The following is a 576,716-nucleotide window of genomic DNA, read 5'->3' as shown; positions in this document are numbered from 1 at the left end:
CAAAAAGCCTTAACCTTTTTACATGTCCACCATATGTGAAAATATGTTGCATCTTCATCACCGCACCTCCAACATTTAGGCTGATAATTCGGATACATACTTGCAAGCTTTTTAGGATCTAAATGCCATCTGTAAAACATTTTGTAAAAATTCTCTCTTAGATTTTGAGCTTGTGTAAATTTTACGTTCCTCACCCAAATCTTTTCCCACGTGTCCATTGTGATAACTTCCTGGATGTTTTGGGCCCATTTTATCATACAATCCTTAACAAGCTCTGTTTCTGAGTCAATCTCTATCAATGCAAGATATATCCGTTTGATATGTGCTGGACCCTGATTTCTAATTTGCTTTATCAAATTTTCATCAGTCATTGTAAAACCATTTTTCTGGTCTTCTTTCCACCTGGCCCGTAACTGAGTATATTGAAACCAGTTTTGAACAACCTTCTCTTCTCGCAAGAGGCTATATGATTTCAAACACCAGACATTTCTTTCCAAACTTAGGATCTCCTTGTATGTAGTCACATCATGTTTGAAACCAGCATGTATATTTTCTATTGCGTGTTTTGGAATTGCCCACAGTGGTATCTTGCAATCTAGCTTATGTCTATACTTCTTCCAAACTCTCAGTAATGCCTGTCTTAAAATATGCACTCTAAACACATTGTCTACCTTCTTATCATACAACAAATATGCATGCAAGCCAAACAACAAATCATGGCCCTCAAGATTTAATAATCTCTCTTGTGTCAAATTAATCCAATCACTTATTCCTACTAATGCAGCAGCTTCATAATATAGTTTAAAATTGGGCATTTTAAGGCCACCTCTCTCACGAGTATCCTGCATAATCTTAAGTTTAACTCGTGGCTTTTTCCCTGCCCAGACAAATTTATTGATACCTTGCTGCCATTCCTCCAAATTAGAGTCTTTCTTAAGAATAGGTATCATTTGAAATAAAAATAAAAATTTAGGCAGGACATTCATTTTCACTGCTGCAATCCGTCCCAACAAAGACAATTGCAATTTTTCCCAAGTCTCCAATTCTTTTTGAACTTTCCCCCATAGTTTTTCATAATTATTTTTATATAGCTTTGTATTAGAGGGCGACAAAATCACCCCCAAATATTTAACCCTTTTAACAATCTCAAATCCAGTTAATCCTTCTAAGAGAGCCTTTTGCAAAACTGTCATATTTCTGGCCAAAATTTTGGTTTTCTGTATACACTTATTAACTTTAAATCCAGAAACCTTCTCATATTGTGTTATTATCTCCATCAGGTCCACAACAGAGTTCTCTGGCTGGGTCACTGTAACAACAAGATCATCTGCGAATGCTCTCAATCTATAATCCTGATCTCTAATTTGTATCCCCTTAATTTTTTCCGAGTTCCGTATTTTAACCAATAATATCTCTAATGTTAACAAAAATAACAAGGGCGATAACGGACACCCTTGCCTTGTGCCCTTCTCAATATTACATGCCTCTGTCAGGCTATTATTAACTATGATTCGGGCAGTTTGTTTCTGATATAATGCCCTAATCGTTTGCAAAAAAATTTCCCCAAAATCCATTTTGTCTAAAACTTTCAACAAAAATTGCCAATTCAATTGATCAAAAGCTTTTTCAGCATCTAAAAAAATTAGCGCCGCAGAGATCTGGTTGTTCCTTTCCAAAAACTCTAACACATCAACTATATGCCTCACATTATTTTTCATTTGCCTACCACTAATAAACCCCGTTTGGTCCCCATGAATCACCTGTTGCAGAACCCTCATCAGTCTATTAGCCAAAACTTTAGCAAATATCTTGTAATCTGTATTTAAAAGCGATATCGGTCTGTAATTTTTAACTTGAGTAGCATCTTGGTCTTCCTTCGGAATCAGGGAAATAAAAGCTGTTCTCCAAGACGGTGGCACCTTTCCCCCCCTCTGGATTGTCTGGAACAGTTCCTTTAACGGTTTTATCATCTCTAATTGCAAATTTTTGTAATAGGCCACAGTCAAACCATCCGTACCTGGTGCTTTATCCACCTTCAGTTCCTTAATTGCTGTAAAAATTTCTTCTTCTGTAATCAATTGATTAATCCCCTCTTTTTGTACTTGCGTAAGAACCGGGATGCTAGCATTCTCCAAATATATATCAATGTCTTTTTCATTAATTTTCTCCTTAGCATATAATTTGGAGTAAAAATCCACAAATGCGTCCTTGATAAGGTCCTGTTGAAACACAACCCTTCCTTTATGCTCAATCTTATCAATATTAGAAGCCCTTTGTTTTTTCCTCAATCTATAAGCTAACCATCTGCCTGGTTTATTAGCGTTGCAAAAAGTATTATGCCTGGCAAACCGCAGATTGGTTGCCACTTGGTCAGCCATTAGTTTATCAAATTGTCCACTTAACAATTTAATAGCCTCCTTAGTCTTCACATCCTCTGAGTTCAAAATCAAAGCCTTTTCTTTTTCCTTTATTTCATTCTCCAGTTCTTTCCTTCTAGCTTCCACAGCACGTCTATGTTTATTATTCATATATATCAACACCCCTCTCATGTAGGCCTTGCTAGCATCCCAAACCATATCCATAGAGGTACCCTTGTTCATATTAATTTCAAAAAAATCCTTCATCCGCTGTTTACATTCTTCCACATTTCTCTGATTTCTAAATAAGTTCTCATTTACGCGCCACGAGCGCCTGTCCCTTTTCTCTTTATCAATCTCTAACCAAACTGGACTATGATCAGAGATAATTCTTGCGCAAATCTTCACCTTTTTAGTCCTCAAAAAAAAATCATTAGTCAACAAAATAAAGTCAATCCTCGAAAAAGATTGATGTCTATCAGAATAAAAAGTATAATCCTTTTCCTGTAGATGTCTCTCACGCCAAATATCTCGCAGTTCCAAGTCATCCTTCATTTCAAAAAAAGATTTAGGCAGTCTAGCATGACTTGGAATGTGCTTAAAAGCTCCAGCCTTGTCCATCTGTACATCCAAAACACCATTCCAATCCCCCATAAAAATAAAAGATTTATAATCCAACTGGGTAAGCTTTGTGTGAAGTAAACTAAAAAAGTCAGCTTGTTGTTGATTAGGTGCATATAATCCAACTAAGAGCGTCTTTTTACCTTCTAGCAGCAGCTCTATCATAACGTATCTTCCATGCTTATCTGCTTCAATTAAGTCTGCTGTTAAGGCACTTTTAACATAAACAACCACTCCATTTTTCTTATTCATTGCAGAAGCAACAAATTGCGTACCCAACCTTGAGTTCAATAAATACTTTTGATCCAAGACTCTAATATGCGTTTCTTGCAAGCATATAACATCTATCTTAAATTGTTTTAAATATTGAAAAACTTTCCTCCTCTTCTGTGGTGAATTTAGTCCATTAACGTTCCAAGTTAAAAATTTAGTTGCCATGCATATCCTCCCAAAGCTCTTGGAGCACTGCTTTGATAGGACTATCTTCTTTAGGCCGTGCTCCTCCCACTGCTTGGCTATGAGTACGTTGTGGAGATTCTGAAGACTTTTGCTGGTCTTGTTCTTTTATTTTCTTTGCTCGTTTTAAAGCAGCACGCGTTACCCTTTGCTCTCTAGGATCATCCAAAGAAGTTCTAGCTTGATCTCCTCCAGCACCATTTTCCTCTACTTCAACCTCTTGATGTTCTCCTTCTCCAGATCCCTTTGCAGCTTCCAGAAGTGTTAATGGGGTTGCTTTTAAGACGTTATTGTAGAAATCACGCGCTTGCTTCACAGTAATCAGCCGATACCTTTTACCTTCATGCATCACCATCAGCCCATCTGGAATCTCCCATCTGAACCTTATACCTCGTTGCTTGAGCTCTTGCACAAGAAATGTGAAGTCTTTCCTTCTCCTTAAAATCTTTGGAGGAATTTCTTTTAATACCAAGACTTCTTGATCAGCAATCACAACTTTAGCATCATAGGCAGCTTGTATAACTTCATCTCTAATTTCTCTTTTTGCAAAGTAGACCATCACATCTCTAGGTAGCTTTCTCTGCCTAGCAATCCATGAATTCACACGAAACACTTTATCCATAGCTTCTCTTATTTCAGATGCTGGCTGTTTCAGTACCACTTCGAGAGCCTCAGAGATCAGCTGCTTTAAATCTTCCTTAATATTCTCTTTTAAACCTCTGATTCTAACAGCAAACTGCATCTGGTAATATTGAGCAAGACTTAATTCCCTTTCCATTTTGTCTCTTAAATCTTCATTCTCCCGTACTTTTGCTTCTAATATGGCATTCTTTTGAGTCAAATCATCCACTTTTTCATCCAAATCATCCACACATTCCGCCACTTTATGCACTGAAGACAAAATGTCTACCTTCATCACGCTGAACTTCTGTTCCATCCTCTCTTCCATTCTCTCCTCCAGTTTCTCCAATTTCTCCTCCATCTGTGCAAATTTATCACCGATTGATTGGTTGATTGATTCCAAAAGTACCTGGGCATGTTTATCCAGAGCATCTCGTAAGTCCTTCGGTGTCAATACATCAGGAGGGTGCAACGCCTGTAATGATGATTGTTGCACCGGAGAAGATCCACCACTCCGAAGAGTTTTAGGGGGAGGTTTAGCCGCCATCTTTTACTTTCAATTGTGACGCACTTTCACTTAAAGTTTAAAAAGTCCATCAAGCTCGAGAGTAAAATAAAATAATCCTCTTCACCTTTTCCTCTTGTACCGCTCTGCCTGCTCCTTTTAATCCATAGTCCTTTCTTCAGGCAGGGGTGGTCGCAGATGCCTGGCTCTGCTCCAAGAAGTACGGAGCAGAGATGCTGGCCAGCTGGGAGCAACCCAGGCTTCGGGGGAGTTCAATCCTTCAGCCGCCCAAGCTCCAAGCTCAGGCGGCCCCGGAGAACTCGACCCCTACCTGGGGCCTCACCCCCTCCTCTTCTCCCAAGGAGGGGGCTTCAAATTCGCCCGAACAGCTGATCGGCGCTGTTTCGGGCGGAAAAAAACTCAGCTGAGCCGCGGGCAGCCCGGGAAGGCTGTCTCTGGCGCCGCGCAGCCACCGGAAGTCCTTTTCCTCCCTTTTTTGTTGTGTTCCAATACATACAAAGGGAATAAACCTGTGTATAGCAAAACATGTGTTCCTGCAATACTTTTCTGTGAGAAATACTTGATTTTCTGGAAAAATTTCTGGGGTGCCAACATATATATATATATATATATACACACACACACAGATCCTGAAGTTGCAACTCAAATACTTTGGCCACCTAATGAGAAGGAAGGACTCACTGGAGAGGAGCCTAATACTGGGAAAGGTTGAGGGCAAGAGAAGAAGGGGATGACAAAGAATGAGGTGGCTGGATGGAGTCACTGAAGCAGTAGGCATGAGCCTAAATGGACTCCAGAAGATGGTAGAGGACAGGAAGGCCTAGAGGAATGTTGTTCATGGGGTCGTGATGGGTCGGACATGACATCGCAACTAACAACAACAACAAAGTTTCAGATGAAGAGAAAGTAGGCCTTCAAAGGAAGATAAGATGTAAGAAAAATACAGCCAGCTTGCCACACATTTTATTACCATGCTATATTTCCCAAAGTGAATCACCTATGACTATTTAAGAAACAAGTTCGCATTATTTTAATTGCAGTTTCCTGACTTTCTTCATTTCACTGTATATTCAGTTATATTAATTTTGTTAATAGGGGGTAGGAGGTCATTATTTTCACAGCTATAAGAGCAATAGTGCAAATATTTTGCAGAAGATATGGGATTGTTGTTTCTCCATCAATATGGCTAGTGCTACATTGTAGATATCTGCAGGACTCTATATGTTTTGAAAAGTCCTACAATTGGGACCCAAGTTATCAAATGCTTACTAGCAAATTATGTTGAGTTTTGAGCAGGTGAAATTTAAAACAGGATTTTTATACCCACCTCATTCTAATTCAGCTGTGAGCTAAAATAGATACAGTACACATTGCAATAAAAGAAGAGTGAGGTAAAGGTCAGTTTCTGGCCATCTGTCCAAAAGAGATAGCAATATTGTATCTGATTTATTCTGAAAAACAGAACAGTATTTTAGAAAAATAATTGTATTGACTCCTGCAAATATAGTTAAAATGAAGGCTCAGTTTTATGGGAAGTTGGTTAGAAATAATAAATTGCTTTGAACATGAGCAGTTTGAGGAAATGGATGGATGGATGGATGGATGGATGAATGGATGGAGGGATGGAGGGAGGGAGGCATGAATAGATGGAGAAAAGGGAGCCCTATCTTAGGCTGGTTCCAGATATTAGGCTCCTTATAAACTATAAATGGAGTTATAATAGATGTACTACACTACAGTATTTATTTTTTCTATGTTCTTCCTATTATGTTGGGAAGAATCTTGAGTAAACTAAGTAAATTCAATCATTTGGGGCAAAAAAAAACAAAAAAACCCCAACCCTTAAATAATCCTCTACAGCCCTACATTATTTATTTTATCTTTGATTGCTTATTATTCTCCATGATTTTTTAAAAATGGATTATCAATATAGATGTTTAATTAGGGAGAAAAACAGGGAGAAAAATACTAAACTGGTGATTAGAAGTGTGTGTGTGTGTTTTAATTAGCACCTTGCGTTGTTCAGCTACAACACCCTTTCTTTTAAACAGGAATTCATTAATATTTGAACTTTTTTGTTTTCCAAATGACAGACAAAACCAAGTATTTAAGCTCTAATTAAAAGACTGATTTTAAAAATCATCAGGGTTGTTCTTATGGCTTGTTAAGTACAGAGCTGCTGCTGAAGCATTCAGTATGCTGGCTGAACCCCAATGTTCTTCTGACATGGTTGTGAGGAAAAACAATCCCAAACCACAGAGGAAGATTGGGTGGAAATGGAAGTAAACAGACCCAGAAAGACAGCTGACCTAAACAGCACTTTTTGTGTTAGTGTGTAACCTTAATGCACACTAGATCAGGGTGTCAGTGACATGCTGACACTTGTGGATTTCCACATAGCCATCAGCATTACTTTCAAACTCTCTAGATCTGTTTGATGATGGATAGAAGATACCTGGAAGCTAGGAGGAAATCTCTCTATTTAGGAAAGAGTCTGGTACCACCTGTATTTGAACAGAACAGAATAAAAAGGATTGGAAGGGACCTTGGAGGTCTTCTAGTCCAACCCTCTGCGCAAGCAGGAGATCCTCTACCATTCCAGACAAGTGGCTGTCCAGTTAAATGCCTTGAGTGATTTCTGAAGGCAAGCCATTTCACTGGTTAATTGTTCTCACTGTTAAGATCTTTCTCCTTAGTTCTCAGTTATTCTCATCCACCCATTTTGTTAAAAGGCATAGACTTTTGTGAGCCAAAGTTCCCTTCATGACATACAGAGAGGCTCTAGGTGTAGGATCTAAACTGGGATGAAGTATGGAGGGAAAGGGGTGGAAGACAGGCTAGTTATGCAGGTGCAGGTTATATGAGAGACATCCATTAACAATTGGAGGCATACCATTTGCTTTTTTTGTTTGAATGATTTTTATCTCACCTTTATCATTCTGTATAAATAACTCCAGTTGGTGAGTTCATTCCTCCTCCTATTTTCCCCACAACAACTATCTGTGAACAAGTATAAAAGTTTGAATGCTCAGGAAGACCTGCCCATAAGAAGGCAAGGGTTTGGTTTTTGCTTTTGAGGAACAGAAATGGTTTGGAGCAGTGGTGGGATTCAAATACGTGAACAACCAGTTCTCTGTGTGGATGCCGCTTTCAGAAGTCCATTCTGGGCCTGGGCAACAAAAATTCCCACCACTGGTTGGAAGGGCTTAGACATTGGGGCATTTGTTGAACAGGAAAATGTAATATAATGTGGTCTGGATAGAAGCCCTTGCAAACTGTTTCCAACATATGTCAGGCAGGGTAGGATTTTTTTCTTTTTTTTAAAAAAAAACAGTTTAGAGTCAAATCAGTATGAGAATAGGATGAGAGCAGCTTAAGCACTAAGTGTGGATACAACTAATCTGTTTTTGCAATGAACAAAAAGAAGGGAAAAAGTAAGTTCAAAGGAAGATTTTGTGGGGCTGCCAGAAAGAAATGGGGGTTAACTTATTTTCCAAACCATCAGAAAGCAAGACAAGAAACAATGGATGAAAACTAATCAAGGAGAGAAGCAGCCTGGAATTAAGGAGAAACTTCCTAAAAGTGAGGACAGTTAACCAGTGGAACAGCTTCAGCCTTCAGAAATTGTGGGTGCTCCATCACTGGAGGTTTGTTTTTTTAAAAAAAACCACTGGACAGCCACTTGTCTGAAATGGTATAGGGTCTCCTGTTTGAGCAGGGGGTTGGAATAGAAGACCTCCAAGGTCCCTTCCAATTCTTATTCCAATTGAAGAATGGGGAGCTTTAAAAGTTTCTAACTTGGCCGAGATGGCAAAGATCTCAGCATATTTGAAAGATCAATCGCAACAGAGATACACTGTGGAGTGGAAGAGATGGATAGATTATATTCAGAATAAATATGGGACTAAAAAGTTTCACTTAGCATTTGAATAAGTAGTGGATTTATATGATGTATAATTAGCTTGTAGTTATTTTATTAAGAGTTAAAGTGCAATAGAATTTAATATCTTATTGTTGTTTGCATATTTTAGATTATGTTTGTTCGTATTTTTATACCCTGTATTTAGCTCTGGGAAGTTGGGGAGGGGGGAGGGGAGGGGAGAGTTGGGGAGGTTTGGGGAGAGGGGAGGGGAGGGGTTTTGTATTCAAAAATGTACTGTAAAACTTTTCAATAAAAAAAGAAGAATGGGGAGCTTCTCTGCTCACATAGATAATTGGCTGAAGGTATAGAATGATATATTGATTCCAGTGGAGAAAGATGAGATCCAGGATGTGATAGGAATTCTTTCCAGTGGAGAATCTCCTCCCCTGTAACTCCAGAGGAAATGCTGCAATGTTATCTTTACCGCATTGCCTCTGGAACAGCTGCGCTTGGGTTAATGGGTTCAATGGCAGAAATGCTCCCTTAAAGCCAGTGGCTTCTTGGGAGTACAACTGTAATCAAGACAGACAAGGAGGATGGGAATGGGAGGAACAATTATGGCAGCTCTAAACAACTTTTTATTAAGCCACGTCTTGCTGCATTTCCTGCATCAGGTGTTATTGCTTTTCAAGTCAAAGGAATTCAGAGAGATAGATTGCCCGCGGGTAACACCCAGGGATAGGGCCTTCTCAGTGGGGGCGCCTGCCCTTTGAAACCAGCTGCCAGTGGAGCTGAGGACTGCCCCCAACCTCCGTTCATTCTGCCGGGGCCTGAAGACCTGGCTCTTCGAGCTCTCTGGCCCAGGCTGAGGATTAATTTATTTTAATTGGGGTTTTATTTATACAGGGATAAATTTATTATTTTTTAAACTTGGTTTTTAACTTTTGTATTTTTGGTTTTTAATTACCCTGTAAACCGCCCTGAGTCCTCCGGGAAAGGGCGGTATATAAATGTAATAAAATAAATAAATAAATAAATTGCAGGAGTGTCAAACTGCTGACCGGTGGGCTGGTTGCATCATGCAGAGGCCGCGCCCACCCCAGCTCCAGCAATGCGAAAAAAGTCACGATACGTCGCGACATACATTATGTGACGCAGCAAGTTTGACACCTGTGATATATTGAAATGGTCACTTCACCTTTTTAAAATAAAAATTCAAAAAAAAAATTCTAGCTTTTTTTCAGTTATGGCTCTTCAACATCTTAATCCTTTGGTTAATCCACCCAGAATTTTCTAATGAAGCAATTTCTAAATGCTTAATGAATAAATTCTGAATCTGTTATATAATTTATAAGAACGCCACTCTGTGGTGGTGGCTTAAATTCCATATTTGGTTCTTCTTCCTAACACTAACCCTTGTTGCCTTTGCCACTCTGTTGGGAGGAAGGAGCTACTTCATTTTATTATTTCCCTCCCCCTCTCTAACCATCCAGAATCCCCAGAAAAACCTATGGGCATTTTTTTTTAAATTGGCTTCTTTAATTCTCCACTGTGGGACTAAGGAAGCAAGTCCAGAGAAAGGGATGGTCATCTCCTCTATGTTGCATGCTGATTCTTTTCAGGAAGATGCTTTGCAGAGAGTTATTGGGCCCAGACTTTCAGGAGAGAGAAGCTTTATTGGAGCTCTCAAGAACTCGGCCAAAGAGTTGAGATATGGAAAGATGATTAACTTGCTCAACTGTCTTCACATTTATTAATTAAAATATCTGCCACTCACATGAAGCTGGCAGAAACCAATTTCTTTTCAGCAAAATTAGATCTTGCAAAAATTTAAACATAGGAAAAGAAAGCAAGCTGCTGCTTTTCCAAATAGGATTGCACTACTCACTGTGTACCCTCTACTCCTCATTGTGGCAAGACCAACCATTGCATGAAAATGGTTTTCATCATTTGCAAAATTTTGATGCTCAAAATAGCCCCTTGGTTGCCTTAGCAACTAGCATTTATTTCCCCTCCATTCCTTCTCCCCCTCCCCTTACTCTTTGCATATTGCTGCATATTTCTATCATCTCTTTCCAGGCACAGTTCATAAACACGGCTGCATAATAAAGAATGTTATCACCAGTGACTTACAGCCCAGCTGCTGCAAATAAGATATGAAGTGGCAGGGAAATACAATTTCATGCAGCTAGGACAACAGATTGATAGGGTGCCCTTCAAATTTGATGCCACTTCTTTAAGTCTGTCCAAATTTTTTAAAAAAAGTTGGTTTGCTCTCTTTGTCGCCCTTTCTGGTAGCAATGACAATAAAAGGCAAAAGATAATTCATGAGGATTTTCATTAGTATGGAGCAACCTTGCCCTGAGATATGGACAATGCAAAAAGATGCACGTCTTTTTGCCCCTCGGCCCTGGTTCTCCAGCTCTCTATCACCCTTGAAACATTTATCCATCTAGCTGGCGGACCTTTCTAATTTAAATAGCCCCCTTTCAAATTATTATGCAGGCTCAGGTTCCTGTATAGGAGAGGCTGACCACAGAGAGAAATAAAATAAAGGCTTCAGCTTCCACCTTCAGAGATTGATTTTATTTAAGAAATAAGAAAGTTGGACTTGTTTAATGGGAAGAGATCTCAGGGACATTGTCTCCATCAAAGAAAAAAAATGAGAAGAGATTGCTTTTCAAGGATCCCTTGTGGCAATTGCTTGCTGACAGGCTGACCTCAGCAGGAGGTTTGGACACTCATCAGAACTGGGAAGATAGATTGCCCTGCCCTTTTATGATGCAATCATATGACTGCTAATGCCACCGAATAACACTGCTGGCATTGAAGGCCTATTCTTAGGCCAGGGGTGGAGAACCTTGGCTCTTTTATGACTTGTGGACTTCAACTCCCAGAATTCCTGAGCCAGCATGCCTTAGGCCCTGCCAGGACTAAAGATAAGTTACACAGAAATAATTTGAAGGATCTACAGTCTACTCTTTCATTTCGAAGAAATCTAATTCTGGTGCCTACCTCATATAGCTAAGCTGAATAGCTGACCTAGAGAAGTACTGTATCAAACATGCTGTCTTGCATCAAGTAGAACTGCCTGATTGCCATTCTAGAGAGCTTCTGAAGGCATCTGGATGAGCCAGCATATAAATGCAAATAAGTGTGAGGCTCACTGTAAAAGAGTTTTGGTGGCAGTACATGTTCAAGGGAAGATCACATGCCAGAGTTCTTAAGCACCAGAGCTGGTATATGACTGAGGCCCAGGAGCTGAAGGGCAGAAATTAATCCAGTAAACAGCAGACCCACCATTTAGTTTGAGTTGTTAGAGCTCCACTCAAACCTTCATTGCAAATTTTCAGAGAAGCCTTTATAGGGTCTTACTACCTTTAGTTAACCTTACTAATGATTCCTTAAACTGGCTTTTCAATGCCTGGCACTTAGCTAAACCTGATATGTCTATGGGCATGTCTACACTTATCATTTAAGCTGCTCCTGTCCTTAACTCATGATGGCTGAACTCTAAAGTATTTTAAGAAAATCCTGTCTAGACTGAGACACTTTGACAACTCCATGCAACATATCCAGTCTGGACTTCTGGCTACCATCCCATTTTTCTGTTCTAGGAAATCAGTGGCCAAGTGCTTTCTTTCCTGAGGACAGATCTTCCTAGATATGTGTTTGTGTGTTTATATACAGTATATGACATAAAAGTGTTGGAAATTGCTCTACCTGAAAAACACAACAAAGAGCCTATCCTACTATTAGGATAGATTTATATAGATTTGATCACTGTTTCTTAGTTATTGAGGACCACTTGGAGGCTTCAACTGGTGCAGAATGCGGCCACGCGAGTTGTGATGGGGGTTTCCCGATACTCCCATGTAACACCTCTACTCCGTGATCTGCATTGGCTTCCGGTTGCCCTCCGGGTGAGATTCAAGGTGCTGGTGATGACCTATAAAGCCCTAAATGGCTTGGGTCTGGGATATTTGAGGGAACACCTGCTGCCAGCATCAAGTTCCCTTCATCCAACGCGCTCGCACAGGGAGGGTCTTCTCAGGGTGCCGCCGGTAAAAGATTGCCGGCGGATAACACCCAGGGAGAGGGCCTTCTCTGTGGGTGCGCCTGCCCTCTGGAACCAGCTACCCGTGGAGCTCAGGACTGCCCCTGACCTGCGTTCATTCCGCCAGGACCTGAAGACTTGGCTCTTCGAGCTCTCTGGCCCAGGCTGAGAATTTTAACTGGGGTTCTATTTTCAGGGATACTTTAATCTTTTTAATTGTCTTTTAACTTTTATATTTTGTATTGGTATGATTTGAAAATGCCCTGTAAACTGCCCTGAGTCCTTCAGGAAAGGGCGGTATATAAATCTAGTAAAATAAATAAAATAAATAAATATTATAATTCCCCCCCGCCCCCAAACACATTAATTTTGCCAATACAGAAATCCCTTTGAACTTCCCAATACTTTTGTTTAAATTTAAAGTTCAGCAATTCATTCTTTAATTATTTTTTCCAGTTATTCCTAGTAGAAGACATTCACCTTCAGCACCCAAATAATTTACAGGCTATTTGGGAGCTTGGAGGTAATCATCTTGTATGTCACATGACTGGAAACATGATAAAATGGTGTGCTGTTAGGCTTTCTTTCTTTCTTTCTTTCTTTCTTTCTTTCTTTCTTTCTTTCTTCCTTCCTTCCTTCCTTCCTTCCTTCCTTCCTTCCTTCCTTCTTTCCTTCCTTCCTTCCTTCCTTCCTTCCTTCCTTCCTTCCTTCCTTCCTTCCTTCCTTCCTTTCTTTCTTTCTTTCTTTCTTTCTTTCTTTCTTTCTTTCTTTCTTTCTTTCTTTCTTTCTTTTCTTCTCTCGCTCTCTTCTCTCTCTTAAGGCATAATAAGAAGCTCAGGGAAAGAAATTTAGTACTATAATTAGGCAGTCCTAAGGGGTGCTTTGGCCTCTGCAAAGTAGTTAGTGAATGGTTAGCCTACCACAAACTGATAAATGCCATTCAAAATGGACAAGACTCACTTAAGTTGATATAGTATGAGAAAGTGCTCTAGAGGATGAAAAAAGTACCCTGGTGGCAAATAGGGATTAGTAGGGGGGGCATTGCCCATTCCTGCCTTCCAGAAATGATTTTCAGCCTATCCTGTTGAGAGAGAAACTGAGAAATGCAAGTAAACTTTAAGATACGTGTTTCAACAGGAAGGTTTGACTTTCCATCTTGATGCTCCAGAGTGTGACTGTGGTGATAGGCTTCTAGTAATAATCGAAGTATTGTTGTGGTTTCCTTGTGGTCATGACAATTAAAATTTAGAAAAGAGCCCCTGAAAAACCAGGAGCTGTGAAACAAATGGTCTTGCCTACTTAAACAGTAAATCCAGCTACTATCACCAGTTATCCAAGAAAACCATTTTCAAATGACTTCATTATATGTTGTAAACGCATTCAGGACGGGGTCAGAAAAGACATGTGCATACGTGGAAAGACTATGTGATGGGAAGGTCTTTCATGGTTATGACAGCCGGTTGCTGCGACAGTTGCCATTTGTGCTTCTTGTAGGTTCAGTATGCAAGAGCAATTTACTAGTATATACTGTACATTGATAGCTCCTTCCGTTAAGGGACAACCGAGAAGGCTCAATTATACATACAGAACAACTATCCAGCTCTCTTCTATTTATTTGAATGCAAAATTATATAGTTCTTTGCCTGACCGTTAAATATGGAAGCTAATCCCCCAGACATTTTATTCTACAAATGTCACCTTAATATGCAATGTCTAAAGGTATGTTTCCTCCCTCCCTCCCTCCCTCCCTCCCTCCTTCTCTCCCTCCTGCTAAATCTTTAAATTTTACTTTTATCTAACACATCAGTAGACCTCTGGCTATGATTGTTTGCCATAGTCAAGAAGATCATTAAGACAAGTGAATTGTGCTGAAAAATGACATCTTATCTCTTTCTTCCCCACCTTTTCACTCTGTGTCCCATTTTTGTCATTAGAGGTCGTGCCCCCGCTCCCTACTTTGTACATAGTGAAGTGATAAATGCATCAATGAACAGATTACTGGAGGCCATTTCAATCTAGAAACAGAAAAATTCACTCAATTGCCAGCTTTTCTCCTGGAGAAAAAAATAAAATATCTATAGCCTGAATTTGTCTTTTTTTTCTCTTTGGGCTCTCGAAAATGATTGATAATCAAGAAAGAGTCCACATTAGAGCTCAAGGGAAGTTAGAGATGAAGTTGCTTTCCCTGCTTTTCAGGGGCAAGAGGACTATTTGCATGAGATGAAGTTACCTCATAAATGACCATGACCTCATCTTGACTTCAGTGTGAGATAGATAAATGATAGAATATATGAGGGGGGGGGGAGAGGAGGGAGATGTTTGTGGGTTGCCTGCTACAATGTTTCCTACAAGAGTGTGAAACAGAAGATCAAGGACATCATCATATTATTTAGAGAACATTCATTATAACCTATGTTACTGTGCATTTCACTTCACACAAGTTATTGAGCGATCTGTAATTATAGGAACCATATGACTAATAGTTGACATTCCCAGCTGCTTTTGCAAACAGAACTGTATGTGAGAGATACAGGTATCCCAAGGTGCTTTTTCAAAAGGCATCTGGACTTTCTTTGTTTTTCCTTGAAGATGTTTCACTTCTCATCCAAGAAGCTTTTTCAATTCTGCTTTCAAGAAAAAATATCTTCAAGAAAAAACCAAGAAAGTCCAGTTGCCTTTTGAAAGAGCACCTTTGGGACCACCCTGACCTGGATGACTGAGAATCTCCATAGACATACATACAGGTATGCACAAATTCATTATATTTCTGTTAAATTCTAGAAATGTTTCATACCAAATGCATTGCTACATCTTTATTACTCTACTTTTAGTTTCTATGCAACTTTATTAGTTGGAAAACACAGCAAGACATGTAGAAAGCACCTGACTGGGAACAAATTTGATGTTGCAACCATTTGATGATGCCACCTTATCTCTTCTATAATTCTGTTACCCATATAAGTCATTATTTGGTGGAGAGCAGGAAATTAGGACAATGAGAATATGTCACCAAGGTGTTTTTTTTAGAGCAAAACCATGGGGTGAAGACATAATTGGGAGTCTAGATCCAGGAAATGACCATACATCTTTCTACAGCTTCACAGCATACATAAAAGAAATACTCTACATAAATCTTCTTTTATAACATGTGAAGCATTTGTAAAACACAGCCTTGTGCAGCAACTTGTAGACCTTTAGAACACCATATATGGAAGTTGAATTACATTGATTGATTAAGCCTCATTTCTTTCAAAAGTATAAATGAATTTTATATTCTTACTGCCTTGAAATCTGTCAGAGCGCAGAATTCAAGATTAAATAGAGTCTATTTGCTTTGTCTATTGAGAATCAAGTATCAGTTTCATAGGCCGTATTAGATTACAGTAGTGTTATTATGTTTGACCTAGAAAGATTGTATCCAACGACGTACAGGTGAAACTCGAAAAATTAGAATATCGTGCAAAAGTTCATTTATTTCAGTAATGCAAGTTAAAAGGGGAAAGTAATATATGAGATAGACTCATCACATGCAAAGCAAGATAGTTCAAGCCGTGATTTGTCATAATTGTGATGATTATGGCGTACAGCTCATGAAAACCCCAAATCCACAATCTCAGAAAATTACAATATTACATGCAATCAATAAAACAAGGAGTGTACATAGAACAATATCAGACCTCTGAAAAGTATAAGGATGCATATGTACTCAGTACTTGGTTTGGGCCCCTTTTGCAGCAATTACTGCCTCAACGCGGCATGGCATGGAAGCTATCAGCCTGTGGCACTGCTGAGGTGTTATGGAAGACCAGGATGCTTCAATAGCGGCCTTCAGCTCTTCTGCATTGTTTGGTCTCATGTCTCTCATCTTTCTCTTGGCAATGCCCCATAGATTCTCTATGGGGTTCAGGTCAGGTGAGTTTGCTGGCCAATCAAGCACAGTAATCCCATGGTCATTGAACCAGGTTTTGGTGCTTTTGGCAGTGTGGGCAGGTGCCAAGTCCTGCTGGAAAATGAAGTCAGCATCCCCATAAAGCTCGTCTGCGGAAGGAAGCATGAAGTGCTCCAAAATCTCCTGGTAGACGGCTGCGTTGACCCTGGACTTAATGAAGCACAGTGGACTAACACCAGCAGATGACATGGCTCCCCAAATCAACACAGACTGTGGAAACTTCACACTGGACTTCAAGCATCTTTCAGTGTGTGCCTCTCAATTCTTCCTCCAGACTCTGGGTCCTTGGTTTCCAAATGAGATGTGAAAGTTGCTCTCATCAGAAAAGAGGACTTTGGACCACTGAGCAACAGACCAGGTCTGTTTTTCTTTAGCCCAGGTAAGACGCTTCTGACGTTGTTTGTTGTTCAGGAGCGGCTTGACAAGAGGAATACGACATTTGAAGCCCATGTCCAGGATCCGTGTGTGTGTGGTGGCTCTTGATGCACTGACTCCAGCCTCAGTCCACTCCTTGTGAAAGTCCCCAACACTTTTGAATGGCCTTTTCCTGACAATCCTCTCCAGGCTGCGGTCATCCCTGCTGCTTGTGCACCTTTTTCTTCCACACTTTTCCCTTCCACATAACTTTCTATTAATGTGCTTTGATACAGCACTTTGGGAACAACCAACTTCTTTTGCAATTACCTTTTGAGGCTTTCCCTCCTTATGGAGGGTGTCAATGATGGTTTTCTGCACAACTGTCAGGTCAGCAGTCTTCCCCATCATTGTGATTCCTACTGAACCAGACTGAGAGACCATTTAAAGGCTCAGGAACCCTTTGCAGGTGTTATGGCTTAATTAGCTGATTAGAGTGGGATACTTTGAGCCTAGAATATTGCACCTTTTCACAATATTGTAATTTTCTGAGATTGTGGATTTGGAGTTTTCATGAGCTGTAAGCCATAATCATCACAATTATGACAAATCACAGCTTGAACTATCTTGCTTTGCATGTAATGAGTCTATCTCATATATTAGTTTCCCCTTTTAAGTTGCATTACTGAAATAAATGAACTTTTGCACGATATTCTAATTTTTCGAGTGTCACCTGTATTTCTAGCATTTTGATATGCCACTTTGGTAATTAATGACATTCTGTCCTGTTCAGTGGCTAACCAAAAATATCAATTTCACATGAAAGATATCTAACATCAAATGTTCAATTCTCATATAACTCTAATTACCTGAAATTGAAAAAAAATATTTCAGATGTGAGCAAATATCATTGAATACTGATTATAAAGGAACCTGGAATAATAATTTCTTACTTGAAAATAGACTTTCAAAGACAGTATTAAAAGACAGCCACAAATATGTGACTGGCATGCACACATGATTCTGATTTAAGCTACAGCACTGAGACTTAAATCAGATTTAAATCAGACTGAGACAAGACATTTTCCCAAACAACAACGGCAATAGCAAACCTATCCATTATGAGGGTAAAGAATTAGCAGTAAGGAGCTATGGAGAATCAGAAGTCAAGAGTATTTAGCAATAGCACTTAGACTGCTTCCTAGTGCTTTACAGCACTCTTTAACCATTTACAGAGTCAGAAAATTGCCCCCAACAATTTGGGTCTGCATTTTACTAACCTCAGAAGGATGGAAGGCTGAGTCGACCTTGGGTGGGTCAGGATCAAACTGCTGGCAGTGAGCTGAATTAGCATGTAATACTGCATTCTAACCACTGCACCACCACAGCAATTCCATTTGCTTTTCTTTGCCACACCCTCTAAAATTGCCCATGAAATATCTTCACAGGGAGCCTCTTCTGCATATTCCAGTGGTTCAGTTATCTTTGCAAAGTAAGGTTTATGTTCAAAGGAACCATTGGCAGTGACCTCTTAGACTTAGAACATATAAAACAGGCTAACAGACATCTTTGTGTACATGGTTACTGTAGTTATTGTTAAGTTGTGGGCTCGGGTGAGCAGGAATGAATACAGACAGTTGGTCATAAAGCAACACATCCTTTATTAGTTATGACAGAGCTTAACCCGTGCCGTGCCTAGCCACTATATATATATACAGTCCAACCCTCAAGCAGCAGCCAATAGAATGGAACCATGCTTCCCACCAAGGTAGACCAATTGCAGGCTGGAGACGGTCTGTTTAGGTTTCAAGAGAGCCATTGGCTCACGTGGTATGGAACCATAAGCTCAGTACATAACACTTATGGTCCTACAATTTTGCATCTTCTCAAGGATAACTGGCCAACTGATTTATTGCACATACAAACCCACCACTGAGAAAGTTATTAATTCAGGGCTGTATGAAAATACAAATTCTTGAGATGGTTCTGTGGTTAGTGGAAGACTCTAAATACTTAAGAAACACCAAATTAAATGTTTCATTTAAAATTGTTTAGTTTTCTCTTCCAAAGCTGGAGACAGAGGCTATAGGACGAATTGGTTACCACTGCTAAGCTTGAAGACAGGACTTTGAATCTGGAAACGAACAGCCTGATATTGATTTTCCTGTCCCATTTGCCTGCCAGCAAACCAGAAGTGCCTCTGGCTAATATGTGGAAACCCTGATCTCTGGAGAACCCTTTAAAGGGGTATAAAAAGAAACTCAGGATCAATCCCTTCAGCTTTCAATATCTTTCAGTAGTAACAAATTTAGCTCTTGAATAAGCTAGTAATTGAAATTTCTTGGAGCAATATGGAGTTCTGGAGCAGTATGGCAGATGAAAACAACTCTGAAATAGGCTGAAATAGAAGCCAGAGAAAGGATTAGTTCCTTGGAACACCTTGGAACAGAAGACAAAAATCACCATGTTTCAGTCCATGAAGATTCTTTTTGCAAAAAGATTGAAAAATAGGGGACCTGAAAGGTCTGTGGACTGCAGGAATATCCATCTTGCTTAAGGAATATCCATCTATCAAAGAAACACTGGTGAACCTACCAAAAGACAAGCTCTAATTATACACCAGGAGATTTTCCCTCCACCCTGGATGAAAGAATCTTTAAGTGAATTTCAGGATTAACAAGAGATTTTAAAGCAGCAAAAGGTGGACTAGATTGTTGATTTTTGACAGTTAATGGGCTAGATGGATTTGAAAAACTATTTCCTGTGGAGTATTTAAAAACATATAAAACAATATATGAGGTCTTTGAAATGAATAGTAAGAAATCTTCCTGTGGAAGGTTTTGTTGATTGGAAAATAAGTAGATGATAAGAGGGGACTTGAGAGATCAAAGGATTGCTCTTAAAGAAGAATAGATCCATTAATACAATGAAGCAATACTGTTTGGCTAAAGAAGAAATTAAAGCTGTTTGGGAACAATTTACTCAGTTACAAGACTGGGTGACATAGCAGAAGAATAAAATATGTTATTGTATGCAAAAGAGACTGAGGCTGTTCTGAAGGTAGATCTGGAGTTTAAAAATATACTGGATTATAACAATAATATGAAAAAAAGACATTGTGGATTTGAAAATGGATTTTAAAAATGCCAGAATATAAGAGTGATAGGGAAAATGATGCCAAAATGGATTTATAAATGAAACCAATTTATGTCTTAATAATCAAAGAGGGCATACAAATAATAAATCAGAAGCAAGACTTGGAAAGTCTTCTTACTTTGGATTCACAAAAGGAATGTATAAAAGCAAGGAAACTCTGAGAAGAGACAAAAAGGAATTGTTCAAGCTGTTTCTAGAAGGAGAAAAAGAGAAAATGATAAGAGATCAACTTGTGGACACTACTTAATGGGACTAAACACTAAAGCTTTTTAAAATTGAAAAGATTTATAAAGGGAATCAGTTGGATAAGGGTTGGATTTGGTAGCTGTTAATGGGATTTTTTTTTAACCAGGACTTTAAACATTTGTTTATAACTGGGGAGAGATTTTTTTCTGCTTTATTTTTTTTAGAGAAACTGATATAGTTGGATAATAAAATTGAATTTGTTTTGATTGAGATTAAAATACATACGTTAATATTTCTGGCAGCTCTTAATGGATTTTTGCTGATTAGTATTGAATGATATATTTCTTGTAACTTGACTAATGAAAATGGATGACATATGAGAAGAAAAGATTGTTTTTAATTGAAGTACAGGAGATGGTGTTAAGTTAGCCAAATTGTTTAAATTTGTTGGGGGGGTGTCATTGTTTTATATATCTGTTTTTTTCTGTTTTCTCTTCTCTTCTCTCTTTTCTGTTTCCTTTAATTTTCATAGTTTGTTTTTGTTTTTTATCTTTGTATTTGCCAGCTTTAATTTTTTTTAAAAAAGAAATTTGTTGGAGCAATCCAATTTAATATTTAAATTTCTCTGTTAATGGATGAGAAAATGAGCTCTTTTCTGCCATTGAATGGCTCATCTGCTTGTCAGTTGTCTACAATGCTTTATGAGGAAATAATCCAAATCTATCTTTATCATGTGTTACAAATGGAAGAAGTGATTATAACTAAAATGCTAGTGTTAAGACCCCTTCATGGATTACTGCCTTGTTGTGGTGAAGGGGCTTGCGTAATTCAATGTAGCTATGAGCTATGCTGTGTAGGGCTACCCAAGACGGACAGGTCATAGTCGAGAGTTCTGACAAAACGTGATCCACTGGAGAAGGAAACGGCAACCTACTCCAGTATCTTTGCCATGAAAACCCTATAGACAGTACCAAAAGGCAAAACAATACGACGCTGGAAGATGAGCCCCTCAGGTCAGAAGGTGTCCAATATGCTACTGGGGAAGAGCAGAGGGCTAGTACTAGTAGCGCCAGAAAGAATGAAGCGACTGGGCCAAAGCCAAAAGGATGCTCAGCTGTGGATGTATCTGGTGGTGAAAGGAAAGTCTGATGCTGTAAAGATTTTTTCTCCATAGGAACCTGGAATGTAAGATCCATGAATCAAGGAAAGCTGGACGTGGTCAAACAAGAGATGACAAGACTGAACATCGACATCAGCGAACTAAAATGGACAGGAATGGGTGAATTTAATTCAGATGACCATCAGGTATACTACTGCAGGCAAGAATCCCTCAGAAGAAATGGAGTAGCCTTCATAGTCAATAAAAGAGTAGGAAAAGCAATACTGGGATACAATCGCCAAAATGACAGAATGATCTCAGTTCGAATCCAAAGCAAACCATTCAATATCACAGTAGTCCAAGTCTATGCCCTAACCACCAGTGCTGAAGAGGATGAAATTGACCGGTTCTATGAAGCCCTAAAGCACTTTATAGAACTAACACCAAAAAATGATGTCCTTATCATCATGGGGAATTGGAATGCTAAAGTAGGAAGCCAAAAGATAACCGGAATAACAGGCAAGTTTGGCCTTGGAGTACAAAATGAAGCAGGGCACAGGCTGATAGAATTTTGTCAAGAGAATACGATGGTCATAGCAAACTCTCTTTTCCAACAACCCAAGAGACGGCTCTACATATGGACATCACCAGACGGTCAACACAGAAATCAGATTGACTATGTGCTCTGCAGCCAAAGATGGAGAAGCTCTATACAGTCAGTAAAAACAAGACCAGGAGCTGACTGTGGCTCAGACCATGAGCTTCTCGTTGCAAAATCTAGGAATAAACTGAAGAAAGTAAGGGAAAGCACTAGGCCACTCAGGTATGAACTAAATCATATCCCTGACGAATATACAGTAGAAGTGACAAATAGATTTAAGGAATTATTTATTTTATTTTATTTTTATTTTATTGCATTTATATACCGCCCTTTCCCTGAGGACTCAGGGCAGTTTACAGGGAGTTAAAAATCAACCATACAAAAGTTAAAACCCAATTTAAAAAATATTAAATCAACCCTGTACTATTAAAAACCCCAATTAAAATGAATGTCTCCTCAGCCTGGGCCCGAGAGCTCAAAGAGGGGTCTTCAGGCCCCGGCGGAATGATCGGAGGTCGGGAGCAGTCCTCAGCTCCACCGGCAGCTGGTTCCAGAGGGCAGGCGCTCCCACTGAGAAGGCCCTATCCCTGGGTGTCACCCGCCGGCAATCTTTTACCGGCGGCACCCTGAGAAGACCCTCCCTGTGGGAGCGCACTGGGCGAAGGGCATTTGATGCCGGCAGCAGGTGTTCCCTCAAATACCCCGGACCCAGGCCATGTAGGGCTTTATAGGTGATAACCAGCACCTTGAATTTCACCCGGAGGGCAACCGGAAGCCAATGCAGCTCGCGGAGTAGAGGTGTTACATGGGAGTATCGGGAGACCCCCATTACAACTCGCGCGGCCGCATTCTGCACCAGTTGAAGCCTCCGAGTGGTCTTCAAGGGCAGCCCCATGTAGAGAGCGTTACAGTAGTCCAAATGGGAGGTCACAAGCGCATGAATAACTGTGCGTAGGGCGTCTTGGTCCAGATAGGGACGCAACTGGCGCACCAGGTGAACCTGTGCAAAAGCCCCCCTGGTCACGGCTCCTATGTGATCTTCAAAATTGAGCCGTGAATCCAGGAGGACGCCCAAGTTGCGAGCCCTATCAACGGGGGGTAACACCTCACCCCCCATCGTTAGAGGTGGAATAACTTGGTTAACCCAAGATGCCGATATGCACAGCCACTCAGTCTTGGCGGGATTGAGACGAAGCCTGTTTCCCCATCCAGACCTGAACCGCCTCCAGGCACCGGGACATCACGGAGAGGGCATCACTGGGTTGGTTCGGGGTGGAAAGAAAAAGTTGGGTATCATCAGCGTACTGGTGATACCCCACCCCGAAGCCACGAATGATCTCGCCCAGTGGCTTCATATAGATGTTGAACAGGAGAGGCGAGAGAACCGACCCCTGAGGGACTCCACAAATGAGAGGCCTCGGGGCGGATCTCTGCCCTCAATTAGATCTGATAGACAGAGTGCCTGAAGAACTATGGATGGAGGTTCGCAACATTGTACAAGAAGTAGCAACTAAAACCATCCCAAAGAAAAAGAAATGCAAGAAAGCAAAATGGCTGTCTGAGGAAGCTTTGCAAATAGCTGAGGAAAGGAGGGAAGCAAAAGGCAAGGGAGAAAAAGAAAGATACGTCCAATTGAATGCAGAATTCCAGAGAATAGCTAGAAGAGATAAGAATGCCTTCTTAAATGAACAGTGCAAAGAAAGAGAAGAAAACAATAAAATAGGGAGGACCAGATGTTATGTATCCAGGTGCAGGCATCTGCATAGCAGTGGCCACTAGGGGGCGTTGGCCTGGACGGTTTGGCGGGAAACCTAGTTTTGGCAGGAAACCTAGGGCCAACCCCATTGTTTGGCCACCTACCTGGCCAGGTATTTAAGGAGGCCAGGTAGCCCTTGTTCAGCAGTATGGACCCCCCCACAATAGAGCTGAACACGTACTCCGGCTGGCGTCTCTTCCTTGTGTCGGACACACTACATTACAGTGGTGACGAAGGTGGGATACTGCCGACAGAAGAGCTGAAGTCACTAGGGGAACGCACTGCGTGCTGAAGGAAAAGAGGCATCTTTTCTTTCCCCCCAACGCGACCGTCAGCCACTGTGACCGGCCACCACAAGCGACCTGAGACCAGCTCCGGCCACCGCAACAGCGACTTGAACCCATACACCGCAGCAGCCGATGGAAGAGCAATGGCACGAACAGGGCAACCCCGCAAATTCGACACCCACCTCCCAGAGAAATGGGCCCGATACCTGTCGCACACTGAATTGTACATGAGATTTAATCGAGGACAGCTCGAAGGCGGCAGCCCTGCTCTGCATGGGTGGATCCGCACTCCTTGAGGTCGCCGTGAAGCTGTTCACCTCGGTGGCCATAGAAACCGTCTCCTACCGAGACCTCATCGCCAAGCTAAACGCAAACTTCTGGCCCCGCATGTCCGCACTGGCCTCGAGGTCGCAGTTTGGAAAAAGGGACCAGCGTCCTGATGAGTCCGGGGCCAACTACACCGCCGCCCTGCGAGAAGCCGCCGTTGCCTGAAAATTTTCGAACCTGGAGGAGCGGCTACGTGACAGGCTGGTTTGCGGCCTATGAGACACGAGGCTGCAGGACTGCCTATTCGCAAAAGACGAGGTCTTGCTCCAGGTAGCCCAGGACACCATCCTGGCCCATGAAGCGGCCTATGGGGCTGTCCAGGCTGTCCAGGAGTCCAGAACCGGCAGCCAGACGGGCAGCATCCACCAGCAGGTCACCACGGCCGAGGACGAGGAGGATGAACAAAGAATCGACCTCCTCTGGCGGAAGACGACCCCGACCAACGAGATAGACGCCTGGACAAGCCCAAGCCGGCCAACAACTCGCAGAAGTGCGCAGGCTGCGGTGGAAACCACGTGCGCAGCCTCTGCAAGTTCCGATCGGCCGCGTGTTGGGCCTGCAAGAAGACAGGCCACATAGCCGCAGTCTGTTGTAGCCGCCACCCCTGAGAAGAGATCCACGAGCTGCGCCCGGATGAATCGCCACTGAGAGGTACTGGGGCCCCGACCCGATTACGAATTGGCTATGTTGAGAGCCGGCTGGCCATCCACCACACTGGTAGCCGCTGGCTGCTCAAATCAAAAATTAAATTAACAATCCGCTTGCAGGGCGTTCCCTGCAACATGGAGCTCGACTCCGGATTGGCAGTCTCCGTCATTTCTGACAAGACCCTTAACTATATTAACAGCCGGAGCAAGCAGCAGATTCAATTACGGCCCTCAAATTTAGCCCTGACCGACTTCCAGAATACACTGGTCAATGTAAGGGGGGAGGCCACCCTTTCCGTGGGGTTTAAGAGTCGCGAAGGGCACCTGGAGGTAGTAGTAGTAGAGGGCCGGAGAGCCAGCCTAGTCGGCCTAGACTGGTTTGAGGCCCTGGGAATCGCAGTCACCGGGATCCACTGGATCCAGGGAGAATCCATCAAGGCTGTCTGCAAGGAGTTTGCAGACGTCTTTGATGGGAAGCTGGGCAGGTACACAGGGGCCCCCATCTCGTTCAAGTTGAACCCGAGCGTCCCCCCATTAGGGTCAGGCCGCAGCGAGTCCCCTTCACACTCAAACATTAGATCGAGAGCAAACTGGACAAGCTGGTGGGCCAGGGAATCTTAGAGCCCGTAGATGGGGGAGAGTGGGAGACCCTGATAGTCACCCCACTGGAAGCCAACGGGGAGGTGAGGATCTGCGCTGACTACAAATGCTTGGTGAACCGCGCCCTAAACCCACACACTTACCCAGTCCCCACAGTCAGCCACGTTCTCGCTTCCCTCCAAGGTGGCACCATCTTTGCAAAGCTCGATCTTGCGCAGGCATACCAACAGCTCACAGTTACCAGGGCAACAGCTGACACTCAGATGATAGTAACTCACAGGGTAGCTTTCAGGGTAAACAGACTGCAGTTTGGGATCAGCGTAGCTCCTGGCATTTTCCAGGAGATTATGGAAAAAACCCTCAAGGGCATCCCAGGAATCTGCCCCTATTTTGATGATGTCCTGATTGCAGGAGCATCAGCTGAAGAACTGGCAGGTAGGCTTAGGGAGGTTCTAACCAGGCTGCACGCTGCTGGCCTCAAACTGAAGAGGGAAAAGTGCAGCATTGGTGTTCCTTCCACTGAATTTTTGGGGTTCAGGATAGATGCCAAGGGAATCCACCCCATGGAGTCCAAGGTAAGGGCAATCAAACTGGAACAAAGCAGAGCTACAGGCATTCCTGGGCCTGCTCAATTTCTACCACACCTTCCTTCCTCACAAGGCAGCAATAGCAGAACCACTACACAGATTATTGGACAAGAAGGCAGTATGGGCCTGGACTGCCGTCCATGACCAAAGTTTCAGAGCCTTAAAGGCACTACTGTCTGACAAGTCCACAGTAACACACTTCATAGAAACGAAGCCCATATGCATTGCATGCGATGCATCCCCTTATGGTGTGGGCACTGTACTAAGCCACCTTGAACCTACTGGGGCCCAAATTCCAATCGCCTACTACTCCAGGATGCTGTCTGGAGCAGAAAGGAACTACACCCAAATAGATAAGGAAGCCCTGGCAATAGTGGCCGGGGTTAAGAAGTTCCATGATTATCTATATGGCAGGGAGTTCATCATTTACACAGACCACAAACCACTGCTAGGCCTGTTCACTATGGACAAGCAGACCCCCCAAATACTATCTCCCAGAATGCTCCGGTGATCCATTTTCCTTGCAGCTTACAACTGCAAGCTGGTGCACAAGCCAGGGAAGGAGATGGGCCATGCAGTAAGTAGGCTACCCATAGGCACCACTGAACCAGACCTGGCACCAGCAACACAGATCCTAGGGCTGCAGGAACTGCCAGAGTGCCCTGTACATGCCAAGGACATTGCAACCAAGACAACCTCTGATAACATCATGAGCAGGGTACACTCGTGGGTTTGCACTGGTTGGCAGGATAAGTCCCCGGGGCCCGAATTCCAGGCATACTTCACCAGGTGGCACGAGCTCTCCATGCACCGGGGTTGACTCCTTTGGGGAAGCTGGGTCATCATTCCCACAGCATTCCGGGGCAGAGTGCTGGAATCCCTATATGAGGCACATCTGGGAGTGGTTAGGATGAAGGCGCTGGCCAGAAGCTACCTCTGGTGGCCAAGGCTGGACAAGGACATTTAGGAATGGGTCAAGGCCTGTTACGCATGCCAGAGATCCAGGCCAGAGATGCCACACGCCCCCGTGCACAGGTGGGAGGCCATACACACACCCTGGTCCCGCATTCACATTGACTATGAGGGGCCTTTCCAGGGCCAACTATTCTTAGTGGTAGTGAACAGCCACTCTAAGTGGCTGGAGGTAGTCCCTGTCCCCAACATGACCGCAGCAAGGACAATCCAGGTGCTTAGGGCCCTCTTTGCCACACACGGACTCCCCGACGTAATTGTGTCTGATAACGGGCCTCAGTTTACTGCTAATGATTTCCAGCCGTTCTTGAAGGCGAATTGGATTAGACACGCCACCTCCACACCCTTCCACCCATTGACTAACAGGCAAGCTGAACGGATGGTAAGGATGACCAAGGACGCATTCCGGCGCATCATCAGCGGGGACTGGCATCACAGACTGGCAAAATTTTTGCTCGCCCAGCACACCACACCGTGCATTGCCACAGGGAAGAGCCCAGCAGAACTACGATGGGGACGGCACCTCATCACCAAGCTTGACTGGCTGCACCCTGACTGAGTGGCAGCAGAGACTGAAAGGCCCTCATCACATAGGGTACTCAATGTGGGGGACCTGGTTTGGGTAAGGAACTATGGGGCAGGTCACCCATGGATTCCAGGGATCGTGGTTGAAAAAACTGGGCCTCTATCGTACATCGTGGGGGTGGAGGGGGATCGACACATCAGGCGGCACATTGACCAGCTCAGAGGAAGGGCCCCTGAGTGCACCACTCATGGCCAACTGGACAGCCACACCCCAGAGGAGGCCAGACCAACTGAGAACGGCACGGTCCCTGAACCAGAGGAGGATGGCCTTCTGCAGCTGGCCCTGCAGCAGCAGCAGGGCATCATCGGAGATGGGAATCCAGCGGCCGGACTCAACCCAGCACAGGAGCACCACGAGCCAGACATTCAAGGCCAGGGTGACACCACACCCAGATGGTCCACCAGGCCCCATAGGATACCAGCGTACTTAGTGGACTATGTTTACAAGTGACCACCAATTCGCTGCATGTGTAGTATCACACATTGTATATAGTTATGTATGTACATAGTTGTAGGATGGTTCTTCTCTAAGGGGGGAGGGGTGTTATGTTTCCAGGTGCAGGCATCTGCATAGCAGCAGCCACTAGGGGGCATTGGCCTGGACGGTTTGGCGGGAAACCTAGTTTTGGCGGGAAACCTAGGGCCAAACCCATTGGCTGGCCACCTACCTGGCCAGGTATTTAAGGAGGCCAGGTAGCCCTTGTTCGGCAGTACAGACCCTCCCACACAATAAAGAGCTGAACATGTACTCCGGCTGGCGTCTCTTCCTTGCGTCGGACCCACTACATTACACCAGAGATCTCTTCAAGAAAATTGGAGAGATGAAGGGAACGTTTCATGCAAAAATGGGCATGATAACGGACCAAAATGGCAGGGACCTAACAGAGGCAGAAGAGATTAAGAAGAGGTGGCAAAATTACACAGAAGAACTATACAAGAACGAGCTTAACATCCCAGATAACCATGATGAGGTGGTCACTGACCTCGAGCCAGACATCCTAGAATGTGAAGTGAAATGGGCCTTAGAAAAGCTGAGCAACAACAAAGCTAGTGGAGGTGACAGTATTCCAGCTGAGCTATTCAAAATCTTAAAAGACGATGCAGTAAAAGTGTTACACTCAATTTGCCAGCAAATTTGGAAAACTCAACAGTGGCCACAGGATTGGAAAAGATCAGTTTACATTCCAATTCCAAAGAAAGGCAGTGCCAAAGAATGTTCAAACTATCACACCATTGCACTCATTTCACATGCTAGTAAAGTTATGCTTAAAATCCTACAAGCTAGACTCCAGCAGTATGTGGATCGAGAACTACCAGAAGTACAGGCAGGATTTTGAAGAGGCAGAGGAATTAGAGATCAAATTGCCAACATACGCTGGATCATGGAGAAAGGTAGGGAGTAGAAAAACATCTACTTCTGCTTCATTGACTATGCTAAAGCATTTGATTGTGTGGATCACAACAAACTGTGGCAAGTTCTTAAAGAGATGGGAGTACCAGACCATCTTATTTCTGTCTTGAGAAACCTATATGCAGGTCAAGAAGCAACAGTGAGAACTGGACACGCAACCACTGACTGGTTCAAAATTGGGAAAGGAGTACGGCAAGGCTTTATACTGTCACCCTGCCTGTTTAACTTATATGCAGAGCACATCATGGGAAAGGCAGGGCTAGATGAATCAAAAGTTGGAATTAAGATTGCTGGGAGAAATATGAACAACCTAAGATATGCAGATGATACCACTCTAATGGCAGAAAGTGAAAAAGAACTAAAGAGCCTCTTGTTGCGGGTGAAGAAGGAGAGTGCAAAACTTGGGTTGAAACTTAACATTAAGAAAACCAAGATCACGGCATCTGGCCCTCTCAATTCCTGGCAAATAGATGGGGAAGAAATGGAGGTAGTGACAGATTTTATTTTCCTGGGCTCCAAGATCACTGCAGATGGGGACTGTAGTCAAGAAATTAAAAGACGCTTGCTCCTTGGGAGGAAAGCCATGGCAAATCTAGACAGCACACTAAAAAGCAGAGACATCACCCTGTCAACAAAAGTGCGTATAGTCAAGGCTATGGTCTTCCCAGTTGCAATGTATGGCAGTGAAAGTTGGACCATAAGAAAGGCTGAGCGCCAAAGAATGGAAGCCTTTGAACTATGGTGCTGGAGAAGACTCCTGTGAGTCCCTTGGACTGTAAGGCGATCAAACCGGTCAGTCCTAGAGGAGATCAACCCTGACTGCTCTTTATAAGGCCAGATCCTGAAGTTAAAACTCAAATACTTTGGCCACTTAATGAGAAGGAAGGACTCTCTGGAGAAGAGCCTAATGCTGGGAAAGATTGAGGGCAAGAGAAGAAGGGGACGACAGAGAATGAGGTGGCTGGATGGAGTCACTGAAGCAGTAGGCGTGAGCTTAAATGGACTCCAGCAGATGGTAGAGGACAGGAAGGCCTGGAGGAACGTTGTCCATGGGGTCGTGATGGGTCAGACACGAGTTCGCAGCTAACAACAACAGTGTTAAGAACCAGGCTAACACCTGGTTGAGCCCAAGGACTGGATAAATAAATACCACTACCTTTGTTTTCATTAAAAAAAACACCAATGTTAATTTTCTTTAAAAAAAAAATCCAAGCTATATTTTTGCTCCTTACGTCCGCATAAAACTTTCCCTAATTTACACAAGCTAACCTCATAAGTTATTCTCTTCCCAAATGGATATTGTATCTTGATGATCTTGCAGAAACGCATGGCTGATTTTCGGTCACTACCTGTAGTTGGAAAAACACTGGAGATAAGAAAATTTATATAAGAAAGTCAATAAAGAACATTATGCAGCAGAAAAGGGGAAGATGATGTGAAAACACACCCTACCTGATATGTATGAAATTTCTGTTTCCTTTACAAGGAAATATTCAGACATTTACTGGCCCTGCCATCCACAATTAAAATTATCGGGCCATTGAAAGACAGAGATGGAAACAGGCACTGGAAGGAAACTGCCTGTAGCTAACTACAGACCCTTTCAAGCAGACCCGGAGGATGCATTTTCTTCTTTGCTGCAATTCATCTATTGTCCTGATCAACTAATTAGGAGCAACTTTAAACTCCCAGCCATTCTTTGCTCCTGAATTGACTGGCAAACAAGAGAACTGCACTGGATACAGGATGCTGTCCAAACATATATAGCTGTATAGTACATATTCTAGTAATATAATCTTTCCTTCTTTACTTGCATACAGTAATTGGCTTCCATAGTTTGCTATGGCACTTGAAAGGTCATTTCCATTGAATGAGTATTGATTTATTTACTTTTTTCCCCCTGTTCCACATTTTTAAATAGCTACAGGATTTTCAAAGTTTGTTATTTGTCCTTGGAAAGGTCCCAACATCACCCGGAATTCAAGATTTGAAAATAATTCCAAAACTTTAAAAATTTGAATACAGGACCATGAAGAATAAGAGAAGCGAATCTTTTACAATCAAGGTGTAGGGCCAATAAACTTCCAGTCACTAAAAATGGAACAAAAAAATACCTTAACAGATTATTAAAAAAAAAAACATAGAAGAAGCCTTTCAATTTTTGGGGAGGGGAGGAGGGGGTAGATTTTCATAATGGACCACTATCACAGAGATCTCTGCTCTTATGCCCTCCAAGCAGGCCTTGGGGGTAGGACATCAAGAGCAAGTAATCTTGAAGATATCCAGGCGTGAGCCATGTAGGGCAGTGGTCCCCAACCTTTCTGGCTTTGTGGACTGGCAGCAGCAGAGGTGGGAGAGGTGGTGGTGGTGGGAGAGAGAATGGTTCTGTGTGAGTGGTGGGTGCAGTTTCATTTGTGCCAACAGTGGGCACAAACACCTGCTGTTCTCACAAATGGAGCTTCGCACAGGTATGCACTCACCTGCCGCTCACACAACCCATTTCTGAACGGGCCACAGTCTGGTACCAGGCTGCAGAGGATACTAACAGTCCATAAGTGGACTGGCAGCCAATGCAACTTCCAGAGTAAGGATTTGCAAGGGCAAATTTAGGTGCATCTGTCATAGAATCCCTAGGTTAGAAATTAGTCTTTAAAAAAAAGTTTTATTGGTTTTTCAGTTAAAATCTACATATTTAGAAAGCATCATGACTGGGTAATCAGAGATTCAGTAACAGAGTTTTCAGTACATAATTCAGATTACATTATCAAAACATCCCTCTCAATTTCCCTTAACATTTCATACAAGCAGTTTAAACTAATAAATTTCTAGAGATAGCATGGTCAATTTAAAAATTTGTCAATTCAATTTCATTGAGATATATCTATGTCCTGTTATTAAAGTTTATCTAATTTTAATTTTAATTATATTATTCAAATTTAGCCTTTAACATCCCAAATAATATTCACAACCCGAATTTCCCTTATTTCATTACAGCAAATACTATAGCATCTAACATGTACACAGTGGCTGAGTAGCTATGTTCTACCTAATAAACATCGCCTGTTTCACATCCTAATACATCACACATTACTAACAGGACCACAGCCTATGTTTATCAATCTAGAACAGGGGTTGGCAACCAGAAAAAGGAAAAGAGCCACTCAGAACCGGTTCCATCACACAAACAAAAAAGTGGGAGCCGCAAAAAGTGCGTGTGCGTGCGTCCACACATGCGCATGCGCAAAAAACTTTTGCTCATGCGCAAAAAACTTTTGCACATGCGCAAAAAACTTTTGCACATGCGCAAAAAACTTTTGCACATGCGCAAAAAACATGGGAGGCACCTGCGTGGTGACGGGTCTCCCCTTTGGAGAGGTGCGCGCGCACCTCCTCCCGAATGGAGTTCTCGGCACTAGTGGCTTTTGTAAAGCAGGAATTGCTTCCAGCGGAGTCTTTTCCCTCTATTTTTTTTTTACAATAAGTTTCTCCTCCCTCTCCCCTCCCTCAAAAATAGAGGGACCCGGTCCGAAGCACTAATTAGAAACATCATTTGAGCAATAAACTTAAACACTTTTGAGCAAATAATGCCTGCAGAAAAGAGAGGGTGTGAGCCAGGAAGCTGGTCCTCGCCTACAGCGGCCAGGCCCCGGTGGCTTTTAAAAGCCCGAGGCCTCGCCGGGAACGGAATTTTTAAGGGAGGGCTGTGAGAGAGAAAATGGAGGATTTTCACCTGGAGGTTGCGGGGGATCTGGCAGCTTTCCAAACGCGGCACCATTGTCCGTTCGGGAGGAGGTGCACACGCAGCTCTCCTGCGCGCGCAGCTCTCCAAACCTTTGGAGAGGTGCGCGTGCACCTCCGCCCGAACAGCGGTTTGGAGACCTGCTGGTGCCGGTTTAGAAAGCTGTTGCAGGCCGCAGCAGCTTTCTAAACCAGCACCAGCAGGTCTCCAAACCGCACCTCCGCTCAAACACCAGCAGGTCTCCAAACGGGTGTTCGGGCGGAGGTGTGTGCGCACCTCTGCCCGAACAGCGGTTTGGAGACCTGCTGGTGCCAGTTTAGTTCTATCTAGTTCTATCTCATAAACATTTTCTATTTTAGATCCTGGTAGATCACTGATTACTAAAAGAATAACCTTTAATGGTTGTCTAAGAACTCATTTTTTAAATTTAACTTGGGCTTTCTTTTTTTGCCAATCAGGTTTCCAGACCAACGCCTTTGAATTGCCAGATAGGTCTCCCTTCGCTCCAATACATATTATTTGAATTGAAGGAGGCCATCTAGCCATCAGTGGTCCACAAAAACCAAACCATTTGTAATCATTATGTTGTTTCCCTGTTAGTTCTAGTCTCTGTATTTGCTCTAAAAACTTTATCTTCAGTTCGGTCCAGATTCCTCTTCCGTCTGGGTTCATCTGCTTTAAATAGAGAGTCTTATCCAATTTTGTAATTAATGCTTGGCTATCCAGGCTTTCAGAAAACTGTCTTTGTTGATCTTCCATGTCCTCTATGTTAACATCACTATTGTTATGTACTGGGTTTTTGGTACCTCACCACGTGCGTTGCTGGAGAGTTAACGGCTCTCCAACAACCCAGACAGGACGTCTCCAGTCCTGCAATTGGTCAACCTTGGGCGGCAAGCATGGGTTCAATCTGATTGGTTGCTACCAGAGGGTTTGGCTATATATTGTGGTGGGGTGCACCCCAAATCCCCAGTACAGTTCCAGCTTAAATAAAAGATTGAGTTTCTCTGTACTCAGCTGTGTGTCTTCATTCCTGCTCACCAGAGCCCACGACATACAGTAATAACTATCTTGCACATTAAGTTTTCCCATAGTATGTTGTTGGTCCTTAAGGTTATTTACCATAGTGATAGTTCCTTGTACTTTTAAAGTTGTTGGTTCTTTGGATACTTGTTGCTTATATTCCTCTGTCTCAATAGTAATATTTTCCAATTTTATTATATTCTGAACTGTGAATTCTTTAGTTGCAGTTTGGGTTTCAATTTGTGACCTAAGGTTGGCATGCAAATGATTAAATCTGGAGATAGACATCTCAGTGACTCTGTAGATTGTTTCAACTATTAGGTTATAATCAAGCAAGGTTTGTAGCTGATCCTTCTCCATTTTGTAATAATTATAAATAGTCCTTGGTGGAGGTTATTTTTCACACAAAAATCAGTAAGAGTCCACCTCCACAAGTCTAAGCCAAATTCATCTCCAGCTGTTTCAGGTTTTTATTTTAATGCCAAGGTCATTTCAGACATTTTTTAAATAGAAATTAGTCTTAAAAAGGGGAGCATGACCTGATCCATAGACCATCACCAATGGTCCATTTATTTGTTTTGAAAGACCTTCATAGTAACAGCCTGTATTTGCTCTCCCCAGTCAGATCCTAATTACCTCCAGGATTGGATCAGGACCTGTACCAATTCATTTGTCTGGCTTGTCTGGCAGAGAGGTGCAGCTGGATATCATTTGCATATTGATACTACTTCACCCAACACCAAACAATGTTTTCACCCAGCAGTTTGTAAATTTTAAATAGTAAGACAGCAAAGACAAAGAAGGATCACTTGTTCCTCTAAAGGAGAGATGATTGATGATGATGATGATGATATCACTTTCTGGTTCAAGTGAATGAACAGAGCCATTTGGAGCCATTGGCTTAGAGATGAAAAGAAGCATGGAAGATGAAAGAAAGGACCGTTCTTAGCATTACCCTGTTTTTCAAGCATCTCCTGCAGCACTGAAAGCCAAAAATTGCTGATTTTCTAATGTGGAGCAAATGTTTGGTAGGCTACCCAGATGGCCTCAGAAAAATCATTTTATGGAAGGGAGAAAGTAAGATGCCCTAGAAAATAAAATGTGGACAAGAGTATTTGTCTTACAGCCGTGGTTGTCAGAATGGATTAATGTTGAAGCTGACAGAAGGAATATGAGGTGATTAGAAAAATGGAAATCTCATGCACTCAATACTAGAATTTATTTATTTATCAAATTTATATAGCCACCTAGCTCACAAATAAATGACTCTGGGTAGCAGACAACATTTAAACAGTACCACAAATATATAAAAACATATACACAAATATATAAAACAACAAATATTTAAAAACAACCACTATTAAATTATAAAATTACACACACACACACACACAGACACACCGTCAGGCACAAGAGAGAGTAGATAGTAACATTGTAAAATGTATTTGGTTTCCCAGGACTCCTGACATAGCCAGATCTTGAGGACTTACAGAACATTAACAGGGATGCAGCTAACCTTACTTTTGGGAGGTGTGGGGGAGAAGAATGTTCCACTAGCACAGGATGAGGAATTCTGGGAGTTGAAGTCCACAAGTCATAAAAGGGCGAAGTTTGAAGACCCCTGTACTAAAGCAATGTTCCCCTAGAGAGTTCTACTCTGGTATTCAGCTCACTCCCTGGTATTTAGGATGCTGCTTATAAACATTATGTGCTTAGAGTTCAAAGCATTGTTAGAGACCCCACACATCCACTTTATGGTCTATTTCTGTTGCTCCCCTCTGGGAGGAGGTTTTGAAGTATTTCTAACAGGACAACCCGATTCTATAGTAGCTTTGTTCCCTATGCTATCCGTCTGGTAAACTCACAAGATTCATTTTTCTTGCCATTCACATGTATACATAACCCCAACTAGACTGTTGTTTCTCTATGTCATATAACATATGTGGTTATATGCATAATTCTGTATTTATTTATTTTTGTCATATTTATGTAGTATATATCAGAGGCGGTGACCCTTTGAGAGCTGTATGCAATGAAATTTCATTTTAATATATGCCAAAGTGACAATAAAAGTTATTATTCTATTATTTTATTCTATTCTGCCATGGCAGAGAAGTCCTGCCTCCTTAGACTTGCCAAATGTAGGCTTCCTAGAACATAGCACCCAAAGTATATCATCTCTGCCGGATCTAATTAGGTGGGCAGATGTAATTCGAGAGAAGCAATCCCACAGGTAACCCGATCCCATGCAATGAAAGTTTTAAAGGCTCAAACCAGTACCTTGAATTGGATCCAAAAGCAAACTGGCAACCAATGCAGCTTGTGGGGCAGAGGTGTGACATGTGCTTTTCTAGATGTAAACATAACTGTGCTGCTGCATTCTGCAACAACTGAATGAATACTCTTCAAGGGCAGCCCCATGTGCAACAGATTACAGGATCCAATCTGAAAATGACTAAAGCATGAGTGGCTGTGAGCAGGGCCCTCTAATATAGGGCAGGCACAACTGGCACACAATACAAATTTGTATAAAGGGCTTCTGTTTAAGTGTCATGGCATGAAGGTGCAGGAAGATGGGGCTCCATCTTCCACATTCGATTTTGCCCTGCTGGGGACTTTAAAAAGGGTTGAAAGTCATCCCAGAGAGGCGATGAAGAAGGAGGAGACCCTTGTTGATCACAGAGGGGTGTAGCCCTACCATTTGATCTGAGGAAGCCCTCCAAACTGGTGGGGGAAAGACTGGCCACATTCATGTCGCCAGTCAGAAGCTGCTGACAACCGAAGAAAAATTATTTTATTTATTTATTTAATACTATTTCTATACCGCCCTTCTCCCGAAGGACTCAGGGCGGTGAACAGGGCAAGAATAAAAATACAGATTACAAAAGTTAAAACAAGATTAAATAAATGCCCACATACTAAAATACATCTTTAAAACTCAATAAAATAACCATAACAACCCCCCCCAATCCCTTCATCAGGCCAGGCCAGCTTGTTCAAAAAAGTATGTTTTTAGCTCGCGGCGAAAGGAGCGAAGGTCGGGCGCCGTCCGGAGCTCAACCGGTAGCTGATTCCATAGCTCCGGGGCACCCACAGAGAAGGCTCTCCCCCTGGGGGCCACCAGTCGACATTCTCTGACCGGTGGCACCCTGAGGAGGCCCTCTCTGTGGGAACGCACAGGGCGGAGGGAAGTCGATGCCAGCAGCAGGTGTTCCCTCAGGAATAAGCACTAAGAAGCAACTTTTGAGCAACGTGGATGGAACTGGATGAGACTTTATCTTCTCTTTATGACTTTAAGACTTTTTCTTGGAAAAAACTGCCCAAAGCAAAGAATCCCCCCCCCAATGAGAGAGGGAAAGGTACTTTCCACCCCATTCCCTCAGGAGAAGAAAAGTGGTGAACTAGTAGCTTGGGGGAAAAACAGAAAAAATTACAAGATTAATTTGGAATCAATACAGATATATAGCTTTGAAATTTGGGGACTAAAAGTGCTTTTGAGGCTTTTTTAGAAAAAAAGATTTGAAAAGCTTGCAATATAAGTTTGGATTTAAAAAGCGGGAAGATGTCATCAACGTCATCTAGTGGTGAACCATGGCACTACAATCTATTATGCTTAAAGGAAACTTGGCTTGAAGCCAAGACTTAGATAAGACTTTTGTTGTCCTTGGAAACTTTCACTTTTGAATACTGCAGCTGGGAAAAGGGGAAAAAAACCCTTTTGGGCTGCTTATCTGTCTGGCAGAGATGATAAATTATTTTGAAACTGGCCTGCCTGGATACAAATACTAACTGGGTTTTAGAGCTGTGTCATGGAGCTATTTTCCTGTAGAAGAAGCATGCATTAATGATTGAGATGAAGCAATACTTTGGATTATAAACCTTTGATTGATGATTGATTGATTGATTGATTGATTATAAACCTTTCTCTCTGGACAGAAAGGATATGTTTTTCATTGGACAGAAAAACTTGAATTTTGCTTATATTTGTTTAGGGGGAGGCTTAAGGATTGACTGATAGGCTGGCTCTATAATTTGGATTCAAATGACAATGGATTGAAACTTTTTAAATCCCAAATAGATTGAACTATAAAGACCACATACAAAAATAAAATGGATGTTCCATACTTAGCCTTAAATGGTAAAAAACCATCCCTAACATTGTCTTCAAAGCCCCCAGCTTGACAAACCAACAAGAAAATGTTGATGAATCTCAGAAAGAAATTATTTCTATGTTAAAATCAATACAAGAGACAATTGACTTAGCTCATGATGAGACTAAAATTAGATAAAGAAGTTAAAAGAACAATTTTCTAATCTAAACCTATAAATTCAGAAAATGATTACAAAGAAGGTACTAGTAATCCAGAAAATAGAAGGAAAATTAGAGGAAGTGCATCCAAAAATGGAGGACCTAAAGGAAGGAAGCAATAGACAGACTCAGATAAATGAAGAATTAGAAGACATAGAGATAATATTGGAAATAGAAAATGTATCTTACCTGTCAAGATTTCAGAACACAATTGAGTATAAGAAAGAAGAGCTGATCAAAGGGAAGATAAAGCTGTCAGGAGAATTGTGGAAAATTGGAGAAGGAGGGAGGCTGTTTAATGAATAAATGGGCTGAGCATTCTTCCAAAAACACTTTAATCAAATTGTCTTTCTTATTCCAAACAATATACACAAAAATAGAGGAAGAACTACTTGATGATTCAAATGCATTGACTTGGAAAGTTAGTTGACAAAGGAAGAAAGCTAGAGTAAGACTGAAGAAAATAGAGATTTTGACCCTATTAGATGGGATATTATATTATTAAATAGATGTCTGAACATGGCTAAGAAAATAGATAATTGTTAGAAATAAAAGTATTATTTTAACTTGAAAGATAGGATTTGCATCTAAAATACTATATTTTGGTATGAGAAGGGAAATATAAAAATCCTAAGAGGTTCTGAATAAGGGAAGCTTTTGATTACCCAAATAAGCGATAGAGACACTTTGAACATTGATGGGAAATCAAAAAATTTTAAAAGCAGGAAAAACAGGATATTGATTGAACAAATGGCTTTTGAGTGCAAATGCAATTGAGATATGTTTTGGTTAGAAAAGATATTTTAAACTGACACTATTGATATTAAGTATAATATTAGAAAAATGTGATAAAGATGTTGATATTCAATTGTACATGTATTAATAGCAATAAGAATAGTATTTGCCTAGTGTGGAAAAATGTATACCACCGGAAGAAGAGAGGAAGCACTGTATGGTGTAGTACTGGATCTAGATTGAGGAAGTTAATATGGGACAATGCAACCTCATCCAGCACCAAAGATGATACAATCCTCGAACCAGCAGGGCCCCAACTCCAAAGCCACTCAGTTTTGCCAAAATTCAGTTTGCCAAGGTTCAGCTGAACCCTCACAACCTCCAGGCATTGGAATAAGATATTTATGCCATAGCTTAGCTTGCCAAATATATCATGAGGTATCATTGGCATATTGATAATACCTTACCCCATGGCAACAGATGAGCTCTCCTGGAGGCTTCATGTACGTATTAAATAGGAGAGCACAAAAACCTGCAGTTTTCCACATGGCAGAGACTGAGGGCGGGATCTCTCCTCCCCAATTACCACCCACTGGAATCGACCCGAGAGAAAGGGGGCAAACCACCACAATACTGTGCTACTCACCTCCAATCTTCTGATCTGATCCAGAAGGATATCATGTTCAATGGTACTGAAAGCTGCCAAGAGGTCAAGTATGGCAAGCATGGACATATAATCCCTACCCCACCCTTGCCAGGGGTCATGGAGAAGTGCAATCAATGCCATTTACATTTCACATATGACCTGAATCCTGACTGAAAGGTACAGAATGACTCCCTCACTCAAAGAAGAATTAGCCACTGCTAGAACCCATTCATATACCTTCCCTAGGCCACTTCAACAAACCAGGAGAGGGATAGATCTAAAGTGGTGATGCTCACAATCCTAAGAATCCTGTTCTCTTCCTCAGGTACAACAAGTTCAAACTGTTCCCAGATAACTCAGTAAGACTCCTCCCCAGGCATCTTCTTTGGGTCTCCCACAGGGCCAGTATCCAATTGGAAGGAAATCTTTGTCCAACAGATGCTGAACTAATTACTCCACACATCCCTGCAAGAAGTTCTGTGAGCCCCCTCTACCCAAAAAAGGATTATGTTACTTGGAATGGGGCTGTGGTGTGCTTATCTGCAGGCGCAATAAGGGCAGAGAAGTGCTAATGCTTTGCCATCCTTACTTTTGCAAGGTAGGCCTTAATAGCAGCTTTAACCCATGTTCAGTCAGTTCATCCTTTGTTGAGTGATGTCTAGAGGTGTCTTCTCTCATTTCATCTCCCTCACCCATGAACCACTGGGAATGACAGAATTCCCTGGAAAGACGGGGGGGGGGGGAGAGATTGCATGGGCATGATCCAATCCAATGCCTTGAATGGCCCCTTATTCCAAAGTAATAACCAAGACTTCTGATGGACTGTGCAGCAAACTGCTTTTGGAATTGTAGGATTGGAAATGTAGGATTGTAGCACTCTCCTGAATTAACTGTCCAAGTAAAAATATATCCTTCAACACACTCTTAACTTTTTACTCTTCTCAACGTTTATAAGAAATGCAAATTATGGTTAATACCAAGGATTTTTTTTAGATTGGGATATGGTAGGCATCCATTGCATTCATGGGTGGTTTATAGTCCCTATCAACTGTATTCACAGGATAAGATGCATCAAAAACAGTCAAGATGGCAGCTGCAATCGAAGCGCTGTCTGTTTTGTATGTGCGTGTCATGGTTCCGACAGATGAATCTCTTCAAAAGAACTTCGAGGCATTGTTTTCCTTAAAGAATCTTTTATTTGAGAAACAAAGTATCAGCACTATATAGTTGAAGCCAAAAACTGAATTCCCCTTCCCTGGCACAAAGTAGCAAAGCACAATTCCCTCCTCCAATTAACAGTCATAAATCACATTCCCCAATTAACTTGAAGCACCGGCTTTCTCCCCAACTCTCCAGCCTGCCAAATCTCTATCAGCTCTGGACCTAATAACCTTGGGTTCCATGGCTGAGTTATTATTGTTGTGACTAGCTGGACTCTCATCCACATTCCCCCTCCCAGCTTCAATGAACTCTAAAAGCGATAGAGAAAAAAATGGCTACATTTCCATCTGTTGTCAAAGCAAGAACATCCGATGTTAGCAGCATTGACATCATGTGCATTATGTACAGACATAAGGATATAGTTGGAACTTCAGTTACATTATTGTGGTCACCAGTTTGACTTTTCTTACCCTCTCCTGCAGAAAGCTCTGGTCCATATGCTGGTTGAAAAGAGATGCTCAAAGCTATTTGTAGACATGATTTCTCAGTTTAGAGAAGCTACATAAATAAGAGGACTTAAATTTCCATAGTTGAATGACAAAACTAAAAGCACAAAGGAAAATTAACTGCATTCCGTAAAAATCTCAAGCTTCATTTGCTGCTTGACTTTTAGGCACTTGTATTTTATTGTAGTTCTCTTTCTAAAATTCTTTTTTCTAAAATCACTTTCAGATCCCTTCGGTAGCTTATAAAACAAAACCAAGAAACCTTGACAGTTCTTGACCTTCTAAAGCAGTTACTATTTTTTTTTGCACATATAAGTAAATAAATAAATAAATAAATAAACTTCTGTATCAGCATTTATGAATAATAATTTTTATAGAATATAAAGTGCTACTTTCTATTTCAAACATACTATTGGCCTGTATCACAACTTTTGAGGTTTTGCACTATAGATTATAAAAATCTGTAAGTTTTCCATGCTATAAATATTCAAGAAGAGTTGACTTACTGGAAGTACAAAGAATAAAATCTGAATTTTAGTTTTTTAATGGTATGGCATTAAATGCAGTATTATATTTAGATAAAAAAAATTTTAAAAAAACACAAAGAGTTACTGTATCAATGTAACCCAAGTAGATTTTCTGCATGAATAATTTGGCCCTCCCATCACTCTGAATTTGACATTCCTGTTTTATGAGTTGTATTTGACTCTTTATTTTTTTCCATTAAACTCATGGTAATTTAATGGGGAATATGACAGGAAACTAGTACAATCTGTGTAGATTCCAAAGGTCTATGAAGTGAATGACAGTAAATCTACAGCCAGCCATTATGCATAATTTGTATGTGTTGGCATGATTAAACCATCTATGTCCTATTTGTAAATAGAAGGATCATACAGTTCCTCAGTAAGAATGCAACTAAATATAAATATTGCTACAGGTGAAATCCTTGTATCTTTTTAAAAATCTTCATGCTTAGCAGCAAAAGCATTATAAAAAGGGGTTTGTGTCATTAGATGCTTACTTTCATTACTTATGTACATACAAGATTCAAGATGAATTATAATTCAAGAAATCACAAGTGCAAACGAAAAAGAAACCAAGGAGAAAAATCAGTTATGAAGCTTTGGGGTACATTTAGATTATGCTACCAAGACTGGGTCCCTACAAGCCTTACCATCCCAAACTCCCATGCAGTGCTACTAAATTGAGGTCTAAGTACACTTGAGAACATCAAGTTAGGAAAAGCTGCTTAATGATTTATTGTTTGCATAGCATGGAAACCTAAATATTCCCACGGTTGAGTTGCTTAGTGTGTTGTGTGATCAAAACATAATTTAATGGAACATTTAATAAATTAAAAAAACAACAACAACAACCTTGTCCTTGTTTGAACATCTCATACTCAACCTACTTATTATTTATTTATTTATTTATTTATTTATTTATTTATTTATTTATTTAATTTGTATACTTGATTAGAAACAGAAATAACCAGGGGAGAAAATAAGAACTAGTTGACGCACTGTTTTTGTGCAAGGTCTTTACAATCCTCTGATTGCTTTTCTTAGTGCTTATTTCAAGATGACATTTAATGGTTTCTATCTCAACTATCCTATTTGGCTTTTTTTAATGGTTTGAGAATATGCCCCATGAATCTCATTCAGTTTCAGAAAATCTCATGTGCAAATAACAAAGAAATCTTCATATTCTAAGTGATTTGGAAGAAGTATTAAAAAGAGAGCTGCTTTTAAAAACTACAACTGCTGCTCTCGCTCCATATTACATAAATATCATTATATTAGTTTTATGGTATTTTCAACTACTAGGGATACACATCAACCTCAAGATTTGATTTACAGCTAGATTTCTGGGATTCAAGCAGTTGTTAAATATGTTTTATTAGAAGCTTCACAATTCAACTTGGGTTCCAAAGCCTAGCTTTCTTAGCTCACGTTGCCATTTATTGGAAAATTACAAAAGGTATTTTTAAAACAAATGGGAATCTACCATACTACAGGCAGCATCTTCCAGCATGAACTATATATCCTATAACAGGGCTTTTCAACCAGTGGTACAGATACCACCTGTGGCACATTGGCACCTGGCAGGTGGTACGTGACCATCCTAGAAAAGTGGTAGTGGAGGGAGGGAATGAGCTGAACTGGTGGCAGCACTGCACAAGCCTGAGCAAAAGATGGCTGGAGCTGCAGGGCTGTCAGGGCTCAGCGGAAGCACCAGGATCAGCGCTTCTTTGGGGCTGTCAGGGCTCAGTGGAAGTGCTAGGATCAGCGCCAGGCTCCAGATGTTGCAGCATCTCCAGGGTCTTGTGATTTACATTCAGATGCTTGGCAACTGATTCATATTTATGATGGTCACAGTGTCCTAGGGTCATGTGAAGTGACCAAAACCTGTTGCAACCACCCAGCAGATGGGGGAAATAAAAAACAAACATCTCCCACCTCACCCCCACTGCCAATCCTCAACAGATATGCTCAGAACAATGAAAACCTTGGACAGGAGGAAGAGCGCCGCTGGTTGGGCAGGCAGGTGTCTTGCTCAGCTGTGGCTTGGGGGCACTTTTTTCAGTGCCATTGTAACTTCGAACAGTCATTAAGTGAACTATTGTAAGTCGAGGACTACCTATACTTCATCACTTTTTTCCTTTTTTTTTTTTTGGTCACCAAGTTTTTGACACCTTGCTAGGTGACTGGTGGTATTCAGATGCTGCCATATCCTAAAAGTGGTACAATGGGTGAAAAGATTGAAAAGCCCTGTCCTATAACATATTTTGATCTCACAATGACCCAAAAGCTCTCTATTATTTTAAATAAAATAAAAAGATGGGGAGGCATCCCCTTTCTTTGTTTGAACCCAGTCTAGAAATCATTGTGTAAGAGGATTGGTTCTTAACTAGGACTGCTGAATCGGAATGACCACAAGGTGGCATCAGAGAGTCTAATTTTGTTACTATTTCTTGTCTCCCTTCTAAGGTTGTCCAAATTTTTGTAGCCCAAATATGACATTTCTATCCTTTCTTTCCATTCTTGCAAATCATTCTTCCTTCCACACTATATTAGTACCATTTCAGACAATGTAAAATTAAATAAAGCATAATATTTCAAGATAAAAAATCTATCAAATATAGATCAGACAAACATCCATCTTTAATTAAAATAATTTCCTTACTAACTAAACTCCAAGGCTTAAGAAATAAACTAGCAAATTTAAAATTGCTTTTTAAAAAAAGCACAAATATCTTTGAGCAGAACTTTAAATGCTTGCAACTATTGGATGTAATTTACTGGTTGAAATGTCATAGCCTGCCTCAATACAATGTCATAATATCAGCTGCCATTTTTGCACCTCCAGCTAACTGACTGAAGTGGTTCAGATGTCACTAGAGAAGGCTGATATGAATTCTCTTGATGCTGTTAATTAGAATGGAGAAAAATATTTTTAATATTAAAGATCCTCGTGTCTAACACTTTTTATCAATAAAGGAGAATATTTGTAGCTCAGGGTTGAAATGAGGGGTCCTTTTTGCTCTCTGGCCTTGATAATTTGGGTAGTATAATGTCTGCAGGAATACAACTAAGGTTGGAGAGGCCCTCATAAACACTTTTATTTCTCTCCATTCAAAACAGTCCTTAAAGTAACAAAGCATTATTGTGACACAGAGCCACAAGGATGAAAATATGCTAATAAATTTTACAAATACTTGCTCTTTTTTCTCCTCCTATTTTAAGCACAACTCTTCATTTGCCCAAACAAGAACTTGATAATACAACCAAACACTAATGCATTTATTCTCTACTTGACTTCTTATTCATTTAAATGTTAGTACATGGAGGAAATGTATGTTTCCCCATTGTGGGATTTGGGTGATCCTTGACCCATTGGGATCCCCACATCAAAATAACTTACCTTATGTCCGGCCAGAACTTGAAAATAACATTTAACGTAGCACAGTACTTAAACAAAATGATCCGGTTGAGATCTGCATATGTGGGACTGATTGGGGTAGATTGCAAGGGCGACTCTGAAATATAATGTTATTTTATTTTATCTATATCTTAAATTATTGTACATTATTACAATTTCATTTTAGATTTTATTTTATTACTATTTCATCTTAAATTGTATTTTATTTTAATTCCATTTTAAATTGTATTTTATCAAATTCCATTTTAAATTGTATTTTATCAAATTCCATTTTAAATTGCCTTTATCAAATTTTAGTAACAATTTGTTGCTGGAACTTTGCACTTTGATATGGCCCAAGGGCTAATCAATAAAGTTGTTGTTGTTGTTGATTTGGGTGATCCATTCCCAGTGACTGATTTATGAAAAAAGATGACTCACGGAGAACCATGTGAGGTTGTTTTGGCTGTCCAATAGGTGGTTCTCCTTTGGGCTCAGTGGTAGACTTCAAGCTTAAGCTCCAGGTTCCACATATTTTCCAAGAATGTGCACAGCCATATTTATGGGCAAGATCCATGCAATGAGTCTTGCCCATTTATAGAAATTCTTGCCACCCCAAGTAAGAGATCTTGGGGTTAATGGCTAAAAAAAGCATGTACCAAAGAATTAAGAAAATAATTTGGCCAGGAAGATTAGATGGCTTTGTACCTTAGCTCTCTTTCTCCATTGAAAAAGCAGATATCCAATTCTACTAGCTGAAGAATTCCAAATACATTTGCTTAACAAATGGACTGTTCCACATAACTTTTTCAATCTGGGCATTTATTCAATCCCTTTGACTTCTTTTTTCTTTTTCTTTTTTAAAGTTTCAACAAAAGATCTTTCAAAGCAGGGTTTATATCATTTTTACTAGAACTACTTCCTTAGATTTAAGTGCTATGTAGGCTTTGAAAATCTTCCTTTTTAAGGAAGCGAATAGTGATCCAGCTTTAGTTTGCTGTATTACCTCTAGTTTATTTCTTCTGTTGTCTCTGGATTTTCTGATACCCACAGCTGTGCTAAGACTGATTCCCTGACTGGAGAAGCAAAAGAAAGCAGCTAAATCATTCAGACTTTCTCTGCCTATCCTCTTTCATTTCACTTGGCTGTCTCTATCTGAGCTGAGATGCAGTCAATTTAACACTGCTCAGTGATGGCAAGGCATGAAGGTTTTCAGTATTTCTTGGCTCCCATTGGGTGGTCATCCAGAATTATTCAGCCTACTTTGTGCTTGGGAGTGATTTTATATACCAGAAGCCTGCAAGTATCTGCCTGACATCTGAGCAATGTATTTGGGCAGACAATAAGAACGAGCCTCGTTGCTCACCTGCAGCATCTCATACCAAATCCAAAACATAATTTCTCCAAACTTCCCTACCTTCTGCTGGAGAGAAATGGGGTAAGGTGCTTTCCAGGGTCAGCTCCTCTTATTTTATGACATTCCCGAGCTTTGGAAGAGTGATGTGGTTACCAAGGAAACCACATAGAAGTGTACAGGGCTGCCACTTCCCTAAGTGTGGAAAATGCCAGCAATCCACAACCAAGCTTATCTGGCTGGCACATTGCCAATTAGTGGCAGCTTGACTATGTGGTGGACAAGACAAAAGAACATGATGTAAAGAGGAAGGTGTGTGTCCCTCTCTGTGTGTGTATGTATGTGTGTGTTTGTGTCTGTGTATCTATATGAATGTGCGTGTGTGATTCAAAACAGCAGCCTCGACATCTGCTTCCATTAGGAGCTTCTTGGTTTTAGGGCAGCAGCCACAAAGTTAGGCACTCTCAGGAAAACCTCTCCACTGTCTATTGTTGTCCATTCACCTGAAGGTAAGAACGAAGGACAGCCAGATGTGCTGCCTTTTTTTAATGACTCCATTATGAGAATTCTATTAAGGCTAGCAATGTGCAATAATCAATTTGAAATCACAGTTTGATCAGTTAATGCACCTTTGGTCAATGTCTCATGGCAATTTAAATCAGTAAGGATAGCTTGTTAAAAATATATTATTAATTTTTGCCTTTCGCCATACACCTTGCAGCAACCATCACAGATATGCATGGTCAGTACATTTATATAGGTTTTCATCACTCAGAAGAGAGAGAGAGTGATTCTTAATCCTGAAACAGTTCAGAGATCTTGGATCACAAAGAAGTAGAATTGGATATGTCTAATTTAATGAAAAGAAGTAGTAGGAGTGACATAATGGCAGTGTTCCAGTATCTCAGGGGTTGCCACAAAGAAGAGGGAGTCAAGCTATTCTCCAAAGCACCCGAAGGCAAGACAAGAAGCAATGGATAGAAACTAATCAAGGAGAGAAGCAACCTGGAACTAAGGAGAAACTTCCTGACAGTTAAAACAATTAATCAGTGGAACAACCTGCCTCCAGAACTGGAAGTTTTTAAGAAGAGACTGGAGAATCATTTGTCTGAAATGATATACGGTTTCCTGCCTGAGGAGGGGGTTGGTCTAGAAGACCTCCACGTTTCCTTCCAACTCTGTTATTCTATTCTATTCTATTCTATTCTATTCTGTTCTATTCTGTTCCGTTCCGTTCCGTTCCATTCCATTCCATTCCATTCCATTCCATTCCATTCCATTCCATTCCATTCTATTCTATTCTATTCTATTCTATTCTATTCTATTCTATTCTATTCTATTCTATTCTATTCTATTCTATTCTATTCCTGCCAAATAAGAAGTGGGAAGTAATACTGGGATGCAGAATCTGGCTTGTAAAACAGAAAGGCTTCCTTTGTTAAGCCAACCAAACAACCAGTCCCAATCTGGTGACCTTCAGAAGCTGGCCTGTAACTTTCAAATTCCTACCTACCATGGGAGTGCCCAACACCAACTCCAGTAATGTAGCTAGAGTCCAGCCTGTTTTGCACTAAACACTCTTAGAAAAATCACCACCTCTGAACTTCAACTTTTCACTGGCATTTTAATTATTATAAGAGCATACAGAGCATAAGAATATTTCAGGATTGTTATAAGCATGTCTAGATAATATCAGCCTGTTATATTCTCAAACAATCAAGGTATATATTGTATTATAAATGGGTATGCTTTGAATGATCTTAAATGTGCGATAAGTGATATTGTTTAAGCGGCTAAAATGCCATGCCTGAATTCCTTGACCATTATTAATTCTCACATTCATCTTAAATGTTAGATGCTTAGAGTGACCATAAGCAGAATAACTCTGCAGCAAGGGGTTCATGTCAGAGGAAAAATGAGGGGACTGTTTCTTTATCCACAGACAAGTCAAGTTTCTCAATACAAATTTTAAAAGTAGCAGGATCATGTGAAGATCCAATATAGGTCAAAAGATGTTTCAGTCTTTATGAATAATTTAATGTTTCTTTCTTAAGTCTAATATAGCAATTGTGTACACATGGTTTTTTTTAATACTCACTTTTCTCATTTTGTTTTTAAGGTGCAGTTAGGTCCATCACAGGAAGAATGAAAGAAAACATAAAAAAAAAATCACTGTGTGGAGTATCAGAATCCCTGACTGTATTTCTTACGTATGGTTTCCACTCTGAGAGAATTCAACGAGTTTGAAAGAAACTTCCTCATTTTGTACTGAAAATGTATAGCTGGTGCCCTCAGGACATTACTGTATTAGGTTTATTAAGATACTCGTCTTCCGTGTGAGCTGACCAAATTCTATTGAGATAATTGGAAGACTAGAGTTAAGTCCCTGTTCCTCCCTCCTTATCAACATCTATGACCACCTTTTGTATGAATTTTAAGGTGTATTCTCCCACAGCTGAATCTCACCTTGGATCTTTATTGAAAAGAAGAGCTCAAAAGAGAAAGAGAGAGAGAAACGCAAGTGTTTCATTCAAAGGTGGGGAAGTTTATTTCAAGCCCTCGTAACACAAGAATATTTTTCAGGAGGAGGAGGAAAAAAATAAAATAAATAAAAAAGCAAATATTCCTAAAAAGGGAAAGTGATTATCTTGCTGCCAGTGGTGTTACCTGGCAAAGTAATTAGGAGTGATTATTTACAACCTTGCTACTGTTATTAAGGTTGTTTTGCATCTGTTCGGTGCACGCTCAGAAAACAGAGGGGAACATCTGTTTTTATCCTAGTCAAATGCAAAATTTTCCAGGCGGAAATCTCCCTACTGTTTCCATGGGCTTTAATTATGTCTGCCTCTGTACCCGGGGTCATCTACCCTCCTGCAGACAAAGAGAAGCTTGGGCTTGGCTGGGAGCAATCAATATAACCTGGTGCCGTTCCACTTGCCTTTCTTCTACCTTAGATCCTCTGCTCACCAGGGTAAGGTACAAGTGATGTGGAGATGTCACCTCCACTTTCTGGAGACAGGCAAGGCACAGCAGAGGAAAGGAAAAGACACCACAAAGGAATGGGAGAGAAGCGCTGTAATCAAGGCCTTATCTCGGCTGACAAGAGAAAATGTACAAGGGGAAAGCAGGCTCCTTGTGAATGAAGAGGTAGCCCGCAGGGCCTTGTCAATTCCACTCACCCATAAAATCCCTATAGAAATCTGTCAGAGAAATTTAGCCAATGCTGGAAGGAAGCTTTACAGTGGTCTCTCTCTGACACTTTCCGGTTTGCATCTCAGGATCAATGCTGTCCTTAAAGTGAGGTCATTAGGTAGGGGAAAGGGGAAAGAGGCGGTCTGGATGGTGGAATAACTGAAAGGGGAAAAAGGTCCTTCGCTAAAACCTCAGAGCTCAAGGAATGATTGTCTTGAATTCCTCACTATGCAGCCCTGGTGATCCTTTCTCTGATAATTAGATTAATAGTTGTTTCTGAAGGATGGCTTTCTGCAATGAGAATTAATTTATTTGCATATATCAGCTATGTGTGTTTTACTGATAAAATAGCTTAATTTTGTTTGTCTTTTGTGAAACTGGTCTGTCTCCCAATGAAGAGCTGAAACCTCTAGAAACACATCTTTATGCATGATAAATTGTGCTACAAAAATTATTTTATTCACCTTCCACTCCCTCTTTTTGCCTTTCTAATTGCCAGTAAACATCAGCCCTTTAGGGTAGACCCAGGCTAGGGAACCAAAGTCATGCAGACTAATACTACTTCCATTATAAGATTATAGTCACAGAATCTTGCAATTATGCATGTACTTCCCCTTTCCCTCCCCTTAGCTCAAGAGAGAACTAAGCAGAGTCTTGGCTGATATAATTTCTCAGGCTTCAGTTCCGCCCCAGATTCAGATTTCTTTTATCTGACCATTGTCTTGGTAGCAGCTCTTCTTCTTGTTCCTCGAGGTCATTCTTTCTATGCATTTAAAAAAAAGGCAGCACAAAGTATCACTCTTGGTGATACAAGCCAGGACTGGTTGTGTTGTGAAAGGTATATAGCATAAGGCTTATTCAATTGCACCTAAGAAGTAAGAGTTGAGATTAGTGGAGATGAGGAGGAATGCGTACAGCCGGTCTTTTCTCCCCACCAACTTTCCACAAGTTTTAGAATGTCAGAATTCTAAAATTACAGAAAGCTAGCATAGAGTCTAGCATTGTCTCCTTTGTAGACAATAGCCCAGAGGTCCCCAACATTTTGGGCACCAGGGACCGGTTCTGTGGAGAGAGGTTTTTCCATGGACTGGAGGGGGTGTGGTTTTGTGTGCTGTCTGCATCCCATGGATGGGGCTTTGCATGTTTGTGCAGACTGGTTGCTGGCATGCCGCAGCCCGGTACTGGTTCACGGATCAGGGATTGGGGACCCCTGTAATAGCCCATTATGTCTAGAAACATTGCAAGAGGAGAACTTTGCAACAAAGAATGACTGCATAAGGCAATGTTTTGGCCCTTTGGTAATAAAGTTATCAAAAGAGATGTTGTCCTTTTTCTCATTTGTAGGGAGTGGAGGTGGGGATCAATTAAAGGGGAAGAAGGGGAAGGCTTTTTAGAGGTGCCCTGGTCCTATCCGTAGCCTTAAAATAATTTAATCCCAGAAAATGGATCAAAAACACATTGTTGAAATGCAGTAATTTTGCCCCATAATTTCATCAGCACAATTTCAAAGTTGCAAGGAGAGGAGACAGAAAGCAAGATCCTGACACTCATTCTTGAAATAGGCATTGGCGGCGGGGAAGGGGTTTCCGGATTTTCTCTTCATTTTTAAAATAAGATACAAAATTAAGAGTCTTTTAAAAAAATTATTCTGGCATACATTCCTCATCTAGGATACTCATTATAGGGTTTTTTAATAGCTTAAACAATGTTGTTCCATCTTCTTTTCAGTTCTGGCTTGAATAGCTCCCTTTTCCTTCATAATCAATACCTTGGAATTTGGGTGACGTGTGCATTTTTTTAAAGTACAAATTTAGATGCAGAAATGCTCCTTTTTGTTTGTTTGCTTGTTTCTCTGCCCATTAACACTTTCAGCCTAAACATAGATGACACTCAAGTTTACTATAACAGAGAGTAATATTAATGAAAGTAGATTGAACAAGAAATAAAAGATTCACGATGTTACATTTATTTGTCGATAAGGGCATTGATGGACTTGTCAGTGTTTTATCCACTTTATGGCCTCTCATTTATCCATTGGAACTTTTATAATGTATTGGGGAATATGCTGTATGTTTCCTATATGACATCTTTACATAAAACTAAAGTGGCTTAACACATTATATGGGGATTCCTCTGAAGTTCATTCAAAAATTTCAACTCCTGCAAACTGTAGCTGCAAGAATTCACACTGATGCAGCCTGATGGCATAACATTTAATTCATCTTTATTATCCATCTCTATAACTCTCCAAATGAATGCCTTCATGTTGAACCAATGAGTGGAGAATAAGTTATTTTATTTGAAATTTTAATAGCTTTTTCATTCTCTCTCTCTCTCCCCCCCCATCTCTCTTTACATATATCCTATGATGTTCCTTCTATTTGTTAATTTTCTCACAACTGAAGCTCTAAAGACTGAACACAATCAAATCCATTTCTAAATCAGTTCTTTAATATGCACTAAGGAAAATTTTATTTTGGGCACCATTGCACAACTGCTCCTTCTTTCAAAAAGAATATTCCAAATATATTGGGTAAATGTGTCAATATTTTTTATAAAGTAATTAGTACAAACTATATAAAACATATGAACAATAGGATAAAATGGGAAGGATGAAGAAAATAATGAAGAGTGCCGAAGTAACAGAATAACAGAGTTGGAAGCTACTGTACCTTAGAGATCTTCTAGTCCAACCTTCTGCTCAAGCAGAAGACCTATACCTTTTCAGACTCTTAAAAACCTCAAGAGTTGGAGCAGCCACAATTTCTGGAGGCGAGTCATTCCACTGATTTATAGTTCTAGCTATCAGGGAATTTATCCTTAGTTCTAGGTTGCTTCTCTAAGGCATGACAATCAACCCACTCATCCAAAGGACATTTTTGGAGACAGGATTTCAGAGTAATAACTTGCAAATGTTTCAGCAAAATTCTTAGTTGATGGAATTTGAACAACAGGATGCTGGCTGGTGAGAAAATGTCCTGATTAGAAATTCTAATGTGAGTATGCTTGGAGTGAAAGTAGATTTGGATTTTGCTATGGTCAGACTATGCCAAAATTGATTGGTACCATGCTTACATTTGCACAGAATATAGTACTGTTTGTGATATGAGTATGACTATCTGTATTTTGTATCTTATGAAAAAGCATTATGATTTATCCAAACCATGATAAGCAGCCCAATGGCCCAATTATGTATAAACTCACTGGATGATAACCACAACATATGGAAGATTATAACCTGGACTGTGAGAGGCATTAGTGATTAAAAATCATGAATTAACAAATGAAAGAAAGAAAATAGAAATATGCATGGCTATGAAATGGAGAGAAGGGAGATGAATGTAACAGAACCATAGTCTGATCTTGTGAAGTGGAGGTGGTGCAAGGAATGAAGATGTCAATTTAATTATGAATGAAAAGGATAAAATAACTATCAGAAAGTATGTATTACTATCACCTGAGCTATTGTGAGCAATGAATGTTTGTTGAAAGAAGCAAAATGTGTGCATGTAAGAGCTCACTTTGTTATCTGGAAGAGAAAAATGTGAGGAGAAAGAAAAATAAGTTGAATCCAGAGGAAATGGATCGTTCACAAAGAGTATGTGTTAAATACAAAGAAACAGGGTCAGGAATACATGGGTACCATATAATGCATACTGAATAGAAGAATGAGTGACAGTTCAAAAGAAGTACAGCCAGTGATATAATGATATAGAAAGAATGAATTATTGATGCTCAAAACAAATACATAAGTGTGAACTGATTGAGAGGAAGAATAAGATTAAAAAAAATATGATTGGATGGAATCAACAAGAACATGAAAAAGAGACGAGAAGGGGATGCAAGGATGATTTGCAAGATAAAAAGCTATGAAGAAGTATAGTGAATGGTCTTGGGTGTTAACTAAATTTAGTTATATCTGTTTTTATTTTTTCCTTATATCATGCCTCTAATGTCTTTGGCTTACCATCTATTACTATATTTTGATGATAAAGGAGAGTATTTGTAGCTCAGGGATGAAATGAGAGAGTCCTTGGTGCTCTTGAGCTTGCTGGTTTTCTTGCAGGCATTTCATAACCCAAACTAGGTGGCCTCATCAGCGCATTTGCTATAGCCTGCATAGCATTGCTTACCCCAAAAGGAAATTGTATAACAGGTGGCTAGGAAGGTAGGTAAGTGAGTAAGAGGAGTCTGCCCAACCAGCCTGTATGCCTCTTCTGCTCTCTTCCTACTGGGAAAAAAATGCAGTGAACAAAAATGAATGAATAATAACTATTCTATAGTATGCATTGAACAGAAACAGTCTCCTGTTCCCTAATGATATATAACAGGGGTGTCAAACTCAATTTCATTGAGGGCCACATCAGCATTGCGGTTGCCCTCAGGGGGCCGGGTGGGTATGGCCAGGGTGGGCGTGGCCTACTGGGTGGGCGTGGCTAGAGTACGTATGGCCTACTGGGTGGGCATGGCCAGCTCTACATAGTTCGCATCAAGGGTGCCTATGGGGGTCTGGGCAGGAGTGGGACAATCTGAGGGTCTCTGGCAGAAGGAGGGTCTCTGGGCCAGGGCCAAGGCAGTGGGGGCCGTTCCCTCACTGTTTCCAGGATGGCTTCATGGGCCACATGAAACCACTTTGCGGGCCGCATCCGGCCCCCGGGCCTTGTGTTTGACATGTCTGATATATAATAACCTGGAACCTTGAGGTAGCTAGAATTATAGTTCCCAGAATGCTTAACTGGGAATTTTCAGAGGGTGTCAGATTGGACAAGTTTTATTTAGAAAACAGAAAAAAATGTGTGTGGGGGGGGAGGGATTATTATTCCAGCTAACTTTTCAGGAAGAAGGAAAATGGAGAACTACATTTTAGGTTTCAGAGACCCTTTACCATTCTGGATAAATGGTTGTCCAGTATGTTCTTAAAAACCTCCAGTGATAGAGCACCTACAACTTAAGCTGTCCAACTGATTAATTGTTCTCACTTATATTTATGGTGCTGCCACATAAACATCATTGGTTCACTCCAACAAATTATAAGATTCTCACTGTTAACATGAAATCAGTGGTAATAAAAATGAATAATTTAGTTAGCATTATTTTTATTTATTTATTTTATTTAGATTTATATACCGCCCTTTCCCAAAGGACTCAGGGCGGTTTACAGGGCATTTAAAAAACAGTCAATACAAACGTTAAAACAAATTAAAAGAGATTAAATAGAACCCTGAGAAAATTAAAACCCAGTTAAAATTAAAATTAAAAATATTCTCAGCCTGGGCCAGAGAGCTCGAAGAGCCAGGTCTTCAGGTCCCGGCGGAATGAACGGAGGTTGGGGGCAGTCCTAAGCTCCGCAGGCAGCTGGTTCCACAGGGCAGGCGCACCCACTGAGAAGGCCCTACTCCTGGGTGTTACCCGCTGGCAGTCTTTAACCGGCGGCACCCTGAGGAGACCCTCCCTGTGGGAGCGCACTGGACGAAGGGAACTTGATGCTGGCAGCAGGTGTTCCCTCAAATATCCCAGACCCTCGCCATTTAGGGCTTTATAGGTCATCACCAGCACCTTGAATCTCACCCGAAGGGCAACTGGAAGCCAATGCAGCTCGCGGAGTAGAGGTGTTACATGGGAGTATCGGGAGACCCCCATCACGACTCGCGCGGCCGCATTCTGCACCAGTTGAAGCCTCCGGGTGGTCCTCAAGGGCAGCCCCATGTAGAGAGCGTTGCAGTAGTCTAAACGGGAGGTCACGAGCGCATGAGTGACTGTGCGTAGGGCATCTCGGTCCAGGTAGGGTCGCAACTGGCGCACCAGGCGAACCTGGGCAAAAGCCCCCCTGGTCACAGCTCCTATATGGTCTTCAAAAGTGAGCTGCGAATCCAGGAGGACGCCCAAGTTGCGAGCCCTATCAACGGGGGTGTAACACCTCACTCCCCATCGTTAGAGATGGAATAGTCTGGTTGACCCGAGATGCCGGTATGCACAGCCACTCAGTCTTGGCAGGATTGAGACGAAGCCTGTTTCTCCCCATCCAGACCCGGACCGCTTCCAGGCAACGGGACATCATGGCGAGGGCATCGCTGGGTTGGTTTGGGGTGGAGAAAAAAGTTGGGTATCATCTAATAGCATTGATGTCACAAATATATAATCATATACTATAGATGATTAATCCTCACAGGTAGCATGCTGGTATCTTATCTGTACACTCTTTCATGAAACCAGCTGGTCATCTTGTTTCTGTGTGGCTATCTCTGGCACTATTATCGCTATTGAAATCTACGTATCAGGCCAAGGATTATTATAAACGCCTTCCACAATTTCCCCCTCCTATCACAACACACTTGTCCTCTGTTGAAATACACATTTTCACATAAATAATAGTTGAAGTTTCTGTAGAAATGTCATCAGGGAAACAGTGATAAGGGAAATAAGTAAAAATGAAAACAGTGAGAGCCCTTCAAAAGCTTCATTAGCTGTGCACACAAAATCAATATAAATACCTTTCACGTGGCTTTAACGTTCACCACAAGATGGCTCCCTGTGCACTACTTTTAACAGCCGGTTTACTCTCTCCAGGTGACCAAACTAGCTCCATGAAAGGAAAACCAGAACTATCTGCCTGTCTCAAAAACAAGCCTGGGAAACAACTTTTACATTTTAAAATTGAGGGCATCAGTCATTATGCCATTTTCTCTTTAAATATAGGTATAGCATGACAGCTAGATAACATGACTTCAGCTTTCCTGGGCAGGAAACATAATCCCAGGGTCTCGGTGCATTGATAATTTCATGCCTTGATTATTATATATGTTCAATGTGCCTTTTCAACAGCTGCATATTTCAAAAGTGAGGGATCTATGAAATGGGAGCAGAATAAACAGGTCAAGAGCCAAATATTGTTTTTATCATTTCAAGTCTTCTAAGACATTTTTATATACGGATTTGAGATGACAGCTATTTATTTCTCATTGTCAAGAAGAATGGGACTGCCTGATACAATGTGCAGGGATAATTCTAGTCTAAAGCCCTTGAATTGTTTGTTTTTTTATTATTATTTCTTAAAAAAATTAGGATGGTCTTGGTTGAAAAACTCAAAAATAATGTTTAAAATCAAGTATTCTTAAACTGCTATGCACATTTTATTTATATAAATTATTTTACCTAATGCTGGGATTTTCAGAATTAAATCTAAATGAAAATACAGTAAATATAAATGGGGATACAAAACCAAAAACAGTAGTCCTCAACTTACAACAGTTCATATAGTGACTGTTCAACATTACCACAGTCAAAGTATTGGAATTTTGGAATTTTCATCGGAAGAACTGGTTCAGCACTGTCAAAGACTCAAATGTAACTTTGGTGTGATCCAGCAAGGAATTCACAGGAGTTTGTCATGTATCATTGTATCATAACCATAGAAATGCACATTAATATTTTCTCCAGCATTTATAGCAATAGCAATAACAATAGCACTTAGACTTATATACTGCTTCATAGTGCTTTAAAGCACTCTCTAAGTGGTTTACACAGTCAGCCTATTGCCCCCCAACAATCTTGGTCCTCATTTTACCGACCTCGGAAGGATGGAAGGCTGAGACAACCTTGAGCCGGTGAGAATTGCAGCAGAATTAGCTTGCAATACTGCATTCTAACCACTGCACCACCATGGCTGTTTATCCTTCTTTGTTCACCATGCTTACAATATTGCTATTCACAACAGCAGAACAAGTAATAGGAAGTAAATCCCCAATAATCAAACTCTCCAATGGACATTTTATTTAATTGGGCAAGTGGGAAAGTGTGAAGGAGGAGTTAATCTTCAAAAACCAACAGCGAAAGGGATGCAATGGAGCTGGGGACTGATAAGAAATACTCGTTAGTTCTAAATGGAGGCCGGTTTAAGACAGGACTAGCAATATTTGGGGGACAATGATTCACCCCTAAAAGAAGCATGGCTTATGATTAGTCACTCTTCCTGTTTTTTTTTATTATTATTAAGAATATTGATTACATTAGTAAAAACTAATAAAAACTAATGCAAACTATATTTAAAGAAAAAAAAATGGAAAGGAAGAATAAAAATACAGGAAGAAAGAAGAGAAACAAAAGAATGAATGAAAGTAAAAAAGAAAAGAAATATATAAAGGAGTTTCAACCTTCATCACAACAAGTACAAATTTAGTAACTCTTTAACCCCTATATGGTTACAAAAAGATATCTCTTCATCACATATCCCATCACTTATCTGTATGCAAATTCAAAAAAACATCAACTTTTCAATCCTGGTATCAGCAAAAAGTCCATGTAGGATTGTCAGAGCTTTGCAAAAAAAAAAGTCTTCCTTTAACTTTGATCAAATAAACTAACTTCATATTCCTTCCTTTTATTTCTATCAGTCTTAATGTTTAATTCAATCAAATATTATCAGAGGATTTAATTTCCCTTTAGTTTTTCTTTTTCTTATTAGACAGATTCCTTCTAACTTTAATAAGCCTTTTTTGTGGATCCAATAAAAATATTTTCTATGTCATTCTCTTATCTTATCAATTGTATTTCTCTTTTAATTTTTAAAACTTTATTTTCAAGCCAGCTTCTTTTGTATATGTAGTAAAGCATCCTCTTTCAATTCTTTGTCTTGTCTTGTTGTTTATGGTTCCACTTTTGATTCTTCCTCTGTCCTGTCAGATAAAATTTGTTTCATGTCTATTGTTCCTTCATTAATATCTTTTGGACAAAGCCTATCCATAGAACCAGACCTTGTTACTAACAGTGTTGATATTGTAGCTACTAATTTATGACTCCATTTTTCAAAGATCTTCTTTAATATTTCCAATGTTTGTAAGTCTCAGTATTAACTGATATCAGGAACAGGCTTGTATTTTTACCCCTTTGGCTTGGAATCTTTAACCTCCTCTAATATCCAATCTCTAAATATGTGTGAGTTGGAACAAATACCTCTAATACCATTTTCTTGAGCACAGGTTCTCCTCAGGGCTGCGTCCTAAGTCTCTGTTGTTCACCCTGTTGACCCATGACTGTTGTGCTAGGTTTGCACCAAGCATATTGTGAAGTTTGCAGATGATACAACAGTAGTGGGCCTTATTCATGATGACAATGTGAATGCTTACCACAAGGAGGTTGAGGGGTTGGTGGAAGGAAAACAGCCTAGTTTTAAATACCGGAAAAACCAAAGAGATCATTGTCGATTTCAGAAAATGCAGGCACAGCCACACTTCTCTGTGCATTAATGATTCACCTGTGGAGAGGGTTACCAGCATCAAATTCCTGGGTGTGCAGCTAACGAGTAGGCTGGCTTGGTCGCTCAACAGTGAGAAACTGGTGAAGCAGCCACAGCAGCACCTGCATTTTCTGCGTCACATGAGAAAAGCACATCTTCCTTCCCCTGTCCTGACCACTTTCTACAGGGGGACGATCAAGAGCATCCTGTCATACAGCATCACAGTCTGATGTGGAAGCATCACTGCTTCAGACAGGAAGGCATTGCAGAGAGAGGTGAGGATGGCCGAAAAGATCATTGGCAGTTCCTTCCCCTCTATCCAGGACATAGCACAGAAGCATTGCTTGAGCAGAGTCCGTAAGATTATCTGGGACACTACACATCCTCTTCACAACCTGTTTTCCTTGTTACCTTCTGGGAGGAGGCTTCGTGGTATCCGTAGCAGAACATCCAGATTCAGCCATAGTTTCATTCCATACAGCATTAATCTTGTGAACTCTCAAGCTTCCTCCTTCTGTTATATATTCAAGATGGACAGTATTTAATATTTATTTGTTATGTAATGTAGGGGTGTGGGTCTATACATATGTTGTATATAGTATGGTTAGGTGTGTGTTATGTATGTGCTTCACTTTGAGAGCAGGCTACTAAATTTCATTTTTGATGTGTGTCATTGTGCCCACAGTAAAAAAATGACAATAAAGGTTATCTTATCTTATCTTATCATCTTATCTTATCTTATCTTATCTTATCTTATCTTATCTTATCTTATCTTATCTTATCTTATCTTAATAATAATAAGTAAGTTGGAAGGGACTTTGGAGGTCATCTAGTCCAACCCCCTGCTCGGGCAGGAAACCCTATACCATTTCAGGCAAATGGCTGTCCAGTCTCCTCTTAAAAACTTCCAGTGTTGGAGCATTCACTACTTCTGGATGCAGGTTGTTCCACTGGTTAATTGTTCTAACTATCAGGAAGTTTCTCCTTAGTTCTAGGTTGCTTCTCTCCTTGACTAGTTTCCATTCATTCCTTCTTGTCCTGCTTTCAGGTGCTTTGGAGAATAGCTTGACTCCCTCTTCTTTGTGGCAGCCCCTGAGATATTGGAACACTGCTATCATGTCACCCCTCACCCTTCTCTTCGTTAAACTACACATACCCAATTCCAGCAAACGTTCCTTATATGTTTTAGCCTCCAGTCCCCTAATCATCTTTGTTGCTCTTCTCTGTACTCTTTCTAGAGTCTCAACATCCTTTTTACATTGTGGTGACCAAAACTGGATGCAATATTCCAGGTGTGGCCTTATCAAGGCATTGTAAAGTGGTATTAGTACTTCACGTGATCTTGATTCTATCCCTCTGTTAATGCAGCCTAGCACTCTGTTGGCTTTTTTGGCAACTGCAGCACACTGCTGGCTCATATTGAAGTGATTGTCTACTAGGACTCTGAGATCCCTCTCACAGTTACTACTATTGAGCAAGGTACCACCTATACTATACCTGTGCATTTGATGTTTCCTGCCTAAATGTAGAACCTTACTTTTTTCACAATTGAATTTCATTTTGTTAGATAGCACCCAGTGTTCGAGTCTGTCCAGATCCTCCTGTATTTTAAGCCTATCTTCTGGAGTATTGGCTATTCCTGCCAGCTTGATGTCGTCTGCAAATTTGATGAGTTCCCCATCTATCCCCTCATCCAAATCGTTGATGAAGATGTTGAAGAGCACTGGGCCCAGAACACAGCCCTGGGGCACCCCACTACACACTTCCTTCCATGTAGATATGGTTCCATTGAGGACCACATGCTGAGTACTGCCTGTCAGCCAGCTACGAATCCATCTGGTGGTGATGCTATCTAACCCACATTTTTCTATCTTATCAAGTAGTAGGTTGTGATCTACTTTATCAAATGCCTTACTGAAGTCCAAGTAAATTATATCTACAGCATTCCTCTGGTCCACTAATCTTGTCACTTGGTCAAAGAATGTAATAAGATTTGTCTGGCATGATCTGTTTTTGACAAACCCATGTTGACTTTTAGTGATGACTTTGTTTGCATCAAGGTGTTCGCTAATTTGTTGTTTGGTTATCTTTTCCAGAATCTTCCCAAGTATTGAGGTCAGGCTGAGGTCTGTAGTTTCCTGGATCTATTTTTTTCCCTTTTTTGAAGATAAGAACTACATCAGCTCTCTTCCAGTCTTCTGGTAGTTCCCTAGCGCTCCAGGATCTTTGAAAAATATAGTTCAGTGGTTCTGAGATCACGTCTGCCAGTTCCTTGAGAACTTTGGAGTGTAATCCATCTGGTCCTGGTGATTTGAACTTGTCTAGGCTGGACAGGTGCTCACTTACCATTTTCTTGCCTATCTTAACTTGCATTTCTATTGTTTTTTATGGCACTCTTTTTGGTAGGTTGGACTGTTTTTTCCCTTTGTGTAAAGACAGATACAAAAAACGAGTTAAATAGTTCTGCTTTCTCCCTGTTGCTTGTCACCTTCTTACCATTTCCCCCCACTAATGGACCAATCATTTCCTTAACTATCTCACTTTTCAAAGTTTCCCAAGCTTCTTGAGTTGTTTTCCCCTTTAAGATTCTCATCCATGGAATTCTTCCCAAGGTCTCTCTAAGTTTATTGAAATTAGCTCTTTTAAAGTCCAAGACTCTAGTTTGGCTGTATTCTATTGCTTGTGCTTCCATAATGTTGAATTCCAATATTGCATGATCACTTCCTCCCAAGGTTCCTTTGGCTTCGACACTTTCTATCATTTCATCTCTGTTAGTGAGAATTAAATCCAATATTGCTAATTCCCTAGTTCCCTTCTCTACTTTTTGGGAGAGAAAGTTGTCTGCTAGGTTTGTCAGGAATCTGTTTCATCTTCCACTTAGTGCAAAGTTTGTCTCCCAGTTGATATCACGGTAATTAAAGTCCCCCATTACTATTGTGATGTGCTTGTTACATACCTTAGTTAGCTGACTAGCAAAAAGTTCATCTATTTCCACTGCTTGGTTGGGTGGCCTATAGTATACACTTATGGCAATGTCATTTTTTTCACCTTTTATATTGACCCAAATGCATTCAAGTTTACAGTTTTCATCATTGTGGTGCTCTATTTCTGTAGAGATAAAGTTATTTCTTATAGAGAGAGCAACTCCACCACATCTTTTGTTTAGTCTGTTTCTTTTAAATAATTTAAATCCCTCTAGCTGTGTGTTCTATTTGTGGATTTCTTCCCACCATGTTTCCGTAATGGCAACAATATCATATCCGCCCTCATTTACCTGAATTTCTAGTTCACCCTGTTTACTGTTCATACTCTGCGCATTGGTGTATAGACATTTGAGTCCTTTATAACTGGACCCTGTGTTTACTTGCTACATAACTTGTGTGGTGCCTGACTTCCCCTATTTTCTTAGATTGCCAGGGACAGTAATGTTCTGTATCAATTAACTTACTGTCCCCCTTGTTTAGTTTAAATGTTCCTCCAGAAAAGCTGTGAATTTATTGCCAAGTAACTCAGTCCCTTTCTTGGATGGATGCAGACCATCTCTTTTGAACATTTTTTCATTGGACCAGCTACAGACATCGTGACTAATATAACCAAAGCCTTCTCCTTTACACCACTCCTTTAGCCACATATTAAATTCTGCTATATGCTGGCCTTTTCCATTTTAATCCTTATACACTGGTACGACCTCTGAAAAAGTGACCCTACAGCCTATTCTGCTGAGTTCCTGCCCCAAGCTCTGGAAATCATTCTGCACACAGAGTTCATCCTTTTGGGACAGATCGTTAGTGCCAAGATGTACAATAGCATCCACATCACAGTCATTGCTGGCATTGTTGACTATTTTGAGAATACGCTTCTTGTCCCTACTGGCAGTAGCACCTGGAAGACACCTGACCTCTTCTGAAATCTCTGTATCCTTTCCTAAATTTACATTCCTTATAGTTGAATCACCAACCAGAAGGTGGCTTCTCTTTTTGGGTACCTTTCTTTTCTTGCATGACTGATGTGTAATACCTGATTTGCACTTCTCCCTGTCAAAAACAAGTTCATCTCAGACCATGGTCCCCTGCTTATTTGAGTTATCATCACAACTATCTTGACCTGTTTCCTTAATGTCCCTATTAAGGTCAGCAAGGGCACTGTATCTGTTATGCAGGGACACAGCGAAAGCTTTGGGTTTATGGTTCACAGCTGTCACCCTGCCAGATCCTTTGGTTGTCCACACTGCCCTTCTCCTGCAGGATCTTTGCGGTAGAGGGGGCTGATAGCGTGGAGGCTCAGTAGATTAGAAGGGCTGAGCTGAACATCTAATTTCTGCCTGAAGAACACAGATTACAGACCCTAGATAAATAATCTGTCCTTGTAGACTAGTGATTTGTGTACAGATAGGACATTTTCCCAGTTTGAAAAGAGTGCTGTGAAAGACAGCTACAAAACAAGTGTTGCACTGAACTAAGCCCGACATGCTGAGATGAAAGGAATCTCAGATGCACTTGCCCTGAATGTACCACCACTATGTTTGATTTTTAGTTATGTGATTTGTGTGTCGTTACGTGCGCGGGCCACTACTATGCTCCTCACCCACCTTAACTCACAGTATTGTAGCTTTTCCCAGCAGCCTCTGGCGGTTTAAAAGCAAAGGGGGTCCAATCAGCAAGGGCTTAGCTACTATGCTCCTCACCCACCTTAACTCACAGTATCTTACCTTACCTTACCTTACCTTACCTTACCTTATCTTAAACCATAAAGTGACTTATCTTTGTTATTATTTATTATTTATTATTATTTGGATTTATATACCGCCCCTCTCCCGAAGGACTCGGGGCGGTGTACAGGGCAATTAAAACACTATATACAACACATAATATACAAAAATTAAAATAAATTAAACCAAGTAGCCCTAAACAATAAAACACATTCTAAAATTTAAAATTTAAAATCTAAAATCGCAATCCCTCAGTCCAGGCCGGCAAGTTCAAACAGCCAAGTCTTCAGGTCGTGGCGAAAAGAGCGAAGGTCGGGAGCCATCCGGAGCTGAACAGGGAGCTGATTCCAGAGGGCAGGCTTGCCCACACAGAATGCTCTCCCCCTGGGGGCCGCCAGTCGACATTCCCTGACCGACGGCACCCTGAGTAGGCCCTCTCTTTGGGAGTGCACAGGATGATGGGAAGTTAACGCCGGCAAAAGTTACTCCCGTAAATAATCCGGGCCCATGCCATTTAGGGCTTTATAGGTCATCACCAGCATCTTGAATCTCACCCGAAAGACAACTGGAAGCCAATGCAGCTCGCGGAGCAGAGGTGTTACATGGGAGTATTGGGAGACCCCCATCACAACTCGTGTGGCCGCATTCTGCACCAGCTGGAGCCTCCAAGTGGTATTCAAGGGCAGCCCGATGTAGAAAGCGTTGCAGTAGTCTATCCGAGAGGTCATGAGCGCATGAGTGACTGTGCATAGGGCATCTCAGTCCAAATAGGGCCGCAACCGGTGCACCAGGCGAACCTGGGCAAAAGCCCTCCTACAATAGCTAGGAGAGACAAAAGTAATCATCTTCCCACAAGAATATATTTATTTTTATAGCTAATTCCAAAATCTTACAGTAAAAGTCAATAGTCTAAGTTTATCTGGATCCTTAATCCATTTATAACATTCTTAATTCACAATTTAGCTTTTTGCTGTGTATTTCAGATTCTTTAAAATTCCGTAGCTTGTAATTGAGTTTTCTTTTGTTCAGAATTGAAGATAAACCCACTTGATGACTTTTCAAACTTGTCATTCTGAAGCGTTCTAATAGTAGTAGTTAATGAGAACTTTCTGAAAGTGATTAGAAAGTGAGGCTTGCAATCTTAGTGTTCTTAAAATGCTCTGCCGTGGTTGCAAGCAAAATGGCTGATCCATTCCTATCCCAGTGTTCAAACTCATGGAAAACTACTGTCCTGTGGTCTGCTCAGGAGGAGCAGCTCTATGGAGCACATGTGTACAATCTCCAGTCCTCTGTTTGCTGGAGTTTTTCTGAGGAACCTATCTACTCATGGTTATTCAGTTGTTGCTGCAGTCATTAGCTCTATTTTTACAGAAACGTGATGGGAGAAAGAAAAATTAGAACCATAAAGGAAAAATAAAGGCAGCTTAGACAAGCAATGCACCAGGTACAAGGGAAAAGTTGCTTTTTTGTCAGCCATTATGGGACAAAACACAGTGGCTCATCTCCCATCCTGCAAATGCACTGTATCTCTTTTTTCCTTACCTTTGCCAAACTGCTCAAGAGGACCAGAACCTTTTTACTTCCTCAGTCACATGTATTCCTTTAAAAAGGATCCAGGGGAAATATAATGTATAAAGTGTTTTGCTGTTTGTTTATGGAAATCCAGATTTCCATTTTCTTGATTTGCTCAACCAAAGCAGCTACCTGTGGTTTGTGTTATGTGAGTTCTGTGTGCTACAGTTGTGATCAATCCTTAAAGTGAGATTTGATTTCTATGAGTTGTGAAAATATTTGAAATATGAAACTTCAAAATACCATAAAATCTCCAGTTGTCTGAATTTTCAGATCTAATCTTTTTCATTATCCATGTTATTTTTCATCATTCCAACCAGCTTGGTTTCTTAACGATCATATCCTTCACTTTAAACATCTGGCTATGCATGTATTTTGGATGTCTCCCAAAGCTTTAAAATAAACGAAAAACATTCTCTATATATGCTATTTTAAAGCACATAAAGATATATATTTTTTATCACCGGATGAACTTGATTCATTGTATAATTTAAAATGTCGTGACAAGTTCTCAAGTTTCCAAAATCTAATAAATACTATCTCAGCTGAAGAGACAATAATTTAATAAAGCAGTTAGGATTACAGTCAACAAATTCATACAAAAGGGAAGTTGGAATCTATCCAATATTAGCCATAATTCTGAGAACATCAGCAATCAATCTGAATGCAGAAAAATGGTCCATCTGGAAATCATGACATCTGTTTTCTGCTATAACAGAGAATTGAATATCTAAGGCATCATCAAGTTTCAACAAAATTGGGCTATAATCCTAGTTCATATAATTCATTTTACCTGGTTAGATTGGGCTGCAGAATCTTTGATGCTGACTTTCCCACGAAAAGCCATTCAAGCCCATCGTCCATGAGGAAAATCCTGGAGATTAGTGCCTCTCCTGTGTAAGGAAAATGAGACTAGTTTTAACCATTTATAAGGAGGGATAGTGACTGGATATTACATCTCATGCTAAATCATAATGTGGTTTGGTGTTGTTTTTTTTGTTTAACTTGGTAAGATGTGTGAACCCATTTATTGATCAATTAGTATGCTGAGTGGGGAATTCTGGGAGTTGGTCTGTACTTCTTAAAGTAGCTAACATTGAGAAACCTGCTCTAGAGTATTCCAATTATGTTTCCTCTGAGATATTCACCCCTCATAGAATTTTCTCTTTCCAGCATGGAGGCAAACAATTAGTGCAGAGGTTCTATCTGTTCAAGATCTTGTCCCTGAAATCTGCGGAATATTATGTGCATTATTTTTCTGGTGCTTATAATAGCTAACTGGAAGAATAAGAAGAGTTTTGTGCAGGTGTACAGATGTCTTGTCTGGGCCTTGAATTTGCTGAAGAAGCAGGGGGGCATGTTGCTCTTGAAATAGCTTTGAAGTACCTCTTAACGCCTTCTTACTCCTATAAACTGTTTTGCCCATTTCTGCACCACCTTTAACCTTGTTAAGCATTCTTTCCTGCTTTTCATCAAAATTATTAATGAAAATGTTGAAATGTATTCAACAAAAGTTCACTTTATACTTCAGTCCAGTTTGATAAAGACCCCTTCAACTATATATTATTCTCTTTTGAGTGCAATTTTCACCCTTGCTGAGTATCCATAGAGCTACTTCACGGTTGGTTCATGTTTCTGCCTGATCTCTGAATTGGGTCAGTTTACCAATTCCTTTGTGGGCTGGCTAGCTGGGGAGGTGACTTAATCAGGAGGCATCTTCATCTTCCTAAAAGATTGTAAGTCACTTCTGCAGATAACCACACAGTGATATAAATACAGACAAAAAAAACACAACAAGATTGATTTAAATAAAACTGTATATTGGATCTTTTCACAGATCAATATGACTGTTTCTCCTTCTTAAGATAGAATGTGTTGGGCCCTGAGGAAGAAGTCTGTCAGGACACTATACATACTCCATTTCCCTGGTTTCTTATCACTTTTTCTTCTGATCCTCACTAGACAACAAGAGATGTCTATTTGTCTGTCTGTCTTGCTTGAGAAAACTTCACATAAGAATGTTCTATCCATTGAAAGTTAGCTCCTGATCATTCTTATTCCAGACGACATGTTGAAAATTCAAAATTCCCCTTTTCATTTTCAGCAAAATACTTTGCTGAGTTCACAAGTAAACATCCAGTGTTTTACTTCTGAATCACTGAATAGTCTTCAGCAGCTGGTGGCATAGGTTTAGCAACTAAAAATTTAAATTGCAAACAGAGTGCATAAAATGTAAGGCACTCTTTATTTATGTTCACATTTTACTCTCACCACTCTCGCTGGGTTAACCTAACCTGGTTCCTACAGTCACTTCAGTGTAAATGGGTAGCATATTATTCACAACATGAAAAAACAACAACTCATTTCTACCTTCTGATTGAAAATAGCATGTCGCCCTATCTTCATTTAGATTTTTGTATTTGTTATTTTGCATACAGTATGATGATTATTGCGTTATTATTTCTTCATGTGAAAATGGATGTAGAATACAGAACTTTTGAGTGAAGTAAAACACGAAAACATTATAATCATCTGTATTACTAATTTCCTTTAGCTCTAAGAGGTTATTGACATTGTGCTGTCTGGGTTTTTTTTGGGGGGGGGGGGCTAGGGAAATACAGAGAAGAGGCTTGCTAAATTATTTACATTAGATGCTCATGCTGGAAATATGCACAAAAGAGTGTCAGATCCCAAAAAGAGATCCTGCTGAATTCAAATAGGCAGGCAGTGAACATTCAGCACACACACATATTTATATGTCTGTCTGTGCATATGCATACAAACACATATGTACATAGACATATTCCTTCTATTATTCTCTTCTATTGGTCACCATATTCCTTCTGTTCATATTCTTTTTATTGGTCCTATATTCTTCCTGTTTCTTCCAAAATGCTGAGTTTTTCATGCATATACAGATTTGGCTTTTCCCTAGCTAGGAAGCAGATTTATACCACCTTCCACTAGGTATGATAGATATTTCCCCTCTAAAGGGCAAACTGTAAGAATTATCTCTCATAAGAGATCCTTTTGCTGTCCTGAATGATGTATATATATTAATAGGGTATACTGTATTTTTTTATAGAGATAACATAAATTCTGAGGTTTCAATCAGACTTCTACCTAACAAAGAAAAAGGAGGTAATAAATGCAGGCACACACATTAAAACTGTGCAGTGTTTGTTCTCTAAAGGATGGTTTAAAATGTGCAGGAAGGTAGACAAGACATCTCTGGGATAATTTAAGGCAACTGGGTCCACTCCCAGAGGCTCCTGGATACCTTTTATAGCTACTTCACAATCTTGAGAAAGGGCTAAGTTGCTTTACAGTAAGGCTGGCTGGTGCTCCATTCACACTTTGGCAATTTCCAAGACAACTTTAGGTGTTTGAATCCAACATTCTGCATAACCTATGTGCATATGAAAATGTGTCTGTGGTTCCCATTCCCTTCAAAACAAAATAAGGGAAAAGAATAAGGATTACCAGATTCTAGGGAGATAAAGCTATAAACTTTGTTGACCTAGTAATAAAACTCACAGATGAACTTTAAAATAGTGTTCCTTGTTTAGCAACCATTAGCAACCTGCTAATTAAGTGAACTCACAGCTGTGTTTGTGCTCTTACTGCAGCTTTCATTTGCTTTATAGACCTGTAAAAGTCATAAACATGAAGACTGGTCATAAAGTTATTTCTTTATCATTGTCATAACTGTGAATGGTTGCTAAACAAGGCAGCCTCTAAATGAGGGCTACATGTAAACTGTGGTAAAAACTTTACGCTTAGTGCTTCATAAGGCTGGATATTTGTCTCCTGAGGAATTCAAACCTGTTAAATAGAGTATTCCTAATCTTAACAACTATGCTCTGGTTTTAATGCAGCCATTAGAATGAATTCAATTTGTATGACTAAGGGCTATTCATTAAATTTTCTAGTCAGAAAGGCCCAATATATATTGACATTAAATAGAGACTTCTTTTGATCTGTGAAAAATCTTGGAAACCAACACATTTGGTACCTGAAACACAGTTGCAAATACTTCTAATTCCTCTTTAATTCACCCTATACAGGCATATAACCTCCAAAGACATGTTTGGGGGGCATAAAATCCCACTTTCAATTTCAAGCCTCTCAGCATTAAAACAAAACTGCTCCACAGAGCTTTCAGTACAAGGGATTCCAGTTGTCTGAAAGGAGCTGCCAGCAGGGGATAGACATAGAGGAAGGTGGTTAGTTATCAAAAGTCAGAATGATGTTTCTGGTTATTGTCACTGTTTTAGATTTGTATTTTATTGTGCTGGATGCATAGAATCTATAATGAATTGGATGGCATACAAGTTTGGGGTATTATGAGTAAAACATAGCTAGCTGTAAAAATCAAAATCAAAATAATTTAATAAACTCTACTTTATTAAACCAATAGTACCACCACCACCACCACCACAACATTGAACTTTGAGGGTCAGTACTGGCTACTCTGGAGAACTGAGAATTTGACTTTTGTATTGAAACTTGTGCCATTCTATAAAGGTGGAGACTGACTGAATTAGTCGATCTAATTGCACAAATATATTTAAGAACTGTGAAAAAAATGGATATTTTCTTCCTGAGGAAATCAAACTATCTTGGAGTTTTAGGAATCATACACTAACACATCTTGAGGAGTGTAGTTAGAAGTGTGAGGAGTGTGGCAAGAACAGATTGTTCTAAGCAGAGGAACAAAAGAGGAACAAAAGTTACCCATATTACGATGGAATCTGCAGCCATTTTTCAGACTCCGTCTCCTATGGTGCAGCAAATGAACACTTGCAAAACAAGTTCCAGTATCACATCATTAATTAAAAACAAGCAATTACTGTACAGCGCAGGCTACAAGAATGAGCTGCATTCTGCATATTTGTCTTCTCTGCTCTTCCTACTAGATGTAATAGCTATGATGTCTGGGAAGGATGGAAGGGACAATAGAGCTAGATGGCAGAAGGTCGGAGAAGGCTACTTTATGGATTTGCTGTTCCCTTTCCCAAGAGTCAAATTGTTTAAATGTGCTGCAGATGCCAGGTTTGAAGTGAATCACCTTCAGATTAAAATCCATGTAGTTTTTGGGCTGAAATTTTGCTCTGCCTTTTTAAAAATGTGCTTGTTTACTTCACTGAAAAAATTGCCTTTTCTTCCACTGGGAAACAAAATGTTGGTAACATATTTTTTATGACTAGTGGAGATACACACACACACACACACACACACACACACAGAGAGAGAGAGAGAGAGAGAGACAGACATAACCTTGCCTTTACCTAGGCAAAAAAGTGGCCAGAGCTGTTGCTTCAATCTTCTTTTCAGAAAACTCCTCCCTGGATTCTAACCTTTTAATTAAACACCTAGGCAAGATGCTTTTAAAGAAAGAAGTCATCAGTTTCCAAGGATGCTTTTCTGGATACTGAATCAGGGGCGGCAGAGCAATAGAGCAATTTAATGTGCATCTAAAATGAAGACCACCTATAACCATGCCTAACTAAATTAACATCTCTACCAAACCAGCTCAAGCTCAAAAAGACAATGAAAAGGATGAAAAGAAAAGAAATTCTCAAATACCTTGCCGATAAAAACAGACTTTTGCATTTAAGGGAATGGAAAACATTATTTCTGGCCCAGTTTTCAGACACTATGGAGCTGGCCCAGAACTACTGGTTCCAGGAACTGCAGCTAAATATTGCCAAATTTGTTTCATTGATATCTCTCACCATGGCCTAATTTTCTTTCCATCATGTGACTGTCATGTGGCTGTCATCATCACTTACTTGCAGTGGGCTGTAATTAAAATCCCGGGTCTGTGATTCAGCATTCTTCAGAGGCATAGCTGGAGTATCCCAGGGTATTTAAAACGTCACCTGCTGAGGCATATCATCCCCTCCTAAATAACTATGACAGTGATCAAACTTGGGCTAATTACTGCGACTTCATTATTTGTTTGTATGTTTTAATATTTAATTGCTTTCATGTTCATCCAATTATGAAGCAACAGCAAATAGAAATTAACTTTTTATCAATATGTTCCCAGTCCAGCTAAGTGGCACTTCAAAGGACAAGCACAATGGGAGGTTAACCAACCTGAGAGAGCTTAATAAGACATACTTCAGTCAGTGAAAGGATCCTCCGGCTAAAGACAGAAAGAGCTGTGCTCACTGGGCTGTGCTGAGATCTGGCTTGATTCTCTTTGACATGACTTTTCCTGAATCTCTTCTGCATTTGTTCTGCACTGTCAATAATCTGCATTACTAAGTCCTTGGCCAGTATAGTGCTTTTCAGTTGCAAATAGCAATAGCACTTAGATTTATACTGTATACCACTCCATAGAGCTTTACAGCCCTGTCTAAGCAGTTTACAGAGTCAGCCTATTGCCCCCAACAATCTGGCTCCTCATTTTACTGACCTCAGAAAGATGGAACCCTGAGCCGGTGAGGATCGAACTCCTGGAGTGAGCAGGGAGTTAGACTGCAGTACTGCATTCTAATCACAGGGTGCCACCACAACTCTTGTAATGGCTGTCATGTATTCGCCTTAGGTGGCCAAATATCTTCACCAAGTTATGCAACTGTGCAAAACTTTTAATTAGATACGCTATTTTATTGTATTATTATTTTTCCCCATCCCCAATAACAAATTGCTGTATTAAACTATTTAGCTTTTTATAGGTAGTCCTTGACTTACGACCACAACTGAGGCCAAATTTTCTGTTGCTAAATGAGACATTTGCAAAAGTGAGTTTTGCCCCATTTTGCAACCTTTCTTGACACAGTTGTTAAGTGAATCCATGCAATTGTTAAGTTAGTAACCACATTGTTAAGTAAAACTGACTTCCCCATTGACTTTGCTTGTCAGAAGATTCCAAAAGGGGATCATATGATCATCCCAGGACCCTGCAATTGTCATATATATGAACCAGTTGCCAAGCATATGAATTTTGATCATGTATTCATGGGGAGGCCACAATGGTTGCAAGTGTGAAAAATGGTCATAAGTGCCATAAGTGTTCAGTGCTGTTGTAACTTTGAACAGTCACTAAAACTGTTGTAAGTCAAGGACTTATAACTTCTAGAATAATGCATCCAGTTTTGGTCACCACATTACAAAAAGTTGTTGAGTCTTTGGAAAAAGTGCATAGAAGAGCAACTAAGATGATCAAAGTCCTGGAGACTAAAACATATGAAGAACGGCTGCAGGAATTGGGTATGGCTGGTCTAGAGCAGGGGTCCCCAACCCCTGGTCCATGGACCGGTACTGGGTCATGGCATGCTAGCAACTGGGCTGCACAAACAAGGAAAGCCCCATCCGAGGGATGCAGGCAGCACATAAAACCTCTCCGTCTCTGGTCCGCGGAAAAACCTCTCTCCACCTAACTGGTACCTGGTGCCCAAAAGGTTGGGGATCTCTGGTCTAGAGAAAAGAAGAAACAGGGGTGACATGATAGCAGTATTCTAGTATTTGAGGGGCTGCCACAAAGAAGAGAGCATCGGACTTTCCTTTCACCACCAGATACATCCACAGCTGAGTGTCCTTTCGGCTTTGGCCCAGTCGCTTCATTCTTTCTAGTGCTACTAGTACTAGCCCTCTGCTCTTCCCCAGTAGCATATTGGATGCCTTCCAACCTGAGGGGCTCAACTTCCAGCATCATCTCTTTTTTCCTTTTGGTACTGTCTATAGGGTTTTCAAGGGATGCGGTGGCTCAGTGGGTTAGGACGTTGAGCTTGTCGATCAGAAGGTCGGCAGTTTGGCGGGTCGAATCCCGAGTGCCGCGTAACAGAGTGAGCACCTGTTACTCGTCCCAGCTTCTGCCAACCTAGCAGTTCGAAAGCACGTAAAAATGCAAGTAGAAAAATAGGGACCACTACGTGGGAAGGTAACAGCATTCCGTGCACCTTTGGCGTCTAGTCATGCCAGCCCCATGACCACGGAGAAGTCCTCGGACAAGTGCTGGCTCTTCGGCTTTGAAACGGAGATGAGCACCAGCCCCTAGAGTCAGAAACGACTAGCACGCATGTACAGGGGAACCTTTACCTTTACCTTTTATAGGGTTTTCATGGCAAAGATACTGTAGTGGGTTGCCATTTCCTTCTCCAGTGGATCACATTTTGTCAGAACTCTCTGCTATGACCTGTCCGTCTTGGGTGGCCCTGCACAGCACAGCTCATAGCTTCACTGAATTATGCAAGCCCCTTGGCCACGACAAGGCAGTAATCCATGAAGGGGTGATTATCTGTACTGTACTTTTTTATTGTAAAGACTAGCCAGAGATCATAATAAAGATACTTGATATCAAGCATATCAGATTGGTAGGTAATCTTTAGGTGATCCTTTCCTTTTATATTTCCTGGCCCTGTTGACCATGGTTTTGATTCAACCTGTTTAGTATGGTGAGTCCCAATCAGTGTCAGACTGAAGAAAGGAGAGAATTTACATAGAAATAAAAAAGGGGATAAAAATGAACTTCATTTGCTGTTTCTCTTAGTTTCACTTTTGTCTCCTTGTTTTTCTCATATTTCTCAACTTCATAAATTCTGTAAGGCTGCTTCAGTTTGCAAAATCTGTTACTAGTTATCATTCCTGATCCTGGTATCTTACTAAATATATTATGAAAATATTTGGGTTGAAGCATTCTAATATTACTGTGAGTTAATACCTATTTGTTCACTGATTTTTTCCCCTCTCTGTTCTTTTAGCTTGCCGGTGTTAATGTATGTTATAAAGGAAGCCAGTGATTGTTCTACAAATTTCAGGATGAAAAGAAATAATAAATTTCAAATGAGAGATCTGAAAGAATTCAAATCAGTTGTAACTGAATATAGATACAATAATGATCAGTGAAAGAGATCTCGGCTATTGTTTAGAACAGTGGTTCCCAAACTTTTCCATACCCTGCACCCCTAGAAAGCTTCTGATATATTCTCGCACCCCTTGCAAAAGTAATACCTGGTTATGCATATACACTATAATTGTGAAACATCTAAACCTAAGTTTTCTACCCCTTGCAATATCGTTTTGCACCCCCATTTGGGAACCCCTGGTTTAGAAGTACTTAGCAAACATTAGGAATGCACTGAAGCGTTGGGAATTTTGATCATATGAGCAACTGTATAAAAAAGCAACACTTAAGTTCCTGTCTTAGTAAATTATTAAATACTAGACCATCAAGAATCATAGAGATATTCAGGACAAGGCTGTATGATTTCAAGATGGTTCATCTTGGTTTCTCTTCTACTTTTGAGGTACCATAGAAATACGACCTTGGTGAAACCCAAACTATTATGTCGTGGGCTCTGATGAGCAGGAACGAGAACACGCAGAGGAGTACAGATGAACACATACTATATTTAAGCAGAAACTGTACTGAGAGATTGGATTCACCCTGCCTCAATATACAGTATATAGCCAGGCCCTATGGTATTAACCAATCGGATTGAAGCTATACTTGCCGCCCTAAGTTGACCAATAGCAGGACTGGCGCCATCCTGTCTGAGAGCACGTGGTGATATTCCAAAAGCCCAGTACATAACACCCCTCCCTCCTAAGATCAGATTATCAAGGCCCAAACTGAATAATATTAAACAATACTAAATGTGATGATTTGTAAGCAAAGGTAATTAGAAGTCCTTACGCGACCTTCTCAGACGTGTCTTGTAGAGTGGACTACAAAGATATTAATGATGATATGACAATGCAATATACTACAAAGAGATAAAACAACGTCTCAATAAGCATGCCATACAGCAGTTAAATGTGCCCCCAATTTCTGTAGATAGTAGCAGATTGCCATACAGTTACACATCACTTTATTTTACAACATAGTCTTTAAGATATGCTGGGGGTTTATGTGGTCTGGATGAGCGCCTAGGAGTACCAGTCACTTTCGGGTCTACCAGCTTACCCAGTGGGCTGGGTAGACCCATGTCCCCCTGAGCTCCTGTGTCTAGGGGAGTTGCATTGATCTGGCTGGCCTCTTCCGGTGGGCTCACCCCAGAGTCTGACTGTTTAGCCGAGTGTGCACAACGGTCGCTGAAATTCAGCTGGTTTGCCTGGTCAGGGGTTCCATGTTGCACTTCTGAGCTGCCATGCTCCTCTTCTGGATCAAGTTCCACCGAGAAGGAAAACCCTGGTGGTACTGGTGTGAGATGGCCTGGATGCCAACTTGAGGACTTCAAGAGGGACCTGTATCATAGTCCTCACTTAGTGACCGCTCTGGAAATATTTTTCTAAGTTGGTCAATATTTATTTGTTTGTTTATTTATTTATTTATTTATTTATTTATTTATTTATTTATTTGTTTGTTTATTTATTTATTTATTTATTGGATTTGTATGCTGCCCTATCTCCCAAAGGACTCAGGGCAGCTAACAATGATAAAAACACAAAATACGAAGATTAAAAGGAATTAAATCAAATTATCCCATAAATAGTCCAATTAAAAACACAATAAACAAAATTAAGAAGTCTAGGTCAGTCCAGGTCAGCCTGTTGAAAAAGCCATGTTTTAAGGTTGCGACGAAAGGAACGGAGATCCGGGGCCATCTGGAGCTCCAAGGGGAGTTGATTCCAAAGGGCAGGTGCCCCCACAGAGAAGGCCCTCCCCCTGGGGGTTGCCAGTCGACATTGTCTGGCCGATGGCACCCTGAGGAGGCACTCCCTGTGTGAGCACACAGGGCGATGGGCAGTCGTTCCTGGCAGCAGATGGTCCTGCAATTATCCCGGACCTAAGCCATGTAGGGCTTTATAGGTAAGAACCAGCACCTTAAATCTCACCCGGAGGACAATTGGTAACCAATGCAGCTCACGCAGGAGGGGTGTAATATGGGAGTATCGGGACGCTCCGGATCTGAGCAATTTTGTCCAGCAGATGCTGACTAAATTCCTCAACTCGTCCCCACAAAGGGTTCTCCCTCATCCCCTGATTCAATAGGGAACGGGTCACCCTAAACAGGCAGCCGGGCAATTATCTGCAGACACAATGAGAGTGGCGAAGTAAGCACGCTTTGCCACTTCCATTGCCACAAGATAAGATCTAGTAAAAGATCTTAACTGTGCTCAGTCAGATTCGGACCGACTGGATCTCCAACTGCTCTCTAGGCCCCTCCTCTGGCACTTCATCTCTCGCAGGTCCACGGAGAACCAAGGGGCTAACCGGGACCTGTGCCGGGTCAGAGGCCGCAAAGGCACAACACGGTTGAGAGCCTCAGAGGCAGCCCGTTGCCAGGCATCCACCAAGGTCCCGACTGGGCTGTGGGAAACGGAGGCAGGAATCAACCCAAGCGCTGTCTGGAACCTTTCCAGATCCATCAGGCACCTGGGACGGAATCACCGAGTCGGTTCCGCATCCCAGTGATGAGAGGTGGCATAACAGAGGCCAAGCTTTAGGAGATAATGATCGGTCCATGAAAGGGGTCAAATAGTTGGAGAACCCCCACCCAGATCATTAAGCCACTGCCCAGAGATAAAAATAAGGTCGGGCGCATTTCCCCCCTCATCAGTTGGACCCTGAATTATCTGGATCAGGTCCATGGCCATCATGGAAGCAATGAACTCTCAAGCCCCCCCAACACCCCCCCCCCAGGAAAGGTAGGTTGAAATCACCCAGAACAATACGTCTGGGAAACTCAACCGCCAACCCCGAGAGAGCGTTGAGTAGCCCAGGCAGGGCCGTTGTCACGCAGCTGGGAGATAGGTATGCAAGCAACAGGTCCAACTGACCTCCAGGGCCCCACCTTAGAAGGAGAGACTCACACTCGTCTATCTGAGGGGCAGAGGCCTCCCGTTGACAAAGGGGCTCCTTAATGACAACTGCCACCCCACCGCCCCTACCCTGAGCCCGAGGCTGATGCAGCACATGGAAACCTGGTGGGCACAATTCAATCAGAGGAACCCCTCCTTCCGGGCCCAACCAAGTTTCCATAATGCATGCCAGGTCTGCGCCTTTCTCCTCGATCACTTCCCGGATGAGGGGAGCTTTATTCACCACAGACCTGGCATTCAAATAAACCAGCATGAGCTCAGGGGTCTGCCCTCCCACACCCCCGGGAAAGCAGGTTGAAACCAGAGGGTCGGAGCACACAACTGCTCGAAGACAGCGGTGGCGCGCTTCCAGGTTTCAGTACGGCCCTCTGTTCATCCATCTGCCACTGTTCCCAATCACCGTGGGGATCGCTGTCCCCACTCCTTCCCCCCAAGCCCCGGGAACCCTCCACCCTGTTCCCCCACCACCGTGACCCTCAGCCAACCTGGACTGAACCTGATCCGGCAGAACCTCCCCACATTTTAGCCAAATCTTACATTCCTCCCCCCTCCCTAACCCATTAAAAATTTACATAAAACCCGTAACTTCCTCTTTGTGCCATGCCACCTGTCAGGGTCCCAAGACCCGTCATTAAGAAAAAGGCGACACAGGTTAGAAGGCCATTCCTGAGAGAGGGGGGACTCCCTCAGGGCTAGCAATTCAGCCGCAGAATAAACCAATGTAAAGGCCATCAGTAACAATCAGACAGCCGGGAGGGACGAAATCGGCAAAAACAGATGGAAACGTAAATGATGGAAATAAGCTAAAGAACTGGACAGTGTAATCCTGAGCATGGTCGGTCTCTCACAGCGACCATGTGCTGTTCTGGAAGTCTCCAAAAGTTTCCAGCTGAGTAAGGTTGTCGTTCTCTCACCACAGCAAACCAGATGACAAAACTCAATGACACCTGAAGAGACACCAGCAACAGCTCAAGATCTTCCACTTTGAGGAATAACAAACTGTCCAGATTCCAAGCAAGGTTGCAGAACGGAGAGGTTTGATGACTAGGGTGATGGTAGCAGAGTAGAGAGGTTCGATGACTAGGGTGATGGTAACACTAAAACACGCCTGGTTCAGGGGACATACACTGCCGCTGATTGAGTAGCAGCAACCAAGGCCCCAGTCTGCAACCCCAACGTTCACCAAGGCAGATAGCACAGTCCGGAACACTCAATACTTCCGGGAAGGCTCCCACAGCTCCAGCGATAGACAGATGCAAACCAGTGTTGTGTTGGCTTCAGGCTCCAGGCCCAGCCAACAAGCAGCTGGGACCCCCCTCTGCCCCATGTTGTCGAGCCCCACCGCCAACACATCAGAAGCCACCAACGATGCCAGACGGCTGCAGCAAAGTCTGAGCCAGCCATCCACCTCGGCCTCTCTGATATGGGCTGCAACCAGGAAGAGGCCGCCACAGGCCTTGGGGGCTCTCACCGCAGACGCCGGGCACCACCACAGACGGACAAACATCACCCCGGCTCACCTCTATCTCTCCAATGCAGCCATGATCCAAAAAAGTTGTCGTAGGCCTCGGAGCTCCTGCTGCAAACGCCGAGGCCTCAGGTGCCGGGCGTCGCCCGCTGGGCACCGCTGGGCAAAAAGTTTATCCCAGTTCACCTCCACCTCCACCACCACCTCTCTGACACAAGCCGCGACCTAGAAGGGCCAGCCGAGACCACACAAAAATGGCAGCCCCCTCAATACCCAAAAGGCCGTAAATCATCCTCTCTCATCAAAGCTCAGTTGCAGGCTGTGGCCATCTTAGAGGAAAAAAATATGCCTTCTGACCAGTTGCCCTCCCTCCAACCCCACTTTGTAAGATAGGGGTCCGGATTCTTTGACCACCTGACCAGGAACCCACAAGTTTCCAGGCCCATAGTTCCTGGTCCAAACCCAATCACCTGTTTGCAGCCCCCTTGGGGGTTTAGGTTTAGAGGCTTCATATGCCACTCTGTCTGGATGCAACATGTCCAGTTTAGTAATCAATTGCCATCCCCATTGAAGCTCAGCAGGACTTTTTCCTGTAGCTGTGCAGGGTGTAGTGTGTTGACAGAGCAAGAAATCTGCCAGTCTATGGTGCCAGTCACCTGTGATGATGCGCTTGAGTGCCTCCTTTGTTATCCTCACCATGCGTTCGGCTTGTCCATTCGTAGATGGGTGAAATGGTGCAGACATAGCATGTCTGATGAGGTTAGCTCTGAGAAAAGCCTGAAACTCAGCAGCAGTGAATTGAGCCCCATTATCAGAAACCAAAACATCAGGCAACCCATGTGTTGCAAAGAGTTTTCTCAGCACCTGGATGGTCCTAGCAGTAGTCATATTAGGGACTGGAATGACTTCCAGCCATTTTGTGTGGCTATCCTCTACTACCATAAAAAACTGTCCTTGAAAAGGCACAGTATAGCCAATATGAACCCTGGACCAAGGTGTATGTGTTTCCTCCCACCTATGAACTGGGGCCTGAGGCATTTCAGGCCTAGACCTCTGACAGGTATAGCAACCATGAACTTGATCCTCTACAGCCTTATCCAGGCCAGGCCACCACAGGTAGCTTCTAGCCAATGCTTTCATCCGTACAATGCCTGGATGGCCTTCATGTAAGGAATGTAAGACTCTGTCCCTCAAAGTTGTGGGAATAATAACTCTGTTGCCCCATAAAATGCAACCCTTATGTGCAGACAATTCATGTCTCCTGACAAAATAACTTTGGAACTCAGGGCGTGGACTTTTTTCCAACCAGCCCATGTGTACCCATGACAATACTCTGCTCAGAAGTTTATCTGTAGCAGTCTCAGCAGCAATATCCCCAGCCTGGAGGGGAAACTCAGGTAAATCCTGAATAGACAATATTTTAGTAGCGGGAGCTGGATCAGGATCCATTAGAGGCAGTGGTAATCTACTGAGGCAATCTGCATGGCCCATTTCCTTTCCAGGTTTGTGAACTAACTAAAATCTGTAAGCAGCCAAAAATATAGACCATCTCAGCATTCTTGGAGACAGTATGTGGGGAGTTTGCTTATCAGTGGTGAATAAGCCCAAAAGGGGTTTGTGATCAGTGAAGACAGTGAAATCCCTGCCAAATAAATAATCGTGAAATTTTTTGACTCCAGCCACTATGGCTAAGGCTTCTTTATTGATCTGTGCATAATTACGCTCAGCAGCAGATAAGGTTTTAGAATAGAATGCAATAGGAACTTATTCCCCATTCTTCTCAATGTGGCTTAAGACTGCCCCACCCCGTAGGGAGATGCATCACATGCAAGGCAAACAGGTTTAGACTCAATGTAATGAGTGACAGTAGACTTATCTGAAAGAAGGGCCTTTAGATTCTGGAAAATGTTTTCATGTAATTCAGTCCACTTCCAAGGGGCTTTTTTATCAAATAACCTGTGGAGGGGCTCAGCTATTGCAGCCTTATGAGATAGAAATGTGTGATAAAAATTCAGGAGACCCAAAAATGCTTGCAGTTCTGCCTTTGATTGTGGCCTAGGAGCCATTTTGATGGCCTTATCTTTTGACTCAGTGGGGTGAATTCCACTAGCATCAATACTGAAACCTAAGAATTCCATTGAAGAAACCCCAATACTACATTTGTTTTTCTTTAACTTGAGGTCCGCAACGCGTAGCCTTTGTAACACAGCCCTAAGCCTGTTGGCCAATACTTCTGTGGATTCCCTGGCAATGAGAACATCATCAAAATAAGGACAGACACCCTGAATTCCTTTAAGTGTACGCTCCATAATTCCTTGGAATATGCCCGGTGCAATGCTAACCCCAAACTGCAAACGTTTGACTTTGAATGCTCCTCTATGAGTCACTATCATTTGAGCTGCAGCTGTGGCGTCTACCGGCAGCTGCTGATATGCCTGTGCTAAATCGAGTTTAGCAAAAATGGTGCCCCCTTGCAAAGAGGCTAGAATATGGCTGACTATCGGGACCCGGTATGCATGTTGGTTTAAAGCTTTATTTATCGTGCGTTTGTAGTCTGCGCAAATGCGAATCTCTCCATTGGGCTTTAGTGGGGTGACAATAGGAGTTTCCCACTCCCCCCCCATCAACAGGCTGCAATACACACTAACTTATCGATTTCAGTATCGATTTTATGTTTTAAGGCGAAAGGAACTCTGCAAGGTTTGACTCTTATCGGAACAATGTTAGGATCTAACTTAAAAGAGATGGGTGGCCCAGTATAAGTTCCTAGTTTTTACTCGAACACATCCACAAATTCCTCACAAATAGCCTTGAGATCTGCCATCTGTGTCCGGTTAATGCCTGTTATTTGAATGCCCAAAGCCTCAAACCAATCAAGTCCTATAAGACTTGTTCTATGGCCCTCTACTACTATGCCATCTAGGTGCCCCAAAAACCCTTTAAATTTCACCAATACCATGGCTTCACCCTTAACTTTAACCCGAGCATTCTGAAAATCTGTTAAAATAATGTCTGACGGTCTTAACGTAGCCCACTGGTTGCTGCGACTGCAAACAAGGTTGAATGTGTCCTGTGAAATAATTGAGACTGCCGAGCCGGAGTCCAATTCCATTTTGCGTGGAATTCCTTGTAGCTCTACTGAGAGCTTAAGTTTAGGCTTAAGGGGACGACGAGCCCCGGTGCGACAAACACTTCTCCGGCTCCTGAAGAACCCCACACTGACTGGACCCAGGGCCCCAGTACCTTTCCTAGTCAGTTCCGCCGACTGGTGCTTGGGTGGCCAGTCTCTCTGGCGAGCCTTGCATACCACTGCAATGTGCCCGGTCCTCCTGTAAGCCCTGCACATGGCTGAACGGAATCTGCAGTCTGCGTGGGAGTGGTTGCCTCCGCACCCCTTACATCTCGGTAAGAGAACTGCCTTGTAATTATTCTCTCTTTGTTGATTTCAGTGGTTTTGCTTTCTTGGCTGTCTCTGGAGTTTGTTGATTTCAGGTTCCTCTTCTTCAGATGATTCTCTGGTGCCAATGGCGACCTCGTGGTGGACAGAAACTTCTGTCTTTGGGGTTTTGGTGGGCTGTACAGTTTGTACTGCACCTCCGGCTGCTTTGTCAGACATGATCTTGTCTTGTGCTTCAGCGAATGTGAAGTTTGGTCTGGTAAATAGTCTCTTCTGCAAAGTTCTGTCTCTCAGTCCACAGACGAGTCGGTCTCTCAAACGCTCCTCCAAATTTGAAAATTTGCAGAGACGTGCGGCCTGTCTTAGGCCTGCGATAAACTCGGATGCTGTCTCACCGGGAAGCTGCACTTGTTGGTCAAACTTAAACCGTCAGGCCATCTATGACATTTTTGGCTGGAAATGCCCGGTCAGCTTCTTCTTCAGGTCAGCAAAAGATACTGCTTTTATGGGCGTTGGCGCGAAGAGGTTCTCAGCTAAATCGCTAAGTCGCTGGCCCACATACACACAGCAATGTCACAGCTTTTAGGCCTTCCTCTGCTATCTGGTTAGCTTGTAGGTAATTTTCTACCTGTGAGAGGTAAAATGGCCAATCTTCTGTATGTTTGATGTCGAATTCTCTGAGTTTGCCGACTTTTGGCATTTTTCCTTAATTCCTGCTCTGCTGTTGGATCCTGCTTCAAGTTTCAGGGAACGCTTCCTCTGAGCATGCAGCCGCTAGCGTAGTTTACTAGCCGGCTAGAGAGGGGGGGGAAGATGCCTCTTCCCTCCAGCAAGTAATGTTGTCCCCTCGTGACTTCAGCCCTCAGGCGGAGAAGCAGGATCCCACCTTCGTCGCCATTATTATGTCATGGGCTCTGATGAGCAGGAACAAGAACACGCAGAGGAGTACAGACGAACATATACTTTATTTAAGCAGAAACTGTACTGAGAGATTGGATTCACCCTGCCTCAATATACAGTATATAGCCAGGCCCTATGGTATTAAGCCATCAGATTGAAGCTATACTTGCCGCCCTAAGATGACCAATAGCAGGACTGGCGCCGTCCTGTCTGAGATGCTGGAGAACCGTTGGTTCTCCTGCAGAGCACGTGGTGATATTCCAAAAGCCCAGTACATAACACAAACTATCTTTTTAAAAAAGATTTTAGAAAAAAGTTTTACTATTAAAACAACCTCAGTTGCATTGTTATATATTTTCTAGCTCTCCTAGTGTGTCTTGTTCTCAATAAATATCTGATAATGTTTTGAAAAATGTAAGATTTTATAGAAATTGTATTTCATAGTTTTACTTTCAATATTTTTACACTGTACAGACTTCAATATTACAGTACTTAGGATAGTGTTGTCTGTATGCTAGACAATCAAAATTCTCATATAAGTAGTAACAAGCATAAGAAAGATATTTGTTCCTGGGGTGCAACCTAATAGAAAATAAAGAAATATGGCAGGCTAATTAGATATAGTCCAAAAATCTTGAAAGTTTCTATGATTTCAATTATTGTTTTCATTGACCAAACCATGGAGTATACTTGAACCTGCAAATATCAGAATTGTCATTTTAATGAAATATTTTATAGATTCTAATTTAAAGTTTGCTGATTTATATGGTACTCAAGACCCAAGCGTTTTCAATCTTTCTGAACAATGAGTAGTTTAAAAGACTTAAAAACTGTTTCAAGATCTGGGCATTCCTAAATTTCTTGCTGCAACATTGCAGGCATGGCAATGGTGATACTAGAGCACAAGAGGACTGGAGTCACAAAGACAAAATACCAATCCATCAACATAACATTCTATATTTGCCTATAGATGATCATTAGAATGTAGCAATTTGCCCATGAACCTGACTTCAAGGCAGGGATGAGTTGAGAGACACAAAATCTAGCACCACATTTTTGATTCTGTTTCCTGCTCTACCAACCCAACTAATTTCCTCAAATGACCTCTAATTAATTTCCCCTAAAATTAATTTGTTTTCTCCAAGTAATAGGAAGATCATCCCAAATCAATTTTCTCCAAGAGTATTTACTCAGTCCAATTCCATTTAAGTTTGCTCTCAATCCACTTATTTCCCAATTATGTAATTTCCTAGAGTGGTCTTTTGGAAAGATTATTAATGTAGATATTTCATTCACACCATTCATTTGCTTCTGGGTTAACAATTGCCTAGCCTGATGAGTTGCTTAAGAGGTTGGATAGAAGGTGTTGATCTGCAATTTAACCTTTTAAACAAAAAAAATGGATGTATTCATTTATTTATCCAATTTTGAGACTACCCAACTCCTAAGTGATGTTGGGCAGCTTATCAATAAAAAAAGGAGTACATATATTGTTGTGGAATGTGTGGATGATCTTGGTGGATGAGGGGAAAAGATGTTGCCTAGGAAACAATCAGACAAGAAATGGGAGGAGCCCCCAAAGGATTAATGATCAGAGAAAGAAACTTAAGAAGGACCCATCCCAATTAATCAGGCAGTTACAAATGGCAGAAGGAACTTTGTACCATGAGACATGCAAGGTTGATGTCAGCTCTTCCTGGTGAACCAGACACGAAACACAACTAGATGGGTTAATTCCACTTTATTATAAGACTACATTAACAGAATCTTGCAAGTCTGAAAGTACAAACTTCCCATGACCAACTTCCACAGGTTCATATTTCTGGGTTCTGTAAAGAAACAACTAGAGCATCTCCCTTTCCATTTTTCCTAGAAATGAGCTGAAGGAATAGTTTCTTGATATAAGAATAAAAAAAAATTCTCATTTGATAGATTTGAATGTGTCAGAAGTTTCAGGCTATCTGTGATGCTCTAGCATAATTATTTCTTTACAACACCTCAAAAATCAAAGATTGGAAAGAAAACTTAAAGACTGCTGACAAACCATTTTCTCTGAATTTCATGGGCAAGAAAAAAGGCATTAATACTGTAAACCACCGTACTCTTAAGTCATTTTTCAAAATATGTCACATTTTTATCAACAAAGTGATTCCTAAGTCTACTAAGTGTCAATTTATGCAATTAAAATATGTCTTAATAGTATGACTTGGCCAGATGTATTAGTTGCTTCTGACATTTCTAAACAAAAAATACCAGTAGAAAAGCTATTTGAAGTCCTTAAACCTACAATTTATTTTTATCCACAATGGCAAAAGATGCATTGAGATGCACAATTTGCAGGTATTGAAATAATGAGTTAGAATATTTTATTTTAGCAGATCAATGGACTAAAAGTATGTGGAAGTAGTTTTATATGGCTCAGTGGGTTAGGACGCTGAGCTTGTCGATCAGAAGGTCGGCAGTTTGGCGGGTCGAATCCCGAGTGCCGCGTAACAGAGTGAGCGCCTGTTACTTGTCCCAGCTTCTGCCAACCTAGCAGTTCGAAAGCACGTAGAAAATGCAAGTAGAAAAATAGGGACCACTACAGTGGGAAGGTAACAGTGTTCCATGAGGCTTTGGCGTCTAGTCATGCCGGCCACATGACCACGGAGACATCCTCGGACAAGCGCTGGCTGTTCGGCTTTGAAACGGAGATGAGCACCGGCCCCTAGAGTTGGAAACGACTAGCATGCATGTGCAGGGGAAACTTTACCTTTAAAGTAACATTAATTCAGCAAATTCTTGAGTATATTAGGCACCACAGAGGAGCATAGTAGGGTTTGGTTTTAGCTTCTGTATTTGGAAGTGCAATATATTGGATGGGATTCTGACTCATACATAGATCAGTGGGCTTGCCCTATGTTGATGTAGCTTTAATTTATTATTCATACAGTTGTACACAGAGCTTAAAAAAATAAAGATCACAGAATATATTGTTAAATAAAACAGTGTTCCAAAACTTTGGAACCTATGAAAGTATGAAAAACTTTATTGTGCATGGGCAGAAGCCAAGGTTAATACTTTACTTGGACAGAAAGTAATTCACAGCGAAAGACATATTTCCGTTTTCTACATATGAATCCCAACTCTATGGGAATTTTGATCAGCTTGGAGTTGCTGATTCTTGTGGTCCCCTCCAGCTTTATGATTCTATGATATTATGGTGACATGTGATAAACGTCCTATATGATGAAGGTTGAATGTCATTGAATTTTTTGTTTTACCATTATATTTTATTATTTTATTTCATGATTTGCTTTTTTATATTTTACATTCTGGTATATTTTGCTTTGTTCTTTATGTTATCATTTATGACTGTAGATTAAAAAGCAAAAGTATATTTTTAAAAACAAGGTAAGTTTCCCTCTTGGTAAGCTAAAAATGTCCCTTTTTTAGACTTGTAACAGGTAAGCAGAGGAAGAAGTCGGCAGGTGCTATGTGTTAATCAAGCTTTGTGTCAGCCAATGAGAGTCTCATGGCTTCCTCATTACACCATCTTCCACATGCTTCAGAGGCTTTCCATATGGCTCTCCCGTACTGCTTAACTTAGGCTTGGTTGATATGACATGTTTCTAAATTTCCCCTAGAAATCACAGCAGAGAGTAGTATCTGCAGATGGAAGTAGACTGAGATAACTAAGGAATATCAGATAACAGGCTACTAAGCATTTTTGTTGGTAAATAAATTGGGTTGGCAGTGTTTCACATTGATCTCCCAAAGATGCAGCAGACAGTGTTTTGATCAAATCTCCCCACATTCTGAAGCATATTTTGGAGATCAAGTTTAAAGCACTCCACAACCCTAATAATAAATCCACAGCATGTCCTGTGTTGGATAATCAAACCATAATGGTCATCCCTCCCACCCCCTTACAATAATCTCAGAGAAGTAGGTAAATTCAGATAAATTAAAATAAATATGTCTTTTAAGTATGGGGCAAAGGAAAGGGTTTATGAAAAAAGAAAATGGCAGGAAATATTATTATCATATTATCCTAGGTAATAATAATAATAATAATAATAATAATAATAATAATAATAATAATAATAATAATAAGAAGAAGAAGAAGAAGAAGAAGAAGAAGAAGAAGAAGAAGAAGAAGAAGAAGAAGAAGAAGAAGAAGAAGAAGAAGAAGAAGAAGAAGAAGTTGGAAGGGACCTTGGAGGTCATCTAGTCCAACCCCCTGCTAAGGCAGGAAACCCTATACCATTTCAGACAAATGGCTGTCCAGTCTCTTCTTAAAAACTTCCAGTGTTGGAGCATTCACCACTTCTGGAGGCAGGTTGTTCCACTGGTTAGTTTTTCTAACTGTCAGGAAGTTCCTCCTTAGTTCTAGGTTGCTTCTCTCCTTGACTAGTTTCCATCCATTGCTTCTTGTCCTGCTTTCAGGTGCTTGGGAGAATAGCTTGACTCCCTCTTCTTTGTGGCAGCCCCTGAGCTATTGGAAAACTGCTATCATGTCACCCCTCACCCTTCTCTTCATTAAACTACACATACCCAATTCCAGCAACCGTTCCCTATATGTTTTAGCCTCCAGTCCCCCAATCATCTTTGTTGCTCTTCTCTGTATTCTTTCTAGAGTCTCAACATCTTTTTTACATCGTGGTGACCAAAACTGGATGCAATATTCCAGGTGTGGCCTTACCAAGGCATTGTAAAGTGGTATTAGTACTTCACGTGATTTTGATTCTATTCCTCTGTTAATGCAGCCTAGCACTGTGTTGGCTTTTTGGCAGCTGCAGCACACTGCTGGCTCATATTTAAGTGATTGTCCACTAGGACTCTGAGATCCCTCTCACAGTTACTACTATCGAGCAAGGTACCACCTATACTATAACTGTGCATTTGATTTTTCCTGCCTAAATGCAGAACCTTACTTTTTTCACAATTGAATTTCATTTTGTTAGATAGTGCCCAGTGTTCGAGTCTGTCCAGATCCTCCTGTATTTTAAGCCTATCTTCTGGAGTATTGACTATTCCTGCCAGCTTGATGTCGTCTGCAAATTTGATGAGTTCCCCATCTATCCCCTCATCCAAATCGTTGATGAAGATGTTGAAGAGCACTGGGCCCAGAACACAGCCCTGGGGTACCCCACTATACACTTCCTTCCATGTAGATGCAGTTCCATCGAGGACCACATGCTGAGTACTGCCTGTCAGCCAGCTACGAATCCATCTGGTGGTGATGCTATCTAACCCACATTTTTCTATCTTATCAAGTAGTAGGTTGTGATCTACTTTATCAAATGCCTTACTGAAATCCAAGTAAATTAAATCTACAGCATTCCTCTGGTCCACTAGTTTTGTCACTTGGTCAAAGAATGCAATAAGGTTTGTCTGGCATGATCTGTTTTTGACAAACCCATGTTGGCTCTTAGTGATAACTTTGTTCACATCAAGGTGTTCGCTGATTTGTTGTTTGATTATCTTTTCCAGAATCTTCCCAGGTATTGAGGTCAGGCTGATAGGTCTGTAGTTTCCTGGATCTATTTTTCCCCCTTTTTGAAAATGGGAACTACATCAGCTCTCTTCCAGTCCTCTGGTAGTTCCCCAGTGCTCCAGGATCTTTGAAAAATATAGTTCAGTGGTTCTGAGATCACATCTGCCAGTTCCTTGAGAACCTTGTGGTGTAATGCATCTGGTCCTGCTGATTTGAACTCGTCTAGGCTGGACAGGTGCTCACTTACCATTTTCTTGCCTATCTTAACTTGCGTTTCTATTCTGTTTTTTATGGCACTGTTTTTGGTAGGTTGCACTGTTTTTTCCCTTTGTGTAAAGACAGATGCAAAAAACGAATTAAATAGTTCTGCTTTCTCCCTGTTGCTTGTCACCTTCTTGCCACTTTCCCCCACTAATGGACCAATCATTTCCTTAACTTTTTTCTTTTTTCTTATATGTTGAAAGAAGCTTTTTTTGTTATTTTTGACTTTGGTTGCAAGCCTTAGTTCATTTTGAGCCTTAGCTTCCCTCACTTCATCTTTGCAGGCACGGGCTGTTTGCTGATATTCTGCCTTAGTTATGTGCCCCTCTTTCCACTTCCTATACTTGTCCCTTTTATCTTTCAGTTTGTCAGAGAGTTCTTTATGCAGCCATGCTGGTTTCCTTTGAAAGCTGTTATTTTTCTTCTTTGTTGGTATTGTGCTAGACTGGGCCTTTATTATCTCACTTTTCAAAATTTCCCAAGCTTCTTGAATTGTTTTCCCCTTTAGGATTCTCATCCATGGAATTCTTCCCAAGGTCTCTCTAAGTTTATTGAAATTAGCTCTTTTAAAGTCCAAGACTCTAGTTTGGCTGTATTCTATTGCTTGTGCTTCCATAATGTTGAATTCCAATATTGCATGATCACTTCCTCCCAAGGTTCCTTTGGCTTCGACACTTTCTATCATTTCATCTCTGTTAGTGAGAATTAAATCCAATATTGCTAATTCCCTAGTTCCCTTCTCTACTTTTTGGGAGAGAAAGTTGTCTGCTAGGTTTGTCAGGAATCTGTTTCATCTTCCACTTAGTGCAGAGTTTGTCTCCCAGTTGATATCACGGTAATTAAAGTCCCCCATTACTATTGTGATGCGCTTGTTACATACCTTAGTTAGCTGACTAGCAAAAAGTTCATCTATTTCCACTGCTTGGTTGGGTGGCCTATAGTATACACCTATGGCAATGTCATTTTTTCTCCCTTTTATATTGACCCAAATACATTCAAGTTTACAGTTTTCATCATTGTTGTGCTCTATTTCTGTCGAGATAAAGTTATTTCTTATATATAGAGTAACTCCACCTCCTCTTTTGTTTAGTCTATTTCTTTTAAATAATTTAAAACCCTCTAGCTGTGTGTTCAATTTGTGGGTTTCGTCCCACCATGTTTCTGTAATGGCAACAATATCATATCCGCCCTCATTTACCTGAATTTCTAGTTCACCCTGCTTACTGTTCATACTCTGCGCATTGGTGTACAGACATTTGAGTCCTTTATGACTGACCCTGTGTTTACTTGCTACATAACTTGTGTGGTGCCTAAGTTCCCCTATCTTCTTAGATTGCCGGGGACAGTGATGTTCTGTATCAATTAACTCACTGTCCCCGTTGTTTAGTTTAAATATTCCTTCAGAAAAGCTGTGAATTTATTGCCAAGTAACTCAGTCCCTTTCTTGGATGGATGCAGACCATCTCTTTTGTACATTTTTTCATTGGACCAGCTACAGACATCGTGACTAATATAACCAAAGCCTTCTATCACAATGTAACCAACTATAATACCCACTGTAGCCAATTTATTTCAAAAACTATGATACAATGGTTAGGATATGGAATTAATTTTTATAAATTATGTTGCTTATTTATTATAGGTTAAAATTCCTACTAGCGAAGGCCTGGATTGGAAGAATTCAATATTAATAAAAGGGGAAATGCCTTGCTGGATACTGTTCCCTTTTCTTTTCCAGGAACATGGCCATCAGCAAAGAGCTAGGGAAGGAAAAACAGACAAAAAAGAGGAAAATTGGGAAAGATAAGTTAGCTAGTGTTCCAATCCATCTCATGTTCAGAAGGCAACTGGACCTCTTTTGTTATTCCCATTCATATCTATCTGAACAAGAAAAGGAGGAAGTAGAGAGATTTAATATCATCATTTACAGTATATGACTTGGCAGCACAAGGAAACAACAGCCAATGACTTAATAGCCAGCCATCAGCATCCCAATCAACCAATAAAAAACCCTCACACCCAACTAAAAAAGTAAAGGTAAAGGTTCCCCCCGCACATGCGTCCTAGTCGTTTCCAACTCTAGGAGCCGGTGCTCATCTAGGCACCACATAAATACGATGCATAGAATAGCCCAAAGTACACATTCTGGTAGAGAGAGGTTCCCTGAGAATGTGCTCAAGCATGAGCCCAAAAGCTCAGAAGACTAAATCTCTGGTCCTGGTGACCGGCCCAGATTGGATCCTGTAATTAGAAGTCCACAAATGGACTAGACATACATGTTGCAAATACTCTAAAACCACAGTCAGGTGGCACAAAGCCTTCCATGGTTGATTTTTAATTAGAATTCTGTGGATTTGGGACCACCCTACTCTTTCTTTCCAATAAACATTTAAAAAATATCTGTTCATTGGTTGTTGTTGTTGTTGTTTTTAAAAAAAAACCCAATTACTTTCAAAAAAATGACCATTTTTTTTAAAATCCCATTTATATCCCGCCCTTCTCCGAAGACTCAGGGCGGCTTACAATCTAAAGCACAGTGTGCTTAGAAATAGCCTTCATTCTATGTATATACCTGCTTATTAGGGCTTTCGCCCCCCCCCCCAGCGGCATTATTACAAAGTCAGCTTAATTGCCCCCAACAATCTGGGTCCTCATTTTACCTACCTCGGAAGGATGGAAGGCTGAGTCAACCTTGAGCCTGGTGGGATGCAAACCTGCACTAATTGCAGGCAGCTGGTGTTACTTAAGGAGGCATTAGCCCACTGCTCCACCAAGGCTCAGTATCTGCGATATTTCTTGTTTTCTTTATTTACTATTTCATATGACCCAACTTAAACTTTAGGTTAGGACCATTCTCCTAGCTCATCATTATTATTGCCTTCCTGAGAACCTGGGACTAGATGAGCATCTAGTAATGAATCAACCCCAAAAGGCTAACAACCCCATACATTTTACAACTCATTTTTGAGGGAATTCCCATATGTCTTCATTGAGATGAGCTGTCTCCATCGCTGATTTATAGAAGACATCATAAAGCTGTCCATATCCAGAATTTATTCAGAGTCACTGTCATAATTTCAGACCATATTTAAGAAGTTACCTTTTTAAGGTACTAAATATTTTTCTAGAGAACATCCCTGAACTCTAAGTGATAAAGAAACTCAGAAATCTGACCACAGTAGCTGTACTGGGACACTTCTCAGTGTCCTATTCTTGCAAAGTTTCTTGCAAAGGAATGAATGTAGGGTTCCAATTTTCAAGTGTTGTGATGTAACATATTTCAGAGAATGTGAAAGCCTGACTTGCAGTAATTGATCCATGGTGTGCCAGAGACCTCATGACCTAATGCTCAGAAGATGTGATTTTCTCATTTACAAATATACATATGCACATATCCCTGTCCACACATTCACAGATGGGATCATAAGTAACTTTATCTAACCTTATAAATAGATTCTAAATCCCGGCAAACCCAGATACCTGGCATTAGCCTCTTATAAACAGAGTTTGTCTAATCCAGACCAATAGGACAATGTTAGGTTTCTGCAGAAATGCACAGAATAGCAATGAATGAATGAACCTTTATTGTCAAAGTACAACCATGTATACATTGAGATTGGCTGAGCCTCCCTTCGTGCCCCCACCCCCAACTTACAGTGATACAAACCCTCCATCTTATTACACCATGTGAGCTAATTGCACAACGCACCGGTCTCGCAAGTCAATCATGCATAAAGTTTATAAAATTATTTCCCGTTCAAAAGCCTAACAGCCCATGGATAAAAGCTGTTCTTCAGCCTGTTGGTACGGCTGGCTATACTCCTATATCTCCTACCCAATGGTAGGAGAGTAAAGAGATACCGTGCAGGGTGTGAGTCATCCCTGAGAATTTTCCTCACTCTTTCAAGGCAGCAAGCCCTGGTGATGTTATCCAGTGGTCTCAGGGGACAGCCCACAATGTCTTGTGCTGTGCTTACCACCCTCTGTAATACTTTCCTATCCGCGGCTGTCAGACCAGCATACCAAACCACAATACCATACGAGAGGACGCTCTCTATAGCAGGGAAGATGCTTGCTCAGCAGAAATAATTCAATGGACATTTTTTTTTACTAGCACCAAGATTAACAACATAAAATTAATCAAAATAAACTTCATGCTAATGCAGTAGGTCAAGTCTAACCATGAAAAAGGAACTAATACTAGGTATGACCTCAAGAACAAAAATATAGAGAGATTTATTAGAAATTGTGTGATGTTAATATCTGTGCAGGTTCAGTAATGATCAGTGAACATAAACTTGATTCAATGAATAATCATGAGGCAGGAAGTCAGCTACAAACTACATTTGTATTGTAGCTGGATTGGATTGGATAATCCCAATGAGTAACAGCATCTAATCAATACTGTCTCAGCTCAGAAACTAAGTGGGGCTGTGTATTTGGGTAATATTTGATTGGGAGAATGCCAGGGAATCCCAAGGCTGGATGAGCAATAGTAGAGTCAGGAAAATATCTTGGAAGACAGGTAAACACACCTGTGACTTTGCAACTAAAACTACACTGTTGTATTCAAATTGGTACCAGGAGGTGAGCTTACTTAGAGGGAAGTTTTACTCTCTACAGAGCATAAATAATAGGAGAGGAGCAGGGAAAGTTTTAGATGGGTGAATTTAGATTCTTTGGATAATTTAAGGGTTGAGAGAAAAACTTCAGAGTTTTTTGAGGAATTTAGGGTATTTGAAGAGGTCGGTGAAGTGATTTTTTTAAAATTTGAAGTAGTTTCTATATGGAAGGCATTCCGTGATATTAATACCATCAAGAGGTGTCTTCTTAGATAGTTGTTTCTATTATCTTACCATATGTTTATTTCCATTTTTTTATTAAGTTTGTAAGCATTATCCAGCAAGGTACCATACCCAGAAATATAGTATTTAGATTATATTGGCTATTAAGGAAGACTTCAGAAAGATCACTTCTTGATGTTTGTAAGAGTGTCAGTGTCAAAACTGAGTTCTAGAGAATGGAATTCACATTCTTAATTGTCAAGTCTAGCAAATCATGTAGAGATTTCTATAGCATCCCCGAATTAGCAAACAGAAGGACTGAGATACAGAAACCAATAGTGTTTCTCTTTTGAGAAACATTCATTGGAAAATGTCAGGCTGGTTATGGGTGAGAATAAATGAAGAGAGTGAATTGTGCATGCTTTCTTCTCCCTTTTAAAAGAAAGTTTTTTGGGGGGGGGGGAAATGTTTTTTCAGTCGTGCCTGATTTAGCTCTGTCTTTATAACCCATGCCTTTTTGCCACTCACCCCAGTTTCTTTCTTTCTTTCTTTCTTTCTTTCTTTCTTTCTTTCTTTCTTTCTTTCTTTCTTTCTTTCTTTCTTTCTTCTTCTTTCTTTTTTTTTCTCTCTCTCTCTCCCTTCCTCCCTCCCTCCCTTTCTTTCTTTCTTTCTTTCTTTCTTTCTTTCTTTCTTTCTTTCTTTCTTTCTTTCTTTCTTTCTTCTTTCTTTTTTTCCTCTCTCTCTCCCTTCCTCCCTCCCTTTCTTTCTTTCTTTCTTTCTTTCTTCTTTCTTTTTTTTTCTCTCTCTCTCTCCCTTCCTCCCTCCCTCCCTCCCTTTCTTTCTTTCTTTCTTTCTTTCTTTCTTTCTTTCTTTCTTTCTTTCTTTCTTTCTTTCTTTCTTTCTTTCTTTCTTTCTTTCTTCTTTCTTTTTTTTCTCTCTCTCTCTCCCTTCCTCCCTCCCTCCCTCCCTCCCTTTCTTTCTTTCTTTCTTTCTTTCTTTCTTTCTTTCTTCTTTCTTTTTTCTCTCTCTCTCTCTCTCTCCCTTCCTCCCTCCCTTTCTTTCTTTCTTTCTTTCTTTCTTTCTTTCTTTCTTTCTCTCTCTCTCTCTCTCTCTCTCTCTCTCTTTCTTTCTTTCTTTCTTTCTTTCTTTCTTTCTTTCTTTCTTTCTTTCTTTCTTTCTTTCTTTCTTTCCATTAATCACTCTACTCAAACTCCCTGAATTTTGCCCTCAACTTCCTCTAGGATACAAAAAGCTAAAAGCTCTGCAAAGAAAGGGAAGCTAGGAAGTAGGGCCTACTCATGCTAATACTGGGAAAAGCTGCAATTCACCCCCTTGAAATCTGTATCCCTTTCTGTTTTCTGTCCCTATATGGAAGACAAGGCTTTTCATCATGTAGTGGCAGAGATGCCAATGGCTGGAATGACTGAGCTGTGGAGGTTGGCTATGACATCTCTGTAGAAATGAAATACCTGTGGAATTTGTTACTTGCCAACCTTGGGAGAGAGATAACCCTCATTTTGTCAATCAATCATCATCTCAGCCTTTCCCGTCAAAGTAAGTTTTGACCATACCTTATCATTTACCAGAGACAGAAAAGTCCAGTGACTGAAGAGTCCCACTGAGGAAAAATGAGATAAGCAACCCAGAGTCCTATGCATCTTCTAAAAGTATGCTTCCAATTGCATTTAGTTCTTCCAGCCTCAACTTCCAAACTGTTTCCAGTGGAAATTATTCTGGGCAAACCAAATGAAAAGTCTCCTGTGCATTTGGCTCAAATGTGCTTGTTTTCTCGTCTTCCCTCTTCTCCCCCCCCCTTCCACTGCTCATCTCGAGGTATAAAAATCTATAACAGCAGAGCCAAGGAAGAGAATTTGATGAGAAATTCGTATGCCAGCCTTCCCACCACTGTAATTTCATTCTGCCTTTGTAATTGCCTGATATTACATTGTTCCCTGCCGGAAGATTAATTAGCTAGTCTTACCGTCCAACATACCATCCCTCTGAAACCCTCAAGGAAGCTGGCATGGTGCCAAGTCTTGCAGATTTGCTATGCAGGCTGGCAGCTGCTTCTCTTCTCCCTTAACAACAGTTGCTGTGCCAACATAGCCCCCCTTTTCCCCTCCCCATCCCTCCACCAAAGAGGTAGTGAAGTTTTAATGCCATCAGCTGGGCAGGGGTGGGGGTGGGGCGGGTAAAGAAACGAAAACCCCAAATAATACAACAGCACACAACCCAAAAGTCTGATTGGCATAATTACTCACACTCATTAAGTATGGCTGCACGGCTTATGCAAATCGAGCGACTCAAGTACACAAGGCGCATCAAGCGGCTGGAGCATCAGCAATGCCTTTCCGATTCCTCAGCCCTGGCTGGGGTGGGTCGGGAAGAATGCGAGCGAGATGGCATCTTGCAAGGATGATGTGCCAGACGGACAGAAAGCAGCCTTTGCCTTCATGCTCAGGACCTATGATGCTCCACAGAGGGAGACTTGAAAAGAGGAAGGAAGGAAGGAAGGAAGGAAGGAAGGAAGGAAGGAAGGAAGGAAGGAAGGAAGGAAGGAAGACCAGGGAGGAGGAAGAAAAGGAAAATAGGGCAGAGGAAGTTGAAAGTGGGCAGTCATGGGGGAGCATGACCAGCCATTTTGGATTTAAAGAAAACAGTAGGGCAAAGATAAGGCAAGATACGAACCTGTCCAGATACGTATTCCGCTCTCATCTTCCACCCATCCTGCTCTCTTCCCACAACAAGTCACCCCCTCCCAAGCAATCAAGAAATGGTGGGGTTTCTTCCGCCACAACCATTAGCTAAGACAATGGCATTTTGCATGCACATTGAAACCGCGTATTGTGAATTCACTTGGCAAGGAGCCCGATCCAGCACTGAATATTTCAGCAAACCGGGCACTATATTTGCTGCTTTTGTTTGACTAAGTCTTTGGTGTTTGTTTGTTTTTTTTTGGCAAATGATTTTTTTTAATTAGCTTTTCTCTCCGCCTCCATTATTTCCCCATTTTTATTTAAACAATTGAACTCACCCTGTTTTTGCTTTATTTGTTGGGGGGGGGTGTAAACAAATAGACTAAATCTCCCAATGCAAAAAAGAAAGAAAAAGAAAAAGAAAAAATGGAAAAAATAAAAAGGAGGATGTCTTTTGAAGAGATAAGGTGATTTTTTTTTCTGCAATCAACTTACAACTGCATTTATAATCAATAAGAAAACCCCTTCCTCCCCCTCCCTTTTGTGACTTCTCTTATACACTGTTGATAAATGCATTGTTACAAAATATTGGGGGGGGGAGGAGATGGGATTAATGAAATGAGAAATCACAACATACATAGATCCTAATGCTCTCGGTAGACCAATGCTAATTAAACGACAGGCAATTAGTTATCTTGGAGGTTAGATGGGCTTGTTGAGGGTCTTCGAGGCTCTATGGGTGTCTCTGAGCACTTCATATTGGTCAAGATTTGGGTTTTTTTCCCTGTTAAAACTTCATTTGTCTTTACTGGAGTGCCGAGGTTGGGAAGAGAGATGCCCATCCATTTCTCCCTTCCTACAGGCATTCTTGTTCTGGCCCCAGGGAGCTTGGGTTTGTTTGTTTGTTTGTTTATTTATTTATTTATTTATTTATTTATTTATTTATTTATTTATTTATTTATTTATTTATTTATTTATTTATCGATTCCCGAGTAGCTGCTGCTGCTTTTGAAAACAGGTGATTTAAAAACCAGGGGAAAACAAAGGAGAAAGGAATCCCAGCAAGACACACATTAACAACTACCAGACGTATCGGGGGCTTGTTACAGTCTGATTGTGGTTTTCACTTATTTTGTGCAAGATGCTACATCCAATTACAGTGGGGAAACTGGCAGACGCTACGTTGCTCTTTGCAACACCCGCTCGCTTGTTCCCACTGGCAATCAGGAAGACTTTGGAGGGACATGTTGTCGTGCCCTTAGACATGCAAAGGCAAACTCACCAACTCTGGGAGACAGTAGTGATTGTCAGATCCAGACTGGGAGGGGGTAAAATATTTCCCGAGCACATGAGGTAAGGATTGGAGATAATAATCTAATGGCATCCTACAGTCTAATTAAGCTCTGCCAAACTTTATGCTGAAGCTGAGGTAGAAGACTGAAGCCAAGAGGTATCCCTGCCAGGCTTTGCCCGCCTATTAATGTTATCTCCCTCCTGGCCATTGCACATCTTTGTGCACTGCATGAATTAAATTCTGATGAATGTGGCATTAGTTAATTACACGAAGATGCACATGGTAGGGGAAAGGGAGAGCTGCGCTATGCAAATAAGCCAAGGAAGCCCAGCTCTAAATTTGTTTGAGTCTGCAACACTGTTTGCCTTTCCCTCTTGGTCCACATGGCTGAATAACAAAGCTGAGCACTAATAAGGCAGCACACTTAACCTGCAGGTGCCAAATTGGCATCCAGGAGATTTACAGCCATCTGTGTCAGGATGACAAGAGGAGAGATAGGAACAGTGTCACTGCAAGGAAGAGAGAAGAGCCACAGACGTTGTTCAGTGCCGCCATTTTCTCGTGCTTGAGAGGAGAGGCAAGGAATCGGCTGTGCACCTTTGAAATGGCTGTCTGAAAAGGGAGTGCCCTCAGATTTCATCCTGGTTCATTTTGTGCAGAAGAAATGTTGCCACTTTATCAAAGGAAGGGACTGCTTGCTAAGATGCTATTAGTGAATTACATGTTTTAATAGGAACACATGAAGTGCCTAAATGAGTGTTTCTGATTGTAATTATCGGGTGGGTTGCATGATTTATCCTATGATAAGGACACTGAAATACCGAAAGCTCCGACTAAAGTAGCTGGGAATGATGGGGACTGTAGTTCCAACATCTATATGGGAAATAGATTGGAGAAGACTGCCAGAAACCAAAGACTGTAGAATACACATGCTCATACTGACACAGATCATTTTTCCAGTCTTAATGGGAGAAAGAAATTATATTTTGGCTTTCCTCCACATTTAATATTTTCCTTTCATGCAATATTTGGATTACAGTAAACCAGAGAAGTGCCTCATCCTTTACCTAAGTTCTGCAAACATGATGATAAATAAAACAATAACTCAGGACTTTTGTTTAGCACTCATATTGTTCCATTGAGTTCAAGTGCTGGGATGTTTAGAGATTGAGAAGTAGTGAACTTGTTGCCCAGCTGCAGATCCATCTTTTGTTGCTTTTAAGCATGTTTAGGATCAGGGAGTGACAACCAAGAACTCCACGTTCCTCTACAAAAAGAGAAGAAAGTAACCTCTTTGTATTTGTTTTCATTCCTCCCCCCCCCCCCATCTCCCTCTATTTGTCTATTATAAATTCAGCAAAAGCCCTTGGGAAGCTAGCTAGTAAGACTGTGTGAATATTCAGTTAAGAGATCCAATTTATCGAATGCAATGTATTTCCAAGTAGAACTGACTTTCAAAGCCATAGAATAATCAAACTGGGTATCACTCAAATAATCTGGATCATTCAAATGCTTCTGTGCATGTGTAACATCAGGTTTTTCCTAATCAGTCTGGAAACCCACACTGAAATAATTTGATAATTTCATTCAAACACCCAAATTGAATTGATCTTCAGAATTGGTTCATGTTTTTGAACTAGAATAAATTTCTGAGCAAAATCATCTATTCAGATTAGAATTGCTTGATTTTTACAGAGACCTACTAGCTAGCAAGTTAAATGATTAAATGGAAAACTGGAGAAGTTGAGGGTTTTGTTGGGTGGAAATGATATGGTGAGAAATTGCAGAAGTGTGGATAAACTTGTAGAGGTGAGAATCTTGGAGAAACTCTCTCATAGGATAAGGGAAGAAGGGCACTGAAAGATCTTTTCCATAAGATGTTGTGGATCTTTCTGAACTTGCAATGACTGTAAGAACTGAAAGCTTGCCTGCGCAGGGGAAAAACCTTCCTTTTTTTCATATGAGGAAAGAAAAAGTGACACACTGAACATTTGGATTCCTTCCCACTGGATTATGACATTGTTAAAATAATGGGGGTCACACAGGTGCTGAGAAGAGCTGTTGAAATGGCCTCACCGTGGCAGCTGTCAGGGACTAGAAGTAGAAGGAATGGTTTTAATATAAAACTCCGCAGGCTGCTTTATTACTTATTGCTTGCTGGCTTTGAGTTCTCTTGGTCACAGGCTTTTCTTGCATTATAGAAGTTAATATGCTTTTTATCTCAGCCCCATTTTAGAGAGGTTGAAATAGAAGGAATGTGTTAAAATGGCTCTTCAAAACACATATGCACTTGCAGTTAAAAGAAGCCCCAATCCCCGGGTCTTCTAGCACCTGTATCTCAAGGTCACCTCACAGCTAATATTTTTGGCTGGAAAGTTGCCAGAAGACATCATTGTTCCAGTTGTCACTTGTTACTTTTCAGATCTGGCCTCCAACGGTTACATATATCACCTCAAAATGTTGCCTGCCTGCCTGCCATTTAAAATTCTCCAAAGTGCTAGGAGAGCATGGAGCCACTAGGGCTCCTGCCCTAGCACTATGTGTCCCTCTACCCATGCTTCTCTGTTGCACAAGGAAGCGAAAGAAAAAGGCAGAGGGCTGTTCATTCAGATTTCATCATTCAAGAGCAAAAATAATTTTAGCATGTGGCAAGGTAATGGGATTAAGGTTTAGAATACGATTGGCACTGGGATGTCTTTGAGATGGGCAGAATAACCACACGGAACTGTTGAATTTTAGAGGTACTTCATACCAAACATTATAATTCCAAAGAAAATATTTGATTGATTACTTGGTTCTATGCCATACATTCCTATAGGACGTAGGTAGTTAATATAAACAAAAAAAAAATCCCAGAAGACCCCAGATAAACACTATATGGGAGAAAAAAATCAGGGACATAAATACCTACATATACAAATGCAATGCACTTAAATCACAGAGCTCCTTCCTTTTCTGCAAGACAGGCCAGGTAGATTTTCAAAGTTTTCCTGAAGCATAGAAGGGTTGAGGCTAGTCAGATTTCAATGAGGAGGGAGTTTTAAAGAGTAGAAGTGGCTACTGAGAACACCCACTTTCAAGGTCTCATTTGGTGATGGGATGATGAATGCAGCAGAATGTAGGCTGTTATCCATGCACAGGTTACCAGATTCAAATAGCCTTAAAGATAACTAGTAAGTTGAATCTCACCCAGAGTCTGTTGGTAACTAACACTTCAGTTCCAAAACTAGTGGGGTCACCAGAGCATATTAGGATGCACTTATCATTACATTACTGCACTCCCATAAAATTTTATACAAACTGTAGTTTCCAGGTGTTTTTCAAGCACAGCCTCCTGCAGGAGGGTAATTTCTTTTTTAAAAAATGTATTAATGGTTATGAATTATATGCCAACCGTATTCCATCTGGAGTCAGAACAGACAAAATTGAGGTTAGGATCCGACAGTGTATTTCATCTGTCTTAATTTAATTTGGACTGATGCTTCTAATTCAATAGAATGGCTTCCAATATAACTGAAAACAGTAGCATAAAGAAATTTCAGTGCATAAATTTTGTTTATGAGTTTGTTACTGCATGAACCTAAGGTAGTGATTAAATAATTGGGTAATATTGACTTTACAAAGAGGTCAGAGCTGGGAGCTAGATATTATTGTCTAGGTCACGGGTGTGAAACTCGCCATGTCACGTGACATGTCGCAACCTATCACTTTTTTTGCATTGCCAGAGCTGGGGTGGGTACGGCCTCAGCATGATGCAGTTTGACACCCCGGGTCTAGGTGGTTGGACGAAAAGCCCTGCCACAGTAGATGACATCATTAACCTTACCATCCCTGTGACAAAGTTGGGATGAAGGTGGTGCATCCATTCTTGTGTTTCTTGATCTCTTGGCAGCTTTACATCAAACTCACCATGTCTTCTGGATCAGCTCCTGGGGTACTTTTCCACAGTTCCAGTTGTGTTGGTTGGTGTGTGAGAGGTTGATTCCTATGGCCCTCCTTTGTAGAGTGGATCAGGGATCTCTCCCCTCCTATACAACTTCTACATGAAAACTTTGGGTGAGATCATCCTCTAGTTTGGGGTTTGCTATCATCAGTGTGCTGATGTTACTCAATTATAGGTTGACTGAGGAAGGCTATCAAAGTTCTATCTCAGTGACTAGAAGATAGCCTGGAATGGAGAGGAAACATCCTCAACTTAGTTTACCAAGACTTATTGGCTATGGTTGTTAGGGCTCCTAGACCTAGGGAGATTCCAACTTTGACCTTGGGTTGATTGGCACTTCCCAGTTGAGGATATTTTACACAACTTCATCCCATGTGCCAGATGCAATTTTTCCTGGGTCGGGAGATCCTTCAGACAGTCACTCACGCCTTAGCCATTTCATGGCTCGACTATTGCAACATGTTGGGCTGCCCTAGAGGACCAATTAGAAGCTTCATTTGGCATGCCCATGTGATGAATCTTCTCTGTGAGCTGCCCTGGCTGCCAGTCTGCTTCCTGGTACAGTTCAAGTTGCTGGGTATAGCGTGCAAAGTCGTACATGACAGAGGGCCTGGTTATCTAACATGGCGGCACCTGGAATGGCTGTGGCTGCATTGGCTCTTGAAGGCAAATAGTTTTGGGAGGGATAGTAAGGGCTATAGGCCACATGATCAGGAAGATTTTAATGTGTTTGAGCAACATGGTGGAACTAAGGTAACATACGACATACAACCGACAATCTTTGCTGGCATGGCGAGTTTCTAGTTGTTTTGGAACTGTTGGTGAGACCGTTAAAAGTCGTTGGCACTGTTTGAATTTGTTCTACCAGCAGCAAGATCTGACTGCTAGCCCAGTGATGGATTCTATTGCAAATCAGGGCTGTTTCCAGAGGAGGCAGAGGAGGAGAGGACCTGGACCTTATGGAACGAAGGAACTGGATGAGGCTGTCGGCAGGCCCAGAGGAAGAGGGAGAGGCTTTTGGAGGAGTTGGTGGCAGGGGCACCGTGTTCCAGGGACGAAAAAAAGAAAGGCCTCTTTAAGGAAAAGGTGGAAGAGTCAGGATCAGAAAAAGGAAAGAAGGTGAGGTTGTCAGAATACAAGCGAATTTGAGGGCTAATCCACATGGAGCCCCATTTCCATCTGTCCTGTGTGCCATCGTTCACTCCCTAGAGACTAAAACGGACAATGTGAAATTTGAGCGGGCCACGAACAAGGAGTGTGTATCGGAGGTGGTGACCCTTTGAGAGCTGTATGCAACGAAATTTCATTTTGATGTATGCCGATTGGTGTACATTCAAAGTGACAATAAAGTTATCATTATCATTATGAAAGAGATAATCTATCTCCCATGGTGTCTGCCTGACCAATATGAACCAACAGGGTTGGCACATTTTAATCTCTTCAGTTAAGCAGTATCACCTTCTGGGATTTCAGTGTCGCAACACCTGCCTTCTGAAATGCAAGTCGCTTATATTCTCATGGCCTTTTCAAGGGCCTTGAAGAGCTCGGCTTCTCTTCCAGGCTCTGGGTTAGAGTGGATGGATCCCCTTGTGAGTTCTGTTGCTGGCTGTATTTGCCATCTTGTTTTTTAAATCTGATTTTACTTATTAGTTATTTGCTAATTATGTTTTCGTATTGTATTGTATTTTTATTGTTTTGTACTGTGAGCTGCCCGGAGTCTTTTGGAAATGGGTGATGCTTAAATCAAACACATTAAATTAAATCCTTAGGAGACAGACTTTTAATAGGATCCATTTTGCTTCAGGAATCTGATTTTCTCCTACTAATGTTTAGGCTCCTACTAGTCAACAGGTCTTGGTAGACTAAGCTGAGGACGGTTCCTCCCCATCAAAGATAGCTTCCAGGCACTGAAATAGGACTTTGATAGCCTCACTCAGTCAATATATCATTGTGTAACATCAGTATATTGATATATTTGCATCCATATAATGTAGAGGGGATGGAAAGGGCACTTCACTGAAACTCACGCCCCTCTTCATGTGCCTAGCAAACACTTGCCACCCAAAAGGTAGCCAGATTTTGTACTAGTGTTTAGTGAATTCCTCAAATAACGATTATATCATAGCAAATTCCATTTTTTAAAAAAAATTCAGTAAAATAAACATTTCTCCCTTTACATTTTAATGGTTTTGATTATCATAACAAAGTGTGTTTGTTTGCCTAAGACCTTGGCTTAGTACAGAACACAAGAAAATGAAAGGGAAATAGCTATTTTCCCCTTTCCTAATTTTTTTAAAATATTGTTCTCTCATTTTTTTTTCAGTTGGTGGTTTCATATGGAAACTGAGACCTGGCTTCCCATGGCCTTCAAAGAGTTGGTTTTAACTTTTGAAGTCCTCCATAACTTGGCACAAAGAACACTTACAGGGTGAGCTTCCCCAGTCAGTGTCAGCCATCCAGCTTGTACCAAGAGAATTTGCTAATGATTTGAGAAACGAGGTGATGGAAATTCACAGAAAGTACTTTTTTGGTTGCTACATCTGTGTCCAAAATATCCTCCCCTCTTCACACACACACACACACACACACACACACACATAAAAATGATCACCTCCCACATTGCTAGATTTGCACTTTTTTTTCTTTTCTTTTTACAACCTGTAATCCCTTTTATCAGGGTGGAGTCGGAGTGACTGAATGGAACGGAGAGTTTGCTGGCTGGATGCCCTTCCTGCACCTCTGTAGCATTCGCTGCAAATATTTACTCTTTGCCCTTTGAGAGATGCTGCCTAGGATTGGACACTCTAGGCCACCATGCCACTCAAATGGCTACATTTCCATAACTCATGAAAAACAAATTATTCCAAAGGACACTCGGCGTAGGAAGTCCTATCTCCATTTTTTTTAAAATTAGTAAAACAGTAATTGCACTGTTTTAAAGCTTTGTTTGCTTTTAAACTACAGTATGAGTGTTTTATTGCATTGTTTTATAGAGGCATTGTAAGGCTTAAAAAAAATCTCCTCCTTAATTGTGGTTGGCACAAACTCATAAATAAATAATGATTCCACACCTTAGATTCTAAGGGGGGGAGGGGGCAGAAATTCAGATGGCAGGTGATTGAAATAGCCCTTCCAGGATTGGACTCTATAGTGGGTCTTCCTTAATGTAAGCGATTCTCAGGTCACGACCTAGGAACGAATAGAACCCCAAAGCTCTGAGACCCTTTCACTATATTTAAGAACATTTATTGTGGCTAATATTTACACCTCATAACAATATGATATGGGTTGTTAGCATATTTATTATTAATGAGGATAACATATGTGCTTTTCATGAATAATACAAATTTGCACTTGAAATGCAAATGGGAGGATTCCCTTTGCTCTGATAAATGTGGAAGTAGGTGCAGAGTCCACAGATCCCTTCAGAAGCACACATTTCAGACAGCAGCCCTACGGTTCTCGCCCCGTGCTTCAAACTTACTGTTTGAAATATAAGAAACCCCCTTATTTCACAAAAGCCTGTCTTCCTCCCCACAATATGGGAGTGCCAATGCCAGGATAGGCCCAGCTGCCTGCTTGAAGCAATGAAAAATTCATATTGCTCTTATGTACTCTGGATAGTTTTATCAACAGGCAGAAGAGTCCCAAGTTGGAAGGCTGCAAGGATTTTGCATTAGCCATATTCCCCTACAGAAGTCTTCTACTAATATCAGCAGTACAGCACCAAGTATAAATAGAGGTTGACTTCTAAATGACTGGTTAACTCAACTGCTAAGCTTGAAGGAATCATGGCTCAGAATACTTGAATCTGTGGGAAATGCTATTGAGAAGGATAAATATAAGTTACTGAACAGCAGGGGATAAAACATTGCATTTAAGTCTCCTAATACCAACTCTTGCTAATTACACTTCATTTCTCGATATAACCCGCTTCAAGTAAGGCACTAATTAATGACATGGTACAGATGTGCTGTTGGGAAGCTCTGAGAGCTTAAGGTGACTTCCTGGAGCCAATCCACTCTGCCAGCTCCCAAGCCAGACCACAAAGGACTTTAACCAAGCCTCTTAGTTTCCAGGTTGTTGAATTAATTGTAGCCCATCTCTCCCTTCAGCCATTAGGATAACAGCCAGCATTGAGTGGGTTAAAGGCAGCTTATCAAATTAAGCATTAAACTAAGTGGAGAGAAAGCACGGATAAGAGTTTGTACAAAACCATTCAAATTGCAAGTGTGGGTTACAGTAATTGCTAAATTATAGTGTGGCTGCTTCATTGCACACAACCCTGACCTCCCCCCCAACTTTAATAATAGGCAGGGGCTGACTCTGGCAGACAAAACCCAGGGAGTCCTAAGTTATAGTCTGACACTCTTATTATGATGATTATGATGATTATTACAACTACATTAGCACCTAGAGGACCTAGCCAAGGACTATTGTGCTGGGAACAGCACAGTTACAAATAATAAAAAATGTTAAATCTGACAATTTAAGTAGTCACACGAGGTGCTGTGATCTGAAAGTAGCTTATCATAGAGCAATGTTGGTTTCTGAGAATAGGAGCCAAGTGGCAGGCGAAGTGGAGCTACCTCGATACCCATTTTATGACCAGTTCTTGAAAAATGCAGTTGCAGCACTCCTAGTCTCCTTTGTATGCCCATCATTTGACAAGTCTGAAAACCTGAATATGTAAACAGACCACTAGCGAATGTGTTCTCCCATTGCTATTTCATTAGACAGAATAGTTGATAACCTTCATTTGTGTAGTGACAGGACAAGGTATGTTGGTCAAAGTTAATGACATCTCTGATCTCAATCTGCCCAACATATCCCACAGAATAGCTTTCTCCAACCTGGTACTCTTTGGGGTTCATTTTCATTGGTGATACTGGCTGAAAGTTAAAGGAGTTGACATCCAGTACATCTGGCAATCCCCAACTTGACCAAGACTATCTTAACTGTACCATTTACAATGTGTGTATTATCATAAAGTATATTACACCACTAAAAGGGACAAAATTTCACACTCTCAGGTCTTGTGATACCAGAAAGCATCTAGAATTGGTGATGTATTGATAGTTTGTTGGCAGTTCTAATTTTCAGTGGTGTTGACCATCAGAATAGACAGTATGAAACCTACATTCAGAGAGGCAAACCTAAAAATGGTCCAAATTCTGGTTCTGATTTTTTAGACTGGGTTTACAGAGTCTGATAAGAAATGGTTTGTTTTAGCCATAGTTTGTTGAACAAGCTACATATGGCTGGGCCATATACTGTAGTTTACAAACTATAATTGGATGGGTTCACATACTAAGCCAAAACCAAACTTCATTTCAATTTAGGGAAATATGTGAATTATGAGAAAGGTACCAGACCTGGGCAAAACAGCTCCATTAATTGGAGAGCAAGATCTAACCATGGAATGATTCAACTAAATGTAGCAACTTGAGATTATAAAGCCAACTGAGTTGGTACAATCTGCTTCAGGATTTGACTCAAATAAAAAATTCAGCCATATGTCATAATAGGGAAGCATAAAAAATGTTTGCAGCTGCTTCACATTTGGCCAGTTTGAGTTGAAAGTAGCAGCAGTGGGGGATATTTTAGAGGACATTAACCCTGGAAGTTTCAGCAGGATGCCTTCAAGGGGATCATCGTAATAAATTGTTGAAACATCCCCTCTGCACTTGTTTTGGAGGCAGAGATAGCAGGATTGATGAAAACACAGCACTGCAGCTTTCAAATTGCCGGCAAAAAACAAACAAACAAACCTAAATTCAAGCAGGGAGCATTCTCTTCAGTGATTAAAATAGTATTTTTTTTTTCCAAAACTGGATTAAAACTTTTTTCCCTCTTGCTGTTCTGGGATGTCAGTTTTGATGTTACATTCAATCATGGGTGTCCACAGGGTACCATTAAAAAAAAGTTGCACATAAAAGGCAGTAGCATGGAAATAGGAAGTCCTAGTAAAAGAAGCTGGTACAATGAAAATGTCATTCCTAACCTTTCCGTTCCCTATTCTTTTTTTTTTTAAAAAAAAGTAAATAGCATCTGAAATGTTAGTCTAAGAAGCTTTCGTAGTCTTAAATCCAATCCAAATATGACCAATTTGAAATTAAGATCTGACCCATGAGTGTCTGTTGGATTCATTCCCCTGCAGCCCATAATCATCATGCTGAGAGCTGAAGTCTTGCTTGAGTTGGAAGGACCAGTGAAGAAGTATCAGAGATTGCAAAGTTAAGGCTTATGGTTGCCTTCAGTTCAAAGGACCAAGAGATAAGGGAGGAAATAAAGCCCATCACAAGGTAAGCCTTACTGCCCACAAAGAGCTTTGGTGAAGAGGGTTGAACAAGACAATCTGATCTCATTGGCCAGCTGATCATGTCTGCTTCAGAGAGCCCATCCCACTCATCTCTCCCCTACTGCATTGGCCATATAAGGAAGGCTTTATAACCATAACTTTATAACCCCCAACAAATACCAGAAATGTCACTGAAAGAGCAATGTGCTCTGAAATATTTCATAAGCCCAATTCAACCTGTTGTATCACTCCACTCCAGTTCCTGACTCTTTCAATTGGGGATTCCACAAAGTCTTCTTTGCACTGAAGCTTCCTTTGAAAGTTCTATACCATGTTGATAAGGTTGTCACTTAATTTCTTGGAGTGGCAAAGGACACTAACCAAAGGTTATATTCAAGGGCAACATTTTTATATTCATTTTCAAGGAATTGACTGATTAGATTGTTGCAGCAAAAATTATCTTCTGGCTCTTGAAAGGCTGGTCAATTTATTATGCTTTAAGCTTTTACGGGGTACATACTTACCTGATCTGATCATGGATGGTTTTTTTTAAAATGAAAACTACATTCCTGCTGTATTATAATTATATTGTCTGAGGCCATGACAGTGTGGCAAAAGACTAGTTCACTATTTCCAGTTCTCCCTCTCTGTTTTATCCCCCTGCTGCTTTCAAAGGCCAGTTGTTCTCTCTCTCTGGAGGTTGCCCTTACATGAGCTTTTTTAAATTTGGGAAGGAAATGAGGCGTATAAATCTAATAAATAAAGTGAGAAAAAGAGAGTTCTGCTTTCACAGTTATTTGTGCAAGTTTACTTCTGGTGGGAATGCATAGCTTCTGCTGAAAAAAAATTGATGAATTAGGAGAATCATTTCCCAGTGGTTATTACTAATAGAGGGAGGCAGTGGCTCAGTGGGTTAGGATGCTGAGCTTGTCGATCAGATGGTCGGCAGTTTGGCAGGTTGAATCCTGAATGCCGCATAACAGACTGAGCACCTGTTACTCATCCCAGCTTCTGCCAACCTAGCAGTTCGAAAGCACGTAAAAATGCAAGTAGAAAAATAGGGACCACTACGGTGGGAAGGTAACAGCGTTCCGTGCGCCTTTGGCGTCTAGTCATGCCGGCCACATGACCACGGAGACGTCCTCAGACAAGCGCTGGCTGTTCGGCTTTGAAACAGAGATGAGCACTGGCCCCTAGAGTTGGAAACGACTAGCCCGCATGTGCGGGGGAAACTTTACCTTTACTTTTATTACTAATAGGTTAACTCCGCTAGAACACAAAACAGGGGTCTCTACATTATAATATTTTAAGAGAAATTAGATGAGAGGCTTTGCTTGCCTATTAATATAGTCTCCATTAAATCAAAGTACCCTTTTCAGGCATTACTTACTAAGGGGAAAGAGATAGATGCCATTTTAAGCCAGTCTGCATTTTTAAAATGGCTGAGCCTGGGTGTTAAAATAAAGGGGAAATGCCCAGCACACTAAAAATTCATTGTGAAAGACCACAAATTATATCTTGGAGAAAAGAGTGAGCAAAAGTATGGCCAGATATTGCTGAGTGATAACTCTCAACTCCATTATTACTGTTCCTATTTGCTGGTGCTGGGAATTGAAGTTTAAGTAACCTGCAAATTGGCAGCCATTGTGTGGCCTTCTCTGTTCTCCTAGATATTTGATACCATCAGTCATGGATGGTCTGGCAAGATTATGCCTTGATTTAGCATTGCAGTAGTTCTGGTTGTGTCAGACCACATCTACGACCAATTATGATTCAACAACGGGGCTGCTAACATATGTTCCATAGGATTTCTTCTTGTGCTATTCCCCTGTGCTATTCAACAACTATATGAAACCAATGGAAAGATCATCTGAAAATTTCAGGTGAGAAACCATTGCTATTTTGATCATACCAAAGCCTATTTTCTTATTATTCAGTAATCTGCACCCTTGATCATCGCCAAAGCTTGATAAGAGTGAAAAACTCTGAAACTGAGTCAAGGTGAGTGTGTTGTCATAAGAAATTGGGCCAGTGATTACACTCCTTCTGAAAAAGTGGAGTCTGAAAGTCCTAGGTCCTCTCTGGATTCATACACAAGCTGACCAAGCAAACAGTACTATAACTGTTCTTGCACAGATTGGATTTGGCAACAGTTGTGTGGTTCTTATCTTCTACCTTGACTGTGTGAAAGTGATTAAGAGTTGCAACCAATGAAAAATACAGCATCTAGTGCAAAGTCCATGGACCACAAGGCACTATGATGATGCCCCCTGGTCACAGTTTGAAATGTTACGGTGAACCTTTAAAGGTCTAAATGTCTGAGCAAATACTTCTCTTTTACAAATCTATTCTAGGGTGACCATCTGAGCAACAGCTTTCTTCATTGGTTGTTGCTCTGATTTTCTGAAGGTAAAAGATACATCTCTTTTGCCAGCTTGTTAAGTGTGAATCATCTAACAAGCTATTCATTTTAATGCATACTTTAATGCATACAATATATAGGATGTATTGTTTACTTTTATTTCCTGCATTTTTAAATGGTTCAGAATATTGACTGAGATATAAAATGAGTAAATAAAAATTGGTGACCTGATTTACAGTATTCGATGAACCTTCATCTTCCACCAGATTTTGATTTCTGTATTGAAGTTGAAGTGGTTGAAATAACGAATGTGGTTCAGAAAAGAAACCCTTAAATGATTCAGATGCAACCATACCTTGACAAAACATTGATTACATAGTTACAAATTTTGGCTCTCTTGGACTTGCCTCAGGCTTCCCACTTGCTTTGTTTGCTTATTGGGAAGAACTGCTACTTCCAAATGTAACCCCCAAACTTCCTACAGTCATGCAAGCTCTGTGCTTTGTGTATAAAGCTCTATAAAAGTTGAGCCAACCGTTTCTTAAAGAAAACAACCTCTATTAACTATTTAGATAGGGCACGCCATCATTAAATATGTATGATAAATGGGATGGAGTTAGGGAAAGGGGAATGGGAGTGAATGGAATCGTTTGTGCAATTTTAGTTGTAGTGATGCCACACTAATAATGAGATGCATTATTGATAGCAGTGTTTATTCTTATAAACTCAATAGAGCAAGTTAATATTTAATTCAAAATCTATATACATGTCATCCCACTTACTTTTTTCCACTATTTTTTCTTTAGAAATATTTTACATGTAGCATTCATCTCTCTGTGTGTGTCTGTCTGTATATCTATCTATCGATCTGTCTGTCTGTCTGTCTGTCTACCTACCTACCTACCTACCTACCTACCTATCTACTCTCTCTCTCCCTCCCTATCATCACAATGGTGTTTGCACTTGTACCAACACGATTTGAACCTCAAATCTACTGTGTCCTTGTTCATGCTGTTAGGAGTATGCTCTGGGCACTCCCAGACAAGGGTGTCATGATGGAAGCATTGTCTTTTTACAGATTAGCTGCCATGATGGTCCTGATGGCACTTAATACTCCTTTACCAAAAGGCCAAATCAAGACATTGTGTTGTCATAATGTGTTCCCACTCTAGCTTATATTTATAGGTATGTTGCTTTGTTTCTGGGTAGATGAACATGTCTACAAACCATCTTTGGAATCCACCTGCTATCTTTTGCTTTCCAGAAGTGCAGGATTCAGCAATGTATGTGGAAATGATAGTGAGGGTTGGTATTTTCTTTTGCAGAATTGCCCAGAAAGCTCTGATTTAGCATCCCTGACATGCATCTATTGAGTCTGCACATGTCAGGCCACACGAACCAAGAATGACACATGGAGATACTTCTGAATAGTTTATTATTGTTCTGATTCATGCCAGAGTAAAGCAACTATCTGCATAACTATGGAATATACTTTGAGGTGCTAGGGAGGGGATGTTTTAGTCTTCTTCCTACCTACCAGACTTTCGAAGCTCTCCTAATTCTTTCCCTGTTGAGAAGCAGCCTCTTCTTCTGGGAATCAAGACTACATTTCAACACATCACAGGATTATAACTATTGTACAGCTGGCTCACCATTCATGCTTTCCTGCTCAATTGCCCATGTCTGTTGGAGTTGAGAGTGCCTTGTTGCCCTTCTCAACTGTTGGAATCCATTCATATCATTTTTTTTAGCCTGGAGATAATTGGGCTTAGTTTTAAATACTTAATTTTAGTTTAAATTCCTTTGAAACATTTCATACCAAGCATAATAACAGGATGAGAGGGTTTTTTTTTTAAATGGCAATTCTCAAATCCTCAATAAGTAGATAAAATAATTTCAGAAGATCTAGCTTTTCTTTCCCCATCTTCCCAAACACTCTTCTTATATGCATCCAAAGTGTCTTCTGCAGCATATTGGTCTCCACTGGATGTTACACGTTCCCTAGGGAATATATTTCCAGCACATCCAGACAGCAGCAATTTAAGGAAAGCTATATTGATTTGGGACTAGGTTCCCTCTTACACAATAGAGTTCTTCATGCAGATATAATCTCAACACAGATCAGAATGGGCTCTTAGATTTTAGTGTTTCAAAGTAAATCAGCAAGGGTTTTCATTTTTCTGTTGTTCAGCACAAGACCACATTAATGCAGGTTTTCTCCTAAAAATGTTCCAATTCTTGTGAGAGCACAAAATTTCATAAGATTTTATGATTGTGCACACAATCTTCTAAGATTTGTGAATTCTCATGCCAGGGATCACTAGATCGCAAAGGATTCACGAGACCTTGTAAAAGCACTAGCATATTTGAAATTATTTTTGGCCCCCTGGGAAGATTGCAGATAAGGTGGGCCCTGCACTATCACTCCTGGTTTCTCTGTGGCCATTTAAAAGTCTGAATTTGAGTACTGGGATCTGTGAATTGTAAAAACTCTATTGTAGATTTCTGGGCTTATGTCCTCAATTTCCAGAGCTACCATTTTGGACCTCACTCATTTACCAAAACTGGAGTTTTAATAAAAAGAAGTCAACCTGTGGGACTGGATCTACCATCTCTTCCCATTAAATTTCAAACTATCATCTTACATGACAGTGCGGGTTTAGCCAGAGAATTTCCATTTGTGTCATTCCACATCACAGTTTGACACCCCTTTGTTCTGACAGTGAGAATACTGGCTGGTGGGTGCCTTTAAAAACAAAGCCTGGCTCCTAGATTGTTATTTCTAGTGAGGATTTATTGCACTTTGGGATATGACTCCAATGACGTTATTAATCAGAGAGATGGAAGAGTCAAGTCCAGTTTATTGCTGCCAGCGATAAAAGATAATCCTGAATACTGATGTCCTGGATAGTGATTAGGAGATAGAAGGATCTGGCAGATGAGGGACTGGGAAAACAGCAATGTTAGTAAAGGTATGCAATTTCTGGTGATGATTACCTTCCAAGTAATTAGTTTATAAATCAGGCAGACCTTTTGGGAGCCACTTTATTTATGTTTTCTTTTATTCTTATTATTTATCATCGATTCTTTTATACAGGCACAGTGTGGCGCAATGGGGCCACTCATCCTGAACTGAGAACCATCTCCATCACAAGTCACCCTCTCTCTGAAATTTTCTCTCAGATTTCTCTTTAGGTAGTAGCCATAAGGTAGTATAGGGATTTTTTTGGTCATATTTTCCCTATAATCTCTCCTTGCAGCTTCCATCAGGCTTCTTCATCTTAATTTTCTCCCATTCATTATAGGCAGCAATCAGCAAATTAGGGCTCTCCCCTCTCCTCAAAGCTACTTTCCTTAAATATATGATGAATATTCCAGCCAAATCTCATGGCATTCAAAGCACTTTTCATTTTATGAAACTGCAGTTATAGAAAAAAAAGGGGGGGCGGAGGAGGGGGCAAGAAATGACTTGAACAAAGTTGTCCCCGGGGGGGGGGGGAAACACTTCTGGAAATTACTGGATTCTCATCCTGAATTTCACTTATGGGTTATCTTCTGTGTGCTGTTCCCAGCATCTGCTCAAGTGCAATACAAATAACATCTTTATATACATTTAACAGTTTTCCTGTAAAGAATGTAATGTTCTGTGAAATTTCTGTTGGCCTTCTGCTGCTTGGATGGTTTGCCCTGGTGTATTTATTCAATTTATAGAGCCACCTTTCTTCACGATTTTGAGAAAAGCAGTTTAAAATGTCCTAAAAAGGGTTTTAAAGGATGACCTTCATCAGCAGACCTTAACAGTACACGAAGCCAGTGAGAGTATTAAGTCATGGTGTGCTAGGAGACATTGTTTTCTAGTCTCAAATCATCCAGGAAGTTCATTAGGTGACTTTGGGCCAATCAGTTTAAGCCCCATCCAGAGTATCGTGATGGGAGTACAAAGTTCATCACCTTGAGCACTTTCAGAAAAGTTTAAATACTCATCCATCCATCCATCCATCCATTCACTCACTCACCCCCCCCCCAGTGTCTCATTTGTATTCATTAATTATTGGTGACTAATGAGGAAAAGTTCAACTAATACAGCCTATAAGTGATGACAGTGAATATTTTTACAGTTCAATATCAAGGACAAAATTTGAGAGCTATTGTTCTTCTAGAGCAACCAATATATTTCTCCTTTTCTTGTGGGCAGGTTTAGGCCTCAAGGCTTGTGAGCAAGTGAGGTAGGGAGAAAGCAAAAATACAGGTAGTCCTCGAGTTACGAATGTAATGGAGCCTGCCGAACTCGAGGATTCATAGGAGTGAATCTCATACCTTGAATGCGGTTCACTCACAGCTTTCGTCCACGTATTCACTAATTTAATGTGTGGACGAATGCACTGTTGGCTCCCCCCCCATTGAGATACCTCATTCTCCCTCCCCTGGGGTCACAATTGCTCCCCTGCCCAATTCTGCCACACTGGGTCACTTACCTTGTGAAGATCTGCCTCCTCTCCAGCCTGTTTTTTTCTCTGCTCCTGGCAAGAGCAGAGGGAGGCCTCTGAGGCCCAGAACCTCCAGAAGCACATGGCTGCCACCCATGGCCTCCATTATGAGCCTTGGAGGCCTGGAGGAGGCCTCAAAGGCCAGAACAGACTGCTGGAGGTATGCAAAAGCCTCCTCCAGCCTCCGTTCTGGCCAAGGTCTGGAAGAGGCCCAAAACTGAAGTGTCCCCTGGCCTCTTTTCTGGACAGCACTGGCCTGGAAAAGACCTCTGATGCCCAGATCGGGCTTTCAGAGGCCCACAGGAGCCTGCCCCGGCTTCCGTTCCATTCTCTGTTGCAGAGAATAGAGGCCTAAACTACCATGAGATCATGTGAGATAAGTAGCATGAGATCTCGCACCACTGATCTCGATTGATCTTGCATTACTTTAGGCCTCCATTCTCTGCGAATGCACCAAAGGCCTGAAACAGCCAAGAAAGTGAAGACTTTCTCGATCTTCGCAAGATGAGTATCCACAAGCCTAGTGCCTAGGGAGACCAGAGGGGGTAGGGAATAACCAGGGTAAACGTTGCAGTGCCACTGCAGTCGTTCGTAAGGGTGAATGACTTGCCGTAGTGCAGCAGCATTCGTAATTTTGGGACTTTTTTGTAAACACTAGGGGGCGCTTATCCCATAACTTTGAATGTTCACTAAGGGAATGCTCATGACTAAGGAATTACCTGTAGATTTTTCACTGTACCAATATGGCTACATTTCACGTCCTAGCAGATCTCTACCTCTATGCCTTACAGGAGATTCCATGCTTCCACAATTCACATCTCCCTACAGAGGAAATCACTGCATTGATCACCAGAGCTAGGCTTTAAGAAAATACAAGGAATTCACAATATAGCCACAAGAAATCAATAGAGCTCGGTAGTCCACTAAAATAAGCTGACCTAAAAATGTCTAGCAATAAGGGGTGAACTTACATACCTAGCTGCCAAAATGGATTAGCTAAAAAATTAAGACTTAAAATCCTATATTGATCTTATTAAGGTTATTTTGGTAGGATTTGATGCCATTGACTGAAAAGCAATTATAGGGAGTTACTTTGTTGCTGGAAAAGCAATCAAGTGGCTTCATAAAAGACTGACTGTGGCATAAACTTTCATATACCAATCTACTTTGCTGACACAGAGGGTGCTAAAAAGCTTGCCACAATAAAACTGTCAAGATTTTAAATGTACCACAGGATCCTTTGCTGCTTGTATTAATCATGAAGGGATAAACACACTCATTGATAATTATTCCTGGAGTCATATTTGAATGGTTCAGCTCATCAGCAAAAAAAATTCTACAGCGCTGCATATAGGAAAACTCTGGACATCTTTTCTAAACTTTTCCTGTGGAGGACAAGGATACATAGAAGCTACTGTGATAGCTAAGGCTCTGTTTGGTAGCTTTATCATTTGGCTAACTTTTGAATTTAGCTGAGTTGGGTCTATGAACCTATCTGATTTGGAACCTTGGATTAGCTATGGTCCGTTAGCCAACTGTGGAATCATGGGATATGGAATTCAAATTCAGGCTTGGCAACTTGTTGTTCAAGAGCACTTTGATCTTGAATAAAGATATCTTTAAATTGGAATTGGATACCACATAAAGTGAATAAACAACAGTTGGATGGATTTCCTTTCCTTTCCTTTCCTTTCCTTTCCTTTCCTTTCCTTTCCTTTCCTTTCCTTTCCTTTCCTTTCCTTTCCTTTCCTTTCCTTTCCTTCCCACCCTCCCTTCCTTCCTGGATATCCACTTGTCTTGAATGGTATAAGGTCTTCTACTTGTGCAGGTGGTTGGACTGGAAGACCTCAAAGGTCCCTTCCAACTCCGTTATTCTATTACCATAGGTAAAGGTAAAGGTTCCCCCTAGTCGTTTCCAACTCTAGGGGCTGGTGCTCATCTCCGTTTCAAAGCCGAACAGCCAGCGCTTGTCCGAGGACGTCTCCGTGGTCATGTGGCTAGCATGACTAGAAGCCAAAGGCGCACGGAACGCTGTTACTTTCCCACCGTAGTGGTCCCTATTTTTCTACTTGCATTTTTACATGCTTTCAAACTGCTAGGTTGGCAGAAACTGGGACGAGTAACAGGCGCTCACTCTGTTACACGGCACTCGGGATTCGACCCGCCAAACTGCCAACCTTCTGATCGACAAGCTCAGCGTCCTAACCCACTGAGCCACCGCATCCCACCGCGTCTATTACAATACCATGGGTGTAATACCCTGATCAGTATGTAGAAGTGTTGGGAGAAATAAAGGATTTACATATATACTCTTTGAGCCCAACCTCCCCATCACCCCATAAAGCCTCATCTGATTATTTCCATTTGAAACATTTATTTTTGGAAATACATATTAAACACTATTATTTATACAAAACAAGACTAAATTTATCATAATGCATACTGTTCTCAAAAAGGCCATTTTTCAATCATTTGGATGAACTTTTTTTGGTTTTTACTCCGTAAACACTCCTCCAAACATACAATATAAAAGGAGAAAGAAAGCTTGTTTTAGTCCTGCTTTTGCTGGCTGAAATACTGGCAAACATGGTATGATGATACAACTACTTTTAATTTTTGTTTTACAGAAATGCATGGAAATGGGGTGTGGAGACTTTCTCCATTTCTTAGTTACCGATTTCATAAACACTTGAAATATATATATTTATATATATTCTAGATAATGCACAATTTTTATTTTGCTAAAATATAGCAAGTCAGCAAGTAAAAAAAATATTTTTCCTCAGCTTAACACAGCTCAGTAAAGTTTTTTTCCATTTTCCTTTTCTTTTGGCTTGGGAGGGACAACTTAAACATTAAAAAGGGCAGTTTAAATTGACTTGCAATAACAAATATGTAACAGCCTCAGAGCAAAGAGTACTTGAAGACATATTCACCATGGGCAGGGATGACAAACAGACAAGAAACACATCTCCTGAACGTTTGGATTCAGGGGAAAAAACCTCTGCCCTGCTGAGGAAGGACGCAGTAATGGCTCACAAGAGGTCTTAGAATACGCTTAGAAGACCTGCACGAGGATAAATTCATCTACTGGCATCCTACAGCTGATATTTGATGTCTTATCGTGAGGCATTTCTGCCTGTTGAGAATGGCCCCATGGGTACCCAAATGAGCAACAGGAAATCAGAGCATTTAATGTTGGAGGAAGTCAAGAATCAACACATAGGCTGTTGTTTTAGAGTGTTCCACAAGAGGGCAGTATTGTTTTCTAGTTTGAAAAAGGAGCAATTTGGAGTCTTAACAGCATGTGGTCCTTCAGAGCTGGCTCTTTTGAGTCTGTTCAAACAAAACAATGCTATAACCTATGGTCTTCTTGATTAATCATAAATACTGAACAAAGCCTGGATCAAATCAGAATTCAGTTCTCACCCCATATTCATTGTTATCGAGAGGTTGCCTCCGCCAGCTTCCTCAAAGGAAAACCTTTCCCCCATTAGGAATATAGACATCCCTCTACTGCATAAGGACTGGTTGGAGAATGAGAATGAATTCTATATTAAAAGAACTTTCTCACTAACCTTCAGTATAGAGTATCTGAGAGATTTTCATACAGCCTTTTACACACGTTTGCAAAGTCTTTCCTGTGTAATGGGTTGGACATTCAGCTTAATGGTTAAAATTGGGAAATCTGTGGTCTGAAACCCAACAAATCTGGATGGTACCAAGCGAGAAAAAAAAATGCAGTGTGGCTTTTCAGACTGAGACGAACATCCTAGATGATATGACTATGGATGCATACCCGGGATGCTTTAGGCGTTAAGTTAAAAAGGTTACACTCAAAAACTGAACAATGAGATATGTTTAGCCTATCCAAATCTCAATAATGTCTTCGGTATTTTGAAGAACAAAGGAGCTAACACAACAACATTAATTACTGGGGTCTTCAAAGCATATCAACTTTCAACATAGGAAAGCTTACACCAAAAGTGCTTGAACAAAAGTCTAAATAAAATGTATGATGAACCCCTTCACTTTTGGAAAGTCAATAGGTTTTGAGGTTTCAGGCCTGATGAAGGCAAAAATGGGATGAGGAGGATGAAAAGGTGCTTTTTTTTTTTAAAGTCAGGATGATCTACGTTTCCAAAGGGTGGCTTACTCTTAAACTAGAGTTGCCATATTATCCCAAAGCAGATCACCACATTTTATTGAATCTGCTAGCTCTTTATTATTGTTGTCATTTTAAGGGGAAAGGGAAAAGAAATCAGGCATGCTGGAATAAAAAATGTATAGTGCTGTGTAGAATTGTGCCATGCAACCATCATACATCTTTCTATCACTCTACCATGTCTTTGAAAATTTAACTAGTCATAACAAACTTCATCTGAAATGGATGGAGTTAGATACATAAAACAAAGAAAAAAGAAAGAAAAAAAACCCAACGCACCCATACTGGAAATAAAACAGAAAAAACTCCCTGTTCTTTCCAAGGTTTAGGAAACAATAAACTTTGGCACTAGATAAACCAAGTGGCTTGCAAAGATTTGTATGGATCCGAGGCACTGAAGCAGAAAAAGCAGAAATAGACTTTTTAAAATTATGTTCTACTCATAGTGAAGAAGAAGATCCCATGGCACATTCATCCAGTCTATTTGCTAAAGAAAGCTGTCCTGTCCAGATCTGAATTTGCCCTTTCAACATTGTTCTGATATGCCGTTGCTTAATTGGGAATAAAGCTGCATGGAGACAGTAAGAAATGCATAGCACCTTCTTTTCTTATTAACATAGCTATGCTTCATATTTACTAGACTGGGACAATACTAGCAATCAATTCAAATAATTGGGCCAACGATACTTGGCTTAAACAACAGCACAGGAATCTATGAAAAAGACCTCTTGATTCCTGATTAACAACAACAACAACAAAAATATTGCTCATCTCAGTTTCAGGAAACTCAAATTACTATAATTGTTTGGGAATCTCTTCCTTAGCTGCAAGAAAGGAACATGGACCAGTCCTGGTCAAGAACCTACGCTAAAGTAGTCACCATACTATCAAAACTCAAGAAAAGCCCTACCTGTAGAGAGTTTATCCTGAATCTGCTGTCCCTAATAATAATTCATTACTATATCCTAAAAGGAAGGACAGGAGAGATGTTTCACATCACAGAGGCTGGAAAAGAGCAAGATACGATGTTTGTTATGGAAAGCACTGTTATTTGGTCAATTAACATCAGCAGCCTGGATACCATTGGCAAAGAGGAGAAAGGGACAATGGCACCAGCAAAGGATTTATAGGATCAAGTGGGATGGGACAGGGAAGGGAGAGGGGCAACTACAGAGCATTACATTTCATTGGCCACCAGTTCTTCCTTGTCAACCACACCATTGGAGAGCGCATTCTGGCTTTCATTTAAACGCTTAACTCTGTAGGCTTCAAAATGGATGCTGCTAGTAATGTCTTTGATGTTCTGCATGTGTGTCCTAGGAAGAAGAGAAGAGAATATTTTTAAAATAAAGCAAAAGAAGAGAAGGATCTTTAGGTCTAAAGTTGGAGGTAAAACTAACAGCAATTTTATACTAGAATGTAGAAGACGTTCTATAATACAATAGCAAAGCATTTTGCCATATCCAAGTTTGAATCTTGCCATTTTCAGGAGATAGGAAGATTAGATGTGGCAAATTTTGCTGTTTCTTAACATTGGCAAGATTGCAATAAATCAACAAATGGTCTGATACTTTTGCAAATTTGATTTGTCCACACACTATATTAAATCATGGTTTAAGCAAGGTTTATTGAATAAACTACTGGGTAGCAGGACTTAAGCCATGGATGAGAAACAAAAACAGGCAGACTACGCATGCAAAGCCAAATCCCAGTTCAGTATCTTGAGTTACATTGCACCATCTCCAACAATAGTAGGAACAAAATCAGACTGGAGGGTCCCTGATGATGAGATCTATAAAATGGTGCAATCTCCCTCATAATCCCAGTCTGAAAAGTAAATTGCCTTTGAAGCATCCAAATTGCCTCTTAGGACATTAACACCAACCTGATCAGGAGATCTCTCAAGTAAGCAAACTCGCAGTGTGTTGTATTCTCAACTGTCAAGGCAGAAAATGGAACAAACAATTAGCATAAACTCATACCTGCTGAATTCCAGAGCAAGGCAGGGTTCAAAACGCCATTCAGTTCATAAAGAATATGCAGCTCTAAGCATAATGCAGTTCCCTAATTCTAATGGGCTAAAATAGCTGGAAGGATTTCTTTGATAGTGTCCAATTATATTGTCTTACAATTGATGTACCTCTCGCTATTCCTCTGGATGACATGTTTCCAAAATCACTTTATCACACACTTTGGCCTTCCAACACCCTCACAATTTACATGAGGCACAAGAACTGGCCACAGGGTGGAAGCAGAAGGCTTAAAATAACTTTCCTTCCCCCCCCCGCCCCCTTTCAAGAAAAAGTACTTTATTTCAGTGCCAGGTTGCTTGTCCATTCCAGTCCTCTGACGCAAATAAATCCTTTTTTCCAGCTCAACTTTTAACACTTAGGGCTCCTTCACAGGATTTTAAAAATAAACATCCAGACTTTGTAGCAGAAGCAATATATATTGACACAGAAATGCCAACAGTATCTACAGCAACTGTTGGAAAAGCTTCTGCCATTCCTGATCATCTACACAGGCTTACATATATTTAGCAAACATGCTTCTGCAATCCTGTACTCTCAAAACTGTTTCAAGGAAGATGGAAGATTATTATGATCTCAAAGGTTCAGGGAGAATAAAAACATAGATATTTGAGTTACAACTGTAATGAAGCCTGTCCATCATAGTTGTAACTTGTGGTGGTTATAAAATGGATCCACTCATGTTACCGACCTGATTTTTTTAACAACCTTTTTTGCACAGGTTGTTAAGCAAATCAATTCATTTGCTGAAAAATGGAAGTAAATGCTGATTTGGGGCAAAATACTCATAAGATGCAATCACATGACCACAGGATGCACCAGGTGGCTTAAATGCAGCCCACATGCTGAACACCTGGACTGCAGTCATGTGACTATGTTGGAGGGCTCTGATCATTGGAACTTCAAATCTGGGTCCTAAGTACCACTAAGCTAGGTCCTTTGGAACAAAGAATGGAATACATGGGGCTGCCCTTGAGGACCACTCGGAGGCTCCAACTGGTACAGAATGCAGCCGCGAGAGTTGTGTTGGGAGTCTCCCGATACTCCCATGTTACACCTCTGCTCCGTGAGCTGCATTGGTTGCCAGTTGTCTTCCGGGTGAGATTCAAGGTACTGGTAATGGTGTTTAAGGCCCTACATGGCATGGGTCCAGAGTACCTTAGGGAGCACCTGCTGCCGGCATCAACTTCCCTCCGCCCTGTGCGCTCCCACAGAGAGGGCCTCCTCAGGGTGCCACTGATCAGAGAATGTCGATTGGTGGCCCCCAGGGGGAGGTCCTTCTCTGTGGGCGCCCCGGAGCTATGGAATCGGTTGCCGGTTCAGCTCCGGATGGCGCCCGACCTTCGCTCCTTCCGTCGCGATCTGAAGACACTCTTATTTGAACAAGCCGGCCTGGCCTGATGGGGGATGGGTTGGGTTTTTATGGTCATTTTTAATATCTTAATATGTATTTACTGTTTTTAGTTGGGCATATGTTTAATTTTCTTTTAACTTTTGTATTTTTGTATTTTTTATATAACTGCCCTGTTCACCGCCCTGAGTCCTTCGGGAGAAGGGCGGTATATAAATAAAATTATTATTATTATTATTATTATTATTATTATTATTATTATTATTATTATTATTATTAACTGTAATAATGTTTACTGTCAATAATAAGAGAGCAAAAGGTAAGGGATGCTACTCCGAAACATCTTCAACTCATTTGATTCCACAGCTGCCAGTTTTAATACATTAAAATCTCTACAGGGCATGAATTAAATCCTACTTATGCATGGCTAATAGTCCATGTGGTGCTTCGCCGTATAGAAGGAGAAGTCCATGCCACGAAAAGTTAGCAATTTAAAATTCAGCAGAAGGGAAACAGAGGGAAGGGAGGGAAGGGGGTGATGGAAGAATGAATCTGGGGTTGTTGAGTGTTGCATGTGCTTAAGCTCAGGGACAGTAAGGTATGGCAAGTCTTCACATAAAATGTAAGCAGGGAGAGAGAAGAAAGAAGGGAGAAAGGATTGGAAGAAAGGGTATCACACAGATGCCCTGGGAAACAACCGCAGGCATCTCTGCTCTTTTAATAATTATACTTGCTATTCTGCTTGCTCTTTAAATTTATAGTCTTTCACAGCATAATTGTGTTCTCCCCTGAATGCAACAATTTATATTACAACTTGGTTTTAAATTGCTAAGATTTAGCTAAGTAACAGCAAGAGAATGGATATAATTGTTTGTATACATCCAGAATGATTGCCACTTGAAGTTAACATATGTTGATCAAGTTACAACCCATAACTATCTTTCCTCTAGTCCCCAAAGACTGCTGCTACTGCTCAGTGATCAGTCACAAGAAGACCCCTGAACTTTCAGAAAGCCTCAGGATGCTGCCTCATTTCACGCTGTCATGAAGCCATTTTCCTTCAACAGTTCTGGACCAGGTTGGGATTCTGGAAGTGTCCCTTTTGCATCTTGTATTTCCTCAACTTCTAAAGGCTGAGAAATTGGGTGGTGATATAGAATGAAACATGAGGTAGTGGAGCTTTCTGATGAAGCTACAAATCAAAGCTGTTTTCTCCTACTCTGGCAATTCTTGATCCCTTTTCAAGCAATCACTGAACAACCTAACCCACAAAACACGATTCTTATTCTTCCCAGCAGAGGGCAGCAGAGCACACAGTCTTGTAAAAATTCTCTCTCTCTCTCTCTCTCTCTCTCTCTCTCTCTCTCTCTCTCTCTCTCTTACACACACACACACACACACAGCAATCTTCGCACATTCAAGATGTTACTTTAGCAAATCGAAAGTCACAATAACGGTAAGAAAACAACAAACAGGAAATCTTACCTTCGATTGTGCCCCATTTTGTTTTCCTTCCCAGAATTCGTCTTCCATTAATCTGGTATTCTTGGTCACTGCCCACCACAGCAAATGGAATCATTTCCTACAGTGAAATGTTTGGGTCAGAATGGAAAGTGAAACAATCTGGCAATTTTTTTCATTCTATTAAACAATGCATATATTAAACAATTAAAACACATGTCTTTATGTCCGTCCCCTACTTTATTTCTGAAATGTCTTAGATTTGGTCTAGTCCTTATACCAGAGTTGTTCTACATTTTAGGATTAACAAAAGCCCAGATTAAAGAAAGTAAGAGTCAAATTAAATATAAGGAGGTTTTATTTCAAGAAACTGTACTTTTTTTTGATGAAGTACTGATGGAGAATGGTAAATTCTAGACTTTCAGAGAAAAAGCTCTTATTGTGAATAAATTAATGAGTCTTCTTTCACCTGCAGTGGTTCACCGTCTACTTCCTAATTTAAAGTTACGTGTTGTTTTTAATTTGATATTATTTGTTTGGTTTAATCCCAATTACATATTGGGACGTTGTACACCAGTCACCGAGTCAGTTGATTGGGGCAGCCCCACAGTCATGTAAATAAATAAACCAATAAAAAAACCTTAGATGATCCCCCAAGGTAGAGGGCAGAGGGAATAACTATGAAGGACAGGAAGAAGAACCACTGCTATCAAGGAAACAGTCAGAGAAAAGTAACCTGAAGCCAGACCAAGAATGTTATTTGAGTAAACCTCTTAGAAAAACTCCTCCCTACATCACCCAAAGATAAAAGAAAGGAGGGAGGGAGAGGGAAAACACATTATAGCTTTACAATATAAGTAGTAGTCATCTACATGGCATTGATATGCTAATTTGGTCTGCTTTGGAAGGTTGTCATCCTCTCAGCAAAAATTGTGAACATCTCTTCTAAGAACTTCCCTGATGCTCATTTTAGTGTTTTTCAATGCATCCCTAACTGAACGATTCCTTAAATCAACATCAGTTTTACATCAAACTTAAAGAAATAAACTAACTTGCAGATTTTTAAGAATGCTTCAGAAATTTAATAGACTGAAATAATTTAAATCATTGAGAAGAATTCTTGGAGCTGAAAGTCTGCTGTAAATCTCTGAACACAAACAAAATGTGTAATAAAAGAGATCTACACACTTACTCTAAATTTTTCATTTATTAATCGGTCTTCAGAATCCTCATCAAACTGTTTCTGGGGATATACATCTATGCCATTAGCAAGGAGATCTGCTGTAATCTAAGAACAAAAAAACAAAACAGTGAACATAATAAGACAGTGATTAGACAGATATACAGGTGAAACTCGAAAAATTAGAATATCGTGCAAAAGTTCATTTTAAAAGGGGAAACTAATATATGAGATAGAAAGCAAGATAGTTCAAGCCGTGATTTGTCATAATTGTGATGATTATGGAGTACAGCTCATAAAAACCCCAAATCCACAATCTCAGAAAATTACAATATTACATGCAATCAATAAAACAAGGAGTGTACATAGAACAATATCGGACCTCTGAAAAGTATAAGCATGCATATGTACTCAGTACTTGGTTTGGGCCCCTTTTGCAGCAATTACTGCCTCAATGCAGCGTGGCATGGAAGCTATCAGCCTGGGGCACTGCTGAGGTGTTATGGAAGGCCAGGATGCTTCCCTTCCACATAACTTTCTATTAATGTGCTTTGATACAGCACTTTGGGAACATCCCAACTTCTTTTGCAATTACCTTTTGAGGCTTTCCCTCCTTATGGAGGGTGTCAATGATGGTTTTCTGCACAACTGTCAGGTCAGCAGTCTTCCCCATGATTATAATTCCTACTGAACCAGACTGAGAGACCATTTAAAGGCTCAGGAACCCTTTGCAGGTGTTATGGCTTAATTAGCTGATTAGAGTGGGACACTTTGAGCCTAGAATATTGCACCTTTTCACAATATTCTAATTTACTGAGATCGTGGATTTGGGGTTTTCATGAGCTGTAAGCCATAATCATCACAATTATGACAAATCACGGCTTGAACTATCTTGCTTTGCATGTAATGAGTCTATCTCATATATTAGTTTCCCCTTTTAAGTTGCATTACTGAAATAAATGAACTTTTGCACGATATTAATTTTTCGAGTTTCACCTGTAGCAGTAAAAGGTTTTTATTGAAAGAGCTATACATATTTGGTCACTTTCTTATCACCCACAGTGAACGTGCAAAGTACGGACTAAGGCAACTTTGCTGAATTTAAGAAAGTGTAAATTTAAACAATGTTTGAATAGCCTGGGATGTCTGAATACACTGCCATCCAAGAAAGGGATACAGACTGGAGTAAAGACACCAACCAGTCAATCATTATCATATGTGAATACAGTTAACTAGATAAACACTGGAATGAAACACCCAATAGTCATGGGGATCTCGGTATGTCTCTTGGATTTAGGTTGTTGTTGTGATTCAGGGTCAGCCTGTGGGTTCGGCAGTTGGGTTGGATGATTCAGAGGAGGAGGAGGGGGGTGTTGGAGACCTTGCTGAGGATAGTATTGAGGCTCCGCAGAGCCCTCAGCCAGGTCCCTCCCATCTGGTCACAACGCACCCCCAGCTGTGTGAGCCTGACAGCGTGGATGAAGATGACCCACAGCTGGCCCTGTTCAAGGACGCCCGATGCAGGAGGCAGTCAATCAGGAGTAAACAGAGGAAGGCAATGGGGCACCTAGGAAGGAGGCAGAGAGAAGCCACGCCCTGAACTGTTTAAAAGGGGAATGCGTGGGAGGGCTGGTTTGCTGAAGGCAACCGTTTGAATAGCTCCTGTTTCATGGTTCGTGTTTGTTCTCTTTGCTCTGTTTTATGTTAATAAATTTGGCAGGCTTAGTTCCAGCCTCTTGCCATTTTGTAAAAGGGGTTGTCCCTGCCTTTTCTGCAGGGCCGGTATTAGGCTGGTACAGAACAGTTGTTTAAAGCAGCATCAGACAGTTCTTGTGCACTAAGATGATAATACACAATGGCTTTTAAGCCAGCCACTCAAAAACATCAGTGTTGGGAAACTGGCCCAAAGACTCAACTTTCTCCTGCAAGACGACAAAATGTATTTCATCTGTAGGCTGGTCCAAAATGAGAATAACTTCCTTTAGGCTGTCAAGTCAAGGGACAAAATACTGAAAAGTAGCCAAGTTATTTTTGGCATCTGTGGCAGAAGCCAGCAGCCATCTTTTTTTCCACATTCATAAGAAAAATGCAACAATTAAACAAATAAGAAGCCCTTTAACAGCACTAAACAGTAGAGCCATTAATGGTAGGGTCAAAACAAAGCAAATGAAGACAGACAGGCTGGTTAAAATCAGCCGGATGAAAGCAGAGATATATATCCTTTCAAATAGGGCCAGGCATGTGGGTGGTACAGTTAAGCAATGAGAAAAGCTACTGACTATTCTTGAGTCACACATAGTAAGTTTGTCTTTTCAAAGCAAGTCTGTTTTTAAAATCCACCTGCAGCAAGATATGCAACCAGGAAGGGTCCACTGAGTCTATTTCCCCACCCTGAAGACAAAGCAAGACAAGAGAAACACATACAGTGTCTAGGTATTGATCAAAGGCTTTTCCTCTTATCAGATTAGATTGCTCCAAACGGTGGCCCAAGGACTGTGCTGGGTCCACAAGATAGAGTAGGACAGCGGTAGGCAATCTCAGCTCTTTTATGACTCATGGACTTCAACTCCCAGAATTCCTGAGTCAGCTGTGACTCAGGAATTCTGGGAGTTGAAGTCCATGAGTCATAAAAGAGACAAGGTTGCCTACCCCTGGCATAGGAGAAGAAGAAAAAAAAGACTTAGAAAAAATCGAGAAGGGCCCTGTCCTGTCCCATCCCATTCTGCTTACCCTTTGCTTGAAGGCGTCCCTCTCCTCCAGGGTTAACGTGTCTGCTTTGGCGATGACAGGCACAATGTTAACAACTTTGCTCAAGCGTCTCATGAATTCAATGTCAAGCGGCCGGAGGCTGAAAACAAGATAGAGAAGAGATTTCTTAAACGAGACCAGGAAAGTAGAATCCTTCTAGTCCCAGGAGCACAAAAATGTCAGAAAGAAATGGCTCCCTTGCCCTAGGACACTTTAAAAAAAAGGTGTGTGTGTGTGGGGGGGGGAAAGGGTGAAAAGTCAGCAAGCAGGTTTAAATGTCAACACAGCCATTCATGTTTTTGATCCATCCACTCAATGTATACAGTCAGACCACAAGGTCTCACAAAGTCATGGAGATGCCTAAGGAAAACTCACAACCAGTGTGACAGCAGTAGTCTATGTTTGTCCAGAACTGATATCCAGGGGCAAGCTGCCTAGGACACTGAAATGCTTGTATCTTGATTAAAAAATTATCCTGGCAGCAATGTATTTGGTAAATGTCTTCAATCCCATTTTAAAGTTGTCTACATCAGAAGCCAGAGTGATATATTGATAACTCTCGCAGCCTAACTCATTGCAACAATTTAACAAGTCAAATCAAACAGTGAGTCCTTGATGCTGGCCTCAACTCTTTAGAATTAAAAAAAAATTACTTTAGCTATGTCCCCTTGTAACCCAGGTCACATCTGTACTCTGTGAATATTTCAAATACAAAAATGTATGCAAAGCTTACTTTGTATAAATACCAGCAAAAATAGAAGGCAGACCATTCTTCTTTGCTCTGTGTTGTGACTTTTATAGTGTGGTTACCCGCTCAAAAATCAGATACAGAAATGCACACAATTCCATGCAAAAGGAATTTTTTTAAAAAAATGTTTTTAATATGTGCAAATGTATATGGAGTTGGATGTAACAGTTATGGTTGAATGAAATATGGAAACTGTCAAACCCAAGCCAATCCTTAGTTTGCAGTAATTTAGGCCTAGTGAAATGAGAGCTTAACTTCTGGCTAGAAGGCTTATGCTATTTTCTTCAAAACAATGGGCTTGCTTTCTGGTGGATGGCAGATCTAAATCCCACCTGTTTCTTTTTCCCTCACAAAAAAGGACAACATATACATTTCACTTAGCTGCTCACCCATTCTTGCATTTGTTTTTCTTTCTTGACCAGGTAATCTTGGCCAAGGAAGGTTGCTGTGTTCGACTAGGCCGTGAGGCTATTAAGTTATGTTCTACTAGGCTAGATTAGAGCTATGATGGCGCAGTGGTTAGAATGCAGTATTGCAGGGTAACTCTGTCGACTGCCAGCAGTTCGATCCTTACCGGCTCAAGTTTGACTCAGCCTTCTATCCTTCCAAGGTGGGTAAAATGAAGTCTCAGATTGTTGGGGGCCATAGGCTGACTCTGTAAACTGCTTAGAGGGCTGTAAAGCACTGTGAAGCGGTGTATAAGTCTAAGTTCTATTGCTATTAGGATACATTTTATACAAGGGCAAGAGAGGTTGGAAAAACAGTATACTCCAGAGAAGCAGCTGGGGGGTGGGGTGGGGAGCACTTGGGTCTAGTGCAGAGGTAGGCAACCTTGGCTCTTTTATGACTCGTGGACTTCAACTCCCAGAATTCCTGAGCCAGCATGGCTGGCTCAGGAATTCTGGGAGTTGAAGCCCACGAGTCATAAAAGAGCCAAGGTTGCCTACACCAGGTCTAGTGATTAAGGTGCCAAGCTTGAAATCTGGAGACTGTGAGTTCTAGTCCCATCTTAAACATGAAAGCCAGTTGGGTAACTTTGGGCCAATCATTCTCAGCTCATAGGGTTGTGGTGGTGGTGGTGAAAAGAGGAGTATGTTTGCTGTCTGGAGTAATTTATAAAAGTAATAGGAAGAATAAAAACAATCTAAATTATTATATATTCCGACTTCAGTCCATCCAATTGCAGACAGAGAAAGATGGAGCCAGTTTCTCGTGGAAGTACACCAAATCACTTACCTCTTGCAAAGAATGCTTTCAAAAACTTTGAGAGGCTTAAAGTTCCAACCTAGCTGTACTTGGCTTTAATTAACCAAATAGCAGCTATTCTGCCAAGTGGTTTTCAGGTATTTTGTATTGTAACAATTGCTTTCTCCCCTGAGAAACATGTTCTGAAAGGTGGGTTGTGAATCTCCTCAGTAAAATAACTAACTAAAAATGTTAGGAAACTCCTTTTTGCATTCTGCTATCTATGACAGAGCTTCCAGCCCAACTGCTGTAATCTATAAAGAAAGCTGTGGGCATCCTTATTGATTTCAGAATTAATCACAGTGGTAGCTAGAAAATATATATTAAGATCCACTCTCTTGGGCCACAAAATGCTCTTGGTTAAGCTGATTGCTGGCTCTTTAAGAACATGCATGAAATTCCACAAAGTAAACAGTGACAGTGTTTCATCTCTTGCCAATAAGTAGCTTTCTAGTCCTTGCTGGGTCAAAAGAGAAATCTGCGTGGGGATGCCATGATGCTAACGAAATGGCAGTGACTGGTGAAATAAGATTCCATCAGTATAATGAATTTAGATTACGCTCATGGACATTTACATCTCCAGTTCAACTACACAGATCACTTGCTTGTTCCTGACCTAGAACAGGAGCTGGGATGAGTTTCTGGCAAAATTACTTGTGTTCATTCCAAGTTAGAAACCCAGAAACAGAAGTGCTAAGTGTAACATCTAGCAATGTTTGATGGGAAAACTTTAATCCCAAGGAAGCAAATAGAATCCTTTGGGAGATGAGCTCTGCCTCATGTAGGCTTGATCCCTACATTGCCAGGGAGATGATAGGAAACGGGGTTTGGGTGGTTATAAAACCTTATTATGGGAGGGTGGAGATGCCAATATACTTGAAAAAGGCTTTGGTGCAATATTCTTTAAGGAACTGCCTCTGGATCCAGCTATATTGAACTACTACCACCCAATATCTAACTTCACTTCTGAGGAAAAGTTATTGATAGGGTGATGGACCATCAACTGCAAAGGACTCTTGAAGAAATGGATGATCAGAACTTTTCCAATCTCGATTCAAGCACGGGAGGGAAACTGCTCTTGCTGATAACACATGGTAGATCTTAGATGAAAGATGCATATTCCAGCCTTCAATGATATTAACTATGGTAACTTTTCAAATTAGCAATGAGGCCTACGAATTGAAAAGCAGTTTTGGGGTGGTTCATTGACTAAGTGTGTGGGCCCAACCAGTGTGTATGGGAGAGAGGAGAGGCCAAGCCTTTGAGCACTTCAATATGAGATGTCTCAGGCTTGATTCTTTTCCCCATCTTTATGAAATAACTACAGGTAACCTTTGGGGGAAGTCACCCATCAATATGCAGATGATACTCTGTTATACATCTCTAGTACAGTCTATGTGCCTTGGTGGAGCAGTGGGCTAATGCCTCCTTAAGTAACACCAGCTGCCTGCAATTAGTGCAGGTTCGCATCCCACCAGGCTCAAGGTTGACTCAGCCTTCCATCCTTCCGAGGTAGGTAAAATGAGGACCCAGATTGTTGGGGGCAATAAGCTGACTTTGTAATAATGCCGCTTGGGGTGTGTGTGAAAGCCCTAATAAGCAGGCATATACATAGAATCAAGGCTACTGCTAAGCTTGTAAGCCGCCCTGAGTCTTCGGAGAAGGGCGGGATATAAATGGAATTAAAATAAAAAACAAAATAAATATGTGGAAGTTGCAGTGGAAGTCTTGTTCCAGTACCTAGAGGCTTTTAATGGTCTGACTATAGAGACATAGATGAAACAATCCTTAAAAAATGGAGTGGGTATGGGTTGTGATTCTGGGACAATACCAACTACAGTGTATGTGGCTGTGCTGTCCCATAAAAAAGCTGGTGCACAGTCAGCATGCTCTTGGATCTCTGTATTTTGCACTATAACCTTCTGTAGAAAGAGGAACAAATAGAAAAAAACCTTTTTTAGTAACACTTCTAGCCAGTTTTGAAAAAGAAGGAAGATAGTAATCCATCAAAGAAGGGCTCTAATGAGATGGTACAATGCCTCTGGCATAAAGGCTGAAGCAAAGGATTCAAAAGTTTCATTTGGAACTTTTCTGTTCTCACCTAGATTGATATGTAATAAATATATGACTGTTGAAAGTGTGTGTGTGTGTGTGTTTGTGTATGTGTGTGAAAGAGAGAAAACTAAACAGAACTAAATATAATCCAAATTCAAATACTGCACTGCAAACTAATCTCCTTGTCCCAAAGAAAAATTAAGTTTAATTTATATTAATCATAGTAGAGTAAACCCAAATACAGCAGATAGAAACTTAAATAGTATTAACTTGACATAAAACCTGAGCTTTTTGTGCATATGGCATACTGGCCCAAATGTGCTCAGCTGTCTTTATGGTTAGCAGGCAATGTTGTATATAGTACAGTAAAATCAAGGCTAGTAACCAGGTTGCACCTCCTCTTTGTTAGTAAAAGCATTATGAGAAAGCTTCAATTGACCAAAGTCACAGTGGGCACCAGTACAAGTCAGTATTTATGGACCCTTTTGGAGACTGTAATGGCTTATGGAAGACCGCTAGTTTAAATATAGGAGGAATAGATGCTAAAAAGTTTAAATCAGTATAATGAAATGAAAACAAGAAAAGCTGTAAGTTGGTAAAATAAAAAGGTGAAATATGTAATAGATTTGAATGTTCTGATCTTGTAGAGTGGTGTTGATGAATGCAGAAAAGAAAGTGAAGATACAGGTTTAATTATGAATGAGATGTTTAACATATATGACCTGATGCATTTGGATGTGTATAAGTACAACTCCCTAAGTCGGTGATATCAGTATCTTAACCCCAATGAATGGTGATAATAAAAGAATCAGGGGTGAATCTGGGCAAAATTGCACAGTATACTGAATAAACATGATCCAGAAAAAAGATGTTATTTTCCTATATAATAGGAATGGATGAATGGGAATGCAGTGAGTAAATACAGAAAAGCTGATTGGGTCATTCAGAGACTCAAGAATGAAATATAATATTAAACTGAGTGATTACTTAAAAATAGGTCTCTTTGTTCTAAATACTTTGCTTATTCATAAGTTTATTAATGAAATATGTAAATATTTAAATATGTAAATGAAATGAATATAAATTTCAAAACATGATGTATTTGATAGTTTATTGGAATTAATGAAGATGACAGGGGAGATGAGAGGGCCTGAATCTGAAAAAGACCACATTTAAGTAGTGTCAAGGGGAAAATCTGGGTAGAAAAAAAATGTGTTGTGCTAGAGGATCTGTATGACTTGAATGAAGTAGGAGAAGTGAACAAAAAAAATATTGCACTCTCATTAGAACGGATACAAAGTGGGTAAAGGAAAAAGGATGCATAAGTTTATAGGCACAAAATTTATGGAATAAAATTAATGGGAAATATGAGAAAGAAGATTTAGTGGAATGATAAACTGAAAGTGACTGTGCATCAGAAAAAGTGCATGTAAGAGAATAAAAAAAACCTCAAGAGAGAGATAAATGTGTATGGAGATATAAAAAGAGCTGCAAAGAATATAAACAAAGTTTCCAAGGAACAGTTAAGTTTGAAAAAGGCACAGAAAAAGCAGAGCAATTTTAATGGACTTTTTAAAAAAAATTCTGAAAGTGGATGAAGAGGTTTTAAAAAAAACCTCAATGACAATAAAAATTAAAGGAATGGAATCATTTAGGACGAAGCTGATTTTTTTTTTAAATGTCAGAAATGATATTTTAGAGAACTACAGTATCTCTCTAAAATATAGTGGTATCTTGAAGAAATGAATGCCATAAACATTTGCGACCACAGACTGATGAAGGGGGAAGTCATAGAAACTATGTACTGAAAAATGTTACACTCACAGCTGTTGACGATGATGCAACTAGAGAACCGTTAGCTGATGGATGTAGTGGGGTAGCTCTGTGACTTATAGAATGAGTGTGTGAAAAGTGTATGCATGCCCAATGACTGCAAAAAACGATATTGTTTAAGGTAATAAGAGTAAATGCAAAAGCTACAGGAGGATGAGTTTCTTAAGCATGCCTAGGAAAGCCATGTGGCAGAATTCTCACTGAACTTTGATCAAAAAGTCTTTCTTTATGTTAGACAAGGTCATCAGAAATCTATGTATGTGTAGAATTATGTTTACAACATATTTATTGGCTTAGAGAAAGTTTGTGATAGGCTTGATTTATGGAATACATTATAAAGGTAAAGATAAAGGTTTCCCCTGTCCCCTATCTGACTCTAGGGGGCAGTGCTCATCTCTGTTTATTAGCCATTTCAGTGGTCATGTGGCCAGCATGAGTATACGCCAAGGGGCACGGAACGCCATTGTATATTGTATGAATGTACTGTATGAATATAAAATTGAAGTTTGGTTACTGAGTGCAGGAAGAGTAGTACACAAGAGAAGTACAGTACTGTGCATGTGAGAATAAGTGAAATGTTGTGTTAATGGTTGAACTTTGAACAAGGAATAAGAAAAGTGCGATTTTGTGCATTTTCTGTGACGCTGTTTATCTGGAAAGGCAATAACACAATGAGCATGCATGCATGTTATATTGCTCATAAATGTTAACTCTTGCAGAAACCTTCTAAGGAAGAGTCATGTTAAAACCTTAGGAATAAGAAAAGAAATTCCTGTTCATAAATCAACATGTTTCTCTCTATAACTCAATGAACTGACATGTTTGTTAGTGACAACAAACTCTTTGCTATAATGTATAAGGCATCCCATTTCTCTTATATAAATATACACTAATTGAAAAGTCTAGTCATCTTAAGGTTCTGACATCCAACCCCACAGATTAATGTGGAAAGTATTATCTAAACAGAGAACCATCCCCAAAACAAATTCAATTGTGTTAGGATGTATGGCATAAACCTGAGTATTCCAAATAAACAAACATATATATATCAAGGGAAGAATCAAGAAAAAATCAGTCTTTGGCAAGAGTATACTGCCCTCTTTAGTATACATAGAGAGTATAGCCTCTCTACTAAGATTCAGTGGAAATGCCTGCAAATGGACCCTTATCCCTCATTTTAATGTGGAAGAATACGTTCGAGGGACAGGTGAAGAAATATATGAGTAGGAGAAAGAATTCTGCCCTAACCTCAAGAAGAAAATGAGATGAATGATTACTCAGCTCTGGGAAAGTTGAAGGGCTGGAAAAGTGCTCAGAATAACCCCACCTTGACCCTGTTCTCTTTAAAAAGGGGGCAGTGAAGATTATGCATGTGCTTTCAAGATTCATTTGATATGTCCTGCAACAATAATGAAGCATTCTTGGAATCCCGCAGAGTGTTTCTTAGCCTAGCCAATCTCAAAGGGCTGATATTCCCTAAATTATGGCACCTGAAACTTCACCCAATAAATTTCACTATGGAGTCTCTTCAATTTATGACCACAACTGGGTTAAATGAGTCATGGCCCATTTTATTATCTTTTTTTCCCCATGGCTATTAAGTGAATGGCAACGGTTGTTAAGGGAAGCATGTGGTCACTGAGTGAATCCAGTCATCCAGTCATTCCCTCAATGATTCTTCTTCTTGGGAGCTGGCTGGTAAAGTTGCAAATGGTGATCAAGTGACCTGGGACATTGCAGCCAGCATAAATCCCTGCCATCCAAGGGCCTGAATTTTGATCACACCAGGGTGGGGTTGCTGTGACAACCGATAAGTGTAAGAGCCAGGTGTAAGACACTTCTTTCAGTGTTGTCGTAACTTCAAACTGTCACGAAATGAATGGTTGCAAGTCAAGGACTAGCTGTACACTGATGCAGTAGAGCACATGCAAGCAAGGTACTTCCTTGTGTACTGTCTTAGATGCAGCTCCGATGGAGGTGGGGAAATAAAGCTTTAAAGGAAAGTAGAGCAAAGAGCAGACTCAGCTTCCCTTTGTATCCTCCTCCCTGATGCACAAGAACAGAAAATTACTCTGAGTGGCAGACGCTGCCATACCAACCGAGAGTGGAAACGGGTGTGTGCACACTTGTCATATATTGTATATACTCACAGAATATAAGGTGCCAAAATACACCCAGAAAACTGGCTTATCCATGGAAAGGCTTACCCACAAGTAATGCTTTTAAAAAGTATCCGCATATTCCGCATATACACATGGATAAGCAGATTTTTTTTAAAAAAACAAAACAAAAAACCAAAATACCACAAAAAATGTGCCATCCACATATAAGCTGACTGAAAATTTACACCACCACCACCACCACCCCCAAAAATCCATGGATTGGCTTACTTGTGGATGGTTCATTTTTTGTGTTATTTTGGTTAATTTAGGGTCAGTATATTTATCTGCAGATGGGCTTATACACGAGCATATAAGGTGCATATTGAGGTGCATAGTTAAACTTGAAATTTTTCTCAAAAGCCATATAACCCTGAGTACAGAATCATAAACCAGAAAGACTCACAGTGTACCCATAACTACCAGGAGCAATTATGGAAAAGTTTAGAAAAAGAGAAAATGTTTTTTTTGGGGGGAGGGCAATGAGAGACTGGGGGTGTCCATATTTTTTTCCTGACTCTTCCCATATTCTTTACAACCTGCCTGCAAACTGCAACTCGACTCTTCCTGTAAACTTGCTAACTCTTGCCAAAACGCCCCCCCCTCTCAATCCACATGTCTTTTTTTGACATGGGATAGGAAAGCAAAGCCCTAGAATGAACTGTCTGGGGCAGAGGCCCAAAGAACACCTAGGCCTAACCTCCAGCAGGGATATCAAACTACATGAAAGTCAGAAATGATGTGTCTCATAGCTTCAAAACCCTAGCCTTATATTGGAAACACATGTTCCTGGGAAAAGAGGAATACACCAGGCAGACTTTTAGGCACCGCTTACAACGCAAGCAGCAGGGTGAGATGGGAACTGTGGGGCGCAATTACAAAGCCTCTCCCAGGCAGTCTAATGTTTCAATGGCTATAGAGGGGAAGAGCTGATACGTGGAAGTACATCGGTTCTCAAGGCAGGATAGGTCTCCTTGCCAGACAAGCTGTGAACCAGCACCTATGTCCAGCTGCAACTGAAAAGGTGTGTTTGAGTAACTTGCAAGGGGGAAGGAAAAGAGGGCTAGCAATGATGTAAGGCTTATTTGAAGGCAGGGACTGAACGAGCACATATTTTCTTGGATGTCTGTCTGGTTCCAGAGAGAGGTGGCCCTATGTGCCACTGAGTTTGTCTACAGAAAAACAAAGGCTATAGTTTGGAAGCAGCATACGTACGAGTGGCCAGTGGCAGGGATGAAATATATACAGCAGTGAACTCTGCTATCTGGGATCTGCTTCTTCCGATTAATATTTAGCTCTTCCTGGAGATACTTTTCATATTGATCGTTGATGAACTTCATAATGGGTTGCCAACTGTGCAAGGAAAGAAATATAACATATTAGAGGCAAATGTCTCTATGCAGAGATTCCCTAAAAAAAAAAATCAGTTCATTCACTTTCTCAAGCTTTTAAGCACTGATTGATTGCCATCAAGTTGTTTTCGACTCCTAGCGACCACATAGATTTTTCTCTTAAGCATACTGAGTTTAATAAAAGGAGAAACTGTTGGCCAATTATAAACGTTTCTTTGCTAGCACTTTATAGGAAAAAGCGCACAGGCAAAGAATCACAGAAACAACTCACAGCCTGCTTTAAGTATACTATTATGAGCAATAAGAAATCATTACACTTCATTTTGACAGAATTGCTAGGCAAGCTAACATTTCCATTTTGGATTTTTTCCGGAGACATACCAGTTTATTGCTTGCTGGTAGAGGCACACCAGTCACCCAGTGCTGCTAAACAGAATTTCTCAAGTGCTTCCTATGAAAAGTTGGGATAGATATGCTCCAGGTCCCCACCCTTAATGTTATCATTTGATGAATCATTGAAGGTGCACCTTCATGGTGGCTACCACAGCTCTTTGGACCCCACACCTGACATCCAAGGGATCCCTATGCTTTTAGCTTTTAAAGGGCTGTAAAGTCCTGACTCTTCCCTTGAGCATTGGGATAGGATGGAGGTTGAGCTGGGGAACTGTTCTTCTTACACCTGGGGGTGGGGGGAGGTACTTCTGCTTTTAGCTAGGTTTTTATGGATTGTTCTGAGCTGCCTAGAATCATGATATGAGATAGATGGCCATATAAGTCCTGTAAAAAAGTAAATACATATACATTCAAATAAAGGTAGTTTCCTCAGCATGCAGTGTTCAGTATCAGGGTCTCTTTACCACAGAAATATAGAGCCATCATCTCTCCCCTGAATTTCTATTTATGTACTTTGACAGACAGGCCCCATTAAAGTTAAGAGAGGAATGAAATCTGAAGCTAATTTGCATTTGCTGTATTTGGAGACGTGCCACCATTGTTTTGTTGACTTTGGAAGGCTGATGTCATTTGATATTCCTTATTCCAGATGATCCCTTGCAAAAGAGTAAGGAAACTGCAAGATGTATTCTCAAGAGTCCTGTTCCTCCACTCGTATAATTCACATCAATCATGGAGGTGACCCTCTGCTAGTAGTGCACCATAGCATCACATTTTCCTACACATTATAGAAGGAAATCCATCATAGTTCTTTTCTGAGTAATTTAATTGGTTAAGCCAATTCTCACGAGAAAACATGCATAAGTAACTGCAAATCTCCATGTCCATAAAGTACAGTTTGGTTTAGAAAATTTCCTAGCTTTTGGAAAACTCAATAAATTTTGGCATATCTTTTTGCTCTTTATCATCTAAAGCAGAGCAATTCCATTCCATTCTTGTCTCTTCCTAGGTGAAACCCATTCTTTCAAATGCATATTAGCTTCAGATTTCATTCCTCTCTTAACTTTAAGGGGGTCTACTTGTCAAAGAACATAAATAGAAAGTCAAGTCATCAACAGTACTAACTTCAACTCAAAATAATTTCCTTATTCTTATGCTGATTAAGTTCTTCTCTTTTTGCTTCCAGCCCAGAGGTGGGAGAAAGTCTGGTTTGAACTGGTTTTGCACCAGTCAGTCAATCAGGGTCAGTCAAAACAAAAAACAGAGTAAGCCACATTATAGGAATAGCTAGAGTTTTTAAAGTACCATGTCTCCTTTGTCCTGAGGCATTTTCCCACTGAAAGTCCCTTACCAATTCTCATTGTTAATGTGGTCCCCAAATCCTGGAGTGTCAATGACGGTCAGCTTCATACGAACACCTTTTTCCTCAATATCTGAAATGGAATGTGAAGAAATTAAATAGCAACGTATCACTTTGGGATGAGCACATTTGAGTATGTGGGAAATCACTCTTTATGTGTATGTTTATCAAAGATGTTCTTCATAAAGAAGGTTAAGCATTTGAACCTTTCAAGGATCTTCTATCCTAGTCAACCAAAAGGTGACTCTTTCCTGGGCTTCTAACTTTCCACAAAAAACAGGAAGACAATTTCCTGGCAACACTCACCGTGCGTGATGGACTTGATTTCAATTGTCTTGGGAATACGCTCTTCAGAACTTGGTTGCACTGATTTGCGACTGATCTTGGATTTGAAAAGGGTATTGATTAGAGTCGATTTTCCCAAGCCACTCTGACCTAAAAGGTAGGAGGAGACAAATTTCAGAAAGACACGTTTCGTTAGTCAAGCCACCCCATGGCTAGGCTGAGCACATCCAAACTCTTCTTGGAAAACATGTGATGACACACACAAAGATGTACTGTTTGATTTCTAACTGGATTACATTTTAGGACATTTATTTTGTCCTGTTTCATGGCCAAAATGGTTGTTTCTACAAAAGAAGCATTAAGGGAAACTGTATGCCAGATATAAGTCATAGGAATTACATATAGAAGGCCACCTTACATGAAGCTATATGTTAAGCTTGCAAAAATGAAAGAATAATTAATAGGATAACTAAGAAGCAAAATAGAAGCCAAGTTTTATAATACATGCTTAATTTCTGTTGTTGGCTTTGGCTTACAACTTTGGTTTATTTTCTTCTTTCTAATTCTGTAATTTGCAGGACTGTCTCTAACCCCATTGTCTAAGAAGCAAACAATATTCTCTCCAAGTTTTCTTACATTAAGAAAACCATTTCAGTCTTCTCATCTCTTTATGAGAACTTCAAGAAGAAAGAAGTACATAGTTTTTAACTCAAAAAAAGAAAAGTGTTTCTGTCCGATTTACGTCTGCATGCTTTCTGTTATCTGAGAAGCTGAAAGTGGCATTTTTAACTACACCGGAATTGGTCATGCTAACTGGAGGTATTTGTAGTTGTTCAGCAACATTTGGAGTCCATAGGTTTCCTGGTGCAACTCTGTGAACTAATTTTAGATGACAAACAGCAAGGTTACTTTGGCTTAAAATAAGTAGGTTGTGCTTAATTCCCAGTTAAATGAATAAGTTAAAAAAAATCACAACAGCATTTCAAATGAAGTTCAAGTTCGGCTTGGTCTTCTTCCAATTCAGTATACCACCTTCTTCATAAATGAGTTGCTTTTCACTTCCACAATTTGTAACGTCAGTGCCCCACATGGCTGACAGGCATTAAATTATTTTCTTCTAATATCGACAGTATATAAGAATTTTTACAAGGAAGTCCCACAAAAAATATTGCAATTTATTCTTGCCTTTTAACAGGAATTCTGGTCAGCCACAAGGTCTCCAACTCCCATTTTTTCCTTTGCCAACTTAGAATGCCACAGTGCTCCATGTATATACTGTGTATGCTCAGTATTCATGAAGTTGGTCTGAAGACATATCATTCCCTGCTTTTAAGGGAAATTTGAAGACTTGATATAAATGGGGAGTGCGTGTTCATTTCAGAAATCCCATTCTACCTCTGTTGCTATCAGCATGGGAGCACTATACTTATTATTAGTGGAAATAATATGCATAGACGACAAATAAATGTATCTTATTTTTCAGAGAACGGGCTGAGATGAAATAAGCTGTCTTCTATTTTTTTTTAAAAAAGGAATACAAAAACATTGTTCTCCTTTCATTGACACTCTGCTTGTATAGTAAACCTCTGCTTATAAAAATGAGAGAACACAGCTCATGTTTCTGAAAATTATTCATGAATTCTGCTTTTTAGCAAGCTGAAAAGGACAACGAAGTGCTAGACCAAAATGCTACTTCAACTGTCTTCGGAAGCCACAACTTAAACCAAAATTCAAAGAAGCTAAAAGATCAAAAAATGTCAGTGAAAAAAATACATGAGCATGTCATTATTTAGATAAGAGGTGTTTAAGGCGATTGCTATAGTGGTTACATCTTATACAGAACACAGGAAATGTCATCTGCATGTATGAGTTACAAAAATCTCAACTGCCATTAATTTCAGAAAATTATGATAAGAAATGTGTATACTTAATATTACATATATTAACAGCAGTGAGAATTGTATTTGCTCAATACTGGAAAAATGAAATACCATCTGAAGAAGACAAAATTAAGAAAATTTTGGACTGTGCAGAAATGGATAGGCTTCCATTGAAAATGAAGGGGAAGATTCAGAATATTTTCAAACATGCAAAATTTTTTATAAATGGTTAGAAGAATGGAATATAGGGTAGGAATGAAAATTGTATTGCTATTAATGTTAAACATATAAATCCAGACAACATATTACTTATTAAATACTAAAGATTGTTATTGTAAAAAAATAATAATATATATATATATAAAATCTCAACTGCCAGGTCCTTTTAACATCAAAATCAAGACGCATTTTAAAATGCCTATTCCTAATCTTCACTTCTTTCTTCTAATTTTAAAAAAAAGCATTGTGTGTACTACCACACCTTGTTAGGAAGAAGCAATTATCTGAAAAGAACTAGGTTGAAGAAAGTTGCTTTTATTGTTTTTCATTGTTGGGATATTAATGCACGGACACTGAATCCCAGTATACAGATTGCACAAAGGAAGTGGGGATGTGGTTACAAAAGTAAAGAAATATCTGGTTTAACACAATCACGTAAATATGTTATACCTTAATTAACAGTACAAGTTTTATTTTACTATAAAAAGAGGAATGAAGAGAGTTCAGAATATTCTATCACAGCAGACAGAATACCAAATGGGAGATAAGGAAGATAATTAGACCAGGGGGTCTTCAAACTTGGCCCTTTTATGACTTGTAGACTTCAACTCCCAGAATTACTCAGCCAGGCATGCTGGCTGAGGAATTCTGGGAGCTGAAGTCCACAAGTCATAAAAGGGCCAAGTTTGAAGACCCTGTAATAGACTATAAGCAATTGAAAACAACACTGAAGCTACCCAAGAGGTCCTATGCTTATAATACATGAGCCCAAGGTCCATACATTGTTTTAATGTTTGATTGGGAGCCATCCAGAATTGGTTAGAAAATGGGCGGCTATTTAAATGGTTTAAATATATACATAAATCATCTTGTGTGAAAGAGTGACACAGAAAGGATATAAAATAAATGAATGCCCTATTAGGAAGAGTACATTGGATATTTAGTCAAAAAGTTTATTTTTCATCTTGCTTAGTTGCAAAGGGTAGCCAAATTAAATTTTAAAAAATCACACGTCATTTCTAAAACTGTAATATACAGCAGGGGTCCCCAACCTTGGCAACTAAGACCTGTGGACTTCAACTCCCAGAATTCCCCAACTTAGTTCTGTGAGTTGAAGTCCACAAGTCTTAAAGTTGCCAAGGTTGGGGACCCCAATATACAGTATTTGTTCCTTCTATGAGGCACAAACTGCTATTACCAAACACCCAACTCTTAATTCTTTTGCAGAGACATCCTATAGCACAAGGCCAACTGAGGACTCATAAAGCTTCATACTTTAACCCAATTTAATTCCAACCTTCCTCCTGTATTTATAATTATGTTTATATTTATTTATTTAGGAACCTATATGGCTGCCTATATTACACAAGATAAGACTGAGTGAAATGCCAAGTTTTCACAGCCTACCGAAGGGCTAATAGGATGGGGCTCCTTGAATGTCAGGATGAGAGCTGGGGGTGAGGTGGGGTGGTGGTGGTGGAGACAGCCAAAGAAAAGCTGTCCTGGGTCTACAGCCTGATTTAATACACTGTATATGTATATAACTATGCAGTATAAATAGTGAGGAGTTTACAACTGAAAAAAACGCTGGACAGTTTTAATTTTGCACACAATTTTGTTCATCCACAAAAATAAACAGACCCAGAAATGAATCCAATCTTCCTAAGAATATTAAAATACAGAGAAATGAAGAGAAATGAAAAATTTATGGGTATCAAAGAAACCAGACATACGGCCATATTTCTGGCACCGCCCTCCAAACAGCCACAAATAAAGCAGAAAAATTCTACACTGAATGCTTCATTTCCTAAGCATATTGAATCTGCTTGAGCCAGGAGTTTTTGAGATTTTATTAAAAACTGTGCACCAACCCCTTCAAGGAAATGAAACAAAGTATTTTTAACAGTCAAGTATTCAATTAATGTGTACATCAAAACTGCAGCTTTAACCACCCTCAAATAAATGTAAACTGTCTACATTTGTTAATCTGCTAACCATCTGGAGCTAAATGTTTGTCAAATAATATATGCACACAGTCTGCAATAAAATCCTAGAAAAAGAAGAAATAAATGAAAAAAATATATACACTATATATTTTTTAAAGACTCTTAGAAAGATGGCACTTGGGCTATAAATGGTTGGGGGAACAAAGGAAGACAATTTAGTTATCTTCAAGGTTTAAACTAAACTTGAAATGAATCATTTTCACTGATAAGCCTGGGTGAACAAGAATTATCAAAAGATAAATCAGGCAAAGCAGGATTGACTTATAAGTTTGGAAATGAAACATTTCCTTCTTGTTTCCCTAGAAAACAAATTTAATTATTTTGTAACAGAAGTTGCAGCTCAGCTGTCTCAGTTCCCTGCCTTAGCCTGCTTTCAAAAAACATTTTCACATGTAATAGCCACAGTACTGTCAACTCTACATTCCCAGAACATTGCTAAGTTTTATCCACCATTCCATGTTTGATCTGTCTGGGTTTTTTTTGGTCTGATAATTTTATTCCCCCACCCAAAGACCTGGTATGGCCAGCCATAAAGCATCTATTTACCAGAATAAAAAATTAATGAGGTTGCTATACCAAACTGACCATACAATTAATATCAGTATTTCCTATTGTCTTTTCAATCATGAACAATGTGTCACTGTAACAATCATGTAGGACAGGCATGTCAAATATGCGGCCCACAGGCCGAATGTGGTCCGTGCAGGCCACGTCCACTCTGGCCCAGCAAAGGCAAAGAAAATCCCGATACATCATATGCAATTAGACTTTACACCCCTGATGTAGGAGATTTTTCTTCAGAAGAGCTTTTTTAAAAAAGAAAGAAAGAAAGAAAGAAAGAAAGAAAGAAAGAAAGAAAGAAAAAGAAAACCTATTTTTAAACAGAAATAGAACTGCTTATGGAAATTAATTATCCTACTTTTTAAAAATCTGTAACTCAAGAAAGCAAACAAGCTTAATTTTTCTGCCTCCCATTTTCCACACAACAACAAACCTGTGAGGTGGGTTGGGCTGAGAGGGATTGGTCCAAAGCCACCTAGCTGGCTTTTATGCCTAAGGCAGGACTAGAACTCACAGCCACCTGTTTTCTAGGCCAGCCCCTTCACCACTACACCAGGCTGGTTGTCTATTGCTCACAGTCAACCACTCACAGTCAAGAACGTAGGTATTTTACCATTTCTGATGGAGCAAAGACTCTTTTTTATTTGTTCGAGTATTCATCCTTGTTCGTCCTCAATTCAAAGTTCAAAGCAGTGAATGTAGAAGTGACACATTTCCTCCCCCTCTCCAAAAGTGAAAGAAGTTCTTTGTTCCCATGGAAGAATATTAGAAGGAAAATAGTTTCCCTGAACTAACATACACAAATGGTGGTGATGTTATACTTAGCTGGCCAGAACAGTCAATGATCAGCAGATTCTTCTTCAGCAACACTCACTCATTCTGTTATGTGAAGTCTAACTACAGAGTAAATGCGTAAATTGAAGGATGCCTTTATTTGTCTTTTCAGGCAAACACTTTTATCTTTCAGACCTTTTCTGTCATTAGTCTTTGGTATGGCCCTTAAGGAACATGTTTTACCCTATTATCAAAGCATCAGAGAAAGAACTAGCTGAAAGCCACAACCTAACTAGGAAATGGAAATCAAAGTTTGCAAGGAGTGTAGCATGTATCTTCAAGTATTACAAGCTGATGTAGGATCAAGTGCTAGACTTGCTAGATTTTTCAGGCATTTTAAAATTCAGTTTTTTTCTAAATACATCCATAATGTAGAAGAAAATGGCATGAATAAAAGAAAAAGAGTGTGCTGGGTTTAGGACAGAGGGGCAAGGATGAAGTCAGAGCTATGATTTTAGGACAACAGGCTTGCATCTAATGAGAACAAAACTTCGGATTAGCTATCCACCCTGATTGGTTAAAAAGGGACTAAAGGAAGTGGGTCATTATTTAGGTAAGGTTTTTTTAACAATTAAGAGATAACAAAGTGAATTTTTATTTCTTTTAAAGAGTTATACAGCACCTTCAAATAACCTTCAAGAATGGCACAGGCAAGCAGTAATTTTTTGTTTTGTTTTGTTTCTTAGTGGAAGAAATTCAACCACAAATGGCAAACAGCAGAGCTGCTTATCAAAGTTGAAATGGCTGATTAAAGGCCACATGTCCTTGGCTTTTGAGGCCCTAGTCAGGACAAAGAGGCTTATTAGAGAAAACACATAATCACCTTGACATTCAGAGCATATAACATTTTAGTAATCAACAGAGGGATTTATCAAATTGCATTACCTTAAGAATTCATAAATGTTAGTTACTGTTGTTCGTACACATGTGTAAAAAGAAAACCATCAGGAGTGGACGGGTTAAAATAGAGTGGTGTGGGGAAATCAAAAGGCACACTTTTGGTACCCTCCAGTTGTTCTGAATCTTGGCTAGTGTGACCAATGTAGTCTCTACACAGACACACCAAGGTAAGAAGGCTTACCAACAACCATGATGTTGAACTCAAAGCCTTGTTTCATGGCTTTCCTTCGCATCTGTTCGAGGATGGCATCAATCCCAACGTAGGCAAAGTCGGCAGCTGGCTTCTCTGTCCTTGCTGGTGCAGCTTGCTTGAGGCCAACATCTCGAGTGGCATCCATCACACTGCTGGGATAATTGGGAATGGTCTCTGAGCCTGTTAGTGAAAAACCAGGCAGCCAATCAATAGAATATATTTACTCATCTATTAGTGATGCACATAAATAATTAAAATATCTTCATAGGTATAGGTGGAAAGGAAAGGAAAATCTATTTTAAAGGACAGTGCTTGTGTGAAAAAAAGAGATGCATTTGTGTACAATACTTAGCTTTGTATAAAAGGTGGGATATAAATTTAACAAATGGGATAACCACCAAAAAAAAATCTCTTTTCAATCTCTTTTCTCATTCTTTCCTCTTCGTATAGGATTTTATCTTGCTTTATCTTGTAGCATGTTACAGCTTTTTTTTCTTCCTGTGTTTTATCTCTGGGTATTTACGTCTTTTATTGAGGATAGTTTGTAATCTGTTTGGCTTGGTACCATGTTAAATGCTAAGTTATCAAAAGCATTTTAAAATGTGAATTGATAGAAACCCAGGATTTTCAGGTCCTGAATGTGCCTTCTGATTCCAGATTTATAACATGGTGTGGTGGTAATACTGTTAGATCAAAAAATGAGGGAGGGAGGAGGCAAATGCCAAAATTCCTCTCAAAGACTGCTGAAATAATTATATTTTCAGTCATGGGGGAGGGGGGCTTGTAACCTATCTATTGACTAAGAAATCTGGAAAGCATAGGAATAGTTTGCTATCTGAAAATCACACTGCAGGTACTAAGCTTTTGACACAGAGGGAGGTTAGTTGAGATCCTAGTTGCCCAGTTCCTGATGCTTCACCTCTATCCAGTTTCCCACTTCGCAGACTTCAAATTAATCCTCATACTGCTGAACAATGCGAAGCTATATTTTGACTTGAACCTTGCCAAATAGTTTGGGATTCTCTGGCAATGCTGGGGGTGAATCCTACTGTAGTTAAGCTTAGTTCTATCTTGGGTCTCTGTAGCCCCTGTGCTACAGAGGGATGAGCATGCTCCCCCAAGTTTAAAACATAACAGAGACAAAGCCTGAAAAAAAAATTCCATTTTTTTCTTTCTCTTTCTGTATGTACATAAGAAACGTTATCTACACATCATTGTAAAATTAAAGGCCTCTCACTACAAAATGACATGGTATTTTCAGGTTTTTAAAAAGTTTGCAAGTTGTCATGGATTCAGCTAACATCCTTAGTTCTTTTCCCCTCTGTTGGCAAGGCCTCTTTGTCATGATCTCATCTTATTCCTTGATACAAGGATTTGTCTATTCAATAAAAGCTTTGGAAGACTTGGCTCCTGCATTATCTTAAACAGAGTCATCCATTACAGCCACTGGAGACATGAGAAATCTTTAAGCCAATAGCATGAATTTAGCACCCAAGGTTCCAGAATAAACTGAGGGTAAAAGCAATAAATGGCTGCATGGACATCATGCCAGAATCCTCCATTAGGAAGAAGAAATATATCACTGTTGTTAATCACAGTAAGAATGCCAATACATTTACAAAATGCTTCATAACCACCCCATCAAAAGAACATAATCGTAAGGATACTCAAAATTTTCACATCTGATAACTCTTTCTCCCTTACCAGTGTGATATGGCTCAAAGTCCTGATACACTACAGATACAGTCACTCTTTAACCTTGGTGATGAGACTATATTGAATTGTTGTCACAAACTAAGAAATTGTATTAGCTCTTCATCATTGGCTTCTGTAACTTCTACTGTGTTTCTCCGAAAATAAGACCGGTCTTATTTATTTATTTTTCATCCAAAATAGGCAGCAAGTCTTACTTTTGGGGGATGTCTTATTTTTTTCCTGACACCTGCCTCGCCTCGTGGTGATGACACCTACAGCGCCATCCAGCAGGATCCTGTGTGGCCACTGGCCCACCTCTGGGACTGTTTGCGGCTGCTCGCGGCAGAAGGCCGCATAGCCTGCAGTGCCGGGCTGCTGCCATAAGGTGAAGCAGATGGGAGACAGGGTGGAACTGCCCCAAGCGCTCCATAGGTGCCCAAACACTTTTTCCCCAGACAGAGACTGGAACCTTCATCTGCTTGCAAATGGGGCAGTTGGAAACCAAGGCATTCACTCCATTTCCAACCACCCCATGTCCAAACAGACGAAGCTTCCAGTCGCTGTCATTTCTCCGTCCGGGCAAAAAGTTTTGAGCTCAGTTTCCAAGCGCCCATAGGCGCCGAAGCACTTTTCACCCGGATAGAGAAATGACAGAGACTGGAACCTTTGTCTGCTTGCAAATGGGGCGGTTGGAAACGGAGCAAATCCCTGAAGGATGAAAGTTCCATCTACCTCTGGGCAAAAAGAGCACGGCACATCTGGATCACCTGCCTCCCCCCCTCACCTCTGGACTTATACGCACTGCTCCAAGGGGATGGTGGACTGCAGCTGCTGCCAGATACCATCGGCCCCTGCACACTTGCTGCCACTTGTGCTGGCCACCCCCACCCCCAGGCTTATTTTTGGGCTAGGGCTTATATTAGGTACACCCCCCAAAAATCAGGCTAGGGCTTATTTTCCGGGTGGATCTTATTTTCGGGGAAACACAGTAGTGGCATAGTTAATCCAGGCTAGAAGTAGTAGTATTGGTCTCAGATTCAGAAACTTTGTGAAGCCATGTAGGATCAGATCAAAAATCTGTTGGAAACGTGAGAGCTGTCCTGTGAATTTCAATTTTAATAACTTGATGTACAAATATGAACTTTCTAATCTATCCAGTATCTCTCGATCTGGTTCATTCAATGAAATTGAATGACACGTTTTTTAAACCTTACACCGGTTTCTGAGACAGGGAAGGTCACATCTGCAAGCATCAGTCTGCCACAGGGATCTTTGTTGGTGGCCATCAGGCTCCCTGCGCCTTTTTACCAAGTTTGCCTTAAATCAAAATAATTAATAGAAAGGCAGCATTTGCAAACACCTACTTTAATCATTTGGACCCCTCTGGAAGGGTAAAGAACATTCCAGGGGCTACTTTGTGTTCTGGCAAACGGGTATTTTATGCTTATGATGGCAGCCATTTTCAGAGCATCCAACATTTCAGATGCGCTTCTTGCCCTAATCTTATCTTTCTCGTTAGCCCTCAAATGTTTTTTCTCATCTGGAAATTGCTCCAGCAACTGGATCCCTTAATTAAATCAGTTAAAGACCTAATAATTGAATACACAAACTCTGTAAAATCTTTTTTAGTATTAGTCTGGTTAAATGATTCATGCATGTGTCTTTTTTATTCTACTCTCCTTATATAATCTGGTTTGGTCCACAAACCTGGCCATCTCCCAAGCTCCTTCCTAAGTCCAGATAATTTCTGAACAAATTAAAAAGCATAGGTTCCAGTCTAGATCCCAGGGAACTCTACATTTACATCTGTCTATAATGAGAACCATTCTTTTATCTCTATTCCTTGCTAGTTGCTGGTAGGTGTCTTCATGAACCTCTTGAATAAACACTCACGTATGATATGAAAAGACAAGGGGGAAGTACTATGTATTCACATAACTTTTTATTTTTATCTATGCCTTTTCAGAACCTGATTGCAGAGAACACAAGAATAATGATTTCTACTGAAAGTTCCAGGAAAAACTAGGCCAAAACAAATGTAGGCCATTTAGGCCAAAACTAAACCATATTTTAAAAACATGGCATCCATTCAAACCTGCTTAAATTTCCCAATTTCCTCTTGGGAAGTCAGCTATGCAGGTAACTATCCAGAAAAGTCATCAACAAGAAGTAAAACATAAAAATTTGAAACAGATTTAGAAAATGATGTTAACCACCATCCAACATTGACACCGAGAAGACAACAGGGACATCCCATGTATCTGGTTGCCACAATGTGGGACATATGGAACATTTATGGACTAATGACGCAAAAATCACTTTCTCAGAATTAAACTCTGAATGTAATATCCCATGTCAGTAAAAACTTAGCCCAGAGGTCCCCAACCTTTTGGGCACCAGGGACTGGTTCTGTGGAGAGAGGTTTTTCTAAGGATCGGAGGGGGTGTGTGTTGTGTGCTGTCTGCATCTCGCGGATGGGGCTTTGCTTGTTTGTGCGGACTGGCTGCTGGCATGGCACGGCCTGGGACCGGTCCACTGATCGGGGGTTGGGGACCCCTTCCTTAGCAGACCAAGAAAGCTCCTAAATCACAAGTAACATTTCTCTGTCCGCTGGCTCAATGTATCTTTGTAACAGACAGGATTCTCTTGCTGAACTCGCATCCAGTAAGAAAGTATTGAGGAGAGTGTTTTTATATGACCTGTTGAGAACTGTCTTACACTACATTTTATAGAACAACTACTATGTAGAGCAGGGGTCTCCTCAGCTGGCTGAGCAATTCTGGGAGTTGAAATCCACAAGACTTAAAGTTGCCAAGGTTGGGGACCTCTGATGTAGATGAAACTCTTGAGTCTCAAGAGCCTTGATCATAGAATATCCACATAGTATATCTGGAAGGAGGAATTATTCTTAACTTGCTATACGAAAGAAATTCTGGGAAGGAAAAAAATGTAGAGGTGTACTCATTCATATGAACAAAGCACTGCTTGTAGGCCTGTAACCCAGGCATAGGATTAATTCGAAATTTTGACTTAGGATACTGTAAAAGGAATATTATCAATCCCAGCAGAAACGCATATCTTTCCTTCTCTCCGTCACCACACGTTAACACATTTGAGACATGAGCAGCAGAAATTGCTGTTCAGGGAAAAGACTCGTCATTCCAGCTGGCTAAGAAGGAAACATTCCATCAGAAAGCAAAAGGGCAAGCAAGAAAACCTTTGCATATCCTGGCTCTAAAACTTTGAGTCTTCTTTGGATTCATTATCAAACTATAGAAAAAGATTTTAATGAAATTACATTAGCCTTTGCCACGCTATCTTTGTTCACCAGTTTGTGATGGAAGAAATTGTCACTGGAGACATCTTTAAATTATTAAAAAAAATAATACATATAAGTAGATGACTCCCCATCTCAATTGATTATCAGTTCCCATGCACTTGCCCCGAGAGGAAATTCTACCCCATCTGGGTGTATTTCTGCAAGCAGCAAATATGTGTTTAATAGTGAAGCCTGGCTGGAAGCTATTTGTTATAGAGTGAGGTGTTTGCTTAAAAAAAGAATAGTTCTGCAAAAAGTGAAGAAAATTAAATCCTTCTACTGTTCTCAGCTGATGGTAGAATTTCCATCTCCACTCCCAAGTCCCATGACAGGAACTCATTACTAATTAGCAGCAGCCTCCAACTTAGAACAGGAAGTCCCTGTGGGAATTTTCTGAGTCTCTCCCACTCGCCCCAATTTTATAAGGAGTGTATATACCGCACATCCTTAGTCTCACCCTTCCTGTAGGATTGGAGAGCCCTGTTCAGCTAAGATGTGCGAGCGTGAGAAAAATGAGAACCAGGGAGAAAGGCACTCTGTGCAACAATCATGTGAGGGAGAGATAATGCAGATGCAGAGCAAATAGTGGCCTCTTCCACATGTTTTCTCTCAAATTTGTGGGACCTGATTGGATGTTGGAAAATTAACTAAAGAAACACTGCAAACACTGTTTGAAATGCCTTCCCTGGAACTATGGGGAAGGGCAATTTCCCGTTATCAGGAGTTTCTGCTCATCCCATCTCCTGGGACTTACATCTCCAACTGTAGCCAAATGTAATAATAGCTTGCTCCTACCCTGCCCCACCTTTCTCAGCTGCTCCAAGGAGCAATTTTGCCCCTTCTTTCAATCAGGTTTCTGGGAACTTTTATTCTCTTACTATTAAAAGCAAACAATTGTCAGGAAACAATTTCGGAGAACAGAATACCAACTGGTTGTTAGTTTCCTATATCCATTGGTCAGCTAGAGGGAACACTGACCAGGCTTCATGGGAGGATGAAACATACGTGCTGGTGAAAAATGGGGGGGAGGGTTTTTTCCCCCTATCAAAACTAAGTTGCCCATTGGATTGGTGAAACTGTAGAGGGCACAAGTTGCAATGCAGCAAAGTCACAAACTGAATCAGAGACTGACTGCAAGAGCATTTGTTTAAAGAAAATGTAGTGTGAATATGTGTATGTGTGAATTTATATATGCAGGGAAATCCGCAGGGCCCAGTGTTTCATCAAAGTGATAAAAGCAAGGTTGTTCCCCGACAATGCACAGTATAGTCCTTCTGTATGTGCACACAACATCACAATATATATACACACTAAAGAGGTGGAGCTTGCCTTATACTGGCACAAGAGAGTACTGCTTTCTCCTACCTAGCCTGTCCTGCTGATGCCTCTCTGTGAATGTATAGGAGAAAGGGTCTCTGATTAGTACCGTTAACACCACAACAATAGTTTGAGTCAGTCATCACAATATAAATTGAGTCAGCAAAATGCGAAAGATCTGTCAGGTAAAAGACCAGGCCCATATGTGACAGTTCAATTAACTGATTTATTTCAAAAAGCTACGTAGAGGAATCTTCCCAACTAATGGGTCAGAACCTAGTGAGAATTAGATAAGGGTGAACAGCACTCAAGGGGGACTTAGTTCACTTGCGGCTACATAGAGATTCTAGGCTGATCCCCCTTTTCACTCCACCCCCAGAGTCTGCCATTCCCTCTCCTATACCTTCTTTTGCATTCATTTGTCTTCAACCTAATTACAGCTTATGTATTCATTAAACCTATATAGCTGCTCATCTCATAAACAGTGACAAAAAGATAAACAAAACGAACTGAAAACTAAGCAGGGACTGGGGAAAAAACTAAACAAAGCCACTTATATACCTGCTCGGGCCTTCACCTCAAAGGCTAAAGACATACAGTGTGTCAAAGATCATACAAGAAAGAAAAGACTCCTTCAGACTGAACTTGACTTGGAGACTTCAGGAACAATCTAATTAATCTTCTGACAACAGCTAAAATCAGGCTAAGTATTGCTAGCTTCAAAAGTGTTCCTTTCAACCCATAATAATTAGTGCACCAGCTAATTATTCTACTGAAAAAGCAAACCACAGCATACCAATTAAATAAGCTGAAACAAATTTGCCGATTACATCCCAAGCCCACAACTGTTCCCATTTATCACAGCGGCCTATTTAAAAATTAAGCGGGGAACACTGCAGCAAACCAAACTACCGTATTTCCCTGACCCCGTGAATCTGTATTTTAAATGTTCTATATACGGAATGAAACATACCTTTCCCTCTTCAACCTAAAGAAAATTCTTCCAAACCTGAAAGAAAATAGGAAGAACAACAGGGCCTGCCCACATAATGCAATTCTTTTCCCTACTTCCATGTTCTGACCATTGTTCTCTGAGAAAGTGAAACCAAGTAGGATCAGCGAGAGTGCATTTAGTAAAGATTTTTTCCTAAATATCAAGCAGCCAAATTTAGTAAAATAATAGGTCTGTATTTAGGAACTACCGTATTTCCCGGCATATAAGACGACTGGGCGTATAAGATGACCCCCTACATTTCCTGTTAAATTATAGGGTTTGGGCTATACTCGCCGTATAAGACTACCCCTCTTCCAACGCACACTAAATAAAAATTTAAAAAAATCAGATTTGATTTTAATATGGTAATTTTAATTCAAATGCTTATGACATGCAGGTGCTTAGTAGGAAAACTGTCACTTATAAACATAAGGCTGTTTGTCATCAAAGATGTAAACATAAAACAGTGCAAGTGGATTAAACAATAATAATAATAGTAATAGTAATAATAATAATAATAATAATAATAATAAGAATAAGAAGAAGAAGAAGAAGAAGAAGAAGAAGAAGAAGAAGAAGAAGAAGAAGAAGAAGAAGAAGAAGAAGAAGAAGAAGAAGTAGTAGTAGTAGTTGGAGGGGACCTTGGAGGTCATCTAGTCCAACCCCCTGCTAAGGCAGGAAACCCTATAAACCCTGTAAAAAATCACAGACTGCAGCTTCTTCTCCAATTGGTCCCGCTTTCCCTGCGCAGACTAAATGGGAGATCCACTCCAGGTTTTCCAGCCAGCCCTGTCTCTAAATTTTCAGCACCCGGCGTATAAGACGACCCCTGACTTTTGAGAAGATTTTCATGGGTTAAAAAGTAGTCTTATACGCCAGAAAATACAGTACACCCCAAAGCACCTTTACAGATATTCTACCTGAGAACCTATTCCTAACAGTTGAAATTAACCATGGCAGGAGTTTTGTAAGAATGAGCAGATCTTTTTATTTGATTTGAAATGGGTTGTTTGGAATGGGCAGGAGGACAAATAAAACACAAACTTCAAACCAGCATGGCATTTCTCTAGGACCAAGTAACTAGAGTGAGGCGTCCTTGGTGCTCTCTGAGCTTGCTTGTTTTCTTACAGATGTTTCATTACCCTAACGAGGTAACATCATCAGTGCTAGTAGTATGGAGAGCAGTTTGCTGTCAGTTTATATTCTAGTGACTTGCCCTGTCAACGTTGATGGGAGTGGGTCATAGAAATTCTTTGGTTGGGCTGTTTACTGTTGGCTTTTTTTGGCAGTTTCTTGATTGGGGTGTTGTTTATTTGATTGTTGGTCTGATGTTAATCTTGGAATTAATCTATGCTGATCTGGGTGATGATTTCTGGTGGAGAGATACTTCCCTCTTTTGGTTTCCTTTTTGGCAGATTGCTTGTCTCTTTTGCATAGTCTATAGATGTTGTTAATGTCTATGTGTCTACTGTGTCAGAGTGCCAGGCTTCTAGAAATTCCCTGACATTTTTGGATTAACTACTGTGTTTCTCCGAAAACAAGACCTTCCCCCAAAATGAGACCTAGCTTGATTTTTGGGGGTGCGCCTAATATAAGCCCTACCTCCAAAATAAGCCCTCATTAAGACCCCACCCACCCGCCTCTTCCTTTTCACTCCCCTTCTGAGCTAGACTGCTGGCACTTTCCAGTCCCCTGGCCCCCTTCGCAGCTCTGTCCACACAGTCACCAAAATGGCAGGCCGAGCCCCGAAGGGTTGGGGAAGGTGCTGAAGTGAGCAGGCATCCTGTCTGCATCCATGCCAGCTGTCCCTTCCCTGCCAGAGCCGGAATGCCACTGCATTTCAGTAGATGCCAGCCTTCCTTCTGGCGGGCCTGGGCAGCTGCTGGAGAGAGATGGCCCCATTTCAGCGCCTGGTGCTCTTGGGAGGTTTGCCTTGCCATCTGCTTTCAAGCCCTATCGCATTTCTCCACCACCGCAGAGCTGGAGAGCTTGCCGCACCACTGCCCAGATACCCTCACTTCCCTCAAGCATTTCTTTGCTAACCTGATTTCCAGCTCCGTCGCATTTCTCCATTGCATTTCTCTGCCGCTGTGTGCAAGGAAACAAAAGAAATTTGTGGGAGTAAAAAAAAAAGTTCAATCGGACATTCCAACTTCTGACAAAAAAATAATAATAATCTCATGAAGTTAGAAGGTCTGATTTTTTATTTTTTTTTAGTCCCACAAACATTGCCCAGCACGCAGCAATGGAGAAACATGATGGAGAAATGTGACAGCGCTGGAAATCAGGTTAGTGAAGAAATGCTTGGGGGAAGCGAGGGCATCTGTGTGATGGTGCGGCAAGCTCCCCAGCTCCGTGGTGGCAGAGAAATGCAACAGAGTTGGAAAGGAGGTGGCACGTGGGGCAGATAGGGGGTATCTGCCAAGCCTCGTGGTAGTGGCACCGGTGCATGAAACATGTGATGCAATATCTTGCCACAAGCAAGCAAAAGCAGGTGCGGAAGAAGTGGGGTGGCAGCCATGTGGATCACTGCTGCGAGGCGAGGCAGGTGTGTGTGTGTGTGTGTGTGTGAGCCCCCCCTCCAAAATAAGACCTAATGCTGCTTTTGGAAGCAATACACACACACATTTTATATATATATAAAACACTGGGTCTTATTTTTGAGGAAACATCTACCATGTGGAAACCTCCTCCTGGCAGTTGTGGAACTTGGGGAAAGATACAGTTACTTTAGTCATCTGAAGCGAGGTGCTGCTTTAACATTCTTGCACATTCTGAAGCACCTCTTTGACAATCAATTCCAAATAAGAACTCTGGTTCTAAGCAAAACTAGCAAGGTTAGACAATCAGAAATAATTAAAGTTCACAGCAAGTTCAGACAGGCTTTTAGTCAAATGAGCACAAAGATGGGCCAGAGGAAGGGAAGACCCTGGTCTCCTTGCAGAAGGGTAGACACTACTGTGGAAAAGAGAAGTGACCATGGTTATTGCAGAACATGTTCAATCAGATCCAAAGTCGTCATGCAACTTTTTCATCTTCACCCCTTTAACAGACATCTGTGGTAAAGGAAAACAAAGTGGAAGTGATAGGAAAGCATAACTCTCTGCACTCTTCCCCCCCACCTTCATTAAAATCATAGGATGAGACAAGATGAGCAATAACATTTTATCTGCTTACAAACCTAATATTTACACTCTCAGAATTCAGTCCACGTACGATAGGATTGGAGGAGGAGAGAATCTTCTTCGTCTACGACACTTTGAGTGACAAGAGAACAAAGAGAGGAAATAAGTATCTGGATATCTATAAGAATGCCTGATGGATGCAGAATGTAACTGCCTGATGTGTACTGGTGGTGGAGAGCTCTTGTTAAGTGTTCTTCCCCCAGGAAGATATGACGGGAGAAAACTCGGAGATGATCATTCCTTGGCAGGGTTCCCTTCCTTTGCAGCCAGCTATCACCAGAAATAAGAACTGCATCCTAACTACTAACATCCAGAGAATAGTTAAAAACTTGGCTCTTTAACCAGACATAGGGAGATAAAGGATGTAACCAGTAGACATCTGGGATGCGTCAATGCCATTTATTACAGTTTATGAAAATAATGTTTGTGACTGAACTGTAATTTAAATTGCCTGACATAATTTTGCTTGTTCCATGCTATATAATTTGTTTTATTAATTACTGTAAGCTGCTTAGATTTGCTCAGCTGAAGTGATCTAAAAGTGGAAGGAACAGAAACCGCTAACCTGGCTATAATATATGACAATAAAAACTAAATTATATATCCATTTGTTAAAGACCTAGGACTCAGATCTGCAGTCTGGCTAGAGGCTTCTTCGCTCAAGAGACTGTATTTGTGAGTGACAACTCATTTCACTCACAAAGAGTATTAGACACATGTTTTGCAATATTCTGTGTGAATACAAATGGCTGATAAAATAGACACACACAGTGGAAAAAACGATTACAATGTTGAAGCAGTTAGAGTTTAAAAAGAGAACAGGTGGGTGCAGTCCTTCGAGTTTTGCCTCACAGGGAAGCGATCCAAGCTAAGCCAGAGAAAGATTCAAAACCGTGGTTGAAATCTCTAGAAAGAAAGAATTGGATTGGACCCAGAAGGAAGGAGAGTATGAAACCTTGGCTGGGAACGTTACTAAATGGGAAGGTTACTACTCTCTCTACTTCACAAGAATAAAGTACTGCTCTACTTCAGCAGTACTCTCTACTGCTCCAAGAATGAAGGAAGGACATATAGGAAGAAGATTTACTAAGCAAACAACATTATTGTAACTAAAGAAAAGTCACCATTTTCTTTAATATGAAAAGATGGTACACTTCCATCACCCTGGTTCAGGCCTCTGCTCCAGAAGGTAACAATCTCACCATTTCAGAAACATAATATGCTGTGCTGAAATTATTAATACTAAGGATGCTGGCCTAGCTTTCCATAATGCAAACACACCCAGTTACGTTTATACATGAGGAGCCATGAACAGTTGGATCTCAGAATCTTCTTTTGGTCAAGAGTAGACAACTATGATTTCATTAATATAAGAGGTTTGGGACAGATAAATGTACTTCAGTTGTTGAAATGCTTTACACAGGGCACCTGCTAACCTCACAGCGGAATCAAAAATAGAATTTACAAACCCTGAATTTTACCTGTTTACCATCAAAAAGAAAAGACAGAGAAAAAGCAAGATGGGGGAAAATTTCAAAGGAGGACTCCTTGCCCTTATTAGAACTGTACCAGCAGAAGTGCTGATCCACTAGTGTTCCTATTTTTAGTCATCACAGAGGCCCTTCTCTTTTTCTCTGCCAAGTACACAGACAGCTCATTCATTCCATGGTAAACAATATGGAGCATCTAAGCAAGCCTTCAACCATAGGGGTCAGGGATTGGGAAACAAAGGATCTTCTTATGGTGCTGGGGAAATTAATTATACAGACAAGGCAAGGACAAAAGAGATGGAGCATAAGTACTCCCCTCTTGGATCTCATGTGTAACTTGATGGGTTTTGTGTGCACATGTGACAGAAAAGCATTGAATACTTACATCTGGGCTTTTGCCACTGGAAAAAAAATGTAGATCAGCATTCATCCCATGGTTTAATGATCCAAATTAATATACACTGTGCTGTCCTTTATTATAAAATAATAAAATAGGCAAGCTTGCTTGAACTCTCCATTTTGACAATCCCTTTGTTTCACTCATCAACTTCCTATTGCATGGCTGGAAATAACTCTCACTGCCCCAAGTTCCACCAGAAATTGGCCAGAGGGCAAGTTCTTTTCCTCTAGACATCATTTCATTCCTCTATGGCCTGGAGCAGGGGTAGGAAACCTTGGCTCTTTTGTGACTCATGGACTTCAATTCCCAGAAGTCCTGAGCCAGCCAGGAATTCTGGGAGTTGAAGTCCACAAATCATAAAAGAGCCAAGGTTGCCTACCTCTGGCCTGGGGTGATGGCTGTGGTAACTGGGATAGAAATGGGAAATTGCTAAACTTCAAGTTAGAAAACAACAATGGTGCAATGGATAAATACTGAACCAACAACTCCCAATTCTATAAACCGTGAACTCAGCCAGACACTCTGACTTCTATAACAAAGAAAACATCAAGGTTAAAAAGATAACAGTTCAAACTAAACACCGAATACCATTGCTACAACAATGGAAAGTCTTGCACACTTTTTAAGCTCCCTGAAAAGAGAACTGTTGCTACTAATAATAAAAGTTACAGAAAGGAACAGACAAGTTCCATAAGGAATTTCCACTTATTTGTCTATAGATTATCAAACTTCAACATCAGATTACAGTACCATTGTATCAGTAAATTTGTTCTTTTAAAATCAAACTATATAAACATACCTCTGCTGGCAGTAGAACAGAACACAATCTTTTCACAACCTGCTCAGCAAAGACCACCTGTAACACCTTGATTGGTATCAAGTAGTATCAGGTAAAACACTCCCAAAAAATGTGACACTTTGAAATCTTCTAGAAAAGATCTAACAACCTGTCCTAATCTAGAAGGGTCAAATAAGACTTTACACTTCTCCATTATTTTAGAATATGAACCTTTTTTATCATTTTATTCCCCTATCATAACAAATTTTGAAAATAGCAAAATTGGAACAGATGTTGTATATCCAACAATAAGAAGTAGCTAAGGATGTAGTATTGAACTGCATCCCTGGCTTCTTACTGATTAATAACATCCACCATATTATTCTGAAATAAATTGGGATCTGGGATCACACTGGTTTCATTGGGTTTACTTATACATTGGTAATAATGCCACCATTAATCTTAGGTCTAATCAGGCTTATTAAACATTGCCCAATGTTGATATTGATTGCAAGGATATTTCCCAAAACTGATGAGTTAAAGAAGCAAACTGTGATAGATATCCTAGTGTTGAATGCATAAAATCCAGATATTACTGTGAAATATTTCCATTCTCAGATGAATATCTTTAAGCCTTCTTGAAGTCTGGTCAGAACATAAATCAAATAAGTAAATGTATAAATAAATGAGTTGCGGGCACAACTCATCTGGCAATATAAATCTTCTGACACTAATAAAGCTGGAAATAATCTTAGATGATATACTAGAAAATAAGGTCAGTAATTTTTTTTAATACTTACAAAATTAGATCAAACATTTATTTTTTCTCAGCAATCTTTTAGGAAGTTCAAGGTGTAGCCTGATATCCTATCTGCATTCGATGAGTTAAAATTCTGCTGTTCCTTATTCCATCCATATAAATAGTCCAAACACCAAAATTTAAATATCAGGTTCTCTCCTGCTTTTGTTACTATCTTATTTCAGTGAAGACTATGGAGAATTTGAAAGCCTGAAAAATCTTGTTGGGCTCGTAAATAAAAACCCGGTCCTTCATTCAAAAAGTAACTATTTCAAACATTCTTAGAAACTTTGGTTTATATAGTATTTCAAGAAAACCTTGATTTGGTATATTATTTTTACACATATCCTGATCTTCAGTCTACCTCAGTCTATTTTAATCAGGGTTTTAATTGCACAGGGTTAGTTTAATCTTTTTTAAATTGGTTTTAACTTTTGTATTGCTGGTTTTTTAACTCCCTGTAAACCGCCCTGAGTCCTCAGGGAAAGGGCGGTATATAAATGTAATAAAATAAATAAATAAATACCTGCTCAGATGTTTACTTGGAAATCTTAATAAATAGGGTCTCCAATTTCTACCATTAGTGAATGCCATATGGTCAAGATGAGATGTGGACACTAAATTCAGGCACCCCACTAACGAAAACTAGGTTACACCAAATGAGTTGGGTCAGTTCGCAATAGCTAAGTGCTGTCTTACCCTTTGTATATTCAGAATTAGCATTCCTTCTCCACGATGAACTGCTGTTAAGTTGTCTTATTTCCCATGCCCACCCGGTGCTCTATTTTGCACTCATTAAAAATTTGGGTCAGCTCAGTTGTTTGTTTTCCTTTCCATCATTTTGTTGCCAAGAGTCACGGCTTATTTTTCTCATAGAACGCTCAGAACGGAGTTCCGGCACCTTTTTTGGATGGAACCTTGTAGGGTAGGCAAGGCGGGTTGTATGACATGTGTGAGTTCCGGCACCTTTTTCTTTTACAAAAAAAGCACTGCCAAGAGTTATGGCATTACAAGCTTGTCATTTTTAAACAAGTTATATCTTATTTTCTCAAACAATAAGGGATCACAAACACAGCCAATATAAAATTCACTGCCACTGTGCTGTAAACCAGGCTGGAAATCCAACTTCTATCTGGCTGTTGGCACTGTTGCAACAAGAAACTTTTAGATGAGTTACAACCCTTTTTATGATTTAACAGAATTTTATCCACTGCAATGGGCATTAAAATTTTTAATCTCCTTAATCTTGGTGAAAAATCCTCCACTCAAAGCCAAAAGTGAGACTTGCCTATAAGCAGCTGGTTTCACTTCTTTCCAAACTTGGTTTAGGTCAAGCAGGAAAATAGGAGCTAATAAGTCAACTTTTATTTTATTCGTATTTGACGAGGCAATCCAATAGGTTCTTGCTTGGACAACATCAACACAAAATAGCTACCATTCAAAAGTCTCCTGTCCTATCACCAGTTACAACAAGCTACTTATTTTGCTGAAATATGGAAACAAATGGGAAGATAAAGTGTTTTATGGCTGATTCCAAAAACTGGGTTTTTGCTATGGGAATATTCTCTTTCCACAATGATAGTCTCTGTGCAGACACAAATTTCCTTTTGCATTATGCCATCACTTTTCTATATATATTTTTTGTTGTTGAAAAAAATTAACTTGCTCCTACTCTATATTTTACTTCAAAGGCATCTGCAGTAACTCACCCATATCAGTAAGCGGATCAAAGCATATTCAAAGTTACATGCTTGTCCTGTTCACACAGCCTCTCCTGTGTCCACTGTCCCCAAAAGAAATTATGAACACATAGAAAGCTGTTTTTGCAAGCATGACACTTTCATTATTTCACACTGGATTTCAAGAATTTCTGAAGTGGAAAATGCTAATCTATAACACCACTATTTTGTAAAATGACAAACATGCATATTTTTAGTGTGGTTTTTTTAAAACATTTTTTTTTAAAAAAACCACACACACACACACAGACACATGAATTATAAGTTATAAATTGTGAGGTACCGCTGTGGTGCAAATTTTGTTTCTTTGTTTCTTTACTGAAACACTGTACAAAACAGCCGTTTATACAGCTGAGGATATTATAATTTTAGTTGCTGCCACACTGGCACTCTGAAACCCTGAAGCACAAAATCCTAGTTCATTGCTGATTAGAAAAATAAAGCACCTCAGCTGGAATTCAGTGTTATGCAAGTTCACCTCCCCATGTGTATAGCTCAACTTCTATCTCCATTTTTGTCTGTAGCTTTTATGAAGATATTTCAAAGCAGTTTTGAGGAATCACTGCTCCCACTTTAGACTGGTTAAAAACCATCTGTTTCACAACATGGAGAATTTCTAGGCTTACAACAGACTAATGATTTTTCTTAATGATTTTTTTTAAAAAAAAGTTCTTACAGGAAGATTTTCCACTTCAGAACTGAAAAACAAAAATGGGTCTTAAATTGATTAGTGAGATGGGCAGCTATATACAATAAACAACTCTTAGCCTCTGGATCTTGAACTCTCCATCTTTTGCAATTTTATAATATTGTTTTACATTTTTAAAATTTTTAATCTTAAACTATTTGGGTGTAATATTTTATTGTATTGATTAAATTGTACATAGCCCAGAATCCCTCTGTGAGGGAGTTGGGTGGTTAAAACTTTTTGATATATAACTAAATAAAAGTTAAACTAGAAGAATGAACAGAGATAGACATGAAGTGACGTACAAGGTTGATTTCAAAACCGCAATATTTTAGCACACCAAAAATCCTGTACGAAAAATAATGAAATACAAATGTTGATATATGAAATACTTTTGCACATATTTCAAAGTATATTAATGTTTTTTTTCTGAAGAAAGAGGGAAGAGGGAATGCATGACACTCTTAATGTCAAGGCTAACCCTTCTCCAGATGCCTACAAAACATCTGTATTTTTGAAGAGTTGTACCTGTGGTTATTCTACCTAAGTGGCTTATCCCTGTTCTGTGAAGAAAAATGGATCAAAGAAAAATACAATGTGGTTTAATCACTAAGTAATAACATCACCTGGAGGCCCTATAACACTGCCAAAATGACACACTGAATGTTAACTCCATCGGGAACAAGCTACCATTACTTTTATTTTGTCCCATTCCACAAATTGTCATATCATCCATTCGCCCATATTCACAAACACTACAATTCTGACAGAGAGCTTATGTTAATATTTCAGAAACAAGCAAATCAACAGCTGTGATTGCATCTCAAGCGTTCATTAATTGTCTTTCACTTCAAATAGCCAAGATTATGAGTCCTCTAGAATCTGTAATGTTTGGTTTGACATTCATTGTACTGACTTATTAGCTTTATATTTCACATTCTTACCACTGAGAGATTATTTTTAATAAATATCTTAGAAGTATTAAGTAAATAAATCAATCAATCACAAACCATCAAGAAGAAGTGGTTTATGCAACTATCACTTCTGGACCAATACACTGTGATACAGTAATTAATGCAAACCTTTATTGTAAAAACTAATACTATTATCTGCCCATTCTAGCCTATAAGCACATCTATAAATCTGCTTATATGTTCTTACTTTTGAAACCATATATACACACCCAATCCAGCAGTATTTATCTGTAATGTAAGAAAATAACAGTAGAGTGATTACATCATCCAATAGTAATGAAACTGGCATTACTGTACCAGGATTAGTTTCATAATGGGACTAAGGCTGTACCTTGGACAACTTTGTTGACTTATGCTACTACTTAAATCTAAAAGATTATACTATGAAGTCTTTTCTTTTTACAATATTCTTATAGAAATGTTATCAGAACCAGCAGCAACTGTCAATTAATTAATTAAACATTAAGTAGTTAACTGTCTCAGTTTTATTTTAAAATAAGATTGGGACAATAATCTGTACTTTAGTTAACTGGTTTTACCCCAGGATATATACCCAGGATTTAAGAAATTTACATTCTGAATTATTAGTAGTATTGTTCTTGGTTTCTAGCCCTTATATTTACTTGTATCCTATCTCTAAGCATTAAAGAAGATAAAAATAGGTTAAAAAATGTATTTTTCTGTGACCCTTTCAAGCTTTATCTCCAACTATGTCCTAGGAAGAAATTTTAAACAAACAGGAATGCAGATGCTTTTTCCTGGGATTATACATTGATAATTACAGCAATACTAATTTTGAGACTTTATTCTACACAAAGTATATTAAACAGCACTGATTCTCCAATCTTTAAATCAGTTAATTTCAAGCAAATTATCTTCTGCTATGTCCATGCCCTTCTAATAACATGACCACTTTTTATTTTCTTTACAGATAGTCCTCAACTTATGACCACAATTGAGATAAAAAATTTCAAATAACACTCACAAAACGGAAACCAGAATAGAATCATCCAAGAGAATGCACTGACTGCTTGCCCGCAATAATTTTCTACTTGTCACTATTAAAAACAGTTTAATACTTTTTCCCATATTAGATTGACTATAGTTTTCTATAGCTAATAGAACATTGTTCTATGTAACATATGTCCTTCATCCTTGGTCCAATGCAGCCACTGATATTCATGAGATCACAATACACAGATTGAGGAGGAAACCCTAAATCTGAACTGTATAATCATGCTTACAACTGTAAAATCTACTTCCGGAACAAGGGAAATTGCTTAAAACAAGTAAAAGCTAGGTTTCGAGTAGGAGAATGAGGAAGAAATTATCTTAAACAACCAGAACTCAGAATATATGAAAATGGAGTGTTAATAAATGTGAGGTCAAACAGATCTTACAGTTTCCTGGAAAGTTTGGATGTTAAGGAATAGAACAGAAATTTGGGTGGCTTTATTTTAATGTGGCTCTTATTTAAGGGTAGTACAGTATAATTTGGAGTCAGATAAACTGCTAAAGCTGGATCAGAGAATACCTGGATTTAATTTCACTTTATTAATCCTCATCCAAATCATCACTGCTTGCAAACATGTGAAGAATATTTATACTCCGTACTAGGAGCTGTAGGAAAAAGATAAACACCTAGATGCTTTCTGCATACTGATGACAACCCAGCAACTTCATATAGTTTTTAAATGTTATTACAAAACACAGATTACTGTGCAGCCAAAGCCATTTCAGTATGAAATGAAGGACTGAATCCCAATAGAAATATATCCACATAACTAGTTTCATTCAGAAACCAAAGGAGCTGTGATGTCATCACATACTGCATGAATTTGCTCCAACGAGAGACATCAGAGACAGGCTAGTAGTTATTTATTCTTTTTTTAAATTTAAGGTGGGTTTTATTTTAGTGAGGGATGAAAAATATCCTTCCCATTCCTAACTACTTTCATTGTCCAGGATGGACAAGAATCAAGGACCAAAATGGTTAGCCTCAGAATTCCAAGAGATCTATCTACATCCTCACATTCAATGTACTGAAAATAATCACATAAGAATGAAGAGGGGTAGACATTATCATTTTCTTAGATTTGGTTCAGAACCACAACTTTCTGATATGACTAGAAAGTCTGGGCTTTGTGAGTGTAGACTAGCTTTGTCACTTGTCTAGCTGTTTTCATTTGCAATGACAAATTAGTTGTTATGTTTCCTGTTTATCTCTATGGGCAGAACTGAATGCTGAATTTGTGCTGTCTTGCTTAAAACATTTCTCCCACCCAGTTCATCATTAAGGAAATGCTTCCCTGGGAAACTAATATATTCTATCCTTATTACACATTTGGTGCCAAAGCAAACATCTCCCAAGCAACCTGGACCTAACTTGGCAATGATGTAGAATATCCTTGATATTTGATAGATTGCTCACTTTGTTTTCCTCTCTAATCCATGAGTTGCAAAATGCATGCAGTTTTTGGGTTTTTCACTTTATCCAACCCTCTACTTGTCTTGAAAGACCAAGGAGATCAAAAGCAAGGGAAAAGCTTCTTTTTCAATTGTACTCCAAATAGCCACAGCAGAAATATACTGGAGGAAGGAACAGCATCAACACTTATTGCATTCTTTTCTCTTCATGGCCTCCAAGCACTTCTCATTTGAAACAGTAACAGAGTGGTGCCTGCATTTGCTCAGTGAACATCTTTTGTGGGAAAGACTTCACACCCCAAAAAACCTGTGTTCTCAATATCTGAAATCAGAGAACCAGTCCCAGGAACAGCCTGCTCAGAATAACCATACAATCAGCTGTAAACATAGTCAAGGATCCAGGTTCCAGATGTTCCAAGCAACCCAAAGTATTAAGACTAGAATCCATTTTATATCAGTTAAGATCTACATTTGACACAGCATGTTCAGTTTTCTTCTGAAGTGAGCAAAGCAGGATGCCCCATACTTTCTCAAGATATCTCATTTCACATCTTTTTACATCTTGAAGTTTCACTTAGCTTGTAACTTCTGTAATTTGAACTCTCTCATTCTTGTTCTATCTGCCTCACAAACTTTCAACTCTCAATACTGAACTTATGCATACACAATAATTTAGTCCTTTTCCTAAACACAGGCTCCTAGTCCCCAATCCCAAATTAATTAATAGCCTACCTTTATTATTTTTATAAATAACTCAAGGCAGTGAACATACAAATACTCCTTCTTCCTCCCATTTTCCCCACACTAACAATCCTGTGAGATGGATTGGGGCTGAGAGAATGACTGGCCTGGAGTCACCCAGCTGGCTTTCATGGCTAAGGCAGGATTACAACTCAGAATCTCCTGGTATCTAGTCTGATATCTTAACTATAGACCAGAATGGTTCTCTACGATTTGCTCTGAGTTTACAAGCACCTTTTAGCCAGCCCTTGTTATTTCCCTTGCTTTTGAAATTTTAACAAATATGTCCAGCATTATATCAAAACTTATGTTCATTTTTTATACCCACCATTTTGTTCATTTGGTTCAGCTAATACACACAATTAGGTTGGAGGTCAGAAAGTAAATTAGCTTTGCTAAAATATGTGTATAGACTATATGTTATTTTTTAAAAAATTCAGCTAATCTAGGGCTATCCCCAGGCAGTAGTCGCTACTGCAACAGTCATTTTTTATGTTAAATTTGGATTGCCAACAGCCCAGGTTTGAATCTCAGAAGGGTATGGCTGGCTGATGAGAGCTAAATAGTTCAAAATAGCTATACCAGTCTCCCTTTAACTCTTTGTTGGCAATCCAAATTTAACATACACACACACATGTACACATGTGTGTGTGTGTATGTTTATTAGTTGTCCAAAGTCATTCATTTGAAGATGTGTGGTAATATAAATTGAATGAATCTATTTTTATCTTTCTAATCTTATTTTGCAAGACCTGAAACTTTCAGAGAAATCAAAGCTAGCTACCTAGCCTATTTCCTTTTTGTCAGATCACAACAGAGTTGTCTCTCGTTTGAAGGCCAAAATGTGATTGTGCCTTACTAATACAGTTTTTTGTGGTCTTCCCTGAAGTTGTCATTCATGTTCCCATTTGTAAAATTCTGCCTGAGGCTAAAGTACATCTGTGATTAAGTCCTTGTACATCTCAAGCCTCTTTTTAGGTTTAGTTTCCACTGAGTTTGTATCTTTAGGTTCAGAGATCCAACTTAGAAATAATCAATCAAAACAGAGTAACACTATTGTCTTATGTTTCTGCTTGTACCGTTTTCCATCGCATTCCTGCTTCATATCCACACTGTGAAACAAATACATAACGCTAGACTTGTGTCTTCATCCCATGTACTTAATTCCATTTTTCCTATTTTAATTTTGTTTGCTCCCTTTCTAGAGCATCCTACTGTTTAATATTTTGCTTGTTTTTTAAAAAAAGCATGCAAAGGAGGTGTTAATTGAAAACCACTCATGTCAGATCCTGGCCTTCATTTACGGAAGTAGCTTGCCACTTCCTTCTCTGATATTTTCTTTTTTATTTCTCACTCTAGTCTAGAGTCATGGTATATCCTGGGGGATAATGTCACATTCTGAGTATGAACTTGTTCCAACTCCACTTAGCTTTTCAGATCAGCTATGTTGTGCCACTTATCTGGACAAAGAGGAAGATTTAACTCAACTGCTGGTCACCACATGACATTTCCATGCAGTTTATTTGGCAAAATAAGGATGCTGTTTCCAATGCCTTATTCTGTTTTAACTACCCACAGCACTAAGATTTTCTGTCTTCCATCTAAATGCAAACTATTTTCAACTCTGCTTAGCTTTTCTGAGAGCCCATTAAGATTAGCCAAGTATTATCGGTAAGTAGTAATATTTCACAAAGAACACCAATAAATATATGGAAAAGGAATATATTTTCTTACTGTTATTAAATGGGCATTTTTACACCAGGATTAGTATTATTACTTCTGCATATTTCTAGTCAGATAAATCTGAAATTGAATACAAATTATTATTCTGGTTCCCCCCCAGCCCCCCCCCCCCGTAATGCCAGATTTATCTAATTTGCAAACATCTTCAACAAGAGGGCCCTTTCTCAGGAATAACCCTACTATGTTCCCACAGGCTGAATATACATGTTTAAAAATCCTTGACAGGAGATCTGTGTATCATGCACCAATCATTTTCAGATCATATGGTATTTCCTGGCACAACCTCTTCTAGTACTAGAATTAGTCTCTGAAATTTTACAGGAAGCACATTATGGTATATGTGCATTTTATTATGGAGGCTTTCTATGATCTGATGAACCTGCCATTGGTGCTTATCTAGAGAGTTTTACTTGCATGCTCCATGCTCCATTCATTGAACTTACACCAAAGCTTGGAGATTAGCATGTGTATAACAAAAATCTAGCAAACACATGCCCTTGACATGCCTTATTTTCACTCTCTTCCTTGTTCAGCAGCCTCTTCACTCAAGAGGTGGTTTCTTCCATGCACAGAAAACTGGAAGTGTACCTTCAGTTTTATTAGCCTAGATGTGAACTATCATTACATAAAAGAATTAGAGCATTCTCTCTGTGAGGTGTGTAATTCAAATCTCATAAATTCAGCGAAGTCAACAATAAGCTAATATTTATTCCCTTGAAGCAGACTACCCCTGCTTGTAGGGCTTGAAAATCCAGCATCTTAATCATGCCCCTCTCAAGAAGGGGTAAGTGGTAAGCAATGGTATCTAGATTGTGGAAAGAACTACAGAGTGCCCCAAAATAGTATTCTCTCTCCAGTGGTCTTTTTCAAAAACACTCCACAGCTTTGGAAATACAAGTTATGCTGAGCCAATCAAAACATCTAGGCAAATTACAGATGATGAGAATAAAGTCTAGTATATGACATGCTTTCCTAGAGTCTAGGACAGTGATGGCAAACCTTTTAGAGACCGAGTGCCCAAACTGCAACCCAAAACCCACTAATGTATCATCGGGTGCCAGGTGGGTGTGGCCAATTGGATGGGCATGGCTGCGGTGGTAATGGCAGACTGGTTGGGACTAAAATGTTCAATCAATCAATTCCAACTTTGCGAGATCTTTTTTTCCCCCGCAAGAAGTTGAAATGGATTGATTGAACTTTTTTTTTGCACATGGCGGTGGAGGCCTAAAGCGGAAAGGTTTTATAAAACTCAGCTGAAGGCTTAGGAACTGGGGCGACGGTGCGCGTGCCCACAGAGAGAGCTCTGCATGCCACCTGTGGCACACGTGCCATAGGTTTACCGCCACAGGTCTAGGACACAGGTGTCAAACTCACCACGTCACGTGACGTATCGCGATGTATCACAACACCGGCAATGGGATGGGCACAGCTTCAGTATGATGAAACCGGCCCACCGGCCAGCAGTTTAACACCCCTGGTCTAGGACATCCCACTTTTGTGAGTTAAGTATATATTTCAAATCCTCAAAGATCTTGCAATCAAGAATTTGTACAGGAGGGAACAAAATAAATACATTCAGATATTGACCTGAGCAGATGGTCAAGATTGTTTTTTCCTTCCACAAAAATTAAAATTTAAAAAGATTTAAAAGAAAGACATGTTTTTTTTAAAAAAAAAACACTACAGAAGAGGTAATCTCTTCAGATGAACTGGACAAGTTTTTTTTTTTTTTAAGACAGAGGTATCTTAGGAACTATTGAAGTTTCTGTGCAATTGACAGAAAGTGGCTGCAGAATGCAAGTTATCTCCATTTCAATAATTTGAATTAGCACATTCCTGCAAATCCCAGATTCTCTTGTCCCCAGCCCTTCACCTCACAAATAAGAATATTTTGTATTCCATTGCACCTTATACTTGTATACTTTGTATGCCCTTTTTAAGCTCTGCACTTGCAATATAATTTATTGCAGTTTCCATATTTTTGTGTAGTCCATGCAACTATCAAGACTAGCACAAACACCACCAGCAGTAGCACCAGCACTATGTACTCAAAGTTAAAAAGCAGAGTTTTTAGGTGGAAAGAGAAAGAAGGTGAGTCGGTGGATGACAATCCTGCCCCTATACCCAATTAAGCTACAACAGGCCTTATTACTTACTTCCTCCAGCATTAGATTTCACTGTAAAGTTTACTCAGCACAAAATTAGTTTTGCAAAGTTAGAATACTTGCTACATTGTTTAAGAATATATAAATAGCAAAGAAATTGTGGTATATTAAACTTCTCCCCATTCAAACAAAAAGGGATGTTGAACACAGTTATAACTATATAATGTCCCACAGACAATAATCAGCTGTAAGGAAATTTAGGACAAACACCTTCCTTATATATTTGCCTTCTTTTTTCCCCTAAACCACATTTCTTTTTTTCTTTTTCTTTTCTTTTTTTAAAAAGCATAGGAATATCCCTGGCTGTATTTCATGCAACCCCCAAAGAAATGACAAAACCTCAGCAACACTGCTGCATTTAGTACAGCTCAATGGTGTTAAAAAAAAAAAAGGTTCATAGAGAAACGGCAGAATTTAAAAGCCAGGACACGTAGAAGTTCAGGGTTTACACGTTCGACCAAAACTGAAAAAGCCAGGCACCCCATATTGTTGCTTTCTCAAGCCAGATGGTTCATTACAGGAATAAGTAATGCAAGGGAGTGAGGGAGAGAGGGATGGTGGGGGAATTAGAGTTGAGACTCGTCTCTCCTTTTTAGAATACAACACACTGGGCAGAGTTGGTGGGGGGGGGGAAGAGAAGCAGAGAAAGAAAGAAAAAAAAAGCAGAAATTAGCACACTCGGCTGTATTGGCCAAATATTTACAAAGAGATAGCTGTGAGGCACAAAGCCCTTTTCTTCCTTCAGAAAAAAAAAATCTGGTTAAGGCATGGAAAGCTGCATTCTCCAGACCGTGTCTCTGGATACAGAGTTCCAAGCATGAGGGCTGCGTAAGGCTTTCTGCTAGTGCAGGGGTCGGCAACCTCGGCTCTTTTATGACTCGTGGACTTCAACTCCCAGAATTCCTGAGCCAGCATAGCTGGCTCAGGAATTCTGGGAGTTGAAGTCCACGAGTCATAAAAGAGCCGAGGTTGCCGACCCCTGTGCTAGTGTTATCTAAAAATGCAAGAACCTGCACATACCTTCAACCCAAAATACACGCCAAACACCCCCTTCAACCTGAATGGGAAAGAAATCCAGAACCTTCCCTTCCCCCCCCCCACCTCCAACCCACACCAATGGCTTTGTCATTAAAAAAAAAGCCCACGAAACACAAGGATTTTTTTTTCCCTTGCTCCAACCCAGCCCACCCTTCCTGCTCACCCCTCCTTTCCCTTGCACAAAGCCAGAATGGCAGAGCAACCTGAAGCCAGGGAAGGGAAGGAAAAGGCTAGCAGAAGCTATCTGCAGCAGACTGCGAGGGGGAGAGCAGCAAAAGTTCGAATTCTACCTCGAAGAACAAAGGCAGTTTTGAGGAGACTTACCCAAGCAGCTGAAACTCTCTTATTCTCCTGGCTATGTTACTACCGAAGACCCGCCCCTCGCAGGGTCACATGGTTCAGACAGCTAGTCAATGATCAAAGGAGCATTGTCAGTCTGTGAATAATAAGCACCCCACAGTGCAAAAGAGGTAGGCAGGAGTTGGGAGAAGGGATAATTGCTGCCCAGGGGTGCAAATGGCATAGCAGCACCGTCTAAAGGGGCGCGGGAGGGGGGGGTGGGAGAGAAAAAGGAGGTTTACGTTTTTCAAAAGAAATGGCTGTACAGTATAAGTTTTGTTTCAACTTCAGCAGAGTACGAGGCGGCTACCAGGGCTGACTCAGAAACCGGGTCCTGATTTTAGACCGGCTTACAAAAAATATAAAACTCTATGCAATCTTAATGCACATTTTAAGCAAAACACTGGGACTTGCCTGTGAGTCAACATGCTCAATATCAGAAACCCCAGTTTCGAAAGTATGAGTGATAATTCAAAGCAAAGAGTGCTTGTAGAGACAAAGCAGCAGGTGTGTGTCTTGCTAAACACAGCAGGGACAAAAATGGAAAAAAAAAACAATATCCCCCACCTCTTGTGAATGATAAAAATTGGTAGGAATTGGGTTTGATCAAGGAATCCCAGATTATGTGTGTGTGTGTGGAGAGAGAGAGAGAGATTGATTGACTGATTGATGGCTATTGATTCAGGGGGGGAAATCATACTCTGATAATGAATTACCTAGTTGGGTACTGAAAGGCTGCCACCAAACAACCAAGCTCAGAGAGCACTAATAGCTCCACAGTTCAACCTTGAGCTACAGATATTCTCTTCTATTGAAACCATTTTCTATTTACATCTAACTTTGCAAAGTGGTTGTGTTAGATTCAACTCAGAGCTACCCACTATCAAACACCCCAAACACACTTGTGAGTCTTAACTCTTGCACATAAAATATTGGTTCTTCATAAAATAAACACTCATAAATTTCTACTGAGCACAGTCCTGGATATAAATCCTTCAATATATTGAATAGTGAACAAAACAAGTGCAAAATGATGAAGGCAAACTGAATAATGTTGAGGGGGTAGGGCAACTAGCCTCTTTGGGAGACTGGCATTCAGGAAAGTAAATAGTGAAGTGTATTTCTATGTATTTGCCTCCACTGGTCTGTGAACAGGTGTCCCATTGTATTAAAAAACTGCAATCTAAAATATCTCTGGAGAGCCCCAACCCTTCAGACCAGGTTTGAGTAGATGAAGGAAATAAGCCATTTATTCTCAACTGCACTATGACTGACAAATACAGGTCCAGCCAGTTGTGGCTGGGACCACAGGAATGCATTTCTAGCACTATTCTCCACTGAGCTTTGTATGCCTGAACTGTTTGATATAACCAGATCAGCCATGATGAGTTTCACGTAAGATCAGGTGGATCTTATTACTTCACAGGAAACTCCTGAAATCAATGTAACGGGTGTCAAACTGCTGGCCCATGGGCTGGATGCATCATGCTGAAACTGCGCCCACCCCATCGCCAGCAATGGAAAAACAGTCACGATACGTTGTGACACGTCACGTGACGTTGTGAGTTTGACACCCCTGATGTAACTGCTTTTCTAGCAACTGTATTTAGCTTAATGTTGCAAGTATACCAAATATGAAAAAAAGCAAGTAAAAGTGCGTATTATGAGGAAGGAGCACTAAAATTGTACAATTTGTTTTGATAAAACACAGAATGAACCTTATTTAAGCCTTGGATACTGGAATAGAAATTCATTAAGAGGAAACGTCAGAAATTAGTACTGTAAGTGAGCTTTAAATAAAATGGCTGTTGTTGGTGGAGGATAATAAATAGGTTATTTAATGGTTCTGAGAAAAAAATTAGTTCCCCAATATATTAGTTCAATTTAGTTTCTCACAGTCAACAATTATCAAAATGGGAGTTCAAAGCTCCTTTTGGATTAAGTTAAATAAATTCCAAAAGGGGAATAATTATTTAATGTTGTTACCAGTCTATCACTAAGATGAAAACACAAGATGAAGAAAAGGGAATGACTTTCTATTGGCAGGCTTGCATAGTTGAGGGGTTTTCTCATTTTGTAAGCTTGCAATTCATATCAGACAGGCTGGTTCTTTTCATATCAGGACTGATGGATGTTTTCCCTTAGGTAAGATCCCTCTTATTTTTCAAGTGTCATATGGTAGATAAAATTCAACAGCTGAAGCTTTTTCTATCAGTGCCTCTCCATACTTCAAAGCTGTTAAAGAACAGTACTCTGAAAAAAAAATGACAACCCATTTAGCCACCAGACCCTACACAATTTGGACACTGGTTTCAGAAGAATATAGTACCAAGCAACTGGTGGAGAATAAACTATCTTGGCATTTTAAGAAAGTTAAAATGAATGTGACCAAACCATGTTTTTAAGGAAATTATTGGCATAAAAATAGTGTTTGAAAATATATCAGTCTCTTAATATTCTGTCCTCTTAGCAACAAAAGATGGCAGTGAAGAATATGTAAACAGAGAACTATCAGCTATAAATTGAGGGAACAGCTGTAGTTAGTCAAACAGTGTTTCAGCTTCAACAGCTTAATTGAAGGATCAAACAGAATTTGGGTTTTTAGAGGAGGGAGACAACCGAGGAGGTTAACTGATAACTAAGTCAAAGGCCATTAGGCTAAACTATGAATGCCATCATTCAGCTGAAACAGGAAATGATCTGCATTTTGATCTATCATGGTATGCCATAGCTTGAGATGTTCCAGAATCAGCACAGCAGGCAGTTAACATTTGGGCTACATTTAGAGATTGTTACAAAGATAGTAGGGAGCTTCAAGAAATGAACAAAAGGGTTTCTAAACCAGCTGTTGTTTACCCTCACTTATCAAGTCTATAAAGCAAATAGGGGCATTAGGTCAATAAGTAGAGGACATGCTTTGAATTTAGAGGTTGCTAGCTTCAATACTTCTCTTGCTCCCCAACTGAAATAATCCCAGTAAGAGAGCTGGAATAAGCTTCTCTGTCTCTAGCACACCAGATAATGGCTGTCAATCAAACACAGCAATCAATATTCAGTACTTTGGCTGGATACATACGCCACACCAAGCCATAAGTCCTATTTTGATAATATTTGCACACAGAACTTGTCATCAGCAATGAGGAACATCTCTTTTCTCCAAACTGTACTGGAGAAATAACTGAATACCTGTACTAGGTGGTGCAGCTTTATCTCTGCAAGAATTCCTGGTTGTGTGTTGGGCTTAGTGTAATGTCAGGTTTGGCTTACACTAACTATGATTAATAAAGCAATAATGTAATACTTTGCTATTTGAAATGACTTGTGTACTTAATTTTCTTTGTGCCTCAAAATGTTGTTCTACATTAGAGATCAGTCACAGAAACACTAAGCTTTTATAAACCATTAACATACTACTTATACTAAAATATTTGTAAAATGTTTAACAAAGCAGCATGCAAAATTGAAGCAGCAAAAGTTTTCTGATGTCTGCCCTCTGTCACAAAACCTTACAACACAGATGGCATAATTTGGAGATTCTGATGTTTAGCCAGTTTAGCCCAAATAAATGAATTAAGTCAAATTACAGACATATAAAATTTCCTCTGACCCTAACAGTCTAGGTTGCCACCTAGTCACCTATTCACAGTCACCCTTTCAGCCATTTTTTTTGCTGGAACATTCTTTCCTTTTTTGTGGTGATAAACCAAGTAATCTCTCAGAAGCTTTGTCTTCCTTATTGGATTATACGTTTTTTTAGGAAAAAAAGAAGTAAAAGTTTTTTTTCTTAATATAAAATACAATGAAAATGAAGACAATATGAAAATATAGGAAATTATATAGTCAAATTATAATCTGAACTTTTTACTTACATAAGAATAGTAAGCCACTTTTATAACAATCTATTTATTAAATTTATTAAATTTGTTTGCCTCCCTTCTGGCCTCAAAGCAATTTAATCATCAAAACCCAAAATCAAAATTTCATTTTTATCTCTTTCAAGGAGAAAGTCCAGAAGCTGTTTCCAGGTGGGAAACAAAGCTAGTTATATTCCCCCCCCCTAATTAAAAGTAACTTTGCCATCTCTGCCAATTCCATCACTTTTTCAAACCATTTTCCATCTTATCAAATTATGTCTTAATTTGCAAGAAATTAAATGAAATCTAGACCAAGAAGAATTGAATTTCACTAGTCCAAAAACTGTTTTCTATTTATACCCTTTTCACAGAATCTTTCAAGGAGGTTCCCTGACCTAAAGGTTTTATTGATTCTTTTTCTATTTTTTTAAATATTTCTCATAAGAATTGCTGTATGGAGGGGTTTTTTTCCCCTCAGTGAGGTTTATACATAAAATAAAGCCTCAATAATGCTTCCTAGTAAGCTACTCTACTGGCCTCTTATTTTCCAGGCCCTCCTGGAATTATTTTCAAAAATTGATGTGAATATTCATCTTCTATTATTTTCTGGTAAGAAGTTTGACTTTAAATGACATTTTAAATAAAGTTCCAGCCATCTTACATTTGAATAAAGAACTATCGAATTGTCTATCATCAATTTATTTGCTTTATGATTTGGTTTTGTTTTGTTTTTTTGTGGGGAAAAATGGAACTGGAAGGTGGAGTGTCCAAGAGTAATAATGGAACACTGTTATCAAAGCCAATATTGGTATCATTCATCTCTATCTATTCCACCTTTCTGCTTCTAGGAAACACAAGGCATTGTCAGTCAAAATAAATAAAAACAACATAAAAATACTACAGAGGAACAGTTAGTGTTCTACAGAGGAAATGGTAGCTCATTTCCTGACTACAGTGACTGTATGTCACTTACTGAAATCATGCCCTCACCCAGCAATGGGTAGATGACTCTAGGAGATCCTAAAATGATGAATCCTTCTCTAATGGGAAAATGATCTTAGAAACTAAATGCAAGTTTCACTTGTATGTTATCATTCATCTTTGTCCATCCTATGACTATGTTGGCTGGTAATTATGAGATTTGTTTTCCCAATGCAGTTAGAGATTACTTGATTGGTGAAGATGGACATCTTGGTTTTTGGATAAATATATTCTTTAGAAAAAAATGTGTATGATGTATTTATTTAAAAATATGATCAGCTACCCTGTTGTCTTCAATAGCATTTATGGTATTGTTCTTTTCAGATTTGGGTCCTTTGAGCTGATATTCCAAATTTTGTAAAGTGAGAAAATTCACAGATGAAATTGTCAAGCCCTTAAGATAATGGCTGCCAAGAGCAATGTTTCTTCTTATTTATTATCTTTAACCTAAAAGAATGAATGGTATTTTACACTAAGTCTATAAATTTGCCTCCAGAATAAAACATAACAAAATTACACTAATTTGTGGATAAATCTGTAAACACAATTAGGTGTATGATTTGTAACTGCTCTCCTCTCTTACCACCTAGAGCTGCCCAAATCCTGTCAGTTTTTTCCTATTTAATTTACTTCTATAATTCACACAGACTACCTGTTTGCTTTCTTTTGTAAGCTTTTTTTAACTTTTAAATGACTTTAGAAGAAATTTAAAGCTGCTCAGTGTGAGGAATCATAGGCTTTATTATTGACTCATTGATAGCTCTCCGAAGTTTTAATTCTAGATGAAGACAATACTGTACAAAACCATAAAAACTGCACAGCTATAGGCATAGACTGTAAGCCATCAAGGCCTGACTGTTTGCTGTTTGTGGAACCATAATAGATTATTGTTACAAAACAGGACTCATTCAGCAATCAAGACTTTCAAGGTACATTATAAAATATTTCAAAACATTAAACATCTTTAAAGAGTGTTGTCCAGATTGCCATCCTATAATCATATTGTAATGTATAAATTAATCTTGTGGTATCCTTATTTATTTTTTGTTACTCCCAGAGTTGACCACCCTTGAGTCAGGTGAACTTAAAACATCTTTTCCGAAAACCAGAAAAACAAAGCAATGAAAAATAGCACCAAAACAAGCAAAGATGATGCTGCTCTAAAGAGTTTCTCTAATTTCATTCCATATATCAATGAAAAAAATTGTTAAAGTAAAGGAATTGTGCACATTCCTTTCAGATTTTTATTGATGGAAATTTCAAGGGGTAAAAGCTTGCATCAGCTACTTTGTGGATTGAAGGCATATGCCACATTTTCTTGGAATATGGACTGGATCAACAATTATAACATATATGTATATAATATATAAAATATTCTATTTTACTGTGGGCTTTCACATTCTTTCCAGGTTCCTCCAGGGTACAGCTTCAGAAATTCAAGATCTATTTCTTTAATATGTATTTGATATAGGGAGATATATATTTGAGATAGGAAAAAGTCTACAAAGGAAAAGGACTGCCAAAAACAATAATGGATAAACAATAACCTGCAGTTGACTTTTCAAAGAATGTGATATTAAAATGTAAAGAATTTGATCAGCATTTAGAATAATTCTACTCTCCTGCAATGTAAGGACCGACCTTGGCATTTTGAAATCCTGAACTAGTTTTATTTAAATCAGCTATATGGAATTCTTTATATCAGAGGTTTTGAACTTGTGATCTTCAAAATGCTACTGTGAGTTATTATAAGCTGCTAATATAGATCATTATATTCATGTTTTTTCCTCATTTCTATGGAGATATTCTGTAGTCTAAACTATCTTCATTTTCTATAGCAGAATCCACTTCCTTCAGAAGATGCTAGATAACCAAGTGTGATGTTTTGAAGTTCACCAACAATTAAAGAATTCTTGTTTTTAAATGTTACAATAGCAAAAGAGAAGCCCATTTCTTATTGATTCATCCAATACCACAGCTGCCTCATTTAAAGCTCAATGCTATGAATCCAATTATATGTTATCCTCATGCATGAAGGTTGATGATTTGGGAGTTGTAACTGTAGCACACCTGGATAGCACCAAATTGAAGTAGCCTTCAGATAGAAATTGGGAAGTATTTCCAAGGCAAGTTTATGTTACTCTGATCCACAAGGACTATCATATCTTCCATCTTCATACTCACCTATATGATGAGATTGACAGGGTTAGCTTGAACTGGAAAACACTAGCCACTGCATACAACACTACCGTGGGATTCCTCCCTAGCAAAGAACAAATATACAACTGTACCGCTTCAGTCTTGCACAGGGTTATCTGAGATCTATTCTATGGGCACTGGATAGTCACGCACAAAATCAGGAACAAGTTCCTAACCTGACAAGATTATAAGAACAACATTCTTTCCATTCTCACCTGCTTTGTCTACCCTAAATTTGATTAAGCCTCAAGGATTTTCCACACATTAGATTATTCTACAGATACCTACAAAACAACTTTCCTGATGATAGTGTCTTGTATAGGTTGTATTTCAATTCCCATAATACCCAACCAACATTCTAAGTCTGGAGACAGCATACCAGGGAAAGTTGATATACTGTACATTCATAGTATACATGCCATGGAAACCGGAATGTTATATATCTAGTACTTATTACTTATTTAGTAGTTTGTCCACTAAATAAGCCAATATCCACATCTACTGAGTAGAAAGACTTAGAAACAAAACAACCATTCAGAGTCCAGCAGTGTTATGTGAACGGTTACTTAAAACATCTACATGGTTATAGCTCAACCAATCAGGCCAGAAAGCCTGCTTTGCAGGAAAGACTCAGAGATATGCAATGCTGCTGGTCAAGAGCGTACAGCATTCTGCTTGGCACTGTTACTTTGTTTTTTGCCTGCAAAATTATACATGGCTTAATAAAAAGGTAAAGGTAAAGTTCCCCCACACATGCGTGCTAGTCGTTTCCAACTCTAGGGGCCGGTGTTCATCTCCGTTTCAAAGCCGAAGAGCTACCAGGAAATGTACACCACAGTGGGAAGTCAATAGTAAACAACATATAGGTGGTTGCCTCTACATGCGCAGATATATGTATGGATATGGATAAGGATAAGGATACATAGATGACTATTAAGTCATTAGGAACTGATTTGTTTCTAGATTAAAAATATATTCTATTTCTGTGCAGTTGTGTAAAGCAGCATATGCAGTACTCCCTCCTCCTATTTTTCTGAACAACAACTCTTACATCCAGAATAAATATGGGACTAAAAAGTTTCATTTAGCATTTGCATAAGTATTGATGTGATATTAGTATTGCTTGTAGTCATTTTATATGAGCTAGAGCTTATGGTTATTAGCATATGGTTGTTTATGATTGTTTTTACTTTTATACCTTGTATTTAGCTCTGGGAAGTCGGGGACGGGGAGGGGGGAAGGGGAGGGGGGAGGGTCGGGAGGGGTTGGGTAGGGGGTGGGGGGAGGGGTTGTTAAAGATAAAATATATTGGAAAAACTTTTCAATAAAAAAAACAACAACTCTGTGAGGAAGGTTGCTCAATTTGCCTATTATTGGTTTCCATCACCCCCCAGACAGCCATGAATGGTGGGGGAGGGGAACTGTCAGGTGGGAGGGGGGTGGAGACCAGTAACAGAAACCACTTTGAGGGCAGCCCATCAGCTGACCGACCCCAAGGCCACAAGCCTGGGAATGGAATGCGTACCAAACTGCGAGGGCACCAAACACCAGATCTGTTACCAAAACAATAAGTTTGAATCTAATTGGACACTAGGAAGGTAACGGGAAAGAACGAGAGAAAGGAGAAAGTAAGCAGGCAGCTTTCATGCACAAATCTCAGATCTGGCTTTCTCTGCTTTGTAACCATTTGCCTTAATAAAAGTTCGCCTTTCACTGCAAACAGAATTGAAGTCTCTTCTTTTATGAATGGCAAGACTGAGACAAGTCTGAAACCATCTCAGCCGTGCTCCACAGAAAAGCAATTTTCACCCAGTTAGCGGCTAGCACATTAAACGACAAACAGCAGAATAGTAAAATGAAGCTTGGAATGCAGACCTTCTGTTACATCGTGCCTATATAATCCAATCAAAATATAAACATATACAAAATATACAAAAAAGTGGGAGATACTTTGAGAAGATCTAAAAGCCTTTAATAAAATGAAGTCAAATTCCAAACAAATCAGCAGTGAACGGCTGAGATTACTGACCTATAATTCCATTATACCTCCGTGGGATATACGTAAGTTATGTGTGCGCATGGAAAAGAAAAATTTAAAATGTTTATGAACTACTAGGACATTCTCTCACCTCCAGAGGGCAGCTCAGTTCTTCCTTTCTGTTCCAAGAAGTGCCATGTTTGAGAGTTACAGAGGACAACCTAGTTTCCTGGACACTGGGAAATGTTTGAAGGAATATGTTTCCCACCTCACGGAGGGGAATGAGGTGAGCAGTGTCTGTATATACAAAGACTTCCTTAATTTCAGAAGATGTACTGGTACAGAGTTTCTTTATCCTGTAACAGTCCAGCATCTTGAAAACCAGCATCTTAGCCTTTGAGAGAGAGGTGATGTTTACTTGCTTCTAACCATGTTCTTTCTATTCATTTCAGATTGGAAAATTCCCTTTCCTGTACTAGCAAGATCTGGAATGCTCCCACAGAAATTTTGAATTAGGGATGGCAGAAGATTTCAAGCATTATTCCTATTTAAGGAGACTAAATAAAAGGAAAATGCAATAGCTAAATGCTACATGTTCTGATGCCAATGTCAAACTGGAAATATTGGAAAGCATATCTGATCCTTCCTCCTTTAATCTAAGCAAAATGATCACTTTTAGCCCCAATAACAAAGAAATCTATGAAGTGCATGTTACAAGTTCAATCTCTCTCTCTACACACACACACACACACACACACCCCTTCCTACTTTCCACATCAATCCCCATAAAATATAAATATTAAATTTGCTCAGTGTAGTTATACTTACACTCACTACGAATTCTTAACCAATTAGAATTGAGTGCTTTTGACAAGAATTTCAATAGTGCCATGCCAATTAAGATATAAAGCGCAAAAGGGTTTCTTTTCATATATATGGATATACCAGAATGACATCAAGTGTCGCCCGTTGTATAATGCATTGATTTTTACCAATTGGAGCTGGCATGTTTTCAGTTATTTTTAATTTAACAACAGAAAATTCAGTTTAAAACAGAGAATTACATGTTTAAAATCAGAGACGGGTAACTGAGAACCCTCTAGATGTTTAAGTGGGGCTACCCTTGAAGACCACTTGGAGGCTCCAACTGGTACAGAATGCAGCCGTGAGAGTTGTGTTGGGAGTTTCCCGACCCTCCCATGTCACACCTCTGCTCTGCGAGCTGCATTGGCTTCCAGTTGTCTTCCGGGTGAGATTCAAGGTGTTAGTAATGACCTACAAAGCCCTACATGGCATGGGTCCGGAATACCTTGGGGAGCACCTGCGGCCGGCGTCAACTTCCCTCCGCCCAGTACGCTCCCACAGAGAGGGCCTCCTCAGGGTGCCACCGGTCAAAGAATGCCGACTGGTGGTCCCCAGGGGGAGGGCGTTCTCTGTGGGCGCGCCGGATTTATGGAACCATCTTCCGATCGAGCTCCGGATGGTGCCTGATCTCCGCTCCTTCCGGCGTGATCTTAAAACCTACCTCTTTGAACAAGCTGGCCTGGCCTGATGGGATGGGGTTGGGTTTTATAAATTGATCTTAACCTTTTAATCTGTATTAATTTATTACGGGCATTGCTGTTTAATTACTTTTTAATTTTTGTACCTTGTTTTTTATTATGTATTGCCCTGTTCACCGCCCTGAGTCCTTCGGGAGAAGGGCGGTATACAAATTAAATTAATAATAATAATAATAATAATAATAATAATAATAATAATAATAATAATAATAATAATAATAATAATTAATGATAGTGGTGGTGCTTGCTGGAACTTATGAGAGCTATAATCAAAATTACGTAGGTTGCCCACTTTGGTTTATTTACCACCTCCAGATTAACATTTTGCTAAGTAAATGAAGCTAAAGTATCTTAAGGTAGGATAATCAAAACAACGCTAAAAAGGTGCACTCATCCCATTAAATCTTTTTTTTCCCCAAGGTGCACATTTTAGGAGATTTTAGGGATTTTTGTTTCAGTTTCTTTTTCATGCTATGAGACTAGAAAAAGTTTTATTTACAGACTTTAAAAACAGAAATTCTCAAATACGTCTGGGCAGTTTATACTATGTAAGGCGAGAACAGTAATGTAATGGAACAAAGAAATATGCATCCAGAGAAAAGGGAAAAAAACATGCCAGAGAAAACCAAATCTTACAGAGCTTACCATCATCATCCTATTCAAAGTCTGGGAGAATAATTTAAGTTTTCTGGAAAGTCTTCAATGTGGGAGTCATCTCTAGGGGGATGCTGTTCCAGAGGACAGGCACCATGTCAATGATGGCATGTTTGTGTAAGATATTTTTTTCTACACTGTTTAACCAAATCTTACTGAATGGGCAGAAATGCTCAGAGATAGGCAGACCCTCAATTAACCAGGCTTTAGACCTTAAAGGGATTTATAAGTGATAATCAGTACTTTGAATTATACCTCAACATCAACTGTTACCATCACAGTCTGGATCAGCTGTACCTTTTGAGTGGTTTTGAAGTTGCTGCCAAAAGTAAACTTTTTAATTTTTAATTCATGCTAGTTATAACTATAGGTTTCACTGAAAGCTGCTAAGCAGAGTTGATAGTATCAATGACTTTTAGAGATGCAGACACAGAATTTTCTAAGCCTAGTTAGAAGTAGCTGAGGGGACATGGTGGCTCTGTGGTTAGGATGCTGAGTCTTAGGCCATTAAAGGTCTACAGCTTGGCAGTTCAAGACCTAAGTACCACAAGATGGAGTAAGCTCCTGTCACTTGTCCTGCCAACTTAGCAGTTCAAAAGCATGCAAATGCCAACTAGATGAATAGGTATCACCTATAAGTATGCAGAAAGGTAATAGTGTTCCACCATATGCTTTGTGTTGCAGCGGATGTCATGCTGGCCACATGACCATGGAAACATCTCTGGACAATGCTGGGTCTTTGGCTTAAGAAACAAATGAACACTGCCCCCTAAGTTGGTCACAATGAGTGGGGTAAAACCTTACACTTAGAAGAATCAGGAATATGAGCAATTGAATAAGAACATTTTGGCATGCACGACAAGGACCCAGCCACTGAGCTATGACATTAGAGCTCCCCAATAGCCAAAGCAGAGGTCTACTAATTCAGATCTAATTTTCTGTACAATGTATGAACAAATGATTCCAGACTTCTTTACCCTTGTTAGGGCCCCATGTGCTGCTGATTTTGGAGAATAATGTTACCAATTGAATTTGAGAGAAATCAAAATTTCTTATGTCAGTACACTTCTGTTTAATTGATTTTGGAACAGAATTGCATGTTTTGGGAGACTACCTCAGAACAAACATAATCACTTTTGGCAGTTACTTCCCCTTTTAGAATTTGAGCACTAACACAGAAGAGCAGCAACTGCAGGAAGGATGAAATAACTCACACTGGAGTATCACCTCAGTTACAAATTCACAGTCAGCTTTTACAAACCATTCTCTCAGTGCCAACTTCCCAGCTGCAACGTGGAGTTCATTATTAAGATGTACTATATAAATGTTACATCTGGTTATTAATTTCATGACTGGACATGTTTGGGTCCGGCCAGCAGCTTGGGTTTAAGACAGGATCCAAGTTGTAGAAAGAGATAGAGGTCAGCAGTCTCTACATTTGGGGTTTTTAGCTGCACAGGAAGGATGTAGCTTCCTTCCTGATGCACTCAGGTTATACAGCCAAAGGCAACATTTTAGTTCTTAAAGCAAGGCTGCAAACTCAAGCCCTAATGCTTACAGTGGAGCAGCCAGATGGCTTTTATTTTCAAGGAAATCTTTTCTTGCAGAGCACTTATTCCCAGGGCATCACAACCCCACAGCGCATAACAGATGTTGTCCTGACTCCACAACATTTACAGCTTCAAAGCAAACACAAAACAGTTCTGTAGGATTCCTTCTGTTGACACTGTTGACCAGGGAGAAGCTCTAGGGTACAGTGAAACAGTGCCAGCCCCATTTAAAACCTTCCATTTTTAAATAGAAACAAAAACATTTTTATAAAATGATGAGCTAGCTTCAGTTTTGCTGGCCGACAGCAATCCTGTGGCTTGACAAAGTTTTTCACCACTTCTCTAGCCACTTTAGGAGACATGTTAACACAAAGAAATGCCTTCCATTCTTACCCTTTCTAAAATCTCCACTTCAACACAACAAATGGCTACAAAATTCTACTGCCTGGTTGCATAGCCAACAGGTCCAAATTGGTCCACATAGAGCACCACTTAGAATAAGTCTGCTGTAGTGGCTAAGCCTGTGGTGGCGAACATATGGTACGCATGCCACAGGTGGCACACAGAGCCCTATCTGTGACCACATGCGCCATTGCCCCAGTCCTAGGCCTTCAGCTGGGTTTTATAAACCCTTTTGGCTTTAGGCCTCCGCCGCTGTGTGCAAAAAAAAAAGTTCAATCAATCAATCAATTTCAACTTCTTGCGGGGGAAAAAAAGATCTCACAAAGTTGGAATTGATTAATTGAACTTTTTAGTCCCACCCAGTCTGCCATTACCACAGTAGCTATGCCCACCCAATGGGCCATGCCCACCTGGCACCCGATGATACATAAGTGGGTTTGGGGTTGCAGTTTGGGCACTCGGTCTCTAAAAGGATTGCCATCACTGGGCTAAGGCATTAGGCTAGAAACTAGGAGACTGTTCTAGTCCCACCTTAGGCACAAAGCCAGGCTGGTAATCTTGGACCAATCACTCTCACTCAGTCCTGGAAAAGAGGCAAGGGCAAACCACTTCTGAAAAGCCTTGCCAAAAAACCTGCAGGAAATAGTACAGGCTACTACCAGGAGTGAAAAATCGACTCAAAGGCACAAACCAACAACAACAACAACAAAGTATGTCATTAGAGCAGAGGGAAGAAGCAATCCGAGGGCATGGAGATTGTTGATGGACAACAACTGTATCAGTTTATTTTCTAAGAAAGGGTATTTTATAGCTAACCACACCTACCATAGCTACAATTTTGTTAGACTAGTTACAAAAAACACTCTTAAAATTCCAAATGTGCCTATCTGCCCAACATGGCTGGGAATTTCTACTATTATACAAATTGGATGCCAAAAATATGATGAACCAGTTTAAGTTTGTGTACCCGACAAAAAACAAACAAACAAGTCACATAGCATGTGATAGAATAATGGGGTGGTGGAAATATCGACAAGTCCAATCTGAGGGCAGATGCAAATATTATAGTTCTTATTATAAGCAATCTAGCAATTCTTTATAACCCATCACCAGTTGTCAATATTTTTGATGTCCTGGAGACTAAAATGGCAATCCATCTTCTGGGAAGAACCAATATGTTCTTGAAAGACTTTACCAATACATCTTAAATCCCACATCAGCGAAGCCATCATACTGTGGTACAAAAACTACTCCCTATAGTACTGTTCTATTTACCAAGAAAATGAAACAGAGTCTTTGGGGCTTCCATTTGAATGCTTAGAATCTTCTGGGCTTCATTGAACAAATATTGAAAGGGCCCAATTCGATAGGCTTGGGCTTTGAACTGGCCAATAACCTCTGTTATTATGATGCTGCTGATATGAATGATATGGCTAGCTCATCCTTGTATGAATCAGAAGCAGAACTCAGTCTATTGCCCAGGGGCCAGATTATTTACTGACTGACTTGACTGACTGACTGATTTATGTATTCATTCATTTATATTTCGCCTTTATTACTTTGCACCTGAAGGTTACAAACATATCCAACACATCTTCATTTTCCTATTTTCCCCACAATATCCCTGTGAGGTAAATTGGGCAGAGAGAGAGAGTTACCGCCCCAAGGTTACTCAGCTGGCTCTCAAGGCTAAGGAAGGATGTCAACTCTACAACAAACCTGTCTGCAGCCATATTGGTTATTCTAGGTTGCCACAAGGTAGGGAGGGGAAAGACTTCACATCTCCTGTTTTCTAGTCTGGTGCTTTAACCATTAGGCCAAATTCTCTCTCATGTGTGTGTGTGTGTGTGTGTGTGTGTGTGTATGCAAGGGGAGAGGTTATCCCAATTCTGGCATTTGTATAATCAAGCATATTTCTCAAATCTATACCATCGCCATCTATCTCTGTAAGCAAATCTTTCAGGCTTAAGCTTGGTTTTTTTATGTGATGTAAAAATGATATACCGTATACTGATCACATACAGTATCAAGTCATATGGATAAAATGTGGCTTATTACATGTTTATACATTTCCTTAAATCCATGTGCTCCCAAGTTAGTTAGATTATGGATTGCTGCTCTTAAAATAGTACATAAAAAAGAAGACTAGTTTCTGAAAATTCAACAATATGATATTGTGAAACTCAAAACTCTCTCACAGAGGCTGATCTTCACCAGTATTGTACAAGCCTTGATTCATTGTTAAATATTCACATTATTTGGAAAGTACTTCTTTCCATATAATGTGAATTTGGATTGACTAGTTGTCGTTATCATTATTATCATCACCACAACCACCACCTTGATCATCATCATCACCACATAGAATACACACAGATTTCTGGGGCCCTTGCAGGAGTTTTTCATGATGAAAAACTCTAGAAAGACACTAAAGACTACAGAAAACAGCAACAAAGATGATTAGGGGTCTGGAGGCTAAAATATATAAAGAAAGGTTGCTGGAATTGGGTATTCCTAGTTTAATGAAAAGCAGGACTAGGGGTGACATGATAGCAGTCTTCCGATATTTCAAGGGTTGGCACAAAGAAGAGGGAGGCAAGCTATTCCGCAAAGCACCTGAAGGCAGGACAAAATCAATGGATGGAAACTAACCAAAGAGAGAAGCAACCTAGAACTAAGGAGACATTTCCTGACAGGTAATCAGTGGAACAACCTGCCTCCAGGTTTTGTGAATGCTCCAACACTGGAAGTTTTAAAGAAGAGACTGGACAACCATTTGTCTGAAATGGTATAGAGATTCCTGCCTGAACAGGGGGTTGGATTAGAAGAATTCAAAGATCCCTTCCAACTGTACAATATTGTTATAAAAAACATTGCAAAATGTTAGGAGCTATTCTGAAATGCAGCTTCTAGCATTAACAGGATATGAAACTTATGCCAGAGACTAGCCTCTTTAGTATATCAGATCCTTTCCCCATTTCCTAATGTTCCTTGCCCAACCTTCAAGTTTCCTTTCACAATTTATTTTCACAGAGTCCACAGGAAAGCAGATTTAAGTAACACAGTATTTTTCTGATATTAAATTCTAGTGAATTGGTGCAGGCTTAAAGCTAGAAAGGCTTTAAAAGGCACAAAGCTAGAAAATATACAAACAGCAATGAATTCCATCTACTGCAATATCCTGACAAAGTAGCTGTATACTAATTACCATGTCACAAGTAACAAACAGGAAATCCATGATGCAACATGACAAGTGCATAATGTCCACATAGAGTAACCAAATAGAAAAGTAATGTGTTAAAATGACCAGTAAATAGCAAATGGCAATAACTATACAGGCCAGTAATACTAGTAAACAATTGAGAATCCTAAGTCAGATATGACCTGCTCTGCATCTCCCAAAACCTGTGGACCAAAAGACACTTTTCAATCCTGCACTGTTAAAATGTTTATTTGCATTTTTAGCATAAAAGAAATACAAATTATCATGCACAGGTTTCATGACCCCAATTTGGATTTATGCTGACATGGACTGTGAGAACTACATCCGTCCATCTATCCATTCAAGCATCCATCATCTATCCATCCTTCCTTGAAATGATATTGGAAGCTGACAATATGAGAGCAACTTAAATCTATAGCTGGGAACAAGAAGAGCAACAATGATTAGGGGACTGGAGGCTAAAAGATATAAGGAAAGGTTGCTGGAATTGGGTATGTCTATTTTAATGAAGAGAAGGACTAGCGGGGTGACATGATAGCAGTCTTCCAATATTTCAGGGGTTGCCACAAAGAAGAGGGAGTCAAGCTATTCTCCAAAGCGCCTGAAGGCAGGACAAGAAGCAATGGATGTAAACTAATTAAAGAGAGAAGCAACCTAGAACTAAGGAGAAATTTCCTGACAGTTAGAACAATTAATCAGTAGAACTGCTTGCCTCCAGAATTTGTGAATGCTCCAACACTGGAAGTTTTTAAGAAGAGACTGGAGAACGATTTGTCTGAAATGGTATAGGGTTTCCTGCCTGAGCAGGGGGTTGGACTAGAAGACCTCCAAGATCTCTTGCTATTATTATTATTGTTGTTGTTGTTGTTATATAAAACTTTTATTCATAAAACACGAAACTCAGTCAACTGAACACTCAAATTGACTGGCACTAATGGTTGACAGGGGTTGCTGCCAGCGTCCTAGGTATCAACCAGGTATCTCCTTAAAATGTAAGATGTTCCAAGTAGTGCAGTTTTTTGTAGCTTTGCTGGAGTTATTGCAGGAAGCTACAATTTCTTGATGTATTTTGCAAAGTTTTTGGACATAGTTCCCAGTTCCCTGATGACAACGGGTATCACTGTTACATGTTTCATCCATAATCGCGCAGTTTCGATGGCCAGGTTGCGGCATTTTGTAATTTTTTCTAGTTCTTTTTCTTTGACTCTGGCATGTCCTGGTACAGCGATATCAATCAACTGTACGCTTTGGTTCTCTATGACTACGATATCTGGCGTGTTGTGTTCCAAATGCTGATCTGTCTGCATTCGGAAGTCCCACAAGATCTTCACCCTCTCATTCTCGACAACCTTTTCCACCCTATGTTCCCATGACTTTTCGGACACAGGCAAGTCATATTTTTTACACAATGCCCAGTGGATTAGTTTAGCAACTCGGTCATGTCTAGCTTTGTAATCAGTTTGCACATTTTTGCTGCATTCACATATTAAATGTGAAACAGTTTCAACTTTGTCAATGCAAAGTCGGCAATTTGGATTGTCAGTAGATTTTTGTATCTTTGCTTTCATGGCATTAGTTTGTAGTGCTTGTTCTTGAGCAGCCAGTATTAAGCCTTCTGTTTCTTTCTTGATGGTTCCCATCTTAAGCCATGCCCATGTCAAGTTGTTATCACATTTTCCTTCAATGTTTTTCAAATGCTGTCCATGCAAATCTTTGGTTTTCCATCTATTTAATCTGTCATCCAGCCATTTTTCCTTATATTCTGCCTTTGTTTGTTATTTTTATAATGCTCTCTGTTTTAGCCTGCAACATTTTTTCTGTACTTTGATATACATAGTCAAACTTTGTTTTTCTTCTTCTACAGTTTGGTGGATTTGCAGTAGCCCTCTGCCCCCTATTCTTCTTGGCAGATACAACCTGTCGATGTCACTTTGTGGATGTAGAGCGTGATGCATATTCAAAAGTTTACGCGTTTTCCGGTCTAGGTGTTCCAATTCAGCCAAAGTCCAGCTGATAATTCCAGCTGGGTAGCGTATCACTGGGACTGCCCAAGTATTAATGGCTTTAATTATATTTCCAGCATTCAGCTTTGATTTTAGTATTTTGCGGACTCTCCTGATGTATTCCTTTTGTGTTGACTCTTTGACTTTTCCATTCAAGATGTTATCTGCTTCCAATATGCCTAGGTATTTGTAACCATCATCCTTTGCTAGTGCTTTCATAATACTTCCATTTCCCAGTTCTATTCCTTCTATTTTTCCCATTTTTCCTTGCTGCATGGATAATATAGCACATTTTCCAAGTCCAAAGTCCATTCTGATGTCACTGCTAAACAGATGAACTGTGTTGAGTATTGATTCAAATTCAGTGTGGCTTTTCACATACAGTTTTAAGTCATCCATGTATAGTAGATGGTTTATCTTGCCATGCTGGCTTGAGATGTGGTATCCCAGTTTCGTGTTTTGTAATATTATTGTCAATAAAATTAATGTGATGTTGAACAGTAGTGGTGAAAGTGGGGTAATGAGTCAAATGCTTTCTTGTAATCAATCCACGCCATATCTAAATTTGTTTTTCATCGTTTTGCATTATAAGTACCATTTTGTCAATGAGCAACTGATCTTTTGTTCAACTTGATTTTTTATAATTTCATTTTTGTTCTGTGGGATACAAATTGTTTTCCATCAGATGATTGAATACTGAATTTGCCAGTATTCTTGTAAAAGGTTTGAACGTTGTTGGCAGAGATGTAATTGGGCGGTAGTTGCTTGGTTCTGTGCTCTTTTCAGGGTCTTTCATTATCAAGTATGTTTGACCAGCTGTTAACCATTCTTCACTTGTGGCATTTTGAAGCATTTCATCAAACTGAGTGGCCATGCGATGATGGAGGCTGGTGAGGTGTTTCAACCAGTATCCATGCAGCTCATCCAGGCCAGGCGCACTCCAGTTCTTGACCTTCTTTACTTGTTTTGCAACCATATCGTTGGTTTATTATTATTATTGTTATTGTTATTGTTAGTTAAGAGAGAGTAATCGCTGTAGCATCAAAACTAGCCCCTAGAAAAAGCTGAATACTAGTTTGCTGCCTGAGTCACACAATTTTGATGAACTCTGTGCATCAATACTGAAGACATGGAAATTCACGAGAGAACAGCCTTCGGAATTTATCATTTCATGAAAGGCTTTAGCTCTAACAAGCCTGGGGCTTGGTAAAGAGGATAATCTTACATAAGCAGAAATGAACCTATCCTCCTCATATTAAGTAATACATTTAGAATTTGAATATGTTATCTATTTTTGAAAAGTCTCCGTAGCCTAAAAAGGGAAAGATGAAGAGTTATGTTTCTGTATGAACTAGATGATAAGATTATGGACTGAATTAATTCCATATTGGTACTGAATTGCTATTTTATGGATTTTTAATTAACTTTTTTTTGCATTTAATTTATTTCAATCACTATAATGTTGGTTGCTTTTTATTGAATAACCACCACTTTAGTACCATTGTTCATTTTTGTTTTTCAAAAAGTATAATTCAAATAATTAAAAAAGATTTGCATCAGTGGATAACTACCTTAAAGAATGTGAAATTCATATCTTTGTATTTTAAAATCAAGCTAATGCAGCAGAGACTTGTGTATATATTGGATACCTCAAAGAATGTTTAATAAGGTTTGGATGCAGTTGAATTCTGCTGGAATTATAGAGTTTGGGCTCATCTTACTCTTGGCACATTTGGGGCTGAAATCCAGATTGCTAACATGATTTTAGATTGATTACTGCTGGTTAAAGATCCATATGTTCTGCTTGGCTGTTTCCCCAGCATTTGGAATCTATCTAGACATCAAGAACTATGAATCTTTCTTACACCGGGGATAGCCAAAACAATTAATGAACAATATTAGAAGAAGAAATCTATGCCAGACGTGCAACAGTGGACTGCTGATAGAAGTGATCTGTCAATATTTGTATTGGGGGTGGAGGTTTTCATGGAAGCATCAAAGGAGAAACTTTCAAGCAATTTAATTTGTTTTTGGAGTTACTTTGTAAATATCTAGGCATTATCCATCCATTTTCTTTTTTCCTTGTAGATTTCAATAGGAGTTTTGTTTAATATTTGGATTTTTAAGAGTTTGAATTAGTTTGATGAAATCCAAAAGTAAAACCTTGAAGTTGTAGCATTCTTCACTGGTCCAGAGTCACTCTTGAAGCCAGCTGAGTGACATATAAATTTAACAAATAAGCAAACCTGTTTCTAAACAGTCAAAAGAGACAGCCACAAGTGGAAAAACCACATTGACTTTTAATCACCAGCATTTGGACAGTTGTGAAGTTGTATTTTGTTTCACTAACGATGAAGTTCTATGAGTAACAAGAAAAGCAAAGCTAGATAATGTCTTTTGCTTTTCCCTCCCCCACCTCCTCTTGATAGGAGTGGGTTTGCAAGTGGACACATTGCTTAGGACTTTTATAGTTATCCTGTTTATAAATTGGTTGTCTTTTTTGGAGGAAGATGGAGTGTTATTCTGTTTTGGAAATCTGAAATCCTCAAGCAACAGAAGTACAAGAAAAATAGGCCTCCACATTATGTGAAGGGAATCACTTTCTAAAGTGATTCTAAAACCAATGGCTTGTCTTATCCTTTGCTAGTAACTTTCTATTGTTATTTATTCTATGGAATTTATTTCCCTGATACTGTGCTTACTATAATTTGGAAGCAGCCTGCTGGGATACTTCACTGAATTGATTTATCCTTTCTGTGTTTCTAAATCAACTTTATTAAATTTCAAAAAGATACAAAATAAAAATAAAAAGGGAAAAATCTGAAGCTAACAACAAGTCCCCCGACTTAGACCCTCATAATTACCATATCTATCTACCAACAAGGCAACCTCCTTCACTTTGGAGTAGAGTAGAATAGGAACAGAACAGAACAGAACAGAACAGAACAGAACAGAACAGAACAGAATAGAATAGAATAGAATAGAATAGAATAGAATAGAATAGAATAGAATAGAATAGAATTGGAAGGTACCTTGAAGGTCTTCTAGTCCAGACCTCTGCTCAAGCAGGAGAACTATACCATCTCAGACAAGTGACTCTCTAACCTCTCCTTAAAAATCTCCAGTGATGGAGCACCCATGATTTCTGAACGCAAGTTGTTCCACTGGTTAAGTGTTCTCACTGTCAGGAAGTTTCTCTTTAATTCCAGGTTGCTTCTCTCTTTGATCAGTTTCCAACCATTGTTTCTTGTCCTGCCCTCTGGTACTTTGGTGAATAACATGAACCCCTTCTTCTTTGTAGCAGCCCCTCAAATACTGGAATACTGATATCATGTCTCCCCTATTTTTTCTTTTCTTTAGACTAGCCAAACCCAAGTCCTGCAGCCATTCTTCATATGTTTTAGTCTCCAGGCAGTAGATCATCTTAGTTGCTCTTCTCTGAATTTTTCCCAAACTCTCAACATCTTTTTTGTGATGTGGTAACAAAAAATGGTATTCCAGGTGTGGTTTTACTAGGGTTTTTATAAAGCGGTACTAAAACTTCATGTGAGCTTCATGTAATTCTATGCCTCTGTTAATACAACCCAGGATTGTATTAGCTTTTTTGGCTGCTGCTGCACACTGCTGGCTCATAGTCAAGTGATCGTCCATTAGGACTCCAAGGTCCCTCTCACAGTTACTGTTTTTAAGCCAGTTCTCACCTAATCTGTATTTGTACCTTTGATGTAAATGTAAAACTTCTGCTTTTCTCCACATTGAAATTCATTTTGTTGGATAGGACCCATTGTTCAAGTCTATCAAGATCTTTTTGGATCCTGAATTTGTCTTCTGGGGTGTTGGCTACTCCTGCCAGTTTAGTGTCATCTGCAAATTTGATGAGTTCCCCTTCAATTCCCTCATCTAAGTTATTTATGAAGATATTGAAGAGTACTGGGCCTAAGACGGAACCTTCTGGTATCCCACTGCTTACTTCTCTCCATGTGGATGTAGTGCCATTGAGGACTACTTGTTGAGTATGGTTTGCCAGCCAGCTACAGATCCATCTGGTGTTGGTGTTGTTTATTCCACCTTTTTCTAGCTTACCAAGGAGTAGGTTGTGGTCTACTTTATCAAATGCCTTACTGAAATCTCAGTATACTACGTCCACAGCATTTTGTGGTCTACTAGTTTAGTCACTTTATTAAAGAATGAAATAAGATTGGTTTGGCATGATCTGTTTTTAACAAACCCATGCTGGTTACTAGTTATAACTTTGTTTGCTTCTAGTTGTTCTCAGATCTGTTATTTGATTATCTATAACAGTGCTTTTCAACCTTTTCACCCATTGTACCACTTTTAGGATATGGCAACATCCGAGTACCACCAGTCACCTGGCAAGGTGTCAAAAACGTGATGACCAAAAAAAAAAGTGATGAAGTACAGGTAGTCCTCAACTTACAACAGTTTGCTTAGTGACTGTTTGAAGTTACAATGGCAGTGAAAAAGTGCCCCCCAAGCCACTTGCCTGCCCACCCAGCAGCGCTCTTCCTCCTGACTGAAGTTTTCATTGTTATGAATATTTCTGTTGAGGATTGGCAGCGGGGGTGGGGGTGTTTGGTTTTTATTCCCCCCATCTGCTGGGTGGTTATAGCAGGTTTTGGTCACTTCACATGACCCTGGGACACTGTGACCGTCCTAAATATGAATCAGTTGCCAAGCATCTGAATGTAAATCACAAGACCCTGGAGATGCTGCAACATTCCAGCTAATCGGCGCTTCTTCTGGGCTCAGAAGCGTCAGGATCAGCGCTGAGCTCCAGCTGGAGCCTGGCGCTTATCCTGGTGTTTTCGCTGAGCCCTGACAGCCCTGCAGCTCCAGCCATCTCTCACTCAGGCTTGTGCGGTGCTCATTCCCCTCCCCCGCTACCACTTTTCTAGGATGGTCATGTACCACCTGCCAGGTGCCAATGTACCACAGGTGGTACACGTACCACTGGTTGAAAAGCTCTGATCTATAGAATAGAATAGAACAGAACAACAGAGTTGGAAGGGACGTTGGAGGTCTTCTAGTCTAACCCCCTGCTCAAGCAGGTAACCTTATATAGTTTTTGACAAATGGTTGTCCAATCTCTTCTTAAAAAGCTCCAGTGTTGGAGTATTCACAACTTCTGGAGGCATGTTTTCCACTGATAAATTGTTCTAACTGTCAGAAAATTTCTCCTTAGTTCTAGGTTGCTTCTCTCCTTGAGTAGTTTCCATCCATTGCTTCTTGTCTTGCCTTCAGGTGCTCTGGAGAATAGCTTGACTCCCTCTTCTTTGTGGCAGCCCCTGAGATATTGGAACACTGCTATCATGTCACCCCTGGTCCTTCTTTTCACTAGACTAGACATACCCAGTTCCTACAATTGTTCATATATTTTAGTTTCCAGTCCCCTAATCATCTTTGTTGTTCTTCTCTGCACTCTTTTCTCAACATCTTTTTGATATAGTATAAATAAAATCAATTGAATAAAATTAAGGTATTCTTTTGTGAGTGAACTTTTATTTCAAAAAGTTAGATTCTGTCCACATATGAATGACATTGAGCCATAAAAGCACAAAAGGGAAAGATAATGATGGCAGTTAGCAAAGCAACAACGTTTTGATGTGGTGTTTGGACTTTTTTTGTGAACTTTTTTTTCCATTTGCCAAGAAAAACTGGTTTCAGGAATGATGAACTCAAGATGAGTAGCACAGAAGGAAACAATACAAACAATTTCTGCAGCAGTAACACAGCTTTCTCAAGCTTTCTCTTTTACAGTATTTTGCAGCCCAGATTGCAAAAGAACTTTATAGAAAGCCTGGGCTTGATCTGAACATTTTCAAAATTGACATCATTCAGAAGAATTTTGCTATCAGGAAAAAAATGCTGTTCAGAAAAGACTACATTTGAGGAAAAAAAGGTAATAATCAGAAGAGCAGAACCTATCACAGGAATTTCTTCATCCATGCTCAGTGTTTCACAGAAGAAACACCCACATAACCATAAGGAGAAGAGGTTCTATTTCAATCATATATGTTGTAAAACAGGCTTCCAAGGGAGGAATGGTGAACTGAAGATATCTCTGCAAAAACAGAGCTGATGACTGCAGCAAAAATCAAGGAACTAAAGATTAGACTTCGTCCTTAGAACCTCTCCAAGTAAGGAGGGAATGGAAGATTGCCCACATATGCCCTGGAGACTGCAGCACAGTGATATTCTCTGCACTGGCATTAGCCAACTTTTTCATAATTGTGGCAGAGACACTAAACTCACAAACCTCACTTTTTAATCACTTTCAAAAATTGCTCATTAACTAAGCTATTACAGGCCCTTTGGAACAACCAGTTTGAAACTGCCATTTCATTTAATCCTGAATGAAATAAATGTAATTATAAACTTAATAATTTAAAGAGTATAAAAATAAGCAGCAAAAAGTAATATAAGATTTTGATCTTAAAAAGTTACAGAGTAAGGATTCAGATAAAACTGTAATCATGAAACTTCTACAATAAGATTTTGAAATTAATTATAAAGTACAAACAGCTTCTTGTGGGAAATAGATCATGTTTTGGTTTTTCCAAGACACAACACACATAAATAATTTCACAAATTCAAAAACTGGACACTAGAGGGGACTAGAGTTTTTAGGTAGAGGAAAGATATATAGGCCTGTAAGACAGTTAGGACAATAAAAATACCAAGGGAGATTTCTGAAGAAAACAATCAGAAAATAATAGCCACATAGTTAACAAAGTCAGTAACAATGTTTGCTTCTATGTATAGACTATGTCCAAAAGATAGTATTGAGGAAATGTCAGATGTAGAACAAATTTTACTTGACAAAATAAGATTTATAACTGACAGGCCAAAAGAATGATTTAGAAAAGACATTTCACTGGAACTACAAAAAAACTGGCTGAGATTTTAAAATTTAAAAAGGAAATAAAATGAAAAACCAAGATATTTTTTTTCCTACTAGATTTAGAACAAAGGCTTGTTAAAGTCTTGAAAAACTGTGCGATGAGATAAACTAGAATTGAAGATAAATCAAATCCTATGACAATATTTGAATGAACTGAAGATTAAGACAGAAGTAAAAGGAAGGAATTTAAATTTGGTTTATTTGATAAGGAATAAAACAAGATATATTATTATTTCTGGCTATTCTTTTTTAGACTTTCTGCTGACACTAAGACTGAAAATATTATGTTTTATGGATTTGTACATAGGTTTAAGATGGGATAAGGGATGAAGAGATAAAAGTAACTTTAGAGAGGGTGAAGCGTTACTAAATTTGTTTATACTTGCTGTAATGAAGGTTGGAAGAAACTTCATTATATATTTCTTTTCTCTTTTTTATATTTCTTTTTCCTTTTTATCTTTTCCTTTGCACTTTTTACTCCTTCTATTTTATTACTTTAAGTTTAGTTTATATTTGTAATGGAATGTGTGGCTGACCTTGGGGGATGAGGGGAAGATATGCTGTGTAGGAAGGAGGAGGAGCCCCCAAGGACTTAATGGTTAGAGGGGAAAAACATAGGAAGAACCCACCCGAATTGATCAGGTGGAGGTAGGAAGTTTATACCTTCAGACTTGCCATATTCTGTTAATAAAGTAGATTTAGCTCAGCTAGTCATTTTTCCTGGTTTACCTGGGCGGGCTGACACCAATCTTGTCTCACACTACAAATACACACACACACAAACACTCACTCACACTCACACACACAGGCAATTTTTAGCACTAGGTAGAGCAGTAATACAACTATAAATTAACTTTAAAAAACCTTTTTAAAAAACCATATATTTTTATATCTCCTTGCTAGTATCAGTGTTCTTCCTGGGTGTTATCCTCCCAAATCTGAAGCTATAGATATCTCTTATCTAAATCGTGTTTCCAAATGCTTTCCGATTTTCTCAGTAGCCAATCAGATGCAAGCAGGAGATGAAGATATGTCTACTTCCACGGCTATTCTACTTCCACTCATCAACTGGTATGCTGTCCCCAATGTAGAGGTCTTCAAGATTAATAGTTCTTGATGAATCTGTCCTCAATGAATGTATTGAATGTTTTTTTTAAAAAAGCCATTCAACTTAGTAGCCATTATGATTCTAGAGGTAAATCATGAATCATACATAAATATGTCAAGTTGTTTTATTGGGAAACAATATAAACATAAAAATGGTTTGCCAAGCTGAAACCATTTTATTATCCTCTTTGATTTAATAGGACTTATTTGATCTTTACTCTTGAATCAGAACAGGTCATACTTGGAATAAGAAAGGTTTAGAGAGGTTAAGAGCCTTCTTCCATTTTCATCAACATAATGAAAGCAGTATCATGTTGTTTTGCCACAAGCTCAGTAGTGCATGCAGTGTCATGAAGCACACACAAAATGAGTGGGGCAGTATTGTTTTCAGCATCCTTGCCTATTTGGCCCTTCATGCAGATCCTGTTGCTATATCCCTTTGATGTATCTGACAGCCAACAAGATTCTTGGGCAGTTGTAACATTGAAGGATTAACAAAACTATCATCAGGTGAAATGCTGCCTTTGATTTTGTATTTTAAATTCAGAATCTGTATTTAAGCAAGCGTTTTTGTTTTTGACTGAAACCAGTAAGGAAAACGACTTTGCTTGCCAACATTAAGAATTAGTGATATTGAATGAACATTAAAGCGGCATTGATCCTTCCCTTACTATAAAACATGAACTAAATATAGAAGTGCCAGCTAGTAAAAACCAGAATTTTTCTTTACAAATGGAAATAGAATAGAAGGATGTAAAAAGAGGAAAAAGAAAAATAATAACATCTGCTAATGAAAACATACAGTCTCTTGCTGACTTCAGTCTTGGGATATAGTAGCGTGGCCACTAAAATGCTTACCGGTAAAACAGAAGTTTATACGCCTGACAGTAAGTTGTAACATACTCTTTATATGTTATACATTTTTAGTAAATCCATGAAAATAGCAAGTTAAAATATTACTATAGCATATTTTTAAAAAAGACATTGTACTGAATACCTACTATTTATCCGACAAATTCACAGATTAAAGTACATTAGATTTAGCCTAATAAGTACAGATACTTAAGTGGAAGCACGTAGCCATCTTGGACTAATCTTGAAAAGCTAAGCAGGGACTGGACTTAATTAGTATGTGGATAGAGTCCACTAGGGCTGTCAATTAGATTGTGTGTGTGCATGCTTTGAATGAGCCCTCGACTCTGGCAATTGTCTGGATTAGTCCCTGTCATTTTCTTGACAAGATTTTCAAAAACAATTTGCCCTTGCCTTCTTCCTCAGGCTCTTGCTCAAGGTCACTCAGCTGTCTTCTTGCTTAAGGCAGGACTAGAATTTACACCTTCTGGTTTCTAGCCTGTGGCCTTAACGCATATACCAATCTGGTTCTTGTAGACTAGCTTGCAAAAATCATCCCAAAAAAGACAATATAAGATCACTCCCATTTTCTTGCCAAGAAAACTACATGGATATATCAATAAAGTCACCAAGAAACAAGTGTGACTTAAAGAAGACATTTTTTGATATGAAAGGTCTGGCCACCAATCTTCCAAGTGTGTTTGTTTGTTTGTTTGTTTAGATCATGCATTACTGCCTATCTTACATTGTGATCCTAAGCAATAAAAACAAGAATAAAAGCAAAGATCAAGCAAACTATTAATTTGCTGACTCAACCCTCATCCCACTCTAGTGCTTGGGGTAGATTGCATCTACCCTATTGATAATTAAGGCCATAATTACTTTTTTTGGGAAGAGTAACTATCCTTTTAATGGTTTCATGAAGATGACTTCAGCTGGTCCAAAATTTCCTATTCCTAAATCTTGAGCCTAGGAGAAAAATTGTCAATTGGTATTCTGAGGCCAGTCATGAAGATAGAAAAAATACTGTACATCTTCATGGACAAAATACTAATTCTACATGGTGACCATCTACTTAAAATGTTCATTTTCTACATATATTATACAATCACTGTATAATAGAGAGATAGCTATTAGGTATAAACCAAATCCTTTAAAAATTGTTCTATAACTATGTTTTTAAACTGTTTTTATTCTTTTTCCATTTGTTGCAGCAGTTTGATGATAAGGTAAAGGTAAAGGTTCCCCCGCACATGCATGCTAGTCGTTTCTGACTCTAGGGGCCGGTGCTCATCTCCGTTTCAAAGCCGAAGAGCCAGCGCTTGTCCGAGGACATCTCCGTGGTCATGTGGCCGGCATGACTAGACGCCAAAGGTGCACGGAACGCTGTTACCTTCCCACCGTAGTGGTCCCTATTTTTCTACTTGCATTTTTAGGTGCTTTCGAACTGCTAGGTTGGCAGAAGCTGGGACGAGTAACAGGCGCTCACTCTGCTACACGGCACTCGGGATTCGACCCGCCAAACTGCCGACCTTCTGATCGACAAGCTCAGCATCCTAACCCACTGAGCCACCGCGTCCCTTAGTTTGATGATAATGGACCACAATTTGAGTCAAATTGATTACATTTTATATGAATTTCACTCTTCAACTATTTGCTTATCTATCACAAGAATGAACTAAACAGGGATTAAGTAATTGAGTCACATTGCTCCACAATTCTTGAAACTCAGCTCACATAAATATCAATAAATCTTAAATAAAAAAAGTCCTTTTATACACAAATGCCTAAGGGAAAAACATGTGCCTTTCTGATATGCCTTTATTTTATATGAAATCAAATTCCTGGATATTTCTGGAGAATTACCATCTCTAGAAACAGCAGAACACCAGAACCACTATATAAACTGTGTTGCCAATCAATAGATAGAAATTTTATCAATGCACAGATTTCCTAAGTGTTGTCCAAGTTTTTTTTTAATGTGGCATCCAATGTGCCGATAACCACTGGGATCACCACAGCAATTTATATTATAATCTTTCACCTTTGATTTTTACATCTTGGTACTTTTTCACCGGTTCTTTATTATTGCTGCATATACCCCAAAATGTGAAATCACATCTGCCAGTTTTTTATCTAGTATGCATTGAGTTCTCAAGAACCAAGGATATTGTATTGTACTGGCATAGCAGAAGTCCAGATTCAAGCAGTGTGGCTCTTTAGAATTCACAATTTATTTTTAATTGAAAGATTATCTTTATTATTATACTATATAGTACAAAGCAAAAATGGTCCCAAAAGTTTAATTTGGTTCATTCCATGATGTATTTTTTTCCATTTATCAATATACTGAGTGTAGATGTGTTGCAACATCCCACCACTAGGAAATAAATTATGGCAATATGTACAGCTTTAGAGAGGGATGAAAGAAAGAAGAAACCTAGAAATTGGCTAATTGTCAAGGTATCTTGTCCAATCACCATAAGATTTGATGTTCCTGGAAACAATCAGTCTCTGTGCAGTCTTAATCCACTGCTTTAACCCTTTTCCCCTGATTTATTATGTTTGCATGTTACTAATCTTTAGTCCTATTACATCCTGGCCAAAAACTGCAAAGCTTTGTGATGAGGCAGAACCAGATCTGTACAAATAGAAACAGTTTGTGACAAAACCATTCCTTTCTTGTTTTTTTGTAAATTACAAAGGAATGTATTGACACCACCAAGGCCTCATCTAGGTCCCAGGACACCAAGATGCAATTTAAGGCTTATAAAAGGGGACTGAGTAATTGAGATAATAATCTCACCACCATTAGCACTCGTCAAAAGAATCAGGGCAAGGGAAGCAGACCAGGTTATTTTTAAGTTATAACTGCTGTCCATGTGTGTTAACTTAAAAAAAAGAAACAATTTTAAAATCTTGAACATTTCATTTCTTTGAGGGTAAAGAATACTATCTAATGTTTACTCAGGCTTTTTCTCCGGAACAGCTCTAATGGACCTACCTACAAAAAATTCATTCTGTACATATATTTATTACTTTTAGGCTAATCAGGTAATGTGCATGCATTGTAAATACGGATACTGTATAATGTATACAATGTCTGTATATAAAGTACAATCAGACATTATTATTGTAAAGATGAAATCTTGAACCAAAACATCTGCTATATTCATGCTGAAAATTTCATATTGCAAGCAAATCAGTAGTAATATCACAATGTTTATCAATGAGAGCAACCAGCCTTTTATAATGGAAGGATAAAAATGTGTAATAATTATTACAATATGTTTACCTCTTTATTATATATCAGAAAGACAGCATTGATTATATACATTGAGAATGATTTGGCATAAATACATTTCCATATTGTCAAACTTAAATTATATCAATAGTAGGATAATATATTAAGGGAAATTACAAGTAGGTACTGTAATGTCTCTCATCCTAAACAATACTATACTGATTTTGAAAACTGGATGTTCTTGGATTAAAAGGACCGATAGCTGTACAGATAGATAAATACACATGTAAGTTCATCTTAAAGGGTAGTTTTTTGAGCCACAATTTGTACTTTGCGGCCAGAAGAATTTATTTATTTTATTTATTTTTATTTATTTTATTTCCATTTATATCCCGCCCTTCTCTGAAGACTCAGGGCGGCTTACAAGCTTAGCAGTAGCCTTCATTCTATGTATATGCCTGCTTATTAGGGCTTTCACACACACCCCAAGCGGCATTATTACAAAGTCAGTTTAATGCCCCCAACAATCTGGGTCCATGTGATCTAGAACTGTCTTCCTCAATTTTGTTTTCTCCTGCAGTGTCATCAATTTGATAAGGTGTTGTTGTTTTTTAACTCTAACACATCTAGAAGGCGGCAGGCCTGGGAACTCAAGGCCAATATTTCTGTTCTGTGATAGTTGTCAATTAATCAAATAAATCAGCCTTTTCCAAGCTAAACACAAAGGTACCACCTAGGATCAACATTCCTGAGAAGTCTGATGGCTATACATCTGATGGATTCCTAGCTTGGGTAAGACTTATGTAAATTATGCTCATACAACATTATTGGAGGAGCCTGGAGGAGCCCGGAGGAGTTTCGGGAGTTCCTGGATGGCTTGGTGGCCGCGGAGGAGCCGAGCAGAGCTCTGTGTTGTATGGCGCCGATCAGCTGTTTGTCGGTGCCGCAGGGACCCGGCGAACTCAGATGGAGGCTGTTCGAGGCGGAGGAGGTGGGCGGAGCCCCGATGGAGACTGTGGAGGCTGCTGAGGCATTTGGAAAGATCTTGATTTTTGCTGAAGCTTCGCTCAGCGTGGCTCCGACTGGCTGAACCGTTTGTGTAATGGAGGTCCTGAGACCCCTTCTACGGAGCCTGGTGGTGTTCCTGAGATCTGTGACGCCCGGATTAATTGTTTACAGCTCGGTGATGCTCCGGAATGCCTTCCTGCTGCTTGGGGAGCCGCGTGTTGTTGGAATGACTATGAATCGCGGCTTGGAGCAGCGGGGGAGTGAAAATGCTGGAGTGGTGGAGAAGTTGTTTACCTGGTTTCCGAGATGGCTGACGGTGAAGGGAGTGGGCCTCTCTGATATGGTGACCTGGCCTGGTGGTGGAACGCGGACGCTGTTGCCTCGGACATTTGTGAGGCAAAATTTAATTTCTGCACCGCCAGGAAATCATTGGACCATGTTGTGGTTTCCCTTCTTGACTGACTATCAACTAGTCTTTTTTTTGCAACATGGAAGTGACTTATATAACCATAATCTCTCCTACCATTTTGTGACCATGCCGGTTTATTAATCCTGATGTATTTCATAGACTCTTTGCTCTAGCTCCCTCCCCTTTTCCCCCCTCCCCTATAATAGAAGGCCCGGGTTGTAACCACTGTGGGAGAGTGGTTAAGTTTTTTACATCTGCTGCCTCCCAGAGGTGAGAGCTCTGGGGGGTATTGCTCCCCCGGTTTGTATGTACCAGGTTGCCCCCTGGCTTTGACCGCCGTGAGAGGGCGGGATTCGATCTGTCCCGGGATTTCCCAGCTCTAGGGGCAGTGGATCTGGGCTGGCTCTCTGGTCATTTGCCTTCGATTTATTTATTTTGAGATCCTCCCATGTTGATCTGGTCTGCCTTACTGTTTTTTTGTCGGACTTGTTAAGATCATGCGTCTGACTTATTCTAGCACGACCTTATACACTCTCAGGGGGGCCCCTCCATCCTGGGAGCGACCCGCCTTATTGTTTACACCTCCTCTTGATGAAGGGCCCGAGTGTTGGGACCCTGAGAGATGGCTGGGCATGGGTAGGGACCTCCGATATAAGCCAAATAGGAGGCCCCTGGTTAGTTTTTTGGTTAAATTTTTTAGGAGGTTAGGGAGGGGGGTGGGAATTTCTTTTGGTTGTTCGGATATGGGGGGCAGTCCAGCAACCACTGTTCAGGCCAGGGCCGGGATTGATCGCGGTGGGGAGGAGTGGGGGTCGGTCGCCCCCGGGGCTCCAGGGCAAGTCGTGGGAATGCCTATTCCCACGACGTTAGGGAATGGCAGCAGGTGTGATACCCAGCTTTTTCTTTCTACCCCAAACCACCCCAGTGATGCCCTCAACGTGATGTCCCGTTGCCTGGAGGCGGTTCGGGTCTGGATGGGGAGGAACAGACTTCGACTCAACCCCGACAAGACCGAGTGGCTTTGCATACCTTCATCCCGGGTCTATTCGGATATTCCATCTCTTTCGATGGGGGGTGAATTATTACCCCCCGTAGATAGGGCTCGCAACTTGGGAGTCCTCCTAGATTCACGGCTTACCTTGGAAGATCACATGGTGGCCGTGACTAGGGGGGCTTTCGCCCAGGTTCGCCTGGTGCGCCAGTTGCGGCCCTATCTAAGCCGGGATGATTTGTGCACGGTCACTCACGCGCTCGTGACCTCTCGTCTAGACTACTGCAACGCTCTCTACATGGGGCTTCCCTTGAGGACCACCCGGAGGCTCCAACTGGTACAGAATGCAGCCGCGAGAGTTGTGTTGGGAGTCTCCCGATACTCCCATGTGACACCTGTGCTCCGTGAGCTGCATTGGTTGCCAGTTGTCTTCCGGGTGAGATTCAAGGTGCTAGTAATGGTGTTTAAAGCCCTTCATGGCATGGGGCCGGAGTACCTCAGGGAACATCTGCTGCCGGCATCAAGCTCCCTGCGCCCTGTGCGTTCCCACAGAGAGGGCCTCCTCAGGGTGCCACCGGTCAGAGAATGCCGTCTTGTGGCCCCCAGGGGGAGATCCTTCTCTGTGGGCGCCCCGGAGCTATGGAACCAGTTACCGGTTGAGCTCCGGACGGCGCCCGATCTGCGCTCCTTTCGCCGCGATCTGAAAACATACTTGTTTGAGCAAGCCGGCCTGGCATGAGGGGGATTGGTGGGGTTTTTTATCATTTTTATTGGGTTTTTATTACGTATTAACTGTATTTTAATCGGGCATGTATTTAATTATCTTTTAATTTTTGTACATTTCTGTGTATTATTCTTGCCCTGTACACCGCCCTGAGTTCTCAGGGAGAAGGGCGGTATAGAAATATTAATAAATTAAAATTAAATTAAATTAAATTAAATTTATGGGACCATTCAACTTTACATTATAGTTGTCTCCAGTGGTGGCTCCAATGGGCCTTCGGAGAGCTGAGTATGGGCTCTTCAGTTCCTTCCTGTATTATAAACATGTTATACAGTTATATGGCTTATCTGTTACTTCGAGGTGGGCTTGTAATACACATTCAGGGTGATAAACCTCTATTATACGGTTTAAATTATTATCAACTATTTGAATTAGTTATGAGGGCTCACTAATTCATGTCTCTGTTGAGATAATATTCTCTATACCCCAATTTTTATTTAGAACATGTTGATACCATCAGTATTTTCACCCCTCACTCCAAAACTTTCAGAAGCAGTTTAAAGATAATATATTTATACTTTCACTTCTGCTGGTAAAGGAAATTCTTCCAGAACGAGAAAATTGCTTTCCTGGACCTTCAAAGTGCTAATTCTCATCTACTACCAGTACAATTGCTGCCTTGAGTATACAGTGAGAACCAGATTTTAAAAAAGCTGACTTTTTCATCAGCTCAGTATTCCACCAATCTTTCCATGTTCCAATTGAAATTCCTATTGTCCCTTCCAAGTTGCCAATCAGCATCTCATTCTTAAACTTTTCTCTCTTTTATTCAACTGTTCCCAAGGACATATGAAGTAGCTGCCCAGATTTGATATTCAGACACCTTACTTCCAAAGACTGTTATGGCACAGAGGAAAGATGGAAAGGAAAAAGTTCAACAATCACCCCCATCCCACCCAACACACACACACACACTGTATCTAGATAAATTTTTAAATTTTCCCCCATGCTCATAGCTTGGCTTTTCTGGAAGGAAACTGAAATCAACTTGTGGTTCTCCAAAAACTTCCTTCTTGCTTTTTCCAACCTTCTTCATCTATGAACAGTTTGGAAAAAAAGACTACCAAACTGCATAAGGGTGTACTTTCTTAGCCTAGAAAGCACAATTTACTCATTTAATTCCATTATTCCACATGATACCATTGCTTTGCAATTCCTGTTACTTAAACGTAGCTATCCAAATTCCTGAGGAGCCTTCTACCAAACTGACAGTTCAGTCTGGACATTTTCCAAATGCTTTTTGAAATGGGACCTCACTCACATCATTCTGATAAGAGCAATTGGAACAGGTGTGGTTTAGCTTAAATCAAAACAAAAAATCCCTCAACCCACACCATATTTCCCTACCAACTCTTTTCCTCGCCTCTTCTGCCTTGGCTCATTAAATCTCTTTCCAAATTGAAAAAACATTGCTTTTTTCCCCTCTCTGTTTATCTCACATTTGGCACCTGCCTTCCCTGCATAGAAATAGACTGCATGTTCCCCTGGCTCCTCCTGTACCACACACACACAGAGACACACACTCTTAGTCTCTCTGTGAATTAGCATTTCAGGGCTGAAAGCTCTTTCCTGCTTAAAACAATATCAACACGTATAATCTAGCCCAAATGTGTCATCTGGTTTTAAGGAAACATTTCCCAAACAGCTTTTAGTTTCTCAGTGCAATTAAACTGCTATGTTGCTCAGGGAATTGGAAAGGATTACTCACTGTTAATCCACAGCTTTTTGCCTGGTTTTATTTTGATAAAACTTGTTGTGTTTATTGTCCTTTAAATCTCTTTAAACTGCTGGCCACAATTAAGCAATCGTGAGTGAACATCAAAAGAAATGGACCAATAAAGCTTTGGAAAATATATCCCTGAAAGTTTGATCAGCACATTTCATTCCTAACTATCAAAAAACAATTGTTCTACCAAATAATCTCCTTTTCTTTCTCTCTTTCCAGGATAAGAGAGACCGTTCTTCATTGGATTTCCTTTAGTGCAATTCCACTTTAAGATTTTTCACTCTTCTGGCAGAAGATATTTTTATTCCAGTTCATACATATTTTTTTCAATCAAAAGAGAGCTGGAAGGGATCTTGGAGGTCTTCTAGTCTAACCCCCTGCTCAAGCAGGAGACCCTATACCATTTCAGACAGGTGGCTGTCACATGCTTAAAAACCCCAGTGATGAAGCACCCACAACTTCTGAAGGCTAACTGGCTAATTGTCCTCATTGTTAGGAAGTTTCTCCTTAATTCCAGGTTGCTTCTCTCCTTAATTAGTTTCCATTGTTTCTTGTCCTGTCTCCTTCTCCTGTGCTTTGGAAAAGAAGTTGACCATCCTCTTCTTTGTGGCAGCACCTCAAATACTTTCTTTCAGCAAATTTTCTTGGTTTCTGATACTAGTGCTTTAAGAGAGTGAACAATACCAAATTGGAGATGTTAGGAAGAGGACTATCAAAAGGTATTCAACATATTGATACTTTGATATGTTCATGCACTTCCATATTAACGCATCTAATTTGAGAGCCAGTTGGGTTTGATTGTTAAGGACCAGGCTAGAAAATGGAATACCACGAGTTCAAGTCTTGCCTTAGCCATGAAAGTCATTTGGGGAACTTTGGGCCAGTCACACTCTCTCAGCCCAACCACCTCACAGGATTGTTGTGGGGGAAAAAAGGAGGAGGAAGATATGTTGGATATGTTTGCCACCTTGAGTTATTTGTAAAAATAACAAAGGCTGGACATAAACAAACCAATAAATAAAAAATATAAATCTTGGAGAAATCTTCCAAAATGAGAAAAAGAAAGCACTGGCATTATGTTATGGTTGTAAATGTGTATACTTACTATAAAATTAAAATATATCAGAAGAGAAGAGTTAATGAGCAGGGCCTGTGTGATATAGTAACTGGAGGGACATAGCAGTTGGATTATGAATAGGAAGTCCTAGATCCAAATTGCCACTGAATGATTCTGGAGTACTGTGGTACCTTGGCATTCAACTGCTTTGAAACTCACTGAATTTGGTACTCAACACATTTTGATAGAAAAATTTTGTCCTGGTACTTATAGTTTGTCTGGTACCCAACTCACAAGCTAGAACTTGTCAGTGTCGGCTGCCTTGTACCTCACTACATTATTCCTTATGGGAAAAAATTGTTTGGTACTCATCATTTCTGGTATTCATCGTGCTTCCAGGAAACAATTAATGATGAGTACCAAGGTACCACTGGATTTGTTAACCTCATATGGTTTTTGTGAGTGTGAAATTGGAGAAAAGACTAAATTAACTAAAAACAGCAAATAATCCCTTGTGTTTCTGCTGAAAAGAGGGATATAATTAATTAATACTTATTAATAATAAACATTTAGTATTTCTTATTACTACAATTAAAACAATCTTTAAACCTCTCTTTAAAGACCATACCACCAGTAATTGTAAAAATTTAGTCTGTATGGTGTTTTGTTCCATCTGATAAAATAGAAGATGAAAAAAAATATTCACATGCACACACACACACACCATATTAATCTCACTGCTTTATCTGTTATGACAACATCAGAAAAACCAAGTACAATCAAGAAGTCAGATCTGTTGCAATAGCTGCCAGGCTGCAGCATTTCAGAAATTTCCAGATATGGTCTTAGTATAACACAAGGAGGAAATATAATTTATGGACTGTTTTGTGGAACACATGGGCTTAATGAAAGAGAATTAAATTACAAGGATAGGAAAATCCCAATGAACGAAATGATAATGAAATGTCTGCAAGTAAGCAACCAAGCATAGAGAACATCAAGGACACCATAGATCCCAATGATGGTTGAGAGAAAATTATTATTCAATAATAATTTTAACATAAAAATGGTTGTTGGGGAAGCACTGCAAGTTGGAGAATTTTCAAATTCATACAATCAGAAAACCCTTTCCATACTATTTTTTCTTCAAGAAAATTCTACATGCTTAGCTGCCTATTAAAGAAAATTTGGGAGTGGATGGTCAATTCGAGTAGCACAAGGTACAGTGCATGACAATTTTTTTTTCAGCTATGCACTGTAGACTGATTCTGGGAAATAAGCTTTCTTGTTAAAAATAAGGAGTGCCAGGTAGCCTATTTCAAAATTATTAAATTTTATTAAAAGATTTAAGTGTTGTAGCTCACATACATTAATATTTTTAATGAAATCAGATAGATTCGTTCTAATTTTTGGCAAACATAGACTGACAAGACTGTTCTCCTACAAGTACATTATCTTTTTGGGATTTCATTTTTCTGATCATTTGATCAAAGAGCTCCAATAGAATCTATGTTTCCTCAAAACAGAGCTTTTATGATACAGAACAAAGTCATTACTAAAAGCCAACATGGGTTTGTCAAAAACAGATCATGCCAGACAAATCTTATTGCATTCTTTGACCAAGTGACAAAATTAGTGGATCAGAGGAATGCTGTGGATATAATTTACTTAAGGCATTCGATAAAGTAGATCACAAACTACTACTTGATAAGATAGAAAAATGTGGGTTACACAGCATCACCACCAGATGGATTCGTAGCTGGCTGACTGTCCGTCCGTACTCAGCATGTGGTCCTCAATGGAACCGCATCTACATGGAGGGAAGTGTGTAGTGGGGTACCCAAGGGCTCTGTTCTGGGCCCAGTGCTCTTCAACATCTTCATTAATGATTTGGATGAGGGGATAGATGGGGAACTCATCAAATTTGCAGACGACACCAAGCTGGCAGGAATAGCCAACACTCAGGAAGATAGGCTTAATATACAGGAGGATCTGGACAGACTTGAACACTGAGCGCTATCTAACAAAATGAATTTCATTGGTGAAAAAAGTAAGGTTCTACATTTAGGCAAGAAAAACCAAATGTACAGTTATAGTATAGGGGGTACCGTACTCAATAATAGTAACTGTGAGAGAGATCTTGGAGTCCTAGTGGACAGTCACTTAAAGATGAGCCAGCAGTGTGCTGCAGTTGCCAAAAAAGCCAAGTCAGTGCTAGGCTGCATTAACAAAGGGATAGAATCAAGGTCACATGAAGTATTAATACCACTTTACAATGCCTTGGTAAGGCCACACTTGGAATACTGTATCCAGTTTTGCTCATCACGATGTAAAAAGATGTTGAGACTCTAGAAAGAATACAGAGAAGAGCAACAAAGATGATTAGGGGACTGGAGGCTAAAACATATAAGGAATGGCTGCTGGAATTGGGTATGTCTAGTTTAATGAAGAGAAGGACGAGGAGGGACATGATAGCAGTGTTCCAATATCTCAGGGGCTGTCACAAAGAAGAGGGAGTCAAGCTATTCTCCAAAGCGCCTGAAGGCAGGACAAGAAGCAATGGATGGAAACTAATCAAAGAGAGATTAGATTAGAGAACTAAGGAGAAATTTCCTGACAGTTAGAACAATTAATCAGCGGAACAACCTGCCTCCAAAATTTGTGAATGGTCCAACACTGGAAGTTTTTAAGAAGAGACTGGACAACGATTTGTCTGAAATGGTGTACGGTTTCCTGCCTGAGCAGGGGGTTGGACTAGAAGACCTTCAAGGTTTCTTCCACCACCACCATCATCATCATCTTATATTATTATTGTTGTTGTTGTTGTTGTTGTTGTTGTTATTATTATTATTATTATTATTATTAGCATGATGAGAAATTACTTCATCTAATAGAGGTGGGAAATTCTAAGTAAAACTTCATAAACTGACAAATATCTTCTTGAGATTGGAGGTTTCAGTGGAATCAATGAACATTAATGGGCTCAATCCCTTGGAGAGCATATTCCCAGTTCTAGTTATTGCTAAATGTATAATTTCATTTCATAGTAGGTTCTGTAACAAGCAATTTCTGCAAAATAAAAAGAAAAAAATAAGTTCTCATGTAAAGACAAGATAAGACTTTTCAAACCATGTTTTATTGAAGAATTTGAAAGGTGCAATGGCCTGATTCACACAACTGGGTTTTTATATTATGGTAGTTAGATTTAAACATACCATAATATGATTGAGTGTGATGTGTGAAGCCAACAATTAATGACTCACAATAAATAGAAACTGCACATTAAACATTATCAGAATGTCCTGCCTGTTATTAGATAATAGCCAAAAAGAGGAGGAAATATGGGACAATATGCTGACCTCCCTATCAGCCACACAATTGCATGATATTATAGTCTCCCCATCGGCAGATTATTCTTTGGCCTCCTTGATCTCTGTCAGTCCGATGTCTCAGTAGTTAAGGCTTGTCAGCTGGAAAAGCCGGCAGCTCAGGTCCAAGACCTGAATGTCATGTGACAGGGTGAGCTCCCTTCCTTGCTCCAGCTCCTGCCAGCCTAGCTGTTCAAAAGCATGCAAATGCGAGTAGATAAATAGGTACTACTTTGGTGGGAAGGTAGTAGTGCTCCATGCTGGTCACATGACCATGGAAATATCTTCAGAAATTGCTGGCTCAATGGCCTTGAAATGGAGATAAACACTGCCCCCTATAGGTGGCAACGACTAAAATCTGCAGGAACTCCTTTACCTTTGCCATGATCTTTATCATCCACTATAGCAGGGGTAGGCAACCTTGGCTCTTTTATGACTCATGGACTTCAACTCCCAGAATTCCTGAGTCAGCCATCTTGGCTCAGGAATTCTGGGAGTTGAAGTCCATGAGTCATAAAAGAGCCAAGGTTGCCTACCCCCGCACTATAGACTTCATCCCCTACTTCTTCTGAGCCACAAAGACAATAGGCTACCATGAGACGTTAATTCTTTTAAAATAATTCTGTTAAAGTTCATAAAAATAGAGTAGCAGGCAACTGGAAGCACACTTTAAAAATTCAGTGAATACCTGCATTTGCTGTGTTCATAAAATATCTTTGTTCTTGCCAGGTATCTACTGGAAGAAGCCATGCAGTATGAATATCATTCCTTGAATTCAACATCAGTTTAGACCCTGAGAGTCGGCAGAAGAAGCAATTCCTTCCTGCTCCAAATGAAACCCAAAGATCACCCTGGAGACAAAGCAACAGCAACTACAGCTTTCTGTGGCAATGATGTTTTAAAAGATAGTTTAGCTTAACTACTTAATTTGAAAGTTTTTAATACTGAAATACCTGCCCAAGCCAGTTTTGTAGGCTTTGCCCTCACTGGTCATGTCTGCATCAAACTCCAATATAGGCTATTGAACTTGCAATATTTAATTCATTGACTATGCTTGTTAAATTGCTTTTTTTTCTATTGGCAGATGTTGAACTAGTATGCATTCATATCTGAAAACAAAAGTGCCTGCCAAGATATCAATCTTTTCTTCAATTATTGTTCAATGTGGCAGGTGAAGCTGCAGTTAAGGTGCTCTGAGAATGTGTAAATGGCCATAAAACTATAATTTATATGCCATTAAGCTGGCTGCACATTTTAAAGAAAACCTGTAGAAAAAGTGGCTTCCTATAAAAATAGGCTTAGGAACCAAGACAGATTGTGCCTATCAGTTTGGGAAGCACTGCATTAAGCTAAGAAACTCAAATGCTGGAAATCAAGTAAATTCTTCTGATAGCTATGAAAGCCAATAAGTTTTGTTCACTGGATTATCTACAACTTGAGGTTCTAATAAACATTTTACAAGCAAAACATTTTACAAGCTGGCATCCATCGATAAAGTGACATGAGATCATTACTGAGTCATCAGCCTGTGTAATTAAACAAGTCTAGGAACATAAAAAGCTTTAAAATTCAAGATTAGGTTAAAATTCACTTAGGGTAAACTAATGCTCAGTGCAGAGAATATGCTATTATTTGCTCTCAGACCCAATATTTACTGAAACTGATAACAAATTTTAGTAAATTGTAAATGAGAAGAGGAAGATCATTCCCCAGTTCTAAAGCTCAGAATTGATCTTTTAACATGATCAGCCTTTGTAAGAAGAAAACAGCTTATTTTCTACCTAGCAATAGCAGAATTAAAGAGAAGTATTGGGGAGAAATATTATGAGAAATATTATGAGAATCAGCATTGACTTCAATCTTGGTTTGATAAAATGAACACCCCTGAAAAGGGGGATTGAGTTAGAGAGATCGTCCCTCATAACTTATCACCCACAATTTAATTACAATTGTAATTAAGTATGTATTGTGGTAAAAGTATACTAAATGTTATGAACATGAAACTATTTTAAATGGTGTCCTGCCTTACCAGAAGGACTCCAATTTTGTTTTGTTTCTTCAGGTAAAACAAGGTGAATGTTTCAGTTCAGGTGAAGGATTCTTTCAAACTCAAAATAACCCTGGAATGATCTTTTTGTTTTAAAAAGAATGAAATAAGTATATTAATTCATGACTATTGGGCCCTAATGGTGTGCATATTAATCAATAACACAATTTATTTAAAGAGCTTGTCTGCATCCCAAATTTCCATATATGTATAATTGGGAGGAAAATTCTGCTCTGCCATAGAAGTTGCATCTATATATTTTAATCACAAATATCAGTGGCTTATGACTGGATTTTATATTTTATATTTACCAAATAAGCAAGTCATTGGTTTGTTCTCCAGGTACACCTTTGTGTAGCCTTACAAACCAAAATTCTAATCTAATTAAAATCTATATGAACTCCATTTCCATATTATGATGGAAATTAAGATGGAGGTAAACAAGAGGGTATCTTATAAGTAATGTGTAGGAAACTGCAATATTTTGGAAAGAATTTGAAATTTCTTTTATATATATGTACAACTTTATTAAGTTTTTAAAGTAAAGGTAAAAAAACTAACAAGAAATTAATAATCGAGGTAGAATAGAAAGTAAGAACAGAGAAGGAAATAACAGAAAGAGGTGTAATAAAAAATACAGACAGATCTGCAAAAAAACAATGACTTCTGACTTCTTTTACAGCAGCTATAAATAAAACTTAAGTTTAACTCTTGTTCTACAATTACAGCATACCATGCATTTTTTAAAAAATAATTTACAAATACTACCAGTAATCAAATCTATATGTCATTGTTTCATCTTTTTTTCTCCCTTTTGCACAGAAGTTCTAAAGGGGCATCCAACTGGCCCTTGGCCAATGTCTTTTCTCTAATCACAGCCATCAGTTTAAGAAATTATAAATTTTAAAGAAATTGTAAAGGGTAGGCATGATAACAGTCTTCCAATACTTGAAAAGCTGTCATAGGAAAGAGGGCATCAGTTTATTCTCCATACCACCTGAGGGAAGGACAAAAAGCAGTGAACGGAAGCTCATCAGAGGGAGATCCAAACTGGAAATAAGGAGGAATTTCCTGATACTAAGAACAATTAATCAATGGAACAACGTGCCTGCCAGAGTTGTGAGTGTTCCATCGCTGGAGATTTTCACAAAACATATTAAGACAACCATTTGGTATAAGGATTCCTGTTTTGGGCAGGTGATTGGACTAGAAGTCCTCCTAGGTCCCTTCCAGATCTACAATTCTATGATTTTCTTGAAGGGCTATGCCTACAACGCTGATACTTACCTAACTAAAAATGAGGATTCTAACTATTAAAACCAAAGACTTCAATTCAGATTGCATATTTTTCCAGAATAAGCTGTGGTCCATGAAATGAAGGAATTGTTCCAAAACTCAAATAGATGGGAGTTAGATGGGAAGACATTGAGGGAAAGAGGCCCCTAGAGTCGGAAATGACTAGCACGCATGTGCGGGGGAACCTTTACCTTTACCTTTATTCAAGAAGGTACTCAACAAATGTGTTGAGGCTGATGGCAGGGAGTTCAGAGAGTTTCAGCCTCAAGACATTTACCGGTATGTTGAAGACACCAAGGTGGAAAGGGCTGCTAGAAGAAAATTGAAATAACCCTACTTTTTATACCTGGACTGTAAATTTGAGCAGATAAAGGGGTGCTGTAAGAATCTTTCGTGTCTATTTTATTCTTTGCTTTTATATACAAGACCTCATTGAAAGTGAAAGACCACTTTGTTATTGATTGCACTGAATGTGGCTGTCTTCTGCTTTAAATCTCCCAACAGACAGCTGCTTTCATTGTTCAAGTCTTATACTAAGCAGCTGTCCCAGGGATGCCAGAGTTGGTTTTAAACCAACATTTCCCCATCTTCAAGCAGCTGTTACCAACTCTAGGACTCAGATTCTATCTTGAGTCTTGAGTGAGCAGTGATGCTTATATCATCCCTGGTGGTAACTTAAGTTGATGGTTTCCCTCAGATTAAATAAATTCTGTCTCCATGTAGTTTGTTAATTTGTAAACAGAGATGAACCAAATGTTCTCCTGAATCATATTTTTAGACTCAGAACTTTGCATCTCTTTGTAGCTGTTTGGCTCCAAAGTAAAACATCATGTGAACAATTATATCCTCTCTAATTTGTTTCTTCTTCTTTTTTTGAGTGAATACAAATAATCAGTTGTGAATACAAATAATCAGTTGTGATTACACAATTGTGATAATATGATGATGTTACATAGACATTTAGATGATTACAAAGCCAAAGTCTTCTCCTTTTTAGGGAAGATGGTTGAGAAAATGATTGTGTAACAGCTTCAAAGGGTCCAGGATGAAAGTGGATCCCTCTGGATCCCTTTCAGTTGGATTTCAGACCTTGGTATGGGACTGAGAGACATTGGTCATGTTTTTTGATGACCTCTGGCAAAAGTAGTATGGGAGTAATACATCCATCCTTGCCTTACTTGACATCTTGATTGCCTTCAAGTACATGGTATCCTCTTGGAGGGTAGTTGGGAGTGGGTAGCACCATGTGAAGTTGGTTCTCTTCCTTTTCTAAGGGTCAGTTTCAGTCAGTGTTGATTGAGGGCAAGAGATTCTGCCCTTGGCTCCTAAATTGTGGTGTGCAACAGGTGTCAGCACTCTCTGCTCCTGTTTAACATCTTCAGCAGGGCTTTTCAACCGGTGGTACATGTACCACGTGTGGTACTTTGCCAAGTGGCAGGTGGTACGTGACTGCTAGCCAAGTGTAGCAGGGGAGGGGAATGAGTCCAAGCGACCCAAGCCTAAGGGAGAGGCAGCTGCAGGACTGTCTGGGCTTGGCAGAAGCCCCAGGAGCTGGCAGGGCTCCAGCTGATTGGCACTTCCAAAAGCAGCGTGGAGGTGAACTGAAGAAAAAGAGGGGGGGGAGACAAGAGGCTACAAAAAGAGGTGGTTTGGGCAGGAAAGGAAAAAAAATGACAACAGGGAAAGAGAGGGAGAGGTCAGCCAGCAGGGAGGAAACAGGGACAGAGAAGAAGCAGCAGCCGTAGCTCGAAGAAAAGGCCCCCTGGTTCGTTTTCTCCAGCCAGGAGAATGCAAACAGCGCTGATGAAATGAAAAGCTGGCATGTCAGAAGAGGTGGGTTTATTTAGTTCTGGATCAGCTGGCAGTTTGATTGGGTTACCATAAGGATTTTTGTACAGTTTTTACAGTGTTTTGTAATTCAGAGGGTCATTTGTGTCCTTTGGTTATTGGAATATTTTAGTCAGTATTTTAGGCTAGCAATGAGTCCAAAGTGTTGACCTCTGTAGGTTTAATCCCTTTAAACAAATGTAATTAGTTTTACCCCCTTGACTCTATCTATGGCTTTTAGAAAGTTTTCTTTGAAGGTAAACAGGTTTAATTTTTTAATGCAGCCTTGGTGGAGCAGTGGGCTAATGCCTCCTTAAGTAACACCAGCTGCCTGCAATTAGTGCAGGTTCGCATCCCACCAGGCTCAAGGTTGACTCAGCCTTCCATCCTTCCGAGGTAGGTAAAATGAGGACCCAGATTGTTGGGGGCAATTAAGCTGACTTTGTAAAAATGCCGCTTGGGGGTGTGTGTGAAAGCCCTAATAAGCAGGCATATACATAGAATGAAGGCTACTGCTAAGCTTGTAAGCCGCCCTGAGTCTTCGGAGAAGGGCGGGATATAAATGGAATTAAAATAAATAAAATAAAAATAAATAATTTTAAAGCTAAAGCTTTTTGAAATTTCTGGAGCTTTTCAGGCTTGGATTGTGACACGTGACGAGCCTGAGGCAGCTAAAAGGAAAAAAAAAACAACAACTGGAGTTTATGTGTTTATTTTGTGAGCCTTTCTTGCTTTGTACTTGATTCCTGTGTCTTTAAGGGTACAGGGAAGGGATCGGGACAGGGGGTGCATTCTTACTACACTGTGGAAGGAGAGCTAAGAAGGGCCAACCAGCTAGCTCAGGGGTCTACAAACTTAGCAACTTTAAGACCTGTGGACTTCAACTCCCAGAATTCCTCTTCCAGCCATGATGGCTGAGGAGTTGAAGTCCACAAGTCTTAAAAGTGCCAAGTTTGAAGACCCTTGAGCTAGCTGGTAGTGGTGCATATTAATAAACATGGATAAATTCATGATACATTTGTCAGTGCAAAGGGAAAGTGATTCAGCAAAGGAACAGCCACCAAAGAAATTAAAACTGGTACTTTTCCCCTCTTTTTTCCTACAGTTTGTAATATTTTATTAGATTATAGAATAAAATACAACAATACAAATCAAATAGTAGGGCACAGGGGGGAGGAAAAAGGGGGGAAAAGTGAGAGGGCAAAGAGAAAAAGAACAGACTTCCTCTGTTGCAGTAGAAGGAAGCATTAACATTGAACCTCAACTTTTTACTTTTCCATAATATTATAAGCTAGCCATTTCTATAACAACAAATGAATCTTAAAAACCCCAAATCCCCCTCCCTTTTTTTTAGTCATCAAGTTTTTGACACCTTGCTAAGCACTGGTGGTACTCAAGTATTGTCATGCCCTAAAAGTGGTAAAATCTGTGAAAAGGTTGAAAAGCCCTGATCTACAGGAAGGTGCTGGGTAAAGTGTCCATAGCCATAGGATGAGATATCATCAGTATGCTGATGATATTCAGTTATACATCTCTGCCCTAATGAAGCAGGAGATGCCACCATGTCTTGGTATCTGGAGACAGAAGCGGGTTGGATGGAGAACAACAAGCTTCAGCTCAATTCTGGCAAGACTGAGTGACTTTGAGTTTTGGAACCACCTGGATCTAAGAATTTACCATCTATGGTTCTGGATGAAGTTGCACTTCCCCAGATCCAGTGCACAATCCGGGGGTCATTCTGGATTAATGAGTCCTACTCAAAGAGCAGGCAGCAATTGTGGCTAGGAGGGTCTTTGCAAAGCTTTGAGTAATAAACTATAAAGTCCTACATGACATGGGGTCAGGTTGAAGAACCACCTCAACCTAATGACATCTTCCTGTTACATCAGGTACATCACAAGAGGCTTGTTACAGGTTCAATCCACTACAGAGGGTCATCCACTGGGACCTAGGAGAGCCTTTTCTACTGCTCCATTTACCCTATGGAACATCATTCCCCCCCCAAATCAGGATGGCCCCCACCTTGATGACCTTCCAGAAGGGCCTGAAGACCTGATTTTGCCATCTGGCCTGGGGTTCAGAGAGTGGTGTACAGCCCATAAAATGGCTGTACTGTTCTTGATGGCTGTGCTTTCCTGGTGATTGTATTGTACTGTATGGCTTTTCATTGTTCAATTGTTTTTAATGTTTTTATTGTTTTTACATAGCTATTTTATAGACAATTATTTTTAGTATTGTTTATGTTTTAATTGTGTAAGATATTCTTATAGATAGCAAGTCTATAAATCAAATAAATAAAATGTTACTACAAAGTAACAAAAAGTTCCATTAATAGACAAAACTTTATGGTCTATCAGGGATAAATTAGTAAATAGCATATTTACATCATTCCCTAAAACATTTAAAATGTCCTTTTTATGCTAAGAAAATGCTTTTCTCCACCTCCTTCAGCTCTGATTTAATGTTGATATTAATTTTTTATTCAGTTCTTTTCATCTCTTTGTGACCTAACAGGTATAAATTGGCCAATCAAGATTATTTTATTTTACTTTATTTTAATGTTCCATTGAGGAACACTACTAATATTACCAACTGAAATAAATAAATAAATAAATAAATAAATAAATAAATAAATAAATAAATAAATAAGGGATTTCCTGTCTTAGTTTCACAAGTTTCAAAGCTTTAGTTTTTTTCAATTCCAACTTGTTATTTTATGCATTTTAACCTTTTCATCAGCTACCTTGTTAGAATCCTAGTGCAGCCTGTTGGAGATACAAGATCACTTTCAAAGCTCTATTTAAAATAATATCCATATCCTTTGAAAAAGTATTCCTTCTATAATCTTCTTAGTAATTGTTATGGACAACTGCTTAAAAGCTGAGGATAAAAAAGCAGTATTATGATGCCTATTCTGTGAATGGGAGCATGGATGAAAACATGTTTTGCCTTTGCAAACGGATGCCTTCTTCATTGTACATAATGGTATACAATCCTCCCAGATTGTGTTTTAGTAAAGGTGTGGTTTGAAGAATTCTATGTTATTGCACTGATTTATTACTGGCATCTCCAATTCCAACATATTTCAGTATATCAGTGATGAAAAAAGTTCATGAGCTATGAGAATTCAACAGTCACAACCAAAAACTGAAAGTTGGTAGTAGCTTTCCTCCAGTCCTCGATTTGGCAGAAAAAAATATGCTACCATAATTTTGCAGTGCCCAAAGGTTTGTCCTTAATTCACATCAGTAATAGGTTTTGCACCTACAGCTCTAAAGCAGGACAATTTAAGGGCAGTGATTCCCCTGGCTGTTTCCATTCCCATCCAACACCAGCAATCAGAGAAAAGAATCACATCCTATCATGTGCCTTAAAATATATGGCACTGTCTTGGGTAACTGTGGGTGGGTGGGCGCCTGGGACTTTAGCCAGCTTTCAAAGTGCCTAAATGACAGGGTGGAAATGCTCTGTAATAGTAACCTATCACTTATATCAAGGGTCTTCAAACTTTGTCCTTTTATGACTTGTGGACTTTAACTCCCAGAATTCCTCAGCCAGGCATGCTGGCTGAGGAATTCTGAGAGTTGAAGTCCACAAGTCATAAAAGGGCCAAGTTTGAAGACCCCTGACTTAGACCATTTCTGAAGAAGGATCTTCCAGTTTGCCAGAAGACATGTAGGACAGTGACCAAATATCACCCAGTTCAGTGGGGCTGAAGATGTGAAAGGAAGCAAAAAAGAAGCTTCACTGAATATTTGAGGAACCATCTTTCCACTTCATCCCAGTTATCTCCTATCCCGCAAACCTTTCAGCTGGAGTACTTTACACTCTTCCAGAAGACCAGCAGACAGGTCCTAAGGCTAGAGGAAAAACCTGGCAGACCTTTTGTCACTTAATAGCTCACTCTCAAATAATCCAAAGTGGCAAATGTTGCAAAAGAATGACAATACCGCCATCAAAGCACCTGGAAAGATCCCATTAAGATTGCAAAATGGAACTAAAGTAGCAAAATGAAACTGCCTTCTTCCCAAGAGAGAAAGCACTATTTTAGAACTGGAACAGCTAAGGACAAATTTAGATTGTCTCCACACTGGGCTGGAGAATGAGGCAAAGGCTAAACCATGAGGACATGTCCACTAAAATTGGGTGCCTCTGAGCTATACCACAGTAAACAGCTGCTGCAAAGGAGCCCCTAAGTACTGCTAAATCAAGCTAGCCATAATTTATTTTGTATACAAGAAATGAAATGGATATTTAGCACTGTGTATCCCAAGACGTTATGACAATTATTTATTTATTTTTTTACTTATTTTTATTACATTTATATCCCACCCTTCTCTGAAGACTCAGGGCGGCTTACAAGCTTTAGCAGTAGCCTTCATTCTATGTATATGCCTGCTTATTAGGGCTTTCACACACACACCAAGCAGCATTATTACAAAGTCAGCTTATTGCCCCCAACAATCTGGGTCCTCATTTTACCTACCTCGGAAGGATGGAAGGCTGAGTCAACCTTGAGCCTGGTGGGACTCGAACCTGCACTAATTGCAGGCAGCTGGTGTTACTTAAGGAGGCATTAGCCCACTGCTCCACCAAGGCTCTTGGAAACAAAAACAGGTGGAGAATTTATAAAGGTGTCTTGAGTGCCAGAAATAACATTCAACAAAGTGAAGAAATAACTGGATGGAACAGAGTAGAAGAGTTGTTTCTACCACATGTGTTTAAGTTCTTACTTAAAAGCCCAATCCTGCCTTAAAACATGTAGCAGTGAAACTTGGAGAATGAAAACATAAGATGGGCTTTTCTTAATCAGGCTAATGACACAGAGTGGCTGATTTATTTATTTTTTAAAATATATTTTTACAATAATAATCTTTAGTGCTTAGTTAACAACATGTTGTCTGGATTCATACATTTAACAACCATCAGTAATAGTTTTTATAATTTCATAATCAATATGTTAACTAGAAATATCTTTCCTTAATCTTCTCTTCTTCCAATAAATTTCTCTTTTTGTCAACATTAAGCAGATATAGTTCTTGGTACTTTAAATACATACAAAGTTAAGTATAGTGTTTGTATAGATAACAATAACATCATATTATTTTACAATTAGTTTTGCAAAAAAAAATAATCTTATGTAAATCGCTATAAGTCCTGTTTTCAGAATTCTTATTTATTTAGGCTTAGTTTCACCTCAATATTTGAAACATTTCTTATCGATATTTTTTTAAAAATTGATTACATTTAGATATCCAAAACATTTTGTACACTTGTTAACTATTCTTTTATCCATATTCAAATAAGTAGCAGTGTTCCAATATCTCAGGGGCTGCCACAAAGAGGAGGGAGTCAAGCTATTCTCCAAAGCACCTGAAAGCAGGACTAGAAGCAACGGGTGGAAACTAGTCAAGGAGAGAAGCAACCTAGAACTAAGGAGAAACTTCCTGACAGTTAGAACAATTAACCAGTGGAACAACCTGCCTCCAGAAGTGGTGAATGCTCCAACACTGGAAGTTTTTAAGAAGAGACTGGACAGCCACTTGTCCGAAATGGTATAGGGTTTCCTGCCTGAGCAGGGGGGTGGACTAGATGACCTCCAAGGTCCCTTCCAACTTTATTAGTATTAGTTTTAGTATTTAGTCATATAGTACTCCATCTAGTAGTTCAAATCATCTCCCTTAAATTTGGTTCTCACCTATTCTTGTTTAAGCTTAGTTTCCCCTCAGTATTCAAAACATTTCTTATCAAATATAATTTTCTCCAAACTGATTACATTTGAGTATCAAAAACATTTTATTCATCTAAGTCATCCCATTATTTTTACCTTTCCCATATCGTAAAAATACTATACTATATATAAATCACATTTGCCATAGAACCCATTCATATCCAAAATTTAACTATTTCTTTAACCATATTCAAACGGGTGTTTAATCGTGTAATATTCCATCTGATAGGTCGAGTCATCTCTCTTAGGTCTGGCTCTCACCTTCTGCTTTTGCCAGGAAACTTTCCAAATCAGTGTTTTCAGTTTATCAAGGGGCTCTTCCAGTATTTTTATAAAATATTTCTGTTCCTTAAAAAATTAAATTGCCGCTTCTGTCTATGGAGGGGTGGGGTTGTAATCCCCTTCCTTCACTTTTGGAGGGTTTTTTGCTTCTTGGGGATCTTTTCCAGGAAATCAGTTTCAAATTAAAAAAGAGAAGATGTTCTTACCCAGTTTCCAACATGCTGTTCACTGTTGTTCTTAAGTTGATGCTTTTGAACTTCTGGTTCTGGCTAGACATTGGGGTATGGCTAGCCTTTCTCCTGTCGGGTTGGAGGGCTTCCCCTGGATCAAACGGAAAGACCACTATCTTTCCGTGATTGACAGGGTGCCCCTCCTTCTTTGTTGCCTCTCCAGGATGACTTTAGGCCCATTTAAGGGTCCCCTGGCAGGGTGAAAACTAGCTGTGGGGTGCGGAACCCCATAATCCATCAGCTGGGTTGCTACTGCACAAAACCGGAAGTCCTCAGAGTGGCTGATTTAATTCACTCATTTAATTCACAACACAGACAACTCTGTCTTCTACTTCTATTTCTACTTTTACTACCTAGCCACTAACATACAAGATGTATGCCTGTTACTCTGAACTTACTAAGCATCAATGAAAACCATTTGCCGTTGATTGAGAATATGACTTTGACACCTTTAAAAACCTTCTAAACTGCTATTCAGTGCCCATTGTTTTATTATATTTTATATAAAGAGGTACTTCTTCAGCACCGATCCTATCTTTCACTGCAGTGAACGATTCTAAGATTCAATATTACAAATGAGGAAGCAAAACTATCCATATCACGCATGAGTTTAGATTAGCTTTCTTGATCCTTAACAATTCTTTTTCATAACTAAAAAAAAATCTGAAACACTATACATAGTGTTTTTCCGTAGAAGAGCAGCTTTCTAATAATCTGAGTCTACCGTTTAATGTTTTTCACAATCTCTTTTTTGATCAGACCTGTGCAGAGAAGCAGAAGCACATATATAAATACTAAGGGGAAACTGCAATAGAAAGTAGGAATCTTCTAAACAGCACATTTCATTTAACAAAGAGAAAAGTAGGACCTGGTTAGCAGAAGAAGGTAAAAAAGAGAATCAGCGACCTGGCATTCAAGGAAAGTTCTCTATGTTAGAAATAAAAAACCAAAAACCACACTATGGTAATATTTTTATTAGATCCAAGTAAAATATTTGCAAACCATGAAGGCTATTACAAATGGGCCTTGAAGCATTAAAGAGAATCTTGTAGCAAAGAATATGAAATCTTCAAGAGGATAGTAGGAAATTGAATTTGTATCAGTTCAGCGACAATGAAAAAGAACAAAAGTACAGCAAGGAAGTAACCAGGGCTTTTTTTCTCATTGAACGCTTAGAACGGAGTTCCGGCACCTTTTTTGGATGGAACCTTGTAGGGTAGGCAAAGTGGGTTGTATAACATGTGTGAGATCTGGCACCTTTTTCTTTTACAAAAAAAGCCTTGGAAGTAACTAAAATATGCTTTCATCTAAGACTGGAAACAAATAGCCCTAATATTGCATGTGATCTCAAGTCCTGTTTTGTGACACCAAAACTCTGTTCTGTGACATCCTACTATGGCAATATAGAAATCAACACATTTTTCTATATTTTGAGGTACAGCATGCAAAAATAATGGTAGAACAATTTAAAGAACATTTAAAGAACAAAGGAAGATTCCCTAAATTTTTAAAAAAGCCCCTACGCCCCCAATTTTTGAAGCATTCACCTCTTGAACACTTATCCCTATAGGGAAAGCTAAGTACAGTTCAACTACTGCTTTTGTCTATAGTAAAACCATTACTTTTCAGTTGCAAGAGGCCAGAAAGCCCCGGATCTTCTTAAACAACTGTTTTTTATTTGAGTTGTTTGTTACTATAAAACAGTTCTGCATACTAAAGCATAATAAAAAAAAAGGGAACGCAATGCAGAGCATATGCACATCACAATGTTTTGATTGACTGCATTCCTTCATGGCGTGTTCCTAGTGCTACAAAAAATATTTTAAGAGTATCTACGAAATCCTCTCTTTGGAAGGTCAAAACATAGCAAATGCCATGTCAGAAATGTTCTCATCCTCTTAAACTGCAAAGTTGTCTCTGAATTGCCATCTAAAAGTCAGGATATTCAAGATCCCAGTCTCATGCCTGGCACCAAATAAAATGCCAGCATGGTTAAGATAATAACTTATAATACATAATTATATACAATTGTAGGTAATTTTAAATTCTAGCTTACTAGTCAAAACAAGCTGGACAACTGTAATGGAAATCTTTCAAAAAGTGTAGGTAGCTATGTCGGTTATCGAGGAACAAAAAATCAAAAACCACTGCCATACTAATATCTTTCTTAAAGCCAACTAAAATATCTGCCAATCATAAACAAATAATTGTGTTGTTACAATCAGATTGTGATTAAAGATCTCCAAATTTAGCCCCACAACCCTTTTCTATCTGGATATAACAGCTCTTTGAAGAAGGACTTTATTTCAAAGCTAACACACATTCTAGTACTGAGCATTAATCCTGGACATTATACAATCTATTTTGTACCCAAAAATGCAACTTGGTTGCAATTCTGAACATTTTCTGCCTGAGTTATCTATATGGGGCCACATAGTACAAGCCTCAAGAATTGTAACCACAGTTTGGATAATGCTACTGTTGTGTGACCACAAGAAACTATACTGTTCATATACAATGGTTATAATGGCTATAATAAAAAGTTGGAAGGGACCTTGGAGGTCATCTAGTCCAACCCCCTGCTCAGGCAGGAAACCCTATATCATTTCAGACAAATGGCTGTCCAGTCTCTTCTTAAAAACTCCCAGTGTTGGAACATTATCTGCTTCTGGAGGCAGGTTGTTCCCCTGGTTAATTGTTCTAACTGTCAGGAAATTTCTCCTTAGTTCTAGGTTGCTTCTCTCCTTGACTAGTTTCCATCCGTTGCTTCTTGTCCTGCTTTCAAGTGCTTTGGAGAATAGCTTGACTGCCTCTTCTTTGTGGCAGCCCCTGAGATATTGGAACACTGCTATCATGTCACCCCTCACCCTTCTCTTTGTTAAACTACACATACCCAATTCCAGCAACCGTTCCCTATGTTTTAGCCTCCAGTCCCCCAATCATCCTTGTTGCTTTTCTCTGTACTCCTTTCTAGAGTCTCAGTATGGATGCAGTATTCCAAGTGTGGCCTTACCAAGGCATTGCAAAGTAGTATTTCTACTTCACGTGATCTTGATTCTATCCCTCTGTTAATGCAGCCTATCACTGTGTTGGCTTTTTTGGAGCTGCAGCACACTGCTGGCTCATATTTAAGCGATTGTTCACTAGGACTCCAAGATCCCTCTCACAGTCACTACTATTGAGCAAGGTACCTCCTATATCTAGCTTATGGAAAACACATTACATAGAATCTTCCATTTTCAAAATGGAAAGATCCGGCCATTTACTTTGGTAACAATGATCTCAAATCCAATGAATGTAACGCATTTGCTTATTCTGTTATAAAATATAAAATTCAGATTTTTTAATTGCAAACTGTAAAGCAACACAGAAATCCAGTGCCAATTCAGAAGTACACAATTCATCCACAGCAGTCTAAAATAAATATGAACACAATTCCATCCCTCAATTAATATAAAAGCAATGGGCATAGTAATCAAAATCTTATTGCTACCTCAAGTAATCCAGACAAATAATAAGAGCCAGTGTGGTATAGTGGTTAAGGTGTTGGGCTGTAAGTGGAGAGGCAGAGGTTTTACTCCACTCTCAGCCATAGATGCTCCCTGGGTGATTTGGGCAGATCCCTTAGCCCACCATACGCTCCTGTACAAAAGGGGGTATATACGTCAAACAAATAAAATAAAGCTAAGCTATAATTGAAATAATACCCATGAATTAATACACCAATTTCTTTTTGCTTTTCTTTTTTTTCAAATAGTAACTGATTACAATCCTGGTGGCTGGCAAAAAAAATCTCTGAAAGGAAGAGACAGACAAAGAACTGAAAAGGAAAAACTGTTTATTTGCTTACCTTCTTGGCCTTTATGTGGCAGTTCAGTCACCACTGGCTGCATCTTTGGTTCTGGTGGCAGATGTTGATTGGTTGAAAAATGCTCCACATTTTCTGTCTGCCTGATTGGTGGCACGGGGACCTCAGAAGATTTTGTTACTTGGATTTCCACACGTTTGGTAGCAACATCAGGCAAAGGCGGACTAGTGGCTTCAACTCTGCGCTGGGTTGGTTCAGGGATCTTTGAGGGGACTTCCATTCTGCGAAGAGCTTGGTCCTGGGGCTTACTTATACTGATCTCAGTCCTTCTGGGAGGGGTCTCAAGAGGCTTGTGTCCCAACACATCTGTTCTCTTGAGGCCAAATCTTGATGCTCCTGAGGTGGAATTTTCCACTTGCTTAGATGATATGTCAATGGAGATTTCTGTTCTTCTGGACACTGGTTCAGGATGTTTTGGCCCAGGAATCTCAACTCTTCTTAAAGAAGACTTGGGAGATCTTTGTGCTGGAGACTCCCCATGTCTGGAAGGAGTCTCTGAATTTCTGGCCCCAAGATCTTGGAATTTCTGCGTGGAACTGGACACTGTGGACCTTACAAGAGGATTGGGTGTCCGCCTTTGTGGAGTAGAAGAATTTGAAGGCTGATCTACTTCTTCAACTTCAAAGGATCTCTTCAAAGCTGAAAGATATAAAAAATGGAATTTAAACAACACTATCAGAATTACATAGTTAGTGTTGTTGAGTTGCAAATTATCTGTCTACATTGTACTTCATTGGATGATATCCTTCAAACTGGATGATATCCCTTTTGGTAATTCAAATACTTAAGAAAGGGAGATGACTTGTTGAGTCTTTGGATCTTTAGGAAATTTGTGCTGAACTATTAGGAAACTTAATCTGATTTTCAAGCTTTACCAAATACAGTTGAAAAAGTAAGGGAATACTTTACTCTTGGCAGTCTGAAGAGTCATAAAGTCTCACAAGATTTCTAGATTCTGCATAAAATTGTATACCCCATAAAGTCCCTTCATCTTTTTGAAAATCTTAGTTTCATTTACCTTGAGATTTCTTCTAAAAATATGCTTTGCTCTCACTCATTACATTTACTGTATATCATGGCATAAAGACACGGAGGATGCAGCTGGAGAAAAACCCCAATGAACCTCACCAAACATAAGTAATAGCCTTTGTTAAAGATTATTTTGTGGCAAAAAGGGCAGTGAGATTTCTTACTTCTTAACCCTTACTATATCTGCAGAGTGGATAAAAAGGACACAATAATAACTGCAGACTCTTCTAGGCATCTAGTGGATAAAGTCACTCAGGTTTTTGTTTTTTTTCCAGTGGAATCTGGCTGACCAGATCCTTTGGAATTTCCTGAGACAGTTATCTGGGAAGAGATTGAAGGTATTAGCTCTGATGAAATGAGCAGAGTTCCCGGTGCTGTGAGTTCAGCTACCTGTATTTTATTTTCTCTCCCTCCTAGCTGACTAAGGTTTCCTGGGAGGTGACAAGTGGTTGGGTCCAGACAGTGGCAAAATACTGCACTGTCTGAAACTGTTCTGTCTGCTTTGCAAGACACAGTTGCCTGCCTTCTTCTGCAGAGACTGATGATGGATCAAGAGAACTAGACAATTTTCATCCAGCCTCCAACCTGGTCCTAAAAGAAACAGATTATCTGGATCCTTTCCAGATAGGGCCTGACTATAATACTGGGAAATCATAGATTGCACTTGTTGGGGACCTCTGGGGGACTAAAGTGGGGGCACTGCATCCATTCTGGCCGTCCTTGATGTCTCAGTGGCTGTCAATACCATTGTCCATGGTATTCTTCTGACCTGGCCTGCACTGTATTACAATGGTTCTTTTCCTTTATTCACAGCTATTTAATTTCATGTTAGTATGTGTGTGGAGGGGGAGAACTAGAACCTGAGACTCATGCTTTGTGGAGAACCTCTAGATTCTTACTTTCTCATTACTCCTATATAATATCCACTGCTGAGTAAGGTCATCCACAAGTGTGGGGTACATTTATCAGTAGTATACTGACGATAAACAACTGTGCTTCTCTACCCTGGGCTCACCGAATGATGCCACTGAAGTTCTTTCTTTCTATGAGGGTCTGGATAGAGGAGAACTCTGGGTCAACCCTACCGAGATTAAGTGGCTGTGGTTGTAAGTTGTCCCCTGGCTTTGGCCTTGCACATGACAACTCACATCTTAAATATTTCCCATTAGGATTCCTGTAATGCACTGAATATGGGACTTCCATTGAAGAACATTTGGAACCTGACGCTGGTTCAGAATGCAGCAGCAAAGGCAGTTTTGTCAATTTCACATACTCATACACCCTGCTCCACAAGCTGCTCCAGTAGGCTTCTAAATACAATTCTAAGTGCTACTTCTCACCTATAAAGCTCTCACGGGATATGGCCAGACTCTTTGGGCAACTGCCTTTCTCCCATTCCTTCTATTTGCCCCACCAGATCTAACAGGCTTCAGTCCTCTTTTATCAAAAACCATCACCTTGATGGACCCTGGAATTGTGCCTTCACTATGGCAGGACCTGCCCTGTGGAACATCATCCTGTCACAGAGCCAGATGACCCTGACCTGACCCTGTTAGCTTTTCAAGTTCTGAATACCTGACATTTCCCCAGGCATTTGGGCCAGAATGTTAGATGAGCTTTGCTGCTGAAGCAGTTTTATGATTGGGATGTAATGTTTATCTTGGGTATCATGGGTCATTGCTTGAAACTGATGTTTTAATCCTTGCATACAACCCACAGTCGTTGTGAGATGGGTGGCCATATAAATTATTAAAATAAATATAGTCCCACCAAAGTATCAGATGTCTTCCAAAAGAACAGAAGCCTCAAAGCCTTCCAGTCACATGATCAAAATAATTATAGGGCACTGTCTAGAAAAATAGCTCAAGATCAACATTTATAAAACTTAGACAGGATCAGGGACAGGTCTGACACATCAATTTGTCCAACTCCCAAGAGTGAGTTGGCCAGACACATGGCTTAGATTCACTGACAACTTGGCATGTTTCAAAAACTGCACTGTCGGCCTCTTCCTTATACTTAGCCCTTTTAGGTTTTATTAGAAAGCAGCAAAGGGAAGCATTTTATTTATAAGGTCAATTGAGCTTTCCACGCAGCACAAATTTCAGTAGTGCTCAAACTAAAAAAAAACATTTCAGTATGCTTTGGAGTATGGTTTCTACCACATACAAAATTAATCATTTACAAAATCCTCATGCTAAACTTTAGAAAACAGCAAATACACAGTATAAGATGACCTATAGGTTACTGCCCACGTTGCAAGACTATACTCATGAGTAGACAATAAAATCCATACAAAAAAAAATCATATTTGCAGCTAAAACAGGATTTCTCAAATTGAACTTGATGGGAGTTCCATTACAGACCATGGGCAATATAAGTTTGCTCAAAATTCACAGTTAGGGACATATACATAGATTTTTTTCCCCTAAGGAAAAGGTCAAAATTGCCTTTGAGAATGATTAATTTGGTTAAAACATTAAACTCCCAGGTAATTGTGAAATGCAAGTTTTAATTGATGAACATTGGAAACATTTTGTAATTATAATAAAAATCTTACTTTTTAATATATGTCATAAATGGTGGACCTTCTGAGACAGTAATTGAGGCATCTTTTTTGTAAAATTCAAATAATGTCCATATATGCTTTTCCATAAATTACAAAAATATGCATTTCATATTTTTGTTAGGTTTCTGTCAATGTTTTGCAGCCTGAATAAACTGAAACTACCTGATCTAGTGAATGGAGAAAGAATGAGAATCCAGTGGCATATAAATTATGAGCTAGGACTTGTGTGGAGAATAGATCATGTTTTGAGGTCATGTTTATGCTAAGATATTGAAAATTCAAAAGGTTTCACAAATTTTAAGGCCCTTCCCTCTATATCTACATATCAGCATAGATATATAATTAAAGGTAAAGGTAAAGGTTCCCCCGTACATGCGTGCTAGTCGTTTCCGACTCTAGGGGCCGGTGCTCATCTCCGTTTCATAGCCGAAGAGCCAGCGCTTGTCCGAAGACGTCTCCGTGGTCATGTGCCTGGCATGACTAGCACGGAACGCTGTTACCTTCCCACCGTAGTGGTCCCTATTTTTCTACTTGCATTTTTTTACGTGCTTTCTAACTGCTAGGTGGGCAGAAGCTGGGACGAGTAACAGGCGCTCACTCTGCTACGCGGCACTTGGGATTCGACCCGCCAAACTGCCGACCTTCCGATCGACAAGTTCAGCGTCCTAACCCACTGAGCCACCGTGTCCCTTAGATATATATATATATATAATTGGATCACCTCAAAAGCATTGGTCATGTTGGCTGAGACTCCTGGGAGTTATATTTGAGCAACATCTGTAGAGCCACATATATGAAGTATTGACAGTGTATACAGCTCAGTGTGATGATGTATCTACCACAACATTGTTTTAATGTTGGTATGTGCATAGGATAGAAAAAAAAAATCTGAGACAAGACATTGCTGCTCTAGTTATTTAACTTGGGTTCTGTTTAATTATAAATTACCTCGCCATTACAATCAATTTAATTTAATTTCACAACACGTGGAGGTCTGAAGATTGGTTCAGAAGGCTGACATGCTTAGTATGCAACACCACATCCATTATATGGACAGGAAGACTGTTGCTGGCACCAGCAGCTCAATCCCTGCAGCCTGCAAACATCACAGTGTGCTTGCAATATTATACTTAACCTTCCTGCTTTCTGCATTACCACCAATCAAGATAAATAGCTGTTTACATGCTGTAGTGCATTTGTATAGGTAATGAGACACATTATCTTTTGAAAGAGGTTAAGTATCTGTTCTGTTAAAATGGCATTCAGAAAACACCAGATCTTTATTGTTATCAAATGAAGACAACAGTACCATGAGTAACAAAAATTTCAAATAAACTCAGAAGAACTTCAGGGACAAGCAGAAAACAAACAAGGTAATGAAGCAAACTGGTATTGCGTACTCTTACAGTGTAAGGGTGAATAAACCTAGCCTTGCAAATCAATCTGAGTTATTCCAGTTAATTTTGAAATGCAATCTGATCATAGAGGGGAAGAATAACATACAAGTGTGGTTTACAAGAGTAGGTGGAGTCTCAAGAAAGACTAGTTTTGTCAGCAGATTCCCTAAATTATCCGACTGGCTGGGAAGACACCTGGAAGAGGCCAGATTTGGAAAGACAGCTGCAGAATCTTGAGACTTCTAGAAATGTCACATATTTCCAAATGGAAACGGAAGATGGGAAAAAATGATGATAAGAGGGTCAATGGTCTGAAGAATAAATGAGAGCAGAAAAGAAAAGGAGAAAAAAAATGTGCGAAACAAGCTGCTGGAGATGATGTAAAACCTAGTGCAGAATGCGCAACCTCAGAAGATCACAAAGACCTTGACTTTTTAACATGCCTCATTTCTCTCTCTCTCTCTCTCTCTCACACACACACACACACACACAAACATTCCGGTTGAACACATTCCCTTCAGGTCTACAGTTCTTTTAAGTTAAATCCTGCAATGGAGATGCAACACCGTCTAGCAATCCATAGTAATAGTGGTCTTCGTCTAGCTTCCACAGATCCATTTCACCATGCATAGCTCCTTCATTAGTGTCCAGGAAGCATCTGCACCTTAGCGAGCATAGACAGCAGAGCTATACTTTCGTGATGCATGCACGTCTTCTAGTTTCAGTCAGACCACAAGGGAGATAATAAACCTTGGCTTGAGAGAGGACAGGAAGAGGGAAGACTCCCCAGCTAAAAACAATGTTTTGCAAAAGACTTTTTAATCTCTGTTCACTACATTGTTTTCTTCAGTTTGGAGAGACAGAATATAGATTAATATTTTGCTGACAGCCAGCAGTGTGAAAAGACAAATCCCAACCAAAACCTCAGGAAAAATCAAGTTTAGCTTAGGGTTACCTTAGCTTAGTCTCTTGAGCCAAGCTTTTCCTTTTTCCAATTTTCTGTAATTCTGCTAAATGTAGGCTTCTATTGCCCTAATCTTATTTTCACCTGCTGTTACCTTATTCCAGTTAAGAGAAGTTCAATAAAGATGACTGAATGAAGAATATAGATTACAAGAACTAGTAACCTAAATTGAGAATAGGAAATAAGAAATCACCCAATATGTCCCGAGTCAAAGAAAGGTAAATATTATATGACCCAACACACCATATCTGTGTTTCACCTGAAGTGTTCCACTCTGAGGCCACCATGACAGAAATTTTGCTCTTGATTTTTCAAATCAAGGACAATATAGCCTCTTTAAAAGGGATAGGGAGAGAGGCTGACCCTGTTTCCACACATGGTAAATATATTTAACCCGTAGAGCTACTCGGAACTTGGAAAAGGCCTAATAGTAAGAGATGAGAAGTGAACAGGACTTCCACTATTTTTAACTTTAGAGCAGTTATACTATATCAAGGGTCTTCAAACTTGGCCCTTTTATGACTTGTGGACTTCAACTCCCAGAATTCTGCAAGTTGAAGTCCACAAGTCATAAAAGGGCCAAGTTTGAAGACCCCTGTACTATATTAATAGGGTTAAATGAGAACCAGTTTGGTGTAGTGGTTAAGGCATCAAACTACAAATTGGAAGATTGTGAGTTCCAGTCCCACTTTAGGTACAAAGCCAGCTGGATGACCTTGGGCCAGACACTTTCTCTCAGCCCAACCCACTTCATAGGGTTGCTGTTGTGTGGAAAATAGTAGGAGTAAGGTAGTAGGAGTAAGGTATGTTGGATAAGTTTGCCACCTTTCACTCAGCACTAGGAAGGAGGCACTTCTGAAAACATTGCCCAGAAAACTTCAGGGACTTGTCTAGGCAGTCTCCGATACTTGGACATGACTGAATGGAACAAAAAAGAGGGAGGATGGGTATAAATACAATCAGAACTACGACGACATAATTTTTAAAAATTATATTATCCCATTTTTAAAAGTCTATTCCCTACCTTGGTGGAGCAGTGAGCTAATGCCTCCTTAAGTAACACCAGCTGCCTGCAATTAGTGCAGGTTCGCATCCCACCAGGCTCAAGGTTGACTCAGCCTTCCATGCTTCTGAGGTAGGTAAAATGAGGACCCAGATTGTTGGGGGCAATAAGCTGACTTTGTAATAATGCCGCTTGGGGGGGGGGGGCGAAAGCACTAATAAGCAGGCATATACACAGAATGAAGGCTATTGCTAAGCACATTGATTTGTGCTTTAAATTGTAAGCCGCCCTGAGTCTTTGGAGAAGGGCGGGATATAAATGGGATTAAAATAAATAAATAAAAAATACCTCCACAACCATTTGCCTTAAAGAGCAAAAGATGTCTTAAAAGATGCTGAGTTTGAAAAGAGACTAGTGAAAATCATCCAAGTTCTTTTATTTATTTCTCTGCATGGCTAAAGATAGAATTTGCTGGTTGCTATAGATTAGGTGTTAGCAATATATGGCTCTTCAGATGTGGTTTGATTCCCATCATCCCTCACTTTAGACCATGGTGTTTAAGGCTGATGGGAGCTCAAGTTCAATAACAACTGCATAACCACTGTGGTGTGAAGCCAGCTGAAAAGGAACAATTTGAACAACTATCTCCAAACCTATAAACATTGTCAAAGGGCAAAAAACAAATATATGCGGTCAAAGACATCCTGCTGTACTGCCTTTCAAGAGATTTAAAACTACAAATAAGCTAATATACTTCAAGTTTGTTTGTCTGCAAAAGCCACTTTAACAATAATATATGGAATGAATAAATCAACACAGAATCTTTGTGAACTATTTCAAGTTGATGAATGAACTAGCTTCTTTTACAGTACAATCCTATAAATATCCACTCGTAGACCCAACTGAGTTCAATTGACTTTACTCCCATATAATTATCTATAAGAATACACCATGATTCAACCACAAATACAAAGCAAGCTTTTTAACTGCTTCAGTCTTAAAATATTTTTTTCATAATTATTGAATGTCTACTGCTGATTAGCAAACAGAGCAATCTTAATTACCAGCTTTGCCTCCTTTGAAAGAAGGCATCTCAAAATGTGCCTGTGTATGAAAAATTGATTCCTGAAAGCTTAAAGAAAATTACTTAACATCTTACACCACAAGCTTGTCTGTCTTCTCCCAAGCTCTGTCCATTTGCAACAGAAACAAAACAAACCTGCTTCTTCAAAGTTATGACTTTTATTTAGTCACACATATTAACAACAAGCTTCTATGCATTTCCAAACTTTAAGTTCTATTTTCTAACACTAAATGCCAAACCATTGTCAAATTTCATTGGGAATTATCTTGAAAAAGAGGGATTCCAATTAAGAAAATAAAACATGAGCCTAGGGACAAATTAAATGAGGTTATATTTATTTTAAAAAATATCCACTGAACTATTTCAGTTTAATCTTATATTGGGATAGCATAAGTTTATCATGATTTTAATATAGACATGTGGAAGTAAAAAGTATTTCCTAGGGCAGGGGCCAGGCAACCTCGGCTAGAATTCTGGGAATTGAAGTTCACGAGTCATAAAAGAGCCAAGGTTGCCTATTCCTGTCCTAGGGCAATATATAGAACTTTTTATCAAACACTTTACCTTCTTTCAAGCATAGTTAAATACTTCTGATGAACAGAAGCATGAAATGGTACACATTAGATCATCCTGTTAGAACTTATCCTTCCATCCCCACCACCACCCAGTCTCAGTACCTATTGTCAGTACCTATTGTCCCAAAGGTGCTTTTTTCAAAAGGAACTGGACTTTGGTTTTTGTTTTGTTTTTTGCTTGAAGACATTTTGCTTCTCATCCAAGAAGCTTCTTTAGTTCTTCAGAACGGAAAAAAGCACCTTTAGAACAACCATGGCCCGGATAATTGAGAATTTCCATAGACACTGCCAATACCTATCTTTCCATCCCTCTACCATCGCAACTGATGAAGCTTATTGAATGAGAAGCAAAACATTTTCTTCTTCTTCCTCAAGTTGCCTTTGTAGAAGCACTTTTGATACACCTTTGATCAGATTTCTTCAACATAAGAACTTTCCAGTTCCAGTTCTCTAAGTTCCCAAACCATGTGGGGAAAGTTGCATTTGATCATACTACATAGAACTCTTTCTCCCCCAACATACACACACTACACCCATTCCAATGATGCTTAAAGAGTGATGCATTCGACTAGGAGAAGACGTGTACAGCAAAACAAAGGTCTCATATCCACATAAAAAAGATATGGGCAAATGAAACTTTGATTCAACTACCTACTGAACTCCAGACAAAGCCTTCAACTTTTTTACAGGAGGCATAATCTTTGAGGCAGTTTTCTCTATCTTCAAGCTTGCAGTTAAAGTATCTGATACTCAAGGTAATCATAACAACAACAACAAAAAACCCACCCTCACCTCATTTAAATTAGCTTCAACTATTTCCTGTCTGTGTTACAACACTTTTCTGCAAGCCTTAAGTTCCCCAAGAGTCTTTCCATCTGTTCAAGCTGGATCAAATAAAACTTGATATCAGTTTCTTTATTAACTTCATTGCAAGAACAGTTCTGGCTAAAATCCACAGAGAACAAAAGAAGTTTGTAAAGAGCCCACTCAAATGATAGAGAAAACATATGCAAGAACATTCCTACAGGAAATCAGTGATAAAAAATGGAGGAAGAGGAATTTACTTCCTAAAAAATGTAAAATATGCATATACCGAATAAGAGAATGACTGCTTCATCTGCAACATCTCCTGTTTCATCTGCAATTTTTTTTTGAACATTTTGGATTGTTTTGCATTCATGAGATAACACTAAGAAAGATTCCCAAGGATTTTGTACAGTAAGTCAAGGGCAGGAGTGTAGGCAGCTGCCTGAGATGCATCATGGACCAAAATTTAAGCCAGGGAAGCAGAGCCATGGGAACAAGGAGGAAGACAAACTGAGGAGCAGTCCAGAAATGTGAAATAATAGTTTAAACTAACGGACCACCAAAACACACAGAGATTCACAACAGCTTAAAGGACCATGCTGATCAGACATGGTCTGATTCAAAGAAGAAACTTTTCCATGCAATTGTCAGCTTCGGTAGAGAGAGCTAATTCAAGGATGTGAATTCTACTTCCACAAATATTTGCTCCAGTCAGCAATTCTATTACTTATTACAAGGATCAGCTACACAGAAGATAAGAAAGTCTCCATCTGAGTCCTAGTTGCTCCTGTCAGTTAGACTTAAGAATTTCTATTCAACCATTAAACTCATTAAGTAACCCCTGTCATTTTATGACCTTTAGAAGATTAACAGAATAACAGAATTGGGAGGGTTCTTGGAGGTCTGGCTGAGGATTTCTGGGAGTTGAAGTCCACAAATCATAAAAAGGCCAAGTTTGAAGACCCTTGCCCTACACCATTTCAGACAAATGGTTGTCCAGTTTTTTCTTAAAAATTTCCAGTGTTGGAGCATTGAAAACTTCTGGAGGCAGGTTGTTCCATTGATTAATTGTTCTAACTTCAGGGAATTTTTCCTCAGTTCTAGATTGCTTCTCTCCTTGATTAGTTTCCATCCGTTGCTTCTTCTCTTGCCTTCAGATGCTTTGGAGAATAGCATGACTCCTTCTTCTTTGTGGCAACCTCTTAGATTTGATATCACCCCTAGTCCTTCTTTTCATTAAACTAGACATACCCATTTCTAGCAACCGTTCCCTATATGTTTTACTCTCCAGCCCCCTAATCATCTTTGTTGCTCTTCTCTGTACTTTTTCTAGAATCTCAACATCTTTTTTACTTCGTGGTGACCAAAGCTGGTTGTAGTATTCCAAGTGGGGCCTTACCAAGGCATTGTAAAGTGGTATTAACACATCACATGATCTTGATTCTATCCCTCTGTTAATGCAGCCTAGAGCTGTGTTGTTTTTTGTCAGCTGCAGCACACAGCTGGCTCATATTTAAGTGATTGTCCACGAGGACTTCAAGATCCTTTTCACAGCTCACTACTACTGAGCCAGGCACCACCTACACTGCATTGCCAAAAGGATACATATCCAAAGGAAAACTACTACAGCAAGAATAATCATTTTTTATCACAATCTGGAAAAAGAAAATCTGAACCCTATAGGAACTTATTCCACTCATCAGTCACAGATGTTTTTAAGAAGAGACTGGACAGCCATTTGTCTGAAATGGTATAGGGTTTCCTGCCTGAGCAGGGGGTTGGACTAGATGACCTCCAAGGTCTCTTCCAACTACTACTACTACTACTAATTATTATTATTATTATTATTATTATTATTATTATTATTATTATTATTATTATTATTATTATTATTATTATTATTATTATTATTATATAGTACTTGCACTTCAGTAGAATTCCAATTTATTCAGAGGGCCCCAGATTGGGAAGGCTTTTGTAACAGATACAGATACACAGTAAAGGGATATGAACAGCAGTTCCTCAAATCCCTAGATTTGCACAGAGCTCTTCTGGCTACTGCTCCTCCAGGGGAAATCCTGGTGAAGTTATGCATTCCCAAGGCAGCTTGATCATAGCAGCCTTGAAATATAAACATTCCCCCACAAGGTTTGACAGCTTGATAAACACACTTTTAGATCATTCTGGGGAACAGCAGCAACACCATAGGAAACCAACGACGGTTCTCTTTGCTCCAGAAAGGATGGGGAGGAGGAAAGTGAGAGCAAGTGGCTGACCAATCACCACAACCATCCCCCAGCTGCCAGGGAAAGGAAAGGTCAGTAGGCGAAGGGGGATCCACTGCAAGCAAGCAAAGTTCAACAAACACAAGCAGTGTAATGAGCAGAGAGTTCTAACAGGAGCAGTCATGGGAAAAGAGTCCTTCTTCCTGCTGCCCCTTTACTCCCAAGTACAATTTTCACATAGTGAACTCAAGAGCTGACAGGGAAAGTCAGACCCTTTAAAACAAAAAAAGCACCTATTTGCATAGGATTCTTTTTGTATTTCTCCTCATACCTTAAAACTACGGGGATGTTAGAAAGGTGGAACATTATAAAAATGAGACTGGGCAGGCAGGGCAACCACTCGGAAGGCCCCCACTTCATGAATCTTGACCTTGCAATGAGATTTTTTTAAAAAAGTACCTTGACTTACTTACTCTTAATGTCAATTGCAACATCTGGGAAACTTGCAAGCTTAGCAGGAAAGGCACATGTGATGTCAGGCAAGACACTCGCCAGCTGAGTGTGTATGGTTTGCAAGTAACTGGGGAGGTACACTATCAGAAAGATGAGCTCCAGCAAATCAAGCAAAAAAAACCAAGCAACCAGCCCCTAAAGTACTATTTGTCCTGAGTGTTTCTCAGTCACAGTGAATTCTGGAAGTGGAGGGCCATCATGGATTTTGAAGACTGTAGGCTGAGGAAGGCCCAAACCTAGACCTTCAATATTTTTAGGCAATGGCCAAAGCAGAAATCCCCCGAGACATTGTTTGATCCTAAATCCCCCAAGACATCATTTGATCATAATTCTTCTAAAATCTCTCTCAGGATCTTCTCAGGCAGTTATGTGCTAGACATACCACGGACTTTTAGAACTATAAAATAAATTCAGTTACAAAGGGATATGTGACTGAAGAGGCAAGCACAATCTCCCTTTCATGAACTGCAAAGGAATCAAGAGAGCAAAGAACGTAAGACCTTAAAATATTTTGCATGCTTCCAAAGGAAGCTTCTATTGTGCAATTTATCCTGTCCCATTTAAAGATTTTTTTTAATAGGGCTGTCAGATGTCATTGTCTTCCCTCTGTGATACTTCCATATTTTCTGATTGATTCTTCTTTCTTTTTATTTCCAAGGACCAAAAGTATTTTTTTTTAAAAAAAGAGTGGTTGATACCAACTGTGTATTGGGAGCAGCCTGCTAATCAGCTCCCTAGCCCCACACATAATCTATTCTGAGAACCAAGCACTGATCTCTGACAGTGAAATTATAGTTACTGCAGAAAACTGAGTCATAACAAGTCAGCAAAACAAAAGCTCATGATTCCATGTAAGGACTTTTAAGATCAAATCAAGACTAAGTGGCTCTACTCTCTATCCTTCATATTGGCATTTCTGGCAGGGTGGATTTGATTTACATCAAGTCGATTTAACTCACTAGTAAAAAGGCTTGATTTAAATCATAAGTTTTAAAGAGCAACCATCCTGATTTCTGGAACAACAAAAAATGTGGCCCACTACATTGGAACTTTAGAGAATAACTACTAAATCAGGTTGTTGCACTTTTATGGGGGTAATGATTAGCCAGATTACTTACAACTGAGCACACACATTTCTTTTAGTATTTATCCTCTGAAATAAATATCATCCTCCTCCCCTCCTTTGAGACAGGCTCACTTCAGGACACACCAGAGATAACGTTTTTCATGAAAAGGGACATTCGGCAAGACAATCTTTTTCAACCCAACCATTATAATTCTACAGTTCCTACCAGAACATAAGAAGGCATCCAGGGATTATTATGGCTATAGTAAAACACATTGACAGGATGGAGAACACTAATGTAAGAAAAACATGTGAAGATTCTGCTGGACTAATCTCCACTCTTGGTCTATCTATCTGGCTTGCGGTCTCTATTCTTCTTGTGTTTCCTAACACACTCACAATCACATATATGCAATACATCTGTTTTTTCCTCCTCACATGTGCAGAGCCAAAAAACCTTCAGCCCACTGCAGTTTCTTTTACATTATCATGTTATCGTACACATTCCACGCTGGAAAAAATAATGTGTGAAATATCTCCTGGCTACCAGAAAGTAAAATTTAGTGGGAGTTAAAATGTTTAGAAAAGGGTGTGTGTGTGTGTGTGTGTGTGTGTGTGTGTGTGTGTGTGTTTAGATCTGTCACCCACCTCTGATCTAACAGGAAGCAGTTTAAATGTTTTCAACCATACTATTAGTTAACTTTTCCTCAGGATGTTTTAGGAATTATTCCTTTTTCTTGAAACTATGTCTGAAAGGGAGCAGAAGGAATTCCTAGCAATCTAGCCCAAGCCAAACTTCCAAAACTAGTCTTGAAAGTAAATGGACATAGCATTAAAAGGTTATAAATCTATATTCCCAATGCCACTTTGTTTCTCTCCCACTGGGTCCTTCCAGGGCTTTTTTTCTCATAGAACGCTCAGAACGGAGTTCCGGCACCTTTTTTGGATGGAACCTTGTAGGGTAGGCAAGGTGGGTTGTATGACATGTGTGAGTTCCGGCACCTTTTTCTTTTACAAAAAAAAGCACTGGGTCCTTCTATTAGTCTTCTCTTCAATCCTTCTATTTCTTCCTCTTCTTTTCTCCCAACCCCAAAGTTGCTTTTTTGATGGGCAGTTCAACTCAGACCAGATTGGAATTCTCTTTGGAATCTTAACTTACTAACTGAAGACAATGACAGGCAAAGCTATCATTAATTAAGCAGCCAACAATTTACGGTAATATGTTTAAGAGAGCTGGACAGTAAAAATGAATTAAAGTTTCTAACTGCTATAGAAACTTTGTAATAAACATTGTACGCTTTCCAAATTTCACCAGCATTTTGCTGCCACAGAGTAACATATCTGTCCCTCTGGAAACTATGTAAGTTCCTATTATATTAGGTAAAGTCAGAGATTGGGAGATTCCTTCAAATACTGATTCAAGCAAACAGACATAACAAAACAAATCAGGCGTATTTTGCAGCACGCATTCTTCAAACTGTTCCTTGGCACGTGCAGCTCAGTCCAGTTTTAATTCCCTTGTGATAAACAAAATGTTCCTTTGAGAGTGTTAGTTATGTTACTGTTATGGTTATTCCATTATAACACACGACTCTCTTTCCAATTCTGGCAGAAAGGATTCCATTCCCTACTTTACGATACTTATTAGAATTATATAGAGAAGTAGAAGTGTTCAGCAGTATCCATTCCGATCCAAGCTGTAACTTGCAGGCTTCACACTGAGAACAATAGTGGTTCTGGATTTTTTTTTAAAAAAAAAAGTATAATGAAGGCACACAGAACTCTTATTTCATCAAACAGGGTAGGACCAGAGCAGTTATTAGATAAATTGATAATTGCAAAACTGAAATATTAAATATTCCAACAAGTGGCCTCAAGTTCAGAAGAAAAGACGCATGAAATTGAAATGTATCTCCTACAGGTGGGCACAAACATTTTCCAAACTAATGAAAGCACACTTCACACCTCATCTCCATATAAGATTGATAGAAGGATTCCTGATTTACTTCATGGGAATTTATAAGCTTTGGGCAATGTTCCCTAACAGAAATAGTATATAGCAATTCCCCAATTCCTTACTGGTCTTCTAATCAAGAAGGCTGAGAGCTATATCATGTCTTCAATCATCTAACCACACGTTTAAGAAGAATATTAGCCCTTCTGGCTGTTCATCGGTGAATGTGGGAAAGGATTGCAAAGACATGGAGGCCAAGACACCCAGGTGAGGCCTCTTTTAATGCAGCAGAATGGGACAGAAGCAGCACCCAGAGAGAGTCCCACATATTTCCCTAGTTATCAGCATTCCTAAATGAATGCCTAAAAAGAATAATTCTCATTCTCTCAGAGAAACATCTGGCAGTTCCTTCGTGATGTGAAGCAGGAAGAGAGAAAGGAAATATGAAGAAAAAAAAACAGCATAGCAGCCTTCACAGGATCTCTTTTTTCCATCCTGCTGTAGGCATTCTGTCTCACAATTCAACTATCATTTATTTGTCAGATAGATAAATATTTGGAATGGTTCTGAGTCCTCAAAATTCTATTATTCTCTTTGAATTCATAGCATGCTCCAAATGAATCTTGATAATTACTACCCAATTTAGATATAGATAGGTAGATAGATGATAGATAAATGATAGATAGATGATAGATACCCCATCTGAGAGAACGAGAGAGAGAGAGAAGTCACTAGTCTGATTTATTTTTCAAAAAAACTATTTTTTTTCTTTCCTTTCCTTTTTTGTTTTCTTTTCTTTACTCTATTTTATTTTTATTTTATTTTATTTTTTAAATTTGTATGCCGCCCAGCTCACTGTCCTAAGCAACCTTGGTTCATGATCCTTCCCAGATGCAAGAGGCACCCGCCCTCGAGCATCCCCGTAATGCCGTGCTGCTTCTGACAATCCCAGAAAGCCACAGGTTAATTTTCTCAGTTCTTGCTTCAGAGGAAATGCTATGACCAAAGTTCTGTAGTGCTTCCTATGAAGACCCGCCTCTTCCTGCCTCCCATTTTAAGGACTTCCAGAATGAGCTTCTTCCTCCCGCCCTTCCCCTCAAAGAAAGGGAAGGAGAAGGCTTCTCATTTGTGCAGTAATGTGAGAAAATTATGCTTACAGTTAAGCCAGAAGCTATATGGAAAGAGAACTATGTTTTCCAGTGATTCTTCCAGCACATTATTACTGGTGGACAAAATGACTCTCCACCCTTCAATTGCACAGCACTAATATGTTTCTGCACAGAAGAAATTTACAGAATTTGTTGTCGATGCTTTTAGACTGTTAAATCTTTTTATCTTATAAACATACAATCAATTGCATTTCCTGTTCTCCCTCCTCATTCAAGGTTTCCATCCCCAAATACCCAATAGATTTTCTGCAAGTCCCAAAAGCACATATAAGAAAGTGAAGGGAAATCACATCTCAGTGCCCGAATTCAAGGCTTGCATAAGCTTGGCTATTCTTTGAATCCTTTATCTGATGCATCCAAGGACACCAGAAGGGCTAGAAAAATTGGCTTAAAAGAGCAAGTTACAAACTCCAACTCATCTTGTCTAGGATTTGGGTGGGGTTTTTTTTATCTTATTGCTTACTTTTGTATTCTTGTGCTCTGTTTATCTTTTATAATCTTGCTATTAAAAAAACAATAAAATTGAAAGCAAATGAAAACAAACTTCAAACTAGCCTTGGCTATAGACAACAGTCCTTTCCAATTCCAAACCACTCTCATTTGCTAGATGGGTACCATGGGAGATTTTTTTTGTAAAGACCACTCAAGAGCTGTGGTAAAAGCTTTTGAAAACTCAAGCCTGCTATCATTTTGTCAAGTGGTCATTATTAAAACACCCTTTTTTAAAAAAAAGTAAAGCAAACATGTCCTCCTTTCAGATTTCAGAATTTGAAATTATGACTGAAATTATTTTGGTTTGTCAAGAAAAACCTGACAAACTTGACTAAATCAGCTCTAAAGACCACTGATCACTTTTGCCTCTGACCAACTTCAAAATACATCATTGCACAACCCACTGAAGAAAGCTGAATAAGTTTAGAAAAGAGAGAACTCAGAATAACTCTTGCTCTCCAGAAAGTATGGCTTAGGAGGTGAGCATCAAAACCCATCCCCTCCTGACTCCAAGACTTCACCCGCTGGGTTTTAGAACAGGCAATGGACCTGTCCTCTTCTGCTTTGCATCATACAGTAAAGCACAGGAACATGGGTCAGGATCTCTGCCAAAGCTCAGCCCCCCCTCCCCCTCTGCAAGACCCATCCCCAGACTGTGGTCATGCTTCAGCAGATGGTTTCATGTCTTCTGATGACGTTCACAAAGTGAGAGGGCAGCAATGCTGAAGGGTTTCACCAGTTGCTTTGTACATCTTGGACACATGAAGTCCAGATACTATGGACCTGCAACAAGCCAAACCTATTTGCAGCAATTGCAGGATATGGATCAGGAATAGGGACTGGACGTGATGCCAATACAGTTTGGATGGGTAGCTAGTCATTTAACTCGGCAACCCTGGAAATACTGAAGATCAGATCTTCTGATCTGTTCTTAGAGAAGACTGGGATCGTTCTTAGTCAAAATTCTCATCCCTTTTCACTATCCTTCAATATTGCCATATCCTTCAATGATATCTGGGCTACCAGAGGGTGGGCAAGAACAGTGGATTGAAACAATAAAAGGAAGAGCAAAGTTCCCTTCTCTGGTTCCCTCCTCATATTACAAACCATTTGGGCACTAATTTAGGGAAAACTGAAATGTAATCATGGCCCATTCAAAGATAGTTAACAGGGAAGCAACAAATACTAGATCCAAGAAAGTGGGAAACCAGAGCTTGTCAATGCAACCCTTAAAATCAGAGACAAGAGAAGGAAAAAAAAATAACCTTGGCAGAGTTTTGGGTGGAAACATCTGTGATCTGTGCAAAAATGCTGACATTGGACTGTTACTGTTTAGAGCAGAGTACAGAAACAAGCAGAGCAAATAGCATTGACCCAACATAGAAGCATTTGTAAAACACTTTGGGGGGATGATGTCAGAGGAAAGGAGAAAACATTTACCTGACACCGTATACCTCCTAACTTCACATTACATTCTGTGGGATATGGTACAGAAGGTCATGAGTTCAAATCATGTTTCCTTCCTTTCTTTCCATTATACCAATCTCCCATTGCTAGAAAATACAATAACTTTCCTGGACTAATAAACAAATAAGAAATATATGGAATATGACCCTGGGAAAAGAGTTTGCCAGGCATGTGACAGGCTTACATGCCTAACTGATGGCTGGCCTAGCCAGTTCTCAGAAACTACAGATTTTAACTCCTGCACTGCATCAGAATAGGGGAAGCTAAGATTATCCCTGCCTTGCAACAGAGGAAGCAGTGCTAGAAGGCCCCCAAGAAAGGAGACAAACGCCTGATGGAGAAAGACTTTTTAAGTACAGGTAGTCCTCAAATTATGACTGGTGATTTAATAACTATTAGTAGACAGCCAGGAGCAGGTGCTTTACAGCCTATAAATGACTTCCGGGTAAAATGTTGTGCCACCCCAGCCTGGTCACATAACCACATTTTGGGTGCTTGGCAACCTGTTCGGATTTACAACTGGCAGCCAAATGATCCCCCTTTGCAATCAGTGATCCTGTGATTGCCATCTGCAATCTTCTCTGCTGGCTTTCCTAGAAAGCCGTTGCAAGTGGAGGGGATGGAGGATTTGAGTCCATTCCCCCAGTGTGCCAAGGGATTTCTCCTCCCTTCCCTGTAGGGGAAGGAAAATCCTCCTGCACATTGTAGGAAATGGGCCTCAAATCTGGGCAAAAATGCTAGCAAAGGCAACATGCTGAAAGGCTCTGAGCCTCATCATTTCAGAACCCTGAGACCCAGAGCCTTTCAGGATGCCAGCTTCACTGGCATTTTCCTCTCTGGAGGAGAAAATGCTGCTGTGAATGCCATTACTCTCAGGATGGTTTGGAAGGATCCTGCTCCAAATCATGTGATGTGGTGATGTGGAGAGAGGGTCCACGACTGGTGGGATCAGCCAGTCAATGCCTCCCAGCCTGCAGCAGATTTCTCTATTCTGTTGGGCAATGGGCCTCCCAGGACCTCCCAAACCCCACAAATCACAACAACAAGGAAGAAGCTTGGGTTGTGATCATTGATCAAGGCAATCATATGAACACCTCACTTAATGGCCACAATGACGTAAGACTAAAATTCCAGGCTCAATTGTAATCAAAAGTCGAGGACTGCCCTCATTCCCTGGTCCCCAACCTTTTGGGCATCAGGGACCGGTTCTGTGGAGGTTTTCCGTGGACCAGAGGGGGCATGGTTTTGTGTGCTGCCTGCATCCTGTAGATGGGGCTTTGCTTGTTTGTGCGGACTGGTTGCTGGCATGCCGCGGCCCGGTACTGGTCCACGGACCGGGGGTTGGAGATCCCTGCCCTAACTGATCCTGAAAGACTTTAAATGGACACCTTCTGGCTTTCATGCTGAACAGCATTCCTAAGGGAGGTAAGTGATATTATGTGCAAAGCATCAATTTCTATCTGAGAGAGCCCTATGAGGCCTCTGATTGGTGTAGATAAGGCAACAATATGCACCATTGGCTTCTCAGTCCTTCCTATCCTGCATCTCAGAGATGAATATTCTATTATGTAAGATGTTGCATCTCCTTTCAATTCTGTCCCATCCTGCATTCTCATCTCTTCTCCCACACATGCCTAATTTGGTTCTCTAGGAGAAGTATTTTATGCATGAATAAAAGAAGGAAGTGGTGTACAACTTTTCCACTATTTTTCCTCCCTTCATTTGCGCTGACTACATAGAAGTTCAGACCAGCCAAGTAATTATCAACTTTTTTCCAAAGTACTTCCCTTCCTCTTCCTTTGGCAAGTTGGTTCAGGGATTTTATTTTGCAACATTGCTGTACTTGTTTGGGGGGAGGGGTGTTTTTAAGAATGATGCATACTGCAGAACAGGGAGAGAAGATTTATAGCCCAACAAAGCTTTCTTTCCCCGACAGCAATCAAAATGCCTCCTCTGTCACCATTTCCTCAAAATGGAGAAAGAAGTGTCATGTGCCGTAACAATTGGGGAAGGATTTTTGAGACTTACATTGAGTACAAAGTTCTACAATGGCTCCTCCCCACCAGCTCATAATGTAGGCAGGAAGTATGGAGGAGATGGCTCTTGGGCACAGATAGGTTCAACTGTTCCCCATTTTTGAAGTCTCAGAAAACCAAATGAGCAAGTGTTGATAGCACGAATATTTGAACAAGGTCCAAGATGCTGCACTGCTTGCAACAGTGGCTCTAGACTCTTGTGCATGCAATTTGTATCATACATATTAACTGTGAACAGCTGCTCATACCAGACCAAATTAGTACATCAGCCTTTTGCCATTGATGGTAGTGACTAAGGGCAGCTTCATCTTAATGATGTGTAATGCAGTCAGAGGCAAGAACTGCAGATGGTCATTGTTAAACTGGGAAGTTTAAGTTCTTCTCACAGCAACTGCCCGAGCGTGATTGACAGTACAGACCTTTGAATGCAGGAATGGTATCCAAAAATCGGTCCAGTGATGTACAGGAAATTCAGTTCCTACATCATGCAGAACTATAATTATTTTCAACTGGCTAAACCATGCTTTGTTAAATAAGACACCGTGGTGGAGTGCCTATCCTGCTAAACCCCAAAACATGGGTTACAAAACAAAATGATAAGCTGTACACAATATCTAAGATAAAACCAAAAAGTCTGTAAGATGACTAAGTGCAATGCACAAATTCAGGCAGTATGATGAATCAATCCTAATCTACAAACGTTGGCATCATCACATTCAGATTATTGAGATCAAAAGGAGTGAGTGTACTTTGGATCTGAAAAGAGGACTTTGTGAAATTAACCCCTACTTTCTAGATAAAGTGGCACAAACAAAAAGCAAGGGACAACTACAGTTGATCAAATCTGGAATAAAATCCCCACTCTGCAATGAAGACAAATTTCTTAAATCAGGAGACCCAAGATTCTTTCTAAAGTGCTATCTTAACTATAGCATTATAAATAATAATAATAATAATAATAATAATAATAATAATAATAAGAAGAAGAAGAAGAAGAAGAAGAAGAAGAAGAAGAAGAAGAAGAAGAAGAAGAAGAAGAAGAAGTAGTAGTAGTAGTAGTAGTAGTAGTAGTTGGAAGGGACCTTGGAGGTCATCTAGTCCAACCCCCTGCTCACGAAGGAAACCCTATACCATTTCAGACAAGCGTTATATGCACAGTGTGTGTTTTTCAGAAATAAGTGACCATAAAACTATAACTACAGTTAATGCAACATACAATGTAAGCCTGATTATCATTTCATGATCTTGCCATCTTGCTAGATTTCTGCATTTGGATATATTATCTCCTTAATCCTGCTTCTCTAATCTTCCAGAGCAAATAACGAGAATTCTATGCCTTCTGTGTTTTCTGCAAAACAAGTTGTGTAACCTATTGCATCCAGAGGCTGACAAAATATAGGACAGACTGTTTAGCCAAGTGAAAACTTATGCAATTGCCTGTATTTTAAATTATTTAGTAGTTATGGTACTGTAGCCAAGGCAGAATTAAGTAGGAGAGTGAAGGCCCCATAGAATTGAATTAGCCAAATGGGCAATCATATAAATTGAAGAGAAGAAATAAATAACTCAAAAATGTAATGTTTCATTATCAAGAAGCCCAGGGATATCCTTATGGTGTTCCATCCAAGTTTTAAACAGTTCTATTTTTCCTTCTTGCTCCTTCAAGTCAGTTTGGACTCCTAGTGACTGTCTGAACAAGTCAATTGCAATCTTATTGGTAAAATTTATGGACATGGCTTGTCCCTGCTGTTTTTCTAGGACTGTGAAAGTGTAATCAGCCCAAAGTCTCCAAGCTGACTTCATTCCTAAGGCAGAGCTAGAACTCCCAATTTCCCAAATTTCTAGTGTGATGCCTTTAACCACCATTCCAAATAGTCTCCAATTATCTTTTAACTTTTTGAAATTAATATGCAGTAAAAAAGGAGAAAGAGGACGGAGAAAAGAAAAATGGTTTGCACAATACATACTACTTCCTCCTGATGTCTGGCTCTTCCACTGCAGAAAAGCTATGTGCACCATATTTCTAAAATAACACAAAAGAATCTAAAGTAGCTAGGCCTGATACCACCAGGAAAGTGAAGAAAATGAATTCTGTCTTTTTCAAAACACTTTCTGCTAAAAATCTGCAATGACGAAATCAATTTATTAGTATGCAAGGAATGTCTCATTTCCTTTTCCAGGAGTGATAAGAAAGTCTCTTCCGTTCTATAAATGCACAGTGACTCTGTAGGAGTAAAATGATTCAAACTTTTGGGTAGTTTTCACTTCTTTCTTAACATTTGTATCATAGCAAATTCATCTCCTCCTGCCCACCTCAACAATATACATTCCCCAGAGCATTGAAATTACTAATTTTAGTACATAGATGATATATGGAACCTGAAGCGCTGAACCAGCAGCTGTTTTCTTCATATAGCAGATAAGTGGGAAGAGAATTCCAAGGAAGTGTAGATCTGTGTGTCATCAATAAAACTCCAGATGATTTTCTTTAAAATGCAACACATTTTAAGGAAGGGTGTGGGTGGGAAGTAAAGCAGGAGTCATGGTCCTGAAAATAATATATATACTGCATGGTTATTAACTTTTGTGGACAATGGTTAAGCCTAGAGCAGACATGTCAAACACAAGGCCCGGGGGCCGGATCCGGCCCGCGAAGTGGTTTCATTTGGCCCGCGAAGCCATCCTGGAAACAGTGAGGGAACGGCCCCCACTGCCTTGGCCCCGGCCCAGAGACCCTCCTTCTGCCAGAGACCCTCAGATCAGTCCCACTCCTGCCCAGGCCTCCATAGGCACCCTTGATGTGAACGATGTAGAGCTGGCCACGCCCACCCAGTAGGCCATACGCACTCTAGCCACGTCCACCCAGTAGGCCATGCCCACCCAGGCCACACCCACCTGGTCCCTTGAGGGCAACTGCAATGCTGATGCGGCCCGCAATGAAATTGAGTTTGACACCCCTGGCCTAGAGTAAGGTCTTTTTTCCCTGGACACTCCTAGCGTCTGTGTAAAAATCTGCACAGGCAGACACTTGTGTTCCTCCTCTACTGTTACTGTTATTATAAGACTTTTTGTTGAAACCACACAAGCACTGTGCAAATACTACAGCTACTATTTGGAGATGCTAAGTCACGGCCAGTTTCAGGACCAACTTTATCAGGTACCCATAAAGATCTAAGTCCTTTTAGGTTTTTACTATAGGACTTTAGCTCAGCCACCCTTGGCCAATTTTCTCTCCTACCTTTCCCTCTTTGTGTATGTGCTATGGTGAGGAAGCTGTCAGGAAATGTTCCTTACCTACATTACACCAACTTTCCCAATAATAATTTGAATGACCTCCAGGAATACAGATCTCCATTCCCAAAGTTGACTCCTGTGGAATTGTAGGAATTGAAGCTCACATCTGAATAATTTGCAGGTTGGGAATGACTACTATATGTGAACTCTTATGTGTCAGCAGCAGTTCCTTCTATCCCATATTCTTTTCCTCCACTGGGTTTAAGATAAAGATAACTTGAAGACAGACATGCAAACTACGGTTGCCTTCTTTCCTTAAACCTATTTGGCTGATCCAAAAAGAGAACCAAGCAGAAACACTAGAATGGACCCTGGCTGAACTGCAAAAAAGGGATTGGCACAGGAGGGTTGGGCCCTACTGCAAAGTTGAATGCTGCCAAATTACACATATGCAACAACATTAACATAAAAATGTTGTAATAATACCAGGGCTTTTTTTCTCATAGAATGCTCAGAACTGCGTTCCAGCACCTTTTTTTTGCAAAAAAAAAAAACAACAACCCTTATTGGTTTTCCTAAGCCTATTGCAGGGCTAGCAATCTTGGCTCTTTTTTTATGACTCGTAGACTTCAACTCCCAGAAATCCTGAGCCAGCCATGCTGAGGGGAAAGGGAGAGGTTTCCAAGCTGAGCCATGCTGGCTCAGGAATTCTGAGAGTTGAAGTCCTTGAGTCATAAAAAAAGAGCCAATATTGCTAGCCTGCACTAGATGAGGTCGTTAAAATTATTTACAGGATTACTTCTTTAGGAACTAAACTTTTAGAATCTAAAACAGCTAATTCAGAAAAGCCAACAGGAAAGAACCTCACATTTTTCATCTGCTTCTGTCTTTTGGAAGGTAAAATTAGATAACAAAATAATATATTTCTTATGTTAACATCTCTGCAATGAAATCAAAAGTAACAGGAAAGAAATGAGAAACATTTTTCTCAATGTAATATGTCTAATTTAGCTGATTCTAGAAAAAAATAGTATCTTTTGTACACTCTTGAAAACTATTTTGAATCTAAACAATTCTTAAGAATGAAATATTCTTAATTTGGACTTTACTTTTACTGTTTGGACTATTGTGTGTTTTGAAAAATAGATTATTTAGAATCTAGTTATGTTGCACTTCAGTCTTTAAATAATTAACCTAGTATATACATAACAATATATGATGTTTTCCCTGGTGAGCTTAACATCAATAACAACATTTATTAAAAAGGCTAAAATAATTTCTGGGGGTATTATCTGTATAGTAAAATTTTGGACAAGCAGTGGTCATGTTACATATGTGCATAAGCGTAGTCAGTAGCATATGCCTTTTTAAAAATATCAAATATGCAAAGAAACAAAAATAAGTCCAAAATATCTGTATTACATCCAGAAATGCCAACTTTGCAACCAATATTTCTCATGCATAACTATGGCACCCTAAGGATACCTGCATACATGCAAATGTTTCTCTGGGATCAGTAATGCAACAGGGATTGCTTTTTCCTTCCAGTAACATATACCTAAAACCAGTTTATTGCATTTGGCAATTGTACTTTAAAAAAAAATCTCATTCATTTAATTTGAAATCAAGTGAAAATTGATTTAAATTATTTTATTAAAACAAATTAATGGCAATTCTTTTATAAAAAGTTGCCTAAAACAAAATGAGTTTGACATGCCTGCTCTAGATAGTTGAATGCTCCAAAATAAATTCTAGACCAGGCCTGTACATGCAGCCTACCAAGCACCCTTGGACAGAGCACAGACTTTTTTTTAAAAGTAATAAAATCACCACCACTGCCCTGAAAGTCATGTGGCCTAGTGCCTCCATGGCTTACCATGACCACAAGCTCCAACACTGTAGATGCTCCTTTAGTCACCAAATCATTGATTAGCCCACCAGCATTCCTTTGCAGACCACAAAGATTTTTAATTTATCAGTGTGGGCCTTTCCTTTCTACAAGATGATGATGATGATGATGATGATGATAATAATAATAATAATAATAATAATAATAATAATAATAATAATAATAATAATGATGATGATGATGATGATGATGATGGAAGGGACCTTGGAGGTCATCTAGTCCAACCCCCTGCTCAGGCAGGAAACCTTATACCATTTCAGACTAATGGCTGGCCAGTGTCTTCTTAAAAACTTCCAGTGTTGGAGTATTTACCACTTCTGGGGGCAGGTTGTTCCACTGGTTAATTGTTGTAACTGTCAGGAAATTTCTTCTTAGTTCTAGGTTGCTTCTCTCCTTGACTAGTTTCCATCCGTTGCTTCTTGTCCTGCTTTCAGGTGCTTTGGAGAATAGCTTGACTCCCTCTTCTTTGTGGCAGCCCCTGAGATATTGGAACACTGCTATCATGTCACCCCTCACCCTTCTCTTCATTAAACTACACATACCCAATTCCAGCAACCATTTCCTATATGTTTTAGCCTCCAGTCCCCCAATCATCTTTGTTGCTCTTCTCTGTACTCTTTCTAGAGTCTCGACATCTTTTTTACATCATGGTGACCAAAACTGGATGCAATATTCCAGGTGTGGCCTTACCAAGGCATTGTAAAGTGGTATTAGTACTTCACATGATCTTGATTCTATCCCTCTGTTAATGCAGCCTAGCACTGTGTTGGCTTTTTTGGCAGCTGCAGCACACTGCTGGCTCATATTTAAGTGATTGTCCACTAGGACTCCAAGATCTCTCTCACAGTTACTACTATTGAGCAAGGTACCACCTATACTATACCTGTGCATTTGATTTTTCCTGTCTAAATGTAGAACTTTACTTTTTTCACAATTGAATTTCATTTTGTTAGATAGTGCCCAGTGTTCGAGTCTGTCCAGATCCTCCTATATCTTAAGCCTATCTTCTGGAGTATTAGCTATTCTTGCCAGCTTGGTGTTGTCTACAAATTTGATGAGTTCCCCATCTATTCCCTCATCCAAATTGTTGATGAAGATGTTGAAGAGCTGCACAGACCTCTTCTAGATTTTCCCCTTGCCTTTCCGAGTTAACTCTTTGGTCTGTCATTGAGCAAGAATTTACTTTGTAGGGAAGCATATTATCATTTGATGTATATTTAACGTATGTTCTACCTTTATAATATTTGTATGCAATTATATAATATTTGTATGCAATCCACATGGCGAGGTTTGGGGAAACTTACAGTAGAAAAAATATATTTTTAAAATCATAAGATTAAAACATCGCCTGGCCCACACCGCCTCTGCTGCCCGCATTGCGCAGCCCTGCCATATAGAGTGGGCTCTGCTGCTCCCACAGCACCAGCTGTGCCGGCTCCAACCCCAGGGAGGGGAGCCTGCCGCCAACACCCTTCGCACCTGTGACTGCAGCAGCACCGTCCCCCCACTCCCCCGCCTCCTGCGCCCACCAAGATGAGAGTTCCGGCACCTTTTTTTTTTTTAGAAAAAAAGCACTGAATAATACACTTGCATCATTGTGGGTCATCATTTTTGTCCCTCAGAGGATGTCCATGGGGTTCCAGGTAGCTTATTTGCTCATCAGCTGTGTGTGAACACTGGAAGGGTCTATAGTAGGTTTACTATCTGGAAGCTATAAAATTAACCACTTAATGGCTGGGCTCATAATGTTATACCAGTGAGTTTAAAACTATTGTTTAAACCATTGTTCTTGAACTGTTTTACCCATCCACTAAGCCAAGAGAAGAACAAATTATAAGCTCATAGTAATTATTAATATTTTAAGTTCTAAAAGTAATTGTCTAGAATTTCTAATCTGAAGAACTCAAAGATAAATGTATGTGTGTATATTATCCCAAAGTATGGCTCATCAGTAAAGCTGAAGATAGAGTCAGTTTGTATTTGACCCTATTTGATGGATATTCATATATTGCCATAAGTATCGCTTCGCAGTCATGGATTACCTTCTACCACTAATCCAAATTTTTGGCAGTTCATACAAATGATTTACTTACTTGAGCAGCATAACAGAGAAGAAAAGACACATAGTATTAGAGATCATCTTTCATGAGCAATCTGTATTTCCCTGTGCCAATAGCTAAGAATTAATCAGTGCTGAACAAAAGTATACCTGATAAATCTTTTAATTATAAACTTTGCCTAAGAGAAATATATCCAAATACAATCAGAATTCCAAGGTTAATCAGAAATTCTAGTTAATATGAACAAATCTTAACATATTGTAACAGATCTGTATGAACTCATTAGTGCAACCAAAACTTGACAAATATTTGTATTCCAGGAGGAAGCTGCAGCAGCTCCTTACCCTCCTGCTTTGCAAAGAAATGAAATGGTGCCAGTGTGAGACACACTATTGAAATAAAACTCCATGTCATGCTGTCACAGAATTTTCTCATGCCATGTGCAACTTATTTTTAAGATGTGGTTGTCTCCTATATTTCCTGTTTGGTGCTTAATAAAAATGGAACCAGAAGGGAAAAAAGTTTCCACAGAGTTAGAATCATTAGGGTCACATATATTTGTCCCAAATGACTAAGAATCTAGGAAACAAATCAAGACCAACAACCTCTGCTTTATTACATTGCCGTTTCTCTCTGTTTCTGATCTTCATCTGCACAGAAACTATGATGCTGAAGTGGCCAAATGAATTTAATTTGGATTTTACTCAGCTAATTACTGTTATTACTAATGACTGAATTACTAAGGTAATTACTGTTATTCAAGTTGACTGCTTTCTGGAGAATCATCAGAAAATGTCCATTGTTACAAATTCAGCTGAGTTGTGCTTTATAGGACCAGCAATTTCTCAAACACTCTCAAAGTAGTTTCTGGCTATCAGAAACCCTCACTGCACATCTTTTAACCTTGGATCAAAGGTGTAGCTGTGGCATAAACCTTGGATTGACAAGTTGACAATTCCTAATAAATAATATGACATCATATTTACTATATATTGTTTACAATATTTCTATCTATATTTTAAACAATATATTCAGTGTTCTAATATGAAATTATTATAAGATTATATATGTATGTGTGTTAACAACATTTGCCAGGGTTAATACTCTGCATAAGCTGGTTCTCCCTCATCAACAATATATATTAAAAGGAATAAGGAAACTCATACACTTCATAAAAATATTAAGCAACCCAATGCCATGTATTGTCCCTAGATATCCTCTCCAACCTTGCTATTAATATGTAAGTGGATCTACACTTGGACCTTGCATACCTTGCCTTAAATACCATCATGGAAGAAAAGCAAAATATTAATGCACTTCACACTTTATAAATGGGTTCCTAGGACATTTAATGGCTAGAACACATTTTTTCTGGATAAATGCACACTGGACTACAACCTGTCATACCCAAGCACCCAACTGGGACTTAATATGATTTTGTTGCATTTATGCTAAAGAGTCAATTAACAGACAATCATGAATTTTGGTCCAGGAAAACCACAGCCTATGACTTCAAGGAGAAAGAGGACAGAGAGATGTTCATACTTGTAAATGAAAGTTTATATATTTTATAGCTGCCCATCTCAATCAATGACTTTGGGTGGCTTATGAAGTTGCTATTCTGCTATTCAGGGAGAATGAGGGAGGTGAGGATGGAGAAGTCTGGCATATTTTTCAAAAACGTAAGGATCCTTCAGCAATGAAATATCTGAAATGAGCATCTGTTTCTTTTTATGGAACATGAACAAAGTTCCTGGAATCTCTATGCATATCCCAAACACTTACAATATACAGTATCTCTTCATGCTAAGCCAGCTGCAGAGATTGAATTTCAGTTTTCCCCAGGGCATGGCTAGAACAGAAAAGAACAGCATTCTGGCATGATGTGGCAATGGCTTTCGAATCAGGAACTTTGGTTTCTTTGGTGTCATGTCCAGGCAATCTAACACTCCAGAGCCTATGAATACCAGCAGAGGGAAAAGTTGAGGTAATGTGAAAGGAAATGCCTTCAAAGCTTTGCCATGCCCTATGACTGCAGAAAGTTGGAGGAAATGAGAGATTCCCATTCTTGTAAATCCAAATTGGCAAAGGGGAGTCCAAATTAGCCACCCTAATTTGGGATCTACAAATGTGTTGGACTAGTATTTTCTTTTTTTTATTGAAAAGTTTTAACATACATTTTATCTTTAACAATCCCCCCTCCCCCTCCCCTACCTATCCCTCCCTACCCCTCGAAAATACGACTAGTATTTTCGTCAGGTTTAATAGTTGGGAATGACAGAGCTCGACACTAAAGATCTTGGATGGAGAATAATAGTTCAACATAATCTGAATAGGCAACAGCTATTCAATAACAAGATATTACCACACGAGGGCAATTGTTCAGCTAAAGTGTGGCAGTCTTAATACACAGCAAATATCTCAATTCTCAGGCTGGGTCAAGTTCTAAGCAATAAGCCCATACTTCAGAGATCGATAGACTGAATGCAGGAGAGCACAAGAGAAAGGGTTTTTAATTCCAGTTTAATCCCCTATTAATTAGTTTTATTTATTTACTTATTTCTCAGTTCCAAAGACTGATAGGATTAAGATGGCTGCCTCTGAAAAAACTGAGAAAAATATTCTTGTACTTCAAAAACAGCATTAACAGCCAAAAGCCACTGCAGGAAATTGTGGAAACAAGATTAATTTTCTCCAGTAATGTGTATTGTTGTTCCTTAAATTCCTGTCAAGCTGTTTTGAGGTTATCTTTATATTGCATGTTAAGAAACAGCAACATATTTTTATGGCTAGTCAAGTGCTCAGTTTTACATGTACAGCTGAGCTGGCATGACTTACACACTCACACACAAACACATATATGGAGGGAGGGAGGGAGGGAGGGAGGGAGGAAGGGAGGGAAGGAAGGAAGGAAGGATGGATGGATGGATGGATGGATGGATGGATGGATGGATGGATGGATGGATAGTGGTGATAAATGCTGTGACAGATCAAAGAGTGACAGAGACCTCCTATGAGCTATTTTAATTTGCATGGAAAAAATCTACGACTCTCCCAAAAACAATTTACAGCATCCCTTACCACTACAGTATACACACTAGCTAGGGATGCTGGGAGTCACAACGTGTAAACATCTATACAATTTACTTCTGGACTAGATTTTAAGATTATAACAATATATCAAGATAATAACCCATGCACGTTATCCAATAATTCAAATTTGGCATTCATTCTATTCCTATATTGAGCAATAGTATAAACACAACGTGAAAGTTGGCTACAGAGACCTGCATCAGAATATAACTTAAGTGAGTAGTCAGTGCTGGATAAAATCGTGCACTTCTAGGTTAAGAAAATAATAACATAATAAGTTCTGATTGTATCTAAATGGAAAATAATACGCCCTGAACTCTGCTGAGTTGCCAAAGGGATGTGAGGCGGTAGCCAACCACCTCAATTTTTCCACCTTCCCTCATTTCTGCTCCCATCCTCCAGTGCAATGTAACAAAAGGAATGGTGGATCTTTTGGGCTCCCAAGACAAAGGTCAAATCCTCCTCACACCTGCCCACTGAACTTCTGAGTAAGAGAGCCCCAGTTGTGGCCAGAAGCCATGCTTCAATGAAGATGCAGCTGTTTCCATACTTTAATAATCTCCCATTGTGTAGATGAAATAAAAAAAAATCGGCTCCACTCTTCTAAGAACAGAGCATACCGCAGTTGCAGCAGAAAACATGGCAGGGGGTGGGCTGTAGTCTGTGACCCAGTACACCTTCTGTTTTTCTTCCAGGACAAAAGCAACAAAATCCTGAGAGCTTCCAATCAATGCTGTACATACCACTCAGCTGCTTTGCACTTTTATCATCCCGCTTCATTACGGAGCTTGTCACTGCTAGGATTTTATTTACTGTTCTTTACAGGCAGTGAGGAGCCTACCAATTTGTATCCTAAAGGAAATACAAAGTCAAAAATCTTCCAAATACTACGCCCTCAACGAAGTGAGCTCCCGTTCCTGCCCCCAGCTCCTGCCCATCTAGCAGTTTGAAAGCATCCAAATGCAAGTACAGTAATAGGTACCACTTTGGCAGGAAGGTAACAGTGTTCCATGTGCCTTTGGTAGACAGCCATGCTGGCCAGATGACCACGGAAAATGTCTTCGGGCAACACTGGCTCTTAAGAAACAGAGATGAGCACTGCGCCCTAGAATCAGCCAGGACTGGACAGGGAAATCGTTACCTTTTTACTATTCCCCCCTCCAAAGAAGTTTTGCAATAGTGAAGCTAAAGAAGAAGAAAAATAGGATCAGAGGCTATGACCTTTTCCCTGACTTCCTGAGTGAGGCCCAACTTTACAGTTTTGCAACTTAAAATATTAGTTGTATGAGAGAATCCTCCTATCAATGCCCTTCTCCGAATTTCTTTGTAACTTCACAGAATAGGAATGAATTAGTAATCCTCACATGTTTTTGCAAGTTATCTAGGAGAGGGAAAAAATGCTAAAGCAACAGGCTATTTATCTACCCAGGACAGAGTTGGATTTCTTGGTCTTTCCAAATTCTCAGCTACAACCTCTCAGTCATGCTGATTCACCCATTGTGCTTTGTTTAATTTGATTAAATGTGATGTTTGGTTTGTAAACCTCAGTTTGGAGCTTAATCCCAATCAGTTGTAGATTTAATAAACATACAGTAGATCAGCAGTCCCCAACGTTTGCAGCTTGGCAGCCTGGCTGGGGGGGGGGAGAGGGGAACTGGGCCGTGTGAGAGGTGGGCCGACGTGCACACACGTGCTCGACTCATCCAAGCAGTGAGCCAGTACACACACACATGCACACAGCTTGATAAAGTGGAGCTGTGCCTGCATGCACGTATGTGCTGGCCCACCACTCATGCAAGGTGAGTTGTGCCTGCATGCACGCATGCACCGGCCCATCATTCACATAGCCCAGTGGCAAACAGGGCCAGGGGGTATATCTAGATATAGATAGATAGATAGATAGATATTTATTATGGTCATTGATCATTGCAAAGTAAATTAGGTAGACAACAGGGTACCATCTACTCAGGCATTGGCTTATTTGCCTTCACTAAATTTTACAGATTATAAAACAAAACTCTGTAACATGTATGGAAAGGGATGGATTTCTGTTGGAAAATTCATAAACAAAAATTGAGGCTTTTGAGAATTTTGTTATTAAAGATTATGAGGAAGGAGGAGATATTCTTGTAAAACTGACAATATGCAAGAACTCCGGTCTCCAATAGTACAAGGGCAGATTTTAATTGCATATGACATTTTCTTTAAGTTCTTCTCTATGATGGTTGTGAGGCGAGTTTTAAAGCAACCACAGGATAAGACTCTTCTGAATTGTGCAACTATAATTGGATATAAATATTAAGGTGGTCTAATTTATACAGACTGATTTGCAAAAATATCTCCAGTCAGAAATGTCTATTGCATTTCACTTTCCATATCTGTTGTCTGAGAAAGTGATGTTTGTAAGGGAATTAAAAAGTCAAAATAGTGGTTATATGAGAAAAACCCATTCCTTTAGTAGATGTATTGCAAATATGAAAGGTTTCAACCATTTCAGCCACAATACCATCTTGAATCTTCTGAACGCATCTGTATCTCTTCATCCTACACATAAACCCTGGTATTCTACAAAACTAGAGAAATTAAAAGAGTAATCTTTTTAATTTTGAGATGAAGTTGTTGATTAATGTTATATGCCAGAGGGCCCCAACCTTTTGGACACCAGGGACCAGTTCTGTGGAAAAAGATTTTTCCACGGACTAGAGGGGGCGTAGTTTCACTTGCTGCCTGCATCCAGTGGATGGGGCTTCACTTGTTTGTGTGGCCTGGTGGCTGGTATGCCACAGACTGGAGATTGGGGACCCTTGTTATATACCAGATTCAGGTAATAAATGGATAATCTTAACCAATAAGCAAATATATTTTACCAAAACTGCTCTCCGCCTAAGTGCTGCCAACTCCCTGATGGAGTACTAGTTTTGGTAAATAAATCAGAAAATACTATGCAGAAACATGGATTGCATGCCCTCTAAATTGGCTGTGTTGCTATATGAACTCCAAATGTATGAGCTTTAGGAATAAATAATTTTAATATACCACGGTTAAAAACATACCATAAAAGAATGTGTTTTCCTGGTCCAAATTTGGACCTGATTATATTCATTTTGGAGATCTCTTGCCTGTATCAGTGCTGGCATGTGAGTCCAAACTGTCCCATGGAGAATCCCCAATCGTGGAGCCCATTAGGTGCGGCTGTGATTGCTGTAAATTCTGGGAGATGTTTTAACTCCTAATGAAGATTCAGAATTCCAACATTGAAGTGCATAACTGAATGATGCCCAAGTTGGCCAAGTCTGTCTTACAGCTCACTTATCTTGTTCCCCAGATCTGCCCATTCCTAGACTTTGTCCTTATCCTTGGATCCACCTTGATTTCATTTATAGGCCTAGAAAAGAGAAATCAGCAGCTTTTTGAATGTGAGGTTTTTCCTGCCTTTCCATTTATGTCAGTCCATGTGGTTTTAAATACTCATAGCAGACAGGGAGAAGATTTTTAACAAGGAAAAAAAACATTTCTGGAAAGGAATAAGACTGCCACCCTCAGTTTGTCAATCCTCCTCCTCCTCAAAAAAAAATCTCCCTGAACTTTTAACAAGGCTATGCAAAAGCTGACATGAGTGGAAGCTATTTTAAAATTTCATTGCCCTATGGAACTGTTTTCAAAGGTGAGTCAATGCTACTAACTAAAAGGTCTACTCTCTCTTCTCATGAAGTGAATCCCCCCCCCTTTTTTTAAAGCCACCAGCAAATTTCAGCAAGGCTTTAAAATAACTTCTACAGATTTCTGATAGAAGCCATTTTTAAACCTCACAATAAGGCAGGGTTGGAAGAAAAACAATGAGAGGAAGTAGCAAAATATCAAGTCAATAAATGTAGTATCTAGGGAAAATTGCTTGCAGTAGGTACAGTAGCTTCTCTGTCCTATCTTGGTATGCACCCCTCCCCCAAAATATTTCCACGGGTTGAAATACCTTTCCAATTCCTTATATACTATAATCTATTATAGATGGGACCGGGTACAAATGTAATCTCAAAACTGCTATTACTATGCAGAAATCTGCTGGAAATTTGACCTGTCTGATCAGATTTATTTACACTGCAACCATGCTCACCACCCTGACTTTAAATAACTTCACTGACTTCATATTTGCTTTGTAGTCCAATTAAAAAGTTAGTAACTAGGACCTGCTGCCTTTAGCTACAAAAGAGAATGACTTACGTACTTTTTTAGCAGTGTCGCCTCCTTAGAGACAATCATCTAACACCTCTGTTGCGCTTCTTTTGATACTAGCTACAAATATTTTTATTAACTAAAGGCACTTCCAATCCTTTAGTTAACTCTTGGCTTACACACTGCTTTTAATTGGTGTCTCTTCCCTTTTTATTACCACTGCACAGTCATATGCTGCATTATTGATGTTGTTATATATTGCATAAAACATCATCATGCAAAAGGGCCAAGGAAATGAAAGATGTTATATACATTATTTACATTACGGACGGGGAACCTATGCTTACCAAAGACCACACTGTAACCATTTCAGATACCAAGGTTAGTATAGAGAGATTGCTGGAAGAGTTTAGCAATGCCTGGAGGATCACTGGTTGCCTGCTCCTGGTTTACATAAGCCATTAAGGAAAAGGCTCTGTTTTGACTAAGATCAGTTTTTCAACATCTCATTGGAAAAGCCTCCCTCCTTATCTGCTACTTCAGCTTCTATTCACTGGAAATGGACAAGGTTTTGAATGCTGGACCATCATGTGAAGGGCCGCACCCAAAACTGCAGCATCAGAAATGGTAGCGTCAACACTATTTTTTCCATTCAGTCCTATGGCTTAAACCTTCTCTTTCAAAGCTGAGGTTTTCAAGATACCAAATACCATATCCTCTGCAGGAAAAGTGGAGGCCCTGAAATTTGTACTTTGATTTTACAATCAAAGGGGCGGGGGAGATGCGCTTCCCCCTCCCCTTCCTTCTGTAGTTCTGATTCTCAAGTTACCACTACAGTGTGAAAGCAACAGTGCAAAACAGTACTGGGCAGACCTGACATGGCTCCCTGCAGACAGTAAACAAAAGAGGCCATTTCTGGGACTGGGATACATTTAAGGTATTTTAAAACAAAAACAAAAACAAAAAACCTTTGGGTATCGAAAAGAGAAAGGAAACGTTTACATGGCTCCACTCGTCATAATAATGCAGCAGAACACTGGATTGAAGCCAGAACATAACCAGATTTTCTGTTCTGATAACAATCCAACAACAGTACATCCAAAGGTCCCAGAAAGACAGACAGACACAAACTCTCTAGAGGCCTTCCTGATTCTCTGTCTTGGAAAATCAGAAGCCACTGGACAGAACAGGGAAAAAGTACATGCACTCACACACAATCTCCAGCCTTGAATCTCCAGAATGGGTGGGCAGGCAACTAGCACCAAGCAAAACAAATGGAGAGGGAGAGGAAGAGGGAAGGGACCTTCCAGCCTCATTTTGGTCTGGATCACAACAAATTACAAGGTACTGCCTTAGCTACAGCTTGGAGGTGGGGGGGTGGGGGTCCCTATCCTCGCACACATCCTGAAAGAGGCACTAGGGTCACACTCCCAAAAAGTTCCTGCGCAGCAGCACGCACACTCTTTCAAAGCCAAATGGGCATTTACCAGGCGAGATACGTGGAGAAGCATCTCAGAACAAGGGTGCCTCATTTTGCTCTCTGTATAACAGGCACAGGCTGTTGCTGGCACAGCAAATGGATGAAGTTAGAAAACAGGACTTTTTCTTTTTGCAGCTGAAAAAAAGAACGATTTTTTTCAGCGGCAACCCTGGAAAAGCGGAAGCCTGCGCCAGGCCTCCAGGTCTTGCCTGCCTGAGCGGGATTCCCAAAGCTTTCTTCTAAAGAGGTAAACAAAAAAAATGCGTCTCGGTTTTATACACCTTTAAATTAAAACTCCATTGAAGAAAAAAAAAAAAAGAAACGCTACTTGGCCAAAAAAAGAACCAGGCAACTCCCGCCTTACGCCCGCATCTACGTCTATTTTACCAGAGTTCCCTTCCTGCCGCAATCCAATATAGGCTGACCACATCCCGCCTGGGGATCGGCTCCGCGATCCGACCCCACCATCCCCCGAATAACATCAGCTTCTGCTCCGGCTGTTTCCCGCTGGCTTATAGCTAAGGCAGCGTTTCCCAACCTTAGGAACTTGAAGATGCGTGGACTTCAACTCCCAGAATTCCCCAGCCAGCATAGCTGGCTGGGGAATTCTGGGAGTTGAAGTCCACGCATCTTCAAGTTCCTAAGGTTGGAAAACGCTGAGCTAAGGCGAGTGAGGGGGGGGGAGGGAGGGATGCTGTCTCGGGTATGGAAACACCCGCGGAAACGAGCGGAAAACGGAGCCTTAGTAGCCGCGGGAGGGGGAATCTGGGCTCCATCCCGCTGCCTCCTCTTCCCTCTCCCTCCCTGCCTTCGCGATCTACCTACCCTCGAAGTCGGAGATGATCCCTTCCAGGTGCGCGTTGACCGCCGGATCGGACATTGCCACGCTCAGCCGTCGCCGTGCGCTTGGAAATGTCGCCCGCTCCTCACCCGAGCTTCTCGGCAAGGCCCGAGCGCGGACGGAGGGCAGGGCGCCCTCGGAAGGCCCCCGAAGAGCGAGAGGGGAGGGAGGTCGAGAGTCGGCCGCCAGGCGCTCGCAGGCAAGAGCCCCCCCCCCTCCCTCCCTCCGCCCCGTGGTTCCGTCCCGCTGAAGAGAGCCGAATGAATGGAGGAAGGAAAGGGGAGCCGCGGCCCTCCCCGCCCCTCCGCACTTGGCAGCCCCGCTTGCGCACAGGCTGCGGCGCACGCCTGTCAAGCCGATCCGGAGCAGGGCAACGCCGACCAGAGGCTTGGCGAGAAGGCGGCTTGGGTCTTGGGTCCGGAGGGAGGGAGGGAGGGAAAGAGCTCACTCGGTCCTGAGCTTTGCCAGTCAGTCCGGTCGGTAAAAACAAGCAGCCCGGGGGAGGGGACTGTCGTCCAGCCTCCAAAGAGCCTCTGGCACCAAGGGACAAATCGGGTCACTTCAACCGCCCGTGCTGCGGCAGCCCGGAAAACGAGTTTCTGAGAATACGCAGACTACTATAGCCTCCTCCGTTAACGTGAATATACGTTTGTCTACAAACTCAGGAAAGAAATTCTACGTTGGGGGGGGAAATGTATTTTTATTACAGTAAAGTACCCTTAAAACCCATTCTTTCCTTTCTCTACAGGTAAGTTTGACACCTATTGTGCCAGCTGAGAAGTTCAGACAACGTGTTTTTAGCAGAAGGGAATGTTGTTGTTAGCTGCGAAGTCGTGTCCGACCCATCGCGACCCTATGGACAACATTCCTCCAGGCCTTCCTGTCCTCTACCATATTCTGGAGTCCATTTAAGCTCACGCCTACTGCTTCAGTCACTCCATCCAGCCACCTCATTCTCTGTCGTCCCCTTCTTCTATTGCCCTCAATCTTTCCCAGCATTAGGTTCTTCTCCAGTGAGTCCTTCCTTCTCATTAGGTGGCCAAAGTATTTGAGTTTTAGCTTCAGGATCTGGCCTTCTAAAGAGCAGTCGGGATTGATCTCCTCTAGGACTGACCAGTTTGAACGCCTTGCAGTCCAAGGGATTCGCAGGAGTCTTCTCCAGCACCATAGTTCAAAGGCTTCAATTCTTTGGCGCTCAGCCTTTCTTATGGTCCAGCTTTCACTGCCATACATTGCAACTGGGAAGACCATAGCCTTGACTATACACACTTTTGTTGACAGGGTGATGTCTCTGCTTTTTAGTGTGCTGTCTAGATTTGCCATGGCTTTCCTCCCCAGGGGCAAGCGTCTTTTAATTTCTTGGCTACAGTCCCCAGGGAATATTTACAACTAATCTTCGCCTTAGCCCCAGGACCAAATTCGACACCCGGCCCACCAACAGACCAGCGCTGTTTTGTTGCTTAAGCAAACCGTCCGTCTTCTTTTCATCTCGTGCTGCCTTCAAGAAAATCAAAGTAGCATTATCGGGAGCAAGCAATCCATTGTTAACATTAAAACAATCCCGGGAGAGAGGCTGAACTAGAAAGTCTGGAAAAGCAAAGAAGAGTAAAAAAAAGAAAAAAGAAAAAGAAAGAAAAAGAAAAACTTAAGTTTTACTTTAAAGGCTGGACAAGGGATAATTTAAAGGACCTTCAGGCCAATACTAGAGAAAGACAACTGGGCTAATAATTAGGAGTGACTGTAACAGTCTCTCTATCATCCCTCCCTCCCCACCCCCAACCCACCAGTGTGGTGCCCTTCAGGGGCATTGAGCTACACTTTCCAGACAGACTGGCTACCCCCCAGGAATTATAAGAAGTAAGGATCCAGGAAATGAGTTACTTTTGTTAGATAAAACAATAGAAATAAATTAGATAAATAAATAGAGCTTTACACCACTCCAATTGGGTGACCCTCCCACATGTGTTGAAATAAGATCCCTGGCCACTGAAAGGGAAGGCTGTAGTCCAACACATCTGTAGGGTAACAGTAGTGGGAAAACTGCTTTATGCCATAGCCATTCTGTTCTTATTCTTTTTCTGCCTAATGCATTTCCTGGGCATCTTTTTATTTTACACAAAAGATCTTTGCTTCCTACTGTAAAGGGACAATTGCTGTTGATCAGGCTTAGCACCTGGTGACTTCAGAGACACATCCATGCTTTTTTCCTGACAATAGCACAGAAGTACATGTAGTTTTATTCCTCTTTCATACCCTAAGCTCAACTACCCCCCCCATCTTCAACCATCAGCTTGCTATTTTTGCTTTCATGTTTAAGAAAATTAAATTATTCTTTGTCACCGCGGTTATCAATTGATGAAAAGAGCAGTAAAAGTAGTAACCTATTTCTGAACAATTTTAAAAGGATGTTGCATGAATATAAGATGCTAATAAAAGACAAACCTTTTTAAGTGTTTAGAGTGACTGGACTACAGCTGGGGAAATTCAGCTGCAAATCTGCCTTCAGCCATTAAATCTGCAGGATGACACTTTCTCTTATCCTAGCCTGTTTCAAAGATGATGGTACATTGCCTTGAGCTCCCTGGAGGAAATGTGTCTATGAACGTAGTAAATACATAAAAGGAAGTTAAATCTCTGCGTTTAAAGCACCACTGTGAATGTTCTTTTAAATAGAAAAAATAGGATAAAATATTTTAAATAAATAGTTACAGAATTTAAAAAGATATGTAGGTGGCTTTTCATCATGCCCTCTAGCAAGCCTGGGGCAGCTTATACTGACAGGGCAATGAGTTTCTGTTACATGCTTACACATGTTTCCAACATACTAAGAACATCTGTTCATTATTTTTAACTTACATATTAATGTTACCTGAATGTGTGTCTGAGCTCTCTATAGTGACACAATCTTTCCTGCACTGCTGAAACTTTTCCATGTTTAAGGTCTGTTTTTATTAACAGCATGACATAGAGGAAATTTTAGATGAGGCAAAATTGTTTTATTTTTTTTAAAGAAAAGCTATCAGAATAGTGCCCTCAGCAGGATACTGTTTAATCTAAGGTAGGAAAAAATGTGTCTGCCATACTTTATAAGATCAAAAAGAGCAATAAGGGAACTTGGCCTGGCTAGAATGTTTCAAGCTGTTTCAAAGCTTAACTGCAGCATTCTGAATAGCTTCTTGCCATCCAGCTCTGTTTGCGGTCAGTGTTTGTGAAACACATAGTCCCCATTTATATTAACAGTATGTGACCATCTGAAAACAGGTAACAGCTAGGTTTCTCTCCAATGTACCCTGCGGTGTATTTCAGAACAAAATTAGTGTTAGGCCACAGTAGATTTCTAACTAGCAGCATTACTCTGAGTGCAAAACTGACATCATTTCTAAAGAATTGCTGTGATTCGCATCCCTTTATCACCCCAGTGAATCAACTGGAGATGATGCAGATACCTACTAGTTGGCAAATGCCCACTGCTGCCTCAGTGCTGGGGCAGAAAGGAACCCTGTATTTCTTTCTCCTGCAGTGCTAAAGAGAAGCCACACAATCCCTTTTCAGTCTGTATGCTTTTCCAAAAGAATGGATGGAATGGAAGAAAGAATCTGAAGGTAAACTACTTAGATATTAATTTAGACTAAGATATTATATAGCTTCCCCCCCACTACCACCTGCTTAATGCCCACAAAATGTGGATTACAATTCCACCATCCCCATGTCAACATGGCAAGTAGGGATCAGAGGACTCATAGATCAACATAGTGGCAATGGTAGGTTAGATGACTGGGTAATGGCTCATTAGTTTGGCTGCTGAGTTTTATTTCAGAAGATAGTCCTACATTTTTGTATTCTTAAACTCTGTCCCAGCCCACAGTTTAAAAATGTATAATAGTCCTTGATTTATGAACATTTATTTAGCGACTGTTCAAAGTTATGATGGTTCTGAAAAGCAGCTCTCACACTTAACTCTCCTATGGTCACAGATCAAAATGTGGGTGCTTGGGATTATATTTAGGTGATTTACATTGCAATCACATAATTGCTATTTGTGATCTCCCCAGCCAGCTTCTGACAGGCAAAGTCAATGGAAAAAATGGGTTCACTGTGGCATTGTTTGCTTAATGACTGCATGATTCACTTAATAACCATAGCAAAAAAGATTGCAAAATCAGATGTGATTCACTTGACAACTGTATCACTTAGCACTGGAAGTTCTGGTTCCAATCGTGGTCGTAAGTCAAGGACTACCTGTAATACTGACCTATTGGACCAGTATGTTGCCACTGTCACTTCTCTACTAATACACATTTTTAATTACTCATTTTGCTTAAATTTTAAAGACCCATGTAATTAATAAACAAGTCTGCATTTCAGTTGCAATCCGAAGAGAAATTGTGGGATAAGATTCGTACGTTATTGGCGCTCCTCCTCCTTCTTTTTTTTTAAAAAAAACCCCTGCTTATTATTTTGTAAAAAAAGAAAGAAAGGAAATCCTAATTTGTATTGTGACCTTGTGCTACTTTATAGACATAATCCAACTCCCTGCTGTTTTGCATCTTCAAGGAGAAAGAGACCAGGTAAAGTTGGATGAATAGACAGAATTATCAATACAAAATTGATGGAGGATTCCAGACCACACACTGTGAAAACATATGCCAGGTTAAGACCCTCAGAACACTTTTTCCTTCAAAATAATAGTTAAAAAAAGGCCCATGCCTTTAAGTGCCTATGTGGGGTGTGGGGGGGGGGGGAAGGCAAGCAGCCCTGTTTATTTCAAGAACATGTTGTTTCCTTCCTTGCTGATTTATCCATAATGTGTAATCTATACTGTATTGTAATGCTGCCATGCAGAACTAGTCCACAACCACATACTGTGGAACAGCATGATAGTCATGGCATAGGAATGAGGACTCTTTGGGGTGACTCTGACATGACATTTTCAAGAAAGCCAAATCACAGGGTGAAAGGGGATGACAATGCAAAGGGGTGATAGTGCAAAGGGGGTGCAGCGTATCATACACAGATAAGGGACACAGATTCTACCCCTCCCTCCCTCCCTTTTTTTTTGCTTGAACTAATTTCTAAAATCAAATGCTAAAGCTTCTTTTAGCATTTGCACAAAAGACAGGAAACCACACACTCTGATTTTGCTGACAGTGCAGATAAAATTCAACAGCCTGGTCAAAGGAAGTGGGAAGGAACCCCCCCCCCCCAACACACACACAGGTAAAAAGTTGTTGGGCTGCATATGGCAGTTGGGTCACAGGTTGTTCAGCTTGATCTAAAGCAAGAGTCTCCAAACTTGGCAACTTTCAGACTTGTGGACTTCAACTAGCTGTGGAATTCTGGGAGTTGAAGTCCACAAGTCTGAAAGTTGCCAAGTTTGGAGACCGCTGATGTAAGGAGAACAGATTAACTTAAAGCCTTACTCTACTCCCCCCGCCCCCCCCCTCCTGAAAGGGAGAAGATAATGGAAAAGTGATTTGGGGAGGCAAGAACAGTATGGAGAAGTTTACTTATTTATCTATTTTAATAATTTAGCTAACCATCCATTTTAAACCAGTTACCATGAGCAGCTAACAATCAATACAAAAAAATATTTTCTTAAAGCCAATATAAAAATAAATTGAAAATAATCATATCATAATCAGGGCACCACACAAATAATTCACAATACAGATGTTGGGCTTCAGTAATACCCTGGCCCTAACATCTGAAGGAAAGCCTAACAGAAGGCCAATAGAGTCAGGGAAATCCAGATCTCAGAGGGAAGGCTGTTTCCAACAAAAGTATGGTACCTTATGATATGGTACCCCAGGAGAAGATACATCTTTTGAGTCCTCTCAAATCAGATTATTTCAGAGGACAAATCCAGAGCATTCTTATCCTGCAAGATTTGGTTGGATGTGCTGAGACCATTAGACTCCTTCAAATTGATGGGCATGACTTACTTTTCCTTAGCAAATCATTTTCTCTTAGGACAGTACTTTGGGCTTTCAAATACTAAGACTTTAAAACTAGGCTGTGAAAATATTCTTTCACAATATTTATCCCACTAGACAAAATGTATCTTGCTTTCCAGCCAAGGATTCTAGTTCTCTGAAGTCTTGTTCTGCCCATTGTTGCTGAAAACCTCATTACCTTTATGAATGCATTTTCTGAAGGTAGGTAGAGCTGGAAGTCATTTTGGGTCAGGGAAGCCCATAAATCAAGGCAGAATGCATTTCTTTTCTTTGCTCTGAAAAGGACGCAGGTTTCCACCCAGTTTCCACTCCTCACTGCTTTATGGTCTTTGGTCATCATTTTTTTTTCTAGGTAGACAGTTATTGTTCATAGCTTCTGTCTCTTCGGGTAACAAGAACACAAACTGCCTGCTCCTTTCCAGATCTTTCCCAGATCTCTAGCTGCCAAGCACTAAGAGCTTCCAATTGCTGAGACATACATTTTCTGGATATCTCCAGAAGATCATGAGACATGCACTTTCTGGATGTCTTGAGGCAAAAGATCCACCTCTATCTTTTCCACCTGCTTTCTCCTTATAAAAGGGCCAGACTATGTGAAACACCATTTCCTTTACATTGATTAGTGCTGTTCTTAGTTCTCCAGGACTGAGGCTGCAAAAAGCATGAAAAAGAGCTTGTTTGGGCCAAGGTGCCACGGTTAAACCAAAGTGTTTACTATCCAAAGATGCTACTACATCTAGACTTTCTTTTGCTGGGGGTATTTAAACAAACACCAGATTGCCATCTGTCAAGGATTCTATAAGAGTAGATTTGAAGAAGTTGGACTGGATGATTTCCAAAATCCCTTCCAAGCCTTTCAAATGCTACCTCAAGTTGCCGGGATTGGACGTAGGAGCTTCTTGGAAAGCATGTGCTCTGCCACTAAGCCACATGAGTGGGATGATGTAATAACACATCTGATCTCTATAAAAGAGACACAGCTATTTGGAACTCATAAATATGTAATTTTGGTCAAATCCTGTGTCTTTTATTGTTTTGCGAGATCAACTTCCACAGTTACCAAAAAAAAAGTACATTACAGCATCCTGGAAATTTCCTAATTGAAAGGGAAGAACTGGCAAGATTAAAAGGAAATTAAGCTTATAGTTTCTCTATATGTTCATTTGTGAAAATGACACTTTTGCTTGCAAGCCATCAGAAAGGGAACAAAATAGAAAAATCCTTAACATTTTGGAGCCCAGCTTTTTTTTAAGAAAAAAGAGAGAGGAAGAGAAGGGACTTTTAGAGCAAAAGCTTTGCATTCCAGATGATATATTGGAAATGTATTTTTGATGAGTTCATATGAGGGAAAGATTGTTAACTATCATCTTGTTTCCAACAGTTTATATTTAATAGAGTATTAGCAAACAATAGAGAAATATTTATAAGACAAGCAATGAGGCCATCTCCAGATGTTGATGGACCATAACTCCCAACCTCCTATACCATTGACCATGCTAGGTCAGAGCTCCTGGGAATTTGCGTTCAAGCAAATTAGGAGAGTCACAAATTTCCCAACCCCAGATTTGGACAGGTATATAATACCTTAGATAACATCTGTCTCCTTTTCTTTGTGGGAAAGAAAAAAGATCAGCACAGCTGCTATTTAATTGAGTTTTCTTCCTGGAAACAATAATTAATCTCAGAGCCAACATGATTCAACTTCATGATTATGTCATTCAACACAAACAAAGCAAATGTCTGTGAGGGCAATTCTAGTACTTGTCACTGCCTCTTTGGTGACTTTATTTCATAGTCCAATCTTGGCTCATTTCGTAAGGAAAAGAGTGAGTGATGGAGGTCATGATTTTGACAAGCACACAGTTTATAAATCTAAAGATTTTTGCACTTCCCAAGATGCAGCAATTAATCTGAATTTCTCAATGAGTAATTACCAAGGTTTAAATATGCAAGAGCCTTAATATACAATGTTATTGAACACACAATCATCTTGTGAAGGTCAATTACATCATTATCAAATTTTGGTGGTTTGATAATGATGATCAAACCTGGTGATTCCTCATGATTCTTCAGTGCACAGTGACATATATATAAACATAAACCAGAATATAATTACAACAAAAACTTACTGTCCAGTGATATTTTATCTATAAAATGACCAAAGATAAATAACCATAAATAAATAAAATAAAATAAAATGACATGGCAGAATTCTTAAGTATCAGGTACCTACGCTGCATTCAGCTTAACTTTTATATTTCTCCTGATATACCCATTTCTCATTCCCATATAGCAATGCATTTGGAGGCATTTGCACAACCACTTTTATTGCTTTCAACAATCATTTCACACAACAGATAACAATTACCTTCTATTTTTCACCTAGTGTCTGTATGGTTCAAAATTTCTCCAATCATTTCCCCACCTTTAGAAAACATTCCACTGAGACTGATTTATTCAGGGGCTTTTTGCCTTTTTTGCCATTTAAGTCTAGAGCATAGGATAGATTTTTAATTTCCATGGAATTGTTCCCAGAATATACTGTATTCTCTGTGTTGCAGCAAAACAAAGTGAAAGCAATTAAATTTGTTTAGATTTTATGCAAGGGGAAATAAAACAGATTCTTTCATTGTTTGGGATCCTCAGATGGATTCCTCCTGATATTTCCTGAGTATGTAAGGATGTTATAGACCAGGGGTGTCAAACTCAATTTCATTGAGGGCCGCATCAGCATTGCAGTTGCCATCAGGGGGGCGGGTGGGTATGGCCAGGGTGGGCGTGGCCTACTGGGTGGGTGTGGCTAGAGTGCATATGGCCTACTGGGTGGGCGTGGCCAGCTCTACATTGTTCACATCAAGGGTGCCTATGGGGGCCTGGGCAGGAGTGGGACAGATCTGAGGGTCTCTGGCAGGAGGAGGGTCTCTGGGCCAGGGCCAAGGCAGTGGGGGCCGTTCCCTCACTGTTTCCAGGATGACTTTGCGGGCCGCATGAAACCATTTTGGGGGCCGGATCTGGCCCCCGGGCCTTGTGTTTGACATGTCTGTTATATAGGAATGGAAAACCTATGGCTCTCCCGATGTTACTAAACACCATGCTGGCTGGGTCTTCTGGGAGTTGTAGTTCAGCATTTCTTTTCCTACCTTGATTCCTGCATTAGATTTTTGACACAGGTACATCTCTGATTTCTGGAATTTCTGAGAGGTGAAGGCTTGTATATTAGGTTTAAGTAAAGATCAATAGAAATAGAAATAAACAAGTATATTGTAATAATCTAGAACAGACTAAGAGCAATGGGAAGAGCAAGTGTCTTCTAATGCAGTGGCCCCCAACCTTTTGGGCACCAGGGATTGGTTCTGTGGAGAGAGGCTTTTCCCTGGACCGGAGGGGAAGTGGTTTTACATGCTGCCTGCATCCCACGGATGATGCTTTGCTTGTTTGCATGGCCCGGGTTTTGGCATACCACAGCCCGGTGCCAGTCTACGGATTAAATAGACACCATAATAACAGAATATGGTAGGCAAAGAATTAGCTTGCAGTGATAAAAGCTGACCTAAATACTTTACATTCATTGCTCATTCCCTAGTCATTTTAACAAGCATGGAGCATGCTGGTTTTCTGCCCCCTGAGCTTTTCCACATTTATGTAAGATTCAGCCAACTCTTATTCCAAAGTTTCAAATACTGTAAGAGAGAGAGAGAGAGAGAGAGAGAGAGAGAGAGAGAGAGAGGGAGAGAGAGAGAGAGAGAGAGAGAGAGAGAGAGAGAGAGAGAGAAAGAGAGAGAGAGAGAGAGAGAGAGAGAGAGAGAGAGAGAGAGAGAAAGAAAGAGAGAGCATGTGCAAAAGCAAGGTCTTGATTCATGGGAACCGTAGAATCAAAACAAACCATTTAGGATATCAAGTCCAACCCTCTCCCCTAAAAAAACCCCAAAATGTCAAGTATTATTTTACCTACATGAGCACTTCTGGGGCTCTTGGTATTCTTAGAATATAAAAATGGCATGTGGCTCCTAGGTGCCCAACTGGCCAGAGAAAAGTCAAGTATCCCAGTATGTTCGGATGATGATTTGGCTTCCCAGAACAAAGAACATTTACAGCATATTATGTTTAGCTTTAAACTTGTTTTAGCAGCCCAGACTCGCCATTTATACAATGTATAAATAGATTAAATAAGAACTTCCAAAATTTCCACTGTGTCCAATGGTAACAAAACAGTTATCTATCTGTGGTGGAAGATGACGTTGGACACACACCTTTGATTGCTGACATATAATAAGATTCTAGATGGTGTAGCTCACCTGGTGAGCAAGACAGGGATCAAAATTCAGAATGGTAGCTTTTTCTATCAAAGCTCAGAGTTCAGAAAGTTCTCCAGTTTCTTCAGGCTCCGTGATTCCCCTTTCCCCTGTCCTCTTTCCAATACCTGCCTGTTCTTCTCTTTTCCCATGGATACAAAGAAAAAGCCTCCCCTTGCCTTGATTTTAACAGGTCTTCAGCTCTCACTGGTTCACTAAGATAGAGGCTCAGAGCAAAAGAACCATTATAGAGATAATATTAATGGCAGTGGGAAGACGAGATGGATCAACCAGGGAAGGAAACCCAACCCTACAGAATGATTGCCCAAGTGTGGAAGAGAAGCAGTAAGAAACATGAGTCCTATCATGTAAAACTGGGACACTGGAGTAGTGATTTCCAACCTTGGATACTTTAATATGCGTGGACTATGATGCCCAGCCTTTCTCAGGCAGCCATGCTGGCTTGCAATTGTGGCAGTTGAAGTCCACACATCTTTTAAGTTGAGAAACACTGCACTAGAGTGCCATCCTTAGGGTGCCGTTGGTCAGGGAGTGTCGACTGGCGGCCCCCAGGGGGAGGGCGTTCTCTGTGGGCGCGCCAGACCTTTGGAACCGTTTACCGGTTGAGCTCCGGATGGCTCCCGACCTTCGCTCCTTCCGCCGTGACCTAAAAACATACTTATTTGAACAAGCCGGCCTGGTCTGATGGGTCTGGGGTATTTTAATATTAATAGTATTAATTTTTATTGTAATTGGGCTACATTATTTAATTCTTTCTTTACTTTTGTACACTGTATATTTATTGTATTTGCCCTGTACACCGCCCTGAGTCCTTCGGGAGAAGGGCGGTATAGAAATTAATTATTATTATTATTATTATTATTATTATTATTATTATTATTATTATTATTATTATTATTATTATTATTATTATTATTATTCACAAGCCCCCTTACCTTAACCCCAAGACGTTGCTTCCCAGTCCTTAAAGCTACGTTCTCCTAATAGTGCTTCCATCTTGGAGTTCATGAGACTATACTGGATCAAGGTCATATAGTAGGAGACAACTGTGGAAAACAAAGCAAGTCCTCCTTTCTGTGAATATGGGTCGGGTGAAAGGCCAGCCTGAGAGAAACTAGCTATCTACAAGACTACACAACGGTCTCGTTACAGACTGCCCCATCTAAACCTCCATGGCCATTTCTTCCTTGGATAAGGGACAGGAGAGCCTCCCTAGCAAGTATTACTTGTCTAGGATCAGGGATCTATAAGCCAGACTGAAGATTTTTCACAAGGTTATTACTCCAATTGCTAGCTCCCATGCAACCTGCCACCTTCTCATGCTGTAATGTTCTTCCTACTGTTGACTTGTTTTTCCTCTCTTCTGCTGTCCTACCAAGAGCAGTTCCTCTGCCTTCCCTGCCCATTGAAGAGGACAGAGCTGCAGCAATGGCAGAAGAGCTACACTTAGACTAGGTGGGGAGAGAGGGCAAGTAGAAAATTCCCACTTCTTGCTCCACTAGTAGCCGCAGCAATAAATTCTTTCTTACCAGCTGGTACTTTTTTGGAGTTCAGCAAGAGAAATGGAGGGAGAAGGGAGAGAAAGCAGCAGTTTTTCAGATAAAACACTTTTTTTCCTGTCACAAGGAGGAAAGCACATTGCTGGAATGTGGGAAAAAGCCTTAGGAAGCCTGCATGTATAAATTGTGTGACATTCACTAACACAGTGATCTTTCATCAATAAAATTATCAGGTAGACATTTCCAACCACTCCATGCATTGCTGCTTCCTTGGATCTCTATTTCTTTTTGTTTTCCATTCAGGGAAAGCTACCCAGTTTCTTTTGGGGTCTCCCAAATCTGGAGCCAATGGAGCAAGAAAATTCCCATACTCCATGATAAGCACCAATAAATTTGTCAAAGTCTGAATTTAATGCACGGAATAGATATAAACCATGTTATCTTTTAGTAAGTCACCGTAGAACATTTCCCACATTGTAAAACAATGCATAGTGCCATTCTCGTGTTGCTAAGTCCTCTTCAGGGCATGAAGACTCCAAATCCCTGGACAACTGAAAAGATGATTTAAATTCTGCCCTTTGGTTGAACAACTAAAACTCTTCAGGAGCAATTTCCATCACAGATTAAAATCATTCACCATGTGATGTAGCATTTGAATACTAAGCATCTTAGAAACCACATGGAAGCCACATTGAGATGCTCCACTAACTGCTACCATATCCTGAAGCTCACCTAGCAATTTAGACAGTTTTCAACCTTACAGTTAAAAGACAGCCCCTGTAATGCTAACAAATATTCAGTTGTTAACCAAACTTTAACATTTATGAATATAATCCTTAAAGATGCCTATAAACATGATAGAATAAATCCTGAGTCAAGTCATTACACAAGTTTCTGGGTCCATAATGCTATTTAGTAACATCAGAGGACACAAAGCAATGGTGTGATTAGCTAGCAAATCATAGGGTTGTCAACAGACCAGAATCAATGGCCTTGTTATAGTCATTAAGACAATGGTGGTACTTTTCTCCTCTGACTCTGCGTCTGTGGACTGAACAGTACACAATGAATGACCAATCATAGTCTGTGCCAAAAATTCACTGAAAGCTACAGAATAAAAATCTATTCCAACTTAGAATGTTCTTCTTGTATGAAACACAACCTCATGTATATATCCTTAGATCAATCCTTCACAACCTCATATTTGCAGATCTGTTGGACTGAATTTATCCTTGGAGAATATGGCCATTTACCAAGATAGGGGAGGTTATATTAGAATCCTACAGGAACTTACTTCAATAGATAAAGAACAAAATATTGAAACATTAGAGTTGGGATCATGGTGCTCACAGGCATTAGAAAGAGTTTGACAACCCCCTTTTCTTTAAAGAAATTATTACTGACTGAAATTTCACAAAATGTTAGTGTTATTACATGCGAGTTCATGAAATCTCATGAAGAACTTGCAAAGATACACATAGAGTTTATATGATGTGAGATTGTATAAATTTTCATGAGATTCTGGCTTTGTTGGAGGACCTGTGGGCCATCATAAAAGTTCACAAAAATCTATATAAAAATTGATTGCTCTCTGATTAAGACTTATTTAAAATTTCCACATAAAATGTTATATAACCAGGCAGTAGGAGTGTACTGCCCATCTTTTTAATATTTACAACATCTTTCTCCATCTCCCCGATTGATGATACCGGTAGTTGCTAGAACTGCACCCAGCTATAGAATTCATCTTCCAACTCCAATAAAATTCAATTTGTCTCCCTTGAGAACTGTCAACTGATAATCTCATAAGTCATATTCTAATTTTTAACATTCTGAGCCTTTTGAGAGATGGTATCAAAATGTTTTAATTTATGGCATTAAATTATGAAACTATATTTTCTTGTTTGCTTGAAAACGTAAATGAAAAATTAACCAATATATTTATTAGGCAGGACAAGAACAAAACTCGTTCATAGAATGGAAAATAAACAGAACAGGTCTCTCTCGATACACACTGCAGGAGATGTGATTTCTTCTGGAAATTACTCTGCAACTGCTGGGCCTATAGAGTTGCAGAAAAAATTATCTTAAGACCTGAAAGGGGGTACGTATTCCAGAGTTCTGCACATTGAAAAAAATGTGAAAAGCTTTTTTTCCACCAGAGGTGAATGGCACATAAACTCATTTACTTTAAAAAGAAAAAAAGAACCACGAAGAAAGCAGAGAAGAGGAAAATAATTAAAATTTCATATCTATAAAGGAACTATGGTCGGGTGCTTTCTCTGTTAATGTTAAAAGTTGTAACTGCCTGCAATTAGTGCAGGTTCGCATCCCACCAGGCTCAAGGTTGACTCAGCCTTCCATCCTTCCGAGGTAGGTAAAATGAGGACCCAGATTGTTGGGGGCAATTAAGCTGACTTTGTAATAATGCCGCTTGGGTGTGTGTGTGTGAAAGCCCTAATAAGCAGGCATATACATAGAATGAAGGCTACTGCTAAGTTTGTAAGCCGCCCTGAGTCTTCGGAGAAGGGAGGGATATAAATGGAATTAAAATAATAATAATAAAGATATATAGTATACCTGTGTTAGGAGAAAGGAAGGGGAACAGTGAAAATCATGGAAGGGAGAGAAATAGAACCACGCAACATTTAAACATGGGGTGAGGGAAAGAAGGAAGAATGAATAAAATGGAGAAAAGGGCTTTACCGGAATGGGAAGAGAAGCAATTAGACAGTGAGGAGGAGCAAGAAAGGGAATCTAAATGTAAGCTGAATTCCTGGCAACTGATTTACATACTTTCAGCTGTTGGCAATAAAATGAGCATGAGTGAGGAAGTGGCAAGTCAAGCATGATGAACTTGGAGCCAACCCAAGCATATTTTGATCAAAAAATACCAGGCCACTTTATTTAACTCTGCTTCGGAATAAAACATAGGATGTGATGAGAGGATTGGTTATGGTAGGTCACCAGAACAGTGCAGTGGAAAAGCTGAGCATTCTTCATACTCCCTATAAAACTACCAGCTCTTGTTCAGATCAAACGGACTTGATCTGGGGATCCTGTAGTTCTCTCACTTGCTGTACGCCACCCAGAGTCACTTTTCGTGAGACGGGTGGCTAGGCTGTATAAATGTAATAAATCAATAAATAAATTTCCCTTAGGGTTAGGTTTGAGAACCAAGATGCAAATCCTGGCACCTCTGAGAAGACCATTGTACGGAAATCCTTTTCTATGCTTTTTTTTTTTACCATTTTCATTCCATTTGATGGCAAAGAAACTGCTTTGGATTTTTTTTTCTTCACCCCAGCAGAAATGCATTACTCTAATTACAACATGTGTAGTATCATCCCTCCAGTTGCCTGAAGCGTCCCTGACTTCCAATGCCTAAATAAATTCCAAAGGAAATATCATAGGGAAGTCCTCCTAGAAGGCTGTAGAGAAGGATGAAGGGTCCTTGGTGCTCCCTGAGCTGGGTTGTTTTCTTGCAGATGATTCCTCACCCAAACTAGTTAACATCATCGGTGCTTTACAAGGATCTAGACCAGCCAGGTAGGCTGTTGAGTAAGAGAAGGATGCAAAAAAAAAAGAAAAGAAAAGAAAAAGAAAAAAAAGCAACAGCACTCTCTGCTGATAACTTGCACTATTAAAATAAGCTTTAAAATGTCACTCAAAGAAAACTGACAATAGAATAGAATAGAATAGAATAGAATAGAATAGAATAGAATAGAATAGAATAGAATAGAATAGAATAGAATAGGACCTTGGAGGTCTTCTAGTCCAGTCCCCTCCTCAAGCAGAAGAACCTATACTGTCTCAGACAGGTGAATGTCCAGTCTCTTCTTTAAAATCTCCAGTGATGGAGCGCCCATGATTTCTGGGGGTAAGCTGTTCCACTGGTTGATTGTCCTCACTGTCAGGAAGTTTCTCCTGAATTCCAGGTTGCTTCTCTCCTTGATCAGCTTCCAATCGTTGTTTCTCGTCCTTCCCTCTGGTGCTCTGGTGAACAACCTGGCCCCCTCTGCCTTGTGGCAGCCCCTCGGATCCTGGAACACTGCTATCATGTCTCCCCTATTTCTTCTTTTCTTTAGACTAGCCAAACCCAAGTTCCGCAGCTGTTCTTTGTACGTTTTAGTCTCCAGGCCTTTGATCATTTTAGTTGCTCTTCTCTGAATTTTTTCCAGTCTCTCAACATCTTTTTTTTTTGATATGGTGACCAAAACTAGCTGCAGTATCAAACAACAGAATCTTTTTTCTTAAAGGTGTTGGGGGAAATTGGAGGACAAGTTCCAACCACAAACTAGCCAGAAAAGACTCCTCCATGAAAGCTGGAATGTGGCTGCCACTCACAGTGATAACAGTATTAGATACAGCAAGAGTCTAAATAAACTAAAAGTCCTTTCTTCTGTTCTTCTTCAGCTCTGAGCCCTTGAGTGCCACCTCACAGCTTCTCATGGTCCCTCCCTCCTTGGTTTGGCACTGCTATTCTACAAACCAGGTCTTTTTGGTCAGAATAATCTATTGAGTTCTATGTCTATTACTCATACCAGTTGTTGAACAGCTATAAACTTTTACAGAGGAACATGTGGGAAACTTTATTGTTGCAATCAGGAAAATATGAGCAAGCTCGTATCCTCACACTCAGAATTCTCCATTAAGTTGTGATATCTGAAAAGCCCTCTCATAAATGTGCACAAATTTCATCCCTGGCACGTACACATTTGTTGCTGACATGTCAAATAAGGAAATGTGCTTGATCCTATTGTATACATCTGGGGAGAAGCAGTGATCATGTCACTTTAAAATCTCATCTAACTTTGGCAAGCAACTTAGCAGAGGACTGCAGTGCCAGGTTAATTCACTTTACCAACGGGTGGGAAATTATTTCCAAAACTGTACAGCAGAATCCAGGATATTAAAACATTAAAATTAGCAGAGCACCTGAACATAACAATGATGTGCAGACAAGCATGTCCTGGTCTACAAGAAAATTTATTTCCAGAAATGTGGAACAATATATGTTCTTTAAGGGTGGCATTCAACAATGCAAAGTATTGATGGTGAAGCTGGTTGCAAGCAAGTTTCTCAAAACACCACAAGTCCTGCTGCTGCTGGGAAGAGCATGAATTCCTTGCCAACTTCAAAAGAAGGTGGCCAGCTGATGCCACCTTAGACACAGGGCCAATCAGGCTCTCTTTATAACAAAGCAACAAATTCTCTTTGAATGTGTGAAGCAACTCTAGCTTTCAAATTAAAAAGGGAGCAACAATTACCATTCAGCATATGATGCAGCTTTTGTGCCTAATTTGCACTCTGGTGGTTTGGTTTTGGCTTCTGATTCTGAGCTGTTCTTTCCTCTTAATGTTATATACCACTGACTGGGATTTGGCACTTTTCCCTGGCAAGAGAGTCAGTTTCAGTCTGGAGAGGGACAGCCTTCTCTGGAGGTGCTCACCCTTCCTATTTGGCATCTAGTACCCCTGCACAACAGTTAGACTCCCCGCCCCCTCCCCTTCTTTCATGCATTTTCAGGGTTAAAAATCTGCTGGTGATCAACAAATGACCTTTTTTACACTCCAGCAAGAGAGGTTAGGTGAAAATAATTTTGTAAGCAGTTCATAAAAGTTCAAGCATAATCGCTGCTCCCATCCTCCCTCTTCATCTGGCATTTGGCCAGAAAAATAAATAAAATAAATGGGCAAAGGATTTCATCAAGGCTGGAGGGAGTGTCATTGGAAGAACCGCCAAGGGGAATATTCAGCCCACTTAGTTGTGTTCTGATGATCATGTGGATTTGTGGGTGCTGTTTTAGCTGGCATCTTTCCCCCGTATGGACTCAGATGACTCAGGTGGAAGCTAGAAGAGAGTCAGATGATACAACAGGGCCAGGTGTGGGGTGCTAATTAGGAAGCAAAAAAGCAACTAGGGCAGCAATTGTTAGCCACTTATTGCTACATGTTCAGCTTTCCCCTGTTCTTTGGAAACTGGAAGCTACAAGCTTCATTCCATTCCTCTTTTCTGCAAGCTCCTAAGATTTAATTAACAAATTACTCTTGAGGTGCTGTTAATGACTGGCAGCAGAATTTTTTTTTCCTGCCAACAATGAAACCTGTAAGACAGCCTCCCGCTCTGTTTCTTGCAGAGCTCAAGATTTCTAAAGCTCTTGTTTTTTCAGAGGTGTTTTTTTTCCAAAGTACCTCTGAGCTATAATAATGCATGATTTGACCCAGGCAGACACATTAGCCAGTCAACATAAGCTTTCTTAAGAAGAGTGCTACCCATTGAAAGAAAGGAACTATGGCTCATAAAATATCTTAACTCATGTTGCATTAACCTTGTGAAATGATCCATTAGCTTTTTGAAGGTGCAGCTGAAGAATAGCAAGCAATAGCAATACACTTATGTACCACTTCACAGTGCTTTACAGCACATTCTAAGCCAGGGGTGTCAAACTGCTGGCCCGCAGGCCAGACGCGTCATCCAGAAGCCGCACCCACCCCATTGCCGGCAATGGCAAAACCGTCCTGATATGTTGTGGAATGTCACGTGACGTCGTGAGTTTGACATATCTGTTCTAAGCAGTTTACAGAGTCAGCATATTGCCCCAACAATCTGGGTCCTGATTTTACTAACCTCAGAAAGATGGAAGGCTGAGTCAACCTTGAACTGGTCGGGATCGAACTCCTGGCAGTGGAATGCAGAGTTAGCCTGCAATACTGCATTCAAACCACTATGCCTCTAGGGCTGATGCGTGTTGCTCAAAGGGATCCAAATACAGGCACAAGAGGATCTGACTAGTTTGCATGACTAGATGCATGACACAGTTGTGGCAGAAAGTGCATCCTGGGATACTTCTGAGTTTTGTTGACCCAGGTTTAAAACTGCCTATCTGGAATAACCAAATCCAGCGAGCTGCAAAGACACAGACAATTCCGTACTGCTTCATTGCCCTGGATTTTGGCAGCAAAGATATAGTAGTCCTTCCATAGCTACTCTTATTTTGCAAGGACCAGCCCTAACTCAACTTGACTAGGTTATAAGCATATAAAACACTTTAAACTCTATGCATGATTTGAGAAAAAGCAAGAGGATTTTGTCTTCCAATATTTTCATGTTTTCTAGGAAATGTTTCAGAATTTGGCTGAAACTTATTTTACCTAGCTTACGATCCTAAGCATATCTCCAATTCTGCTAATATATAATATTCATCATGCTTTATTTGTCCTTTGCTCTTCCTACTCTCCTAACCATGAACTCATACATTTTACTAGGCCAGGGCAAGTTAGGTAAGAGCGAACCACATTTCAAAAGCTGAGAAGGGAACAATTTCTTCTTCATGCAATAACAATAACTTCCATACACAAAAACAAAAGTGATCCAGGAGGGAACAATAGATGATAATAAGTCATAACATCACCAAAATGACAATGCATGACATGTTAATCATGCATTAAATGCTAGTATCATGACTTTTGATGCAAAAGCATAAGTTGTGTCATTTCCATGGTGTCATGAGGACATACAAGTGATACTTTCCTCTCTCCATACAGATGCCATTGTATGGGGGCTATGCCCCTGTGCCCTGTGAAACCATGGGATTTTCAGAGTTTTTTTTAATCAATTGAACCAGTTAACTTATACTTCTGCTGCTAATGCTTTTGAAAAAAAAAGTAGTGGCTGTTCTTCCAGAATATGGAATGGACGATTTCCTAGTGGGAAGTATTCCCACTTCATACCACCTTTTGGCTTCTGGAATTCCATTTACTCCACAAGCAAAGATGTTAGAGTGTCTTCTACCAGTCTCCTGATGTTCATGTTAACATTCCCCTTACTTCTTTTCTCAGTCGAAAAACAAATATCAAAAGAAAACAATGAAATGGAGGTACTGGCTGTACTTCCGTTTTTTCTGCTCCCTCATTGGTCAGCCATCCACCTAATATATCCATGGCAAACTGAGACTGCATCAAGATAACAACATATGTATCATGTGATCATGACTTGAGACAGTTCCCTCATTTCAGAAACCTATAGTTGAAGGAATGCAATTCAAAGCGCTAGATTTCATGGACATTAGTATACAATTAAAATCAACATGTTATATGATCATTCTCCTGTTGCTTATTTCATTGTTCTCCCTTTTTCCCATGTTACAACTATGTTAAAGCTTTGGAGGCCTGCAGGAGCTACAACTATGGCTTCCTAGGTTGCATGTAGACTCAGTCCTCAAGGGACTCAGTCCTCAAGGGACTCAGTCCTCAGTCCTCCTCCTGTCTTAAAACCATGCACGATAGATATATGGCTACTACAGAATGGCCTAAATGACATTTGCCTTGAAATCATGAACTGGATAAGAAAAGTCATTTCTCTCTAATTAAGAGCTACATTCCTCCTTTTTTTCCTAATTTGACTTCTCTATCAGATTTATTAAAGTGTATCTGAGGTGGAGCCAGATTGAATCATCTGTGTCTACTCATGCTTATTTTTATTATTTTTTGGTGTATTAAAACTCCACGGCCAAAGATATTCATTTAAGGAATTCAAAACTCTCCAGTTGCCAAGAAATCAGGATCTTACTCTCAGATCAGAGCATCTGTAGTCACACTGCCTCTATCCAGTGTGTCTGAAATCTTTCTGCACTTGGAAGCCATCCTCTCTCCCTCACCACCCAGACTTTCCATTTAGCCCTTAAAAAACAAAATCCTGGACTAGTTACATAGCTCTTGCAAAAGGCCAGCTTTTCTAAATAATGCCAAATATAGTCATATGAGAAAAGCGCCTGGCTCCTTGGACAGGGTTTCCTACAAAATAATTTCGTCAAGTTGGATCAATCTTTCGAAATCTTCAGCAGGAGAAAGATTTACGATCCAGTATTCCTCAACTCGTTTTTTTTTTAAAAAAAAATACTGAAATAAGTCTCCCAGAATCCATAATTAGCAGGCCTTCTTATGGAAAATGGACCCAGCTATAGGAAGACATATAAATGACCTCACAAAAAAGGGCCAGGTCAGCAATGGACAATCCTGAATAGGATTCGCACCTCACATGGCAACTGCTGGGACTCTCTGTATAAATGGGGCATCGTATGCTCCACTGAGTGTGACTGTGGGGCCACAGTAGATCACACTGTGACTGGCTGTAAGCTGAGGGCATATATGGTCCAGTAACTAATTTTTTAAAAAATATAATGTTAGAATATGTTGTTGAAAAAATGGTTTGTTTAACAGAGTATTATTAATACACAGTGGAAGTTGTACTGGGACTTTTAGGCAAACAGTAATGCACTAACACGAGTTTTATAACTTATTTTTACTCAGACAACAAAAAGAAACACAGTAAGAAATAGTCCAAGTATCAATCCAGTATCATGCACATAAAAGTCAGTCCATAAAAACATAGTATCAAAATACAAAAGCTGCTTACCAATATCAAAAACAATATACACTGTAGCAAGCAGTTGATTCTTGAGAGAATAAATATCAAGTTAGCAAACAAGAGAACAAGAGGTATCCAAACACTAACATCAAACACATATACAAGAGCAACTACGTGTAACATCTAACTCTCTTTTATGTGGAATAATTACAGCCACACCCTTAGGCCGTTTAACTCCTTAAAGGTGCTTTTACTCCATTATATAATATTGTCACCCAAATCAAGTTTAATCTCTAACATATAAATGATGCTGTGCTTCAATGGTTAGATAGCCTAGCCTAGACGTTGGTATTTGAACATAGATCTTCACATTTAACATTTATATTTTATTAGGTTCTACTAATCTAGTTGTAATGTTAATTTATGTTGCTAGTCCATGTATATGATATGCCATATGCTAAATAAATAATTAATGGACCCAGCAATCTCACATGTCTGGAAAGCACCAAGCTCTTAGAGTGAGGTGTTTCTTCAAAGCTGTTTCCTGTTTTCCTTATATGGATCTGGGCTCTGACTGATATTCTGTGTGATCCAGAACAGTTTTACTTTCAGTTAGAAAGATGCTTGCCAGAACAGCAATCAGATGAGTGGCCGGGATCCAGATTTCAGAAGTAAAAATGATATGAACTGGATACCTCTCTGGTAATTCTCATGTGAGATTAAACCAGAGTCTTGCTGATAAAAAAAAGAGGAATGCTGGGCAAATATTGTACCTTTCTGGCAGGTCAGGCAGATATATCTTGATGACACATGGGAGAGGGAAAACCTGAGCAGTTTGTGTAACTAACAGCAGCTTAATAGAGACCGATGATAAAAGTCTGAGGCTAACTAGAGATGCTCTTTGCTGAGAAATGCAGCCATGCAAAGGGGAGGAGAGAACAGATGGGAGATAGTCCAAGGAGCTTTTATCCAGTTATCTGCACACTTTTCACCATCTACGGAAACTGCCTCAGCTCTGGAGGATCCATTAAAAGATGAACTGGCTTCTATCTCTAAGGCTGCCTGTCTTTGAAGATACATGGAGCTCCTGGCACAACTGGCCAGTGGGAGGAACAGAGATGTGGGTCTGTCATTTGCATTAGCCTAAGAAACTGGAGCACTGGCTGATGGCTTCCAAAGGGATCTTGCCTGAAGTAATGGAAAATGTAATGGAAAGTGAATTAGGCTCTGGATTTTCCTTTCCAACAGATTGCCATCAACAGGTTTCATCCTATTCTTTTTGTAAGATCACCAGGTACTCCTCAGCATGTAAAGTCATCGAATAGTTTTGTTTTAGGGAAAGGCACTGCCAAGTACAAACCGTACTACTTGGGAAAATAATAACCTACCCTTGGAATTGTAAGCCTTTTGCAGGGAGGCCAAAGGGAGACTCAATATACAGAACTTGGTTTGTGCTGAAAACACTCAGGAAATAATTTATGACTAGTCTCTTCACACAGTTCTTCACTCATTCATTCCTGAGGATGCCATCAGACTATGATTCTTCTACACCATTGCCTTTCAAGTTAAAGCCACATTTTAAAGAGCTAGAATATGCATTTTAATTGTACATACTTAATTAATGCATTATTAAAACTGTAATGTGATTTACTATGATATGTGAGCCAGGCCAGATAGTTATTATGCGTGAATGTGGCTAATTAGGTATGGGTGTAATTATTGTCTCTCCTGCTTACTATCTGGCACAAGCTTTTGGTGTCCTGTGCAATTCTTTCATTGAATAAACTGACTCTGCATCATTCTCTGTCTAAAATGTTGCTTTTTTGTCCAAGAGCTTCTGGCGTTGAATGTAAGGCGAGCTGATTATACTTCCACGAGTAAAGGTTGGCCATTTAGAAGAAGAAATATATACCATTTGTAAAAAGTGGCTAGATGTAAAGCAGGATGAGAGTCCTAGGTAGGATTAACTTTGTTTCAACTCATAATGACCACATATATAGGTTTTTCCCCATGATACTCTAACCTGTTCTTTCAAGTTTCCCATGGTGCACTTCTTGCCAATATAACTGAGGTCATCCACCTTGTTTCTAGTTGACCTCTTTTTCCCTTTCCAGAGACCTGGGTCTTCACATGATGTGTCTGAAGTGAAACAATTTGAGCCTGGACAATTGCACCTCATATGAGAACTCTGGGTTGGTTTGTTCGATGAGCCATCGGTTTGTGGTCTTGGCTATCCATGATATTCTCCGGAGTCTTCTCTAACACCAAAATTCAAAAGCACTGATATTCTTCCTATCTTGCTTCTTTCAGTTCTATAAAGTGCCACAGGGAATACTATAGCTTGGATAATTTTGGTCTTTGTAGGTATAGACAAAGAAATTAAAAGACGCTTGCTCCTGGGGAGGAAAGCCATGGCAAATCTAGACAGCACACTAAAAAGCAGAGACATCACCCTGTCAACAAAAGGGCGTATAGTCAAGGCTATGGTCTTCCCAGTTGCAATGTATGGCAGTGAAAGCTGGACCATAAGAAAGGCTGAGCGCCAAAGAATTGAGGCCTTTGAACTCTGGTGCTGGAGAAGACTCCTGCGAGTCCCTTGGACTGCAAGGCGATCAAACCGGTAAGGCCTAAAGGAGACAAACCCTGACTGCTCTTTAGAAGGCCAGATCCTGAAGCTAAAACTCAAATACTTTGGCCACCTAATGAGAAGGAAGGACTCACTGGAGAAGAGCCTAATGCTGGGAAAGATTGAGGGCAATAGAAGAAAGGGACGACAGAGAATGAGGTGGCTGGATGGAGTCACTGAAGCAGTAGGCGTGAGCTTAAATGGACTCCAGAAGATGGTAGAGGACAGGAAGGCCTGGAGGAACATTGTCCATAGGGTCCCGATGGGTCGGACACGACTTCGCAACTAACAACAACAACAACAACAAGGTATAGACATATTACAGCATTTTAATATTTTTCCCAAAGTCTTCCAAAGTGGCACTCTGTGGCATATTTTTTTGATTTGTTTCTTTACGATTGGTATTCTTTACTATTGATGCTTGATCCTACAAGATATAGAAACTATACACCACTTTGGTATCTTAATTTTCATTTCTAAAGGCTGGCTGCTCTATCCATTGTCATTAGTTTGGTCTCTTTATAGTTAATTTTAGTTCTAGATTTTTCACTGTACTCTTTGACTTTTAGGACCACGGCTTGCAGATTTTCTTGGCATTTTCAGCTACCAGGGGAGCGTCGTCAGCATAGTGAAGGTTTGATGTGTCTTTTTCCAATTTTAGAACCGCACTCATCTTCTTCCAATTCAGCTTCCCTTAATATATATTCGGCATTACAGTGGTTTAAATTCTGTCTATGGCACAACTATAAAAAGTCCACAAGTCGTCTTATGTTTGACACAAGCATCTTATAATGTTGAGGCCAAGGAGATTCCCTAAGGCTGCTTAGGGGCAGGGGCGGGCAACTATGGCCCCTTTACAACCTGTGGACTTCAACTCTTCAACTTAGAAGATCACATAGGAGCTGTGACTAGGGGGGCTTTCACTCAGGTTCGTCTGGTGCGCCAGCTACGACCCTATCTGGACCTGGATGCCTTACGTACAGTCACCCATGCACTTGTGACCTCTTGTCTTGACTACTGCAACGCTCTTTACTTGGGGCTGCCCTTGAGAATCACTCGGAAGCTTCAGCTGGTACAGAGTGCAGCTGCACGGACGCTTTTGGGGGCTCCCCGATACTCCCATATTACACCTCTGCTTCGTGAGCTGCACTGGCTTCCAGTTGCCTTCCGGGTGAAATTCAAGGTGCTAGTGATGACATACAAAGCCCTACATGGCATGGGTCCGGAATACCTACGGGAGCACCTACTACCAGCGTCAACACCCCTCCGTCCTGTGCGCTCCCACAGAGAGGGCCTCCTCAGGGTGCCACCGGTCAGAGAATGCCGGCTGGTGACCCCCAGGGGGAGAGCATTCTCAGTGGGTGCGTCAATCCTCTGGAACCGCTTACCAGCCGAAATCCGGATGGCCCCCGACCTTCGCACCTTTCGGTGAGATTTAAAAACCTATCTATTCCAGCAAGCCGGCCTGGCCTGATAGATTTGGGGTTTTATTTGTTTTATTGTTGGTCTATTGTATACTTACTTTGCTCTGTACACCGCCCTGAGTCCTCCGGGAGAAGGGCGGTATATAAAATGAATAAATAAATAAATAAAATAAATAAACTCCCAGAATTCCTGAGCCAGCCATACTTCTGGGAGTTGAAGTCCACAGGCCGTAAAGGAGCCATAGTTGTCTACCCAGGCTTAGAGTAACAATGAATAGAAATAACATGAGCTTCTGCAACAACCTTTCCATTATTCCAAGGCAAACAAACCAAGGTCAAACTGATGAACGTATTGTCCATTCCATTTCCTTTTGTCCAGCTTTGAATGCAGTAGCAGGAGCAGGCACTGCAGCCAGCCCCTCAGAGTGGACAGGCCAAGCTTTCCCCAACAGCATTTGGATACCATTAAAAGCAAACACAAATCATACTGCTGTTGAAAGCTCCAGTAAAGAAAAAAATAAAGATATAGATCAGTCCACAAAGTTAGAAGACATCTGAGCAGAAATGAAAAATTGTTCCTTTCCCTTTGTTGGATTCTCCCTGATGAAAACAATGACTTCATCCAGAGGAAATTACATAGTTTTGGTTCTACAATTTTGTTTTAGCAATTATAATAAACAAATATATTACAGTATTCAGTGCTTTATATGGCAGGCTCTAAGTTATGACAAGATTGTGGAAGGTCCAGATGCAGGCATGGTTTGGCAACAATTCCGCTTAATTGAAGCCTAGACTGCTTGTTTTTTTCCTCTCTGCCCCAGTATATGTTGAAACACATGTCCACAGACATTTGCACATTCCAGCTTCATCGGACAATTCCTGTCCTTTCAGCCCTGGCTACACTGGGGATGACGGAGAGTGTGGTCATCGTTTCAGTGAGTGCACACTCGTTACTGAAAGCCCCACAATGCTGCTAGATTCTCAGAGATAGGAAATGGGCTTAATACACTGCATTCAAAGCACTTGCATGTCCTCTTGATCTCCATACGTATAAATGGGCAGGCATACAACAAATAGCTTTATAGACATTTGTTTAGGAAGTTAGGCTTAAACCACACAATCTGGATTTGGATGTACTTTGAATTCTTTCAGGCAACAAACATTGACATGATTTTTGTATTTTAGCTATTAAATCATCAGGCATGCTTGTGAATAAATTCTTTCAACTAAGATTGCAGTCCTGCATTCCATTAATTGCAAAGCTATTTTCAGCCAAAGGCTTGAAAGTTATTTGGTCTTTTTAAGCTTGCAATATCAACATTGGGCCACAACCTTCTTCTGCAGTATGGCCCGATACATTTGGGAAAGAACAGAGGGGCCTGTTAATCTTTGTTATTGTCCTTCCTGAATGACAGGGTACCAACAGCAATTTGCCTTTGATTTGCCCTTGCTAAACAATGCTGTTATAAAGCATGATGTCATGTGACCGATCACTTAGCATGGCTGGGGGGGAGAAGCCTGAGTAGGGCTGGTGGAGGCTGCATATGGATCAAAGAGGCTGGTGGAGGCTGTGGGAAGAAGAGATGCTATGGTTGTGTGTGTGTGCCACAAAGGGTGGGCAGATGGTTTGTGCTTGTGAAAAGCCAGCAAAGGAAAGTCATTATTGACAATCACAAAATTGTAGCACTTGAGTGCCTGGGTCCTGATCACACGACCATGGAGGTGACCCTCGGAAAATTGAGGACTGATCCTATGCCCATTTTTTCAGCACCAATATACCACCGAATGCTAGCTGATTGAATGGAGATAAATCAAGGACTATCTGTAGAATCTCCCTTATCAACATGGAAACGCCACAGAGGTACTTCATGCCATATCTGATATGTGAGAAGTAGCACAGCCAGTGGTAGGATTCAGCCGGTTCGCACCAGTTCAGTAGAACTGGTAGCTAATTTTTTGTTGCCCAGGACCAGAATGGACTTCCGGAAGTAGTATCCAAACAGAGAACCGGTTGTTCACATATCTGGATCCCACCACTAAGCACAGCTAACATTTGCAAAATATGCAGGGGGAAAAAGAGTTTATTTTGCTGTGCTCTGCATTATTATTGCCCAATTCTTGGCATACAAGTTTGTTCATTAACTCACATACAGCTCCACCCTTAGCAGACTCGGCACCCATCAGAAACGTAAGTAATATAAAATAAAATAATATGACAGTTATTGACAGCAAAATAAGGGGCAAAGTTTCATTGAAAGACGATACTTTTCAGGGCCTTCCAGAGTAAAGTTAGTATTAGGACCAGCATCAAGAGCCAAGGGAGAGACCTCCAGAGCAGGGTTACCACCCGGAAGGCATGATCAGATTTGGCCATATCTCCTGCACTTAACTCTCAAAGCCCCTCCCTAGATCTTTGGACTGAAGGGGCAGAATAACTGACAATGTAGTTCTTGAAAAATCCTGATGCCATGCTGCCAAGCTGCCAGGCTTTATAGAGAAACGCAAAGCCTTTGAACTCAGCTTCCAGGGCAGTAATGTTTAGGAACTTTAAGCATTCTGTTATAGTTTCTGCACCTAGCAGCTTGGCTCCTGCATTCTATAGCAGAGGTCCTCAACCTATGGGCTACAGCTCACTACTGGGCCATGGCCTCTTGGCCACCAGACCGCATTAGTGGCTGGCAAGAACATGCACATGTGCACGTGCTGCCCAGTTGCAGTGGTGCTAGCCTCGTTGAGAATTTTGTGCCGGTGCTAGCCTTGCCGCAACCCTCACTTCGGCACTGGCAGCCCCATTTGCAGAGCGTGCATGTTGGTGGCCGTTTGTGCACATGCATGCACAGCTACATTTGTGTGCGTGCGCATGAACACATAAAGGTGCCTGCCCCTCCGTTTCCCACCAGGCCGCCAATCCAGAAAGGCTGGGGACCCCAGTTCTATAGCATTCCAATTGTGGGCAAGAGTTAGCCTGGAGTTAGGAAGACCAGCAAGGGTGTCCTGTGACAGGCAAATGAGTTCTGGCATCCATCTGATGTTGTCTTCTTCCTAAGTGTATTATGTTCTTTGAAATTTATGATTAGGGCTATCCGAAATTTTTCTTACCTGCATGTAGCCCCACCTTTGATAATACTTCAGAAGTGCTCGGTGGTACTACTGGGAACTTAAATCCATCAAGTCTATATTTCCCTTACCTGGGAAGCATGGTAGACCAGGAAAGGTCTGGGCGAATCTGATGAAAAAGTTATGTCCTGGCAGATGTGTAGTGATCACACATCTGTTTCACTTCAGCACTGCCACCTGGATATCCGACATTCAGCTTTCAGAGGCTTTTTAATAAAGCCAGGTTGGGTAGAAAAGTTTTTTAATGAAAAAGTGTCTGAGTAACGGCAACCGTTTTCCTTCTTTTTTTGTGTGTGGAATTCTCCATTTTAATCCTCCCTAATTCTCTGCTTCTTTTCTATGTCTGCAGGCCTCTAATCCTCCCTGCTCTTTACCAGGGATATGTAAATAAACCCACAGCTGAGGAGTAACGAAAGTATTTAAAAGGATTCAATAACTTGAAACTCCAGGATAAGATGGTACAAGGCTTCTGCGCAAAGAGATTTGAAGCTGCTTTGCCTATTTTGTTCGTATTTCAGCATCCAACAAGGCAGGAGGTGCCCTATGATGCTTGTACTGATCCTAGAGAAAAGCACTTGATTTTTAATTTTTTCCTAGCTTATTTGTTGCTGCGCAGCTCTTGTCCCCCAATCCTAAATATTTAGCACATGGAATGCAAGCTAGCTGCATTCCACAGCTCTCTTCGGGGCATAGCCATAAGGCACGTAAAATTTTATTAACAAAAACACCCAGTAGAAGCCATTTCCCTGAGAGGCCCAGTTTGCAATATGCGATTTAAGTGAAAAGCAAATATTGCCACCTAGTGGAAAACATAAATAATATAGCTGAATGGACAGAATGAAGAATAATTAATGATGATCAGACCTTTTTTGATTTATATATACTAAGCTCATGTTACACTGTAGATTTACACTACAGTGAAAATGTAGTATGTTGATCAGAAGGGGCTCTGATGACCATAACCAAGGAGTCCCTGGGTAGAGTCTTGATGTTCCCCTTGCCTGATCTACAAAAATGGCCTGGATGTGCATCTAACTGTCTCCACTCCAAACTTTGTCGGGAGTCACACAGAATCCCAGACCTCCATCTGCTCAGGAAGCACCAAAGCATCACACTCCAGAGGTTGCGCAACTAGGAGATGAAAACAGTCTGCAGGACCAGCAAAGATCATCTGAGTTTGAAGTCAGAAGGTAAGTGGATATGCCTGGAGAAAAGGAAATATATAGCAAGAAAGGGAAATTTCGTAAATTTATGGGTGGGCACTGGAATCCTAGCCCAATGATTTGTTTTATTGGTCCAAAGGAGCCTAAGCTGGGTGATTTCAGGTTTCTGTAAGAGCAACTCCTTCAGAAAATGAATGCTGCACATTGATGGGTGATAAAGTATGGTAGAGAAATGGTCCAAATGAAGTAATAGCTATTCAACTCGGAAACAGATGTTGCAACTTTCACATATGCATTTCAGACTCACACACAAAAGCCACATGCTAAGGATTCTTAAAAGGGATGCGGTGGCTCAGTGGGTTAGGCCGCTGAGCTTGTTGATCAGAAGGTCAGCAGTTTGGCAGTTCGAATCCTGAGTGCTGCATAACCAAGTGAGCGCCTGTTACTCGTCCCAGCTTCTGCCAACCTAGCAGTTCGAAAGCACATAAAGATGCAAGTAGAAAAATAGAGACCACAACGGTGGGAAGGTAACAGTGTTCCGTGTGCCTTTGGCATCTAGTCATGCCGGCCACATGACCACGGAGATGTCCTCGGACAAGCGCTGGCTCTTCGGCTTTGAAACGGAGATGAGCACCAGCCCCTAGAGTCGGAAACGACTAGCACGCATGTGCGGGGGAACCTTTACCTTTACTTTACCTTAAGGATTCTTAGTATTTGATTTTATACGGCAAACTGAAGTTAATAAGGTGCTCAACTAGGAACATAGAGACCAGGTTCAATTGCCCCTCTACCATGGAAGTTCACTAAATGACTTTGGGTTACTCATTCTTTCAGCTCAAGCACACCTATCTTACAAGGGTGTCACTATGGTGAGACAACGGAGGAGAGTGCCGTGTATGTGCTTTATTGCTCCTGAAGGAAATGAAGGATGTGTGTGTGTGTGTGTGTGTGTGTGTGTGAGAGAGAGACAAAATTCAACAAATAAATGTCTACTCCTCTGCCCTGCTATTTTTTTAATTTGTTAGCTGTGCCTGCTAAAGGACCAAAAAAACTTTAGTGAGATAGAGATTTCAGGTTTCAAAAGACTACGGCTGTTCCATAGCACCTTTTTATTTCACCTAACCAGAAATTAGCAGTATCTCATATTGTATGAAAGCATCCAAGATGATAGAGACTTCTATACAAGTACGCACATTCGCACATGCAACTATACATGCAAAACAGGGAATCAGGACATAACTTTCTACTTTGTTAGTGTAGGAGACAGTTCACCAAGAGGGAGTTGGCCTATTGCACAATTCAGCTGAGCGCCTCTCTCTTGCAGTAATTGACACTCTATCAACACCTATTTCTTTTTAAAAAAAACCAACAACAACTAGCATGTATATTTGGCAGTACAAGAGTGTAACATTCTTGTAGGCTCCTAGTTTATGCTGATCAGGACTTCAGACTGACATTTCATCTAGATCAGCAAAGGATTTGCATACATTACTCCAATTATACTCACAATTGCCCTGCAATTAGCCTGGCTGCATCATAATCCCCTTATTACTGTGAAGGAATAATTGCTGGAGCCACTCCCTGCTTATTCCCATCCAGGATAACTGCAGGCTTCACCATCTCCCACTGGTCTCAGAAGCAGAGCAGCTAAGCTAAGAATGAACTGGCATCTCACATGCCTTCCAAAGGGAGGATTGTGCACTTTTCTCCCTTAAACTGCTTCCTGGACAGTGCCCGGATGCTCTGATTGAACCCAGTCACCATCCTCCTTCATTACACCCTTCTATCTAAGTGTATAATGTGTAGTTCTTTGTAGACCTTTGGAAAGGTCTCAGAAGCATTAATTACAATAAGCCTGGTAACATCAGAAAAAGAGGTGAGAAAGGTCAAGATGGTTAGAAGGGAGGAAGAAACACATTAAAAATGACATTTCAGTTCCGACTTTCTCTGACCCAGCTTCACAAGTCGAGGCCACTGGGCTTCTCCGTTCTCATAATCAGACCTTTGTTGCTGTTGTTGACAGCAGACCGACAGCATGTACCTGACCTTCTAAGCTGAGTTGAAGCTAGTTAATACTGGAGTAGGAGGCCACTAAAAAAATCTGAGCACTATTGGCTAAATTGGGACAAAAACAATTGCATTCACTTCTGTGCTGTTACAAAAATTCATCAATATAGTCCCCAAGAACTAAGATGAACTCAAACTAACCCATAGGCTCAGTCAAGCATTAGCCAAATGATCTTGACAGCATAAAGCAGGCATGTCAAACTGCCAGCCCACGGGCTGGATGCATCATGATGAAACCACGCCTTCCCCATTGTCGGCAATGGAGGAAAAGTTGCGATACGTCGCACGACCTCACGTGACGTCGTGAGTTTGACATGCCTGGCCTAAAGCAAACTCTCTCAACCAAGTGCTCTCTACCTGGGAATAATAGGATTTTTTGACAACACACCTGGAAGGTACCAGCTGCAGGAAGGCTAACCTAAGTCTCTCCTGTAAGTGGAAAATGCTCCAGGATAACAAAAAGAAACTCTTGTTGTTGTGCTTCAGAGAAGAAGAATAAGCAGTCAACAGATTCTGACATAGCTCAGTAACTATTGGCTTATCATTTAGACAGGAAAAAATAATAATCAGTCCAACTTAAAGAGGCAATCCTCAGTCAAACACAAATAATTCTGCTAAAAGTTTCATGACTTAACTTTTGAGCTTACCTTCAAGGAAGGGAAGACATTAGAGATTATAAGATGCAAGAGGTGTGTGTGTGTGTGTGTGTGTGTGTGTGTGTGTGTGTGTGCGCGCACGCACAGGGACAGAGAGATTGTGCAGTCATGATTATAGGGACAGAGTTTATTTTTCCACAATAGTGAAACTGCTTCCATTTCTACTACTATGAGCCCAGCATGCCCAACTCTGCAGTATCATTGACAGATACAGTAAATGCTTCTATTATTCCAATGGTGGTTAAATAACCAGTTTTTTGTTTTTGTTTTTCTTCTCCAGCCTATTTTTCACTTTATTATTTCTGTACAGGGTGCTGCGTGAGGGTGAAGGTTCCCTCTCGAAGCTTGTGGGTTGGTTTCTGAAGGTTTCACCTACCAGGCTAGGTAACATCTTCAGCGGCATCTAGGACAGAGGTCCCCGACCTTTTGGGCACCAGGGACCGGTTCCATGGAGAGAGGTTTTTCCATGGACTGGAGGGGGAGGCGTGGTTTGTGTGCTGCCTGCATCTCGCAGATGGCGCTTTGCTTGTTTGTGCGGACCGGTTGCTGGCATACCGCGGCCCAGTACTGGTCCACAGACCGGAGGTTGGGGACCCCTGATTTAGGGGATTCCCCTAAATGACACTGAAGATGTTACCTAGCCTGGTAACAAAACATTCGGAAACCAACCCACAAGCTCAGAGAATGAACCTTCACCCTCATCCTACACCTGAGCTACAGATATCGGCCACTGTTGCAAGGGTGCTGCATATCAGTTTACCCAAACATTCTTTCATAACTTCCATGCACAGTGCAAATTCTGAAGCCATAAGCACCCTGAATGCTGCCAATTCAAGTCTGAGGCTTTTCCAGTTTGAAGAAGGAGAAGACATCCCCTTCTGCCATTTTCATTTCCAGAAACCAGCTACATTGGCCATTGACTCCAACTTCAATCCTGGCTGTGTGAAAGGTCAATACTCATTTCATATGGGACATAAAGCCCAGCTATTCAACATTACCTTGCATCTCTTCATCTCCTGTTGGCTACCTAATGATAGGGGTGGTCCTCTATGGCCGGAAAACAAACCAGGAGAAGTGATTTTTCTCTGAATTTGACCCACATGAAGAACAACTACATTCAGTGAAGAAAGGGCATTTCCAAAATAACTCTTCTATTCAGCAATATACTTCTGTACACAGTTCCAATGAACAATTCCAAAACAATATAAAAGTCTCTAGTTTTTCTTGCCATGTTTGTAAAGTAAATAGGCAAAGAGACGTTTTAATCTTCATATGCAGTGAACACAAAGCCACGTCTGTTGAGTACATCTGAAACACACTGTGCTTTGTCCACAGGCCAGAAGAGGCCCTGGGATTTAAAAGAGTTTGCCAAAGGTGCATGAGAGTCAAGACGCTAGCAGAGACCAAAGTGAACTCTTGACACTCTGTGACCCATTTATTGATGATCCTAAAGAATAACATGAAAAACCTCAGTATTTCATTGACTATTTTCATTCCAGTTCAATGAAATCTATCTATGAGCCAGTTCAAATATTCTTTGACATTCCAAATTCTGTCTGGGGTTAGAATGCTATACAACGTTAAACAATGGTATTTGAATGGTATAAGGAATGGAAATGACCACCAACTTAGATGAGTCGAGTAGATTATAAGATTACCAGTGATTGCTACTCATGACAATAGCTGTGGTGTGCTTGTGGCCTGTCAAAACCACCTTGGTTGGCCACTGTAGACAAAAGCATGTCTGATAAGATGGCTCTTTGGTCACATTCAACAAAGCTCTCTTATAGCCTTATTTTAGTGGATTCTATTATGTCAGAGTATGAGAAAAATTGATTGGGAGGCCATTAAAGTGGAAACATACATATCCATGATCACCTATCCACCAATTCCCCAAACAGAAACCAGTATCAAGTGACCAATGAATGGATTTTAGGACAAGAAGGTCCTGGGACAGAAATCAAATGAATTAAATAACAAAATCAAAACAATTACATGCTTTATTCTGCAGCCAAGTCCAGGCTTCAACATGGCAAGAAAGCTGGAAGTCAGCAGAAATGCCAAAAAGATGGATGATACTTTCCTTATGTCCTCCCCCTTACTGGAAAAATCCATGGACCTTTCAGATGCAGCCTGGCTGGATTAGCCATTTCCTTTCCACCACTGACTCAGTCCCCTCTAATCCTAACTAAGAGCATAAAAAGTTTCTTGTGCTCCATTATGCCCTCCAGGCCCCAAAGGGCCTGTGATCTTGAACCACATGCTAAGGCAATGAGTCATCATGTGGACCATTTACCACATGGGCTGGGAAGGGAAGGAGGTTTCTCCTCTCGTCCTCCCTCCCTTACTGAGAAATCTAGACATTCTCTAGCCCAAACTAACCTGCTTCCTTCTGCCTAGCTATGGCTTCTGGCCTTGACTCTGACAGCTGCACTTTTTAGGTTTTCTGGCTTACCCTTCCTCCAGGCTAGTTCAGTTCTGAAAAGGTAAGCATCTGAAATAATCTGAAACTAATAAAGTCCAAGGACAATTTTCCTGAAAGCTGAATTTGAGAGTGAGGGATGGTCATATTAGATAGACAGGACAAAGCACGGATCAATCAAGGAGTCTGGGAAGAGATGAAGGCAGAGCTGGGTGAAACGGCTGCTTCTGCAAAATGTAATCTGGAGTAAGAAGTCTGAGGAGTAAAATGAAGCCCTCAGCCTTTGAAAATTGGGGGGCGAGTCTCTTGTAACCAGTGAAGGAGCATGGGAGACAGCATACAGTAGTACATGGTACCTGTTATTTGGAGCTGGAATCTTGAGGCTGAGTAAAGAAATTCATCTTGCGATAAAATATTTTAAGTCATTTGCATGAACATCTCCTGCACTTTCCCCCTGCATTTACCCACAAGTGGTCAATCCCTCCACAGCAACACAGATTGACCATTTCTTTCATAGCTTGGGTTTCACACCCAAGCAAATCACTGTGGAAAATTGTTTCATAGCATACTCCAGAATTCACAGCAGTATTTTTGTGAACTAAACACAAGAGCAGGAAGCACCCCTTTAGGATAATAAGCCGAATCCAAGGACGATGCAACAAAGGTATTTTAACCTCTTCAATATCTTCTGGATATTCTCCAGATCCATGGAACCCAATTCCCATCAGTCCCCTGTTGGCTTAGAAAGAAGGGAACTATAACACTTCCAGTGATGGGGGAAGGCTGTCTTCCCTGCTATACAGGTAGTCCTTGACTTACAACCATTTTAACCGTACCTTTGAAGTTATAACAGCACTGGAAAAAGTGACTTACAATTGGTCCTCACACTTACAACTGTTGCAGCAACCCCGGGGTCATGTCATCAAAATTTGGGCACTTGGCAATTAGGGTTGCAGTGGAGTGATTTGCGTAACAAATGGAGTGATTTGCTTAACAATTGTGGGGAAAAGATCATAAAAATGGGTGCGACTCAACAACTTAGAAATTCTGGTCCCAATTCTGGTTTTAAATGAAGGATTACCTATCCTTTCCACGAATATGGGGCTACGAAACAAACAAACGAAAAAATCTGGTATACAGAATACACTTTCATTTTTATTTTTACGAAGACTTGGGCTTAAACCAGGATTCTGGCCCGTGATTTCCCCATTCTCTATTTTTTCTGCCCTTCCCCCAAAGCCTATGAGGCAGAAGAATAATTGCAAACATACATATGGCTGGAATGGCCATAGAGAACCCTGCCTGGATCCCTTCCCCCTCCTTCCCACCTAATCACATTTCATTGTGTTAACATGATATGGGCCCTCTTTATCCTGCTGCCAACATCACAAATGTACTGCAGTTGGACAGGGGGGGGGGAAATAGACTGCTTTAGACCCTGAAATACCCTTAGTGAACTCTCACACACATATGCCAAAGGCAGGGAAAAATTATCCCAGTGTAATGAACAGTCTCACAAACACTATATAAGGACAAAGGAAAAACAAAGAGGCTGATAATGGCATTCATCATGCAGCACACACAGACACAAACTCCCACTTTTAAAATCACATCTGCCCTAGGCTGGAAAGAAAAAAAATCAGGTTAAATGTGCTTAGGCAATACCTTTGGGAACTTTTCCACAAACAGGGACCTGAACTGTCAGATGCGACACACAGTGAGTTATTTATCCGGTATTGGTGTTTACATACCCTCAGCAGGAAAAGCATAGATAAGAAAACATACATTATTGGTATAATTTGTTTAGGTTGCAAAAGGCATTTTTCCTTGATTCACAGCTTTGATTTCTTTCTACAGAAAGCACGATTACACTGTGGTTCTTTGTGCTGCCCTCTTTCCCCAGGGCTTAAAGAGCAATCTGCTGCTCTTTCTGTGTTTGTCACACTGCCCAAATTTGAGCCACATTAGCAATCCTTTTTGATTAGGAAACCGCTTGCTTGATTCAGTAAACCCAGGGATTCTAATCTGTCATTTTTGTAAAAGTTGCTGATGTTCAGCACATGGCAAGAAAATATTTTGATATTTGTCCTGGGACATAAACATTAATCATTAAAAAAATGAAGAATGGAGGCAGGCAAGGAAGGAAGGAAGGAAGGAAGGAAGGAAGGAAGGAAGGAAGGAAGGAAGGAAGGAAGGAAGTCAAATCACCTCCACTGTTGCATTATTAAACACATGAGCCAACATTTCAGAATAGGGAAGAGGGACGTGTGCCAAATATTATTCACTATTCTCTCTCTCTCTCTCTCTCTCTCACACACACACACACACACACACACACACACACACCACACACAGACACACACACTTCTCCTCCACCATATCTGAGTGCTTGTTTGTTCTTCAAGTCCTCATGGTACCTTTGAAAGTATAACCAAGCAATTTCAAATAACTCACCTTATAAGGGAGATGGGCAGCATACAAATTAAATAAATAAAATAATTATTTCCCATGCTTACAGCCTTCTTCATTCATCAAGATGGGACACCTTTAATCATTTCTGGTAAAGGTTTCAAGGGTTATATTCCAAGGTCGATGAGGTCAAAGTTAAGAAAGCCCTTGCTCCTTTTCCTAAAAGACTTGAAGGATGCTAGTTACATATTGTTTTCCTTTACTATGCCTAGATGCCAGGGCATTAGACCTGGCATGGCTTCTGAGAAATGAGTTACATTAAATCCTGTGCAGTTTATTCTTAGGAAAGCAAGTATAATGGCCTCTTGCAGATAATTAAGCAATAGGCAACTTTTTCCAGTCTCTGCTCATTTCTTTCCGGCCAAGACAAAACCATCTGTGGAGGGAGGTTTTTTTCCTAGAGAGTTGTTAGATAGATTGCAATTCTATATATGTGTCAGGACCCACCCCAATCCACGTCTTAGGAAAACAAAAACTCTTGGAGTCAGTTCTAGTCCAAAAGGAATTTTTACTAGGACATGTTTGGTTGTGGAAATGCAAGACAGGACCTGGTATTGTTTTACAGATTGAAACTTTATAAACAGTTCCCGGTTCAACCCCCCTTTCCTCAACCCCATTTGGTCAGCCCCCCATCATTTACTTCGTGTCATCCCTTTTGTGGGGAAAAAGGGAACTTTGGATCTTTACGGTTATTGCCTTCTTCCTTTACAGATTCAAATGGAGACACAGGCCAGATGCCTTCTTCCCTAACCCTTCCCTTTGTTCCCCCAGTTCAAAAGGTTTCCCTTGGTCTTTGAAATAACCTATGGCAGGCTGAATCCACACGCGCTCCTCCTTCCTCGGGAGATGGCAGAATCCATGGGGGGGGGATAATGTTTTAAACATACATTTATGAATGTGATATAAATGGATTCTGACAATATGCCTATTTAGCTGTGAATTCAGTGAGGCTTACTTATCCAGGTAAAAAGCTGGAAAAATAATAGGCTAAGACTGCAGCCCTTAAACAGAATGAAAACAATGCAAGCAAAATCTGACCACATTATCAGCAGTTTTGAAACAAAATCAAAATGCCTTCTCTACTTCCCTGTCACCCTGTACGGACAATTGGGCTATCAAGTATTTGTAAATGAAGCATTACCAGAGCAAAACATATTTCTTTGTTTTTGTGATTCAGATTATCATTTGTGACTAAGGCCTTTATCAAAGATAGCTAGTATCAGACACAAAATCTCTCTTCACTAATGTTGCTCAAGCAAATAGTAAATTTGAACCTGGGATACAATGGGAGCCATAAGCTGTGTATGGGAGGCAATTAACTAGGGTTGTTTATTTACCAATATTGGGTTGACTTTGTCCTTAATTGGTTACAAAAAGATTATAAGTCCAACAAGATAAATCTTTCACTGATAATGTGCTTAAAATGAAGAAACCTAGATGTTCCCTATTGGGGGGTGGGAGCAGTCATGGGATTCAGTCAGTTTGTACCAGTTTGGCAGAACCAGTAGCTAATTTTTTGTTGCCCAGGCCCAGAATGGACTTCTGGAAGCAGCATCCACACAGAGAACCGGTTGTTCACATATTTGAATCCCACCACTGGGTGGGAGAGAAATAGAGCTAATTCAGGAAGTCCTTGACTTACAAGAGTTCATTTAGTGACTGTTCAAAGTTACAAAGGCACTGAAAAAAGTGAACTACTGTATGATCATTTTTCACATTTACAAACATCGTAGCATCCCCATGGTTATGTGATCAAAATTCAGACGCTTGGGAACTGACTCACATTTATGACCGCTGCAGTGTCCTGGGGTCATGTGATCGACATCTGAAAACTTCTGACAAGCAAAGTCACTGGGGAAGCCAGATTCACTTAACAACCTGGATTACTAACTTAACAGCTGCAGTGACTCACTTAACAACTCTGGCAAGAAAGATCGTAAAATGGGGCAAAACTCACTTAACAAATGTCTCCCGTAGCAACAGAAATGTTGGGCTCAGTTGTTGTTGTAAGTTAAGAACTACTTGTGTAAAACAGCCGATCTAGAAATTTTAAAGTGCTTTATATATACAATGACCACATTTTCTTGGAAAAAATAAAGGACAAACCTGAAAAGAGGTTCATATGATCATTGTAGCTATACAGTCCTGCTTTAGTGAGACAGGGTTTTACCTAAATAGCATTGTGCTATAGGCTCACCTCTTGAGATGACAGTCATCCCTAAGAGTTGATAAGTAGGCAAGGATTGAAAGGGTAATTTAAGGCAGGGCTTTTCAACCGGTGGTACAGGTACCACATGTGATACTTTGGAACCTGGCAGGTGGTATACAACCATCCTAGACAGGTGTAGTGGGAGAGGGGAATGAGCTGAAGCAGCAGCAGGACCGCACAAGCCTGAGGGAAAGACAACTGGAGCTGCAGGGTTGTCGGGACTCAGCAGAAGCCCCAGGATCGGTGCATGCAGCTACAACTGATCAGTGCCTCTGCAGGGCTATGGTGGCTGGATAGAAGCCCAGGATTGGCACACACTTCTGCAGGGCTATGGGGGCTGGGCAGGAGCTCAGGATTGGCATGTGCTTCTGCAGGGCTATGGCAGCTGGGAAGAAGCCCAGGATCAGTGTGTGCTTCTGTAGGGCTATGGTGGCTGGGCAGGAGCCCAGGATCAGAATGCACTTCTGCAGGGCTATGGCGGCTGGGCAGGAGCTCAGGATTGGTGCACGGAGCTACAGCTGATCAGCACTTCTGCAAGGCTATGGGGGCTGGGCAGGAGCCCAGGATTGGCATGTGCTTCTGCAGGGCTGCAGGGGTGAGACAGAAGCCCCAGGATCGGTGCTTCCAGGGCACACAGAAGAGAAAATGGGAGGGAGAGGAGAGGCTATAAAAGGAGGTTTTGATGGGAGAGGGAAAGGGGGAAAAAGACAATGGGGCGGGAGAGAAGGGGACTGCAAAAGAGAGATGGAGAAGCAGAGAAGCACAGCCTTGAGAGGAATCAGCTGGAGGTCCATGGAAGAGAAAACAAGGGGGGGGGGGGAGAAAAGGATATAAAAAAAGAGAATATAAAGGGAGAAGAGAGGATATAAAAGAAATAGGAAGAGAAGAGAGGATATAAGAAGGAGGGGAAAGAACGTATATAAAAGAAGAGGGGAGAGAAGAGAGGATATAAAGGAGGAGAGAAGAGGATATAAAAGAAGCAAAGAGAGGATTTAAAAGAAGGAGAGAGAAGAGAGGATATAAAAGAAGGAGGGGGAGGATATAAAAGAGAGAGGAGATAAGAGGGGATATAAAAGGAGGAGAGAATCTGGTTTCTCCATTGTCTGTCAGAAGATTGCAAAAGGGGATCACATGATCCTGGGACACTGACCGTCATAAATATGAATCAGTTGCCAAGCATCCAAATGTAGACTGGCCCTAGGGATGCTGCAGCGGTCATAAGTGTGAAAAATGGTCATAAGTCACTTTTTTTCAGTGCCGTAGTAACTTTGAGCAGTCACTAAGCTAATTGTTATAAGTTGAGGACTACCTGTACTTTATCACTTTTTTTCCCTTCTTATGGTCATCAAGTTTTTGACAACTCAAATATTGCCATATCCTAAAAGTGGTCCAATCTGTGAAAAGATTGAAAAGCCCTGATCTAAGGCATTATACTTCCTGAATCAAAAAGAGAAATACTCTCCTTCCATTCCACTTGAATGAGACAATTGGATTGAATTTACTTCAGCACTGGGGATGGGATAAAGTTCTCCATCCCATATGACTATTTTGAGCTATCTAGCCTAGGAAAACTATGTAGCAATATAGTTTCTCCCCAAAGGGAGTGGAATGGCTGGGTAGCTCAAGTGCCTGCAGTTGCTGTTACTGCTCCGGAGTATCTACCTCTAGCTAGCAGAAGTTGTCTGAATTGCTTAACAATAGGCCAGGGCTAAGTATGGAAAAAACCCCACCAGGTCTGTGGTTCAGCTTTGGCAGCTGCTATGTCTGAGTCAGAGCCAAATTGGCTCAGTACTCTGGCTCCAAAACAGAAAGATTTAAGCTTTGACAGATGTGATGTGCTCAGGATGGAGAGCTCACTATGTTTGGATGCCTCTTTCACTCCCTCCCTTCCAGACATAATCAGAATTGCACAGGCTTACCGTATAGTGGTGCATTTAGTACAAAAAGGCAACACATACTTAAGAACTTACTGTGTATGGAAAGTCTCCCATGACCACAGTTTGTCCAGGTGGCACAAAAAAGAGAAGCCTGTTTCTGCAGAAACATTTATCTCTACAAACTCCAGAGCCTGTTTGATGAAGAGGGAGTGCATAATTGCAAGGATATGGTAGTTATTCTGTATTAGGGTTAGGGCCTCCGTGTGATGTGTAATTGCCATTTGTCCAAAATGAGGGAGTAAATACAACTTTAACACTGGAAGAGGTAAATTCTACTTAAGCTAATCTTGCTCATGGGCTGGAAATCAGGTGAAAACAACATCGTGGGGATGTGATAGGAAACAAAATCCTGCCAGGACCTATTTATTCTGTGGTTAAAGTTCAAATGGGGAAAGATCCTTTCTTCCTTTATTCCAATGTTGTGTGACAGCAACCATCTGGGACAGACATGTCAAACACAAGGCCCGGGGGCCGGATCCAGCCCGCGAAGTGGTTTCATGCGGCCCGCGAAGCCATCCTGGAAACAGTGAGGGAATGGCCCCCACTGCCTTGGCCCTGGCCCAGAGACCTTCCTTCTGCCAGAGACCCTCAGATCTGTCCCACTCCTGCCCAGGCCCCCATTGGCACCCTTGATGTGAACGATGTAGAGCTGGCCATGCCCACCCAGTAGGCCATACGCACACTAGCCACGTCCACCCAGTAGGCCACACCCACCCAGCCCCCTGAGGGCAACTGCAACGCTGATGCGGCCCTCAATGAAATTGAGTTTGACACCCCTGATCTGGGAAATAAAATTAGTTAAGCTTTGCTGCTTTGGAAGGAAGACACATAACAGGAATGATCTGAAGCAGATATAGACAGGGTAAGGATCAGCAATGAGGATTGCCAATTTTTTTTATTACATTTATATCCCGCCCTTCTCTGAAGACTCAGGGTGGCTTACAAGCTTAGCAGTAGCCTTCATTCTATGTATATGCCTGCTTGTTAGGGCTTTCACACACACCCCAAGCGGCATTGAATGCCAGTATATTTTTCTGCTGACTCAAGAACGTATGGATAAAACATCATTTCAGTGTCTCAAAGATACTTTTTCATGAGGCATCTGGATGTTCTTGTTTATTTATTTAGCGTATGACATCTACAGAGGTCATGCAATCACTGATATACAAATTGTGGTAGGGAAGGGCTATAAGTGAGTCCTCTTGACTTCTTAGTGAGAAATTGGAAGTTAGTACATCTGTTGTCTACTATAGGAGTCTCCAATCTTTTTCTAAAGAAGCATATCTGGAGATAACTACCAGGCTCAGGGTCATTCTTGGAAATAAAGAATATATCTGGATTGGTGTTAGCATGCTTGCTCCTAAAATCAGGTGGAACATACAATATAGAAGATATTGGGGAATGATGGAAATCCAAGTCTCAATAGATGAAGGCCTGGAAATTGTGCGGTTTTCCAAAATGCTAATATTTTCCCGCAAAGCTCTTCCATAGCACTTTTGTATTCCCAGCAACAGCAGTTCTATTTTCAGTCTTGTAATAGTTCTCTTTTAGCTTTGCCTGTCCTCAGCGTAGGAAGGAAAAGTCTCAGGTGGCTTAGATCTTTTGCAATTACATGAGATTATTTAATGTTACTAGAAATTTGTTTTTTGAAAATCATTTTCACTAAATAAAATACTTTCACACAACCATTCTAGTTTGAAAATGCAGACTTAAGTGTTCTCACAGCAACTATTGCGCTCAATGAAATGGTCATTAGATTATCTCATCTGTGCAACTGAATTATGGGTCATCAACCACATCTAGCTGCAAGGCACAATGCAGTCACTCATGTCCTGCCATATGTATAAAACAGTCTTGATGAATCAGCCTATATCTTACCACAAATTATGTGCTTTTACAGAAAAGCAATTCACAAGTACTAAGAACCTATAATATCACAAATAAGGAACAGGCAAAATTTGATGAACCATGAACCCTTTAGAATGCAATGCAATTTACCTGTGTTTTTTCTACAAAGCAAAGGGCGAGAGGGAGAAGCACATTTTCAAGATTGAACAACTCTGAAACCGTAATACAACAATACACTTGAATAACTTTTGAGTTTTCAGAATGAGTTCACACAATCAGAGGTAGAATTAGCCTCTTCCACACATTAATTCCACATGTAAACTGAATCCCAGGAACCAGTCCCCCCCCCCAGAAATCCTAGCAACTTTCACCCATCCATTCAGTGCTTGGATACAGCTGTCTGGATATAGACTGTTCTATAGAAAGTGCAATCCTGCATGCTTAAGATCAACATCAAATCGATATACCCCTGCAGAGCTGAATAGGCGTAAGAATTACTTTCAAAGATTTTGCTGAAACCATAGAGGTCATGGGGCAAAGCCAGACAGCTCAACTTTCACACAAGATCTCTTCACAGGGAGAAGCTAAGTAGAACTAGAGAGTTGTTGGCAAAGGTGCTGCAAGTTATTCTAGTGGCTTATTAAATAAACCACTGCTTATTAAATAAACCCCAGTTGTATAATTAATATTAACATTTCTGAATTCAAAAAAACTTGGCATACAGTAGCCTGCAATCGTTAGAAGTTCCTTACAAAAAGTAACATATCTTGATCTTCACTTCATAGAAAAGTATCCAGTGTTAAGTTCTAAAAGTTCTAAGATTCCAAGCCCTATATTTTAGCCACTCTCTTACACCACTTCTCAAACCCTAGAGGGTCTTTGTGGTTCTTATGAAAATGGGTAAAATAGCCATTAGGTTCTTCAGAGCCATGACATTGGGGAATACTGGTAAAATCTTTAAAATAAAGGCTATTTGGCAAGCCTGATGTAGATAGGACATGCTTATTCCATTGTATGACTCAGGAGTGGTACTGAGGAATGCTTCGATGTGGTTCAGACCAAGAGAGGCAGAGTTTAAAAATGAGAAAGTCAAAAATACATCACAGTAGCTCTGTAGCACACCATATGCCTTAATTTGTCCCCTGTCTCTGAAATATCACAGGGAGGCAAAGCAAACCCAAACCTCTGGTTTGCTTCCGATTTGTTTTTTTTCCTTTTCCAAGCTCACCATCCTAAAAGCCATACAGTCTTAAAAAAGCAAATGGAACAAGCAAAGCATATAAAACTGCCTCTCCAGTGCTTTGTAGGGCACTCTCTCAAGATAACTGAAACTGAGGATCATGCAAACACCCAAAGAAATTATATATGGCAGAGGTCCCCAATCTTTTGGGCACCAGGGACTGATTCCGTGGAGAGTGTTTTTCGCGGACTGGAGGGGACATGGTTTTGTGGGGCTTTGCCTGTTTGTATGGACCGGTTGCTAGCATGCCACGGCATGCCAGTACTGGTCCATGGGGACCTCTGATATATGGTATAGGGTTTTCTGCTTGAGCAGAGAGTTGGACTAGATCTAGAAGACCTCCAAGGTTCCCTCCAATTTTGTTATTTCTGTCAAATTACCCAAGCATACTTTGATTTAAGTCACTGAATGAAACTCAGTAATAAAATATGTGGTGGAGGAAGATATGCTGTGGTGGTGCATTGGTTACAATGCAGTATTTCAGGCTAACTCAGCCCACTTCCAGAAGTTCGAACCTGATGGGCTCAAGGTTGACTCAGCCTTTCATCCTTCTAAGGTCAGTAAAAAGAGGACCCTGATAATTGGAGGCAATATGCTGACATTTGTAAACAGCTCAGAGAGGGCTGTAAAAGCACTATGAAGCGGTATATAAATCTAAGTGGTATTGCTACCTTTAGACAGAGCAGGAAACATCACTGTTAAATCTTGGAGAATAACTAAAATCAAAAACTACTGATGTGGTCCTCAGCAAGTCAATGATGTAAAATTAGTCTCCTCACCCCTAAACAGCATTACACTATTTCAAAATGATGGACTTTGTGGAGGAATCAGGATTGGCTAGGTTCATGTAGATAAATTTAACCCAGGCATTTATAGCTAAGCTTCAGTATAGAAAGGTCAAGGAAGACTCCTAACCTAGTCAAAGGATTCATCATAAGGTACACTTCTGTGACCTTTCAGCTAAGGCAGGCATGTCAAACTCGTGATGTCATGTGATGTCATGCAACATATCGTGACTTTTTCCCCATTGCCGGCAATGGGGTGGGCGTGGTTTCAGCGTGATGCATCCAGCCCATGGGCCGGCAGTTTGACATATGTGAGCTAAGATCTAACATGCCAAAATTGTGGTTGTAGAGCAGGGCAGATTCAAGAAACAACAGCTGGTCTTCTTTTTCCCAGGAACACTTGTCATGGGTCATGAAGCCTCTCTGATATTCACTTCAATCAGCACTGGTTTGCTCTTGAGAATCAGAGCATTGTTGTTGTTAGTTGCAAAGTCATGTGCAACCCATCGCGACCCCATGGACAATGTTCCTCCAGGCCTTCCTGTCCTCTACCATCTTCTGGAGTCCATTTAGGCTTACATCTACTGCTTCAGTGACTCCATCCAGACTCATTCTCTGTCGTCCCCTTCTTCTCTTGCCCTCAACCAATCCCACCATTAGGCTCTTCTCCAGTGAGTCCTTCCTTCATATAAGGTGGCCAAAGTATTTGAGTTTCAACTTCAGGATCTGGCCTTCTAAAGAGCAGTCAGGGTTGATCTCCTCTAGGACTGACTGGTTTGATCATCTTGCAGTCCAAGGGACTCACAGGAGTCTTCTCCAGCACCATAGTTCAAAGGCTTCAATTCTTTGGTGCTCAGCCTTTCTTATGGTCCAACTTTCACTGCCATACATTGCAACTGGGAAGACAATAGCCTTGACTATACACACTTTTGTTGACAGGGTGATGTCTCTGCTTTTTAGTGTGCTGTCTAGGTTTGCCATGGCTTTCCTCCCCAGGAGCAAGCATCTTTTAATTTCTTGGCTGCGGTCCCCATCTGCAGTGATCTTGGGGCCCAGGAAAATAAAATCTGTCACTACCTCCATTTCTTCCCCATCTATTTGCTAGGAATTAAGAGGGCCGGATGCCATGATCTTGATTTTCTTAAAGATCAGTTTCAACCCAACTTTTGCACTCTCCTTCTTCACTCACAACAAGAGGCTCTTTAGTTCTTCTTCACTTTCTGCCATTAGGGTGGTATCATCTGGATATCTTAGGTTGTTGATATTTCTCACGGCAATCTTAATTCCAACTTTTGATTCATCTAGCCCTGACTTTCTCATGATAAGCCCTGTATATAAGTTAAACAGGCAGGGTGACAGTATACAGCCTTGCCGGACTCCTTTCCCAATGTTGAACCAGTCAGTGGTTCCGTGTCCAGTTCTCACTGTTGCTTCTTGACCCGCATATAGGTTTCTCAAGAGACAAATAAGATGGTCTGGTACTCCCATCTCTTTAAGAACTTGCCACAATTTGTTGTGATCCACACAATCAAAGGCTTTAGCGTAGTCAATGAAGCAGTAGATGTTTTTCTGGAACTCCCTAGCTTTCTCCATGATCCAGCGTATGTTGGCAATTTGATCTCTAGTTCCTCTGCCTCTTCGAAATCCTGCCTTGTACTTCTGGTAGTTCTCGATTCACATATTGCTGGAGCCTAGCTTGTAGGATTTTAAGCATAACTTTACTAGCATGTGAAATGAGTGCAATGGTGCAATAGTTTGAACATTGTTTGGCACTGCTTTTCTTTGGAATTGGAATGTAAACTGATCTTTTCCAATCCTGTGGCCACTGTTGAGTTTTCCAAATTTGCTGGCAAATTGAGCGTAACACTTTTACTGCATCGTCTTTTAAGATTTTGAATAGTTCAGCTGGAATACTGTCACCTCCACTAGCTTTGTTGTTGCTCAGCTTTCCTAAGGCCCATTTCACTTCACTTTCTAAGATGTCTGGCTTGAGGTCACTGACTACCTCATTGTGGTTATCTGGGATGTTAAGCTTGTTCTTGTATAGTTCTTCTGTGTAATTTTGCCACCTCTTCTTAATCTCTTCTGCCTCTGTTATGTCCCTGCCATTTTGGTCCTTTATCATGCCCATTTTTGCATTGAACGTTCCCTTCATCTCTCCAATTTTCTTGAAAAGATCTCTGGTCCTCCCTATTCTATTGTTTTCTTCTATTTCTTTGCACTGTTCATTTAAGAAGGCATTCTTATCTCTTCTAGCTATTCTCTGGAATTCTACATTCAATTGGGTGTATCTTTCTTTTTCTCCCTTGCCTTTCACTTCCATCCTATCCTCAGCTATTTGCAAAGCTTCCTCAGACAGCCATTTTGCTTTCTTGCATTTCTTTTTCTTTGGGATGGTTTTAGTTGCTACTTCTTATGCAATGTTGCAAACCTCTGTCCATAGTTCTTCAGGCACTCTGTCTATCAGATCTAATTCCTTAAATCTATTTGTCATCTCTACTGTATATTCGTCAGGGATATCATTTAGGTCATACCTGAGTCGCCTAGTGCTTTCCCCTACTTTCTTCAGTTTAAGCCTAAATTTTGCAATGAGAAGCTCATGGTCTGAGCCACAGTCAGCTCCTGGTCTTTTTTTTACTGACTGTATAGAGCTTCTCCATCTTTGGCTGCAGAGCACATAGCCAATCTGATTTCTGTGTTGACCGTCTGGTGATGTTCATGTGTAGAGCTGTCTCTTGGGTTGTTGGAAAACAGTGTTTGCTATGACCATCGTATTCTCTTGACAAAATTCTATTAGCCTGTGCCTTCCTTCATTTTGTACTCCAAGGCCAAACTTGCCTGTTATTCTGGTTATCTTTAGGCTTCCTACTTTAGCATTCCAATCCCCCATGATGATAAGGACATCATTTTTGGGTGTTAGTTCTATAAGGTGCTGTGGGGCTTCATAGAACCGGTCAATTTCATCCTCTTCAGCACCAGCGGTTGGGGCATAGACTTGGACTACTGTGATATTGAATGGTTTGCCTTGGATTCAAACTGAGATCATTCTGTCATTTTGGCGATTGTATCCCAGTATTGCTTTTCCTACTCTTTTATTGACTATGAAGGCTACTCCATTTCTTCTGAGGGATTGTTTTCCACAGTAGTATACCTGATGGTCATCTGAATTAAATTCACCCATTCCTCTCCATTTTAGTTTGCTGATTCCTAAGATGTCGATGTTGAGTCTTGTCATCTCTTGTTTGAACATGTCCAGCTTTCCTTGATTCATGGATCTTACATTCCAGATTCCTATGGAGAAAAAAATCTTTACAGCATCGGACTTTCCTTTCACCACCAGACACATCCACAGCTGAGTGTCCTTTCGGCTTTGGCCCGGTTGCTTCATTCTTTCTGGCGCTACTAGTACTAGCCCTCTGCTCTTCCCCAGTAGCATATTGGACACTTTCTGACCTGAGGGGCTCATCTTCCAGCGTCATATCTTTTTTTTCCTTTTGGTACTTTTTTCCTTTTGGCATAGCTCATAGCTCCATTGAATTACGCAAGCCCCTTCTCCATGACAAGGCAGTAATCCATGAAGGGGAATCAGAGCATACATATGATAAATGTGTTGCAATGCAACATTAACCTTTGGATGGACCCAAATTGCCCACACCTGGACTATCTAATGTCCAGCAAGGTCATACTTTGTTTGCAATTTGTTTTGGTCACTATTTTTCTCATGCAGAGCAAAGAAGCCAAAGCTTCCATGGAGTGGACACCATATGTCAATATTCCAAACTACATCTCAGTCTCAGATAACCATACTAAATGAAACAGGGAGACATTGAATCTTTCTCTTACAGGTTTGTGCTTGTATACCAGTTGCATAAGACTGCACTTCCCTTAAAAGAGCAAGTTCACAAACTGGGAGTTCCCTGACTCTCAGATAGGACTGGATTTGCAACTGAAAGTTGTGGACAGACTATCCGGGCTACATTGACATTGATGGATTATAATATCTCTTGGCTGCTATTTGTACTTCTTTTTTGCATTGTGTTTTTAACTGCTTTGTTTTATGACTGTTCACCATCCAGAGTCATTGGTTTGAGATTGGCGGTTATACAAATTGAAATAATAGTACAGGCTGGTATGCCAGCTGCGATCCTTCCCAAATGAATATTTGGTGACGGTGATCTATGCCTTGGTTACATCCTGACTCCCATACTGCAGTATGCTTTATATGGGGTTACTTGTAAAAGAAAAAAAATCTGGAGTGTGAAATTGGTACAAAATTATTTACTTATTGCTACTAAGCACCGAAATATAGCATGAAAAACATTTAACATATGATGTACCAAGCAGCCTACCGTGACAATGTCACTCACTAAATCTCCACATCTCCAAAACCATTCCTGAAGAGTCAAGTCTTTACAGTCCTTTGAAAGCTTAATAAGATAAAGAGGGCTAGATGTCCAGAAGTAAGCTGTTCCATGAATGGGAAGCCATCACCAACTAGGCTTATTCCCTAGATCCCTGTAGAACGGCATTTTTCTTAAAGGGATTCTCAGCAAACCCTTTCTTCCTGATCTCCATGGGTGGTCAATTTCAATATGGTGAAGGTAACATATGTCTATCTAGGTCCTCAGCCATTAAGAGTTTTAGAGGTGAAAGCCAGCATCTTAAGTTGCACTGTGAGACTATTTGGCAACCAATGTAGTTCCCAAAGTAGCATTTTACCTGAGAAATTTTGGATCTATCCATAAACGTATGGACAACTACTTGTGCCAGTGGAAGCTTCCACATGATCTCATGGTCTTCAAGGACATGAGGAGTGTTCACCCCATGTAGAGTGAAGTAAAATATTGAAAAGGGCATGAGTTTCAAAGTTTCAAAATCCAGAAATGGCTACAGTTGGCACATGAGATGCAATTGTATAAACACTCTCCTGGTAGAGTCTCCAGTTGCTAACAAATTAAAAGAATCACATGAGGACTGCACTGAAATACTTAGTTCTTTACTGGGCTGACTGTTTAAATGACTCCTGATATGGATCTACCTGGTAGTTAAAGAGATCCTCTTTTGAAGATGTTATGCTGTCAAAGGTCATTGGTCTGGCACTAGGAGAATATGATCTTTCTGGCTAGGAAAAGCATTAGAGGATCAATTCTCTAAGCATTTCAAAAATCTGTAAATACCTCACCTTCAGCAGGATTTTAACAATTATTTGACCATACTATTAATAGCATTTATTTTCATTTGTATTAACATTTAAGTTCGGTTAGCCATCTTGAGTGTTCATGTAAGCAAAAATAATGAGTGGATGAAGGCTTCATGCTTTGTTAAATATTTCACCATGTCTTGGAGGTTTACTGTCAGAGTACAATGATGTGGTGCATCATTTTACAGCTCCTCTGTGTGGTGAACCAATGAACTGAAATATTTCTACGCCTTTTCTGGACTGATTCTGGCCATCCAGATTAGCCATCAGATTCTATTGGACAGAAATACTTCATTTTTATGTAAAAAGATAATAAACTTGCATAATATCCTAAACTCTGAAACATTCCTATACATTGACTACTCTTTCATCAGGGTTACTGATTTGCAGGATATAGTGAGCATCAGACAGGATTCAAAAAAGATGCTCTGGCATGTGCCTTAAAGAAAATGAGGCAACTACCTGCAATGAAAGTAGCCCCATCTTTTCCCCATCTTTGCTCTGGTATCCAATGCAACTGTCATGTGATCCTGAGAAAAGAAGTTTTTGCTTTAAAGTGTATATGCCCCTTCTGCTCCGAAGCCTATATTTGGAACCGAAGCTGATTCATTATTAAGGCCTCCTGATTTGTCATTACTCCTAGTTCAGACTTCCTATCTTGTCTGCCATTGCTAATTTACTCTTCAGATTACTAAAGATTACTGATTACTGACTCATTCCATAGCTCCTCATTCCTTGCTTATCCCAGCCATGATTCAATCCTGACAGACAAGCACATTGTAGAATACTAATAGGGTTCCTAATAGGTGGTGCTCAGCTTAATAACTCTAGCAGTGGAGGCAGGGCCCAAAGTTGCCAGTTCTTCCAGCAGAAGCTCACAAATGATCATCCAGAGTAAAAAGCTAATGAAAGGATAGCAAACAGCCCCAAGCCAGTACCTTGACTTTTGTGGGGCAGCTATGGCTGACAATGCTTCTTATTTTTCCAGTATATTTTCCAAACATGGAGCAGATGGTTAGGTATAGAAGCATCTGCACTGTCATGTATCCAGGTGAAGAGAACACATACACACTTACATAGCAGTCACCACCAGGGGGCGTTGAACGGTAACTGTTTTGGCGGGAACCCAGTTTCGGCAGGAAACAGAGGTTCAAACAGATTGGCCGGCTGCTCACCTGGCCAGGTATAAAAGGAGGGCAGGTAACCCCTATTCCCCAGTACAGTCACTTCACCTAATAAAGATCTGCCATGCTGTACTCATCGTCTCGGCGTCCTTCCTGCTCTCCAAAACCCACAACGCAACATGCACTATTGTTTCAATGGAATCTGATCAACACAAAGGCATTTAAATATTAAAGCAGGCACCAGTCATTGAAGGTCATGCAAACAAATGCTATCTACGGCAGATCCTTGTATTTTATCAAACAATTCCATTTGCGGAGTGCATTTCAACAGAAAACCAGTAATTTTCTGCCCCTGTGTCTGCCATTTTCCCTTAATACAGACCTCATCAAGTTCCTATTCTGCTCCTTTTGGGTCATAATGATGAAACATTCATGGTTACAGCTTTATTTATACTTTGTACAATTGAACATTTTTGCAAATTGGTGGAACAGGACCTATCACCCCTTCCTGGAAATAAAAGCATACAGAAAAAAAAATACAAATTTATTTAAAACGAGACAGGACTACTTAATCCTCCCTTGTACTTTAAAAGAGGGAGAAAGGTTAAAGTAGGATTAGCCATCCAGGCTAATCAATTTAGCTTTCCTCAGTCTCCTATGTAACTGAGAAATTTGCAGTCCCAACACATATTGGACATTGGAGAATGGAAAAGGTTTATTGAATATATTAGATATATTAAGGTAAAGGTAAAGGTTCCCCCGCACATGCGTGCTAGTCGTTTCCGACTCTAGGGGCCGGTGCTCATCTCCGTTTCATAGCCGAAGAACCAGCGCTTGTCCGAGGACGTCTCCGTGGTCATGTGGCCGGCATGACTAGACGCCAAAGGCGCACGGAACGCTGTTACCTTCCCACCGTAGTGGTCCCTATTTTTCTACTTGCATTTTTACGTGCTTTCGAACTGCTAGGTGGGCAGAAGCTGGGACGAGTAACAGGCGCTCACTCTGCTACGCGGCACTCGGGATTCGACCCGCCAAACTGCCGACCTTCCGATCGACAAGTTCAGCGTCCTAACCCACTGAGCCACCGCGTCCCTTTATTAGATATATTACTTGTGCCTAAATCAGAAAGAAAAGTAGTGTTTGTTCCCTTAAGCAATAAGCCTGCTGTTAGAGCCATGCAAATGTGCAACTCAAATGCTGCTCTTCTTCCACAGAGCCCAGATTAGACCAGAGCTGAGTTCACTTTTCCTTTGCCACTGTTGCGCTCCACCCTCGTTTGGTGGTTTCCTCTAGAACATGTGGTTTTGCTTCCAGTGTGAATACCCAACAAAGTTAGCAACGCCCAGGAGAGCTGAATGGTTTCCCAACTAGTGTTTCACCCATGCCAGGGAGAAAGACAGTTTTTGGAAGTTGGAGGGAGACAAAGCATTGTCCACCCTGCTCCATTGAATACATCTCAAAGGAAGGTTGACTACAAATCTTTGTAGCTTCTTCATCCAGGAGAACAAAGCAGTAGCTTTCCTCAACAGCATTAAGTGGCAGAATTCGAGGTTGTTCTAGCCATTTCTGGCTTATTTTCTTGCTAAACCAGGCTAAGGCAGAACTCATCTACTGCTGTTCCTCCTCACAATGTTTAAGGACTGAGGGACCAGCAGCAGACTCTACCTTGAGGCATGGGCCCTGATATGGGCTCAGCCATGCCGAATATTGATTGCAGTCCCAAATTCTATTTGCTATTTCACATTATTCCCTAGATAGAGCTGGTGGAAGAGGAGGGATCACACCTAAGGCTACTTGGTGGATGCAGGGAAATAACAAGACGTGAGCAACAAACATCTCTGCTGTTATCTGCTGTGTCACATGAGTTCCCTCTATTAACTCTGTTGTTTACAGGTAAGGTATTTTAAAGACCTCAAGAGACCAGCTCAGAGATTCTTTCAAAGATACCAACTGCTAAAAGTATTGCAAAAAAAAAACAACAGATGTCTCATAAACCTGCCATCAGTCCAGGGCTGAAAAATAATGAACAAAGTAGCTTCAGGCTCTCAGGGAGAGTCAACAGCTGGTTATTGTGTCTACAGTGGTGACAGGTACACAGTGGGCCCATTGTGAGCTTCTTCTTTTACTTAGCAATCAATTTACACCTTGTCTTGAGCAAGTGGACCTCTGTTGAGAATGGTGGTTTCTCAGGCGCATGCCATTAGCAGAAAAGCACCAGTCAAATATACTTGATGATGAAATACAAGGCCCAAGGGCAACAGCCTTCTAGTATAATGTTTCCTAGCCTGGGAACACACATATATCCCAGATACTCTCCCCTAGCAACCGTACCCCTCTTGTTTATCAGCCAATCCTCCCTGCAGCAATATAAACATCTCCAGAGGACAAAGGAGTAGGCGGGAGAGCTTCTGCCTTTGACACAAGTTTTGGCATGAAAGCCAGTGCTAAACCACAACACACAGGCAAACAAAGCAAGCAGCCAACTTCCAGAACATAAAGCCATCCTTGAGCCATGAGCTGGGATAGGCCTTCCCACTCCTCCCCGCTCCCAAATTCTACCCCCCCCCTCCAAACTGTCAAAGTTCATGCAGAGAGGCACCAGGTCCATTCCTTTCTCTGGCAGATGGAAAAGCTGAAAATTGAAGGAAGCACCAATGGGATCCAAAAGCCCAACATTGCTTTTAACCTCTGATGGGGCTCCTGCAGCCCTACCTACCATGAGTCCATTCAGGAGGGGGAAGGATAGTAGAGCTAAACGAAGGTCACCCAGGTCTGCCGAAATGCCACAAGACTTGTGCCAAGACTTTTTCCAATAAAAGCCCAAACCACAAGGGGGTGAATGGGGAGAAGGGCAGGAGGCAGCGCGCGTCTACATAGCCGCAGCCAACTATTCCAGCCACTCACCTGTGATCCGGTCCCTGTCCATGACTGGGAAAGAAGATTTAGCATCCACGTGTCCCAAAGTGTATTTTAATTACTTTCCCTGCTGCTGCTGCTGCTGCCTTTCCCTGGATTTGCCTCTTCGTCAAAACCCAGCAAAAAAAAACAAACGTGCCCAGCCGAATTTCTTCAATGGGTTGCAATCACGAGTGCCTCCAGATTACCACATTTCCGTGCGCGGATCAGACGTTTCTGCTCCCAACTGAAGCAGCTTTGTACCATTGGAAGAAAATGAGCGAAAAATGAGAGATGCCAAAGGCATGACCCGGGAGGGGAAAAATAAAATAAATCGGAACGCAATTTCTCTTCCCCCACCCCAATCCCCACCAAAAATATATTCCGCCACGTGCAGGACTACTGAGAAACCCAATTCCCCCGCAAGACTCTCTTAAAGGCACAGCGCAAGCACTTCCTCCGCGACAGCGCGGCTCGCTCGACTTGTCATTTAATATCAGCCGGAAAAAGGCGCTCGCCAAACTCGGCTCCTTGAAACAAAACAAGCCACTAATCCGTCGGTATTAAACCATGCCCTCGGATTTCTCCTTGCTTCATTCGCTGCCGTCGTTTCTCCTTCTCTCTGCCTTTTTCTTTCTTTTGGCTACAGCAGATTAAAAAAACCCCTCTAATCGGACTTATTCCTCCAGCCGGTCTGGCTTTCAAACTGCTTTTTTTTTTTTTAAAAAAAAAAGTCAATTTCTATTTGCTCTGTTCTGCTGACTTCAGTCTTCGGCGGAATGACAGAGAGAAAATCTCGCCCGCCTGCTTGCTACCAGGGAGAATTGCAGGCTTTCTTCCTCCTCGGGTTCTTGGCCAGAAGCCACAGGGTTGCCTTGGCACAAGGAACTGCCTGTCGGACTTTCCCTTGTCCCACGGGCCAATACGGCTGAGCTGTTGCAGCTGGCCTAGAAGTGACCAGCGAGGCAATGCGAGCTGCCTTGCTACTGGGCTGCTCCTGCAGATATCCTCCTTTCCCCCCCCCCTCCAAGGCAGGCTGGGCTTCTGCTGAGATCTCCTGTCCAAAGGCTCCAGGTGTGGGCTTTGAAGGTAGAAAGGCAATTGTGCAACCACTGTGACCTTATCCCCAAGGCTGGGTGTTATGCTCCATTTCATAAAGGGGTTACTGAGATTTGGGGAGGCTGCCGGCAAAACAAAAAGCCTTGAAGGGGGAATGGCTCATAATGCGAGTTACGCTGGTATGGATCACGCAGGCAGGCCTGGAGAGAATGATGTCTTTTAAAGGTCCATTGGCAACTTGGGACTCACTAAACAAAATGTGGGGCTTGATAAAATGCCTCTGGCTCAGCAAACAGCCTCATGCAATGGATAGCTGGTGAGTCAGCCCAGGAGTTGCTAGTGCTTTTCAGTGCTACAGTTCTGTCAACAAACTTCCCTTAAATTAATTTTAAAGATCCCCTGTCATAAGCAATCAAAAACATCCCTGTAAAAGCGATACATGTTTTTTAGGAAGGACTTATGGAGTAAACGGAGATTCCTGCCAGCTGCTACTTACGAGATTGCCCTAGAAAAATTCAGCACAAATAGCCAATATTAATAAGTAGGCCTCTACTGGAATCTTTCCAGAGGGAGCTCTGGGAGAAGTAAAATATTCACAGATTTGCAGAATGATGCTTAGAAATCTATTTTTGCTCAGCTAGTCCATAAAAGAAGCAGGATCCTCATAACAAATATCTCTAGCAATTTAATCACATCACTTGATTAATTAGAAGTGATTGGCGTATGTGGGCCTCTCAGACCCACCTTTTTAGAGGACAGAACTTGTAGTAATTTATTGTTCTGCTTACATAGTTCACAATGCCTTCTCCATCTGTTTGCCTTTTCTGAGTCTTTCCATGACTGAGAACATTGACCAAGGCAGAAACTCTAAATTTAGGGCTTTTCTAGCCTGCTTGACCTGTGCTAAGTGGGATCATTGTCCATTTTGGACACTTTGCAACTACTCCCAAAAATGGCATTTATCTTTGTGTGCAAGGGGATGATACTGCTGTATTGAGTGAGTCATCTCCATTCCAGATTATTAAAATGGATGAATCATCTTCCCATGGAAGCAGAAGGGCTGATAAAATCCCTTTCAGTACTGCAGCCTCCACATTTGCCATGTATCGAACTACATGCATACTTGCCTTTCAACAATTCCAACAAGCGGGCCTGGACTGACTACGGTTTTAATTAGTTTTTTACTGGTTTTTAAATTGTCATATAATTATTGTATTTATTGTTTAATTCTTTTTTTAAATTTTCTATTTTATGTTTTTAATTTTTATTGTTGTGTGCCGCCCTGAGTCCTTAGGGAGAAGGGCAGCATATAAATTTAAATAAATAAATAAATAAATAAATAAATAAATAAATAAATAAATAAATAAATAAATAAACAAACAATTCTCCTCAATATAGCTTTCTGGTTACTCAAAACCCTGGGTGGGTCAAAACCCTGGGTGGGGAGTCAACTAATACTGTTCCTTCAAAGAAAGAGGGGAAAAAGTTGAGCAGTAGCCACACTGGAAATAAATAATTCTAACTTCCAGATGACAATAATAGAAACCTTTTGTATTGTGACACTTGCATATCTTCTAAAAACGTTAGCATATTCATAGGACAGAAAGGAAGTCAGCTAACCTACTTTATGTACACTGCAGGGTCTGTTACATCATCTCTGACAGATAAGCAGCCACTGTATCCCCCAACAAATGAGATTTCATCACTTCATGTGACAGCCTGTTCTGCTCACTGACAGCTCAAACAAAACTTTCTCTTGTACTTACTTCCTTGTGGCTTTAACACATTGGTTTTTGGTCTTGCCCTTTTAGTAATAAGAACATATATACTCAGTGCTTTTTTTTTGTAAAAGAAAAAGGTGCCGGAACTCACACACGTCATGCAACCCGCCTTGCCTACCCTACAAGGTTCCATCCAAAAAAAGGTGACGGAACTCCGTTCTGAGCGTTCTAGGAGAAAAAAAGCCCTGTATATACTCTTTCTTCTGTGTGACAACCTTCAGATTGTCTTATCCTATCAACCCTTGGTTATCTCTAAACACTAAGATCCTTTCATATGGCTTGTTTCCAAACCCCTCACTGTCTTGAAAGCCTTCCTCTGATCTCAGTCCCATTTGTCATTGCCTTTTTCCAATAGGGTACCCAAAATTGTTTACCATCACATGTTCTTGCTTATAGTTTATAGACTCATACTGCAGGATTAGTTAGTGCTTGTCAGTCTCATCAGTTTTAAGATACATGGATTTCATCTCTCGGAATGCTGGCTGGGAAACCTTAGGAGTTAAAAGTCCACCCACCTTAAAGTTGATGAGACTGAGAAATACTGAGGTAGAAAATGGAGCATATGATCTAGCAGCCTCGCTATTTTTGATAAGAGCCACTTTGACCATCAAGCCAAACTAATTTCCCTACACTTATTTTGGAATGAATTCTTCCTGGAAAACATAGCACAAAACAGAATCCCAAAGGGAAAATGCTATAAAGTTAAACAGTTAAAAAGCCACTGTATCTCCCCACAACAATAAAATATTACATTAAATTCAGGCTGTGTTAAGAGCAATAGACTTTGTGAAAATGAAATGAAACAGTCTGCCTGGTAGAAAACAGCAGATGCTGGGTGCTCTTGGTGATGGGGGAGAATTCCTTGTGCCCATCACTTATATTATTATTGTTATTGTTATTATATTCATAAAACATGAAACTCAGTCAACTGAACACTCAAATTGACTGCCACTAATGGTTGACACGGGTTGCTGCCAGCATCCTAGGTATCAACCAGGTATCTCCTTAAAATGTAAGATGTTCCGAGTAGCACAGTTTTTTGTAGCTTTGCTGGAGTTATTGCAGGAAGCTGCAATTTCTTGATGTATTTTGCAAAGCTTTTGGACATAGTTCCCAGTGCCCCAATGACAATGGGTATCACTGTTACATGTTTCATCCATAATTGCGCAGTTTAGACGGCCAGGTTGCGGTATTTTGTAATTTTTTCCAGTTTTCTTTGACTCTGGCATCTCCTGGTACAGTGATATCAATCAACTGTACACTTCGGTTCTCTATGACTGCGATATCTGGCGTGTTGTGTTCCAAATGGTGATCTGTCTGTATTCGGAAATCCCACAAGATCTTCACCCTCTCATTCTCGACAACTTTTTCTACCCTATATTCCCTCAACTTTTCAGACACAGGCAAGTATTATTATTATTATTATTATTATTATTATTATTATTATTATTATTATTATTATTATTATTATTGTTGTTGTTGTTGTTGTTGTTGTTGTTTTGTTGGTTGTTGGTTGTTGTTATTATTATTATTATTATTATTCCAGGAAAGTATTCCAAGAGGAAGACTGCTGGGCTTATTGCAAAATTTTAAGGTCATCTTTAAATTACTTCAGTCCACCATGTTTATGACTTTAAATGAGAGTACCCATAGGCATATTCCAGTTTGTTGTAGTGAAGGCTTAAGGGCAGCCTCTTATTGCCATTCAGCCTGAATGTCATTGGTCCCAATCTGTGGGAACTGGTGGTCATTTTTAGCATTCTAGGGGAATTTTGTGATAGTTGCCATGAAACATTTAACCAGTCACAAGATACCAATTTACTGAAAGATGAATTAGTGAGGTTTAGCTGCCTTCTCCTCTTCCCCCTCCCAGCTGCTGCCACTTCTCTCTTGTTTTCTAAGGAGTACATGCTCAAATAAAACACTAGCAGAAGCCAGCCACTATTTTTATCTTCTAAGAAGGCCAGTGATGCTGGAGCTGTCCTTGGAAATAAGAAATGATGCCATGGGCTTACAATCTGCTTTGCAGTGTGCCAATTTCCCTCTTATTGCATCCTGATAGGGAAATAAATAAGTCCAGAAGGGAAGGAGTCTGTCATACACCAAGACAGAATACTGCAATGTGAACCCCATCACTGTAACATAGATACTTGAATTTAAGCGCTTCGTCTCTACATGATGCTACGACTACATTAGCCTACTCCAATGAAGAATGCTCCTGGCTGCTTACCACCACCTGAGCTTCACCCAGTTCATTCAAGAAGTGTAAGGTAATAAGAGTTTATTTTCTGTCTGAAATGCAGCAGGCCTTCTCTTTAGCAAATTGAAATGTAGAGGGCCTCCTGAGCAAACTTCCTATACTGGTCTCATTAGACAGTAATTTTTTTCCATTATCTTTAGCAGCTAAATTGCATTGCTACAGTAGAAAAGCTTGGGTTCCCCCCCCTCCTCAATTGGGTTGTGGAGACAGGAAGAAAAGATAAACCAATTATAGGCTAGGAGCCTGGATTTGGACAGTGTTTTGCCTTTTAAAAATAAATTTCAAGGCAACTAGGACAATGCTTGCAAGACACATGAAGCATCCATTATGTAAACATATTCATTCAAGTAGTTTCAGAAAAACGGAGAATACCACAAAATTCCAAATTTGAGAATTATTCTCCATATACAGACTGTAATGAAAGATAAATGAGCACAACTGTTTTCAATAGCTGCAACATGTTCATTAGTCCAGTCAGGGCTTTTTTTGTCATAGAACGCTCAGAATGGAGTTCCGTCACCTTTTTTGGATGGAACCTTGTAGGGTAGGCAAGGTGGGTTGTATGGCATGTGTGAGTTCCGGCACCTTTTTCCTTTACAAAAAAAGCACTGAGTCCAGTCATCACAAACTCTAGGAAATAAAAGCCATTTATGAAGGATCCTTATAGCAAGCCAGATAACGATCACTAATAGTTTATTTATTTATTTATTTATTTAGTTACATTTATATACCGCCCTATTCCCTGAGGACTCAGGGCGGTTTACAGGGAATTAAAAAATCCACCATACAAAAGTTAAAAAACCAAATTAAAAAATATTAAATTGACCCTGTATACTTAAAACCCCAATTAAAAATTTCTCCTCAGCCTGGGCCTGAGAGCTCAAAGAGCCAGGTCTTCGGGCCCCAGCGGAATGATCGGAGGTCGGGGGCAGTCCTCAGCTCCACCGGCAGCTGGTTCCAGAGGGCAGGCGCTCCCACTGAGAAGGCCCTATCCCTGGGTGTCACCCGCCGGCAATCTCTCACCGGCGGCAACCTGAGCAGACCCTCCCTGTGGGAGCGCACTGGGTGAAGGGCGTTTGATGCCGGCAGCAGGTGTTCCCTCAAATAGCCCGGACCCAGGCCATGTAGGGCTTTATAGGTAATAACCAGCACCTTGAATTTCACCCGGAGGACAACCGGAAGCCAATGCAGCTCGCGGAGTAGAGGTGTTACATAGGAGTATTGGGAGACCCCCATTACAACTCGCGCGGCCGCATTCTGCACCAGTTGAAGCCTCCGAGTGGTCTTCAAGGGCAGCCCCATGTAGAGAGCGTTACAGTAGTCCAAACGGGAGGTCACAAGTGCATGAGTAACTGTGCGTAGGGCGTCTCGGTCCAGATACGGACGCAACTGGCGCACCAGGCGAACCTGTGCAAAAGCCCCCCTGGTCACGGTTCCTATGTGGTCTTCAAAATTGAGCCGTGAGTCCAGGAGGACGCCCAAGTTGCGAGCCCTATCAACGGGGGGCAACACCTCACCCCCCATCGTTAGAGGTGGAATAAGTTGGTTAACCCGAGATGCCGATATGCACAGCCACTCAGTCTTGGCGGGATTGAGACGAAGCCTGTTTCTCCCCATCCAGACCTGAACCGCCTCCAGGCACCGGGACATCACGGAGAGGGCATCGCTGGGTTGGTTCGGGGTGGAAAGAAAAAGTTGGGTATCATCAGCGTACTGGTGATACCCCACCCCGAAACCACGAATGATCTCGCCCAGCGGCTTCATATAGATGTTGAACAGGAGAGGCGAGAGGACCGACCCCTGAGGAACTCCACAAATGAGAGACCTCGGGGCGGATCTCTGCCCTCCTGTCAACACCGACTGCGAGCGGCCCTGGAGGTAGGAGGAGAACCACTGTAAAACGGTGCCTCCCACTCCCAACCCCCTGAGACGCCGCAGCAGGATACCATGGTCGATGGTATCGAAAGCCGCAGAGAGATCTAATAGGACCAGGACAGAGGAGCAACCCCTGTCCCTGGCCCTCCAGAGATCATTCACCAGCGCAACCAATGCCATCTCCGTGCTGTGTCCGGGCCTGAAGCCCGATTGGTACGGGTCCAGATAATCAGTTTCCTCCAGGAACAGAGGGAGCTGATGCGCCACCACACTCTCAACAACCTTCGCCAGAAAGCGAAGGTTGGAGACTGGACGATAGTTGTTTAAAACATCCGGGTCCAGAGCAGGCTTCTTGAGAAGGGGCCTCACCACCGCCTCCTTCAAGGCGGCAGGGAAGACACCCTCCTTCAAAGAAGCAGTTATTACTGCATGGAACCAGCCTTGTGTTCCCTCCCGAGCCGCATAAGCTAGCCAGTAGGGGCACGGATCCAACAAACAGGTGGTGGTGCTCAGTCTCCCCATGATCCTGTCCACATCATCAGGGGAAACAGGGTCGAACTCAGTCCAGATAACGTGCTCAAGACCGCCTGATTCCTCCACGTCAGACTCTGCCCAGTCAGAGTCCAGACCGGTCCGGATCCGAGCGATTTTGTCCGCCAGATGATGACTAAACTCCTCGGCTCGTCCCTGCAAGGGATCCTCTCTCACCTCCTGGTTAAGGAGGGAGCGATTCACCCTAAACAGGGCGGCCGGGCGATTATCTGCGGATGCGATAAGGGCGGCAAAGTAGTTAGACTTCGCCGTCCTTATCGCCGTAAGATAAGACCTTATGAAAGTTCTTAACTGCAATCGGTCGGATTCGGATCGGCTGGATCTCCAACCGCTCTCTAGACCTCGTCTCCGACGCTTCATCTCCCGGAGCTCCACAGAGAACCATGGGGCCCAGCGGGATCTGCGCCGGGTCAGAGGTCGCATGGGTACAACGCAGTCAAGTGCCCTGGTGGCAGCCGTTTCCAAGGCCTCCACCAGAGCATCGACTGGGCTGTGGGTAAGGGTGATAGGTATAGGCCCAAGCGCCCTCTGGAACCGATCCGGGTCCATTAGGCGCCTGGGGCGGAACCACCTGGACGGTTCCGCCGCCCAGTGGCGGGGGGTGGCATGACGGAAAACCAGCCTCAGGAGGTGGTGATCTGACCATGACAGAGGGGTGATGGACGGGGAACCCCCTCCCAGATCGTCCAACCACTGTCCAGACAGGAACACCAGGTCGAGAGTATGATCCCCCTCATGAGTCGGGCCCTCAATAACCTGGGTCAGGCCCATGGCTGTCATGGAAGCCATGAACTCCCGAGCTAACTCCGACGACCCTCCAAGTGACGGAAGGTTGAAGTCACCCAGGACTATAAGCCTGGGGAACTCCATTGCCAACCCTGAGAGGGCATCGAGCAGCTCAGGCAGGGCTGTTGCCACACAGCTGGGCGCCAGGTATGTAAGCAACAAGCCCAACTGAACCCGAGGACCATATCTCAAGAGGAGGGATTCACTCCCGGCCATCTGGACAATGGTGGCCTCCCGGGGACACAAAGTCTCCCGAATAACCACTGCCACCCCACCACCCCTGCCCTGACCCGTAGCTGGTGCAGCACCCGGAAACCCGGCGGGCATAACTCGGTGAGAGGCACCCCTCCCTCCGAGCCCAGCCAAGTTTCCGTGATGCACGCTAGATCCACACATTCCTCCTCGATCAGGTCACGGATGAGGGGAGCTTTGTTAACTATGGATCTAGCGTTAAAATAGACCAACCTGAGCTCAAGGGCCTGATCACCCTCATCCCCGGGTAAGTTTAACGTTGTTTACTCTGAGACCTACATGTCTGTCCTTGCCCTGCTTTTAAATGACACCATTCCCTCTTTTGGTGTTAATTTAAGAGCCTTGGTGGAGCAGTGGGCTAATGCCTCCTTAAGTAACACCAGCTGCCTGCAATTAGTGCAGGTTCGCATCCCACCAGGCTCAAGGTTGACTCAGCCTTCCATCCTTCCGAGGTAGGTAAAATGAGGACCCAGATTGTTGGGGGCAATTAAGCTGACTTTGTAATAATGCCGCTTGTGGGGTGTGTGAAAGCCCTAATAAGCAGGCATATACATAGAATGAAGGCTACTGCTAAGCTTGTAAGCCGCCCTGAGTCTTCGGAGAAGGGCGGGATATAAATGGAATTAAAATAAAAAATAAAAAAAATTAAAAAAAAATTGGGATAGGATTTTTTTTCTCCTATGCTTTGTTAATAAGAGGATAATATTTTTGTAAGCTTCTAACTTATGCCTTTTTTTTTCTTTCTACCTCTATTTCAAGTCACACTGTAGTCAGCTAATTTCATGCTAAAAGTTGATTGAATTGATTGACAAAGCCTAGCATTTTTTTTTTCATTCCAACACCCTTGGATGGTACTAGAATGGGAAAAAAATGCTAGGCTTCATCAATCAATCTTTTAACCAATCACCTCTTAACAGTGACACAGCTAAGGCCAATTTAGCCTATCTCACTTAGGGGCTGAAAGAACAATGTCATAGGAATATGGCAGAAAATATCCAGCACAAGAGAATGTGCAGGGTCCCTGGTGCTCTCTGAGCTTGGTTGTTTTCTTGCAGACATTTCATTATCAAATTAGGTAACATCATCAGTGCACTAGAGAATGTTTATGCCATGGATAGATGCAAGGGGAAATTGGCCCCAAATGTCAGCCACTCAGCCACTGATTCTTGATATGATATAAGATATGAGATACTGCTGCCGCAATATTTCATATCATATCTCATATAAAGAATCCGTTTGGTGTAGTGATTAAAGCAAGGGTGTCAAACTGCCAGCCCACAGGCCGGACACATCACCAGGAAACCGCGCCAACTCCATTGCCAGCAATGGGAAAAAAGCTCCATACATCACATGACGTCGTGAGTTTGACATGTCTGTTTTAAAGCATTGGGCTAAGAAATTAGGAGTCCTGTCTAAGGCATAAAATAAGCTGAATGACCTTGGGCCAATTGCTCTTCCTCAGCCCCAGGAAGGAGTCAATGACAAATCACAAGATATTGCCAAGAAAACGGCAGGGACTTATCCAGGCAGCCGCCAGGAGTCAACACTGTGTCAAAGAGATACATTTATATTATACTAGATGAAGTCTGATGAAGCTAGTGAATAGATGGTATAAAATTCTGTAGGTTCTGTAACATGCCATGCAATGTTAAAATGTTCAAGTTTATGATGCAGCGTGTCAGTGGAATCCGATACAGTTTATTCAGTGGGCTGGTTAAGCAAATCATAGCAGAGTGTTTGAACCCAACCACTGTATATGCCTTTTCTCCCCACTGCTCCTTAATCTCCTTAATAGACACAGACATTCATTTGGAAATTACTGCTTTGCCTTTACACACACACACACACACACACACACACACACACACACACACACCCTTAATTTCAATAATTTTAATCCATGTTTGAAGAGAAATGTGTTTCCTCAAGGCACAGTTCATGAGGAAAATAGGTGAACCCCATTTCACAGCCTGATCTGGACCAAGTTCTAAAATCAGAAGAAGAAGAAGGGGAAAAAAAAGAAAAGAATGAAATACTGGGACAGGAAGGAATAGCCTCGACTCCCACACCATGAATAGCTATGCTCCAAGGACGGATTTAGAAGTGGTATGTTATTCTGTGGCTAAGTTACACAATTAGGGGTTTTGGAATGCACCAGAGAGTAGTGGAAGATCTTGTCTTTGCAGCTCTTAAGTTGTGTATGACCAGTAAGATTGCTCTTTCTCTCAATCTCTACCCTTCCCCCATTTCAGTTCTGGAAACTGTTATTCATCTGTGAAAACAACACTGAGCAGTGGAAAAAGACAGAATTCAGCTTGAAACATCAGTAAGCCCAAGGAAATGTTGCAAAGTCAATCACAGAAACCAAACTTTGCACATGAGACAACTGTACAGAGGGAGGGTTGGGTTGTCAAAAGGGTTCAGGAGATAAGGCAAGAAATTGTGTGCCACTCTGAGCCAGCCTTGACTCCTTGTGGACTACATGGACAACATCCCTGCAGTTGTCTTGGCAAGATTTTGGAAATTGTTTGTCCTTGCCTTCTGAGAGAAAGTCAGATGGATTTGTACTGAATGTGGGACTGGAATTTTCTCCCATTTTCTAATCCAGAGCCTTTAACCACTACTCGCAGCAGCCACTGCAGATCCAAAGTGGTGCTATCTTTTTTTTTTTATGTGGTAGCTGTCTTACACAACATATGGATGTCGGCGCAACTGGTGTTTATGTGTACCATCGTCAGACACTATGGAAACTCAGAAACATCTCCAACAACTTCAATAACATTATTACTGAAGATTTGCAGAGGAAGCTGCATAACCTCGGCTTGCTGCAAAGCCCAGGCCTTCAGACCCCGGCGTCACCAGAAGCAGACGGATGGAGGAGGGGGCATCGGAAGTGGTGTGAGAGGAAGCGGAAGCACGGAAAACGAGCAGGGATAAATGGTAGGTTAAAGGCTAACTTAAGGGACGCGGTGGCTCAGTGGGTTAGGATGCTGAGCTTGTCGATCAGAAGGTCGGCAGTTTGGCGGGTCAAATCCTGAGTGCCGCGTAGCAGAGTGAGCGCCTGTTACTCGTCCCAGCTTCTGCCCACCTAGCAGTTCGAAAGCACGTAAAAATGCAAGTAGAAAAATAGGAACCACTCCGGTGGGAAGGTAACAGCGTTCCGTGCGCCTTTGGCGTCTAGTCATGCCGGCCACATGACCACGGAGACGTCCTCGGACAAGCGCTGGCTCTTCGGCTTTGAAACGGAGATGAGCACCGGGCCCTAGAGTCAGAAACAACTAGCACGCATGTGCGGGGGAACCTTTACCTTTTTAAAGGCTAACTTTAGTCAGCCTGCTTTACCATCTATCTTGTTAGCAAATGTTTGTTCCCTGGACAATAAATTAGATTATATCAGACTTCAGCAAGCTACACGGTGTGAGTACAGACATTGCTGTGTCTTTGTTTTTATGGAGACATGGCTGAGTGATAGAGTTCCGGATGCTACTATTCAGTTGGATGGGTTAGACCTTTTTATTTACCCAGGAAATTTACCACTGCTTTTATACTGCTTTTATTCCACCTAGCGCTAATGCTAAGGAAGCGCTCTGTGTATTTTACCGGACTATCAACGAACTGCAGAACACACACCCTGATGGATTATTTATTGTTGCCGGAGATTTCAATCATGCAAATCTCAGAACTGTGCTCCCTAAATTTCATCAAAATGTGGACTTTGCAACCAGAGGGGAAAACATGCTGGATGTTGTTTATACAAACATCCCGGGTGCATATCGGGCAAAGCCCTGTCCCCACCTCGGTTATTCAGACCACATCTCTGTTATGCTAATTCAAGCATATAGGCATTCAAGGCTAGTACAGAAGCAGGTGAGGACCTGGCCAGCAGGAGCCATCTCTGCTCTTCAGGACTGCTTTGAATGCACTGATTGGGATATGTTTAGGGAGGCTGCAACCAACGGCGACTCCAATGAACTTGGAGGAGTATACATCGTCAGTGACCAGCTATATCAGCAAGTGCATTGATGATGTTACAGTCTCCAGGAAAATTATTTTACTCCCTAAGCAGAAGCCGTGGATAACTGAAGAGGTGCGTGTTTTATTGAAAACTCGAGACTCTGCATTCAGAGCAGGCAATAAAGCAGCCCTAAGAATAGCGAGAGCCAAATTGTCCCGGGCCATCAGAGGAGCAAAGTGTGCACATGCTCAGAGTATCCACCAATACTTCACGGACAGCGGCGATATACGGCATATGTGGCAGGGCATCCAAGCCATCACTAATTACAGAATATTACCATCTGCCTGTGAGAGCAATGGCTCACTTCCAGATGCGTTGAATAGTTTCTATGCCCATTTTGAAGCACAGAACAACGTGACAGCAAGGAAGACCACACCTCCTTCCAACGACCAGATACTTTGTCTTTCCACTGCTGACGTGAGAAAAGCCCTAAGTAGAGTCGACACACAAAAAGCTGTGGGACCAGACAATATTTCTGGCAGAGTGCTTAGAGGATGTGCAGACCAAGTGGCAGATGTTTTCACCGACATATTTAACATTTCTCTGAGCACCACTGTTGTCCCAAAGTGCTTCAAGACAATGATCATCATTCCCGTGCCGAAGAAACCATCTGTGTCTTGCCTAAATGACTACCATTCTGTTGCACTTACTCCCATCATCATGAAGTGCATCAAGAGGCTCGTCATGAGGCACATAAAGACCCTGCTGCCTGTAACATTGGATCCACTGCAGTTTGCATACCGCTCAAATCGTTCCACCGATGACGCCATCTCTACTACACTCCATCTAGCTCTCACTCATCTAGAAAACAAGGACTATACATACATATGCTGTTCATAGACTTTAGTTCAGCATTCAACACTATTATTCCCCAACACCTGATGGGGAAGGTGGCCCTGTTGGGCCTGAACATCTCCCTCTGTAACTGGATCCTGGACTTTTTGACTGGAAGACCTTAGTCAGTCCAGATCGCGAATAACATTTCTAACACCATCATACTGAACACTGGGGCCCCTCAGGGCTGTGTGCTTAGTCCCCTGTTGTTCACCTTGCTGACACACGACTATGTAGCAATGCACAGTTTGAACCACATCATTAAGTTCGCTGATGACATGACTGTGGTGGGTCTCATCAGCAAGAACGATGAGTCAGCATATAGAGAGGAGGTGGAGAAGCTAATAGACTGGTGTAAAGCCAACAACCTGTCTCTGAATGTAGACAAAACATAAGAGATGGTTGTTGACTTCAGGAGGACAAAATATGACTGCTCTCCACTGAACATCGATGGCTCCTTCGTGGAGATCATAAGGAGCACCAAATTTCTTGGTGTTCACTTGGCGGAGAATCTTACTTGGTCCCTCAACACCTGTTCCATAACAAGCAAGGCCCACCAGCATCTTTACTTTCTGAGGAAATGAGGAAGTCACAGCTTCCGCCACACATCCTCACAATCTTCTACAGAGGGACTATTATTATTATTTACTATTATTATTATTTATTAAATTTTTATACCGCCCTTCTCCCGAGGGACTCAGGGCGGTGAACAGGGCATATCTTAAAACTACAAAAGTACAAAAATTAAAAAAGAATTAAATTATTGCCCACAATAAAAACAATAAACAATATATATAAATATTAAAAACCCTAAGTGATTCCCCATCAGGCCAGGCCAGCTTGTTCAAATAAATGGGTCTTTAACCCGCGCCGGAAGGAGCGGAGATCCGGTGCCATCCGGAGCTCAACCGGCAGCTGGTTCCACAAAGCCGGAGCGCCCACAGAGAAGGCCCTCCCCCTGGGGGCCACCAGCCGACATTCTCTGACTGGAGGCACCCTGAGGAGGCCCTCTCTGTGGGAACACACGGGGCGGAGGGGAGTCGACGCCGGCAGCAGGTGGTCCCCGAGGTATTCCGGACCCATGCCATGTAAGGACTTAAAAACCATCACTAAGACCTTGAACCTCACCCGGAAGACAACTGGTAACCAATGCAGCTCGCGGAGCAAAGGTGTAACATGGGAGTACCGGGAAACTCCCAAGACAACTCTCGCGGCCGCATTCTGCACCAGTTGGAGCCTCCAAGTGGTCTTCAAGGGAAGCCCCATGTAGAGAGCATTGCAATAGTCAAGACGAGAGGTCACGAGCGCATGAGTGACCGTACACATGGCATCCCGGTCTAGATAGGGCTGCAACTGCCGCACCAGGCGAACCTGTGCGAAAGCCCCCCTGGTCACGGCTACTACATGATCTTCTAAGGTAAGCCGTGCATCCAGGAGGACTCCCAAGTTGCGAGCCCTATCTATGGGGGGTAAAGACTCACCCCCCATAGAAAGTGATGGAACGTTTTGAATGTCCAGGGATGCCGGGATGTACAGCCACTCAGTGTACAGCCACTCAGTGAGAGCACCCTGAGCAGTTGTATTACTGCCTGGTTTGGAAACTGCACCGTTTCAGATCACAAAACCCTACAGCGAATAGTGAGGATGGCAAAGATGATCATCGGGGTTGCTCTTCCCTCTGTCATGGATATTTACATCACACTTTGCATCCGTAAAGCCAGAAACATTGTGGCTGATTACAACCCCCCCCCCATACACACTTTTTACTCTTTTGCCATCTGGAAAGAGGTACAGGAGCATTCAGACTCGGACATCCAGATTGTGTTACAGTTTCTTCCTACAAGCTATTAGAATTCTCAATACGAAGAAACTAGAACTATAAATACTTGCATTTGTAGTTTTTTTAAGTTTTTAGTTTAGAGTTATGTGTAGTTTGTGTTCTGTTCTTTTTTGATTTGTGTCGTCTGATGTAGCACCTTGGTTCTGGGAAACGTTTCGTTTCACTGTGTACTGTACTGTATATTGTTGAAATGACAATAAAGTCTACTACTACTACTACTACTACTACTACTACTACTACTACTCCAAACTGGCATACTTCATATTATTTTCAAATTTGGCTGCCTCTGGGCACATAACTGTATGCCTCAGAGAACATAATCTTATTTCAGATTTACACTGACCGCCAGGATGCACCACATAACTCGTTTTGGGACTTTTCGGAGCTATGTGAAGAGAGGTACACTATACTGGCCTTGATAATGGAGATAGCATAGATATTAATTTTGAATAATCATGAAGAGTTTCTAGAAAGATCTGACTCCCTGGGTTTTTTGTTTTTTGTTTTTACCTTTTCTTCAATATGAGATGTTTCCTTTTCCGAAATTAAGTACATTAAGTATGCCAGACTTCATTGGCAGTTTTTCATTTCAGTTAAATTTGAAAGCACTACAGTTATTGCTTCCAATAACTGTGGTACCTTTTCAGATTTCCTTATCTGAAATAGTTAAACAGTAATATATTCCTGGATTTTCTCGCACAGATACGACTCATTATTATTCCTATAAATCCCTTATTTATCTGCATGTTTCCTTCCCCCCCCCTCAAATATGCTTAGGTATGGTTTGTTTTCACCATAGCTTATTGAATAAATCATTATGATCTCACTTTACATTACATGCATATTCATCCACCATAATTTATCAACAATGGCAGATTGTTGTTTATATAGAAATGTTTCAGAGGTGATTATTAGCTCCCAAGAATTATTCTATAACTTGGCTGCTTTTGATGAGTTTTTCATTTTACCTCTTTTTACGCTTGATTTAGCATTTATAGTTTGCAGCTTTTGCAGTGCATTCTGTTTCTTTTAACTGTTCAGGGAACTGTTTATTGTTATAACATCAGAATATGCTCAATAAACCATTAACTACAACAGGCAGAAGATCTGGTGCTGTGCACATGTTATACCAGGTTTGTGGAAAATAAGTTAAGCACATACTTCAATAATCAAGACAATTGATTTCAGATGACCCACTTATCCCAAAGCTCTCTAAATAAAGCCCTGAAGGCTGGGATGAGATTGCTGTTTTGCAAAAAAAAAATATTGTTTATTGATGTTTCACACTTTGAAAGCAAGACAGAAAAAGGCTTAATAGCTTTAATGTAAATAATCCATATTAAGTGGATTGAGAGACAATTGGACTTGTTTGCTTAAGAAGATATAAATGATAAATGAGCAGAAAGTCCACCCAGTGTAGAAGAATAATGCAACTGAGCACTGAGTGCCTTACCAGAAACTGATTGATAAATTGTGCATGGACCACAGTCTACCTTCTGAAATAATGGTAAGGTAGAGGATAGGAAATGTTAAGTAGCATCCCTTGTTTTGCTTTGTTTTTCCTTAGACAAAGCTATTCCAAGATATTTGAATGCAGAGAAAAGGTTATGCAATAAAACACAGCACAGATCGAACACCAACACAAGGCAAATCTACACAAGGACTGTAATGCCTATTCTGACTTTGTAATGTGAATGAGGAATATTTTTCTTCACACTGGATTCTACACATATGTACACCACTCCCTGCTCCTTCACCCTTTCCTCTATCACCATCCCCTCTGTCTATTTCTGTCATACTGTTGAAGACACTTCATGTGAATTTAATATAAATGGACAGACAACCAGTTATGCCTTCCCATTCCCTTCCACCTCCTCCTCCTCCTCCTCCTCCTCCTCCTCCTCCTCCTCCTCCTCCTCCTCCTCCTCCTCCTCCTCCTCCTCCAGACATAACCTACTCTAAATCTGCCAGCAACAGGACAATCTTTACCTTTCAACACCTTTGCAGGGAATTGCTTGTCTGGCTGCTGAAGTTTCTCAAGGTAATTCTGCCTGCTAGCACTGTGGAATTAGCCTGGTCTCCTCCCAGTGTGTCTTCCTCTTTACTCCCAAGGCTAAGCATTCCTGAGCAGATACATATTGCTTAGCACTGAGAGATAATGAATGTATTTATCTCTCTGCTGAGGTATTGTGCCCAGGCAAAGGGTGAACTGGAACATTACCAAAAGAATAACTGGATACAACTAAATGCCATTGTTCTTTGTGTAGTGTTCAATACTCCATGGCATCACAGACAGTTTTGTTTCTAAACGATAATATCTCACCCAAGAGGTTTTCAGTAGGATACCATTCAGGTAGTCAATGAAGGTGCTCCCTAACTGCACTGTATCTTTTCCATGGCTTTCTCAACCGTTTATTAAAAAAAAATCAGATGGGCATAATATCCAGATCTTATCCAGAAAAGGGAATATTTTGGAGTGTGGGAGAACAAGTCTGAGATCTCTGAAAATGGCAGGGTTGAGAATGTAGCACGGTTACGGGGGGGGGGGGAATCCAGTAACCAAGAAAATAAAGCATATAGTCTACAAAAAGTATTTATTTTGTGAGACATAAAGCTAGGTCTCATTTTGATTTTTAACAGTGAACAGATATCCTGGAATGCCACAGGTAAGGAGTATTTTGCTTGTCAAGCACAGAGTTAAAGCAAAAACCAGTGCATGAACAAAAATATCAGAAATTGCTGGTATAGGGTGCCAAAATTCTCCATGTGACATCCTCTGAAACTTCAATTAACTTGTCATTAAAAAAAAGTTGTGGGACAAAAGGTTCAGAGAATGTCAGTCCATATCCTCACACCAATTTATTTTCATTGTCTGTATTTGCCTATTTACACATGTGCTAGAGAATGTCAAATGTACTAGATTCAGTCTTTAAAAATGTCTAAGGTTTCACGAGATCATCAAATCTCATGACATTGAGAGCCTTGGTGGAGCAGTGGGCTAATGCCTCCTCAAGTAACACCAGCTGCCTGCAATTAGTGCAGGTTCGCATCCCACCAGGCTCAAGGTTGACTCAGCCTTCCATCCTTCCGAGGTAGATAAAATGAGGACCCAGATTGTTGGGGGCAATTAAGCTGACTTTGTAATAATGCCGCTTGGGGGTGTGTGAAAGCCCTAATAAGCAGGCATATACATAGGATGAAGGCTACTGCTAAGCTTGTAAGCTGCCCTGAGTCTTCGGAGAAGGGCGGGATATAAATGGAATTAAAATAAATAAATAAATAAATAAATAAATAAATAAATAAATAAATAAATAAATAAATTTTGAAGTTTTCACACGAGATCTTTCAAAATTTCTGGAAAGAATGTGAACAATTCCAGGAGTCCCGTTTTAATGGAATCCAGTGATTTGTGCTTTTGATGCTTTTTTAATTAGGGGAGGGAACCCCCCCCCAGCCTTCCACCAGACTGTTGAATGCCAAGTAATACAGGTGGTCCTTGACTTACAACAGTTCATTTAGTGACCGTTCAGAATTACAACAGCACTGGAAAAAAAAGCAACTTATGACAGCTTTTCGCACTTATGACTGTTGCAGCATCCCCATGGCCATGTGATTAAAATTGAGATGCCTGGCAACTGACTCCTATTTATGACCGTTGCAATGTCCTGGGGCAGGGGTCGGCAACCTCGGCTCTTTTATGACTCGTGGACTTCAACTCCCAGAATTCCTGAGCCAGCGTAGCTGGCTCAGGAATTCTGGGAGTTGAAGTCCACGAGTCATAAAAGAGCCGAGGTTGCCGACCCCTGTCCTGGGGCCACATCATCACCTTTTGCAATCTTCTTGTAAGCAAAGTCAGTGGAAAAACCAGATTCACTTAACAGCTCTCTTATTAACTTAATAACTGCACTTAAACAACTGTGGCAAATTCACTTAACACATGTTTTGCTTAGCTCAATTATGGTCATAAAGCAAGGACGACCTGTAGTTTATGGTGTTCCTGGAGGAACAGGAGAACCCTTAAGCTTGGTCTATGCTTCCAGTGCAAGACTGCTGCATACGGTCTCTCTTGTACAGATTAAAGGGGAGAAGGCATTCCTAGATATGATGAGATGGTTTATTTCAGCAACATGCGCAGTGTTTCAATATTTGGCTTTGACTTGGCCTTGGCAAAAAAAAAAAAAAAAATCAGTCAGCCCTGAACCAGTCAATGTTCTGAGAAATTCTTTGAGCAAAGGTTTATTTTCCATACCACAGCTGCCATTTGCAGGGAGAGCGCAGAAAGGTCAGTACAGAAAACATACTTGTCAGTGTTTCATGCCTTTGTCATCTATGTCCCCACCTCCATCTTCCCAAATAGGCTGCAAGTTTATCTACATTTTCTTCTTTGAAACAAGTCTTTTGTTGCATTTGTCGTATGGCATTAGGACCATATAACAAATGCACTGAGATTTCACTCTCTTATTAGTCTCACTGTGAGCAGAAGAGGAACAGACAAGTTGGTTAACATTTCCTTCCTTATCATGCTCTACTGAGGAAAAATGGTTGCCTATAAGTGTTACATTACAAGACTTTTTCTAGGCCTCCCTTATTCTCACATATAGATGGGAAAAATGTGTATGAAAATAGGCATTCTACTGATATCTATCAGAAGGAACATCCCCAGTCCCCTTTTGCCCCAACTGATCAGCTCCAGGTAAAGATCATCAAATGACTTGCCTCAGCAGTAACAACTGCCACATTTTTGTAAAGAGGTACAATTTAATTTTGCAGAAAATAAAGAATGCATTTCATGGGAGGTGAAAACATTCACAAGACATATTATTATTATTATTATTATTATTATTATTATTATTATTAATAATAATTATAATAATTAATATAACAACAACAACAACAATGACAACAACATTAAAGTTGGAGGGGACCTTGGAGGTCCTCTAGTCCAACCCCCTGCTCAGGCAGGAAACACTATACCATTTCAGACAAATGGCTGTCCAGTTTTCTCTTTAAAACATCCAGTGTTGGAGTATTCACAACTTCTGGAGGCAGGTTGTTCCACTGATTAATTGTTCTAACTGTTAGGAAATTTCTCCTTAGTTCTAAGTTGCTTCTCTTTTTGGTTAGTTTCCATCCGTTGCTTCTTGTCCTGCCTTCAGGTGGTTTGGAAAATAGCTTGACTCCCTCCTCTTTGTGGCAGCCCCTGAGATATTGGAATATTGCTATCATGTCATCCCTTGTCCTTCTCTTCATTAAACTAGACATACCCAATGGATATATCCACATGGAGAGAAGAAAGCAGTGGAGTACCACAAGGTTCTGTCTTAGACCCAGTATTTTTCAATATCTTCATAAATGACTTAGATGAGGGAATTGAAGGAGAACTCATAAAATTTGCAGATGACACCAAACTGCAGGAGTAGCCAACACCCCAGAAGACAAGGATCCAAAAAGATCTTGCCAAACTTGAACAATGGGCCCTATCCAACAAAATGGGTTTTAGGCAGGAAAAATCAAAGATACAAGTGAAGATGGGGTTAAAAACGGTAACTGTGAGAGGGACCCTGGAGTCCTAGTGGATGATCACTTGACTCTGAGTCAGCAGTGTGCAGCAGCAGCCAAAAAAGCTAATACAATCCTGGGTTGTATAAACAGAGGCATAGAATCAAGGTCATGTGAGGTATTAGTATCGCTTTATAAAACCCTAGTAAGACCACACCTGGAATACTGCAGCCAATTTTGGTCACCATATCACAAAAAAGATGTTGAGAGTTTGAAAAAAATTCAGAGAAGATCACCTAAGATGAGCAAAGGCCTGGAGACTAAAACATATAAAGAATAACTGCAGGACTTGGGTTTGGCTATGTTGTGATTCAGGGTCAGCCTGTGGGTTCGGCAGTTGGGTCGGATGACTCAGATGAGGGGGAGGAGGGGGGTGTTGAAGAACTTGATGGCTTTGAGGCTCCGCAGAGCCCCCAGCCAGGCCCCTCCTACCTGGTGGAGACCCAGCTGTGTGAGCCTGACAGTGTAGATGAAGATGACCCACAGCTGGCCCTGTTCAAGGATGCCCGACGCAGGAGGCAGTCAAGTAGGAGCAAGCAGAGGAAGGCTGTGGGGCTTCTCGGAAGGAGGCAAAGAGAGGCCACGCCCTGAACTCTTTATAAAGGGAATGTTTGGGGAGGGCTGGTTTGCTGAAAGCAACCGCTCCGATAGTGTTTCAAAGCTCCTGTATCTTGGTATGTGTTTTGTTTGTTTTTGTAATAAATTTGGCAGACGTATTCCAGCCTCTTGCCGTTTATAAAGGGGTTGCCTTTTCTGCAAGGCCGGTAGCAGGCTGGTACAGAACAGGCTAGTCTAAAGAAAAGAAGAAATAAGGGAGACATGATATCAGTATTCCACTATTTGAGGGAATGCCACAAAGAAGAGAGGGGTGTGGTCATGTTATTCACCAAAGTACCAGAGTGCAGGACAAAATACAATGATTAGAAACTAATCAAAGAGAGGACAATTAACCAGTGGAATAGCTTGTCCCCAGAAATCATGGTTGCTCCATCACTGGAGATTTTTTAAAAGAGGCTAGACAGTCACTCGTCTGAGATGGTATAGGTTTTCCTGCTTGAGCAGGAGGCTGGGCTAGGACCTCCAAGGTCCCTTCCAGCTCCTATTGCTATTGCTATTGCTATTGCTATTGCTATTCCTATTCCTATTCCTATTCTATTCTATTCTATTCTATTCTATTCTATTCTATTCTATTCTATTCTATTCTATTCTATTCTATTCTATTCTATTCTGCCTAGCCTGGCCTTAGCCTTAGCCTTAGCCTTAGCCTTAGCCTTAGCCTTAGCCTTAGCCTTAGCCTAGCCTTAGCCCAGCCTATTCTGACTCTGCAGTAAAATTATACTGCTTGTCATCTCCCACCAGCATTGCCACCATCAATAAGAACTATAGACTTTTGGATTAGGTTTCATAAAAGTTCTGATCATAAAAACAGATCTTGCCTCATGGAATTTAGAATTTATTGACACTGGGAAAGGGACCAAGAAACATGTGTTAATTCCATGACTGTCTGGATAAAGTGTTATTGCAGTCACTAATGTGACTGTTTCCAGCCCTGAAAGAGTTACAGTGTGTGTCCCAGAAAAAACAAGGAAGCGACTTCTTAAATTTATACAGTATGTGCTAAGAGTACACTGTGTTGTCCAAGAATAAGATAGAAAGCAATAGGATTGTTTAGGCATATGTCCTACAAGCGTGGCGTTAGCTCTATACATAAACATGAAGGCAGTATGTAATTTAAGCAGAAGAATGTAAATAGCCATGTCTGTTGTACTGGACAGCCTATCAAGAGTCTAATTCAGAATGTGAAACCAGAGATATGGTGTTTGTGGCCACCAAGATATTGGGGTTCTTAAAACCCCAGCATCCCTTACCATTGTCTATGGTTAGTTGGATTGACTGGAGTTTTATTTCAGGAACATCTGCAAAACTAGCAGTTGTCCCTTCAGCTGAAAAGGTTCTCTGTTTAATTTCCCAATGAGCAAAACTGGGACAAGCTTTAAAGCAAATATCTATTGTGAAAGAACGTAGCATGTCATATACTTTTGACATAAACCTGAATGCCAGAATTTGCACATTTAGATTATAAGACTTTTTCCAACAAAAGGAATGCCTAATATCTACTCCACAGAAGTTTCCATAGAACTTTGCCTGTCTGTCTACAGTATCTCTAAAAAGCTAGCTGAAGCTTTATGAGACAAAAAGATAAAATGACTCAATCATTAGCTTGGCAATTAGCTAAACGATGAGAGGTTTGGGGATCCCTCTGTGCAGTAGGTCAATAAAGAAATGAACTCTGTGGCTTGGTGGTTTCTGGAAGGCTGAGGACTCACTGTGCAGCAAAGGTTTTCCATGCAGACAGTTCCAGGTTTAAATCAGCATTAACAAGAGATAACTTAAAACCATCTCAAAATCAAGAACAGTTAAAAGAAGAAGCTGAAAAGAGAAAGGTCATCTAACCCTATGGTGGCAAGGAATCCCGTCCTCAAGGTTACTTAGAGAAAGCCCTTTCAGCCCTCTGTACAGTACAATATACTGTACTATACATGATGTTATACGCAACAGGATGGACTGCCCTACTCAGGAAGAAATGAGCTATCCTATGTTCACTTGCATCCCTAAACGTGCCAAATCCATTGAATACTGTCATATATATATAAACATTTCTTAACCTTGATAACTTTCAGATATACACAACTGAACTTCCACAGTTCCCCAACCAGCAGTTCAAGTCCACACATCTTAAAGTTGCCAAGGTTGGGAAACACTGATATATGCTACAGCATGTACAGAATTGTGTTCGATGAAAGGCAGAATCAGAAATGATTTCTTGGGGGAAAAGTGCTATTGTAGATAAAGGAACACAGGAATACATACTCTAATTCAGATTTATTTTTTTAGCCAGAGATAAATAAAAGAAAGCAAAACAAAAATAGAAATATCCAAATCAATAATGCAGCGACCAATAAACAAAGAATAACTAATATGAAATAATAAGCCAAGTTGAATTTGGTTAAGGATGGGAAGTCACTAGGAAATCTCAAGACTGTATTCAAGATTTGGAAATCGGTTAAATATCCCAGAAGTCAATTATAAATCCTTTCCTAGTAATCTCTAAGATTTCTAGCACAGACCTGTCCATGAATTCAGAAAATGTCAAGCTATATTTTGGAAAAGATAGAGATTTCAATGACACGTAAAGCAGCCATTCTTAACCCTAAATATATACAGTAGAACTTCGGCTTGAAAGCTCTTTTGGTCAGGGTAACTGTTGGTTAGGATTATGGAAGATGGAAGCAGGCATATTTGAGAGAATCAAGCAGGAAATGGCAAAACTTTCCTCTTTTTGGTTTTTGATAACTTTTCTCAGAGTCATATGTGCGTATTGAGCAATGAACAAGTTTTTCAGCAGGGAACTGACTGTTCCTGGGGTGACTCACTCAGCTAAGGAGACAAAAGAAGCAGACCAGCCACAGGAAATACAAGTGACTTCAGCTGAGAAGGCATTCAAAGCAGGTGGGCAGTGTCAGCCAACATGTAGCTAATTTGGCCATTGGCAAAGGGAAAAAAAGCACTGACTGAGCATGTATTAAAAATAAAGATACTATCCTTGCATGATGTGTCCCAGGATGTAAGGCAGTTGAACCAAATGGATAATTTGCATTGTGTCTGCACATGCCTTTCTAGTCAGTTCTCAAATTCATAGATATTGCACATTTGCTAAAATTTCTGGTTCCACCAATGTTTGACTAGGAATGTTCAAAGCAAAAGTTGAACCTGAGAATTGAAGTGTGTGTTTGTGTGGGTGTGCACGACTCCCTTGCTGATGTTTATTTTGGTGAGCATGGACTGCCAACTGTTAAGTACGAATTAGCTTTGCACGTTGATCATCTGCTGCCAGTTATTAAAATAGTAGATATTTGTCTATTACTAAGATGGCACAACTGTCTTTCCTGGCAATGGGACAATGCAACTCCCTTCCATCTGTTACAGCGCTACAATCCCACATCCTTCATAGCAAAAAGTTTCATCAGATGTCAAAATATCTTCTTTTAGGAATGGCGGATATCTACGCTCACAGAGAACCCCAAATGAGGCTGGGTTAAGGTCTTCTGTCAATATTCTCCTTTTGTGTCTCTGTTTAGGGGCCACTGGCCTGCTTGCACTGGAGAAGCTTACAGAAAGTGAACCTTTCCATTTTACTTTGTTTTAAAATGTATTTCCTGCCCACAAAAGATTTCCCAGGGCAGCTTACAAAATAGTTTAACATCACTATCCAAAAATGTAATTTAAAAACAGCAACTAAAACTACAAACCAGAGAGGACCAATGACAGGCTTGCCTTGCTTAGAATATATTTTTTGGGCTACCAGTTCCTTGTCTGAAATGGAATGATTATAAACATCAAGAGCTTAGTTTAAACATACAAATTAGATAAAAGTGTGCTCCTCTCTGCAACCTCTGTGTTAGGATCTCCCACTCCTAAGTCCTGCCAGGTCAGGGAAGAAACTTGAGAGCACTACACTCCTTCTTACTATAGTAGCTGGCAATCTTTTCTTCCCCAAAAGTTTCTCTTTAACACCCCTGCCCTTTTCTGTTCTTCTCTAGTCATCTCTTTCTTCCATGTTTCCATCAGCCCCATGCACATATTGTTCCCATCACTTCATTCCACTTTTTTTCCAATCTGGGTGGCCTCCAGGTAAGTGACTTCACCTCCCAGAGCTTTTAATAATAACTACCATAGTCTAAAAATGTTGGAAACTGAAGTCCATGCTGGGCAAATATGATTCACTCTATTTAAATAATTCAAGGCCATGATGACTTGTCCCTTTGGGGTGATATAAGCATTTGGATCAGCACTTGTCAGTGTTAGCCTGGCTCTTTTTCACACATTATCAAAATGTAAAACAGTTTGCTAGGCTACAAAACATTTCACAATCATCTGATTCCATTTACTGCATCAAAAGACTCTCTGTTTCGATTTGGAAATATGTTTCACTGGGATGATATGACTGAAATGTCAATGAATCCAGATTCTGTATAGCCCTATTAAATTTCACTTGGAGCTAAATATCAAAATCATACATGAACCAAATATTTTCAAACTGTTTTTAAAAGGAATTTTTGCTTTTGGTTTGGAAAGCTATGAAACAATACTCTGCAAAAGGGATAGACAAGATGTATTATTTGCCTTTCTTTTCATGGTATATTATAGGGCACACTTTTTCTAACATAGGATGATTTTTGTAAAACCCATGAATGTATCTATGGATGTGAATGGGTGGGCAAAATACCATACTAATTTTTATCCCATTTATCTATAAACATAAAAAAGCAAAATCAGAGGAAAAGAAAGGGTGGAAATGTCTCTTCTGATATTGATATATTTGGTTTTTTTAATGGAAAAAGCAATATATATTGTAGGGCATTCAATAGTTTGAATAGTTGAAAGTGTGGTAGAGCATTTAATGACTTTTGCTCCTTCCTGTGATGCCAATGAAATTCACAGTCTTAGGGTGTTGTATGTGAAAAATGAAGTCTTTGTTCAACACCTGTATTCTAAGGTGAATCAAGAACAAAATGTGAAAGAAACAACAGATGCATCGAAAGGACAAACATCTCCAACTGAAGTTTCCATGCTATCAGCAAAAGTGCATGATTTACTGTTAATAGCTCTGTGGTTTTATTACAACACAAGTTATGTACAAGCCTCAAAACAAGCCATGATTTGTCAATGGCCAAATGCTGATGGTGCAGAAATGGGGACACAAGCCCGTTGACACACTCTGAGCAAATGGCTTCACTGTAGTTGGTTCCAACATAAAGCCTTTCTCTTAATGGTTTCATATTGCAGCAAGGGAGGAAAGTATATAGCCTTTTATTTTCTTTTTTTTTAAAAAAAAATCCCAGCAAGGTCTAAATGCTGTTTTTTTCTTCTCAGTCATCTGGTCAAATAAAAATTAGGAGCTGTCTTTCAAAATAGAAATATTTTTCAATTCACTCTGGAGCATATAACCCTACTTAAGAAGTGCTCAGAGATGTATAGAGGTATCTATGGGAAAACATATTTGTGGGTTTATCCATGAAACAGGATTGTCTGATTCTTTTTCCTTTCAAGCAGTTATATGAGAGAAGAAGATATACTAACAATTTGTGTAGACTTACATCATTTTTTAAAAGAGTGAACTGTTAGGTGTGTGGGAAAGTCACTTACTGCATTTTTCACACATCTCTTTTCCCCCAATGAGAAAACCTCATTAAACCTCATTAAACCTCATTAAACCTCATTGTTAGTTTGTTTGTTTATAAAATGTATTGGCCACCCATTTTACCTCAGGGTTACTCTGGGTGGCTTACAATTATAACAGATAAAAATTGTACAAACTAAAAGCATAAATAAGTTAATACGCAAGCAAACACTATTGATCGTGTATATTTATTGTAACAAGAACCTTTCTCATTTGCATTAATTAAAAAAGGTCCAGAAGAATTATGTTAAAATTGCTCCTCAATGTCTTATTTTTGTAAAAGATTAAAAAAAAGCTCAACTAGTGGGGATGTTGTGTAGGTATGTTCCACTAAAAACAAAGCATAGGACTCCCTATACAGTAATCAGAATTACTGCTGATCTTGAAAGAGATTATATGATATGGGTCTTTATGTTGTTCTCTTTTGAACCTTTACACAAATAAGAAACTGGATATCTGCTTTGCCATCTCATCATCAGTCCAGTCTCTAGCTGAAGAACAGCATTCTATCAAATAAGCACAGTCCTTTGGAATGTGAAAATGAAAAAGGGCCTTTAGAAATACTTTTTTCTTTAATCTACTTGGACACACATACATTCAAAAGGGGTGGCAATCTGTCCCTGGTTCTACAAACACAAACTGGCACAAGCCATTCTTTGTTTCCTATGATGCCATATTACAGAAGCAGCACCCTGGCAGTCAACTTCTTATGCAGGCCTATGCTGAGCTCTTTGTGCCTCATCTCTACGCTGACAAAATCAGCCATATTTGCAATGCTACTTTCAGAGCTCAAAGGGCCACCTGTGGTTTCAATCCATCCAAGAGACGTGGGCAGTGAATATAACATGAGGCATATTACTGGGTGATGTGATGTGCCATCTGTGCCAGGCAGCCTCTTTCACAAGGGCATGACATGCTTTAAAATACATTGAGCAAACAAATGAGACAAATGAGAATTGCAGTGGATTATTTATTGAACCAGCCCATCAAATGATGAGTCAGTAGATTTAATGTGTATGGATCCACACAGGAATACTCTTAGGTTTGTGCAAACTGTTCAAGTTTCTCTTCCTTGAAGACAGCTGACAATGGTTACATCTTTTATGGAAAAATTATTTTCAGGGAAAACTATCATTATAGTTCTTTAAAATTTATTATAGTTTTATTTCATTAGCATTTCATTTTTTCCTATGAGAAGGCCAAAGCTTGAGAGAGGACCAATACCATGGCCCAGAGAAGTACTTAGCATCTGTCTCTGACCAGGTTCAGTGGGTTGCTGGGGCTTAGAATTAAGCAAAGTCAGGTGGCTTTGAATATCAACAACCTAAGATACACAGATGATACCACTCTAATGGCAGAAAGTGAAGAGGAACTAAAGAGCCTCCTGATGCGGGTAAAGAAGGAAAGTGCAAAAGTTGGCTTGAAACTCAACATTAAGAAAACCAAGATCATGGCATCTGCCCCTCTCAATTCCTGGCAAATAGATGGGGAAGAAATGGAGGTAGTGACAGATTTTATTTTCCTGGGCTCCAAGATCACTGCAGATGGGGACTGCAGCCAAGAAATTAAAAGACGCTTGCTTCTAGGGAGGAAAACTATGACAAATCTAGACAGCATACTAAAAAGCAGAGACATCACCCTGTCAACAAAAGTGCGTATAGTCAAGGCTATGGTTTTCTCAGTTGCAATGTATGGCTGTGAAAGCTGGACCATAAGAAAGGCTGAGTGCCAAAGAATTGAGGCCTTTGAACTATGGTGCTGGAGAAGACTCCTGCGAGTCCCTTGGACTGCAAGGCGATCAAACCAGTCAGTCCTAGAGGAGATCAACCCTGACTGCTCTTTAGAAGGCCAGATCCTGAAACTGAAACTCAAATACTTTGGCCACCTAATGAGGAAGGAAGGACTCACTGGGGAAGAGCCTAATGCTGGGAAGGATTGAGGGCAATAGAAGAAGGGGACGACAGAGAATGAGGTGGCTGGATGGAGTCACTGAAGCAGTACGCGTGAGCTTAAAGGGACTCCAGAAGATGGTAGAGGACAGGAAGGCCTGGAGGAACATTGTCCATGGGGTCATGATGGGTCGGACATGACTTCGCAACTAACAACAACAACAACAACAACAACAACAACAACAACAAGGTAGCTTTGATCTTCTAGGCAGAGTATATGATTCATCCTATTCTGGAGCTGTAGTGGTGCAGTGGTTAGAATACAGTATTGCATGCTGACTGTGCTCACTGCCAGAAGTTCGATCCTGACCGGCTCAAGGTTGTCTCAGCCTTCTATCCTCCTGAGTTCAGTAAAATGAGGACCCAGATTGTGGGTGGCAACATCCTGACACTGTAAACCATTTGGAGAGTGCTGTATAGCACTATGGAGTGGTGTATAAGTCTAAGTTCTAGTGCTAGTGCTATTCATGTATCCACAAAGCATTCCTGTGAAGTAGCTTAGCCATGATCAAGTCAAGTTAATCCAAGAATTTTATAACTGAGAAAAGGAATCTCCCTCACTCCAGTCTGGCAATCTAAGCCTCTGTCTCAGAGATATTTTTATTCATATGAAGCAAAATCTGGAAGGTACAGCTCCCCAACATTAACAAAAAGAGATACCTGTTTAACCTCAAAAGAGGTGAAGAGTTATGACAGTGATATATCATTCTTGCTGTGATGAAGGCTGGAAATCTTTATACGTTCTTTTCTTTTTCTTTATTATATTCTCTTTTTTGAGGGGTCCTTGGTTCTCTCTGAGCTTGCTTTTGTTTTATTGCAGATGTTTCATTATTCAAACTAGGTAACATCATCAGTGATATTATTTCTTTTTTCTTTTTTTCCCCTGCACTTTTATTCTTTTTTCTTGACCCAAGTTTAGATTTTACTATTGTGATTAAAAATTCTTAACAAAAATATCTTTTTAGAAAAGAAACATAACAAAGCAATTAGGAGTCCAACTTTTTATCGAAAGTATTATTCTGCACAAGCATTCCTGTGCAATAAATATAGTTGCAGACTAGAGCAAGTAATTTTGTTGGCTCTAATTTCTCAAAAAAACAACACTCTTTCTGATGTAAAATATATGCTACCCTTTCTTTCCGTTGTCTGTTATCTGATCCTTCCATGGAAACTATTGTATGAACTTCACTGCATTACTTTGCACTTGTAAAGATTGCTAAGAAGGGTGCTCAAGGATTGTCACTTTGTAACTGATGCAACAATCCAACCACACTTACTTAATGAACCTACTCACTAAGGGATAAATGAGAACAATTAGGGAGTCTAGTTCTTCAGTCTAACCCTATCCAGACAACTTACTTGGACTTGTTGCATCTGCAAGTCTTCGGAGTCTCCCACTGGAGGTCCTTGAGGTTCCTGGGACAAAGAAGAAAATGCATATAGATGATTAAGCAGATATTATATTCAGGGCATCCTCTGGTTGTTTTGGCAAAAGCTATCACAGTAAATGAGCTTGGAATTTCTAAATACACATAAATCAACTGAATGCATTCAACACAACATAAATTATGCTTGCAATTTCACCAACAAAATCATAAATAGCAATGATGACTAAAAATGTACATGTTGAAGCATAGATTTGTTTTTCCTCCTCCAGCACAGACCAAGAGGTACTAAGATATCTCCATTAGAAAATAGTAATTTAGGAAGGAATCACCAAAATACTGTTTCTCAAAACTCTTGAAAGAAATTATGCTACAAATTATGCTACAGTCACAGACTCAATATTTCACAGAAGGACCTCTGAATGAGAGACAGCATCTAATTTCCACAGCATGGCATATACTTTCAGGGTGAATTTTCCAAATGCTTACGTGCATATTAGATAGAAAGATGGGCATTTGAAGATTAAGCAAGGTACTGTATTTTTTAGTTACTGGTTATTGTTCAAATGCTATTTATGTAGGAGAAGAATAACAGAATAACAGAGTTAGAAGGGACCTTGGAGGTCTTCTAGTCTAACCCCCTGCACAAGCAGGAGATCCTATACCATTTCCAATATGTACTTGCCCAATCTCTTCTTCAAAGCCTTTAGTGAAATGCAACCATAGGAAAATTAAAATATGATCATACTGGAACATTCCACAGCATAACTCACTGCAAAATTACAGCATTGAGGAAGGCTAGTTGATTTGTGGCTAAACATAATTCCTTGTGACTTTATGACATATGACTTGGCAAGCCCTAGCCCATTTTCCACAAGTCAACAATCCTGATAACTGACTTCCTTTCAACTGATACTTTTATTTGGGGTTATGTATTTAATATGTAAATCAAAACACTCTTGAAGCCTCCCCTACCAAAAGCCTGGAAATATTTTTCTTCTGCCATATTGTTAAACTGTTGCACTAATTTCTTTATTATATTGTGAGTGAGACAACCGCAAGTGATCCTTACTTCTACTAGTACAGAATTTTCCCCTTTATTTCCATACTCTCCAAGGACAGCTTCCAGGTGCATTGAATCTGCAAGAGTTTGTTACCCATTAACCGTGAAGGGAAGTCAAGTGACTCTCAGAGGCTAGGAAGTGAGGTCATAAAGCCAGGAGAAATGTCAGCAATTTCACACTATAATTCATTGCTGGTTTAAGGATGAGTGAAAACCATTTCAACAGTCAGAAAAGGACCACAAACTATTATTCAATCAATCAATCAATCAATCAATCAATCAATCAATCAATCAATCAATCAGAATAGAGCTGAAAGGGACCTTGGAGGTCTTCTAGTCCAACCCCCTGCTCAAGCAGGAGACCCTATATCATTTCAGATAGATGGCTGTCCAGTCCTTTCTTAAATCATTCTAGTCCATTGGGGTTAATTTTTTTCTTTGCTTCAATTCTAGCAAGAAATTAAAATCTGAACAGTGGCAGAGAAGATGTGCCATAAAAGTGGGTGATGATGATGAGGTTATCCATTCAGTTGTGTCCAACTTTTGACAATTCTGTCCACATCTCCCAATCTTGCACAAATTCTTTGGATTGTTCTATACTCTGGCTGGTGTCCAGCTACTGTGGTCTTTGGTGGCCTGGTTTCCTTTTACTGCTTACTTTTCCAAACATAATTGCTTTTTCCATTGAATTCCTCTCTCAACGCTATAAACATTGGATGTTCCTCCCACTCTGACAACCGATGAAAATTGCAGCCATTTTTTATTTTCTTTTAACATGCTTTTTCTGGTATTTAGAAATCAGGTGTAAAAGGGGGGATTGGGATGAAAGCTCGAGCTCACCTAGCCATAATAATAACATTGCTTTGTGGGAACCCAAGGACGAGCTGATAATGTTTTGGCGGGGTGAGGAGCTGGGGAGAAAGCCCACATTTTAGGCTAATTGGAGTGTGATTTATGACAGCTTATTGGGGGTGGGAATTGCACTTTGTTACTTTGTATCTGGAGGAAGGGAATTTAGGTTTTGGGTTCAACTATGTAGTGCCGATACTTTGTTTCCTGAATAAAATGTTCTTTAAGGAAGAATTTTTGCCTTCAAGTTCTTTTGATGGGTTTCATCTATCAGAACCATGACATCCTCCACATGACAAGGCCAAATCTTACTGAACTTGGCCCTTTGCTTGACAAAAGAAAGACCTGTTCTACATGGATGCCTTTGACTCTCCTTTCTGGTATTTGTGTTTTGTAGCAAGTGAAACAGTCGGAAAAGGCTGCACAATTCATGGCCTAGATGTAAGACACATTAAGCAAATCTGGGTTTGCCAGTGACAGTGCAACAAACTCATGAAGAAGGATTCTTAAGACAGTTAAAGCAGATGGTGAATAATTGTCTATTATACAGTTACTAAAATAAAACTCCCCTTCTGGAAAAGAAATTGGAATATTATTCTGGAGTGTTTGTAACTATATCCACTTCCTTCCATCCTATGAAAAGACAATCTGTAGTTGGAGTCTTCTACTTCCTATTAGGGCATAAAACAGCTCACCTTTCATTATATATATATTTAGTCAATGCTGTGACAAAGCAGGGGTCTTCAAACTTGGCCCTTTTATGACTCATGGACTTCAACTCCCAGAATTCCTCAGCCAGGCATGCCAAGGGCCGAGTTTGAAGACCCCTGATCTATTGGAACCATGACATATACTTTATATATAATATACATAAACTCTATTAGAATTTTCAAAACAGAATAAAAACTAACAAGAACTAATATTAGAATGAAAAAAGGGAAACAAGAAACAAGAATGAAGACGAAAGTGCAGAAATCAAGAAAAAATATAAAAAAAGTATGAGGGCAGGTTATCCATACACTATGGTTATAGCATTATTATTTTTTCTATAATCTATTGTTTAGATTCTAATTGTCAGAACCATATATCATAACTACATTATTTTCTTTCCCACCAAAATTCAATAAGGGATTCCCAGTCATTGTTAGACAATGTTCTCTTTCTAATTAAAGTGCTCAATTTGGCCATCTCAGCAAGTTCCATCATCTTCACCATCCACTCCCCCATTATGGATAAAGTTGAATCTTCCCAACTTTGTGCCTTTAATAGCTTTGCTCCAATTGTCATATATTAAAACAAAGTTGACTTTTTCCCCAGCTGCTTTCTCCAACTGCTTTTCCATCGATCCCAAAAGAAAAGTCTCTGGATTCAATTGTATATGAATCTTTCAAATCTTCTGAGCCCAAACCTTTGTAGCTTTGTTACACATTCACCAAATATGATAAAATGTGCCTTCCTGTTGATTACATTTCCAGCATAAATTTGAAGGATCTTTATACATTCTAGCCAATTTTTCCAAGGATATGTACCAATGATACATCATTTTATTTTTTAAAAAAATATCTTTAAGACTATAACATACAATAAGTTTTAATTCTTTCAACCTTATATTCTTTCAGGTTAAGTTGGAAAGTTTTCTTTATTAGTTTTCTGATACAATAGAAAACTATATCAGATACAATTAGTCTAAGTATCCTGGCTATTCAGAAAGTATTTATCTCCAGTGGCTGCTTAAGGATGAGCAGGCAGTGATCACGGCGCAGGTGGCTAGATTCTGTGCAGCAGCATTGGGGATTCTCCAGAAACATAAATAATCATTTTAGATCTTTTTAATAATCTTTTATAATTAATTTTATTACGTGTTTTATCCAGTTTTAGACTATACTCAATGTATTTTTAATGTCAGGTCAGTATGATTCAGTTTTTCTGAAGCTAGGTTTTGATATACTCTGTAAAACTAGGCAGACCTTGGTCACTCATTGATTACCTCATTAATTGTAATATATTGCTATGTCCTCTTGTGTTGGTTCTGTTTAGTTTTGTTTTATTTGAATGTTTCATTTATGTGTTGGCCTTTGGCTGTAATAAATTGATTGATTGATTGATTGATATAATTAGTCAACTTGACAATTATCATCTCTTCACTTTGAAAAATTCTTTTCTGCTAATCTTTTTCTGATAGCTTAATTGTATGCTCTAAACATACATCCAAGCTCACTTGTTTTGTTAAGTTTTGTGCACTTACATATAATTATAGGAAAGATATATATAATGTTTTTAAAGTTTTGAAACACCAACACAGCATTTTATAAAGCCACACATCAATAATGTGGCAATCCATCATTAATAAAGATAGGGTTTAGATTGCCACAAGATGGTGTTCTGACTCCATCCAATGTTACAAAATAGTAGTGTGTGGAAACATCTACTGTAAGCAGAAAAGTTGTGGGCAAACCTCTGAACTTCAACTTAGTTCCAGCCAATATTTCACATTTCTCTGACTGTCTGTCTCTGTCTCTGCTTCTCTCTCTCTTTCTCAATCTCTCTCATTTTCACTTTCACTATCTAAAGTTTCATTTACACAATTCCAGCAATAATAACAAAGCACAGTACATAAAAATTCCAGTCTAAAAAATTAAAAAAATGTTGGGAAAACAGCAACAAATTTAACAACAAAAAAAAATTACAACTCCTCCAACCCAAGCCATAAATGATACAATATAATCCATGGTGGGATTCAGCTGGTTTTCAACGGTTTGGCAGAACCGATACCTAATTTTTTGTTGAGTTCAACAAACTGGTTATGAAAAATCTGTGCAAGCCTCCTCTGGTGCCTCCCTCTGCCAGCCCTAATATCCTTCCGCCAGCCTTCCATCACTGCCGTTGCACTTTCTTGACGCATTGAATCAGCCAGAATCTCCCTTCTCCATTCTGGAAATGGCAGCCCCGTTTTCTGCTGCTTTCCTCCTGACAGAAGGGAGGAAAGGAAGGACGCTTCATATGGAAGGATGCTAAGCTCCAGAAAAACTACATCAGCTGGAGCTTTGAAATTGCCCCCACCCCCACCTCTTCACTTTTCTGCCTTAAAATCCAGAGCAGGCACATTTTCCTCCTGATCGAATGAGGATACGGTAACTACCGGGATGATTTTTGTAAGAAGCTGAGTGTCAATGCTGTAACAATGGATGTTCCTGCTCTGACAACTGATGGAAATTGCAGCCATTTTTACTTTGCTTTTAACATACTTTTTCTTCTGTTTAGAGGTCAGGTGTTGAAGGGGGGGATGGGTTGAATGCTTGAGCTCAGCTTCTTCTTCTTCATTTGCCATATCCATTATCAGGCATTGGCGATCATGTTGGCGATCCTGTTTCTATCAGCAGCCGCACGAAAAAGTGCTGCTGAGTTTTGTCCAAACCAGCAAGCCATAATAATAATGCAGCTCCATGGGAACTCAAGGACACAAACCGATAACGTTTTGGCGGGCTGAGGAGCTGAGGAGAGAGCCCGCTGAGGAGGCAAAGGAAGCTACCATAAGCTGCCTTTCTCTCTTTCTATTTTTCTTGGCTAGGAAGAAGGCAGCCCACATGGGCTGCTGTTTCATGCAAGCAGGTGCGCCATGGTGGCAATGGAGGGCTGGTGAAGGGATATCAGGACTGGTGGAGGGAGGCAGTAGGGGAGGCTTGTGCCGCCCAGTCATGGTGCAAGCTATGGTGCAAGCTATAGTTGGTGAAAGAGAAGGGGGTGACGGCTGCCCCAAAGCAGATGATCTGTGGGGTGAAGCAAGGATGGCAGAGATGGCGGGGACCGAAGAAAGCCCATCCAGCAGCAGATGCAGCTGTTGCACCACAGCGGCAGAGCCTTTCACCATCACTCCCCCCTGGCTCCTAAATGGTGGAGGGGGACTGGGTAATGTCCATGCTCCATAGCATGGCAGTCCAGCTTGGGAGGGGAGTAAAAGGGAAGAGGCGGACTGGCAGCCAGGTCATTGAACCGGCAGGGGGAGCTCACCGAATGGGTAGTGGCCTAAGTGTGGGGGCCCTGAAGTTAGCAGGTGTGGGGTGTGTGGGGCAGCTCCCCCTACCCTAGCTTGGTTTTACGCGTGCACCTCTTAAAGGGTTCTGTGATTTCAGAGAGAACCGGTTGTTAAGCTATTTAAATCCCACCACTGAATATAATAACAGTTTGTCTACCAAAACTAATATATTTAAATAAATCATTTGAATTCATATTTGAAAAACCAATTAAACCAAGACTATGTTCCATTTTTAGCCAGTCTCTCATTACTGCATCTACACAAAGGCCTAAATAACAATAGCACCTAGACTTATATACCACTTCATAGTGCTTTATAGCCCTCTCTAAGTTGTTTACAGAGTCAGCATATTGCCCCCAACAATATGTTGGGTTCTCATTTTACTGACCTCTGAAGGATGGAAGGCTGAGTCAACCTTGAGCCGGTCAGGATCGAACTCCTGGCAGTGAGTTCATTTAAATTGCAATACTGCATTCTAACCACTGTGCCACCATAGCTCGTTTGTACCCCTACCATTCTATTATTATGCCATCATTTTAAATATTCCAAAACATAAGCTGCTTACAATTCCAAGAAAAGAGAATATATGTTATTACAATATACCATATGTATATAGCAGGAGCTGCATAGTACTAAGGCAAGAAACTGAGATTAATCGGAATGCAAGACTAGAGTTTCTCTTAATCACTACTTTGTTCAATTTTATGAAACAAACCCACTAATCTGAAGTAAAAATATTAAGACCATCTTCCTGGCTACGGTGGTTTCCATACTTGGATTGTAAACTCATCACTTCTATTTGTCAGTTAAGGGTTAGCTTGGGAAAATAGGAATCACAGTCCAACATAACCCTATAACTTGAGGGCACTTGATTAAAAAATTTTAAGGTGAGGGGGGAAAAAAGACAGAATGGATGAACTGCTGCACCTGCCAACATTCCCTATTCAAGCCAGTCATGAGGAATTTGCGGTCTACTGTCCAAATGTCCCCTAAGAATAATAATGCAGTAAGAGAAGAACCACACGGAAAGCTGGATCTTTCAACCATGGTATATTAAAAATATTCCTGCTGGGCAAAATTATATAGTACGCTGTGCCTGCTTTTTTTTTTCTTTTTCTTTTAAACACACACACTTGAAGCTCTAATCTAAAATTTACTCCTGATGCAAAGTCGGTTTCTATATCAACTTCTTTCTAAATTAATTTTATTATTTGCCTCTTGACATACTTTTGTCACAAGAGCTACCAAAAAGGTCCTTAATATTTAATTATTTCTCCTAATGCCACAAATAAACTGGCTTATTTGATAGATTTGTAACTCAGACTATTTCTGTAGCACTCCCTTGGCAATTTTTTCCCCACTGCAACTGTATGAAGTAAATTAATCTGGCAGTGGATGATTGGCCCAAAGTCACCAGTGAGTTTTCATAGCTAATGAGGGAATGGGACCTTGCTGTCCTCACTCCTAGTCCAGTACTTTAGCCATGACATTACCCTGTAGTGCTGCAGATTTTTACAAACCTTTTTCTGTCATTCTTCCTCAACTTGATTGAAAATCATCAAGCCACCGTTTGAGATGCAAGTGCTGTCATGGGGTGGGGTGAGATCCTGTCCTTTATTCCAGCTTCTGCCAGGGACATGAAAGGGGGCATCCCCAAGGCAATGGCGATGTCACCAGCTAATCCTTTCAACCCGGAAGTGTCTCGGTGCATCTGACACAAGTGTGATGCCATCTGCCTAATCCTCAATTCAGCTATAGGGGTTTCCTTCCAATAGGAGGAACAGAAAGGAAAGCAAGTGAATGCTGGACAGGGCAAACAGCTACAAACTGAACTGTGGTATATCTCAGGCCTAGGCCATCTCTTTGCAGGGTCAGCGGTGAAAAGGTTGAAATGAACTCCCAGGCTGCTTCAGAGTTTTACCAATCTGGCCTGCCTTGCAAGGGAGTTCGACTGAGTGTGGAGGTTTGCTTCACAAAGGTGTTAGAAAACTGATGTAGGATAAAACATGCAGGCTACATCAGAAAGCAAGGGGTGAGTGCAAAGTTGGTTGCTTATCACTGTTTGCCATCAGTTAATAAAGGAACTTCTCTTTTATTAGCATTGAAATTCAACCAACAAAAGGAATTGGCAATGCCACAGATGCTTTCCAACATTAATCAGAAACACTCATTGAAAAAAATTATGGTTTCTCAGCCTCTGTGGAAGGGAGGCCCTTGTCAAACATAAGCCAAGCACAGCTGCACTGAAAACATAAGCCATGTGTTGGGATGTTTTGTATTTTTTTTTTTTTGGCCTGGCAGCAGTGAGAGGCAGGCGGCTTGCTCCACAGGAGGGCAAAGTGCCCTGGCAGCTTGCTCTTCAGATTGGCAACAGCCCCTTGTGTGGCTTGAGGTCCCCATTTCCAGGCCATTGACTTCCTTGCCTGTAGGATTGCCAGAGCCAAACCCTCTTCCTGGAGGACATCAGAAGATCTCCGATTGACTTTTGTGGCATATGCCTGGCTCTGAATGTCCTCTTTCCTGCTGCTGCCATACATTGATTTCAAAGACACGTATACATTTCCTTTCTCCCTTTGAGCCATGGAAACAAGACGTTCCCGTCAGAATCTGGAGGGGCATCTGTTCTTCATTTGCAACCAAAGTTTCATCCCCTCCATGGCACAGTGATTGGGTTTATTTATTATGCTAAACCATAGTTTGTTTTACTATTGCTTATTAAATGAAACACAACTGGCTGGGTTTATAAAAGATGCTAGGCCATAAACCATGGTTCATAAAACACAGTAGCTGGATTCACACAATATACTAACATGCCTTGGCTTAATTCAAGTGGTAAAAATAGTTGGGAGGACTTCAGTGATGGGGCAGATAAATTCACCCTCCTATTAGCAAACCCTGGGAATTTTGGTGATGTATCTGTTCCTGATCAGAAGCCAAGTAAAGAAAGGAAAGCCCTATGTTATGAACACAGACAAAATTGCACTCTGTTAACATAAAGTCCTAAGAATGTACACACATATGTAAACAGAAGGAAATGCCATTTTTGTCTGTATATATAACTGATGGCAGAATTATATCTGCTATGTGGATCTGTATGTTTTTCTTAGTGTCTTCTGTGTATAATTTAGTAACAGAAACTGCACCAGGCCTCTAGGCAAAGCCTTTCTTCCTTAATCCTTTCTTTGTAAGAGTAGCTAATCTTTTCCCAACCGTCATTCATCCACAAGCACTCTTGCCCTACAGTACACAGGAGTTGAAAAACAATTTGGAGTCCTTAGGATTTCTGGAGTTTACTGCTAGGGCAATTCTAGTCCAAGACCATTATGTTCAGAAATGTTACTCACAAGCAAATGAGGAGGCGATTGCAATTTGGCAATCTCAGGGATTACTTACTTTGATATTGACTGCTTGTTGTGCTTGTTGTGCTTACCAAGTTCAGCCATGGTAATGGAAGAGGAGGAAAGGCAGTTTCGCTTCTCATCCAGCATGACTGAGGTACCAGACTCAAGGCTAGGTCTACATGATGACCTTATTGCAGATACACAGTTGGGATTTTTACAGCCCCTCCCACCCCATGTCATGTAATTAATTACTCACACCCAATAATGCAACTTTTCTATAATCTTTTGCCAATCTATTGTCTGGGCTCCATCTGTTTCGGCTGACAGACCAGTGATCAGAGTTACCTGTCCCTGGCACTCAATTTTAATAACGTCCTTACTTCTGAACTCCATTGCTTTGGTTCATGTTTTAGTAGACCATTATTTTTTCCATAACAGACTGGCATTGTTATGGCAAGGTAGAAAGTGATGAGATCTATGATTGTAGGTCTCAGAAAGTGTCTCTGTCTGTTGCAGGCTCCCTCCCCACCATTTCCTACTCCTTAGAGATCCTGAGTGTGGACGTTAGCAGAGGACTTTACAGAAGCAAGTCCAGAGCCTTGGTGGAGCAGTGGGCTAATGCCTCCTTAAGTAACACCAGCTGCCTGCAATTAGTGCAGGTTTGCATCCCACCAGGCTCAAGGTTGACTCAGCCTTCCATCCTTCCAAGGTAGGTAAAATGAGGACCCAGATTGTTGGGGGTAATTAAGCTGACTTTGTAATAATGCCGCTGGGGTGTGTGTGAAAGCCCTAATAAGCAGGCATATACATAGAATGAAGGCTACTGCTAAGCTTGTAAGCCGCCCTGAGTCTTCGGAGAAGGGCGGGATATAAATGGAATTAAAATAAATTAAAAAATAAAATAGTAGGTGAGGTGTGTGTCTCCCCATTTAATTCTACAGAAGTAAGTGATGGGTAAAGTGAAAGTAGAGAAGGATGAGGGGGGACATGATAGCAGGGTTCCAATATCTCAGGGGCTGCCACAAAGAAGAGGGAGTCAAGCTATTTTCCAAAGCGCCTGAAGGCAGGACAAGAAGCAACGGATGGAAACTAATCAAGGAGAGAAGCAACCTAGAACTAAGGAGAAACTTCCTGACAGTTAGAACAATTAACCAGTGGAACAACCTGCCTCCAGAAGCGGTGAATGCTCCAACACTGGAAGTTTTTAAGAAAAGACTGGACATCCATTGGTCCAAAATGGTATAGGGTTTCCTGCTTGAGCAGGGGGTTGGACTAGATGACCACCAAAGTCCCTTCCAACTTTATTATTATTATTATTATTATTATTATTATTATTATTATTATTATTATTATTATTATTATTATTATTATTATTATTATTATTATAGCAGGGACTCCTTGAGGATGAATCTGTAAATTTTTGTGTTTTGCTGTCTCACTCTGCAGGAGCAAGTAATAGGTGGAGAAGCATCAGCAAGAGTAAGTCCAATTTAAGCAAGATTGCATATTATTGGCATCCATCTTTGCAACAGTGAATAAGGATAAATTGAAATTGATAGGAAGTGTGGCTGGCAACCAGGATTGTAAGTCATTTCAACTGAATTAAATAAGAGTGGGAGGGAAATGGAGTATGTTGGGACTAGGATGGCTGGAATAACCATTTCTCTGTTGAGTATTATGTACTTGGAATCTTAGTAAAATCCTGCCTCCCAATATAGCATGAGTGGATGTCTCTTTCCTTGAGCTTCACCTATTCTGCAAACCACACAAGGGTAGGAGAAGTTGATTCCTGTGTCTCTAGGACAGTGAGTGTGAGAAATTTGTGTTTGAATTCCATAAATAGGGAAAATTAAATTAATCTGCTGGGGGGGGGAACGGTTAATTGTTCAAAGCTTTGTCCTGTTGTTGACCAGAGAGGCCCATGGGGTCTCCTAGCCACTCCTGCCAAAGAGGCAAGGGGAAGACCCATCCAGTGCCCTTTTTTATCTGGAAAGTTAGAAAAATGAAAAATTGAAATGCTTCAATGGGCCACAAGAGTATGTGTTTGAGCTGGGGCATGTATCATATTAATAAACCAAGATAGCAATAGCAATAGCACTTAGACTTATATACCTCTTCACAGTGCTTTTACAACCCTCTCTAAGCAGTTTACAGAGTTAGCCTATTGCCCCCAACAATCTAGGGCCTCATTTTACCAACCTCGAAAGGATGCAAGGCTGAGTCAACCTTAAGCTGGTGAGAATCGAACTGCCAAACTGCTGGCAGTCAGCAGTCAGCAGAATTAGCCTGCAATATTGCATTCTAACCACAGCTCTGGGTTATTGTAAGGTATTGTAATAAAAATGGGGCAGAGAATAGCCAGGTTGAATTATGTGTAAAGGAACCCTTACCCCACCCCCCACCCCCATGATGGAAATAAAAGCAAAGCACAGGAAATGGGATCAAAAGAGAGTAAGGAGACATTAGCCCCAATCAGCTAGAACTCAACAATATAGAGTTCACATTCATTTTCAATATGGGAACTATTAGTCTGGTCATGTGCCTTGTAAGACTTTATAAGTGATAACCAGACCTTGAATCATATACAGAAGCCTGCTGGGGACTAGAAAAGCTCATACTATGGTTTGTCCAAAATTGCACACACTGCTGCCTTCTGGACCAGTTGCAGCTACTAATTGCTGTTTGAAAGCAGCTCTATGAAGAGCACAGTGAAATAGTCCAACCAGGGGATTACTAAAGGATGAGTGCCCATTAGTAAGTTTATGATCCAAGAATAGGCACACCTAATGTGTGAGATAAATCTGTGCAAAATCCTTCCTAACCAAAGCTGTTACTTCTTCTTCAAATAGGAGCCATGAGTCCAAGACAGCCCTAAAATTGCACATCAGCTCTGTCTTGGAGGAATGTCATCCCATCCAGAGTCCAAGATAAAAAAAATCCAATTTTAGGAGTCTCTAAAACACAAACTTTTTAGGTCTCCCCAAAAACTCTTCCCCAACCAGGTTCTCACAGTCTCTAGAACCCCAAAATGAATCCTGACAGCATCACTTGGGCAGCCTGGAGCAGGCATGTACAACAGTTTATTACCAGCTCATTTCATGTAGATGTTAATGGGAGTTGGGAAACAGTAGAGCTCTCTAGGGCCACGAATCCAGAGCCAGATCTCTTCCCACCCAATGGAAAAGACAAGAGACAGCAACACAAACCAATAATTCTTGCTTTAAGATTCAGAGGTTTATTTTTCTAATAATTTGGAACATAGCAAGCATAACAATACATCATCATGTACATTAATAACCCATTGCAATGAGAACCATATGGTTATAGCAAATTCCAATAGGACAGCTATAGGCCAATGGCAAATCAATCAGGTCCAGTCCCAACCTTTTATACCTTTTCTTGTTCTAAGACTGTAGACAGATGGTCTGCTGACTTTTGCTGACTTCTGCTGACCTCTTACTGAACCCCTGCTGACCTACTTTCCACATATACTTTCTGCTGAACATAACTTTTCACATATACCCATGTACATTGGAACCCATCCCAATCCCAAAGATGGTTCAGAAGGAACCATGGTTGATGGTACTGAAAGCCACTGAGAGATCCAGGAAACCATGATAGATCCCTGCAATGGTCATTGAGAACTGTGATCATGCTTCTCAGTACTATAAACCTGACTGAAAAGATTCAAGACAATCCACTTCTTCTAGGTGTCTTCCCCCATAAGGAGGAAACTTTGGAAAGTGGACTAAAGTTCTCTAGTACCACTGGGTCCAGAATGGTTTTTTGAACACAAAAGTACAGTACTGGTTCCTTCAAAGTAAGCAGAACCTTCTTTGAATTTGTAAGTAATCAAAAGATTTTAACTGATCTCCCAACAATGGCTTCTGCTATTTACAATCTTAGCAAGTGACACAATCTGGCTGACTTTGGGTTTAGATTAGAACAGACATGTCAAACACAAGGCCCGGGGTCTGGATCCGGCCCGCAAAGTGGTTTCATGTGGCCCGCGAAACCATCCTGGAAACAGTGAGGGAACGGCCCCTGCTGCCTTGGCCCTGGCCGAGAGACCCTCCTTCTGCCAGAGACCCTCAGATCTGTCCCACTCCTGCCCAGGCCCCCATAGGCACCCTTGATGCGAACGATGTAGAGCTGGCCATGCCCACCCAGTAGGCCACGCCCACCCAGTAGGCCACGCCTACCCTGGCCATACCCACCTGGTCCACTGAGGGCAACCGCAATGCTGATGCGGCCCTCAATGAAATTGAGTTTAACACCCCTGGATTAGAAGATAAAAAGGTTCAGGCCAAATGGGCATTCCCAGGGTATTTCCTATTCTGGAAAAAAAAATTAAAAATCCCCCAAATAAGCAATGAATAAATAATTTCCTTTTGCTTAAAAAAGAAGAAGCTTGCACTCTGTATACTTAAGTGGAGACTTTAGTTTTAGCAAGTAAGCCTTGCTAGGCAAATTCAGTTTTCTACATTAAAATTTTTCTAATTGAGTAAGGGAACTTCTGGAAACCACCTCCTGCAATCTTGTGATTACCCTTGATTCCTGAATCAAAGCTCTCAGTATGATCATTTAGTGATGCAATTCATTCCAAAGCCTGCTGATTTCACTTGGAACACATAAACCAGTATCAATCTTTGAATAACACAGAACTGACAATGTTCGTAGAAGAAAAATATCTCCAGAGGTTCTCACAGCCATTGTAATGGAGGTGGGAAAGATCCATAAGAAGCGGGAAGAGTAATGAGAGATTCTTTTTTTGCCTAGAGACATAGCTTTTCTGGATGTGGAAGAAAAAATTGTTAATAAAATTAAAAGGCCTCTTTGAAAAATAAACCTATTCTGTATATTAAGGAAAGGTCATAATGAATTGTAAAAATTAAAAAGTCAGATTGATTTGTGCTAAAGCGGGTGGCAGCCAGCCCATCCAGCACAATCCTTTCTCAAGAAGGAAAGCAGCATTTTAAACTAATAATAATCTAGTATTTGCCTGGAAGCCTTAGCTGTCCTCAGCCTCCCTCTGCTGCCCTACACTTCATTTTTCTCTCTGTCCTGAGTTTTATGTTGGGAACATCATGTTCTGTATGGGAAATCTTTTATTCCTGTAGCTGAAAACCTCTTCATTTTGATACCACGGAGAATTTTCCAACACAAAACAGCAATATGTTTTCTTAAACCCAACACTTGCTTTATCAAAGACATTTCTTTACATATCTGTTAAGGCCTTTTAATCAGATGCTCTTGCTTTGTGGCTGCAGAATTTCCCCTGTGGCCCCTTGCTTCTTTTCTGTTCTGATTTCAAAAACACTTCATTTGTGTGTTTTATTCAAAAGACTCTTTTTCCTCTGCATCTCTCAAACTTTCGAATGATGCTTCAGCTCCAGTGCTGCAAATTCATGAACTTAACTGTCAGTGTGGATAAATGACTGAACCACTATAACCCTTCTTGGCCAGATGCCAGTCATCTAATGCTGGATTTTCCCAGAAGATGATCTATTTAGAGAAAAGCATCGACACTTCTATTTTTCCCATGTGTTGGAGGCCAGTGAGAAATCAAGGATAACTCAAGTACTTAATTGTATCTGATCAAAGGGCAACACAAATTTAGATTGGTATATAGTATCAGAATATTCCCTGAAGGCTCTGTGAACGAGAACACTTTCCCTTCAGTGTCCCTCTGAATATTAACAGAAAATGAGCCATCCTCATTGGGGAAAACAAGTTGTTCCTGAGAGTGGAGAAACATGGTATAGATAGAAAGCTCGTTTTTACCACCAGCTCCAGCAGCTTGTTGTAGACCTAAAACTTTGGCAGATTTCTCTTTGAAGACTTCTATTACACATTCTCTTTCTTTTGTATGCTATATGTTCATGCACACCTATATAAACTTCCTGGATTTCAGAATCGGATTTTTAACTTCCAGTAAGTTTGGGTCTCTTAAACCAAAATTATAAAATTAGCCGTCATGTTTATAAGATGTATCAAAATTTTCATTTGAAGGACAGGAATAAAGAGCCTTGGTGGAGCAGTGGGCTAATGCCTCCTTAAGTAACACCAGCTGCCTGCAATTAGTGCAGGTTCGCATCCCACCAGGCTCAAGGTTGACTCAGCCTTCCATCCTTCCGAGGTAGGTAAAATGAGGACCCAGATTGTTGGGGGCAATTAAGCTGACTTTGTAATAATGCCGCTTGGGGGTGTGTGTGAAAGCCCTAACAAGCAGGCATATACATAGAATGAAGACTACTGCTAAGCTTGTAAGCTGCCCTGAGTCTTCGGAGAAGGGCGGGATATAAATGTAATAAAAATAAAATAAAAATAAAGAGAAGGGAAAGACCAATGCACTCTAATAACCAATCTTGATCCTTGCCCATCAAGCAAGGATGGGCAAACTGCAACCCCAGGGCATTCTTGGAACCCCTATTTGCTGCTCACCTCAAAGCCTCCTTTGTCTGGTAGCACAACAGCCAAAAATATGTGATGTGCTTTCCAGTTATTCTAACAGTATGCCCCTAAATTATTGTATACACTTTCCATCATCCCAGCTCAATCAATCAATCAAATAATCATTAGTTAATAATGTTTAACTTCTAAATTATTGTCCTTAAAGATCAGTGTCCCACCCTTATTAGCTGATTTAATAATAACTGATAGGTCCTCAGTTAACAAAATCAGACATTCCTTGTCAAATTTTATTTAAATATGTCAATAACAAGTCCAGCAATTCACAAATTAAGGCCATTCTTCCTTAATTAAGGTTCACAAGGTAGTGTTGAGCATCTGATCATGTACTGTAGTATTGATTATGAGAATTCAGTTCTCTTTATAAAGCAGAGAAGTGAAGTACAAGTAGAATCTCCTCCTGAGCGTTTTCTGTAAAGGTCTGCTCCAGGCTATAACCTTTGCACGTGTCTCTTTGTATTTATCAAAATAATTGCTCACTGAAGTATGAGATCACGGGAAGACATGTGGTCAATTCACTTGCAAACAAAGTAGACTTTCATACTGCACTATTTAAAAAGACTTGTTATGCTATAAAACAGCTGAACCAAAACTGCTGCATAACCCCACCCCCACCCCTCAAATATAAAGTACAGTGTAAACCAAATTGGGATTTATTTAACCCTATGGATTTTAGCAAAAAGAGTAGCTGCAAAAAAAAAAAAAGAATAGAAGCCACAAAAAGAGTGCAAATTGCTGGATTGCAGAAGATAGAAAGCAAAGACAACTCTAACAGTTAAACAGATTTATTAATAGATGTTGTTCATTATCTTTCTCTTGATGAGGCTGAAACCCTATCAAGTTATCTGCTTTAGCATTCTCAAAAAGAACCAAACAGCTTCCTGATACTGGCTAAATACTTTGGATACTCAGAATTCATTTAGGTATCTTGTCTTCAAATTTGCTTGAGAGTATAAGATGTAATTAATTAGTTTCTTGCGAACTATTTCCATGGAATGAATCAGACTGAAACTATATCCCTTTAATCCACAGTGTTATAAAATGTATCTTTGAAAAAATTGATTTCTTAGTGCTGTTTTTTGTTTTGTTTGCTTGTTTGTTTTTTGTGCTTCAGGTGATTAGAATGATTTCCATACCATAAAGGGCAGAAGGAAGAGCTTCCAGAGAACTAATATGACAAATGCACATATACACAGATTGTGTAATATGTTCAGCATCCCAGTCAAAAACCACATGGTAATACAGTGGTTACAATAAAATATACATTAGACAGGAGAAGAGAAAGATCAGAAAAAGAAAGAAGAGAAATACATGGCTAAATGTAATGTAAAGCAGAATAATACAAGATATAACCAGGAAATGCCAAATTAAGGTCATTTAGTAATAGGAAGCGTAAAAGAGCAATTACATTTTCAGAATAGAACAGTGCAGCATTCGTCCCAGGCAAATTCATTCAGAGGGAAGAGGAAGCTTGATAATGACTAGATTGAATCAAACATCACCCAACAGTTGTACTGCTCTTAGTAATTTATTTCTTACATATGCTGAGAAAAAATGGCATCTATTAGGAATGGGTGGTTTTGAAAAGTCTATTAGGAATGGATAGTTTAAAAAAGAGAAAACCAAATTTCTTTTTTATCTGAAGCTATTAGACTCAAGAGACTTGCAGAACCCAAATGAAACAGCTGTGAAGCAATCTGGAAAAGTGTCAAGGGATTCTTTCTATTTCATAAGGTGGGTGAGAGACAGAATTATATAGCAAGATGCTAGTATTTAACCTGACCTGTCAAATATTTTGGCATCTAAATCATTCATTTCCTACAGGGATGGGAAACTATGGTCTTCAGATGTTCTAGTTTCCCCTTGATAAAATGAGATGTTGGAAACTAAGGTACATATTGAGGATTGAAAGTTCACCATCCCGGTTTTCTACATACAATATTTCTTAAAAGCAGACAAGCATTGTTACTTCTAAAAATATCCTTGCTCCTTTTATTAATTTTTATCTTTCCTTTCTTTTGTCATGGAACTGAAGACATTGTACCCATTAACTATGATAGAGTAGTCACTAGAAAGTTACTAGACTAACAGTCATCAGATCTGCTTAGCTTTAGCAATATGGCACCATCCCAAGCATTCACACCCTATGAGACATCCATGAAAGTGATATCCTTTTAAAGCAACTACATGACACAAAAGATTAATTTGCCACAATTGTCCCTTGTTAGCTGAAGCACTTCCTTTGCAGTTTTTTGTAGGAGCAGACTACTGGATTACACAATTACACTAATTAATGTACATTAATGTAGAAAAATATTCTCTTATATATGATGAACTTGCATCCTGTCCCGAATTGCTTGGCAAAGGGCTTAGATGTTCTATTAGTTGTTTTTAATATATTTTTTATTCTTTTTAATAAGTCTCATAGTTGAAATTTGGTCAGTGTGAAAATACTGTTACTTGGTTAAAGCATTAATATGGCAGTTATGCACATTTAGGCAGTAAAGAGTGAGATACTTATCAAAATGTCACCCAGAGTCATTTATTGAGATGGGCAGCTACAGAAATCAAATAGGTCATACAACTTATCTAGCTATTTTTTATCCTTTCTACCAGTTAAAAAGTCCAGATGACTATGAAGTGGCAGCACTAAATTATTCTGCCATACAAATTTTTGCAGACCAAATCTACTCTATTTTCAGAGAGAAAGTAACAGTGGATAAGCCTGCCTACCACAGGTGACTCTACAGACATCCACCTGTGAAAGAACATAAACCAGCCTTAGGATGGGCCAAAGGAGCAATGGACCTATAAAATTCATTAGTTTATGAAAACCTAACTCAATCCTGAGAAAAAAGAAAGCATGAGACAGAAACTCAAAACTGATTTTGTTTGGTATAAGATACATAGAGAGAAACTGATGGGCTTTCAAGATTCTGTTATTCTACCCTATAACATCCCAGCTGCTGCTGTTTCTTCACATTGCTAATCTTGAAGTGCTGACAACACCAACTCATAACCATTTACATGACAGCCACTTAAACATGTCATCACACAAAGACATCCAGCAATGAGTTCAAAAAGCAGGGGCACCAGGAAATTAATGGTATGGCAAAAAGAAGCAACAAAGATATACTTACATTTTTGTTCTCTAGTCTTAATTCCCTGTGTTTGCATCACTCACTCAATTGCTTTTAATCAAAGAAGTGGTCGTGGCCACTTAGTATATATCCTTTTTCATGAATGAAGGCAAATATAGGTATCGCAGGATATTGTTGCTTGATCCAATCAAGGTTGTGACCAGAGGAACTTCTTCAAGGAACTTCAAGAGAAGTTCCCTGAGGATGAGCTCCAGCATGAGTCCAAAAGCTCAGAAGACTAAATCTCTGGTCATGGTGATTGACCTTGATTGGATCCTGTACCCCTTCTCCTAAAAAGAGGTGGAAAGAACTTGTACCCTTGCGATCCTTTCTGGAGTTGCAGGTTTGTAAGTCCCAATAATTTTGGATCATTGGTGGTATTGAACCAGGGGGAGTTGAGAATTCAACAGTCTCTGACAAATCTCTGTCAATGTAACAACTTGTCCACTGCATCCTGAATGCTCATACCTAAGTACCAAGTATTTTGGACTCCCAAGGCCCATTAGCATATAGCATAATACAAGCCTAGAGAGGTCATATTTGAAATACATTTCATAAAACTTTCAACCAAGCTTTATCTTTTTTCTTCTGCCTTAAGCAGTGCTCTGTATGGGTGAATTTCCACCTACAAGTTTATAAGATCTTCAACATTTCCTTTCCAGCAAGTCTTACCGCAACAGGATATAGGAAGAGGGGAGGAAAGAAGTCTTTTGCCAATTACTTTGTCTTCTTAAATTGTATTCTTTGAATATGAGGTAACAAATTAAAATCAGGCTCAACCTCAATATTCCCAGAAAGGGAGTGGAATGGGAAAAGCAGGGGGTGGGGTGGGAAGGGGAGGAAGTTATACTGGATCCAGTTTGGTGGGAAAAATTGAGATCAGACAGCTGCATCATCAAAGAACAAACCCAGCCTAGCTCCCACAATTTCACCAAAATGCTGCCTTCAGTCATTTTGCAAATCAAAACCAGAACAAGAAATTATATTTTGGGGAGTAAAAATAAAATAAAATAAAAACACCTTGCTTTACTTAAAAAAAAGGATGAAGAATGCTTTCTTTGGGAATATTATCCTCTAGAAAACCCAACTATTCTGCTAAATTATCCTAAAAGAATCTTTTGGGGTTGCTCCAACCAATCATGGGGATATTTGACATGTATCTCATTTTCTTTTCTGTTTCTCTGTATATATGATAATCAATATTCTCAGATACTGAGAAGACATTAAAAGCCAAAGCAATGCGTTTGTAGCCATGTATAACACATTTTTCTATGCAAGCATATTACTGGTTTCCACACAGATACATTCACTTTTCACATATTGACCCATATACATATATGAGAAATATGAGAATGTGTAGTTGACACTCCAGTTGACTCCTGGAGACTGCCTGGACAAGCCCCTGCAGGGTTTTTTTGCCAAGATTTTGGAAGTGGTTTGTCCTTGCCTGCTATTTAGGGCTGAAAGAGACTGATCCAAGGTCATCCAGCTGGCTTCATGCCTAAGGTGAGAGTATAACTTTCACCCTCCCTGTTTCTAGCCTTAACCGCTGCACCCCAGTGGCTCTAATATAGGAGTAGGTAACAGTTAAAGGCATATTTGAAATTTTGAACACCATGCTGTGGGCTCACTCACAAAAAGGCTGCACTGGCAGACATGAACATAAGAATATAAGGAGCATTTCACTGGATCAGACCTTGGCCCATCTAGTCTCATTACTGGACGTTCTCATTAGTGGACGACCAATTACACAAGGAAGCCCATCCCAGCCGATGGCTTCTTGAGGCAGTCAGACTGCCGTCCAGGCTAACAGCCATTGTTCCCCATAATTTCCAGGCATCGGTCCAACCCATTCTTGAAGCCAGCCAAGCTGATAACTAGCCACCACAAGCATGTCCGATTAAAAAAAGCGCTGCTAGAAGTCAAATCATAAGATTTTTCTTTACCACCAGGATTAGGCCCCCTGAATGCATTCCTGGTGTACTTTCTTTCTGTTTTTGTTTTTTTCCTTTCACAGATGCTTAGAAAACAAAGGCTCATTCCAAATTCAGCATAAGGATGCAACTATCCACCATATTTATTTACTATGAATGCCTATGGGATCCTGTGGACAGGTTGGCTTCCAATTAATAATAAAAAAAGATGGGGTAAGAAAAATGTGTAAGTGCCAAGGGAGGTCTCTATAAGAACTCTGTTAGCACTAGTGCACCCACATAAGCCATTGATTGTAAATATACTATACTAATTCTTCCTTGAAAAGAGCCTGTTTATGACATTATTGTTGCTATGTGATTTACATGGTTGGCAGAAGCTCTAAATGGGTACTAGAAGGTTTAACTTAGTTTTAATTTTAAGAAAGGAGGTGCAAATAAAATAAAAGCTGCTATTCTTTAAACTTTCTTTGGAGCCATTTTCCCCTGTCTGTGTATAAATTATGCTTTATTTGAGGAGTTAATATTGGACATGAAAGAAGCTAGATAAAGTGAATCCTGCACACCAAAGTCACTCCTTCCTTGTGTGGATTGGGTTGACTATGTTTTGGCTAAACGTGATCATGCAGTCTGAAAGAATATTCACTATCATGGTTCCCTTGCAGCCACATTTCCCCACTTCTTCAGAATAGGTGAGGACTTGCTCAGTTAATTTAAGATTACTATACTATAACCAAATTTGATTACGTTGAATTTGTTGCCCTGTAGTGTATTTTTCACTAGCAAAGATTTGTTGGCAGTCAATAAGCATAGCAGTTTATGTACATTTAGAACATATGTATGCAGCATGATGGATATAAATCATACCAGTGATTTATTTGGAACTCATTGATCAAATAAAAAGTCTCTTTGTAATCAAGCTCAGGATCTGGAAACTTCATGGATACAAATCTATGTTGTTTTCTTAACAATGATATGCAAGTTTTTTTTGCCATGGCCTCTGAGTGAATTTTCCTCATTTCCAAATACTAATTAAATATGACCCTATTACTTTTTTCCAGATCAGCCATGGCAAACTTGGTAGGGCTATCTAGCTGGGACAATTGGCATTACAGAGATCTCATACCAAGCAGGCTTTGGGCCTCTATGATGTACTGTATACCATTTTTTAAAAAAATCATGGATGTGATTACGGTATCTGTACCACTGCTTCAAAATTTGCTGCAATATAAATTTCCTTCTGCAAAAAGAAGGAATATTCCAGACAACTGTTTTTATGATCAGAAAGAAACTGAATTTTTTTAAAACAAAAAACAAAGCACAACTTAATGTTATTTCCTTGAAAAGTTATATCTCTCCCTTTCCTAAGTCCACAAGAGGAATTCCACAAGTGGAAATTCTAGAGCTTTGCTGTTAATATCTGTCATACTTCCCTTGCCAGGATTTCTATATAAGCAAATAGAATACTGCAAATCACATGCATACTCCTGGGCAGTTCAAAATTTACTGATTGGCTTGGGACATCTGGTTCATTTCTGATACTTGGGAAGTTAATTGCCATAATACTGTGGGTTGCCTGCAAGCATTCTCTTTGTATTTGGAGAAAGCAATTTATGGAGGGAGGGACTTGAGAATGAGGATTTGCTCTGGTCAGAGTTCAGAGCCACAAGTGTTGTGACTGAAAATGCATAGCAAATATAAAATAATACAGGGAATAAACTGTTAAAGGCAGTTAAATCTTTTGCAACAATAAAGATTTAGCATTCTAAACCACTGTTTCCTAAACTTGGGATAGCCAAGACTCCATACCCTTATGAGTGATAACATCTAAGGAAGCTTCCTTGGAAAGTCCGCAGAGGAATGTGCTCCACCCCTTTCATTCTATTAGTTGCTGGTCTGGCCACACATCACAGTCAGAAAGAGTTATAATCAAGACATTGACTTGCAGAGATGCAGCAGGGACTTTTGAAGCCAACTCACTCTCTACATCTCTGTAAGCCATGTCCAAACTCTTGCCAAGAGAATAGCAGAGACATCTCTGCATTGGTATCTGTATCATTTAGATGATTAAATTGCACTCATAGTCATCCCCTTCCAGGCAGGCAGAGATGTCTAGCAGCTTTTATTGGAGTTTGGTATTTGGGGAATCACACAAGTGTTTTTTATTATAATTATATGTGTTTTAGAACGTATTGAGCTGATGCAAACTATGTAGAGCCTTCTCTGACCTTCCTTATTTCTATAAATACTCTCACAATGGAAGAACAAGAATGTGTGTCGTGAAATTGATATGTACCTAAATATTGTGATCACTGATGTTGGATACTTACAGTTTTCTCCTTTGATTGCATTACATTACTTTGTATCTAAACCAGAGGTTCACAATCTATTCCTCTAGAACCTTGGGTCTTGTTGACTTAAGGGGTCAATCTCTCAAGCCCATCCCCCTCAAAAATTCATCAAATTTAACTGTTAATGTCACAAAAAGTAAAAATTATCTGCATGAGATATTATCAGAGGTTGTAGGGTCAGCTATGGGGGTTCTGCATGAAGTTGCTTTGTGGATTATGATGTAATTAATAAAACAAGCATTTTTTGTGAGAACCAACATACTAATAATTATTGGTGAATAATTTACTGTTTTTAATTTAACTATAATATTCATTTTAAAACAAATTTAAATAAAATTTAGTGCTTTGTCCTAGAAATACTCATTCCATTGGAGTTCAGCCCTAGCACAACCATTCTAGGCCCTGGGAGAAGACTGGCTTGAGGAACAATAAAATATTTCCTTCCAGAAGTTGTACTCTGAGGGACAGTGCTTTGTTACATAACAGCAATGTATTTCTAAGAGAAAGCCATTATTTGAAAGCTTCTTCTGGAAGCCATTATTTGAAAGCTTCTTCTGGGACTCATGAACTTTGTATAGAATGGAAACTGGCCCCAAGGCAAGGATTGTTTTGTTTTGTTTTGCTATATAACAGGCTTCCCAACTTCTACTACTACCATTACTAAAAGGCAACACTAAATTACTTCTTTGTTTGGCTTTTCACTTGCTTCACTTTTCAGTTCTGGAGCTGAATTCAGAGGTCATTGCCCCTATCTCTTGTGCTCTTTCAAAAACAACCTATTAAAATCATGTGTCCCAGTATTGAATCACAAGAGGGGACAAGCTTCTAATACAGATCCAGAACTCTGGTTGAGGCTATTGGGACAACATTACTTTACAATGTTTACAGTGAGGAACTTGTATTTCCCTATGCCATTTGCTTTTCAAAGAGAAAGTAATCTTTGTTTTAGATTCCTCTGGGCGGTGCTTCACGTTCACCCCAAGGAACCCTAATTGTAGGAATCCCAGTTTTCCTCATAACACTCAGATGATCTCTTTGGCTTGTAAGAAAAGAAAGGCAATCAAGCAAGAAAGCAAAATGTTCATCTGGCTGAGCTGAAAGAAGTGGTCCGTTCATTCTGTCACTGCTCCTTCTTCAGGATCAAGAGTTATAATTTTTGCCAGGTTTGCCTATGGTGATTGCTTCTTAGAATTCTTATAAACTCCTGCTTATTTCTTCAGTGCCTCAATCTAGCCACCTTCTCTCCCATTCTCTTCTTTTTCAATTGCCTGTGAATTTTTAAAAGTTGCTTGTTGTTGCTTTTACTCTAATCTTTGCATTAAAGGTAAAGGTAAAGGTTCCCCCGCACATGCGTGCTAGTCGTTTCCGACTCTAGGGGCCGGTGCTCATTTCCGTTTCAAAGCCGAAGAGCCAACGCTTGTCCGAGGACGTCTCCGTGGTCATGTGGCCGGCATGACTAGACGCCAAAGGCGCACGGAATGCTGTTACCTTCCCACCGTAGTGGTCCCTATTTTTCTACTTGCAGTTTTACGTGCTTTCGAACTGCTAGGTTGGCAGAAGCTGGGACGAGTAACAGGCGCTCACTCTGTTACGCGGCACTCGGGATTCGACCTGCCAAACCACCGACCTTCTGATCAACAAGCTCAGCGTCCTAACCCACTGAGCCACTGCGTCCCTTAATCTTTGCATTATGTGTACAAAATATTAAATAATGAATTTAACTTTATTATTAGTGTTTCCAATCAAACCTTGGGTTTATTTCAATTAATATTGACTCAATTATTTTGTTTTGTTTTTGAGGTCCACCTTATTCTCAATAATTTCCCCAGCACTGCACCACATGGGAGGGGTTTTTTTCCCCTCCATTCATCACAGCCTTACTTTTAAACACAGCAGATTTTTCTTTATTTCATGGCCACGAGATCATCCCTATGAACTTTACAGTCTCTAACTACTTCAACTTCTCTACCTATTTGCATTACCTAATCTTAGGTAATGATATTTGAAGGGGAAAGTAAAGAATTCTGCACACTGTAATCAAGAAAGTTATATTTGAACCTATATCCAATTGATTTCTATGCTATGCATCTTAGTTATGAAACTCGGTGCCTGCAGCACCTACTTCTAAATAACTGTTTAAAAGAAAGTTCAGTGTTTACTCCATCTGCTTCTAGAACCGATTGTTCTTCTCATTAGCACAAAATGATAATTTCCAGTTAGGCCCCTACAAGTCTTTAATAGAGTATTTCTACAGTATTCCAAGATAATAGACTGAATTATCGCATCAAAGGAGTGTCATGATGTAAATCAGCTCTTTTAGTTACTTAGTTACAACAGCCACTATTCAGGCACTTCTCTGACCCTTCAATGGTCTTCAAGAAAAAATCAGTGGATACACAAAAGCTACCATGTCTGCCTCAAAGTAAAGTGGTTAATCTAGTTATTTCAAGGCTGCCTTGATATTTGTGCAAAGTGGGATACTTTTGAACCTTTGCTCAGGTAGGTCGCAAATCACTGAGGTGACTTGTGACTTGTGCCTGCTTTTCACAGGCCTAGTTCCAGAGCATTGTGACTTCTGTGCTGGCTTTTTACCAAACCTGGAATTGCAGAACCAGACCATAAAAAGACCCACTTCTTATAAAAATATAAAACAAGTACTTATTGCTTTTCATATCAGTTTTACATTTCTGTGCATCTCTAATTACGACTCTTAGTAATGAACAGTGCTTAAAAGCCACATAATATGGGAAGCCTATGCTACAATCACCCTGCGGGATATAGGGAATGTGTATATCAATTAGTCCCTCACAAGAACAGGACCAATCTTGCAACTTTTTCCAAACTGGCTAAGGCGAGACTGGGATAAAAGGTGCTGATTGGCCCCTGAGATTGGTTACACCTGGTGTTTATAGAGAGGAATGCTCAAGAAATGGTTTTGGAATCAATCAGTGGCCTGTTTTTATTCTGTTACTCAGAAGTTTTCCCTTTGTTTTCCCAACATCAGACTGACAATTTCTCCCCTTTCTTTCCTCTTATTATAGCACACTGTTATAGCACTTGACTCTTTCCACACAGCATGTTGATGTTATTGCCTTAAAAGAGCCTTACATATATTTTACTTTATGATTATGATTAATACTGAATAGCTTGATTAAGAAACAAATGGATGGTCCTGATACTAAGCTTTGGCCCAATCTTGCTTTTCTTGTATGAAAATAAGCTTTTATGAAATGGTATGCTTGTCATGGTGCTACCCCTTAGTTCTTCTGCCCCACTCAATTCACTGTCTGAAGCAGATTATTTTTTTTGCCTCAGGAGGAAGGCAGACCAGCCTTGCATGCCAAGGGCCTGAATAGTCTCAGGCATTGATGAACTGCAATGAGATGACTAAAGAAGTGTCTGGGGAGATGTTTGCTTCACTCTACCTTGGTGGCAGCCTCACTCCCTTCTATTTACAGCAATGACCTCATTCTCCCATGCTGTCAGTAGTCCTGGGCAGTTTCCCAGCACCTAATTCATATTGAATAAATTATGCTGCTCATCTACCCATTGCTTAATCCTCCATTTTGGCTTGTAGTTCACTGGAGTTCCTCTGTAATTTTTTGCAGTCATTTTTGTACATGCCCAGACATTGTGTCTTGAGCCACTGAGTTTCTCCAATGGTTCAAGGAAGTTTGTACTCATTTCCTTCATTTTTCCTGCCAAGTCATAGAAGATGAAATGTCTTCCTCTAATACCTCTGGTCACTTTGGAGATAGAGGCTTGTGGAATAAACTTCCTTTCTGCCAATGCTGCATGGATCTTGATTCCAGGTCACCAGGTCTTGAATCCAAAATAATACTGGTGTAGAATGAAATGAAGGCTAAATATCAGACATACCTAACCTTCTAACCCCTTCATGGATTACTGCCTTGTTATGGTGAAGGGGCATGCGTAATTCAATGAAGCTATGAGCTATGCCTTGCAGGGCCACCCAAGATGGAAAGGTCATAGCAGAGAGTTCTGACAAAATGTGATCCACTGGAGAAGGAAATAGCAACCCATTCCAGTATCTTTGCCATGAAAACCGTATGGACAGTACCAAAAGGCAAAACGATGTGACACTGGAAGATGAGCCCCTCAGGTCGGAAGGTGTCCAAATGGACTCCAGAAGATGGTAGACAGGAAGGCCTGGAGGAACGTTGTCCATAGGGTCACAATGGGTCGGACATGACTTCGCAGCCAGACATCCTAGAATGTGAAGTAAAGTGGGCCTTAGAAAAACTGAGCAACAACAAAGCTAGTGGAGGTGACAGTATTTCAGCTGAGCTATTCAAAATCTTAAAAGATGATGCAGTAAAAGTGCTACACTCAATTTGCCAGCAAATTTGGAAAACTCAGGGCTAGGCAGGGTTAGATGAATCAAAAGTTGGAATTAAGATTGTCGGGAGAAATATCAACAACCTAAGATATGCAGATGATACCACTCTAATGGCAGAAAGTGAAAAAGAACTAAAGAGCTTCTTGTTGTGGGTGAAGAAGGAGAGTGCAAAACTTGGGTTGAAACTAAACATTAAGAAAACCAAGATCATGGCATCCGGCCCTCTCAATTCCTGGCAAATAGATGGGGGAAAAATGGAGGTAGTGACAGATTGTCGAAACCCATCTGCAGAACAAAGCACACACAGCTGACAGCAGGAATGGGTGACAACCAAGGATTGCTTTATTCAGCCTCAAACAAGGATAAAGTCAGCGTTGGCAGCACCATGCTCCCAATGCTCTTTTATGGCCTGCATGCGCAGTAACTCCACCCCCCCAATGCAAACTATCATTCATTCCCGTGCTCATAAATCACCCCTCCCCCTTTGTTCCTTGCGCATTCGCTCCTTTGTCCATCCTCCCCGGCGTGCCACTTCCCATAGGGTAAGTACCCCAGATGACCCCTGCCCTAACCCCTGGGGATCCCCCCTCACCCCAAATGGCCATGCCGGACAACTTCCAACCCAAGACTACCACCCCTTGTCCGGAAAGCCCCTGCGCCTCACCACCAGGCAGAACCGGCAGAGCCGGCAGGGAACTCGCATCGGCTGCAGCGACCAAAACCCCAGTCCGCCAGTCCTCGGCTGCCGATCTACCTGGGTCCAACTTGCAGCCGTTTGCAAGCCATTTCCCCAACCAGGGAACAGTCCGTCCAGCCATTGGCCCCATTCAGGCAGAGTCTCTTGCCAACAAGCAGGCGGCAGGGCTCAGCCTGCCCATCTGGATGCCTGCAGGGCCTGCCGGAAAGTCTGTCTGCGCAGGTGCGTCCATCAGCTGACAGGCGGAGGTGGGTAGCCAGGTCAGCTGTGTGCCAGCGAGGCCTGCCGTGGGGTCCGTGTGTGCAGGCCTGATCCCGGGCAACCGGACACCTGCAGAACCTTTTGGGGGACCTGTCTGGTGGCTGGCAGGTGTCAAAAGGTAGTCCGGTAGGTCGGGCGTCGGCAAGTGCCTACGAGGGATCCGCTGGCTCAGACCCGGCCTTGTGGGGCGTGTGGAGACCGGATGCCAGATAAGGTGAGGCAGAAGGGCCGGCGAACGTGGCTGCCGCTCCCTTGTAGTGTCGGGTCCACGGGGCTCGACACAGATTTTATTTTCCTGGGCTCCAAGATCACTGCAGATGGGGACTGCAGCCAAGAAATTAAAAGACGCTTGCTCCTGGGGAGGAAAGCCATGGGAAATCTAGACAGCACACTAAAAAGCAGAGACATCACCCTGTCAACAAAAGTATGTATAGTCAAGGCTATGGTCTTACAAGTTGCAATGTGTGGCAGTGAAAGTTGGACCATAAGAAAGACTGAGTGACAAAGAATTGAGGCCTTTGAACTGTGGTGCTGGAGGAGACTCCTGCGAGTCCCTTGGACTGCAAAGCGATCAAACCGGTCAGGCCTAGAGGAGATCAACCCTGACTGCTCTTTAGAAGGCCAGATCCTGAAGTTAAAACTCAAATACTTTGGCCACCTAATGAGAAGGAAGAACTCACTGGAGAAGAGCCTAATGCTGGGAAAGATTGAGGGCAAGAGAAGAAGGGGACGACAGAGAATGAGGTGGCTGGATGGAGTCACTGAAGCAGTAGGTGTGAGCTTAAATGGACTCCAGAAGATGGTAGCGGTCAGGAAGGCCTGGAGGAATGTTGTCCATGGGGTCACAATGGGTTGGACACAACTTCGCAACTAACAACAACAACAACCTTCCAAATTCACCCATCCACCATGGTAAACCAGTCAAAGATCTTATTAGCTTTCATCACTGAGAATATGCTAAACTGAGCCCCTTTTCAACTGCAGCACCATGATTATTTTTATTTTGCTGAGTTTCTTTTCAGAGAAAAACAAGCACCAATCAATTTTACTTGTCTTGTGTATTATCAGAATAGTACCATTTGACAGTAACTTGCATTAGAAACAATAGCAGCAGAGTAGAAGCTGGCAATGAAACCACACTATCACACACACAACAAATTTCACACTATTAAGTGTGAATGGGTGCATAGTTCTTTACTCATCAATGAGTAGGTTCTTATTTTGCTTCACTGACTCTTATTTAAATCATGTACTTTTGAACTAACTTGTTCAGTCTAAAGGCATAGCTCAAGGCTGTTATTTGAAAAAAAATCTTGGAAAGTCTGTATCGCAGGGAAGTCTTTTTGCTGTAAAAAGTACAAACAACCATATTAACAGTAAAAATGTTACCGAGCTAAGAGGTAGAATCCAACAAATTGAAATTGTTCCTATCCACATTAACCCATGGAACAGATTTCTTGCAAGTTCTAACACGATACCATACCTGCCTTCTCAGTGATATAATATTGTCTTTTGTGCTCTGCACATATACACATACAGATCAACACCAGGAAATTCATCATAGCAAGGCATTTCATCTTCCTATTTGAACAGGAAAGACCACCCAGATGAAAACATTCCTTATAACAACTTTTGCCATTGTTAAATGTAGCTGGCAGCTTTAAGTGGCTTAAAAATTGGCACTCTTAAATGGCTAGAATGAAATCAGTGTTCCACAGCTGGGATACTTCAGCTAGAGAAGCATCTTTCTCATTTTTCCACCCTGCTCTTTGGCTAAATTATACTTGTAGATAAATATAAACACTTCACTAATACCAGACTCTGTTCTCTAGAGGAGAGATGGGGGAATATCATAACTGTGGGGCCCTTGAAGTGCAAATACCTTTTTGAAAAGTAATAATTATACATTATACCGCAAAAGGTATTATGAGTTTTCTATTTAAGGCAAATGCTACATATTTGATCTAATCAAGTCTTATACAATGTACATTAATTGTTTTCACAGCCTTGGAAAATGCCAGGATTCTGCCATTGCTTGCTTACTCTCATAGAGTTTGAGAAATAATAGGATGGAAGGATTGTTTTAAGTGGGGACGGAGTGAAATTATTTCTTCTATGAAGTTAATAAAAAGAATCCTGATTGCAATATTCTCTTTCTAAAGGGATCAAATGATCATACTTGCAGTGGAAATATGGTACCTTTCTTTTACTTTTATTTGTTAAAGGGCCTGTACTGGTATAATGTTATACTCAGAGCTTCTCTTCTTTTTTTCTTTAGAACTGAAGAAGCTTCTTGGATGAGAAGCAAAATGTCTTCAATGAAAAAAAGAAAAAGAAAGCCCAGTTGCCTCTTGAAAAAAACACCTTTGGAACAACCATGTTCTGGATGACTGAGAATCTCCAAGGATTCATACAGCTTAATAACAGTGGTAACTAGGTTCTTATATTATTGCTGTTGAGCTACTTGGCAGATTTGTTAAACATTGGGGGAGCAGGAAGGGTTCCACCACCATGTGATTATGTCACAACATTGTGCAGTCATTAGTTTCTGTCCACTTCTAGTCAGATAAAGTTGGACTTAATAACATTTCCAGTACTGACCTCCTCAGTGTTCCTGGTATTCAGACAAAGGGAAAGAGAGAGAAATTTCCTTTCAGTGTGACTTCACCAAAAAATAATAATAATTGAATAATTAAAAGCAATTTAGGGAATGAAATTCTCCATGGGAACAAGTTCAGAAAAGAGGTCTGGTCTCAAACAAAATGACAGTTTTAAGCCTAGCATTCATTTTTGCCCTAAACTGATATTGGTGCAATATGAGGGAAAGCAAGGAAGCAAGGCAAATTTTATCTGCACAAATATTTTGCATGTTACTTATTGTGCAAATGTTTGGATTGCCCCTCTAAGGAGAACACTTGAGGTGATGGACTAATAAAGTACAAAATAGTTAAATTATTAACTACTGGAACAATAAGACCAGAAATTGTTCTCCTCATTTAAAAACCCAAGTAAAAAATAATCTTTGTAGAACAAAATCAAGCAAGCAAGTTTCTTTTACAATTTAAAGGAATTGTGAACTTTCATCATGTGGAACTAGCTTGCTTTTGCTTTAATGTGAATAAATGCATTAAATCAGTTGGAGGATTAATGTATCTATTTCATTTTTTTTATTTCCTATTTCAGAGGAACTGTCAGAGTCCATCTGGGAATAATTCTAGGTTTTTAAAGGGTTTCTATTCTTAAATCCCATGAATCAGCTCTAAACTGGTTTATCATATTACAGATCAATCCTGACAATGGGGGCATGCTAAAAGGGAACCAAACAATTGATCTAAAAGAGAAAGGAGCAGGTTTGCCATTTATTTTCTGACAGCCATCTAAAATTCTGAGGTAATTCTGAAAAGTTTTTTGGGATAACATTTTTATCATGATACTTGGATAATTTATTGCTCATGAAGGACAAAGATGGTAGAGCTGGACTAAGAACACATTTTTAGTCATCTCCCCAGACCCATAAATTTCATTGCCTTATTACCATTGCCTAGAGATCCAGTTCATTGTGGTAGTTAAAGTGCTGACTTAGAGAGCAGGAGACTGTGATTTCTAGTCCCACTTTACACATGAAAGCCAGTTGCGTAACTTTGGGCTAGTTACTTTCTCTCAACTGAACTACCTCACAGAGATGTTGTTGGAAGAAATAGGAGGAGGAAGGAGTATTATCTGTTTTCTCCCCCTTATAAATTACTTATAAAGTAATAAAGATAGGATAAAAATCTACTAAATAAATAAATTGCCTTTATATGAATGTTTTTGGTTACCTTTTCCTCTAATTGCATAATATACACGATATGTACCAACATAAATACGGTAAACTAAGAATACCTTAAGATTGTGTGTGCATTTTAGGCAGACTCAGAATAGCTCCTTAATCTTCAAGGATTGATTCCATTAACTATTATTGTTAGTCTGAAAAGATTTTGACTGCTTTAAAGAAAAATTGTAAAAAACACTCCAGCACTGTTACAGCACAATCAAACGTTCAGCTAAATTTGTAGCAATATCAAATCATAAAGTACTTTGATAAAACACCAGCATGCTGGGATCTGGCATCATCGGATATACATGTAGATCACTAGTGGGTGAACAGACAAGTTTGCTAAATTCCTTTGGCCTTTTGCACACAGCATTCTCCTGACTGCCTATCCTGTAAAAAATATGCAAATAATTATTGTTCAACAGCATAAAGCTGTTCTTATACGCCACAGTCAAAAATCTAATACCCAGGAAAGATGAAACATCACAATATTTTTACAATTCTTGCTTGACCAAAATTGCAAGCTAATCTATACAGAGTAGACAATAGATGCTGTATTTGTCTTTTGTGGCATGTAGGTGTTTCTTAGTTCAAATAATATTTAGCAAAGGTAATATCTTTGTGGGAAAGACAGGTCCAGGCTGTTACAGCTGTGGACCAAGGGTTGAGCAATCTTGATAATAAAGCTCTATAAGTTTTCCTCTTAACATTGTAAGAATGGACAGGAAATCCTGGCACAGTGAATCACAAAGGCTCCAGGATCATAATTAAGCAAAAAACAAACAGGAGCAATCATAGGAACAGGTTAAAGTAAGGAAATAACACCCTGTTAGTCAAAGGCTTTAAAGCTGGGCATGCACACCAAAAAAGTTACTAACTTGAAGATCCAACTAAAAATTCTGCAACAGATTTCAGTTAAGAAAAGCTGTCAGACCTAAGAAGAAGAAAAATAATCAAAATGGAAACTGTGTGTTTTAATAGGAACTTTTAGAAGAATTTAGTGACTTCCTATCAATGTAAAAATGCATAACACAATAATATATATCAATAGTTTTTTTTCACAATCTTTGAAGCCAATTTTACCACACAGCACAGCCAGTTTGATCCAGCAGTTAAGATGCTGGACTATGAGCAAGAAAACATGAGTTCTAGTCCTAATTTAGGCCTGAAGCCATCTGTGTGTCTTTGAACCAGTCACCCTTTCTCTTCCCTTGGAATACAGCAAGGGCAAACCACTTCTAGAAACGTTGTCAAGAAAATCCATAGATCTCTCTATGTAGTCATCAGGAGTTAAGATTGTCTCAAAGATACACAACACAAACACACAAACACACACACACACACAACCTTCCCCAACTGGGATGACTTCCTGGTGCATGGATTTCAATTCCCAGAATTGTTAGAAATTGCCAAGAGGGCAGCCCCCTCCAGAAGGAAATCTGTTGTAGCTTTCTGTAGTGCAAATTGTTTATCAGGGGTGATACACATAAGCTACTGTATACCCCATAGCTTCTAGAATCTAGAGGATAAATGCAATTGGCAATATTACCTCTGTGGTACTATTATCAAAAAGGAATGCAGAGAACAGAGGACAATCAGTAACAACATTTCCCCATCTTTCGTTTAATCCAGGTCTGACCAGATCTGGATGCTATTTTTAAGGTCCCTTGTATTTAGCCTCGTGTTCCAGGAGCAACTGTCCTAAGCAGCAAAGTTGCTGACTGCTCATTTAAGCTGTGTTTGCAGATTGCTCAATCATTTGAATGGAAATGAAGGACACCTTGCTGGAGCAAGCCAAAGAGAGAAATGTAATTTTATTTTTTATTTTAATTCCATTTATATCCCGCCCTTCTCCGAAGACTCAGGGCGGCTTACAAGCTTAGCAGTAATGGGTCTATTTTTGTTCTGATGAAAAAAAAAACATTTCCAATACACTAATAAAACAATAAAGGACAATTCTCCATTTTCATGCAGCTTGTGTGGCTGAACCAGCACATAGACCCATGTGGCTTGACTAAAAAAAACATGTCTTGGTTTTACTACTCCATTTCTGGCTCTACTTTAATATCTAGCAATTATGCTCTAATCGTGCATACAAAAGACTTCAGTGTATTTGAATAGAAACTGTTATATGTTGATAAAATTGCTAGACCTATTGTGAAATATATAAAAAAAAAACAAATCATACGCACTTTAAATGTATTTGGATTGGACAGTTTCAGAGTATCCAAGTCCTTTTAGAATCTATTCTCCCACTGGAAAAAGGATAATTGTGTGCCCTACTTTACAGAGAACAGTCCTTTTCTTGAAAGTATTCCCTCAGCTATGCTTATAAAGAACTATCAGAAAGGAATATAGAGGACTAAACTCCCTATCAGCTTTGGCCAACTGCTTTAAAAGGCTTACAAATGACTTTTCCTCTCTACGGAGAGATGTATTTCATATTTTTCTATTGGCTTGACAGTAGCACATGTAAAATTATCTGGGGAGGATTGTCAACCACAAGTTTTAAAGATCAGCCAACATTGCAATTTTTAAAAAGCAAATGCCATTCTGGGATGCATAGAGTTCAGACCATAGGAAGCAATTGTTCTACTCTGCCCTGCCATGGATGGCATCTTACTTGGGATACCGGGCCCAATTCTGGGCCTTGTAATCCAAAAAGAACAGTGACAGATTGGAGTAAGTTTGGAGGAAGGCTTCCAAATCAGTGAATGGTCTGGAAATCAAGCCTTATGAAAAACAGTTAAAGGATCTGTGTATTTTTAACTTATAGAAAAGAAATTTAAAGGAAGATTATAATGATCTTAAAAAAAAGTTAAGGGGGTTGGAGGGGACTTGTTTCGTAATGGCCTTGGGCAAGACTAGAGGCAGTGGGGTAAGACTACAAGGAAACAGGTTGAAACTAGACATCAGGACTTCTTGGCTGTATATGCAGTCCACCAGTGAAATAGGCTGATATATATATAAAGTGACAAGTTCTACTTTGCTGGAGGTCTTCACACAGAGGCCAAATGGTCACCTGCCACTAGAGAAGCAGGGATTGGACCTCATGATCTTTAAGGTTCTTTTTTGTTTATAATTCTATGATTACCAGGTGTTTTATGTGGCAATTTTCATTATTCAAAACACTTCCAAAGAACGACTATAAATTATGAATTAAATTTTTAAACACCCATTCTTATGTGAATTTGTGTTCCCTTTTCTTGCTGATTATGTAAACGGATAACTCTGTTGGAAACAGAACCTAGAGTTCAAAATATAGCTGAGAATGTGTTTCAGGCCATCAGTCAATAACTAAACATTGAGTCAATATTCTACAGAGACAGGAATTCAGTGAAGAAATAAGAAATACAGTTCTCCTAACCGCAAGAGTCTGGGTGAAGAAGGGATTGATTTTTCCAACACAACCAAGCAGAAGGAGATTGAAATTAAGATCAATAGCCCTAAAATCGGAGGTGACTAATGAATGAGTCTGACAAGTGTTCTGCGTGAATTGGTTATATTTCATAATCCCAAAATCAGCAGGCAAACCTAACAGTGCACTGTGTCTTTTGTTTACTGGCATGACAGTGTGACTGTACCACCAAAAAATAAAATAAAGCAGCTACTTGAAACGAGGGCGCAGTGTTTTTTATGGAAGAAAACAAAACGGTGCTTTTTAGTTGTGAGGAATGGCTGGAGGAAGGAGACAGATGAATGGAAAGATTAGAGAAAAGGGCTGACCTTTAATAGGATGTTGTAAACTCAAGCTGCTCTAATTCACATAATTTTACTAAAAAAGAGGTCACAGGAATTTCTTCTAGTATGTTAAAGGAAAAACAGAAAGTTCTTTACACAGTAGAAAAGTTACGGTTGCTTCTAGAGTAAGAGAAAGCAAATATTTACTGTGTTGTTTTCCAATGATTCAAAGGGGTGGGTGGGAAAGTGGGTTATTTGAAAGCAAATAGGAACTTGTTTGTCGAGGACTTTTCACCTGAAACAAGCTGAAACTGAAATGAAATACAAAACTGACCAATTTCTTTTTTAAATCACTTGACGCGATGGCCTGAGAGGTTGAAATTTCCAGTAACAATAAATCAAAAGTAGAGCAAAAATCTGGCATTTCACTGCTTATGTTTCAGGTGCCAGGCTAATTCCTAACTTCCTTACCTAACAATTAAAACTTGCACTCAGATGAGCTCGCCTGTCATGTCTTGGGGGAAGTTTTCTTACACAACCCGGAATTCAGTTCTTCTCCTGAATCATCTCATGCATTACATTTCTTGACCTACATTTCCTGACATCCAATTGAGTAAGACCATTACATGTTTTTATTTATTGGGTACCAACATTTTCCTAGAGGAATTGTGTGCCAACTACAGATAGTCCTTGACTTACAACCACAATTAATCCCAAAATTTCTGTTGCTAAGTGAGACAGTTGTTAAATGAGTTTTGCCCTGTTTTATGAGGGGTTTTTTTGCCACAATTATTAAGCGAATCACTGTGGTTGTTAAGTTAGTCGCACGGTTGTTAAGTGAATCTGGCTTCCCCATTAACGGCTTGTCAGGAGGCCACAAAAAGTGATCACGTGAACTCAGGACATTGCAACCGTCAAAGGTATGAGTTGGTTGACAGGCATCTGAATTTTGATCAGGTGACCATGGGGATTCTGCAACGGTTGTAAGTGTGAAAAATGGTCATAAGTCACTTTTTCCTGTGCCGTTGTAACTTCAAACCATCATTGAATGAACTGTTGTACGTTGAGGACTACCTACACAGACTTATAAAGATTTATAATGCTTATTTTTTTCATTGAAAACGTAATCTTTAGTAAAGAGCTTTATCCAAACTTTCTTTTCTGTAAATGGCTGTCTGGCTAAAGAATTTGGGCAATTCTGTTTTGAAATGTCTAAGGGCTCTATCTCCTTAGAACAAGAGTGTCAAACTGCTGGTCTGTGGGCCAGATGCGTCATGATGAAACCGCCCCCACCCCATTGCCGGCAATGGGGAAAAAGTTCTGATATGTCTCACGATGTCACGTGACGTCGCGAGTTTGACATGTCTGCCTTAGAATGAAGGACTCTTGCTTTTTTCATATGTTTGTTTCCTTGCCTTTCTTCTATAACAGCATTCAAAGCAGGCCGTTGTCTAATCGTCTTCCATCTCGGTCCTGACCAAATCAAGCCCTGTTTAGTTTCAGCAAAGAGACATGGAGAAAATCTCAGATAGCAACTAGTGTTAAACCTCCTCTCTTGTAATCATGCTTAACTGAAATAGAAATTCTCCAAAGACACAAATGTTCTTGAGGGTTAAAAAAAACACAATAGATTTCCATTAAAATAATACTGTGTTTTGTTTCTTGTTATGGTCTGGATTTTCTACTATGGATATGCTGCCTATTTCACTGTTTAGCAACTCTGCACTTCTGATATCATAAAATGAAATAAAACAATTAGCGTGCTAAAACATTAAACCCTCAAAAGTTATGAAAATCAGATCTCATTTTGATACGACTATATTGGCAAACATTTCTACTCTCCATAAATCCCCAAGGATATGTCAAATCAAGTGCTTCCTTGTGCTTGTTAGGTACACTAAGTATCCCCCTTTTAAGAGAAACTAAATTCACAGTTACAAATTATGAGCACAGCTGTAGTTAGTTTCTGGTGCTGAGCATTATCATTAGAGTTAAAATGAACATAATAAGCAGTGTGTCTTATTTTTTTTAATTGGAATCAATAAAAAGCCATACATGTATAACCACTCTTCTATCTTCCAGGAACTGAACATGTTGAGGCAGACTAAATTTCATGCCAAGATAATGAATAAGATGGCATTCATTTAAAAATAATGTGTCACCAAGGAATGAATAGTTGCTGAAATGTGATAGCTTTATGTAAAATAGTGTGTGTGTGTGTGTGTGTGTGTGTGTGTGTGTGTGTTTAATCTTAACAGAGGTAGCTTCACCTTTAGCATGTTATGTTCAGCTGTAATGTGAAGGGCAACTGTTGTGGTTAAGAAGTCCAGCTGTTATCTAGTATTTTTGGTGAGCATGGCTAGCCAGAAAACACAAGTCTGTTAATTTGCAATTATAGAAACTTTATAGCACAGCAGTTGCTGTAAATTTCATTTGCATTTCAGTAGCAATTGTTGCTATTGAAAAGTTAGAAGGGTTTGCTGTCAAATCAAATGGAGGCAACAGCTGGTCCTCTTCAGAAGATGGAACCAGAATGGGCTCATCTCATTATGCACATTATGCTAAGCAATTAACCATGGTTTACAAATATAATTCATACAGGTCCAGCCCAAATCAAATCAAACTCATTTTAACTTATTTCAATCTGTAAATTTCTATTTTAAGTTTCAAAGTGAAAGAGTTCTAAGTTTCAGAAGTCTGAAAAACTCATTCTTTCCTTCACAGAACTCTGCTTTTCCATGGGGAAATTCTTCCTGGTTTTGGGAATGTATTATGAGATCATCACTGTAATACGGACTGTATTATACTCTTCCCTTCTGTAATCTGCAGTCTTTGGATATCCAAAGACCCTCCAAAAGCACTATGTAGTGAGTCTTTATTATATCAGCCATTTCAATGATAGGTTCCTAAGGTAGGTTTCCAATTAATACAATAATAAACTAAGAGGAAAAAAAAACATTTATTCAATGGCTACTGATGCTAGAAGGGCTTAAAGTAAGGAACTGTCAACCTGTTTAAGGATTGTTATATTCTCTCTACTAGTCACTTGGATCTTCACATAGCCTTTTTTTTTTTGCAATGGCTGCAAGTGTATGATTTATATCTAGGACACTTCCCGGGTCACCTACAGTTCAGGACATATAATATGGCTACTCTGGTCCCATAGATCTGTAGGAAAACTTAAGCATTTTGCTTACTTCTGTGGAATTTTGTATGTACATACATCCTATTTAATACATCCTATAAAGCAGACATATCAAACGCGTGATGTCACGTAATGTATCGGAGCTTTTTCTCCATTGCTGGCAATGGTGTGGGCGCAGTTTCCTGATGATGCATCCAGCAGTTTGACACACCTGCTATAAAGGAGTCAAGACTTTTGCTTTAGTTTTCATCCATTTTTAGTGCTGAATACTGTAAATAATTTTTTTAAAAAATCTAGATTGAATTTTGAAGCTATTGGCTACAGAGGTCTTTCTGGAATCAATTTCTCTTTACTTGCATGCTATATTGAAGAGTGAGTAAATGAATCTCTATTTTCATGAAAAGAAATTCAGGGAGGAAACACCTGCTTGAAACTCCGCAGTACAATAATGAGGAGTGAGAGATAATTCAGAATGGAAGAATTGTGAGCAGGAGATGGATGAAATTCCTCTTATCTGATAGTCCCCCTATTAACTTTTTTTTGAAAAAGGAAGCAGCCCATAAAATAAATTATACACTTTTGCATATACAGAGATGACCTGCATATAATTAATGTGATTGCTCCTAAACATCCTCTTTCCTCTAGCAAAATTTGATCAACACTTTGGTTTACTAGGCAGCTGAGAAGAACGAACAAGGAAATCTTTTAATGAGGCAATCACAACATTGAGATAACTTAAGCACTAAGCCCTACCTTGGGGTGCAACAGATGAAGGCACACAGGTAAAAAAGGAAAGAGGGAAACTGAAGAGTTACATGGCTGCTTCTTCTCCCCAAATTTATCCATCCAGCAGCACTTGTCCAGAGACCCAATAGGATCTCCCTTTATCTCCTCAATCCAATCAAAGTATCTCATCTCCACTCCAGATGCCTGTTAGATTCAGATGGAGCCTACTCTTCTCTTCCCTTCGCTTCAAAATAGAGTCATAAGTGGGTGCAATGCATTTTGGTGGTTTTTGATGGTGATGTTCATGATGTTCATCCTCAGACTTTCTGTCTTGGGGACACTGTTCCATAATAGTGCTGCCTCTCTCTGTCAAAACATGTTCAGAAGGTGGTGCTGTGTTGACTACTGCTCAGCCTTGTATTCTGTTCTATCTTATCCCTTATGCTGTTTAACCACATATGACAGCAGGGGGAGAGAATTCAAAGCCTTAAAATACTCTATATCTTCTAATCCCCCATCCCCCCCAAATCAATAAATACCCTGAAATGTAGCCGAAACAAAGTGGTTTTCCTAAGGAGGACAAGCTTAAATTAACGTGGTGGATCAGTGGGTTAGGACACTGAGCCTGTCGATCAGAAGGTCGGCAGTTTGGCAGGTCGAATCCCGAGTGCTGCGTAACAGAGTGAGCGCCTGTTACTCGTCCCAGCTTCTGCCAACCTAGCAGTCCGAAAGCACGTAAAAATGCAAGTAGAAAAATAGGGACCACTACGGTAGGAAGGTAACAGCGTTCCGTGCGCCTTTGGTGTCTAGTCATGCCAGCCACATGACCACGGAGACATCCTTGGACAAGCGCTGGGTCTTCGGCTTTGAAACAGAGATGAGCACCGGTCCCTAGAGTCGGAAACGACTAGCACGCATGTGCGGGGGAACCTTTACCTTTACCTTAAGAAAAAACAAACACCTAGATTTGGGGATTGACATAAAATCCACTTTGAATAGGCTTGCCTTCTTCAGAAAGAACAGGTTCTCATTTTGGGAATGGACCTTGGCTACCACCTATTTCTGCATTGGTAGCAATAGCAATAGGACTTAGACTTATATACTGCCTTAAAGTGCTTTTACAGCCCTCTCTATGTGGTTTACAGAGTCAACATATAGCTTCCAACAATCTGGGTCCTCATTTCACAAACCTTGAAAGGATGGAAGGCTGAGTCAACCTTGAGCTGGTCAAAATCGAACTGCAGGCAGCTGGCAGTCAGCAGAATTAGCCTGCAGTACTGCATCCTAACTACTGTGCCACCATGCTAGGTACTAATTGTGGTGAGGAATGCATTTGAGCATTATTTCCTGAGCCACATGATTTGAACTGAACCTGAACAGAATCCTGGAGATTGCAACTGGTGCAAAATGTGATGCTAACTGATGCAAGGTGCAAGGATCACATGATATTAACACTGAGTTATCTCAACTGGCTGCCAATTGCCTACCAAGTAACACTGAAAGCATTGGTTTTGAACTTTATGACTTAGCAGCTGACTATCTGCAGCATCCCCTCTTCCACTAAGAATTTGTTTTGTTACTTAGATGAGCAGGAGAAGCCCTCTTGATGATGTCCCCAGTGCTACATTTCATGGGCAGGATTAAAAGAACAGAAGACCCTTAGATATAATCAGACTTTTATAATGTGAGATATGATTTAGAATTAGGATAACATTTTTTCTTTTCTCTTTTTTGATATGGGAAATATGAAGAAGATAAGATTTGAATAAAACTTTCAGCTATACAAATGTAATTAATATTGAGAACATCATAACGGATAAAGACATTTCAAATACTGATGGGAAATCAAACTTTAACAAGAACACGAAAAACAGAATATTGATTAATGAATTGACATTGATTTATGAATTGATATTATTTGTATGATATTAGTAGAATATGATGAAGATGCTTATATCTAATGCTGTATACATTGATAGTACCAAAAATTGTAATGGTGAAATGAAGGGAAAATGGAAAAAATATGAAGAAAGGAGGATCAGGAAAAAAATACTGGATTGAACAGATTTATATTGAAGAAGTTAACGTTAAATATTTGAACCCAGACAATATATTGTTTACTAAGCACTAAAGACCGTAATTTTAAAAAATTAATAAAACTTTTATTTAAAAAATGGCAAAAAACCCTCAAATAAACCCATTTTCTTATCAAGCTTTAAGTTGTTTTTAATCATAATTAATTTTGATTGTAATTTTGATTGTAATATGAATGGTACTGTTATGTTTTGTAGTTTGCAACTTGGCTTTATTGTTTCAAGGTACCCAGAGGGCTTATATAAGTAGAAAGGTGGAATGTACAAGTTATTATCGTATATGGCTTTTGTTAAGCTGCTAAAATGATTGAAGCAGCATAATATCATGTTACAAATAATTAGGATGATGACATAATGTGAAATTAGGCTGAGGTCCAGTCTCAGCACCCAATAAATCTGGGCAGCTTCTGGGTTAAACCACAATTATTTCTTATATTCCTCCTAACACTTTCCGAGGTGTTATGAGAAACATAAAATACTGGTTCAGCAATTCAGGTTTAGCTACTTGAACAAACTGCAGAAAGGAGATCAAAAGAGTTTACTTTACCTAGAATTTACCATAATTTGGATTGTGAAACACATTCTCTAGCATATATTTTTTTACCTGTTTTATGATACTCTCAATTTGAAACAAAAAGTGTTTCTGGCCAGCATGGAGTGTTAACTTCCAATGCACATATCAGCCCCATTTTAGTAATTGCATGAAGAGTTATTACAGTTAGATATAGATATGAAAAAAGAATCCAATTAGTTGTGATCTATGTTCATCTGGCAGAAGATCTAGGCAGGCACTTTCTCACAACTGATTGAAGGTCAGCCAAAGCTCACAGGGGTTGGCTATGCAGAACCACTCTGTAAAGTCTCATAGGCCATGTGAGAGGGGTTAGACAGAGGTACAAAACAGGCAGCTTGCCAGGAGCTCTAGTCATCCCTCATGAGTGCCCCAGGGTGAGCTGGTGCCCAGAAGTTAGGCTTATTTTGAGGGCTGTGGATTTTAAGGGGCCCAACTGGTGCTTCAAAACTTGCTGAGGCTCCAAGCAGCTGTTTCAGTTCTTAAAATTTCCTCACCCCTATTCCTTCCTCTCCCCCCTCCATCCCCCCAGAATAAGGTTAATTTGATCCTGGCCCATACTATTAAAGCTTGAAATAGCTTTTAAGCCAATAGAAATTTGCTCATTTCCTGAATCAACGAGATACACAATAAACTTTCCCACAGTTCTCAATGAAGGAGCAAATCTCTGGTCCACATACCCCCTGCTTGGTAAAACATGGCACTGCAATTCCAAGATTTTGCTGAGTGCCGTCTCTCATATTCTTTCAGACAGATTTCCCTCATTATCCCTGGGACACTTAATAAGGTCATTCTTTTATGTGTTTGCATTCATCCTTGCTATTCATCCCTTTATGAAGAGGAATAGCAACAGGATTCCTACCATTAGCCAGCACGGACGGACAGAGAGAAAATGTTTTGCATATATACAACATATCTATGTTTATTTCATTTCATTAATCCATGCTTTTTGTCATTTACCCCTCTTGCATTGTAAATAGTTTTCCTTATGCCATGATTGTCATAAGGTAAGCCCACCTGCTGCTCATATTTGTTTTTGATCTAACACTTGATGTACAGTAATCCTCAATTTACAACTATTCGTTTAGTGATCATTCAAAGTTACAATGGCACTGAAAAAAGTGACTTATGACCATTGCAGCATCCCTGTAGCCATGTTATCAAAATTCAGATGCTTGGCAACTGGGATGTAATTATAACAGTTGCAGTGTCCCAGGGTGATGTGATCAGCTTTTGCAACTTTCTGACAAGCAAAGACAATGGGGAAGCCAGATTCACTTAACATTCATGTTACTGACTTAACCGTGCAGCAAATCACTTAACAATTCTGCCAAAAAGATCATAAAATGGGGCAAATTTCCTTTAAAAACTGTCTTGATTAGTGATAGAAATTTTGGGGTCAATTGTTCTAAGTCAAGGACTACTTGCACAATGTGTCTAACACCTTTGAGTAATATAGAGTGGGAGTGGACTAGGTTACTAGGTTTATTCATACTCATGCCAAGTACAATATTTGCTGCAAACAACAGGAACAATGTCATTTTAGCCAACATGCTAGAAGTGCAATCAATCCTAGTTTTACCTAGTTTTACCCCAACTATATTTGTTCCTCTATGCCAGTTAGGATCTCTAGAGATTGTTTTGCAGGTTTTCACACTGTTATCACAGCCCACCAAGACAGACATACCTGCAGAATATTGACATTCTCAGTGTCTTCAATTGCACATTACTTAAACTTTATGCAGTAACTTCTTTAGTATACAGAAACACATTCTCCATTAAATTATCTTACAACTTCAGCCGTCCAGTATGTAAATGTGTATGAAACCTTATGACAGGTTTCTAGCCCTCAGAGTTACAGAGATCAATCGTTTCCTGGAAGCTTAGGATCAAGATCTATGATGCATTTTCAATGTATACATGCAACCTATGAACTGCAGAGCCCAAGAGTTAGAAAAGTATAGAATATTGAGAGTGCTGTAACGTATGAAATAATCCATAAAAGCACTATAGTGTGCTTGAGTGGCAACGCTTGTTGGGCTGGTTTTAGATAAAATAAGTACAGTTTTAAATGTCAATTTGTTACATACCAAGGCTTTTGGCTACGAAATGCTGTGTTTGATCTGTCTATACCTGTACCTACGCAGACATTTGCCTTTCGATTGGAGAATTTAGCATATGCTCAATTCAGTCAGTTTTTTTTTATTGCCAATGTCTTTCCTCTCCTCTGAGACCCGCTTGCAACTCTAAAGAGTTGAGCCAATAGAAGACAGGCAGTAGTTTGCAACAAGTAGTTTCTCCTTCTGCGCAAAGAAGGAGAATATTCCCGAGGAAACATTTTGTTTCTACTCACCTGTATATGATGTCTTTTTCATGCTGTCCTTATCCCAGCTGTTACATAGGAAGGGAAGAAAGTTTCTCCAAGCTGCCACAGCCCCCTTGTATATAATCCCCAGGGGTGCTATGAAAGAGGCTTAATAATCCTTTTGCTGTAGCAGGCTGGGCTCCGCAGAGGAAGTGCTCTCCTCTTACATGTTACCTACAGACCTAATCACAATTGCAGCTGGGCAGGGAGTGCACAGCACTCCCATTCATTAGAACACACCTTTTCTAATCCGTGGGTTGTTCCAACTAGGCTAAAGCTGAGAGAGGCAATTAAGGGAAGAGTTCAGCTGCAGAAGAAATTTCACCTTTTTCCCTCTCCAAATAAACTGGCCCTGGCACACACTTGTTCCTTGTCCTGCCAGATATGCCCCTTTGTGGACTTCTCCCCACCACCACCTAAGTTGCCTTTGAGTATTCCTCCTAGTTCTCCCTTCTCAGCTGTGCTGGTTGCTCAGCCTGGAGGCAGGACTCATTTGTGTACGCTCCAGTTCAAAGTGCATTGTGGCTCCGTGGTGGTGAACCTATGGCACATGTGCCATAGGTGGCATATAGAGCCATCCCTGTGGGAATGCACGCCATCACCCCAGAGGGAGACGGGGCCAGGGTGCTCCCTTCCGCCTCTCCACATATGCCTGTGCTCTCGCTCTCTATCTCTCTGCACTGAGAGTCAGGGAGCAGCTGCAAGAGCTGGGCAGATCCAGGCTGGATGGCAGAGGCAGCTGCCAGCATAAGTCCAGATAAGCCTCCGGAGTGATTTTTGCAGTGCTCCAGCGACCCAATTTGGTCTCTGGAGGCCTGGAAAAGGCCTCTGCCACCCAGATCGGCTGTGGGGGGAGGGCACAAAATCCCCCAGCTGCTGTGCAGATCACCCTGCCGCCACCACCTTTGCCCCCACCTGCCGTGCAGATCGCGCTGTTGCCGCAGTCCCCCCCCACCCGCCAGGCTGCCACTGCTTCGCCCACCCACCGTGTAGATCATGCTACCGCCGCCATCCCCCCCACCCGCCACACGGATTGTGCTGCCGCAGTTGCCCTTCCCCCCCACTCGCCACGTGGATCACACGGCCGCTGCTTGGAAAAGGCCCCACCTGCCGCCACTCAGATCTAGGGCTGAAGAACGATTTTGCAGGGGGGGCAGCCAATCTGGGTAGCAGAGGCCTTTTCCAGGCCTTCAGAGCTCACATCCATGGCTGTGGGGCAATTTTGCAGCATGCCAATGGCCCAATCCGAGCTCTGGAGGCCTGGAAAATGCTTCTGGCTCCCGGATCGGCCATGTGGGGGTATGTGAAATTGCTTTGCAGCCCTAGATCTGAGTGGCAGAAGCATTTTCCAGGCCTCCAGAGCCCGGATCGGGCCGCTGGCACGCCACAAAATCACCCCAGAGCCATGGATGTGAGCTCCGGAGCAGCAACGCAGTCTCTGGGGTGGGTGGGGGGGAACGGCAGCAGCCACTGTGTGATCCATGTGGTGGTGGTGGGTGGCGGCAGCAGTGTGATCCACACGGTAGTGAGTTTCACGGTCGCTTTTGGCCAAGCTGCATTGCAGCAGTATTGGGCGCAATACACAAGACGGCAAACAGCTGTGTCACACCAAAACTGGCTGTTTGCCACCTGCTGCCCAATGCCACTGCCATGAGACCATGGAACAAGCCCGGCAGCAGTAAGAAACCAGCAGTGGCGTAGCGTGGGGGGTGCAGGGGGGGCCGGCTGCACCGGGCGCAACATCTGGGGGGGCGCCCATTAAGCTCGCCGGAGGGGGACGATTCTGCTTCGCCGAGGGTCGGAGGAGCGAGCGAGTGGGCGGAGCGTAGAAAGCAACCGCATTCGCTGAGCCCAGCCAGTGCGGGATCCCGTCCTCTCGCGGCTGCGGATCGCCTCCTTTCTCGGGTGGGGGTGGGGAGGCTTGGCAGCGTCTTGCCTCCCTCTCTTTCTCCCACCATGGTTCTCCTCCGCTTGGCTCTCAACCTGCAAGCCCGGCCCCCCCGACCCAGCTCCCGCCCCCGTCTCCTCCTTTCCCGGAGGTAAAGGTAACAACTGCAGCCGCCGCACCTGCGGCTGCTTGCTGCTCCTCCTCCTCCTCCTTCTCCTCCTCCTCCTGCCGTATTGACTCTCTGTGGCCACTCGGTTCCCCCTGCAGGAGGCGATCGGGACGCCCCCCCGACACACGTCGCCAGCAGCAAGAGTTTCCAGCCAGTCCGGCGAATCTTTGGGGTGAGGTGCCAAAGAGAAGGAGGCGGCTTGGCTTGGATAAGCAGCGTCTGGGCAGAAAATAGGTCGGGCGCCACAGCAAGTATGAATTCCTGGGGTTCAACCTAAGCAGGCAAAGCTGCAGGGTGGGTTGGTTGGCTTTTCCGGCTTTGGAATAACCTTGGGAAGCTGAGGCATTGTAAGTTGGAAGTCATTGTTTGTTGCCTAACATGTTGGGTCACCCCACACCACATGCTAAGCCATAAACCGTGGTTGGTATCCAGGGTTTAGGACAAGATGGAGAAAACTAGCCAATTGTGGGATCATAAATCTTGATGAAGCCCATCATCGCTCCATGTGATGTATGCACTCAGTCTACAAACGTAGTCCAAGACTATTCACATCTGTTGTAAGGTCATTCTCTCGTGGGGTTTATCTTGACATCCACTAAGAGTGGAACAAACATGCCCCATTAACCATTTTCAACGCCATGTCCTCTCTTTGTCTCATCCTAAATCACAGCTGAGGCACCTTAAAGTTGCCTTGTTTCAGTTTTAAACTAGCATTTTCCCTCTTCTCCAGAGACCCTTTTTTGCCTTGAACCTAACTCAAGGGTAGGCAACCTTGGCTCTTTTATGACTCATGGACTTCAACTCCCAGAATTCCTGAGCTAGTGGAAGAGACTCGAGTGCTAAAATCCACGGGTTAGGGGGCGCAAATTACTTGCCTTGCCCCGGGTGCTGACAACCCACGCTACGCCACTGGAAACCAGTATACTGTTTCCTTACCTCCTCCCAGCTTGTTCTGTGGCCTCATGGCAGCCACATTGGGTGCGACGCATGAGGCAGCAAACAGCCATGTCATGTCAAAACTGAGGGGCCAGCAGGCTGTGACTGCTGATGGACACAGTTGGCCCCCATGCACTCACTGTGTGTGGGGGACCGATGGTGTCAGGCAGCAGTCGCTCCGGTCCCTGCCTCACCTTGCCTTGCCCTGTGGCAATGGCACCCTTGCCCTGCCCCCCTTCCTCGCCTTGCAGGATGAGCCTTCTGCCCACCATCCCACCCACCAGAGACCTGTATCTCCCCCAACCCTGCCTGGTCCCCACAGGCATCCCTCCCCACAAGTAACATTGAGGTGGCCATGCCCACCCAGTCTGCCATGACCAATGCAGCCATGCACACCCAATGGGCCACGCCCACCTGGCACCCGATGATACATAAGTGGGTTTTAGGTTGCAGTTTGGGCACTTGGTCTCTAAAAGGTTTGCCATCACTGTTGTGGCTTGTCTGCCTGCTTACTTAAACATAACTTCTTTGCCTCTTTGGAATGGCCCAGAGATGGGAATTCATTGCTCAAGGTTGCTGGTTGTGTAAATGCATAAAACTCTGATTGTTTGTAAGGTTTGTAAAAATGCTGCCATTCATGGCTTTGAAAGGAAATGGGGCACTGGCAAGCTTTGCCTTGCTATCTCCACAAAATTTCCAGGTAAAAGAAGTCAGGTAATGGTGCCTGGGTGTTTATCAACATTAGATCACTTAGTAGATGTGAACATTTCATCTGAAAACAAAAGATTTTGGGAGGGGAATAAAAAACAGAGAAGGGGGAAATGTTCAAATATGTGACTAGGCAATTGATATTTAGTTAAATGAAATGAAATCCAATATACTTTTTGCTCTCTCTTACTTCTTGGAGCATTGCCACTTGAGATATATATGTATTTAGGACTAAATGATTAATCTTTGCAGTATGTTTCATCAACTGACTTTTCTTTCTATCTTTTCGTGTCCTGTCTTGTCAGAGGTTGTTGTGGTTATTGTTTTCAGTGTTACTAGCTTCAAATAACACACTCTGAATGTGTGTATGTACAAGAACAGTGTCTATGAGTTAGGTTTTACTCATTTAGACTTCATGTTCATGTTGAAGTCATTTTTTTTTGCAACAGTGATTTACTGTTTCTTGATGGTTGGGTTTTTTGTTTTTTTTTACTTTCCAGCAGTGCTTTTTTTGTAAAAGAAAAAGGTGCCGGAACTCACACATGTCATACAACCCGCCTTGCCTACCCTACAAGGTTCCATCCAAAAAAGGTGCCGGAACTCCGTTCTGAGCATTCTATGAGAAAAAAGCCCTGCTTTCCAGTATATAGTACACAGATTCTTCATGGTGGTGTCCCATGCAAGTCCTGAGTAGGTCTGACCTAGTTAATTTTTCATAGTGCAGGCTTAAATTCTTACATAGTATGAGCTTGGTACACAATTCACAATGTAAAGTCATAATAGGATCCATAGACCTTTGATAGTAAGTAGCCTATATAATTATGAAAATTCCCTCTTCCTTTTGGTGGAAAATGAAGATGGAGGCTTCTTTTTATTTTTGTCAGAGAAAAGGATACACATATTATAGTGCCTTCCATAGTGAAAATCCATTGGAATTGCTAAGGTACCATTTAGGAGCAGCAGCACCTTATATCCTATGCCAAAAAGGAAGGAAAGGAAGGCAGGCTCTAGGTCTAGGATAAATTAATAAGAATTCTTATCAGCATCAGTGAGAAGTCATGCACCTCGTGAATCAGAAGAGAATTTTCAAGGAATGGGCTGGAGCTGTCACAACTCATCAAGCCGCAGACAGCCCACCAGCAAAATACTAGAACCCCACCTTGTTTTGTATTTCAAAACAGGCAGCAAAAATGGTTTATCAAATCTCCAGGCAGACAATCAAGGTGTGTAGCCTGCTGACAGAGCTGTTCAAAATGAAAGCAAAATAGGGCAGGTGCACCCAGCGTCAGCGAAGGGCTACTGCAGGCAACTGCCTGAGGCCCTCAAAAGTTCATCAAGTCCACCGAGTTGAAATGCACCCAGTGGCTCTCCCCTCACCTCAGTTTCTCAGCCATTGTGATATTAATAAGGAAAAATTAAAAAGGGAGACTGCAGAGGTGAGAGATTGACACCCTTAGGCTGGAAAAGGACACATAGCTTTGTGAAAAAGATTTCAGCAAAAGCAAGTGGCATTCAACATTTGTCATCGCTGACTACCTAATTGTGCAGAAACATTATTCTAGAGGAGCTTCATAAACTAGGACAAAGGTGGCCAATCAGTGCTTATGACATGTCCATGAATATCAGGAATTAGCAGGCTTCTTTAGAACTTTTCTAGAGCAGGGATGTCAAACTGCGGCCCAGACACATTATCTGGAAGCCGTGCCCACGTCATTGCCGGCAATGGCAAAACTCTCCTGATACATTGCGCAACATCACGTGACATCATGAGTTTGACACGTCTGCTAGAGGATATCTTTCTCCTTCTCTTTATAAGTGTTGTGTTATAGCCTGTGTAATTTTAAGGTGCTAACATTCAAAGCTGAATGAATTCAGGTGTTGACATCTCTGGGTGACTAATCAGTGCTCAAATAACATTCCAAATATTTGTACCTTCCCCAAGCCTGCCTAGACTCTCACATCCACTTAACCTAAACAAAGTTCCACAAATGCAATATTTCTGAGGATGGATTCTTTCTAAGTGCAATGGACAGTAGGCTTGTTCTATTGCTACTGTGGCCTGGCATATTTCTTCCACTCTGGGATCCCAAAGAAAAGAAAGGATCCATAAATATCAGAAAGAAGGAGCCCACAGAATAAAGTTATTTATTTTTTTCTGTTGTGTCAGAATGATTCAGAGACCGGCACTTCTTTTGAAAGGGCAAGTTAATGTTTCACAAAATACACATCCCAGAAGCCTTCCATAGGCAGGTCTTTATATAACTTTCTCCCCTATTTTTGCAAGATTAGCAAGGGAATGTATAGTTCATTAAAGAAAGGGGGATTTGGACAAATAGCAGGAGCCAGGTGGAGTGTAGTCATGCCAAAACAGGTCAGGTCAGCCCAGAAAAATGCACAAATTATGCCAGCTGGGTCAGGGCATAATTTTTCTCAGCGCACCCTCCATTTTCCTAATGTTGGAATTTCTAAAGAAAAGCAGATTCCTCTGTGAGCTTGGGGTTTTTTGGTCAGGTCAGCCCACTTTTGAAAAGTGCTTTCCACTGTCTCAAGAGAGGCAAAAATCTAACCAGTAAAATGCTTGTTTTGTTTTGCTTAGTTTTATATTTAGTGGAACTAAAGTTTTGCTTCTGGTTAATTGTTACTCTGTAAGAAACTCTTCAAAAGGTTCATAAGTAAGGAGGACATTCAACATTATTCTGGTCCTTTGTCAAAGCACATCTGCAGCAGTTTAGCACATTTGCAGTACAGGAGACATGTATAGGTATAGCTATAGGTATATGCAGGTGCTACCTAAAGTTTCAGGGGCCAGGTGTAACCTGATTTAGTGCAACCAGAGAGACCCAATTTGGTGTAGTGCTGAAAGTGCTGCCTAGAAGCTAGGAGATTGTGAGTTCTAGTCCAGTTTAGGCATGAAAGCCAGCTGGGTGCCTTTGGGCCCATCATTCTCTCTCAGCCCTGCTCACCTCACAGCATTGTTGTTGTGGAGAAAATAGGAAGATCAAGCAGTATTATGTATGTTCCCTATCTTGGGTTATTTATAAATTAATAAAGATAGAATAAAAATCTAGTAAATAAATTAGCCCACATTTTTCTGCATGGCAAGCTTGATGCAGCATGTAAAAAAGAGAACTTTTCATATCCCTATGGAAAATACCCAATTAACATGGACAAGACTAAGAAGAAAGAGGGTCCACTGCTGGGGTATTTTTTGAGTTCGGAGAACGGGCTGGAGGAGGCCTCCCAGGCTAGAAGTGCATGGATGCCACTTCCAGAAGTCTGTTCTAAGCCTTGGAGGCCTAGAACAGCCCCCCAGAAGTCCATGGATGCCACTTCTGGAAGTCCGTTCTAGGTCTTGGATGCCCAGGCCTGCATCCACTCAGAGAACCAGTTGTTCAGGTATTTGAATCCCACCACTGATGTGAATGCTTGTGTGCAGAGGGGCAGACGTGCATGCCTGCCACTCTTGCAAATGGAACCGTGTGTATGCGCATGTACTTGCAACTGCTGCTTGCATGGAACCCTCCCTCCCCCCACCCTGGAAAGGTTGGAGACCACTGCTTTAATCCCTAAAATATAAGCTTTTTCTAATTTGGATTTTCTCCTTTGCCAATTACTACTTCTGAAATTGAGAAGTATTCTTGTTATTTATTTATTCAATCAATCAATCAATTTATATATACATCTCACATTTATAACTCTGGATGGCTTACAATTAAAACATAAACAGTACGCAAATCCCACCAAAATAACACAACCATACAAATAATACACAATGTTAAAACAATTAAAAACTATAATGTAAAGTCTCTGAAAGTGCCCAATTATTCAAGAACAGTACAGTACAGTCATTTTATCATCTGGAGATGGAACTGAAGAATCTAATAGAAAAGATAATTTCAGTCTTTCATTGATCAAATAGAGTAGAAATTCTTTTACTCCCACAGTAGGGTTTCAGGGATTGTTTTATCCCCCTGGGGTACAAGGTAATATCTATATTAACTCACACAAGCAGCTTATTACATGTTTTACCCCATCATAGAGCTAGGGGAATCAGAGTTTCTGCTGGCAACTTATTTTATATGCATATACACATCATGCAAGATGTTATTTTTCTTGTTAACAGATATTTATAAAAAAGATGGACTTCTACTAGTTTGTACTTTATTCTATGTATAACTTCATGGAACATTTTAGGGCAAGAAACATGAGGGCTTTTTCAGATGATCAGTCTCTTGTCTAAAGGAGTTAAACAAAATGTTGTGTCTGTAAATAGTTGCAAACAAGGAAAATAGCTGATTGCATAAAGCAGGGTTTAGAGCGGGAAATTCCTGTGCAATCATTGGTTACAATAAACAAGAAGCGGGAAAAGAGACTCTGTTGATTGGTTACAGTTCAAACAGTTCCACTATAAAAGCTTGCAACATTTGACAATTGACAGTTGACTTATGTGTATTCAATAAACTCGTTCATTGTAAAACCTCTCTGAGTCCTCGTCTATCAGAACCAAACAATTGGCGACAAAGGTGGGATAGACAGAAGACCAGAGAATTGGTGAAATTGCTGCGCAAAGGCGGCAAAAATTGAAAGCGTGTCACAGTCAACCGAGCGGCCGCGGCGGAATATAAAAAATTCTCCGAATGGCGCAAATAGGGTCATTGAAAGAATTCGACCCAAACTTTCCAGAGGATTGGGAAGAATACATCGGACAAGTCGAAGGGTTCCTGCTAGTGAACGGAATCACCGACGACCGAAAAAAGGCGGCAGCATTATTGACTATTTGCGGCACACCGGTTTATCGAGTCGCCGTGGGACTGTGTCAACCGCAGCCGGTCTCAAGTGTGCCCTATGCTGACCTCCTAGCCAAACTAAAGGTTCACGCCTAGGAGATCCAAACTCTTCTGGCGGCGCATTTTTGAGAAAAGGAACCAGAGACCGGGCGAATCCATACAAAAATTTGTTGCTGCCGTCAGGGAAGCCGCAGTACGATGTAAATACGACAATTTAGAAATAAGAATTCGGGACCGAGTAGTACTGGGCTTGCGAGACGAGCAGCTGAAAAACAGAATAATCGCCAAACCCACCGGCGATCTGCAGGAAGTGCTGGATGAACTTTTAACGTACGAATCCACCGGTTATTGCGACCCCCCCCCGCAGTAGCATGGCAGTGTCGACCGAGATCAACCAAGAAGGCCATGTGGACTGTGGGGAGGTGGACCAACAGTGGGAAGAAGACATTGCTGAAGTCTCCAGACGATTTGGAAAATTGGCGCCAAAACCATCCCGAAGTGAGGGGCCTGATCCTAACCGCCGCCACCAATCCGCAACACCGCAAAGACCAGCGACAGGGGCCCAACGACCATGGAGAGACTCCACCACCAGACCGCGCGACAACGATAGTCAAAACCGATGTGGCAGCTGCGGAGGCAACCATCCCCGCGCCTCTTGCCGATTCCGTACCGCAAAATGTAGAGCGTGTGGAAAGACCGGCCACATCCAGGCCATCTGTAGGAGCCGTGCTGGCGACAACCGCCTTCATGAAGTTGATGTGTGGCCCGAAGGTAAGGTAACCCCTTACTTTAGTGGCAAAGAGACCCCTAGACCCAGGGTTAAAATTCCAAACCAAGGGGAGGTGGCGCGTGTCAATCGCAGTAGGAAGGGAAAAAATAGCAATTTTCCAGAAGGAAAATTAAAAATCATAGTCCATCTGCAAGGGGTTCCTTGCAGAATGGAAATTGACTCAGGGGCTTCAGTATCAATAATATCCAGTGAAACCCTTGAAAGGATTGAACAAATAAGTGGAAGGAAAATTCCACTTAGTTCAACAAAAATTCAATTAACTGATTTTCAAAAAACCCCAATTAAAATAAAAGGAAAGATTAGCCTTAGTGTTAAATTTAAGGGGTTTAAGGGGGTTTTAGAATTAATAGTCACTGAGGGTCAGAGGACTAGTTTAATTGGCCTGGGCATTTGGATCGGGGGAATAAATTCAGTTATTAAAAATAAGACCCTCGAATCAGTCTGCAATGAATTTGCAGACGTATTCGATGGATCTTTAGGTAAATACAAAGGGCCCCCAATTAAATTTAATCTAGACCCCTCAGTTAAACCTATCAGGCTTAAGGCCCGAAGGGTGCCTTTCGCCCTGAAGGAAAAAATCGAGGCCGAGCTCGACAAGCTTGTAGGCCAAGGCGTCTTAGAACCTGTTGAGGGTGGTTTGTGGGAAACGCCGATTGTCACACCCCTCAAACCAAACGGGGACGTGAGAATCTGCGCTGACTACAAAGCCACCCTGAACATTGGAATGAAAAAGCATACTTACCCGGTCCCGACGGTGAAGCAGGTCCTCGCCACGATCCAGGACGGCGCCATGTTTGCCAAGCTAGACTTGGCGCATGCGTACTTACAATTGACTGTTTCTGAAGAGGCTGCAGAAGCACAGACGATTGTTACCCACAAGGGGGCGTTCCGAGTCCACAGACTGCAATTTGGTATTGCAGCAGCTCCAGGCATCTTTCAAGAAGTGATGGAGAGGACCTTAAAGGGCATACCTTGTGTATGCCCTTACTTTGATGATGTCTTGATAGCTGGAAAAAATGAGGAAATGTTAGTGGTGCGGCTGGAACAGGTACTGGGAAGATTTAGGGGGGCTGGATTGAAACTAAAAAGGGAAAAATGTTGCATTGGGGTTAAATCCACTGATTTCTTGGGGTTCAGGATAGACAAAAATGGAATCCACCCTACCCCTGATAAAATTAAAGCAATTGAATTGGCTCCTGAACCAAGGAACAAGGCTGAACTACAAGCCTTCCTTGGCTTAGTAAACTTCTATCATACATTTGTGCCACACAAGGCTGCCATTGCAGAACCCCTCCATAGACTCTTAGATAAGAAGACTCCTTGGCAGTGGCTGAATAAACATAGAGTTAGTTTCCAAACTTTAAAGGACATTCTTTCCAGCCAATCAACAGTAACCCATTTTATCGAAAATAAACCAATTTATCTAGCATGCGATGCTTCACCTTATGGTGTGGGGGCTGTTATTAGCCACTTAGACAACCAAGGTATACAAAAACCAATTTCATATTATTCCCGGACGCTAACCAAAGCAGAACGGAATTATGCTCAGATAGACAGGGAAGCATTAGCAATCGTGGCAGGAGTAAAAAAGTTCCATGACTACCTTTATGGTAGGAACTTTACCATACTGACTGACCACAAACCCCTTTTGGGACTGTTTACCACGGATAAACAGACTCCCCAAATTATGTCACCCAGAATGCTGAGGTGGTCCATTTTCCTCTCGGCATATTCATTTTCTCTCCAATACAGACCGGGCAAGGACATGGGACATGCAGATGCCCTCAGCAGACTGCCATTAAACATCACCGAGGAAGACCCTGCCCCTGCAGGACAAATAATGTCCATCCTGGACATGCCGGAATGGCCTTTAACCGCTAAAGATATAGCTGGGGCAACAAATAATGACCATACTCTAAAGAGAATAATGGCCTGGGTCCTGAGTGGGTGGCCAAATGCCAACCCTGATGCCAAGTACATTCCTTATTTTAGAAGGAAAGATGAACTGTCAGTTCATTTGGGATGCGTACTGTGGGGAAACCGTGTGGTCATTCCCGAAATCCATAGACCAGCTATTTTATTAGAGTTACATGAAGGGCACCCAGGAATAGTACGTATGAAGGCGTTGGCTAGGAGCCACTTGTGGTGGCCAGGACTAGACAATGACATTGAGGAATGCGTTGCCAATTGCTATTTGTGCCAACGTTCTAGGCCGGAACAACAACACACTCGTACGCATAAGTGGGAATTAGCCAGGAATCCTTGGTCCAGGATTCATATTGACTTCGCTGGACCTTTCCAAGGGTTAACCTTCCTGGTAGTAGTGGACAGCTTCTCTAGATGGCTAGAGGTAGTACCAGTCAGCTCATTAACCTCAGGTAAAACAATACAGGTATTAAGGGGCCTCTTTGCCACTCATGGGTTACCTGACGTAATTGTGTCTGATAATGGGCCCCAATTCACCTCTGTTGAATTCCAGGATTTCCTCAAGGCCAACTCGATTAAACACAAGACATCAGCACCCTTCCACCCATCCACCAACAGCTTGGCTGAACGAAATGTGAGGACCACCAAGGACGCTTTAAAGAGAATCATCAGGGGCGACTGGCATCAAAGACTGGCCGAATTTCTGCTGACCCAACATACGACCCCATGTACAGCTACCGGTAAAAGTCCAGCAGAAATGAGGTGGGGAAAGAGACTAACCACCAAATTGGACAGATTACACCCTGACAGACTTCTACCAAGCGCTGAACTGGACATTCCAAATAGAACATTCAAAGTGGGGGACTTAATCTGGGCTAGAAACTATGCACAAGGGGACAAATGGATCCCAGGGGTGGTTACTGAAATATTGGGTCCCCTGTCTTACACTATTGAGGGGGAAGGGAATAGGATCATCAAAAGACACATTGATCAGCTGAGGAAGAGAACCACCGGTTGTTTGCCAGTAGATGGGGGTCAAAGCATATTTGGGGGGAACTTTACATCTAGGTTCAGTGATAACAACACGCCAGATAGTGGGGTAACCGAAATGCAAAATAACTCATCCCCTGGTAACCAACAACAACAATTTAGTCAAATTGACTGGGAAATACCCCTTCGTAGTAGGCCAGCGATAGCCGATCTTCAAACACAACCAAATTCACAAAACAGCAACAGGGAAGCGTCAGAGGCAGGTAGCCAAGAGTCCAGGTCCCACAGAGGCCATCAGCCAAGCAGTCAACCAGAAAAAAGTAACCCTAGCAGCCAGAGCAATAGATACCCTTCTAGAGTCCATAGGCCACCAAAATATTTAAAGGATTTTGTACATAAATAACAACAACTGGGGGGTAAGGGGGTGTTGTGTCTGTAAATAGTTGCAAACAAGGAAAATAGCTGATTGCATAAAGCAGGGTTTAGAGCGGGAAATTCCGGTGCAATCATTGGTTACAATAAACAAGAAGCGGGAAAAGAGACTCTGTTGATTGGTTACAGTTCAAACAGTTCCACTATAAAAGCTTGCAACATTTGACAATTGACAGTTGACTTATGTGTATTCAATAAACTCGTTCATTGTAAAACCTCTCTGAGTCCTCGTCTATCAGAACCAAACACAAAAGGCAATGCTATTATGTGTGTTTTTGTGTGTCACATTTAGATTTCCACCATTAGCCACTTCCCTGATTCTGCCCGTGTGTTTTTATTAATATTGATTATGTTTCTTTGAGATTCAAAACAAAACACTGCAACTCTTAATAGGTTACTTACTACGTGGTTCATCAGGTGGAACTTCTGCTGACCTTTTGGTTTCTTCCATCGTAGCTTTTCCATGATGTGCCTGAGAGTTTTATGAATGCCCCTGTGTTGGATGTAATGGGTTCCCCAAAGGATCCCCAGAGTAGAAGTGTGTTCTGTTCAAGATGGAAAAGTATAGCAGAGAAAGTTCAAGGGGAAGTGACCAAATGCTTTCCTCCCATGACAGAATTGGGGAACAAAGGGTAGATGAACAGAGTGGATAAGAAAAGGTAGGGAAACAATAGGTCAAAGTTTCAAGGCTACTAGCTTCCAAGCAACTTCATAATATGTGGGAAACAGCTTTGCTGATGGATGTAAAGATGGAAACCAGAGTGATGGCTCTGTAAACTAAGCATATCCACCTCCCCACCCCTGTGTTTATTTTACCTCTGGCCCTGCCAGCTTCATTTTGCACACAATCCTTCTTCTTCTATACCTCCATGGTTGGAAAGTTTTCCATCTGGTTTGCCTTTTTGTCAGGCTATCCAGTCTAACTTTGGCAAAACAAGAAGGATAAAGGGGGAAAGTGCCAAAACAAACAGTAGGTGTGCAATGCCACCCAGTTGCTGGCAGAAAAGGAACCAGAAAGGAAGGGGGGAGAACACCCTGAAAATTAGCTGTAAAAGGGTTTAAATGGCAGAAACAAAGTAAACAAATGAAGATGGCATCAAATTTCAGCTGCAGATCAAAATCCTACCAATTAAGGGCCTTTCCCAGCCACTGCCAGTTTGCGATCCCACCAGCAATCTTGGCACCCACGAACGGCAGCACCCAAGTGCTGACTTGTCAAGTGTATTTTGATAAAGCCAGTAGGCCTGGGGTTCATTAAAAAGGGGCTTAGCACTATTTCTTTAAAAAAAAATCTGTAAGATGTCTGTGCTGTGAAATTTAATTTAATTTTATAGCCAGAGGAAAAAAAAACCTTGCACCAAATCTTCCTAGCAGATGCTAACCACACCAGATCTGTGCCTGGGCCTGGAATCGCTACGGCCAACATAATTTCAATAACTAAAAATGTGCCTATGTATAAGTTTTGAGGTAGTTTGTCCTGAGCTTTAAGAGGCAGATTGTTTATCCTAGAAAAGCAGCCTAAAGTTAATGAGATTTATATTTTAAACAACACTTTCAGTTCATTATTCTGCTGACTGGATATTTCATAGGTTCAAGCAAAATGGAGAAATGACAGATCAGTACATGCAGTGCAATGGATGGATTCATATATTGTTTTAAACCAAGGGTTCTCAAACTGTGAGTCAGAATATGAGCAACTTAAGTAGTCAAAAGGTTTTATGCACGTGAGTAGGCATGTGGGGATAAAGTGGGAACTCTCAAAAATCACTCTGGCACATTCCACTTTTTTCATACATAAGCCTAAAATAGCTAATCTAGTTACTTGGGAACACCTGTGATCTATGCATCAAGATCAAGTTATTAAACATGTATATTTTTTGTACAACCCAAACCTTAATTAAATCATTCATTTAAATCCCAGGGGAGGATTTAAAATTACCTTTCTACTGCAGGGGTGTTCCCAGCAGGGAGAAGGGGGAAAGTGTGCACAACATATTTATCCAAGTGTTATTATTTACATCCTTGTGTGCAAAATATCCTGATACAAGTACACATCGTGGCATTTGCACAGTGACCTCCTTACATCTGTGTTGCTTTTGTGGTTTCCTGCAGATGACTCAAGAATATTCTACCACCATGTCTGAGAACACTTGAGTTAAATTATCATGTGTTTCTTTGCCTTTGGTTAGCATGATGTTGGAACCCATCCAGTTGCTGCTGATTAAGTAACCATGTTTAATCAAACCATGTGTATGAACCCAATCGTTAAAGGAAGGGTGGCAGTTACAAGGCACGCAGGGCTGATGATCTCCAAATCATCACTTTTGGTGCTATAAATTTTGTAGGCAAAGACAGATTCAGTAGGATTATGGTTGAATGCTTTGGCAAGACAAGCAGGAAGTATAAAAAAAGATTCCCCCCCCCAAGTTTCCACAAATTAAGTTACCCATCCTTGTTGAGTCATAACATTTTAACAATCTTCTTTCTTTCATTTCTGGTTTTCTCTCCCCCACCCCGCCTTTCTAAAGGAAAAAGAAAAAAGAGTCAATTATATTTATCCTGTTTCCTACCATGTAACAGGAATTAAAGTTAGCCAGTTGTCATTCAGGATGATTATCTTTGCTGGTAAATGAAAAGAGAATATTGCAGACAGTTTATACGTACATACAGTTTTAAAGTTCTCAATTTCATTCTTTGCCCAGTTTTTCCTCTCAATGCTATTGCACATGTTCCTTTCCCCCCCTAGTTTCAGATCTTGATATCATCAAAAGGATGCTTTTGTAAAATGTGGAGGACCAGACCGCACAAGTGTCTCCATCCACCCCATTTCCAGAGCACAGAAGTTAGAAAGCCATCAATGGTATACTATATGCTATATAAAGTAACACAGATACAATTGGCCTATCATATCTAAGCCGCAAAATTAGATATGCCCACTAAATAGCATCCAAGATATACAGGAAATTCTGACACTTTGCTGCAGTTCTGATTTTATCAGGAAGTCACAGAAGAGAATAGAGAGCACCAACAACTCTATAGTAGACACATTGCTTAAAAAAAAACCACTATGTGGATTTGAGTGGTAGTACCACAAATAAAACCATTAATACAGAAATAGTATGAAACAAAAGCCATCCAATTCATTCAGTGTTCTTGCCTAATTCTGCCCATTAGAAGGGCAATCAATCTGAGCTTTTCCTTATTCCCCAGAAAACAGTGTACCCACTTGGGGTTGACTGCCAGGAAGATGGCAGCTCCAGATGACTTAAGCAAGTGATGTCCCAAAGGTGCTTTTTCACGAGGCAACTGGACTTTCTTGTTTTTCTCTGAAGATGTTTCCCTTCTCATCCAATAATGCTGACTGGATAGTGGGGAATGGAAGGATTTATATTCCTTGCAGAGAGCTGGTCATTTGCATTCTTTTAGAGAGTTGGAGGTTTGTCTGTGTCCTCAGGATCACCTGAGTAGTGCAAATGGGTGTGGAGTCTTTGTGGAACTGCTGAAAGGACTATGTTGTGGAGTTGTGCTTTATGCAGGATGTTTCCACCCTGTGTCCCTTCACTGTTGAACAGAGGCGCAGGCTGTTGGGGATGAGTCTCAAACTGAAGCAATTTTCTGCAAAAAAAATTTCTGGAAATCCATTCATACTCCTGCACCATTCAAGGGTGTTCATCCCAAAGTGCATAGCTAAATGTCTGTGGAGACTCTCAGTCATCCAGGTCACAGTTGTCCCAAAGGTCCTTTTTCAGGAGACAACTGGACTTTCTGGTTTACTTTGAAGATGTTTTGTTTCTCATCCAAGGTTCTTCAGCTCTGAGTTATATATATCTGACACTTTATTTAAATTAAGTTTGTATAGCAATGATTGCATGACCTCTGTAGATGCCATACGCTAAATAAATCAATGAAAGTTTGACTTCTCCAGCTCATCCCCCTTCACTTTGCAACTGTCACAGAATTAGGTGTCTCCCAGATCAGTCTTTTCATGTTTTCTTGCAGGTGCTCCATTGCATGGAGATGCTAGAGTTCTGCTTCAATGGACAACATCTAACAGAAAATTAGCCCAAAGCATTTGGATGAGTTTCAAGAGGAGCTTGCAGAAACTGCCTCCTACTCATGGCTTTGCATAAAGGAGCACGGAAATTCTGCTGCCACTCATCCTTTTGATCATGGAGTGGATGTAGTTTGTGGAGGGGGGGGAAACAGAAGGAAAAATCTATCAATCTAGACACTCATAACATGCATTTCCTCCAAAATAAATTAAATAAGCAAATAAGGAAGTTTATATTCAACTTTGATTCTTTCAGGGTTTTGCTGTTAAAAATGGAATAGTATGTACTGTACTTAGTTAGAAAGTGCTTTCTGCAACCAGGTTGATACATAATGGCCAAATAATCCACCAGAGTTGGGCGGCCAATAAATTTAAATAATAATTGTGTCTATTACATTTATATCACAATCCCACACATTAATTCATAGGATAGGTACGAAAGTAAACTAATGTGATGGTCAGACCTATTACCAAGTTTGGCCTAAAGAACTGAGCTGCAGCTGTTCAATTTTTAAAATCAAGGAGCAGCATTCCTATATTTATATATATTTTTTAATGAATTTCCTTTCTCTAGGAGAGGCTTTCATTTAGAAATGCAGGTTGGAATCTGTTTAGGTGGATCAGCTTAGGTATTACAGTATATCTTAACAAAATAACTGTCCTAAAGATTATTTATTTTATTTATTTTTTACCTGTTGATTCTGCTATTTAAACTCACCTCTCTTATATTCATACACACATAGAGACATATAGAGAGCAAGAGAGAACCTGTGGCTCAGGAGGTAAAAATACTGCCTAATATGCAATCAGCCCAGGTTCGAATCTCAGAAGGGTATGACTGACTGATGAAGACTAAAGAGTCAGAAATGCATCTTAGTCTCCCTTAATTCTTTGTTAGTAATTTACACACACACACACACACACACACACACACACACACACACACACACATATCTACGGGTGAGCTATTACCCCCCGTAGATAGGGCCCGCAACTTGGGGGTCCTTCTAGACTCACAGCTCTCTTTGGAAGAGCATATTGGAGCTGTGACTAGGGGGGCCTTTGCCCAGGTTCGCCTGGTGCGCCAGTTGCGGCCCTATCTAGACCGGGATGCCTTGCTCACAGTCACTCATGCGCTCGTGACCTCTCGTCTAGACTACTGTAATGCTCTCTACATGGGGCTGCCCTTGAGGTCCACCCGGAGATTCCAGCTGGTGCAGAATGCAGCCGTGCGAGTCGTCTTGGGAGTTTCCCGATACTCCCATGTTACACCTCTGCTCCACGAGCTGCATTGGCTACCGGTTGCTCTCCGGGTGAGGTTCAAGGTGTTAGTTATGACGTACAAAGCCCTTCATGGCATGGGTCCGGATTACCTACGGCAACACCTGCGACCGGCGTCAACTTCCCTCTGTCCAGTGCGCTCCCACAGAGAGGGCTTCCTCAGGGTGCTGCCGATCAAAGAATGCCGATTGGTGACCCCCAGGGGGAGAGCGTTCTCTGTGGGCGCGCCAGACCTCTGGAACCACTTACCGGTTGAGCTCTGGACGGCCCCCGACCTTCGCTCCTTCTGGCGCGATCTTAAAACATTCTTTTTTGAACAAGCTGGCCTGGTCTGACGGGATGGGGTTGGGTTTTTAAAATTAGTTTTTAACTTAATATGTATTGATTTTATGGGCATGATGTTTAATGGTTTTTTAATGGTTTTTTAATTTTTGTATTTGATTTTTATTGTGTATTGCCCTGTTCATCGCCCTGAGTCCTTCGGGAGAAGGGCGGTATAGAAATCAAATTATTAAATTAAATTAAATTATATATATATATACATACCTGAAAGAAAAAAATTGAAAGCATATAGTATATCTGTCTGGGTATATACTGTATAAAATGTATATAAGTTCTTAACAATAAATGCATATGTTTTAATCATGCATATCCAATATTTCTGTGCAGAATTTGTACAGACAAGGTGATCTAGTGTAGAGTCCCCAATCTTTTGGACACCAGGGATTGGTGCCATGGAGAAAGGTTTTGCCACGGACCAGAGGGTGCGTGGTTTTGTGTGCTGCCTGCATCTCACAGATAGGGCTTCGCTTATTTGTGAGGACCAGTTGCTGGCACTGGTACTGGTCCACGGCCCAGGGGTTGGGGACCCCTGATCTAGTGGACAGACGTTGCTAATATGCTCAAAAATGAGTAAGTTTATCCATTATGATTTTATGTGTGCAGAAGAAAACTTTAAAATGAACATCACCTTGGAGGCTTTCAGGTTTTTCACTATGAGCTGCTAAACTCACTGGGCATTCTGTTTTCGTATGCAGCTTTTGAGATTTATGAGATTGGAGGATCTCCTGAGATTTTTCTATTTCACCTTCGGAGGGAGCAGACTGTGTGAGATCCTTGTGTGAGATCCTTCCTGCAGCCTGAAAAGGTTACAAACCCCAGTTTGGTTGACGTAGAAGGTCTACATATTCACTCTCAGGAAGAAAATAAGACAATGGCAGTAATAGAGAAGTGGATCTGAAGCATGGAGATGTAACCTAGCTGGTAGTATTGATCAGCCACAATTAGGATTGGCAACCTGGCTATTAAGCGAACTGCAATAGCAAAAGCACTTAAACTTATATACGGCTTCATAGAGCTTTTACAACACTCTCTAAGCGGTTTACAGAGTCAGCTTATTGCCCCCAACAATCTGGGTTCCTCATTTTACTGACCTTGGAAGGGTGGAAGGCTGAGTCAACCTCGAGCCAGTGAGAATCAAACTCCTGACAGGCGGCAGAGTTAACCTGCAATACTACATTCCTACCACTGGGCCACCACAGCTCTGCAAGTGTGTTTATGATCTTCAGCTTTCTTTTGCTTTACAGACCTACAAAGGTCATAAATGCAAGGACTGGTCACAATTTTACCTGTTAATCACTGCCATAACTTTAAGCAATCACTGTAAGAGGCAGTTACTAAACAAGGACTAGCTGTATTTGCTTATGTTTGTGCATGTGTTTGATTTCTATTCCATGTTTTTCCTCTTTATACCACCCTAGTAGTCTGAAGTGGGCTGGCCCAAAGTCCATCAGTGAATTTCCCTGACTGAGGGTGGGCTTGGGTTTCCTTAGACAAACTTTTGACTGGCTCTCTTAGTTGTTTCAGGTTTCTCCAAGAAGGGGCTTTCTTGTGAATGCCCCAAAGCAGGAAGGTTTAAGCAAGTTATTTCTCTTCTAGTCCCTTAATCCCAGATGCCTCTCTAATGAGGCCTTTGAAGAAATTGCTATTCCTTTGAATGAGATATGTTCAGAACTTCAGATACTTCACTAGCTCTCAGCTAGGTTGCAGTTAGGTTGAATTCTCAGGATAATATAGATGAAAAGAATAATCTAAGGGCAGCACATACATTCTGCAGGCAGAGAGAATGCAGGCAGTGCCAGGCTTGCCATGGTGATGGGTACACCAGGGAAATGCAGACTAACAGTTCAGCTGCAGGAACAGGGGAATTGGGTGGAATTTAATGAAAGTGCTCAGCTCAGTATAAATCACCTCCCACCTCTGACATGATTTAAGAGATGTTTAGACAGCTCTGATTTGTCTTTAATCACAGTGGGAGAGGTAGGTGTATAAAGATTGAACAGTAAGGGGGAATGTGAGTCTGCCTTCTCTGGGCCTCTACCCCTTGCATTCCTCAAGCCTCCTTGGCACTGCATTACAGGGGAAAATGCCAAATAGATGGACACACAAAACAGGCAATACTGAGCTTTCAGGATATAGCAATAACTGTAGCAGTTCAGAATGGAGACCACTATTGGTTGGAACAAATCTTCCACGTTAGCAGAAAGATCCACTTGCGAGTTTCCCTGAGGCATGTAGCTGGTCTCTGGATGACATGAGACTTTGGTCTGATCCAAAAAAGACCTTTTTATGATTATATCCATACAACAGAGGGCAAATACCAGGCACTTCCAAAACAGCCTTCATGTGACACCTCATGGGTGTACAAAAATTAAAACATAATAAATGTCTGATTTAAAACATGTTCTGGATGTTGCTCCATCATTATTTAGTATGCAATTGTCATAAAATTACTGGTCATATACATAGGACAAGGATTTGGGCATGCTCTATCCATCCATCTCTCCCTCCCCCCCCCCCTCTCTCTCTCTCTCTCTCTCTCTCTTTCTCTCTCTCTTATGTTTCCGGATCGGAAAGTATTCCAAGTATTTACATCAATACATTACACTATCTATCTACCTATTTATTAAATTATGATGATGATGTTGTGTCCCACTCTTGGCCAGGTCTCTCCACATCTTCCGATCTCACACTGTTTTAGTTTGTCTATGCTTTGGCTGGTTTCAGCTTTGAAAGTGTCCAGCCATCATGTTCTTTGGCAGCTAGGTTTCCTTTCACTGCTAACTCTTCCCAGCATAATTGCTTTCTCCAGTGAATTAAATTTATATGGTGCCCATCTCACAGTTACTAACAATATAAGAAGACTAAAAAGATAATACAAAATGATTGAAAAATTAAGAGGATTAAATAAGAAACTAAAACTCAAGAGGACAGGCAATTTTTAATAGAAGAAGTGATATGATTCGTTCCTTAATTTTAATCATGGGCTTTGAAGAAACTTAGCAGATAGCTGAAAAACATTTGTTGCTGTGCACGCCTGTACTGTAGTTCACAATTTTCGTTTGTGTTTCACCCACAATCTGCTAGCCAGAAGATTTAAAGAAGTTGAATTTGTTCTAGGTGCCATTGTTGTACAGGTTATAGTTGTCAAGCAATAACATTCGATGTTAGCAGCAATAGTCAGATCCACTGTGAGATTGTGAGATTATTATTGCTTGAAAAATGATTTACCAACTCTGGAATTTTGTGTTCAAACAACATAGGAAGCTAAAACCCAATATACCATCTTCTGGCACAGCAGTACACTTGAGTTAAGTCTTAAAGCCTATGGTAGGTGTCCATGAAGCAAAGCACTGATTAGAGTTATGAGTCAGAGAAATAGAAAAAAAACACACACCAAAACCCTGATCTGTGTAAGTATTTGGGAGAGCTCATTTCTAGATGGAGAGGCAATATGGAATATGTAAGCACTGTCTGAGTATTGGAGCCTATGTTCAACCTGTATGTTTTGAAATAAATCCAAACAGTATATATAGCAGTGTTTAATGAAAGAAACAAAGTCTGTGCCAGCAGTGAAATCTCAGATTACTCACTTTGTAATATGACTCTTATTGTTCTGCATCACAATGACAGTGGTGTATCCTTTCCTTCCCCAAAGATTACTGTTTTCTTTGTAGTTCCTGAGCAAGAGGCCATCATTTTCAGTACCACAATTCCTAGGAAAACATTGCCCTCTCATGTTCAACACTGAGTGTTGCAATAATCCCCCCCCCATAAAATAACCAGAATATGAATTCTCAAGCTCCAAGGAATATCAATGTAGTTCATCAGTCACTGCAGAATGTCATAAATTTAGAAGTCAGTGCCAGAGACAAGGGGGTTTCTGGCATAAAAGAAATCTGAGTTAAAACTAATTTAGGATATTCTAATATGAAAACTATACATCATTTAATATATTTTCAGCTGTCAGGTATCCAAATTAATCTAGCTGCCATCTAGAGGGGAAATAAATTTCTTCTAACTCCAAAGCTAATATTTGTAAACTTTCAGACAAGCCATTCCTCAGCTCCAAACTTGTACATTTCTTTATGACCCAAGAAATCTCACTGGATACAGATGGCCAGTTGCCCACTCACTCATTTGCTGCTTTTCTGCAATAGCATCAGTGATAACTTCTTGCTTCTTTTCTGCATTGAACGATTTCTGACTCTTACACACATCCCATACACAGACAAGTGAATCTTTTCTCATCACTCAAAGTGCTGGGAATTGGGGAAAACCTGTACTTGCTGAACTTGTCAATGATATGCCAATGGGCCTTTTACAACAAAAAAAAGCAAGTGCAACAATGGTTTCATCTCTTTCAACTGTTTTTCTCTGAATTGAAGGAACCAAGATAAGCATATTAATTGCCCAAGAGCCCTAGCTGTATCAGGGAATGCCAGCACTCTGCCTTCAAAATGTTATTAAAATCAATTAGAAAGCCATTCCAAATGAATGGCTGCAAGACTTTTGGTAGCGCAATACTGGAAGAAGGAGGACCTGCCTACTATTGAAGAATGGACTTTGAAAGTTTCGAACTTGGCAGAAATGGCTAAAATCTCGGCATATGTGAAAGATCATTCGCAACAGAGATATATAGTGGAATGGAAAAGATGGATTGATTTTATTCAGAACAAATATGGGACTACAAAGTATCATTTAGCATTTGAATAGTTATTAGTTATTGTAATTAGAGGCTATATTATTTTTCTTTTCTATGGTTAAGGAGAGTTAAAGTGCGATAGGGTTCAAAGTGTAATTATAGTAATTAGATTATTTTAGAGTAAGATTATAGGGTGTAATACCCTGTATTTGGCTCTGGGAAGTCGGGGGGGTGTTGGGATGGGAGGGATGGGGAGAGGGGTGGGGTGGATGGCGTATATGTTTTAAAAATGTATTTGAAAATTTTTCAATAAAAAAAAGAAAGCCATTCCAAATGAGTCAAATTTATAGAGCATCTTGAACTATGGAATCAAAGCTCAGTGTTGCAATAGGGGTCATTCTGTCCAGAATCCAAAGGCTGCCTTCCCACTTACGGAGTCTTCACAGAATCAGTCAGTCATCTTTGAAGCGATATAAGTCCTGCCCTCATTATTGTTATTTTGATACAACAGTGATTGGATTGTTGGTTTTAATTGTCTATTCTACCTCTCCCTAAGGGAACAAGCATTCTGTTTGGAAAAGAAATCTCCTCTCCTGCCACTATTGAGCTCCTTCCTTTCATTCCAATGGTATTTGTTTTAAATGACATTCCTAAAGGACAGGACTTGCTTGCATATGGCCATTACTCAAACTTCTGAAAAAGAAAAGGAAGATGCACAAAAAATAATTGAACCAGGCAGCCCCCCTCCCACTAGGCCCCCTTCTTATTCCTGGTAGAGATGGCTTTTAAACATGACAAAATTAAGAGCTGGCACTGCTCACTGCCATCTATTTCAGAAAGGGTGCCTGTTCTGAATATCTTCTCTAAGGATAGGAAAGGAATCTTACACTGAGAGACTAAATGAATGACCTGCACGCACAACTGCATCTTTTGGATGCCAAAGTCCCTTAAAATGACTCATCAGAGACTGCTTGGAGAGAGATGAAACTAAGACAGTAAATCATCCAAAGTAGCAGTGAGCAGAGTCATTACCGTACATGCACTTTGGACTTGTCTGAACATTAAATGAAGAATTATTTTATTTGGCCAGACATGGCAGCAATTCCTTTTCAACAATTAGCACTAATGATCAGTAAGGGTTAAAGCTCCTTAGCAGAAGAGCAATAAACACCACTGGCTGCATTGTGGGAAGTGTAAATGAGAGGGACAATGCTGGAGCTGAATAAAAATGTGGAGCAATAATCCGTGGTTGCAGTTGAATAAGCTGTGTCTGGCAGGCTGAGAGGTCTAAAAGCAGATAACATTTACCAGCGATTTCCTTGAGCAGCTTGGATATAAGAGCTATTAAACTACACCGACATACAAAAATATTGATTTCAGAATGGTAACTGTATTTCTTCTTTCCTCTCAGCACGAGGGGATATTTGAAGAGGTGTTTTTAACTTTCCAGTCCAATGGAAAATCCCATTTTTATGATCAATCAGCCGTCTTTCTCCCACATTCATTCAGGAGCATTGCTCTCCTTTCCCCTTTTTTCTACATAGTGTGTGTGTGTGTGTGTGTGTGTGTGTGCGCGCACGCACGCACACACACACACACACACACACAAAGACGCAGATCTCTTTTCGCAGCCATCTTCTTTCTCTTGTCATTTTGTCTGATGTGGTCCTTTTTTTTATTAAAGAGTTTTACAAAAACAAAATTATCCCCAAATTCCCCCCCACCCCAAACCCGCCCACTTCCCCCCCCCACTTCCCAGAGGTAAATACAGGATTATAGTTATAATCAGGGCTTTTTTTCTCATAGAACGCTCAGAACAGAGTTCCAGCACCTTTTTTGGATGGAACCTTGTAGGGTAGGCAAGGTGGGTTGTATGACATGTGTGAGTTCCGGCACCTTTTTCTTTTACAAAAAAAGCACTGGTTATAATAATCATATTCTAAATAAAAATTATGCATAATATACAATTAACCAAATTCATAATGTGCTTTAACTCCCCTTTAACATAACTACATACAAAGTACCAATAACAATATCCCACTAAAATCTACTCATAAGCTAAACTTTTTAGTCCCATATTTGTTCTTAATATAATCTATCCATCTCCTCCAAACTGAAATATATCTTTCCTGTGAATGATCTTTCAAGTAAGCAGAAATCTTAGAGAATGTTATGACAGGATTCTCAAAGAAGTGAAAGAACTACAATGCCTAGTGTTTTGCAGGTAAAGGAAATGATGGCAATGTTCATACCATTTCATGGGCACAGTGATAGAATTCCTTATTTCTTTCAAGCAGCAAAACTGCAAATTTTAGCAATATTCCAAAACCTCTAGCCAGATTTAAGGAGAAAAAAACTCAAGAACTTCTAAATAGTTATTGAGTATTCTTTCCCCTCCCCCTATAGATTAAATACACCTTTTTCATCAGTCTTTTCTTATATTAATTTAGTAACAACCTTCCATAGAGACTACAAATAATCTGTTACTGAGGTTGTATAACAAGAGACTATACTAATGGAAATAGCAAACTTCACACAACATTTTAATCAATTTAGTCCTGATTATACTTGTTTTTTGAGATTTCTTTAATGTAGAAGAAAAAAATACTGATGTATTAAGCTGGCCTCTTCTTAATTTTTACCCTTACGTCATTTAAAATTATTTTATAAAGCAGTCTGTACTGAATGGCACCATGTATGCATTTTAAAGGTTCTGTACATTCTTCCCAAGCCTTGGCTTGAATCCTGATTATTGAGGTTCCTTTTATGTATAGTATTTGTGTTTTAATGTGTTTTTCCTTCTACTCTGTGATTTGGCTGCATAAGCTCTTCTGGATCTGTAGTATCTCTCTTTTTTATGTATCTTTTTATTAAAGAAAATTTGAAGAAGATGAAAACAATACAAATTTTAGAGAAGAAATAAAGAAAAATAGTGAATAGATAATAAATAAGGAAGGAAGGAAGGAAGGAAGGAAGGAAGGAAGAAAGAAAGAAAGAAAGAAAGAAAGAAAGAAAGAAAGAAAGAAAGAAAGAAAGAAAGAAAGAAAGAAAAAGAGAAGGTATTATAAAGATGAATCTTCCAATCTTCTTAACAGGGGTTATAAATGCATTTATATTTTGCTTTCTCTCTCTAAGATTACATCAAAGTTTCATTCATTCCATAAGATACCCTTTCTAATCATTAAACTTACAAATCACAAGTTCAATTTTTTTCTTTCTTCAGCAAAAACTCTATACAGAGCATCCAGTCACTAGTAAATAAAGTTATTGTTCTTTCCCTAACCAAACAAGTCAATTTTGCCATTTCTGCCAATTCTATCACCTTTGCTAACCATTTCTCCATTGTGGGTATTTCAGAATCTTTCCCTTTTTGTGCATATACGGTAACAATCTTGCAGCAGTTATCATATACAAAAACTATGTTCCATGGCTCTGTCTGATTGTCCATTCATTAGTCCCAACAAGAAAACTTTGCATTTCAGTTGAATATAATCTTTAAAATTCTTTGAATCTCTTTGTGTGTTTGAATCCCAATTTCCTGGCAGTTCTAAAAATCCACCTGACATGATAAAATGATCCTTCATGTTGTCTATATTTACAGCATAGTTTTGAGATACATTTATACATACTGGATAATGTTACATACATACATACATACATACATACATACATACATACATACTTTGCACACACACACACACACACACACACAAACACAGACACACAGAGACAGATAGACACACAGACAGACACAGACAGACACACAAACAAACATAGACACGGACACAGACAGACAGACACAGAGACACAGACACAGACACAGACACAGAGACACAGACACAGACACACACAGACAGACACACACAGACAGAGACAGAGATAGAGACAGAGACAGAGACACACACACACACACACACAGAGACACACATGCACACACACACACACACACACACACACACACACAAACATATACATATATCCAAAAATATCACTGTGGTCATACAGTATCTCTCAATAAAGATTAAAGAGTACCCAAGAATATCCCTAACACTTTCCAAGTACTGCTTGCAACGGGTGTGTTTTATAACAGAAGTAATTTGTATAATACTGTATTTGTGAGAATAATTGGAATTTTAATCAATAGGTCAATACTGGTAAGGGAGTTATACACGATTTGGGCTGTCCCAGTATATTTCTGAACAAGGCCATAAAGTATTTTCGTGCTTATATAGATGTCTTGGTTGCGAACATAAAAGTGCAGGTACTTCTATAAGCTGACAATATAATAATGGATAAGAACATAAATGTTTTGCAGTGAACATTAGATAGATTTCAGGAAGCAAAAAGGAGTATAAATTTCAACATTAATGTGTCAAGCACAATTGTAGCTTTATTTCACAGGGTAAAAGAGGTGAATAATTGCAAGCTATATATACAATAAATGACAAAAACCTAGAGCAAATACACGGAGCCATGTACTTGACTAGAATTTTTGCAAATGATGAAATGGGCCAAGCAATTTGACAATATACAACGTACGATAGGAAGGTATTGGAACATACACTGAGATGTGCAAATGTTTTCAATCATGCCATTCGTGATTTGGTGATTTCTAATAAAGTTCAGTAAATAATAAAGTCTCTGAACTGGAAGTGTTACAAGATATTCACAACATAGTTCAGGAAAAGGTTTACCATGTTCCAGAGGAGAACAGATTGATAAATCTTGTACAGTACAAATGTGTTATGATTATTTGTCGAATGAAGTAAAACTGGCTCTACACAAAAACATGTTTCTGCCTACTTTTGTTACCAATTGATATATAAGCAGAAACAAAAAAAATAAATGGAATCCAGAAGAAAGGGACACTTAAATGGTGTGTGTGATGAAATGAAAAGAAACACAGTCCAAAATGAATGAATGAATGCTGAATGAATGTGAACTGAATTGAAAGCACAGTTTGAGATGGTTTGTTCAGATGAAGAGAATTAAGGATCAAATCACAAAATAAACATTGGAAGGAAAGAAATGGACAGATTAAAAAAGTCATAGTAGGATAAAGTTGTTGACACCCCCAGAAAGGTGATGAATAAAACCAGCCACCTTTGAGTGGGAAGAACAATGTCCACCTGAACTTTGTTTAGGTGGCAGTCACCCACTTTTTCCATTGTGAGAATTAACTTTCAGTTTGCAAGAATGAATAGGTCAAAAGGAGTATAGTGAATGATGTAGGTATGAACTTTTGCTTTATTTCCCTTCTCATTTCATCTCTATAATTTCTTTCTTTTATTATTTTTACTCCTACTCACTGTTTTGCAATAGTTATTCCTCTTGCCTGCCCACCCACCCACCCACCCCACACCAATAGCATAGTAAGTATGTATACATATATCTATTTTTTGGATGGTACATGGAATTTTTATTAGAGTTTTATTAGAGTAAAACTTCTACTTTCTTTCAAGTATATTTTGGAGGGCCTAACTGCAGGTTTTACTCTCCAATATAATCAGATTTCAACTTAAAGCCTTTTTGATCAAGTTTACCACCCTCAAACTCGACTCTTATTTGTCCTTACATGGAATAAAAAGGTAAAGGTTCCCCTGCACCTGTGTGCTAGTCGTTTCCGACTCTAGGGGCCGGTGCTCATCTCCGTTTCAAAGCCGAAGAGCCAGCGCTTGTCCGAGGATGTCTCCGTGGTCATGTGGCCAGCATGACTAGAGGCCAAAGGCGCACGGAACGCTGTTACCTTCCCACCGTAGTGGTCCCTATTTTTCTACTTGCATTTTTACGTGCTTTCGAACTGCTAGGTGGGCAGAAGCTGGGACGAGTAACAGGCGCTCACTCTGCTACGCGGCACTTGGGATTCGACCCACCAAACTGCCGACCTTCCGATCAACAAGTTCAGCGTCCTAACCCACTGAGCCACCGCATCCCTTCTTTACATGGAATAGCAGTAAGGAAAAATTGTCAATGAACTTGATAAATTTTGAGATCTCTTTTGTCATAAACTTAATCCATATTTCTCATAGATAGCACATATGTACTTCTGGGTTTGGCCAGTCCCATTTGTTTCTGTCCTTTATATAATGAATTGCCAAATACCATCACTGTTGTATTGAAGGGTACAATGCAACAATATTCCACCATCCTGTCTCCAGTTCAACAGTGTATCTTTCTCTTTTTTTCTCCTCTCTGTGAAGACTTAGGGATCTTTGTTTTCAGCAAGACTTTGAACACTGTCTTTTTTCCAGGAGCAGTGGTTATGGTTATGATTGCCAATGTTTAGTGTTTCTATTCATTGATTGCTTTCCTTTTAAACTCCTGTTGTAGGCAAGATCCCCATTATCAATTATACTATTGTCTAAAGTCACTCAGCTGAGTTGTGCCAATATAAATGTAATTATATTTAAGGCTTTCAACAATAATTAGGTGACTATATTATTAAATAGTACTTTCTTTGTTAGTCCAATAAATCTTTGTTCTCTCTCTGCTACTCTGTTCTAATCCTGTACAATTTCTTCAAGCCTTACTACAAGCTTCTTTGACTGCCACAAGCTTGCTTTTTTTTTTTACTATAATTATGTGTCAGGTTGTCACAGCAGTAGATGAACTCATTTTCACTTAAGGTGCCTCCAATAGAAGATAATTTACTTCTCTTTGTTCCCGTCTCAGGCTCTCACCTAACTACTAGCTGTTAAATCAGAAGGAAAATGTATGTGGTGTCATCCCCTTAAATGCCTCCAATACAAAACCCCCACTAAATATCCATGACTGCTACTGTTTCTACAATCTTGACAAAAATGGGATGCAGTTCCAGAGCTGGTATTGATGCCCCAGCAAGAACTAAAAGTGATTCCTAGCATTAGAAGCCTCTGGAGATTTTGAGACTTCAGGATTTGCCTCAGGAGATTAGTTACCATAAGATTCTGTTCTCTTGCCCCTTCAGAAGGGGATGAAGGCTAAATCCTAGTGAGTCTTCACACATTTCTGTTCTTTTTAGTGACAGTTTATTTATACATGTGTGAATATGAATAGAATTGGATCATATCTGTGTGGATTGTCTCTGCAAGCGGATCCTGGTGGGTCACCTTGTTTACAGAGGATTTCCAAAGGATAAAGTGGCAGAAGAGATGCTTAGAACAGTGCTGGACAACACATGAATGGGGGATTTTAGAAGGCAAAGTAACCTATGCAAGGATAAGAGAAGAGCCTCAGGAGAGATCATAGTGCAATCCTAGCCAGCCATCATTAACAGCAGCCATACCAGCAAACAACAACCACAGCTATACACCCTAGCTGAAGACTGAGGCAACAGAACTCAGCAGAGCAGAGTAAAAAAAAAAAAGAAGGCTCTGAGAGAGAAGCAGTGAGGGCAAGAAGGCATTATGTAAAAGATCTTGGAAGGCCCAAAGCAGATGGCAGCCGCTGAAGGAAGTTTAAGAGGTCCAGGAAGTATGTCTTATATTCTCTGCCACATCACCAAGAAAAGTGCAAGAAAGCAGATCAAGCAGAGCAGATCAAGGAAAGGTTCAAGCTGGTCAGGGTCAGATGTACCCAAAGGTCAAGATGTGGCACAATGCCAGACGAAAAATGGGACATGGCAAGATCCAGGATGAGACAGCCTGGCCCTCAGGATGTCAAGCCGCATTAGCAACAATTCCAGGGTCATGATGGTAAATTCAATTGACTCATCTCACAGCAGAGTCCAAAGACACCCCTGGAGGTAGTTTGCAATGTCTGGGACTTCTGTTGTATATGAACTAACAGTTTAAAGTTGCAGAATATAATGCAGTCCTTAGATAACAAGTTAACCAGACTAAGGATTTATACATATGAAATTTAATTCTCTTGTATATGTGCTGTTTAAATTTAATCCTCATTAATGCAAATTAGAAAGTATTTGAGAATGGAAAATATATTTAATACATCAAGAAGTAAGCATTTGTGCTACATTTAATAATAGATAGATGTAGGAATAATAATCTATTAAATTAATATATAGGAAATGGTTGATTAACTGTTAATTGTAAGGCTAAAGCCTCTTTCACATTATTTATTATAAACCCTTATTTCAGTATTAATTAATTATGCCACATTTAATAATAAAGGAGCAGAATCTTATTTATTACATATTCTGAAGTTCTGTAATTGATGTGTATCCCCAGCCCACTTGTTAAAACTGTTCTGTCTGACTTAATTATTTCATTAACATTAATAAAATCTCCTCCATATAGAGATGGTTTCCTTTCTTTTTTGTTGCTTTCATTAATTTTCTAACAGTTTTAGGGCTCAAGGCTCCCACTCTTATTTAACATCTACATGAGGCCATTGGGTTAGGTCATCGGTTGGAGCCAGATATCATCAATATACTGATAATAATCAGTTACACATTTCATCCAGCTATGTTGTTGAAGTAATGGGGCCTACAAGCTATAAGGATTTGAATAAGAGACATAAGCAGAGACTTAACCCTAACAACATTGTATGGCAGTGGGTGTTTGGGGCCCCTAGTGCTGGGGATCTTCTACCTTTGGCCATGAATTGGATTAAACTATCTTATTTTGGTCTGTTATAGATGCTGGTGTTTCTCTGAACTGGAAGCTCTCATTTGAAATGGTGACAGTTATGGAGGGCCTTACCCAAAAGCTTGCCTTGTGGATCAGTTGCATCCTTTTCTGGACCCATTTCAGTCATGTACAGAAGCACGTCATGGGCAGGCCGTACTGTAACAATACAATACCATGTTGTATGAGATTCACTAGTAATTAATTGGATTGGGTTATTTGTGCATTTCAAGATGATGACTGTCATCTTTTAGCCCTACATGTCATAGGGCTTGGTTGTTTGAGGAAAATCTGCTTCCCATGAGTTTTGCCAATCCTGTGAGACCACATTGTTGGTCCAGTCAAATCAAAGCCCCATGCAATGCTTGAAAAAAATCCTTCCCTACCATGCAGCTACAGTGACAAAACACTTCTATATGTCTTCTTAGGATCAGAATTTTCTTCTGAGATATCAGTCAATGAGAGAGAGAGAGAGAGAGAGAGAGAAAGAGAGAGAGAGAGAGAGAGAGAGAGAGTGTTTCCTTTTTGAACTGCTGTTGTTCACATAGCTGTTAAAGCTTTGGGAAGTTTGGCAGGAAGGAAAAAGAGACTTTGTGTTAGATACTGGGTTCATTGCTTCAATGACAAGACGAGGCGAGTGAGTTTGGCAAAGATCATTGTTTATTGCTTGCAGGATCTGAACTGAGAAACAGGGCTGCGAATTCAGCAATTTATACCCTGGCCTCTAGGCAGCGGCCAATACGTTTAAAGCAACCTATTGCATGAGGGTTCTGCAACAGGTGATTCATGGGGATCAAACGGGGTTTATTAGTGGTAGGCAAATGAAAAATAATGTGAGACATATAGTTGATGTGTTAGAGTTTTTGGAAAGGCACAACCAGATCTCTGCAGCGCTAATCTTTCTAGATGCTGAAAAGGCCTTTGATCAATTGAATTGGCAATTTTTGTTGAAAGTTTTAGATAAAATGGATTTTGGGGGAAATTTTTTACAACCGATTAGGGCATTATATCAAAAACAAACTGCCCGAATCATAGTTAACAATAGCCTGACAGCAGCATGTAATATTGAGAAGGGCACAAGGCAAGGGTGTCCGTTATCGCCCTTGTTATTTGTGTTAACATTAGAGATATTATTGGTTAAGATTCGGAACTCGGAAAAAATTAAGGGGATACAAGTTGGAGATCAGGACTATAGATTGAGAGCATTTGCAGATGATCTGGTTGTTACAGTGACCCAGCCAGAGAACTCTGTTGTGGACCTGATGGAGATAATAACACAATACGGGAAGGTTTCTGGATTTAAAGTAAATACACAGAAAACTAAAATTTTGGCTAGAAATATGACAGTTTCACAGAAGGCTCTCTTAGAAGGATTAACTGGATTTGAGATTGTTAAAAGGGTTAAATATTTGGGGGTGATTTTGTTGCCCTCTAATACAAAGCTATATAAAAATAATTATGAAAAACTATGGGGGAAAATTCAAAAAGAATTGGAGAGTTGGGAAAAATTGCAATTGTCTTTGTTGGGACGGATTGCAGCAGTGAAAATGAATGTCCTGCCCAAATTTTTATTTTTATTTCAAATGATACCGATTCTTAAGAAAGATTCTAACCTGGAGGAATGGCAGCGTGGTATCAATAAATTTGTGTGGGCAGGGAAAAAGCCACGAGTTAAACTTAAGATTATGCAGGATACTCGTGAGAGAGGTGGCCTTAAATTGCCTAATTTTAAATTATATTATGAAGCTGCTGCATTAGTAGGAATAAGCGATTGGATTAATTTGACGCAACCGAGGTTATTAAATCTTGAGGGCCATGATTTGTTGTTTGGCTGGCATGCATATTTGTTGTATGATAAGAAGGTAGATACTGTGTTTAGGATGCATATTTTAAGACAGGCATTGCTGAGAGTTTGGAAGAAGTATAGACATAAGTCAAGCAGCAAGATACCATTGTGGGCAATTCCAAAACACGCAATAGAAAATATACATGCTGGTTTCAAACATGATGTGACTACGTACAAGGAAATTTTAAGCCTGGAAAGGAATGTTTGGTGTTTGAAATCATATAGCCTCTTGCGAGAAGAGAAGGTTGTTCAAACTTGGTTTCAATATATTCAGTTACGGGCCAGGTGGAAAGAAGACCAGAAAAATGGATTTGCAATGACTGATGAAAATTTGATAAAGCAAATTAGAAATCAGGGACCAGCACATATCAAACGGATATATCTTGCATTGATAGAGATTGATTCAGAAACAGAGCTTGTTAAGGATTGTATGATAAAATGGGCCCAAAACATTCAGGAAGTTATTACAATGGACACGTGGGAAAAGATATGGGTGAGGAATGTAAAATTTACTCAAGCTCAAAATCTAAGAGAGAACTTTTACAAAATGTTTTATAGATGGCATTTAGACCCTAAAAAGCTTGCAAGTATGTATCCGAATTACCAGCCTAAATGTTGGAGGTGTGGTGATGAAGATGCAACATATTTTCACATATGGTGGACATGTAAGAAGGTTAAGGTTTTTTGGATAAAAGTCTGGTGGAATATGCAGAAGATTTTTAAACGGAGGATAAAGTTTTGTCCGCAATTTTTTTTGTTGGGAATAATTGTTGACGCTACAGTTGTGGACTCCAAGTTGATGTTGAACTTAGTTACGGCAGCAAGACTTTTGATAGGTCAATATTGGAAGAAAGAGGAACTGCCGACCATAGAAGAATGGACTTTAAAGGTTTCCGACCTGGCAGAGATGGCGAAGATTTCGGCCTATTTGAAAGATCATTCGCAAGAACGTTATATTATGGAATGGAGAAAATGGATTGAGTTTATCCAGAACAAGTATAGGGTTAAGAAGTTTTATGTAGCATTCGAATAAGTCTTCTTTCGTTTTTTTTTCTTTTTCTATTCTAGTTTTTTATATATATTTAATATTGCTAAGGTTTGTTTTATCCTATATAAGCTAGAGAGTGATGGATTTTAGTATTTATAGTTGTTAGTATATGGTTGTTTATGATTGCTTTTTTATATATATATACCTTGTATTTAGCTCTGGGAAGTCGGGGGGGAGGGGGGGAGGGGGGGGAGGAGGGAGGGGGGTGGGGGGGAGGTAGGGGGGAGGTAGGGGGGGAGCAGGGGGGAAGGGGGGTTTTTTAAAGGAAAACTGTATTTTAAAACTTTTCAATTAAAAAAAAAAAGCAACCTATTGCCACCCTAGAGGCAGCCAATGGCGGCACTGGAGATGGGTTGTCTGAGGAGCTGGGAGCCGTTAGTCAGCTTCCCAGCTTAAGCAACCTTCCAGCAATTAACCCATGTGGTGTTCCCTTAACAAGACAAAGCCCAATACATTACACCCCTTCCACCTAGAATGTAGAAACATTATGATAATAAAGGAAAATGATTGCAGCAATACAAGTTTTACAAAGGCACAACAATAGTGTGCAATTACATGTGGCTAATACAGCTGCTTCCTAGCTAACAGCATAACAATGATACAGACAACATCATAGCTTCATTATTTTAGAACAAAGTCTTGTAGATATGCAGGAGGCTTGCGCACCCTTGTGGAATGCCTGGGGGACCCAGGCACTTCATGGTCTACCAGCTTGCCCGTGGGGCTTGGTAGACCAGCATCTTTAAGTTCAAATGAGTCTGGTTGTCTTGGAATTCTCTGGCTGGCCCTTCCAGGTTGGCCCACCCCAGAGTCCATGTCCTCCACAGAGTTAGCACAGCGGCTATAGTGTTCTGGTTGGCTTTCTCCATCAGGGGGCCCATGTTGCACTCCTGGGCTTTCCTCCCCTATGGCTACCTCCCCATTGCTCTGGCTGCTTGGGCCCTCAGAGTCTATGGATTGATCGGCCTGGCTGCCGGTTTGCGGTCCGTGGAAAGGACCTGTGATGAAGTCCTCACTTTGTGGCTGTTCTGGAAAAAGCTTCCTAAGCTGATCAATATGGTGATCTTTCCTGGCAACCACAAGTTCCCATGCCCATAGTTCCTGGCCCACACCCCATTGCCCTCTTGCAGCCCCCTGAGGGGTTTTGGGCGAGAGGCCTCAGCTGCCACCCAGTTTGGGTGCAACCTGTCCAGTTTCGTGATTAGGCGCCTCCCCCAGCGCAGCTCTGCTGGGCTTTTCCCTGTTGCCGTGCATGGCGTGGAATGTTGGCAGAGCAAAAAGTCGGCCAGTCTGTGGTACCATTCCCCAGTCACTATATGCCTCAATGACTCTTTTGTGGTAAGAACCATGCGTTCAGTTTGACCATTAGTAGATGGGTGAAATGGAGCCAATGTCACATGCCTAATGAGGTTTGCCCTAAGGAACCCCTGAAATTCTGCCACAGTAAATTGGGCCCCATTATCAGACACTACAACATCCGGCAGCCTGTGCATTGCAAAGAGTTTCCTAAGCACCTGGATGGTCCTAGCAGTAGTCTAATTTGCGATTGGTATAACTTCTAGCCATTTAGAGTGGCTGTTGACCACTATAAGAAAGAGCTGTCCCTGAAAGGGCCCAGAGAAGTCTATATGAATCCTAGAACAGGGAGTGTGAGTCTCTTCCCACCTGTGAATGGGAGCGTGAGGCATTTCAGGCCTTGATTGCTGGCATGTATAACACCCATGCACTTGGGCCTCAATGGCTTTATCTAATCCTGGCCACCATAAATAGCTTATTGCCAAAGCTTTCATGTGAACAATACCCAGATGACTTTCATGAAGTGATTGCAATACCCTGTCTCTTAGTGAGGTAGGAACTACGAACCTGTTCCCCCAAAGAATACAACCCTTATGAGCTGAGAGCTTGTGTCTCCTAGTAAAATAGCTCTGAAACTCAGGACCTGGGTTTTTATTCAGCCACCCTACTTAGTCTTGTCTGCTGCTGTTTCTGCAGCAATGTCCCCCGTGTGGAGGGGAAACTCTGGCAAGTTCTGAATGGACAAAACGCAGGCCACTAGGGCCGGATCTGGTTCAATTTGAGGCAGTGGAAGCCTGCTCAGGCCATCTGCATGGCCCATATCCTTGCCGGGTTTGTGAATTAGCTTAAAAGTATAAGCCGATAAAAAATGGACCGTCTAAGCATCCTAGGAGATAAAATGTGGGGTGTCTGTCTGTCTGTAGTGAATAACCCCAATAGTGGTTTATGGTCTGTGAAGACTGTGAAGTCCCTGCTGCAGAAGTAGTCGTGGAAGTTTTTTTACTCCAGCAACTATAGCCAGTGCCTCTTTGTCAATTTGAGCGTAATTACGCTTGGTGGAGGACAGTGTCCTTGAATAAAAAGAAATTGGAACTTGAGTTCCATCTCTCTCTGAGTGACTTAGGACTGCACCCACCCTGTATGGGGACACGTCACATGCTAAGCAAACTGGCCTTGACTCCTTGAAATGAGTCATAGTGGAACTAACAGACAGAAGTGACTTCAATTCCTGGAAACTCTTTTCGTGAACACTAGTCCACTTCCATTTAGCATTTTTATCCAAGAGCCGGTGTAGCGGCTCTGCCACTGCAGCCTTGTTAGGAAGGAACACGTGGTAAAAATTTAGGAGGTCTAGGAATGCCTGCAGCTCTCCTTTTGTTTTAGGGCTGGGTGCCATCTAAATGGCTTTTACTTTAGACTCAGCAGGGTGGATGCCGTCAGCATCAATACGAAACACTAAGAACTCAGTTGAGGGAACTCCAATACTGCACTTATTCTTTTTAAGCTTGAGGTCTGCTTCATGCAGCCTTTGCAGGATGGCTCTGAGCCTCCTTGCTAGCACCTCAGTGGAATCACCGGTGATGAGCATGTCATCAAAATAGGGGCAAACCCCCAGAAGGCCCTTGAGTGTAGTTCCATGATGCCCTGAAAAATGCCGGGGGCGACACTGTCCCCAAATTGCAGGCGCTTTACTTTAAACACCCCCCTGTGGGTTACAATTGCCTGTGCCACGGCTGTGGCCTCATCAACAGGGAGCTGCTGGTAGGCCTGAGCCAAATCTAATTTTTCAAAAATGGTGCCACCCTGCAAGGATGCCAGGATGTGGCTTACTACTGGTAGTGGGTATGCATGTTGTTTGAGTGCACTGTTAATTGTGCATTTATAATCTGCACTGATTCTAATCTCTCCATTGGCTTTTAGTGGCGTTACAATTGGGGTCTCCCACTCACCCCCATCTACTGGCTGCAGTATGCCCTGTTCAACAAATTTATCTAGTTCAGTGTCTATCTTGTGTTTAAGAGCAAATGGTACCCTACAAGGTTTAATCCTGACTAGCACTACATTAGGATCTAGTTTAAATGCTATTGGCGGGCCCGTGTATATTCCCAGAGCTGAATCAAACACATCTGCGAGTTCATCGCATACTGTTGCTAGACTCGTGACTTGCATCCGGTTGATCCCGGTTACTTGGAAGCCTAGTGCATCAAACTAATCAAGCCCAATCAGGCTCGTTCGCTGCCCCTCTACTACGACAACATCCAGGTGCCCCGAAAACCCCTTAAATTTAACGGCTAGTGTGGCCTCACCCTTGACTGTGACTCTGGCATTCTAGAAATCAGTTAGTACAATATCAGAAGGCCTCAGCTTGGCCCATCTCTTACTGCAATTACAAATGAAATTAAATGTTTCAAGGGAAATAATAGAAATGGTGGAGCCCGTATCCAGCTCCATCTTGCAGGTGACCCCTTGCAGCTCCACCTAAAGTCTATACTTTGGCTTAATTGGGCAGTGAGCCCCGGTATGGCAAATGCTTCTGCGGCTGGAGCAAAACCCCATGCTATAGTGTCCTGGGGCCCTGGTACCGCTCCTGGTCGGATCTTCTGACTGGCGATTTGATGGCCGGTCCCTCTGGCGACCTCTGCAGATGGACACGATGTGGCCCGTCTTTCCGCAGGCCCGGCACGTGGCTGTCCGGAACCTACAGTCCAAGCATTGGACGTATGAGATGGCAAATTCTATATTTTAAGAATATTGTTCAACATCACATCATGGTCTTCATCTACAATATTTCTTCCCCTAATGGTATTAACACAGAGAATAATTTGAGACCAAAAGAAAGCTATGTCTTGATGCATCTACATTATATGAACTAAAGAAATTTTAATTTTTTTACAATACCAACACAAAGTATCTATTTGACTTGTAATAAACTAATGATTTTTATTTCTGATATGAAAGCCAAGGAGATCAAGTGGTTAAATACCTAAGTAAATAGATATTACTTAGGGAAGAGTTTGTTCAAGACTTTTGCAGACTTTGAACCCATTCCAAGATGGACTAAAACCTTCCAGGATTCAGGAAGGAAATCCAATGCACCTAGGCTTTTATACTCAATAAATGATCAACAGTGCAATTGCTTATTTTTTATTTTATTTTGGGTGTGTCCAAGGTCCTCCCCAGTTCTTTCAAATATTATTTTCCTTCAGCTCTATATTAATTTTAGATGGGCCTTCCCTTTGTTTCTTTGTTCATATGTACTCATTGACTCCTAATCTTTTTTCGCTTATGCCTGTTGATTGGGTGGTTTCTTATAAATAAAATTTATTTTTAAAGAGACTTTAGTGTAACTTTATCTTTGATTCAGTATCATACCTAAGAAGGCCTAGCATCTTCAGACTGGCTAGGCTTAAAATGTTATTTTTTAATCAGAAATCATTTGTCTTCTTTGGGCTTCTCAAAAAAGGAGCATGTGGTAACAACTGGGATCCTTATAGTTAGAGTTCAGTAGCTATTTTTAATCCTCTAGGATTTAAATCAGGGGTCTTCAAACTTGGCCCTTTTATGACTTGTGGACTTCAACTCCCAGAATTCCTCAGCTAGGCATGCTGGCTGAGGAACTCTGGGAGTTGAAGTCCACAAGTCATAAAAGGGCCAAGTTTGAAGACCCCTGATTTAAATAATACAATTGCGGCTTATCAATTATGCTCTACATTAACCATATACCTTGGGTACCATATACCTTCTTCTGCAGTTTTCAGCCCTGGACTAAAAGTTAAACCAAGAATCCCTAGCAATCTGTTATGTCAGTTTAATTAACTGTTTTTAATTTGGCGTTTTTAGTTTAGTTTAGTTTATATTGCATTGACCTTTGCCTTTGAAAAAAGTTCTTAGGGCTATGTTATATACTTATATCCACAAGCAGATATATGGAAACTCAGCCAATGAAGAATTAACCAGGAACACTTTGGGCAGCATGCTTAGCATATAAATGATTTGTGTTTTTGAATTTGTACTACATTATTTGCAAGTACCTGTTGACCACATCCTTGCTGTGCATAATCTCAAGTCTGAGAAGATGCAGTTGACTAGACTTTTGAAGTATAGTCCTACACTCAGGTATCATGATCTGTTTGTCTGCTCTAAACCAACCCAAACAGTAATTTTGAAAATATTTTGATAAATATCTCAGCCACATAGTACTTGGTTCCATCATCACATTTCCTGATTAAACACCTAAATAGGAAAGTGGGCTTTGTGGTCACCTTTGGTAGCTCTAAGCCCAGGAAGTCCTACTCTGGTCAGGCATGTTGTTTTCATGTTGCACTGCACCTGCTTCCCTTTCAAGACCTTTGCTTGCTTGCTATCTCTGTTTTAAGCCCATGCAATTTACAGCTATTTTGGAGCTCACAAGAACATGAAGATCCCACTAAAGCAGACCAAAATTTCATTTATTCAGGTGTTAAGGCTAGCCAGGTGCTAAAGCAGAGTCCCAAACAGAACTTCAGTGCAAACAGCAAACTACCACTTACATTTCCCAATAACCAGTATTAAGACACATAATGGTTCTTGATCCTGGCGATAATATACAACCATCAGGATTTGGAATGGTTGATCACCTAATCAAGCCTGACTTTGTCTATCCTCTTCATAGTGTGTATGAATGGCCTTGAACATTTGGAATTGTGGGTAGTAGAGAGGAAAATGTCCTTTGTATCTCCACTGGGGTCTGCACAAAATGAAAATGTGCTTTGTTTCAAACTCAGAACAACACTGGCTAGGTTCCAGCAGAACAAAACTTGAAAAGCCTTCAACAGCTGCTCCTCTCTTGTTTTTCACCACAGGACCACAAGATTAGTTACAAGTGGCAGTCCATGCCAAATGTTTCTTACCAACCAATCTGCACAATACTTGGCTGGTGATTATGTTAAAAAACCTTTTAAAAGCATTAAAATACATCTCAGTAAGAACAATAGACCTTTTATGTGTTTAGCCAGCGAGCTACAGGACAAAGCAAGAAACTTAATCAATCTAATTAATTCACCAAGCACAAGTTTCTAAATCGCACAAGTCATATTAATATTATGACCGAACTGAAACATGACAAACCTGCCTGGAAAATAAAGAATAGCAACCCATAAGATGCATGCACTGTATCACGCCTCTTAATGAAATTGATTCTACATAAGCAAAGATTTTTTTAAAAAAAAATCAGCAGTAAATTACCAAGAAGTTTGGCAGACATACAACTTTTAGCAATCTTCCTATGTGGTCATGTTCTTAATTATTTCTTTCCTCTCAAAATTCTGCTCCTTTATTTCATCTAGTCAAAATAATAGCAATAAAGACATGACTAATTTGAATTGCTCTATTAGCAAAGCTGGATTATTATTTTTTTTCATTTTTTTTAAAAAGCAAGCCAATCACCACCCACACAACAAAAACATAGTCACTCTGCTCAGAACAGTCAAAATGACATTGCCAAGTTTTCTTTCATGCCTGGAATACTTAGAACAATTGGTGTAAGATCAGAGTGCTTCAATGTCAAAATATTTTGCACCTCTGTACTCTCCATCCTTTATAAATCATAAATAGCATAAGTGGTCTCACTCTTCCTGAAGTGATTCTATATAAGGCTGATTTTTCTGATGGAACATTATCACTGGAGGTTTTCAAAAATAGATGGGACAACCGATTGCCTGGATGATATAAGGTTCCTGCCTTGAGCAGGAGGGTTGGACTAGATATCCAGCTCTATGATTCTATGATTGTTTGTCAGGGCAGCATGGTATATGGCAGGGGTAGGCAACCTTGGCTCTTTTATGACTTGTGGACTTCAACCCCCAGGAATTCTGGGAGTTGAAGTCCACAAGTCATAAAAGAGTCAAGGTTGCCTACCCCTGGAATATGGCATGGCTGTCTGATAACTATGCCACTCTATATATCTTGCTTCAAATTTCTTTGACGTCATACCCAGATGGCATCAGTTCTTTAGTTGAGATGTATTTTACTATTTAAAACAGAAATCATTCCCTGTGGTTTAGTATATCTGACCTTTTCTTTGTTATTTGTTTTATAAACTACCTCAATCAACACAGCAACTCAAAGTGATGCACAATACAATGAAATCAATTTAAAACACCAAACTAAGAAAGAGTAACAATAACAGAATTAAAACCCACAGCAGGGAAAAACACAGCAGTAATATTTGTAGAACATGAGTATATGAACACCAAGTATTTGTGCAGCACATTTGGCTTGGCTGGAAAATAAAGTACAGCATCCCATCAGATTGATATGCATTGATCAATCACTCCCAGATCAATATTCAAAGTGAAGTCATCGATCATCCTACCCCAGGGTGTGCTGAAAGATCTTTTGGCATGGATTATCATCTGTACATTTACCTGCCATTTGAGCTAGTTCAAGAAATGTGGAGAAGATGACAGAAAAAGAAAAGAAAATGTGGTTGAACTGAAAGGATTTCTAGGAATTCATATTAGTCTCCTCCAGTTAGGGTATGCCACGTATAAGGATGTACACAAATGCAAGATATCAGCAAAACAAAGCATTTCTGCCTACCTCCTGCAAATGACTAAGTCACATTTCTCAAACTGCACACCATAGAGAAAAATGGAAAAGAAATGGCAGAGAGACAATTATTGTAGACAGAAAATGGATAAGTCTAATTCACTTGTAAATTGTATTACTGCATAAATCCATGCCAATATTTTTTTTCTGTGAGAAGATACATGCTAAAGATTACACAATTTCATGTCGTAAGTTTTTCAATTTTTGCCAAGCTGTCTGTTTCATGTATTTTGTAATTCATGTATTTATTTTTCTAAGCCAACTATTATTTTTCTTTATAATAGTATTTTTGCATAAAGGTAAAGGTAAAGGTTCCCCCGCACATGTGTGCTAGTCATTTCTGACTCTAGGGGCCGGTGCTCATCTCTGTTTCAAAGCCGAAGAGCCAGTGCTTGTCCGAGGACGTCTCCGTGGTCATGTGGCCGGCATGACTAGACGCCAAAGGCGCACAGAACGCTGTTACCTTCCCACCGGAGTGGTCCCTATTTTTCTACTTGCATTTTTACGTGCTTTCGAACTGCTAGGTTGGCAGAAGCTGGGACGAGTAACAGGCGCTCACTCTGTTACGCAGCACTCGGGATTCGACCCGCCAAACTGCCGACCTTCTGATTTGACAGGCTCAGCGTCCTAACCCACTGAGCCAGCGCGTCCCTGTCTCTCCAAATATCTTGCAACCATTTTCCCCTAATAAAAAGTGATTTGTTATTTAATTTTAGATGCAATTTTGTGCAGATTTTTCTCTCATATATGATTCTTTTATACTAAATTTTGCAGATTTGGAGAGGTAGGACTTTCAAAAGATTAACTAAATGTACAGATTCCCAAATAAGAAAGAAATTCTCACATCCCGATTTGACAAATGTCTTTAGTATAGAGATATATGGAAAAGCAAATGATGGAATACAAACAATACTGCACAGCCAAGATATCTCGAAATCTTTATTGCATGCTTTGTGCTCTCTCTTGCTCTCTCTCTCTCTTTCTCATAAAATAAGCCCATATATTTAACTTCTAAATTTGGTTTAAAATCTTTAAAAATAACATATACTGTAATACTATAGAAAAATAAACATTTAGCGCTGCAATTCTATTTTTTTTAATTTGCCTTTACAAGAATACAAGGCAGCCTACATAGGACTCCCTCCTATTCCCCTCATTGCATCAGTCACTTTGTTTTAAGGAGTTGTTTGTCTGAAGTTACCAGGTGAAGTTCTATGGCTGAGGATGAATGATAATTTGGTTCTTCAGAGTGCTAATCCAACATCTTCACCGCTACACCACACTGTTTCTTTGTAGGTATTGAAATCATGAAGTTACACCTCTTAAAACATTTATGCAATACTCTAAATGTACCAAAAAAGATAAAACATTTTTGACATCTTCCCTTCTAAATAGTTTCTAATATTCCATAATGCAGTGGTGGCGAACCTATGCCGTGCATGCCAGAGGGGGCACTCAGAGCCCTCTCTGTGGGCACGTGCGCCATTGCCCCAGCCCTGCCTCCCCCTCTGGCCGCCTCACCAGCAGCCCCCAGGCACGGCCCACACAGAGCAGCACAGCCAAGGACATGGCAGCCAGGCAGCAGGGACAAGACTCTGCCCTCGCACCCCATTGCGCGCAGATGATGCTGTGGGGAGCAGGTGGAGTGTGTGGCCGCCATCGCCACCTGGGAGATCTTCTGAGGCAGGCTGTGGAGGCTGTGGGTGGCCCTGTGGGTGGGAAGGGCAGGGGCAGGAGTAGAATGGGGGTGGGTGGGGCAGTTTTTGGTACTCGGTCCCTGAAAGGTTCGCCATCACTGCTAATGTCTTCTGCAATTGCACCTTTAATAAGCATGGAGGCAGGACTCAGCAGGAAAAATATATTTTAAAAAGTGCAATACATTTTCCATTTGTATTCCTCTCTGTTGAATTGTTATTAACTACTTTCAATAACAGCATTTATTAAAAATCTTTACTATTTATGCAAACATTGTTTCAAAAGGCCTATTTATACTGTACGACTCGCGCTAAGCACATCAGCTATAAAGTTAAGCCACATTCATCTTAAGATAGGCAAGGACATATATAAAACTAGTAAGAATTTAAGCCATCCAAAGCACGTAACCTGCCCTTTTCAGGTTTTCAACTGAATGTGTGAAGGGGAAGTGGACATGGCTTGAATGATAGCATATTTCTCTGGATCCAGAAGGATAGAATTATGGCATTGGAAGAGATCTTGGAGGTCTTCTAGCCCAACTCCTTCTCCAGCCTTTTCTTCTTCAGGCTAAACAAGTTCCAAGTTTTTGTATGATTTAGAGTCCAAGCCCCTTACCATCTTTGTTGTTCTTCTCTGCATGCTTTCCAGTTCCTTAGCAACCTTTCTGTACAGTTGTGACCAGAACTGTACACAGTATTCCAGGTGGTCTGACCAGTGCAGCATAAAGCAGTACTATCACTTCCTGTGATCTTGTTGGTATACTTCTATTTATGCAGCCCCAAACTGCATTGGCTCAGCTTCTTTTGCAACTGTAGCAGGCCGTCAGTTCTTGCTTAATCTGTGGTCTAGCTTTTTGCAAGCATTCCAGGACTTCTAATAAGCCAGAGTGTCTAACTGTACTGAGGGCTATTCTCCCATCCAAGTGAATGCAAATTTGGCTCTTTTCAGACCTCCAGCAAAATGCGTGGAAGTCCGAGGGGGTGGAATTAGTAGCTATCATTCTTGATGCAGTTTGAGCCCTTCACACATTCAATGAGGCTACCTGAATGGAGTTTTTGAACATTAGCTTTCAAATTTTAAACACTACTATTAGTTCACATATGTGAGATGCAAACTGATGCTCAAACTATACACTTTTTGATCACTTCTTTTAAAAAAACAATGAAACAATTATGAATTTGTTGGAATTTCAACAATATTTTGTTGTTCAGTGTTCAATATTACATAGCATATTGATTCATTTTATTTTCATTGTTCTGGCACCTCAGGCTGTATGTCATATCTTCATAGATGAAATTTTGCCTTTTCTTTGCGTGTCCTTGTTGGAAGCACTTCTTGATCTATTTAAAAAGACAATTAAGATGCATATACACAAGTTACCTAATGGTTCCTTATGCTATGTGTAGATCTGTTGGACCAGTTAATATAAACAAGATATGAAAAATAAATCCAACAACTGATAACATTTTTTTAAAAAAATGATAATAGCATAAAACAATAGTCAACATATAGGAACTGTAAAATAGGCTTTTACTAAACATTACACTTGGACTGAGTAATTTTCTGCAGAAGAAAGGACATAGTTGTACATTTTGAAGATCAAAATGACAACTACCTATCAGCAAATATTAACGTATTGAATCACAAGGTTTTTCTTCTAAGCTTGCACTTATGTGATAATGATTGTATGTGGGTCCATTCAAATCATTACACTGATATAGAATAACTAGAATAAAGAAAACTCCAGATCTTTAAATTAGAAATTCTTTTGCATTATAAATATCTAGTGCTATACTACAAGTCATTCTATACTATAGAATGGATCCCACTTGAAAAAAGGTGTCCACAAAAGAGGACTAAAACAAGATGGATCGATGACATCAGCAAGTATTGTGGGTCCAATTGACAAATAAATACTCAGGCCCCTTTCGGCTGGAAACATGCAGAAGAGGCCTTCATCCTGCAGTCAATAGACAATGGCTAAAATGATGATGATCCTACAATTATACAGGAAAGGAGTTATTTGACATTATCTTGGGACATTTCTTGACTGAGGTACATAATTTTTAGGAAAGAAAGAATGGAAGTTGATAGAACTTAGTTAATATAATATCTTGATATTAGCCATACTTACATCTGCATGATAGATGATATATGATCCAAGCATAAAAACCAAGAGCATTAACACAGAAATAAAAATATACAACATCCAGGGAGATTCAAAATTCTTCTCTGAAGGTGCTATAGTAAAGAAAATGGGACATGCAGTTTAACATAGAGCTTTACACCAGCTTTCCCAGCCTTCAAATGTAAAGGAATAATACAGACAGTCCTTGACCGAAGACCACAATTGAACTCAAAAGTTCTTTTTGCTCCATTTTACGACTTTTCTTGCCACAATTGTTAAGTGAATCACAGCAGTTGTTAAGTTAGTAACACATTTGTTAAGTGAATCTGGCTTCTCCATTAACTTTGTTTGTCAGAAGGTCCCAAAAGGGGACCACATGACCCTGGGACACTGCAGCTATCATAAATATGAGTTAAATAAATATGAGTCAGTTGCCAAGTATCTGAATTTTGATAATGTGACCATTGGGATGCTGGAACAGTCAAAAGTGTGAAAAACTGTCATAAGTCACTTTTTTAAAGTGCTGTTATAACTTCAAAAGGGACGTGGTGGCTCAGTGGGTTAGGATGCTGAGCTTGTCGATCAGATGGTCGGCAGTTTGGTGGGTCGAATCCCAAGTGCCGCGTAACAGAGTGAGCGCCTGTTACTCGTCCAAGCTTCTGCCAACCTAGCAGCTTGAAAGCATGTAAAAATGCAAGTAGAAAAATAGGGACCACTACGGTGGGAAGGTAACAGCGTTCCATGCGCCTTTGGCGTCTAGTCATGCCAGCCACATGACCACGGAGACATCCTCAGACAAGCGCTGGCTCTTCCGCTTTGAAACGGAGATGAGCACCGGCCCCTAGAGTTGGAAACGACTAGCACACATGTGCGGGGGAACCTTTACCTTTACCTTTATAACTTCAAATGGTCACTAAATGAATTGTTGTAAGTTGAGAACTACCTGTGTTGCTTCCAACATGTTAACTGAAAACCATGGGATTTGTATTCCCAGTTTATCTGGAATCTTTAAGAAAGTGCTTTAAGAAGGCTGCTTTAACAGACCTCAGCCTTCCATCACTGAATATCCTCCTGATTTGCGGACTTCAACTCCCACAGTTCACTAAAATTATTAACATACAACATCTCAGATATGTACATTTAATTGTTTTAAGAGATTATCATTTATTATGTATTTTTTATTTATTCTGCAGAAGGGAATAATGTGATGGGTATTGTATGCATAAAAGCATGTACAGTATACTGTATGTGTGTGTGTGTGTATGTATGCAGAGTGATTTCCTTCTATATCCTGTAAACTCCTTAAGTCCAATTAGATTGAAGCAATGTATCAACTTTATAAATGAACAAATCAATTAATATGTTGACTTTCAAAGATAATTTCTGAATTATGACTGAGTTGTAGACTTCAAGCTGAATTAGAAGTTTCTAAACAAAATGAGGTTGGAACACTGCTATCATGTCACCACTTGTCCTTCTCTTCATTAAACTAAACATACCCAATTCCAGCAACCGTTCCTTAAATTAAGCAGTTATCTGAAACAAGGTCTAATTGAATCTTATTGTTTTAAGATTCTATGTTTTTCCAGTTTAAAATTCAGTCCATCCATTGTCTTTTCAGTTTGCAATTATTTTAAAAAAAGTTTCCTTATTTATGTACTTCCTCAAATATGTACTTCTGAAGTATATGCAGTACATGTTAAATATATACCACATGCATAATTAATATATATGTTTGCTCAGTGTATATTATTTGCTTCTCATCCATCTCAGTACAATGTATTTTATATATTATACTATACTTTCATTTTGTAGGTATTTGATCTGAATGAACACATTTTGTATTAGTCTACAATCAAATGTGAAGATGCTGAAATGACAAGTTGTCACTTTCCCCAAACCCAATGACGTTAGGCTTGTTACTTTTTTAAAAAAAGATATTACCTTAAATTGTAACAAAACACTCCACATTTTCATTTAACAGACTTTTAAGACAACATGGTTAATAGAGGTCAAGATGTCTAGATAATACCAAATTAGGAAAAATGGTTAATGATTTATAATTGAAAATCAAACTGCTATTCACACGACTTTTTCTCCATCCTTACCTTTTACTACCAAAAGAAACTTCACTGGGCTATTCTTTGGCTTAAGCCCAGTGTCTGTGGTCAAGTGTGCTGTACACATATATCCATCACTATCATTTTCCTTCAGTTGCTTCAGTGTAATTGTGGCTGTATTGTTCACCTCAAAATACTCAGTGCGATTTTTATATGCAGCATCTTCTCTCTTGTTTTTACCATGATAGGTAATATAAAGCACATCTGTGGGCTTTCCAAGAGTTCGTTTAAGATACAGACCTTCAATCGTATGCATAAATTCACAGGTGAGATTGACGCTTTGCCCTTCTTCAGCAATAAGAACCATCAATTCCTGACTGACCATTTTATCTGGAAAGAAAAAGATCTCCTGAAGTGATGGTGAATATTATTTATGTACTTGCCCACATTGATGTCAATAGATCTTAAGTGTTACCATGTGCACCAGTTCCTATTCCAATTCTATTTAAATATACAAAACCCTGAAGATGAAGCCTCATTATAAAATCCCTTCAGTTGTATTTCGATGTTGACTCTGAGGAGAAACCCACATTTTTTTCCAGGCATTCAGCACTCACAATGCAAGTTCCAGTTAGTCCTTCACACTAGAAACAGCCCAGCTACTGAGAGTTATCACAATTTTGTACCTCTGTCTGGGTTTCCTGCTGGATAGCACCTGCTATAAATTCTCCTGAAAGATGGTAGACACAATAAGCAAGCTTATTTTAATTTGCCATTTCCTGTCATTTAGCTTTTTATTGCTGACGCTACATCACAGAATGAGAGCTTATGTGTTTTGCAAAGGAAAAAAGATGCATATGAATTATGAAACTGCTTTAAAAGCAATGGCTATCATTTTCAAGGTGCATTCGTTTGTTGAAGCATGCTTCAGCTGCCATATACCACGTCCAGTGTTGTCAGTTAAGTATTTGAATGTTTTTTCCCCTATGTCTGGGTTCTTTTCTACTGTTCTACATCTAAATACTAAACAGTTATAAGAGATCTTTTTATTTCAATGGTATTCAAACTTAACAAATTATCACTTCAACCAATGACATGTACAGGTAGTCATCGATTTACAACACTTCACTTAGTGGCCAAAGTTACAATAGCACTGAAAAAAGTGACTTATGACCATTTCTCACATGTATGACTGCTGCAGCATCCCCGTGGTCCCTTGATTTACATGTGGATGCTTGACAACTGACTCACGTTTATGACATTTGCAGAGTCTCGGGGGTCATGTGATCCCCTTTTGCAACCTTCTGACAAGCAACCAAGCAAGATCAATGGGAAAACCAGGTTCACTGCAGTTGCTACTAATTTAACAACTGTAGTGATTCACTTAACAAATATGGCAAGAAAAGTCGTAAAATGGGACAAAACATGCTTAAGAAATTTCTCACTTAGCAACATAAATTTTGGGCTCAATTGTGGTCATACGTCAAAGACTACCTGTATTGTTTTTTAAAAATGACATAATTGCCCATTCTCTTTGAACCTGTGAGGATGTCTATCAAGCTGTTGTTCTGAATGACCAAAGAAACTTCTGTGCCGTGCTATTCTATGTTCCGCTATGCTGTTCTTGCTTGATTAACCTGTATAAGTCAGCTACTATTTTTATTTCATGTTTGATTCCCTTAATGCAGGCATGTCAAATTCATGACATCACGTGACGTTGCGTGATGTATCATAACTTTTTCTCCATTGCCAGCAATGGGGTGGGCGTGGTTTCAGTATGATGCATCTGGCCCACAGGCTGGCAGTTTGACATTCCTGTCTTAATGCATTATTTCATTAACTGAGGTTAATGAAATAAATAAATTTATTCATCTCTTGTATGTTGGAATTCTATGCAATAAGTATTTCCAGCAGCGTTTTTCTCACCATGTACATGTATATATCTGAAGCAGACTGTGTTGTTTCTCTGTGTCATAAAATATATGCAAGTATATTCAATTTTTTGGTCATATTTATGTAGTGCATATTGGAGGTAGTGATCCTTTGAAATCTGTATGCAACAAAATTTCATTTTAATGTATGACAATTAGTGCACATTTAAAATGACAATAAAATTATTCTATTCTATATTCTTGAAGTGCATTTTAGGAGCCATTTCAATGAATAAATACAGTATCACTTTAAGAAATAGTCTTTAGCATCCCAAAGATCTCAAAACATAACTTTTACATTTTAAAGACACATTTTATGAATGTTTAAAAGTAATGTCTGCTGGAGTTATTATAGAGCAGAAATTCTGACAGAAAAAAGTGTAACTCCCTAACATACATGTTTGAATATCTATACCAAATTCCTCTGATTTGTGACATGCTTCAGCATAGGGACCAGAGCTGTGCAGATATCCATATTTCAAGGGGAGAAGGTGACTTGGAGAATATGTTGCCATTAAACACATTTTCCCCTCAGGATTGATTGGCAAGAGTTGGTCAAACTCATTAGTTGTGGCTTATTTGAGGAGCTACCAACAGATATAAAGTATGCATACCATCTCGATTTTTTCTCCTTGGAGTCTCCAATTTTAACAGTTTAATCTGAGAAAGTTAGTATAATTTGCTTTCCAAGATCAATAATAAAGTTGAAACATGAAATAATAAAAAAATACAAGGCAAGTTAATGAAACAATTTAATAATGCAAGAAAGGTAACAATTCATAAAAATTTTGCAGAAATTGGTCAGTATCCAAAAAAGAAATTTCAGTGGGATTCTGGCAAATGGCAATGAAAGAGTCTTGTGACACTATGAAAATTACTAGCATAATTGTATTCATTACTTTTATATACATTTGGAAAGTAAGGTTCTCACATTTTAATAACACAACTATTTAGAATTTATATGTGTAAGTTAATTTCTAGTAATATTACCAGACATTTTTCAATCAAACCTGCATATCCTACTTTGTATCCCACACTCAGACATGCATATTTATGTTTTTTTTTTCCAAACAATTTCTGCTTTTACACACTCAACTTCTCTACTTTACATGAGCATTGCCAAGACTATACGGATGCCATGACAGCTATGGAGTACCAACACAGCTGTAAAATGAAAATAATCCTTAACACCTGATTATTGGGCAGATGAAATGGAATCTCTTGATAGAAGTTATGAAACACAGTTGCTAGACTGGGTTTCCTTGTTATTTACTCATCCTGAAAAAACAGACTTCTACAAGTCATACTGAGATATAAAGAAAGCATATAGATTTTAAGATGAATGATATAAATATTCTGAGTGTTCAGATTATTCAAAGAAAACCAATAGGCTAAACTCAGATCTGATTTCTTCACCTGCAGTCAGCCAAAACAGTGTCTCTCTTTATACCATAAATAAATCAAGATCCATGCAAATAGTCTTTTTGAACTTAGTCTATATCATTAATTCTCAGTGAGAGTTAAAAATCAGTAAAACAACTTTTAGATATCTTCTACCTTTTGGTTCTGCATTTCCAGGAGAGTGCAGCAAGAGAAAATACGCAGAAAGGACCCAGAGCATTTTGCAACAGCTGTTCTTTCTACCTGAAAGCAACTATTCTTTACCCGCAGAGCAAAAATTAACTTCCCACTTATGTGACCATGTGATTTTCAGTCAAATGAGTGCTTCACTGAGTGTAAACCATATATATATGTACAGTCAAAATCTAACTGTGCGTAGCTACAAATTAAACCCCATTTCTGAGAAGATACAAATAACATGTATTCAGCCTTAGTCCTTGTTATTAATAATCACAAAAATCTTCATACTGGTCCCTCATAAGCAAAGTTTACTTCCATTTTACTCCATCTCCACACTGAAATGAAGTATTGAAGTGTTTCTAAGATAGGTTGGAAGAGGTCTAAACTAAAAACAATCTTTATTCATTTATTTGTGTCTAGGAGATCTTTCTGAATTCTCCATTTATTTTTTACCAACAACTTGTCTGTTAGAAGAGGAGATTTCCCTTAAAAATCTTGAACTTGAATGTTTATTTAGGTTTACTCCTAACTAGACAAGGATGGGAACGCACTGTTAACCATAACTGGCATATAGACTTCATCAAATGAACCTTACATTTTTAAAAACTCTTGTTGCTTTAGAAGCATACATACCCATCAAGCTGTTCCTTTCCAGGATAAGAAATGTTACATACAATACAGAAAAAAATGTGAAAATCGTATGTCCACTCAGTTAACAGCGTAAGAAATTTAGTCAACTTCAATTTTGTCAATTTGCCACAGTTTACTACAACTCTTTGAAGTTTCTATCCTTGCAAATTATCTTTGCTTTCATCACACTCCTCTATACACATATCATTTAAATTTCACAACTTTTTCTCTTGGAGGATCCATTAATGCCAGCCAATCAAAATTTTGTGAGTCTTCTTCATTAACTCATTCTTCTTTCATACAGTAATCACTCCTTCATTCCCTATATATAATTAAAGCATCTCAACATTTTTGTACTAGTAATTCATTATTTTTATATTCAACTACATTCCTTCAGCACACACATATTTTTTTACCCAATCTGTTCTTCTTTTATGACACACACACTTATTAAATATCAGGTTCCCATAGTGCACGGGTATCAAACTCGCCATGTCATGTGATGTGTTGTGACATATCATGACTTTTTTTTTTGCATTGCTGAAGCTGGGTTGGGTGTGGCCTCTGCATGATGCAACAGCCCATGGGCCGGCAGTTTGACACCCCTGCATAGTGTAAGTGTATCCTGGCATATTTAACAAAATGAAAGAAGGATGTGCTTACTGAAAGTTATATTTTATCTTCTTTCAACCATTATGGCTCACAACAAAGGCATTCATACAAAACATTCCCTCCTTCTAGTTTGTTCCTTTTGTCATAGGCTTTTTCTAAATTAAAAATATATAAAATATAAAATAAGTTTACTCATGTTTATTAGGTTGTCAGTGGCCTTCATAAGATCATCAATTTTATTGGTACATCTATCTGGTAGGGAACTGCACTGCACTTTCCAAATTTTGCTTATCACCTCATATTCTTTTGATCACAATTTTCAGAATTCTGTCAAACACCTTTCCAGGTATAGAGGTCAAGCTAATCCAAAGTATTTTTTGCATTCATGCTTGCTTCATTTCTCTCAGTGTAGGGGAACAAATAATACCATTCTTCTAATCATCAGGCCAAGGTGAAGACTTTGTGTACAAGTACATTGTTAAATAAGTCATATGGTGTTGTCATATTCAGACCACATCTGTGTTTAAAACATTATAAATTTTAAAAATAATATTTTAAAAATAATTTTTGGGGATTTTTTATTGATTTTTGGAAGCATCCTAGGATTACTATGTGAGCTAGATGACCATAGAAGTTCTTAAAAATAAATAAACAAATTCCAGCTTATGCCTTCTACTCTACAGCCTTATCATTGTATATGTCAGGACCCACCCCAATTCACATCTTAAGAAATAAGGACTCTTGGAGCCAAGTTGTCAAAAAGAAATTTTTTACTAAGAATAAGATTGGTTGTGGAGATATGAGACAGGATCTGGTCTTGAGTCACATTTCAAATCTATATAAGCATTCCTGGTTCAAACCACTCCCCTCAAAATTCCATTTGGTTAGGATCCCATCAATTTGGTTGTCAGGTCCTTCCGTGGGAAGAAAGGAACTTCGTGCATTCCTTTGTTGATTGCCATCTTCTTACCCCAACAGACAGATCACTTCCCCGCCGCTTTGTTCCCCCAGATCAAATGTTCTTTGAAAGCAGCTACAGATAGACTGAATAAACAATCCCCCCCTCCTTCTACCAGTATGGCAGAATCCCGCTAGGCACAGTATTTTAACCATACATTTATGGATGTGATATCAATGGATTCTGACAGTACAACAGTTACGATTTCACTTTCATCCATTTGCTTCAGTTTGAGATATCGGTCCATATTTTTGTTTAAAATAATTTTTCTGGCATTCATTTTTTTTGTTACAATTTTGTTTATTTGTGTATCAAGCAAACATTAAGCCAATAGCGGTTTACATCACATTGTGAGGAGGAAATAAGGTTGTCCCATTACATATAAGAAAGCAACCACAAAGAAAGCAAAAATTATTGCATATAACAAGTAATAAAGTTCAATTAATAGCTCTTTTTGACATCCAATTGTACCATTGACTCCAAGACAAATAATAATCTGTGTCCCCTCGTCCCTTTAACATCATAGTGAGCCGATCTGATTCCTCACAGTTCATTATTTTCTGAATTACTATTTTGGTCAGGTGGGCTAACATCCATCTTCCAATCTTCTGGCATTCACTTTTTAATTCCATGAGTTTTCATGGACGCCCTCCTCATCAAAAACAATTTATTTCCCTAAAAATTACTTATTTTCTGGGCCACTTTCGATGTTATTGTCTCCTGCTTTCTGACTGCATTGTTTGCAACTGCCTTTTTCCCCTCAATGCATATTTCACAATATCTTTCTCATCCTAATTTATATCTTACATTATTATTATTAAATATGTCACACATTCAGAACATCTAATCATCCTTGTATCCAAGATCATTTCTTCTTGCACCAACTTGGGCCACATGTTGCTACATAATAAAGTTTTAAATAACCAACAGCATTCAGTGTCTCTATATCAGACATGTTGAACTCACAATGTCACGTGACATCGCACAATGTATCGGGACGGTTTTGCCATTGCCAGCAATGGGGTAGGCACAGCTTCGGCGTGACGTGTCCGGCCCGCAGGCTGGCAGTTTGACATCCTGCTCTATACCAAGAGTGCTCAGTATGACAGACTGTCAAGCTACCAAATCTGGACTGCAAATGTCCAGACATATATATATATATATGAGTTTTTATTGGTTTTTTTCCCATACACTCAGTAATAATTTTTCAACCAATGTGCTGTCTGAGTTTATATTTGCTAATACATATTTAATTTCTAATCCTTTATCCTTTCCTCTAGCCATCAATAAAATAAGTCCCAAGTTTGACAATATTCTGTTTCTTCTTTTTCTTTCAGTCTCATAGTCAGTCTATCCATCTCTGCGCATTCTAGTATTTTTAAAATTATTTCTTTATCTGATGGTATTCATTTTTCCAATATTGTGCAAATATAATTCTTGCCACTGTTGTGACATGCAAAATCCAATATAAGCTTTGTTTGTTAGTCTTTTCTGGCATTATACCTAATAAAAAAAGTTCAGTTTTAAAATCTACATGTTCTCCCAACATCTTTTCTAGCCAGGTATGTATCTTTTCCCAATAACTCTTTATTTTGTCACATGTCCGCCAAACATGGTAATAAGTGCCTGACTTATGTTTACATTTCCAACATCTATCAGACATGTTTTTAAACATTTTTGCTAGTCTTGCTGGTGGCAAGTGCCATCTATAGAACATTTTATATAACTTTTCTTTGTAGTAAGTTGCCATTGTCAGTTTGTAATTTCTTTCTCATGGATTTTGCCATTTTTCTAATTCTATATTATATCCAAAGTTTTTTTGCCCATCATATCATTGTTTCTTTAACTTTTTCACTTTCCATTTTCAAAGTTAATAGAAAATTATACATTTTCTTAGTTTCTCATCTGAAGTTAACAATATCTTATCAAACAGTTTGTTCCTTATAAAATCCATACAGTTTAACATTTTTATTGTATATTGCTTGCATTTGTAAATGTGCCCACCATGATAGATTGATACCCTGATTTTCCATTTCTTGTTTAGATTTTAAATTCCTTTCAGAGTTTAGAATATCTTTATATGTCCATATTTTTTCAAAGTTACTAAATCTGGGTGTACAAATGCTTCCATTGTTGACAACCACCCTGGAATTTTCAAATATATTTTACATTTTATTTTTTCCCATGTTGTTAGTAATGCATTTCTTATATGATTTTGGAAATATTTATGGACTTTATTTTTCCCATACCATAAAAGAGCATGCCACCCCAATTGTAAATTATGCCCCTCCAGATATAACAGCCTTTTATTTCTAAGAGTTATCCATTCTTTTACCCATGTTTACCCTTGCTTGATAATATAAAATCCACTCTGGTAGAACAAGACCTCCATTTTCTTTGTCATCTTGTAACATTTTCATCTTAATTCTAGCTTTCTTTCCTTGCCAAATAAATTTCAAGACATAAAAATAATTTTACTGTCCTCTAGTGGTGTCTCATTTTTTGCAGCCTATACCTGATATACCTAATATATGTATACCAAACTGAAAGGATCTACTCAGAAAACTGGTGCCACTTTTACATAATAAAATAATTCAATGGGATTATAAATCATGAACTTTATCAGATCATAGTCCAGTATGGTTGGAATTGGATAAGGAGAGGAAAGATAGGAGGTCTTGGAGATTAAATGAAAATTTGTTTAGATATCAAGAAAATGTGGATGAATGTAAACAACAGATGAAAGAATTTTTAAATATAAATATGCATAAGGGTACTCCTATTGAAATGGTTTGGGATGCAAGTAAAGCCTATATGAGAGGAGTGTTAATATATTTGAATAATAAATATAGACGTAGATTGGAATACAAGTGCAAAGAGTTAGAGGAGGAAATCAAGAGGAAAGAGAAGGCTCTAATTTTGAACCCATCTGATAAGAGGGTGAAGGAAGCAATTACTTTGTTAAGAGGTCAGTTTAATATGTTGATGGAAGATCAAGTGGCAACTAACCTACGGTATGTTAAACACAATACTTTTTGTAATGCTAACAAGCCGGGTAGGTGCCTAGCTTATTTGTTAAGGGAAAAACAAAGGCCACGTAACATAGATAAGATAAAATACAAGGGAAAAGAGGTGTTTCAGCAAAATTATATTAAAAAGGCTTTTGTTGAATTTTATTCTGTTATATGCTGGGGATAGAATTCAAGGTTTAGATATAGATAGATATTTACAAGAAGTGAATATCCCTGTACTTACACAAGAACAAAGGGAAGGGATGAATCAATTGATAAATGCTGAAGAAATTATTTTAGCAATTAAACAATTAAAAGTGGGTAAAGCACCAGGAACAGATGGTTTGACTGCCATTTATTATAAAAATTTACAGTTAGAAATGGTGGAACCTCTAAAAGAATTATTTAGAACAATTCAATCTGGAGGAGAAGTGCCTCCATTGTGGAAAACAGCTTTTATATTGTTGATTCCAAAGGAAGATCAAGATCTTACCCAAACCAAAAATTACAGACCAGTATCGCTTTTGAATACTGATTATAAGATATTTGCTAAAATTTTAGCAAATAGATTAATGAAGGTTATGCAGCAAATGATTCATAGTGACCAAACAGGATTTATAAGTGGAAGACAAATGAAAAAATAATGTGAGACATATTGTAGATTTATTGGAATTTTTGGAGAGAAATAACCAGGTCTCTGCAGCGCTGATCTTTTTGGATGCTGAAAAGGCCTTTGATCAATTGAATTGGCAATTTTTACTTAAAGTATTAGAGAAGATGGAGTTTGGGGATAAGTTTTTACAACCTATTAGAGCAATATATCAGAAGCAAACAGCTCAAATAATAATTAATGGTAGTTTGACAGAAGCATGTAATATTGAAAAGGGTACAAGACAGGGGTGCCCGTTGTCACCTTTGTTGTTTGTTCTAACACTGGAAATATTATTGAATAAGATACGTGATTCAAATAAAATTAAGGGAATTAACATAAGAGATCAAGATTATAGATTGAGAGCGTTTGCGGATGACTTGGTTATTACATTAAGTCAACCGATTCAGTCGGTTGTAGACCTGATGGAGATAATATTGTTATGTGGAAAAGTTTCTGGATTTAAGATAAATACGCAAAAAACTAAAATATTGTCTAAAAATATGACTACAGAAAAAAGGTAGTCCTAGAAAAATTAACAGGATTTGAAATAGTTAAAAAGATTAAATATTTGGGGGTATATCTTTCAGCTTCAAATGTGAAATTATATAAAAATAATTATGAATTGTTATGGTTAAAAATACAAAAAGAGTTAGATAGTTACAATTGTCTTTATTGGGAAGAATTGCAGCAGTGAAAATGAATGTCTTACCAAAATTTTTATTCTTGTTTCAAATGATACCTATACTTAAAAAAGACTCAAATTTGGAAGAATGGCAGAAAGGTATTAATAAGTTTGTTTGGGCAGGGAAAAGACCAAGAGTAAAACTTAAGATAATGCAAGATGTACGTGAAAGAGGTGGTCTTAAAATGCCCAATTTTAAACTATATTATGAGGCTGCTGCTTTATCATCAATTAGTGATTGGTTTAATCTAACACAAGGGAGATTATTGAATATTGAGGGATGTGATTTATTATTTGGCTGGCATGCATATTTATTGTATGATAAGAAGGTGGATAATGTTTTTAAGACACATATATTAAGGTATGCACTGTTGCAAGTCTGGAAAAAATATCGATATAAGCTAAATTATAAAATACCAATTTGGGCAATACCTAAACATGCAATAGAAAATATAAGTGTGGGATTTAAACATGATGTGACTACATATAAAGAAATTCTTAGAATGGAAAGGAATGTATGGCAATTAAAGCCATTTAATATTTTAAAAGAAGAAAAAATAGTGCAGACTTGGTTTCAGTATGGGCAGTTACAAGCTAGATGGAAGGAAGATCAGAAAGTCGGTATTTTGACAATTGATGAAAATTTGGTTAAACAAATAAGAGACCAAAGTTCAGCGCATATAAAGAGGATATATAATGCACTGATAGAAATAGATTCAGAAATGGAACTTGTTAAAGATTGCATGATAAAATGGGCCCAGAATTTTCAGGAGCCCATAACGATGGATATCTGGGAAAACATATTGGTCAGAAATGTGAAATTTACACAGGCACAAAATTTAAGAGGGAATTTTTATAAAATGTTTTATAGATGGCATTTAGATCCTAAAAAATTAGCATGTATGTATCCGAATTATCAGCCTAAATGTTGGAGGTGTGGTTGTGATGATGCAACCTTTATCATATATGGTGGACTTGTAAAAAAGTTAAAGCTTTTTGGATTAAAATTTGGTGGAACATGCAGAAGATATTTAAGAAAAAGATAAGGTTTTCTTCACAGTTATTTCTGTTGGGTATTATTACAGATTGTACTGTTGTAGATACTAAATTGATGTTGAATTTAATTACGGCAGCAAGACTCTTGATAGCGCAATATTGGAAGAAGGAGGAACTGCCTACTATAGAAGAGTGGACTTTAAAAGTTTCAAACCTGGCGGAAATGGCAAAGATTTCAGCATATTTGAAAGAACAATCGCAACAGAGATATATTTTGAAATGGAGAAGATGGATTGATTATATTCAGAATAAATATGGGACTAGAAAGTTTCATTTAGCATATGAATAAGTATTAGTATTATATGATGTATTATTAATTAGTTATTATTATTCAGTTATTTAGTTATGTTAAGAGGAGTTAAAGTGCGATAGAATTTAAAGTGTCTTTTTTAGTTAGCATATTTTAGCTTAAGTTGGTTAAAGTTAATACCCTGTATTCAGCTCTGGGAAATCGGGGGGGGTGAGGGGGAGGGAGGGGAAGTGGGGGGTGAGGGGGAGGGAGGGAGTTTATGTTTTCAAAATGTATTTTAAAACTTTTCAATTAAAAAAAACTGGTGCCACGTTTTTCAAAATAGTTTATGATAATGGCATTTAATTCTTGCAGTCCACATTTTTAATCAGTATCTTGTTGATAGCAATTGCAACGATTCTTCAATTAAAAATTTCAATCTCTTCATTGTTTCTTATATCTGTAGGTCTTGTTTCTCCAGTTTTCAGAAAAAGACATGAATTCAAGAGCATCTCACTTCTCCAAAGTAAGCTTCACATTACTTGTCAGATGATGAATGGAAGATTAGGCAGAGTTTAAAATACTTAAAGCAAACAGAATTAAATCTCGTCCAATGCCTGAAAACTATGCCTTTTATTAAGCTGAATAAGCAAGTCTTTGCTTCCAACTGCAATGGAAATTCTTCCTGGTAAGTAAGAAAAAGAATGAACAAAATGATTTAATAGGCTCATAAAGCAGAAGAGCATGTATGCAAATATTGTTAATAAATAAAAAATAATTTGCCTTTAAATAGTTGAATGGCTTTTTGTCCATCTAGTATCCAAAAAAGGAACCTGACTTCAGGTCTATATATATTTTATCCTGATCAAAAGTTCTTCCCAGCACAGAGGATGGACCGCAGATCAGCATGTAGTTAATATACGCTATAGGTAGTCCTCGACTTATGACTGATCACTTGGCAACTGTTCAGTTACAATGGATCTCCTGGAGCTACTTATGATCTGGATTTTGAAATTCTGATACACACACACCTATGGTCATGTGATTGCATTTTGAGTACTTGGCAACTGGCCTGCATTTATGGCTGTTTGCAGCGTCCCACAATCATGTGACTAGGATTTATGATGTTGTTGTTTTTTTGCTGGAAACTGTCATTTACTTTGTTTCCAATTAAAACAAATATCCATTGAGTACAATGGATTTGCTTAACAACTGCTGTATTTGCTTAATAACTGCTGCAAAAAAAGGTGTAAAATTGGGTGCAGTCATCTGGTGACCAGTTTAATAACCACCATGACTGAAAACTCTGGGCTCAGTTATGGACACATGTCAGACTACCTGTATAGATTCAATCCAAAATCTGTAATCATGGCTAAGAAGGATTCCAGAACTGCTGCTACTCAAGAGTTAGCAACACTGATTTCAATGTAATTATTATTATTATTATTATTATTATTATTATTATTATTATTATTATTATTATTATTAATAATAATAATAATAATAATAATAATAATAATAATAATAATAATAATAACAATACATTACATTTTAAGGAGGTACCTTGCCTTGTAGTGAAAAATATCAATTTACAGCTAGCACTTACTTGCAGAAGATCCATTTTTCTTTCTTCTTCTGTAGCAAAATACAGCCCATAAACAGAAAGCCAATGAAATAAAAATAATCGGGATGCCTATTATCTTAGTTGTTTTCAGTGTGGTCTCTTCTCCTGTAATCGTGGAATTTGTAACATTTGTAAGTGTCATACATGTTGGAGCTGTATCAAATAGAAAAGAAAATGGAGTTAATTTTCCATGTGGACAATTAAAAAGGTGGTGTCTTGAAGCTGAGCTTAACGCCTAGTAATTTCAGGGACATGCATGTCATTTTCTTGTCAATAGAACAGACGTGGTTTGTCATTACCTTCTTCCAAATTAGTTTAGTTCTGGGTTTTCTTTGTGGCTTTGAATCCAAGCATGAACTTTGTTTGATCCTGCTTAACTTTTTTGATTCAATCAAGTTCAACTATGTGCTACTACCTAGAAAAGTATATGGTGCTAATCAAATTTGCAACATGGAAGGAAGCCATTGGTTTGCCAAAAGTGGGGCTGCTACAAGACCCTGCCTTTCCTAATAACCACAGATCCTTTTTCTATTGAAAGAATCTCTTCTCCCAGATCTGACAACAGAAGTACTACCTATTAATTTCTGTCAATCATGACAGATAATTTAAGCTTCTATCAAGCTGAATATTAGATAAATGGGACAAATAATATAACATGTACTGCTGGAGTTCTAGATGGAACTTCAGAGAAAAATAACTCAATGCAAGACAGAGACTGGGGTTTATTAATTCACCCCAAAGACCTTATAATTAAATTTCCATTTAATTATTCCAAAATGGTTATTACCTACTCAAAATTGGTTGATGGAAACAGTGGGATTCTAATGGGATCTGAACAAACAGAATTGTCAAGTCTACCTTGAGAAAAATATATTGTGTTAATAATTTTTTTTAGTACGTGATAACTTTAATTAACTTGGACAGTAGTGATGGTTGTTGACAATCTGAAGTATAGACATGACAATGAAAAATATGAAACATACCTGGTTGTCTGTTGGGAACTCTTGTTTTGTTGAAAGTACAGCAATATTCAGTTTCAGAGGGAGGAGATTCCAGTTGAAGGATGTTGCTGAGATTGAATGACCCATCCTCATTTTTCACAGACTCAGATGTTGACTTATGGGTCAGTTTAGTTTCAGCTTTAGAAATCCAGTAGAGCTTCTCCTCTGGGTAACCTCCAGATGCTGTACAAATAAGAGTGTCCTTCTGTTTCATGACTTGAGGACTTGTATATGGTGCTGGAAAATATTGACAACAAACTAAGTAGAACAGAAGTATACAGCTCATACACTTTAAAAGAATAACAGTTCTTTGAGGTCTACAGTTTTTCCAATTATATTTGTGTCTCTCCCATCCCTTGTCTCTCTTAGGGATTTAAAGGTCCAAACCATTATCAAGGTCTAATTCTTTTCATTGAATTATATCAAAATAGAGAAATGTGACTGCCAGAGACAGCTACAAGGTAGTCCCAGAGACATCATTATTAGCAGACTAAATACATATATCTGGTTGGGAGTGGCGATTTGCAGTTAATATTATATTCTATTTTGCTGCAATATTATTCTAGATTTTAAAAGAACAATGGTTTGTTTGTTTATTTATTTATAGAGTGTTATGGGTAGAATAAGAAGTGGACTAGTAATTTATAAAAAATAATAAAGGCAGGTTAAAAATAAATTAATATTATTCTTGCATTACACAATTAAGCAAAATTGCTGTTTTAACCACTAGATCAAACAGTCTTATCTACAAAAGCGTTTTGAAGGTATATTTCAATTTTTTTTTCATGTTTATGACATTCTGTTTGTTCCATACATTTAAATGCTTGCTTAGTGAATAATCAGAGTGGAGAAATCTGATTGGAAGTTCGTAGAAGCATCTGATTGACATTCCTGGAAACAATGGTGCAGGACTAAATGGGCATACCTTGTTAACCTTACTTTTGTTCCTGTAACGAAATAAGGTCTAACATGCCAGCTTGGAAAATGAACATTCACGCTCAATTTCCATTTTTTTTGTACCTAACCCTGTTCATACTAAAATAACAACATGTGTGCTATTTGTGAGGAACTGCAGAACCAAGCTTGGGAATAATGCCACATCCATTGTTAATAAGGCTCCCCTCGTTCGTGACTTGATCGAGGAGGAATGCGCGGATCTGGCATGCTTTACGGAAACTTGGTTGGGCTCAGAGGGAGGGGTCCCTCTGATCGAGTTATGGCCCCCAGGTTTCCATGTGCTACACCAGCCACGAGCTCAGGGTAGGGGTGGAGGGGTGGCGGTGGTTATTAGGGAGACCTTATGTCCGCGGGAGACCACCATTGTCCAGATTGGCGGGAGTGAGTCCCTCCTCCTGAGATGTGGCCCCCGGGTTCAGATGGGCTTGTTGCTCACATACCTGGAGCCCAGCTCTGTGGCAACAAACCTGCCCGAGCTGCTTGACACCCTCTCAGGGTTGGCGGTGGAGTTCCCCAGGCTTATAGTGCTGGGTGACTTCAACCTGCCTTCCCTGGGAGAGTCGTTGGAGTTAGCCCAGGAGTTCATGACTTCCATGACGGCCATGGACCTCACCCAGGTAATTCAAGGCCCGACTCATGTGGGGGGTCACACTCTCGACCTGGTATTCCTGTCTGGACAGTGGTTGGATGATTTGGGAGGGGGTTCACCAACTATTGTTCCCCTGTCATGGTCCGACCATCATCTCCTGCGGCTGGTCTTCCGTTATGCCACCCCCCGCCACTGGGCTGCAGAACTGATCAGCTGGTTCCGCCCCAGGAGCCAAATGGACCCAGAATGGTTCCAGATGGCGCTTGGGTCTATACCCATCGCCCTCACTCACAGCCCAGTTGATGCCTTGGTGGATGCCTGGGAAAGGGCGGCCACTGAGGCAATCAACTGTGTTGCACCCTTGCGACCCCTGACCTGGTGCAGATCCCGTTGGGCTCCATGGTTTTCTGCGGAGCTCCGGGAGATGAAGCATCGGAGACGGGGTCTAGAGAGCGGTGGGAGGTCCAGCCGTTCTGAATCTGACCGACTGCAGTTAAGAACCTTTATAAGGTCTTATCTTGCGGCGATGAGGATGGTGAGGGCTAATTACTTCGCTGCCCTCATCGCGTCAACAGATAATTGCCCAGCCGCCCTGTTTAGGGTGACTCGCTCCCTCCTTAATCAGGAGGTGAGGGAGGAGCCCTTGCAGGGGTGGGCCAAGGAATTTAGTCATGATCTGACGGACAAAATCTCTCAGATCTGGGCCGGTTTGGACTCTGACTGGGCAGAGTCTGATGTGAAGGAATCAGACGGTCTTGAGCATGTTATCTGGACTGAGTTCGATCCTGTTTCCCGATGATGTGGACAGGATTATGGGGAGGCTGAGTTCTACCACCTGTTTATTGGACCCGTGTCCCTCTTGGCTGATTTATGTGGCTCGGGAGGAGACACGAAGCTGGTTCCAGGCAGTAATATCTGCCTCTTTGAGTGAGGGTGTCTTCCCCACCACTTTGAAGGAGGCGGTGGTGAGGCCCCTTCCCAAGAAGCCTGCCCTGGACCCAGCGATTTTAAACAACTATCGTCCTGTCTCCAACCTTTGCTTTTTGATGAAGGTTGTTGAGAGTGTGGTGGTGCATCAGCTTCCTCTGTTCCTGGAGGAAACTGATTATCTGGACCCGTACCAATCGGGTTTCAGGCCCGGGTACAGCACAGAGACGGCATTGGTCGCGCTGGTGAATGATCTCTGGCGGGCTTGGGATAGGGGTTGCTCCTCTGTCCTAGTTGTATTAGATCTCTCAGCAGCTTTTGATACCATCGATCATGGTATCCTATTGCGGCATCTCAGGGGGTTGGGAGTGGGAGGCACTGTCTTGCAGTGGTTCTCCTCCTATCTCCTGGGCCGCTCGCAATCGGTGTTGACAGGAGGGCAGAGGTCTGCCCCGAGGCCTCTCATTTGTGGAGTTCCTCAGGGGTCGGTTCTCTCTCCCCTCCTGTTCAACATCTATATGAAGCCGCTGGGCAAGATCATTCGTGGTTTCGGGGTGGGGTATCATCAGTATGCTGATGATACCAAACTTTTTTTCTCCACCCCGAACCAACCCAGTGATGCCCTTGCCGTGATGTCCCATTGCCTGGAGGCGGACCAGGTCTGGATGGGAAGAAACAGGCTTCATCTCAATCCTGCCAAGACTAAGTGGCTGTGCATACCAGCATCTTGGACTAACCAGTCTATTCCACCTTCAATGATGGGGGTGAGGTGTTGCCCCCCATCGATAGGGCTCGCAACTTGGGCGTCCTCCTGGATTTGTGGCTCAGTTTTGAAGACCATATAGGAGCCGTAACCAGGGGGGCCTTTACCCAGGTTCACCTGGTGAGCCAGTTGCAGCCCTACCTGGACCAAGATGCCCTGCGCAGTCACTCATGTGCTCGTGACCTCCCAATTGGACTACTGCAACGCTCTCTACATGGGGCTGCCCTTGAGGACCACCTGGAGGCTTCAGCTGGTGCAGAATGCAGCCATGCGGGTTGTGATGGGGGTTTCCCGATACTCCGCGAGCTGCATTGGCTTCCGGTTGCCCTCCGGGTGAGATTCAAGGTGCTGGTGATGACCTATAAAGCCCTAAATGGCTTGGGTCCGGGATATGAGGGAGCACCTGCTGCCAGCATCAAGCTCGCTTTGTCTTGTGCGCTCCCACAGGGAGGGTCTTCTCAGGGTACCGCCGGTAAAAGATTGCCGGCGGACAATACCCAGGGGGAGGGCCTTTTCTGTGGGTGCGCCTGCCCTTTGGAACCAGCTGCCTGTAGAGCTTAGGACTGCCCCTGACCTTCGCTCATTCCGCCAGGACCTGAAGACCTGGCTCTTTGAACTTTCTGGCCTGGACTGAGAGTATTAATTGGGGTTTTAATTGGATTTTAATTGGGATTTTTATTTATTCAAGGTTAATGTAATCATTTTAATTGTTTTTAATTTTTGTAATTGTTGCATTGTTTTTTTAAAAAACCTTGTGAACCGCTCTGAGTCCTACAGGAGAAGGGCGGTATATAAGTCTAATAAATAATAAATAAATAAATAAATAAGAAAGGGATGAGCAACTATTAAGGAACTTTGAAAAAAATCATAATCCCAAGAAAAAGGAAAGCCTGAGGAAATAATTTAGAATAACCCCACCCTGATTTTGTTTAGTATAAGATGGGCAGAAATAATCTCTGATAAACTTTGCAGATTCCCTCCCAGCAGATGTTTATGATGAAGGACAGCATTAATAGTGAAATTTCATGTGTATCCTTTTAAACTGCAGCTGCTTATCAACTGATTTTGACCACTACACATTCAAATCTAGCTTCTTGATGCCCATTGATCATAGGCTCAGACTTACCAAACACCTCTAGAGATATAGTCAGTACACCCATACCATCTTCAGCTACATATGTTAAATTATAGTTTCCTTCGTGTGATATCTTTACTTGGTTAATCATGAGAAAGGCCATAGAGTTCTGTTTTTCTGTTTCAACATCAGTTAAGTTTCCATTCTGTTTGGTAGAAAAGTTGGAGTAGAATTCCACTCCCATTTTTATAATGGGTTCATTATTCTTGCATTTAATTTTAATAGGTTTTCCAAGTTCTGCAATGTTGTGTTTTGAACATGATAAATTACCAGCTCCTGAAGAAAAAGCAGAAGAAACATACAAACACACTGCACTTTTTTCTTATAGCAAACCTAAATAATTAGGAATTAAGAATACAATTTCTACAGAGCCATGGTGGTGCAGTGGTTAGAATGCAGTATTCCAGGCTAATTCTGCTGATTGCAGGCAGTTCAATTCTCACCTGCTCAAGATTGACTCAGCCTTCCATCCTTCAAAGGTTGGTAAAATGAGTTCCCAGATTGTTGGGGGCAATAGACTGACTCTGTAAACCTCTCAGAGAAGGCTGTAAAGCACTATGAAGCAGTCTGAAGTGCTATTCCTATGGCTACAGCCAGCAGACATATGTGGAATGCAAAAGGTTCAGTGCTTAGTAGTTCAGGCAATAAGGCTAATAAGAAAGCTCTCCTAAAGTTTGGGAGAATGGCTGCTATTCAGTGTAATCACCTCTCTTTTATCTGAAGTATGGATAAACTGAAATCATAATGCCATTGATTGGATTCAGCACAAAAATGGTGGTTAAAAAAATAATATATGATTAACTGAATAACTATGGGCTAGTTCCACATTGTGCTAAACCACAGTGCCAAGATTCACACAAAGTCTAAGCTATGATCAAAAATGCTTATTGTGAGTTAGACAGTCAGCCATTATTTATTGATAACTACAATATGCTCTATGCAGGCAGCACTGGAAGATCTTCCAGAAACTACAACTGGTCCAGAATGTGGTGGCATGCAGAGTTTTAGGAGTTTCACATTTTGCCCACATTACATCACTGCTGTGTGAGCTGCACTGGCTATCAGTTTTTCCCCAGGTGCAATTCAAGGTGCTGGTTCCAACATTTAAAGCCCTAAATGGCAAGGGAACAGGCCACTTGCAGGACTGCTTCTCCCTGGGGCTATCTGCCTACCCTACCAGATCAGATGGGGTTGGCACAGTCCACATCCCTTCTCTTAAATCTTGTTATCCTGTTCTCGGTAGCTGCCTCCACTCTGTGAAACACCCTTCCCCCCCACAGATTCAGCATTCCCCTATTCTCTTTGTCTTCTGGAAGACATTACAAATCAGGGTCTTCCCACAAACATTAGGGTAGGTTGATGCTGGTGCATAGTATAATAATGCATACATGTGTGAAGTGTGCCATCCTGTGATGCCATGATTTGTATATAGGTTTTCTTGATTTTATTCTTGGTTTTATTGTTTTACAAGCCACCCAAAGTTGTATTACAATATAGGTGTCTATATAAGTATTTTAGAATATAAAAAAATATCAATAAATAATATTCTAGCCATGCATGCAACTCACCAGGAAAGTATATTAGGTGATCAGCAACAGCACCAAGTAAGCAATATCCATATTCTGTGCATACTTACGTTTTCTGTATAAAATACTCTTACCCTTCATATAGTCTTAATTTTTAGATACCTCCAAAAATTTCCCATTTTGGAAGATTGCAAAGCTCAATTTTGATTCAACTGCAGGATGAGGTTGGAGGAGAATGTCTAGCTTTATACATTTTTGTCATTAAAGACAACTCATTTTTGGTCCTACTGTCTTTCTCTTCATAGAGGAATCTGAGATACTGAATCTCTTCTTTCACAAAGGAGAAAGGGGGAGAATTTCCAATGTCAGTAGAAAATTTTTTATTTGGGCCAAATAAAACTGTTTTTAATTGACCTTTGCAGTTCCTTACTCTCTCTTCTGTGTACTTGAACCCGTCCTTCTTAATGTCTTGATAGGCATCTTAGTTGGTTTTTAAACTCAAGATCCTATCTTTAAAATATACATATATTCCTGTAAATTGGATTTATAGAGTTGTTTCTTTGACATCTCCAATGATATATATAGGTTGTTTTTAAGCAGGAAAAACTGAACAATAACTACCACGTATTCCTGAATGTATAACAGTGAACAAGAATATCTAGTTTTTCAGCCAGGTGTTATTAAGTAAATTTTCCCCTTTCTAAAGCCTAATAAGAACCATATAAGTAAATAAATAAATAAATAAATATATGGTCTATATCAGGGGTAGGCAACCTCGGCTCTTTTATGACTCATGGACTTCAACTTCCAGAATTCCTGAGTCAGCTATGCTTGAAGTCCATGAGTCATAAAAGAGCCGAGGTTGCCTACACCTGGTCTATATCCTATACTGAATTGTTTTTATTGATTTGACTTACATGAAATTTGTAATAATTTCCAAAATTCATGACTTTTGCATTTGGCCCTTAGCATAAATTTGCAGGTTATCCTTCCTCCCTGCCGGCTTAGTGTACTGATTATTAGTATTCTATGACTTGACACAGCCAACACAATACAAACAATACATTTTAATTCTCCAAAAATATAGCACCTAAAATTTTAATTTTAATAGAAGTTCATCTTCTTCTCCAGTAAAAGGTAAAGCAAAATAAGAGTAAAGGAAATGCTTTTGAATGAATGTCCATGTCCTGTTATAAGGCAGTATAAAAATATTGTAGCTATAAAATAAACTAAGATAATAGAAAAAATTACCTGCTTGACTGTCACTTAAAACACTCAACAGTAGGAAAGTGAACGGTAACTTTAGGAAAGATGCCATGTTAACATCAATTGCTTCTGATTAGAATCTCAGTGGAAGGCATTTCAGAAATGGAGTCCCAATCTTGACACAGCAATCAGTATTTTTCCTGTTGGGAAATTAGGACATTTAAGCATTTTGCTTCATTAAAATAGTCTGTGAATAAAATGACTCCTCAAATAATCCTTTTCCCTGTACTGCTGAATTAAAACCTTTCTTTAAAAAAAAAGTTTTGACACAAAATTTTGTAGAAGAAAGAAATTTCTTTATCATATAAGAGAATGGTAATGGAGAGCCAATTTGGTCTAGTGGTGAAGGCACCAGGGGCTAGAAACAGGTGACTGATTTTTAGTACCATCTTTGCCATAAAAGCTGGCTAGGTGACTTTGGCCCAGTTTCTCTTGTTCTGCCTATTATGTCAGGCTCTGGTGACAAGCTGGTCTGTCAGTTCTAATTACAAGCAGTGAATCGACAAAGAAAAAAGAAAGCAGGTCCTACAGTTGCATGGAAAACAATGGGAAGGGGGAAAAATAGAAGAGAACCGTAATTAAGTAGTGACAATACAACTGTCTGTTATAAAAAATATTATATTCTCTGTTTGAAGGGACTTATTATTATTTATATTTTTCAATTATTATTGTATTATATTATTGTTTATATTGTTACAATAAAAGACCAAGTTAAAAGGAAGAAAGATAATGCATATTTGTAAGACTAATAACATACATCAAAGGAAAGAACACATGAGATAAAATAATGGATAAAATAAATTAAAATCAGCTCAAACAAACGTCTTGTTAATTTTCCTGGAAAATAGCTTGCTGAAGACCCATCACTTGTGCCAGGAAGAAATCCCTCAATGGCTTTTTCTACATGGGGTAAATGCTGAAGACAACTTCCTGAAAACTGAGGCCATAATAAGGGTAGAAGGGACAGAGACCCAGAAATCCCATCGATCCACCTCATTGGCTTCCAATGTCTATAAGCACTTGGGAGTAAAACTGATATTGGAAGCACATTACAACCCAAGCAGTCCACTGGAGTCAAAAATAGGAATAAAATCCCAAATGGCAGAATAGGTTGTACGATTATAGTTTATGGGTGGTGAAACTTTTGTTTCTCTTTTCACGTTCGAAACATGCACAAAGACAACTCCCTGAAATGAATTTTGGTTGTTGTTATTGTTAATAATTTTAAACTTTGTAACAGTGAACAGCATGATCGACCCTTGCAGGTTGAAGTAATTTATTCCTTTTCTGGCTCTCAGATCACAGAGAGGGCCTCCTCAGGGTGCCTCCAGTCAGAGAATGTCGGCTGGTGGCCCCCAGGGGGAGGGCCTTCTCTGTGGGCACTCCGGCTTTATGGAACCAGCTGCCGGTCGAGCTCCAGATGGCACAGATGACCCCATGGACAACATTCCGCCAGGCCTTCCTGTCCTCTACCATCTTCTGGTCAGCTGTACATTATAATAAATGTTAAAAATCAATGCTTGGGTTCTAGAAACCATATTCAAATGACTAAATCATAACCAAATGTCTACATTTTTCTTGCTATTGTAGGAAGCCCCCCTTTCCCAGATTAAAATAGTATTTAATCTTAATATTAAAAGGAGGCAGAATATTATATTTCTCCAAAAGAGAAATGGACAAAAATTTCAACAAAGGCAGAAAACAGCCCCAGTCTTTCTTAATAGCCTCAATCAGAAGCCTCATGTCTTTAGAGATGGATATTTTTTACCCATTAAGAAAGACTGGGCCAATCTATTCATAAACAAATTGCTTTCAGCCCCTACAGCTGATGGGATTAGGAATTTACATTCCCCCACCCAAATTCTAAGGAGAGGACATGACCTTTAGGACATAATAGGATTACCCCACCACTATTAGAATAGCAAAAGTCACAAGACTCACTACATTGCACAACCCCCTGGAGCAAGGATGTCAAACTCGCAATGTCATGTGACATGTTGTGATGTATCACAACTTTTTGCCATTACTGGCAATGGGGTGGGCATGGTTTCACCATGACACATCCGGCCCACGGGCCAGCAGTTTGACACCCCTACCCTGGAGCATCTCAATCAGATCCATCCACTCACTCAGCCATTTTGTCAGCCATTTTGTCAGCTGTCCCAGAACTGCATGCTCTTGCTGGTTCTGCTCATCAATAAAAAGACCTTCTTTCTTAAGCAGCCTCCATTTTATTCCCCGGACCTGAGTTTTCTTCCTGCATTGTGCATTGAGTTGTATATAAGTCAGCCTTTCCTACTTTTACGTATATATACTGCAAATTGTGCCACAGCAGCATTTTCTCTAATTTTAGTTTCCCAATCTGATATCATCTGCAAAGCTTCTCTGGGAAGTTTTTTCTTGCAGCTGTCAACATATATCATAGTAAACTGTGGCATTTTCCCCTTATATTTCCTGGAAATATGCCTAATAAAATATTTGTGCTTTAAGTTCAAATTTTATTTTTAGAATGTTTAGAATGTTTTGGTTTTTCCAGTTCTTTTAAGCTTTTATTTTTAACATAACCACCAAATGTGATAAAATGTTCCTTCTTTGTTATGACTTTTCCAACATTTGTTGTTATGTGCCTTGTCTGTCTTGGCAATCATTGATGGAGTTACGCATCATCTGTAAAATATTTCTCTTAAATTATAGTTCAGAGTAACTTTTATAGATTTTTTTCTTCTTTAACTCTTCCCATTGGGCCACTGTGATTGTTTCTTTGAACTTTAATATCAATTTTACCATAATACTTTAGATTTGTTCTGTGTTGTATTTCAGCAACAATTTGTAAATACATCTTAATGTGTGTTTTTGATTTTGTATCAACATTTCAAATTCTATTTACTCAAGATCCTTACTTCTTTTTAAAGATCACTTTATTTTTTCAGTTATCTTTTCAAAGATCACCTTATTGTTTCATTTACTCCCAGATATATTAACCATGGTTCTTCTTTAAGCAATTCATGTGACTTTAATATTTTTTTCTGAATCTGGATATGATATGTTGGCAAATGTAATTTATTTTATTTTATTATTTTATAATATTTTATTCTTCTCTATCACTGCTAGTGTCCTCTCTTTTCTGATTTGAGATTTAGTTGGCGATCTTCAGCTAATGGAAGACATTCAGTGCAAAAGGGAGAGAGAATGTTTTCCAGAGTTTTCTGACATTTGCAGGAAATATACATGCAGTAAGATAAGGACTTTTCTGCAGAATTTGCACTTAAAATTACTGTGCTTATTTACCAGGGGCATGTATTATCACTTTCTAATTAAAATCTATGTCTGCAATCTATATTAAAATTAGATAATTGCAGCAATTAGTATTGCAGCATATTTTCTCCACTAACATGATTACTACATGTTTTTAACTGAGATTGTTGCATGATCAAAGGTACTTTTACAGCTAGGAGTGTATTTCATGTACACACAGCAATTTATGACCAGAATTAAATCAAAGTGAAACTTTTGCAGCAAAGTGTCAAAACTCTTCTAACTTTCTTTAGCTTTTTCCCAGAGCTATATTGTTAACAAATACTCACTCTGCCCTTAGCAGCTAACTCTCCCCTTTTTCCTCCCCTTCCCTCTCCCTCAGCTTTTCACTGAGAAAGATAACAAGGAAAAGATAAGAAGATAAGAAGGGAGTTGGCTGGTTTTGGTTTGCACAAAATCATCCTTTGTTCTTTTTTTGGACCCTGACAAACATTCCTCCACAAATAAAGTTGTGTAATGCACCTCCCTCTAAGTCTTCTGTCCAGTCTTGCCCTGTGTGGGACTTCTCCAAGGTCTCCAGTTGTTTGTCTGCAGGGAACAATGACTCTTTGTCCCTCCACTTTGGGTGTTGGGTGAAGCACATCCCTTTGTGTGTTCATCACTTCTCTTGTCCCGAGAAGATTCCAAATGACATCTTCAACTATTTTCTTCCTCTGGAGGCAGGAAACAGCATCTACACACTCCAATGGCCCAGGACACTTGACCAATCTCTCTCACTAGCCACCGACTTCCCATATGTCTTTCCTAAGGCCTTGATGCCTCTCAGGGGCATAAATGCAAACATGACATGTCTCTCCATTTTCCTTCTCTCTCTCTCTCTCTCTCTCTCTCTCTCTCTCTCTCTCTCTCTCTCTCTCTCTCTCACACACACACACACACACACACACACACACACACACACACACACTTTACATGTCAAAGCAGCAGCAGTTGAGGAAGTGAGGGTTTAAACTCCAGCACCCATATATTATGTCTGGCCAATCAGAATGCTTCTTCCACATACCCCACAACAATCCTAGCTAGCAACCAAAGCAGTGTTCCAATATCTAAGGAGCTGCCACAAAGAAGAGGAGGTCAACCTTTTCTCCAAAGCACCTGAAGGCAGGACAAAAAACAATGGATGGAAACTAATCAATGAGAAATTTCCTGACAGAACAATTAATCAGTGGAACAATTTGCCTCCAAAATTTGTGGATGAAGGTTTAAGAAGAGATTGGACAACCATTTGTCTGAAATAATATAGGGTTTTCTACTTGAATAGAAGACTTTCCATTGTCCACCATTCAGTTAGAACTGAAGAAGCTTCTTGTATGAGAAGTGAAACATCTTCAAGGTTAGGGAGCGGGGTGGGAGATAGCGGTGGTTTGGCTATGGGGGGTGGCCGATCTACCATGGTTCAGACCAGCCTTGGGTCTGATGGCACGGGGGAAGAACGGGGTGGCGTTGTCGCCGGGGCTCATGAGCGGGTCATGGGATTATCAATTCCCACGACGGGGAAAGGCAGCAGGCGGATAGACAGGGGGCCGTATCGTTACCGGGAGGGCCGTCCCCGCTATTTGCAAGCGGTGAGGCGCTCCGACCCTCTGTTTCTTCCCCGAGGTTCCGGGAGCGAGGATGTGCAGCCTCCTGAGCTCCGGCTGGTGTACCTGAATGCCAGGTCCGTGGTTAATAAAGCTCCCCTCGTTAGGGATTTAGTTGAGGGTGAGCAGGCGGACCTGGCTTGCATCACGGAGACTTGGTTGGGCCCAGAGGGTGGGGTCCCTTTGGTTGACCTCTGCCCACCAGGCTTCCGGGTGCTGCACCGGCCAAGAGCTCAAGGTAGGGGTGGGGGAGTGGCGGTTATTATTAGGGAGACCTTATGTCCGCGGGAGACCACCGTTTCTCAGATAGTCGGGTGTGAGTCTCTCTTTGTGAGACTTGGTTCGGGGGCGCAGTTGGGTTTGCTGCTGACGTACATTTCGCCTAGTCGTACAGCGGCAGCCCTGCCCGAGCTGCTTGATATCCTCTCAGGGTTGGTGGTTGAGTTTCCCAAACTTATCGTTTTGGGAGACTTCAATCTACCATCCCTGGGAGGCTCATCTGAGCTAGCTCGGGAGTTCATGGCTTCCATGACGGCCATGGACCTGACGCAAGTAATTTCTGAACCAACTCATGAGGGAGGCCACACTCTTGACCTGATTTTTTTATCTAGACGGTGGTTGGATGATCTTGGTGGGGGCTCTCCATTTATTATGCCCCTGTCATGGACCGATCATCATCTCCTGCGGATGGTCTTCCGTTTTGCCACCCCCCGCCGTGGGGATACGGAACCAATTAGATGGTACCGCCCCAGACGCTTAATGGATCCTGATAGATTCCAAGCGGCGCTGGGGTCCCCACCTGCCTCCATTGCTCACAGCTCGGCGGATGCCTTAGTGGAAACCTGGGAAAGGGCAGCCACTGAGGCACTTGACCGGGTTGTACCCTTGCGGCCCCTGACCCGGCGCAGATCCCAGCGAGCTCCATGGTTCTCCGCGGAGCTCCGGGAGATGAAGCGTCGGAAACGGGGCCTAGAGAGCTGTTGGAGGTCGAGCCGATCCGAACCCGACCGGTTGCGGTTAAGAACCTATATTAGGTCTTATCTCGCAGCGATGAGGGTGGCGAGGTGTAATTACTTCTCTACCCTCATTGCGTCCGCAGATAATCGCCCGGCCGCCCTGTTTAGGGTGACTCGCTCGCTCCTTAATCAGGAGGTGAGGGAGGATCCCTTGCAGGGTCGTGCTGAGGAATTTAGTCAACATCTGTCGGATAAAATCGCTCGGATTCGGACCGGTTTGGACTCCAGCTGGGCAGAGTCAGGCGATCAGGACACGGACGGTCTTGTCAATGTTATCTGGGAAGAGTTTGATTCTGTGACCCCTGATGAAGTGGACAGGATTATGGGGAGGCTGAGCTCCTCCACATGTTTGTTGGACCCGTGCCCTTCCTGGCTGGTTTATGCAGCTAGGGAGAGGACACGAGGCTGGCTCCAGGCGGTTATATCTGCTTCTTTGAGTGAGGGTTATTTCCCCACCGTCTTGAAGGAGGCGGTGGTGAGACCTCTCCTCAAGAAGCCTGCCTTGGACCCAGCTGTATTGAACAACTTTCGTCCAGTCTCCAACCTTCGCTTTCTTGCGAAGGTTGTTGAGAGTGTGGTGGCGCATCAGCTCCCTCTGGTCCTGGATGAAGCGGATTATCTGGACCCCTACCAATCGGGTTTCAGGCCCGGGTACAGCACGGAGACGGCATTGGTTGCTCTGGTGAATGATCTCTGGAGGGCTCGGGACAGGGGATATTCCTCTGTCCTAGTCCTATTAGACCTCTCGGCGGCTTTCGATACCATCGACCATGGTATCTTGCTGCGGCGTCTCAGGGGATTGGGAGTGGGAGGCACGGTTCTTCGGTGGTTCTCCTCCTATCTCCTGGGACGTTCGCAGTCGGTGTTGGCAGGGGGGCAGAGATCGGCCCCTAGGTCTCTCGTTTGTGGAGTTCCTCAGGGGTCGGTTCTCTCGCCTCTCCTGTTCAACATCTATATGAAACCGCTGGGTGAGATCATTCGTGGTTTTGGAGTTGGGTATCATCAATATGCTGATGATACCCAACTTTTCTTTTCGACCCCAAACCACCCCAGTGATGCCCTCGCTGTGATGTCCCGTTGCCTGGAGGCGGTTCGGGTCTGGATGGGGAGGAACAGACTTCAGCTCAACCCTGACAAGACTGAGTGGCTGTGCATTCCGGCATCCCGGGACATTCAAAATGTTCCATCTCTTTCTATGGGGGGTGAGCTCTTACCCCCCGTGGATAGGGCTCGCAACTTGGGAGTCCTCCTAGATTCACGGCTTACCCTAGAAGATCATGTAGTGGCCGTGACTAGGGGGGCTTTTGCCCAGGTTCGCCTGGTGCGCCAGTTGCGGCCCTATCTGGACCGGGATGCCCTGTGCATGGTCACTCATGCGCTCGTGACCTCTCGCCTTGACTACTGTAATGCTCTCTACATGGGGCTTCCCTTGAAGACCACTCGGAGGCTCCAACTGGTACAGAATGCGGCCGCGAGAGTTGTCTTGGGAGTTTCCCGGTACTCCCATGTTACACCTTTGCTCCGCGAGCTGCATTGGTTGCCAGTTGTCTTCCGGGTGAGGTTCAAGGTCTTGGTTATGATCTTTAAGTCCCTACATGGCATGGGTCCGGGGTACCTCGGGGACCACCTGCTGCCGGCTTCTACTCCCCTCCGCCCTGTGCGTTCCCACAGAGAGGGCCTCCTCAGGGTGCCTCCGGTCAGGGAATGCCGACTGGTGGCCCCCAGGGGGAGAGCCTTCTCTGTGGGTGCCCCGGCTTTGTGGAACCAACTGCCGGTGGAGCTCCGGACGGCATCGGACCTCCGAACTTTCCGTCGTGGTCTGAAGACCCATTTGTTTGAATTGGCCGGTCTGGCCTGATGGGGGAGCTGGGTTTTAAATTGTCATTTTAGATTGTATTATTGTTTTTTTTAATTGGGCACTGATTTAATCTTTGTTTTAACTTTTGTATAGTATTGTATTTTTATTTATATGCCCTGTGAACCGCCCTGAGTCCCCAGGGAGAAGGGCGGTATATAAATTAAATAAAAAAAAAAAAACAAAGTCCTGTTGCCTTTTGAAAAAGCACCTTTGGGACAAGCTTCCCCCTTTTTTCACATTCCATAAGGATTTTAATTAATTAATTTATTTAGCATATATAGCATCTACAGAGGTCATGTAATCACTGATACACAAATTTAGTTTAAATAAAGTGTCAGCAAATATGTATGTATGTTGGAATTAAGATTGCCGGGATAAATATCAACAACCTAAGATATGCAGATGATACCACTCTAATGGCAGAAAGTGAAAAAGAACTAAAGAGCCTCTTGTTGCGGGTGAAGAAGGAGAGTGCAAAAGTTGGGTTGAAACTTAACATTAAGAAAACCAAGATCATGGCATCCAGCCCTCTCAATAGATGGGGAAGAAATGGAGGTAGTGACAGATTTTATTTTCCTGGGCTCCAAGATCACTGCAGATGGGGACTGTAGCCAAGAAATTAAAAGACGCTTGCTCCTGGGGAGGAAAGCCATGGCAAATCTAGACAGCACACTAAAAAGCAGAGACATCACCCTGTCAACAAAAGTGCGTATAGTCAAGGCTATGGTCTTCCCAGTTGCAATGTATGGCTGTGAAAGTTGGACCATAAGAAAGGCTGAGCGCCAAAGAATTGAGGCCTTTGAACTATGGTGCTGGAGAAGACTCCTGCGAGTCCCTTGGACTGCAAGGCGATCAAACCGGTCAGTCCTAGAAGAAATCAACCCTGAATGCTCTTTAGAAGGCCAGATCCTGAAGCTAAAACTCAAATACTTTGGCCACCTAATGAGAAGGAAGGACTCACTGGAGAAGAGCCTAATGCTGGGAAAGATTGAGGGCAATAGAAGGGGACGACAGAGAATGAGGTGACTGGATGGAGTCACTGAAGCAGTAGGCGTGAGCTTAAATGGACTCCAGAAGATGGTAGAGGATAGGAAGGCCTGGAGGAACGTTGTCCATAGGGTCACGATAGGTCGGACACGACTTCGCAGCTAACAATAACAACATGTATGTATGTATGATATATGCTAAGATAAGGGTCCACAAAGTTGAGGATCTTTTAAAAACATATAAAGACCTTTTTATTTGACTAATGAGTGCATGGTGGAGCTGTTTATATCACCTTGTTGACAGTTTCTAGTTTAACATCTGTTATAAGATAAGATAACCTGTATTGTCATTTTTTTACTGTGGGCACAATGACACACATCAAAAATGAAATTTAGTTGCCCACTCTCAAAGTGGAACACATAAATGTCACACACCTAACCATACTATATACACATATGTATAGACCCCTACATATACATAACAAATAAATATTAAATACTGTCCATCTTGAATATATAACGGAAGGAGGAAGCTTGAGAGTTTACAAGGTTATTGCTGTATGGAATGAAATTATGTCTGAATCCAGATGTTCTGCTGTGGATACCACAAAGCCTTCTCCCAGAAGGTAACAAGAAAAACAGGTCGTGAAGAGGATGTGTAGTGTCCCAGATAATCTTACGGACCCTTCTCAAGCAACGCTTCTGTGCTATGTCCTGGATGGAGGGGAGGGAACTGACAATGATCTTTTTGGCCATCCTCACCACTTTCTGCACCACCTTCCTGTCTGAAGCAGTGATGCTTCCAAACCAGACTGTGATGCTGTATGGCAGGATGCTGTCAATCGTCCCTCTGTAGAAAGTAGTCAGGACAGGGGAAGGAAAATGTCCTTTTCTCATGCGATGCAGAAAATGCAGGCGCTGCTGTGTCCGCTTCACCAGTTTCTCACTATTGAGCAACCAAGCCAGCCTACTCGTTAGCTGCACACCCAGGATTTTGATGCTGGTAACCATCTCCACAGGTGAATATGGATGTAGCTGCACTCTGACATATTATAAGCCATTGCCCCAGATGATTGTTGTACTGAGTTTAATTGTAAATATTTGTTTTACTGGATTGCAAGTAAAGATTTTGATTGGGTAGAATTTTGTAATTACTGTGCTTTCCTGAATTATTCCATATCTTGGTAAAAGCATATTATGGCTGATCACACAATCAACTAGATGTCTCCTACATTGACTCCCACATACTTGATACCTTCCTGTCTGATGTATTTGCCAATGGCCCAATAAAAGAAAAAATATTTTTAATCATTCTTTATGTATTTGGGTCAGAAAGGGAAAAAGGCAGAGAAGGAAGGGAGGGAGGGAGGAAGGTTTACTATTCTATCAATGTATTTATTTATTTATTTTTTTAAAAATGTGCATAGAGGGCAGTAACCAGTAATTAGAGGATAAAGGGCATCCCTTTCACAATCATAGTAACTAACTGGCACGAAGGACTTTGCCCACAGTGAAATAATATGCACAAGACAAACAAGCTAAGTAATAGTTAGCAAACACATGCAAAGAGATTTTATATCAGGAAGCAGAATTACGACTAGTTTAAAATGCTGGACTATAGACTGGATTCAAGTCCATTCTCACCCGTGGTAATTCACTCCATGATTTTGGTTTCACTGTGTGATTTCTCTCTGTTTTAACCCAGCCTCCCATGCAAGTTGTGGGAATAAAATGGAAACATCTTGAAGGAAACAGAAGATATAAAGAGAAATAATTAATACTAGCTGTTCTTTTCAAGCATGGACCTGACAAATGATTGCAAAAGGTTCCTTAGTTTAGGCTTTGGCATCTACTTAAGGAAGTTATTTTAAGAAATGTAGGGCACAAGCCACATCAAGAGCTGTCTTGCCAGGTCCAGGAATGTGCAACTGAAGGAACAAAAGCTATAACTTAGCTTATGTAAACATCTAACATATCCTTGATCTAAACAACTGCAGTCTACCAAACACAAACATACAGTGCAGGGGGGAAAAACACTGTACAGGTAGGTGATCATCAAAGCTGTAGCAGCTTTCTTATGTGAAAGTTAATACATTTGGAAAGTATGCTGGTTTGGCCTTCAGAGAGTTCCTATTTAACGGTTGTTCTTCAGAAAGATCCTTGTGGCTTTTTTCTATGTTAATGGCTGTCAATCAGCAAACAGGTGCAACTCAAGGGGCTAATTATTACTTTTAAAGCCCCATATGGCCCAGGGCCCTGATATCTTCAGGACCAAATGAATCCGCTTGTCTAGTGAGATTAGGAATAGATGGCCCACTGTGGGGACCCCCATAGAGAGAGATCTTCTTGGTGGTGGTTCACCTTCTGTGAAACAGCTTGCCCTCATACCTGAGCAATGGCCCCTACACATCTTTTTTCACTGAGCATTTGGGAGCCTACAGTTCAGCCCTGACCCTGATGATTGACCTCACTATTGGAATATTGTGACTCTCCTTATTTTGAATCTTCTCATTATGAAAGATATTTCTGAGAGACAGTTGAAATGGAATAACATAAAAGTGTTGATGCTAAGTGTTATATCTCTGGTTTGACGGCATTAAGCAAGACAATGTGTTGAAACAGCAACACGTTTATTAACTCAGAACAGAACAGAAGCAAGCTAATAGCTGCTGCGCAGCTATTTATATGGTTCGCCTCTAGGTGGTGACCAATAGGTTTAAAGTAGCAGTTTCCCACCCAAAACCTAATTATCAGCCTGGAGACCGCAAGTCTGGCTCAGTAACAGCAACCGTTACATAACACACAGAAAATAGGTCAGACATTAAGCAAGCAGTCAGACATTAAGCAAGTGAATTAAAACAGATAAGGCCAATACATTACACTAAGCTAATAATGATGATTATAATGTTTTCTCTGGTGTACTTAATATATCAGGAAGTTACCTAGAAAGGCTTGTATCCTAAAGAGAATGCTACAAATACAGTCATGTAATGAACAAACGTAATGGACAATGATTACTGAGACACATCCATCAAATGGATTGGAACTATTTTTATCCTTCTCTTATCACACCAGAACTCAAGTTCTTTCAATAAATATGACAGGCAGTTGCCTCTTAAAAGTATATGTTTTTTTATACAATACTTATAATCATCAACCAGGTTTTGCTATTGGAACCCTAGGTGATCACTGACTTGAGTGGTTTTAAATGAGAATTGGGCAGATAAACCCCATTCTCCCTATATTATAGTCAAAACATCCAACTTTTTAAAAAAATCCTGATCACCATAAAGATATAAAATGTCACTATGTTAAAAACAGTAACAAGAACAACTGAAATTCACAATCATTTAAAAATAATTAGTATTTGAATTTTAGATCCGTTTTGCTTAATCCTTCACTCAAATGACCCTCCTGGCTATGTAGCAATCAGGCACTACCAGTACCCTTTCTCCCCATACATTTGAAGGAGGAAAAGAAATGTTTTAACACCCTTTTTTGCCCCCAAAACATACCATAATTATTGGATACTCGCCTATGCGCACACATACACAGACATGGACACATGATTTCTGTATGAATGTTTAAAGAGCACACACTAATTACAGATAGGTCCGATTTCGAAGCAAAAACCCCTTATAACCTGTGAAGAAACCATTCAAGCCAGCTCAAGAGATTCCACCTTAACTAGCTTATCATGAATAAATGGTTGGAAATTCATCTCACAGTTTCCCAGATTCTCTATTTATCCTTAGCACTAGCATTATTAAAGATACCTTACTGGAAAACTGTACTTCTAATGGCTGGATGTAGTCATGGGGAGCTGTAAAAAAACGACAAGTTGGTGGTACAGTACAATTCTATTGTGCACCTGTCCTTTTGTATTTCCATGCAATGTATACCAGCATTTTGCTTTTTTCACACACACTCACGAGCACCATGGATGACTTGATCTTAATCTTCAAAGCTGCAATAACTTCCCTATGCAGCTGTGTATGTTCCCTGACAGGTTATATTGTTGCTTTAGAACACAGAAACATAAGCCTGGAAGGGACTTAGAAATCTTCTAGTCCAATTCCCCTGCTCAAGGCAAGCGTCTTACACCATCCCAGTCAAATAGTTGTCCGGTCTATTTTGGAAAACCTCCAATGATCTTTAGAAGAGAAATTAGACAAATAGCAAAGTGGAAGCATTCAATCACACATACACAGAGATTTGATCTTATTATCACAAATTACAGCTTGCCGAATTATATTTGGATCAAACGATCAAAAATCAAAAGCAATTTATGAGGAAAAGGGAAGATATTCAGTTCAATCTCCCTGTCCAGTCCTCTGCTCCTATAATTATTCTTTTCCTTTCAGCTGTCTTATTTTAGACCAGTCTTTCCTCTTCCATACCTGTTGTAATATAGCTCCTAGAATTCACAGCCAGTAAGGGAAAGTCACAGACCTTGCCTAACTAAAGAAACATATTTCTACACAACAACTGCAGAACATTCAGCCACGTACTCACATACCTGCACACTGAAAGTCATATTTTGTTTAGTGCCTGTAAAGATTTCACTGCATGCATTTAACAGAGCACCAGCAGTTCCTGGAAATACTTGCAGAAACTTGGATTTTTTAGTAAAGAAAATTGTACCTGATAAGCCACACTCCGGATTTTTGGTAGTAAGGGGAAAAATTAGATTCCACTATTGCTGCCAAAGAGGACCCAACGTTTTTTTTCTTAATGCCTATGTAGTCCAGTCGACTCACAAAAGCAAAAAATTGTGCAGGAGTGAAATAAAGTGCCCACATTTGCTTTCATTTTCATTTTCTTCTACCTGTAAGGGCAGTTACTGAACCGAGACAAGTGTAAACAAGCCAAACAAGTTCTAAAATGTAACCATTTAAGATAATGCAAGAATGAGCTTATAGGCATAGTATTTTCTGTTGGGAAAGAGTGGGGTCCATGCCACCTGATCCTCAAATTAAGGCCACTATGCTACAAGTGGGGAAGAGGGGAATGATCTTAAGAACTAGTGGAGCCAGGAGCAGACCTTTAAATCACAGATAGCAGAATGTCCAAGCACAGATTCAAGCCCAAATATAGATTTCCCTAATTACAGTGTTTATTTTTATATGCTTTCGTTGTTCAATAAGCTGAAGGTAGCATCCATAGAATTGTGTGTCCTCCAGCTTTCCCAAACAGCTCTGGGAGAGGGGAGTCAAACATGCCTGCCCCAGTCACCCAGTGAAATTCCATGGCTAAGACTGGACTTGAAATGACCCAGGGATGCCCAGGTACCCCTAGCTCAGAAGTCCCACCTTTTGGGCACCAGGGACTGGAGAGAGGTTTTTCAACAGACTGGGGGCATGATTCTGTGTGCTGCCTGCATCCCGCAGATGGGGTTTTGCTTGTTTGTGCGGCTTGGTTGCTGGCACACTGGGACCCAGTACTGGTCCATGGACTGAGGGTTCAGGACCCCTGCCCTAGCTGAACCCTCCAACATTAACTATCATGTAACTCTGCCATACCATGGTCATTGTAATGCACCATTCTTTGGCATCTACCCCCAACAGATTTTGGGGGGGGGCAGGGGGAAGAGTAAGAGTATGTAGATGGTGCAACTCAAGTGCTAGTGGTTGCCTTTAAAACCCTCCATGGCTTGGGGTTATATCAGGCAGGAGAGGCATGTTCTGGGTCCTGTCTTTAAGAAACTATCATCTGTTGAGACTTAGGAGGAGAGCTTTAAATGCCATGATGCCTGTCATCTAAACATCACCCCCCTCCCCCAAATTAAACTTGCCCCAACCTTGTTGGCCTTTCCAAGGCACTAAAAACCTATCTTTTCTATCGAGCTTGAAGCCCTAACAGCATGGATGAACCTGTGTCATGGCTTGTTTGAGTGGTTGTGAGTCTTCTTGGCTTCTATTTTTATGTTATTTTTTTTCTGGGATTTAACTCTTGTTGTTTTTATTGTGCTTTATTCTTCTCTGATTGTGAGCCCCCATGAGTCATATATATGAGATGAGCAGCCTGTAAATTTACTAAATAAACAGTTTTCCTGATCAGCTGTGGATCAAGTGAGTTCTGCAGCTTTCAGCCCTCTCTGTCAATACACCTGCCCTATGTAGCAATCTCATCCAGAGATTTGGTGGCCCAAATCCTATGCAGTGTTTTAGATAGAAGACCCTGAAGATTTGGTTGTTCCTCCATGTGCCAGGATGAGGCTGTCAGAGGAACCCAGCGTGTTTATTTCATCTTTATGTTTTAGTGAATTTTTTTAATGGTTCCTTGGCTACGCTGCCGATCAGTTGTCTTTTTCTATTATGTTTTTTCTGTTTTTTGTTACCACACAAAATGCTTAAAGGTGGGTGCCATATAAATATGTCTAACAAATGGTCACAGGCTTGAAATAAGAGATTGTTTACTTCTTTAGCTCTTGCAGAAAATAAACTTGCTGTTTTAGAAGGCTCCGAAATAGAAACATGCAATGCCCAACTGACCTTAGAATCTGTCTTGTTTCTTAATTAGATAATTAACTGCTTTAATTACCAACTCTATCTTGGACACCAGAGTGCTTTTTAATCAATTCTAAGGAAAAAATTTGCTGCCCGAGAGTTTGTTTTTCTGGCCCTTCTTCACCTAAGTGTACATCCTGACTGTGTTTGCCCAGAATTAATGAGATCCAGTCAAACAAACCAGTAGTAACTGGCATAGTGTTTATCATTGTAGGAGCAACCTTCCCTAATGTGTAATCAAAGCACATGTCCAAATGAAGAATATGGTCTTTGGGTTTAGATGTGCTGTAGGCTTTCTATATCGTTTGTGGCAAATTGGCTTAAGATAAATCTTTCTCAAATTGAGTTTGACTCTTAGTTACTAAACAGACATATACATGTTAGTTTTTTGGCAAAATAATTCAGAAGTGGTTTGCCATTGTCTTTTTTAGAAGCTATTTTCAGCTTCCCTTTCCAAGAAGTTCCTAAATTTTCCTAATAGTCTCACTTTCAACAATACAACCCCTTGGTAGCTTTTTGGATATCAGAGTATCTGTATCAATACATCCCCAGGTATACTGACAATTTGTTCACAAGAGAACAACTATAGTACTGGCAGAAATGCAGTAAGTGACACTTTGTTTCCATTGATTTCTTCTCTTGGTAAGATGAAGACCAAGATATTAATTAACTGCATTTGTTCATAGTTTCTTAGAAATTCATCAGTATAAATATAACCCCTTCTAGGAAAGAACAATAATGTAATTTTTCTTAGCCACAGGCATAGATGCTGTATTCCCACCGATATTGAACAAGCTCCACATAAACTCCAAAAGCAGTTTATAAATCCATGCATAAATAATGTCAAAGTCCAGAAACAAAAAAAACCTACTAAATGATAAAATTAAAAATAAATTATTGAATAACATCAAAGTTGGCAGCAAATAAACGGAAGTATAACTATGGAAGACTTGGCATTAGCTGGTGCCTCTTTTTTATAGTTGCTGTACAATATTATTCTACAATGCAAGTCAGGGGGGTATTAAAACCAGAAAATAAGTAAAATCATATAAAACTTATTTGTATTTTCAGGACACTGATGAAACAGGTAGGTTATAGGTTAGTTGCATGTAGATTTCAGACAACACTAAGATATACTTAAGATCCAGAAGGATTTTGACAGATTTGAACAGCCAACAAATGCAATCCAGTGGTCAGAAAAGTAAGGTTTTACATTAAGCAAGAAAAACCAAATGCACAGGTATAGAGTAGGTGGCATGTAATTCAACAATAGTAACTTGAGAGGAATCTAGGGCTCCTAATGGACAACCACTTAAGTACTGTATGAGCTAGCAGTGTGCTGCAGTTGCCAAAAAAGCCAATGTAGTCCTAAGCTGCATCAACAGAGGGATAGTATCAAGATTACATGAAGTTTTAGTACCACTTTATACTGCAACTAGAAAGACCACTTGGAATATTGCATCCAGTTTCAGTCACCATGATATAAAAAAAAGATGTTAAGACTCTAGAACAGACATGTCAAACTCATGATGTCATGTGATGTTGCGTAATGTATTGGGACGGTTTTGCCATTGCTGGCAATGGGGTGGGCGTGGCTTCCGGATGACACGTCCGGTCCGCAGGCTGGCAGTTTGACACCCCTGCTCTAGAAGGAGTGCAGAGAAGAGCAGCAAAGTTGATTAAGTCCCCTCTCCCTCTCAATTGGATGGAAACCAGTCACTTTTGCCACAGAAAAATGTCACTGCCTGCTAATCTTAATGAGTTTTTGTAAATACAATCTCTTTCCCAATCTTTGAATGCATGGGTTTTTTTAAAGAAAACACAGTTGCTGAATGTTTGATTAATGGATCCCACCCAGGAGCCAAATTCTTCCCATAGAGAAGAACAATGCCTTAGAAGTTGTAAGTTCTGAATGTCTGCTTGGAAATCCATTCCAAGGGTTCATGTCTCTTTGAGGTAAGTGTTGGGCTTTTCATACTTTTCATATAATACATTCTAAATATTTCTTCTTTTTATTATTCATTTACATTTATTTATTAGAGCCAAAGGCCACTCCAATCCAACTTTGGAGACTTTTTAAGAGATGTGGACTTCAACTCCCAGAATTCCTCAGCCAGCGTAAAGTCCCTGAAGTTGAAGTCCATACATCTTAAAGTCACCGAGGTTGTAGAAACACTGCTCTAATCTGTCATAACCAAGGGCAGTTTGCAAAATCAAAACAATAAAAACACAATAATATACATAGCCTGGAAAAGCAAAAATAAAGAAAAACAGCATGACCTAATAGGCCAAAACATCCTACAAAACCAGTCATGCTACTTCAAGACCTAGAATGAAACTGTAGATGGTGTCTAATATAATGTAATAATGCCACTTGGGGGGGGGGCGAAAGCCCTAATAATAAGCAGGCATATACATAGAATGAAGGCTATTGCTAAGCACATTGATTTGTGCTTGGAGTGTAAGCCGCCCTGAGTCTTCGGAGAAGGGTGGGATATAAATGGGATTAAAATAAAATAAAATAAATAAATATATTTATGGCCCCATTTTCTAACATCAATTTCATCCCAAATCCTTTCATCACTTTTATTCTAAATTCCATTGACTCTTCTGAAGGCTCCTTGTTTACTCCTTTTCATCCATTTCCAACACAATCTTTTACATCCATTTTTTTATTGATCTGCATTTTCTGTGCCTTTTGCAATCTTTATCATTTTTTGCTTGCCTTAACTACATTTTTTCACCGAATCATTCACTTTTTTCAATATGCATAATTGTACAATTACACAATATATTTCATTTGTGCTTAAATTATGTATTAAAATCAAAGAGCCTTGGTGGATCAGTGGGCTAATGCCTCCTTAAGTAACACCAGCTGCCTGCAATTAGTGCAGGTTCGCATCCCACCAGGCTCAAGGTTGACTCAGCCTTCCATCATTCCGAGGTAGGTAAAATGAGGACCCAGATTGTTGGGGGCAATTAAGCTGACTTTGTAATAATGCCGCTTGGGGTGTGTGTGTGAAAGCCCTAATAAGCAGGCATATACATAGAATGAAGGCTACTGCTAAGTTTGTAAGCCGCCCTGAGTCTTCGGAGAAGGGCGGGATATAAATGGAATTAAAATAAATAAAATAAAATAAACTTTTTCCTAAGCAATATTCACTTATTTCAGCTTGTTTCCACTCACCCATTCATGTCAATTGATGGAATGCTTGTTTTCCCCTGGATCACTTTCATCCACAACATTGTGCAATTCTATCTTACAAATAAAGGAGAATATATGTAGCGCAGGGTTGAAATGAGGGGTTCTTGGTGGTCTCTGAGCTCGCTTGTTTTCTTCCAAACATTTCATTACCCAAATTAGGTAATATCATCAGTACTACATCATCAGTGTAGCACTGATAATAGAATAGAATAGAATAGAATAGAATAGAATAGAATAGAATAGAATAGAATAGAATAGAATAGAATAGAATGGAATGGAATGGAATGGAATGGAATGGAATGGAATGGAATGGAATGGAATGGAACGGAATGGAATGAACGGAACAGAACGGAACAGAACAGAACAGAACAGAATAGAATAGAATAGAGCTGGAAGGGACCTTGGAGGTATTCTAGTCCAGCCCCCTACTCAAGCAGGAGAACCTATACATCTCAGACAAGTGACTGTCTAGCCTCTTTTTAAAAACTTCCAGCGATGGATTGCCCACAATTTCTGGGGGTAAACTGTTCTACTGGTTGATTGTCCTCACTGTCAGGAAGTTTCTCCCTAATTCCAGGTTGCTTCTCTTCTTGATCAGTTTCCAACCATTGTTTTTCATCCTTCCCTCTGGTGCTCTTGTGAACAGCCTGACCCCTTCTTCTTTGTGACAGCCCCTCAGATACTGGAATACTGCTATCATGTCTCCCCTATTTCTTCCTTTCTTTAGACTGGCCAAACCCAAGTCCCCCAGCCGTTCTTCGTACATTTTGGTCTCCAGGCCTTTGATCATCTTAGTTGATCTTCTCTGAATTTTCTCCAGACTCTCAAATCTTTTTTGTGATATGTTGACCAAAATTGGCTGCAGTATTCCAGGTGTGGTCTTACTAGGGCTTTATAAATTGGTACTAATACTTCGTGTGAACTTGATTCTATGCCTCTGTTTGGATAATGAAACATCTGCAAGAAAACAACCAAGCTCAGAGGCCACCAAGAACCCCTCAATTCCACCTTAAATTCACCTTTGGTTCTTTTCTTACTATCATTCACATTCAGCTATCAACAGCCAATGAATTCCTGCATTTATGGTATTCTATGGAAGATGTTATTTCTATTGTAAGTTACATACTGTTGCCCACATCTCGCCAATTATGGTTTGTGTATATAGTTTAATTAAAGCATGTCCATTCTGGAAATGGAATGTAAATAAATGGATTGACATTCTATATCATACAATGAGGCAACAAGAAAACAGGAGAATTGTAATTGACTCCTTGTTTATCCAAATAAAAAATAATAGTTGAATATTGTCATCCAACTATTTTGCTTCCTGGATTTCTTCAGGTTTTGGTTAAATCTGGACTTTTCTTTTCTTATCCTTCTTGCCGAGTGACCTATAACTTTAATAAATAAATAAACCATTCTCCATATAGTAAATACAGTAAGGACCCCCTAACAACAGAGATCTGATTAGTACTGACAGTAGCAGTAATTGCATATTAACTGAAAACTTTTGCTTTCACTGAAATCCAAATGTCCCTGACATACATGATTTGTCTTTTATCCCTTTTTGTGGATTACCTTATATTTCTTACTCTTCCTGTTTTTCAACATTGTATACAATGATCAGTTGTAAGTGGTTCTGTCTGGTTTAAAATTTTAAACCAACAAATTAACTACCGTCAAGAAAGGACCACAGAAATGAAACTGTTACAATAATCATTGCTTGCTATGTCCACTAGATGTCCTTGCACTACACAGGTTTGGGAGAATATCAGTGGATAAACAGAAGTGTGAGCCACACAGATAAGACATACACTTTGAATCAACACATTACACATTGTAAGTAAAAGTATTCATTCTGAGTGTAGTACAGATTTGATCTAATTATTGGGTGTTAGTAACAATTGTTGACAGAATTATAATATGTCAATTTTAGGGCAACTAAATGGTTTGGATCATACACAACTATGCGCAAAAGCCAACTTTATCTTGACTTTTGAAGGTAGACAGGAGTTTTACACACAGATGATAATAAAGGCTTTGTGTGTTTCCATGCTCTCAAATTTTGATGAAAATTATCAGAAGTGGGGGGGCTCCAGGAAGCACAAATGAGATTCAGTTGTTGCTTAGTTCTACTTTGTTGTGTTAATAGTCATGTATGTAATTACATACATCATGGAAAAATCTGGGAGTTTATAGCAAAATAACATTTTGCTCTGAATACAAAGGATTTTTGTGACCCTGGGCGCTCTAAGACATTCAAACCTCTGTCTATCTTTTGTTAGGAGGTAAGAGGCAATGATGAATTGTTTTTTTGCCTTTTTAAATGAATCTCTTTCCTTTGAAACTACAGCTAAGAATGAATCTATGCCAGCTCCAAAAGTAGGAGAGCTTAGCAGATACTTTGGAAGCTGGTCTAGGAACTTGAATCCCCTTTTTTGCCCATTGATTATGTATTACAATCACAGGGTAAATACTGTATGCATCTGATGAAGTGGACCTTAATCGATAACAGCTTGTGTCACACTAAATGTGCCCATTTTTAAATGGCCACAATATCCTTACCAGAATCTCAGAATCAGACCACACTTATGGTCACGAGTAAAGTGGTTGTTAAGCAAGATGCACACGTGACCACTTCATTCAGTGACTGCAATCCTGGCTCTTCCAGTTGTGGTTGTTAAGCAGTTGGGCAAATTGTTAAGTGGAGCATCAGGAAGAGGGCTGTCTCCCTACCCCACCATGACCAGGAGGGCCAGGTCCTCTCCCAGCTCCACCACTCCAAGTTCTACTTACCTTTGCTTGTTTCTGCCACTCAGCCAATGTGAGGCACAGCTTTCCTACCAAGGCCACTTGATGTCATCCTGCAAGTGGGCTCCATTCTCGCCATTGGAAGATTAAATTAAATGAAGGAAATTATTTTAGTTTGGTTGCGTGCTTCTTTCTATTCTGTTAACTGTAAAATAAAATAGGGAACTTAAAAGGATTATATTCCAGTATATTTTAAGGCAAACAGATTGGATTTGTTGTTGTTGTTGTTGTTGTTTTCATTACCTCCCTTTCCTCGTACACACATTTTGTTCATTTGTATTTTGTTAAGTTAAATTGAATATTGTATTTTCCACTTTGAACAAAATACTAAAACTAATACTAATGCTAAAGTGGATCAAACGTGTGTCGGTTTGGAGAAGTGAGTGTGATTGTGTGTGTATGTGTGACAGAAGCTATTCAGTGTAGTTAGTCTGTTCAAGGCACATTCTTCCACATGTGGAACAAGTGGTAGCCTTGCAATGGAATAAATGAGTGCACACTGCAGTGATATCATTAAAATATATCACCTGCCTGAGTATATCATCTGCCTGAGTAAGAATGCATCCCAGACATGACTCTTCCAGTCTGATATTTTCCAGATGTATATGGCTCCCAGATCACAAGGTTCCAAATCTAGGATATAATTGCATATTGTCATATTAATTTACACAATACTACATAATTTCCATATTAATTTGTGAATCTTTTTAATCACTTTAACCCAAACAACCCCATTCTATACTTTTGGTCATCTTTTACTGTTTCTTAAGTTTCAATCATATGTAATACTGTTTTCTTTTTTCTTTTTAACTCAAATCCCTTTATTGGATTGGGATAGCAAATAATATAATCACAAACCTACGTGAGTACCTGAAGTTGGGCAGGGAGTCTGCATTCAGGGAAGGATCCACTGAATTCTAGGGAATTCTGGGAGCTGAAATCCACACATCTTAAAATGAGCAAGGTTGAGAAATACTGCACTAGAGCAGGGGTCTTCAAACTTGGCCCTTTTATGACTTCTGGACTTCATCTCCCAGAATTCCTCAGCCAGCGTTTGAAGACTGGTGCACTAGAGTAATATATCTCAGAACAGCATTTATCATTTTAGCAGTTGCCTCTCATGATTGGCTCATGTTTAACTTGAAGGAAATAAACTTTGGAGGACTTGTTCTTCATATGACTTTTCAAGAAAATTGGGATATGAATTAGTATTAGGCTATGGTAAGATAAGACTAATATATTCTGCATATTCTATGTCTTTTTCTTAAGTTCTGTGTGCCTTAACTATCCAAAATGATGTTCTGTTTTTATGTTACAAAAATGCTTTGATATGTGAAGTTGCTCATAACTGAAAAGCAGTTGTATGTACTAACCAAGTTGTATGATCACTAACCAACCTCCCATTTTTTGTGCCTCAGCTTCTGTTGGTCATTTTTGTTATTTCAGTTTGCATGACATGCTTGGGTTGGCTAAATTGGGGAGGAGGAGGGGTTAGTATGTGTTCAGCATGTGGTAACTCAGCCTTCACCTTAACTTGTAAGTAAAAGAAAGATTAGCTTGCAGCAAAAATCCATCTTCCTAAATCAACATTCTCCCAACACAAATCCAGGGTTTTCTAGTATATAGCCCTACTCTGGGATTAACTGCTTCAATTTTAAACATTCTGAGTTGAACAAGGATTTAGGATGAGAGCCTAACTCTAATATTCTCTCTCTATAATTACAGTGGGAGACTGAAGAAGAAATAAGCAAGAAATAAGCAAAGTAACACAGCATTTCTTCTTGGCAGCTACAGCTGCTATGAGCAGAATCAAGAGGCAAAGTCCTGGAAAAGCTGGACAGTCAACTTAAGTTTAAGTCCAATCTTAAAATTGCATGTTTGGAGGGCTTCAAGGTGGCAAACAAATCTGGAGGTTTTCTTTTTTTTAACTATCTGGTAGACTTAAAATATGTGGGAACTAGAAATTAATCCCATGGATTATAATTCTGAGCACTATAATCCTAATTCATCTGTTACAGGCATGTCAAACTCACGACGTCACATGACATCGCACGATGTTTTGGAGCTTTTATCCCCATTACCAGCAATGGGGTGGGCGCAGTTTCCTCATGTTGTGTCTGACCTGCGGGCCGGCAGTTTGACACCCCTGATCTGTTAGAAATGATCCCAGTTTAAGATTAATCATCTCTCTCTCTCTCTCTCTCTCTCTCTCTCTCTCTCTCTCTCTCTCTCTCTCCCTCTCATTTACTCATGCATAGACATTATATTGTATTCCTACATTGGCAATCCAATTTCTATAGATAACATGCAAGCCAGATGTCCAAGACAAGTAGAAAGCTAAGATAATGATTGTCTCCTTTAAGCTGTGACAAAAAATTAACTAAGGCTTCATTGAGTCCTGAAGTAATTAAGCAGGTAAATCCAAGTATAATTGATGTTACCTTTCTTAAAATGAAGATAAATTATGTTTAGCAGATCAGTGTGGCTTCCCTGATTTCAACAAAAAGAAATAACAAAGTATTATAGCTTTATCATTAGCACATTGATTTTTAGCTGTATCATTAAATAACGCATTGCGTGCATGGTCAGAATCAACAGTCTCAAAGGTCTTGCAAAGTCAGAACTTACAAGAACAATTGCTTTTCAAACTGCTTTTCCCAGGTTTAGGGTAAATCATTAATATTCATTATATCTATTGGGGTGGAAAATCAGGGTTATGTCAGTCTAAGCAGAGTGTAGTTTCTCTATATTTTCTTTACATTATCTCTTGTTTATGATCAATTCCCAGTAATAAAATCCATATAGTTGTCACCAACCTACAGGATTCCCAATGGGTTAAGTCATTAAATGCTTAGTAGATTATGAAAATTGAATTAATTGAAGCCAGAAATGTACTGGTTTCCAAAGTAAGTCTTATTTATAGAACCATATAATGAGTTGTAGGACTACTACTGCATAAGATTAAGTAGTGAATGTAGGTTATTTTATTATATCTTAGAAGACAGAACAGATAGTGGCAAAATTCTGGGTAGTATTTCATATAAGATAATAGAAGGATCTCTTCTATCTTTACGCACTTGTGAAATCAAATTAATCTAACTTGCTGCAAAATATCTCACAGGCCCCAACAGATATAAAGAAGAGCTATTTTTCAAATAAAAAGCTTCACAAGTCATTTTGTCCTTTTAACTGGGAAAACGGATTGATCGTAGGATCTCTGCATATCAAGCACATGCTCCAGAAATGATCTGGCGCACGCTTGGTATGCATCTAGAATGCCTTTAAGACAGCAGCATTCTTTGGTCAGAGATGGACTGTTTGGTCCTAGGTCATAGCAATGTTCTCCTATCCAGTCTTCCATTGTTACATCTCAATCCCCTTCCTTTTTTATCACTGAGACCAAGTGATTTGGCTGTATAATGCCTGGGGATGAAATAAATATTTATATGATCAAAGATCAGCATCCAAAACAACAAAATAGAAAAACAAGGCAAACAGTATTTCAAACCACTCAGGAAATGGCAAAAATCTATATAGTACTAAAACTCTCACATCTCTATTTTTTATAACCTTCAATTAGGCAAAATTGGAAGATATAGAGCAACAATTATTGAACCACAGTAACTTAAATGGGCTAACTTACAGAATTTGGGATCTATTACTCCCATGAGAATGAAATTGTGACCATTGTGGCAGCCACTGCCCCTTCTAACTTTATTTCCCAGAAACCTGTAGGTTATGTGCAAGAGAAAATGGGAGAGTCATATAATAATAATAATAATAATAATAATAATAATAATAATAATAATAATAATAATAATAATAATAATAATAATACAGGCAGGAAACCTTATACCATTTCAGACAAATGATTGTCCAGTCTCTTCTTAAAAACTTCCAGTGTCAGAGCATTCACAATTTCTGGAGGCAAGTTGTTCCACTAATTCCTTGTTGTAACTGTCAAGAAATCTCTCCTTAGTTCTAGGTTGCTTCTCTCTTTGAATAGTTTCCATCCGTTGCTTCTTGTCCTGCATTCAGGTGCTTTGGAGAATAGCTTGGCACTCTCTTCTTTGTGGCAACCCCTGAGATATTGGAACACTGCTATCATCTCACCCACCCTCATCCTTCTCTTCATTAAACTAGACATACCCAATTTCAACAACCGTTCTTTATATGTTTTAGCCTCCAGTCCCCTAATCATCTTTGTTGCTTTTCTCTGTACTCTTTCTAGAGTCTCAACATCTTTTTTACATCATGGTAACCAAAACTGGATGCAGTATTCCAAGTGTGGCCTTACCAAGGCATTGTACAATGGCATTATCACCTCATGTGATCTTGATTTTATCCTTCTGTTAATGCAGCCTAGAATTGTGTTGGCTTTTTTTGGCAGCTGCAGTACACTGGCTCATATTTAAGTGATTGTCTTTCCTGCCTCCTTCTGGCCCTGCACCCAATCAGCTGACAGCAAGGCCTGAAGATAAGGGGTGATTGGCTGCTTTGGAATCAAAGCTGAAATTTGAAAACTCTTAACAGCAATGGGTGGTGAAGAGAGGTTGTGGGAAAAACTCAGATGCCTGAGTAGGGCTAGCTGGGAGGGGGGTCCTGAGAGTTGACAAGTGAACTCTATTCCTCCCTGGAAGGAGGGGGCCCTTGGGGACACACTTGGATGGAGAGTGAGGGTGCAGTTTTCCTTTGTTCCCCCTCCCCTCACAAAATGGCAGATAGTTCCATAGTTGAGGAGGAGGAGTTATTTCTGACACTCCCTGCCAGCTTCCCACAAGCAAATACAGGAAGTTTGAAGTAGCTCCCACCGCTCCCACCATTACTTTTTGCCTTCCCATAGTCATTCTGTTTCTCAGTTTAGGCAAAGAAATACGGTATCTCTGAAAGGATGGCCCACTGAATCCCAAGTTGTCTAGTAGTACAATATAAACTAAAACTTAGTCCAATGAAGTCAAATGTCAACACCTGACAGAATTTGCTGTGCTTTTTGTTATCTCAATTAATATCTAATAAAAAGAAATTATATAGTATAAAACTTATCTGTTCTCTCTAGGAATCACAAGAAGATCTGTACTAAATAAAATCCACCAGTATCTCTATAAAATTGCCGTAAAGAAGTGCATGCTGGATGGTTTCCCACTCTTCAGAGTCACAGACATATGCTCTCCAATGCAGGAATTTCAATATATTTAACAGTTAAAAGAACCTAGAACAAGAAATTTTGCCTGACTCCAAAAAATATTTTCTTAACCTGGGGAAAGTTAATATGCCCAGATAGTTTTCAGATTTCTATGTGTATCCATGTAGTGACGGGTAGTCTAAAACTCTGTGATAAGCATTCAATTTCCATTTTACATTTTATGTTTTCCAGCCTTTGATTAAAAAAAAAACCTTGGCTTGATCAGAAAAAAAAACCTTGGCTTGATCATAGCCAGCAGGAAGAAGATAATCTATGGTTAATCCAGTGGAATTTATTTTATTTTAAACTGATATGGCTCAGGGTAAATTCTAGTCAGCTTGCTAGAGCCAATGATTGCAGGTCCAGTGATGAGAAACTTAATTTCAGCCAGTATGTCATTACTAATCTTAAACCCTTTATACAATCCTAGTGGAAAAGAGGATACTTTTACATCACCAGAGAGAAATTTACTTTCTTCACTTTAAGGAATTGGATCCAGGATATGAGTCTGTTAGATATTTTGAAAAGTTTCTTTGTTCTAAAAGTAAGAAGATAATACAATACTGATTCTGTACTGTCTACATTTGATTATAAGCTTAAGGATAAAATTATATCACTTTTTCTCTTTATTTTTTCTGTTAATTATTATTTTTATTTTTTTAATCATATTTTATTTTGAGCACTAATAATATATTTAAGTTTTCTTTTTTTCACTGCATAATCTCTTTCTTTCTTTCTTTCTTTCTTTCTTTCTTTCTTTCTTTCTTTCTTTCTTTCTTTCTTTCTTTCTTTCTTTCTTTCTTCTTCTTCCTTCCTTCCTTCCTTCCTTCCTTCCTTCCTTCCTTCCTTTTCTTTCTTTTTCTATAATTTGCAGTAATAATAATTGGAGGACTGGTAATTTTAAGCTACTGCCTGGAAGTGATGAGATCAGCCTGATGGCCAGATGATCTGTCCTCTTCCTAGAAACCCACAAGGGGGAAAAAAAGGGAGAGAGAAAAAAGCTGGGGAGGAAAGAAAAAAAATAAAGTCAGCCTGACTTGGAAAGGAAAACAACACACACAAAAAGACTATATTCGTTTTGGGGTTTGGCTTTCCCCCATCCCCCATGTATATTATATTTACAAGGGTTTTTTCCCCTCTTCCAAAATAATAGCCATGAAATGTAAGGGAAAGGATTGCCTTAACATTTGCTGAGAAAAATAGAAGATATTATTGAAAGCAAGCAAGCAGACCTGAGGGGTGCAAAGGACCACCAATGTTACTGCTGAAAAATTTAGTTGCTCGAAAATTAGTCCTCCCAGCTTGCCTGCTGCTTAACCCTCTGGGCCATATCAGAATAGGCCTTCTCTCTTTGGCTTTCAATTCCCAATGCAGACAGACCCTTCCCTTCCTCTGCCTCTATTATATGTTCTTCATATTTTGCAGTTTCCATCAAAAGGAAAGAGGAGAATAGGGCTATATGCATATTCCTTGGATATTTATTCTGAGGGAATTATTTGAATATTTAGACAGGATGCTATTACATTTATAAACTTAGTACATTATTTTACAGGCTGTTGAGTTTAATCAGTCATTAAGTCAATTACTATTGATGTTTCATTTGTTTTGGGGTTGTTTTTTTTTGCTCTATCTCTCCTCTATGTGGAGTGTGGCCTCTAGCAAATAGAACAAATATGTAATGTATGCATACAAGGGCAATCCAAAGCAATTGAAAGAAGGGACCACAAAGTGCTTCCCCTTGAAAGATTAAAGCAGCCTAAACCTTTGTAAGGCTCTTGCAGTTGCTTCCAAGGTTGCCTCAGTTGTGTGCACAAGGAGCGGTGCACGGGACCAGCAATAAGGTGAAGTGACTGGGCATGTAATTGCACAGGCAGCTTGGGACAGCCTCCTGGAGCCCTGCAAGTCTTCTAAGGACCACCTGTCAAGTGTAAGAAATCAGGAACCAGAGAGGTTCAAATGAATATAGGTTTATTGCATGCTAATACACTCTACAAGAATTTGAACTACTAAAAAATAAATTGGTGGTAGATAAGGATAAATGGAACTCAAGACTTAGATCTTTTTGGGTCCGAAGGGCCTAGAGACTGATGACATGTTTGACCCCTCCCTCAGGCTCCACCTGGTCATCTCCTACAACACTGCAGCTTAAAACGTTGAGGAGCCTTGCTCATTCTAACATGCTTTGTAATGTGAGTCTTTCTAAGGCTTTGCACAGCTCTTTTAACTGTATGCATTTACAAGAGTATCATAAGGTGTGCTTATCTTTGGTGGCAGGGAAAAAATCAGGGTTGGTTTCAGCTGGCATTAGCAACCCTAAAAAGGATTGACAAGGTAGGGTAGCCAGGTGTTGAATAGGATTTTTATCTGGGTTTATTATTTCTTTTCTGTCAGCCCTTCTGTGGAAGCAGCTATCTTAAATTCAGGATTGCACAGCATACAAATGGGAGAAAAGTAGAAAAATCTCTGTTTTTCACTAAAGACTATGACATTTCACCTGACTTCAAGATGTTCCATTCTTCATTTTCAGAAACATTTTCTAAAGGAAATGAGGAACCTTTTTGTTTATCTGATCCATCTATGAACCAAATTTGTATTATTACTGTTTTATCAAAGTATAAAGAATACTTGTTAGTTTATTATTTTAAAGTATGTATAACTCATCCTAGCCTGGGACTTTGCGTAGTGTACAACATCAGTGAAAATAAAACCACCCTCACCCAACTCCCCTGATAATAAATAAAATAAATCGGAACAGATCCAATACCAAAAATAATCACAAAAATCAAAATAAATCTCAAATAAAACCCAAGACTGGTGCCCATAGTCAATAAGCTGGGATCAAAGCACACTAATTTTACCAATCTAATCTATTTTACAGTTTTAATATGATTCTGGAAATTGCAGTAAGGTAGAGCTGCATATACAGTATTTCCAGAAGGACAGAGTTATGTATTGTAGTGTTGAAAGAAAAATCTTCATCAGGATCCAGTCCAAGCCAGGAATAAACAACATGGAGACTGCTTTAGAAAGAAGGTTGTAGTTTATTGAAGAGGAGAGCCAGACAGAAAGATGACTCTGGGAAAAAAAAGAGCACACGTAGGGAGTTGGGTTTTTATACCCTCTAGAGCCTTTTGTTTGGAGTTGTTCCTGTGGCATGAACTTTGACCTGGGTCTGAGTGTGCCTTTCTGGTATTCTGATGGTGGTGGGTTAATCCTATTATGTCCCAAAGGTCATATCCTGCTTCCCTGGGGCTGTGGCTGATGACTATGTCCTGTGTTGGATTGTTTGGGTGAGGGGTTGTTGATTCTAGGGATCTTTCTTTTTAATCCCAGCTTCCTGACTCCAATCTTTCTGACAAGATTATCACATCAGCATTTCTGCAGACCTGGTTTCTGCTTGGGGCAGAGAGACTTGGGGTGGGTGGGTTAGGGTTAGGATTAAAATCCTTGGGGGAAAATATATCCTGCCTTTTTAATATTTCCCAAAATATTTTTTCTCTGGATTTCTCCCACAGTAGAACACTATTGTAAAGAAAGCCTTCTTTTGAAATACAAATGTTTATAGTATACCAAGTTGTTGTTGTTAGCTGCGAAGTCGCGTCCGACCCATCGCGACCCTATGGACAACATTCCTCCAGGCCTTCCTGTCCTCTACCATCTTCTGGAGTCCATTTAAGCTCACGCCTACTGCTTCAGTGACTCCATCCAGCCACCTCATTCTCTGTCGTCCCCTTCTTCTATTGCCCTCGATCTTTCCCAGCATTAGGCTCTTCTCCAGTGAGTCCTTCCTTCTCATTAGGTGGCCAAAGTATTTGAGTTTTAGCTTCAGGATCTGGCCTTCTAAAGAGCAGTCAGGATTGATCTCCTCTAGGACTGACCGGTTTGATCGCCTTGCAGTCCAAGGGACTCGCAGGAGTCTTCTCCAGCACCATAGTTCAAAGGCCTCAATTCTTTGGCGCTCAGCCTTTCTTATGGTCCAACTTTCACTGCCATACATTGCTACTGGGAAGACCATAGCCTTGACTATACGTACTTTTGTTGACAGGGTGATGTCTCTGTTTTTTAGTGTGCTGTCTAGATTTGTCATGGCTTTCCTCCCCAGGAGCAAGCGTCTTTTAATTTCTTGGCTACAGTCCCCATCTGCAGTGATCTTGGAACCCAGGAAAATAAAATCTGTCACTACCTCCATTTCTTCCCCATCGATTTGCCAGGAATTGAGAGGGCCAGATGCCATGATCTTGGTTTTCTTAATGTTAAGTTTCAACCCAAGTTTTGCACTCTCCTTCTTCACCCGCAACAAGAGGCTCTTTAGTTTTTCTTCACTTTCTGCCATTAGAGTGGTATCATCTGCGTATCTTAGGTTGTTGATATTTCTTCCGGCAATCTTAATTCCAACTTTTGATTCATCTAGCCCTGCCTTTCTCATGATGTGCTCTGCATATAAGTTAAATAGGCAGGGCGACAGTATACAGCCTTGCCGGACTCCTTTCCCAATTTTGAACCAATCAGTGGTTCCATGTCCAGTTCTCACTGTTGCTTCTTGACCCGCATATAGGTTTCTCAAGAGACAAGTAAGATGGTCTGGTACTCCCATCTCTTTAAGAATTTGCCACAGTTTGTTATGATCCACACAATCAAAGGCTTTAGCATAGTCAATGAAGCAGAAGTAGACGTTTTTCTGGAACTCCCTAGCTTTCTCCATGATCCAGCGTATGTTGGCAATTTGATCTCTAGTTCCTCTGCCTCTTCGAAATCCTGCCTGTACTTCTGGTAGTTCTCGATCCACATACTGCTGAAGTCTAGCTTGTAGGATTTTAAGCATGACTTTACTAGCATGAGAAATGAGTGCAATGGTGCGATAGTTTGAACATTCTTTGGCACTGCCTTTCTTTGGAATTGGAATGTAAACTGATCTTTTCCAATCCTGTGGCCACTGTTGAGTTTTCCAAATTTGCTGGCAAATTGAGTGTAGCACTTTTACTGCACTGTCTTTTAAGATTTTGAATAGCTCAGCTGGAATACTGTCACCTCCACTAGCTTTGTTGTTGCTCAGCTTTTCTAAGGCCCACTTCACTTCACATTCTATGATATCTGGCTCGAGGTCAGTGACCACCTCATTGTGATTATCAGGGACATTAAGCTCATTCTTGTATAGTTCTTCTGTGTAATTTTGCCACCTCTTCTTAATCTCTTCTGCCTCTGTTAGGTCCCTGCCATTTTGGTCCTTTATCATGCCCATTTTTGCATTAAACGTTCCCTTCATCTCTCCAATTTTCTTGAAAAGATCTCTGGTCCTCCCTATTCTATTGTTTTCTTCTATTTCTTTGCACTGTTCATTTAAGAAGGCATTCTTATCTCTTCTAGCTATTCTCTGGAATTCTGCATTCAATTGGGCATATCTATGTTTTTCTCCCTTGCCTTTCGCTTCCCTCCTTTCCTTAGCTATTTGCAAAGCTTCCTCAGACAGCCATTTTGCTTTCTTGCATTTCTTTTTCTTTGGGATGGTTTTGGTTGCTACCTGTTGTACAATGTCGCGAACCTCTGTCCATAGTTCTTCAGGCACTCTGTCTATCAGATCTAATCCCTTAAATCTATTTGTCACCTCTACTGTATATTCAACAGGGATATGATTTAATTCATACCTGAGTGGCCTAGTGCTTTTCCCTACTTTCTTCAGTTTAAGCTTAAACTTTGCAAGGAGAAGCTCATGGTCTGAGCCACAGTCAGCTCCTGGTCTTGTTTTTACCGACTGTATAGAGCTTCTCCATCTTTGGCTGCAGAGCATATAGTCAATCTGATTTCTGTGTTGACCGTCTGGTGATGTCCATGTGTAGAGCCGTCTCTTGGGTTGTTGGAAAAGAGTGTTTGCTATGACCATTGTATTCTCTTGACAAAATTCTATCAGCCTGTGCCCTGCTTCATTTTGTACTCCAAGGCCAAACTTGCCTGTTACTCCAGTTATCTTTTGGCTTCCTACTTTAGCATTCCAATCCCCCATGATGATAAGGACATCATTTTTTGGTGTTAGTTCTATAAGGTGCTGTAGGGCTTCATAGAACCAATCAATTTCATCCTCTTCAGCACTGGTGGTTGGGGCATAGACTTGGACTACTGTGATATTGAATGGTTTGCCTTGGATTCGAACTGAGATCATTCTGTCATTTTGAGGATTGTATCCCAGTATTGCTTTTCCTACTCTTTTATTGACTATGAAGGCTACTCCATTTCTTCTGAGGGATTCTTGCCCGCAGTAGTATACCTGATGGTCATCTGAATTAAATTCACCCATTCCTGTCCATTTTAGTTCGCTGATACCTAAGATGTCGATGTTCAGTCTTGTCATCTCTTGTTTGACCACGTCCAGCTTTCCTTGATTCATGGATCTTACATTCCAGGTTCCTATGGAGAAAAAATCTTTACAGCATCGGACTTTCCTTTCACCACCAGACACATCCACAGCTGAGCGTCCTTTCGGCTTTGGCCCAGTCGCTTCATTCTTTCTGGCGCTACTAGTACTAGCCCTCTGCTCTTCCCCAGTAGCATATTGGACGCCTTCCGACCTGAGGGGCTCATCTTCCAGCGTCATATCGTTTTGCCTTTTGGTACTGTCCATAGGGTTTTCATGGCAAAGATACTGGAGTGGCTTGCCATTTCCTTCTCCAGTGGATCACGTTTTGTCAGAACTCTCGGCTATGACCTGTCCGTCTTGGGTGGCCCTGCACGGCATAGCTCATAGCTTCATTGAATTACGCAAGCCCCTTCGCCACGACAAGGCAGTAATCCGTGAAGGGGATACCAAGTATATTTCTTATTAAAAATGAGTCTTAAAATACAGTAGTCATGGTACTGTTCTATGTTGGTTGTTCTATGTTGGAAGGGGTTTAGCACATCTTTGCTACTAAGCCAGCCATAAATTGATTTGAGGAAGAAAAAGATCATGCAGTACAGAGATACGGCTGCATAATTTTATAAACTTGCAATAGATTGCCAAATCAGTTAACCTGGATGTTGGCAAGGATCTCCCCATAATTGTCTCAAGTGGTGGAGTGCCAAACGGACAAGGCCCAACATGTCTGTTACAGTGCTATTAGTGAGTAAGGAAACCTGCCATGTTTTTCTATGGTTTCCTTTAGTAGAAATGTGGGTTCTGAAGTCTTGCTTGGCACATGTGGAAAATGCTTGCCCAGTGTGTCAAGAGAGTTCCATCCTGCTTATCCTAGGCTTCTTCTCCATGTCACTGAAGTTTCAGTTGACATATGTGGATATAGGTTTATCAGTCTTCTTGCCCCTAAAAGAGGAAATTGGCAGAATTCAGGTCAATGTTCACAAATATCCCAAATCAATAAAGGTCGCAATTAACAGTGCTGTTGGCAGCACTTGGAAGTATCCCATAAGGTAGGCAAATGATACTGCCATCCTCCAAGTAACACAAACAATAGAAATTACGGCCACATACCAGCCACTTTCTCTACAAAAGCAACAGAAAACCTGTAATGAACTCCTTTCAACAGGACCAGAAATATCTCTCATTCTCAGTTTGAACTGACCAGCAGCCCTTTTTAAAAAGACATGTCTATCAGTCTTTTGAAATAACACATGTTTAATAAAAGGATTAGCCAGCTTCCAGAAGATTAGCATTTAATCAGGAGCCTGCACCTGCCAGGAACCTGAGTAATGCCTAAATTGCATTTTGTGGAGCGCCAATTGGGCATTGTGCAGGCAGCCAGTAGCAGCTTGGCAGATACCAGGACCTGAGCCCACCATCACTAAGATCATGAACGAGGCATTGTTGATCGTTCATATGACAAAATATATCAGGAGAAGTTGGAAAACACTACTTTAGAAATGCTTTCTAAGTTTTGTGCTATCTCCAGAGCGAACTGAGGATGATAAAATGGTGACATCATTAGGGATATATCCTCAAAAAATGATTAGTAGGGTATCTTCACGCTACAGTTAGCAGGTTCTGAGAATGAGACCTTAAAAGAGCACTGTAGAAGTTCAGATTTATTATTACTATTTTGCAAATGTCTTTAATGTTCTTAATATTCAACTATAACATTGTAAGCCATTTAATGGCCTCTAAGAATACACAGGAAGTCCTTTTCTTACTGAAAGTCTCCAGTTGCTTTTGGTTTTGCAGTATAATTACAGAATTTTGAGCATCAGTGAAGCCTTTTCTGCACATCCAGCCCTTTTTTGCTGCTTATTTCTAGAAATAGCATTGAGGATGATCATTAGCCTCCCTTAATTCCTGAAAGCCCAACTTAATTAGGATGAAGGGAATATGCATTTTCATAAATGTGAACAATGACCCCTACAGATTGATTTTATGTGTTGCTCTATTATTATCATTTTTAGCTTTTTGCCTGAAATAGTATCGACATTTGTTATTAGGCCATTGTAGAAAGATAAAGGTTCTCTGAGTACAGCCTAGGAAACAGAAAGTTTCTAAGGTGCCTTTTCAGCCCTATTATTAAAGAAGTATTTTTCCATTGGTTAAACCCTTGGTTCTGTCCTTTGGATGCTGACCAGCTGAGTGTGAAATCAGGTTACAAATGTCGTTGTTAAAGATGCATGGAGAAGAAGCAGGGGGATGGAAAGTTAATTGAATATTTAACTAGAAAAAGGCCAACTGAAGGACAAAAAGGTGATATTATCATGAAGGAAAAGATATTTCAGGCTTCTCAATGAGGTCTGGCCAATTGACACTAGCCAAGGGGGAAAAAATGCTGGTTTTCTTGCACTGGATGTAATAGTATGGAGAAAGATGGTTGGAGCTACCTTCTGCCATGCTTGACTAATTTGGAAATGTCATTCATCACTTAAGAGTAAATTTGGCTCGTCATTGTATCTGGCTAACTTTATCTGGACTCAGAAGCTAAGGATGGCTAGGGCTGTTGAGTACTTCAATGAAAGGTCAGTAAGATTAATCCCAGAGTTGGGAACTTGGCAAATAAAAACTAAATCCTAACTCCCCCAAAAGGCAATCGCAAACTACTTCCATGATGTTGCCAAGTGAATATAATGAAAATATCCATGAATGTACCAGGAATTACAGTTAATTTTACAAAGACTTTTCTTTTAAATATATGAGACAAAGTGGTGATCCACTGTAAAAAAAAAGACTAAACGGTCACTCTTTGTAAATTTATAATTTCTTAAGCAAAGAACAACCAATATCGCTGCAAATCAATTGACATAAAATGTTAGATGGTCTGAAACATTTCATGGATTAAACAGGGATCCACAATTTTTCCCCCTCATGGCTCTGGCAAACGTAGAGAATCATGACTTGGTAATCAAGCAACCAGAGGCAGAAAAACAGTCAAACAATAGGAGATATGTATCATCTGGTCTGCCACATCTGCTCTTGGTCCAGTTCAGTCACACCTTCAAGTAGAGCCCCTTCCTCAGAGTCCACCAAAACTTCAAGTCTTTTGTATGGAAAACCAGAGACCAGAAGGGCAGAAGGTGCTGGTTTACTCCAAGAAGTTCCTGGCTTGTTAATAAATTTTACTTTATTTGTTTTAGTCTCTGTTTATAGCATTATCATTGATTATGTGTCTTTATCTCTGATTTGTTATTTTATTATCTTCATTCATCCCTCAGTCATGTATATACTTCTGTTTTAAGAAAGAATTCCATACTTTGGATGAACTGTTGTCCATAAAGGTTTAAGTCACAGTAAATGTGTTAATCTTTAATTGTAACAACACTCTAAATTCTGCACATCAGTATACAAAATAGTAATGGGAGGCTCAGAAATTGTGGCTTGCTGAATTGTCAGTAGTTGAAGACCATTAATACTTGAGAAAATCTTGGCCTTTGCAACAAAGATTTTGTCAATTGAACAGATTTTTGGAAGAGCAGGGCTTTTCAATCTTTTCACCCACTGTACCACTTTTAGGATATGGTAATATCCAAGTACCACCAGTCGCTTAGCAAGGTGTCAAAAACTTGATGACCAAAAAAAAGAGGAAAAAAAGTGATAAAGTACAGGTAGTCCTCGACTTACGACAATTTGCTTAGTGACTGTTCAAAGTTACAACAGTACTTAAAAAAGTGACTTATGATCATTTTTCACATTTATGACTGTTGCAGCATCCCCAGGGTTATGTGATTTACATTTGGATGCTTAGCAACTGATATATACTTATGACAGTTACAGTGTCCCAGGGTCATATGATCACCTTTTGCAACTTTTTGACAAGCGAAGTCAATGGTCAGGGGGGGCATGGCCAGCTCAACATCACTCAGGTCGCGGGGCAACTGTGGGGGGTGCAGGCAGGGCTGTGGGGGGATCCGTGGGTCTCTGGTTGAGGGGGACAGGACTGGGGTGGCACCTTCCTTCCCTCCCTCCTTCCCATTGTCTCTTCCTTTCTTCCTTCCTTCCCTCTCTCTTATTGTCCCTTCCTTCCTTCCTTCCTTCCTTCCTTCCTTCCTTCCTTCCTTCCTTCCTTCCTTCCTTCCTTCCTTCCCTCCCTCCCAGGAAGGGGCAAGGGGAGGGGGACAGGCTGTGGCTGGTGGCTGTGCTGCTGGGGGCCATGGCTTGAAAGGCCACTGTAAATTGATGGACAAGAGCCACACAGCGTTAAGAGCAGAGTGGCAGGAAGATATTTGTAATGAGGGAGGGAGAAAAACAGGCATCCCCTGAAGGAGATCAGCAAATGGTCCTCACCAACTTCATACACCCATGGACTCTGGGGGAGGGAACACTGTGAGCAGCAAGAGAGTCCATGTTACCTGTGCTATGCTGCCTGGACCCCAGCCTGGTTTCGGGAGGCAGCAGCATGCTCTCACCATGTGGAGTGGCTGGGCCAAGCAAGGCAAACTGGCAACATGCCAAACCAGTCCCAGTTGTCTGTTTTGCCATGCAGGCTGACCTCATTCTGAGTGCTTCCCTTTCACACTCCCTCATTATTTATTTATTTATTTATTTATTTATTTATTTATTTATTTATTTATTTATTTATTTATTTATTTATTTAGTTATATTACCAATATCTTCCCGCAACTTTGCTCTTAATGCTGTGCGGCTCTTGTCCAGCAATTTACAGTGGCCTTTCAAGCCATGGCCGCTGGCGGCACAGCCAGACAGCTGTGTTTCTTGACTGTTTGTTGCTGCCATCTGTGTGTGCTCCCGGCCTGTTTTTTGTCCTCTCCTCTCTCTCCCCTCCTCCTCCTCCTCCTTTTACCTTCAGTGCAGCTCCAGCTGACTCTTCTTCCTCCTCCCAAGTCTGCAGGGTTTTTTTCCCCTCTCCTTCTCCTGCCCAAACTGCCTCTTTTTATATTCCTTCCTGTCTCTGCCACCTTCTCTTCCTTTCTCTTCCGGAAGTGCCAATCCTGGGGCCTTTGCCTCTCTCCAGCAGCCCTCGAGCTCCTGAAGACTCTCTCAGGGCAAGTCCTGTGCCATGCCACTTTTCGCTCATTTCCTCCCCTGCTACCTTGGGCTGAGCTGGGCAGGGCCATGTACCACCTGCCACATGCCAATGTATCACAGGTGGTATGCATACCACCCGTTGAAAAGCCCTGCTTTATAGATTGTGATGTTGCAATTTTTTAAAAAATAAACCTTATGAATTATTACCTCATAACTGCTCATGCCGGCCACATGACCACAGAGATGTCCTCGGACAAGTGTGTTCTGTACCAGCCTGCTACCGGCCCTGCAGAAAAGGCAGGGACAACCCCTTTAGAAACGACAAGAGGCTGGAATTACGCCTGCCAAATTTATTCACATAAAACAGAGTAAGACAAGACACCAACCATAAAACATGAGCTAAGAAGCAGGAACAATCCAAGTGGTTGCCTTCAGCAAACCAGCCCTCCCACACATTCCCCTTAAATACAGTTCAGGGCGTGGCCTCTCTGTGCCTCCTTCCGAGGTGCCCCATTGCCTTCCTCTGTTTACTCCTGACTGACTGCCTCCTGCGTCGGGCGTCCTTGAACAGGGCCAGCTGTGGGTCATCTTCATCCACGCTGTCAGGCTCACACAGCTGGGTCTGCATTGTGACCAGATGAGAGGGGCCTTGCTGGGGGCTCTCATCAAGCTGTCCAATCCCCTCAGCAAGCTCTTCAACACCCCCCTCCTCCTCTGAGTCGTCCGACCCAACTGCCGAACCCACAGGCTGACCCTGAATCACAACAAAGTGCTGGCTCTTCGGCTTTGAAACGGAGATGAGCACCGGCCCCTAGAGTCGGAAATGACTAGCACACATGTGCGGGGCAACCTTTACCTTTTTAACTGCTATAGCAAGGAAAATCAGCAAAAATTCAGACAGCTAATTTGCAATAGAGTATCAGTTCCATGCATCTTCATGCAACATTTTGAAAAGAAAACCAAAAAGGTTATTTGTTCCTTGGATATATGTGTCAGTTATCTGATGCTGAGATGGAGTGCACAAATATTCATATGTTTCTTGCAAATGCTCTGAAACTGGCTAAAGCTCAGAGGGAAAGTATGCTCCATATTGGGAGAAGATGTAGTAAGTTCAGGGCTTTTTTTCTCATAGAACGCTCAGAACGGAGTTCCGGCACCTTTTTTGGATGGAACCTTGTAGGGTAGGCAAGGCGGGTTGTATGACATGTGTGAGTTCTGGCACCTTTTTCTTTTACAAAAAAAAAGCACTGAGTAAGTTGATTTGTCAATGCGTTATTCTACCTATCAAATTCCTTGGTGTGTCTGAGTGGGATCCAATAATAAAGATTCAGATTCACACGGAATTCAGTATGGGCATTGATATGATTGTAGCACGTGCAAGTGACTAGTTCAGACATAGAATAAATATCCTCTCTGAGTGCAGACATTTTTAGTCGACATCTGAAAATGAAGTGTGGTTCCTGCTCTTATGTGCAGTACAGGGACTTAGACCCCCCAACTTTTTATTTTTTCTCTTGGGGATAGAGGAAAAGCTTTGGTTGTGTTAAATATTGAGACAGAACACGAGGAGGGAACAGAAGAAAAGAAAGTGAATGCTAAGGCTAAGAGAAGGAAACAAGCAGTGCTCTCTTCAGCCTGTGCTAAAGGGTTTTGAATACACAGTAAATTGAAAAATTCCATGGAAGCCGGGACACTTGCAATATTCTGTGAAAGTGGCCTGACAATACAATAGAATTAGATCATCTAGTCATGTTTCCTGTCTGGGTTACCTAGGATCAGTCTTGTAAGTAAAAACTTCTTACTGTCACTTTTAACTATATGATCAATTAGAATGGGTCCTTCCTAAGTTTCTTCCTCTGACCATTAAGTCCTTTGGGTGCTCCTCAAAGGGGCTCCCTCCTTATCTTGTCTGATAAGCATCTTTTTCCCTCATGGCCCAGGATCACCCATGCATTCCATTACTCTTACATATGACGTTACAATGCAAGTGCGAAAGGAGAAAACTTGTCTTAGGACATCATGTTGCATATCTCATCATTTTGGTATGGTCCTACTAGTTGTGAATGCCTCTGCTTTAGACTATACCCCAAAATATTTATTTGTCTTTCAGTTCTTTTAGGCTGAATAAATAATATATAAGCTGTGCCTTTTCCAAACTCAGTAACAGTAACAGCCACAATCTTTGGTCCAGTTGGAACAAAAGCAACTGCTTTTAAAGTAAGGGATGACCTAACTTTTCTTTTTTTTTAAAAAAAATTAAATAAATAAAAAAATATTTTAAAATAAAATTTCATTTTGTTAACTCCTTGTGAGATTTATCTACCTTCGACAAATAATATCAAGAGAACTGATATTACTAGTCACAGACTTCTATTCTGCACATCTAGAAAATTGCATTGTAGGAATTATTTCATTTTCCTCTACTTTGCTTTTAAAGCATGGTGAACCACAACACAACAGGCTAATCCCTATTTTCCCCACAAATCAGAATTGGGGAGGGGATGGCAGTTCAAGTGTCCTAAGAGGTATCAGCATAACCTAGTTGTACTTCTTTTGTTTATTAAATTCTTGTAAATAAGTATAGATCAGATGTGGAAGCCCTGAAAAGTAATATCTTTCAAATAATTATGATAATCTAAAATAAAGAGCATCTGAATTGAACTGCTACCCCAAAAAGCAGGAATTGAGACCAAGATGTAAAGATACAGATTATTTCTGGGATTAGCAGTTTCAGATCTCTAGGTTTCCACCTGACTGGCTCAATATTATGATGAGTATGAGTAACCAGTAACATAAAAATAGACATCTGAAGTTACTATGGTTATTGTTAAAATATGCAAATATTCTCTTATAGCATTGCTGTATTCTATTGTGTGGAAATGGTTTTGATGGAATAATATATTTTCTGTTCCTTATCTTTCTGATGCACACATCAAACAATCCTTTAATATGAGTACATGCAGTTCTATAGTTCATTGAAGCATTTTCTTTCATCTATGTGCCACAAAATGGAGTTCCAGCTACACTGCCTAATGTAATATATATATTTCACTTTTCTTCCCCAGGATACTCTATTTGGAGAGCAAAACAATAATTTATGTTATGAAAGACAATGTTCTGCAAAAAGGTAAACTCATTCCTTACTGAATGTAGCTAGATATGCAGGTAAATGACTATGTTGTCTTGGTTCCGACATTGGATGTTTTTGCATGGACATATGTCTTATATGCTGAGATAATTAGGATTAGATATTTTAGAAAGTTTTGGTACCAAAAGACAGATTGTGATATCCCACCAAGTAAGACTTGCAAGTACTTCTGCAGCAATTATGTCTTAGCTAATAGCACTTATAGCAATAGCACTTAGACTTACATACCACTTCACAGTGGTTTATTACGCAGGGAATCTCATCCCACAGATTAATAGAAGAGGGAAAAAATAGAAGGTTTAAGAGGAATAGGTGAATTTTGTACAGTTGTGAAAGTGAACTGCTGAATTTGAGAATACTTTGCTTCATTGTGTGGTTTCTTGGCAAAGGTTTAGATTTGCTTGATGGCTGAGCATACAATCTCTGCACAAAGTTTGAGGAGAAGTGGTTTACAACTGCAGTTGAAATGCTGATTATGTGATCAGCTGATGGTGGAGTTACACTCTCTACTAGCATTTCAAATCCCAGAAGGTAGACAGCTTGTTTGCATGACCAGAGCTACATTAGAAGACTAATACCTGTTGGAAATTCATTCATTCATTCATTCGTTTGTTCATTCATTCATTCGTTTGTTCATTTGTTCATTCATTCATTCATTCATTCATTCATTCATTCATTCATTCAGGATAATTTCTGAACTCCTATAAGAAGCATGGAGTTCATAATGAAGATAACTGCTAATAACTGGAAAAGCAAGCTGATATGATGAGTTTGGTAAAAGGTCAGGAATGGGAAGGTTTTCAAGCCAGTCAATTTTCTCTGCTCAGTCTATCTTACATTTCTACATTTGTAAAGTATAAAATCCAATAAATAAATAGCTATCCTGCACTTAATTCTGACCAATAGAAAGAAATAGTTTAATGGGTTGAATTTGGTAAAACTGATGATATCATGCTACTAATCAAGATATCACATACACACATACATATGTATTCATACCCTTCATACTAAAACCTTTTCAGGTCAAGCAACATTATTCAAAGTGCAAAAAAGGAGTAGGAAATGGTAAGCAAAAGAAATTATAATCATGAGAAAACAGAATTGAAATAAAGCCAAATCTAATTTGTAACAACATATATTTCTGCCTTTGCAAACCAACATTACTTCCATCAGAAATTCAAATACTTTGGGGGTTTTTCTTCTCCCCACTCTCTTTTTTGAAGATCTTCTCCCCCCCATACATTTTTCACTGTTCCCTTCCTCTCAACCTATTCATTCTTTCTTCATATATTCATACTTTTGTGTTTTAATTTTCATTGTTCTCTTTATATGACTAAATAATCTCTATTTAAATTTTCATACTAGTCATTCACTTTTGTATTAAATCTACATTCATTCAGTTCCCTTTCATTCTTTACATACTTCACAACCTTCGTATTTATTCATATACAATACATTCAGCTTATATTTATTCTCACTTCCATATGACAAAATGAAAGAAGGTTAATATGTACAGGCATTTTCACTTGTTTCAAAAAAATATTGCAGCAGACCACATATCTTTTCACAAGTCTTTCCTTGTTTCTGGATGGCCATTTACCAGGGCTGACGTCATGAATTTCTGCACTGACTAGTGGTTTGAACTAGATTGTATATGTAAAGTCGCTTCCAACTTCTGCATTGTATGATGCTCTGAAATAGACTTAAGAGGACAACAGGAATGAGGAAATAGGTTGCTTGGCAGAATTAACCAGAACATTGCAAGATCTATTTATTCTGCTAAGGATACTTGTTTTTACATTCAATCTCTTTTAATCAGAAAACTCAGAAATCACCAATTCATTTTCATCCATTTTCAGTACAAAGTCTATAAAAGGTTTCCAGTCCTTTATTATTTTGTCCCTAATCAAAAAGGTCAGTTTTACCATTGTTCTGCTAAATATTCTTAAAGCAAACAAGTCAGCTCCAGGTGATTTCATCACAGAACATGCAAGTGCACTTAAGCTGTGTTTGAAGCCAATTCTAGAAATGATTCATAATGAGAATGGAATATACTGTACAATAGAGCTCAATCACACTGAAACCATTATGACAATCTTATGAGGTAATTTGCAAGCAAGACAGCGATGAACAAGAATTGAAAGTTTCCCACAATCAAAGCCATTTCTCAAATAAGAATATAATCAGCTTTTATGAGCCTTGCTGTTTTTCTTATCATCTGCACTCCAGGTAGTCAGTAAACCCAGTTACAGTAATTCCAGAAATTGTGATTCTCCATGAGTCTGAATACCTCAAAAGTTTGGATACTTCTTATGAGTATCTTTGTTTGTGTTAATATGTCAACCTATCCAAGGTAACTGTCTAGCAGCAAGTTACTGTCTTGCTTTATTTAAGGAGTATTTTACTTCTGATTTCTTCATTTGCACTAAATAGCTTCATGTCATCTCACACTTAGTGCTATTATTGTACAATGTTAGAATTTACTAGTCAGCTGTATTCTTCACTGAAATAAGCTGAACTTACTTCCAGGATCATTCATAATTGATATGTGTCATGACATCTCTCCCTGTTGCCCTGCATTTTGTCAGAGGTTAAACCTCAAATGTCTATCTCTGTGACAATTCTTGTCATACCTGGTTGTATTCATCTAAAAGGGTGTTTGATTTCAGTACATATATGATTAATTGTTTCTGGGCTAGTAGAAATGCCAGCAATGTTTATCTTCCACTATTTCCTACCTGCAAAATCTTCTTGTTTGGAGGTAAATTAGAGTTTTGTGAGTTTTAAACAGGACTGGACAAGAAAAATGCTCACATATATAGCACTAGCACTAGCTCTAGCACTTAGACTTACACACTGCTTCATAGTGCTTTACAGCCCTCTCTAAACAATTTACAAAGTCAGCCTATTGCCCCCAACAATCTGACTCCTCATTTTACCAACCTCAGAAGGATGGAAGGCTGAATCAACCTTGAGCCAGTCAGGAACAAACTCCTGATAATTCTGCATTCTAACCACCGTGCACCACAGCTCTTTTTGTATGGCCTAAAACCATTGATTGCACCTTCTCTGATTGACTTAGATTTCTACTATGTAGTTTATAGCAAAGATGTTTCATTTGGCTATTTGGCCAGTGGGAGCTATTTCTTCCAAAGGGGGGGGGAACTGTAAAAAAGTTAAAAATATAATGACATATAAAAAATAAGCAATTATCTTAATTGGCTTCTTTGCACAAAAAGAAAGCTGAGACAGAATTAATAATAATTATATATAATAGAATAATAACAATAACAACAACAATAACAGTAACAACCCAGATATCTTTCTTGAAGTTTCATGAATAATCAGAGAAACATAGCTTATCTGACAGAAGAGGCATGCTATACAGGTGCTATCCTTGGCTGGTCCCAGGAAAAAGGTCTTCTCTGGCATGGTGCCTTGTCTTATGGAACATTCTCCCCCCCCCCAAATTAAAAAAAACCCTCAATATCTGATTCTATCAGCAAGCCTGGAGAGCCTGAGGACAAGTGAGATTTTGAGACGATTCTGATTATCTGTGGCTCCATTTTAACTTTGGAATTGTAATTTGTTAATAATAGATTTGTATTCGTCCCAGCTTCTGCCAACCTAGCAGTTCGAACGCATGTAAAAATGCAAGTAGAAAAATAGGGACCACTACGGTGGGAAGGTAACAGCGTTCTGTGCGCCTTTGGTGTCTAGTCATGCTGGCCACATGACCACGGAGACGTCCTCGGACAAGCGCTGGCTCTTCGGCTTTGAAACGGAGATGAGCACTGGCCCCTAGAGTTGGAAACGACTAGCACGCATGTGCGGGGGAACCTTTACCTTTACCTTTTACTGTTTTTAAATCTTGTTCTTCATTACCCAGAGTCACCTTTTCATGAGATGGGTGGCCATATAAACTTGATATACAATTTAATAAGTAGCAGATGCACTGCTAGAGTCTTATAATTAGACTGAGTCCAGTTAAGTTAGTTAGTTAGGTTGATGATTGAAGAAAACCTTACACCATTTGTGCATTACAAATACAGTATTCAGGTATATTTGATATAAGTAACATCATTTTATATTCAATTATTTCAGACTACAGATGGAAGAGCCTGCCATATCTGAAAATTAAGGGAAAACTATTTTAAATTAGACATTTTATTCAAAATGACCAGGTGTTACTTTAGGGACATTTATAAATAAGACCAGCATGTTAAGAAGCACAAGTATTTTAGCCATAGCAATCAAATTAATCTGCCCCTTTTTATGAAATCATTTCTTCAGATAATTCTAGAGTGACTTCCTTTGTGTTAACATCTGCTGAGATGAATGCAGTATTACAGTTCATTTTTCTATATTAGTGGAGGATAAAATTCTAACGCTTCTGAAATTTCCATCTAGAAATACGACTGTTTATATCATTGGATTAGGCTGTGAGTTTTGAATGTTAGGGTTCAAAGACAAAATATTAAAGAATAAAAACAATGCCTTAATTGAAAACTAAATATAAAAAGATATTTAATGATCTCCCCCTGGGGAGAAGGTTCCCAAGAAGCATTGCCATTGTCAAACATTGCCATTCCTCAATCACCAGGATCATTTCTGAATATATAGAAAATATTTTATATTTATTTTTTTTATTTTAATTCCATTTATATCCCGCCCTTCTCCGAAGACTCAGGGCGGCTTTACAAACTTAGCAGTAGCCTTCATTCTATGTCTATGCCTGCTTATTAGGGCTTTCACACACACACCCCAAGCGGCATTATTACAAAGTCAGCTTAATTACCCCCATTTAGAACTTGAGAAACTATAAGAGGGTGGTAAAACATATACATTATATACTAAATGTGCTATGTTTGTTCAAATATTTAGAAACTTCCATCTTGGATTAAGCCATAGTCCTCAAATCAGTTTTGCACGTTTAAAACTGATTTATGTACATATGGAAAAAGGCATGAACACAAATCTAAAAGGATGATTAATTTGATTGTTTGCCGTAATAGACTGAAGGGATTAGTGAAAGGTGTAAAAGTGGTAAAAGATTGGGGCATAAATAGAGCAAAAAGGGGACATGGAACAAGAAAAAGTGAATGAATTTTCAGAATAAAAAGAATTGTTTTACAAAATGCTACAAACAAATGTGGAATTTAACTAATGGGAAGTATTCATTTCGGTAGAAATGAAATAAAAGCAGCTATTGACGGGGTTAGAAAAATGAGGATGAGACACAGATATCAGTAGCAGAATGCATATTAAAAAGAAAAGGGTAATATAGGAAAAATGAGAAAGATCTAATTAAGAGGCAGAGAAAATGCAGATGAATGAGATTAATAAAGAACTTCTGGCAGATTTAATAAAATTACGGTAAATGCTGTAAAATGATTTGGGAATGCAGAAAGGAATACTTTGGTGATTTGTAAGAAAATGTCAACACATAGAAAAATGGAAAAGAGATTCTGTAAATATCAGCATCCAAGAAAAAGTAGAAAAAGTGCTGTAAGAGTGTTGAAAATGGTAAGACTGCAAATGTAGATAAGATAATTGGAGAATTGTTTTAAATATGAATGTAGTTAGCCTATCCCCTTCATGGATTACTGCCTTGTTGTGGCGAAGGGGCTTGTGTAATTCAATGAAGCTATGAGCTATGCTGTGTAGGGCCACCCAAGATGGACAGGTCATAGCAGAGAGTTCTGACAAAACATGATCCACTGGAAGAAGGAAATGGCAAACCACTCCAGTATCTTTGCCATGAAAACCCTATGGACAGTACCAAAAGGCAAAACAATATGATGCTGGAAGATGAGCCCCTCAGGTCGGAAGGCATCCAATATGCTACTGGGGAAGAGCAGAGGGCTAGTACTAGTAGTGCCAGAAAGAATGAAGTGACTGGGCCAAAGCCGAAAGGACACTCAGCTGTGGATGTGTCTGGTGGTGAAAGGAAAGTCCGATGCTGTAAAGATTTTTTCTCCATAGGAACCTGGAATGTAAGATCCATGAATCAAAGAAAGCTGGACGTGCTCAAACAAGAGATGACAAGACTGAACATCTTAGATATCAACAAACTACAGCACCTTATAGAACTAACACCAAAAAATGATGACCTTATCATCATGGGGGATTGGAATACTAAAGTAGGAAGCCAAAAGATAACTGGAATAACAGGCAAGTTTGGCCTTGGGGTACAAAATGAAGCAGGGCACAGGCTGATAGAATTTTGTCAAGAGAATATGATGGCCATAGCAAACATTCTTTTGGGATTTAAGGAATTAGATCTGATAAACAGAGTGCCTGAAGAACTATGGACAGAGGTTCACAACATTGTACAACAGGTAGCAACCAAAAGCATCCCAAAGAAAATGAAATGCAAGAAAGCAAAATGGCTGTCTGAGGAAGCTTTGCAAATAGCTGAGGAAAGGAGGGAAGCGAAAGGCAAGGGAGAAAAAGAAAGATATGCCCAATTGAATGCAGAATTCCAGAGAAAAGCTAGAAGAAATAAGAATGCCTTCTTAAATGAACAGTGCAAAGAAATAGAAGAAAACAATTGAATAGGGAGGACCCTAAAGCATTTGATTGTGTGGATCACAACAAACTGTGGCAAGTTCTTAAAGAGATGGGAATACCATTTGTCTCTTGAGACACCTATATGTGGGTCAAGAAGCAACAGTGACAACTGCACATGGAACCACTGATTGGTTCAAAATTGGGAAAGGAGTCCGGCAAGGCTGTATACTGTTTCCCTGCCTTTTTAACTTATATGCAGAGTACATCATGAGAAAGGTAGGGATAGATGAATCAAAAGTTGGAATTAAGATTGCCAGGAGAAATATGAACAACCTAAGATATGCAGATGATACCACTCTAATGGCATAAAGTGAAGAGGAATTAAAGAGCCTCTTGTTGTGGGTAAAGAAGGAGAGTGCAAAAGTTGGCTTGAAACTTAACATTAAGAAAACCAAGATCATGGCATCCGGCCCTCTCAATTCCAGGCAAATAGATGAGGAAGAAATGGAGGAAGTGACAGATTTTATTTTCCTGGGCTCCAAGATCATTGCAGATGGGGACTGTAGCCAAGAAATTAAAAAACGCTTGCTCCTTGGAAGGAAAGCCATGGCAAATCTAGACAGCACACTAAAAAGCAGAGACATCACCCTGTCAACAAAAGTGCATATTGTTGTTGTTAGCTGCGAAGTCGTGTCCGACCCATCGCGACCCTATGGACAACATTCCTCCAGTCCTTCCTGTCCTCTACCATCTTCTGGAGTCCATTTAAGCTCATGCCTATTGCTTCAGTGACTCCATCCAGCCACCTCATTCTCTGTCGTCCCCTTCTTCTATTGCCCTCGATCTTTCCCAGCATTAGGCTCTTCTCCAGTGAGTCCTTCCTTCTCATTAGGTGGCCAAAGTATTTGAGTTTTAGCTTCAGGATCTGGCCGTCTAAAGAGCAGTCAGGATTGATCTCCTCTAGGACTGACCGGTTTGATCGCCTTGCAGTCCAAGGGACTCGCAGGAGTCTTCTCCAGCACCATAGTTCAAAGGCCTCAATTCTTTGGCGCTCAGCCTTTCTTATGGTCCAACTTTCACTGCCATACATTGCAACTGGGAAGACCATAGCCTTGACTATACGCACTTTTGTTGACAGAGTGATGTCTCTGCTTTTTAGTGTGCTGTCTAGATTTGCCATGGCTTTCCTTCCGAGGAGCAAGCGTCTTTTAATTTCTTGGCTACAGTCCCCATCTGCAGTGATCTTGGAGCCCAGGAAAATAAAATCTGTCACTACCTCCATTTCTTCCCCATCTATTTGCCAGGAATTGAGAGGGCCTGATGCCATGATCTTGGTTTTCTTAATGTTGAGTTTCAACCCAAGTTTTGCACTTTCATCCTTCACCCGCAACAAGAGGCTCTTTAGTTCTTCTTCACTTTCTGCCATTAGAGTGGTATCATCTGCGTATCATAGGTTGTTGATATTTCTTCCGGCAATCTTAATTCCAACTTTTGATTCATCTAGCCCTGCCTTTCTCATGATGTGCTCTGCATATAAGTTAAATAGGCAGGGCGACAGTATACAGCCTTGCCGGACTCCTTTCCCAATTTTGAACCAATCAGTGGTTCCATGTCCAGTTCTCACTGTTGCTTCTTGACACGCATATAGGTTTCTCAAGAGACAAATAAGATGGTCTGGTACTCCCATCTCTTTAAGATCTTGCCACAGTTTGTTATGATCCACACAATCAAAGGCTTTAGCATAGTCAATGAAGCAGAAGTAGATGTTTTTCTGGAACTCCCTAGCTTTCTCCATGATCCAGCGTATGTTGGCAATTTGATCTCTAGTTCCTCTGCCTCTTCGAAATCCTGCCTGTACTTCTGGTAGTTCTCGATCCACATACTGCTGAAGTCTAGCTTGTAGGATTTTAAGCATGACTTTACTAGCATGAGAAATGAGTGCAATGGTGCGATAGTTTGAACATTCTTTGGCACTGCCTTTCTTTGGAATTGGGATGTAAACTGATCTTTTCCAATCCTGTGGCCACTGCTGAGTTTTCCAAATTTGCTGGCAAATTGAGTGTAGCACTTTTACTGCACTGTCTTTTAAGATTTTGAATAGCTCAGCTGGAATACTGTCACCTCCACTAGCTTTGTTGTTGCTCAGCTTTTCTAAGGCCCACTTCACTTCACATTCTAGGATGTCTGGCTCGAGGTCAGTGACCACCTCATTGTGATTATCTGGGATGTTAAGCTCATTCTTGTATAGTTCTTCTGTGTAATTTTGCCACCTCTTCTTAATCTCTTCTGCCTCTGTTAGGTCCCTGCCATTTTGGTCCTTTATCATGCCCATTTTTGCATTAAACGTTCCCTTCATCTCTCCAATTTTCTTGAAAAGATCTCTGGTCCTCCCTATTCTATTGTTTTCTTCTATTTCTTTGCACTGTTCATTTAAGAAGGCATTCTTATCTCTTCTAGCTATTCTCTGGAATTCTGCATTCAATTGGGCATATCTATGTTTTTCTCCCTTGCCTTTCGCTTCCCTCCTTTCCTCAGCTATTTGCAAAGCTTCCTCAGGCAGCCATTTTGCTTTCTTGCATTTCTTTTTCTTTGGGATGGTTTTGGTTGCTACCTGTTGTACAATGTCCCGAACCTCTGTCCATAGTTCTTCAGGCACTCTGTCTATCAGATCTAATTCCTTAAATCTATTTGTCACCTCTACTGTATATTCAACAGGGATATGATTTAATTCATACCTGAGTGGCCTAGTGCTTTTCCCTACTTTCTTCAGTTTAAGCCTAAACTTTGCAAGGAGAAGCTCATGGTCTGAGCCACAGTCAGCTCCTGGTCTTGTTTTTACTGACTGTATAGAGCTTCTCCATCTTTGGCTGCAGAGCATATAGTCAATCTGATTTCTGTGTTGACCGTCTGGTGATGTCCATGTGTAGAGCCGTCTCTTGGGGTGTTGGAAAAGAGTGTTTGCTATGACCATCGTATTCTCTTGACAAAATTCTATCAGCCTGTGCCCTGCTTCATTTTGTACTCCAAGGCCAAACTTGCCTGTTATTCCAGTTATCTTTTGGCTTCCTACTTTAGCATTCCAATCCCCCATGATGATAAGGACATCATTTTTTGGTGTTAGTTCTATAAGGTGCTGTAGGGCTTCATAGAACCGGTCAATTTCATCCTCTTCAGCTCCGGTGGTTGGGGCATAGACCTGGACTACTGTGATATTGAAAGGTTTGCCTTGGATTCGAACTGAGATCATTCTGTCATTTTGAGGATTGTATCCCAGTATTGCTTTTCCTACTCTTTTATTGACTATGAAGGCTACTCCATTTCTTCTGAGGGATTCTTGCCCGCAGTAGTATACCTGATGGTCATCTGAATTAAATTCACCCATTCCTGTCCATTTTAGTTCGCTGATACCTAAGATGTCGATGTTCAGTCTTGTCATCTCTTGTTTGACCACGTCCAGCTTTCCTTGATTCATGGATCTTACATTCCAGGTTCCTATGGAGAAAAAATCTTTACAGCATCGGACTTTCCTTTCACCACCAGACACATCCACAGCTGAGCGTCCTTTCGGCTTTGGCCCAGTCGCTTCATTCTTTCTGGCACTACTAGTACTAGCCCTCTGCTCTTCCCCAGTAGCATATTGGAAACCTTCCGACCTGAGGGGCTCATCTTCCAGCGTCATATCGTTTTGCCTTTTGGTACTGTCCATAGGGTTTTCATGGCAAAGATACTGGAGTGGGTTGCCATTTCCTTCTCCAGTGGATCACGTTTTGTCACAACTCTCGGCTATGACCTGTCCGTCTTGGGTGGCCCTGCACGGCATAGCTCATAGCTTCATTGAATTACGCAAGCCCCTTCGCCACGACAAGGCAGTAATCCATGAAGGGGAAAGTGCATATAGTCAAGGCTATGGTCTTCCCAGTTGCAATGTATGGCTGTGAAAGTTGGATCATAAGAAAGGCTGAGCACCAAAGAATTGAAGCCTTTTAACTATGGTGCTGGAGAAGTCTCCTGTGAGTCTCTTGGACTGCAAGGCATTCAAACCGGTCAGTCCTAGAGATCAACCCTGACTGTTCTTTAAAAGGCCAGATCCTGAAGCTAAAACGCAAATACTTTGGCCACCTAATGAGAAGGAAGGACTCACTGGAGAAGAGCCTAATGCTGGCAAAGATTGAGGGCAATAGAAGAAGGGGTCAACAGAGAATGAGGTGGCTGGATGGAGTCACTGAAGCAGTAGGCATTAGCTTAAATGGACTCCAGAAGATGGTAGAGGACAGAAATGCCTGGAGGAACATTGTCCATGGGGTCGTGATGGGTTGGACATGACTTTGCAACTAGCAACAACAAAAATTGGCCTATGGAGTGGCTGTAAACCATGTTTAATGTGTGAGTAAAAACAGCCTCTGTGTCTAATTATTGGAAGTAATGATTGGAAGTACAAAGCAAATATATTTTTGCAACATTTTTCCATTCCTCTGTGAATGGAACATGACCAGGTGCACTTCCATGTTTACATAACCACATTAATAACCTATATTTTAAAAGTATGCAGACATGATTTATTCATACAGAGAAAATGAAGGAATGAAAAATACATGAAGGAGGAACAAAATGATCAAGAGTAAGAAAAAATCAAGAAAGTTGTAGTTGGATGGAATTGATAAGAGCCATAGAAGGAGATAAAAAATTTTTAAAAGCCAGTATTATCAATAACTGTATGGATATAGTAGAAGAGAGGGAGATTTGCAAGAATAGAGAAGTATAGGGAATGATGCAGGCATAAACTAGATTTAAGTGTATTTCCTTTTCTTTTATCTCATGCTTTTAATTTGATTGCCTTATTATATCTCATTTCTTTAAGCAGTCTGCATAGTGTTGTTTACTTCAAAAGGTCACAGCATACAGACATAGACAAAAAAGAAGCACTGCCTATTGTCATTTATGCAAGGAAGGATATAATCTTGCAAGATTTCTCCTTCCCTCTTACAAATATTTATCCTCCACAGCTTTATAGGATGTGTCCTCGTTTTGGCTTCAATTGTTTAATGCATTAAATAATTATTTAAATGAATTGAATAAATGAGTAGCATTTGTCCTCTTGCATATCTTAATATCTTTTCATTTTGACATTTTATCCTTTGGGGATCTTTCTCACTGTTGAATAATGGCAAGAAAATAATTACTCTGGGCTGGGAAGTCAGACCTGACAGGAGAAGATGTATCATTTAGAGAGATATGCACTGCTTGTTCGCATTACAAGTTGTTGCATCTTCTATTTTATAAACCAGATAAAGCTAGAGAAGAAGAAAAAATGCTTATTTGCTCTTGTTTCTGGAGACTTAATTACCATTTTAATTTCATTCTTGTATCATTCAAAATTCCAGCAAAATGTTAGCCTAGGGTTTGAATCCCTTTGCCTTTGCCCCAATACCTATTAGGTCATACAGAGAGAAAGAGGGCTTAGTAAAGGGAACTGAGGCCAGGAGGCATGGCTTCTTGGCAGCAAGGTGGTTTTTTGAGGAAGCCTCTTGGTGAATATCAACCTGCCCCCCTGATGATTGCTTTCAGAAAGATTTGCTGAAAATGGAACCTTTCACAAGATCTTCCATTTAGATCGAGCTGTCCTCTGTTTATAGTTGTTTTGGAGCTGAATGGAATTGTTCGGTTTCTGACTTGTCATCCTAGTGTTATATTGATTTCTTTTTTATCTGGAGAGTAAGGAAGATGATTTGATCTAGATACACACAAACTGTTACACGGGCAAAAATCTGTGTATTTTTTTCGTCTTTTAAGTCCAGAATAATAAGATAACATTTGGAAGTGGCAGACACCTCCCTAATTCACTGAACTATAAGAGGGAGAGGGAGAGAGGCAGCATAATCGGACTTGCAAGATTCTGCAATTACAGCCAATCTCAATAAAAAGAAAATTTAGCCTTTCTGTGGATTTGATTTTTTAGTCTGGTCTACTGAGCAGGACTTATAGCTGCTGCAGGTGTTTTAAAGTGTTTTTCTGTACTGTGTTAATCATTGAGAATTTCTAGACTGCAGAGGATACAAATATAATAACTATGTGCATACCTTATTGCCACCTTGTCAGCAAATGATGAAGAACTAAAGAATCAAGGTGATGGAAAACAGTTGTTTTTGATTGGCGCACAATAAGAACAGCATTTTTGGCCACTTTGAAGCAGTAGCAATTAAAAATAAGTTTACAATAAATGTGGAAGTATCTTGGAAATGGGGCCAAAAAAACCAAAATCCTCTTTTATGGTTGATTTTTCAAAATGGCTGACATAATGAAGCTGTGAATGCCCCAAATTTCCTTTACATTTGAAAGACTCAAAACTCTCAAGCTAGTGGAAATTAATTAATGAGAAACATATAGCAATACAAAGTTTCTGTTGTCCTGTGGGACTTTTATGTCCAATCTAATGATTCATCCTGTCTCTTAATTAATGTTTGTTTATAAAGTCTACCTCTCTAATAGGTACCACCTGCTCTAAAGCCCAGAAACTTTGTGTTCACTGCCCGCTACCTATAAAACATTTTACTGAAAGATTTGTTTCCTTTTGCAGTGTTTTTTTACTCCATATTTAGCTTCTGGATTGTCATGCCTACATACATTCAATCACAAGGACATTTTATTATATTAAACATTGCATGGGTTATTTTTTTAAAAAAACACACAAGTATCTTTGCTTGTCATTCATCTTGACAAATGATGTTGACAAATCTTAAGTCTTCTTTATTAGCAGCATGTAATAATCCTGAAGGCAGTCATCCGGAAGTGGATCTCTTCCTGCTGAAGAGCTGTTTCTCTTCTTTTCCATTTATTAGACTGCATTAGTCATTTCACTTTGAAGCAATGTGTCCTTGGTATTCCACATTCTCTTACACAAACAATTTGGTTTTTCTTAAAAGAAAGCTGCAGTTTCCAGTATATGCTGATTTCTCAATAGGCCTTTTTAAATGACCAGGCTCTTCTTATTGTACATATATGATAAACATTTAAAGCATTTGTTATTAACCTTGCCCTATGCTACTATGTTTTTATTACAGCCTTAATATTACATTCTAAGGAAATGCAAATTCTTCTTTCAATTGTTTAAGCTTCTTTCATACCCTCTTTCATGCTCCAATTCCTATACAGATTCTCAAAAATGGAAACAAAAGTGTTTGGCGTTTTGTTTCCAACCTATGGCTTCTAGTCTATGGGTTATGAGTTCCAAACATATTAATGAGTAAAACTGTCAGTAGATTGTATTTTGTAACCTTCCAGCTTTGATTACTACCTCTAATAGCACATCTTATAGGATACTCATAAAGAACAAGCACATGTTTCAGTAACTAACTTATTCCCTATTTAATATTTACAATTTAATATTTAAAAATTCATTTTTATGAATTTTAGTTACCATGGAATATATTAATTATAATAGAAAATCATATCCATTATACATCCACTGTCAATACTTCTTCAAGTAAGCTATTAAGGTAAACCCTTGATGTAGTGAATCTAGAATTTTCAGAGAAATCCCACTGCAACTAAGGGGCGAAATTTGTTGCAGCTGACATACTATATACAATTCTTGTAAATTCATGTTATTTGCATCCATTGTACAATTTGCATAACGATGTACTTATGCAAATGATTTAAATTACAATTTGTATAAATGCATATTACTTACATAATTACCTCATTAATATAAATTGACCCAAATGATATAAACTTCAATTTACTGGTCATTTAGCTTTAATATAACCCTTTCTCTTAAAATTGTTCCTTAAAATGATGATTTAATTTAACCTCAGTTTGCTTCCAATACAATTACTTGATACCTCTTCTTCATAAACTTGTCTATTCATTATCACTAACATTCTCCCCACCCCTTACACATCATTTGACTTCTGGGCTAACTGATATAATACAGCTAACTCTAAACTATTTAAAATACCTTAATGTGAATGGTTCTTTTTCTTCTACTGCTCTAATTCTTTTGAATGAATTCCTAATATTAGTAATCTACAGATCTGAAGTTAAAATTGAACTTGGAATGAAAAATGTACTATTCACCTTGTGAGGACAATCCATTTTTAATAATTAAGACTTGGTGTTCTCTTAAGTATATGACAGCACAGCCTAAAGTACAGTCAAGAGCTTATTCTGTAGCAATAAAAGAGAAGAAAAAGTTTTTCCCTACTGCTGAAAATCACCCCCCTACCCCCCAAAAAATCTTCCAGATGGTATGGGAACTGACTCAGCCCATAGTTACTGTGGAAAATATCTGGTGCTTTCGGTAGCAAACGTTTAGGATTTCATGGATATATTTTTTTCATAGACAAAATACTCATAGTTTAACACCACTAAAATGACGTTGGTTGAGAGGAGGCCAAGTCAAACTGACTTGTCTGGATTTTGTGATTTGTTGTTTCTAAATACCTTGAAGATACAGACAAGGATTTGAAGAGTTTGAGATACACTTTGTTCTCTGGATTTAACTTCTACTTGGTGGTTCTGCCCAAGAGGCATTAAGGGAGATGTTGTACAAGATTCTTAATGCAATCCACCCTGAAAGAGACAGTAGTGTGGCCCCACCTGAAAAAAAATCTTTAGAGTCCTCTCTTTTTAACAAATATAAACAGGTGTCAAATTTGCCATTTCTCACCAGTATGGATGAATGGATGGGGACATATCTTCTCCTAGTACTCTTCATGAAGTTAATTCTCTAGAGTAGGTTCAGGCTAGGTATATTGAGGGAGCAAGACAACATAGCATGACTCTGCTTGTGGTTCTTGACCTCTGAGTAATTTTTTATTCCATTAACTATGGTACTCACAAATGAAGGCTAATATATAGGATAATGTTGCGGGATTCATTCTTGGTCAGTCATTGGGACCAGAGGTTTATTCTTCTAAGCTTTTGGACTCATACTGGAGACCATCCTTAGGGAACTTCTCTTTCACCAGAATACGAGCGGGATCTTTTCTCACACACACTCTGGTGAGAGAGAAGTTCCTTGAGGATGGGCTTCAGCATGAATCTAAAACCTTGGAAGACTAAATCTCTGGTTCCGGTGACCAACCCAGATTGGATCCTACAACCATGGTACTGTCCTGGATCACCTTAATGGAGTCTCTTAGCCCTTCAAGCAGTGGCGTAGCGTGGGGGGTGCAGGGGGGGCCGGCCGCACCGGGCACAACATCTGGGGGGGCGCCCATTAAGCTCGCCGGAGGGGGACGATTCCGCTTCGCCGAGGGTCGGTGGTAGTGGGGGGACGGCAGCCGGTCAAGCCTGGCAACGCGTCCGATCCCGCCGCTGGCACCGGCACCTCTCCGTCCGCCGACACCCCATTGGGATCAGGCCAAGGCGCGTTGGGACAGGGCAAAGAGAAGAGCAGCGCCGCTGCCGCCCTTTCCGTGCCGGATTCGCACCCGGGGCCAAAAAAAACACAAAAAAACAAAGGCGCCAAGGAGGGCCCGCTCAGCGGCGCTTCGGAAGGCCCGAGTGGGCTCTGCCGCTTCGTCTCTGCGATCGCGCGCGAAGCCAAGCTGGGGATGGAGGCAGCCGGCAAAGGCTCGGCTTACGAGCCTCGTGGAAGATCAGCCACCCACTCGCGGGAGGGGCGGAGCGGGACGCCGCAGTGTCCACGTGGCTCCGTGCCGTGGTTAATCCCCGCTGCACCTGCGGCTGCCATGGCGGGGGAAAAGGAACGGCGGGTTAAGTTTTCGAGGGATGAGTTACTCGCCTTTTTTTATTTCCCTCCACCCCACCCCACCCCACCCCGCTCGCTTCTTTTTCCCCAGGGAATCTGAAGCTACTTTGTGCACATCAAAAGCCTTGAGTATTTGTGGCTGAACTCTGAAAATCGCTGACCCGAAGGCAGCCCTCTCAAAGCACCAATCCAAATGGAAGCGGGGGGGGGGCAGAGATTCATTCGCCCCGACCCACCTTTATTCAGGGAGGCGTGCATCACACGCCAATTTTTTTTTATTTAGGGTTTTGATGAACACACAAGGGGAACAATAGTCGTCCCTGGCATTCCTTTAAGCCAGTGGTGTAGCGTGGGGGGGTGCAGGGGGGGCCAGGCGCAACATCTGGAGGGGCGCATTAGATGCATTTTACTTTAATAACATCAGTATTTTCATAACAAACAATACATGTGCTTAGGGGGTAAGGGTTTCTTTAACTAATCTAGTGGAAGAGACTCGAGTGTTAAAATCCACGGGTTAGGGGGCGCAAATTACTTGCCTTGCCCCGGGTGCTGACAACCCACGCTACGCCACTGCCTTCAAGGTAGATTAGATCAGGAAACAGACTCCAAGGAAGACTAGGACTATTCTTTATTAACCTTCAATACAAAATGGCTGCTTCCCAATCCATGTTAAGCCCTTCACAGTGAATGATCTCCAGTACTTTATTTCTCCAGCAGTTGCCTTAGCAACCATTTCATTCTGGGCTTCCAGCTTCAATATGTAAATAAATAAATGAAAACCAGGCAATTCAGCAATGGCCAACAACCAGTTCCATATTCTTTGTATTATTTCAGCATGAGAGCAATGATGATAACCTACAGGGGAAAAAAGAAAAGGTCTGTGTTTAGTGTCAAGGGAGATAATGTGGGATGGGATTATAAAGGCATTCATGTGGGCAATCCAAGAAAGCAAACAAAAAGTACAGAGATTAGTGATGAGGAAGCAATCTCTAAATAGAAAGGGCAGACACTGGTAGGCTGCTTCCCTGCATGGATAGGAAGAGCAATATGCATGAGGATGACCAATTAGTCTTGCAGGAGCAATAGTTTGGATGAGCTACAACTCAGCCTAGTTGCTAACCCACTGTAAACTACAATGGAATTTCTGAAGTTGGTTTGAGAAAGAGCTGGGAACAAGCAGTTTCAGCTCTAATACAGAATTGTTCATAAATTATATTTATCTTTCTGTTTTTGCAGCCATGTCATACAGTTGATTCATACTCCATTTGCATTCAACTCTTATTCCAAAATCTTTTTCACAAACAAAAAAACCCTCTCTTCTACACCTGTACATTTAATTTCTGTTTCATAAAAGAAGCACTTTGCATTGGTCCTTGCTAAATTTTCTTCTGTTGGTCTCATCCCCTTCTCTAATTTGTCAAGTTAATTTGGAATTTAATTTTTATCTTCTAGGGTATTAATTATCATACTCAATTTTGTCATCTGCAAATTTAATAAGCATTTCTTCTCCTTCATTGTACAAGTCATTAATAAGCATATTGAAAAGAGGACTGGAATCTGAACTTTGTGACACTCACTTGATACTCACTTCAGTTTGATGAGGAAAAGTTAATGAATACTGTTTGACCACAATTTTCAAGCCAGCTAGTGACTTCCTTTGTCATGTCAGGCCCTTTACTCATGTGCCAGTTTTACCCTTCTTTCTAACAAATCTATTGTCATAGGAATCATGGTCTGAGACCCTATGGAAAAAATGAGGCATTTGTTGTAAATGTCACATCTACAAGAAATACCAGCTTAGCTGTTGTTAGGATAGAGGAGATATAAAAAGCAAAGACAATTACCATCTATATCTGATATATTTGAAAGGATTGGCGTCAGACTTTCTCTGTTGTTAATATATAAAGCTCGATCCATTTGATTGGTCCCCTGAGTTATTAGCATCTTTCTGGAACAATATTTTAATGTTCATTTAAGTAATTTCTAGGGAAACCTTTTACGGTTAAAGGTGTTTATGTCACGTTCAGTTATATTCCAAAACTCTAGAATCTGACTGTTTTTGAGGAACTGTGACTATATTGGGCAGGAAATACTGTTAAATTAATTGTTTTGAGAAATTAAAATTCTTGATATTAAACACTAAATACAGGAGATTATCTGTTTTTGAAAAACTAATTGTTTGATTTTTTTCTTGTTTATTCTTATTTTTGATTCAGCCTTGTGGCATTCCACTTGATATGTCACTTTGATTTAAAAAATCATTAATGAGCATTTTTAAATACAATGCTAAAACTAGCTAATATCATGCCACTTATCATGCCATCCAGGATATGTTATGGTTTATTCTAACACAAAGAGTCATTATATTTTATGCTTGTATCTGCCCTGAAGAAAATCAGAAGGGAAGAAAGACGCTGCCTTTATCGTGTCTGCAGAAACAACGGGTATCTACCTAACTTCATTAGACAACACAGCAGGCCAGGTGAACCTACCCACCATCCATGTGAAAACGCCTTAACATCACGAATAACACTGCCTTATATCCACGGTGTATCCAAGGCTACAGTGTGCATCCTAGCTCCTCACAAGGTCGGTGTTGCCCACAGACCTGATTGGACTTTACGAGCTTGTGTCATGTGCCCTAAAGATCCACTCCCCAATGAAGAAAAATTTCAGTTGTGTGCAAGATGTCATGCCAGAATTGCAATTGCAATTACATTGGGGAGACGGCAAAACGACTGAGGACTAGAATGCATGAACACAAGCTCGCTATTAGAAGATAAGAACAACATTCACGGGTGTGGTCACACATGCCTACACATAACCATGTCTTTAATCTAACAGGGACTGAGGCAATTGCCAGTGACAACATTAAAGGCGGCCGCTTGTTTAAGGAAGCTTGGTTTTCAACCACTCCTCTATCAACCGGCACATAGACCTCCCCCCTGCATACCAGGCATTAAGGAATTGGGAAGAGGAATGACGTGCGCGATATGGAGGCAAACAGTGCAAGCATTTACAGAGTGCCTCATTGTATCAAAATCAAGATTGCACAAACACACAACCACCCTGCATTGTAGAACACAGGGAAGAAGAGAAACAACTATTTAGAACCTCTGGTATAAGCAGTGCTTTTTTTCTAAAAAAAAAAAAAAGGTGCCGGAACTCTCATCTTGGTGGGCGCAGGAGGCGAGGGTGGTGGTGGGGGCGGTGCTGCTGCAGTCACAGGTGCGAAGGGTGTTGGCGGTGGGCTCCCCTCCCTGGGGCCAGAGCCAGCATGGCTGCTGCTGTGGGAGCAGCAGAGCCCACTCTATATGGCGGGGCTGCACAATGCAAGCAGCGGAGATGGTGCGGGCCAGGCGATGTTTTAATCTTATGATTTTAAATATATATTTTTTCTATTGTACTTTTCCCCAAACCTCGCTATGTGGATTGCATACAAATATTATATAATTGGTAAATAAAGGTAGAACATATGTTAAATATACATCAAATGATAGTATGCTTCCCTACAAAGTCAATTCTTGCTCAATGACAGACCAGGGAGTCAACTCAGAAAGGCAAGAGGAAAATCTAGAAGAGGTTTGTGCAGCTCTTCAACATCTTCATCAACGATTTGGATGAGGGGATAGATGGGGAACTCATCAAATTTGCAAACAACACCAAGCTGACAGGAATAGCCAATACTCCAGAAGATAGGTTTAAGATACAGGAGGATCTGGACAGACTCGAACACTGGCCACTATCTAACAAAATGAAATTCAATTGTGAAAAAAGTAAGGTTCTACATTTAGGCAGGAAACATCAAATGCACAGGTATAGTATAGGTGGTACCTTGCTCAATAGTAGTAACTGTGAGAGAGATCTCGTAATCCTAGTGGACAATCAGTTAAACATGAGCCAGCAGTGTGCTGCACCTGCTAAAAAAGCCAACACAGTGCTAGGCTGCATTAACAGAGGGATAGAATCAAGATCACGTGAAGTACTAATACTACTTTACAATGTTTTGGTAAGGCCACACCAATATATATATATATATATATATATATATATATATATATATATATATATATATATATATATATATATATATATATATATATATATATATATATATATATATGTTTTAATAGATTCTCGCGGGTGTCTGTATGTGTAGATCTAGAGTCTCGGGTTTCTTCCCACGTTCCTTTCATCTTCAGAAAGTTGTGGCGACGTTTCGACGAAATCCCATCTGTCATCATCAGGCCGGAGTGTTCCTCCTGCTGCTTCCAGGAGCAATGCGTGGTCTGGCTGTTCCTTTCCTTCCAACTGCCGGTGGGGCTGTGTTCTGACTGGGTGGAGGCGTGGCTGCTTTCTGATTGGGTGGGGGTGTCCTCCGACTGGGTGGAGGCGTGGTTGTCTTCTGATTGAGTGGAGGCGTGGCTGTCTTCTGATTGGGTGGATGCGTGGTTGTCTTCTGATTGGTTGGAGGCGTGGCTGTCTTCTGATTGGGTGGGGTGTGTTCTGAATGGGTGGGGTTTTTTGTTGTGTTGTAATATCCTGAGTGTTGTGATTTGGTGATCTACATATATATATATATATATATATATATATATATATATATATATATATATGTTTTCTGAGGATTTCGCGGGTGTTTGTATGTGGATCTTTGGTCATTCGGGTTTTTCCCCACGTAGGCGCAACATTTCGACAGAATCCCATCCGTCATCATCAGGCTGGTGGCTTCAGCTTCCTTCTTCTGGGAGAAGCATGTGGCTGTTTGTTCCTCTTTTTTAAACTGCCAGAGGGGGTGTGTTCTGTGGGTGGAGGTGTGCTCTGATTGGGTGGGGGATTAAGTGTGTTCTGATTGGGTGGGAGTGTGTGTGTGTCCGTCGAAGTTACTCATCAATTCAATTCAATTTATTGTCACAAAAAGGTTCTTAATGGAAAGGACAGCTCAGCAGTAAATCCACTGATTAACTTTGAGAAATACAACAATGAAGTGGCTTCAATTTGGAATTCTCTACTGTGCAGGAAATTGCACAAAATAGTCTAAATGGCCCGTCCATGACGCTGCAAGCCCCAAGTGAAAGGAGAAAATAAATCATCCTAGTAATTGTGGCCACGTTGAAAGTTAGGAATAGAGATAAAATATTGATCTCTGTGAATCTGACAGTTACATTTCTGAAAAGAAAATCAATAGTTCTAGATAAGAGAACCATCACCCAGTCTTTTTATTTTGGTAGTTGATCCATTTCTAGTTATTTCAGTGCTTGTAATCTTCCTCTCTGGGTGAATGAAAATGAGGTAGGAAAAACCGGTTAAAAAGTATCATCTGAAGTGGAAAGAAACTGGGGTATTTAAAGCTCTCTCTCACACACACACACTAATCTCAATGTACACATAGTTGTACTTTGACAATAAAGGTTCATTTCATTTCATCTCACACACACACACACACACAACCTGCCTCCAGTGATTTTTTTTCAGTTGCTATTGCCTAGAATTGAGTGAGCCTAGCTTCACTTTGCGATACCACACTGGAATTGCACTTTCTACACAAGAACTAAAATGCCAGCAAGAGATATTTTGCTCAATAAAGCAACAATATCCCTTCCCCCAACCCACTAAATGATGCAGAGGTGATGGTTGAGGAAAATAAAGCAAAGATTTAATTTAGCTTGCTGATTCCCAAAGAAGCCACATGATCCCAGGAACAGAGCTTTGATGAGATGATTGCAGGCTTATTCACCTCAGCTTCTACAAGTAGTTTGTAAATCTTGGCCTCGTGTTCAAACCAGGCTGAACTTGCAAGCATTTCATTACACTGAAGTCCATCTCACCTAAGACTGCTATGAAGATCCAATGATGGTTAAGAAAAACAAAGAAACAAACCCCATTGTTTGGATAGTGTGGCTAAGGCAAAATGCTGGTTTTACAACAAGGACTGAGAGGCCTTCTTCTCAGACAGCTATGCATTCTTTCTGTTTTGTTACATCAGGGATATATCCAGCTTCTTAGACAAATGTTTATCTTGGGAAAGAGTTTCTGCCACTCTGCTAGCAATATTTTCTTACCCTTTTCCGGTTTGCTTAGTTACCCATGCAAAATGGTATTAGAAAACCGCCTGATAAATCACAAAATATAAACATTCCTTTTACTTCTTATTGTGAGGGTTAATTAAATGTGCTCAATTCTTATTACACTTCATTTATTCATTCAATTTATAAAATGATTCTTTTTTGGCTAATATAGTTTGGCATTTGAAGAAGTGTTACTTCTAGCTTTTACCCAGCTTTAAAATGCAGTTTCTTTAAATATGACATTCTTCCAACCTGCCCTGCAAAAATAATTGTTTCAAAATAATACGCAATAGGTCTTTAAGTGCTGAAAACGTATTCATAATCTCAGTAATTTTCACAATCTCTCAGTTAAATAGTCCCCAGTATTTAAACCCCCAGGCTGCAAGTCTTGAATGGCACAAGAATTCTCAGTACATTAATAGCTGGGCTGAGCCATTTGAAGCTAAGAATTCTATCAATTAGACACTGTTCTACAAATTCTGTAGGACTTAATCTATGTAAGACAATGCCTCCACTGTTGCTTAGTCACATTCGTCTTTTTTTTCAGGGAGAATGAAAGAAAACTCTTAAAAATAAGTTAAATAATGATTAAGTGAAATATATGATTTTTTAAAAAAATAACACACTCACAGGGCACAATGGCAGTGTGCCAATCCAAGACTCTTTTTTGCCTCAAGTAGACTAGGAAGTGGTTCTATTTCTCCTAAATTGGTATGTAAATACTCAAATCTGTTCAAGTTATTTTAGCATTTAAGGCAAAATACAAAGTCGACAGCTGTTTGCCTCAGGAGTAAAACTATTTTAGGATTAAATTAATTTCTTGGCTGTCCTTTGACAATCTCACAAATTAGCTTATAAATTCATTTCTTGAACCTGAACCTGTCTTAAATTCAGGATTATTTTGACTTAAACAAAACATTTTCATTCCTTACATTGTATTGGGTTCCTCTCAAAATAGAAGAGAATAGCTCAATGGTGGGATTCAAATATGTGAACAATTGGTTCTCTGTGTGGATGCCGCTTCCAGAAGTCCATTCTGGGCCTGGGCAATAAAAAATTAGCTACCGGTTCAGCTGAAGTGGTGCGAACCGGCTGAATCCCACCACTGACATAGCTGAACTGTGGACTTCTTTGTGCTCCCTGAACTCGGTTGTTCGCTTGCAGATGCTTCATTATCTAACTAGGTAACATCATGAGTAAGCGTACAGTATGCTGCCTATTTGTATAGAAAGCTTTATGTGAGATCCATGGGAGAGCAACTACTTTAGGTTTCTCAGGAACCTAGTGAAACCCACCCTGTGGAATGGTTTCTCCCTAGAAATCCAGACTGAACCATCACACCTAAGCCTTTAAAATGGTACTGTTGAGATCTTTAAGCCTTTAGTTAAGATCTGTCATTGGTATGCCCATTTTTTCAGGAGGGTTTAAAACAAAATATTAAATGCTTTGATGTATTGAGGCATTCTTATATTTGAATTGGTTTTGTGATTATTGGTGTTGATGATTTTTATTTTATACTGCCATAAATTCACACAGACTATGGCAGCATACAATGAAGCAAGTAAACAAATATTCCTTCTCAAGGAATACATGGGTTTTCCTTTTCACAATTTTTTTCACAAAGAAAAAGCTTTGTTGGACAAGAGCAGTGTTAGTTCATGGTAGCCAGAGAAGGGTGTCTAGCAGTATCTTTTCCAACCAATGCATTTCATTAAAACACATAAGCTATGTGAGCTGCAGTTCATTTCATCAAATGCATAGAAAAACACTTCTGTTCAAATAATAAAGCAAGTCTTATTTCCATCTTTTGGTATCATAGGGAAACAACATTAACTTGTTAGGTGTTGGCTGACCATATGTTAAGTAATAGGATGCAATCTTGCAAGCAGCTTTGTTGGCCTTTGAAATGCAATTGTTACTTTTGTAGTGTGCTAGCTTTCTGCCTTTGCTAATTTACAATGTCCAATGTCACCAAGCAGCATGAGTGAATAAAAGGATTGAGAGGAAACAATTGTCGTGTATATTTAGCTAAGAAGAATTTCTCCTTCTATTTTTCACATAGCCAGGCAAGATGGTATAAGCATGGCTATTGTACTGCTTCCTTGGCGCCATTGAGATCTTTCTGACTCCCCAGCCAAAATTTCTGTCTAGGACTTTTCCCTATAAGGAGAAACTGGCTTTCATTGAAATCAGATTTGGAACTGAAATTTCAAGTATTGTGTAACTTCTTGAGATACAGGTGATTTAGCAAGTTGATTGTCTGAAATAAAGTCATGGCACCTGGGTAAGAAGAATAGCTTGTTAGTGTAGTACAGGGGTGTTCAAACTTGGCCCTTTTATGACTTGTGGACTTCAACTCCCAGAATCCCTCAGCCAGGCATGCTGGCTGAGGAATTCTGGGAGTTGAAGTCCACAAGTCATAAAAGGGCCAAATTTGAAGACCCCTGGTGTAGTATTATACTATTATTTAAATACATAATCGGTTAAGCAAAACTCTATGATTATCCCTGCAAACAGATGCAGTCTCTTTTCATTGTAGCAAGCTATCCATTTTACTCTTTATCTTGTTTATATGACTTTGCACAGATTTCAGAAAGATATGTAATACCATTTTTATGGGAGTGAATCGTGTCACTGTTACTGACAAACCTAAAAAGATCATGATGATTTGTTAGATTGCTTCCCATTCCAAATTGCTCTGAGTTTAAGCTTAACATGAAGCTTAAATGCTCAGAAGTGATAAGTTAACAGGAAATAATGGTTATATGTATTTAAGCTGCAGTTTATGTATGCCTATCTAAACCCGTCTTCTCAGTCAGATTTAGTTTGAGAAAATAGGCATTACACTGAAGTTTTTAAATTACTGCTGCATTATATCCTCAAAAATAAGTGGAGTGAACAGACCATCTTATTATAAATAACATGAACTGTCTTCAAGTATATCAAAGAATTGTTTATTGATGTGTGAAAAGTATTGGGAAGGGGCAGGGGGAGGTAGAGAATTTGAGTCACCAAGACAGAAAATTTAAAAGTAAGTGTCAGCACAGAACTGCTTTCTCCATCCCCTTTAAATGCTTTGTAATGCAGTTCCATCTTCTTCTGAGCCAGCAGTCAGTCAGTCGGTTTAAACATTTTCCAGAGTCAAATAAAAGTCTTTTCCCTATTGCATTGTTCTCTAATAAAAGGAATTGAGATAACCAATATAGATAACACTTGGCAAGATCTACTATTTCTAGCCCAGATGTTTAACCTTCTATAGATTTGTTATCATACATATGTTCTTTGGAAGTATTGAAGAAACAAATATATAACCATATAGATATTAGATAGATATTCTCCACTAGTGGAAATGGGGAAAAAAAACATTTTTACTAAATGTCAATGGAGATTCTCAGTCATCCAGGTCATAGTTATCCCAAAGGTGCTTTTTCATGAGACAACTGGACTTCCTTATTTTTCTTTGAAGATGTTTCGCTTCTCATTCAAGAAGCTTCTTCAGCTCTTGGATGAGAAGCGAAACATCTTCAAACAAGGAAGTCCAATTGCCTCGTGAAAAAGCACCTTTGGGATATTTTTACTAAAGTCCCATGTATGTTATTACATTATTACAAGCAGTGAGATTTCCAGAGTTCCAAGGCTTACATTGGATTTTTTTTTTACTTTGATGCTGGTGGGTCACAGATATTTGGTACCACTTGCCCTTCTTAATAAATACAGTAGCTGGGTGTATTTTTACTAAGAAGGACAAATGGTACCACTACTTCAGCCCAGCAGACTATTTTAGCTTGCATTATAATGCAGCACATGCTTTGGGGGAGAAGAGTTGGGATACTTGCTGTCATTAAAATTGATTAGATAAACAAGTGTATCTATTCATAAATGAGCCCAGGTCAAATTATATGGTCTGATAAAATCTGCTTGGCACATTATGGACCCATCAGTCTTCTCCCAGAAAATATTCTTGAGAAGGGAAGTCAATCCCAGGAGATCATCTTGATTAATCCCCAACTCACAACAAAAAGGGCTTGTCTTAAGGAAAGGCAATCAAATAAATATTAAAAATAAGGCACTAGAACATATAAACAAAACAACTGGCAAGCATTTGTTATGGAAATTAGAGCAGTGAGATCCATTTGATTAAAAAATGAAAGCCTGGACATAATATTAAAATATCTTTGAGTGTCAGGACATAACTATTCCATGAAGGTAGAGTATTATGTAGTAATATTCAGACCCTCAGCAGATCTGAAAAATATGGCTGCTCTTACCCAAATTACCACAGGGAAGATTGGTTTCAATCAGTGTACAATGCAGTTCTTTCTGTGACTGTAAGCATGTAGAACTTTACATTTGCTAACAAATGCCACCAGATCTATAAAACCTTCTGTTTTTAGGGGTCAGTGCTGCATCATATTTTGTAATATCCTAATATACTTTTTAAAAAAACGAATAACAGGTTTTTAGGTAAAAGAAAGCCTTTTGCTCTAGAGAAATATATTTCTGATACTTTAAAAAGTGAACCTCACACCCACTGGCTGTGGGTGGTGTAGTGTATGGTAACACTACAAGCTTTGCTAACACCACAAGCCTCACAAAGTTAGCAGCCAAAGCAATCACATGGTTTCTTGTATCCTTTCTCTATAAATACAAGGTTGAAGATCACAGGTGTTCTGATATTTCAGCAGAAATTAATTGTAGCTAAGCAATGCTTCCTTCTACTCTGTCTTCTCATTGAAGATTTTGAAGAGAAGGACTAAACTCTTTTGTGATATCCAAAAGAGAAAGCAAGGGTGATAAGGAAGAAGTTGTATGGTCAGCTCTGAATGATGTTATTAATTCTAGCTGTGTCATGCTAAAAGTGAGGCCAGGGAAAACTTGAATAGTGCCATTTATAGTTATATCTTTAGCTACAAAGATATTGTATTCACGATTAAATCACTGAAGAACTGAGTTAATCTTTACAAAAGACCATTAAGGTTTCTTTTACTAAAATATAATGGTGACTGAAATTAACAGACTTTTTCATTCCAGCCACATATTTGTAGAGCAGTGGTTTTCCTGACCAAATACTTTAGAACAACTACACAACAAAGCTGTCCTTTTTTTTCTTATTACAGATAGCTGGATAGCCAGATCTGGATTTGAAAAGGACAAATGTTGAAGCAGTTGAAAATGTTGAAGTGGAAATGAAAATGTTGAAATGTTGAATCCTATCAAAAAAAGAAAAGAAAAAAAAAACAATAACAACTGTCAACTACTAACAAGCCTGGGAAACGAGGAAAGCTGAGAAACAAAGAATCTATATTATATTATTCTGCCTGTTTTTTTCCCCTGCCCTTTCTCTAGAATAAATACAAGGCTGAAGATCACAGATGTTTCTGACATTTCAGTAGAAATTAATCTCAGCTGAGAAGTACTTCCTTCCATTTCCTCTTCTCTTCAAAGAGTCAAATATTGCATGTTGCTGATTGCTCAAGCCATCTTTTAAGACAGGGGTGTCAAACTGACAGCCCATGGGCCGGATGCATCATAGTGAAACCATGCCCATCCCATTGCCAGCAATGGGGAAAAAGTCACGATACGTCACGTGATGTTGCGAGTTTGACATCCCTGTTTTAAGAAAATGGATGGCACTATCTCCTCCATAGACATAGAAACTGTCAGCCCGCTCAGAAGCAACCCTAATATTTCGTCCAACAAAACATGGGGTGAGGCTTTCTCTGCCATCTCTTTGGAGGACATTGTAGCCACCTACAATGGCACCAAAGCGGCCATCCTGTCTCTTATGTGCACAATTTTAGGAATAGGCAATGTGTATACCTTAGTCATGATGTGCCACTACATGAGATCCTCTGTCACCTGCTTGACCTACAGCAACAGTTGCATCAATCCTTTCCTCTACAACTTGCAGACCAAGAACTACAAAGAATATTTGAGGAACAGGCAGCATTGTTTTCACAACAGCCGCAACTACTTTCAGAGAAGGAACAAGTTTCAGAGGATTTCTGGGAGATCGCTGTCCACAAGCACCTCCAATGCTACTACACATTGGAAAGGAGTTTTGATCAGCGGAAGCTACAAAGAAACCTTCAGAATCTGTTGATTGCAAAAATGTTTTCTAAACTGAATACCTCAAGAGCAGCGAGAAAAAAATAAAGCCTGAGAAGGACTACATAAATTGAATATAAAGAGATAGAGAAAGAGAGAGAGACATTTGTATTTGGAATCTCATTTCCTTTAAAAAAAATGGATGCAAATTTGGGTAGTGTTCCTGTTTTAGTAAATTTCATAAGCATGTCATACAGTCTGGAGTCCCCATGATATGTTAATTTAGGTTATTGAATTAATTTCACTCAAGACTATTTTTCAAGTTATAATTATTGCTCTGGACTCTATTACTGAGAATCAGACTTGACTGAATGGAAGGGTGAAAAACTCTATGCGTGTTGTTTGTTAGATATGCAGAATCTTTTTTTGTTCCAATTTTATTTATGAGAATTTGCTGTATGGATGAAAACTCTATTGGATGGAATTAGATTTTATTTTACACATAATGAAGTTAATTCTAAGTTTGTAGCATATTGTTCTGCTTTGACCTTACTTAGATGTCTTTGTTCAACCTGACATCTGTGGATTTTCAAGGAACAGCCACAAGACAAAGACGCAGCTTTCATTCACACTTTTATAACCAATGCAGTGTTCTTTCCAGTTCCATGCCATCTGGTTCCTGTCATATCACACATAACATGACATTTCTAGGAGTGACATGAGATCGAAAAGCTCAGGATAAAAATAAGAAACATTTGCCCAACTAAGGTGGGGTTTTTTTTCCAGAATTCAAAAGGAGTACTTTATCTTCTGAAATATTTATTGCTGCTGCTGTTCAATTGTTCAGTCACTTCTGACTTTTTGCAATTCAAAGGACCTCTTCACCACAACCATCTGTCAGTAACTGCTTCTTGGAGTAACTCATAATTGTGTCATCAATGACAGCAACTAGCACCCAGTGGTGAGATTCAAATATGTGAACAACTGGTCCTCTGTGTGGATGCTGCTTCTGGAAGTCCATTCTGGGCCTGGGCAACAAAAAATTAGCTACTGGTTCTTGAAGTGGTGCAAACTGGCTGAATCTCACCACTGTTAGCACCTTTGTCTTCTTCACGTTCCCTTTGATTTTTCCAAGGAGTAAGGCCTTTTTCATGGGTGCCTAAAATATTTAAATTTTAGCTTTATTTTTAGTCCTTTTGGTCTGCAGCCTGATTCTACTTGCTCTCAAACTTTTTTGGGAAAGTTTCAAGGTATTATCATTTTTCTCCAGCATCACCGTTCAAAGGCATCCTTTTTTCTTCATCAGCCTTTCTGCTGGTCCAACTTTCACAGGCATAGTACAGATTTGGAAAAAAAACATGGCTGTGACAATATCTACCTTTGTCATAGATGTGATATTTCTGTGCTTCAGAAATGTTTAAATCACGTGTTGAGTCATGATTAAAGACATGCTATGATATCCAATCCTTCTTATACATACTATGCAATATAAACCAATACGATGAACACCTGCATGTTTTTTTATATCAAATAGAAATGTTTTTAAACTAGAGAGGTTGTATAATTTGAGGTAGATTTTTAAAGGAATAATTTTAATAAAATCTGCAGGAGACACAGGAAAGTCCTATATGGGAACCCTATTACATGCAGTAATATCCCAGTCTACATCACAGATACTGGCACAGCAGCTGTGATGGATTGATGGATGGATGGATGGATGGATGGATGGATGGATGGATGGGTAGGAGGAAGAAAGGAAGGAAGGAAGGAAGGAAGGAAGGAAGGAAGGAAGGAAGGAAGGAAGGACATATAATAGGCATAGTTCATTTATTTCCAGGAATTAAGAGTTAATTAAAAAACTAAAGGATTATCCATATTCAAATCCATATAGAATCCAGTTTTAGTTCAGTGATGTAGCAGACTTTCTATAGCAACATTAAGGAATGATGTCACTTTTTTTCAATGATCAACAAATAGATATTTGGACATATATAGCTGTATGTGTCAGGCCCCCAAACCAAGAAAGACGTGGTGATTCTTTCTAGCAGAATTCTTTACTGTTCCATACTTATAGAGAGAATCTGTCAAACTGAAGCACATTCCTCTTGAATGCACCCTCTTCCTCCTGCAGCTCCAGACTAGTACACTTCATCACAGTATGCAAATGTTTCTGCCCTTCTGGTTAAGCTATATGTTTAATGACTTCCTAAATGAGGCAGGCACTGACTCAACAGACAACCCCTAGACCAGAATTTTGAGAGAAGAAGGAAAAACCTCTCTGACTACTTGTCTTCATGCTGTGGATGATTTTCTGCATCTTGATCATGTTCCCAAGTCTGAGAGAGGTACCATTATGATCATAGTAATCTAATAAGAGAACCTCTTGCTTCCTTGTCAGCAGAAGTAAACAGTCTGGCAAGCCATGCCTGCAATGTTACAGTTATGGCTTATCAATTCTTCTTGCTGAAGTGTATTTATTTTCAAAAAGTTTAGGACTGAGATTATTCTGATTGTTCATACACGGAGAGCCTGAAATACAAAAATGAGAATATCACCCATCAACATTAGTTCTGGACTCTGGGATAGAATGATACCTCTAGCATGTGAGATTATAGAAGTAATGCAGAGGATTGTTAATTCTAGAGTTAAGAGTTGGGTTACGGTATTATTTATTTGTACTTATTGTCAACTCTACAACGAACCTGTCTGCAGCCATCTTGCTCGTTCCAGGTTGCCACAAGAATGGGACAGGGAGTGGAGGATTTCTACTAGTCTAAACAATTCTCTGCCCATGGGAACCAAGGTCATTTCTGCCGGTTAGACTGAGGGGTTGCACATTCTGTTAGAAAGCCCGCCAAACTAATCTATTAGAAAACGTAGCTGATTGCATAGCACTGAGGTGAGAAGTTTAACTATGTAATAGTGTAACTCTTTGGAGGGAATTTCAGACTTGATTTTACTTTTGACTGTGCTGATACTTTGTAACCAATAAACATGTTCTTTGAGGAAATCTCTAGCCTTGGAGTTCAGATTTGTTTGGTCTCATCTATCGTAACCATGACATTTATACTAATGGAAGCCTTTGGTATAAGTATAAATAAATTATATTTCTATTTATACTACAGGTAGTCCTCAACGTATGATCACAATTGAGCCCGACATTTCTGTTGCTAAGTGAGAGTTGTTAAGTAAGTTTTGCCCTATTTTACAACCTTTCTTGCCACAGTTATTAAGTGAATCACTGCAGTTGTTAAATTAGTAACCCAGATGTTAAGTGAATCTGACTTTCTCATTGACTTTGTAAGAAGTTTGCTAAAGATGATCACATGACCCCGGGACACTGCGATTGTCATAAATATGAGTCAATTGCCAAGCATCCAAATTTTGATCATATGACCCCAGGGATGCTGCAATGGTTGTAAGTGTGAAAACTGTCATAAGTCACTTTTTTCAGTGCAGTTGTAACTTTGAACAGTCACTAAATACAGGACTACCTGTATTTATACTTACACCATTCTTTTTATTTACTTATACCATTCTTTTCTTCACACTTTTACCTTGGATTTCCTCTTATTTTTCTTGCTTTCTTCTTTTTATTCATGTTTTGAAATTTAATAAAATCATATTTTAAAAAAAGTTGCTTCTAACACAGAACTTGTGTCTGTATCTCTGGAGATAGACTCATGTGTATTTCTACTACTATTCTGAATATAAGCAAGATATCTAACTGATTGCACAGAAAATATTAGCAAGTTGGTGTGACCCATTGGGTCATTGGTTCAGAGATATTTCCTTACATAAACCAAAACAGAAAGACCACAGGTGGGCAAAAAAGCTGTGGGAGCAGGAAAGACTTCCAATTTTCCCACTGAGTTTTCTCAAGGGAAGTTAGCAGGAAGAGCTTATCTCTCTCTGTCTCTCTCTGTCTCTCTCCCCCCCCTCTCTCTCCCTCTCTTCTCCTTTCTTTCTTCCTTTCTTTCCTCCCTTCCTCCCTTTTCCTTCCTGCCACAGTAAGTTTAGCTTTCCTTCTGACTTCCCCATTTACTTAATAAAAAATAACAAGCACTGAGTAGATCAATGTGGGTATGTGGGTGTGTTGAAAGGCTATTGTTTGATATGAAGAGGACAAATCTTGAAGAGTGGGGTATGGGTCAGGAATGGCATGTAGGGGAGGCATGACACATGGATTGGGAACAATGTGCAAGGGTGTGTGAGAGATGCTGCACAGGTTGGGAAGGGCACATAGTGTGGTGCTGTAGGGTGCAGGAGGTTGAAAAACCCTTCATGGGAACTACAGGGACCAATCCATTACATACTGAATATGTGCACCCCATTATACCTATCAAAAAGTACTCTGGAGTAATCTAAAATTAGCAAAGAATAAAGAACAAAATTTTACTTCCATCCTAGTATTGTCCTGAAATCTTTAATGGCAGATCTAGTGTGTAATTATGCTTAAAAGGGGAACCAAACTGTTATCAAAATATCAGAGAGAGGGTCACCTAATCATTGTCTACAGCAATAATGCTTTTTAGACTTGATTGTGTTCCATAGAGAAAGAGAAGTCAGAATATAAATCTGAAAGTTGCGTACCACCAATGATCATATGTGAATTGTCATTTAGTTAAAGCAATATTTAGGAGCTATCTTTCCCATTAAACTTTCTTAATAACCATCTATTTGTTTGAAATTAGGTTACATAGGAATACCTCTGCGTACATATCTCAGTTTTGAATGAAAATAAATCGTCACAATTATCTTACTAGACAAAAGCTGAGTTCCCTATGTGTTTTGAGTGATGCGGGGTGGGGGTGTGTGTATTCATACATTCCCTGAGAAGATCAAAAGAGCTATTGAAAACAAAATAATGGGCCAGAAAGATTTAAATGATTGCAGACATTATTGCAAAAAGGTAAATATGCCATCACTTTGAAGATTACCTGCTGAGTTTCTACTGTTCTACCTGTTTCTACCTGTACGGTTATATTTAATCAGGCCTCTCTCTCTTTTTTTTTTAATTTCGCTTTCATTTTACTCTGGTCCCTTCCCTTACTTGTTCAATTACCCCTACCCTTATAACATCTGTTCTTTTCTTTACTTCACTTTGCACTACTTTACTTCTTAATGTGCTTTTTCTGTTAGGAGTAAGAAAAGAGTGGGAGAGAGTAGTTATAATTGTATAAATGGGGTCCTTTATTTTGCAAATCATTAATTTTAATCAGTAGAAATTCATTTGCTTAAGAGTTTTTGTCCTGGCTCTCCCCTTTTTGGAATGCAACTCCTAGCACTTATAAATTGATTCAGACAAATAGGCACGTAGAAGTGTGTCAAGCACATGCATTTATTGGGAAGGACAATTTCTCCCAGGCTGGTTTCAGCTGGCAATAGCAACCCTAGGTGCCAAAGCTGGTTTTGTTATATGTTTATATTATTTTTCTGTCTTTATGGCTTCTGTAAGGATATATTCACCTCAGGAATTTAAATTTCAAAGCAAATCCCCAACCCTAACCATAACCTATAGGGCAACTTAAAAATAAGTCCCACTCATTTCAGCAAAAATTCTTTCCAGGTAAAGATTGCAAATTTATTCTTTTCCTTAGGAAAGACAGGAAACAGAATGTAAAATGACTGCATATGCTAAACAATCTGTAATTCTAAATTGAAGTTCCTTTTCATTTTTCTACACTTTCATTCATTGAAGTAGCAGGAAAAAAGAAAGAAAAAAAAAGATGCTAATAGTGTAGTTGATATCCAAAACAAAAGTAATTCTTTGCTCTTAAGTTAAACACATGTATTTTCTTAATAGTCTTCTTTAGAACCAAATAAATGAATAAATACGTGTATATCTAATTCTGGAAACAATGTCGAGAAGGAAACTTGAAAATGTTTTGATATTTTTTTTTTTAAAAAAAGGATTTCTGAAGCAAAGTAAGTAATCTGAGAGTAATTGCAGTGGCGTAGCGTGGGGAGTGCAGGGGGGGCCGGCCGCACCGGGCGCAACATTTGGGGGGGGCGCGCTCGCACTGAGCTGCTCAGGGAGCCCCAAGGGCTGCACAGAGTTGGCTTGGCTCCGCTCTCGAGCTGCTCTTTCTTGCAAAGCGAAATGAGTCCGGCAGGTGAGATGTGCGGCCACATAAACTGAATAAAATAAATAGAAGCGGCCAACTCTCCGCCCAGGCTCAGGCCAACCGCAAGCGCCCCGCAGGCGCCCTGGCAGGTCTGGCCGAGCGAAGACGGACCCGCTGGCCGCCCGGCCTAGCTTCGTGCGCATGCGTGGCTTTATTTAGCGGGGCTCACGTGAAATGCAGCGGCTCTTGCAGGTCGGAGCCCCGCCCAGCCGCCCTCGAGAGGGACCCGGAAGCATCCCGCATGCGCGCGACTCTTCTTGGAAAGTCTACGCCGCTGCGGGGCGTGTCTTTTCAGCAGTGCCGTGACGTCACCGCCCGCCCGCCCCTCTATTTCCGCTTCCGGTTGCCTTGCCCCGGGTGCTGACAACCCACGCTACGCCACTGAGTAATTGCTAGATATATTGAAGTTAAACAGCTTCAAGCATCATTTATTTTGCTTCTCAACTGTGGGGGAACTAAACTGCACATTCTGGAAGTGATATACTAGGACTTGTGATCCTGCTATAGTAAGAAAAAGTAATGACTTCAGTGGAGGCCCTCCAACTCTCTATAATTTCTTTTTCTCTTTGAACCTCCATTAGGTATTTTGCAAACTCTTAGAGAGGAAGAAGGTTGTTGCAGAATTTTTGTTCTTCACACTGTTGCCTAGAGGCTTTACGAGACAAGCCTAGGAGGCTGCAAAGGAGATGATATGTATCTTCTGAAATGCACTTGCAAGGTGTATACTACACAGAGCAGACTTTGAAACATGGCCTCAAAAAGCTCGATATAGTCTGCTCCATAATTATTCCTTGAGAATTGGTTGGATGGCCCTAGTTTGAGCATGCAGTTTTGGCTATCACATCATACTATGATTAATCTGGATCTTGTGACGTGCACTTCTTCCCTCTGAATAGACCGTGACACTGGTGTTCAGGGTCTGAGCGGAGCTATCTTTTCCTTAATAGAAAGCTTTAGTGAGTCACAGTGGTCTGGAAACTCATCCTGGCACTAATCAGGTAACTGAAGAATACGATAGGAAATGTGACATAATATGATAGGGAACATGACATTTTAGGCATGTTCAGTTAAAATGCTGCTTTCAAATTGTGCTATGTTTTGCTCTCTCATTCATGACATTCAAATGTCAGTCATGGCATTCAAATGAAAAATTTACCTATCTATGAAAGAACAGGTTCCTGCATTTTTAATTGTTGCAGGGGGGGGGAAGAATAACTACTTGTCATGCATCCTATGCTCCTAACAAACTGATTTTTCTATGCAATGATGCTGATTGGTCTCTGACCCTAAACTCAATCTGACAGGGAAAGTTTGCACAAGTTTTCCTTTACCCTAATAGAATAAATGATCTAACCTGAGTATGAACAGACATTAATTAACAATTAAGTACCATGCACATACAGAGGTAAATGAGTTTGGGGACTTATAATTAAGTCTGCTTCCTTACTTCATCTCTATACCACAGGTGTCTTCAAACTTGGCTCTTTTATGACTTGTGAACTTCAACTCCCCAAATTCCTCAGCCAGGCACAATGGCTGAGGAATTCTGGGAGTTGAAGTCCACAAGTCATAAAAGGGCCAAGTTTGACGACCCCGGCTCTACCACCTTATAGGAGGATATATAAGAACATTTGCTGGTGGGGGATTTCTGTCCTATAGATTAATTGCACCACCCAGGGTCTGCCTATATGATTCATAGCTCCTAATTGTCTCCTTCAGGATGTTCAGTAGGTACCATGAATGCTTTTAATTTATTGATTTGTTTCCTGTCTTTATTATTTTTGCTAATAACTCAAGACGGCAAACATATCCAACACATCTTCCTCCTCTTATGTTCCTCACAACAACATCCCTGTAAGGTAGATTGGGCTGAGAGAGAGAGCAACTAGTCCAAAGATACCCAGTTGACTTTCATGGCTAAGACAGGACTTGAACTCACAGCCTCCAGCTTTCTAGCCTGGTTCCTTATCAATTAGACCAAACTGTTAGCACTATTTTTCTTAAACTAAATTGTTTCAGATGGAAAGTAGGGGAGTGATAATCTAGAGGGAAGGCCCATGTCTTGTCCTTTAAACTTTAAAAACAGTGTCCAGCACAGTAAATTTAAATAAAGTTATTTCATTTAATAAGACATTTTAAGAGGCTATGGCTGGGAAAGATGGATAAGACAAAAAGAAATGTAAAAGCAAGATCTAAATTAGTAAAAAGCAAGATCTAAATTCAAGGTGCTGGTTATCACCTATAAAGCCCTACATGGCCTGGGTCCGGGTTATTTGAGGGAACACCTGCTGCCGGCATCAAACGCCCTTCGCCCAGTGCGCTCCCACAGGGAGGGTCTGCTCAGGGTTCCGCCGGTGAGAGATTGCCGGCGGGTGACACCCAGGGATAGGGCCTTCTCAGTGGGAGCGCCTGCCCTCTGGAACCAGCTGCCGGTAGAGCTGAGGACCTCCGATCATTCCGCCGGGGCCTGAAGACCTGGCTCTTCGAGCTCTCGGGCCCAGGCTGAGGAGAAAATTTTAACTGGGGTTTTAATCTACAGGGTGAATTTAATGCTTTTTTAATTGGTTTTAACTTTTGTATGTTTCGATTTTAATTCCCTGTAAACCGCCCTGAGTCCTCAGGGAAAGGGCGGTATACAAATGCAAATATTAAATTAAATTAAATTTAATAAATATATAAATAAAAAAATGTCTGGCAAAGGCTAATCAAACATTTCCAAAATTTCCAGAAGAAGCTATATTTTAAAGTTTTACACGTACGTTTGCCACTCTGGAGAATATATTTTCTTAAAACTGAAAATATAGAATACATAGCAACTATATAATTGTTTATCATCATACAAGTAACTTGTGTCATTAAATAAGTTATTTGAAAAATATGAAAAAGAGACATTTAATATTGCACTGATCAATTTTGAATTACTTTATGAGATTCAGCTGAATATAAAGTTTATCAATAAGATATAAATTGATTCTAGCTAGGATTTCTTTCCTTGTTTATTCATTTTATGTCTATCTGTTGAGACTCCAAAGACATGTCCTAGAAATCTACATTAGAATACAGGATAAAAGCATAAAATAAAATAAATAATCCAACAAGAAACACAATAATGCAATAGGGTTGCATTTTTCATTTGACATTTTTTTTATCTCATTCTAGCTCCAATCAAGGTTAAAATTCTTATTTACAAGTTCTGGTATTATATAAACTACTCAGCTATTACAGAAATATCATTACTATTGTCTATTCTGAGTGGGTTGTTTTTTACAAAACACCTGTTAAATGTCAGTTCAGGATATAAAGAATTCTATGAGAAATTTCATAGTTAAGGCAAGGAACTTTTCAGCACTTTACATTTATAAATCTGGAAAAGGTCAGATTTAGCAAGGTAGCTGTTGACATAGAGATACACAATAATATTTTTCTCCGTTTCTATTGTTTGTTCTGAATATCTTTACAGAAGAGAAATAACTCTAGTGCTTTTGGACATTCATCCACAAAGAAAATGGGGCTGGATTCAGTGGCTTAGATGATCACTTCCTACCCTATGAACATAGTTGAGATGGACATATATTTGTCATCAAATTAGCTCTGTGACAATTCTACAAACAGGCATAGCTGCAGCCATTTTTCCTACTCATTTTCCATTGCCACATAGATTGGAGGGAAGGGGGTTGCCCAGGTGCTTTGCTAGTCATAATCATCTTTTATCCCATGGAAACCAAGGTCATCAGCTGCTCCTGAGACTGCAGGCTGGGCATTAAATAAAAAGCCCGCCACGAAGATGTATTCAGGAATGTAGTTGCTTGCATAGTTTTAGGGGTGGGATTTTTAAACTTTGTATTGGGGAATTGTTATGTGTGTCTCCAGACTTGGTTTCACTTTTGACGTGCTAATACTTTGTAACTAATAAACATGTTCTATGAAGAATTTGCAAGCTTTAGAGTTCTACTTTATTCATCTCTGTCTGTTGGAACCATGACACTCTGCTTCAAAAATCGTAGTGCTCTATTAAAGATGGCAGCATTCTGGATAATATAAATGACATTTTTCCTTGAAGCCTTAGGTACATATGAGACATATGGCCTGGTGATTATTCCCAATAAATCAAATGGTACCCTGAATGATTCCTGCAGCTTGAGCATGGGAAAACTGTTGCGCTGAGCGACCGATAAGGGTTCTGGCCTCAACTCTTAGAGCCCCGTAACAGGGGTGAGAATTTAAAGGGACCCTCGCAAGGGTGAACACCTTGAATATGGAAGGATTTTGCCCTTTGCCACCGACCCAGTGTGCCGGACGTTCCAACGGTCACACTTGGGAACTGCGATAGCGCAGGAACAGGATCCTAGGACAAACTGAGGCACCAACACAAGTTTGTTCAAGGTGAGAGAGCACAGAGTGCCCGGGGTGGATGGTGTTGCCCCCGAACAGCTTTGCACAGCACTCTTTTATTGAGCCGTTTCATCAGGGAGGGGGAAGTACACTCATGAGGGAGCAACATATGGAAGGTCATAGGAAAACATAACTCATTGCATACAACTGCTAATGAAGAGAGCAAAGGTCATCACAGGAAACAATAAAGCATAGCTTATTGTATACAAATGCTAACAGAGAAGACAAGAGTTATCACAGGAAGGCATAACTTGAAAGACATAACTTGAAAGGCATAACTTGAAAGGCATAACTTGAAGCAAGGACAATTACAAAAGACAAGTCTTGTTATATACAATTGTAAATGAAGCAGGAGACAAAGGTTTATCACTAAAGACAGGACTGTATAACCTTGTATATAATTATAAATGGAGCAGGCAGAGGTTTATCACAGGAATGCAGAACTTTGTAACTTTTAATATAGGAATCAAAAAGGTCTTTTGGGAGTCTAGTATAACTACAGAAAACTCCAATTCCATCCATCTATTCCTTTTCTGTTTGGGGAAACAAATCCTGACAATTCATGTTAGAAGGATGTTTTTAAAAGTAGGTCACCATCATCATTTTCCATGAATGATCGTGGGAGTCACAGTATCATTATAAACTACAAAGCAGCCATCACCCACTTGAAATGTAAGGAGAAGAGGGAATAGCCTTGAAGCACAGAGGAAAAGCCACCTCAGATAAGAGGGGGCTGAGCCTGGGCCAAGACAGTAAGTCAAGAAAGCAACTTAAGGCAATCCTCTTCCCCAGTTCACATGAAGACAAGAGGGAGGGGGGAACACATTTAGATTTGCAGTATTCTGTTACAATAATGAGTACAATAAAAGTTGTACCAACCTGCGTAGCATAGATTTCTTAATCTAGTTTACTTTGTACAGTAATACTGAAGTTTCCCAGGACCCTGAACTATACTGCAGAAATTTAGTAGCAAAACTGCTGAATTTCATCAACCCAAACTTTTCTAAAAATCAGTTAAATAGAGACAGAAGGTGTGAGCTTTTTGGAGGCCAGTTTGTTCCCATTTCTATTCCCACATTTAGGATAATCATACCTGCAATTGGAAAAGTTTAAGGTTGGGAGGAGGAAAATCATTGTCATTCCCATTATTAAATCTCTCCAACCCTATCCCTTCTTTATAAAGGACAAAAATTATCCTGAAATATTATTTAAAAACTACTTTGTAAAGGTGTGATTGGATATTTAGCTTTGCTTTCACTTCTTTTCCACCCTTGAAACACTGAAAATAGTGTAAAATGTTTCAGTTCCACATCTTCTGATGACATAATCACTTCAACAGAAGGAGTGCATTGCCACCTTGAAGATTGTTGTACTGAATTGCAATCCCCAAATCTGTAAAAACTGCTAAAGCTATTTCTGCTTTTGACTAAGAAGATTTTAATTGCAGTGGAAAGAGCTGTTGCTGATAGGTGGCCTAAAAATGTAAATCATGCCTATAAGATACTTATAAGAGGTCAGCTCCAATCTGCTAGTTATAGCTGTGTTCGAAGAAAGAAAGAAAGAAAGAAAGAAAGAAAGAAAGAAAGAAAGAAAGAAAGAAAGAAAGAAAGAAAGAAAGAAAGGAAGGAAGGAAGGAAGGAAGGAAGGAAGGAAGGAAGGAAGGAAGGAAGGAAGGAAGGAAGGAAGGAGTTGTAGTCCATGAAAACTGATGTTGTCATGAATGTGTTAGTCTTTGAGGTGCTAAGAAAGAGTCATTTGTTATAGTAACTAATCCATCTCTGTAAGTAATATAAGAATGAGTTCATTACCACCACCTTCCCTTTTCAAGCAAAGAATATTGAAACTCCCGTCTTTGTGAATTACTAGGGGTCACTCCTTATTTATTTCCTTATATTTGCTATTTTAATAAAAAAATGTTTATGTGCATCAATTTGCAGTCTTTTAAATTTATTCCTATTACATACATAAGGATTATCAAATTCTGAATATTTCAGCACTAGTCCAGAGGAATTTGGATATAGTATATCTGGATATGACTGATAAATCCACAGTGAAATCTATATAAACATGACTGTTGTTGTGCTTAATAGTTATGGGTTTCATGTTGGAGAGTTCTACAAATATGTAATGAAAGTTCCCGCATTCTTCCCCAGCGAAGGCTCTGATGGGAAAGAGTAGCAATGCACCAAGATCAGTTTTGTCAAAGATCAGGTAAGGAGATGAGCTAGAAATCTGAGAGGCAAATCGTAAATCAGATATCATAAAAGCCAGGCTGAGATTTAAGATGCTGAGAAAACAGGAAATGGAGAACACCATGACCTGAAGGAATTGATTAACAATAAAAGGAGGCTGTGTTGTCTCTCATTTCCATCTGTTCTCTGTCCGTGAACAGCACCTACTTTTCTCTCCTTCAGAATCCTCCCCTTCCCTTCCTTGTCTCTAAGATCATGAGCTCTAGAGTCTAAGCAGTTTGCCATTTTCCTCCATTTAGTTCCTCCAATCTAAATGCATTGCTGCATTATCTATTAAGAACACAGAACCATTACCAACATTTTCAAGGGAATCCAGTTTACCAGAGAAGAAGAAAACAACTCATTATCCTTCCTAATGAAAGTCCTTCAAAACATCATAAAAAGACCAAAAAACCCATCAGCCCCAGAAAAAAACCTAGGACACATCTACATCATACATGCAATAACTGCAACAACTACATAGGGCAAACAGGGAGAAGACTGGCAGAATGCATCCATGAACACCAACTAGCAGACAGAAGACATGATGAAAACTCTTTAATTTCACAACATATGGACAGAGTTAACCATAGTTTCAATTGGGAAACTGTAACCATCCTAAAACAAGCCAAGTCCAAAAATGCTAGAGGATTTGTAGACCTGGCACTCTGACAAATTAGCCATCAATAGACATATAGGCATAAACAATACCAATAGGTTATGCAAAAGAGACAATTCAACAAGCCAAAAAAGGGAACAAAAAGACCTAAACACTCTCCACCAGCAAGAAGCACCCATAGATTAACTCTAAGAATAACATCAGACCAACAATCAAGTAAACAGGACCCTTATCATGAAACAAGTCAATAGTAAACAGCCCAACCCAAGAGCCTCTAAGACCACCCCCACCAACACTGTTAGAGCAAGTCATTAGTACAGTATATGAATTGAAAGCAAACCTCACTCCTTACTAGCACTGATGATGTTACTTAGTTTGGGTAATGAAACGTCTGCAAGAAAACAACCAAGCTCAGAGAGCTCCAAGGACCCCTCAGGCTGAACCATGTGTGTATAGAGTTATCTCTAATTTAAATCTAGATTTTTTTTCTGCTAGAAAGCTGCTTAAAACTATTTATACAGACCTGTTGCTTGTTTTCTTTTCTTTTCTTTTTTTTTACAAAACTGGGAGATCAGTTTCCTTAATGACAATGTCTCTCAGTAAAATCCTGTAAACTTTATCTTTCAGAATCACAATTAAAGGCATTAACAAAGATGTGTCTGCTAGCAGCATGGGGTCAAGTTGGACCATCTGATGGTTTAATTTGGCTCCAGTTTCACATTGAGGATACCCCATTCATTGAAATAAATGAATTAAAAATTAAATAAGATATTAAATAGCACACAGAAAAGCACTGTGGGTTTCCACATAACAGTCTAATATTACCATTGGTTCTAGATACACCCTGAGTGAAGAGTCATAACTAACTAAATTCCAGAAGACACAGTCCCACCAGCCATATAATAACCAGATAATTAGGATCCACCAGATGACATTAAAATGAAAGATATGTTTGTTTCATGAGGTCCAACCATTTGAAACTATTGTTAAATACAGGTCACATCTATTTTCCAATTATTTTTGGTGCCACCATGATGCTAAACATGCACCATGCAATAATAAAATGTACATATACAGAAAAATATCCACCAAAACAAAAAAGTATATAAAGGTAAAGGTAAAGGTTCCCCCGCACATGTGTGCTAGTCATTTCCAACTCTAGGGGCCGGTGCTCATCTCTGTTTCAAAGCCAAAAAGCCAGCGTTTGTCCGAGGACGTCTCCATGGTCATGTGGCCGGCATGACTAGATGCCAAAGGCGCATGGAACGCTGTTACCTTCCCACCGTAGTGGTCCCTATTTTTCTACTTGCATTTTTGCGTGCTTTTGAACTGCTAGGTTGGCAGAAGCTGGGACAAGTAACAGGCACTCACTCTGTTATGCGGCACTCAAGATTTGACCTACCAAACTGCCTACCATCTGATCAAAAAGCTCAACGTCCTAACCCACTGAGCCACCACGTCTCTTAAAAAGTATATACTCCACTTTCAGATGCATCAATTTTCTTCTTGTTGTGATATAATTTATTCATGACTAACTTTCCCTATTTGAGAATCAAGATAAACAAGTCACATATCTGTTACATTTCTTACATAATCACAAAAGTAGTATCTGGAAATAGCATTGGCCTTCATGAACAGGAATCTCTCTCTCTCTCTCTCTCTCTCTCTCTCTCTCTCTCTCTCTCTCTCTCTCTCACACACACACACACACACACACACACACACACACACCAATAAAAACTCATTCTACATATAAAGGCTTCAGGAAGAAGTTTAATGACTGCTCAAAATATGCAAAACATGTTGAAAGCTTGGCAAGAAAATCCATAGACAAAGTGAAGAATGAAGATAATGTTAACCTCTGGATCTGGTCCAGGTATAGCTGACAAATGTTTGGAAAAGCTGCCCCAATTTTTAAGAAGAAATGTTCATTGCTATCATCTCACAAGCACAAATGAGAAGATTTGTCATTGGCAGTTACTGGTGAATTTCCATTTCTTTAAGTAGCCTAGAGAGGATCTTGAGAAGATTGCCCACTTTATCTGTTATCTAGATATCTGCTTACCCTGCTCAGTAGAATAGATGTCCTGTCATCTGTGCTCTATGAACACCAAAACAGGGCTAACATATACAAAAGGTCAAGAACATTTCTAGATCAAAGTGGGAGCAATTATAAAGAAAATAAAAGTTGCCATTATCTTTCAATTTAAGTCATTTGTTGTTACCAACAAGGGTTTGGTTTTTTTGACCCAGACTCCCAGCCCTAGTGTTTTGCCCTCTTCATATTATGAAAAGAGGCACAAACCAGTGGATACCAGGCTGACTCTGGATTCCCTATCATGTGATATGTTTTAACCAAAATCTTTAAACAACTATATTCTTTCTGATTTTCATCTGTTATAACAATTCTAAAGGAAGATTCCCTCGTAAGGCTTTGATTTGAATGGCCTTTTATTCAACCATATTCCTGACCCTGCAGTTCAACTCTGAGTCACAAACTCCAGTGAAGAAGAGCCAGCCATTCCCAGAGGCAGTTTTTTTCCCCCCTCACATTTTCAGGCAGTTGCTATTTGGCTTCTTACCAAGGATGTTGCCTTGCAAAGATGTTGAACTCCTGCTTCCATTAATCTTCATGAGCAGGGTCACTAGTGGGGGTTGATGGAACCTGAAATTCAATCATATTTGGAGAGCCATACAGTTACCTACAACTCTTTGTAATTAAGTTTCTTTGAAATATCCCCTCTAGTGGGATCTATGCTACCATGAATGATGCCAGGCTATTTTCCTTGGTGCAGATGGAATCCATGCATTCCTGGGAGCAGAGAAGTGTCTTAGCACTCAAATAAAGCTGCTGGTCAGAGACCAGATTGTCAATTTCTTGTTTCAGAGGATTAACCGACAGGATAAAAGGAAGGAACTAAAGAGATGACAGGGCAAACAGGAATCTCTCCTGGTCAGACTAATTTGTAAATCAGGGGCTTTCAAAGGACGATGGACAAGAAAGTTGGTGGAAAATACACAAAATCATCCAAGCTGTTGACCTCCAGATTCAACCCCATCCTAGCCAGTGCTTGATGGAAGAGCCAGATCTTCAGAGCTTTCTTGAAAAGTAGAAAACCCAAAAAATCTTAACTGGGAGATAGACTATAATAGAGCTGGAAGGGACCTTGAAGGTCTTCTAGTCCAGCCCCATGCTTAAGCAGGATATTCCAAAGGGCTATGGCAACTACAAAGAAAGTGCACCTCCAAGTTCCCACGAGGTCAGGGGTAGGGAACCTTGGCTCTTTTATGACTTGTGGACTTCAACACCCAGAATTCCTGAACCAGCCATGCTGGCTGAGGAATTCTGGGAGTTGAAGTCCACAAGTCATAAAAGAGCCAAGGTTCCCTACCCCTGCATTAGGTGATAACATTTGAGGGAAGGAACATGGAGTGTGCCTAAATCTAATGAGGCAGGTAGATACCCTCAGGAAAAGTGATTCCACAAATAACCATGTAGGTCTTTTAAGAGTGATAACCACCACCTTGAATTGTACCCATAAAAAAGTGGAAGCCAGTGCAGCTTTGACAATAACAATGTCACTGTCAGCATTGATAGTCACACAAGCAAAGCATGGAGCACCCAGCACCACATGCATGCTCCATTCCAGACCAGTTGCAACTTTAGGATGATATTCAAGGGCATTCCCATGTAGAATACATTGCCACAGAAAATTAAGATATTTTTTTAGCACACTTGCATCTTTAGAAGTGGTGAAAGTTTTCGAATTACCATTTTTGTTGAGATTTCTATATCGGAAAATTTCTATAACTGTTTGTCTTGGTACTTCAGGAGGAGGTTCTTCTTCACTCTGTGGATGAAGATATTTTAGACATACTACTTCAGATTTGCTGGTGATTGGGCAGCCCAAAGCCATCCAAACAATTAGTTACCTCTTTCCAAGTGTTGTTGCTTGGGAAGGTTTTCATGACTAATGATCCCAGAAGAAATTCCAAGCATACATCAAAGTTGCCCAGCCATGATATCCCTCAACCAGGGCATAAAACACCTGAATTGAATGTGTAATACAATTATACTGTACATAGTGAATGTTTAATTTAATTATTAATTCAATTATAAATTATACAATTATAATTTATAATGTACAATTAATATATTTAATTGTATGTGCAGTTACTATGATTGTTGGCCATACAGGTATAAATATAGCCAGGGAAATGATTGAAGCCTCGGAAACAAGCCGCTTGTCAGTCAACAGGCATGCTGATTTGCCACCAGCTTATCAGAGGAGCTGAAGGCTTGACAGCACAAGGAAACAACAGCCAATCACCAGCCATCAGCCAGTAGGAAGGCACCACATAAATATGACTGATAGAATAGCCCTTCGTTACAAGCTTTATTTCCCCTTCCTCCTGCATCTGTACCTGTACTTGCATCAACTTTTACAGTTAAAGACTTACAGAATGTGTTGCAAGAGGCTATGGAAAAGCAATCGCAACAATTAACTGAGCTTATGGATAAAAAGTTCACAGAGCTTCTGGATGAGAAATTAACAGAAATAAGGGCAGACATTTTATCTGCATTTCAAGGCATGGCTATATGTATTGACCGTTTGGACGAAAGAGTGCAAGATCTCAGCCAAAATAATATCAGATTAGATGTAAAAATGACAGAAACTGAAAATGTGGTGGAGAAAATTGATAGTGATTTGACCTTGGTACAGTATCATGAGATGGAGTTTGCTGTGAGAATTAGAAGCTTAAAAGAGGATCCTAAAGAAAATTTGAAGAAAATAGTTTCTGAGGCTCTGGAAGGGGTGCTGGGGTGACCAGCAGATGCAATTATGGAAGATATAGACAAAATTTTCCGTGTTAATTTGTGGATTGCAAGACAAAGGAAATTACCCAGAGATGTGGTGGTTTACTTTACAAAGAGAGCGATTAGAAATGAGGTTATTCAAGCCTCTTACAATACTAAATTTGCAATTATGGTGGTGATGTATGAAGGTATGAGACATCGTCTTGCTACAGTGTTGCAGGCACGTGATTTTTGTAGTAATGTTTTAAAAGCAGCCCCCATACCACTTTTGGAATCTACAAAGAAGAATGGTGAGGGAGAGTCTCAACGACGCAGAGAGAATTTACAAGGTGCTGAAGGAACAATGCAGATAGATGAGAAAGTTACAGGAGTGGATCAAATTTCAGTATCATCGGAGGAGGCCAGAAACCAGAGGATGACACCCGCTGCTTTTAGACGAATGAGACAAGCCTGAAGATTTAGTTGTAGAACTGAAGGAGATAATAATGCAATAAGGGAAAGTTTCTGGATTTAAGGTTAACATACAAAAAACTAAAATGTTGTTTAAGAATATGATAGTATCATAAAAGGCTGTTTTAGAAGAGCTAACGGGATTTGAAATTGTTAAAAGGGTTAAATATTTGGGGATATATTTGTCACCCTCAAATGTAAAGTTATATAAAAATAATTATGTTTTGTAATACTTTATGTTGCTTTAATTTAAAAATAATTATGAAAAGTTAACTGGGAAGAATTGTAGTAGAGAAAATGAATGTCCTGCTGAAATTTTGAAGGTCATGATTTGTTATCTGGTTGGTATGTATATTTATTGTGTGATAAGAAGGTGGATAATGTGTTTAAGGTATATATTTTAAGATGTGCTCTGTTGCGAGTTTGGAAAAAATATAGACATAATTTAACTTGTAAGATGCCTATATGGGTAATAATGAAACACGCAATAGAAAATATAAATATGATGTGACTACATATAAAGAAATTTTAAGTTTGGAAAGGAATGTATGGCATTTGAAGCTGTATAATATCTTAAGAGAAGGAAAGATTGTATAAACTTGGTTTTAGTATGGAAAATTACAGGCTGGGTGGAAAGAAGATCAGAAAATTGGTTTTTTTAATGATTGATGTAAATTTGGTCAAGTAAATTAGAGATCGTTTTGTCTGTAATTGTTTTTATTGGGCATTATTATTGACATTATTGTTGTGGACATTAAGCTGATGTTGAATTTAATTACGGCAGCTAGACTTTTATTAGGGCAATATTGGAAGAAGGAAGAACTGCCGACTATAGAAGAATGGACTGTAAAAGTTTCCAACCTGGCGGAAATGGCAAAGGTCTCAGCGTACTTGAAAGACTGTTTGCAACAGAGATATATTGTGGAGTAAATATGGGACTAAAAAGCTTTATCTAGTATTTGAATAATTATTGATGTGATATTTATACTGCTTGTAGTTATTTTATAAGAGTTAAAGTGCGATAGATTTAATAGTTTATGGTTGTTTGCATAAGGTAGATTATGATTGTTTGTATTTTTATACCCTGTATCTAGCTCTGGGAAGTCGGGGAGGGGGGAGGGGGAAGGGAGGGAGGGGCTGGGAAGGGCTGGGGAGTGGGAAGGGGGTTGGGAGGGGTTGTGTTTTGTTAAAAATAAAATGTACTGTAAAACTTTTCAATAAAAAAAAAGAATAGCCCAAAGCACATATTTTGGTAGAGAGACGTTCCTTGAAGATGGTCTCCAGCATGAGCCCAAAAGCTCGGAAGAGTAAATCTCTGGTCCCAGTGACAGACCCAAATTGAACTTTACAATATTATCTTGGGATACGTATATTGGCCTTCAATCTTCTTTCTCACCCTTCCTAGTTCCTCAGACTAAGATTAGGTTTTCTAGAATAACAAAGTTGGAAGGCACCTTGGAGGTCTTCTAGTCCAACCCCCTGCTCAAGTAGGAGGGTTAGGATTAGGGTTAGACAAGGGGCTAGCCAGTCACTTCTTAAAAGCTTCCAGTGATGGAGCACCCACAACTTCTGAAGGCAAGCTGGTCCACTGGTTAATTGTTATCACTGTTATGACATTTCTCCTAGGTTCCAGGTTGCTACTCTCCTTGATTAGTTTTGCCAGGCCAAGCTATTGTATTCATAACAGCTGTCATTTATCTTCCTCAAGATCATCTCCATAGTCCTCTGAAAGGACAGGCTTTGGTTTGGTTTGGTTTCAATAGTATAAGACCAACTTGTGTTTCTGGGATTTTGAGTTGCTTTGTGGACTTTCCTCTGCTAAACCTTTCATTTCACCCACTGTGAAACTCTTTTGATTCATGGCCATATTCCTTCTATTCATTAAAAGATCCAAATCATAAAAAAGAGGACTGTAGTTGAAATAAATGCATGGTTAAATATTTTAGTAGGGTAATTTCCAGATGCTTTTGGTTTGGATGGAAATGTAGTTAGTTCTCATAGTGGAAAACAAAGCAACTTTAGTTCAACAAATCAAATGAATGGCAGCATGAAGAGCCAATTTATACAATTCAAACAACTAAAATTGCTGTTTTATCTCTCCTGAGATACATTTGCAAAATGAATTTGGATTTGGTTGGTGAAAGTTTTGCAAGAATACTGGAGAAAGCGAAAAGAGAACGATTAAGAGTGAACTGAAGGAAGAAACGACAAAAAAGAAGAAATTGAGTTTTCAGCAAGGAGAAGCTCTTTTGAAGGGGTTTGTTTTTAACTCCTGGCAAATGCCTGGACAGGTCCCTGCGATTTTCTTGGCAACATTTCAGAAGATTTCACGTAAGGTTTGCCCTTAGCTATTTCCTAGATCTGAGAGAGACTGACTGAACCAAGGTCACCCAAATGGCTTTATGCCTAAGACAAGATTAGAACTTCCAGTCTCCCAGTTTCTAGATTGGTACCTTAACAACTGCATCGAGCTGGCTCTATGTGTTTGTGTGCATTTGTGTGCGTTGGTGTTTGTTTGTTTATTTAATTGTGCTGATATGGTACTTGGCTCCAAAAAGTTTACATGTTACACTAAACAATGTTTCTTATGTTGTAAACAGATGTTATGGCTTGGTGTGTTCTTGGTATGTGAGGCCAGCCACACGACTTCATTGGTTGTTTGGTATATTGCTGTGTTTTTTTCTGTTGTCTACTGGTGCAAAAGCTTAGCAAAGGATTTTGAGCTTGTAGCCACATTTTGAGATCCTTCCAAATGAAATGGGGAATTGAAGGTCCCACAAGAGGTTATTGATCTACAACATCGCTCAATATTAGTTGCTACTATAAATACTAGATTCATTTCAATCAGATGACATGTCTAGATTTGAACAAGTCACCTCTCCTGATGACTTATACCCTGCAAGGATTGGATCAATCAAAGGGATGGAACCTTGCTGATCTCCAGGTCTTCTAACAACTTGTAAAGCTTTTAGTTGTCATGTTCAGCAAAATTGGCTGATGTGAGTTTAGCAACCTGGCTTTGCAGGGCCTACTTTGTTACCTGGAAAGCACATTTCAGAAAATTCTCATCCTAACATCTATGTAGGATGCCCTGCGTACGGTCACTCATGCGCTCGTGACCTCTCATTTGGACTACTGCAATGCTCTCTACATGGGGCTGCCCTTGAAGACCACTCGAAGGCTCCAACTGGTACAGAATGCAGCTGCGAGAGTTGTGTTGGGGGTCTCCCGATACTCCCATGTTACACCTCTGCTCCGCGAGCTGCATTGCCTCCCAGTTGTCTTCCGGGTAAGGTTCAAGGTGCTGGTATTGACCTACAAAGCCCTACATGGCATGGGCCCGGAATACCTTGGGGAGCACCTGCGGCCGGCATCAACTTCCCTCTGCCCAATACGCTCCCACAGAGAGGGTCTCCTCAGGGTGCCACCGGTCAAAGAATGCTGACTGGTGGCCCCCAGGGGGAGGGCGTTCTCTGTGGGCGCGCCAGATTTATGAAACCATCTTCCGGTTGAGCTCCGGATGGTGCCCGACCTTCGCTCGTTCCGGCGCGATCTAAAGACGTATCTTTTTCAACAAGCTGGCCTGGCCTGATGGGAGGGGGTTGGGTTTTTATTACTTTTAAATGCATTTTAATCTATCTAAGAGTTCTGGGCACTTGTTTAATCTTTTTTAAATTTTTGTATTCTGTTTTTTAACATGTATTGCCCTGTTCACCGCCCTGAGTCCTTTGGGAGAAGGGCGGTATACAAATAAAATTAATTAATTAATTAATTAATTAATTAATTAATCTATAAGAAATAGGCCTTTTAGCATCTATAGGAATAAGGCCTAGGTTATGGGTAACCTTCTAGGACCATGGTGGCGAACCTATGGTATGCATGCCACAGGTGGCACACAGAGCCCTCTCTGTGGGCACGCACACCATCGCCCCAGTCCTAGGCCTTCAGCTGGGTTTTATAAAATCTTTTTGCTTTCGGCCTCCGCCGCTGTGTGGAAAAAAAAAGGTTCAATCAATCAATCAATTGCAACTTCTTGCAAGGAAAAAAAAAGATCTTGCAAAGTTGGAATTGATTGATTGAACTTTTTAGTCCCACCCAGTCTGCCGTTACCACCACAGCCACGCCCACCCAATGGGCCACGCCCACCCAATGGGCCACACCCACCCGTCACCCAATGATACATGAGTGGGGTTTGGGTTGCAGTTGAGGCACTCGGTCTCTAAAAGGTTTGCCATCACTGTTCTAGCATAAGATACATCCTAAATAAAGGGATTTTTTTTCAATAGAAGATCTCTTTTAACACAATAACATTTCAGGTGTGGGATAGTTGTCTCTCCTTCCCATCTGACATTTCTTCATCTTAGCAACTTCCTTTGGTGCTGGGTTTCTGGAGAGCAGTAGGGGCACTAGGTATGCTGAGGCAAAAAAAGAAAAAAGGCTCTGGGATGAGGAAGCTGGAAGAAGATGCCAGGAAAGAAAGAAAGAAAGAAAGAAAGAAAGAAAGAAAGAAAGAAAGAAAGAAAGAAAGAAAGAAAGAAAGAAAGAAAGAAAGAAAGAAAGAAAAAGAAAGAGTAAAGTAGCGTGGGCGCACACAGAGACGGACACTCAGCTGGGTGATAACTTCTTTATTGAGGTCAGGAACAAAGCTGGGGAAAGGGGGTTACCTGGCGTACCTTTATACCTGCCCAGGTGAAACCCAACCAATAGATTCAAACCTGGGCTTCCCACCAGTGCAGGTGGCCAATAGATTTAAACCCTGGCTTCCCGCCAGAGCTGGCCATAGCCCAGGGCTGTCAAACTCATTCAAACCAGGCTTTCCCGCCAAATGTGGTTATAGCCTGGAGCTGTCCAGCCCCCTGCTGTGCTGACAGCCTGTGTATGCTTTAGCTGCATACACTACAGAAAGAAAGAAAGAAAGAAAGAAAGAAAGAAAGAAAGAAAGAAAGAAAGAAAGAAAGAAAGAAAGAAAGAAAGAAAGAAAGAAAGAAAAGAATCCAATACAGTTGCCTCATGTGTAGAGAGACCCACTACAAAGAATATTTGGAAAACCTTACTAAAAAGCATCTTTCCATTTGCTAAAATGGCCCAGCAGGTTTTAGCACATCGATTTTCCTCTTTTGGATTAAACCCTTACAGAAATGATGTATAAAAACAGAAGTCAATGGGCCAAATTGTCTTGCATCGACAATCATCATTTGCTCCGAAGAGAGTTGATTCAATGTGAAATGAAAACATTTTATCCCTTGCCAAGACATGGCCCCCTGCCTCCCAGGAGTCAAGACCATCCATTCCCCACTGAGCTATTCAATTGCTATTATCCCAGAAATTCAAAAGGCTGTAGTAGAGCACAGTGGGGGTGGGTCTAGGAGGTAGATGCCTATAGTGGCTATAAACAAAGTATATTTTCTATAAGTAGGATCAGGAATCTCTGGGACCTGCAGAGTAGGTTTGCTATAAAATGCATTACCAATAGGCAGACTATGTATTCCACTTTAGAAGTAACAGTATTAGAGGCTATTGCTCAATAGATGGGGCAAGAAAATACAGGTGTTTAGAGCATGAGGCAAAACAGAAAGACTGTCAAAAAAACTTCTGACTACATTAGTAAAGTGAAATCCTTTAAGATGAATTCTACCCCAGGGTATTTCATCAATAAGTCAATGTGCCCTTTTTTTGGCTAAAATACCAAAGTAGATAGAAAGGCTCCCATCAAAGTCCTAGCCAGACCGGTACCTACATAGCTTCTAATCATAAACACAGCCAGACACTACGGCTTGCTAAGGTTTTGTAAATTAGGAGAAGCCTCTCTCATTGCATTTGATTCTTATATGCCAAAATCAGAATGTTATAAAAAATATTATGTAAAACTACAGGTAGCCCTCAACTCATGACAGTTCATTTAGTGACTGTTTGTAGTTACATCACTGAAAAAAAAGTGACTTATAGCCATTTTTCACACTTATGACTGTTGCAGCATTCCCATGGTCATGTAATCAAAATTCAGATACTTGGCAACTTGATTCATTTTTATGATGGTTGCGGTGTCCTGGGGTCATGTGATCTACTTTTGTGACCTTCTGACAAGCAAAGCCAATGGGGAAGCCAGATTCACTTAACAACCATCTTACTAACTTAAGAGATTCACTTAACAAATGTGGTAAGAAAGCTTACAAAATTAGGCAAAATTCACTAAACTGTCTCACTCAGCAACAGAAATTTTGGGCTCAACTGTGGTCATAAGTTGAGGACAACCTGCAGTAGCTTTTCTTCTGTACAAGGAGTGATTCAATTTGCCTTGAGTTTATCTCCTCACTCAGAGGGTATTTTGTTCCCCCCAAACAAACAACAAATTGTTGAAGGCTAGATAAAGCATCTGGCAGCTCCAGTGAAGCCCTGTCTCCCTACATCCCAGGGGTAAATTCCACACATCAGTATATGAAATAGCTACTCTTTCCTAAGACCCAAACTAGGACAGCTGCTTCATTCTGCCTCAGCAATAATTATAGGGAAGTAATGGGGCAGTTGATAATATGTGCCATTCTGGTAAATCTGGTGTTTTGGGCTGTTCCTTTGCATAGGGTATCTCAAATCCTATAGACTTCGATACTATTAAATTCAGAAGAACAGTTTGTTCATGTCCAAATATCTTATAATTTATCTTCCTGAACTAATTTTCATCTGTGGCTTGGCTTTGGCTCCTCCTTCTCTGAAATCCCAAATTAAACTTCATTAAAACTTTTTTTCACATCTTGCTACCAAAATATAAGATTTAGAGATAAGAGATCTCAGCTGAAAACTCCAGAGGGTGACTATACGTCAGCAAGGGGTTAGAGTTTGCAGTATCTCCTTTCTGCCATCTTTCAACATCTGACTTTTTTTCAGCCCAAAAGCTAGATTTCCATTATAATGCTGCTTCTAATTCCTTGTGTCATTATTTGTTTTAGTTTCACTCACCCCACCCCCCAAAACCCCAAAACAAATGTGATTTTTCATTCTCTACTTCCTTAAAAAGCACTCTCAAATTTCATTTGTTTATATCAAAATGAAACAAGCTTTCTGCTTGCTTAATTCTTGGTCTTCTTTCCTTCCCCATCTGAAAAAAACAAAAACAAAACACAACCAGAATGACAATCCCAATCAATTTGCAACAAACAGAAGAAAAAGAAAGAATGTTTTATTCATTTGCATTAAAAGCATTGCTCCACAGCTTTGACTCCTGGTGTTATTGCTTCTCATTTTTTTTTTCAGATATGCAATTTTTACAAGATATCTTTCTTCACCACAACAAGCACAACAACAAATGACTGATTTATTTACATTACGGTACTTCTTCTAATGTTTTAGTTCCTGATTTTCCTTTTGCACAGCCATACAATTAACAGAAGAAAGGCTAAACCTTTTGAGGTCTACGGAGGTTCTCAGTCATCCAGGTCTTAGTTATCCAAAAGGTGCTTTTTCATGAGGCAACTGGACTTCCTTGTTTTTCTTTGAAGATGTTTCGCTTCTCACTCAAGAAGCTTCTTCAGCCCTATTCCAGGACCTAAACTCTAAGCCTCAGTAAAAGCATTGCTTTTTTTGTAAATGAAAAAAAAAGGTGCTGGAACTCACACACGTCATACAACCCGCCTTGCCTACCCTACAAGGTTCCATCCCAAAAAGGTGCCGGAACTCCGTTCTGGGCATTCTATGACAAAAAAAGCCCTGAGTAAAAGTATTAGAAAATACTGTCCCCCCGCAGTATGAATTCAGCTGTCCCAAAACAGCCACATTTGGCACATTTTGCAAAAGAGATGGAACTGTAGTCTCTGAACAGAAGCTACTAATGACAAGGTTGATCTGCACAGTGAGGCTGTTCTGGTGGGAGTTCGGACCACAGACCTCTTCCTGATGGCAGGAATGCACATTGTGTTCTCTACTGGCCCTCCACCCACTGGGAAGACAACCTCTAAAAGTGCAATAGAATTTAATATTTTATTGTTGTTTGCATATTTTAGATTATGTTTGTTTGTATTTTTATACCCTATATTTAGCTCTGGGAAGTCGGGGAGGGGGGGGAGGGGAGGGGAGAGTTGGGGAGGTTTGGGGAGAGGGGAGGGGGAGGGGAGGGGTTTTGTATTCAAAAATGTACTGTAAAACTTTTCAATTTTAAAAAAAAAGGAAGACAACCTCTGACCATCTTTTTCTGCTTTGTGTCAAAAGCAGTGTTTTTTGGACTTCTGGCAGCACATCATTTTCACTGAGGAACAGTATAGGGTGGGCACCAGGACCACCCACTCTTTCTCTTTTAATCAAGTGAAACCCACCAAAGATCTGCCAAGACGGGAACTATTTAAGGAAGGACTAAGAGTGTCACAATGGCAGTGTTCCAATATCTGAGGGGCTATCATAAAGAAGAGGGGGTCAACCTATCCTCCAAAGCACCTGAAGGCAGGACAAGAAGCACAGGATGGAAACTAATCAGGAGAGAACCAATGTAGAACTAAGGAGAAATTTCCTGACAGAGTTAACCATTCCAGTTAGAAGTAGCTGTTCCAGTTAATCAGTGGAACAGCTTGCCTACAGAAGTTGTGGGTGCTTCATCACTGCAGGTTTTTAAGAAGAGATTGGATAGCCATTTATCTGAAATTGTATAGTGTCCTCTGCTTGAGCGGAGGGTTAGACTAGAAGACCTCTGAGGTCCCTTCCAATTCTGTTATTCTGTTAAAATACAAATCAATCAATACATTTCCCCTTTTAGCCCATGTCACAGAAACCTCATATCATTGGAAAACAGGGGGGCTGTGTTGTTATTTTTACCCATCCATCAGTAAGTGCACTACAGGGAAAGGTATTAAATATGGCCCCTTCATGGATTACTGCCTTGTTGTGGCGAAGGGGCTTGCATAATTCAATGAAGCTATGAGCTATGCCATGGAGGGCCACCAAAGACGGACAGGTCATAGCAGAGAGTTCTGACAAAACATAATCCACTGGAGAAGAAAATGGCAACCCACTCCAGTATCTTTGCCATGAAAACCCTATGGACAGTACCAAAAGGAAAAAAGATATGATGCTAGAAGATGAGCCCCTCAGGTCAGAAGGCATCCAATATGCTACTGGGGAAGAGCAGAGGGCTAGTACTAGTAGCGCCAGAAAGAATGAAGCAACTGGGCCAAAGCCGAAAGGATGCTCAGCTGTGGATGCGTCTGGTGGTGAAAGGGAAGTCCAATGCTATAAAGATTTTTTCTCCATAGGAACCTGGAATGTAAGATCAATGAATCAAGGAAAGCTGGACGTGGTCAAAAAAGAGATGACAAGACTGAACATCGACATCTTAGGTATCAGCGAGCTAAAATGGAGAGGAATGGGTGAATTTAATTCAGCTTACCATCAGGTATACTACTACGGACAAGAATCCCTCAGAAGAAATAGAGTAGCCTTCATAGTGAATAAAAGAGTAGGAAAAGCAATACTGGGATACAATCCCCAAAATGACAGAATGATCTCAGTTCGAATCCAAGGCAAACCATTCAATATCACAGTAGTCCAGGTCTATGCCCCAACCACCAGTGCTGAAGAGGATGAAATTGACCGGTTTTATGAAGCCCTACAGCACCTTACAGAACTAACACCAAAAAATGATGTCCTTATCATCATGGGGGATTGGAATGCTAAAGTAGGAAGCCAAAAGATAACTGGAATAACAGGCAAGTTTGGCCTTGGAGTACAAAATGAAGCAGGGCACAGGCTGACAGAATTTTGTCAAGAGAATATGATGGTCATAGCAAACACTCTTTTCCAACAACCCTCTACACATGGACATCACCAGATGGTCAACACAAAAATCAGATTGACTATGTGCTCTGCAGCCAAAAATGGAGAAGCTCTATACAGTCAGTAAAAAAAAGACCAGGAGCTGACTGTGGCTCAGACCACAAGCTTCTCATTGCAAAATGTAGGCTTAAACTGAAGAAAGTAGGGGAAAGCACTAGGCCACTCAGGTATGAACTAAATCATATCCCTGACGAATATACAGTAGAGGTGACAAATAGATTTAAGGAATTAGATCTGATAGACAGAGTGCCTGAAGAACTATGGATGGAGGTTCACAACATTGTACAAGAAGTAGCAACTAAAACCATCCCAAAGAAAAAGAAATGCAAGAAAGCAAAATGGCTGTCTAGAGGAAGCTTTGCAAATAGCTGAGGACAGGAGGGAAGTGAAAGGCAAGGGAGAAAAAGAAAGATATGCCCAATTGAATGCAGAATTCCAAAGAAGAATGCCTTCTTAAATGAACAGTGCAAAGAAATAGAAGAAAACAATAGAATAGGGAGGACTAGAGATCTCTTCAAGAAAATTGGAGAGATGAAGGGAAAGTTTCATGCAAAAATGGGCATGATAAAGGACCAAAATGGCAGGGGCCTAACAGAGGCAGAAGAGATTAAGAAGAGGTGGCAAAATTACACAGAAGAATTATACAAGAATGAGTTTAACATCCCTGATAACCATGATGAGGTGGTCACTTACCTCTAGCCTGACATCCTAGAATGTGAAGTGAAGTGGGCCTTAGAAAAGCTGAGCAACAACAAAGCTAGTGGAGGTGACAGTATTCCAGCTGAGCTATTCAAAACCTTAAAAGATGATGCAATAAAAGTGCTACACTCAATTTGCCAGCAAATTTGGAAAACTTAACAGTGGCCACAGGATTGGAAAAGATCAGTTTACATTCCAATTCCAAAGAAAGGCAGTGCCAAAGAATGTTCAAACTATCACACCATTGCACTCATTTCACATGCTAGTAAAGTTATGCTTAAAATCCTACAAGCTAGACTGCAGCAATATGTCCATCGAGAACTACCAGAAGTACAGGCAGGATTTTGAAGAGGCAGAGGAACTAGAGATCAAATTGCCAACATACACTGGATCATGGAGAAAGCTAGGGAGTTCCAGAAAAACATCTACTTCTGCTTCATTGACTATGCTAAAGCATTTGATTGTGTGTATCACAACAAACTGTGGCAAGTTCTTAAAGAGATGGGAGTACCAGATCATCTTATTTGTCTCTTGAGAAACCTGTGTGCAGGTCAGGAAGCAACAGTGAGAATGGACATGGAACCACTGATTGGTTCAAAATTGGGAAAGGAGTCCGGCAAAGCTGTATACTGTCACCCTGCCTGTTTAACTTATATGCAGAGCCACCATGAGAAAGGCAGGGCTAGATGAATCAAAAGTTGGAATTAAGATTGTCGGGAGAAATATCAACAACCTAAGATATGCAGATGATACCACTCTAATGGCAGAAAGTGAAAAAGAACTAAAGAGCCTCTTGTTGTGGGTAAAGAAGGAGAGGGCAAAAGTTGGGTTGAAACTAAACATTAAGAAAACCAAGATCATGGCATCCGGCCCTCTCAATTCCTGGCAAATAGATGGGGAAGAAATGGAGGTAGTGACAGATTTTATTTTCCTGGGCTCCAAAATCATCGCAGACAGGGACTGCAGCCAAGTAATTAAAAGAGGCTTGCTCCTTGGAAGGAAAGCCATGGCAAATCTAGACAGCACATTAAAAAGCAGAGACATCACCCTGCCGACAAAAGTGCATATAGTCAAGGCTATGGTCTTCCCAGTTGCAATGTATGGCAGTGAAAGTTGGACCATAAGAAAGGGTGAGTGCCAAAGAATTGAAGCCTTTGAACTATGGTGCTGGAGAAGACTCCTGCGAGTCTCTTGGACTGCAAGGCAATCAAATCCGTCAGTCCTAGAGGAGATCAACACTGAATGCTCTTTAGAAGGCCAGATCCTGAAGCTAAAACTCAAATACTTTGTCCACCTAATGAGAAGGAAGGACTCACTGGAGAAGAGCCTAATGCTGGGAAAGGTTGAGTGCAAAAGAAGAAGGGGATGACAGAGAATGAGGTGGCTGGATGGAGTCACTGAAGCAGTAGGCATGAGCCTAAATGGACTCCAGAAATAGAGGACAGGAAGGCCTGGGGGAACGTTGTCCATGGGATCGTGATGGGTCATACACGACTTCACAACTAACAACAACAACAACAAATTAAATACGGCAGGCAGGAGACAATGGAGAAGGTGCATACAAACATCTGTCCATAGAAACCACATTATCTCAAAGAGTTGTTCATGAAAAAGAAAATAAATGGAGCCAGATTTCCTGGTGTGGGTGAGGGTGGGTAGAGAAGCAAGAGAATCCCCAAGACAGAAGCCATGGTAAACACAATCTGGATAGAAAATCAGGAGTTCAACATGGCAAAATCAGAAGAAGAAATGAAAGGCAGAAGAGAGTGTCTTAAGCCGGCTTAGTTTCCAATCATGCTTGGGAATGAAGTAGGTTAAGGCAGTAGTGTAGAAAAACACAAAATCATATTCAGAAGAGCAGACTCTAAGCAGCTTGTTTGTCTGGATCATATCACTACATTGCAGAACTGCAGAATTTTGGACAGTGGGAAGGATGCTTCATTCCCCGTTCTTGCTAGAAGCCTGCAAATTAACTCCAAGGATGTCATGCTACATGAAATGCCTGCTAGGACCATCAAAACAATGTCACACTCATTTTAATAAGAGCATCTCTGTCCAAAGACTCTTGGAAGGATGAAAGCCATGGTCCCATCATGAATAGGCCACCAAGAAAGCTGATTCTTTTCTCTTGTCTCCATTTACTGGGGTCACCAAGCCATCATGCTGTGCACAATGAGTACACTACACAAGAGAGGGGAAGGAGGAGAATGTGGTTGGGCCCCTACCTAAAAGAGTTTTGTTTTTCAGAAACAAAGAATTGTTCTTTCTCTTTGTCTCTTTCTCTTTCCCCCTCTTTCTCTCCCACTCCCCAAAAGAAAACTGTCATAAGTTTTTAAAAAAAGAGTACACAGGGATCTTAACAAGTCAGAGAACTGTTTTTCTCAGAGAGCTATTTTTCATTATCAAAATGATAGATCCTTTATAATATCCATAAGAGCACACCGTAAGTCTTCTGACCCATGCAAATCTCAGCCGTTTTGAAGATTTAAACTCAGTACCAAGAACTTTGTTGGTAAATTACCTTCCCCCACCGAGGGGAAAAAATGTTTTGCTGACACTGTTTTTGTTCCCAAAGGGTCTGCTATGAATAGAGCAGATAACATTTAGGGAAAGAAGCCAGAGCATGGCTTCCCAGCTTCTTCTGGAGAGGAACAAACAGCCCAGTTCATTTCTGTGATTCGTCCTCTCTTGGGCCAGCCAGGATTCGGCAGCAGAGGGCTGCCTCCGATTTTTGAAATGTTGCTTCTCTTCAAAGTAACCCTACCTAGCGCTGTGCAAAGGCAGTTCCACAATGCTGAGCGTCATCAAGCAGCATAAATAGCAAGCACGAGTGAATGTGGAGATTGGGAGGGCACAGATTTCAAACATACTTGGCTCTCCCCGTCTCTTTTCCGCACACCCATTCCAAATGCCTTAAGCTTTTGGGTCCCAGGCTGATTCTTTTTCTCTGCAAAGTCACATTCCAGCCACGTTTGCTGGGATTTTTTTCCCCTACCCTATTTTATTTTATTTTATTATTTTATTTTATTTTATTTTATTTTATTTTATTTTATTTTATTTTATTTATTTTATTTTATTTATTTTATTTTATTTTATTTTATTTTATTTTATTATTTTATTTTATTTTATTTTATTTTATTTTATTTTATTATTTTATTTTATTGCCCAACAGGAAACCTCATCAACTGGATTTCACTGAAGTCAGGTTTGAATCTAAATTTCATATCTTTACTTTATTTGCTGGTTTTCTCCTCTTATTTTGAGTAACCTCTTGAGATGTGAATGGATTACCTGACTGACTGACTGACTGACTGACTGACTGACTGACTGACTGAGATGAAAGATACATTTCTGTCTAAGCAGCTTGAAAAATGTGTGATGTGCTTGGGTTAATGCAAAATGTAAAGCTAAGTTATATCCAGAGTCTGCTGAGGTGTTTCTCTAGATCTCCCCGGGCATGCTGAAAATTTGATTTGCCAAACTGATTCACTTGTAAAATCAGTTCAGCACAGCGAGTTGCTCTGCTTTGTTGGAGGGGGAAGGGGAATTGTCGCTTGAGTCTTTTTAATCTTTTATCCAAACTGACCGAAGGTGATACAGTAGACGTAGAAATGTTTTGGCCGAAAAGCCAGTCCTATAATACTTAACAGGAGCTTGAGGTCAAAAGAGTCATAAACTTAAATACATTTAACATGCAGGAGGGTGAGGATATAATTGCTGCTGTTGTTTGAAAAGCAAATGGAGCAGAACATACTGGAGGGCTGAGAATTGTTGGGCCTGAAAAAGAAATTAATTATTTCCTCTATAGCTTAGTCTGAGCAGAATCTACCCTCTGAAATTAATATTGTTTTGGGAATAGATCTTACAGTATTATCCACATCACCATCACATTATTTGTTTATTTGTTGTATGTTTGTTTATCTCAGTTCTCTCTCTCTCTCTCTCTATCATCTATCTATCTATCTATCTATCTATCTATCTATCTATCTATCTATCTATCTATCTATCTATCTAGTGTGTGTGTGTGTGTGTGTGTGTGTGTGTGTGTGTTCGTTCGTGAAACTCAGCATTTGCAAGGTGGATTTTATTGGGCATTCACACAAGTCTTTGCATATTTGCATGGGAGCCATACAGCCAATAAATAAATGCTGTGAGGTAGACTAGACTGAGAAAGAGATTAACAGCCAATCAGTTTCATGGAGCTGAAGCTTTCAGGTCTCAAGGTAACCAATTATTCAAATGAACTCCAGGAGGATTATCATAATTGTAGGGAATCTACTGTCATAAAATTTGCTGATAGCCTCTAGGTCAGTAGGTTTGAAAGGCCAAACAAATTTATGAAAGGTAATTTCTAAGGGCTGTTAGAGAGCAAACTGCAATTGTACCCCATTGGTACTGCAGCAGTGCTGAGTGGAATTTGGCTTTTAAACACAGTTATTACTGATTCTGAACTGCTTTAAAAATAACAATAGGTTGCCCCAGATGTGAATTATTGGTATTTATAATGTGCTGTCAATGTACATAGCATTTTATAAAGAGCAGATATGATAAGCCCAGCTCCCCAAGGAGCCTACTGTCTAAAATAGATCTAAGGAAAGGGAGGGGAAGAGGTGGATTTTGAAAAGGGGCTTAAAAAGAAATAAAAGAGTTGGTCACATGGGGGAATAGTATCATATATAGTTATATCCTTAGCCACAAAGAAATTGTATTCACAGTTAATTCAATAATAAACTGAGTTAATATTTACAAAAGGCCATTTAGGTTTATGTTACTAAAATATGGTGGCTGTAATTATTGGATTTCTTCATTCTAGCTACATAGATGCGGAGCAGTGGTTCTCCTGGTCAAATACTTTAGTACAACAGTACAGCAAAACTGTACTTTTTTCCTATTACAGATGCCTGGATGGCCAGAGCTGGACTAACGATGAGTTGAAAAGAAACAAATGATGAAGCAGCCAAACATCCCATTCCCCCCTCCCCAAAAATCCTGTCAGCTACTAACAAGCCTGGGAAACAAGGAAAGCCTAAGAAACAAAAAAGCTACAGCTTTTTATATTATTCTGCCTTACAGTGTGTTTTTTTCTGCCCTTTCTCTAGAATAAATACAAGGCTGAAGATCACAGATGTTTCTGACATTTCAGCAGAAATTAATCTCAGCTAAGCAGTGCTTCCTTCCATTCCCTCTTCTCTTCAAAGAGTCAGATATTGCCTGTTGCTGATTGTGCAAGGCATGTAAAGCTAGATCTTTTAAGAGAATGGATGGCACTATCTCCTCCACCATTAGAGTGGCCATAGACACAGAAACTGGCAGCCCGCTCAGAAGCAACCCTAATATTTCTTCCAACAAAACATGGGGTGAGGCTTTCTCTGCCAGCTCTTTGGAGGACATTGTAGCCACCTGCACCATCGGGACCATCCTGTCTCTTATGTGCATAATTGGAGTCACCGGCAACATCTACACCTTGGTCGTGATGTGCCACTACATGAGATCCTCTGCCTCCATGTACATCTACATCATCAACTTGGCCCTAGCAGACCTGCTCTACCTTCTCACCATTCCTTTCATTGTGGGGACTTATTTCATCCAGGAATGGTACTTTGGAGATACAGGTTGCCGGATACTTTTCAGCTTGGATTTCCTCACCATGCATGCTAGCATTTTCACTTTGATGGTGATGAGCACAGAGAGATACTTTGCGGTGCTGAAGCCTTTGGACACTGTGAAGAGATCAAAGAGTTATCGGAAAGCAATTGCCCTCATTATCTGGGTAGCATCTCTGCTTCTCACCCTACCAATGCTGATCATGATCCAGCTGGTGCCAGGGGAAAAGAATATCTGCCTACCCACCTGGAGCAAATTGTCCTACAAGATCTACATCACCATCCTCTTCTGTACCAGCATTGTTGGCCCTGGTGTCGTGATCGGGTATCTCTATGTTAGACTGGCAAGAACCTACTGGGTGTCCCAGACCACTTCCTTGAAGGAGACCAAGCGACTGCCCAACCAAAAAGTCCTCTACTTAATTTTCACTATTGTGCTGGTCTTCTGGGCCTGCTTCTTGCCTTTCTGGATCTGGCAGCTGCTCTTCCAGTACTACGAGCCTCTTCCCATGTCTCCTAAAGCCACTAGGAACGTCAACTACCTGACCACCTGCCTGACCTACAGCAACAGTTGCATCAACCCTTTCCTCTACACCTTGCTGACCAAGAACTACAAGGAGTATTTGAGGAACAGGCAGCGTTCTTTTCACAGCAGCCGCAACTACTTTCAGAGAAGGAACCGATTTCAAAGGATTTCTGGGAGATCTTTGTCAACAACCAGCCAACACTGTACAGAGACCTTTATGCTCCCACCCATTCCAGGGGGAAGTAATAGCCCATGATGAAAGAAGCACACTTCCAAAATCAACTGTCATCAAAGTCAGAAGAAGAAGCAAAAAAGCACTACGTTTGAAAGGGAGGGATTGTAAAAGAGGTACATACCGGGTTTAGAGTTTTGATGATATTTGTCATCATAGCAGATCAGGAAAAAAGTTATGTATTTCATACACTCCATGATATGTCATTCTAAGTTGTGCTTCTTGAAATTTTATTATTCATATTGTAAACTGTATTCACTCAAGCAGAGTTATTTCGCAGATAAGGATAGGAATAAAAAATGTGTTAATTTGTTTTATGGTTAGGCTGGTAGACAGGTAGCATTTTTGTGGAAATTGAATTTGAGGGAAATGTTTGACTTTCTACAGAATTCATATTAGCTAAATTCAGATATAGGCACTAAAATCATGGGCACATGTTGTCCAGCAGATTTCTCAGGACTGACAGCTGTGAGTCTTCTGGATAAAACCACTTCATGCACACTTACACATTCACAATTGTTTGCCTTTTATCCCTAGCACATTCTTCACTGATCATATCAAGTAGGGCACTCTATGCTTAAAAAATAATTCCATATACATAATTTGGACACAAGGAAAAAGTGTTGTGACTGCTTTATGGAGCTAACTCATTAATGTTCATATGAATCTTAAAGCAGTCCCACCTTAGGGTTTTTTTTTCCACACAGAAGTTTCACTTCCCCTCTCAGGGGTTATTTTAATGAATAGTAAAACAGTCCAAAGTATTTCTTCCAAAGAGTTTTTATGAAGGATGCACAGCTCTAACATCAACTATTATGTTGCAATATTATAAATACAGGTATTTAGTCCTCAACTTAAAACCACAACTGAGCCCAAAATTTCAGTTGCTAAGCAACATAGGTGTTAACTGAGTTTTGCCCCATTTTACGACCTTTCTCGTCGCAGTTGTTAAGTGAATCACTGCAATTGTTAGCTTAGTAACATAGTTACTAAGTGAATCTGGCTTCCCCATTGACTTTGCTTGTCAGAAGGTTGCAAAGGATAATCACATGAACCCGGTACTGCAACTGTCAAAAATATGAGTCAGTTGCCAAGCTTCTGAATTCTGATCATGTGACCATGGGGATGCCGCAGTGGTCATAAGTGTAAAAAATAGTCATAAGTCATTTTTTTCCAGTGCCATTGTAACTTCAAACTGCCACTAAATGAACTATTCTAAGTTGAGGATTACCTACACATAAGACATAACACAAGAAATAAAGATTGTTCAATGAAAACAAATCAAGGAGACTGTAATATAGTGTCTTTGCAGCTATAACAGCTGCTGCGTAGTATTTGTTGGTTAATATAAACAAGAATTAAAACTAGTTGTTCTTTAAGAGCCATGCTTCTTGGCTAGACAGAAAGTTTCAGTAACAAGTGTTTGTGTAAAAGTCCATGAGGCAAACCTAGTTTGTTTCTGTGAGGAAAAAGTCCGTGGGATCCAACATTTTCTGTGTACAAACATTTTACAAAGCAACCTGTAATATTGTCATCAATCCACAAATAATGTTTCTTAAACTTTTTGCTCTTAGGACAACTTACCACTCTTAAAAGTTATAGACGACCTCCAAAAGAGCTTTTTGTTTGTATTGGTAGCATTTATATTTCCCACATATTAAAAAATGAATTTGATGCATTTTGAAATATTTATTTATTAAATCACATAAAAATAACATTAAGCCCATTAGATATTAACATAAATAAAATATCCATCATGAAAAGCCCCAGTGCTTTTTTTGTAAAAGAAAAAGGTGCCGGAACTCACACATGTTATACAACCCGCCTTGCCTACCCTACAAGGTTCCATCCAAAAAAGGTGCCGGAACTCCATTCTGAGCATTCAATGAGAAAAAAAGCCCTGAAAAGCCCTATATTTTTTAACAAATTTTAAGAAATGACAAGAGTGCCATTGTTTTAAATGTTTGCAATTCTCTTCAATAGCTCTTCAAATAATTTTGATTTCGAGGATCCCTGAGGGTGGTGTTGGGGGACCACCAGAGGTCCTGGGACCTTCTTTAAGAAACACACACATAAACACATGTTCTTATCCTGTAATTTTTTCTTTAAAAAAAATCATTTTTCTAAGAAACCTGCAGCAATGCTGCCAGTAAATTGTGGCTTTTGGAATTGTGACATTTCTGCAATGCTTTTCCCACTTAACTGAAGGTGTGCTTTGTATCTTTTTTTTTTAATGGATGTTTGGTTCCAATACCCTCACCTTGCCAGCTTCTGCATGTTAATGCACACCCTGGCCATTTTTTTTTAAATTTCTCCCAAAATATAGATACTCCCTTGTTAGGAACAGCAGTCATCTCCAATATAACACAGAAAGTGGTTTTCTAGATTTTTATCCATGCACTAGGAAAACCTTGAGATTTTTCAGTTTATGGATTTGCTGGGTTTCAATATTATAAAATCTGGGGGAAACGATTATCCCATTACAAGTAAATAGAGAATCTCCAGCCCAGTACAATACAGTACATGGCTTAAACAAGCATAATATAATAGGGCTGAACAATTTCTTTGAAAAAGAAGCTACTTCCTTTCCCTTCCTCTTTTCCCTTTTATGTGAGTTTGTATTTAAATGATTGTTTTTGAAATTTAATAAAGGTATTTAAAATAAAAAGGTGCTACTCCCTATTAAACAGTGGCGTAGCGTGGGGGGTGCAGGGGGGCCTGCCGCACTGGGCGCAACATCTGGGGGGGCGCGCTCGCACTGAGCTGCTCAGGGAGCCCCAAGAGCTGCACAGAGTCGGCTTGGCTCCGCTCTCGAGCTGCTCCTTCTTGCAAAGCAAAACGAGTCCGGCAGATGAGATGGGCGGCCACATAAACTGAATAAAATAAATAGAAGCACCCAACTCTCCGCCCAGGCTCAGGCCAACCGCAAGCGCCCCGCAGGCGCCCCGGCAGGCTTGGCCAAGCAAAGATGGACCCACCGGCCAGCCGGCCTAGCTTCATGCGCATGCGTGGCTTTATTTAGCGGGGCTCACGTGCGAGCATGAATGCAGCGGCTCTTGCAGGTCGGAGCCCTGCCCAGCCACCCTCGAGAGGGACCCGGAAGCATCCCGCATGTGCGTGACTCTTCTTGGAAAGTCTACGCCGCTGCAGGGCACGTCTTTTCAGCGGTGCCGTGACGTCACTTGCCTTGCCCTGGGTGCTGACAACCCACGCTACGCCACTGCTATTAAAACCTCGATTACCTCTTTCATTCAAAAGAAAACTAATGTGGCTGTGAATGTACACACATGAGGAGAAAAGAGGAGAATCCAAATCAGCCATGTGAAGCTATACAAAGATACAGCTGCTTTCATCATTTAAACGGGGCCCTTGCATACATTCCCACACATTGCAAAGCTTCACCTCCACACACATGAATTTGCACAGCACTGTAACAGAGGAAACTCGTTATTTTCATAGAATTTATGAGGTACCCAGCTCCTCCCAATGGCAAGTTACAAAGAATGCCAATTTACATTTATGCATACTTATTACATGTATGTCAACTGCACATAAACTTGCAGGATATTGTGAGGTCCAGCAAAAACAAAAAAGAAGGAAAAATCTGATACTTTGAAGACTATAACAACAATTTTGAGGAAAAAATGTTTTTGGTGTTGTTTTGTTTTCAACTTGCCCTTAAGTTGTAGGAATTAATTCCAACTGATATTTTTTTCCTAAATCAGGGAATTATAGAAAAGAGGACAGTTAGGAGCAAAACCAAAATTAGCCTAGCATAAGAGAGAAAGAGAAGGCTTAAACTGATTAAAAGGAAAAACTCCTAAAGCAAGAATATTTATTGTTGACAGTAGTTAGCCTAGATTGGTTGGTTTCTGAAAGAAAACAGGACCAACTATAATTAACACTTGCGTAGAGACCACCTGGAGGCCCCAAGACTGGGGAGCCTAGTTTAGATCCCACCAAGAAGAATGTAACAGAAGTCTATTGAGTCTGACTTGAGAGTATCTTTACCTAAATTTGCTTGAACTGAAAATGTTGGTTGTGATTTTGGTCAATGTGGTAATAGTGAAAATCTAAGAAGAAAAACACATAATTAAATTAATTAGCTTATGCACCAGTTAGGGGGGGGAAATCATGGAAAAGTCTACCTGTTCTTGCCTGCTGCATAAATAAACTGGAAGCTGGCTGACAAAGAAGTGAGGTGAGTAGCAAATATTACAGAGGAAATACCCTTTCCCAAATCCTGAAGTTCTGAATCTCCACTCTGGGAGGAAATTTAATAAATTAAAATAAACAAACCCAAGTGGCACATTGGTTAAAATGGGGTATTGCAGGCTAACTTTGCCCACAGTCAGAGTATGATCCTGGTAGGCTCAAGGTTGACTCAGCCTTCCATCCTTGCAAGGTTGCTAAAATAAGGATCCAGATTGTTGGGGGCAATACGCTGACATTGTAAACCACTTAGAGAGGGCTGTAAAGCACTGTGGAGCGGTACATAAGTCTAAGTCGTGTTGCTATTTATTGCCTTTGTTTGGTCTGTTGCAGAATTGGGGTGATCCAATTAAGCGTCTGCTGGGTATATGAAGCAAAGTGATCAGTTTAATCATGTAGCCATGTTGCCCTCTCCACTTCTCAAACTCAGCAGCCCACCAATCATAAAAAGGAGGCAAAGACAGGGCAGAGTTTGCTGTCCAGTATTTATTTTATTTATTTATTTTAATTCCATTTATATCCCGCCCTTCTCCGAAGACTCAGGGCGGCTTACAAGCTTAGCAGTAGCCTTCATTCTATGTATATGCCTGCTTATTAGGGCTTTCACACAGACCCCAAGCGGCATTATTACAAAGTCAGCTTAATTGCCCCCAACAATCTGGGTCCTCATTTTACCTACCTCGGGAGGATGGAAGGCTGAGTCAACCTTGAGCCTGGTGGGATGCGAACCTGCAATAATTGCAGGCAGCTGGTGTTACTTAAGGAGGCATTAACCCACTGCTCCACCAAGCAGTATCTGATGTCTTTGTTATGGTTTATCATTACCTTTCTCCAGCCTGATCCCTTTCGAATCCTCTTTATAAATAATCCATTTAACTTCTTGGGATGCTTGCCATAAAGGACACAGGCTGACATTTAAAAGGTTACCACAAATAATCTCTTAAGCTCCTCAATTGAAAGCAACATCCCGGCTGATCTGACCTGAATGTTTGCTGGAAGATTCTGACTCTAATAGTTTAGATAAGAGGGCAAAGATATGAATGGATTGGCAGAATGAAGTATTGTCTTTTTAAATATATGCAACCTGTAACTGAAATGCCATTCAACCTGCTGAGGTGTTCAGGTACACATAGAGAAGCTAAATCTCCTTGCAGATAGTCCTTATTAGCAATTAAAATGAAACATTTAGATGTGGTGGAATTCAGCTCCCTTCATCTACGACCAGCATTGTACTGGCTTTCAAGGGGAAAAGAGGACAGAAGGATTCTCACTTACCTGCCTTCTGTAGGTTCCCCTCATCTTACCTCCAAATAAGTATCTTCCCAGGGGCCAAGAGTCTAGGGAAACAAGCTACCCCCTTATCATAACTTGGCATTATGGTGGGGCTGTCGCTATGTTCAGCAGACCTGTGAGGTTTTGAGAGACCGCTAGAGCCATGTTGAAAAGAGGAAGATGGGTCTAGTGGTCACTCAAGACCTGCATCTCCTCAATACTACTGAATGCAGGAGGAACTTTGCCTGAGTTTCAGCAATGGAGGGAGTTCTCCTGTGCCTTTGCTGAGCTGGAATGGATTTCAATTGCATAAAATTCTCTTTAACACATAGCACAAAAATTGTAGGAAATTTCTCAAGAAGTAAAAATAATATTATAATTTAAAAAACAGCCAACGCTTTTTTTTAATGAAATCATCCCGAGTGAACTCATTCCATTAAATTATTCCATTTGAAGGAAACAAAGAGCTTCAAGGCTTTTAAATCCTTTGTTGGCCTAACACAAATTATAATTTCATGAATTGCTTCGTTCTATCACAGAGCTATACTTATTAGACATTCAGTGGTGACACGAAGAGCCAAAGGATTGTGCTAAGGGTTTTCTGGGTCTTAAGCCAAGTGCAATTCTATACCCTCTTAACTAGCTTCCCTTCCTTTCCATTTTCTCTTCAGTTCCCTAGGTGTGGTTTTTTTTAAGCATTTTTCTTACATTAGTTGGACGTAAAACTCTCTATTACACATTCCTTCCTTGCAACATCACTGCTTGGATCAGGGGCCCTTAATAATGGCTTAGACAGCTGTTCAGTGTCCTCTCATTACCTATCATGTAATATATTTGGTCTATTGGTAGTTTCTGAAGTTATTGATTTTCAAAATTGTTCAGAGTACTTTTTTATTTTGTATTGGTGACCAAAAACTAGTTCTTATATATGGAAGACCAATTAGAAAAAAATGCCTTTTGTCTTTACCCTTTTCTAAAAGAAGATCCATATATCCACTTGGAATATATATATTGGCGTATTCGGGTCTTTTCCCATGTAAAATTGAGGGTGTGAAAATCTACACAAATTATTCAAATTGCTAATAAAGAATTTTTGGGAGGCTGATATGGCCATTTCGAACTCTTTATGTTCTCATCAGTCAGTCATACCCTTTATCTGAGATTTATTAGCAATTTGAATAATTTGCACAAATAATGAGCTGTCATAGTTAGAATGTGTGTAATTTTTTTATTTTGGCTTGCTAACAAAGAATAAAGGGAGACAGATATGATCATTTCAAACTTATTTGTTCTCATCAGTCAGCCATATTCCTTTTCCTTCAAAAGGAAAAGGAATATGCTCTGATTTTATCTGTTTTTCTGTTTATTTAGACTGTTGTGCTCCAGTCAAAGTCACCTCTGTCAAGGGTCCTGAGTCTTTACCTTTCCAGGCCCCACCCTCCAATATTTTTTATTTGAGGAAATCAAGTATTTTCCACCTCAAACATCTTTGTTATTTTCATTGGGAATAGTCTCTCTGCTCTGCAGTAGGAGTCAGAATACTAATCTAATTTTAAAGTAATGAAGAATGTATTTCTTCATAACTGAAATAGTTACCTAATGACTTCATTTATTTGAAACATACATCATGATTTTTGCAGCAGTCCTCTATTAAAGGGGAATGCATTGGAAAATGTATCAGCAAGGCCATAGAAGAAAATTAAGTCCCATCCTCAAAAATGTAAGAAAAGGGCATTAAAATAAAAGGTATGCATCAATTCAGCCAAACCCCAACCCAATGTAATCCTTGACTTATGACTGGTCAATTAAAGATCTTTCAGAGTTATGACTGCCTCAAAAAGGGTGCTTTACAACCCATAAAACATTTCTGGCCATTGTAAAATATTGAGCTACCATTCACATCCTATGTCATATTACTGGATTTCGGGTGCTTGGAAACCAGGTCACATTTACAACCGGTTGCAGTATCCTGCAGTCATATGACTGCAATTTGTAACTTTTTTGCTTGTTTTCCAGAAAAGAAAAAAAAAACATTCAGGAAAATGGGTTTGCACTTACAACCAGGTGATTCACTTAAAAGCTGCTGTAAAAAGTGGGTCTGGTCAAGTTGGGCGCCTCAACTTACTACCATCATGACTTATAACTGAAACTGCAGTCCCAGTTGTGGTGGTAAGTTGAGGATTACTTGTATTCATAAAATTAAGCTATTTGTTCCTAAAATCTATGATTTAAGAGGCAAAGTGAAATCTGGGTGAAGGTATTTCAGAGGACTAGATTCCTTATTAATTATCAACGTACAATATTTGCAATGGAGCATAACCATGCAGTGGCGTAGCGTGGGTTGTCACCACCCGGGGCAAGGCAAGGAATTTGCGCCCCCTAACCCGTGGATTTTAGCACTCGAGTCTCTTCCACTAGATTAGTTAAAGAAACCCTTACCCCCTAAGCACATGTATTGTTTGTTATGAAAATACTGATGTAATTAAAGTAAAATGCATCTAATGTGCCGCCCCCCAGATGTTGCGCCCGGTGCGGCCGGCCCCCCCTGCACCCCCCACGCTACGCCACTGTAACCATGAAACAATCAGGTTCTTCCCATTCAAGCTTTCCAGTTAATCTTTCTGGTATCTCACACCTCCCAGTAAAAAAGAAGCAAAAAATAACAAATTAAAAAATTAAACTACATATCAGGGCAAGTCAATGGGCCTTTGACAATGCTATGCCAAATGTGGCATCCCAGAATTCCAGGGGGAAAAGGATTCTTTTGAAAGTTTTTATTTTTGATCTAGAGAAGGAACTATTTATGCATTGGTTCAGCTCCAATTCTTTATAGGCCCTTTACAGTTTGGGGACTTCTGTGTGCTGTCATTTCCTCCTTTCTGCTCTCCCTGCCTCCAGAATTTCAGGTTCAATATTTCAAAAGTCTATTCTAGTGAAACCGTTGAAGGTATCAAGCTGAAATGAAAGAGTTATAATGTTCTTTAAAAAAAGGTCTATTAATCTTGCTATAGAGGAGGAGCAGGAGAGGGGGGAGGGGGAGGCCATTTAATGTTTTCCTATTATAAATTTTATTTTTGTCGTAAAGCAAACTTCAAATTAGTTTATACCAAATCAGCTTCATTTCAAAAATGACAAACCCAAACCCAATAATATCCTTTTTCAATAGAAGAAAATATATGCAGCTACAAGTTTGAACTCTGGAGTCCTAGGTGCTCTCTAAGCTTGGTTGTTTACTCAGAGCTCTGATGATGTTACCTAGTTGGGTAATAAAAGGTCCACAAACAAACAAACACAGAGAGTATCAAGGTCTCCACAATATCTAGTCCAGAATGAATCAAGACTGTTTTGTGCAAGTATAGCTGTTTTCTCAGTGGCTAATGTGAAACGGGATTCTATTTCAGACTAAGCTGAACTTTCTGATTTTGTCTGAGAGAAATAGACTATTTTCTGAATCTTAGAACTGCTGCATTCTTACAGAAAAAAACCCCCAACAACATCAAAGTGAAAATCTTTAGTAATGTACTCTTGAGCATCTGCAGCACAAGGAAGTATGAAAGATTCCAAAAAAATCCAATCCAAAATTGGATTGTTGTAAGACTTTTTAAATTGTCTTTTTGCTACGTAAGATTTTCAGAACCTGGAATGACTAGGTTGATAATCTACAATTTAATAATATTCAGATTATTTCAATTCCTGTAATGGAAAATAAAGTCTACAAACATTCATATGCTTTTTGTTGGTCACTATTTTAAATATATATATAAGGTCCTTAAGGGATGCGGTGGCTCAGTGGGTTAGGACGCTGAGCTTGTCGATCAGAAGGTCGGCAGTTTGGCGGGTCGAATCCCGAGTGCCGCGTAACAGAGTGAGCGCCTGTTACTCGTCCCAGCTTCTGCCAACCTAGCAGTTCGAAAGCACGTAAAAACGCAAGTAGAAAAATAGGGACCGCTACGGTGGGAAGGTAACAGCGTTCCGTGCGCCTTTGGCGTCTAGTCATGCCGGCCACATGACCACGGAGACATCCTCGGACAAGCGCTGGCTCTTCGGCTTTGAAACGGAGATGAGCACCGGCCCCTAGAGTCGGAAACGACTAGCACGCATGTGCGGGGGAACCTTTACCTTTACTATAAGGTCCTTTGTGTC

At 40.1% G+C, this 576,716-nt stretch overlaps 4 protein-coding genes across 11 annotated transcripts; 1 reads left to right on the top strand and 3 right to left on the bottom strand.

Annotated features, from left to right (window-relative positions):
- Positions 1–116,617: 116,617 nt before the first annotated feature.
- On the bottom strand, positions 116,618–393,357 carry SEPTIN9 (septin 9). Of its 5 annotated transcripts, XR_014491173.1 has the most exons (13): positions 392,935–393,357; positions 348,029–348,085; positions 226,195–226,851; positions 145,215–145,406; positions 138,655–138,783; positions 138,340–138,421; positions 136,459–136,596; positions 127,186–127,303; positions 124,468–124,563; positions 123,300–123,396; positions 120,319–120,370; positions 119,328–119,749; positions 116,618–119,295 (listed from the first exon to the last, which is right to left on the bottom strand). XR_014491173.1 is itself a non-coding variant. In XM_083352364.1 (12 exons), exons 1-12 carry the CDS (start codon positions 392,954–392,956, stop codon positions 119,611–119,613), a joined length of 1,779 nt encoding a protein of 592 aa, XP_083208490.1. In that variant the 5' UTR covers positions 392,957–393,357; the 3' UTR covers positions 116,618–119,610. The 5 variants fall into 5 exon arrangements, 4 of the variants coding, with proteins under 4 accessions (XP_083208490.1, XP_083208492.1, XP_083208491.1 ...); XM_083352364.1 differs by having other exon boundaries at positions 116,618–119,749; XM_083352366.1 differs by lacking the exons at positions 348,029–348,085; positions 392,935–393,357 and adding an exon at positions 317,676–318,183 and having other exon boundaries at positions 116,618–119,749.
- A 40,401-nt stretch (positions 393,358–433,758) lies between these two features.
- On the bottom strand, positions 433,759–444,728 carry CD7 (CD7 molecule). Its single transcript, XM_083353089.1, has 4 exons — positions 444,602–444,728; positions 441,162–441,503; positions 439,060–439,166; positions 433,759–438,265 (listed from the first exon to the last, which is right to left on the bottom strand). The coding sequence occupies exons 1-4, from the start codon at positions 444,663–444,665 to the stop codon at positions 438,146–438,148; spliced, it is 633 nt and encodes a 210-aa protein (XP_083209215.1). The 5' UTR covers positions 444,666–444,728; the 3' UTR covers positions 433,759–438,145.
- An 8,110-nt stretch (positions 444,729–452,838) lies between these two features.
- LOC310634021 (CD276 antigen-like) lies at positions 452,839–475,791 on the bottom strand. Of its 4 annotated transcripts, none has more exons than XM_083352066.1 (8): positions 475,643–475,764; positions 474,780–474,821; positions 472,643–472,739; positions 462,229–462,383; positions 459,443–459,727; positions 455,063–455,317; positions 454,062–454,232; positions 452,839–453,140 (listed from the first exon to the last, which is right to left on the bottom strand). In XM_083352066.1, exons 4-8 carry the CDS (start codon positions 462,293–462,295, stop codon positions 453,055–453,057), a joined length of 864 nt encoding a protein of 287 aa, XP_083208192.1. In that variant the 5' UTR covers positions 462,296–462,383; positions 472,643–472,739; positions 474,780–474,821; positions 475,643–475,764; the 3' UTR covers positions 452,839–453,054. The 4 variants fall into 4 exon arrangements, with proteins under 4 accessions (XP_083208192.1, XP_083208191.1, XP_083208190.1 ...); XM_083352065.1 differs by lacking the exon at positions 475,643–475,764 and adding an exon at positions 475,399–475,424 and having other exon boundaries at positions 474,775–474,821; XM_083352064.1 differs by lacking the exons at positions 472,643–472,739; positions 474,780–474,821 and having other exon boundaries at positions 475,643–475,791.
- A 90,194-nt stretch (positions 475,792–565,985) lies between these two features.
- On the top strand, positions 565,986–567,113 carry UTS2R (urotensin 2 receptor; the record flags this gene model as incomplete). The annotated part of the gene is made up of 1 exon (XM_083356884.1): positions 565,986–567,113. The coding sequence occupies one exon, from the start codon at positions 565,986–565,988 to the stop codon at positions 567,111–567,113; it is 1,128 nt and encodes a 375-aa protein (XP_083213010.1).
- Between the last annotated feature and the right edge of the window lie 9,603 nt (positions 567,114–576,716).

Source organism: Vipera ursinii (genome assembly GCF_947247035.1).
Source record: "Vipera ursinii genome assembly, chromosome: 2".
In the NCBI taxonomy this organism is placed as follows: Eukaryota; Metazoa; Chordata; class Lepidosauria; order Squamata; family Viperidae; genus Vipera; species Vipera ursinii.
This window is presented reverse-complemented; position numbering and strand designations above follow the sequence as displayed.

Coding starts and splice junctions, on each gene's coding strand:
- SEPTIN9 (XM_083352364.1), bottom strand. CDS start 392,956: ATGAAAAAGACATCATATACAG. Junction 120,371..123,299: donor AAAATGGGGCACAATCGAAG/GTAAGATTTCCT, acceptor CTGCCTTGACAG/TTGAGAATACAACACACTGC. Junction 119,750..120,318: donor TTGAGAGATCTCCTGATCAG/GTTGGTGTTAAT, acceptor TCTTCTTCCTAG/GACACACATGCAGAACATCA.
- CD7 (XM_083353089.1), bottom strand. CDS start 444,665: ATGCTCTGGGTCCTTTCTGCGTATTTTCTCTTGCTGCACTCTCCTGGA. Junction 441,504..444,601: donor TGGAAATGCAGAACCAAAAG/GTAGAAGATATC, acceptor TTTTCTTTCCAG/ATAAAATGGTCAGTCAGGAA. Junction 438,266..439,059: donor ATATCATCTATCATGCAGAT/GTAAGTATGGCT, acceptor CTTTTTAAATAG/ATCAAGAAGTGCTTCCAACA.
- LOC310634021 (XM_083352064.1), bottom strand. CDS start 462,295: ATGGCATCTTTCCTAAAGTTACCGTTCACTTTCCTACTGTTGAGTGTT. Junction 454,233..455,062: donor AGTTCCCAACAGACAACCAG/GTATGTTTCATA, acceptor TATTTGATACAG/CTCCAACATGTATGACACTT. Junction 453,141..454,061: donor GAAAAATGGATCTTCTGCAA/GTAAGTGCTAGC, acceptor CTTACTTACCAG/GAAGAATTTCCATTGCAGTT.